General features: G+C 47.4%; 5 protein-coding genes and 1 pseudogene across 9 annotated transcripts in view; 4 read left to right on the top strand and 2 right to left on the bottom strand.

Moving 5' to 3' along the window:
- Positions 1 to 128,039: 128,039 nt before the first annotated feature.
- On the bottom strand, positions 128,040 to 563,329 carry LOC139281246 (uncharacterized protein C7orf50 homolog). Of its 2 annotated transcripts, none has more exons than XM_070901304.1 (5): positions 563,059 to 563,329; positions 150,808 to 151,013; positions 139,433 to 139,514; positions 134,787 to 134,901; positions 128,040 to 128,307 (listed from the first exon to the last, which is right to left on the bottom strand). In XM_070901304.1, exons 1-5 carry the CDS (start codon positions 563,173 to 563,175, stop codon positions 128,240 to 128,242), a joined length of 588 nt encoding a protein of 195 aa, XP_070757405.1. In that variant the 5' UTR covers positions 563,176 to 563,329; the 3' UTR covers positions 128,040 to 128,239. The 2 variants fall into 2 exon arrangements, with proteins under 2 accessions (XP_070757405.1, XP_070757406.1); XM_070901305.1 differs by lacking the exon at positions 563,059 to 563,329 and adding an exon at positions 151,975 to 152,093.
- On the top strand, positions 164,299 to 262,050 carry gpr146 (G protein-coupled receptor 146). 2 transcript variants are annotated; one of them, XM_070901302.1, is made up of 2 exons: positions 164,299 to 164,947; positions 259,460 to 262,050. In XM_070901302.1, exon 2 carries the CDS (start codon positions 259,501 to 259,503, stop codon positions 260,500 to 260,502), a length of 1,002 nt encoding a protein of 333 aa, XP_070757403.1. In that variant the 5' UTR covers positions 164,299 to 164,947; positions 259,460 to 259,500; the 3' UTR covers positions 260,503 to 262,050. The 2 variants fall into 2 exon arrangements, with proteins under 2 accessions (XP_070757403.1, XP_070757404.1); XM_070901303.1 differs by lacking the exon at positions 164,299 to 164,947 and adding an exon at positions 248,754 to 249,028.
- Positions 250,910 to 251,139, bottom strand: LOC139226078 (U2 spliceosomal RNA; annotated as a pseudogene).
- LOC139281244 (uncharacterized) lies at positions 369,599 to 396,328 on the top strand. Of its 2 annotated transcripts, none has more exons than XM_070901300.1 (2): positions 369,599 to 369,952; positions 392,844 to 396,328. In XM_070901300.1, exon 2 carries the CDS (start codon positions 392,975 to 392,977, stop codon positions 394,064 to 394,066), a length of 1,092 nt encoding a protein of 363 aa, XP_070757401.1. In that variant the 5' UTR covers positions 369,599 to 369,952; positions 392,844 to 392,974; the 3' UTR covers positions 394,067 to 396,328. The 2 variants fall into 2 exon arrangements, with proteins under 2 accessions (XP_070757401.1, XP_070757402.1); XM_070901301.1 differs by lacking the exon at positions 369,599 to 369,952 and adding an exon at positions 388,184 to 388,413.
- On the top strand, positions 444,496 to 490,530 carry gper1 (G protein-coupled estrogen receptor 1). Of its 2 annotated transcripts, none has more exons than XM_070900011.1 (2): positions 444,496 to 444,666; positions 488,456 to 490,530. In XM_070900011.1, the coding sequence occupies exon 2, from the start codon at positions 489,112 to 489,114 to the stop codon at positions 490,186 to 490,188; it is 1,077 nt and encodes a 358-aa protein (XP_070756112.1). In that variant the 5' UTR covers positions 444,496 to 444,666; positions 488,456 to 489,111; the 3' UTR covers positions 490,189 to 490,530. The 2 variants fall into 2 exon arrangements, with proteins under 2 accessions (XP_070756112.1, XP_070756113.1); XM_070900012.1 differs by lacking the exon at positions 444,496 to 444,666 and adding an exon at positions 464,556 to 464,602.
- Positions 563,330 to 567,549: 4,220 nt separating the features above from the next.
- Positions 567,550 to 576,716, top strand: part of smcr8a (Smith-Magenis syndrome chromosome region, candidate 8a) — a 13,976-nt gene continuing 4,809 nt past the window's right edge. Inside the window, exon 1 of the mRNA XM_070901299.1 lies at positions 567,550 to 570,000. Coding sequence (XP_070757400.1) covers positions 567,626 to 570,000 — 2,375 coding nt within the window. The 5' untranslated portion in view covers positions 567,550 to 567,625. The remainder of the gene's footprint in view (positions 570,001 to 576,716) is intronic.

Below are 576,716 nucleotides of genomic sequence, written 5' to 3'. Positions count from 1 at the left end.
AGTGTCAGCCTAGATTTGTTGTTATTATGAATGGAGGTGAAAATATACTACCAACAAACGGCAATGTGATAATGACCAGATAACCTGTTTTTTTGTTATGTTGATTGAGGGATAAATACTGGCCAGGACATCGGGGATAACTCCCGTAAAAGGTGCTATGTAAAGGCAAGTCTTTATCTTTTTCAATCCTTGCAACAACAAGAAAGGATTTGAAACATTTTTTTTCGTGCCCAGCTTTTTCAGGTGACTAACCAGAAATCATCGACTTTAATCAACTTCCCTAAGGTTTGGAATTGGGAGCAGAAATGACCTTGGAGGTCTCAGAGCACGCCCGGCCCTCACTCAGAGTGATAATACAGCCACAGGTACTCTCATCACGTCATGCAAGGCTAAGTGAATTAAAATACTTGAGTCACCAGCTTCTGTCATTATTAGTGCCACTCTGATTGGGAGCGCTGGTCTGTGGAGACGCAGCGAACCTTGATCTATTTACGGATTGAGGTCAGCAGGAAGATTAATTTGGCCGAATGCTGAGTGCGTCTGCACTCGCTGTATGTGGTGGGCCTGAATTAGCAGCAGGTCAGGCTGCTCATCTCGCTGAGAGATAACCATCACCCTGCAGGTCCCAACAAGCTCCAGCCGGGCTCCGTGTCAGCACGTTTTAGGCCTGGAGTTTCCTGAGCCAGGAGAGAGGTGCGTGTAACCTGGGCACAAATCACTTGCGTGGCTTAAAAGGTCGCAGAAGTTTGGGCGTAAGTCACCATAGGCAGTTCCTCGGGTGTTCGAGGATGACTTGCTTCCACACTAAAAATGAGTTCTCAGCTGACTGATGAGCTCATTTTAAATGGTGGAAGACGCCTGTGCGTGAATTCGTTTAACGTGGGGTGGCCATTGCACGCCAGCCACCACACGGGCTTGACGGAGCGAGGTCTTGGTCCAATGGCAAGGGGATCCAAGACGATTGGAGACCAGGCTCCGCTGTATGGGCCTAGTACATACACACACACACTCAAACATACCCCTTCTGTCCTCCTCCCTTCCTCCTTCCCACAGGACCTCAGTCAGAGGAGCAGTTCGGAGCGCGAGGCTGGCAACTGCACTCCGCCCAAGTCTCTCCGGCCTTTTAAGGCAGTCCATCAAACCTTCCCTCTGAACGTACCGCCTCCTGCAAAACTGGCCACGCCCCCAACTCTCAAACGCAAGAATCTCCAGTTGCACGTGTTCGGGGGTCTCGCAGCACGGCGACCAGATTTTCAGGCTCAGCCGGAAATACAATCAATCTTTAGGTCTTTCGATTGCAAGTGTTTTCAATGTTATTTTTTCCAATTTATCCTTACCGAGACCTGCCCTGCATTTTCTGTTTCTTTGAATGGCATTTTATCACATTAGCATAAATCACATTAAAAATTCAACAGCTTCCCCTTGTGCAGGTTCTTAAACACATTGTGTCTGATGTGCATGAATGATGGTTGAATGAGCTGAAACTTCAATTTTAAGACTCAATACTTCTTTATTAGCCGAGGCAGAGAATACAAGAGCAGGGAGGTTATGCTTGAACTGTATAAAACACTCATCATCATCATAGGCAGTCCCTCGTAGTCGAGGAAGACTTGCTTCCACTCTAAAAGTGAGTTCTCAGGTGACTGTACAGTCCAATGCGAGACTTACAGTCTCTGTCACAGGTGGGACAGACAGTGGTTGAAGGAAAGGGTGGGTGGGGAGTCTGGTTTGCCGCATGCTCCTTCCACTGCCTGCGCTTGGTTTCTGCATGCTCTCAGCGATGGGACTCGAGGTGCTCAGCGCCCTCCCGGATGCTCTTCTTCCACTTTAGGCGGTCGTGGGCCAGTGATTCCCAGGAGTTGGTAGGGCTGGTGCACTTTATCAAGGAGGCTTTGAGGGTGTCCTTGAAGCGTTTCCTCTGCCCACCTGGGACTCGCTTGCTGTGTCGGAGCTCTGCGTAGAGCCCCGCTGCTCCTTGACTCCGACACCGCTGCGCCTCGGCCCGGAACTCTCGCCTCTCCTGGGCCCCGAACTCTCGCTTCTCCTGGGTCCCGAACTCTCACCTCTCCTGGGTCCCGAACTCTCGCCTCTCCTGGGTCCCGTACTCTCACCTCTCCTGGGCCCCAAACTCTCGCCTCTCCTGGGCCCCGAACACTCGCCACTCCTGGGTCCCGAACACTCGCCTCTCCTGGGTCCCGAACACTCGCCTCTCCTGGGCCCCGAACACTCGCCACTCCTGGGTCCCGAACACTCGCCTCTCCTGGGTCCCGAACACTCGCCTCTCCTGGGTCCCGAACTCTCGCCTCTCCTGGGCCCCGAACTCTTGCCTCTCCTGGGCCCCGAACTCTCGCTAGCAGTGTCTAGCTCCTGCTTTTATCCCCGCCTGCCACCGATGGTGTTCTCTCGCAGGTCGGGTGGACCCAGAAGAAATATACAGGTGTGGGTTCAGCGTTCCCTTGTTTACACTGATTCAGGCCCATTTTAAGTTTGGGCGTATTCTAATGAGATTGGGAGGATACCTTTGCAAATCTTTGGAATTCTCTACTCCAGAGAGCTGTGGACGCTCAGTCGTTGACTATATTCAAGACTGAGATCGATAGAATCTTGAGCAGTAAGGGAATCAAGGGATATGGGGATCGGGCGGGAAAGTGGAGTTGAGGTCGAAGATCAGCCATGATCTTATTGAATGGCGGAGCAGGCTCGAGGGGCTGAATGGCCGACTCCTGCTCCTATTTCTTACGTTCTTATGTACCTGGGCATAACTTGACATTAGCAAAATGAGGCCAACATTGGGTCCAATTTCGAGTCTAATTGTGTATGGACTTCCTACCCTGCAGTTTCTTTTACTTATTCGAAACAGGTTACAAGAGAATTTCCCTTTCTGCTATCACACAAGTGGTGAGGCTAGTGTATTGTTACCACCTCTCCAGGAGCAACCAGGAGCCTCCAGAAATTAAAGAATAATCTTCCAGACGTTTTGCTGGGTGCAAAAACCCAGGAGAAAAAAGATCTCTGAGGCATTTAAAAAATTGTATGTGTTTTCTTTCTTCATTTTCCGTGAAGATTTTTGTGTATTAGTTCTAAAAATATTGGAGAGTGCGAGTGGGGGGGGGGGAAAAGGGGTGTTTGGCTGATAGTCAACCATCATCCAGGCAGATAATGAAGAGTTTGCTCGTTTACCAATTGGAGTGGGAGGGCGGGGCACCGAGAGGATTGACCTGTCAGGCGGCCAATGGCGGGAGCGTGGTTGCCGGGTGGCTGGAGGTGAGAGGTCGTGCGATGGGCCCTCCTGGAATACGTCCAATCAGAGTTGGCAACCCTAGTGAGCTAGTGAACAGTTTGCATGTAACGTTAGGCTCCCGATTCGAGGGAGCTCCGACCCTGTCACACTTCCCCACACGGTGACTGCCTCCTGCTGTCCCTCACGGCTGTTCCTCAAATCTCCCACTACCTATAAAACTAAGCAGCATTGTTTTGTGATTGCGGCGGGGGTGGGGGAGGAGCGGAGGGGCGATTTTCAGGGCAGCTATTATCTTGAAAGAGCCAACCCTTGGGTAAGTTTCAGCCACCTATGTCCAAATTGCGCTTGTCAGAATTTTCATTGTGCCTTTTCCCGGTCTTGATTCTCAATCAGATTTGAAAACTGGGACGATCCCAGTGATGCGATGTCACCAGTTTCGCGTCTGCCTGGCTCAGTTGACAGCGCTCTCGCCTCGGGGTCAGACAGTTGTGTGGTTCAAGCGCTGTGCAGGGCACGAACTGGGCTTGTAATCGCGAGCTCCCCCGAGTGGACGACTGCGGCACCGATGGACAACCGATGTAATGCAACTCCTCACGTACAGAATAAAAGCATCATGTGACAAGGTCACATGACAAGTTCCTGCAGAGCCACCCTGCCTGTGCGTGTTTGTGATGTCAACGTGGGGCAGGAACATCGGCAGGGCCCAGGTACAGAGGGGTGGGAAGGTCGGGGCGGATGAGCGGCGAGAGTTTGTGGCGGAGGTGCGGCGAATGAGGGTACGGGGCCCAGAAGAGGCGAGGGGCCCAGGGGCAGCACGGGCCCAGCCCACACTGTGCGATATCGGTGCGCATTCGGTCCGTGCAGCAGAGCAGGTCTCCAGTCGTCCTGGCTAACCCTTGCCACTGGACCAAGACCTCGCTCTGTCAAGCCCGTGTGGTGGCTGGTGTGCAACGGCCACCCCACGTTCAAAAAATCCACGCACAGGCATCTTCCACCCTTCAACTGGAGTTCAGGACTGGAACATCGGGCCCCTTCATCGAAACACCTGTGAACTCGTGGAAGCAAGTCATCCTCGTTCGATGGACCGCCTATGATGATGATGAAAGAATATATCACAAGGTTGACACTTCAGTGCAGTACTGCGAGCACAATGAATTGTCAGAGGTGCTGGAGTAGAATGAAGTGCGTGTAAATGTCTTTTTTTCTTGTGCCACTTCAAGCGGAAAGTGCTGCCAGTGTTGTACTTGCAACGCAATAGTTTCACCTTGACTTAGCACTGGTGTCCACCGCTGGCATTTGATGCCTGGGGGATCCCAGGGACTGAATGGACAATGGTCTTGTGGGAGGCATTTTACAGATCCCCTCTTCGTCAAGACGCTTCCACTTCAGCTCGACATTTGCTGACACTTTTTATTTGAACAGTCAGGTCTTTTTTTTTTCTCTCTGTGAGATTGGAAGAATTGGCCGAGAATTTCCTCAGAGCTGCCTCCGCTCTGGTGACATAACTTCACTGGAAGAATGCCGCAAGCCTTGTCACCATTCCCACCGTCAGGAAATCTATCCTTATATAAATTCAAGTAACTCTCCATGCTTCCCCCCCACCAATCACGTGACTACATACATCCCTGTTATAAAAAGTAACAAAGAAAGACTTGCATTTATATAGCGCCTTTCACAAACTCAGGACGAAAACCGCATTACGGCCAATGAAGTACTTTTTGGAGTGTAGTCGCTGCTGTAATGTGGGTAACGCGGCAGCTAATTGGTGCACAGCAAGCTCCCACAAACAGCAATGCGATCATGACCAGATAATCTGTTTTTTGTTTGAGGTTGATTGAGGGATAAATATTGGCCAGGACACCAGGGAAAAATCTAGGCTGACACTCCCAGTGCAGTGCTGAGGGAGTGCTGCACTGTCGGAGGTGCCGGTCTTTCGGATGAGACGTTAAACCAAGGCCCCGCCTGCTCTCTCAGGTGGCCGTAAAAGATCCCGTGGCGCTATTTTGAAGAAGAGCCAGGGGAGTTCTCCCCGGTGTCCTGGCCAATATTTATCCCTCAATCAGCATAACAAACCTGGGGCCGAAATTGCCCCTTTCCTTAAGGCCTGCTAGACACCGCAAATCGGCGGCCACACTGCGGGGTGGAGAGGCCGCCGGCTTTTGGTGGAATGGCCGCTGTTCGCCCAATTGCCCTCCCGAGCTTTCCCGGCGGTGCCCTGAGCACCCCCTTACCGCTCCGTCGCTGTCGATCCGCGGTAAGCGTGTCATCACCGTGCACACCGCTGATCTAACCCCACCCCCCCACCCCCAAACGGCGACATTCCCCTCCAGAAATCGTCGGCCCGCCCGGCAGTGCCAAAACAACCTTTTCCCCGGTGTTCCGGTGAGGCTGTGGCCTTCTGCAGCGGTGGTGTGGCTCCCCTTAAAGGAGAGGGCGCACTGCCGCAGCCCCCGTGTTTTTTTTTTTTAAATCGGGCGACTGCCGTGTCGGCCCGACAATTATTGCCCCTGGGTTTGGCCGGACCGCCAACAGGCAGCTCGGCACCCCCTCTCGGGTGCCAGGCTGGTGACCCGGGCCGAAACCTTCCCTGGTGGCCAAGCGGGCTAACGTTTCGAAATCGCGAAGGGGAGAGACGTGTGGAGACGCAGCGCCGTGATGATGTCATCGTGGCGGTGACTCCACACCACCCCCCCACCCCCCCCCCACCCCAACTTCCGCCCCTCAGTTTCTGTCACCGCCGCGTCTTTACCCCTCAGGTGTAGTCACCGCCCTCATTTACACCAACCTCCGGATCAAAACAAAAGAGTCGATCTGAACCGCAGCTGCGGTAACAATCATCGAAACGGGGCGGGAGAGGCCCATTTCGGGAGGGGGTGGGAGAGGCAATTTCTACCCCGGGGCTATCCGGTCATTACCACATCGCTGTTTGTGGGAGCTGGCTGTGCACATTTTGGCTGCCGTGTTTCCCACATTGCAACAGTGACTATACTCCAAAAAAGTACGTCATTGGCTAAAAAATTGGGACGTTCGGTAGTCGTGAAAGGCGCTATATAAATGCAAGTCTTTCTTTCTCTAAAAGGTTGAAAAATGGCCTGTAAATGCGAATAACAAATGCGAATAACAACCTCCGTGTGCCCAGCGACCACGGACCCTCCTTTTCAATGAATGAGAACTGAATGTCCGTGTGGGGTCTTGGGTACGACCTTAAAATGAAGTGGAAATGCCTAAAATGAGCCGGCTCCCAGCATGCCTGGCCCCTGCCCCATTTTCCGCCAATGCCCCGAAATCGGACACTTCGCCGATTTTACAATATGCCCCCGGGTTGCTGAACCAACCCACCCGATTATCTGGGCACTTCTTTTAGAGTGACGACTGGTGTTAAGGATGTACATTTACGAGGGTATCACAATTCCCAATTCAAACTTTATTCATAATCAAACCAATATTCTGATCCCCCACCTGCGTCACTGAGGCATCAAAGTGAGGTGCAGCTGGACGCGTGGAGCTGCTGGAAAGCTCTCCGCGCCCTGGGATCGGTGAGTCACCTGCTCTTTGCTGCACCTATGTAACTATAATGGAAAAGCCAAACACTGCGGATGCTGGAATCTGAAGAAAAAACAGAGAATGTCGGAAAACCCAGCGGCTCAGGCAGCCTCTGTGCAGAGAGACACAGAGTTACTGTTTCGGGTCTGACGAAGGGTCACCGACCTGAAGCGTTGACTCCGTTTCTCTCCGCAGATGCTGCCTGACCTGCTGAGATTTCCAGCATTTTTTCGTTTTTATTATGTGACCATAGTTTGACTTTTGCAAGACTTGTCCTGACACACTCTGCGCGCTCAGTTCCTGCTTCCACCAACTTCAACTTCAATCAGAATTCTTTCAAAGCTGTTGGCAAAGATTGGCATGAGAAGGCTTAATCCATTCACATGCAATCACTTTGCCATTGTAATGGGAGGTGATAATGTGTTCAAAGTCTCCTTCTTAGACAGTCCCCCGGAGTCGAGGATGACTTGCTTCCACACTAATAGGAGTTCTCAGGTGACTGATGAGTCCAGTGCGGGATCTACAGTCTGTCACAGGTGGGGCAGACGGTTGTTGGAGGGACGAGTGGGTGGGGGGGGTGCTGGGTTGCCGCGCACTCCTTCCTGTCGACGCTTGGCTTCCTCGTGCTTCCGTCGAAGAGACTCGAGGTGTTCGGTGCCTTCCCGGATGCTTCTCCTCCACTTTGAGCGGTCTTGGGCCAGGGATTCCCAGGTGTCGGTGGGGATGTTGCACTTTTTCAAGGAGGCTTTGAGCGGTGTCCTTGAAGCATTTCCTCTGCCCTCCTGGGACTCACTTGCCGTGTCGGAGCTCTGAGTAGAGCGCTTGTTTTGGGAGTCTAGTATCGGGCATGTGGACGATGTGGCCCGTCCATCGGAGCTGATCGAGTGTGGTCAATGCCTCGATGCTGGGGATGTTGGTCTGAGAGATAACGCTGATGATGGTGCGCCTATTCTGCCAATGGATTTGCAAGATCTTGTGGAGACAGAGTTTGTGGTACTTCTCCAGTGCTTTGAGGTGCCTACTGTACATTGTCCATGTCTCCGAAGCATGTAGGAGGGCGGGTATCACGACTGCTCCGGAGAACATGAGCTTGGTGCCGAGTTTGAGGTCCTGGTCTTCAAACACTCTCTTTCTCAGGCGACCGAAGGCTGCACTGGCACACTTAAGGTGGTGTTGGACCTCGTCATCGCCCTTATTGACAGTAGGCTCCCGAGGTATGGAAAGTGGGCCACGTTGTCCGAGGTCTCATCATGGATCTTGTTAATTGGGAGGCCGTACTGTGCGGTGCGGTGTCTTACGGATGTTTAATGTAAGGCCCATACCTTCGTATGCTTCGGGCCTTGACAATGGTTTGGAGTTCGACCTCCGAGTGTGCGCAAATGCAAGCGTTGCCTGCAGACTGTAATTCGATGACAGAGGATGGTACGACCTTGGAGCTTTAGAGCTGGACTTGAGGCGACGGAGGTTGAACAATTTCCCGTTTGTTCTGTAGATTAGCTCCACTCCAGCGGGGAGCTTATTCAAGGTGAGATGGAGCATTGCAGCAAGGACGATCGAGAAAAGCATTAATGCGATGATGCAGCCCTGCTTGACCTCAGTCCGCACATGTATTGAGTCTGTGGTGGATCCGTTGGTCCGGATCATGGCTTGCATGTCATTGTTAGGCAGGCAGAGGATGGTGACAAACTTTTGAGGGCAGCCAAATTTGAGAAGGACACTCCATAATCCCTCACAGTTGAAAGTGTCGAAGGCCTTTGTGAGGTCAAAGAAGGCCAAGTACAGAGGCTGATGCTGCTCCCTGCATTTTCTTGGATTTGACACGCGGTGAAGATCATGTCCATTGTGGCCCTTACTGGGCGGAACCTGTTGGCATTGTCGGTTTTGCTCTCACGCTTCTGAGTCAGAAGGTTGTTCATTCAAGCCTCGCACTCCAGGACAAAGGCTGTCACTTCAGAACAGCACTGAGGGTGCACTGCATTGTTGGCTAGTCCCTATCTCCTGGACAAAGCATTAAAGCGAGGCCCCGTCTACCTGTGCAGATGGATATAAAAGATACATTGTTGGAAAAAACATGGAGTTCCCCTCGACGCTCCCTATCTCTGTAATCTCCTCCAGCCCCACAATCCCCCCCGAGATATCTGCGTCCCTCTAATTCTGCCCTCTTGAGCATCCCTGATTATAATCGCTCAACCATTGGTGGCCATGCCTTCTGTTGCCTAGGCCCTAAACTCTGGAATTCCCTCCCTAAACCGCTCTGCCTCTCACTGCCTGAAAGCAGATTCAATGGTAATTTTCAAAAGTGAATTGGATAAATACTTGAAAATTTGCAGGGTTCTGGGGATAGAGTAAGGCAGTGGGACTAATTGGAGAGCTTTTTCAAAGAGCCGGCTGAGGCACGATGGTTTGAATGGCCTCCTTCTGTGCTCAATGAGTCTATGAAAAATGTACCCCCAAGTCTTTCTTTCCTCTCTCTTCATATGTCCAGTAGAATAGTGGACAAAGGAATTGCATACAAATAGCATACAAGTGCTCGTACAGTGAACTCAGCACAGAGTAATTTCAAGGCCAATATGTTGTATCCGCATTGGAATCAAACCCCTACAAACTGAAGCATTCGTTGGGTCTTGAAGGAGGAGTCAACACCTGAGGCCACACCTGGAGTACTGCGTGCAGTTTTGGTTTCCATATTTACGAAAGGATATACTTACTTTGGAGGCAGTTCAGAGAAAGTTCACTAGGTTGATTTCGGGGATTAGGGGGTTGACTTATGAGCAAAGGTTGAGTAGGTTGGGCCTCTACTCATTGGAGTTCAGAAGAATGAGAGGTGATCTTACGAAACATATAAGATTATGAGGGGGTTTGACAAGGTGGATGCAGAGAAGATGTTTCCATGGGGACGGGGGAGACTAGAACTAGAGGGCATGATCTTAGAATAAGGGGCCGCCCATTTAAAACAGAGATGAGGAGAAATTTCTTCTCCCAGAGGGTTGTAAATCTGTGGAATTCGCTGCCTCAGAGAGCTATGGAAGCTGGGACATTTTGGAGAGCAGGCAGGGAAGTGGAGCTGAGTCCATGATCAGATCAGCCACGATCTTATTGAATGGCAGAGCAGGCTCAAGGGGCCATATGGCCTACTCCTGTTCCTATTTCTTATGTTCTTATGTTCTTATTAACCTCTGTCAGGGAGATTGTGGCAGTATTTGGAAACAGCCCATCGAGAAAATGCTACATTATGCGTACTAAAAACACCGCTGGTGGAGACGGCCAAATGGTTTCCAATGAGAATGATGATCTTTCTTGGGCAGCGAAAAAATAATTGATGAGAATTAATGAACGGATTCTACTTTTCCAGCCGTGGCTCAGTGGGTAGCACACTCGCCTCTGAGTCAAAAGATCGTGGGTTCAAGTCCCACTCCAGAGACTTCAGCACATAATCAAGGCTGACACTCCAGTGCAGTGCTGAGGAGCTGCACTGTTGGAGGTGCCTTCTTTCGGATGAGACGTTAAACCGAGGCCCAATCTGCTCTCTCAGGTGGACGTAAAAGATCCCGTGGCACTATTTTAAAGAACATAACAATTAGGAGCAGGAGTAGGCCATTCGGCCCCTCGAGCCTGCTCTGCCATTCAATGAGATCATGGCTGATCTTCTATCTCAACTCCACTTTCCTGCACTATCCCCACATCCCTGGATTCGCTTAATATCCAAAATTCTATCGATCTGTGGCTTGAATATACTCAAAGACTGAGCCTCCACAGCCCAGAGATTCACCACCCTCTGAGTGAAGAAGTTTCTCCTCATCTCAGTCCTAAATGGCCGACCCCTTATTCTGAGACTGTGACCCCTGGTTCTAGACTCCTCAACCAGAAGAAACATCCTCCTTGCATCTACCCTGTCAAGCCCTGGAAGAATTTTGTATGTTTCAATGAGATCACCTCTCATTCTTCTAAATTCTAGAGAATATAGACCTAGTCTATTCAATCTCTCCTCATTGGACAATCCCCCATCCCAAGAATCAGTCTGGTGAACCTTCGTTGCACTCCCTCAATGGCAATTATATCCTTCCTTAGGTAAGGAGACTAAAACTGTATGGGAAGAGCAGGGGGTTTATCCCCGGTATCCTGGGGCCAATACTTATCCCTCAATCAACATCACTAAAACAGATTATCTGGTCATTGTCACATTGCTGTTTGCGGGAGCTTGCTGTGCGCAAATTGGCTGCCGCGACCCGAGAATACAACAGTGACTACACTTCAAAAGTGCTGCATGGGCTGTGAAGCACTCTGGGACGTCCTGGGGTCGTTAAAGGCACTATATAAATGCAAGTCTTTCTTTTTCTTTTTGACAGGCTAATGACTAGAAGGCTTGTAAAGTACGGTAAATTAGTCAATGGGTATCGCTCACACGACTGTTGTTCAGACAGCCAGAGATTAGTACCTATCCAGTGCTCAACTAAAGGACTAAAGATATTAATCCATGGTGTCACATTGGTGGAAATGAGTTCCACCTGTTGAATTATTTATTTATTCATTGGACGCGTTGGAATGATTGTTTTTTTGTGTGTGTATACTTCATCATGAACAAGTATTACATAAAAATCAAATCACTTTGTAGATAATCCTCTGAATGAATTGCTTTTTGTTTTTGCAGGTGACCTTGGGCGAGAGTCCGTGTGCGTCTCACATCATCTAGTGAGTTTGTCACGGGTTTTTGGCACAGATTGAATTACACCTCTGTCAGCGGAGGCCAACTGAGCCAGGAATCAAATGTCTTTCGTTCTTTTTGATGCTGCCCAGAATGCATATGCTAAAAGAAAGGCTTGCATTTATGCAGCTCCCTGCACGAGGTCCCAAAGCGGCCAATGATGTACTGACGCAGTGCAGTCGCTGGCGCAGTGCATGAAACGCGCCAGCTAATTTGCACACAGCAAGATCCCACAAAGCAGCAATTAAAGAAATGGTCAAACCATCTTGTTGGTTGAGGGATAAATGTTGGCCGGCACGTTGCCCCTGCTCTTCTACAAGTAGCACGGCGGGACCTTTTACATCCACCTGAGGGGACAGACGGGAAAAGGGCACCTCGGACGGAGGGAGAGCTGACTGAAGTGTCAGCCTGGATTAAACTCATTGGAGTTTAGAAGAATGAGAGGTGATCTTATTAGAATAGATAGAAAATAGGTGCAGGAGTAGGCCATTCGGCCCTTTGAGCCTGCACCGCCATTCAATGAGTTCATGGCTGAACATGCAACTTCAGGACCCTATTCCTGCTTTCTCGCCATACCCCTTGATCCCCCTAGTAGTAAGGACTCCATCTAACTCCTTTTTGAATATATTTAGTGAATTGGCCTCAACAACTTTCTGTGGTCGAGAATTCCACAGGTTCACCACTCTCTGGGTGAAGAAGTTTCTCCTCATCTCGGTCCTAAATGGCTTACCCCTTATCCTTAGACTGTGACCCCTGGTTCTGGACTTCCCCAACATTGGGAACATTCTTCCTGCATCTAACCTATCTAAACCCGTCAGAATTTTAAACGTTTCTATGAGATCCCCTCTCATTCTTCTGAACTCCAGTGAATACAAGCCCGGTTGATCCAGTCTTTCTTGATATGTCAGTCCCGCCATCCCGGGAATCAGTCTGGTGAACCTTCGCTGCACTCCCTCAATAGCAAGAATGTCCTTCCTCAAGTTAGGAGACCAAAACTGTACACAATACTCCAGGTGTGGCCTCACCAAGGCCCTGTACGTATATGAAACGTATAAGATTCTGAGGGGGCTTGACAGGGTAGTTGCAGAGAGGATGTTTCCCCTCGTGGGGCAATCTAGAACTAGGGGGCATATTTTCAGAATAAGGGGTCGCCCATTTAAAACGGAAATGAGGAGGAATTACTTCTCTCACAGGGTCGTGAATCTTTGGAATTCTCTACCCCAGAGAGCTGTGGAGGCTGCTGGGTCCTTGAATACATTCAAGGCGGAGATAGAAAGATTTTTGAATGATAAGGGAGCCAAAGATTATGGGGAGTGGGCGGGGAAGTGGAGTTGAGGCCAAGATCAGCCGTGATCTTATTGAATGGCGGAGCAGGGTCGAGGGGCCGTATTGCCTACTCCTGCTCCTATTTCTTATGTTCTTACGTAGATTATGTGCTTAAGTCTCTGGAGTGGGGATTGAACCTGTTATGTATTTAAGCTTGGGGTCACCAGACACCAGGGGGGCGCCACTGTCGGAGGTCAACGGGCTGTACATGCGCGTGCGCGGTCACTGGTATATAAGCGCGGGTATCATGTCACGCGGGTTACTTTGGGCGTGAATAAAGTTGGATCAGGTTTGCACCTGAGGCAGTTTACAGTAACAAGTCTTTGGAGCCAGAACTACACAACTTTTTGACTCAGAGGCGAGAGTGCTCCCCACTAAAGTCACATCTGACACCGTTCAGCAGCAGGTGCAGCGATGCTGATGATGGAGGAGCCTCTGTGGATTTCTCTATCACCTCAGACAGAGGAAGCAGACTAATAAATGAGGTGCAGCTCCTGTAAAGACATGGCAGGCCTCTCGTACAAACAGGGTATAGCTCCTGTATTATTAATGTGGGATACACGGACTGCTGTGAGATTGATGCAGTGCGGGAGATACAACGGATTGCTCTTGATACATTATTGGGACGGAAATATTCTCGACCAGAACATTTCCAGGAGATAAGGAAGGAAAGAAAGGGAGGAGGACGGTTTCTTAATTAAGGGCATAGAAAAGAAAGTTTTTGTTATTGATAACGCTTGGGCAGAGCTTGTCTGGTTGGAGTTCAGAAACAATCAGTTACCATTATTGAGAATACATTATAAGCCACTGAATGTAAGATTTGTAGGCAATGTTTCAGGAATTACAGAGCTGTAATAATACGTGAACTTGAGCTAGATTGAGATAAGACAAATCTAAATAAGACAGTGAGCACTGTGGGAATTCTACCCCAGAGAGTTGTGAATGCTCAACTATTGAGTATATTCAAAGAAAGAAAGACTTACATTTATATAGTGCCTTTCACTATAGTTTGGGAGTAAACTAGGAGACTAGAATTTCCTAAAGCACCGTAGAACATTTATATTATGTCTTCCTTTGTTAAAGGTTAGCAATTTAATTTGGGGTATTGCGATAATTCTTGGGAGCACTAGATAAATATAGATTGAGCTTTCCTGGGCTGTGCTGCGCCTTATGAAAATCTGAATAGCTTTCATTACAAATCCATTTTTCTTTATATAATGGGATAAGGGGTTATGGGGAGCGGGCAGGGAAGTGGACCTGAGTCCATGATCGGAGCAGCAATGATCTTATTGAATGGCGGAGCAGGCTCGAGGGGCCGTATGGCCGACTCCTATTTCTTATGTTCTTATGTTCACGACCACTGGACGTTCCAAAGCACTTTACAGCCAATGAAGTACTACATTACACTGCTGTAATGTCGGAACCGCAGCAGCCAATTTGCGCACAGCAAGTTCCCACAAACAGCAATGTGACAATGACCATATCATCTGTTTTTTTGTTTGGTTGATTGAAGGATAAATATTGGCCAGGCAACCGACGATAACTCCCCCTGCTCTTCTTCGAAATAGTGTCATGGGATCTTTTACGTCCACCTGAGAGGGCAGCTCGGTTTGACGTCTCATCCGAAAGACGGCACCTCCGACAGTGCAGCACTTCCTCAGTACTGCACTGAGATTGATTGATAGATTTTTGGATACTAATAGAATCAACGGATATGGGGATAGTGCAGGACAGTGGAGTCGAGACAGATGATCAGCCATGGTCTTATTGAGCAGACTCGAAAGGCCGTCTGGCCAGCTCCTATTTCTTCTATTCCTATGGAAGTTAATGGTTAAAATGGGGTAGTGTACTTCAAATGTATTCAGGACTGTTTGCTTAATCAGGACAAAGCTTGAGAAATGGAGAAAGATGCAGCACTGGGTCCCTAAGCAGTACTCGATTTGAAGGGAACATTTGGGAAATAGTGGTGGGAACCTCATTACAGTCACATTGAATAAAAATGAGTCCTACATAAAGAACAAAAGCAAAATACTGCGGAACCACCCCCTGCCGATCTTATTTTTTTCTCTCTCTCTGTTTCCCATGGCAGCTGGTAATTATTCCGCCAATCAGACCCTATCTAGACTCATCTTTTCTAACTTCTTCCATTACCATCTCAAGTCGGCCCAATATCCCTTTTGTCTCTAAAATCTCTCCTGTCTTCCACCCTATCACAGACCTCCCCTCTTATTCTTTTCTCCCCTCCCCCTTTCAGTGCTCCCTAAGAATCTGTTCCTTTCGAACTTTTTCCAGTTCTGTCAAAGGGTCATAGACCCGAAACGTTGACTCTGTTTCTCTCTCCCCAGATACTGCCTGACCCGCTGAGATATCCTACATGGGCTGAAATTCCAAAGGGAAGAAACGGAGATTTGAAATTAACACCGAAAGTCCAGGTGCTCTGTCCAGTGCTGAAAGGAGAGGACCAATTGGCAAAATCTACGTGCTCAGGAACAATGCAGTGTTCTCATTTGTTCGTTGTCATTAAGAAATAAAGACACCAAATAATTGCTCAAAGAACTAGGACGTGAAGGATTTGTTATTTCTTCTCAGTTTGACAAGCCAGAAACACTCAGACCACAGAGGGGACTGACGTTGCCAGGAAAGAACACTGGGAATAAGATGAAGTTTTATCGCCAGGTGAAAAAACAGGTGACGTCGAATCACTCTGCCCCCCATCTCGCACCAAACTCAGGAGAGGTCAACCGTGGCTCAGTTGACCGCACCCTCACCTTTTCACCTCTGAGTCAGGAGGTTGTGAGTTCAAGTCCCACTCGAAGAGGCTCGAGCAGAAAAATTGAGGCTGACACTGAGGGAGTGCAGCACTGTCGGAGGTGGCGTCTTTCAGATGAGATGTTAAACCGCGGCCCTGTCTGCCTTCTCAAGTGGATGTAAAAGATCCCTCGGCACTATTTCAAAGAGGAGCAGGGGAGTTCTTCCTGGTGTCCTGGTCAATATTTATCCTTCAATCAACATCACTAAAACAGATTGAGCTAAAATCCCGGCCTTGCCGAATACGTACAGACCCAGCGAGGCCCCAGAAAAGCCGGTTTTCAGCACGCATTGCACATGCACCGAAAACCGGCTTTTCCGATCAGTCAAGTTTTGGCTTGACAGATCCAACACATCCCCGCAGCCAGGACATTTGCGCGGGTGAGATTGGGCTATTTGCCCAACTTTTGCCCGGCGAATATCCTTAAAACTCTTGCGCCTGGTAAAAGCAGGCACATAGCTTACTTTTACCAGCGTAAGATTTTAAAACACATAAAAATTAAAATTAAAAACACACTTTTATGTTAAAAACCCTGTCCACTGAGGTAAGTTTATTTTAAACCCTACTAAAACACTTTAAACAAAATTCCCCAAATATTTTTTTTTCTAAAACTTATATTTCAATTAATTTTAATTATATGAGGTGTGTTTTTTATTTTTTATGTTGTGTTTGGGTTTTTCTTCTCATTAATAGCAATAAAAACTCGTAGATATGGAATCCCCATTGCTATTAATGAGAATACTGTACCTGATTGGTTGTGTGGTCATACATGACTGCAACTTCCAGTGCGAACCTGGAGGACGGGAGCACGCTCCTAAGCGTGGGAAGAGAAGGCCTCCCACCGCAATCAGAGTCGTCTCCGGGACCACCAGGTAAATTCGTAAAAAATTCTCCGGTGTTCGTCCGAAGGAAGCCTCCGGCCCGAATTTCAGGCCTATAATCTGGGTCGTTATCGCATTGCTGTTTGTGGGAGCTTGCTGTGCGCAAATTGGTTGCCTACATTACAACAGTGGCTACACTCCAAAAGTACTTCATTGGCTGTAAAGCGCTTTGGGACGTCCGGTGGTCGTGAAAGGCGCTATATAAATGCAAGTCTTTCTTTATGAGGGACAAAATGGGTTTCCGATTCGCTACAACCCGTTCTTTGCCCAGTGCTAAAAGCTGAAATGACCCTCGCCAAGGTTGCTAAAGAACATAGAGAAGGAGATGAAGGGGGGAAAATAATTAAAATCCTCCACCTACATGTGCCAGCGATAATATTGAAGAAATAATTAAAGTTTCAGAGATTGCTGGAATTCTGCATGAGAAAATTTGACATGCTGCATAATGAGAGATCTGTCAGCAATCAAATTGAAGGATTGAAGATTCAACATAAAGTCTTCTGAATCGCGCAGGTAATATTCTGCTGACCGCATATAGCCGATAAGGATTAGGGATGAGGAGAATTAAATTTGTGAACGGGAGTTTCTTTAATTTATCAGCAGCCATTGAAAAAGTATTAAAGGGATTGAATTCCTGTGTGCCAGCCTACCTACAGACACTGTCATCACCTAGACAGTCAGCAGTCAGATTATTTTCATATCCATCATTAAATCAGAATGCCAGAAATTGCTACATTGAGGTCTTACTATGGAGACGAAAGTCAAATGAAAGACAGAAAACATGTTCTCCCCTTTCCTTCAGCTGCATGTCAGCCATGGCACCATTGACAGTGTTCTCTCGCCTCTGAGTCAGAAGGTTGTGGGTTTAAGTCCCACTCCAGAGACTTGAACACAAAAAATCCAGGCTGACACTCCCACTGCAGTGCTGAGGGAGTGCTGCACTGTCAGAAGTGTCGTCGTTTGGATGAGGTGTTAAACCGAAGCCCTGTCTGCTCTCTCAGGTGGATGTGCTCGATCCCACGTCACTATTTCAATATACAGAGGACGGTGACAAACGCGCGGTGAAGATCATGTCCGTTGTACCCCTCGGTGGACGGTAACCACATTGCAACTCTGGGAGGAGCTCTTCAGCCACAGGGAGAAGACGATTGAGGAGGATTCTTGCGATGACTTTCCCGGTGGCTGACAGCAGGGAGATCCCTCTGAAGTTATCGCAGTCGGACTTGTCCCCTTTTTTGAAGATGATCAATTCCGTTGGGCGAGCCACATGGTCCACATGCCCGACACGGGACTCCCAAAGCAAGCGCTCTACGCGGAGCTTTAACATGGCAAGCGAGCCCCAGGTGGGCAGAGGAAACGCTTCAAGGACACTCTCAAAGCCTCCTTGTTAAAGTGCACCAGCCCTACCAACTCCTGGGAATCATTGGCCCACGACCGTCCAAAGTGAAGGAAGAGCAGCCGGGAGGGCGCTGAGCACCTCGAGTCCCATCGCCGAGAACATGCAGAAACCAAGTGCAGGCAGCGGAAGGAGCGTGCGTCAAACCAGACTCCCCACCCACCCTTTCCTTCAACCACTGTCTGTCCCACCTGTGACAGGGACTGTAGCTCCCGCAATGGACTGTACAGGCACCTGAGAACTCACTTTTAGAGTGGAAGCAAGTCTTCCTCAACTCCAAGGGACTTCCTATGATGACAATGATGATGATTTCAATAGCAGAGCAGGGAGTTATCCCCGGTGTCCTGGCAAATACTTAGCCCTCAATCATAAGAACATAAGAAATAGGAGCAGGAGTAGGCCATACGGCCCCTCGAGCCTGCTCTGCCATTTAATACGATCATGGCTGATCCGATCATGGACTCAGCTGCACTTCCCTGTCCGCTCCCCATAACCCCTTATTCCCTTATCGGTTAAGAAATTGTCTATCTCTGTCTTAAATTTATTCAATGACCCAGCTTCCACAGCTCTCTGAGGCAGCGAATTCCACAGATTTACAACCCTCTGAGAGAAAAAATCCCCCCTCATCTCAGTTTTAAATGGGCGGCCCCTTATTCTAAGATTATGCCCCCTAGTTCTAGTCTCCCCTATCAGTGGAAACATATCAAAAACAGATTATCTGGTCATCATTATATTTCTGTTTGTGGGAGCTTGCTGAGTGGAAATGCCTGTCGCGTTTCCCACATTACAACAGTGACTACACTTCAAAAGTACTTCATTGGCTGTAAAGCGCTTTGGGACATCCTGAGGTCATGAAAGATGCTATATAAATCCAAGTCTTTCTTTTTTTTCTCTCTTCATCGTCATAGGTACCTGCAGCTTTTCAATACCTATGCCAAATTCTTTCCCTCTTCGCCCGGACAGTGACTGTCATAAGGCTAGACGAACACAAAGGGCATCAAAGTCAAGTCCAATTCTGTCCAGACTCAAGTACATTCCAACAAGTGTTACTGGATATTGGGCACCCGTAATGTCAATTGTTAACTGATGTGTCTTGCCTGGAAGCTTTGGGGTCAGTAAGTTAGCATTCAGGCAGTTATGTCTTGGATAAAGAGTCAGACTAGATACTGCAAGCTCAAAGTAGGTGTGACCGTAGTCCTTTATTGCAGATCTTAGAGTGCCTCTCCAGCCTATGAGGCCTCCTTATATACAGGTGCTCCCAAGGGATTGTGGGATTCCTTGGGACTCCAGGGGATAAGCCCTATGGTGCTTAGACATGGTAATTACAGGTTTACATACATAACACAGGCCACGAATGCTAGGAGGCCCACACAAACTGGAGCAACTTCCCGACTATCGGAAAATCACCCGCACCTTCTTCGGCAGCACCTCCCAAACCCGCGACCTCCACCACCTGGAAGGACAAGGGCAGCGGGCGCATGGGAACACCACCACCTCCACGTTCCCCTCCAAGTTACACATCGTCCTGACTTGGAAATATAATCGGCCGTTCCTTTGTCGTCGCTGGATCAAAATCCTGGAACACCCTCCCTAACAGCACTGTGGGAGTACCTTCACCACACGGACTGCTGCGGTTCAAGAAGGCGGTTCATCACCACCTTCTGGAGGGCAATTAGGGATGGGCAATAAATGCCGGCCTTGCCAGGGACAACCACATCCCAGGAACGGATTTTTTTTACAGCCAGGAACCCTCACCCATTCACAACACATATTAGGAAATTATTTGCAGAGCTCCTTCCCCATCAGCTCAGGCAAGTTTCCTGGATTGAATGATGCACTGGCGTAGATTTACATCCAGAAATGTAGGCCTGATATCAGCGTAACTGAGATCGCTGGAGTCTTATAGTGATCACCGTGGCAATTTCCTACTGAGACGTGCACTGCATTCAACCAAAGTGCTATCGGTCTCAGGGGACCTGAAATTGTTCGGACCCCCAGCCCCTCAAAGGACGAAGCCGCTGGAATGGCTTTGCCAATGGCCATGCCCCTGTTCAGCACAATAACAGCAGAGGACAAGGAGCAGCAGAGGCAAGAGGCTGTGGGGGTGATTGGCCGTGACAGAGGACAGCAGACCGCTCGCTGCTACACCAATTGATGGTGCTGTATCTGTGCTCGTCTAATGCTGGTTTTTATGTTCTGGCCTAGACAAATGAGCTCTGCAGGAAATTTGGCCGAAAGTTACTCTCGGTTAGATCAACAACAACAACTTGTATTCATATAGTGCCTTTAACGTCCCAAGGCACCTCACAGGAGTATTATGAGATAACACAATTTGACACCGAGCCGCATAAGGAGAAATTAGCGCAGGTGACCAAAAGCTTGGTCAAAGAGGTAGGTTTTAAGGAGCGTCTTGAAGGAGGAAAGAGAAGCAGAGAGGTGGAGAGGTTTAGGCAGGGAGTTCCAGAGATCGGCCTAAATTTCAGCGTAAATGGGATTGAGGAAATTTTGGGCTTCAAAGGTGGAAGTGCAGGCAAAAGGGGCCACAAAAAGGAAGGTGGGTCTCAGCTGTGGCTCAGTGGGTAGCACTCTCGCCTCGGAGTCAGAAGGTTGTGGGTTCAAGTACCACTCCAGGGACTTGAGCACATAAATCTAGGCTGACACTCCAGTGCAGTGCTGAGAGAGTGCAGCACTGTCGGAGGTGCCATCTTTCGGATGAGATGTCAAACCGAGCTGCCCTCTCAGGTGGACGTAAAAGATCCCATGACACTATTTTGAAGAAGAGCAGGGGAGTTATCCCCAGTGTCCTGGCCAATATTTATCCCTCAGTCAACAAATCACAAAAAAACAGATTATCTGGTCATTATCACAGTGCTGATTATGGGAGCTTGTTGTGTGCAAATTGGCTGCTGCGTTTCCAACATTACAACAGTGACTACACTCCAAAAAAAAAAGTAATTGGCTATAAAGCACTTTGAGATGTCCGGTGGTCGTGAAAGGTGCTATATAAATGCAAGTCTTTCTTTTTTCTCTCTTTTATATATAGCAATAAAAATCATCATCTGATAGGCAGTCCCTCGTATTGAGGATGACTTGCCAGCACACCAAAAAAGGATGAGTTCACAGGTGTTTCAGTGTTCCAGATCCTGAACCACGTCCTGAAGGGTGGAAGATACCTGTGTGTGGATTTTTTTAACGTGTGGTGACCGTTGCACACCAGCCACCACACGGGCTTGACAGAGCTAGGTCTTGGTCCAGTGGCAAAGATTAAACAAGACGACTGGAGACCAGCTCTGCTGCACGGACCTAGTGCGCACACATATCTCTGGCCCGTGCTGCCCCTGGGTCCTCGCCTCTTCTGGGCCCCGAACTCACACCTCTCCTGGGCCCCGATCATGTCCCTCTACAATCTCTCGGCGCTCCTTCGCCCCAACCTCGCCGCTCCTGCTGTATCTGCCCACGCTCCAATCACCGACCTGGACCTTGCTGACGTCACTCTTCGCTGCCGCCACCCTCCTGCACCAGCTCGCGCTGTACCTTGACGTGGTACACTGCCACGTTTACTTACATTTCTATAACGCCTTTAACGTAGTGAAATGTCCCAAGGCACTTCAAAGGAGTATTATCAATCAAAACTTGGCACCGAGCCAAATAAAATTATGTAAGGCTGATATTAGGACAAGTGACTAAGTGACTAAAACCTTGGTCAAAGAGGTAGGTTTTAAGGAGCACCTTAAAGAAGGAGAGAGAGGCAGAAGGGTTTAATAATGGAATTCCAGAGCTTAGGGCCTAGGCAGCTGAAAGCATGGCTGCCAACGTTAGGGCAAAGGAAATCGGGGATGCACAAGAGGCCGGAATTGGAGGAGTGCAGTGATCTCGGAGGGTTGTAGGGATGCAGGAGGCTACAGTGCTAGGGAAGGACGAGGCCATGGAGGGATTTGAAAACAAGGCTGATGTAATGTATGCATCTGTGAGTATGCTCACAGGTTTGTAGAGCTGTTGCATTGTGAGTGGCTTACCCTGTTATGTATGAAGAAAGAGTCTGACTGGATACTGTGAGCTCAAAGTAAAGTGTGACCTTAGTCTTTATTTGCAGGTCTTCAGAGTGCCTCTCCAGCCTGTGAGACCTCTTTAAGGACCTGTGCTCCCAAGGGATTATGGGATCCCTTGGGACTCCAGGGGGTGAGCCCTCTGGTGGCTGTACAAGGTAAATACAAGTTTACATACATAACAACACTCGCCCACAAAGTCAACAGTGTAATTATTTACAAGGTGAGTCGATCTGGGGCTCTTCTTGCCCTGGTTGATCATCTCAGGGCAAATGCTGGTATTAGTGAGTCGCTGGGCTGTTGTGCAGCTGGCCTTGCTGGGCTGCCTGGTGTGGTGAGTCCTGCTGGGCTGCTGTGGATGATGGGTTCTGCTTCGTTGCCAACTGCGGTGTCGGTTGCCACTGGTGTGTATGTTGGGGGGGTCAAAGAAGGTAGGGTACAAAGTGGGTTGCTCTGGATAGTCCGTAAATCTGAGTTTGATTTGGTCCAAGTGTTTTCGGTGAAGGAGTCCATTTGAGAGTTTGACCCGAAACACCCTGCTCCCCTCTTTGGCCACAACAGTGCCGGGAAGCGACTTGGGACCTTGTCCATAATTCAATGCAAATACAGGATCTTTGATTTCAATCTCGGGTGACACATTTGCGCTATCATGGTATGCACTTTGTTGAAGCCGCCTGCTCTCTACCTGTTCATGTAGATCAGGGTGAACTAACGAGAGCCTTGTCTTAAGTGCTCGTTTCATGAGCAGTTCAGCAGGTGGGATCCCAGTGAGCGAGTGGGGTCTCGTGCGGCAGCTAAGCAGGACTCGGGATAGGCGAGTCTGCAATGAGCCTTCCGTTACCCTCTTCAAGCCTTGCTTGATGGTTTGCACTGCTCTCTCTGCCTGACCATCGGATGCTGGTTTAAACGGGGCAAATGTAACATTTTGGTCCCGTTGCAGGTCATGAATTCTTTGAACTCAGCACTGGTGAAAAATGGCCTGTTGTCACTCACAAGGACATCGGGAAGCCCATGCGTGGCAAACATGGCAGTGGCAGCGGACGTGCTTGCCAACATTATCTCACATTCAATCCATTTGGAGTACGCATCTACAACCATAGGAACATTTTACCCAAGAACGGGCCTGCATAGTCGACATGGACCCTAGACCACGGTTTGGAGGGCCAAGACCATAAACTTAGTGGTGCCTCTCTGGGTGCATTACTTAACTGCGAGCATGTGTCACATCTGTGCACAAAGGACTCGAAGTCCGCATCGATACCGGGCCATCACACTTAGGATCTGGCTATCGCTTTCATCATTACGATGCCTGGGTAGGTGCTGTGGAGGTCACTGATGAAGGTGTCTCTGCCGTTCTTGGGAACCACTACCCGATTTCCCCACAGAAGGCAGTCTGCCTGTATAGACATTTCATCTTTGCGCCGCTGGAACGGCTTTATCCCTTCCTGCATTTCCACTGGGACACTGGACCAGCTCCCGTGAAGCACACAATTTTTAAATAGGGACAGTAAGGGGTCCAGGTTCTAATCTGTCGGGCTTTGACGGGTGATTGCTCACTCTTGAATGCTTCTATAACCATGACTAAATCTGCAAGATGCACTTTTTCCATCCCCGTGGTGGGCAATGGCAGCCTACTGAGAGCATTGGCACAGTTTTCTATGCCTGGCCTGTGGCGGATGGCGTCGTTTTATGCGGACAACGTGAGCACCCATCTCTGGATGCGGGCCGATGCATAAGTATTTATCCCCTTACTCTCGGAAAACAGTTTTATCAGTGGCTTATAGTCAATTTCCAATTCAAACTTTAGCCCAAACAGATATTGATGCATTTTCTTTACCCCATAAACACATGCCAATGCTTCTTTTTCAATCATGCTGTAGGTTCTCTCAGCCTCAGACTGGATGCATAAGCAACCGGTTGCAATTTCCCAAAATCATTAGCTTGTTGCAATACACACCCGACGCCCATCACATGCTAGTACCAAGCGCTTACATGGATTTGTTTGAGCATAACAATTTTCTAGCTTTTACAATTTTCTTGGCTTTTGCAACATACCCATTCGTCTCCTTTACACAGTAAGGCGTGCAGCAGTTCTAACAGTGTGCTGAGACCCGGTAAGAAGTTACCAAAATAGTTCAGGAGTCCTAGAAACGACCGTAGCTCCGTCACGTTCTATGGCCTCGGTGCGTTCTCAATTGTCTCCGTCTTCGAATCGGTGGGCCGGATGCCGTCCGCCACGATTCTTCTCCTCAGAAACTCCATTTCAGGCGCCAGGAAAATGCACTTCGAGCATTTCAACCTGAGCCCCACGCGGTTGAGTCGACTAAGAACCTCCTCCAGGTTCTGCAGATGCTCGCTTGTGTCCCGACCTGTACCAAGATGTCATCCTGGAAGACCACCGTGTGCGGGACTGACTTCAGTAAGCTTTCCATGTTTATCTGGAATATCGCTGCCGCTGATCGAATTCCAAACGGGCATCTGTTATAAATGAAGACATTTTGTGCGTGTTGATGCAGGTGAGGGCCTTCGATGATTCCTCCAGCTCCTGCGTCATGTAGGCTGAGGTCAAGTCCAGCTTCGTGAACGTCTTTCCTCCCGCCAGCATGGCAAAAAGGTCGTCAGCCTTTGGTAGTGGGTATTGGCCCTGCCGGGAGAAATGATTGATAGTTACTTTATAATCACCACAGATTCTGACGGTGTTGTCTCCCTTGAGGACAGGTATGATCAGACTGGCCCACTCATTGAATTCAATCAGTGAAATGATGCCCTCTCTTTGCAGCTGGCCTAGCTCGATCTCTACTCTTTCTCTCATCATGTAAGGTACTGCTCTCGCCTTGTGATGAATGGGTCACGCCCCCGGAATTAGGTGGATCTGCACTTTTGCTCCTTGGAACTTCCCGATGCCTGGATCAAACAGTGAAGGGAACTTGTTTAAGACTTGGGCACATGAAGTGTTGTCAGCGGGTGAGAGCGCTCGGACGTCGTCCCAGTTCCAGCGTATCTTTCCCAGCCAGCTCTTGCCAAACAGCGTGGGACCATCACCCGGTACCACCCAGAGTGGTAGCTTGTGCACCGCTCCACCATAGGAGAATTTTACAGTAGCACTGCCGATTACGGAAGTAGTTCCTTTGTGTAAGTTCTCAGTTTTGTGTGAATTGGAATCAAGACTGGCCTTGAGGCCTTGCTGCATCACAATTTTTCGAAAGTCTTTTCGCTCATAATGGACTGGCTTGCGCCTGTGTCCAACTCCACTGACACTGGGAGTCCATTTATTTCAACCTTCAGCATTATCGGGGGACACTGAGTGGTAAATGTATACACCCCATATACCTCTGCCTCCTTGGTCTGAGGCTCTGGTTCATCGTGATCCGCCGTGGATCTGTCCACCTCTGCAACATGGTGGTTTGCAGGATTAACAGGATTAGCAGCTCGCCTGCACATACGTTGGAGGTGTCCCATTGTTCCACAGCCCTTGCAAACGTACCCTTTGAAGCGGCATGAATGGAAACGATGATCACCCCCGCAGCGCCAACTAGGTGTTAGTGGCCTTGCATTCATCATCCTTGATGGTGCACTCTAAGACATCTGCGGACATGCAGCTGCAGGCATGTGAGGCCTGTCCTGAAGGTTGCGATTTGAAAACAACATCACTTTGTTCACAGTACTTGTATCAGCACTCGTGTGCTGAGAGATTTGCTTATTATTGTCACTGGTGGCAATGAACGCCTGGGCTATCGCTATGGCTTTACTCAAGGTTTGGGTCTCTGCAGTCAAAAGTTTGCGAAGTATCATTTCATGGCCAATGCCAAGTATGAAAAAGTCTCTGAGCATGTTCTCCAAATGTTCTTCAAATTCGCAATGTCCTGCAAGGCGTCTTAGCTCGGCGACATAACTCGCCACTTCCTGGCCTTCAGACCTTTTGTAGGTGTAGAACCGGTACCTCACCATCAGAAAGCTTTCCTTCGGGTTCAGCTGCTCCCGGACCAGTGTGCACAAATCATCGTATGATCTCTCTGTGGGTTTTGCTGGAGCAAGCAGATTTTTCATGAGGCCATATGTTTATACCCCGCAGATGGTGAGGAGAATCGCCCTTGATTTGGCAGCATTCGCTTCTCCTTCCAGCTCATTGGCCACGAAGTATTGGACGAGTCACTCCACGAAGGTTTCCCAATCATCTCCCTCTGAAAATTTCTCCAGGATGCCCACTGTTCTCTGCATCGTTGGGTTTGTTATCTGTATCTCGTCGCCAGTTGTTATGTATGAAGAAAGAGTCTGACTGGATACTGTGAGCTCAAAGTAAAGTGTGACCTTAGTCTTTATTTGCAGGTCTCCAGAGTGCCTCTCCAGCCTGTGAGACCTCCTTAAGCACCTGTGCTCCCAAGGGATTATGGGATTATGGGATCCCTTGGGACTCCAGGGGATGAGCCCTCTGGTGGCTGTACAAGGTTACATATATAACATAGCCAGTCACGTGATGTTCACAAGACTCAATAAAACCCCAGACAGTTGGATTCGGGGGATCCACAATGGGGCAGGTGGTTGTGAGCCTGGTGGATGAACTGGTAATGTGTAGTGTGATTGTTAAACCTTTTGGGAGAGCATGCAGAAATCAAGCGCAGGCAGCGGAAAGAGCGTGCAGCAAATCTGTCCCACCCACCCTTTCCCTCAAAGGGACAGGGACTGTGGCTCTCATATTGGACTGTTCAGCCACTTAAGGACTCATTTTAAGAGTGGAAGCAAGTCGAGGGACTGCCTATGATGATGATGATGCTAATAAACCAACTAGTTCTTAATAGCAATGTGTTGCTATGAATTCTTAAGCAAAGAACCCATGAAGCAAATGCATTACAGCTGAGAATTTTAAAATCAAGGAGTTGCCGGACTGAGAGCCAATGAACACATAAGCGAAGCAAGATAAGAAATGATTGGTCATACATATGCATCCAATGAAAATGTCTCTGTTCTCTGTGCAAGTCGAGCACCACATGGCAGAACATATGGTGAGCTGGTCTCCTTAATATGTGCCACTCAGGAATGCATAGCCTCAACTAAAAGCAGCCAATTTCTGTTCCCTCACCACAGCACTTCATGGTAATAACTTTTAACAATGGAGCTAATGAGTGTATTTTATATTTCAACAAATCTGTACTGTTTTCCATTGAGCAGCAGATCAGTCCCAGCTTTGGTTATGACACCACAGAGTCCTTGTGCTGTGGGTAAGCTCTAGCCATCTGCATTGGTATATCTACCATCCCAGCCCCCATATTAATTCCATCCTCCACATGGGCTCTTGTGATTTGGAAACCCTCGTCTCGCTGACTTTTCCACAGGGTAGAATTTATTTTATGGAGACAAACATTCCATGATTTGAAATGACCAAACTCCACTGTGCGCTTCGAAGTCGGAGAAAGGGAGCAATTATTTTACCCTTTCGAGAAACATAGAAACATAGAAAATAGGTGCAGGAATAAGCCATTCGGCCCTTCGAGCCTGCATCACCATTCAATATGATCATGGCTGATGATGCAACTTCAGTACCCCATTCCTACTTTCTCTCCTTACCCCTTGATCCCTTTAGCTGTAAGGGCCACATCTAACTCTCTTTTGAATATATCTAATGAAATGGCCTCAACAACATTCTGTAGTAGAGAATTCCACAGGTTCACAATTCTCTGAGTGAAGAAGTTTCTCCTCATCTCGGTCCTAAAGGGCTTACCCCTTATCCTTAGACTGTGACCCCTGGTTCTGGACTTCCCCAACATCGGGAACATTCTTCCTGCATCTAACATGTCCAATCCCATCAGAATTTTATATGTTTCTATGAGATCCCCTCTTATTCTTCTAAATTCCAGTGAATATAAGCTTAGTCGATCCAGTCTTTCTTCATATGTCAGTCCTGCCATCCCGGGAATCAGTCTGGTGAACCTTCGCTGCACTCCCCCAATAGCAAGAATGTCCTTCCTCAGATTAGGAGTCCAAAACTGTACACAATATTCAAGGTGTGGCCTCACCAAGGCCCTGTACAACTGCAGTAAGACCTCCCTGCTCCTATACTCAAATCCCCTCGCTATGAAGGCCAACATGCCATTTGCCGCCTTCACCGCCTGCTGTACTTGCATGCCAACTTTCAATGACTGATGCATCATGACACCCAGGTCTCGTTGCACCTCCCCTTTTCCTTATCCGTCACAATTCAGATAATATTCTGCCTTCCTGTTTTTGCCACCAAAGTGGATAACCTCACATTTATCCACATTATACTGCATCTGCCATGCATTTGCCCACTCACCTAACCTGTCCAAGTCACCCTGCAGCCTCTTAGCATCCTCCTCACAGCTCACACTGCCACCCAGCTTAGTGTCATCTGCAAGAAGTAATCAGAGTGTCAGCCAGTGGCTCAGTGGTTAGCACTCTCTCGGTGGACCGAGGGGGGCGGGGGAGGGGGGCTGCGGAGGGGGCGAGGAGTGAGCAGAGAGCTGTGCGGTTTGTCGCAAATGTCCCACCAGTTTGGTTGCCAGAAGCGGTAGTGAGGGACATGGTTTGGGAAGAGGATCAGGAGGTAGAGGAAAAAGCAATTAAGATCATGTATGAGAAGATTGTGAGGGCAATGCCCCAGGATTGGATGGAAGAAATAAATACGCAGATCTCCAAAGGAGGTATAATGCACCCTGCCTTTCCAAGCTTTCTGCTGGAGAAAGGGGAGGAGTTGGTCCAATTTGACAACTGTAATACTCGAGATTTCTATGGGGTATTTGGAGAATGGAGATTTAAGAGACCTTGCTGGTCAGGATTTTAGGCAGAGTATATACCCACAGCTGGCCTAAATGTGAATCCAGACCCACAGCAATGTGGTTGACTCGTAACAGCCTTCTGAAATGGCCTAGCAAGACACTCAGTTGTACCAAACCACTACGACAAAGTCACTGTGGGAGCACCTTCACCACAAGGACTGCAGCGGTTCAAGAAGACGGCTCACCACCACCTTCTCAAGGGCAATTAGGGATGGGCAATAAATGCCGGCCTTGCCAGCAACGCCCACATCCCACGAATGAATTTTTTAAAAGCCAGGAAGTTATGGTAAACCTATATAAAACACTAGTTCAGCCCCCAGCTTGGAGTAATTCTGAACACCACACTTTAAGAAAGATGTGAAGGCTTTGGAGAGGGTGCAGAAGAGAGTTACGGGAATGGTTCCAGGGATGAGGTTATACAGTTAGACGGATTGACTGCTGAAGCTGGGGAGGTACTTCTTTGAGCAGAGAATACTAAGCGGAGATTTGAGCGAGGTGTTTAAAATCAGGAAGGGTTTAGATAGAGCAAATAAAGCAAAACTGTTTCCGATGGCTGAAGGGTCGATAACCAGAGGGCCCAGATTTAAGATCATTGGCAAAGGATCCAGAGGCGACATAAGAAAAAACTTTTTTTGTGCAACGAGTGGTTAGGATTTGGGTTAGGCCTGATAGGGCGGTGGATACAGATTCAAAGTAATCCTGAAAAAGGGAATTAGATAAATACTTGAAGGAAAAAAAATTGCAGGGATAGGGGGAAAGAGCGTGGGGAGTGGAACTGACTGGATTGCTCTTTGAAAGAGCCGGCGCAGACTCGATGAGCTAATGGCCTCCTTCTGTGCTACAACATTAAATATATTCAATGACCCAGCCTCCACAGCTCTCTGGGGAAGAGAACGCCACAGATTTACAACCCTCTGAGAGAAGAAATTTCTCCTCATCTCAGTTTTAAGTGGGCAGCCCTCGGTTTTAAATTACCACCGGTTTACACATTACTCACGTGGTGCAACAACGGGATCTACACCACCAGGGGTGGCAGGACGGCTGTGGGTGCCCACTAGTGCTGCGGCACCTTCTTCCAAATCAGTGAGCGGGTGCAGCTCAGCAGGGCCTCCTCCGGTGCGCCTCTGCTCCGCCCGATTCTTCGATATCTTCCTCTGTAAACGTGACAAGAGCATGGCATAAACTACTTGACTAATCCACAATTAGTCACTCCACATTCTATTCTTAACATTATATGCTAATACGGTTTGTATCCACAATGGATGCATGGTTATAACATCTGCGTTCAGAGAAAATATTTAATCAGATCGTGTTTAGGAACTAATGCTTGACACCAGACATCTCGCGTACAATCTCCAGGAAGGGTCCCATCCACGGGCCGTGCCATTCGGTGCCTGAGGGGAGGGAGGCAGATTATTTGAATCGATGGAGGTCCCCCCGGGGAGGGGTGGAATTAGGACCACTGGTGAGCTCGGCAATGACAGGACTTGTAATGGGAGGGGGCACCGTGTCCCTGGGCTGTGCTCAGAGACCTCCGTGTGGCCGGAGCTAATGTCCCAAAGTGGCCCAGGGCAGACAGTGAGCCAGGGCAGCTCTTCCCCCAGCCCAGGCTGGGTCACTGTGTGAGTGACAGCAGCCGGAGAGACTCACACAGTCTGGGTAAAGGTGACCAGACCCCTCAGCTTAATTACAATCCGGCAGATTTACATTCTAATTAATTCAGCAGATCATTAAAATTTAAAATGTAATAATTTTATACAGCAACCAGGCCGTTCCACTTCTTCCAGCACTGGTTTGCCTCACGCCCATCGTGGGACACTGAGGATACAGTCTCTGCGATATCGCCCCATATTTTCTGGTAGGTACAGGGGGGAGGTTTCCCACACCCACCCCAGGTTAACTGTCCCCATCAACTTTCGACCTCATTTATGAAGGCCTCATTAGCTTCGTCGGAAAATGCCTTAGCTCTCCTCCTCCCTGACAGCTCCTCCTCATGGACACTTGTATCGGACGACATAGCTCCACGATTTACTCACTCAAATTACAACTATCCAACAAAATACTCAAACCAACTCTGATCACTGCTCCTCCTTCTCTCTCCTTCTCTCCCTCCCTCTCTTTGACTGTTCTGAGGATGCGCAGATGACCCCTGAACTCCCGAATCGCGGGAAAACTTCTTTGCTAAAAAAAACGCGCATGCACAGAACGGCCGTTGCTATGGACACCACTGAATACATCGCTAAGGCCCATTTCACATCGCGAAGGCCATCGCCCAAAATAAAAAGCCGAAAGTAGCGGTATTTAAAATGGGTGATAGTCCAGCGATTCTGAAAAATAAAAAGAGCACAAAGGCCGTAAATATCGCCCATTTTTGGGCGATAGCAATCATAGTGGAACGTATAGTCCTTTGATTCTAAAGGAATTATACTGCTTGATTATGAGATAGCAATTTCCCACATATTAAACACTCTTTCAAATTACTGCTGTATAGGATTGGGCATTTTTTTTTTAATTCAGTTTTGAAACCCATACAAGATAAGCAGAAATATTCAATCTTCAGAAATAACTTCAAGAGAAAAATCGAACTTGAAAAACTGTGAGCTTCAGTAGCCGTGCCATTGGATTAAATTAGAGACTGTACAAGTAGTTCATATTGTTATGCTGGTGAGCAAAAAAACAGGGCGCTGCTAATGCACCTTCATTACTTTATAAGAGAAAAATATTTACCACAGTCAACTGTTCATCGTCCCGACCAAATCGTTTAATTGTTGGTCGCGTGAGCTTCCTCTCGGCTTTCTCGAAAAATGGCTTTCTCCCTCCTCGAACATCCCTCGCGCAAGGATTCAATAAGAAATGTGCTGTCACCTCAAGTGTGTCAGCTGTGGCTCAGTGGGCAGCGCACTGTCTCAGTGGGAGGAGCTAGGAGTGAGCAGGTACTGCTGATTACTGCAGGAGTTGGAGTGAGTGTGTGAAAAGTTGGTGGTAGATTTTGGGGGTGTTTTTTTTCCAAATTTTAGGGCCTCTTGGGCCCATATCAGCAGCCAGATGGCTGCTGAGGGACAATATTTTGAAGCAGGGCAGGGGAGTTAGTTATCCCCCTTGTCCTGGCCAATATTTATCCCTCAACCAACAGCACAAAAACAGGTCATCCTGGTCATTATCGCATTGTTGCTTGTGGGAGCTTGCTGTTTGTGGGAGCTTGCTGTGCGCAAATTGGCTGCCATGTTTCCCACATTACAACAGTGACTACACTCCAAAAGTTTCTCATTGGCTGTAAAGTGCTTTGAGACGTCCGGTGGTTGTGAAAGGCGCCATATAATTGCAAGTCTTTCTTTTTCTTTTTTAACCTCAAAAACCACTGAATGTAGCAGCGGAGCTAATGAGTGTTTTAACATTTCGACAAATCTCTGCTTTGTATCAGTTTTCCATTGAGTAGCAGATCAATCCCAGCTTTGGTTACGACACCACAGAGTCCTTGTGTTGTGGGTAGGCTCTAGCCATCTGCATTGGCATATCTACCATCCTAGCCACCATATTAATTCCACCCTCCACATGGCAGAATTTATTTTATGCAGACAAACCTTCCACGATTTTAAATGACCAAGCTCCACCATGCGCTTCTAAGTCGGAGAAAGGGAGCAATTATATTACTCTTTCGAGAAGAAATCAGCCTTACTGTTTCCTTCTTAACAGGGGATGACAGCTTGTAAAGTACTTTTGGAATTAACATATAACATTATACCATCAGGATTATTATTGCAGACAGAATTATCGAGGCATTCCACCTCATTAGAAGAAAGAAAACAATTAGATTTTTTTGTTAAATAGAAAATGTTACAGCAGGCTGAGAAGCAGAGTTAGATGCATTTGGGCTATAGGAATTTCTCTGCAGTACAGGCTGGGGATCTGGAAGATGCAAAACTGAGGTATTACAGTGCCACCACTGGCTGCAGGGTGCAATTGCAACGTGACACGTTTACATAGGCAGTATCCATTGTAAACATGGACACAGGAATTTATCATGGGAAATGGAGAGACAAAAATGTGACAACACTTTAACAACAGGAAGCAAGGTTTTGTAAACAGGAAATGCACACAGATGTAGGAAAACCCCAATAATGGGAGAGCAATGACATGCCTTTTTACTCTAACCCTTTAAACATTCTACATTTAAGGTTCCTGAAACAAGACATTTTACATCACAATAGTAAAGGAATTCTACTGCTTGATTCTGAGAGATGGCAATTTCCCCTTCCCCGTAGTTTCGATTCACATATTAAATGTTATTTCAAATCACTGCCGTATTAGTACTGGGCCAGTTTTTTTTTTAAATGCATTCATGAAAACTGTATAATATAAACATAAAGATCCCAACCTCAGCAACCACTTGAAGAGAAAGATTGAACTGCAAAAGCTGTGAGCTTTAGTAGCCTTTCCACAATTGGTTCAGGTTGTTATGCTGGTTGGCATTAAAAACAGGATGCTGCTAAAGCACCTTCATTACTTTGCAAGAGAGAAATATTGATCACAGTCAATTGTTCATTGCGCCGATCAAATCGTTTAATTGTTGGTCGCGTGAGCTTCCTCTCAGCTTCCTCGAAAGATGGCTATCTCCCTCCTCAAACATCCCTCGTGCAAGGATTCAATAGGAAATGCGCAGTCACCTCAAGTGTGTCAGCTGTGGCTCAGTGGGCAGCACACTCGCCTCTGAGTCAAAAGGATGTGGGTTGAAGTCCCACTCCAGGGGGCCTCTCAACCCCAAATACATCTGAATGGATCAATCAGCCGCTCCTTTACTGTGAATCATAGACTGATACAGCACAGAAGGAGGTCATTACATAAGAAATAGGAGCAGGAGTCGGCCATACAGCCCCTCGAGCCTGCTCCGCCATTCAATAAGATCATGGCTGATCTGATCATGGACTCAGGTCCACTTCCCTCCCCGCTCCCCATAACCCCTTATCCCCTTATCATTTAAGAAACTATCTATTACTGTCTTAAATGTATTCAACGTCCCAGCTTCCACAGCTCTCCGAGGCAGCGAATTCCACACATCTACAACCCTCTGATAGAAGAAATTTCTCCTCATCTCAGTTTTAAATGGGCGGCCCCTTATTCTATCATGCCGTCTAATTCTAGTCTCCCCCATCAGTGGAAACATCCTCTCTGCATCCACCTTGTCAAGCCCCCTCATAATCTTATATGCTTCGATAAGATCACCTCTCATTCTTCTGAATTCCAATGAGTACAGGCCCAACATACTCATCTGTCCATCGTGCCTGTGCTGGCTCTTTGGTATATCAAGCCAATTAGTCCCCCTCCCCTGCTCTTTCCCCATAGTCCTGTACATTCTGCCCTTTCAAGCATTCATCCAATTCTCTTTTAGAACATAAGAAATAGGAGCAGGAGTAGGCCATTCGGCCCCTCGAGCCTGCTCCACCATTCAATAAGATCATGGCTGATCAGATCTTGGCTTCAACTCCACTTTCCTGCCTGTTTCACATAACCATTGACCCCCATTTTTGAATGTTATTATTGAATCTGCTTCAACCACTCTTTGAGGCAGTGCATTCCAGATCGCAACAACTCGCAACAATGTCACATCTGGTTCTTTTGTCCAATCATCTTAAATCTGTGTCCTCTGGTTACCAACACATCTGCCACTGGAAACTCCTCATTTACTCTAACATAGAAACATAGAAAATAGGAGCAGTAGTAGGCCATTCGGCCCTTCGAGTCTGCACCGCCATTCAATATGATCATGGCTGATCCTCTATCTCAACACTATATTCCCGCTTTTTCCCCATACCCCTTGATGTCATTTGTTTCTAGAAATCTATCTATCTCCCTCTTAAATATATTCAGTGACTTGGCCTCCACAGCCTTCTGTGGTAGAGAATTCCACAGGTTCCCCACCCTCTGAGTGAAGAAATTTCTCCTCATCTCGGTCCTAAATTTCCTACCCCGTATCCTGAGACTGTGACCCCTTGTTCTAGACTTCCCAGCCAGGGGAAACATCCTCCCCGCATCCAGTCTATCCAACCCAGTCAGAATTTTATACGTTTCAATGAGATCCCCTCTCATTCTTCTAAACTCTAGTGAATACAGGCCTAGTCGACCCAATCACTCCTCAAAAGACAGTCTTGCCATCCCAGGAATCAGTCTGGTGAACCTTTCTTGATTTTGAACACTTCCGACTAATCTCCTCTTAACTTTCTCTCTACATAACTGAAGTCCCTCAACCCTGGTACCAGTCTAGTGAAGAACGACACTGTGGGGAGACTGAAGAAGACTATGAAGTATTAACTCTATACAACAATTTAAATACAGTCCCCGGTCCCCACCGCTTATAGCGGGCACGTTGGTGTTAACATGATCACTGGTCAGCAGTAAGGAGGGGGAACCCTGGCTAGATTTGTTTTGTCTTATAAACACACCTGTGAAGCGCATTGGGATGTTTTACTATATTAAAGGCGCTATATAAATACAAGTTGTTGTTGGTGTTTCCCTACTTGGGGGCGACTGAGTCCAATCGTCACAATCCTACCATTGCCCTGTTTGAGGATAGCCGGCCCGGTAACTGGACATAGGCACTTCCTGGTCCGTGCCACTCAGTATCACTCCAGTTCACTAAGGGAACACACAAAAAACTCACTTAGTACTGACTGGCTTCATCTATAACTGTGAGCATATTGAGGGGCATCGACCACAGTTGTGGAGAGGATATTGACCCCTGGCCTCAGGTGACTCGAGATCTAGCGGTGTGCGAGTATGATCCATACGGCCGATAATTCTCGGACCACACACCTTATATAAATAAGGACGCGCTTATTTGTACTGTGAAAATGGTCGCCATGCTCCACCCTTTGTCTATGATTGGTCCCCTTAGAGGATAAGTCACACCCTGAGGTTTCACAGGAATGTGTAACTGGAACCGCCCATCCCAGGGTCTCACTGACTTTGCAAATTGTAACTCGATCCACTTTGACTTCCTGAAGCGACAGAGGACAGAGCTCCCTAGAAGACAGCAAGGGCCAGACAAAGTGCCTTACCTCAGTCCGTGCATGCCTCCCCCAGCCGAAGTGCCTTAACCCAGTCCAAGTGCAATCGGGCCCACGCCGGTCACTCTCGGGGCCCAGGGTCGTCGCTATCGGCGAGGGAGCGAGTCGACGAGGGAGCGAGTCGGGGCCTGGTGAGTCCTCGGCGAGTCCTGGAGAGGGAAAGAGAGTCGACAGTGGAGAGTTGGAGCGAGTCGGGGCCGAGCGAGGGCGAGTCCTCGGAGAATCAGCGGCAGAAGAGAGTCGGGCCTCAGCAGAGTCTCGGGCCCCAGGTAATGGTAGTGTTGATGCCTAGCTCCCTGTCATCGTCAGGTCCAAGCGACTAGTGATGCTTTCTAGATCCAAGACATTAGCCCACGCACTGCACCTTTTGGAGCTTTGCTACTCCATTGGTGAGGGTTCCCTCACCAAAGCACTAATCTCTCCAACGTGCCCAAGGTTCCCCACAGCCCCAAGTTCTATCAATCGTTCCACTGCATTAACATTGGGAATGCAGGTCCACAGACCCCTGAAGGTAGCAGGCTAGGTAGATAAGGTGGTTAAGAAAGCATACAGAATACTTGCCTTTATTAGCCGAGGCTTGAACTGTATAAAACACTAGTTAGGCCACAGCTGGAGTACTGCATACAGTTCTGGTCACCACATTACAGAAAGGATGTGATTGCATTAGAGAGGCTACAGAGGAGATTTACGAGGCCGGGACGGAGAATTTTAGCTGTGAGGAAAGATTGGATAGACTGGGTTGTTTTCTTTGGAACAGAAGAGACTGAGGGGAGACCTTGTTGAGATGTATAAAATTCTGAGGGGCTTAGATAGAGTGAATAGGAAGGACCTATTTCCCTTAGCAGTGGGGTCAACAATTTAAAGTGGGCACAGATTTAAAGTAATTGGTAGGAGGTTTAGAGGGAATTTAAGGGGAAATCTTCTCACCCAGAGGGTTGTGAGGGTCTGGAACTCACGGCCTGAAAGGGTGGTGGAAGCAGAAACCCTCACAACTTTTAAAAAGTACTTGGATGTGCACTTGAAGTGCCGTGGCCGACAGGGCTACGGACCAAGAGCTGGACAGTGGGATTAGGCTGGATGGCTCTTTGTCGGCCGGCGCGGACACGATGGGCCGAAAAGGCCTCCTTCCGTGCTGTAAACTTCTATGCTTCTATAATTCTAACATCTCGCATGAAGTACGCCTCAGACAGAACTCTCGTCATGGCTGTAAGCTATCTTCCTTCCCCTCTTCCACAAACCAGCCACAAATAACTCCGTTTCGCCGACTGGTTTACTTCCAGCTCCAGCCCTCGGCACAGGGAAATGCCTGACCTCTGCACAACTGTTCAGCGAGCCCCAGCTTCGCTTCTCCTGCAGCTGGGTCGATGTTTACAGGATGTGCTGAAACGGGCATCCACTCTGATCATCTGCAGCGCAAGTGTGGGTCGGAGTTTTGTGAATGGAAGCCTTTTGTCAAAGAGCTGATGCAGTATTGAAGCTGATGTCTCACTGCTATTATCTCTCCTCTGTACACTCAATTTCAAAATTCTCATCCTTATTTTCAAATCCCTCCATGGCCTCGCCCCTCCCTATCTCTGTAATCTCCTCCAGCCCCACAACCCTCCAAGATGTCTGCGCTCCTCTAATTCTGCCCTCTTGAGCATCCCTGATTATAATCGCTCAACTATCGGTGTCCGTGCCTTCTGTTGCCCGGGCCCCAAGCTCTGGAACTCCCTCCCTAAACCTCTCCGTCTCTCTCCCTCTCTTTCTTCCTTTAAGACGTTCCTTAAAACATACCTCTTTCACCTCTGCTAATTTCTACTTATGCGGCCAAGTGTCATCATCTCATAACACTCCTGTGAAGCGCCTTGGGACGTTTCACTACGTTAAAGGCACTATATAAATACAAGTTGTTGTTGTGCACCAGGATTTCAATGCTGGAGCACGTCACACATGTTCTTCCATTAACAACAAATGGATCTCCTCGCACGTGTTTGCTTTGGAGAAGCTGGATGTTTAACGGCTCACCCTTTCTGTTCTCTGACCTTTCCTTCCTTGTTCCTTCCTAGCTCCAAATACTTGTTCGTTGCACTCTTTCATCTCCCCACATCAAGACTTCACCGGGGCAGTCCGCTACTCCTAACTTATCCTTTCCCGCGACTTCAATCCTGACTTTCCTCACAATCTTTCCCGCCCCCGACAATCTTCCGACCTTTAAAACTGAAACAGGGCTTCACCCTAATGCGACATCCCTGTCCTGTAGTGCCAGCCGTGGCTTAGTGGGCAGCACACTTGCCTTTGAGTCTGAAGGTTGTGGATTCAAATCCCACTCCAGGAACTTGAGCACCTAAATCTAGGCTGTCACTCCCAGTGCAGTGCCGAGGGAGTGCTGCATTGTCGGAGGTGCCGTCTTTTGGATGAGACGTTAAACCGAGGCCCCATCTGCCCTCTCAGGTGGATGTAAAAGATCCCATGGCACTATTTTGAAGAAGAGCAGGGGGAGTTATTCCCCAGTGTTCTGGCCAATATTTACCCCTCAATCAACATAACAAAAACAGGTTATCTGGTCATTATCACATTGCTGTTTGTGGGAGTTTGCTGTGCGCAAATTGGCTGCCGCGTTTCCCACATTTCAACAGTGGCTATGCTCCAAAAGTATTTCATTGGCTTTGAGACATCTAGTGGTCATGAAATGCGCTATATAAATGTAAATGTTTCTTATTTTGACTTCTCATTCCCTCCTTTCAACCTAGGGCATTGTCCTGTACCGTGGGCCTTACCGCTTCATCTTGGCTTCTCGCTATAATATAACATATAGAATCTGTCTTTGGCCCCCTCTTATTTCTCATCTATATGCTGCCCCTTGGCGATATCATCCGAAAACACGGAGTCAGTTTCCACATGTACGCTGATAACACCCAGCTCTACCTCACCACCACCTCTGTCAACTCCAGCTTGGTATCTAAATTGTCAGATTGCTTGTCCGACATCCAGTACTGGATGAGCAGAAATTTTCTCCAATTAAATATCGGGAAGACCGAAGCCATTATCTTTGGTCCCCACCACAAACAGCGTTCCCTAACCACTGACTCCATCCCTCTCCCTAGCATCAATCTGAGGGCGAACAAGACTGTTCGCAACCTAGGTGTCATATTTGACCTTGAAATGAGTTTCCAGCCGCATATCCACGGCATAACTAAAACCGCCTTTTACCACATCCATAACATTGCCCGCCTCCGCCCCTGCCTCAGCTCTTCTGCTGCTGAAACCCTCATCCATGCCTTTATTAGCTCTCAACTTGACTACTCCAACTCACTCCTGGCCAGCCTCCCACATTCTACGCTACGTAAACTTGAGGTCATCCAAAACTCAGCAGCCCGTGTCCTAACTCGCACCGAGTCACGATCACCCATCACCCCTGTGCTTTCTGTCCTGCATTGGCTTCTGGTTAAACAATGCCTGGATTTCAAAATTCTCATCCTTGTTTACAAATCACTCCCAGGCCTTGCGCCTCCCTATCTCTGTAATCTCTTTCAGACTCACAATCCCACTAGATGTCTGCGCTCCTCAAATTCTGGGCTCTTGAACATCCCTCATTATAACCGCTCAACCATCGGTGGCCGTGCCTTCAGCTGTTTGGGCCCTAAGCTCTGGAACTCCCTCCCTAAACCTCTCCGCCTCTCTACCTCTCCTTTCTCCTTTCTCTTTAAGACGCTCCTTAAAACCTACCTCCTTAAACAAGCTTTTGGTCATGTGCCTTAATTTCTTCTTTTGTGGATCTGTGTCAAATTTATCTGTTTTAAGAACGTAAGAACATAAGAAATAGGAGCAGGAGTAGGCCATTCGGCCCCTCGAGCCTGTTCCGCCATTTAATACGATCATGGCTGATCTGATCATTGACTCAGCTCCACTTCCCTGCCCGCTCCCCATAACCCTTTATTCCCTTATCGCTCAAAAATCTGTCTATCTCTGCCTTAAATATATTCAATGACCCAGCCTCCACAGCTCTCTGGGGCAGGGAATTCCAGAGATTTACAACCCTCTGCGAGAAGAAATTTCTCCTCATCTCAGTTTTAAATGAGCGGCCCCTTATTCTAAGACTATGTCCCCTAGTTTTAGTTTTCCCTATGAGTGGAAATATCCTCTCTGCATCCACCTTGTCGAGCCCCCTTCATTATCTTATATGTTTCGATAAGATCACCTCTCATTCTTCTGAATTCCAATGTGTATAGGCCCAACTTACTCAACCTATCCTAATAAGTCAACCCCCACATCTCCGGATTTTGTCTTGTAACACTGCTGTGAAGCGCCTTGGGACATTTTACTACGTTAAAGGCGCTATATAAATACAAGTTATTATTATTATTATTATAATGGCCTATAACTGCGGCCTTGTACTGCCTGTTTTTCGGGCATTAACTGGCCGCATGAGCATTTCCAACCCCCATATTGTGAAAGGAACAGAATGTGGTCGTGCAGGGCCCACGTCTGAAACAGGTGTTAGGCATTTTGCATGTGCAGATAAAGGGGCCGAATGCCAGTCTGAGACCCCCCACTGCACCGGCTGCACACAGTGAAACCATGCGTTGGAACCGCCTGTCGCCAACAATGTAAGTAAAAAAACAAAGAAAGACGTGCATTTATATAGCGCCTTCCACAACCACCGGACGTCTCAAAGCGCTTTACAGCCAATGAATTACTTTTGGAGTGTAGTCACTGTTGTAATGTGGGAAACGCGGCAGCCAATTTGCGCACAGCAAGCTCCCACAAACAGCAATGCGATGGTGACTGGATAATCTGTTTCAGTGATGTTGATTGAGGGATAAATATTGACCCAGGACACTGGGGATAACTCCCCTGCTCGTCTTCAAAATAGTGCCATGGGATCTTTTACATCCATCTGAGAGAGCAGACAGGCCCTCGTTTTAACGTCTCATCCCAAAGATCGGCACCTCCGACAGTGCAGTACTCCCTCAGCACTGCACTGGGAGTGTCAGCCTAGATTTCTGTTCTGAAGTCCCTGGAGTGGGACGTGAACCCCACAACCTTCTGACTCAGAGGCAAGTGTGCTGCCCACTGAGCCACGGCTGGCACAACTCACCTAACTATACCGCTTCTGCTCCTCCCAACCCCACATTTAAAGAACACAGGGTTCCACCTCCCCGACCGGCCTCCGATGTCACGTACCCGAGGGCCGCTGTGGTGCTTGGTTGACTATGGGTGTGGTAGAGGTTATGTAACCGCACTAGTAATCCAGGGGCCTAGACTAAGGATCCGTAGGACGTGAGTTTAAATCTTACCATGGCAGCCGGGGGAATTTAAATTTAGTTAATTAAATAAAGCTACTGTCAGTAATGGTGACTATCAAACTACCAGATTGTCTTAATAAACCCACCTGGTTCACTAATGTCCTTTAGGGAAGGAAACCTGCCGTCCTTACCCGGTCTGGCCTATAGGTGACTCCAGACCCACAGCAATGTGGTTGACTCTGAACTGCCCTCTGAAATGGCCTAGCGAGACACTCAGCCTTGAGGGCAATTAGCGAAGGGCAATAAATGCTGGCCTTGCCGGTGACGTCCATTTCCTGTGAATGAATAAAAAACTAATTGCCTGCTGCTTGTTGGAACAAGGCCCGGGGTCACATCATCGGGGGCACTTTGGGCCTCACTATTCAGGTGCGGGGATTGTACCCTGAGCCGCAGCACCCCCCCACCCCCCGTGCCCAATAATGGGCACGCCCGGATTTCTAACCCAGTATATATTACCCAATAAAATCTCCGAAATACACCACTGACTAAATAAAGCCATTAACTCCAAAAACTGACTCGCAGGTCACTTGTAGCAAAATGGAAATCATTGTAAAGGAATACATTGAGGTAATGTGAAGTATTCTCAAAGGCCGATAAGCTCCATCTGTGGATCATCGTGTGAAAGGACAGCTTTAGAATTGCCGATGCCTGAATAAGGCTGATGTGCACCACCCTGACACACAGAACTCTCAGAGACAGACACGCGTACGGTCAGGAAAGGACCTGGCTCAGCGGAGCAGGCTCGAGGGGCCGTGTGGTCTGCTCCTGCTCCTAGTTCTGATGTTCTTATGGCCCTCCAGCCTGCCCCACACAATTGCAACACCTTGTGTATCAACAGTATAAACACTCCCCACTGCCCCACCCGGGAACATTCGATCTTCTGGGAGAGGCAATCTCCCACGTAAAAACCCTGGCCAATTTGGGAAAACAAAGTCTGGGAAATTCTTCTCCGACCCACTTAGGCGATCAAAACTAGTCCAGGAGATCATTCCCCAGCATTTCTCTGTCTCTCTCTCTCTATTTCTTCTCTCTCTCTCTCAGTTCATCTGTTCCATTTCCCTTATCTCTTCGTCTATCTCCTCATCTTTCTCTGCCTCTCCAGTGATCTCGCTTACCTGTCTCTGTCTGTCTCACAGGCCCTGTTCTCTGCACCTCTATATTTGCCCTATCTCTTACCCAATTGTTCTATCTCATCATTTCATAGAATCATAGAAAATTACAACACAGAAAGAGGCCATTCGGCCCATCATATCTGTGTTGGTCGAAAAAGAGCTACCCAGCCTAATCCCACCTTCCAGCACTAGGTCCGTAGCCCTGTAAGTCACGGCTCTTTAAGTGCACATCCAAACACTTTTTAAATGTGGTGAGGGTTTCTGCCTCTACCACCCTTTCAGGCAGTGAGTTCCAGACCCTCACCGCCCTCTGGGTGAATTTTTTTTCCCTCATCTCCCCTTTAATCCTTCTACCAACTTCGATTTGAACTTCCACTCGCTGGTCTTATTGAAAAGCTGGATGCAAGTTTCCCCACTTCATACACACCTCTCGCTTTGCTTCAGCAAAGTCGCAAATGGCAGAAAGTATTCTCCTTTAATGTGTGGAGGAGCCATTTGTCTGTTTCACCGCATCGGTAATAGTCTTGAACACAGTATTAGAAAGCTGAGTAAGGAATGAGCCAGAAAGCTGATGCTGGGAGTAAATCTCCGTCCTGCTACACAAAATCGCCAGGAAACAGGTTTGATTTTCAGAAGTCGCCTTTTCGAGGGTTGGGTTGCCTGCAGAATGACATTTTCCATTAGTACAGTATGGCACTTTCCACCTTATCTAAACTATCCTCTGCAGCCCCAGGGGCCTAAGCTATCAACACTTTCATCCATTTGATGATCTAATCATTATTGTCTCTGGTCATTAGGTTTTTCCTTGTCCTTTATCACCATCAAGCAGAACATTATACTTGGAGACAAAGTGTGATTTTTGTTCACTCTATAAATCAAACGGTGAAAGTCAGTGCATGAGGAGAGTGATTGGAGCTCAGACCCTCTGCAGATTTATTCATGGGGCTGCCTCTACCTTGGCTAAAATAATCTGATAAAACAGGAACTTTAAATTAAAATGTCAGTTTTGGCTCAGTGGGTGGCTCCCTTGCCTCTGAGTCACACGGTTGTAGGTTCTGTCTCTCAAGGCCCATTCCAGAGACCCGAGCACAAAAACCTAGGCTGATGCTCCAGTGCAGTACTGAGGGATTGCCGCACTGTCGGAGGGGCAGTACTGAGGGAGTGCCGCACTGTCGGAGGGGCAGTACTGAGGGAGTGCCGCACTGTCGGAGGGGCAGTACTGAGGGAGTGCTGCATTTTCGGAGGGGCAGTACTGAGGGAGTGCCGCACTGTCGGAGGTGCAGCACTGAGGGAGTGCCGCACTGTCGGAGGGGCAGTACTGAGGGAGCGCTGCACTTTCGGAGGTGCAGTACTGAGGGAGCGCCGCACTGTTGGAGGGGCAGTACTGAGGGAGCGCCGCACTGTCGGAGGGGCAGCACTGAGGGAGTGCTGCACTGTCGGAGGGGCAGTACTGAGGGTGCGCCGCACTGTCGGAGGTGCAGTACTGAGGGAGCGCCGCACTGTTGGAGGGGCAGTACTGAGGGAGTGCCGCACTGTCGGAGGGGCAGTACTGAGGGAGTGCCGCACTGTCGGAGGGGCAGTACTGAGGGAGTGCTGCATTTTCGGAGGGGCAGTACTGAGGGAGTGCCGCACTGTCGGAGGTGCAGCACTGAGGGAGTGCCGCACTGTCGGAGGGGCAGTACTGAGGGAGCGCCGCACTTTCGGAGGTGCAGTACTGAGGGAGCGCCGCACTGTCGGAGGGGCAGCACTGAGGGAGTGCCGCACTGTCGGAGGGGCAGTACTGAGGGTGCGCCGCACTGTCGGAGGGGCAGCACTGAGGGAGTGCCGCACTGTCGGAGGGGCAGTACTGAGGGTGCGCCGCACTGTCGGAGGTGCAGTACTGAGGGAGCGCCGCACTGTTGAAGGGGCAGTACTGAGGGAGCGCCGCACTGTTGGAGGGGCAGTACTGAGGGAGTGCCGCACTGTCGGAGGGGCAGTACTGAGGGAGTGCCGCACTGTCGGAGGGGCAGTACTGAGGGAGCGCCGCACTGTCGGAGGGGCAGTACTGAGGAAGTGCCGCACTGTCGGAGGGACAGTAGTGAGGGAGTGCTGTACCGTCGGAGGTGCAGTACTGAGGGAGCGCCGCACAGTCGGAGGTACCGTCTTTTGGATGAGACATTATACTGAGGCCCCGTCTGCTCCTGGTGTCATGGCTGATATTTATCCCTCAACCAACATCACTGAAACAGATTATCTGGCCGTTATCACATTGCTGTTTGTGGGAGCTTGCTGTGCGCAAATTGGCTGCTGTGTTTCCCACATTACAACAGCGACTACACTTCAAAAAATTGTATTTCGTTGGCCGTAAAGCGCTTCGGGGCGCCCTGTGGTCGAGAAAGGCGCTATATAAATGTAAGTCTTTCTTTCCTTTATAAAACTGAAGGTGGTGGCGTGGACTGGTAGCGCTGAGCTGGGGGTGAGATAGGTCTTAGGCAACAGCGCGAGATGGGTGATCAGCGACTCGCTGGCCTCATGACGACAGCACCTTATTTTCCTTTCCATTGACATCCAAGGTCGGAGTGTCAGTGAGTGGCCAGACAGCATCTGTAACGGGCGATGGGCGAGCTCAGGTTTACAGGCCTGCGGGTGGAGGTGGAACGAGGGGCAATGGCAGGGGGCAGGAGACAATGAAGGACTTGGAAGAAACGGGGGTGCCACAGGCAGAAGTGAGCGTACAGAGCAGTTCGCAGCTGCACAGAAACCGAGGCGCTTTGATGGTTGGTGGGCCAGAGATTGAAGCTGAGAAATTCAGTACTTTACCCGCAGAGTGCTCACAGCCCACGCTCAAATGGAAGGCCCGAGGAGCCAGGATCTGTGGCACGGATCGCATTATGATGTTACTTTAATTCTCCGCTCCACTCCTACTCTGACCTCTCCGTCCTCGGCCCCTCACTGTTCCAGCGAAGCTCAACGCAAGCTCGAGGAACAGCACCTCATTTCGTTTAGGCACTTTACAGCCTTCTGGACTCGACTCAATTTCTGACCATAAACTCTGCCCATATTTTTGGGGGGGAGTTACTATTTGTACTGCGTTTTTTCTGCGCATGCGTCTGTCTAGCTCCGCCCCCGATGTTTCACGCCTGAACCAGAAGTGCAGACCCGCTCTCATTCCACGCGGCCGAGAGTGGCGGGGGGCCCAGAGGACGGGGGGGGGGGGGGTAGAAGAGAGAGAGAGAGGCTGGGGAAGGGAGAGGGAGAGAGACGTTGGGGGGAGAGGGAAAGACTGGGGGAGGGAGAGAGAGAAAGAAGCTGGGGGGAGAGAGAGACTGGGGGGGAGGGAGAGGGAGAGAGAGAGGGGGGGGGAGAGAGAGAGACTGGGGGAGGGAGAGGGAGAGAGAGACTGGGGGGAGGGAGCGAGACTGGGGGAAGAGGGAGAGAGAGGCTGGGGGAGGGAGAGGGAGAGAGAGGTTGGGGGGAAAGGGAAAGACTGGGGGAGGGAGAGAGAGAAAGAAGCTGGGGGGAGAGAGAGAGACTGGGGGAGGGAGAGGGAGAGAGAGACTGGGGGGAGGGAACGAGACGGGGGAAGAGGGAGAGAGAGGCTGGGGGGAGAGAGAGAGAGACTGGGGGGAGAGAGAGAGACTGGGGGAGAGGAAGAGAGAGACTGGGGGGAGAGAGAGAGACTGGGGGAGAGGGAGAGCGAGGCTGGGGAGAGAGTGAGAGACTGGGGGGGAGAGAGAGAGACTGGGGGAGGAAGAGGGAGAGAGAGACTGGAGGGAGAGAGAGAGACTGGGAGAGAGGTAGAAAGAGAGGCTCGGGGAGAGAGAGAGAGGCTGGGGGACAGAGAGAGAGTGACTAGGGGGAGAGAGATGGGGGGGAGAGACACGGGTGGGGGTGCGGGAATCGGAGGTGAGATGGAACTCGGGGAAGATGGATCACATTCTTCCAACCCCCTACAAGGGACATCATTGGAGTGGATGACATCCAGAAGTCTCGACACTGTCACTATTCACTTCATACCCAATAAACCTGTTAGCAATCTGTACACAGTGCCCCATCTATAGCGGGGGTGTGGGGAGGGGGGGTGGGGGAGCGGGATAAGGTCATGCACTTGGCTGGTGTAAGGAGGGACTTCGGCTGGGGGAGGGATGCACTGGGGTAAGGCACTTTGGCTGGCCCTTGGTGTCTTCTGGGGAGATCTGTCCTCTGTCGCTTCAGGAAGTCAAAGTGGATCGAGTTACAATTTGCAAAGTCAGTGAGATCTTGGGATGGGCGTTTCCAGTTACACATTCCAGATAAACTTCAGGGTGTGGCTTATCCTCCAAGGGACCAATCATAGACAAAGGGCAGACCAGGGCGGTCATTTTCACAGTACAAATAAGCGCGGCCATTGTTTTTCCCTTTCCTTCCTTTTTTTATTACAACTACCCCCTCCACCTCCCCTCCCCCGCTTTTTTTTCTCTTTCCCGTGGCAGCTGGTAATTATTCCGCCATTCACACCCTATCTAGATTCATCTTTTGTTTCCTAACTTCTGCCATTACCATCTCATTTTGCCCATCGTCCCTTTTTGTCTCTCTAATCTCTCCTGCCTTCCACCCTATCACCGACCTTCCCTTTTGTTCTTTCCTCCCCTCCCCCTTTCCCTGCCCTTTGCACTTCCTTAAGAATCTGTTACATCTCGAACTTTTACAGTTCTGACAAAAGGGTCGCAGACCTGAAACGTTAACTCTGTTCCACTCTCCACGGATGCTGCCTGACCCGCTGAGATTTCCAGCATTTCCTGTTGTTACCTCATTGTGATGTAGATGGGGCAGCGGGAGGAGCCCGCACAGGTCCGTGCGGCAATTTTCCAGGTTAGTGATTGGCCAAGATCGTGGGGGGCGGGGGGGGGGGGGTGTGGAGCAGGAATGGCTGAGACTCAGAGTCCGATCGGGTTAGAGGTCGGGGAAGAAGATCACGGCGGTTTGGAGTATTGTTGGGTGGTCGCGAGTGCTGTCGGGGGGATGGGGCAGTGATTACGAACAGTACCTTTTTTAAATTCCGCGCTGTTCAACGTTGGTTCTCCCAGAAGCAATCGGCACTGGTGCTAGCTGCCTCAGACGCAAATCAAAGTTGCAAGAGAGCGCAGAAACCGGCACTAGCATGTTAATGGCGTGGATTAAAGTCACCAAGAACCATCATCATTGGCAGTCCCTCGGAGTCGAGGAAGACTTGCTTCCTCTCTTAAAATGAGTCCTTAGATGACTGAACAGTCCAATACAAGAGCCACAGTCCCTGTCACAGGTGGGACACAGTGGTTGAAGGAAAGGGTGGATGGGGAGTCTGGTTTGCCGCACGCTCCTTCCGCTGCCTGCGCTTGATTTCTGCACGCTCTCGGCGATGAGACGCGAGGTGCTCAGCACCCTCCCGGATGCACTTCCTCCACTTAGGACGGTCTTTGGCCAGGGACTCCCAGGTGTCGGTGGGGATGTCGCACTTTATCAGGGAGGCTTTGAGGGTGTCCTTGCAACATTTCCTCTGCCCACCTGGGGCTCGCTTGCCGTGAAGGAGTTCCAAGTAGAGCGCTTGCTTTGGGAGTCTCGTGTCGGGCATGCGGACAATGTGGCCCGTCAAAATAAGGACATCCTCAGTGCAGAACCTCAAGGAGGAAAGTAGGGAGGACATCTCAGTCAGTGAAGCGATCCGTGTGGGACTTGTGCCCTACCTTGTATCATTGCGTGAATCCAGCCCATTGTATTGCGGACGCCATTAGGAATTTTTTTAAATGGAGAAGTCTCTTTCTTTTCTAGCGATCTGTTGCACACACATCTCAGGGCAAGTGTGGAATGCTGCGACTCTTAAGATCTTAACCAGGAGTGAGAGAAACAAGTGTTCACTCCAGGTTCACTCTCAGAGTGGTGAGAATGTGGCAGTCGCTACAACATGGAGTGTTTGCTGCGAATAACATAGACCCATTTAAGGAGAAGCTACAACAACTTGTATTTATATAGCGCCTTTAACGTAGTAAAACATCCCAAGGTGCTTCACAGGAGTGGGTTATGAGACAAAAAAATAAATTTGACACCAGATAAGAAGAAATTACAGTAGGTGACCAAAAGCTTGGTAAAAGAGGTAGGTTTTAAGGAGCGTCTTAAAGGAGGAAAGAGAGGTAGAGAGGTTTAGGGAGGGAGTTCCAGGGCTTGGGTCCCAGGCAGCTGAAGGTAGGGCCACCGATGGTTCAGCGATTATAATCAGGGATGCTCAAGAGGGCAGAATTTGAGTAATGCAGACATTTCGGGGCTGGGGTGGGGGGGGGGGGCGGAGGTTGTGAGGGAGGAAAGAGTAGAAGGATTTGCTGATGGGGTTAGCCGAAGTAAATCGGGTGGGAGGAGGCTCGTGGGGAGCATAAATACCGGCACAGAGCAGTTGAGCCAAAGGGCTGTAAGTTCTCTGTAATTGTATTCTGTACCTAGCTTTTCATAGCTTCCAACTCTAGTACCCAGGAGGCAGACACATTAATAAGCTGTGGCTGTCATCTGATCCTCTCTCACACACATACACACACGCACACACAGAGAAAAGCCTGTGGCAGATTCTGGAAAAGAAGATGTTTTGACCAAGTAAATGCCACTTGACTGCACAAACTTGCAAAGTTCCAGCTGTCAAACTTCTTTAGCCAGTGGGCACGGGGACTGCACTGAGCAAAAAGAAAAACAGAGTTGCGATCACAGATGCCGATAAGGTTTTCCCCTCTCCTCTGTGATTATTACTTTTTAATAAGCTGCCTCTTTCGGATATCTCACTGCGTTGACGCAGCTCTCAAATTTGAAATGATGAATTTTGATCTTTCAACGGGATGGGAAGCATCACTGCAGGGAGGAAGGAAACGAGGCCTGGGTACCAAGTGAAGCGGAGCCTGACTACAATGCAGAGTCGGCAGGGGAATGCCATGCTCTGAGACCATGAGGAGGTGATGGTACGTCTCCAAACCTCACACCTCTCCCCCAAGCCTGCCTCGGCCTCCTGCTCACACCTGCAGTCCGCCGCTGGAGATGTGCGGAGCATCTCGCAGTTTGCAGCACGCGAGGGTCGCCTGGGGGCTGGCCCCTTGCCAGGTGGAGCGGGCGCGAGGTTTTGCAAAGACTTCACACGTCCCCGCTGTGCATCACAGGCAGTCCCTCGAAATAGAGGAAGACTTGCTTCCACTCTAAAAGTGAGTTCTCAGGTGACTGAACAGTCCAATACGGGAATTACAGTCTCTGTCACAGGTGGGACAGACAGTGGTTGAAGGAAAGGGTGGGTGGGGATTCTGGTTTGCCGCACGCTCCTTCCGCTGCCTGCGCTTGTTTTCTGCATGCTCTCGGCGACGAGACTCGAGGTGCTCAGCGCCCTCCCGGATGCTCTTCCTCCACTTAGGGTGATCTTGCGGCAGGGACTCCCAGGCGCCTGTGGGGATGTCGCACTTTGTCAAGGAGGCTTTGAGGGTGTCCTTGAAACGTTTCCTCTGCCGACCTGGGGCTCGCTTGCCGTGTAGGAGTTCCGAGTAGAGCGCTTGCTTTGGGAGTCTCGTGTCTGGCATGCGGAGCTGATCAAAGCGTGTTCAGTGCTTCGATACTGGGGATGTTGGCCTGGTCGAGGGCGCTAATGTTGGTGCGTCTGTCCTCCCAGGATGTCTCCGCAAGATCGCCTTTGACGGCACACACGTCGCTGTGCCGACGCCCCATGCCAACTCTGCCACCTGCCTGATTCGAAAGTGGTTCCACTCCCTCAATGTGCAGCTGGTGTGTGACCACAGGCAGATTTCAGATGAGATAACGTCTTTCGGATGAGACGTTAAACCAAGGCCCCCGTCTGCCCTCTCAGGTGGACGTAAATGATCCCGGGGCACTATCTCGCAGACGAGCAGAGGAGTTATCTCCGGTGTCCTTGGCAAACGAGCCAAAGGTGGGCAGAGGAAGCGTTACAAGGACACCCTCAAAGCCTCCCTGATAAAGGGCGACATCCCCACCGACACCTGGGAGTCCCTGGCCAAAGACCGCCCTAAGTGGTGGAAGTCGCCGAGAGCATGCAGAAATTAAACGCAGGCAACGGAAAGAGTGTGCTGCAAACCTGGCTCCCTGCCCACCCTTTCCCTCAAACACTGTCTGTCCCACCTATGACAGAGACTGTGGTTCTCAAATTGGACCATACAGCCACCTAAGAACTCGTGCTAAGAGTGGAAGCAAGTCTTCCTCGATTCCGAAGGACTACCTATGATATGATGGTCAATATTTATCCCTCAAACCAACATTACTAAAGCCGATTATCTGGCCATTTATCGCATTGCTGTTTGTGGGAGCAGGCTGTGCGCAAATTGGCTGCTGTGTTTCCCACATTACAACAGTGATGGCACATCAAAAAGTACTGTACTTCATTGTCTGTAAAGCGCTTTGGGATGTCCGGTGGTCATGAAAGGCGCTATATGAATGCAAGCAATGTTGACTTTAAGCTGCAGGGCTGTGAAGCGCTCTGTGGAACCCACACAACCAGCAGTGTTTCGAATGGCCCACTGCAGCGGCAAGAAAAATTACAGGGAACATTGAATGCAGAGGTACGGTAGCATAGTGGTAATGTTACTACACTCCAGCGGCCTGGACTAATAATCCGGAGATGTGAGTTCAAATCCTACCACGGCACCGGGAGGGGGAATTTAAGTTCAGTTAATTCAATAAATCTGGAATTAAAAAGTTAGCACCAATAATGGTGTCCATGAAGCTACTGGATTGTTGGAAAAGCCCAACTAGTTCACTAATGTCCTGTAGGGAAGGAAATCTGCCGTCCTTACCCGGTCTGGCCAATATGTGACTCCAGACCCACAGCAATGTGGTTGACTCTTAACTGCCTTCAGTTATATTCAAACCGTTACAACAAAGTCAGCACTGCGGGAGCACCTTCACCACACGGACTGCAGCAGTTCAAGAAGGCGGCTCACCACCACCTTCTCAAGGGCAACTAGGGATGGGCAATAAATGCCGGCCTTGCCAGCGATGCCCACATCCCGTGACTGAATTTTAAAATTGGTCTATCTGCAGTGACATTAACTGAAAGGAAAGATGTTCTTAATTTAAAATCTGCATTCGGTCTGCAACATATAATTTTATAGTTCAGGAAAGGTGGGGACCATTTTCTGTCGAATAAACCACATATTGGAACCATTCCGATTGTGAGCAGTCCAGGTTCGCATTCGACATAATGTCACGTATGCTGAAGGTATTGGGAGCTGGTCCGTGTTTCCTGATGAGGAGCTGAGAATGAGTATTGACAGTGCTTTGAAGCAAACCTGCTGAAATAATCAGGCAGGAAAACGCAGAGATCAATCTTTGAGTGGGTGATGTATGAGTCAGGTTCCTGGGACGGCAATCTCCCAGGTGCATATAAAGTGGACTTAGTGCTCTATAAATAGAAGTGATCATCAGCTCAGACAGAGCAGAGGCCAAAGGCATAATTTTGCTGTCTCACGGCTCCCTTAACACTGTCATAATTCTACGTGTTGCTCATATCACAGACCATAATACTGGCTCCCCCTCGCACTGGTCCTTCTGTGGAGCGGGTACCATGGGAGGTAACCTCCATGTGATAGCTTTAACACGCCCCTAACAAGCACACATTACAAGATGGCTCCTCAGCAAGTACTATGTCACATGACCTTGCCACATGACCTTTTATTGTCATTACACCAGTAGCTGTTATTACATCAGTAGGCCACTAGACGGAGCTCTATTATACTCCATACACTTCCAAACGCATGGGCAAAGAAGGAATACTAAGAAAGTTAGAATAGCACAGCACAGAAGGAGGCCATTCGGCCCATCGAGTCGGCGCCAGCTCTTTTGGAGAGCAATCCTGTTAGTCCCACTCCCCCGCTCTTTCCCCATACCCCTTGCAAATTTTTCTCCCTCCAAGTATTAATCCAATTCCCTTTTGAAAGCTACTATTGAATCTGCCTCCATCACCCTATCAGGCAGTGCGCTCCGAATCCTAACCGCTCATTGTGTAAAAAAGTTTTTCCTCATGTCGCCTCTGGTTCCTTCACCAATCACCCGAAATTCGTGCCCTCTGGGTTATCAGCTTGTGGCAACAGTGATGCTTTGAGTGCAGTGTTTGTTTGTGAGGATGGAAGTATAGCTGTGGTCAGAAGTTTACAACACGGGTACGATGGGCTGAATGGCCTCCTTCTGTGCTGTAAAATTACATGGGGGCCGAAATTGCCTCTCCGGTGATAACGGAGTTAGCGCGTGGGCACGGCCGCCACATCGACCCGCGTGGAATTGCTGGCCGGGGCTCCGCGCGGCGAAAAGTGGTCTGTGCCGCGCCCCGCGACTAGCGCACCGGCGCGGCGCACGCACGGCGAAAGCATCATCGCCCCGCGCCGACCCCTTTGTGCTCCTCGTGGGGTGGTGCCACCGACAGCTTCTCCGTGGCGTTCCGGCCGCCCTTAAAGGGGAGGCGGTACCACGGCGGCTGCCATCTTTTTTTCCGTCGGCCAAGTTTTCAGCCGGCCCGACAATGGCGGCCGCTGGTGTGGCCGCGCCGCCAACATGCAGACCGCACCCCCCCCCACCTCCCCCACCCTGCGTGCCAGTCGACTGGCCCAGCCCACACCCTCCCTGATGGCCCAGTGGGTGCCGCTAAAGAGGCTGCAGAACTCGCAGCGGCCCTCCCCTTTAAAAGAAGGCAAGGGACGTTGCGAGTCATCAGCATGACGTGGCAAGTCCGCACCGCACTGACATCATCAACATCATCAACATGAGAGGTGATCTTATCGAAACGTATAAGATCATGAGGGGGCTTGACAAGGTGGATGCAGAGAGGATGTTTCCACTGATGGGGGAGACTAGAACTAGGGGGCATGATCTTAGAATAAGGGGCGGTCCATTTAAAACTGAGATGAGGAGAAATTTCTTCTCTCTGAGGGTTGTAAATCTGTGGAATTCGCTGCCTCAGAGAGCTGTGGAAGCTGGGACATTGAATAAATTTAAGACAGATTTAGACAGTTTCTTAACCGATAAGGGAATAAGGGGCTATGGGGAGCGGGCAGGGAAGTGGACCTGAGTCCATGATCGGATCAACCACGATCTTATTAAATGGCGGAGCAGGCTCGAGGGGCCGTATGGCCTACTCCTGCTCCTATTTCTTATGTTCTTATTTTTGCTCATCCAGAACGGGATGTCGGACAAGCAGTCTGACAATTTAGAGACCGTGGAGTCGAGAGAAGTGGTGGTGAGGTAGAGCTGGCTGTCATCAGCGTACATGTGGAAACTGACACTGTGTTTTCCGATGATGTCGCCAAGGGGTAACAAGTGGATGAGAAATAGGAGGGGGCCAAGGATAGATCCTTGGGGGACACCAGAGGTAACGATGCGGGAATGGGAAGAGAAGCCGTTGCAGGAGTTCAGAAGAATGAGAGGGGACCTCATAGAAACATATAAAATTCTGACGGGGTTAGACAGGTTAGATGCAGGAAGAATGTTCCCAATGTTGGGGAAGTCCAGAACCAGGGGTCACAGTCTAAGGATAAGGGGTAAGCCATTTAGGACCGAGATGCGGAGGAACTTCTTCACCCAGAGAGTGGTGAACCTGTGGAATTCTCTACCACAGAAAGTTGTTGAGGCCAATTCACTAAATATATTCAAAAAGGAGTTAGATGAGGTCCTTACTGCTAGGGGGATCAAGGGGTATGGCGAGAAAGCAGGAATGGGTTACTGAAGTTGAATGTTCAGCCATGAACTCATTGAATGGCGGTGCAGGCTAGAAGGGCCGAATGGCCTACTCCTGCACCTATTTTCTATGTTTCTATGTTTCTATGTTTCTAGGTGATTCACTGGGAAGATCGGCACATGAGTGAGCAAGTAACAGCAGGCTAAGTTGAAGTGAGATGAAGTAGGACAGGAGGAGGTCTGCATGGAGCATAAACACTGGCATAAACCAGGGGGCAAAATGGGTTATTCCTGTGCTGTAAATTCTACCTAAATCAATGTAAATTTTTAACCCCTTTCTTTGTATGGGCCAATTACTGCAAACTCCCCCAACAAATAAAAAAAAAATGCTGTGTTATCTTATAAAACAATGGCTGGATGTTGCTTGCTAAATGCAATGCTCTTCAATTCCAATTACAATTACATAGTCACAAATGTCAGTCAGCTTAGTTTCCAATTTGCCTGTGAACAACCTATGCCCCTCTACCCGAGCCAATTAAAGAGAAAATGTCAGTCAACTAACAGCAGAACAATAGTACCAGGGAAAACACACACAATAATTGAAATGAGTCATCGAAGAGCTTAAACCTCCGAAGCGCTCTCACATGACAAGGCGAGAAAGAGATGAGTAACTCTTTGATGTTATGTTACCACAGATTGGTGACCTTCCTCGTTCTGTACTGTAATAATCAGTCAAACCGAAATCAAGTCACAACTTCATCATCGGCGCTAACAGCGATGTTAAAAAAGAGGTCATCTTCAGCTGCAGGAAGTTACCTCATTACTCAAAGATTGAAGTTCTTTATTTAAACAGGAGCGGCGAAACCCAAGCACAAAAGGGTAATATCAACCACAGAGCTCTTCCTCATCGTTGGCATGACGCAGAGAGACCGCACGGTTCAGTCACGGTTCAGGCTCTCATTTATGGGCAGGATTTCTCAAAATGTCAGTCCCCTTCCAGTCCCATCGTCACAGAGCTTCTTCGTTTAGTGACAAGGGCCAGTGACTAAGGCTCCATTAAAACTGGCGCGTTTGTATCTGTGTAAAATGGTTTTCGACGCAAAAAATTGGGAAATACGCCACCGATTGCACTGAAGCCCTGATGCTATATTTTAACTTCTTGCATATCCCTGAGCGTTTCATAGACTCATAGACTCATAGAAAATAGGAGCAGGAGTAGGCCATTCAGCCCTTCGAGTCTGCATTGCCATTCAATATGATCATGGCTGATCTTCTATCTCAACGTTTCAGAGCATAACTGCTGCCAATCTTTGGCTTCCCCGCCCATCCCCCCACCCCCATCCCCCCTGCCCCCTGCCCCATCCCCCCTGCCCCCCCCCTGCCCCCACCCCCATGCCCCCTGCCCCCCACCCCCCTGCCCCCTGCCCCCCTGCCCCCTGCCCCCCATCCACCCACCCCCATCCCCCCACCCCCCTGCCCCCTGCCTCAGAGCCTGTTTCTTTCTTTATTTTTTCTCTTTGTCTCTGATGGCAGTTGGTCATTATCCCGCCATTCACACCCTATCTTGACTAATGTTTTTCTAACTCCTGGCATTACCATTTGAATTTGGGCCATCGTCCCTTTTGTCTCTCTAATCTCTCCTGTCTTCCACCCTATCACCGACCTTCCCTTTTGCTCTTTCTTCCCCTCCCCCTTTCAGTGCTTGTTAAGAATCTGTTCTTTCCGAACACTCTCCAGTTCTGACGAAGGGTCATCGACCCGAAACGTTAACTCTGCTTTCTCGCCACAGATGCTGCCTGACCTGCTGAGACTCCCAGCATTTTCTGTTTTTATTCCAGATTTTCATCGCCCCATTGTTGGTTGTCATGCCGTCAGCTGCCTAGAAAGAGAGACTTGCATTTATATAGTGCCTTTCACAACCACCGGAAGTCCCAAAGGGCTTTGCAGCCAATGAAGTACTATTTTTTGGAGTGTAGTCACTGTTGTAATGTGGGAAACACGGCAGCCAACCTGCGCACAGCAAGCTCCCACAAACAGCAATGTGATAGTGACCAGATAATCTGTTTCAGTGATGTTGATTGAGGGATAAATATTGGCCAGGACACCGGGGAGAACTCCCCTGCTCTCCTTCAAATAGTGCCGCGGGATCTTTTACTGAGAGAGTAGACGGGGCCTCGGTTTAACGTCTCATCCGAAGGACAGCACCTCCGACAGTGCAGCGCTCCCTCAGCACTGCACTGGGAGTGTCAGCCTAGCTTTTTGTGCTCAAGTCTCTGGAGTGGGACTTGATCGTAAAAGATCCCATGACATTGGCTGTAATGCGCTTTGGGACGTCTGGTGGCCTTGAAAGGTGCTATATAAATGTAATTCTTTCTTTTAAATCATAAGCCTTCATTATCTTGAAGACCTCGATCAGGTTTCCCTTTCTCAACTCCACCAAAAAAGACCAAACTTCTTGAACATGTCGTTAAGGCTCTAACCCTTCATCCCTGATAGCATTCCAGTGTGTCGACACTGCACCAGTTCCATTGCGTTTTCAACCTTGCTGTGATGGGCCGCAAACAACATTCCAACTGCAGCTTAACTAATTTCAACATCATCCTTTGTATTTTCAACTCTGAGTCAGAAGTTGTGGGTTCAAGTCTCACTCCAGAAACTTGAGCACAAAATCAGGCACGATAAATTGGAGGTGCCGTCTTCCGGATGAGACGTTAAACCGAGGTCCCGTCTGCCTTCTCAGGTGGACGTAAAAGGTCCCATGGCACTGTTTCGAAGAAGAGCAGGGGATTCATCCCTAGTGTCCTGGCCAATATTTATCCCTCAACCAACATCACTAAAACAAATACTCTGGTCATTATCTCATCGCTGTTTGTGGGAGCTTGCTGTGCGCAAATTGGCTGCCCCTTTCCCAAATTACAACAGTGACGATAGTTCAAAAAAGATTTAATTGGCTGTTAAACGCTTTGAGAGGTCCTGAGGCCGTGAAAGGCGCTATAGAAATGCAAGTCTTTCTTTTCTTTTGCAGGATATAATGCCAAGGATTCCACAAGCCTTTTTATTACCCGTAATAACTTGCTCATTTATTATTTATCAAACAACACAAATGTGTCTCAGTTAAACTAAATGGTGATTTCAACATTGACAACAAATTACACGTGTGTATAGCACTGACCCCAGGTGTTGCAGTTTAATATACTACACTAAATCACTCCGGATTCTTTCTCATGCCTGATACGGCTTTGGCCCAACTTTCAGTAACTTGCGCCTTTGTGGTAACTTTGTCAAGGTGCTTCGCGACGGTAAATTGGTCGACGGGCAAGTGTTGCAAGAGGAGTTCAGGGAGGTGGACTGTAGGCCCTGTCAGGTAGATAGGTTCTGTGGGGGCTTTTGAAGAGGAGGAGAGAGGTAATTTTTGAAGAGGAGGAGAGTGTAGAATGTTTCAGTATAAGAAGGTGTCACAGTTGTGTGGGGCGGATTGGTTGGGCTGGCTGCTCTTTGCCTTCCCGTCATTGCTCAGAGGTTTATATCTAACCTTTAGGGCTGCTGACCAAGGGCCGAGCGGCTCTTTCGGCCGGCGCGGACACGATCGGCCGAAATGGCCTCCTTCTGCTCTGTAAATTTCTATGTTTCGATGGACTAGAACCTCCACTTTTGAGCTGAGCGCCCAAAAATGGGCGTTATTTCCGGCGCGGGCGTTAAAAAAGGGTTTTCAGATCGCCGGCTTCTCGCCCATTCTCAAAACACCTAGTTTACATTTTTGAAAATGGGCGTTACCGCGAGCGATATCAAATGGGCGGTAGCGTTAAATTTTTCTGAACTTCTGATGTAAAGTGTGGCCATCCTTAGTTACGGCATGGCAACACTCCATTCCTGCGATTCTGGAGGTCATGGGTCACCATGACATGCACAGAAAAGGAGATAGAGAGAGAGGGAGCTCAGAGGGACCGAAGGCATGTGTGGGTGTGGTGTGAGCTTGTTTGGCTGTTGTGGGAGGAATGTAGATTCACCATTAGCAAAAAGCCCACTAAGCACCAAGTACATAGTTGGCACCAAGTTTTTGTTCAACAAATAACATATAAAATGGAAGGGATGGAGGAGGCCCTGGAGCTGGTAGCCAGGAACACTGGTGGCAGAGGGCTCCCCGTGGTCCCGGAGCACGGCACTGCACCCCAAGGAGATGCACCCCCATTGCCAACCACACATGAGAGCCAGCAGCTACATTTTGCTTATGGCTCGGAGCATGCTCCCACCTCGGGACCGTCCTCTCCCGTATCCATCCGAGCAGTGCTTCAGGCGTCAACCCCCCCACTCAATGAAGCAGCACCTGAGGTGCTCCTCGGCCAGGCGGCTTGGAGTCAGGAGGGTAAGGGTAAGGGTAGAGGTGGGGTGGAGAAGCGGGGGGGTGGGGGTGGAGGGGAAGGGTTGGTTTGTACAGAAATACTGATGATTTCAGACTAATGTTTGGTTTAAATGTTTTTTACTTAACAAAACCTTGCAGCACGTTGGCTCAGATAGCTGCACCATTACATTAAATGGTGATTCCTTAACATTAAAGGGTATAATCACACTTATTTTCAATCAACTTAAACTTTAACTGTCACCAAGGTGATGCCCACCATTGATGTGTGACCTGCACACCCAGCAGTGTGTCAGCCTTGTAAATAACACCAGCGTTCTTTCAGACAAAGTGATCATTGATGAGCTCCTGGCATAAGCTATCCTTGCAGCGATCATGCCACCATGGGCCCTTTCGTGCAGCCTACAGGGGAGCGGGGGCATGGCTTCAGCGTCAGCCTGATTGTCTGGCCTGATGTCAGCGTCCGCCTCCTCCTCGTCCTCCCCTTCCTCTCTCTGGTGAGGTGGACTGTCAGGCTGTCCCCTCCTGATAGCCAAGTTGTGTATCATGGAGCAGACCACCACGAATTGAGTTACCTGCTCAGGGTGGTATTGGGGCTCGCCTCCTGAGTGGTCCAGGCATCTAAAATGCTGCTTGTGCACTCCAATGGTTTTCTCCACGATATTGCGAGTTGCGCTGTGGCTCTCGTTGTATTGCCTCTCGGCCTCGGTGTGGGTGTCACGCAGGGGGGTCATCAGCCAGGTGGCGAGGCCATATCCTTTGTCCCCAAGCATCCAGCATTGACCTTGTGGCTCATTGTTAAACAAGTCAGATGCAGTGCTCTCACGCAGGATGTGCGCATCATGGATGCTGCCCGGAAATTGAGCATTCACAGCCAGTATAATTTGCTGATGGTCAACAACCAGTTGGACATTCAGGGAGTGGAATCCCTTGCAGTTCCTGAAAACCTCAGCATCCAGAAAAGGTGCCCGCATCGCAATGTGCATACAGTCTATTGCTCCCTGCACTTTGGGGAAGTTTGCAATTCTGGAGAAACCTAGAGCTCTCTCACTCTGTTCCTCCCTGGTCATAGGGAAGCTGATCAAGTCCCTCCTACATGCGTACAGGGCTTCAGTGACCTGTCTAATGCAGCGATGTGTGGCATGCTGAGAAAGTCCACAAATGTTGCCAGCTGTGGCCTGAAAAGAACCCGAGGCATAGAACGACAGTGCCGCGGTGACTTTGACCTCGACGGACAGTGCAGTACTGACGGTGCTGGCAGGCTGCAGATCTGCCCTTATCAGCTGGCATACCTCAGTGATAACCTCTTTGTGGAAGCGCAGTCTTCGAAGGCAGGTGGTGTCGGGCAAGTCGAGGTAAGAGTGCTTCTCTTTGTACTTGCGGGGTGTGTAATGTCTGGTCCTCCTCATCTGTTTGTCACTTCGTTCATTGGACACATAATGCAGTGCAGCGTTCCTTCAGCGATGTCGCGTCTGCTGCATGTATTTGGTCACCAAGAGGGGGTGAGAAAGGACAGGCCCCATTGCAGTAGCTGTCTGTTTGCCACCGATTGCACACAAACAAGGAATGTCCTGACGAACACAACTCTTCAATTCCAATTGGTCACAGTATGGTCAAGATGTTTTTAGAGATGTTCACATCAACTCCAACGACCTGCAGAGTACATCTGATCTCCGCCGAGGTTGAAGCACAGCAGCCTTTTAAAGGACGCGACATGTGATGTAGAACATAGCATCCATAACGCTGTGATTCGGCCCAGTTAGTTTTGTGGGCGTTTTTTTGAGCGAGCGATATTGTGGGCGAAATGTGTGCGAGGTGGCGAAATTGATGATGGGCAATCTCCATAGCGGCTAGTTTGGGTAGGTTATGTATTTAACCCCTTGTAACCTGCATCACACCTGTCCACCAGAGGGCCTATCTGTTGGAGTCCCAAAGGATCCTAGCATCCCATGGGAGCACAGTATATAAGCAGGCCACCCACGAGGTACCTGCACTCTGGAACCTTAATAAAGAAGCTAAGGTCATACTTGCTCATTATACACAGTACTCAGTCTGACCATTTATTATGAGTGTAATAATTGGCGACAAGGTAACGAACAACCGCGCGAAAATGCAAAGAACAGTCAGCATCCTGTAGAAGTTCTCAGAGGGGGATGATTGGGAGGCCTTTGTGGAGAGACTCAACCAATACTTCGTGGCCAATGAGCTGGAAGGGGACGAGAACGCGACCAAACGTAGGGCGATCCTCCTAACTGTCTGAAAGGCAACAACCTATGGTCTCATGAAGAATCTCCTGGCCCCGGCAAAACCAACAGAGAAATCCTACGAAGAACTGTGTACGCTGGTCCGGGAGCACCTAAATCCTAAGGAAAGCATTTTGATGGCGAGATATCGGTTCTACACGTGTCAACGATCGGAGGGCCAGGAAGTTGCGAGCTACGTCGCCGAATTAAGGCGCTTTGCAGGACGTTGTGAGTTTGAGGGATTCCTAGAACAAATGCTCAGAAACTTTTTTGTATTGGACATCGGGCATGAAACAATACTTCACAAACTGTTGACTGTAGAAACTCCGAATCTGAGTAAAGCCATAACGATAGCCCAGGCATTTATGTCCACCAGCGACAACACCAAGAAGAATTTGCAGAACAAAGAAGTTTCGGCCAGTACTGTGCATAAAGTAACGTCGGTTTTGAGCAGAAATGTACAGAGCAGAATGTACACGCCGGCTGCTGTGGCCCGACCTCAATTGACCCAGAGTCCACCATCATCTTTTAATGCGAGGCAGTTAACACCCTGTTGGCACTGCGGGAGTGATGTAAAGTCCTGACCCTGCGGTACAGACTTACACGAGGCACATCTTGAAGCCAAGGTCACTCAGGACCTGCACCTTTATTTCACAGCTCTGGTATGCCTCACTTGCCTGAGACCTGCCTTTATATACCTGTGTGGGACAGGTGTGCAGTGTCTCTTGCAAGTGCACCCGTGGTGGTAAGGTATGCTTGTGGTTACAGGTCATATCTAGTTACAGTCATGTATAGCATGGTAAGATAGTTATGTACAGTGATGTGAGATACATGAAATCACCCTCCCCCAAGGTCTTATTGTCTTTATAGGTTCAGTCTCTCAGGTGGTCTATGTTCTCACGTGGAGCGTCTTAGTTGTGGTTCAGTTGTTTGCCTTGGTGCCTGTTTTTCTTTCAGTGTGATTGCTGGTATCTCGCCTGGGCTGTCTGTTTCGTTCAGTATGATTGCTGGTATCTCGCCTGGACTGTCTGTTGAGACTACCTTTCCTCAGGTTGTTCCCTCTGTCTGTCCACCAGGTGTGGTGTGAGTTCCACATTGTAGTCTGCCTCTGGATCTGCAGTGTTGTTGGTGAATCTACTTTTTACTTGGTCGACATGCCTCCGGCAGGTTTGACCATTGTCCATTTGTACAACCAGTAGCCTGTTTCCTTCCCTTGCCTGTTACTGTCCCTGCAAGCCATTTGGGCCCCCTGCCATAGTTTAGCACAAACACTTTGTCCCCTATCTCATGCTCTGATTTGGCGAGCCTGTGGACTCAAAGGCATTGATTGCCATGACCATCTCACAGTCCTGTTCGTCAGACCCTTCCATGGTTGCCAGGGGTAGCCTGCTAAGCGCGTCGGCACAGTTGTCTGTGCCTGGTCTGTGCCTTATTGTGTAGTCGTAAGACGCCAGCATGAAGGCCCACCGTTGAATGCGCGCCGAGGCGTTGGCGTTTATTGCCTTGCTCTCGGATAGCAGGAACGTGAGGGGTTTGTGGTCAGTTTCTAACGCGAACTTGGCCCCGAAAAGGTATTGGTGCATCTTTTTAACACCGTACACGCACGCGAGCGCCTCCTTCTCCACCATACCGTACCCGCGCTCTGCCCGAAAGGAGGCATAAGCAATGGGTTGTAATTTACCCGCACCATTGACATGCTGTAAAATGCACCTGACCCCGTACGCTGATGCATCACATGTAAGAACTAGCTTTTTACCTGGGTCAAAAAAAGTCAAAACACTGTTGGAACATAGAAGGTTGCGTGCCTTATTGAAGGCGCGTTCTTGGGCGTCCCCCCAAAACCAATCACACCCCGTTCTGAGTAGCACATGGAGAGGCTCCAGCAGCATGCTCAGGTTCTGCATAAAGTTCTCAAAGTAATTGAGTAGTCCGAGAAAGGTGCGCAGTTCCGAGACATTCCGGGGCCTGGGTGCCAGACAAATTGCTTCGGTTTTGGATTCTGTTGGATGGATTCCATCAGCGGCAATCCTTCTGCCCAAAAATTCAACCTCGGGAGCGAGAAACAGACACATGGATTTCTTAACTCTTAGGCCTACCCGATCCAATCGCTTTAGTACTTCCTCCAAATTGCGGAGATGGGAGTCGGTGTCCCTGCCCGTGATGAGTATGTCGTCTTGAAACACAACCGTCCCCGGGATGGACTTGAGCAGACTCTCCATGTTGCGCTGGAATATAGCAGCTGACGACCTGATGCCGAATGGGCATCGATTGTACATAAAAAGGCATCGATGTGTGTTGATGGTGGTGAGTAGCTTTGACTCTTCAGTCAGTTCTTTCGTCATATACGCAGATGTGAGATCTAGTTTCGAGAAAAGTTTTCCTCCAGCCAATGTGGCAAATAGGTTCGTTCTGGGCAGCAGGTATTGGTCCTGTAGGGAGACTCTGTTTATGGTAGATTTGTAATCCCCACAGATTCGTACGGATCCATCAGGCTTCAGGACGGGGATGATGGGACTTGCCCAGTCGCTAAATTCCACGGGTGAGATAATGCCTTCCCGCAGAAGCCGGTCCAGTTCATGTTCAATCTTTTCCCTGATCACATAAGGCACAGCTCTAGCCTTGTGATGGACCGGTCTAGCATCCTGTGTGATATAGATTTTAACTTTAGCCCCTTTGAAGGTGCCCATACCTGGCTGAAAGAGATATTCAAATCGACTTAGAACTGTTGAGCAGGAGGTCCATTCCTCTGACGACATGGCGTGAACATCATCCCATTTCCAATTTAGTTTTGCCAGCCAGCTTCTCCCCAACAGTGCTGGGAGATCTCCGGGGACAATCTACAGGGGAAGTCGGTTCACCGTCCCTTTGTGTGTGACTGAGAGCATGGCGCTGCCAAGGACTGGGATGATTTCTTTGGTATAGGTCCTTAGTTTGGTGTCGACACTTGTGAGTTTTGTGAGGCCACAGCTGTTCAAATTGTTGGACGCTCATGAGCGATTGACTCGCTCCTGTGTCCAGTTCCATGTTGACGGGTATCCCGTTGAGTAGGACCCTCATCATTATTGGAGGCATCTTGTTGTAAGAACAGTGGACATTGATCGTGTTGACCCGCTATACCTCGGTGTCCAGGGCACTGTCCCCACCGACTTCTGGTCCGTTTTCCAACCCTTCCGATTCGTATATCAGCCGAGCTGCTGTTTTTCTGCACATGCGGGCCAAATGCCCTGTCTAGTTGCAGTTTCTGCAAACGGCATGCTGAAATCGACACCCCATTGATGAGTGCCTTCCCCACATCTCCAGCACAGACCGCTTCCATTGTTTCCGAAGGATGAGCTGCGTCTGGCTGATCTCTCTTGAGCTTCTCTCAGTTTGTAGTTGATTGTTCGCATTGTGGGTTGATGAACGGCCGTCCATGTGGCCCTTGATGGCTTCTGATTACACTGCCTGCTATTGAAGGCCTGCTCTCCTGCCTTTGTCTGTGTGTGGGGGTAGTGGCTTGTTGCACGCTGTGAACCCCTTGTTCCGATGTTTTGTTAGTTGTCGTACCCGCAGTATAGATCAACCTCGTTTCTTCTTCTCCTGCCAAAAATGTCTGTGCGACCAGTGCTGCTGCCTCTCGGGTCAAGTTCTTGGTCTCTATGAGCTTTCAAAATATGCCTGCGTGGCCTATTTCTTCAATAAAAAAGTCTCTCAGTACTTCTCTCCTTAGTTCATCAGAGAACTCACATAAGCTAGCCAGCCTCTGAAGTTCTGCCACGAAGTCAGGTATGCTCTGGCCCACACAATGTCTGTAGTTGTAGAACCTGTGTCTGGCCATGTGTAGGTGGTCTCTCACCAGTGTGCTCAACTCTTCAAACGACTTGCTTGCTGGTTTCTCGGGTGCCAGCAGGTCCTTCATTAAGGCGTATGTTTTCGAGCCACAGCTGGTCAACAGATGGCTCTTCTCTTGTCTGCCTTATCGTCGCCCAACCAGTGTTTGGTTACAAAGCTTTGCTGGAGCCTTTCTATAAAGTCCTCCCAATTATCTCCAGCATTGTATTTCTCACCTGAGCCGTTGATAGCCATTCTGTGGATTCTGTGATCCCGTAACTCGTCGCCACTGTAAAGTCCTGACCCTGCGGTACAGACTTACACGAGGCACATCTTGAAGTCAAGGTTACTCAGGACCTGCACCTTTATTTCACAGCTCTGGAATGCCTCACTTGCCTGAGACCTGCCTTTATAGACCTGTGTGGGACACGGGTGCAGTGTCTCCTGCAAGTGCACCCCTGGTGGTAAGGTGTGCTTGTGGTTACAGGTCATATCTAGTTACAGTCATGTATAGCATGGTAAGATACAGTTATACACAGTGGTGTGAGATACATGACAATCGGCCCCATCAATGCCGCTTTAAGCACTATGCGTGCAATGGCTGCAGAACAATGGAGCACCTCCAACGAATGTGCAGGCGAGCTGCAAACCCTGCAAACCACCACATTGCAGAGGAAGATCGATCCACAGTGGATCAGATGGAATTGGAAACTCGTACTGAGGAGGCCGAGGCGTCGGGGTGCACACATTCACGATGAAATGTCCACCAATAATGTTGAAAGTTGAACTGAACGGTATTCCAGTGTCTATGGAGCTGGACACGGGGGCAAGTCAGTCCATAATGGCCTTCGACAGGCTGTGGGAGAAGGCGACACACAGGCCCAAGCTCAGCCGCATTCACACCAAACTAAGGACTTACACCAAGGAACTAATCCTTGTAATTGGCAATGCTGGTCAAAGTCTCCTATGATGGAGCAGTACACGAATTCCCGCTGTGGATTGTGCCAGTGGATGGCCCCACGTTGTTTGGCAGAAGCTGGCAGGATTCGGTCGGCAACAGCAATCTTCCAGCGGAACATGGAGAGCCTGCTAAAGTCAGTTCCTTGCATGGTGGTCTTCCAGGATGACATATTGGTTACAGGTCAGGACACCTTGGAGCACTTGAAGAATCTGGAGGAGATTCTTAGTCGGTTGGATCGCGTGGGGCTCAGGTTGAAACGCTCAAAGTGTGTTTTCCTGGCACAGGACGTCGAATTCTTAGGAAGGAGTATCGCAGCAGACAGCATCAGACCCGCCGACGCCAAGATGGAGGCCATCAAGAACGTGCCGCAACCACAGAACGCGACGGAGCTCCGGTCGTTCCTGGGACTCCTGAACTACTTCGGTCATTTCCTACCCGGGTTAAGCACCCTGCTAGAACCCGTAGATGCGCTACTGCGCAAGAGAGACGACTGGGTATGGGGGAATTCACAAGAGGCTGCCTTTAAGAAAGCCAGAAATTTATTGTGTTCTAACAAACTGCTTGTCCTGTATAACCCATGTAAACGATTGGTGTTAGCTTGCGATGCGTCGTCATACGGGGTCGGGTGTGTGTTACAACAGGCTAATGAATCGGGAATTTTACAACTAGTTGCATATGCATCCAGGAGTTTGTCCAAGGCCGAAAGGGCCTGCAGCATGGTTGAAAAAGAGGCTCTGGCTTGTGTTTATGGGGTAAAAAAAATGCACCAGTACTTGTTTGGCCTCAAGTTTGAGCTTGAAACTGACCACAAGCCACTCATATCGCTATTCTCGGAGAGCAAAAGGATTAATACCAATACCTCTGCCCACATCCAAAGATGGGCGCTCACGCTGTCGGCATACAACTATGTAATCTGCCAGAGACCGAGCACAGAGAACTGCGCAGATGCTCTCAGTCCGCTACCATTGCCCACCACCGGGATGGAAATGGAACAGCCAGCGGACTTAGTCATGGTCATGGAGGCATTTGAGAACGAGAAATCGCCCGTTAAGGCCTGCCAGATCAGGACCTGGACCAGCCAGGATCCTTTACTGTCCTTGGTAAACAACAGTGTCCTCCATGGGAGCTGGTCCAGTGGAGATGCAGGAAGCGATTAAGCCGTTCCACAGACGCAAAGATGAGCTGTCCCTGCAGGCGGACTGTCTTTTGTGGGACAATCACGTAGTCTTGCCCAAGAAAGGCAGAGACACATTTATTTGCGAACTGCACAACACCCACCCAGGCATCATAATGATGAAAGCCACAGCCAGATCCCACGTGTGGTGGCCTGGCATCGGCTCAGATTTAGAGTCATGTGTGCGCCAGTGCAATACTTGCTCTCAGTTGAGCAATGCACCCAGAGAGACATCGCTAAGTTTGTGGTCATGGCCATCCATACCGTGGTCGAGGATCCATGTAGACTGCGTGGGCACATTCCTAGGCAAAATGTTTTGGTTGTCGTGGACGCTTACTCAAAATGGATTGAATGTGCAATAATGTCTGTAAGCACATCCACGGCCACCATTGAAAGCTTACGAGCCATGTTTGCCATGCACGGCTTGCATGATGTCCTAGTCAGTGACAATGGGCTGTGCTTCACCAGTGCTGAATTCAAGGAATTCATGACCCGCAACAGGATCAAACATGTCACATCTGCCCCGTTCAAGCCCGCATCCAACAGCCAGGCAGAACGGGCAGTTCAGACCATCAAGCAAAGCTTGAAACGTGTGTCGGAAGGCTCACCGCAGACCCGGTTGTCCCAAGTACTGCTCAGCTACCGCACCAGACCCCACTCACTCACCGGGATTCCCCCAGCTGAGCTGCTCATGAAAAGGGCGCTTAAAACAAGTCTCCCTCTTGTCCACCCTGATCCATATGATCACGTGGAGGGCAAACGGCATCAATAAAGTGTGTACCATGACCGTGCAAATTTGTCACATGATATTGAGATTAATGATCCTGTGTTTATGCTCAATTATGGACATGGTCCCAAATGGCTCGCTGGCACGGTCACAGCCAAAGAGGGGAGTAGGGTGTTTCAAGTCAAACTGACCAATGGACAAACGCACAGAATATATTTGGACCAAATCAAATTGCGGTTCACCAACAGCTACGAACAACCTGACAAGGACACCACTAACTTTGACCTTCCAACACACACACACAAGTGGCAACTGACATCACAGTTGACCACAAACCGAACTCATCAACCCCAGCAGCCCAGCAAGGCCGGCTGCCCAACAGCCCAGTGAAGAACTGACCAACCCAACCACATCAGCATTTGTACCGAGACGATTAACAAGGGAGCACAAAGCCCCAGATCGTCTCACCTTATAAATAAGTGTTCTGTGGACTTCACGGGGGAGTGATGTTATGTATTTAACCCCTTGTAACCTGCATCACACCTGTCCACCACAGGGCCTACCTGTTGGAGTCCCAAGGGATCCCAGCATCCCTTGAGAACACAGTATATAAGCAGGCCACCCACGCTTCCGGTGTCCCTGACGACTACGTGTGCGGGAAGTGCATCCACCTGCAGCTCCTAACGGACCACATTGCGGCACCGCAGCTGTGGGTGGATTCACTCTGGAGCATCCACGATGCTGAGAATGACGTGAATAGCACATTTAGTGAGTTGGTCTTACCGCAGGTAAGGGTACACAGCCAGATAGGGAATGGGTGACCAACAGGAAGAGCAGTGCAAGGAAGGTAGAACAGGGGTCGCCTGCGGTCATCTCCCTGCAAAACAGATAACCGCTTTGGGTACTGTTGGGGGGGGATGACTCATCAGGGGAGGGCAGCAGCAGCCAAGTTCATGGCACCATGGGTGGCTCTGCTGCACAGGAGGGTAGGAAAAAGAGTGATAGGTGATTCAATTGTAAGGGGAATGGATAGACGTTTCTGCGGCCGCAACCGAGACTCCAGGATGGTATGTTGCCTCCCTGGTGCAAGGGTCAAGGATGTCTCGGAGCGGGTGCAGGGCATTCTGAAAAGGGAGGGTGAACAGCCAGTTGTCATGGTGCATATAGGTACCAACGATATAGGAAAAAAACGGGATGAGGTCCTACAAGACGAATTTAGGGAGCCAGGAGTGCTGGGACCCCAGCTCTTTACAATATACATCAATGATTTGGATGAAGGAATTGAGTGTAATATCTCCAAGTTTGCAGATGACACTAAACTGGGTGGCGGTGTGAGCTGTGAGGGGGACGCTAAGAGACTGCAGAGTGACTTGTACAGGTTAGGTGAGTGGGCAAATGCATGGCAGATGCAGTATAATGTGGATAAATGTGAGGTTATCCACTTTGGGGGCAAAAACACGAAGACAGAATATTATCTGAATGGCGGCAGATTAGGAAAAGGGGAGGTGCAACGAGATCTGGGTATCATGGTTCATCAGTCATTGAAAGTTGGCATACAGGTACAGCAGGCAGTGAAGAAGGCAAATGGTATGTTGGCCTTCATAGCTAGGGGATTTGAGTATAGGAGCAGGGAGGTCTTACTGCAGTTGTACAACATAGAAACATAGAAACATAGAAAATAGGTGCAGGAGTAGGCCATTCGGCCCTTCTAGCCTGCACCGCCATTCAATGAGTTCATGGCTGAACATGCAACTTCAGTACCCCATTCCTGCTTTCTCACCATACCCCTTGATTCCCCTAGTAGTAAGGACTTCATCTAACTCCTTTTTGAATATATTTAATGAATTGGCCTCAACAACTTTCTGTGGTAGAGAATTCCACAGGTTCACCACTCTCTGGGTGAAGAAATTCCTCCTCATCTCGGTCCTAAATGGCTTCCCCCTTATCCTTAGACTGTGTCCCCTGGTTCTGGACTTCCCCAACATTGGGAACATTCTTCCTGCATCTAACCTGTCTAACCCCGTCAGAATTTTAAACGTTTCTATGAGGTCGCCTCTCATTCTTCTGAACTCCAGTGAATACAAGCCCAGTTGATCCAGTCTTTCTTGATAGGTCAGTCCCGCCATCCCGGGAATCAGTCTGGTGAACCTTCGCTGCACTCCCTCAATAGCAAGAATGTCCTTCCTCAGGTTAGGAGACCAAAACTGTACACAATACTCCAGGTGTGGCCTCACCAAGGCCCTGTACAATTGTAGCAACACCTCCCTGCCCTTGTACTCAAATCCCCTCGCTATGAAGGCCAACATGCCATTTGCTTTCTTAACCGCCTGCTGTACCTGCATGCCAACCTTCAATGACTGATGTACCATGACACCCAGGTCTCTTTGCACCTGCCCTTTTCCTAATCTGTCACCATTCAGATAATAGTCTGTCTCTCTGTTTTTACCACCAAAGTGGATAACCTCACATTTATCCACATTATACTTCATCTGCCATGCATTTGCCCACTCACCTAACCTATCCAAGTCGCTCTGCAGCCTCATAGAATCCTCCTTGCAGCTCACACTGCCACCCAACTTAGTGTCATCCGCAAATTTGGAGATACTACATTTAATCCCCTCGTCTAAATCATTAATGTACAGTGTAAACAGCTGGGGCCCCAGCACAGAACCCTGCGGCACCCCACTAGTCACTGCCCGCCATTCTGAAAAGTCCCCATTTACTCCTACTCTTTGCTTCCTGTCTGACAACCAGTTCTCAATCCATGTCAGCACACTACCCCCAATCCCATGTGCTTTAACTTTGCACATTAATCTCTTGTGTGGGACTTTGTCGAAAGCCTTCTGAAAGTCCAAATATACCACATCAACTGGTTCTCCCTTGTCCACTCTACTGGAAACATCCTCAAAAAATTCCAGAAGATTTGTCAAGCATGATTTCCCTTTCACAAATCCATGCTGACTTGGACCTATCATATTACCTCTTTCCAAATGCACTGCGATGACATCCTTAATAATTGATTCCATCATTTTACCCACTACCAATGTCAGGCTGACCGGTCTGTAATTCCCTGTTTTCTCTCTCCCTCCTTTTTTAAAAAGTGGGGTTACATTGGCTACCCTCCACTCCATAGGAACTGATCCAGAGTCAATGGAATGTTGGAAAATGACAGTCAATGCATCCACTATTTCCAAGGCCACCTCCTTAAGTACTCTGGGATGCAGTCCATCAGGCCCTGGGGATTTATCGGTCTTCAATCCCATCAATTTCCCCAACACAATTTCCCGACTAATAAGGATTTCCCTCAGTTCCTCCTCCTTACTAGACCCTCCTTGGTGAGGCCTCACGTGGAATTTTGTGTTCAGTTTTGGGCTCCTAATCTGAGGAAGGACGTTCTTGCTATTGAGGGAATGCAGCGAAGGTTCACCAGACTGATTCCCGGGATGGCTGGACTGACATATGAGGAGAGACTGGATCAATTGGGCCTTTATACATTGGAGTTTAGAAGGATGCGAGGGGATCTCATAGAAACATACAAGATTCTGACGGGACGAGATAGGTTAGATGCAGGTAGAATGTTCCCGATGATGGGGAAGTCCAGAACCAGGGGACACAGTCTTAGGATAAGGGGTAGGCCATTTAGGACTGAGATGAGGAGAAACTTCTTCACTCAGAGAGTTGTTAACCTGTGGAATTCCCTGCCGCAGAGAGTTGTTAATGCCAATTCATTGGATATATTCAAGAGGGAGTTAGATATGGCTGTTACATCTAAGGGCATCAAGGGGTATGGAGAGAAAGCAGGAAAGGGGTACTGAGGGAATGATCAGCCATGATCTTATTGAATGGTGGTGCAGGCTCGAAGGGCCGAATGGCCTACTCCTGCAATTATTTTCTATGATTCTATGTTTCTATATTACGAGGTACCTGCGCTCTGGAACCTTAATAAACGAGCTAAGGTCACACTTGCTCATTACATACAGTACTCAGTCTGACCATTTATTATGAGTGTAACAGGGTAAATATGCTCTTTACGACGAAAAACAGTCGCCTGGCGCTAACATAATTCCATGTGGAAAGTAACGCTGGCCGATGTTATGGGCATTGAAGTCGCCCATCCTGCTGATTCCGCCCAAAAAAGTGTGGGGGGGGGGAATATTTTTTCCTGGCGTTGAGCACATGGGGAAAGTAACGCTCACCGATAAGTGTCCGAAAAATGCCCGCCGGTTTCCATTTTGTGCCAAAATGGGCGATATATGGGCGTTATACGTCATTTCAGCGGTAAAATGGGCGTTAAGTGGGCGTTAAGCACGCAAAAAAAGTGGAGGTTCTAGCCCCATGTTTCTATGTTTCTATGTAACAAGATTGGCGGGGGTTGTGGGGGTCATGGTGGGGTGGAAGGGTGGGGGCTGGTGTAGTTCAGGAAGGCAGTTCCAGAATGCATCAATACAAGTTTATTTATGTAGAATGTGCAGCACAGAAGTGAGCCGACAGGTCCATGCCGGAGTTTATGCTCCACACAAGCCTCCCCCCCTACATTACAACAGTGTACAACAGTGACTACACTTCAAAAAGTAAAGCTCTTTGAGACGTCCGGTGGTTGTGAAAGGCATTATATAAATGCAAATCTTCTTCTTTTTCTTCGACTGCATCGATCCCTGTCTGCATATCCGTCTAATCCTTTCTCCCTCATGTGTTTATCTATCTTCTCCTTAAATGTATCTATACTATTTGCCTCAACGACTCCTTATGGTACCGAGTTCCACATTCTAACCCTGGCTTTCTGGTACTTTGAGACATAAGTCCAGAGTTGGGTCCTACATTCGTAAAGCATTGACTAGCACAAACAAGGAATTGGCTCTTCTTCATTTCTAATCACGTTATTTCCCAATGGTTCATTAAGATAGGAAGACAGTCAACTTTCATCTTGCCCAAGCAGAAAGACTGAAATTACTCCAATCCATCACTGCCAACCACCTTCGAAAGGATTGTCCTTTTTTGAAACACAATGCATTATATTGAAATGGAGAAGTAATATTCTCCATCACAGATATCTGCATTTATATTAGATTTTTTAAATGCCAGTGTGGGGGAGAAGTTATTATTCACAAAAACAAAAATGCATTTCTTGGAACAGAAATCTCAGATCTTACTCTCTTCACTAAACAGTCTGCAATGTATTTTCTTCACAGGTTCTTTGCTTAAGAATCCATAGCAACACATTGCTATTAAGAACTAGTTGATTTATTAGCAAAAGGTTTAACAATCACACTACACATTACCAGTTCATCCACCAGGCTCACAACCACCTGCCTCATCGTGGATCCCCCGAACCCAACTGGCTGGGGTTTTATTGAGTCTTGTGAACATCACGTGACTGGCTAAGCCACTCCCAACTCAACAGCTCTACAACTATTTTTGTAGAAAACAAATAATCAAGTGCCCCCTGATTAAAGGGGGGGCACACTCCAAAAACTTTCCAAGTGCCCCTTTTTTTTTGTTTTGTATTTTTTTTTGAGGGCACTAAAACATAAATTATACAAGTGCCCCCTGGCTAAAAGGGGGAGGGGAAGGGGGTACTAAAACCGACAACTTAAACAAATTAAACTTTAGACATTTCAAATCAAATTAAAATTTGGTTGCCGGGGGTGATGATGCACTCCAATCCCTCCGGCGCCCACCTCTTGCGGAAGGCTCAACTGCTCTACAAACCCGTGAGCATGCTCACAGGTGCATGCATTACACGGAATTCTGAAGTGCATTCCATTATAGGACAGCATTCCTCATTGCCATTGCATTCATGGAAAAACCGCACTCTTAAACCGGCGCACTGAGTCCAATCCACAAACCCTTTGATAAAGGGGGTTGTGATGAGGCACATGTTGAACACCTGCATTAACAGCACTTCTGAATGTCGCAGTTGTACTGTTAATGCCTGCACATTAGCTTGGTGTTTAGCTCCTCTAAAATCTCTAATAGCCCCTCACAGAGCTCAACAAAACAGTCATGGTGACAGGTGCCCTTCGACCTGCCTTTGAGATTTTAGGAATTCAAACTGTCTCCTTTGTAGCGTTTTAAATTTAGAAGTAAATTCTTCATCTAATTAAGGATGAACGGCGCAAAATTGAGGTCGGTAGCGTCCGTTGTTTGGGCGATACGGGGGGGCCGTTTGGGTTCCTAAATGGCGGCCGATGGGCGCACGCAAGTTTGTGAGGCGAATCGCGTCGGACGCCATATTGCTGAGGGCGTTAGCGCGCGCAGTGAACATCCATCGGAAGTATGCAGAGCGGGCAGGTCAGGAGGTCAATCAGCATGCAATGCTGATTTGACACCAGCGCTGCCATTTTGGAGCTCAACGCTCCAATCAATGCCCTTCTCTTAACCGCGTACAGCTGAACACGTGTTCAGCAGCTGGAGCGACCTCCCTCCCACCCCCCAGCGCTATTTAAAGAGATCACCAACTACTTGCAGGTTACTTGCTGGTCGATTCCTTCTGGCTGTTGGTACGACTCTGTAGTTGTTTCAAGTTGCAAGAGTCTACAGGGAGCGTTATGGCCGAAGGACATTTTGGTGACTTCAAGACTTCTGCACAAACCATTTACTGCCAGACATGGTGCAATAGTAGGCCTTTCCGTTGGAATGCAGCACGACTGGGAGAATGAACGGAGGCCATGCAGAGCAGGACAAGTTGTTGGAAGAGGGAGGAGGGCGAGAAAGGCTCTCAGCAGGAGATCATATCAGCCCAGGGTATACAGGGAGCAATTCTCTTACCTGAACCTCAGCGAGGAATGATGTGTGAGACGTCTGCGGTTCAGTAAGGACATCCTCGCTGATATCTGCCACCTGCAGCGGCCACAACTGCAACCCCAGAGCAGGGCAAGGACCACGCTGCCAGTGGCTGTGAAGGTGACCATAGCGATGAACTTTTATGCATCGCGCTCCTTCCAGGCTGGAGCTGGAGATATTTGCAACATCTCGCAGTCTGCTGCCCAGTGTAGCACAAGCGAGTGTACTGAGACTCTCTATTTAAAGAGAGCTGACTACATTCCATTCCCTCTTGCCAGGGACAAGCAGGCAGAACGAGCACAAGGGTTTTCTCAGATTGCAGGCTTCCCCAAGATGCTTCATAGGCAGTCCCTCGAGCGAGGATGACTTGCTTCCACATGAGTTCACAGATGTTTCAATGAAGGACCCGATGTTCCAGTCCTGAACACCAATTGAAGGGGGTGGAAGATGCCTGTGCGTGGATTTTTTTAACGTGTGCTGACCATTGCACACCAGCCACCACACGGGCTCGACAGAGCTGGGCCTTTATCCAGTGGTAAGGGTTAATCAAGACGACTGGAGACATGCTCTGCTGCACAGACCTAGCGTGCACACATATCACAGTGTGGACTGGCCCGTGCTGCCCCTGGGTCCTCGCCTCTTCTGGGCCCCGTACCCTCATTTGCCGCACCTCCGCCACGATCTCTCGCCGCTCCTTCGCCACAAACATTCGCCGCACCTCCGCCATGATCCTTCACTGCTCCTTCGCCACAAAAACACTCGGCGCACTTCCGCCGCAATTTCCCAGCGCACCTCCGCACCAAACATTCGCCGGACCTCCGCCACGATCACCCACCAAATCTCAGCCATGCTCCCTCATCGCTCCTCCGCCCCAATCACTCATCGCACGTCCGCCACGACCTTCCATGCTCCTCTGCGGTACCAGGGCCCCGTCGATGCTCCTGCCCACGCTCCAAACAGCGACCTGGGTCCTGATGACATCACCCAGTCGCCCGCCTACCGAAGCCATCGCACACTCGGAGCACCTCCGCATTTCGGGAAGTATAAGAGCTGGGCACTACAATTACAACTTCCCGTGGTGCAGGCGGCCATTGACTGCACGCACATCACTTTGCGGGTGCCGTCAGACAACTCTGCCCTATACCGGGAACTGAAAAGGATTCAACTCCCTCAACGTCCAGCTGGTGTGTGACCACAGGCAGCCAATCATGCAGGTCAATGCCCAGGTCAGAATCTCTTCAACCACGACTCCCGGCACCTGCTCCAGCCACCTGGCCCCTCGAGCCTGCTCCGCCATTCATGGCTGATCTGATCATGGACTCAGCTCCACTTCCCTGCCCGTTCCCCATAACCCTTTATTCCCTTGTCACTCAAAAATCTGTCCATCTCCGCCTTAAATATATTCAATGACCCAGCTTCCACAGCTCTCTGGGGCAGAGAATTCCACAGATTCACGACCCTCTGAGAGAAGAAATTCCTCCTCATTTCAGTCACAATGCACTGCCCCTTTAAGAGGTGCAGGATAGCTTTAAGTGGCGCTAACCACTCTTACTATTGGCCCCCTGCTGATGCGTCCAGCCAATGAACAGCGCGGTTAGCGCTGGCTGGGCGCAGAGATCATTTGACTGTGCAGGTAGCAGGAAGTTGGCATGCCGCCTGCATTGCAATTAACGGGCGTGACTTAATCGTACATTGCTATCCAATTTAGCCACTGAAGACTTTAAAAACACTCAATCATTATGGCTCTCGAGTTTGCTGTCTGATGCCCTTCCTTGTCAATGTTCTCTGTTGTCCTTTAAAGTAGGAAAGCATAGTTATGGAGTGCAGAATACAGAAGAGGTCCTGTACTGCCACCTTGCTGCAACACAAGTTGAAGTTACTTCCACGGTAAGGGACAAAGATTTTCATTCCATGCACAACAACAACAACTTGCATTTATTTATATAGCGCCTTTAGGATATTAAAAAGTCCCAAGGCGCTTCCCAGGAGCGTTGTCAAACAAAATTTGATACCGAGCCACAGAAGGAGACATTAGGACAGGACTTGGTCAAAGAGCTAGGTATTAAGGAGCGTCTTCAAGGAGGAGAGAGAGGCAGCGAGGCAGAGAGCTATAGCACAGGGGATTCCAGAACTGCAGGACTAACCAGCTGGGAGCGCAGCTGCCAACTGTGGAGCGCTGAAAATCGGGGGATGCGCGAGAGGCCGGAATCGCAGAGAACTCGGAGGGTTGTCGGACTGGAGGAGGTTACAGAGCTAGGGAGGGGGAGAGGCCGTGGAGGGATTTAAAAGCAAGGATGAGAAATTTCAAAACCGAGGGGTTGTTCAACCGGGGGCCAATGTGGGTCAGCGAGCACAGGGGCGAGATGGGATAACGGGTCTGGGTGCGAGTTAGAACACGGGCAGCGGAGTTTTGGGTGAGCTCAAGTTTACGGAGGGCGCAAGCTGGGAGACTAGGCCAGGAGAGCATCGGCATTTAAGGATTAAAGAGACTAGAACAAATCTCTTTACACAGAGGGTATTTAGAAAGCACAATTCTCCGCTCCAAACCGCAGCTGAAGCAGAGTCCAATAGCGGATTAGCGAGTTGCTTATAAAAGAGCAATATCAAAGAGTATAGGGAGCAGCCAGCAGTGAGACCAGATTAGATGGCTGATGTGATGAAATACGCTGGGGCGGACATGATGGGCTGAATGGCCCGTCTCTGTGCTGCGACGTTCAGTGATCCTATGCTATATTTAAGCATAAATACAAACAAAGTCCACGAAAATACAGCTGAAAAAGTTTTGAAGCTTACGGGACAAGGCAGAGTGAGCATTAAAAAAACATCAAGAGGTGAAAAAGTGTCTGTTTAATCGAAAAGTCGCAGCAGAACAAAGCATTGAACACTGCCTGACTGACAAGGAATTCTGAGTTAGCCTTGGGCATTTACAAACGGCAACTCTTGGGATAATGACGTCTCGTTGGACAGGCGGTTAACACAACTTTCAGTTATGATTCTTGCTGTTAAACCGTAATCAATAAAATCAGCCCAGCCGTGGCTCAGTGTGTAGCTCTCTCAGCTCTGAGTCAGAAGGTTGTGGGTTCAAGTCCCACTCTGGAGATTTCAGCACACAAATCTAGGCTGCCGCTCCAGAGGGAGCGCTGCACTGTCAGAGGTGCCGTCTTTCGTAGAAGGAAAAACCGAGGCCCCGTCTGCTCTCTCAAGTGGACGTAAAAGGTCCCATGGCCACTATTTTGACAAAGAGCAGAGGAGTTATCTCCAGTGTCCTGGCCAATATTTATCCCTCAACCAACCTCGCTAAAACAGATTATCTGCTTATTATCACGTTGCTGTTTGTGGGAGTTGCTGCGTGCTGCGTTTCCTATCAGTGACTACACTCCAAAAGTACTCATTGATTGTACAGCAAGTGGGGATATACTGAGGTGATGTAAAAAGGCAAGTTCTTTCTTACTAATTGGTCAGTATGGATCTCACCACTGCCTCATCTTTATTTAGTTTGATGTTTCACTGTCCTTTGAGGATCCTTTCAGAGATGAAGATTCAGATTGTATTGTGTGCTACATTATTAACCTAAACCCAAATCACCGTGAATGCATCTTGTTTTAACCCTTTCACAGCCAGGCTGATCTTTGTTACAACCATCCGCTCAAATTTCTGGGACAGGAACTTGCGTCACATCCATAGAATGACAAAGAGATTACAGCACAGAAACAGCCCATTCGGCCCCACATGAGCCTCCTCCCACCCCTCTTCATCTCACCCCATCAACATAGCCTTCGATATCCTTTCTCCCTCATGTGTTTATCCAGCTTCCCCTTAAATGTATCTATACTATTCACCTCAAATACTCCCTGTAGTAGCAGGTTCCACGTTCTCACCACTCTTGAGGTGAAGAGGTTTCTTATTGAACCTATTAGTGACTATCAAATATTTATGGGCCTCTAGTTTTGGATTCCACCACAATTGGAAATATCTTCTCTACATCTACCCTGTCAAACCCCTTCGTAATTTGAAAAAAAGAAAGACGGATTTATATAGCACGTTTTACGACCACCGGATGTTTCAAAGTACTTTACAGCCAATGAAACACGTTTGGAGTGTCGACACTGTTGTAATGTGGGAAACGCGGCAGCCTATTTGCGCACAGCAAGCTCCCACAAACAGCAATGTGATAATATAGAAACATAGAAAATAGGTGCAGGAGCAGGCCATTCGGACCTTCGAGCCTGCACCACCATTCAATACGATCATGGCTGATCATTCCTTCAGTGTCCTTACCTGCTTTTTCTCCATACCCCTTGATCCCTTTAGCCGTAAGGGCCATATCTAACTTCCTCTTGAATATATCCAATGAACTGGCATCCAACTCTCTGAGTGAAGAAGTTTCTCCTCATCTCAGTCCTAAATGGCCTACTCCTTATCCTAAGACTGTGTCCTCTGGTTCTGGACTTCCCCATCATAGAGAACATTCTTCCCGCATCTAACCTGTCCCGTCCTGTCAGAATCTTATATGTTTCTATGAGATCCCCTCTCATCCTTCTAAACTCCAATGTATAAAGGCCCAGTTGATCCAGTCTCGCCTCAAATGTCAGTCCCGCCATCCCGGGAATCAGTCTGGTGAACCTTCGCTGCACTCCCTCAATAGCAAGAATGTCCTTCCTCAGATTAGGAGACCAAAACCAAAACCAAAATGACCAGGTAAGCTGTTTTTTTGTTCTGTTGATTGAGGGATAAATATTGGCCCAGGACACTGGGGATAACCCCCCTGCTCTTCTTCGAAATCATGGCCACGGGATCTTTTACGTTCACCTGAGAGAGCAGACAGGGCCTCGGTTTAATGTCTCATCCAAAAGACAGCACACTCCCTCAGCACTGCACTGGGAGTGTCAGCCTAGAATGTTTTGTGTTCAAGTCCCTGGAGTGGGACCTGAACCCACAACCTTTTGACTCAGAAGCAAGAGTGCAACCCGGAGCCACATCTGACACAGCGAAAGATCTCTATCATGTCACCCCTCAGCCTTCTCTTTTCTAGCGAAAAGAGCCCCAGTCTGTTCAGTCATTCATGATAGTTATATCCTCTCTGTGGATCCCCTGGGAGGACAGACGCAGCAACGTTAGCGTCCTCGATCAGGCCAACATCCCCAGCATTGAAGCACTGACCACACTTGATCAGCTCTGCTGAGCAGGCCACATTGTTCGCATGCCAGACACGAGACTCCCAAAGCAAGCGCTCTACTCGGAACTCCTTCACGGCAAACGAGCCAAAGGTGGGCAGCGGAAACACTACAAGGACACCCTCAAACCCTCCCTGATAAAGTGCGACATCCCCACCGACACCTGGGAGTCCCTGGACAAAGACCGCCCTAAATGGAGGAAGTGCATCCGGGAGGGCGTTGAACACCTCGAGTCTCGTCGCCGAGAGCATGCAGGAATCAAGCGCAGGCAGCGGAAAGAGCGTGCGGCAAACCAGTCCCACCCACCCCTTCCCTCAACGACTATCTGTCCCACCTGTGATAGGGACAGTGATTCTCGTATTGGACTGTTGAGCCACCTAAGAACTCACTTCAGGAATGGAAGCAAGTCTTCCTCAATTCCGAGGGACTGCCTATGATTATGATTCTCCCAGTTCTGGTATCATCCTTGTAAATCGTGTTTGCACCTTCTCCAGTGCCTCGCTATCCTTTTTTAACCCCAGCTTCTGATCATCTCTCTTCCCTCTTCCCCTGGCACCATGGTTGGTTCACCCCTACAAGGGAATAACAGCAAGTTATGGTGCTGAGCTTCAGTGTGCGATATAATCCGTGGAGAGTCCATCAAGAGCAGGGGAAGGATGAACCATGGGATGAGAGGGTTGTCCTATGAGGAGAGATTGAGTAGATTGGGCCTATACTCTTTGGAGTTTAGAAGAATGAGAGGTGATCTCATTGAAACATACAAGATTCTGAGGGTGATTGACAGGGTAGATGTTGAGAGGTTGTTTCCCCCTGGCTGGAGAGTCTAGAACTAGGGGCACAGTCTCAGGATAAAGGGTCGGTCATTTAAGACTGAGACGAGGAGGAATTTCTTCACTCAGGGGGTTGTGAATCTTTGGAATTCTCTACACCAAAGGGTTGTGGATGCTGAGTCGTTGAGTATATTCAAGGCCGAGATTGATAGATTTTTGGACTCATGGGGCATCAAAGGAAATGGGGATCAGACGGGAAAGTTGAGATTAAAGATCAGCCAGGATCTTATTGAATGGCGGAGCAGGCTCAAGGAGCCATGTGGCCTACTCCTGCTCCTAATTATTATGTTCCTATATTCTTATGATAATGAAGTGGAAAGAAGATCATCGACAGGTTAGGGCATTCGAATCGCCTGCCCACACGGTCTAGATTTAAGCATGAAGAATGGGCACCTGGGTGAGATGCTGGTGGGCAACTCAGAACCCACTAGTTCCCACTGGGATGTCTCCGCAAGATCCTACAAGTCCCCTTGGAGGATAGACGCACCAACGTCAGTGTTCTCGATCAGGCCAACACCCCCAGCATCGAAGCACTGATCACACTTGACCAGCTCCGTTGGGCGGGCCACATTGTTCGCATGCCAGACACGAGACTCCCAAAGCGAGCGCTCTACTCAGAACTCCTTCACGGCAAGCGAGCCCCAGGTGGGCAGAAGAAACCTTTCAAGGATACTCTCAAAGCCTCCCTGATATAGTGCAACAACCCCACCGACACCTGGGAATCCCTGGTCCACGGCTGCCCAAAGTGGAGGAAGTGCATCCGGGAGGGCGCTGAGCACCTCGGGTCTTGTCGCCGAGAGCATGCAGAAATCAAGCGCAGGCAGCGGAAGGAGCGTGCAGCAAACCAGACTCCCCACCCATCCCTTCCTCCAACCACTGTCTGTCCCACCTGTGACAGAGACTGTAATTCCCGTATTGGACTGTTCAGTCACCTGAGAACTCACTTTTAGAGCGGAAGCAAATCTTCCCCGATTTCGAGGGATTGCCTATGATGATGATGGACTCATGACCATGGAGTCATGAACATGCATTAGTCACTATCCACAGGAGAGGAGAGAATATTTGCAAGCAAGTTTGCCGCAGCTGCCTAAGAATATTGTTCACATCCTTCACTGCTACAAATTTTTCTGACGTGATCGCACGTTAAGTAAATTCCGCACTAAATTCTGCTGTCCTTGATTGGCTCAGTAGTTGGAATCACTGCCAGGTCAGGCGTGGGCTCCGTGTCGCCCATTCACTGCTTTCACTTATTTTACAAGGATAAAAGCCAATGCACATGAAACACTGCAGTCTGTGGAAGCAAAAGAGGTCACAGTCTCAGAATAAGGGGTCGGCCATTTAGGACGGAGGTGAGGAGAAATTTCTTCACTCAGAGGGTGGTGAATCTTTGGAATTCTCTACCCCAGAGTGCTGTGGATGTTCAGTCGTTGAGTATATTCAAGACAGAAATCGATAGATTGTTGGATATTAAGGGAATCCAGGGATATGGGGATAGTGCGAGAGGGTGGAGTTGAGGTAGAAGATCAGCCATGATCTCATTGAATGGTGGAGCAGGCTCGAGGGGCTGAATGGTCTACTCCTGCTCCTTATTCTTATGTTCTTATCAGTCAGCGTACGCAATTTCTAAAAGCATAAAATAACTTCCATTTATATATTTCACTTAACATAACAAAACGGCCCAAGGAGCTTCACAGACAGGCCGATGGAGGACAGATCCCAAGCCAGGAAAGGAGAGACTTGGTGGGGTGGGGCAGGGGGTTGGGGGGTGGGGGGGGGAGGGTGACCGGGCACCTAGCCACCGAGTTGACTAAGGTCTCTGTGTTGGGAAAATAACATAGGAGGTTGCAGCAGCACGAAGTTGCTTGAGTTGTGTTTAATGCTCCGTACGACAGCAACTGGTGCGATGGGCTATCGGGAGCCCGCTGTCTCACACATTCCATTACTACTCACCGAACCCATGACTGAACAACACTGCTCAGACCAGCGGGCTGTCCCTGCTGTAATGTATCTACTCCATGGGTTCTTTGCTTAAGAATTCATAGCAACACATCGCTAGTAACAACTAGTTGGTTTTATTAACAAAGGTTTAACAATCACACTACACATTACCAGTTCATCCACTCGGCTCACAAACACCTGCCTCATCGTGGATGACCCGGAGTGGCTGGGGTTTTATTGAGTCTTGTGAAAATCATGTGACTGGCTAAGCCACTCACGATGCAACAGCTCTACAACTATTTTGTAGAAAACAAATAATCAAGTGCCCTCTGATTAAAGGTGGGGGGGCAGGGAACACACTCCAAAACCTTTTCAAGTGCCCCCCTTTTTTTTCTTTTTTTTTTTTGAGGGCACTAAAACACAAATTATACAAGTGCCCCCTGGCTAAAAGGGGGAGGGGCACTAAAACCGACAACTTAAACAAATTAAACTTTAGACATTTAAAATCAAATTAAAATTTGGTTGCCGGGGGTGATGATGCCCTCCAGTCCCTCGGGCGCCCACCTCTCGCGGAAGGCCGCGAGCGTACCGGTGGACACTGCGCGCTCCATCTCCAGGGACACCCTGGCCCGGATGTAACCGCGGAAAGGAGACAGGGCATCAGCTCTACAAACCTGGGAGCGTGCTCACAGGGGCATACGTTACACCTGTGTTAGACAATGCCCCCGTGCTCAAGGTGCCTTGCATTATTCAAGAAGCGCTCAGAGCCTTTAACTGCCCGTGTAAAACAGAACCCAGGAAGCATAGTGGTCATGCTGCTGGACGAATGGGGGGAGTTTTAACGTGGGTGAGCGGGTGTGAGTGGGCGCGGGTGGGTGGAGAGGGGGTGCTAAATGGACAGAACTCGGAGCCGTGTCTGCAAGCCAACCCGTGTCCAACCCACCGACTTCCAGCTCTTGCCCGAGGTGGGATCAGGGGTGGGCAGCCAATCCACTCCCAGGGGGCAGGTTGGCATTTTAAATATGTTCAGAGAAGGTTCACTGGGTTGATTCCAGGGATGAAGGGATTGATTTATGAGGATAGGTTGAATAGATTGGGCCTATACACATGCGAGGTGATCTTATTGAAAAATATAAGATAATGAGGGGGCTCAATGAGGTGGATGCAGAGAGGATGGTTCTACTCATAGGGGAAACTAAAACTAGGGGACATAGTCTCAGAATAAAACTGAGATGAGGAGAAATTTCTTCTCTCAGAGAGTTGTAAATCTGTGGAATTCTCTACCCCAGAGAGCTGTGGAAGCTGGGTCATTGAATATATTTAAGGTGGAGATAGACAGATTTTTGAGCGATAATGGAATAAAGGGTTATGGGGAGCGGGCAGGGAAGTGGAGCTGAGTCCATGGTCAGATCAGATTGAATGGCGGAGCAGACTCGAGGGGCCGAAAGACCTACTCCTGCTCCTATTTCTTATGTTCTTATGTTAATGAGGCTGGAAGTCTTGGATTTAACCTGCCGCGCAGGTTTTACTGTGGCCGACCGGGTTACCCAGGCCTCGGGAAACCCGGCAGCTGCAGCTGCAACCTTGGGGAGCAATCCCTGTGGGCCAGGAGCAGCAGGCATGCTTCCTCCTGATCCTCCCCCACACTCCCCCCAAGCTCCCCCACCATCAGACCCCGGGATCGGGGATCAGACCTTGCTGGTCCTGCTGCCTCCTGCGGAGTGCTCCCCTCCCGATTGGAAGTCAAGCCTCTCACTGACGAAAGACTCCCGCAGTTCACTCAGTGTGTCTGCCTGTTCAGCATCTGGTCATTCTATTCAGCTGCCTCTCGTGGCCAACAGTCCAGATTTTGTTGCGGAAACTTGGGTTGTATTCCCTTGCAGGGTGATCCGGTTGAGCTGTTTAAAATGATAAATGAATTTGATAGGGTAGATCGAAATAAACTATTTCCTTTGGAGGGGCAATCCAGAACAAGAGGGCATAACCTTGAAGTTAGAGCCAGGCCATTCAGGAGTGAATTCAGTCATTCCTCAATTCCTCACCCTCCCTCCTCAATTCCTCACCCTCCCTCCTCAATACCTCACCCTCTCTCCTCAGTACTTCACTTTCCCTCAATACCTCACCCTCCCTCCTCAATTCCTCATCTCCCTCAGTACCTCACCCTCCCTCAATTCCTCACCCTCCCTCATTACCTCACCCTCCCTTAGTACCTCATCCTCCCTCAATACCTCACCCTCCCTCAGTATCTCACCCTCCCTCCTCAGTAACTCACACTCCCTCCTCAATACCTCACCCCCTCAGTACCTCACCTCCCCTCAGTACCTCACCCCCTCAGTACCTCACCTCCCCTCAGTACCTCACCCTCCCTCCTCAGTACCTTACCCTCCCTCGGTGCCTCACCCTCCCTCAGTCCTCACACTCCCTTCTGAATACCTTACCCTCCTTCCTCAGTGCCTCACCCTCCCTCAATACCTCACCCTCCCTCCTTAGTACCTCACCATCCCTCAATACCTCACCCTGCTCAATACCTCGCCCTCCCTCAATTCCTCACCATCCCTCCTCAGTACCTCACCCTCCCTCAATACCTCACCCTCCCTCCTCAGTACCTCACCTCCCCTCAGTACCTCACCCTCCCTCCTCAGTACCTCACCCTCCCTCAGTACCTTACCTTCCCTCAATACCTCACCCTCCCTCAATTCCTCACCCTCCCTCCTCAGTGCCTCACCCTCCCCACTCAGATTGGAGACACCTCTCAGTACCTTTGACACAGTTGACCATCCATCCTTCTCCAACGCCTCTCCACCATCGTCCAGCTGGGTGGGACTGCACTCGCCTGGTTCCTTTATCTATCTAGTTGTAACCAGAAAATCTACTGCAATGGCTTCTCTTCCCACTCCTGCATTGTTACCTCTGGTGCCCCCCAAGGATCTATCCTTGGCCCCTCCTATTTCTCATCTACATGTTGCCCCTTGGCGACATCATCTGAAAACACGGCATCAGTTTCCACATGTACGCTGACGACACCCAGCTCTACCTCTCCACCACTTCTCTCAACCCCGCCACAGTCTCTAAACTGTCAGACTGCTTGCCCGATATCCAGTACTGGATGAGCAGAAATTTTCTCCAATTAAATATTGGGAAGACCGAAGCCATTATCTTTGGTCCCCGCCACAAACTCCATTCCCTAACCACTGACTCCATCCCTCTCCCCAGCATCAATCTGAGGGTGAACAAGACTGTTCACAACCTAGGGGTCATATTTGATCCTGAAATGAGTTTCCAGGCACATATCCGCAGCATAACTAAAACTGCCTTTTTCCACCTCCACAACATTGCCCGCCTCCGCCCCTGCCTCAGCTCTTCTGCTGCTGAAACCCTCATCCATGCATTTGTTACCTCTGGACTTGACGACTCCAACTCACTCCTGGCCGGCCTCCCACATTCTACACTAAGTAAACTTGTGGTCATCCAAAACTCCGCAGCCCGTGTCCTAACTCGCACCAAGTCCTGCTCACCCATCATCCCTGTACTTTCTGACCTGCATTGGCTCCTGGTTAAACAATGCCTTGATTTCAAAATTCTCATCCTGGTTTACAAATCACTCCATGGCGTTTCCTCTCCCTGTCTCTTTTTAAGCCCCACAATCCCACTAGATGTCTGCGCTCCTCAAATTCTGCCCTCTCTACATTCAGTGGCCGTGCATTCAGCTGTTTGGGACCTAAACTCTGGAACTCCCTCTCTACCTCTCTTTCCTCCTTTAAGACATTCCTTAAACCTATCTTTTTATCCAAGCTTTTGGTCATCTGCCTTAATTTCTTCTTATGTGGCTCGGTGTCAAATTTATCTGTTCTGTCTTATAACACTGTTGTGAAACGTCTTGGGATGTTTTTACTACATTAAAGGCGCTATATAAATAGAAGTTATTATTATCACCTCACCCTCCCTCAGTACCTCACCCTCCCTCAGTACCTCACCCTCCCTCAATACCTCAACATCCCTCAGTACCTCACCTTCCCTCAGTACCTCACCCTCCCTCAGTACCTCAACATCCCTCAATACCTCAACATCCCTCAGTACCTCACCTTCCCTCAGTACCTCACCCTCCCTCAGTACCTCAATGTCCCTCAGTATCTCACCTTCCCTCAGTACTTCACCCTCCCTCAGTACCTCACCCTCCCTCAGTACCTCAACATCCCTCGATACCTCAATGTCCCTCAGTACCTCACCCTCTCTCAGTACCTTAGCATCCCTCAATACCTCAACATCCCTCAGTACCTCACTCTCCCTCAGTACCTCAATGTCCCTCAATATCTCACCCTCCCTCAGTACTTCACCCTCCCTCAGTATCTCATGACCCTCAGTACCTCACCCTCCCTCAATACCTCACCCTCCCTCAGTACCTCAATGTCCCTCAGTACCTCACCCTCCCTCAGTACCTCAATGTCCCTCAGTGCTGTAACATTCTATGCATCACATTGGGTTTGAGACATCAGAAAGTCTGATCCTAACTTACTCATGGGCACCACCTTGTGGCGGGTGCAGCAACTGTCAGATTGAACCATTTTACCTACTTAATGAATTGTAGAAGATTTGTAAAGATGCAGAATAATTATATATGTATATATGTGTGTGTTAAAAGCCAAAGAAAAGTCAAGAAACCAAGTTAACGTTTATCTGTCCTGGTCTCCATATTATTAAAAAGATATAGAGGCACTCAGCAAGGTGTATAAGATTCACAACCATGAGACCAGAACGGAGAGGTTATAACTATCAGGAAAGGCTAAACAGGCTGGGTCTCGTTTCTCTAGAAAAGAGAAGGTCGCGGGGTGACCTGATAGAGGTCTCTAAGATAATGAAGGGGTTCGATAGGATACCAGTAAAGAAGATGTTTCCACTGTGGGAGACTAAAACTAGTGGGTCATAAATATAAGATAGTCACTAGTAAATCCAATCAGGAGAAACTTCTTCATCCAGAGAGCGGAGAGAATGTGGAACTCGCTACCACAAGACTTCCTTGCATTTATATAGTGTCTTTCACAACCACCGGGCGTCCCAAAATGCTTTACAGCCATTGAAGTACTTTTTGAAGTGTAATCGCTATTGTAATAGAAACATAAAAACATAGAAAACAAGAGTAGGTCATTCGGCCCTTCGAGCCTGCACCACCATTCAATATGATCACGGCTGATCATGCAACTTCAGTACCCCACTCCTGCTTTCTCTCCATACCCCTTGATCCCTTTAGCCGTAAGCGCCATATCTAACTCCCTTTTGAATATATCTAACGAATGTAGGAAATGCGGCAGCCAATTTGTGCACAGCAAGCTCCCACAAACAGCAATGCGATAATGACAAGATCATCAGGTTTTGTGATGTTGATTAAGGGATAAATCTTGGCCAGGACACCGGGGATAACTCCCCCTGCTCTTCTTCGAAATAGCGCCATGGGATCTTTTACGTCCACCTGAGAGAGCAGACGGGGCCTCGGTTTAACGTCTCATCTGAAAGACGGCACCTCCGACAGTGCAGCACTCCCTCAGCACTGCACTGAGAGTGTCAGCCTAGATCCTTTGTGCTCAAGCATAGTTGTGGTGAGTAGTATAGATGCATTTAAGGGGAAGCTAGATAAACAGCTGAGGTATGGAAGGAATAAAAACAGAAAATGCTGGAAATACTCAGCAGGTCACAGCTGCTGCCTGACTTTGTGAGTATTTCCTGCATTTTCTGTTTATATCAGATTTCTAGCATCCGCAGTATTTTGCTTTTGTATTTGGTATGGAAGGATATGCTGATGGGGTTAGATGAAGGAAGGTGGAAGAAGACTGGTGTGGAGCCGAAGACTAGTTGGGCCCAATGGCCAGTCCCTGTGCTGTTAACACTATGCCATTCTATGTAACACACTCCTTGTGTGCTCGTTAAACTCTGGAATGAGAAAGAGGGATGGAAAGGAATAATTGCTCTACACACTTACATAAGTCAACTCTGACTGAATAACTGATTCTAAATTTTCCTGCCACATTCTTTGACTAAAACCTGAATTTGAATAGTTGGGAAATAAAAGATTAATCACATGACGGCTCTAAAGCCATTAGAAATTTCTACGGGTTAGAATTTCCGGGGTGAGGGAGCTTCGAGTGTCCAGCCGTAACTTCGAGATCGACGGAAACCCTCGAGAAATGGCCTCAGCGGCTGGGGCCTCCGCGGAAATGACGGCAGACGTCGTCACAGGAGTCCCGGCTGTCCCGCACGTTGACATCAAATTGAAAGGGTAATTGTGGTTAAAATGTCCCACAGTGAATAATTAGCAAGCCGGGATGACAACTAATAAAATCATCATCATAGGCAGTCCCTCAAAGCGAGGATGACTTGTTTCCGCGTCAAAAAAGGATGAGTTCACAGGTGTTTCAATGAAGGACCCGAACTACATCCTCAAGGGTGGAAGATGCCTGTGCGTGGATTTTTTTTTAACGTGTGACCGTTGCACACCAGCCACCGCACGGGCTTGACAGAGCTTGGCCTTGGTTCAGTGGCAAGGATTACCCAAGATGATTGGAGACCAGTTCTGCTGCACGGACCTAGTGCGCCCACATATTGCAGTGTGGGCTGGCCCGGGCTGCCCCTGGGGCCCTAGGCCCTGAACTCACGCCTCCCCTGGGCCCCGATCACATCCCTCTACAGTCTCTCATCGCTCCTTCGCCCCGATCTCGCCGCTCCTGCTGTACCTGCCCACGCTCCAATCACCAACCTGGACCTTGGTGATGTCACTCATCGCTGCCGTCGCCCTCCTGCACCAGCTCGTGCTGCTCTCTGGAGTGGTATGCCTCCATGCTGCTCCCAGGCCGCCACTCACCGCTCCTTTTGTGACCTTTCAACTTTCTTTTAAAACTGATAAAAGCCATCCTAATCATTGCGGGATTCAGATTATCAAACGCCGCTGGGGACGCAAACTGTGATTGGGTGTATTCCTGGAGGTTCCATCACATGACCTGGCGCCTCCCACTGCCCCGCCCCACCATTGGTCGACCGACACGCCCCATCGTCATGGTGCCCCACCTTCCCACAGTCAAGTGGGAAGCGAGCAGACGCTTCATTACCCCATGGGATGATTCTCAACTTCATTCAGACGGCCCTTCTCCCCGTAATAAGCAAGAGCATTCAAAGAATCTTTTTCGAGAAGCACTATTTTTTTTTTAGTGCCCTGGTGATTTTTCTCCCTGGGTTTTTGCTCCCAGCGGTGTCCGGGAGATCCGTCCGGGAGATCAATTCCTGGAGACTCCAGGCCAAACCTGGAGGGTTGGCAACCCGAACCATTGCATTGCAAGTAGTTAGTGAGGGATGTCCAAATTATGGTCCGAGGACCAAAAATGGCTCCTCCTGAGCCCTGGCAATCTGCCCCTCAGAGCCCAGGCGACTCGGTCCGATTTGCGCTTATGTGTCTTATTTGCAGGCTTTGGGAAAGGCTGTCAAGACCTTTGCCCCGTTGATAGTTAAATCTAAATCGGAATCCCAAGGATCTGTTGGTATTAGCAACTTGAGATCTGTGCAAATTAACGGGAGCATAGATTTAAATCTGGGGCCATCCACAACAGGATATGTAACTGAGGCCCACGATAATAAGCCTGGACACCCTCCTGCCAGTCTGTGTAATGCTATGTCTGGCCACAGGGAGGCACCTGTGAGACATAAATTAACTTCATGCAACTTAAATTTGAGTTAGTCTGTGTCGGGGAACATTTTTACTGGGGCCAGTTTTAAGGATGGACTGATTTTCTGCTTAAAAATTGTGGAACAGCATTTTCTTAAGGCGAAAGTGTAAAATGCTGTAAATGGGGACATTTTCTGTGCTAAACTTTCTTAAAATATCATGAAATCTGTTGGACTGCAAACGATTTCGAGTTTCACAGTACGGGGTTGAAATTGCTCTGTTTAGCAATGCCCGTCAGCGCCTCCAGCGAGCGCTAAAGGGGCGCAAAACCAATTTTGCCGGGGGGAGGGGTGGGGGGAGGTGGCGGGGTGGGGGGCTGCTACCGGCTCCTGCGAAACTGTGCGAGAGTTACCGGAGGCACAGCCACGGTAATGCCCCAGACGGGGCGTTGAGCCGCATCAGTGCTACGCAGAGCATGTGCGTGGTGCTGCCGATCGCACCCCGCGTGATTGCGCTCCGCTCCCTCGGAGGGGCGGTAACCGCAAGTTCGCGGCCGGGGTCACAGGAAGTCCCTCCCCGGGTCGGTTACTGCCCCCTATCAGGGCGCTGGGGAACTTCTCCCCCTACGTCTCTCAACACTTTGAGTTCCCGACGCACCCCGTGGTTATTGTTTGTGCTGTTTACAGTGATGTTCTGTGCGGGCGGTGGGTGCCATTGTGAAGCCAAAGAAGGACCCTGTCTGCTTGGAGAAACTTTGTGTGGTCGCGGGGGGGAAAATGTTCCTTGTGTTCCACTTGCGATTAAACTCAGTGGCCCCGAATGTGCGTTGGGTCACGAGGGTGAACTGTCAGCGTTCGCTCTTATTACCCCTCTTATTTCCCACATGACAGCAGTGACTGTTTTGTATGCGTAAATAACTGACAAACTGAGCCAGGAGTAAAGTAACTTAACTTAACTGTGCTTTTATACAACCCAAACTGGAGTCTCCAACCAGCATGAACCAGAATGAGGACAGCAACTGTGAATAGCTCCTGCAGGGTCCTAATGCCCATCTGGTGAGCTGTAACAAATAAATAGAGTATGAACATGACATATTTCCCCCCCCCCCCCCCTTTTTAAAACCACAGTCTATGTGCAGACAAAATCCTTGAGATAGCCAGGTCATGTTCTGATACACTGAGACCGACCGGTGTGGAGCTTGTGGTGTTTGATCAAGGTTTCCGGTTGGGGAACAGAACACTGCCTCCGTTCCAGCCTGCTGGTCTGTTGGCCTGTGAGTTGGGATCAGTCTACGAGCGTTCCATCGAGTTCCATCAGCGAGCTCGTAGGTGTGAGGGCTGAACTTTCACCCGATCTGTTTTGGAGGCGAAAGTGAAGATGCGAGCTTGTGACTACGGTTTGGGCGCTTATCTCTGACCCAACCTCTGTTCTTCAGTTGGGGCTTTTGAGCACGTCGTTTTGTGTCACAACTTCGCTTTTCATTGCCGTTCCGAAATCTGGGATGCGAGTGTGGTTATCTTCACGCTAGGTTTGGCTGGGAGTTTGAAAATGTCCAGTAGCCAGCGAAGATTCTGCCCAACCATGAGCTCAGCGGGTGTCTTCCCCATTAGCGAGCGCTTTGTCAAACGGTATGTGCAGAGAATTGATTGAACCGCTAACGTCGAATGTTTTGCCTGCTGCGAGGTTGGCTTTCAAACCCTCTTTGATGACGCGGTTAAATCGCTCAACTCCTCCGTTGCTTTGAGGATTGTACCGAGCAGTAAGGCGATGCTCGATAGCATGACAAGTGAGGAAATCCGCGAACTGGTCGGACACAAACTCTGGTCCATTGTCAGTGATTATGACCTCTGGGAGGCCCCATTTCATGAACATACGCTGCAGATTAGTGACGATCATTGATGAGGTCACTGAACTTGTAGCGATTTCTGGCCATTTGGAGTGCAGGTCATGTACCTACAACAAGGAAACGCTGGTGCTGTGGAGCTGCTTCAACTGGACCGAAGATATCCGACTGAAGTTGTTGCCATGGTCTTTGTGGCCATGGAATGGGCTTCATTGGCGCTGGTCGTATGTTTGTGGCCTTTTCGCTCAGACTGCATGCTTCACAGTGTGAGACAAACTCTTCGATGCGAGTGTCAATCCCAGGCCATCATACTGAATCGCAACATCTCTGCTTCATGCGATCAATGCCAGGATGTCCATTGTGTGCCAACGAGAGAATGCACTGTTGAAGAGACTTGGGAATTACTACTCTATCACCACAAACTATGCAACCATCATTACAAACGGGAAAATTCATCGCGAAGTCTGTGGAATGTTTTCAGCTCTTCCGGAATTTGCTTAGGCCACTCAGTCTGGAGGAAGTGGCACACATGCTGGAGCGTAGCATCACTCTGTGATTCGGTTTTGAGTTCCTCGCAGGAGACCAGGTTTCTGATGGACTGAGTGCTGATCGACGTGACATGTGTCGTCATCTGTGCACAAGTCAGCACCAGAGACCGAAACAGGTGTCGAGCGGCTGAGCATGTCAGCTACGTGGTTTCGACTGCCAACGATGTACTGTACATCAAAGTTATACTGATGAATGCGATCTGACCATCGGCTGATTCGTAGTGGTCTGTGCCCAGATCCAATTGTAGCGAGTTAGCGTTTGGTGATCCGTACGGTGGATAAATTTCCTGCCATAGAGGTAGATGTGCCAGCTTTCACATGCGAAGATACAAGCAAGTGCTTCACGTTCCCCTGTAGAGTATTTATGTTCTGAAGATGAGAGCATGCGAGAGGCGAAAGCTACTGGGTGTTCCAGGCCGTCAATCCATTGCGAGAGTACAGCACCCATGGCGGTGCCCGATGCATCCGTGATGACGTACGTAGTGGCATTCGGATCAAAGTGCGCGAGGATAGGAGGGGATGTGATTTTCTCCTTATGAATGGTGAATGCCTGAGCCTGGGAATCTGTCCATTCCCAAGGGAAGTCCTTGTGCAGCAACTTGCGAAGTGGTTCGGCAATGTGTGTGTGGTGCGGGGCGAACTTCAGATAGAAGTTGCAAGTGCCGAAGAGGGATGAAAGTTCATTGACCTTGGTAACCTCCTGCATTCCTGGATCCCGTCAATGTTGTCAAGGGTCAGCTTGACATCTTGTGCTCTGACTCTGTAGCCCAGAAAGTTTATTTCTCGAGCAGCGAATGTACACTTATCGGCATTAAGTGTAATGTTATGTGTAGCAAGTGCGTGAAGTCGCTGGTCATGTTCTTCCATTGTCCATCCATGGACGACGATATCGTCAAGCAGATTGAGGGCTTCCTCGATGCCTGCTAGCATAGTAGTGACAATCTTCTGAAATGCAATTGGTGCAGAAGATAGTCTGTAGGGCATGCGTCGATACTGATACAGACCATCATCCGCGAGTGGTTTGCTGGTATTTGCAGGTAACTGCGGCGCATGTCGAGTTTCGTAAAGACTATTGAGCCGTGGAATTATGAAGACAGTTCGTCGATGGTAGGAAGAGGGTACTTGTCGTGGATGATGGCCTTGTTGACCTCTTTCAGGTCGATGCATAGGCAGATCTTCCCATTTTTACGCCAAGCAATGTCTAAGTTCGAGATCCAGGGTGAGGAGTCGATGCTCTCAATGATTCCCTGAGATTCGAGTCGCGTTAATTCTGTGGATACTTGGTCGCGAACCGCGAATGGGAGACGGTGAAGTCGCTGCGTAAACGGTTTGATGGAAGGGTCAATGTGGGGACGATGGCAGAATTTTGTGAAGATTGAGGGATACTGCTTGTCAAAGTCCACCGTGTACACAGGTGTGCCCGTTGGATTATAAACTTTGAAACCAAGCTTGGCAAAAAGGTTAACACCCATGAGGCTTCGTCTCTTTGCGACATGAAAGGAAAAGTTCTACAATGTTATGTCCTTGTAGTATATTAGGACAGATATGACCACAAGTACCTCAAATTTGGAGTCAGAGTACGCATGTAGAGTGGAAGTTGCGGGCTGCGGTTGACAATGAGTGAAGTGGGTTTTGGACACAGCTCGCTCAATATGGAGATTTTGGCTCCAAGGTCAATGAGGAAGCAGCAGGGCGTGCCGTCAATGTTTACGTCACAGTTCTTGAATTTGCCCGAACCGATGTGCAAAATGTCACTAACGGTGTAAACCAGACTGGGTTTATCACTATCGGGGTTGTCGAATAGAAAAATAGAAACATAGAAAATAGGTGCAGGAGTAGGCCATTTGGCCCTTCGAGCCTGCACCAGCATTCAATAAGATCATGGCTGATCATTCAGTTCAGTGCCCTTTTCCTGCTTTCTCTCCATACCCCTTGATCCCTTTAGCCGTAGGGGCCATATCTAACTCCCTCTTGAATATATCTAACGAACTGGCCTCAACAACGTTCTGCAGTAGAGAATCCCACAGGTTAACAACTCTCTGAGTGAAGAAGTTTCTCCTCAGGCTCGAAGGGCCGAATGGCCTACTCCTGCACCGATTTTCTATGTTTCTATGTTTCTATCTCAGTCCTAAATGGCTTACCCCTTATCCTAAGACTGTGACCGATGGTCCTGGACTTCCCCGGTATCGGGAACATTCTTCCTGCCTCTAACCTGTCCAATCCCGTCAGAATTTTATATGTTTCTATGAGATCCCCTCTCGTTCTTCCAAACTCCAGTGAGTACAGGCCCAGTCGATCCAGTCTCTCCTCATATGTCAGTCCTGCCATCCCGGGAATCAGTCTGGTGAACCTTCGCTGTACTCCCTCAATAGCAACAACGTCCTTCCTCAGATTAGGAGACCAAAATTGAACACAATATTCCAGGTGTGGCCTCACCAAGACCCTGTACAACTGCAGTAAGACCTCCCTGCTCCTATACTCAAATCCCCTCGCTATGAAGACCAACATGCCATTTGCCTTCTTCACCGCCTGCTGTACCTGCATGCCAACTTTCAATGAGTGATGTACCATGATACCCAGGCCTCGTTGCACCTCCCCTTTTTCTAATCTGTCGCCATTCAGATAATATCCTGCCTTCCTGTTTTTGCCACCAAAGTGGATAACTTCACATTTATCCACATTATACTGCATCTGCCATGCATTTGCCCACTAACCTAACCTGTCCAAGTCACCCTGCAGCCTCTTAGCATCCTCCTCATAGCTCACACCGCCACCCAGCTTAGTGTCATCTGCAAACTTGGAGATATTACACTCAATTCCTTCATCAAAATCATTGGTGTATATTGGAAATAGCTGGGGTCCCAGCACTGAACCCTGTGCCAGCCATTCTGAAAAGGACCCGTTTATCCCAACTCTCTGCTTCCTGTTTGACAACCAGTTCTCTATCCACATCAATACATTACCCCCAATACGATGTGTTTTAATTTTGCACACTAATCTCTTGAATGGGACCTTGTCAAAAGCCTTTTGAATGTCCAAATACACCACATCCACTAGTTCTCCCTTGTCCACTCTACTAGCTACATCCTCAAAAAATTCTAGAAGATTTGTCAAGCATGATTTCCCTTTCATAAATCCATGTTGACTTGGACCGATCCTGTCACTGCTTTCCAAATGCGCTGCTATTTCATCTTTAATAATTGATTGCAACATTTTCCCCACTACCAATGTCAGGCTAACCGGTCTATTATTCCCTGTTTTCTCTCTCCCTCCTTTTTTAAAAAGTGATGTTACATTAGCTACCCTCCAGTCCATAGGAACTGATCCAGAGTCGATAGACTGTTGGAAAATGATCACCAATGCATCCACTATTTCTAGGGCCACTTCCTTAAGTACTCTGGGATGCAGACTATCAGGCTCTGGGGATTTATCGGCCTTCAATCCCATCAATTTCCCTAACACAATTTCCTGACGAATAAGGATTTCCTTTAGTTCCTCCTTCTTGCTTGACCCTCGGTTCCCTAGTATTTCCGGAAGGTTATTTGTGTCTTCCTTCGTGAAGACAGAACCAAAGTATTTGTTCAATTGGTCTGCCATTTCTTTGTTCCCCATTATAAATTCACCTGATTCTGACTGCAACGGACTTACGTTTGTCTTCATTAATCATTTTCTTTTCACATATCTATAGAAGCTTTTGCAGTCAGTTTTTATGTTCCCAGCAAGCTTCCTCTCATACTCTATTTTTCCCCTCCTAATTAAAACCTTTGTCCTCCTCTGCTGAATTCTAAATTTCTCCCAGTCCTCAGGTTTGCTGCTTTTTCTGGCCAATTTGTATGCCTCTTCCTTGGATTTAACACTATCCCTAATTTCCCTTGTTAGCCACGGTTGAGCCACCTTCCCCATTTTATATTTACTCCAGACAGGATGTACAATTGTTGAAGTTCATCCAAGTGATCTTTAAATGTCTGCCATTGCGTATCCACCATCAAACCTTTAAGTATCATTTGCCAGTCTATTCCAGCCAATTCACGTCTTATACCATTGAAGTTACCATTCCTTAAGTTCAGGACCCTAGTCTCTGAATTAACTATGTCACTCTCCACCTTAATAAAGAATTCTACCATATTTTGGTCACTCTTCCCCAAGGGGCCTCGCACAACAAGATTGCTAATTAGTCCTTTCTCATTACACATCACCCAATCTAGGATGGCAGCCCTCTAGTTGGCTTTTCGACATATTGGTCTAGAAAACCATTGCTAATACACTCCAGGAAATCCTCCTCCACCGTATTGCTACCAGTTTGGTTATCCCAATCTATATGTAGATTAAAGTCGCCCATGATAACTGCTGTACCTTTATTGCACGCATCCCTAATTTTTTGTTTGATGCTGTCCCCAACCTCACTACTACTGTTTGGTGGTCTGTACACAGCTCCCACTAGCGTTTTCTGCCCTTTGTATTCCGCAGCTCTACCCATACAGATTCCACATCATCCAAGCTAATGTCCTTCCTTACTGTTGCATTAATTTCCTCTTTAACCAGCAACACTACCCCACCTCCTTTTCCTTCCTGTCTATCCTTCCTGAATGTTGAATACCCCTGGATGTTGAGTTCCCAGTCTTGGTCACCCAGGAGCCATGTCTCCATAATCCCAATTACATCTTGTCCATGAACAGCTAACTGCACAGATAATTCATCCACCTTATTACGAATACTCCTCGCATTGAGGCACAGAGCCTTCAGGCTTGTCTTTTTAACACACTTTGTCCCTTTAGAATTTTGCTGTAATGTGGCCCTTTTTGATTTTTGCCCTCCACTTTTACTTTTCTTCTTTCTATCTTTTGCTTCTGCTCCCGTTTTACTTCCCTCTGTCTCCCTGCATAGGTTCCCATCCCCCTGCCATATTAGTTTAACCCCTCCCCAACAGCATGAGCAAACACTCCCCCTCGGATATTGGTTCTGGTCCTGCCCAGGTGCAGACAGTCCGGTTTGTACTGGTCCCACCTCCCCCAGAACTGGTTCTAATGTCCCAGGAATTTGAATCCCTCCCTCCTGCACCAGTCCTCTAGCCACGTATTCATCTTAGCTATCCTGCTATTTCTACTCTGACTAGCACGTGGCACTGGTAGCAATCCTGAGATTACTACCTTTGAGGTCCTACTTTTTAATTTAACTCCTAGCTCCCTAAATTCAGCTTGTAGGACCTCATCCCATTTTTTACTTATATCGTGGGTACCTATATGCACCACGACAACTGGCTGTTCACCCTCCCCCTTCAGAATGCCCTGCAGCCACTCCGAGACATCCTTGACCCTTGCACCAGGGAGGCAACATACCATCCTGGAGTCTCGGTTGCAACTGCAGAAATGCCTATCTAGTCCCCTGACAATAGAATCCCCTATCACTATAGCTCTCCTATTCTTTTTCCTGCCCTCCTGTGCAGCAGAGCCACCCACAGTGTCATGAACTTGGCTGCTGCTGCCTTCCCCTGATGAGCCATCTGCCCCAACAATATCCAAAACGGTATATCTGTTTTGGAGGGAGATGACCGCAGGGGACCCCTGCACTGCCTTCCTATTCCTGTTCTGCTTGATGGTCACCCATTCCCTATCTGCATTTGTAACCTTTACCTGCGGTGCGACCAACTCACTAAACATGCTATTCACGACATCCTCAGCACCGCGGATGCTCCAGAGTGAATCCATGTGCAGCTCCAACGCCGTCGTGCGGTCTGACAGGAGCTGCAGCTGGATACACTTCCAGCATACATAGTCATCAGGGACACTGTCCCTGATTTCCCACATTGCACAGGAGGAGCATGACACGTGACTGGGCTCTCCTGCCATGACTTAACCCTTAAATTTATTTAATTTGGCAACTATGCCAAAGATTATTTATTGATAAGTAAAACAAAATGTTGCGACGAGCGACAGACACTAGCAAAATAGTTCATTTTACCACATGCAGAGCATTTCTTCCCACATAGAGGGCAGTTAGGACTCTTTGCTGAGTGTGATTTGTCCCCACAGTTAAAGCAATGGAAGTTAAGCCCGCGATCATTAGTGGATGGCTTATTACGAGCCCTGGGTCTCTGCTGTGATTTCTACTTTGGACGAACGCCTTGCACAGGGGCTATAGCTGCAGTCTGCTGCACAGGGGGAGCAGGGAATCTGATTGCTGAGTCGGAAAGCAGTGATTAAATTTGGATAGCCAAATTAGTTGCTTTGTCTAATGTCAATTTATCATCCTCCATTAGCAAGCATTCCCAAATGCAGGGTCTCGTTGTTTGCTCAATAATTTGATTCCTGATCATTTCCTCTGTTGTTGCTCCAAAGTTACATGTAGCGGCCAGTTCAGTTAATGAAATGATATACTGTTTAACTTGAGCACATAAATCTAAGCTGACAGTCCCAGTGCTTGCAGCTGACACATTAAACCGAGGCCCCGTCTGCTCTCTCAGACGGACGTAAAAGATCTCATGGCACTATTTCAAAGAAGAGCAGAGGGGTTATCCCCGGTGTCCTGGGGCCAATATTTATCCCTCAATCAACATCACTAAAATAGATTATCTGGTCATTATCACATTGCTGTTTGTGGGAGCTTGCTGTGCGCAAATTGGCTGCCATGATTCCTACATTACAACAACGACTACATTTCAAAAATACCTCATTGGCTGTAAAGCACTTTGAGACGTCCGGTGGTCGTGAAAGGTGCTATATAAATGCAACTCTTTCTTTCTTTAACAGCATATTGACTGCCGAACAAATGTTATGGCCCTAAAAATAATTTCTATATTTGTGGCGTGTGAAATTTCTCCATTATGATAAAAATTACAATATTTAATTTTTTTTTTTAAAGATTTCAGTGCCAAGAAATGCTGAAGCAAGTTGTGTTGTGGCAGAGATCCTATTCCTCACCTCGGGCCTCCAAGTTCAGCAGAAAATTCACCATTCGGATCACTGACCTGAGTGTCCTCACAACAGACCACAACAGCACTAACCTCCAAAGGCCGGCTCCATTTCTTCACATGTTACGTTACTCGCTTGGTTTCCTGTTGCTTAGACACAACTGAAATTTCGAGTTTGATGCAGCCCATACTTGGAGTTGTTTGTGGTCCATCTGGTCCTCGGAGGGGGTGGGTGGGGGGTCGGGGCGGGGGGGGGGGTGTGAAGTGTCAAGTTTGCAGCCCAAATAAAAGCTTCTAAATGCAACCATTCACTTAAAGCAAAGACACATCACATCTACTCCCTGTGTTATTGGTACATGGATGGGGAATCCTTGTTCCTGTTTAAAGACTACAGAACTGTGTTTAAAAAAAAATAGGGTTAGACCCAATGTGTCAGCTGTGGCTCAGTGGGTAGTACACTCGCCTCTGAGTCAGAAATGTTCTTGAGAATTCTTGAGAACCAGTTCAGATGGAAGGCCAACGACCTGAAACATTAACTCTGTTTCACTTTCCACAGATGACCTGCTGAGTATTTCCAGCATTTTCTGATTTAATTTCAGACTTTCAGCATCTGCAGTATTTTGCTTTTGTAACTAAATCAGTCAGTCATAGGCAGTCCCTCATGTTGAGGATGACTTGCTGCCTCGCCATAAAGGGATATGTTCACAGGTATTTCAATGAATAATATTCCAGGTCCCGAACTGCATATTGAAGGGTGGAAGATGCCTGTGCGTGGATTTTTTTAACGTGGTGTGGCCGTTGTACAACAGCCACCACACGGACTTGACAGAGCTAGGTCTTGGTCCAGTAGCAAGGATTATCCAACACGACTGGAGACTAGCTCTGCTGCACAGACCTAGTGCGCACACATATCGCAGTGTGGGCTGGCCCGTGCTGCCCCTGGGTCCTCAGGTCCCCAGGACTGGGTAGATCCACTGCTACCGATCTACGAATCCAAAGTTCAGTCCCTGGGAGTGTTAAATTAACTGAACTCATCCCGGGCACCAAGAAAAACGTTGCAATTGCCTTCAGCGCCTTTGGTCTAGAGGACATGGGGAACTCAGTCAGGGTTAACATAAGAACATAAGAACATAAGAATTAGGAACAGGAGTAGGCCATCTAGCCCCTCGAGCCTGCTCCGCCATTCAACAAGATCATGGCTGATCTGGCCGTGGACTCAGCTCCACTTACCCGCCCGCTCCCCATAACCCTTAATTCCCTTATTGATTAAAAATCTATCTATCTGTGACTTATCACAGGTTCCGGATCACCAGCCAATAAATCTAATACATTTATTAGCTGTAACTAAATAGCCAGCTTTTAGCCAAGTGGTTGTGAATGTTAGCCCACAGGGCCAATTACACAATGGCCGGGATTTTGCAGTCAGCGGCAAACGAATGGCACTGAGCGTTAATTACACTTGCATTTGCCCGCAGACTTTCTGTGGGCTTTTGCACTGGAACTTGCTGTGGTCAGAGAGCCAAAACAGTGTGGTGCCCTCTACAGGGGACCTGGGATCTGTGCGAATGGACAAGCTACTGCATATCTCCTTAACCAATGAGATTGAAGAATCCTTACTGAGATACGCTGATAGCCTCACCGTTATTTCTACCGCAAACTGCGACCCATTTTGTTGCAGTGTTTTAAGTGTGAATACATAGGTGTTGAAACAAATGCTTTGTCCATCTTCCTGTTACAGGTTGAACCTCCCTTATCCAGAACTCCCTTATCCGGAACCACCCCTCGTCCAGAACCATTCCCGGCCACCGGGTGGCACATGCGCAGAAGTCCGACATGAACAAATTGAAGTCCTTCCTCGCTGCCGACTCCCGCAATCGCTGGCCTGACCCCGCGATCCACCGCCCACCCCCCCCCATAATTTCCCTGCCACACTCCCAGCCCCAAGTCAGCCAGCCCCGATGTCCCCTTGCTCAGTACCTGTACCATCCAATTTAACATAACCACCCCTCATCCGGAAAAATCCCTTATCTGGCACAGGCCAGGTCCCGAGGGTTCCGGATAACGGAGGTTCAACCTGTACTTTCTTTTCTCTTGATTGAGCAGGTGTTTTTGTTAATTGGCCTTTTATTGCCAAATTTGATCAAATAGTCTCTTAAAATGTCTGTTTTTTAAGAAGGGAAACTTGTGTGAGGTGATGACTCTTGGATTTCATAATGTCACACATAGTCTCCAGTCTGGCAGAAAAAATAGAAAAGCAAATTATAATTTAAATGGAGAAAAATTGCAAAGTGCTGCAGTACAGAGGGACCTGGGGGTCTTTGTGCCTGAAACACAAAACGTTAGTATGCAGGTACAGCAAGTGATCAGGAAGGCAAATGGAATGTTGGCCTTTATTGCAAGGGGGTTGGAGTATAGAAGCAGAGAAGTCCTGCTACAACTGCACAGGGTATTGGTGAGGCCACACCTGGAGTACAGCATACAGTTTTGGTCTCCATATTTAAGGAAGGATATACTTGCATTGGAGGCTGTTCAGAGAAGGTTCATTAGGTTGATTCCGGAGATGAGGGGGTTGACTTATGAGGATAGGTTGAGTAAGTTGGGCCTATACTCATTGGAGTTCAGAAGATTGAGAGGTGATCTTATCGAAACATATAAGATAATGAGGGGGCTTGACAAGGTGGATGCAGAGAGGATGTTTCCACTCATAGGGAAAATTAAATCTAGGGGACATAGTCTCAGGATAAGGAGTCGGCTACTTAAGACTGAGATGAGAAGAACTTTCTTCACTCGGTGGGTTGTGAATCTTTGGAATTCTCTACCCAAAAGGGCTGTAGGTTCTGAGTCGTTGAGTACATTCAAGGCTGAGATCGATAGATTTTTGGACTCTCGGGAAATCACTAGGGGAATCAAGGGGTATGGTGAGAAAGCAGGAATGGGGTACTGAAGTTGCATGTTCAGCCATGAACTCATTGAATGGCGGTGCAGGCTAGAAGGGCCGAATGGCCTACTCCTGCACCTATTTTCTATGTTTCTATGTTTCAATCAAGGGATATGGGGATCGGGCGGGAAAGTGGAGTTGAGGTCGAAGATCAGCCATGATCTTATTGAATGGCGGAGCAGGCTTGAGGGGCTGTATGGCCCACTCCTGCTCCTAATTCTTATATTCTTATGATCATTGTGTCCTTGTGATAATATCTAAATCATATGTTTGCATCTGTGTTGCTTGTGTGACTGCTCCCAATGGAGGTGGTCAGTAACCAGGGACAGTAGTGAGTCTGTGCTGATATCAGCTACTTTCATCACTTGTTTTGGGCAAAGTACGTAATTGCCGGAAAAATGCTTTGGGATGCCCTGAAGTCTTGAAAGGCACTTCTTCTCTTTCCAAAATACAAATTGTTGTTTCTTGTGATTGAGTGTTGGCATTTTGGAGCAATTTGATATTTTGGGCCTCGAAATAAAGTGCTTTTCATATCACGTCATTTCACATGAGTTTCACAAAAAGACATGACTCCCTCCTGTCTCCCCGCCCAACAACCTCTTCTCTCCAGCCTGACTGCCTTCCTGACTACCTGGCTTGTCTCCCTCCTGAACACTATCTGTTTACCGGAAACATCCCCATACAAATAAGCAAAAGAAGCGATCCTTTATCCAGTGCATTAAACAAACACCAACCCATAGATGGAAGATTAAAGTATCCACAACATGCAAATGTGGAGCTCCTAATCAGGCCCTTGAGCACATCACTGAGCACTGCCCGCAGAGGAAATTTGCAGGCAACCGACAAGATATCCACGCTGTTACACCGGAAGCTTTGGCCTGGATATCTGACTTAGATATTGACATTTGATTTGCTGTGCTACTGCCAGATGATGGACGAAGGAGTCCGGGCAGCCCTGAGAAGCAGCAGGGAGCGCGGAGCAGGGGGAAGCCCACCGGGACACCGGGTCCTTCTGCTATTCGGCGAGGGACCAGCTGAGGCGTGAGAAATGCTGGTTGGGTGCAAGGCGAGAGATTCTCTGCCAATGATCCTGCCTGAAATTGGCCAGGATTGTAGGGGAGAATCATCCCCACCCCGCCCTTAGTCTTGACATGGTGGTCAACCCTACCAACATGATCATGGGCAGACGTGCTTGCAACAGGTAAGTTGGTGAGGAGGACAAGGCCACCTTGGTTGCTCCCTCGTGTTGGTCAACTCACGGCCAGATCAGGCCCATTCTGGTAGCTGTGTCCTTCAGGACATGGGCAGCTTGTCCAGTGGCGGTGCTACCGAGCCAGCTTTCATAAAGGCCGTCGAAATCCTCCCACCCAGAATTCTTGTTGTGGTCTTGTCTGCCTCAGTACTTCCCCCAAGTGATATCTAGCATGGAGGGAGTACTGGTTTCTCAGCTGAGGGGAGCAGTAGGTGGTAATCAGTGGGAGGTTTCCTTGGCTTTGGGACTTCATGGAGTCCAGAGTCAATGTTAAGGGTCTTTCAGGCCCTAGCCCACCCAGCTATAAATCACTGTTCCCTCACCGCTCATGCATCTATTCCTGCCAGTGGGACAAGGTGTACTGGGGACGATGATAGAGGAGTCTGGGATCGTGGCGGATAGATATCACTGAGAGTAGGACCATGTCAGACTATTGCTTGATGAGTCCATGAGGCACCTTTCCCAACTAGATTGAGTAGACTAGGCCGATATTCTCTAGAGTTTAGAAGAATGAGAGGTGATCTCATTGAAACATACAAAATTCTTACAGGGCTTGACAGGTTAGATGCCGGGAGGATGTTTCCCCTGGCTGAGGTGTCTAGATCCAGGGGTCACAGTCTCAGAATAAGGGATCGGCCATTTCGGACTGAGATGAGGAGAAACTTCTTCACTCAGAGGGTGGTGAATCTTTGGAATTCTCTACCCCAGAGGGCTGTGGAGGCTCAGTTTTTGAGTACTGAGATCGATAGATTTTTGGATACTAAGGGAATCAAGGGGTATGGGGATAGTGCAGGAAAGTGAAGTTGAGGTAGAAGATCAGTCATGATCTTATTGAATGGCGGAGCAGGCTCGAGGGGCCGAATGGCCTACTCCTGTTCCTAATTCTTATATTCTTATGTAACTTGGACATTGGTCTCCAGTAGGGTTACCAACTCTGGTTGGACATTTTCCTGGCTGTTTCATCACATGACCTCTTGCTTCCAACTGCCCCGCCCCCATGCTCTTGCCATTGGTCACCCTGTACATCCAGCCTCGCGGGGCCCCGCCTTCCCACGGCCAATCGGAAGGCGAAGATTGCGCCTTACCCGATTGGATGATTCTTGACTGTCAGTCGGACAGCCTCTTTTCCCCATCTCTGGTCTGTTCATAACTAATAAACAGAAGCGTTCAAAGAAAATGAAAAAAAAAGTTTTTTTTTAATGCCTGGTGTTTTTCTCCTGGGTTTTTGATGGCAGCAGTGACTTGCAGAGCACCCTCCAATTCCTGGAGACTCCAGGGTTGGCAACCCGTATTCTCCAGCTCTTTGCTGACTGGGCTGGCATTGCCTGAATCTTGTCCTGATCAAATGCTTCGATTAGTACAGTACAAATCTATCTGATCTTTCACTCACAATTTTGTTCTGCAGCAGTTGGTTGGTTTACAACTGAGTGGTTTTCAAGGTCACATCGGGCAATAGGAAACAGCCACATGTTGTGGGACTTGCCAACCAGAGTCTGTTGCTTTCCTTCTCTGAAAGCCGTCAGTAAACCAGTTGGGCTTTGACAACACTCCAACCGTTTTGTTGATAATCCTGCCTTGTGCTAGACCCTAAATTACCAGATTTATTGAATTCAACTTCACAGCTTGTCATGCTGGTACTTGAACTCACGACCTCTGAGACACTACCATTACCACTACACTAGCATTCCTGCAATTTAAAGTGTACCCTCACTAGGCTTAAGATGCCAATGATATCAAACAGGGCACATATGGCCTACTCCTGCTCCTATTTCTTATGTTCTTATGTAAGTGCCGTAACCTACAGGGCTACAGATCAAGAGCTGGAAAGTGGGATTAGGCTGGATAGCTTTTAAGAATATAAGGACATAAGAAATAGGAGCAGGAGTAGGCCATTTGGCCCCTCGAGCCTGCTCTGTCATTTAATAAGATCACGGCTGATCTGATCATGGACTCAGCTCCACTACCCTGCCCGCTCCCCATAACTCTTTATTCCTTTATCGCTCAAAAATCTGTTTATCTCTGCCTTAAATATATTTAATGACCCAGCCTCCACAGCTCTCCAGGGCACCGAATTTCATAGATTTACAACCCTCTGAGAGAAGAAATTTCTCCTCATCTCAGTTTTAAATGGACAGCACCTTATCCTGAGACTATGTCCCCTAGTTTTAGTTTAATCTGAGTGGAAATATCCTCTCTGCATCCACCTTGTCGAGCCCCCTCATTATCTTATATGTTTCGATAAGATCACCTCTCATTCTTCTGAATTCCAATGTGTTTAGGCCCAACCTACTCAACCTATCTTCATAAGTCAACCCCCTCATCTCTGGAATCAACCTAGTAAACCTTCTCTGAACAGCCTCCAAAGCAAGTATATCCTTCCTTAAATACTGAGACCAAAACTGTACGCAGTACTCCAGGTGTGGCCTCACCAATACCCTGTACAGTTGTAGCAGGACTTCTCTGTTTTTATATTCAATCCCCCTTTGTAATAAAGGCCAACATTCCATTTGCCTTCCTGATTACTTGCTGTACCTGCATACTAACTTTTTGTGTTTTATGCACAAGGACCCCCAGGTCCCTCTGTACTGCAGCACCTTGCAATTTTTCTCTATTTAAATTATAATTTGCTTTTCTATTTTTTCTGTCAAAGTGGATAACCTCACATTTTCCCACATTAGACTCTGTGTGCCAAATTTTTGCCCACTCACTTAGCCTGTCTATATCCCTTTTCAGATTTTTTGTATCCTCCTCACAATTTGCTTTCCCACCCATCTTTGTATCATCAGCAAACTTGGCTACATTACACTTGGTCCCTTCATCCAAGTCATGAATGTAGATTGGAAATAGTTGAGGCCCCAGCACCGATCCCTGCGGCACCCCACTAGTTACTGTTTGCCAACTGGAAAATGACCCATTTATCCCGACTCACTGTTGTCTGTTAATTAGCCAATCCTCTATCCATGCTAATATATTACCCCCAACCCCATGAACTTTTATCTTGTGCAGTAACCTTTTATATGGCACCTTATTGAATGCCTTCTGGAAATCCAAATACACCACATCCACTGGTTCCCCCTTATCCATCCTGCTCGTTACATCCTGAAAGAACTCCAGCAAATTTGTCAAACATGATTTCCCTTTCATAAAACTGGCACAGACACGAATGGCCGAATGGCCTCCTTCTGTATCATAAATGTAAGTTCTTGTATCCATCGGACATCCTCACTAGATGTGTTAACACTGCATTGGGAGCACGGTTCTTTCTCTGCTCTGTCAATATGCATACAGTGGAGAGGAGTGTGAAAGCCAGATATCTAATCACTCTGTCAATTAGTGACTCTCCACTATATGTAAACTCCTGATTTCACCTTGCTTCTGCTGGTCGCTCCCTTGGCTCTGGTTCCAATGGTTGCAGGTTCGATCCCCTCACCCGTGTTTGAATTGTAGATATGAATGTGAGCAGGATCATATCAGAGCCCTGGTGTCTACCTACCTTTATCCACCACACACCTGCACCACAGGAGCCTTCTCCTCTTTGGCAGATATTCCAAGCTTTGCACCCCCTCTGCTATTGCCATTTATACCTCCTCTGAACCCATCTATTGTTTCTTTACTTGTCCCATTACCATTCCCTTTGCACCATCATCCCTTTTTGTCATTTAATCACTCCTGCCTTCCGCCCCATCACAGACCTTCCTCTTTTTTTAATCACACATCCACCCCGCCCGCCTCCCCCACCACACACACACTTTCCCCAGCCCCATACTTGTTTAACAACTGTTCAATCTCCAACATCTTCTAGTTCTGACGAAGGGTCATCGACCTGAACCATTAACTCTGTTTCTCTCCCCACAGATGCTGCCTGGCCTGCTGAGCATTTCCAGCATTTTCTGCTTTTGTTTCAGATTTCCAGCATCCGCAGTGTTTTGCTTTGGAATTTGTGAATCTCGGCTGACGCCATGGAGCGGCGACGAGGGAATGCTGTGTTAGTGCAGGTGGCTTCTTTAGGATGCGAGGTTAACCTAAGCATCCAAACCACAGTTATACAGTAGAATTTATCAACTGATCATCCATCTCACTGCTGTTGGTGGAACATTTTAGCTGGTTGAGAATGGCTGCTGTATTTATCTATAAGAACAATGCTCACTGCACTTTCAAAAATAATGAATTGGAAGTGACTTTGAGACATTCTGATCTGGTAAAATGCCACATAAAATGTAAGTGTTATTATTTATGGTCATCCAAGCTCTCCTGAGATTTGGGCAGTGAAATCATAACTATTACTCAAGTCTGTTATGAATTTAAGCTCCCAGACAAAGAGGGAAAATGGGCCTCTCTTTACTTTCAATGTAAACTATAATTGGAGAAATAGCAAGCATGTTCCTTCAATCTGAATGACAATGTTATATATGCAGACTACGGATGTGCTCTCTGTGTAGTCACTGTGAAAGTTGCAGAAGGTGGAGACTTGTTTCCTTGATGTACTGTCAATAAGGTTTACACTGTGTATATACATGCTGGCACCACTAGAGGGTGCAACTGGTGGAGACCAGGGTTTCCTGCCCTGGTGGCAGGGGCTGTATAAAAGGGGAGCCAACATGCAGCTGCCTCACTCTGGAGTTACGAATAAAGGACCAAGGTCACTACAGTTTGAGTGCAACACATTGCCTCATTCATAAGTACATTACAGACATAACAACTGGCGACGAGAATACGGACTTTCACGCGATTATGGCTACCTTTGGCACACTAAAAGACTTCACAGAGGGTGATGATTGGGGTGCCTTCACGGAAAGGCTCGAGCAATATTCCGTGGCAAACGACCTGGTAGGGGAGACGGACGCATTGGCAGAGAAGCACAAGGCTATACTGCTGACCAGTTGTGGGCCCAAGGTCTACCGCCTTGTCAGGGACTTGCTGGCACCCACGAAGGCCAAGGATAAGACATACGATGAGCTGACTGAACTAATTCGCGACCAACTAAAACCAAAAGAGAGCATCCTCACGGCCAGGCACAGATTCTACACTCACCGTAGACCTGAGGGCCAGGAGATTGCAAAATATGCTGCCGACCTCAGAAGACTTGCGGCACCGTGTGATTTTGGCATGCACCTCAACAAAGCATTGCGAGACATCTTCATTATAGGAATTGGCCACGTGGGCGTCCTTCACAAGCTATTACCTGCCGATACCACAGTCAACCTGCAGAAGGCCATCAGCATCAGTCAGGCGTTCATAACCTCGACCTGCAGCACCAAGCAAATTATTCATCCTGTGGACTCAAACCCGGCAAGTATTGTACACAGAATGGTGCCTTTCACAGGTAAGACTGTAGAACGTGGCTCTGCCCAGGGCAGAGAGCACAGACCTCAGGGTTCCAGAACTCAGAGTCCGCGGAGGGATGCTAATTGAGTAGCACCATGCTGGAGGAAACCATAGGGCTCACCAGTGTCAGTTTGCTGAGTACGTATGCAAAGCCTGTAACATGAAGGGCCACCTCCAGCGTATGTGTAAAAGAAATACGACTCACCGTCTAGCAGAGGAGTCGGTAGATGACTTTGAATCCAACGGGGAGTGTTAGAGTAAATAGAGCTTGTTGAGAAATCAGACAAGTGGCAGCTTGGCAGCGGGGACGGGGGGTGGGGGGGGGGGGGGGGCGGAAATCCCCAGTTGCACAACTAGGGATGAGGTCACATTCTAGCATAAACCATTTAACCGTATAATCATATACAGACGTCATGTAAACAGATAAAGGCGGTGGCAGTTATATGACTCATGGGTCAGGCGATTTCTTATCAATAATGAGATTTTCTGTAAATAATGAGATTTTCTATACTTGTTTACTTCAATGTATAAATGATTGTGCTCTGCTCTGCTTAAACGAGAAGCCGGCTGCTGTGACTGCAGAGTCCACGGCGTCTCTCCCAGAGCGCTCTGTTTAATAAATGGTTTATGATTCGCAAAGCTCATTCCGTATTCCACGGAATAAGTTATTTCACTAACAGGGAGTATGATGATTTGACCAGCAAGGCAGCTCAGCCCCAAGAAGAAGTGCATGGAGTGTATATCTGTACCACCGATTGTCCTCCAGTGAAGATGGAAGTCGAGATAAACGGCGCTCCAGTCTTCATGGAAGTGGACACGAGAGCGAGCCAGTCAGCAATGAGCCAGGATGCCTTCAAGAGGTTATGGAACGAAAAATGACCCGAGCTGGTTCCAGTACAGGAAAAGTTGCGCACCTACACCAAGGAGCTGATCCCAGTCCTTGGTAGTGCGGATGTAAGTGTAATCTATAATGGCGTGGTGCACAAGTTACCTCTGTGGATTGTTGCAGGTGATGGTCCAATGCTACTCGGAAGAAGGTGGATGGGGAAGATCCAGTGGAAATGGGAAGACCTCTTCACTCCAGCAGTCGATGTCCCCCGTGCTCAGAGGCAGAGCAAAACCTCACCTTCGGTTAGGCCAGGCACCAGAGAACAGACCAACGCAGCACCTGAGGCACAGACGTCCATCATGATTGCGTGGCAATGATCCGACCGGAACGACCTAAAAATACCTTCCGGGCTCCAGTGGCAGGACTCCTGGAGAGGAAGATCGAATTCACAGGCACTCTTCCAGCTTTTGTGGCAGAATTGCGGGAGAGAAGGATCAAGGCAGTCGACCTCGAGGACAGAGGCAAGATGGCGTTCCTGCTGCAGTGAGATGCAGAGTGGCGTGGCAGGGTTCTCTTAAAGGAGACCTGCAGCCAACTGAACTTAGAGACATTGTATGCATGGCAATCAATGCAACAAATCGATTAAGAATGCAAAGAATGAAATGTTGCGAGATGTCGGGAATAGAGTGTCCCCAAAAGTAGCAAGTGAGTGAATTCAGGAGGGTAAAGATGCCCTGCCCCAGGTGTCCCCACAAGTTATAGGCCAGCGACCTCAGGAGGGTGAAGGCACAGATCCTGATACCCTGCCCCAGATCTATCCCACGCTGCAGGCACCCAATGGCACTATTCGCCATGGACCTGGAAACGAAAATGGCGCCAATACGCGCAGTCGGCCGCCATTGCTCACCACCGGGGTGGAGACGGTGCAGCCCCCAGACCCACTCGCTACCTCGGCCATGTCCGGGAGCGAAAGGTCAGAACCAACGAATTCCCCAAATGGGACCTGGAACAGCCAGGTTCCCAACAATGTTAGAGAGCAGGCGGAAGATTCTGCAGCCCTCAAAGGAGAACAGGGAGGCCACACATATCTGTGGCTCTACCCACCACTAGGCAACGACAAAGGCCCTGAGTCCTGGCAAAGTGAGCGAACCAAGCCCACCCCACTAGCAGGGGGCACAGTGCCGCCATCAGATGATTCGGACCCCGTCCGGTTGCTCTGGAACTTGCGTCCTCGCATACCTGTACTGCTACCTCAGTACTGACCATGACTGAACCATGAATGCAATCTACTCAATCCTGGCGCACGACGATAAACATAACAAATATAAGTCACTGAACCAAGGTGTCACGACACAAACTGTTTTTTTTCTTTCTTTGTACTTGCACTGTGTCTGATCCTGTAACAGACCAGTTGCATGATCTCGCTGTGTTGGGGGCGGGGGGGCGGGTGGGAGGGGAGGGATGGATGTAATGGATGTATGTAGTCATGGACACACACATGGATACACCCAGAACCCACTGGAACCGCCACTGCACCATCGAACCATCCAAACTGGTAACCAATGCCCAACGTTGTGGCAAAAGGACTTAGGGGAGAGAGCCAAGCCAAAGCACAGCCAAGGTGCAAGGGCTATTGGCACTTAAGTCTGGGGAGAGCTAAACCAGAACACATAGTGCAAAGGTAATTGGCACAAAAGACTTGGGGAGAGTGATGTTATATATGCAGACTATAGATATACTCTCTGTGTAGTCACTGTATAGTTGCATAAGATGGAGACTTGTTTACCTGATGTACTATCAATAAGGTTCACACTGTGTATATACATGCTGGCACCACTAGAGGGTGCAACTGGTGAAGACCAGGGTTTCCTGCCCTGGTGGCATGTGCTGTATAATAGGGGAGCCACCATGGAGTTAGGAATAAAGGTCACTACAGTTTGAGTACAACACATTGCCTTGTGGAGTCATTCATAAGTAAATTACAGACATAACAGACAACATGCCAGCCAAGGTAAAGACCTCATGATCATGCTGCATGCTCTGAGCTGATAGTAGGTGAATATTGAACTGGAGTATTGTGTCCAATTCTGGGCACCGCATTTTAGGAAGGATGTGAAGGCCTTAAAGAGGGTGCAGAAAAGATCTACGAGAATGGTTCCAGAGACGAGGGACTTCAGTTACATGGATAGACTGGAGAAGCTGGGGGCTGTTCTCCCTAGAGTAGAGAAGATTGATAGAGGTGTTCAAAATCATGAGTATTCTGGACAGAGTAGATAGAAACTGTTCCCATTGGCGGAAGGGTCGAGAACCAGAGGACGTTCTTGCTATTGAGGGAGTGCAGCGAAGGTTCACCAGACTGATTCCCGTGATGGCGGAACTGGTATATGAGGAGAGACTGGATCAACTGAGCCTTTATACACTGGTGTTTAGAAGGATAAGAGGGGATCGCATAGAAACATATAAGATTCTGACGGGACTGGACAGGTTAGATGCAGGAAGAATGTTCCCAATGTTGGGGAAGTCCAGAACCAGGGGACACAGTCTTAGGATAAGGGGTAGGCCATTTAGGACTGAGATGTGGAGAAACTTCTTCACTCAGGGAGTTGTTAACCTGTGGAATTCCCTGCCGCAGAGAGTTGTTGATGCCAGTTCATTGGATATATGCAAGAGGGAGTTAGATATGGCCCTTACGGCTAAAGGGATCAAGGGGTATGGAGAGAAAGCAGGAAAGGGGTACTGAGGGAATGATCAGCCATGGTCTTATTGAATGGTGGTGCAGGCTCGAAGGGCCGAATGGCCTACTCCTGCACCTATTTTTTATGTTTCTTTGACACAGATTTAAGGTGATTGGCAAAAGAACCAAAGGCGACATGAGGAAAAACTTTTTACGCAGCGAGTGGTTAGGATCTGGAATGCACGGCCTGAAAGGGTGGTGGAGGCAGACTCAATCGTGGCTTTCAAAAGGGAGTTGGATAAGTACCTGAAGGAAAAAAATTGCAGGGCTACGGGGAAAGGGCGGGGGAGTGGGACGAGCTGAAGTGCTCTTGCAGAGAGCCGGCATGGGCTCGATGGGCCGAATGGCCTCCGTCTGTGCTGTAAACATTCTATGATTCTATGAACTAAACCTACCAAGCACAACCAAGCTCACTTGTAACCGAAAAACTAAGAGACTTACTTCAGGCATTTCAACTTGGCAACAGCAATAATAAATTAACAGAAAGTGTCAGCCGTGGCTCAGTGGGGCAGCACACTCGCCTCTGAGTCAGGTGGTTATGGGTTCAAGTCCCACTCCAGGGACTTGAGCACATACATCTAGGCTGACACTCCCAGTGCAGTGCTGAGGGAGTGCTGCACTGTCGGAGGGACAGTACTGAGGGAGTACTGCACTGTCGGAGGTGCTGTCTTTCAGTTGAGACGTTAAACCGAGGCCCCGTCTGCCCTTTCAGGCGGACGTAAAAGATCCCATGGCGCTATTTTGAAGAAGAGCAGGGGAGTTATCCCCGGTGTCCTGGCCAATATTTATCCCTCAATCAACATAACAAAAAACAGGTTATCTGGCCGTTATCACATTGCTGTGTGTGGGAGCTTGCTATGCACAGATTGGCTGCTGCGTTTCCCACATTACAACAGTGACTACACTCCAAAAATACTTAATTGGCTGTAAAGCGCTTTGAGATGTCTGGTGGTTGTGAAAGGCGCTATATAAATGTAAGTCTTTCTTTTACTACCACAAATGCATAGATACACTAAAGGAGGATGTTTTCTCAGAAATTCTCCTGCAAAATATTCATTCAGATTGCCAACCCAACGTTAAGGAGTGAAAGATTGCTGGCGGTGTCAGAGTATCAACAGGCTGCAGGCCACTTTGCCGCACAGGCAGTTGGCTCTGATACGAAAAGCCTCTTGCTCAGGCCTCACCGCTGATTTGTGAGAGATGCAAGCAAGCAAGCATGATCTCCCTGAGCCGCTAACTGCCAGGGCTGCTCATTCATTCTTGAAAGCAGATGAAAAGGTTAGCCAACTAGCTGCAGACTTGCCAGAGTAAGACCTGCCAAGAACAGATCCTAAAAAAAACATTGCAGGCTCAAGTGAAGGCTATGCTTGCGCCAAGATCCAAAATCTAAAAACAAGAGAAACCTTGGCAAGGACAGTGTTGGCGCTATTGACGGGGTTGATGAAGCATCTGGCTTTCATTTTGTAATTGGCAATAAACAATGGCAAACAGGTGACAAATATTAGCCCAAAGAGCAGCTTAAAAATATACTCTTTCAAAATATTTATTTTATTCTTCAACAAAACAATCTAGAAGTAATTCTTGTCTTTCACAATTGAGAATTTATGCAATGGTTCTTTTCAAGCTGTAGCGGCTGACTCTTGCACAGTTCCCACTTGCAATGTTAAACGGCTGTGAGTTATTTACAGAGCAAATTGCAGCCAACATCAACTCAAAGACCTTTGATAAGGTACTGCATAGTAGGTCAGAGCATGTGGCAGCCAGAAGTGTCGAGTGGATGATCCATATCGGCCTCCTCCTGAGGCCCCCACCATCACAGATGCGAGTCTTCAGCCAATTCGATTCACTCCACGTGATATCAAGAAACGGTCGAGTGCACTGGATACAGCGAAGGCTATGGGCCCTGACAACATCCTGGCTGTCGTGCTGAAGACTTGTGCTCCAGAACTAGCCGTGCCTCTAGCCAAGCCGTACCAGTACAGCTACAACACTGGCATCTACCCGACGTTGTGGAAAACTGCACAGGTATGTCGTGTCCACAAAAAGCAGGACAAATCCAATCCGGCCAATTACCGCCCCATCAGTCTACTCTCAATCATCAACAAAGTGATGGAAGGTGTCATCGGCGGTGCTATCAAGCGGCACTTACTCACCAATAACCTGCTCACTGATGCCCGGTTTGGGTTCTGTCAGGACCACTCAGCTCCAGACCTTATTACAGTCTTGGTCCAAACATGGACAAAAGAGCTGAATTCCAGTGGTGAGGCGAGAGTGACATGCCCTTGACATAAAGGCAGCATTTGACCGAGTGTGGCATCAAGGAGTCCTAGTAAAACTGAAGACAATGGGAATCAGGGGGAAAACTCTCCACTGGCTGGAGTCATACCGAGCATAAAGGAAGATGGTTGTGGTCGTTGGAGGTCAGTCATCCCAGTCCCAGGGCATCGCTGCAGGAGTTCCTCAGGGCAGTGTCCTCGGCCCAACCATCTTCAGCTGCTTCATCAATGACCTTCCCTCCATCATAAGGTCAGAAGTGGGGATGTTCGCTGATGATTGCACAGTGTTCAGTTCCATTCGCAACTCCTTAGAAAATGAATCAGTCCATGCCCGCATGCAGCAGGACGTGGACAACATTCAGGCTTGGGCTGATGTGGCAAGTAACATTCGCGCCACACAAGTGCCAGGCAATGACTTTCTCCAATAAGAAAGGGTCTAACCACCTCCCCTTGACCTCCAACAGCATTCCCATCACCGAATCTCCCACCATCAACATCCTGGGAGTCTCCACTGACCAGACACTTAACTGGAACAGCCACATAAGTACTATGGCAGGGAGCAGCGCGAGCAGGTAAGAGAGGGCGACAAAGGAGAATAGGGCGACTACATTCGACGTCACGGGAAAGCAGGGAAGTGTTTGGTCGGTGAGATTTTCTCTCTTTACTTGCTTTAAATTAAGGGCCTTAGATTAGGTGCCAGGATTAATAACTAACAACTAAATCCACGTAATTAAATACATTAGAGATGGCAGGACAGGCGATGTGTTTCTGCTGTTGCATGTGGGAGCTGGATGACCCCATTGAGGTCCATTGCGATCACATCTGCAGCAAGTGTCTGCAGCTCGAGAAACTTCGGCTCCGCATTGATGAGCTGGAATCTGAGCTGCAGACACTACGACACATCAGGGAGGGGGAGAGTTACCTGGACGCCGCGATCCAGGAGCTAGTCACACCAATTGGAGTAATTAATTCAAATTCGATCTGTGGTCAGGGACAGGAAGGTGTTGTCATACCTTCACACAACCTGTAAGATGGCTGCAAGTTCCAGAATCACCTGACCTGCTGGTCAGGTGACCAGCTCTTTATAAAACAGCACTAGCTGCAGTAACACAGGCGTCCACAGTGTGGAGTTACAGACGTTAAACTTCTCCCTTCTTAATGAAGAAGTTATTATAACAAATAATCATCATACATAACTTGCATGGTTATACGTAACAAAGAATATGGACTTATTTTGCCATATTTACAAATCAAACTTAACCACTTGTTTTCTGTTTCGAAGAGGATACCTTCACTCTCGAACAGAACCTTCCAAACATGGTGTTGAATTTAAACTCATTCGAGGCTGTTCCTGAGGGAAGTTTTCCTCCAAGGGATGCCCTTGATTTCCATTTGAACTCTCTCTAACTTCAGACTGTTTGTTTTCCTGACTCGGACTCAGACTTAAATTCTGACTTTCTCTTGGATTTGTTTCCAGTACATTGGATGTAGGATATGTTACTGGCGTTTAAAAATTATCTGATGAGTCAGAAATAATTGAATCACTCCCACCTTCAACTACTTCCATATCTGTGGGTAAAATATGATCAATGTGAACAAACCTAATCTGTCCATTATCAAACATCTTGACCAAATATGTGCGAGGACCACATATCTTCACCACTCTTCCTGGTAACCATTTCACCCATTTATGGTGATGGTTCTTCACTCTCACCTCACTTCTCTCTCTCATTCTACCTCTATCATGATTCTCTTTCTGTCTTAATTGTGTCTCTTCTACGGACTTTGCCAAGTTTAGTTTTAACAACGAGAATCTGGTTCGTGACCTGCTCTTTATTAAACAGCATTAACTGCAGTAGCACAGGCGTCCACAATGTGGAGCTACAGACATTAAAGGTGTGACTACAAGCGAGGCAGGTATGGGGACTCAGGATGGAGTGATGGAGGAGCCTCAGCCCTTGCTCTTGTCCAACAGGTTCGAGGCTCTTACTTCCTGTGTGGACGAGATCAGGGACTGCAGGGAGGATGACCATCATCATCATCATCATAGGCAGTCCCTCGAAACGAGGATGACTTGCTTCCACGCCAAAAAAAAGGATGAGTTCACAGGTGTTTTGAAAAAAAGAACCTGAACTACATCCTCAAGGGTGGAAGATGCCTGTGCATGGATTTTTTTAACGTGTGGTGGCCGTCAGCACACTGACCACAGCACCGTGGTACAGGGAGCCATTCAAGTGGGGGGAGTAAAAAGAAACACAGTGGTAGGGGACAGTATCATTCGGGGGATAGATAAGGTTCCCTGCAGCCGAGAGCGTGAGTCCCGAAGGTTGTGTTGCCTGCCCGGAGCCAGGGTTAACGACATCTCCTTGGGGCTGGAGAGGAACTTGGAGTGGGAGGGGGAAGATCCAGTTGTCGTGGTCCATGTGGGTATCAACGACATAGATAGGACAAAGAAAGAGGTTCTGCTGCGGGATTATGAGCAGCTAGGGGCCAAATTAAAAAGCAGAACCACAAAGGTAATAATCTCTGGATTACTACCTGAGCCACGAGCAAATTTGCATAGGGTAAATAAGATCAGGGAGTTAAATACATGGCTCAAAGATTGATGTGAGAGAAATGGGTTTTGGTTCATGGGACACTGGCACCAGTACTGGGGTAAGTGGGAACTGTTCCCTTGGGATGGGCTCCACTTAGACTGTGCTAGGACGAGGATCCTAGCGAATCAAATAACTAGGGCTATAGAGAGGGCTTTAAACTAATTAGTGGGGGGGCGGAGGAGTCAGGTGAACAAAAATGTAAAAAGTCAAAGAATAAGGAGAAGGCAATAGAGCAGGGTAGCACTGGGGAAATGAAAACCAGGGCATGCCAGGAAGGGACAGAATGTATAAACATAAAGGTGAATCAGAAAGTGGGGTCAAAGCAGGAAAAAATGGTAAAAAAAAACACATTTCAAAGTTCTTTATCTGAATGCACGTAGCATTCGTAACAAAATAGATGAGTTGATGGCACAAATAGATACAAATGGGTATGATCTGATAGCCATTACAGAGACGTGGTTGCAAGGTGGCCAGGACTGGGAACTGAATATTCGGAAAGCCAGATAGAAAGGAAAAGAAGATGGGGTAGCACTGTTAATAAAGGATGTGATCAGTGCGTTAGTGAGAAACAATATTGGCTCAGAAGATCAAGATGTTGAATCAGTTTGGGTGGAGATCAGGAGTAGTAAGGGGGAAAAGTCACTGGTGGATGTAGTCTTTCGGCCCCCTTAACAGTAGCTACTCTGTTGGACAGAGTATAGATCAAGAAAAAATGGAGGATTCTAATAATCATGGGTGATTTTAACCTTCATATTGATTGGACAAAGCAAATTGGTCAGAGCAGCATTGAGCAGGAGTTCATAGAGTGTATCTGGACAGTACATTGCAGAACCAACCAGGGAGCAGGCTATCTCAGATCTGGCACTGTGTAATGAGACAGGATTAATAAATGATCTCGTAATAAAGGATCCTCTAGGAATGAGTGACCATAACATGATTGAATTTCAAATTCAGTTGGAGGTGAGAAAGTTGGTTCTCAAACCAATGTCCTAAGCTTAAATAAAGGAGACTACAAAGGTATGAGGGCAGAGTTGGCTAAAGTGGACTGGGATTATAGATTAAAATGTAGGACGGTTGGTGAGCAGTGGCAGACATTTAAGGAGATATTTCATAATTCGCAACAAAAATACAACCCAATGAGAAGGAAAGACTGTAAGAGAAGGGATAACCATCGGTGGCTAACTAAGGAAATAAGGGATGTTATTGAAAATTGAAAATAAGGGGCATACACTAGTGGGAGGCCAGTGGATTGGGAAACTTTTAAAAGCTAGCTAAGAACAACTAAAAAAATGATAAAGAGAGGGAAGATAGATTATGAAAGTAAACTAGCACGAAATACAAAAACAGATAGTAAGAGTTTCTACAGGTACGTAAAAAGGAAAAGAATGGCTAAAGTAAATGTTGGTCCACTAAAGGAAGAGACTGGAGAATTAATAATGGAGAATAGGGAAATATTTTGTATTTCACGGTGGGAGACACTAAAAACATCCCAATAGTGGATAATCAAGGGGCAATAGGTAGGGAGGAACTTAATCATCATAGGCAGTGGAGGAACTTAATACAATCACTATCACTAACGAAGTAGTACTTGGTAAAATAATGGGACTAAAGGCGGACAAGTCCCTTTGAACCTGATGGCTTATATCCCAGGGTCTTAAAAGAAGTGGCTGCAGAGATAGTGGATGCATTGTTTGTAATCTACCAAAATTCCCTGGATTTTTCTGCAGATTGGAAAACCGCTAATGTAACGCCCCTATTTAAAAAAGGAGGCAGACAAAAAGCAGGAAACTATAGACCATTTAGCCTAACATCTGTCTTTGGTAAAATGCTGGAGTCCATTATTAAGGAAGCAGTAGCGGGTCATTTGGAAAAGCATAATTCAATCAAGCAGAGTCAGCATGGTTTATGAAAGGGAAATCATGTTTGACAAATTTGCTGGAGTTCTTTGAGGATGTAAAGAGCAGGGTGGCTACGATGGAACCAGTGCGTGTGGTGTATTTGGATTTCCAGAAGGTGCCACATAAAAGGTTACTGCGCAAGATAAAAGTTCACGGGATTGGGGGTAATATATTAGCATGGATAGAGGATTGGCTAACTAACAGTAGACAGAAAGTCGGGATAAATGGGTCATTTTCCGGTTGGCAAACAGTGACTAGTGGGGTGCCGCAGGGATCGGTGCTGGGTCCTTAACTATTTACAATCTGTATTAATGACTTGGATGAAGAGACCGAGTGTAATGTAGCCAAGTTTGCTGATGATACAAAGATGGGTGGGAAAGCAAACTGTGAGGAGGACACAAAAAATCTGTAAAGGGACATAGACAGGCTAAGTGAGTGGGCAAAAATTTGGCAGATGGAATATAATGTGGGAAAATGTGAGGTTATCCACTTTGGCAGAAATAATAGAAAAGCAGATTAAATGGAGAAAAATTGCAAAGTGCTGCAGTACAGAGGGACCTGGGGGTCCTTGTGCATGAAACACAAAAATTTAGTATGCAGGTACAGCAAGTAATCAGGAAGGCAAATGGAATGTTGGCCTTTAGTGCAAAGAGGGATAGAGTATAAAAGCAGAGAAGTCCTGCTACAACTGTACAGGGTATTGGTGAGGCCACACCTAGAGTACTGCATACAGTTTTGGTCTCCGTATTTAAGGAAGGTTTATACTTTCATTGGAGGCTGTTCAGAGAAGGTTCATTAGATTGATTCCGGAGATGAGGGGGTTGACTTATGAAGATAGGTTGAGTAAGTTGGGCCTATAACACATTGGAGTTCAGAAGAATGAGGTGTGATCTTATCGAAATATATAAGATAATGAGGGGGCTCGACAAGGTGGATGTAGAGAGGATATTTCCACTCATAAGGGAATCTAAAACTAGGGGACATCGTTTCAGAATAATGGGCCGCCCATTTAAAGCTGAGATAAGGAGGAATTCCTTCTCTCAGAGGGTTGTAAATCTATTAAATTCTCTGCCCCAGAGAGCTGTGGAGGCGGGTCATTGAATATATTTAAGGCGGAAATAGACAGATTTTTGAGCGGTAAGGGAGCAAAGGCTTATGGGGAGCGGACAGGGAAGTGGAGCTGAGTCCATGATCAGATCAGCCATGATCTTATTAAATGGCGGAGCAGGCTCGAGGGGCCAGGTGGCTTACTCCTGCTCCTATTTCTTATGTTCTTATGTTGTTAAGAACAGATTAGAGGCTAGGTATACTGCAACGAGTGTCTCATCTTCTGACTCCCCAAAGCCTTTCCACAATCTACAAGGCACAAGTCAGGAGTGTGATGGAATACTCTGCGCTTGCCTGGATGAGTGCAGCTCCAACAACACTCAAGAAGCTCGACACCATCCAGGACAAAGCAGCCCGCTTGATTGGCACCTCATCCACCACCTTCAACATTCACTCCCTCCACCATCGGCGTACTGTGGCTAGTGTGTACCATCTACAAAATGCACTGCAGCAACTCACCATGGCTTCTTTGACAGCATCTCCCAAACCCACGACCTCTGCCACCTAGAAGGACAAGGACAGCAGGCGCATGGCAACATCATCATTTGCAAATTTCCCACCAAGTTATATTCCATCCTCATTTGGAAATATATCATCGTTCCTTCATCGTTGCTGGGTCAAAATCTTAGAACTCCCTCCCTAATGGCACTGTGGATCTTCACCACACGGACTGCAGCAGTTCAAGGCGGCGACTCACCATCACCTTCTCAAAGGCAATTAGGAATGGGCAATAAATGCTGGCCTTGCCAGCGATGCCCATATTCCAGGAAGGAATAAAAAAAAGTCAGAGGACAAGTAGAATGGTTAGGAAGCTGGCTACAAAACAGAAAGTCAGGGTTACAGGTAGCTATGCAGACTGGCAAAAGGTGGGAAGTGGTGTTCCATAGGGATCGGTGCTGCTCACAGTTTACAGAAACAATTTGGATTCGGGAATCGGAAGTACAATTCCAAAATTTGCAGACAACACCAAATTGAGGGGTACAGTTAATACTGAGGAAGAATGCGACAAAATATACAAAGACATTGGCCCTGAAATTCCGTTCGACCTTAAAAAAAAGCAAAAATACACTTACCTGCTGCTGCTGCAACAGTCAGAACTTGCGAGACTGAGGCCCAGAGGTGACTGCGCGCACAGCTCGTGCATGTGGGGACTTGCGCAGGCCGGGATCTAGTAAGAGCAGCCAATCAGGTACAGTATAGTTTCTCATTCATAGCAATAGGAGTTCCGTAAGGACCGAACTTCTAGTGCTATGAATGAGAACCCCCCCCCAAACACTTAAAAACCAATAAAAAACAGAAAATAAAGTACACAATTAACATGCATTTAAATTAAAGTTGTTATAAAAAAATGTTTTCCAACTTTAAAAAAAAAACATTTTATTAACACTTAAAATAAACTTACCGTAGTGGGGAGGTTTTTTAAACATAAAAAGTGCTTTTATAACTTTATTTTTTATTTGTATGTGTATTTTTAACCACTTGCGCTTGTAAAAGTAGACTATACGCCTGCTTTTTCAGGCGCTGGATTTTAAAGGACCACCTCACACTTATCTGTGTTGAAATTAATTTGCCAATTACACACTCATTCTGCATGTTTACTAATGGCCCTGAGGGCAAGATATTCATAAATATCAGAAAGCTTACCCTGCAAGTGTCCTCGCTCCCGAGATACGGCCATCTATCAAGTCCAAAAACTTGACAGATCACTAATGTCGGTTTCCAGCGCATGCGCATTGCAGAATGAGTGTGTAATTGGCAAATTAATTTCAATATAGGTAAGTGTGAGGTGGTGCATTTTGGTAAGGAGGCCACATATTGCTTGGATACTATGGGGTCAAGTTTCAGCCGGCCGCTAGAACTGCGCACATCGGAGAGGCCCGCCTAATTTATAGAACAAAAATTGCGCCGAATACTTACCTTGCGATTCTCCGATAGCTGTAGGCCCAATTCCACCTCGGCGCTGCGCAGCAGGAGCTGCTGGGGGCGGAGCTACAGCCCTGCGCCGAAAACAGTGCCGGCAGCTGTGTGCGTCCATGGCGACGACCCTATCCCATCATCGTGTGGCCTGCGCATCTTACCTCGGCGGTGGGGCCCGCCCGCCCGGCCTCTCGCTGCGGGCCCTGCCCGAAGAGTCGGCGCCCGGCATCATCATCTTCTCTCCACCTCCCCCCCCCCCCCCCAATCATCTTCTCTCCACACCCCCCAATCTTCTTCTCTCCCCCCTCCCCCCCATCTTCTTCTCTTCCCCTCTGCTCCCTGCTGCTGCAGGTGAGTAGAAATAATATTTTATTTATTGAGTGATTTTTAATTTTTTTAAACATTTTTTATTTTTTAATTTATTTGGATTGATTTATTGGTTTATTTATCATTTATTATTGATGATGGCTCTTTATTTGTAAAAGTGATGTGTTTAGTGTTTGTTAACCCCCCCCCCCGTTCCCTACGCCTGATTTGTAACTTAGGCCTGATTTTCTAAAGTGTAGGCAAGGTTTTTCTGAGCGTACAAAAATCTACACTTACTCCATTCTAAGTTAGTTTGGAGTAAGTTTTCACTGCCTAAACTTTCAAAACGGGCGTAAGTGGCCGGACACGCCCCCTTTTGAAGAAAAGAAATCTGTTCCAAACTGAAATTATTCTAACTGACTAGAACTGGAGCAAACTAAATGCTGAGAATTGCAATTTCTAAGATACTCCATTCTAAACTAGTTGCTCCAAAAAAAACAGGAGCAACTCAGGCCGAAACTTGACCCCTATGTGTCTAAATGGAGCAAAGGAAACCAGGGGTACAGATACACAAATCACTAAAAGTAGCAACACCCAACACAGGTTAATTAAGGCCATAAAAAAGCAAAACAAGCACTGGGGTTCATTTCTGGAGGAAAAGCTAAACTTGAATAGAACCTTGGTTAGACCACACACGGAGCGCTGTGCACAGTTGTGGTCTCCATTTTATAAAAGGAATGTAGAGGCATCAGAGAAGGCGCAAGAAAAGATTCACAAGGATGATACCAGATGTGAGAGGTTATACTTATCAGGAAAGACTGAACCGGCTGGGCCTCTTTTCTCTAGAAAAGTGAAGGCCGAGGGGGTGACCTGGTAGAGGTCTTTAAGATAATGAAAGGGTTTGATAGGGTAGAGGTGGAGAAAATGTTTCCACTTGTGAGGAATCCAAAACTATTGCTCATAAGATAGTCACTAATAAATCCAACAGGGAATTCAGGAAAAACTTTCAGATACAACTTACCCTGGACTCAGATATACGCGAGTCCTGTAGTATGGTGTCAGCCATGGCTCGCTCAGCTCTGAGTCAGAAGGTTGTGGGTTCAAGTCCCACTCCAGGGACTTGAGCACATAAATCTAGGCTGACACTCCAGTGCAGTGCTGAGGGAGTGCCGCACTGTCGGAGGTGTCGTCTTTCGGATGAAACGTTAAAACCGAGGCCCCGTCTGCTCTCTCAGGTGGACGTAAAAGATCCCATGGCACTGTTTTGAAGTAGAGCTGGGGAGATATCCACATTACTACAGTGACTACACTCCACAAGTACTTATTCATTGGCTGTAAAGACGTCTGGTGGTCGTGAAAGGCACTACATAAATGTAAGTCTTTCTTTTTATAAAACAGCCAGCCATTCCTCCCAACCATCCAGCATTGAACCAACACTTGCGTTATACAGCACCCTACCACACCAAAACATTTCAAACTGCTTCAGACAACGGATCACAGTCACTGTCAGTGTGTCGGCAAACGTAGCAGCAGGGCGATCAAGGGCACTTTTATCTGAGGTTGGTTGAGGGAGGGGTGTGGGCCAGGACATCAGGAGGACTCCGTGCACTTACTCAGATGGTGCCATAGAATCTTTCACCATCACCTGAATGGGGTATGGGGAAAAAAGCGGGAATATGATGTTGATATATAGGATCAGCCATGATCATATTGAATGGTGGTGCAGACAGGAAGGACCAAATGGCCTACTACTGCTCCTATTTTCTATGTTTCTATGAAACAACTGACGAGCCGTATTGGATTGCATTGGAGGCAGTTCAGAGAAGGTTCACGAGGTTGATTCCAGAGATGAAGAGGTTGTCTTATGAAGAAAGGTTGAGCAGGTTGGGCCTATACTCATTAGAGTTTAGAAGAATGAGAGGTGATCTTATTGAAACATATTAGATTCTGAGGGGGCTCGACAGGGTAGATGCAGAGAGGATGTTTCCCCTCGTGAGGGAATCTAGAACTAGGGGGCACAGTTTCAGAATAAGGGGCTGCTCATTTAAAACGGAGATGAGGAGGAATTTCTTCTCTCTGAGGGTTGTGAATCTGTGGAATTCTCTGCCCCAAAGAGCGGTGGAGACTGGGTCATTGAATATATTTGAGACGGAGATAGACAGATTTTTGAGCAATAAGGGAGTAAAGGGTTATGGGGAGAGGGCAGGGAAGTGGAGTTGAGGCCAAGATCAGATCAGCCATGATCTTATTGAATGGCGGAGCAGGCTCGAGGGGCCAAATGGCCTACTCCTGCTCCTATTTCTTATGTTCTTATTTGCTTGCTGTACACCCATGTGTTTGGTGGAGGCAGTGTGGATTGATAGGGAAATAGCACCAAACTAGGAAGCATGTCGGTGTCAGGAAGGCAAGAGACGCTCAGTCATAAACTAGGAAACACCATCGTTAGGTGTGGAGCTCGAGTACAAGTGAGACATTAACTTGAGAGGGCTGAAAGTGGAGCGAAGAGCAAGGATTTGTTCTCCTGTCCCCATTCATAGCTCTTCTACTATATAAATGATATATGCGTTGAATCTAAAATTAAGCCTTTCTAGTCTGCATCTGCAACAGCTTTGAGGACTACACATTAAGAAATATAATGTGTCGTGTGGCTGAACCATTTTAAAAATGCATGCTAATATTTATTCGATAGTAGATCCATTCTCGCGGTTTCTATTGTAATCCAAGATCCTGCAAATCCCCTGGGAGGACAGACGCACCAACGTCAGTGTTCTCGATCAGGCCAACATCCCCAGCGTCGAAGCACTGACCACACTCGACCAGCTCCGCTGGGCGGGCCACATCATCCGCATGCCCGACACGAGACTCCCAAAGCAAGCGCTCTACTCGGAACTCCTACACGGCAAGCGAGTCAAAGGTGGGCAGAAGAAACATTTCAAGGACACCCTCAAAGCCTCCTTGATAAAATGCAACATCCCCACCCACACCTGGAAGTCCCTGGCCAAAGACCGCCCTAAGTGGAGGAAGAGCATCTGGGAGGGCGCTGAGCACCTTGAGTCTCGTTGCCGAGAGCATGCAGAAAACAAGCGCAGGCAGCGGAAGGAGCGTGCAGCAAACCAGACTCCCCACCCACCCTTTCCTTCAACCACTTCTGTCCCACCTGTGACAGAGACTGTAATTCCCGTATTGGACTGTTCAGTCACCTGAGAACTCACTTCAGCAATGGAAGCAGGTCTTTCTTGATTTCGAGGGACTGTCTATGATGATATGTAATCCACTGTTATTTCACAGTGACTTTATCAACTTTAAGCACCAGAGTCTGTCCAAGGAGATAGGCTGGCCTGACATTTAGTAGCTCAATAACAGAACTGGTTTGATGGGACTGGGTGTGAACGAGAGCAACGTAATGCGCCTTTACATTAAGCAGCAGACTCTGTTCCTACATGGTTGATGTTTATATTAGCAGCACTGCTGTCAAGAACCGACTCAAAAGTCTTTAAACATTTTCTGAAGGTTTTCGTTCCAAGACTGAATACTGGAATATGCAGCAGGAGCATTTGTTGAGGTATCTGGAATCTGTATTCGTGACATTTAAAAGACTTGGATTTATATAGTGCCATTCACAACCATCAGACGTTTCAAAAGCGCTTTGCAGCCAATGAAGTACTTTTGGAGTGTAGTCACTGTTGTACTTTGGGAAACGCGGCAGCCAATTTGCAATCAGCAAGCTCCCACAAACAGCAATGTGATAATGACCAGATAATCTGTTTTTGTTTTGTTGATTGAGGAATAAATATTGGCCCAGGACACCGGGGATAACTCCCCTGCCCTTCTTCGAAATAGGGCCATGGTATCTTTTACGTCGACCTGAGAGAGCAGACGGGACCTCGATTTAACGTCTCATCTGAAAGACGGCACCTCTGACAGTGCGGCACTCCCTCAGCACTGCACAGGAGTGTCAGCCTACATTAATGTGCTCAAGTCCTTGGAGTGGGACTCGAACTCACAACCTCCTGAGCCAAGTCCAGTTTGAAGCAATGTTATGACATTCAATGTGTTGAGGCTGTATTTATTCCATCAATTTCGGTTTTCTGTATGAAAGTGGTGAAGAGCAAAAATAGCTGGCAAGTTTACAGAATTGCCCATTGGTGCTATACAGACCATGTGATTAACTTTGATGCCCAAACAGCAAATTCAAGCGTCCCGTCTCCCGGTCCTGCAACGCCTCGGTTTTAAAATTCTCAACTTGTTTTAAAATCCCTCAGGGCCTCGCCTCTCCCTATCTCTGTAAACTCCTCCAGCCCTACAAACCTCTGAGATCTCTGCGCATCTCCAAGTCTAGCCTCTTGCGCACCGCCGATTTTCATCGCTCCACCATTGTCGGCCGTGCCTTCACCTAAACTCTGGAATTCCCCCTCTAAACCTCTCTCGCCTCCTTTAAGACGCTCCTTAAAGCCCACCTCATTGACCAAACATTTGGTCACCTGTCCTTCTATTTCCTGATGTGGCTCGGTCTCAAACTTTGTCCGATTTACGCTTTCTGTGAAGCGCCTTGGGATGTTTTACGTTAGAGACGCTATATAAATGTAAGTTGTTGTTGCCTACCAGTTACAAATTTTTGGAACAGCTTAGCGGAACTCTGCCAGTATGCCACAGAACCACGGGCTACAACGCACTCACTTCCGTGCACTATGCACCTGCCCCAGTGGGTTGACAGCGGGTTTTGTCTGAGAATATAATCATGTTCAAAGTTGGGTTTGAAGCGTCCTGTTACAAAGGGAAATGGCTGGGACAAGAATGAACAGCTGACTGGGCCTGAGCAGGAGAGCTTGATGTTTTACCCGAACATCTCCCTACGGGACAGGAAGACGTGCTGCTTTCATCGGTTGTTTATTCAGATTTTAAGTGAGACCTTGAGCCTACACCAGCTGAAACCGAGGTCAAGAAGCAAATGATAGAACCTCCCCTGCAGCAAACTTAACTACAGCAAGATCGCAGGGTCCTAATACCTGGACATCTCCGCTATGTACCCAAAACACACTTGTTCCAAGTTTATTCCATTAAATTGTCAGACTAATCCAACTTTTTGCACTAAATAGATTTCCACACAGAGAAGTTACTGAGGCTAATGGTATGAGAGAACAGAACTAACGCATTCATATATACATACACACGCACACACACACATCCGCCACACACACACACACAGATATGCACACACCGAGCCACAGAAGGAGAAATTATGGCAGATCAAAGAGGTAGGTTTTAAGGAGTGTCTGAAAGGAGGAAAGAGAGGTGGAGAGATTTAGGGAGGGAATTCCAGAGCTTGGGGCCCAGGCAACAGAAGGCACGGCCACCGACAGTTGGACAATTATAATCAGGGGTGCTCAAGAGGGCAGAATTAGAGGGGCGCAGATATCTTGGAGGGTTGTAGAGCTGGAGCAGGTTAGAGGGATAGGGAGGGGTGGGGTCATGGAGGGATTTGAAAACAAGGATGAGAACTTTGAAATCGAGGCATATATATGTGTGTGTGTGGTGTGTGTGTGTGTGTGTGTGTGTGTGGTGTGTGTATATAATATGTACATATATATATATATATATACACACACACATATAATATGTACACACGTTAGTTATATATACTAGTGTGTGCGTGCATCACCCCATTCCCATTTCTCCCACCATCGCTAAGTTTTGCTGTTTTGGGTTTGCATCTTCCACTATTGCCACACTGGATTTTCCTTATTTGGACTTCATCGAATGTCAGCAAGATGGCTCTTTTTTATCATTGCAGGTATGTTGCCAAGGTGTCCACGATAAATAACTCGTGACAAGGACCCCTAATGTCTCACTGATTCAGTCAGTGCTCATTCACCAGGCGGATTAAATGCCCCTCGTGATTACAAGACATGTTGTGTGCTCATCATGCTCTGCTGCATCGAACAAATAAATACAAGGGAGACCTGCTTCTTTCACCACAGTTACACTGCCCTGTGTGACACGGCTCGCTTCCACCACCTTGCCACGGTCTGGTGTCCACCACTCCCGGTTTAATTTTCAGCACAGGCCATTCGGTATAAACTACAAACTTTATTGTAAGCACCGAGTTCAGGAATGGAATTTTACAAAAAAACAGCCATCAGCAGAGTTCACAAACCGAGATCGGAGGCAGAGGAAGGAGAATAAATGTGATTTGTGTATAGCACCTCTGTTGCTGGGAGTAGGGTAACTGCACTGTGAGCGGAAAGACAATTACATGGATCCGTTGAAAAGCTTCAGGACAAAAGCTGTAGAACTTGGCGCATTCGTTCAATCTTCGCAGTGCTGTCCTCAGTGGAATCATCTGTTCAAGTGAAAACATATGAGCAAATATTGTGTTTCTTTGCGCACGTTAATATCAAGAACTAATACCTAATGAGCTCCATAGGTAATTATTTAATTCCTTAACCCAGAGGATCGCTATCCCTCTCTTGCCCAAGCAGTTCTAAATCAACAGAGCACTGCATTGTATGCAGCTTGGAAACTAGCATAACTACAGGATGTGTGTTGGAAATGGAGAAAGAGAGAGAGAGAAAGAAAAGATAGAGCGATAAAGATAGAGAGAGAGAAAAAAAGAGAGAAAGAGAGAAAGGGAGAGAGGAGAGAGAGGAGAGAGAGAAAGAGAAAGGAGAGAAAGAAAAGGAGGGAAAGAGAGAGAGCGAGAGAGAGGATGAGAGAAAGAGAGAGAGAGGGAGAGAAAGAAAGAGAGTGAAATAAAGAAAAAAAGAGAAAAAAGAAGGAAAGACTTGCATTTATTTTACTCCTTTCACAATCTCGGGATGCCCCAAAGCATTTTACAGCCAATGAAGTACTTTTTGAAGTGTCAACACTGTTGTAATGTATGAAACACAGCAGCCAATCTGTGCACAGCAAGCTCCCACAAAAAGCAATGCGTTAATGGCCAGATATTCTGTTTAATAGTGGTTTGAAGTTACTGAAGTATTTTTTTTTAAAGTGTACTTACTGTTGTAATTGTATTGAAAATGTCTTCACTAACTAGAAGATGTTAAGGGCCTTTTTCATAAATTTGTAAGGTTGCTCATAGTTACAATCTTTGTGTCAGCAAAAGTATCCAACCATGCTCTTTACAAATGAAAGCCCTTGAACTTAATGCAGTCGTATTCCATGAGCCAGTGCACATTATTGTGGTCGAGTCATACTAGGCTTGCTGTCTATTAACTCCCCCGAGGTCTTTCTCTGTAAAGGGCCACTAGAAACTTCCCAACTGAGACGGAATTATGCTTTCTCATCCAAGTGACGAGCTACGCAAAGCCCTCAATGCAAACTCTGCAGGCACCATGGAATGTGCAATCTAGCATGCATTCCATCATGTACAATAACCCAAAATATGCCCATTTTTTTTTGTATAACTCAACAATAAAAACAATTTTGCTGCAATGCAGAAAAAGTAAATTCAAAATATATTTGACCTTTCCTCAGACTCAGTTACATCGAATCAGAGAATGGTCACAGCACGGAAGGAGGCCATTCGGCCCGTCGAGCCCGTGCCGGCTCTCTGCAAGAGCACCTCAGCTAGTCCCACTCCCCCGCCCTTTCCCCGTAGCCCTGCAAAATGTTTTCCTTCAGGTATTTATCCAATTGCCTTTTGAAAGCCACGACTGAGTCTGCCTCCACCATCCTTCCATTCCAGATCCTAATCACTGGCAGTGTAAAAAATATTTTCCTCGTGGCGCCTTTGGTTCTTCTGCCAACCACCTTAAATCTGGGTCCTCTGGTTCTCGAACTGTTTGCCAATGGGAACACTTTCTCACTATCTGCTCTGTCTAGGACCCCTCAGGATTTTGAACATCTCTATCAGATCTCCTCTCCACCTTCTCTGCTCGAAGGAGAACAGCTCCAATTACTGCTCCTTACAGTGCTGTGGAAATACCAGATTACCACTGTTATATATGTGGACTTGTAATTACTCTGTAGAGCCACCAGAGGGCTCGCTCCCTGGAGTCCCAAGGGATCCCATAATCCCTTGGGAGCACAGGTATTTAAGAAGCCTTCACAGGTTGGAGAGGCACTCTGGAGACCTGCAATAAAAGACTAAGGTCACACTTTACTTTGAGCTCACAGTGTTCAGTCTGACTCTTTCTCCATGCACAACAACTGGTGACGAGATACAGATAGCGAACCCAACGATGCAGAAAACAGTGGGCAGCCTGGAGAAATTTTTGGAGGGAGATGATTGGGAAACTTTTGTGGAGCAACTGGACCAATACTTCGTGGCCAACGAGCTAGGTGGGGAAGAGAGCGCTGCCAAACGTAGAGCGATCCTCCTCACTGTCTGTGGGGCACCAACGTATGGCCTCATGAAGAATCTGCTCACTCCAGCGAAACCCACGGAGAAATCATATGACGATTTGTGCACACTGGTCCGAGAGCATTTGAACCCGAAGGAAAGCGTCTGATGACGAGGTACCAGTTCTACACCTACTAAAGATCTGAAGGCCAGGAAGTGGCGATTTATGTCACCGAGCTAAGACGCCTTGCAGGACATTGCGAAGTTGAAGGCCATTTGGAGCACATGCTCAGAGACTTTTTCGTACTTGGCATTGGCCACGAAACCATACTTCGCAAACTTTTGACTGTAGAGACCCCAAACTTGAGTAAGGCCATAGCGATAGCCCAGTGACAATACTAAGCAAATCTCTCAGCACACAAGTGCTGCTACAAGTACTGTGAACAAAGTGATGATGTTTTCGAATCGTAACATACAGGGCAGGCCCCACATGCCTGCAGCTGTACGTCCGCAGATGTCTCACAGTCCACCATCAAGGGTGATGAATGCAAGGCCATTAACACCTTGTTGGTGCTGCGGGGGTGATCATCGTTTCCATTCATGCCGATTCAAAGGATATATTTGCAAGAGCTGTGAAACAATGGGATACCTCCAACGAGTGTGCAGGCGAGCTGCTAAGCCTGTTAAACCTGCAAACCACCATGCTGCAGAGAAGGACAGATCCACAGAGGATCACTACAAACCAGAGCCTCAGATAGAGGAAGCAGAGGTATATGGGGTGCACATATTCACCACGAATTGTCCCCCGATAATGCTCAATGTTGAACGAAATGGACTCCAGGTGTCAATGGAGCTGGACACGGGCACGAGCCAGTCCATCATGGGCAAAAAGACTTTCGAAAGGTTGTGGTGCAACAAGGCCTCAAGGCAAGTCTTAATTCGAGTTTGCACGAGTCTAAGAACTTACACTAAAGAACTGATTCCTGTAATCGGCAATGCTACTGTAAAGGTCTCCTACGATGGAGCGGTGTACAAGCTACCACTCTGGGTGGTACCGGGCGATGGTCCCACGCTGCTCGGCAGGAACTGGCTGGGAAAAATACGCTGGAATTGGGACGACGTCCGAGCGCTATCGCCCGCTGACGACACTTCGTGTGCCCAGGTCTTAAACAAATTTCCTTCGCTGTTCAAACCAGGCATCGGGGGAAATTCCAAGGAGCAAAAGTGCAGATCCACCTAATTCCAGGGGCGCGACCCATCCATCACAAGGCGAGAGCAGTACCGTACACGATGAGAGAAAGCATAGAGATCGAGCTAGACCGGCTGCAACGAGAGGGCATCATTTCACCGATCGAGTTCAGTGAGTGGGCCAGTCCTATTGTCTCAGTCCTCAAGGGAGACGACACCATCAGAATCTGTGGCGATTACAAAGTTACTATCAATCGTTTCTCCCTGCAGGACCAATACCCACTACCAAAAGCCGATGACCTCTTTGCAACACTGGCGGGAGGAAAGACGTTCACGAAGCTGGATCTGACTTCAGCCCACATGACGCAGGAACTGGAGGAATCATCAAAGGTCCTCACCTACATCAACACGCACAAAGGTCTTTTTGTTTATTACAGATGCCCTTTTGGAATCCGATCAGCGGTGGCGATATTCCAGAGAAACATGGAAAGTTTACTGAAGTCGGACCCGCACACCGTGGTCTTCCAGGACGACATCTTGGTCACAGGTCGGAACACACTCGAGACCTGCAGAATCTGGAGGAAGTTCTTCGTTGACTCAACAGCGTGGGGCTCAGGTTAAAACGCTCGAAGTGCGTTTTCCTGGCGTCTGAAGTGGAGTTCCTGAGAAGGAGGATTGCGGCGGACAGCATCAGGTCCACCAACGCGAAGATGGAGGCAATCGAGAACGCACCGAGGCCACAGAATGTGACGGAGCTGCAGTCGTTTCTGGGACTTTTGAACTATTTTGGTAACTTCTTACCAGGTCTCAGCACCCTGCTGAAACCACTACATGTCTTACTACGAAAAGGGGACGAATGGGTTTGGGGCAAAAGCCAAGAAAATGCCTTTGTAAAAACGAGAAAATTGTTATGCTCAAACAAATTGCTTGTGTTGTATGATCCATGTAAGCGTTTGGTATTAGCATGTACTGCATCGTCATACGGCGTCGGGTGTGTATTGCAACAAGCTAATGAATCTGGGAACTTGCAACCGGCTGCTTATGCATCCAGGAGTCTGTCTAAAGCCGAGAGAGCCTACAGCATGATTGAAAAAGAAGCGTTAGCGTGTGTCTATGGGGTAAAGAAAATGCATCAATACCTGTTTGGGCTAAAATTCGAATTGGAAACTGACCATAAGCCACTTATATTCCTGTTTTCCGAGAGTAAAGGGATAAATACCAATGCATCGGCCCGCATCCAGAGATGGGCGCTCACGTTGTCCGCATACAACTACGCCATCCGCCACAGGCCAGGCACAGAAAACTGCACCGATGCTCTCAGTAGGCTGCCATTGCCCACCACGGGGATGGAAATAGCGCAGCCCACAGATCTAGCCATGGTTATGGAAGCATTTCAGAGTGAGCAATCACCCGTCACTGCCCGGCAGATCAAAACCTGGACAAGCCAGGACCCCTTATTATCTCTAGTCAAAAGCTGTGTGCTTCACGGGAGCTGGTCCAGTGTCCCAGTGGAAATGCAGGAAGAGATAAAGCCGTTCCAGCGGCGCAAAGATGAAACGTCTATACAGGAAGACTGCCTTCTGTGGGGCAATCGAGTAGTGGTCCCCAAGAAGGGCAGAGACACCTTCATCAATGACCTCCACAGTACCCACCCAGGCATCGTAGTGATGAAAGCGATAGCCAGATCCCACGTGTGGTGGCCCGGTATCGATGCGGACTTAGAGTCCTGCATTCACAGATGTAATACATGCTTGCAGTTAAGCAATGTATCCAGGGAGGCGCCGCTAAGTTTATGGTCGTGGTCTAGGGCACACGTCGACTATGCAGGCCCGTTCTTGGGTAAAATGTTCCTTGTGGTTGTAGACACGTATTCCAAGTGGATTGAATGTGAGATAATGTCGGCTAGCACGTCTGCTGCTACCACTGAAAGCCTGCGGGCCATATTTGCCACACACGGCTTACCCGATGTCCTGGCGAGCGACAACGGGCCAGGGTCATAGTCTAAGGATAAGGGGTAAGCCATTTAGGTGAAACTTCTTCACCTAGAGAGTGGTGAACCTGTGGAATTCTCTACCACAGAAAGTTGTTGAGGCCAATTCACTAAGTATATTCAAAAAGGAGTTAGATATAGTCCTTACTACTAGGGGAATCAAGGGGTATGGCGAGAAAGCAGGAATGGGGTACTGAAGTTGCATGTTCAGCCATGAACTCATTGAATAGCGGTGCAGGCTCGAAGAGCCGAATGGCCTACTCCTGCACCTATTTTCTATGTTTCTATGTTTTACCAGTGCTGAATTCAAAGAATTCATGACCCGTAACGGGATCAAACATGTCACATCTGCCCCGTTTAAACCAGCGTCCAATGGTCAGGCAGAGAGAGCAGTGCAAACCATCAAGCAAGACTTGAAGAGGGTAACTGAAGGCTCACTGCAGACTCGCCTATCCCGAGTCCTGCTTAGCCACCGCACGAGACCACACTCACTCACTGGGATCCCACCTGCTGAACTGCTGATGAAAAGAGCACTTAAGACAAGGCTCTCGTTAGTTCACCCTGATCTACATGAACAGGTAGAGAGCAGGCAGCTTCAACAAAGTGCATACCATGATAGCGCAAATGTGTCACGCGAGATTGAAGTCAATGATCCTGTATTTGTATTAAATTATGGACAAGGTCCCAAGTGGCTTCCCGGCACTGTCATGGCCAAAGAGGGGAGCAGGGTGTTTCGGGTCAAACTTTCAAATGGACTCATTCACCGGAAACACTTGGACCAAATCAAACTCAGATTCACGGACTACCCTGAGCAACCCACCTTGGACCCTACGTTTTTGATCCCCCAACACACACACCAGTGGCAACCGACACCACGGTTGACTACGATGCAGAACCCATCATCCACAGCAGCCCTGCAGAGCCCAACATGCCAGACAGCCCAGCAAGACCAGCTGCACAGCAGCTCATCGAGGGCCCAACAAATGATTCAACAACACCACCTTTCACACTGAGACGATCAACCAGGGCAAGAAGGGCCCCAGATCGACTCACATTGTAAATAGTTACACTATTGACTTTGGGGGGGGGGGAACATTGTTATATATGTGGACTTATATTTACTCTGTACAGCCACCAGAGGGCTCATTCCCTGGAGTCCCAAGGGATCCCATAATCCCTTGGGAGCACAGGTATTTAAGAAGGCTTCACAGGTTGGAGAGGCACTCTGGAGACCTGCAATAAAAGACTAAGGTCACACTTTACTTTGAACTTACAGTGTTCAGTCTGACTCTTTCTCCATACATAACAACCACGATTCACATTGAATGCTTCAAAGTTGATCATATAAAGTACTCACCTGAAGCATCAGTTTCCTTAATCAGAGCCTCTGCTTTCTGAATAGTCAGCTCACGGGCATTCCCCTTCAGCCCATCCAGATACCCAAGCAGCTGAGTGAAGTGCTTGGCCGAGATCTACATTGCAACAACAATAAGTTGCATTTATACAGCGCCTTTAACATAGTAAAACATCCCGAGGCGCTTCACAGGCACATTATAAAACTAAATTTGACACCGAGCTACCAAAGGAGATATTTGGACAGGCTTGGTCAAAGAGGTAAGTTTTAAGAAGCGTCTTAAAGGAGGAGAGGTGGAAAGGCAGAGAAGTTTAGGGAGGGAATTATGGAGCTCAGGGCCTTGGCAGCTGAAGGCACGGCCGCCAATAGTGAAGCGATGGATATCGGGGATGCTCAAAAGGTCAGAATTACAGGGGCGCAGATATACTGCAACAGATGACAGTAAATAGCTCGGCATTGTCAAAGGAAATTCCCCCTGCAAATTTTCCCAAATCCAATACATGAGAGCATTGCAACAGAGCAACTCTTTAATAACACTGCACTCTCAGTTTATATTACCCTAAATATCAAGCAACAGTATTTGGTGGACCAGTAGATTGATATTCGTAGTTTTGAAGTACTACGATACAAAGAATAATGGCCCACTTCTAAAATCTCATGAGTCAGCAAGGATTATTGCTAGGCCACATATTAGGCTGTGGGAAATCCGTGATTTGTCTGTCAATTCCCTAACCCAATTTCTCCCAGTCTTTGTTTTCCCAGCAATCATCGAGGCCAAATTCAGGAGACCGCAGTCCTCGTTACAGTTATCTGCAGCAGTACCCTGTGGTCACGTTACTTATTAAAAGCAGGCACAAACTCAGGCACCACAGGGTACCAATGAACCAGTAGAAAGAAAGGTAGAAAGGTAGAAAGAAAGAGAAAGAGAGAGAGAGCAACAAAGAGAGAGGTAGATAGAGAGGTAGCGAATGAGAGAGGAAGAGAGAGAGAAAGCGAAAGGTAGAGAGAAAGAGAGAGAGAGAGTGAGAAAGAGAGAGAGAGAAAGAGTGAAATAGAGAGAGAGAGAGAAAGAGAGAGAGAAAGAGAGAAAGGAAGGTGCAATGCAGGTGCTTTGCTGATGCTCACCTGCATTTGGCAATGGGACACACAGTACAGAGGAACACAGGAACAGCAGGAGGCCATTTAGCCTCTCGAGTCCATTCAATGAGATCATGGCTAATTTGCGATCTAACTCCATATACCCACCTTTGGCCCATATCCCTTAATACCTTTGGTTAACAAAAATCTATCAATCTCAGATTTAAAATGAGCAATTGATCTTGTATCAATTGTCATTTGTGGAAGAGAGTTCCAAACTTCTACCACCCTTTGGGCTCAATTTTCCCCAGGGATTTGCACCGTTTTTTTTTAGCAGGCCGCTTCTTTTAGCCTAAGTTGATAAACCACAGTTTCCCCGATCAATTTGCACCAGCGTAACTCAGTTAGTTTCGATTTTTTTAGGTACTTATTTTTCAGCCAAAGGGGCGTAACCTGCCACCTGCGCCAAGTTTGGCCATTTAGGCAAGTTTGGCCATCTGAGAGTTACTCCAGTTCTTCTTAGGCCAACGTATGTGGCCTCTGCAGAAAAACCTTCTGGAGAGCTAAAGAAATGGCATAGGTAAGGAAATCGGTGCAGGTAAGTGCAGCAGACGCCCGGACAGCAGCAGCAGGAGAGGTAAGGGGGCGAGGGGGGGGGGGGGGGAAGCGGGGACCGGGAAGGAGGAAGGCATTCGGCCTGGGCTAGGGGCGGGGGAGCAGACCAGGAGGCCATTCGGCCTGGGATAGGGACAGAACTGACGGGGGTGTGGGGGGGGGTGGTGTGGGAACTGGAGCTGGAGTGGCACAGGCAAGGGGCTCGGTACAGGCTAAGGAAGCAGACCGGCAAGCCCTTCGACCAGGGCTAGGGGCGGGGAAGTGGGACCTGCACCGGCTAGGCACTGGGGGCTCGGGGGTGGGGGGGGGGGGGGAACTTTAATAATTGGAGGTAAGTTGCAGCAATATATTTTAATGTGTTGTGAGCTGGCTGTATGTTTGACTTTGCAGCCTCAGCTCAAATTGTATCCCTGGTTACCGTGGCAACCCGATCTTTTTGCCGCATATCAAGGCTCCAACCCCAAAACGAAAGCACAGGTTAGGCTGTGCCAAAATGAAGAAATCCAACAGGGAAACGTAGAACATTTTTTTTTGGCGTACTTGGGCCCAAAGAAAACGGGCGTCACTCTTCAAGTATGTCCCAAAAAAAAGCTTCGGGGAAAATTGAGTCCTTATGTGTGAAGAAGAGTTTCTTAATTTCACTCCTGAAAGTCTGGCTCTTAATTTTTAGCCTATGGCCATTAGTCCTAGAATCCCCAGCCAGCGGAAATAGTTTCTCTCTATCTATCCTATCTGTTCCCCTTAATGGCCCTGAAATTCTGTTTTGTCCTTCCTGCGGGCATTTTAGAGAAAAAATACGCTCCTAGCTTAGGCTGCTGCCCACGTTGGACCTTCCGATGCTGAGGCCTCCTTCGACTGAGATTCGCAGCACGTGCACGTCGACGCGTGCGCAGGCCTCGAGCTGGAGTCACATGGCTCTGGGCAGCCAATAAGGTAAGGTATCATAGTAATAGGAGTTCCGCAGGGTCCTAAACTCCTATTACTATGATTGTGATCGAGCCCGAAACACCCAAAACACAGCACCAAACACACAAAACACAGCACCAAACACACAAAACACAGCACCAAACACACAAAACACTCAAAAATAATTACACTACATTCATTTAAATTAAATTTTTTAATGTCTTTAAAAAATAATTTCCCGATTTTTTTTTTTAAGTTTTTTTTAAACTTACCGTTGTGGGGAGGGTTTTTAATGATAAAATATGTTTTAATAACTTTATTTTTGTATGTTTTTGTGTTTTTTTAAAACACTTGCACCTGTAAAAGTAGGCTATGCGCCTGCTTTTTCAGGCGCAAGATTTGTGAGGAGATTTGTAAGTGTAAATATTGGAAATTTCCACAAGCCAGAAACTTGACAGGTCGGAAATGCTGGTTTTCAGCGCATGCGTATTGCGCGCCGGAAACCGCCATTTCCGATGCCTTCCCGGGTCCGTAGGAACTCTGTACAGACCTGGGGAGGCCGGAATTTCAGGGCCAATATCTTGAAAACTTCGATCAGATCACCCCTAAAGTCCAGAGAATACAACCCGAGATGGTGTAACCTCTCCTTGTAATTTAACCCCTGGTGTCGGCTATCATTCTGGTAAACCTAGGCTGCACTCCCTCCAAGGCCAACATATCCTTCCTAAAGTGACCGGGACTAGCACCATCGCCACAGGCTGGAATCAGACCAGTAAAGCTCACTCACTGCTACAGTATAACGGGGCAGAAAAGGGTGGAGGGGTTTATAGGGATAAGGAGATGTGAGGCCGTGAAGGGATTTAAACACAAGGGTGAGTTTTTTTAATTTGAGCTGTTGGGCGAACTGTCTTGAACTCACAACCTGCCGACTCCGAAGCAAGGGTGCTACCCACTGCTGGCACTTGAAAGTTTTATTCTCTGCATGGGAGGTAACTGGGAGGTAACAAAGGTTGGTTCGAAAGCAGAAAGATTGGGGGGAAATTATCCTGGGAGGACTCTCTGCCCCACATGCTCCCAACAAACCGATCAAGCAAATGGCGTTGACGGCGTCCGTGAAGGTGCTTGGAGACGCCATCATCCCAGGTCTCCTGATCGAGAGAACTAGTTTGTGTACTTGGGGGAGAAATGGGCAAATGTAGATACACACACACAGGCACGCTCACACTCACACACATTGAGACACCTCATCATCATAGACGGTCCCTCGAACGAGGATGACTTGCTTCCACATGAGTTCACAGATGTTTCAATGAAAGACCCGATGTTCCAGTCCTGAACTCCAATTGAGTGGGTGGAAGATGCCTGTGCGTGGATTTTTTTAACGTGTGGTGACCGTTGCACATCAGCCACCACACAGGCGTGACAGAGTTAGGTCTTGGTCCAGTGGCAAGGGTTGAACCAGGACGACTGGAGACCTGCTCTGCTGCACGGACCTAGTGCGTGCACATATCGCAGTGTGGGCTGGGCTCGTGCTGCCCCTGGGCCCCTCACCTCTTCTGGGCCCCGTACCCTCATTCGCTGCACCTTTGCCCACGACCACACACAGACACACATGCATGCAGACACACACACGCACACACAGACACCCACCCCCCCCCCCATGCATGCACATACACACATAAATCCCATTTAATGGTACAGCTAGCTTTTGTTTGGTGACTTACGATGGTCTATCTTTTCTTTGTGTTTAGAGTTTTATTAAAGCTCAGAGTCTGTCAGCTACGGAGAACAGAAGAATCTCCTTTGCTAATAGCGTTCGTGTCCAAACAGAGAGAGATGACTCTTTTATGGATACTCGGAGTATAGCTGTCGTGAGAGACAGACAAATGAAGGATTTCTCTAAAATGCCCCTTTGGACTAAATCCAATTTAAGCAGGTAAGTGCGTTTTAACGTTCCATGATATCTGGTTTGTTTGCACAGTGCTGACTTTGGCGATTGGCACAGTTTAAAGAGGCACTTTATTTGCATTTTCTCAATATTGCTGCTTTACCTTATCACAGTCGTACATGTGCTGCAGGAGCCAGGTCTGCCTCGTCTTTTGAAATCTCCATTCCTTGCGCTTTTTGGACCAGCTGCAAACAATGGTTACATTCTTTAAAAGGTGAGCAAGATAAAAGGGAAAATACGGCCATATTTTCTTTGAAAAGAAACAACGGGAGACTTGCATTTATATAGCGCCTTTCACAACCTCAGGATCTTCCAAGGCGCTTTACAGCCAATGAAGTACTTTTTTTGAAGTGTAGTCACTGTTGCAATTCAGGAAATGCGACAGCCAATTTGCGCACAGCAAGCTCCAACAAACAGCAATGTGATAATGAGCAGATCATCTGCTTATTGGTGTTGGTCGAAAGGCCAAATGTTCATTGCACAGGAGTTTCGTTTGATTTTTTTCATATTCACAACGTAAATAAAATGTTATTTGAGGATTCAGTGAGATGTACAGGAATCTTCTGAGATCAAGCCTTAGTTTACAGGCAGACTCTGTATCTGTTGACAGAATCAATCCCATATGCCTTAGAGGGAGTGCAAGGAAGGTTCACCGCACTGATCCCTGGGATGGGGGGATTGTCCTATGAGGAGAGATTGAGCAGGCTAGGTCTATATTCCCTGCAGTTTAGAAGAATGAGGTGATCTCATTGAAACATGCAAAATTCTTACAGGGTAGATGCAGGGAGGATGTTTCCCCTGGCTGGGGAATCTAGAACCAGGGGTCACAGTCTCAGAATAAGGGGTCGGCCAATTAGGAGCTGGATGATGAGAAATATCTTCTTCACTCAGAGGGTTGTGAATCTTTGGCATTCTGTACCCCAGAGGGCTGTGGGTGTTCAGTCATTCAATTTTCAAGACGGAGATTGATAGATTTTTAGATATTAAGGAAATCAAGGGATATGGGGATAGTGCAGGAAGGTGGAGTTGAGGGAGAAGATCAGCCATGATCTCATTGAATGGTGGAGCAGGCTCGATGGGCCGAATGGCCTACTCCTGCTCCTAATTCTTATGTTTTTATGTTCTTATGTAAAGGAAAAGGTCTATTTTTAAAGGAAAACAAATCAATAATCAACACAGAGCATGGACTCGATGGGCCGAGTGGCCTCCTGCTATGCCGAAACGACTCTATGGTCTGGATTTGCCCCGGAGCGACAGCAATGGTGGCAGCGAGGGCTTCAGTGTGCAGCCGCGATCCTCCAGTCGGGTTTTGTGGCTGCGCTGAGCAGCACTGCCGGAAAGAGCTGTGCCCGTGTGCAATGCCCCTGGTTGTGACACCAGCGTGGGTTTGAGCTCCTGTTTGACCCGTCCGCCCCACAGCACATCCCACAATGACCGCCTGGGAAATCAGGGCAGTCCAACCATGCCGTCGGCGAAGAGATGAGTCATGAACTCCTAAGGTAAGTGTGATTGATTTTTCTTTTAATTTTTTTAGCGATTTATGTTGTGATGGCATGGGCAATGTTATGGGAATCTTTTTGTTATGTCTGTGATGTACTTATGAATGACTCCACGAGGCAATGTGTTGTACTCAAACTGTTGTGAGCTTGGTCCTTTATTCATAACTCCAGAGTGAGGCAGCCACATGGTGGCTCCCTCTTTTATACAGCCCCTGTCATCAGGGCAGGAAACCCCGGTCTCAACCAGTTGCACCCTCTAGTGGTGCCAGCATAGTATATACACAGTGTAAACCTTATTGATAGTACATCAGGAAAACAAGTCTCCATCTTATGCAGCTATACTGTGACTACACAGAGAGTATATCTATAGTCTGCATATTTAAGTTTTTGTGGGTTTTTTTAGGTCCCTCCCGCCCCCTCCACTCCCACCTCAGACATCTCTTGGCCCGACTCTTTAGCTCAGGAGATTCCCATAATAGCACCCAAGAGAGGTGAACAACTCCTCCCTTAGCGCTGCGCCCCCTGACTCAGGGCCCAGATTCCCAAACTTAGATACTAGAGCTAAACTATTCCGGGTAGCTAACTTTCCCGCCCTGCCCCTATTATCACCCCATAAACATCGTGGCCCCCCGACCTGTGAGAGAACAGCTCCACAGGTCAGGGCTACTGTTATGTATGTAACCATGTAATACTTGCCACCAGAGGGCGCGATTGTTGGAGTCCTAATGGTCAACTGCACACATGTGCAGGGCCAGTATAAAAGGTTGGCTCCCATGTTGTTTAGGCACTCTGGAGTTGTAATAAAGAAGCCTAAGGTCACGCTAAGTTTAGCTCACCGTACTCAGCCTCGTGGAGTTCTTCTATACATAACAGCTACAAAAGAGCTAGAGTGGCATACCACTGCAACTTCCAGTGCGAGCTGACACAAATGTGTGACTGCTTCGAGGTGGGCGAGTGGGTGATGTCATCAGGACCCAGGTCGCCGTGGGCAGGAACATCGGCGGGGCCCAGGTACAGCAGGGGAGCGGGAAGATCATGACGGATGTATGGCGAGTGATCGAGGCGGAGGTGCGATGAGGGATCGTGGCTGAGATTTGGTGGGTGATCATGGCGGAGGTGCGGCGAATATTTGTGGCGGAGGAGCGGCGAGAGATCGTGGCGGAGGTGTGACGAATGAGGGTACGGGGCCCAGAAGAGCCGAGGGCCCAGGGGCAGCACGGACCTGTCCACACTGCGATGTGTGCGCACTAGGTCCGTGCAGCAGAGCAGGTCCCCAGACATCCTGCTTCAACCCTTGCCACTGGATAAAGGCCCAGCTCTGTCGAGCCCGTGTGGCTGATGTGCAACAGTCACCACACGTTAAAAAAATCCACGCACAGCCATCTTCCACCCCTTCAGTTGGAGCTCAGGACTGGAACATTGGGTCCTTCAGTGAAACATCTGTGAACTCGTGGCAAGTCATCCTCGTTCAAGGGACCGCCTATGATGATGATGAACATCAAGGCCAAATATCCAGCCCATTGACTCTGCAGAGTACCTTGGGCTTTGCTTCCATTTGTTGCTCTTGTAAAGAAGCACCAACGCACAGCTTACCATTTGCTCTCCCTCCTTGTTCATCCTCTGCCACCTACAACAGAATCTTAGGATATGCTTTTTGCCAGCAGCATAGCCGTGTTTTGTTACCAAGGCGTTCTCGATGCTGACACAAGTCTGGAGGTTGTCCTTCACAGGCTGAGAGCAGCATGCACAGAGCTGCAGCGAGGGCGTGGGTCAAACTGTGAGCGTGAGCAGCAAACCCAACGAGCAACTAGAAAGAATCCTCCAATCATTCAACAAAAGACTTGTGGGTTAATTTTGGATTGCAACAGTTCAAATCTGACCAAATATCGAATTAACTGAAAATAATCAATTACAACAGGTACCTAATCTAACTCCCGAACCACACCAGAATTTGGGATTTCAAACGTTGGTCTTTACAGAGCTCATACTGAAGGTGCCATGCAAATGATATATATATATATATATATATATACACATACACACATCTTCTCTCCTTCGAGTCCTCTGCGTTCCTTCAACTCTGGCCTCTTGAGCATCCCCAATTTCCTTCGCTCCACCATTGGCGGTCGTGCCTTCAGCCAGCTAGGCACTGGAACTCCCTCCCTAAGCCTCTCCGCCTCTCTCTCCTCCTTTAAGACAATCCTTACAGCCTAACTCTTTGACCAACCTGTGCCAGTATCTAGGGTGTGAGCTCGGTGTCAAATTTTGCCCGATAACTCTCCTGCGAAGCGCTTTGGGACTTGTTTTTTTAAACCACCTCAATGGCGCCATATAAATTGCTGTACATGAACATTTTCGGGGGGGCCTGGGGTTTTTCCAACTTATCTCCAATCTCATCGAAAATCTATCAGTTTTTTCATCAAGTGTATGACATTCTAATTGGATACAACACAGAAAGTAATGTTTTAAGAGGCGGCATTACTCTTGGACTGGTCTGCACTTGCATGTTTAAATTGCTGTTTTATTCAGAGTTTACCATTTAGCCAGCTCATTGTTCTACGCTGCATCAATTATTCCCAAAAACACCCGGGGCCCATTTTTCGAATGTGATGCAGCAGTTGAATAATTAGTTAACTTCACGCAGAGTACATTAAGCCTATTTTGATAAACATGTAACGAAAGTGGGCAGAAGCATAAATCTTTCCACAATAAGCTAAATGGGCAGTTCAGACAGCCCTCACTATGATATCCCCCACCCTCCCCCTCGAGTCTCTCTTAAAGTGCGCACAGAATTCTTTGCCTAACATTATAAAGAAAAACAACCCACTCCAGAATGTGAATCACTTCACATCTTGAAAATCTCTCCAAATCATTCTGCAAAGCGAGATCTGCCAGCTGCCATAATTCACAGCTTTTTAAAAAGCCCTTTTTCAAAACCACATTCCCTCTTTTAGATCTCCCACAGCTCAGCAGGCGAAGGAAAGAACTGGCATTTATATAGCGCCTTTCACAACCTCAGGACGTCCCAACGCGCTTTACAGCCAATGAAATACTTTCTGAAGTGTGGTCCCTGTTGTAATGTAGGAAATGCGTAGGAAAGCCTGCGTGGGGTGTGCCGTGTACGACCTGGGATTGACCTTTCACCCATTTTGCCACAGATGGTAGTGCTCATGGTCAGTGCCCATCTCTCCTGTTCTCCGTACTGCGTGCAGCATTTGTGGCACGAATGTGGACTCATCATCATAGGCAGTCCCTCGGAATCGAGGAAGACTTGTTTCCACTCTAAAAATGAGTCCTTAGGTGACTGAACAGTCCAATACGAGAACCACAGTCCCCGTCACAGGTGGGACAGACAGTCGTTGAAGGAAGGGGTGGGTGGGGAGTCTGGTTTGCCGCCCGCTCCTTCCGCTGCCTGCGCTTGATTTCTGCACGCTCTCGGCGACGAGACTCGAGGTGCTCAGCGCCCTCCCGGATGCTCTTCTACCACTTGGGGCGGTCTTGGGCCAGGGACTCCCAGGTGTCAATGGGGATGTTGCACTTTATCAAGGAGGCTTTGAGGGTGTCCTTGGAACGTTTCCTCTGCCCACCTGGGGCTCGCTTGCCATGAAGAAGTTCCGAGTAGAGCGCTTGCTTTGGGAGCCTCGTGTCTGGCATGCGAACAATGTGGCCTGCCCAGCGGAGCTGATCAAGTGTGGTCAGTGCTTCAATGCTGGGGATGTTGGCCTGATCGAGGACGCTAACGTTGGTGCGTCTGTCCTCCCAGGGGATTTGTAGGATCTTGCGTAGACATCGTTGGTGGTATTTCTCCAGCAACTTGAGGTGTCTACTGTACATGTCTCTGAGCCATACAGGAGGGCGGGTATTACTACAGCCCTGTAGACCATGAGCTTGGTGGCAGATTTGAGGGCCCGATCTTCGAACACTCTTTTCCTCAGGCGGCCGAAGGCTGTGCTGGCGCACTGGAGGCGGTGTTGAATCTCGTCATCAATGTCTGTTCTTGTTGCTAAGAGGCTCCCGAGGTACGGGAACGTGGACTAAGTTGCTGGCAGAAGATTCTGGAACATTACGGATTCTGGAACTCTGGATTTTCGACACTGCACCTGTATAGGCTTTCAATGTCCATTGTAAACAATATCCCATTTGGGGGCACTGTCAGTGAATTAATTATTTCTGTGAGATTGACATCAGTAAACTGCCCAGAGATTTACCGTAGTTTCACATTTTTATTGTGTACTGTATTTGAACAGCAGATTTTTTTCCATTACCGTTTTCGTAAATTATATATGCAACCGAGTTGTGTAAATGTTGATGGAAAAATGTGCTCTCCAAAATCAACACACAATTTAAAAATAAACAGATGTGAAGTAAAGTAAATCTCATTGCGATTGACTGATGTCCGTTTCATATCTGGACACCATTTGAACAGTGTACAAGTTCCAGGATACCAAGGTCCAGGTCGCTGATTGGAGCGTGGGCAGGTACAGCAGGAGCGGCGCATGATGGTGGAGTAACGCGATCGGGGCCCAGAAGAGCCGAGGGCCCAGGGGCAGCACGGGCCCAGCCCACACTGCGATATGTGTGCACACTAGGCCCGCGCAGCAGAGCAGGTCTCCAGTCATCTTGAACCAAGACCTAGCTCTGTCAAGCCCATGTGGTGGCTGGTGTGCAACGGCCACCACACGTTAAAAAAAATCCACACACAGGATGTAGTTCGGGACCTGGAATATTAGGTCCTTCATTGAAACTGTTATGTATTGTCCAGGTACATTAAATGTTTAAGTACAATGGTGCGCCACAGAGGGCACTGTGGTGGGAGACCTGAAAGTACCTGCAAGACGGAGTATAAAAGGCTGCTCAACACACCTGGGAGGCTCTCTGGAGTTACACAATAAAGGACCAAGGTCACGGCAGTTACTACAACACCAGACCGTGTGGAGTCAGTGATTTGAGTGCTACATACATCACATTGGCGACAAAGACACGGACGAACTACACGCAACCATGGCTACTCTGGGCTCGTTAAAGGATTTTACGGTGGGCAATGATTGGGAGGCCTTTACGGAAAGGCTCGAGTACTACTTCACAGCAAACGATCTGACGGGGAACACGGACGCACTGAGAGAGAAGCGTAAGGCGATATTGCTTTCCAGTTGTGCCGATGAGGTTTACTGTCTCATCAGGGATTCGCTGGCAACCGCGAGCGCCAGGGACAAGTCATATTAGGAGCTGATCGCACTCATTCGTGACCAACTGAAACCGAAGGAAAGTATCCTCACGGCCCGGCACAAATTCTACCACCACTGCAGACCTGAGGGCCAGGATGTCACCAAATATGCTGCGGACCTCAGGAGACTCGTGGCGCCATGTGATTTTGGCACACACCTTGACGAGGCGTTGCGAGATGTTTTTGTTATGGGGACTGGCCAAGAGGGTCTCCTTCACAGGCTGCTACCCACTGAACCCACAGTCACCCTGAAGCAAGCCATCAACATCAGCCAGGCATTTGTGACCTCGACTTGCAGCACCAAGCAGATGATCCACATGGTCTCGAACCCGGCAGGCACTGTCCACAGGATAGCGGCCACCACGGACAAAACTGCAGAACGTGGCTCTGCCCGGGGCAGAGAGCACGGATCTCGGGGTCCTGGAACTCAGAGTCCGTTGAGGGGGGCCAATCAAGCAGCACCATGCTGGCGCTGCGGAGGAAGCCATGGGGCTCACCGGTGCAGGTTTGCGGAGTACACGTGCAATACCTGCCACATTAAAGGCCACCTTCAGCGTATGTGTAAGAGACACCTGACTCACCATGTGGCTGAGGAGATGGTAGAGGCTCCATTTTCCAGCAAGGAGCAGGCAGAAGAAGATGAGACGCTTGGACTGTACACGTGTACCGACGATTCGGCCCCAGTGATTATGGAAGTCAAGATTAACGGAGTCCCAGTGAGTATGGAAGTGGACACTGGATCGGGTCCGTCGTTGGTGAGTCAGAGAACTTTTGAGAAACTGTGGGGTAACCCGGCTGCACGACCCGAGCTGGTCCCGGTCACGGTGAAGCTGCGTACCTACACCAGGGAACTGATTCCTGTTCTTGGCAGAGCGGAGGTGCAGGTATCTCACGGGGGCGAGACGCACGGTTTATCTTTGTGGGTCATTGCAAGCGATGGGCCGACGCTTCTCGGCAGGAGGTGGATGGGAAAGGTCCGTGGGAGCTGGGAAGACTCAATTCCTCCACAGACTGCTGTTCCCTGGGTTCCCAAAGAGCAGCGCGACCGAGCTGGAGGAGGAAGAAGCCGTTCGTCGGCAGTCTAAATCCCCACGCAGACGACAGCAGCCCAGAACTCCTGACCTCAAGCAATCCTGCAGCCTCAGCCTCCGCAGACCAGCAGACCCTGGAAGAGCAGGCGTTGATCGTGAAATCTATTGACGGCCGACAAATCGGGGGGGGGGGGCCCACGCGGGGAGGAAGTCAGGCGGCGATCGCGGCTACGGTGGAGGCCGGGACAGCGGCGGTGGTGGTGGTGGTGGCCATGGCAACGGCAGGAGAGGAGGCTACAGCGGCAGCAGGTATGACCCGGGAGAATGCGATAAGTTTTATTTCTAAGATCTTTCCAGTGATGGGCTTCCTTCTCCACACGTATAATCACACAATCGATCCAGCCTCTCTTAAAGCTCCTGCTGCTTTGCTATGTGTTACTTCCCTTACATCTACATCATTTACCCGAAGGATGCAATCATTCACCCGCAGTCTTCCATCCTGTGCGGCTGCACCTCCTACAATGATTTTTGTAATGAATATGCTCGGATCATCACCAACGTGCGGATTATCTGTGCCACCTGCAATGCTGAAGCCAAGGCCAGAATTTCCCCCTCTTCAAGCCTGATTTTACACTTTCTTTCTTCTTTGTCAGCGAGCTCAAGATGGTGGCGAGCCTCGTGGCAGCAGAGCTCTGCAGACAAAGGCCAGCAGAGGAACTAAAATGGCGGCGCCCAGTGAAAGCCTCGTGGGAAACACAAGATGGTGTCTTAAAAGGGAAATGCACCCGGGATTCTTAAAAGGGCCTTACACCGTTGACCATCCCCACAAAGAGACTTTTGTAAGGCAAGAGCGAGTCTAAATGAGCAATGTGAATATAGGACGACGGACTTGTGATAAGAGTTAATATTTTAATGCTGAATGGTTACTGTGTTTAAAATATGGATATGAATTACGAAAAGAGTTAATACCACGAGGTACATGTAAAAGGGTAATGGACCCGTGACTAACATGACTAATGGACGAATGCGATTTTCGATTTATGTGATTCATGCAATGGTTCAGTGGCTGCGGATGAGCCGCCAAGGCGACTACTTTCTGAGAACAGAGGCAACGCACCAGTTGCGATACCTTGTCTCAGCGCAGCCCATTACCTCGGGCAAAAAGGGGCCGTATACTGCCACCGTACCACACCCAGAGGAGCTGGAATTAAATAACTGTTCAGTGTACCTGCAACTTTTAATATTACATCTGTACATATTACATGTACCATACTATGTACTGTCTATGTATACCTGCTTTCTGTTGGAGGTTATGCTCGTGTACTTCATCACCCATGTAAGGACTGCATGGTGCCGGGGGTGGGGGGGGGGGAAAGAGGGAAGTAGATGGTCATGGACTCACACTCACAAATCAATCAGGACGAACAGGGCAGAAGTTACCGGCAATGGCTTTTGGAACTGGGGGGGGAAGTGAGATGTTATGTATTGTCCAAGTACATTAAATGTATAAGTACAATGGGGCGCCACAGAGGGCGCTGTGGTGGGAGACCTGAAAGTACCTGCAAGACAGAGTATAAAAGGCTGCCCACTACACCTGAGAGGCACTCTGGAGTTACACAATAAAGGACCAAGGTCACGGCAGTTACTACAACACCAGACCGTGTGGAGTCAGTGATTTGAGTGCTACATACATCACAGAAACACCTGTGAACTCATCCCTTTTTGGCGTGGAAACGAGTCATCCTCGATACGAGGGACCGCCTATGATGAAGTTGTTGCTGGCAGTGTTAGGAAGAAAGAACTCGCGTTTGCATAGTGCCTCCTCACATCCTCGGGAATTCCCGGAGAACTCTACAGTCAAGGAGTTGCTTTCTGAAGTTTAGTCATTGCCGTCATGTGGACAATCGCAGCGGCCAACTTGCACGTGGCATGGTCCCTGGAACAGTAAATGGGCAAGTTACCCGTGTTTGGTGGTGTTGGTGGAGGGAAGAATGTACAAGGAAAGTGCAAGCCAATCCCGATACACCTCCTTTCTCTGCCATTCGAAATTCAAAGTGGAAGCAAACATTTATCTCCCAACAAGGTGGCTCTTTTACAACCAGCACGGACACGATGGGCCGAATGGCCTCTTTCTGTCTGGTCATTTTCTGTGGTTCTATGAAAAATGGCAACTGGGAGACGGTTAGTTCATTCCCCTCCCCTTCCCCCCGCCGCCCCCCCCCCCAAAAAAAAAGCAGTGAGGCCTAACAAGCTATGAGAAAGTGATGCCGTGACTTTGTGTTCACGTGACTTTGTGTTCACGTGACTTTGTGTTCACGAGGTTGATTCCTGAGATTTAGGGGTTGACTTATGAAGAAAGGTTGAGCAGGTTGGGCCTATAATTACTGGAGTTTAGAAGAATGAGATTGCGATCTTATTGAAACATGTAAGATTCTGAGGGGACTTGACAAGGTAGATGCAGAGAGGATGTTTCCCCCCGTGGGGGAATCTGGAACTAGGGAGCATCATTTCAGAATAAGGGGCCGCCCATTTAAAACGGATATGAGGAGGAATTTCTTCTCTCAGAGGGTTGTAAATCTGTGGAATTCTCTGCTTCAGAGAGCTGTGGAGGCTGGCTCATTGAATATATTTAAGGTGGAGATAAGACAGGTTTTTGAACAATAAGGATGTCAAGGATTATGGGGAGTGGGCGGGGAAGTGGAGTTGAGGCCAAGATCGGATCAGCCATGATCTCATTGAATGGTGGGGCAGGCTCGAGGGCCAGGTGGCCTACTCCTGCTCCTATTTCTTATGTTCTTACGTTCCCGCCCCTAGCCATTGACGGGCGCCAGGAAGCTAGATGCTGTTTGGCTGCTGCTTGAGGTTTGGAATGGAGTTGCGACAGCATCGCTGGGCCAGCATTGTGCAACAAACTGGTCACAAACCGCCCAGGCTTCTGTGCAGCAAAATGTAGTATTTCAAAAAGTAAAACCAAGCCCTTGGCGATTTATTTGCAGACAACAATAAATTTACTCCAGCAACGTGACTTAACCCCACCGCAGCTTTGTTTGTGTATCTGTAGCCTGGAAACCAGGTGAGTTTCTCAAAGTGCAACCTTTGTTTTCGTCTAAAGCGAATTGTCTCGCCCGTTTCGCTCCGAGGTTGGGTGCTTGGCTCAGCATTCTCTCCTCTAGTGGTGAGTATAGAAAGAAGGGGTTGCATTTTCGGCTTTGCTGATTTCGGGGGGCGGGGGGGGGGGGGGGGGGGGGCGGTAGGGGCAGTAGAGTTTGCGCCCGGGAACAGTTTGTGGCCCAGTCAGCAAAATTGGGCAGCGGGGCGGAGCGCTAAGGGAGGCGTTACACACCTCTCCTGAGCATTAGCGTGGGGAAACTCCCGAGCTAAAGAGTCGGGCCGGGAGTGTTCCGAGAAACGCCTGGGGGGGGGGCGGGGGGGGAACTGGAAAAAAAAACACAAAATATTCACAAAACACTCGTTCTAGATTCCTCAAGTGGAAACATCCTCTCTGCATCTACCCCGTCGAGCCGCATCAGTCTCCTATTCTTCTAAACTCCAATGAGTAGAGGCCCAACCTGCTCAACCCATCTTCATAAGTCAACCTCCTCATCCCAAGAATCAACCGAGTGAACCTTCTCTGAACAGGCTCCAAGGCAAGTATGTCTTTCCTCAAATACGGAGACCAAAGCTATCTGCAGTACTCCAGGTGTGGCCTGTACAGTGGTCTTACCCCGTCAGATATTCCAACGCGAGGTCGCATGCTGAAGACTGCGGTGGCTTCTCCTCTTCCAGCGACTCACCACCTTCCCTCTGCAGCTTCTTCGCTTCCTTTTTACGCTCCTTCTTCAGTTTCCTTTCAAGCTTTCGCTTTACTTCCGGCGCCAGCTCCTCCTCTTCGTGGCGCCCCTGCACCTCCGCCTTTTCCCCTTCAATATCCTGATAACCAGAAAAACAAATTGAGAGGCTGGCCAGCGTTTTCAAAAATCTAAATTATTCTACGAGCAGCGCGCAAGTATCAGGGTCCGGATTTGCGGTTGTCTAACGCCGCAGTTAGCGGCCAGAGGGGGCGTGAATGCGAGCGTTGGAGCTTAGCGGCCGGGCACTCAGCTATTAGCGCCCCGGCGGAAAGTTCACGAGGGGCTTACCGGGGGGCACAAACCGCGAGCGCCTGGCGAGCGCTCCGATCCCTGACGCATTCCCTGATGCAACACCCACTGAGCGCCCGCCAACGACAACGTCTGGGAAAACAGTGGGCCCAGGCTTGCGGAGTCGTTAACTGGCGGCTACTTAAAGCAACGAGGAAGCGCTTCCCTCGGCGGTCACAGTCAGTGCAACGTGTGCACACAGCGCGGTGCGTGAGCCTCCGAGTGTGCAGCGGCAGACAGACATAACAGTGCAGGCCGGAAACAAGTGATTTCGAAAACTTTAATGGGCGCATTACTATGCCACGCGTTTAAGACTCAGCTTTTCCCGAGATCTGATTCAAAGTTCCGCGCATGTGCAATGGGTCCACTAAACTTTAGTTATCGCCCCCCCCCCCCCCGAGCTCTGGTGTCAGCTCTTTGACCAATTCTGACGGATTTCTGGTCGGGAGGTGCAAACTTTTTCAAGGCGCTAAAAGTATCGCTCCGCCCGGATTAACACCGTAACAGAGACGCGACCGAATTTCTCCCCCCAGATTCTTACACAGCAAACACCTCCAACATGATACATATTATAAAAGCCAACTAAATTAAGCTGTTTATAACTCGCCAAGGTTTCTTCCACAGCACCTCCCAAACCCACAGCCTCCACCACCTAGAAGGTCAAGGGCAGCAGGCGCGTGGGAACACCACCACCTCCACGTTCCCCTCCAAGTCACACACCATCCTGACTTGGAAATAGATCGTCCGTTAACCTTCATCGTGACTGGGTCAAAATCCTGGAACTCCCTCCCGAAGAGCACTGTGGGAGCACCTTCACCACACGGACTGCAGCGGTTCAAGGCGGCGGCTCACCTTCTCGAGGGCAATTAGGGACGGGGCAATAAATGCTGGCCTTGCCAGCGACGCCCACATCCCGAGAAGGAACACAAGAGAAAAGGACTAGTAGCACGTCTGAATGATCTGCTTTGTTGTTTGCTGCTACTTTTGAGTACAATGAAATTGTGTAAGAGAACCTTGAATAATACAGATGAGAACTCTTTGGTAATCGAAAAAGGCAGCCTTTATTCGACAGAATCATGGTTGCCTTCATCCAAACCAGCCTGCGTTTCACATCCTAACTGGAGATTGCGGCCCAACAAAGCAAGCGGTGCGAAAAACCTGTATGAATGAAGTGCCCAGGAAAAGGTAAATAGTACTTTTCAACGGATCGCAAAGCAAATTAAGATGTAAAGCAAATGTTAAAAATGCAACTGCCCCTTTGTTTTGTGCGAGCCTATTTCACCAACTGCCGGTGAATGGGGAATAGCTCACAAATAACACTCTTTCTTGAACTTTCCTGAGAAATGTTCTCAGTCCATGTATTGCAAAAACACCAGCAAAGTTGGGCGCCTGGCTGACAGGTCACATGGGATTTAGCCACCACCTGTGCAAATCTACTCAGTATGGATTGCCCCATGATTTGAGTGCAAGTTAGAATAAATTGTTGGCTAATCCTTTGATGGTAGGATTGAGCATTCGGATTAATATGCACAGGATTTAGATGGGCTGCCGCTGAGGTCTGAACACTACAACAGACCGTGGTGCCTTTAAGCCTAGAGTGTAAACAGAAGTAGGGCAAACTCTCAAACAAAGCCGCTCAACTGAGATGTGTGTTCAATTCTGAATGTAGCATTAGATATAATTCCATTGAGCGGCACTTAAGTAAATCAAGGTGGTACATTACAGCATCTTGCAGGAAGGGGGGAAAAGGACAAAATCATTTTTGTAATAAATTTTACTGTTCTTCTGGGCATATCTGCACAATTCATTGGGAACGCTTCTGAGCTGTACACAGGAATTCTTTACAAGAGCAATGAGGAAAAGGAGGGGAAGGAGAAAGGGAGGGAATGAAGAGGAAATGGCAGGGAGCAGAAGTCAGGAGCTTTGGCAAGGAAGAAGGGAGAAAGAGACTATATCGAAGGTGGAGATAAAAACAGATTTTTGAACGATAAGGGAGTCAAGGGTTATGGGGAGCGGGCAGGGAAGTGGAGTTGAGGCCAGGATCGGATCAGCCATGATCTTATTGAATGACGGAGCAGGCTCGAGGGGCCAAGTGGCCGACTCCTGCTCCTATTTCTTATGTTCTTAGGTAAAATGGGAGTGACATTTTGGGGTGGTAGGTGACTGGTTGAGGAAAAAAAAAATCAATGAATTGTGAAGTATAAAAAGTGCATTAAAATCCCCAGAATGACCCATTTTTAATATAAAAATTCCACATGTTTGTGGGAGTGTGACTCTCCCTCCCCCTTTAGATATATGCAACCAATTGCATCAAGATTTGGATTTCCTCCCTTTCGCCTTATATGGGCGTATTAGCCCCTCGAACACCACTGAAGGAATGTCGGGTATAGCTGTAGCCTGAGTTACGAACCCCACGCAAGGACGTATCTTTGCACGTCACAGGCTTATAATCGAGATCATTCTGGAGTCGCCAGCAGTTTGGGGGCTAAGTCAGACACAGCCATTGCTGCTTTAACCAGTTGGCAGGGAAGGGTTAAACCTGTGCAAGGGAGCTCAGCTGGGCAGCAGGAGCCCAGGCTGCAGGGTTTAGGGCAAAGCCTCCCAGCAGTCTGCTCCCGATCGGCGTGCGGCAGCTGCCCGTGTGCTCAGTGCGAGACCGGGGGGGGGGGAACTGCGAAGCCCCCCGTGGTCGAATAGTCCCACTAACGCACTCCTACTCAAGGCTCACCTGTGAAAACCGCCCACATCGGGTGAGGTGCTGGAGGATAAGCCCTCCCCTAATCCAGTAATTAAGTCTTGGGGAAGGGGAAGGAGGGAGGAAGGGGAGATTCGATAGAGGTGTTCAACATCACAAGGGGTTTTGACAAGAGTAAATAAGGAGAAACTGTTTCCAGTGGCAGTAGGTCCGGTAACCAGAGGACACAGATCATTGGCAAAAGAAGCAGAGGCAAGATGAGGAGAATTTATTGTTTACGTAGTGAGTTATGATGATCTGGAACGCACTGCCTGAAAGGGCGGTGGAAGCAGATTCAACAGTAACTTTCGAAAGGGAATTGGATAAATACTTGAAGCGGAAAATGTGCAGGGAAAGAGTAGGTGAGTGGGACTAATTGGACAGCTCTTTCAAAGAGCCAGTACAGGCATGATGGGCCGAATGGTCCCCTTCTATGCTACCATTCTATGATAAGAAATGGTGCAGCCAAGTCAGTAAATCACATCTGCGCAATCCCAGATTGCCTGCAGAGTCCTAGTGTTTCCATGCATTCTCCACATACCGGTCTTTGCAGCCGAGAGTATTTCAGCAGCCTGGTTTTTTTCTGTCTTTTAAAACCGAAAAGGCCTGGCGAATGGACATCGGCGCACATACACGGACCCTCCAGCAGGGTGCGCTGAAGGGCAATCAGGAGCTGGCTGATTATTTTTAGGGACCACAAGCTGATTGCTCCTCCGGCCGAGGTCCACTCACCCGGCAGGGGTCAGGGGTCAGAGTTGGTGGCTGCGGCCTTGCGGCTCGGTGCGAACCATGCGTGGAATTTACCGACTGCACCGTCGCGGAGCTTTCTGCCTTGAGAGTGCCAGCTTGCCCAGAACCTGTCATCAGTCAGTACGCTTATGAATAACTACTGTTAGATTTAATCAGCGTCACTGTAATAACATCATTATAATCAGTTCACTTTTTTTTTTAAACCAGCGTCCAGTCACTAACTAACCAAAACAAAGCTTTTAAAAGGCAGGAACAACCGTCAGCTGGTCTGTCAAACGCATAACCTGCCATCTGAAATTATTCTGGACAAGAGGAAAAGCAGAACATGAACAATGATTAGCAGATGACCTGCAAGTCTCGCAGAAACTAACTTCAGGAAACCTTCGGATGCATTTTTACTGATTTCTGTCAGTACCAGTTCAAGCTTGTGTTTAGAAACATAGAAAATAGGAGCAGTAGTAGGCCATTCGGCCCTTCGAGTCTGCACCGCCATTCAATATGATCATGGCTGATCCTCTATCTCAGCACCATGTTTCTGTGAAGGAGGTCGGGCAGGCTCAAGCCAAGTGTGCCAGTGTGTGCGCGCCGGTGAAAACCAGTCCCCCCCACCCCACTCAACCCCCTCCCATCGTCCTCCCAATGGGTTCTGACCAGTTGAGATTTTATCCCTGCTTTCCTCTGTCCGCGGGGTGCTGCCAGACCTTGGCCAAAGTTTCCGACATTTCTCCGGTTTAAAAAAAATATTTCAGATTTTCCCCCGCCGACGCGGGGGGGGGTGTTTTTTTTTGGTCTGAAGTGGTTGGGATCATTCATGTACAGCAAGGGGTTGTCTGTCTGTCTGTCTGCGGCCTTGCGGGGGGGGGGGGGGGGCGGGGGGGGGGGTGAATGCATGTGGCTCTCAGCCCCTTGAACCCCAGCTAACTTCAGCCTACTTCAAGAGGAAGAACTCGGATCCAACGTTCCCGTTAAGCTGCGCGGCCGGGCACCGGTCTGGAGCTCCCGGGCAGCCGGCTCACCGGCTTTTAAATGGGAAAACTGCGCATGTACGGAAATTCAAATTAAAGGGGCCGCGCGCCCAAAAAAGAATTAGAGGGAACATTGCTCGTATCTATGTGAGACCCGTCATGGCATCTGGACTTTCAAAAGCGTTTTTATGGCCAATGAAGATGTTTTGAAGGTTGATCGCTGATGTAATGCAGATATGTGGCCCACAAAGATAAAAGCTTAACAACCCGAGATATTAGCACCAAGCAAAAGCAGCTGGCAATGAAAGAAAGGGCGTTGCCTGAAATCAGATTGGAGTTCTACCCGTTAAAGAGCACCATCGCCTCAAAAGACATCCACTTTAGCGGGCAGGTCACACAAGCTGGAACAGCACCCAAGAAGATAGGAAGGAATTAAAATGAGGACGAAATATACAAAGATTTCCTTCTCCATGCTTGGCTAATTTGTGCAGGGTTTAGGTCCCGCAAACATCAATGAGATAAAGGACCAAGTAATTGTGCTTGCATTTCTTATTTGGTGGCTTGACCTGATGAAATTTGTGGGCCTGAGGATGTAGAAGGGCTGTTCAATTGTGCGATTGGGTTGATTCAGTATTGGGAAACCGAGATCTGTTAGTATTGATGGTGTCAGCCGTGGCTCAGTGGGTAGCACTCTTGCTTCTGAGTCAGAAGGTTGTGGGTTCAAGTCCCACTCCAGGGACTTGAGCACCCAAGTCTAGGCTGACACTCCGTGCAGCACTGAGGGAGTGCTGCACTGTCCGAGGTGCCGTCTTTCAGATGAAACGCTAAACCGAGGCCACGTCTGCCCTCTCAGGTGGACATAAAAGATCCCTTGGCAGTATTTCGAAGAAGAACAAGGGAAGTTTATCCCTGGTGTCCTGGCCAATATTTATCCTTCACTCAACATCACAAAAACAGATTATCTGGTTATCACATTGCTGTTTGTGGGAGCTTGCTATGCGCAAGTTGGCTGCCGCTTTTCCCACATTACAACAGCGACTACACTCCAAAAGTACTCCATTGGCTGTAAAGCGCTTTGAGACGTCCGGTGGTCGTGAAAGACGCTATATAAATGCAAGTCTTTCTTTTTTTTATTGGTAATCCAAGATAATGGGAACAGGGACTTAAAAAAAAACTTTATTTATTGATGGTATGCAGATATGTGGCCCACAAAGATAAAAGCTTAAGACACTCGAGGTATTAGCACCAAACAAAACAGCTGCCAAAGAAAGGAAGGTCGTTGCCTGAGATCAGATTGGAGTTCTACCCGTTAAAGAGCACATCGCCACAAAAGACATCCACTTTAGCGGGCAGGTCACACAAGCTGGAACATCGCCCAAGAAGATAGGAAGGAATTAAAATGAGGATGAAATATACAAAGATTTCCTTCTCCATGCCGATGCCAAGTCCTTCCCCGATTTATAAGAGCAGCTCCACACAGACGAGGAGCTTTCATAGATTGTAACACATCTAGTCAGTCACCATGAAGAGTCCTGGCTACGGACATGTTTACCCTGGTGAAAATAAACACTTAAAAAAATGTTTTTATTCGTTCCTGGGATGTGGGCGTCACTGGTAAGGCCAGCATTTATTGCCCATCCCTAATAACAACATAAAAAATAGGAGCAGGAGTAGGCCACCTGGCCCCTCGAGCCTGCTCCGCCATTCAATAAGATCAAGGCTGATCTGATCATGGACTCAGCTCCACTTCCCCGCCCTCTCCCCTTAACCCTTTATTCCCTTATCGCTCAAAAATCTGTCTATCTCCACCTTAAATATATTCAATGACCCAGCCTCCACAGCTCTCTGGGGCAGAGAATTCCACAGATTTACAACAATCTGAAAGAAGAAATTCCTCCTCATCTCAGTTTTAAATGGGCGGCTCCTTATTCTGAGACTATGCCCCCTAGTTTTAGTTTCCCCTATGAGTGGAAATATCCTCTCTGCATCCACCTTGTCGAGCCCCCTCATTATCTTATATGTTTCAATAAGATCACCTCTCATTCTTCTGAACTCCAATGTGTATAGGCCCAATCTACTCAACCTATCCTCATAAATCAGCCGCCTCATCTCTGTAATCAATCTAGTGAACCTTCCCTGAACAGCCTCCAATGCAAGTATAACCTTCCTTAAATACGGAGACCAAAACTGTACGCAGTACTCCAGGTGTGGCCTCACCAATACCCTGTACAGTTGTAGCAGGACTTCTCTGCTTTTATACTCTATCCCCCTTTGCACTAAAGACCAACATTCCATTGGCCTTCCTGATTACTTGCTGTACCTGCATACTAACTTTTTGTGTTTCATGCACAAGGGCCCCCAGGTCCCTCTGTACTGCAGCACTTTGCAATTTTTCTCCATTTCTATTTTTTCTGCCAAAGTAGATAACCTCACATTTTCCCACATTAATTGCCCTCGAGGAGGTGGTGGTGAGCCGCCTTCTTGAATCGCAGAGGGCAGTTAAGAGTCAACCACATTGCTGCGGGTCTGGAGTCACATATAGGCCAAACCAGGTAAGGACGACAGATTTCCTTCCCTAAAGGACATTAGTCAACCAGATGGGTTTTTAACGACAATCCGGCAGTTCCGTGGTCACCATTACTGACACAAGCTTTTTTTAAATTCCAGATTTATTCAATTAACTGAATTTAAATTCCTCAGCTGCCGTGGTGGGATTTGAACTCACGTCTCCCGGACCATTAGTTCAGGCCTCTGGATTACTAGTCCAGTAACATAACCACTATTCTCCGAGGTGGGTTACTGGTACAGTCCAAGTAACCTTGCATATTATTAAAAGTCTTGTGTCTCTATGAACGTGTCCTTAGCGCTGGAGAATCGCTCCGAACACTCAGTCCGTAGAACCATTGGGCTCGATTTTCCGGTGCTGTTCGCCTCTGTTTTCACCCCAGAGGGGCGGCAATGGCGGCGGCCAGCTCCCAGCGCCCCACCGGGGTTTTCGGGGCCAGTTTCGGCGGGGCACGGAGCATTACTGCCGGGGAGAGGCGAACCGGTGTGCAATGCCCCTGGTTGTGACACCGGATCGATTTTTGGCTCCCACCCGATCCTACGCCCCGCAGCGCCCCCTGCTGGGACCGCTTGGGAAAGCGGGCGGTCCGTGTAGCTACTGCAGTGAGATAAGTAATGTCCAGCTCAGGTAAGTGTGATTGTTTCTTCTTTTTTTTTTGCGATTTATGTTCTGGTGGCATGGCCAATGTATTGGGAATGTTTTTGGTGGGTTAGTTTCTCCCAGAGCGCTCCCGGGCCGGCTGTTTAGCTCGGGATTTGTGGTCGCTCAGCCAGCCTAGCGCCCTGAGAGAGGTGTGGAACGCCTCCCTTAGCGCTCCGTCCCACACTCAGGGCCCAGCTGCCCAATTTAGCTGACTGAGGCGCAAACTTTACCGCCCCGCCACCATTACTGCCCCGAAATCGGCAAAGCCGAAAATCCAGTTCACTGTCTTTGGCCCCTGCTGCATACTCCGTTCCCTCGCCTTTGATTCCATCCCCTTCCCCAGCCCATCTCTCACCTCAACCAAACCTCAGAGCCTGCTCCAACCCGAGCTGAGCTTCAGATCCCATATCCTGCCCATCACAAAGAAAAACTACTTCCACATCGGTCCCGGACTCAGCCCTCTGCAGCTCAAACCTTTCCCTTACACATCGCCTCCCGACTTCACTGGTCCAACTCCCTGCTTGCTGGCCCTCCCAGTCTCCACCCGCCATAAACTTCAGCGTCCAAAAACCTACTGCACGTGCACTGACCCAAGCTGAGCCCCACTGGCCTGCTACCTTGGTCACCATCCTTGTCCTCGTTGTTAAATCCCTCCATGGCCTCATCCCATCCTACACCCATAATCTACTTCAGCCCTATTGCCCCCAAGCTCGTCACTCCTCTGGCATCTTGCCCCCTCCCATTGCCCCACCACTGCCAGCCAGCAGAGTTGTCTGGGTCCCACCCAGTGAAACCTCCCTCCCCCAGTTTCCTCTCAGTCGCTCTCCTTCCTTAGGAAGCTTTTCGTCACCCACTCGAATATTTTGAGTTTTCCATACTCTTGTGCAAAGTGCCTCGAGATGTTTTAATACATTATGCAAATGTCGTTGTGAGCTGCCAGGCACTGAACTGTGGTAATGTAAAAAACTAATATGATTAACTGTCATAGGCTGAGCTCATGCACACAAATAATATATTAAATTTAATAGTAAGTTGTCGAAAACTGAACTGCAGTATAATGAGCTGCTGTAAATGGAACTGTCATACTAAATATATTAAATGACTATATACTAAACTATTATATACTGAGTTGTAACACAAATATACAAACTGTAATACCGTGATAGTTGTATACTAAACAAATACACAGAAATGAAAAATGCTAAATTGTAATATACTGCAAACACTTTACCTATAGCTTAAAACAGAAAAGAAAGACTTGCATTTATATAGCACCTTTCACAACCTCAAGACATGGTAAGAAGGAGGAACTGAAGGATATCCTTATTAGGCGGGAAATTGTGTTAGGGAAATTGATGGGATTGAAGGCCAATAAATCCCGGGGCCTGACAGTCTGCATCCCGGAGTACTTAAGAAAGTGGTCCTAGAAATAGTGGATGCATTGGTGATCATTTTCCAACAATCTATCGACTCAGTTCCTATGGACTGGAGGGTAGCTAGTGTAACACCACTTTTTAAAAAGGGAGGGAGAGAGAAAGTGGGTAATTATAGACTGGTTAGCCTGACATCATTAGCGGGGAAAATGTTGGAATCAATTATTAAGGATGAAATAGCAGCGCATTTGGAAAGCAGTGACAGGATCAGTCCAAGTCAGCATGGATTTATGAAGGGGAAATCATGCTTGACAAATCTTCTGGAATTTTTTGAGGATGTAACTAGTAGAGTGGACAAGGGAGAACCAGTGGATGTGGTGTATTTGGACTTTCAAAAGGCTTTTGACAAGGTCCCACACAAGCGATTGGTGTGCAAAATCAAAGCACATGGTATTGGGGGTAATATACTGACGTGGATAGAGAACTGGTTTGCAGACAGGAAGCAGAGAGTCGGGATAAACGGATCCTTTTCACAATGGCAGGCAGTGACTAGTGGAGTGCCCCAGGGCTCAGTGCTGGGACGCCAGCTATTTACAATATACATCAATGATTTGGACGAAGGAATTGAGTGTAATATCTCCAAATTTGCGGATGACACTAAGTTGGGTGGCAGTGTGAGCTGCGAGGAGGATGCTGTGAGGCTGCAGAGCGACTTGGATAGGTTAGGTGAGTGGGCAAATGCATGGCAGATGAAGTATAATGTGGATAAATGTGAGGTTATCCACTTTGGTGGTAAAAACAGAGAGACAGACTATTATCTGAATGGTGACAGATTAGGAAAAGGGGAGGTGCAAAGAGACCTGGGTGTCATGGTACATCAGTCATTGAAGGTTGGCATGCAGGTGCAGCAGGCGGTTAAGAAAGCAAATGGCATGTTGGCCTTCATAGCAAGGGGATTTGAGTACAGGGGCAGGGAGGTGTTGCTACAGTTGTACAGGGCATTGGTGAGGCCACACCTGGAGTATTGTGTACAGTTTTGGTCTCCTAACCTGAGGAAGGACATTCTTGCTATTGAGGGAGTGTAGCGAAGGTTCACCAGACTGATTCCCGGGATGGCGGGACTGACCTATCAAGAAAGACTGGATCAACTGGGCTTGTATTCACTGGAGTTCAGAAGAATGAGAGGGGACCTCATAGAAACATTTAAAATTCTGACGGGGTTAGACAGGTTAGATGCAGGAAGAATGTTCCCAATGTTGGGGAAGTCCAGAACCAGAGGTCACAGTCTAAGGATGAGGGGTCAGACATTTAGGACCGAGATGCGGAGGAACTTCTTCACCCAGAGAGTGGTGAACCTGTGGAATTCTCTACCACAGAAAGTTGTTGAGGCCAATTCACTAAATATATTCAAAAAGGAGTTAGATGAGGTCCTTACTACTAGGGGGATCAAGGGGTATGGCGAGAAAGCAGGAATGGGGTACTGAAGTTGAATGTTCAGCCATGAACTCATTGAATGGCGGTGCAGGCTAGAAGGGCCGAATGGCCTACTCCTGCACCTATTTTCCATGTTTCTATGTCTTACTGCAGTTGTACAGGGCCTTGGTGAGGCCTCACCTGGAATATTATGTTCAGTTTTAGTCTCCTAATTTGAGGAAGGACATTCTTGCTATTGAGGGAGTGCAGCAAAGGTTCACCAGACTGATTCCCGGGATGGCAGGACTGACATATGAGGAGAGACTGGATCAACTGGGCCTTTATACATTGGAGTTTAGAAGGATGAGAGGGGATTCATAGAAACATATAAGATTCTGATGGGACGGGACAGGTTAGATGCGGGTAGAATGTTCCCGATGTTGGGGAAGTCCAGAACCAGGGTGCAGTCTTAGGATAAGGGGTAGGTCATTTAGGACTGAGATGAGGAGAAACTTCTTCACTCAGAGTTCTTAACCTGTGGAATTCCCTGCCACAGAGAGTTGTTGATGGCAGTTCATTGGATGTATTCAAGAGGGAGTTAGATATGGCCCTTACGGCTAAGGGGATCAAGGGGTTGGAGAGAAAGCAGGAAAGGGGTACTGAGGGAATGATCAGCCATGATCTTATTGAATGGTGGTGCAGGCTCGAAGGGCCGAATGGCCTACTCCTGCACCTATTTTCTATGTTTCTATGTCCCAAAGTGCTTTACAGCCAATGAAGTACTTTTGAAGTGTAGTCACTGTTGTAATGTGGGAAACGCGGCAACCAAGCTCCCACAAACAGCAATGTGATAATGACCAGATAATCTGTTTTTTCAGTGATGTTGATTGAGGAATAAATATTGGCCAGGACACCAGGGATAACTCCCCCTGCTCTTCTTTGAAATACTGCCGTGGGATCTGTTGCATCCACCTGAGAGAGCAGATGGGTACATAACACAGTTTGTGAAGTGTTGTAATGTATGAAATGCGGCAGCTAATTTGCGCACAGCAAGCTCCCACAACGCAATAATGGGCAGATAATCTTTCTTTACTGACACTGGCTGAGGTATAATTATTGGCCTGAACACCTGGGATAACTCCCCTGCTCTTTGAATGGGATCTTTTACATCCACCTGAGAGGGCAGACGAAAGATGGCACCTCCGACAGTGCAGCATTCCCTCAGTACTGCGCTGGAGCGTCAGCCTGGATTGCATGATCAAGTCTCTGGAGTGGGGACTTGAACCCACGACCCTGTGACTCGGAGGGAAGAGTGCTACCCACTGAGTCACGGCTGACACCTTACAAACCCCACGTAAGTACATACGTATTTTCACACGTACAATTGGGGCCATTCTGGACTCATCAGCTTCTAGGGGCTGCGTCAGCGCCATATACTCAAGTGTTAAAACAAATATACCACACCAAGCCATAATATTTCCCCCAGTATGATTCCGCACCTCACTGCCCACAGCCAGGAAACTGCTGGAGGCAGCAAATGATTGCAATCACTTATCAGTCCTATGCACATTGTGCAAATTCCTTGGCTGGAGTCCCAACAGTTGTGGAGCAAGTGTTAATTCAATCCGTGCAGTAAGACCCCCTTCCTCTTTCTCCAGCCTAAACCCCCCCTTCCTTCACCCCCAGCCCCGCCCCCATCTCAAAGATTTGAGAGCTATCTCCTGATCCTTCAGCTGTTGTTTTCTCAAAACAACTTGCTGCATCCTTTGCTAATGAGACCAGTCATAAAAATGCCAAGCACTTGACAAAGACCTCTTAATCGGTCCCGGCTCCGGCTCTGGCTCCGGCTCCCTCTCGGAGGTATTTCAGAAACAAAAAGCAGATTTTTTTATTTTGGGGGTGGGGGGGTTTACTGCGAGGAGTTCTGTCCAGAGTCACTATTTGGAAAGTGCCCCCCCCCCGACCCCCACTCTTCCCATTTCCTCTGCTGTTTCCTATTTTTTTTAAATAAAATGCTTAACAACCTTTTCCCTCTGCTAGCTGTCACAAGCACTATAGTTTTTGATAGAAAGAAAATGCCAGCAATGTTTCCTCCTAAACACCCCCACCCCCCCCAACACACACACACACACACACCACCACCACCGCCCTTGCCAAAAGATTTTTTTCAAACCAGTCTGGAAATAGTCTGAACTATCTTGCCCTCGTTGAGATTGAAGTGGTTTGTGGGGTTGGGAATGATACAGAGATGTAACTCGTTTCCATGCTGCATAAAAATAAAACCCTTTTATTTGGGGGGGGGGGGCGGAGAAGAATATAAAAGGCTCACGGTGCTGGGGAACACTAGGCTGAATTTTTTTTTAAGTGTGCTGAGGCAGAAGGATTTTCAAAAACAAGCTGGGTAGGAAACATGTCTTCTCCTCTCTCTGTCAGTGAGAAAGCCATTGTGTACAGACTGCACAAGGTGGGGATTGTGAGAGGACTCATTCTGAAGTTTACACGACAGAGGGAGAGGTGGACGGGGTTGCGGGGGTTAATAAAAACAGCCGAGATCTTAGGTGCCTCTTTGGAAATCGTGCCCATGGAATAGGCAACTTGCCAAGACAAGCCTTCTGTGGTGTGACCGCAATGCATTCAGGCTTTAATGAAAAGCAGGCAGTGCACATTACATGGTGTATCTGCTGAGACCCGGCCTCCCTTCAGTGATCACTAAAGAACACTAGACAGAGACATGGGGGGAAGAATAAAGAGAGAAGTGGTTCAGTTATTTCGTGCTTCATTATTTTCAGCAGATACAATCTAGGTCGTCCTGCTTCCTCTGAATACTTGGGACAGTTTATGAACTTTCTCTCTCTCTCTCTCTCTCCCACTCTTCCCTCCTCTCCCTTGCTGTTGACATCGCTCAGTGGCTAGAATGAAAATGAGCTGTTGCTCTGTGCTTGCTGCCGCTGCTGCTGGAGGCTGCTGCACAATCTTGTAGTCGAACTTGCGTTTCCCAGGAAAGGATGGACTTTTCCTTCCCCCTCTAGGAAAGGGGACTCCCACACACCCACCCCCCCCCCCCCCCCCCACACACACACACACACACACAGGCTGGCCAGGGTGCAAGGAACCATGGAATCGCCTCCGATCACTAACCCACAGGCAAGCTGAAGTCACCCACAGCTCTTGTACAAGTGCTTACTGTTAACCAACACGCAAGGACACAGAAAGCTTTTTGGGGAGACAGCGTTGAGAGCAACCTCCAATTTCTTCAGATCCAAGCGCAGGCTCAAAACTGGGGTAAGTGTTTCTTTTATGTTTCCCCCACCCCTTGCTAGACCCCGAAACTAGAAACCAACTGCAATTTTTGTTGTTGCTTGACTCGAGTGTTTCTATGGCAACCACTGGAGCAGAGCTCTTCAGTCACCTGCTTTAAAGCAAACTTTGAGAGTTTTTAAACGGCGCTTCAGCAATTGTCAGCCGCGCATGTTAATTAGGTCCAACCTGTTTTCCACTCACGGATTAAGTGCTCGGTGCACACACACACATTTCCGAAGCCCAGAGAGTACGCGGTGAGAGCTGAATGTGACACTCGCAGAGTGCAGTGCGGTAGTTTATAATTCGATTTCAGACTCAAATGAGATCCAGTAAATTATAGGTCGGGCACCCGGAATTTATCACCGACTGCCCCCAACGAAACAATAAAGTACAGGAGCCGACACCCGGCTACACAGCCATTAGTGAAATATAGACAACACAAAAGTGACAGCATCAGTTTTCCCTTCGCTGACTCACTTACTCAGAGGGGACTAAACATACCGTGGTCAGTCAAGAGTTCTGCTAACTAACAGGGTCTTCAAGACTAAGGGGGTGGGGGGAGAAAAGGAGGAGAATTTGGCAGCAGATTAGGTCTTAACTGCAGGACGGCTCCCAAAGTGAAAGATTACCAAGTTCGAATCGATGTTCTGAGTGGCACCTTTCACACTCGGAAGATTTACACCAGTCCAACAGAAGGCACAGAGGGAGAAATAGGTGCCTCTGCGGCTCCCGTTGGCGCTAGCGAGGCGCAAATGATTTTGCGATCGGGTGCGGCGCTAACATCGACTCCCGCCATATTGGCCGTGAGTTTAGCTGCGGCGCTACGCCCCGATCTCCTGCGCACGGGGACCATGGTGTCATCGCCATGCGTATCGCCCGGGACCCTAATATTGACTTCCACATCGGCAGCTGCAGAAGGCATGCGTCGGGCAGCCAGCTGTTACCGGGGGGGGGGGGGGGGGGTGTCATGATTGACGGCTTGGCAGGCCGGGACCAGGGGCTAAGGGGGGGCTTCCCTGGATGCGTTGCCCAGCTGAGCACACTTGTTGCACCTGCGAACACAAAGTTCCAGATCTGCATCTATCCCTGGCCACCAAACGTGTGACCTGGCAATTGCCTTCATCATGACAATGCCTGGGTGTTCATTGTGAAGTTCTCTAATAAACACCTCTCTGCCCTTCTGTGGCATGACTACTCGGTTTCCCCATAGTAGACAATCGGCCTGAATCAAAAGTTCATCCTTGCGCCTATGAAACGGTTTAAACTCCTCAGGGCATGCCCCTTACGTGGCTGCCCAGTCCCCATTCAGGACACATTTCTTAACTAAAGACAGTAGCGGGTCTTTATTTGTCCAGACTTTAATCTGACGGACTGTCACAAGTGAGCCTTCGCTTTTGAAAGCTTCAACAGCCATGACCATTTCAGTATCATGCTCAGTTTCCCCCTCAGTGATGGCTAGTGGGAGCCTGCTGAGTGCATTGGCACAGTTTTCAGTGCCTGGTCTGTGCCGAATTGTGTAGTCATAGGCGGCTAACGTAAGTGCCCACCTCTGTATGCGGGCTGATGCATTCGCATTTATGGCCTTGTTGTTGGCCAAAAGGGACGTTAGGGGTTTGTGATCTGTCTCCAGCTCAAATTTCCTGCCAAACAGGTACTGGTGCATTTTTTTTTACTGCATATACACATGCTAGCGCTTCCTTTTCTACCATCCCATAGCCCCTTTCTGCCTGGGACAGACATCTGGAGGCATAAGCTACCGGCTGTAACTGACCATTGGCATTCACATGCTGCAACACACACCCGACCCATAGGACAATGCATCACACGTTAAAACTAGTTTCTTACACGGGTCATATAACGTTAACAGTTTGTTGGAGCATAACAAATTGCGTGCTCTATCAAAAGCCCTTTCCTGGCTGTCCCCCCAGACCCAATCGCGACTTTTGCGTAGGAGCACGTGTAGTGGCTCTAACAGCGTGCTCAATTTGGGAAGAAAGTTGCCAAAATAGTTCAGGAGCCCCAGGAACGAATGCAGCTCCGTCGTGTTACGGGGTCTGGGTGCTCTCTGGATCGCTTCCGTTTTGGACGAGTAGGTCTGATCCCGTCTGCTGCTACCCTCCTTCCCAGGAATTCTACCTCCCAAGCTAAGAAGACGCACTTCGCCTTTTTCAGTCGCAGCCCTACCCGGTCCAGTCTGCATAGCACCTCCTCCAGGTTGTGGAGGTGTTCTTCAGTATTGCGACCCGTGATGAGGATGTCGTCTTGAAAAACCACCGTCCTTGGAATGAACTTGAGGAGGCTTTCCATATTTCGTTGGAAGATCGCGGTGGCCGAGCGAATCCCGAACGGACATGTGTTGTACTCAAACAACCCCTTGTGTGTCGTGATGGTGGTCAGCTTCTTCGACTCACTCACCAGCTCCTGGGTCATGTAAGCTGAGGTCAGGTCCAATTTTGAAAAGAGTTTGCCACCGACAGCGTTGCAAAGAGGTCCTCCGCTCTCGGTAGCGGGTACTGGTCTTGGAGTGACACCCGATTGATGGTGGCCTTGTAATCGCCACATATCCTGACCGACCCATCCGCCTTGAGCACCAGCATGATCAGGCTCGCCCAGTCACTGAATTCGACTGGTGAGATGATGCCTTCCCTCAGCAGGCGGTCCAATTCGCCTTCTATCTTTTCCTGCATCACGTATGGCACCGCTCTGGCCTTGTGGTGTACTGGCCTGACGTCCGGGTTTATGTGAATCACTACCTTGGCCCCCATGAAAGTGCCAATGCTGGGTTAAAATAATTAGTCAAATTTGTCCAGGACCTGTGAGCATGATACTCGCTCCACAGAAGAAATTGCATTGACATCGCCCCATTTCCAATTCATGACAGCAAGCCAACTCCTCCCCAGTAGTGCGGGACCGTCCCCCGGGACAATCCAGAGTGGCAACCTGTTCTCCGAATCTTTGTGGGTCACGACTACCGTGGCGCTGCCTAGCACCGGAATGATCTCTTTGTATATGTCCGTAGCAGTGCGTCAATCGGCAATAATTTTGGCCTCCTGGCCTTGGACACCCACAACTTTTCAAACTGTTTGGTACTCATCAGGAACTGGCTGGCCCCCGTGTCTAGCTCCATTAATACATTGAGGAGCACTTTCATCATTATCGGTGGCGTCCTGGTATATGAACTATCTATGTGCTTCACATGAACTCGCTGAACTTCAGCTTCCAGCGATTATCATTCATTTGGCCCAATATTCATTTGGCCTCGTAGGGCTTACATCGGGCCCGCCCTCCTTGCACATCAGCCTGGCTGCAGGCTTCCTGCACATACACACCAAGTGACCGCTGATGTTGCAGTTTCTGCGTATATTGCTCTGGCTGGGTGTTTGCCTCCACACCTCCAGCATGAGCTAGAGGCCCCATTGTTGGAAACAAAAGGTCCATTACCAGTCGATTGTCTCTGACTGTCTCTGTAACTGTCCTTAAGCGCACCATTGACAGGTGTTGATGGCCCCATTACTGGCCACATTGTCCATTGCGATGGCTTGAATTGCCGTTCAACTAGCCATTGTCTCTGTTGAATTCCCCCTTTGGGTTCGACTGCATGCTGGGGCATGTCCAATTGCCCTTGTCTGCCTAGAGAACTGTGTGTTGCGTTAACAATGTTGACTCCCTGGTCGTTTGCCGCATTTGAGCCAAGATTTTTGCCATAAATCATTCTGGTCTCTTCCTCCCCCGAGATAATTGTCTGGGCTATCAGCCGCCGCTTCCAAGGTCAAGTCTTTGGTCTCAATCAGTTTCCTGAAAACCCCAGCGTGCCCAATGCCCTCAATAAAAAAGTCTCGCAGCATCTCCGCTCTGCATGCATCTGGGAACTTACATAGGCTCGCCAGTCGCCGGAGATCTGCCACGAAGTCTGGAACGCTTTGCCCTTCTCGCCGTCGGTGCCTGTAAAACCGGTGTCTCGCCATGTGCGTGCTGCTTGCCAGTTTAAAGTTTTCCCCGATCAACTTACTGAGCTCTTCGAATGTCTTGTCCGCCGGCTTCTCTGGCGCTAGAAGGTCCTTCATCAGGGAGTACGTTCTGGATCCACAAACCGTCAGGAGATGAGCCCTGCGTTTGTCGGCCGAATCCTGTCCCAACCATTCCTTAGTGACAAAACTTTTCTGTAGTCTCTCAATAAAATTGTCCCAATCATCAACTACACAGTACCTCTCTTCTGTGCTGCTAGTGGCCATGCTCGCGTGGTTTAAATTCCAGTTTCTCGTCGCCAATGATATGTCCTTACTATACAGTATAAATGCACACGAGGTCCATACTTGAGAGAAGGTCACTCTGTGACCAGTTATCTTTATTACCAAGACCTCAAGAGAGCGAAGGTGGGTGCAGCTTCCCCTTTTATACCGGAAAGTCCAGGTTAGGAGTGTCTCCCACAAGTTCGCCCCCTGTGGTCAATGTTCTCAAGGTGTACAACTTCGGTCAGCTTATACATGGGTTACAATGACAGTTGAATACATGACACTTCCGCTCGAAGAATTTCTGCGCCACACATTGTTGCAAGTGCGAGCTGATAACAGGACAGCAAGGGCAACGGGGTGTCTGGGGACCCTGGAGAGTGACGGGACCAAGCGTCTATTTCCTTAACCCATGAGATTGAAGGATAGAGAAAGAAACAGAGGAATGGCGGAGAAGGAAATCGGGTGAATTGGAGTCAAATCAAGGACAGAAAGAGAGAGAGAGGAAAGAAAGATTGGATTATTGAGAGAGAGAGAGAGAGAGAGAGAGAGAGAGCGAGAGAGAGTAAAGAGATAGAAATAAAACAAAAATCTAAGGTTTTAAAAATCTCTAACGATGGTTAGTATCTCTAGGAATGTGACTACACAGCCTTAAATTGTTCCCTTTCTGATTGGGAGAGGTTCAGTGGCATTCTAGGAACATAAATCTCCTCATTAAAATGGTCCTTACGTTGCTAAATGCCAGCCCTAACTTTCCGTGCCGAGTTTAGTGGGTAATGCAGCAACTTCATGAAACTCAGCGCGGGGTTGAGGGCGAGCTGCCATTATCACCAGGCTAATCATCCAACGACTCGTGACAATTCACAATTCAAGGGGTATCTCTTCCTCTGGACGATTTACACGTTAATAACGACACGCACCATTAAACTCGCCCTGATTTCGGCAGCAAAATCTGGGCCAACATCCGAGAGGTGTATTTGTCTGCTCGTATGGCCACTATGGACGTAGACTCCAGCTTCCGTTGCGCTCTGTGCACTAGCAACCGTGAGCTTTCCGTTGGGGTCAGTCAGTGGGGCTCGGGCACCATTTCCACCTTCCCCCGCAAGTTAAAAAAAAATTCATCGGCCGTAAAACTTGAAGAACTGTTTGTCCCAATAAGACAGACTAGAAAGGATTCACGCTGTTCAGACTCAAAAGCCCAACAATAAAGCAGGAAAACATTGGTGCAGTACTGATGCTCTGCCACTAGATGCCACTAGCAGGGTTAACAAATCAACGTTACTCTTTTCAACCATCGGGTTTGGATTTTGCATGGAAAGTTGGATGGAATTGGGGAACAAGAGCTCTAAAAACACAGCTAAAAATCCCCTGAATTCCGTGTAATAAAATAAAGGGAATTGATTTATGCAGTGGCCCCCATTAAACAAACAAATATTTTAATCACCTCCCAAAATTTAAAAAAACTTGGAAGCCCATGTAGCAAAAAAATGAATATATTCGGTCACCATAAACCATCATGTCCCCCTCCCCCATTTGTTCTTGGGATACGAGGAGATGCCCAGCAAAGCCTCATTAATTGTCCATCCCTCGTTGGTCTGAGGTAATAACGGGCCTTCTTTAGGTATTGTTTTTAGACTATTGAGTGGATTAGAGGGCATTAAGAATTAACTCCCCAGCGATAGGGTTACCAACTCTGGTTGGGGTTATTCCTGGAGGTTTCATCACATGACCTCCCTCACCCAACTGTCTCACCTGGTCAAACAGCCCTTTTTCACCTTCAATCTCCAATAGTTTTAACTATGATCGGAAAGTGATCAACAAAATGGGGGGAAAAGATTTTTTTTAATGCCTCTATTATTTTTCTCCTGATTTGCTGGAAGCAGATTAATCTCTAATTCCTGGAGACTCCAAGACAATCAAGGCGGATTGGAGTCAGGGATAGGCCAGATTGGGTGGAGGTGCCCGTGAGCTACATGGCGATATTGTGCGATCATTTTTATTTTCTGCTGGCAGTGTGCAAGTTACCTTTGAAATCAGCCGTGGCTCAGTGGGTAGCACACTCATCTCTGAGTCAGAAGGTTGTGGGTTCAAATCCCACTCCAGGGATTTGAACACATAAATCCAGGCTGACACTCCCAGTGCAGTGCACTCCCAGGAGGTGCCGTCTTTCGGATAAGACGTTAAACCGAGGCCCCGGCTGCACTCTCAGGTGGATGTAAAAGATCCCATGGCACTATTTCAAATAAGAGCAGGGGGAGTTCTCCCCGGTGACCTGGCCAATATTTATCCCTCAACCAACATCATTAAAAACAGATTATCTGGCCATTATCACATTGCTGTTTGTGGGAGCTTGCTGTGCGCAAATTGGCTGCTGCGTTTCCTACATTACGACAGTGACTACACTTCATTGGCTGTAAAGCGCTTTGGGATGTCCTGAGATTGTGAAGGCGCTATATAAATGCAAGTCTTTTTTTCCAATCTTAAAATTTGTCATGGTGGTAATGAAATCACGGCCTCTGACTTGCTGGTCCTGTGACATAAAGCAGTGCGCTACTGCGCCCTTTCACGAAACGTGAAGAACATCTGGATGCCTATCTTTGCCACTCCCGACAACCTCAGCCACTCGACTGCTTCGTGAAATATCACATTCTCGGCTGGCGTACAGAAAGGACCGCTGGCTTCAGAGTCAGAAATACCAATCGCAACCACCAGAGTGGATGAATCTTGTCTGGTACAATTCATTTCAAAAGCCCTGTGAATTCCAACAACTTGCTCGCCGATAGAGACGCCTCACGCTTTAAGCTTGTGCACTGATGGCCCAAATTTAAAAAAACGATTTCGGTCTGTCTCGACTGGAAGTCAGAATATAACAGATGCTGTAACTGCTGCCCAGCACTGCTGCCTACAGGAAATGTTTTCATCACGCCCTCTGATCACTGCAATGATACTATTTACAATGCCAACATTTACAATGCATTTTTGCCTTCTAGCTGCTTGTCATTTCAGACTTGGCAATGACTTTGCAATTGTATAGAGGTTTAATTTGAAACAGCCAGATTAGGAAGACTTACATTTATATGGCGCCTTTCACAACCTCAGGACATCACAAAGCTCTTCATTGCCAATGATGTCATTTTGAAGAGTAGTGACTACTGTATTGCAGGGAAACGCGGCAGCCAATTTGCGCACAGCAAGATCCCACAGGCAGCAATGTGATAATGTCCAGATAATCTGTGATTAGCGATGTTAGTTGAGGGTTACATGTTGGCCAAGACTCTAGGGAGGATTTGCCTGCTAACAACAACAACAACAACTTGTATTTATATAGTGCCTTTACCGTAGCAAAACATCCCAACGCGCTTTACAGGAATGTTTTAAGACAAAACAAATAAATTTGGCACCGAGCCACAGAAGAAGAAATTACAGCAGGTGACCAAAAGCTTGGTCAAAGAGGTAGGTTTTAAGGAGCGTCTTAAAAGGAGGAAAGAGAGGTAGAGAGGTGGAGAGGTTTAAGGAGCTTAGGGCCCAGGCAACTGAAGGCACGGCCACCAATGCTGAGCGATTATAATCAGGGATTTTCAAGAGGTCAGAATTAGAGGAGCACAGATATCTCAGGTGGGTTTTGAAGTGTAGTCACTGTTGTAATGTGGGAAACGCGGCAGCCAAGTTGCACACTGCAAGCTCCCACAAACAGCAATGTGATAATGACCAGATAATCTGTTTTGTTACGTTGATTGAGAGATAAATATTGGCCTGGACATCGGGGAGAAGGCCGTGTCTTCTTCAAAATAATGCCATGGGATCTTTTATGTCCACTCTCGCCTCTGAGTCAGAAGGTTGTGCTTTCAAGTCCCACTGCAGGGACCTGAGGGGGCAGACGGGGCCTCGGTTTAACGTCTTATCCCAAAAGACGGCACATCCAACAGTGCAGCACTCCCTCAGCACTGCACTGGAGTGTTAGCCTAGATTTATGTGCTCAAGTCCCCTGAACCCACAAGCTTCTGAGTCAGGGGCGAGAGTGCTACCCACTGAGCCACAGCTGACATGATGTACCCGTCTGCTCTCTCAGATGGATGTAAAAGATCCCACGGCACCATTTCGAAGAACAGCAGGAGCTCGCCCAGGTTTCCTCAACCAACATCACTAAAAACAGATTATCTGGTCATTGCTGCTTGTGATAGATTGATGTGCGCAAATTGGCTGCCGCGTTTCCCACTCTGCAACAGTGATCATACTTTAGTGTCGGCTGTGGCTCAGTGGGCAGCACACTTGCCTCTGAGTCAGAAGGTTGTGGGTTCAAGTCCCACTCCAGGGACTTGAGCGCAAAAAAAAAATCTAGGCTGACACTCCCAGTGCAGTGCTGAGGGTGTGCTGCACTGTCGGAGGTGCCGTCTTTCGGATGAGACGTTAAACCGAGGCCCTGTCTACTCTCTCAGGTGGATGTAAAAGATTCCGTGGCACTATTTTCGAAGAAGAGCAGGAGGAGTTATCCCCAGTGTCCTGGCAAATATTTATCCCTCAATCAACATAACAAAAACAGATTATCTGGTCATTATCACATTGCTGTGTGTGGGAGCTTGCTGTGCGCAAATTGGCTGCCGCATTTCCCACATTACAACAGTGACTACACGCCAAAAGTACTTCATTGGCTGTAAAGCGCCTTGGTACGTCCGGTGGTCGTGAAAGGCGCTACAGAAATACAAATCTTTCTTTTAGTTGTACAGCTTAGACAGTGAGCATGTTGTCTGCAGAAAGGTGGGATGTGCACAAAACAGAATTCACAAAGCTGAGCCGCAGGAGAAGAATTCTGGTGGTTCTTTTCTTCTGGCTTGCCGTGAGGCTTTCCTTTAACGGCAGTGCTTTGTGACCTCTGATACTACATCTCTACAACTACAAATCTCTCTGCTGCCAGTAATCAACCAAGACTGTGGAAAACAAGAGAAGGGAGGCCCCTCTGCTACCATAAATGGGAATCTCATATCTGCTCCAAATATCTGGAGCTGCATTAAGCTCTGGGCACTTTTGTTCAGCAACCAACTTGGCTCGAACTATTAAAAGAGGAATGTTATACTCGCACTCTACTGATATGAATGTATGTCATGCACGACTCTCACACTCATTAGCAGAGAAACTGCATAAATCCCCTGGCTCTGAAATTTGTGGCCTTCGGAGGGGGTGGGGGCGGAGGGGCACAGAACTTCCATCTGCCCACTGACATTGACCCCCCTGACATGATCCGAGATCCTGGGGGGGGTCAAGGTTACTTAAATGTAAAGGGCGGGCGTAGGTTTGCAGGGTAGCGGGGACACCTGGCTGGGCATGGAGGAGAGGGGAGGGAGTCAGAGATGGGGACAGTAGACGGAGAGTTGGGATGGGGAGGGAACGAGGAGGGGGAGGGGAGGGGGGAGGAAGGGAGGGAAAGGGATGGAGGAGAGGGGAGAAAAGGGGAGTGGAGATTAGGGGGAGAGGTAGGGAGGGAAGAGGTGGAGAGGAGGATGGGACATTTTTCTGCGCCATCTTTCTCTGCATCGTTGGTGACCGATTGCATCGCAAAACTATCCTTTACGTTTTCTGTCCACCCCGCTGCCTTAGCAACGGTGGTTGCCAGGGGCCCAATGGTGTGACACTCCCCCCGCCACACCCCACCCCCAAAAACAATGTTGTGGGGTGAAGCATTTTGCTGGGGTATGTGGCATTTATTGCAGAGGCTATGCAGGGTTAAGTATTTTGCTTTTGAGACAATATTTGTCACAGTCAAATTCTGCTGGATAAACAAAACATTTTATCCAAAAAGAAATGGCAGCGCAGATGTGCAAGAGTGCCATGTTATTAAAGTCACTGAGTCAACAAAGGGCATATAAAGAGGTGTTTTTCTTCACAAAGCTGAATCAACAAGATTTCTTGTTCGCCCCATTTCAAACCTTACACATAATTAAGCTTGCGCACAAAGGTTGTAATCTGCAGAGAAAAATATTAATTCAAGCACTGAATCACGCTGCCTGAGCAACGCACCGTTCCCTGTCCAAGCAGAGATCTCGATAACCTGCTCCCCGGACTTCACTGCCTTATCTCCAACTCGAAGAGACGCAAAGTTATCGCTCCTGGCCTGTCACCTGTGGTTCAGTGGGTAGCACTCTCTCTCTCGCCTGTGTGTCAGAAGGTTAGGGGTTCAGTGTCCTACTCCAGAGACTTGAGCACATAATCTGTGCCGACACTCCCCAGTGCAGTGCTGAGGGAGCGCCTCACTGTCGGAGGTGCCGTCTTTCAGATGAGACGTTAAACCGAGGCCCCATCTGCTCTCTGAGGTGGATGTGAAACATCCCCTGGCACTATTCAAAGAGCAGGGAACTTATCCCCGGTATCTTGGCCAATATTTATCCCTTAGCCAATATCAGTAAAGAAAGATTATCTGCCCATTATTACATTGTGGGAGCTTGCTGTGTGCAAATTTGCTGCTGCATTTCATACATTAGAAAGAAAGACTTACATTAATATAGCACCTTTCACGACAACCAGACGTCGCAAAGCACTTTACAGCCAATGAAGTACTTTTGAAGTGTAGTCACTGTTGTAATGTGGGAAAAAGGCAGTCAATTTGCGCACAGCAAGCTCCCACAAACAGCAATGTGATAATGACCAGATAATCTGTTTCTGTTATGTTGATTAAGGGATAAATATTGGTCAGGACACCGGGGATAACTCCCCTGCTCTTCTTTAAATAGCGTTGGAGCGTCAGCCTAGAATTTTGTACTGAGGTCTCTGGAGTGGGACTTGAACCCACAACCTTCATTACTCAGAGGCGAGAGTGCTGCCCCCTGAGCCACAGCTGACACATTACAAAGAATGTTCCATTGGCTGTCATCACAGGCAGTCCCTCGGAATCGAGGAAGACTTGCTTCCACTCCCAAAGTGAGTTCTTTGGTGGCTGAACAGTCTGATACGAGAGCCACAGACCCTGTTACAGGTGGGACAGACATTCGTCGAGGGAAGGGGTGGGTGGGGCTGGTTTGCCGCGCGCTCCTTCCGCTGTCTGCGTTTGACCTCTTCTCGCTCTTTGCGTTGAGACTCGAAGAGCTCAACGCCCTCCCGGATGCACTTTCTCCACCTCGGGCGGTCTTCGGCCATCGGCTGTAAAGCGCTTTGGGATATCCTGAGGTTGTGAATTTAGAGAGGCAAGTCATTTTTTTTTTAAAATCCCATGGGGAAAGGTTTGCTTCTTTGTGAGTTGATGGGTGAACCGGGAAATTGGCGTGGTGCGGAGAATCACGGGCATTAGCGCGTGTTAGACACGGCACGGTGACTGGCTGTAGCACTGAGGGTTGCTGATCACTGCAGCGGCTCAGCGATCCCACCTCCGAGTCAGAACTTTCAAACCCCCACTCAACGAACCAGTTACCAGGGTAACCCGTCCTGTTTCGCTACCCCGGGAGCGGCAAGGACAACTCGGAGCAAGGTTATCGCCCTGTGGTTTCCGCCTCTGTGAGCGGGCACTGCCCATCGTGACGACCCTGAGGAGGGGTCGCTGGCTGGCAAGAAGCAATATTTGGTTCACTCTGGGTCACATGACTAAGGGTTATCCGAGACTTGTACTCAACACACTTTGACATCAGGTCTGTCAGAGCCAATGAATATTTAATAGAGCAGCTGCTGAACCAACAAGAGCTAAAAGCTTAAGTGCTACTGAGTGGATACTCTGGACTTTCGCTTTGTGACTGGATTCTTACTTCACACCATAACACTGTTCATTAAGATCAGGGTCTGTCATCCCCGCGGGGTTCAAAGGGTTAAATTATGAGGAAGAACAGATTGCATAGACTAGGCTTATATTTCCTCGAGAATAGCAGATTAAAGGGTGATCTAATTGAAGTGTTTAAAAATGATTGCATGATTTGATAGGGTTGATAGAACAACAACTTGCATTTATATAGCACCTTTAACAGAGTAAAATGCCCCAAGGTGTTTCACAGGAGTGTTACTGATACTGAGCCACATAAGGAGATGCCTGTATTAAGGTAGGTGACCAAAAGCTTGGTCAAAGAGGTAGGTTTTAAGGAGCGTCTTAGGAGAGAGAGCCGGAGAGGTTGAGGGGGGCAAATTCCAGAGCTTAGGGCCCAGGCAGCTGAAGGCACGGCCACCAATGGTGGAGCATTCTTCAAAATATTGCCATGGGATCTTTTACGTCCACTTGAGAGAGCATGCGAGGCCTCGGTTTAATGGGGATGTGCAAGAGGCCAGAATTGGAGGAGGGCAGATATCTCGGAGGGTTGTGGGGCTGGAGGAGGTGGGGAGGGGGTGAGGCCATGGAGAGATTTGAACCAGGAGGGGGGAAGAGGGGTGAGGACGAGAATTTTAATATCGCGGCGTTGCAGAGTACGGCACCTGCCAGGTGCAGAGCAGCGAGGGCTGTAGCTGTGGATTAATCCAGGCCCTGGGTGGTCAGGCCCAGCCGGCCTACGATGGGCGATTAGATGAGAACCGACTGTGACAAAACCTCCAATGATAATTTGTGGACTGTTTTGTTTTTTGCCGGTGCAGCTTTATGTAATGACAGCTGATAAAATGTCACCGAGGCAAATCTGTGAAAACAGCTCCACATGTAAGCTGTTCGAATCGCAGCGTATGGAATCTGTCTCCAAGGATAGGCTGGAATATTTTCTTTGGAAAAAGTCCACCAGCGATGTACTCTGGACTACAAAAATAAATCAGAGGAAAGAGTTATAGTGTGTAAAAACAACTGTTAATTGCACTGTGCCATAGAGTTCATGCAAACAGACACACTCTTGTGCAGAAAACAGTCTGCTCTGCTATACCATGCATCAACCAAGACTACTTCCTTCCTCTGACTGACTTTAGTATGACTTACCCTCTTGTCCTTGTGTAACTGCATATGGTAAGGTAAAGCAAAATAGCTTATTAAAATTCTATTTGAAACGACTATAGGATTTTCTGCAGTCAGGCATTCCAATTTCTCAAAGTCAAGTCACTCGGCGACTGAACAAGAATTAAATTAGTGCTGATATTCACAACATTTCTTGTGCTCTAAACGTAGAGAGGGTGGGGGGGGGCTCTTCTTCATTGGGCAGGGGACAGTGAGAAATGCTCCCGTATAAATGTATTGGCCGTGCGGCAATGGTTTACACCCCAGTTGGTCAGAGGGAAAGTGGGTAAGCTCAGCCCAATCGTTGGGGAAAGTGTCACCCCGAGGTCATTAAACTAGAAGGGATTCAATTCCCTCACCCCTCCTCATCCCTGCGCTGCCTCGTGGTCACATGCTAGTCAGAGTAGGAATCGCAGGATGGCTCAGATGAATACGTGGCTTGAGGAGTGGTGCAGAAGGGAGCGATTCAAATTCCTGGGGCGTTGGAACCGGTTCTGGGGGAGGTGGGACCAGTACAAACCGGACGGTCTGCACCTGGGCAGGACCGGAACCAATATCCGAGGGGGAGTGTTTGCTAGTGCTGTTGGGGAGGAGTTAAACTAATATGGCAGGGGGATGGGAACCTATGCAGGGAGACAGAGGGAAATAAAAAGGAGGCAGAAGCAAAATATAGAAAGGAGAATAGTAAAAGTGGAGGGCAGAGAAACCCAAGGCAAAAAACAAAAAGGGCCTCATTACAGCAAAATTCTAAAGGGGCAAAGTATGTTAAAAAAACAAGCCTGAGGCTCTGTGCCTCAATGCGAGGAGTATTCGGAATAAGGTGGATGAATTAACTGCTCAGTTAGGAAGGATAGACAGAAAGGAAAAGGAGGCGGGGTGGCGCTGCTCGTTAAAGATGAAATTAATGCAATTGTAAGGAAGGACATTAGTTTGGATGATGTGGAATCGGTATGGGTGGAGATGCGGAATACCAAAGGGCTGAAAACGCGAGTGGGTGTTGTGTATAGACCACCAAATAGTAGTAGTGAGGTTGGGGACAGCATCAAGCAAGAAATAAGGGAAGTGTGCAATGAAGGTACAGCAGTAATCATGGGCGACTTTAATCTACACATTGATTGGGCTAACCTAACTGGTAGCAATGCAGTGGAGGAGGATTTCCTGGAATGTATTAGGGATGGTTTTCTAGACCAATATGTCGAGGAACCAACCAGGGAGCTGGCCATCCTAGACTGGGTATTGTGTAATGAGAAGGGACTAATTAGCAATCTTGTGCGAGGCCCCTTGGGGAAAAGTGACCATAATATGGTAGAATTCCTTATTAAGATGGAGAGTGACAAAGTTAATTCGGAAACTAGGGTCCTGAGCTTAAGGAAAGGTAACTTCGATGGTATGAAGCATGAATTGGCTAGAATAAACTGGCAAATGATACTAAAAGGGTTGACGGTGGATAAGCAATGGCAAACATTTAAAGATCACATGGATGAACTTCAGCAAATGTACATCCCTGTCTGGAGTAAAAATAAAACTGGGAAGGTGGCTCAACCATGGCTAACAAAGGAAATTAAGGATAGTGTTAAAGCCAAGGAAGAGGCATATAAATTGGCTAGAAAAAACAACAAACCTGAGGACTGGGAGAAATTTAGAATTCAACAGAGGAGGACTAAGGGTTTAATTAAGAGGGGAAAAATAGAGTACAAGCGGAAGCTTGCAGGGTATATAAAAACTGACTGCAAAAGCTTCTATAAATATGTGAAGAGAAAAAGATTAGTAAAGACAAACGTAGGTCCCTTGCAGTCGGATTCAGGTGAAATTATAATGGGGAACAAAGAAATGGCAGACCAATTGAACTAATACTTAGGTTCTGTTTTCACGAAGGAAGATACAAATAACCTTCTGAAGGTACTAGGGGACAGTGGGTCTAGTGAGAAGGAGGAACTGAAGGATATCCTTATTAGGCGGGAAATTGTGTTTGGGAAATTGATGGGATTGAAGGCCGATAAATTCCCGGGGCCTGATAGTCTGCATTACAGAGTGCTCAAGGAGGTGGCCCTAGAAATAGTGGATGCATTGGTGATCATTTTTCAACAGTCTAGCGACTCTGGATCAGTTCCCATGGACTGGAGGATAGCTAATGTAACACCACTTTTTAAAAAAGGAGGGAGAGAGAAAACGGGTAATTATAGACTGGTTAGCCTGACATCGGTAGTTGGGAAAATGTTGGAATCGATCATGAAGGACAAAATAGCAGCGCATTTGGAAAGCGGTGACAGGATCCGATCAAGTCAGCATGGATTTATGAAAGGCAAATCATGCTTGACGACTCTTCTGGAATTTTTTGAGGATGTAACTAGTAGAGTGGATAAGGGAGAACCAGTGGATGTGGTGTATTTGGACTTTCAGAAGGCTTTTGACAAGGTTGCGCACAAGAGATTGTTGTGCAAAGTCGAAGCACATGGTATTGGGGGTAATATACTGACGTGGATAGGGAACTGGTTGGCAGACAGGAAGCAGAGAGTCGGGATAAACGGGTCCTTTTCAGAATGGCAGGCAGTGACTAGTGGAGTGCCGCAGGGCTCAGTGCCGGGACCCCAGCTCTTTACAATATACATTAACGATTTGGATGAAGGAATAGAGTGTAATACCTCCAAGTTTGCAGATGACACTAAACTGGGTGGCGGTGTGAGCTGTGAGAAGGATGCTAAGAGGCTGCAGGGTGATTTGGACAGGTTAGGTGAGTGGGCAAATGCATGGCAGATGCAGTATAATGTAGATAAATGTGAGGTCATCCATTTTGGGGTCAAAAACACAAAGGCAGATTATCTGAATGGCGGCAGATTAGGAAAAAGGGAGGTGCAACGAGACCTGGGTGTCATGGTTATCAGTCACTGAAAGTGGGCACGCAGGTACAGCAGGCGGTGAAGAAGGCAAATGGCATGTTGGCCTTCATAGCTAGGGGATTTGAATATAGAAGCAGGGAGGTCTTGCTGCAGTTGTACAGGGCCTTAGTGAGGCCTCACCCAGAATATTGTGTTCAGTTTTGGTCTCCTAGTCTGAGGAAGGACGTTCTTGCTATTGAGGGAGTGCAGCAAAGGTTCACTAGACTGGTTCCACGGATGGCTGGGCTTTCATATGAGGAGAAACTGGATCAACTGGGCCTTTATTCACTGGAGTTTAGAAGGATGAGAGGGGATCTCATAGAAACAGATAAGATTCTGACGAGACTGGACAGGTTAGATGCAGGAAGAATGTTCCCGAGGTTGGGGAAGTCCAGAACCAGGGGGCATAGTCTTAGGATAAGGGGTCGGCCATTTAGGACTGAGATGAGGAGAAACTTCTTCACTCAGAGAGTTGTTAACCTGTGGAATTTCCTGCCGCAGAGAGTTGTTGATGCCAGTTCACTGGATATATTCAAGAGCGAGTTAGATATGGCTCGTACGGCTAAGGGGATCAAGGGGTATGGAGAGAAAGCAGGAAAGGGGTACTGAAGGAATGATCAGCCATGATCTTATTGAATGGCGGTGCAGGCTCGAAGGGCCGAATGGCCTACTCCTGCACCTATTTTTCTATGTTTCTACATCAAGAGCAGCTGATGTCGAGGAAGCAATTTGCCTACACAATAACCGATTGGGTAGCCGACTGTAATGTATTTGCTTCACGGGTTCTTTGCTTAAGAATCCATAGCAACACATTGCTATTAAGAACGAGTTGGTTTATTAGCAAAAAGTTGAACAATCACACTACACATTACCAGTTCATCCACAGGGCTCACAACCACCTGCCTCATCGTGGATCCCCCGAACCCAACTGGCTGGGGTTTTATTGAGTCTTGTGTACATCACGTGACTGGCTAAGCCACTCCCAACTCAACAGCTCTACAAACCTGTGAATATACTCACCAGGGGCACACCAATCCTCCAGAATTGTCCTGGAGTCTCCCGGAATTAAAGATTAATCTCCTGGACATTTCTCACCTGGAGATTGTGTTTATTTGGCAATAAACGGCCAGGAGAAAAAGTTTAGGGGCAAAAAAAAAAAGTTTTTTTTTCAACAATTTTCTTTGAACATTGAAGCTGTGAAAGAAATTCTTTGACTGGGTGGGGCGGGTGGAGGTGAGAAGTCCTGTGATAGAACCTCCAGGAACACGTCCAACCGGAGTTTGCAACAGTTGTCACGGTATAATTGATTCCTCTTAATAATAAGTTGTTTAATTCAAGTTGCCCAATCAAATGATTGACATTTATAAATGGAATTATTCAAGCAATCAGGAGTAGACTGTACTTCAAAAATTGTGAAGTATTTTGAGATCCTTCAATGCGATGCATGCAAAATAATGCATGCCTATATTATCTTGGGTGGAACACACTGTGTGGTCTCAAGAGGGGATTAACTTTGTACTTAACTTAAAAACAGTAACTCGATATATGCCACATCTTGAACATTTTTCTTTTCTCAAAGATTTTTATGCTCATCAATGTGAGCTATGTTAGTGCTGGTGAATATACCATTATGCTCCCTCAGGACAAGTATACAACGACCGGATCCATATAGTGAAGCTCGTTATATTCTGCCCCAAAAATATGCCTCACCACCCCTGACATCACCAGTGTGACAGATTTCCATTTCCCACACTAGACATCCTTTGGCCTCTCTGGGTGAGAGTGCCAATTGGTGTTTGAGTAGGGTCAGTAGCTCCTCCCCTACAAGGTATTGGCTTGAGGCGGCCCAAACTCATTTTATATTGGACCCTTGCAGCCAGTAGATCGAGGAGACTTACATCCCATCATTCCATTCGGCATTTGAACCCAGGCCACTCAGCGAAAGGTCGAATGATTCAAGGGAGGAGGATCTAAGGTTTGAAGGGGGGGGTCCAAGGTTTGAAGGGGGGTCCAAGGATTGCGAGGGGGTCTAATACAGGGATATAATGATTGGGAGGGATCTAATGATTGAAGGCTGTCTGCGAACTAATGGGGGTCCAATGATCGATGGGGGGGGGGTCTAATGATTGACGGGTGGGGGGAGTCTAATGATTGACGGGGGGGGGGGGGAGTCTAATGATTGATGGGGGGAAGGGGGAGTCTAATGATTGATGGGGGGTGAAGTCTACTGATTGACATGGGGTGGAGTCTAATCATTGACGGAGGGTCTAATGATTGACGGGGGTGGAGTCTCATAATTGACAGGGGGTGGAGTCTAATGATTGATGGGGGGTCTAATGATTGACATGGGGTGGAGTTTAATGATTGACGGGAGGTGGAGTATAATGATTGACGGAGGGGTGGAGTCTAATGATTGTTAGGGGTTTTAATGATTGACGGGGGTGGAGTCAAATGATTGACAGGGGGTGGAGTCTAATGATTGACAGGGGTGGAGTCTAATGATTATTGGGGGTTCTAATGATTGATGGGGGTGGAGTCTAATGATTGACGGGGGCTGGAGTCTAATGATTGACGGGGGCTGGAGTCTAATGATTGACGGGGGCTGGAGTCTAATGATTGACGGGGGCTGGAGTCTAATGATTGACGGAGGGGTGGAGTCTAATGATTGACGGGGGTGGAGTCTAATGATTGACGGGGTGGAGTCTAATGATTGGGGGTGGAGTCTAATGATTGACGGGGATGGAGTCTAATGATTGAGGGGAGGGTCTAATGTTTGACAGGGTGCTTCAATGCTGCTTTGTCATTCACACCAGACTCAAAACGGTAACACGTCTCTCCATTGGCTCCGCTACAGCTTACAAATCCTCAATGGGATAAAGTAAATCCGAAACACGACTGCTTGAGATCTTCTGCGAGTGCTTAATTTCATAAACAAGAAATGTTAGTGTGCCTGCGTTGGCGGTATTTACCGAGCGCGATTACAGAAACGATTTGAACTTGCACAACCACACAGGACCTCCTGCTGCAGAGTGGTTGAGTGTTCCTCTACAAAAAACAAAACACGTGCCACAAGTTGTTTTACAGCCCACCAGGAATTGAATTTATTCCAACCATTTCTCACTTTGTGGCATTTCAGACGATTCCTTTCTTGACTCCAGAGAAATGGGCAGAGACTGAACCTCTCGGTTAATGAACATCAGAATCCAACTCTATATCGGTCTCGATTGGTACGTCTCTACTGAGCCAGATTTGGCAGCTCTCCCATGAACACCAGTCAGTTCTGCCGGAACAGAGCATCTGCTGGTTGAAAATAGGGTTGGACGTATTCTTGGAGGTTTCATCACATTACCTCCTCCCCCCCCCCCCCCGCCCCCAATTTCTGGTCAAACAGCCTTTTCTCCTATCTCCAATATCTTTATATCTAATAAATCAAAGTGGTCAAAGAAATTAGGAACAAAATACTAAATAGAAAGAAAGATTTGCATTTATATAGCACCTTTCACCACCACTGGACATCTCAAAGTGCTTTGCAGCCAATGAAGTACTTTTTGAAGTGTGGTCGTTGTTGTAATGAGGGAAATGCGGCAGCCAACTCGCGCACAGCAAGCTCCCACAAACAGCAATGTGATAATGACCAATTCGTCTGTTTTTGTTATGTTGATTGAGGGATAAATATTGGGGACACCGAGGATAATGCCCCTGCTCTTCTTCGAAACAGTGCCATTAATTTGTTTAAAGCCCCTATGGTTTTGCTCCTGGGTTTTGGCTGACAGCAGTGTGCAGGAGATGAATCTTCAGTCCCTGGAGCAATCCTGAAGAGTGAATACTGTACATTCCCATCGGACAGTTGGCACAAGACTCAGTCCAGGTGAATGGATCATAGAAAGCCGCTTTAAGGTACCACATTGCTGTTTGTGGGAGCTTGCTGTGCGCAAAATAAGCTGCCGTGTTTCCTCCATTACAACAGTGACCACACTTCAAAAGTACTGTGTGTATTGGATGGTACGGTCATTGATTTGACTCTAGGGAATTGTTTTTTTTTCAAATGCAGTCGTGTCATAAGTTATTCAGGGTTGTTTCAGCAGGAAGACAGTTTCATTTCAGTTTCTCGTACAGTTTTGACAAAATTCAAGAGGGAGCGGATTGCAAAATATTGTGTGTAATTATGTGACAAGTACCAACGTGATTGAGATGAAACACAGAGATTGATTGCATTGTCAGCAGGTATCACTTTATAAATGCAGACATCACCTCACTTATGTTCATGTAAATTACATAACTGCTATTCCCCTAACAGTTTTTGTGATTCATTTGTTATTCAAGGGTTGATCCATGTTGTAGCATGTTGTATGCATTTATGTCGTGCTTTTAATGTAGTATACCATTCCAAGGCGCTTTAGTGGAACATAATCAAACAGAAATTTGACACTAAGCCACGGAGGGAGATACTACGAGAGGCTTGCTTAAATAGGTGGGTCTTAAAGAGCATCTTAAAAGAGGAGAGGGAGGTACAGAAGGTGGGTGGGGGGGGAGGTTTAGGGAGGGAAATCCAGAGCTTGGGGCCCAGGCAGCTGAAGGAACGGCCACCAATGGTGGCGCGATGAAAGTCAGGGATGCACAAGAGGCCAGAATTAAAGGAGCGCCGAGATCAATACAAACATTGGTGGTCATTTTCCAACATTCTATCGACTCTGGATCAGTTCCTATGGACTGGAGGGTAGCTAATATAACACCACTTTTTAAAAAAAGGAGGGAGAGAGAAAACAGGGAATAATAGACCGGTTAGCCTGACATTGGTAGTGGGGAAAATGTTGGAATCAATTATTAAAGATGAAACAGCAGCACATTTGGAAAGCAGTGACAGGATCGGTCCAAGTCAGCATGGATTTATGAAAGGGAAATCATGCTTGGCAAATCTTCTAGAATTTTTTGAGGATGTAACTAGTAGAGTGGATAAGGGAGAACCAGTGGATGTGGCGTATTTGGACTTTCAAAAGGCTTTTGACAAAGTCCCACACAAGAGATCGGTGTGCAAAATTAAAGCACATGATATTAGGGGTAATGTACTGACGTGGATAGAGATCTGATTGGCAGGCAGGAAGCAAAGAGTAGGAATAAACGGGTCCTTTTCAGAATGGCAGGCAGTGACTAGTGGGGTACCGCAAGATTCGGTGCTGGGACCCCAGCTATTTACAATATACATTAATGATTTAGACGAAGGAATAGAATGTAATATCTCCAAGTTTGCAGATGACACTAAGCTGGGTTGCAGTGTGAGCTGTGAGGAGGATGCTAAGAGGCTGCAGGGTGACTTACAAAGGTTAGGTCAGTGGGCAAATGCATGGCAGATGCAGTATAATGTAGATAAATGTGAGGTTATCCACTTTGGTGGCAAAAATAGGAAGGCAGAATATTATCTGAATGGTGACAGATTAGGAAAAGAGGAGGTGCAACGAGATCTGGCGGTCATGGTACATCAGTCATTGAAAGTTGGCATGCAGGTACAGCAGGCGGTAAAGAAGGCAAATGGCATGTTGGCCTTCATAGTAAGAGGATGAGAGTATAGGAGCAGGGAGGTCTTACTGCAGTTGTACAGGGCCTTGGTGAGGCCACATCTTGAATATTGTGTAGTTTTGGCCTCCTAATCAGAGGAAGGACATTCTTGCTATTGAGGGAGTGCAGTGAAGGTTCACCAGACTGATTCCTGAAATGGCAGGACTGACATATGAAGAAAGACTGGATCGACTAGGCTTATATTCACTGGAATTTAGAAGAATGAGAGGGGATCTCATAGAAACATATAAAAGTCTGATGGGATTGGACAGATTAGATGCAGGAAGAATGTTCCCGATGTTAGGGAAGTCCAGAACCAGGGGTCACAGTCTAAGGATAAGGGGTAAGCCATTTAGTACCGAGATGCGGAGAAACTTCTTCACCCAGAGAATTGTGAGCCTGTGGAATTCTTTACCACAGAAAGTTGTTGAGGCCAGTTCGTTAGATATAATCAAAAGGGAGTTAGATGTGACCCTTATGGCTAAAGGGATCAAGGGGTATGGAGAGAAAGCAGGAATGGGGTACTGAAGTTGCATGATCAGCCATGATCTTATTGAATGGTGGTGCAGGCTCGAAGGGCCGAATGGCCTACTCCTGCACCTATTTTCTATGTTTCTAGTACTGTCAAATCCTGCGCAGCAGTCAGTGCAGATTTGTTGCTGCGTACAGGCTGCACGGGAACACTTTAATCTTGGCACGCTTAGCGCAAAATGTAACTGTGGGCAATAAACATGATGATTGAAATTGGTTTTCACATTACGATGATGTACTTGATAATGTGTATCTCCTGCACATACATTGCAGAATTGGACTCGTTACACCAGTAATCAGCATGGGATTCCAGCCAGCTTCACTCACCCACTTCAATACTAATTAAATCCCAAAGGTATTTGTTTGTAGCCCACAGGTGCAAGAATATTTGGCACTGGACACCTGGTGTAATGAACAGCAAGCCAATCAGTATGCAAAAGTGAAAGACAAGTTAGCCAGAGAGGACAAAAGCAAAATACTGCGGATGCTGGAATCTGAAACAGAAACAGAAAATGATCAAAATCTCAGCGGGTCAGGCAGCCTCTGTGGAGAGAAGCAGAGTTAATGTTTCAGGTCCATGAGATTTCCAGCATTTTCTGTTGTTATATTAAAAAGAGCTTGCCTTTGTATAGCGTCTTTCGCTACCTTAGGATGACACAAAGCGCTTTACAGCCAATCAAGCACTTTTGAAGTATAGGCAGCGCTGTAATGTAGGAAACGTGGCAGTCAGTTTTCACACAGCAATGTGATAATGACCAGATAATCTTTTTTAGTGATGTTGGTTGAGGGAATAATTCCGACCAGGACACCGGGGAGAACTCCTCTGATCTTCTTCGAAATAGGGCATGGAATCCTTTACTTCCACTTGAGAGGGCAGACCGAGCATCAGTTTAACGTCTCATTCAACAGCACCCCCGATAGTGCAGCGCTCCCTCAGTAATGCACTAGCCTAGATTTTGGGGCTCAAGTCTCTGGAGTGGGACTTGAACCCACGAGTTTCTTTCTCCGGAGCGAGAGTGCGACCCACTGAGCCACGGCTTGCGACGTTTAGGTTTCACTGGGCGGGAAAGTGGAGTTGATGTATAAGTTCAGCCATGATCTTACTGAATGGTGGACCAGGCTCAAGGGGCCGGATGGCCTACTCCTGGTCTTATTTCTTACCTTCTAATGAGCCTTTCTCTTTCGTGTGCTGTGTATTTCCAACAATTTCTGATTTTTATTCTGAAGTCCAACATGCATAATTATTCGATTTTTACCTCGAGTTAACTGCCGATGATTTTGCAGCCACCGTGGGGGAGATCCTGGTCTTGGAGCACAGCGCAGAACAGGCGGTATCGCACCCTCCACCAGTTATACACCCCGCCCGATAACTCAGTGCCTTTAACATAACAATTAGGAGCAGGAGTAGGCCATATGGCCCCTGGAGCCTGCTCCACCAATCAGAGATCATGGTTGAACTTCGACCTCAACTCCATCCCGCCCAATTCCCATATCCCTTGATTCAGTCCGAGTCCAGAAATCTATCGATCGCCGTCAAAGACTGAGCACTCACAGTTCTCTGGGGTAGAGAATCCCAAAGATTCACCACCCTCTGAGTGAAGAAATTCCTCCTCATCTCAGTCCTAAATGGCCAACCCCTTATTCCGAGACTGTGACCCCTGGTTCTTGATTTTCCAGCCAGTGGGATCATCCTGTCAGCATTTATCCTGTCGATCCCCCTTAGAATCTTGCATATTTCAATGAGCTCACACTCATTCTTTTAAACCCCAGAGAGTATTGGCTCATTCGGCTCAATCTCTGCTCCGAGAACAGCCCTCTCATCCCAGGGATCAGTCGAGCCACTGGACTGATCATTGAAGGGACTGGGCCTACAACGGGAAGCCGATGCAATAGCGGCTTGTTTGCGTTGCCACCCCAAGTCGATTTTCTGCCCCCGCGGCGCTCAAAGGTATAGATCCTTTCAGATATGTTGGTACAGATCTGTGTTCCGGCACTGCAGTGTCACGGGGGAGCAGAATGGGGGCGTTCTCAATCACGGGTGGCAAGTTCCTGGGTGTAATGTATTTGCTTCATGGGTTCTTTGCTGAAGAATTCATAGCAACACATTGCTATTAAGAACTAGTTGGTTTATTAGCAAAGGTTTAACAATCACACTACACATTACCAGTTCATCCACCAGGCTCACAACTGCATACCTCATCATGGATACCTACACAGCAGGCGATCCCCAGGTGGGCAAGGACACCCTCAAAGCCTCCCAGATAAAGTGCAACATCCCCATCGACACCTGGGAGTCCCTGGCCCAAGACTGCCCTAAGTGGAGGAAGAGCATCCGGGAGGGCGCAGAGCACCTCGAGTCTCATTGCCAAGAGCATGCAGAAAACAAGCGCAGGCAGCGGAAGGAGCGTGCAGCAAACCAGACTCCCCACCCACCCTTTCCCTCCAACCACTGTCTGTCCCGCCTGTGACAAAGACTGTAATGCCCGTATTGGACTGTTCAGTCACCTGAGAACTCACTTTTAGAGTGGAAGCAAGTCCCATCAATTTCGAAGGTCTGCCGATGATGATGCGACCCAACGGACTGGGGCTTTATTGAGTCTTGTGAACATCACGAGTGGCTAAGCCACTCACAATGCAACAGCTCTAAAACTACATTAATTAACAGATAAAGCTGAGTGCCCTCTTATTACAGTGACACTAGAACCCACAAATTACCAAATAAAACTTCAAAGGAACCTTATCCGATGAAATTAAAATTTGGTTGCCGGGGGGTGATGATGCACTCCAGTCCTTCCGGTGCCCACCTCTCGCAGAAGGCCGCGAGCGTACCGATGGACACAGCGTGCTCCAACTCCAGGGACACTCTGGCTCGGATGTAACCACGGAAGAGAGGCAGGCAGTCAGGCTGAACGACCCCCTTGACCGCCCGCTGCAACAGCTCTACAAACCTGTGAGCACACGCGCAGGTGCATACATTACACTGGTAAGGCCTGGAATGTCGGAGGGTGGGATCAGGGTAGAAAGAGAAAGCGGAAGAGAAAATGGGAAGGGGGAAAATGACTCCGGCCCTGCCTCGCGCCTCCTAACAAGGCAGTTACAGCACAACCACAGTCTTGATCGCTTCCCTTCTAGGAAATGGGGTTTGCACTGGAAGATCAAATCCAAATTGAGGGGGAAGAAGAAATAATTTGAGCGTGAGATCAGGACCCGAAATCCCTTCTCTAATGAGAAGCAACAGAAAGCCTCAGCTTCCTCTTAACTACTTAAAGAATGTATAGCGCACGGCTTTAAAGAAAGAATAAATGCAAGACTTGCATTTATATAGCGCATTTCACGACCACCGGATGTCTCAAAGCGCTTCAGAGCCAATGAAGTACTTTTGGAGTGTGGTCACTGTTGTAATGTGGGATATATGGCAGCCAATTTGTGCACAGCAAGCTCCCACACACAGCAATGTGATAATAACCAGATAATCTGTTTTTTTTGTGACGTTGATTGAGTGGTAAATATTGGCCCCAGGACACCGGGGACAACTCCTCCGCTCTTCTTTGAAATAGTAAAAACAAGGAATGTCTGAGCGCGACTTTGCTAGTGGATCAATTACCAAAAAAAGCATTCTCTCCCTTTTTTAAACTAAAAGAGGAACTTTAGCAGTGAGATAAATTTCTGCACATAGCACAGTCAGGAATACTATTGTGAAAGAAAGGAATACGGCCACAATGATACAACCTACCGACAACTGCCAAATGATCTCACCATTTCTCTGAATTATGATGTGCAATGCATGCAGTTTGTTTCCGACTGCCTTAAATCCAAACCTGCACCGCAGTTGCCAAATGTTTGACAACCTCGTCTGGCATCTCAACAAACTGAAAACACAACGGGAGCTGGGAGCTGCCCTTGGACAATGCTGGCTCAAGGACATGCCAGTGACTCCCAGGGACCGGGCCATCTCTGGCTCTGTCTGCCGCTTTCATGGGATCCTGCCAACAAAAGCCAAACCAGGAGTGCACACACACACACACACACACACACACACACACGAGGCAGAGATCGCCAGTGTACTTCAACAGTTTAAAACGGATTTCTACAAACCTACCCGGTATAATTGACAATGTGCCACCACTGCAGTGACACTCAAGAAATAATGAATCAAGAAATAAATTTATCCCCCAATCCTATTTTACAAATTGTGTCTCGTTTTGACACAGCCTTTGGCAGGGGTGGGGCGGAATTCCTAATTTTAAAATTTTGGTTTGATTTAGCAGATTTTGAATTCAAACCGGCTAGATATTTGGCTGTTTGGTCCGGTCTATTTGAATGGAAAACTTAAAGGGATGCCGTCACTCTTGGTAACAGGGGGAGTGGGAATAATTGGATTGCTGTTTCAAAGAACCAGTACACCACGCTGGGACGAATGGCCTCCTTCCGTGGTGTACGATTCTATGATCTGCAGAATCATTTCACTAACACTGAGGAGGACGGCAACAAATCACAGGACGGCACTAATGAACTGGCAGAATGGGCACATAATTGGCAAATGAAATTCAGCACAGATAGACGTGAGGTATTACAGTTTGGTAGGAGGAATAGGGAGGTCAGTTAAAGGAGGAAAGACGGGAGGAGGCTCGAGTGGAGCATAAACGCCGGCATGGACTGGTTGGGCCAAATGGCCTGTTTCTGTGCTGTATATCCGATGTAATCCTATGACCTGCAGTCAGAATACCAACGGAGGGTACACGATAACACCTGGTATCACTGCATCACCAAATGCCGTGTATAAGACACAGGAGGAAACAGCTCCCCAGGGTTTCAAACTGCGGCAAGCACAGCACCTGGTGCAGAGCGAGTGACCTTTCCTGGCAGCTGATACTTCAACCACCAAAGGCTTCTCAGAATGGGCCCAGCTTTACCCACTTACATCATCATCATCGGCAATCCCTCGAAATCGAGAAAGACTTGCTTCCAATTCTAAAAGTGAGTTCTCAGGTGACTGAACAGTTCAATACGGGAATTACAGTCTCTGTCACAGGTGGGATAGACAGTGGTTGAAGGAAAGGGTGGGTGGGGAGTCTGGTTTGTCGCACACTCCTTCCGCTGCCTGCGCTTGTTTTCTGCATACTCTTGGCGACGAGACTCGAGGTGCTCAGCGCCCTCCCAGATGCTCTTCCTCCACTTAGGACGGTCTTTGGCCAGAGACTCACAGGTGTTGGTGGGGATGTTGCATTTTATCATTTTGAGGGTGTCCTTGAAACGTTTCCCCTGCCCACCTGGGGCTCCCTTGCCGTGCAGGAGTTCCAAGTAGAGTGTCTGCTTTGGGAGTCTCGTGTCAGGCATGGAGACAATATGGCCCGCCCAACGGAGCTGGTCGAGTGTGGTCAGTGCTTTGATGCTGGGATATTGGCCTGGTCGAGGGCGCTAACGCTGGTCTGTACTCCCAGGGGATTTGCAGGATCTTGCGGAGAGATCATTAGTGGTATTTCTCCAGCGATTTGAGCTAGAAATTACACGACCCCCCCACCCACAAATAATCAGAGGTTCATGGGGGGGGCACCATTAAGGCACTTAACACTTTCCTCATCATGCCAGCGAAAGAAAGAACTTACATTTATATAGCACCTTTCATAACCTCAGGGCATGCTAAAGCGCTTTATAGGCAATCAAGGGCTTTTGACATGTAGTCACTTTTGTGATGTAGCAAACATGGCAGTCAATTTGTGCACAGCAAGCTCCCACAGGCAGCAGTGTGATGTTGATTGAGAGATAAATATTGGCCAGAACACCAGGGAGAACTCCCATGATATTTCTCAAAATAGAGCCATGGGATCTTTGACGGGAACTGTTTAATTCTACTAACATACAGCAAAAGGTGACGTACAAGAGTTACAGTCCAATTGAGGGATTTGAGCACTGCCATGTACTAAAACTTGGCGGTTTACACAAGCCTGCAGAATCCAAGGCTGAATTTACTGCCTTAAACTGACCATCAGTGCAATGAATTTGCTTCATGGGTTCTTTGCTTAAGAATCCGTAGCAACACATTGCTACTAAGAACCAGTTGGTTTATTAACAAAGGTTTAACAATCACACTACACATTACCAGTTCATCCACCAGGCTCACAACCACCTGCCTCATCGTGAATCCCCCGAACCCAACTGGCTGGGGTTTTATTGAGTCTTGTGAACATCACGTGACTGGCTAAGCTGCTCCCAACTCAACAGCTCTACAAACCTGTGAGCATACTCACAGGTACATATATTACAATCAGTACCTTATTATTGGAGATAAACAGTTATTACTGAAAGCAAAATTTGATTTCATTCACATTGCTGTCATTATACAGCAGACACAAGATTTAGGAACAGAAGTAGGCCATGCAGCCCCACAGTTAGGAGCAGGAGTTGGCCATGAGGCCCCAGACAGGCTGAGTGCAGGCGAAAGGGCCAGTAAGGTGCCCTAAGGAGTGGAATGCCATGAGCAGACCTACACTACAAGCAAATAAACTAAATTATATTTTAAATGCTCATACATTTTACATTATTTATGCCCCTTTTTAAAAATCATGTTTCCTTTCTCTTCAAGGTCTTTCCAGACATTTTCCCAGTCTGAGGGCCTGCTGACCTCTTGAACCAGCTGCTGAGAAAGGGCTGAGAGTCACCCAAATTCTTCCTCCATCGCTTAGTGGCAGTGACCCATTTGATGATGTGGCAGCTCATTCTGGTGTCAGCCGTGGCTCAGTGGGCAGCACACTCGCCTCTGAGTCAGAAGGTTGTGGGTTCAAGTCCCACTCCAGGAACTTGAGCACATAAATCTAGGCTGACGCTCCAGCGCAGTGTTGAGGGAGTGCTGCACTGTCGGAGGTGCCGTCTTTCGGGTGTGATGTTAAACCGAGGCCCCGTCTGGTCTCACAGGTGGACGTAAAAGATCCCACGGCACTATTTTCGAAGAAGAGCAGGGGAGTTATCCCCGGTGCCCTGGCCAATATTTATCCCTCAATCAACATGACAAAAAAAAACAGGGTATCTGGTCATTATCACATTGCTGTTTGTGGGAGCTTGCTGTGCACAAATTGGCTGCCGCGTTTCCTACATTACAACAGCGACTGCACTTCAAAAAGTACTTAATTGACTGTAAAGCACGTGGGGACATCCAGTGGCCATGAAAGGCGCTATATAAATGCAAGTCTTTCTTTTTATGGGAGTCAGTGCCAAGCCATCCTGTGGCCAAGCATTTTCGGGGCACCAACCTCCTTTGTTCTTCTTGGTGTGGGTCATGGTTAACGTCATGCTGCTGATTGGAGTTTGAATGAGTTCAAAGCCTCGCACCCCTGCCAATTCCCGGCTTCTCCTCACCGCTGATTTCTGTGCTTCCCCTGGCCTTCACAGTGTCGCCTGTTTTCACTGTAACCTTGAGCGAAAGATGTTTTTTTTCAGACACATAGTGGCAATTTGAAGAACTCAAGACTGGTTTCAATTATGGTACCCTCAACAACAGAGTCAGAAATTTTATTCCAGGACAAAACAAAGGAAGGATTCTATCCCATATATTGCAAATTACAAGCTGCGAGGATTCCAAGATGAACTTAATTACGAATGATGATGGAAAGGAATCTCTCTGGATTTGTGTAATAGCAGGGGTACAATTAATTTGTCACTCTAAAGGAGTGCAGATATTTCCCCCTCAGGGTTAACTACACGTGACTGCAATGGTAAATATCTATTCACATGTCTTTGAAAAATGAGTTAAAAAGAATCTTGGTTGGACACAGCAGTGGTGCAGCGGTTGGGAAGGCCGGTAAGCTGCTTTATAGAAAGGCATGAAGTCAAGTTTGAGTTTGTGATCTCAGTCCGGTGTAATGTATTTGCTTCAGGGGTTCTTTGCTTAAGAATTCATCGCAACACATTGCTATTAAGAACTAATTGATTTATTAACAAAGGTTTAACAATCACACTACACATTACCAGTTCATCCACCAGGCTCACAACCACCTGCCCCATCGTGGATCCCCCGAACCCCAACGGACTGGGGTTTTATTGAGTCTTGTGAACATCACGTGACTGGCTAAGCCACTCACAACTCAACAACTCCAGCAAACTCACAGGGGCAGACATTACACTCGTGAACTGACTTTTTGATCGGAGCCCAGGCACCTCCCCATAAGGAGAGAAGCAAAAAAAAAAACAAGACAGCTTACCTTTCGAGCTGCTCTTACCGAGCCTCTGGTAAGCTTGTTTCAGAGTAACATCAGTGGAGACCTGGGACCTGGTCATTGGCGTGAGGAACATGGGAACAGGAGCGAGCCATTCGGCCCCTCGAGCCTGTCCCACCATTCAATGAGATCGTGGCTGATCTGTGATCTAACTCCATATACCTGCCTTTGGCCCATATCCCTTAATACTTTTGGTTAACAAAAAGTTACCATTCTCAGATTTAAAATTAACAATTGATCCAGCATCAATGGCCGTTTGCGGAAGAGAGTTCCAAACCTCTACCACCCTTGTGTAGAAGTGTTTCCTAATTTCACTTCTGAAAGGTCTGGCTCTAATTTTCAGACTATGCCCCCTAATCCTAGAATCCACAACCAGTGGAAATAGTTTATATCTACCCTATCAGTTCCCCTTAATATCCTGAAAACTTCGATCAGATCAGCCCTTAACCTTCTAAATTCTAGGGAATGCAACCCTAATTTGTGTAATCTCTCCTCGTAACTTAACGCTTGAAGTGCGGGTATCATTCTGGTAAGCCTACACAGCGCTCCCTCCAAGGGCAATATATCCTTCCCAAGGTGTGATCACCAGAACTGCTCACAGTGCTCCAGGTGTGCTCTAAGGCAGAGCATCCAAAATGGAGAAAGGTAGACAGTTAAGCAAGCAAGGGAGGAAGCAAGCCTTATCCTCACCAAACACAAAGATGTAATGGGCAACACTTTAGCTTATTGCTCTTGTCTTGTGTTCAAACTCAAAAGTGCGTGAATGAAGTCAAAGGAACGGGCGCAGAGAGGAACCTGAGCCAGGCACTGTGAGCAAGCTGAACTAACACCACACATGTGTGCCCACACAGATGGCCAAATCTGTGAAACACTGGCTTTATCTACCGACATTGATTCAGCTCAGCAACGCTGAGCTCAGTTCTCACGGTGAAACGACCAGCACTCAACTTTTGAACAAAAATATTAACAGGGGGAGGGAGCACGTCGAACAGAAATCGACGGGAACAACACACCCGTTGGGAACACACGGGAGGAACACGCCCGATGGGAACAGATAGGCAAATATACATGACGATAAGACAGGAAAAAATACTTCATTCTAGCGACATACTTTTCTCCATTCAGTAATGGTACAGAAAACATTCAGTAAGAGAGTAATTTACCTCCGCCTGAAACGGGGGCGCACCTTCCGTGCTTTGTACTTTTTCTCCGCTGTGTGGGTTGTGGCGGAGGTGCCGTCCATTTTCAGCACTTGGGCGGTTTTTTTTTGCTCTGGCCGGATGTAGTCGCGGCTGAGGAGCAGAAGTGCCCTTGCAGTGGCTCGGCCGGCCCGATGATGTCCCCGTTGACATCAGCGCGTGCTGACGCGTCTCAACGTCTCTCCCCTTCAGTTAAAGGGGAGGGCCGCTGCGAGCTCTGCATATTTTTCACTTTGTTCCACTGGGCCACCAGGGAGGGGCCATGGGCCGGGCCAGCGGGGGGTGCCAGGCTACCCGTTGGCGGCCCGGCCGAACCCGGGGGGCATAATTGTCGGGCCGACAATAAAATATAAAATGGCGTCGCCGGCCGCGCCACCTCACCTTTAAGGGCCGCCGCACCGCCAACCAACGAGGAGCGCACTGTCGGGGGAACCGGCTGGCAGCGGTATCGCTCCCGCGGGGCAATTCCACAAAAGGGATATTTCCCGCGGGGCAATTTCGGGAAGGAGTCGGCGCCAGTCGGTAAGGGGTCGGCGCGTGGACACCGCGGTGGGTCCCCTAGACCGCTCCTCCCCTGATGTAAGGCAATTTGGAAAATGGCGGCCCCTCCGCGGAGAGTCGGCGGCCATTCCGCGTCGCCCTGTGGCCGCCATTTTCAGGATTATCGGGAGGGCCAATTTCGGCCCCTAAAGCTGTTGAAAGTTGGATAATCTCCGTATGAAACCATCAACAAATGCCATTTGTCGGTAAACCCCGCTTATCCTGTTTATCCTGCACTGAACGGAATACTAAGGGGAAGAGTTTAAAATGACTGAAAGCCCTTATTTTGTCCTTGATTTGTTTCCAGTGTTTCCCCCACTTCATACTCGGGCTGCGTTTGTTTTCAGTAACATTCGAGTGCAGAGGACAAACTACCTGGTAATGCTTTCATCTTAGAGAAGGTCCCAACAGCGAGTCCTTCACATTCTTTAATTGCTTCAATACCTTATTTCAATGTAGCCATGCTCACAACCTTCCAACGCAGAAAATCACGTTTATTGTCCCATCGGTGAGGCCGATGCAAAGGTACTTGCTCAGCATCTCCAACCTAATAAAGACTCGCGAAAGACTTGCATTTATATAGCTCCTTTCACCACCTCAGGATGGCCCCAATGCGCTTTACAGTCAATGAAGTACTTTTGAAGTGTTGTCACTGTTGGAGGTTTGGCTACTATTTCAGAATTAGCACTAGATCACACATGCTGCTCTCTTCTCTCTTAGACAGACCCCCAGAGTCGAGGATGACTTGCTTCCACACTAAAATGAGTTTGAAGGTGACGGATGAGACCAATGCGGGCCAGGTCCCGAACTTCATTGTGAATTTTTTTAACGTCGGGTGGCCGTTGCACATCACAGGGCTTGACAGAACTAGGTCTTGGTCCAATGGCAAGGGGATCCAAGATGATTGGAGACCAGGCACACACACACACATATTCCTACTGACTCCCTCCCTCCCTCCCTCAAGTCCCCTCTCCCTGATTTTCAGAGATCGCAGTGTAGGTGAGCGCATTGATCTTGGGACACATGCTGCACCCGTCAATCATCATCATCATTGGCAGTCCCTCGGAATCGAGGAAGACTTGCTTCCACTCTGAACAGTCCAACACGAGAGCCACAGTTCCTGTCACAGGTGGGACAGACAGTCGTTGAGGGAAGGGGTGGGGTGGGACTGGTTTGCTGCACGCTCCTTTCGCTGCCTGCGCTTGTTTTCTGCACGCTCTCGGCGACGAGACTCGAGGTGTTCAGCGCCCTCCCGGATGCTCTTCCTCCACTTAGGGCGGTCTTTGGCCAGGGACTCCCAGGTGTCGGTGGGGATGTTGCACTTTATCAGGGAGGCTTTGAGGGTGTCCTTGTAACGTTTCCTCTGCCCACCTGGGGCTCGCTTGCCGTGAAGGAGTTCCGAGTAGAGCGCTTGCTTTGGGAGCCTCGATACGGTTTACATGGGTCGACGAGAGAGTGCCACATGCGAGTGGTAGCTTCTCTCTCCTTTCCATTTAGTGACACGAGGAATTTCAATGTGTGTGAGTGGCCGTGGGGTCAGTATCTAAACACGGCTTCTGTATTCGACGCGTAATTACCCAGCCGGGAAGCGGTCGGATCATCTCCTTATGAAAGCAACAACAAATGCGGTTTGTCGGGAAGCCCGGCTTATCCTGTTTATCCTATAACTGAATGGCCTCAAAGGGCTGTACACATCCCTGTTCTTTCATGATGATAAACACCAGAAGCAAGAAAACCTATTAGACACAAGAGTCCGTTAGAAAAAGATACTGTATACTTGCTGCCAGCAACAGCATCGTGACATTCTATTCCAAGTGGGATTCTTGAGGCTTGAATCAGACATTCTAGACACACGGATTACAACCTAAATCCCATCCATATGGTAATGATTTCCCAAGGATCTAAAATCATTTTATGGATTAATGATCGAGTTCAGTTGGATAGAGAATTAAAGTTCCCCTTCCTGTAATCTTGAAGTATGGATATTTCTTGTGACACTCAGTCTCAAATGCTCACTTTTTTCACATATAAAGTTGCAGACACTTTTGTTATCTGTTAAACTTGTTTATTGTTCCATTTCAGGACATAAAATCCCCCCCCCTCCCCCACCAACCGACCCCCGCATCTCTTCTGTGCTCCCTGGGACAACGGGGCGGGTGAGCAGGGAAGCTCGAAGAATGATGATTGGGATCATGTTCTCTTGATTTCCTCTACGTAACCCATTTTCCTCCGGAAATTAAGGCATCTGACCTCCACTCTCCCCCCCCCACGGCCCCCCACCCACTCCCCCCACAGCAATGTGACCAAGATTGGGGACGGAGCAACGGGGGAGGGGGGGGGAGGGGGAAATAAACCACTGCCAAAGCATTACGAGTGTCAATATGCTCCGTCACACCGCGACCCCCGATGCTTCTTGAACTCGATTCCTTTTGCTTTCTCTCTTCCGTAGGTGTCAGTTGTGGCTCAGTGGGTAGTGCTCTTGCCTCGGAGTCAGGACGTTGTGGGTTCAAGTCCCACTCCAGGCACCTGAGCACAAAAATCCAGGTTGATGCTCCGGCGCAGTGCTGGGGGAGTGCTGTACTGTCGGTCGGATGAGACATTTGTGGACGTAAACATCGCATGACACCATTAGAAGAGGAGCAGGGGGAGTTCCCGCCCAGTGTCCTGGGGCCAATATTTATCCCCCAAACAACATCAGTAAGACAGATTATCTGGTCGTCACATTGTGTTTGTAGGGCAGTGCCGAGGAAAAACTAGATTGCACAAGTGACAGAATGGGCAATAGTATCTCCCAGGCCCACCCTGGAGCCGTGAGTGTGACCAACGGCACATAGCCTGCCATGTGTTGCCAGAGGCTTGTTTTGACATAACACAAGGCATTTTACTAAAGGAATTCTTCAGAAATGCTAGGAGTAGGTTTCTCAGTTAGCGATTTGCATTTGCAAGACATGTGTTTTTAGGGAGAGTTGCCCAGACGAAATGTCAGCACTGGTGTTGACTGGAACAGGAATTTGAAACAGCTAGGAGCTTCAGCCAGCTTACACCATCTGTGCATTACTCAGTTCAGGATTCCGATGTTTTATGCCTTCACTCAATCAGTCCCAGCTTTGGGCAACAGAACCTCGAGGTTAAATAGGGAAGGTGGTTCGGCTATTTCATTTGGTTACGTTACATTGCTGAACCTAGTATTAGTATTAGGCAGTCCCTGGGCCCTCGCCTCTCCTGGGCTCCGATCACGGCGCTCCAGGGCCCCGATCTCTCACTGCTCCTCCGCCCCGATCTCTCGCCGCTCCTCCGCCCCGATCAAAAATGGAGCAGTCAGTAACAGGACATTAATTAGTCTCCTCTTATCTTGGAGAGGTGAACATACCTTATCTTTGGCAGGTGCCTGATACATATGGAGGCTCCTATTCCCAAAGGAAGCTGGGACAACAGACCTGATGACACCACTGAGATATGTGAATGCCTAACTCAGAAGCACCCCAATCACAGACGGTCCTACTTTCAGTGGTGAATGAATGCACACCAGGGTGACTAACAGCCAGTATAGCCTGGATGACCACACATACATATTGCTGAACCAGTCCGTCAGTATCAGCCGTGGCTCAGTGGGCAGCACTCTCGCCCCTAAGTCAGAAGGTTGTGGGTTCAAGTCCCCACTTTAGAAACTGGGGCACTGATACTAGGCTGCCACTCCCAGTGGGGTGCTGCACTGTCGGAGGCGCCGTCTTTCAGATGAGGCCTTTAAACCGAAGCCCCGTTTATCCTTCTAGGGGGTCATAAAAGGTCCCATGCCACTATTTCGAAGAAAAGCAGAGTTCTGCCCAGTGTCCTAGTCAATATTAAACCCTCAACCAACATCACTAAAAGAGCTATGTGGGTCATTATCACATTTGTGTTTGTGGGAGCTTGCTGTGCGCAAATTGGCTGCCGCGCTGCCCACATTACAACAGTGACTACACTCCAAAAGTACTTCACTGGCTGCAAAGCGCCCTGGGAGGTCCCGAGGTGGTGAACGGCACGGCTGTAAGTCTTTCCTTTAACGCTCCTGGCAGCAGTTTCAAGCCAGAGGCTTTCTTTCCCTAACCTCGAGCTACTGAGGTCTCCGTACGTGCGAGAATCAGGCTGGGGTTGTGTGGGAAAGGCACCGGCTTTAACCAGTGACGTAGCCCTCGACACGGGCACACCAAAATATTGCAAGAAACCGACAGGGTGGGGAGCACAATCGGTTCATTCAGGGTACCAAAAAAATAGAAAATAAAACCAGGACACACTGGAAGCACTCAGCAAGTCAGGCAGCATCAGTGAAGAGAGAAACAGAGTTAACGTTTCAGGTCTGAGATCTTTCATTAGAACTGGAAGGGGTTAGAGATTTAACAGTTTGTAAGCAAGTACAGAGGCAGGGAATAGGGGGTTGGGAGGGGGAGAACAAAAGGGAAAGGTCTGTGTAATATATGCACCTGAGAGTATGCTCATAGGGCTGTTGAGCAGACCCTCTTCCAATATCTGAAGGGGCTGCTCCTCAAATTCTGGTTGCACTTCAGTCCCACGCTCCTGATCTTTGGGCACCCTGTGCGGAGGGGAGCGGGCAGGTCGGAAGGCCTCCTCGTAGGACTGCTCCTGGGCACGGCCAAGGGGGCCATCAGCCGGTCCAGGCAGCGGGCGGTCGAGGTCGTCGTTCAGCCCGACTGCCTGCCTCTCTTCCGCGGTTACATCCGAGCCAGGGTGTCCCTGGAGATTGAGCACGCGGTGTGCACCGGTACACTCACGGCCTTCCACGAGAGGTGGGCGCCAGTGGGACTGGAGTGCATCATCACCCCCGGGAATCAAATTTTAATTTGATTTGTTTTATGTCCAAAGTTTAATTTGTTTAATGTGTCGGTTTTAGTGCCCCTTTAATAAGGGGGCACTTAATTATTGTTTCAACTTTAAAATAGTTGTAGAGCTGTTGAGTTGGGAGTGGCTTAGCCAGTCATGTGATGTTCACAAGAATCTATAAAACCCCAGCCAGTTGGGTTCGGGGGATCCACGATGAGGCAGGTGGTTGGGAGCCTGGTGGATGAACTGGTAATGTGTAGTGTGATTGTTAAACCTTTGCTAATAAACCAACTAGTTCTTAATAGCAATGTGTTGCAATGAATTCTTAAGCAAAGAACCCATGAAGCAAATACATTACAGTCTGTGACGGGGTGGAGGACAGGAGTGATGAAAAGGGACGATGGTGCAAGGCAAAAAAGGGGGTTAGTAATGGGACAAGTGCAGAAACAAAAGATGGGTCTAGAGGAGGTGGAAATGGGTACAGCAGAATAGCAGAGAGGGCAGGGGAAACATGGAAAATCTGGCAAGGAGGAAGAGGATGCCATGGCCCGGGAATGTGGCGGAGAAAGGTGGGTAGACCCCAGGGGTCCAGATCACCCCACCATCCGTGTACCAACAGGGGCCCCCACCACCGCAAGCACCAACCCACTACCCCCTTGCTCCCATCTCTACCCACAGCGGCTCTGGTGCAGTTATCCTCCATTGCTGGCACATACCCAGTGTGAGAAAGTCTGGGGCGGTGGTTACGATACAGCGAACAGGCTGACTGAATTCAATTAGAAGGGAATGAGTGATGGATGCAGATGGACATCCTGGACTGAGTCAAAATAAAACATGTGCCAATGATGTTCTTTTCTCAATTCCAAAACAACATTTGGTGGTGGGAGGGGGGGGGGGGGGGAAGTTAGTCAATGCCAAGTTTGGTTTTTGGCTGCGTACATTTTTCAAAGCATTCTAATCTGAAACATCCTTCCGCAAAATTCAGCCCTGCTTGTTGATCCAAAACATGCTGCGCAGCCATGAAATTCTCTCCCACGCGATCCCTCCCTTTCGCGCTATTTCTGGAAATAGTTAGATTGAGACATGCACTTTTTTGTAAAATTAAACACAGTCAGCACGCGTTTGATGATTAAGAAACAAGGGGGCTGAAATTGCCCCATTTTATAAGGACAGAAAGGGGCAGCCACGGGTCGTCGTGATGGGGCCGCCATTTTGGATATTGGCCTCCTTCAGTTTTGAGTGGTGTAGGGGATCGCTCCGCCCGTTTTCCCGCCACGGCGTGTGCGCTCCGACTCAATTACCGGCCGGCGCCGTCCCCTCCCTGAAATTGCCCCTTTTGGAAGTTGCCCACCCTCCACCCACATGGGAGCGACACCGCCCTCGGTGCCCCCGACAGCTTTTTCTGTCGGTACCCTTTCTGCGGCCGCCCTTAAAGGAGAGGTGGCATTGCCAGCAACTCCATTTTATTTTTTATTGTCGGCCAACTGCCAGAATAGCAACAAAAAATAAAAGAGTAGAATTAGTCTTGTAGATTGTCTACTAAAGGAGACAGACCAAGGCCGGAAGGGAGGGAGAAACCCACCTGGGAAGAACACCACAGAATGGATAATAATTCAGTGTTAATTTACCCCCAGCAGTGTAGCTACTGCTCCCCCATCTGTTCTTAGTTTTCTGTGCTCTGGAAGAACACTGTATTCATTGCGGATTAATTGTCTCCCAAATACTAAAAGCCTGGTTATGAAACTCATTCCAACATTCAGTTTGCAATGCAGAGCTCGGTTAAGTCGGTTCACGGACTCCCAGGCCGCCTGTAATTTCTGCGGTCTGGAAGAGTCCGTGTTCCATGTGTACACTGAACGTGTCAGGTTGCAGCCCCATTCCAATATCTGAAGGAACTGCTCCTCAAATTCTGGTTGCACTTCAGTCCCACGCTCCTAATCTTTGGGCACCCTGTGCGGAGGGGAGCGGGCAGGTCGGAAGGCCTCCTCGTGGGACTGCTCCTAGGCATGGTCAAGGGGGCCATCAGCCGGTCCAGGCAGTGGGCGGTAGAGGGGGTCGTTCAACCCGACTGCCTGCCTCTCTTCCGCGGGTTACATCCGAGCCAGGGTGTCCCTGGAGATGGAGCACGTGATATCCACCGGTACGCTCGCGGCCTTCCGTGAGAGGTGGGCGCCGGAGGGACTGAAGTGTATCATTAAACTCTAATTTGATTACAGTTTTAAATTGTTAATTTGTGGGTTCTAGAGCCCTTGTCAAAAGGGGGCATTTGATTTAAGTACAATATCAACAAAATAGTTGTAGCAGACAGATTTAACATTAATACTGATTTGAGATTACTATCTGGAATGTCAATGACCAACTAGGGTTCGAAAATATAAGATGGCCACTAAACCAATCCCGTAGGGAATTCAGGAGAAACCGCTTTACCCAGAGAGTGGTGAGAATGTGGAACTCGCTACCACAGGGAGCAGTTGAAGTGAATGGCATCGATGCATTTAAGGGGAAGCTGGATAATTACATGAGGGAGAAAGGAATAAAAGGTTAGGGTGACAGAGTGAGATGAAGAGGGAGGGAGGAGGCACATGTGGAGCATAAACACTGGCATGGATCAGTTGGGTCGAATGGTCTGTTTCTGTGCTGTACATTGTATGTAATTGTCAAATATTCATTTTTCCTTAAATTTTCATTTAATTATTGGTGAAATATAATTGTAGATTTTGAATAAAAATGATGGTGCTCAATCATTCCCCCTCCCTGCTCCAAGTCACCCCCTCTCATCGGCTGCTGTTGCGGCAACTCAACTCAACATCTTGCATTTATATAGTGCCTTTAACGCAGCAAAACGACCCAAGGCGCTTCAGAGGAGCGATTATCAAACAAAATCTACACTAAGCCACATAAGGAGATATTACGACAGGTGACTAAATGCGTGTGCAAAGAGGTCCGTTTTAAGGAGGGTCAATGGAAGAGAGAGTGGTAGAGAGGCGCAGGGATTTAGGGAGGGAATTCCAGAGCTTGGGGTCCAGGCAGCTGAAGGCACGGCCGCCAACGGTGGAGCGATTAAAACCAGGGATGCTCAAGAGGTCAGAATTGGAGGAGCGCAGAGATCTGAGAAATGTGGGGCTGCAGGAGATCGCAGAGATAGGGAGGGGCGAGGCCATGGAGGGATTTGAAATTCAACTGCGTTGCGAGTACCTGAGCCAATCGGGCTCGTCCTTGCCTTGTGTCTCTCTCGCGCCTTGTGCGGGAAGCACCCAGCATCCGTTTAGCACCTTCCCGGCAGCATGGTGGAGGTTAGGAACCTGACTGTGGGAAGTTTCAAAGGCAGGTCTGTGCGACAATCCAGTTGCAGTACAGAGTGTTTGTTGGCCACTGTGTCAGCCAATGAGTTGGAGGCGGGACAGGAACTACAGCAAAAAGTATATTTACAGGGTCTAGTTAAAAAGAGTCTCGATGAACTGCAGCAAATGGAACTCATGACCGGAACTGCAGCAACTTCTCCTGATAATAGCAGGGAGATTTCTCCAGCAAAATAGTGAGTGGAGGATAGTTACACAATACAAATTATGCACGTCAAATCAATCCCAGCCACTGACAGGCGTGACTGATGGGGGAATTACTCAATCATTTCCATCATGGCTGGGAACAGTGGGGCCACTATAGGCAGTTGTTGCGGTGCAGGTACCACTATGCTTGGGAACGTCATTTTAAGATGTTTTAAGACAGTTTGAATTCATCAATCCACACGGATAGATTCGGAAATTATAGCTGCCTTTCAACTGACGAGGGTGACTATGCAGAGCACAGCCCTTACAACAGCTTGCCCTTGAAGAGTAGAAAAGGTTCAATAAAATGCTCAGCAGATGTCGATCAGTTCTGATTTATTGCACACTGAAGATTAATTCAGCGGCTTGGCTCGCTTGGTAGCACTCCCGGCTCCCCGTCAGGAGGTTGTGGGTTCAAGTCCCACTCCGGGACTTGAGCACATAGTGCGCTGGTCATCATCTCAGGGCAGTGATGTGTTTCAGATGAGACATCAAACCGAGGACACCTCCCCCGCCCCACCCCTCCCCCATCAGTTTATCGCGGTGGTTCGGGGAGGAATCACGCGGCATAATTGGCTCAGAACCGGTGTCTCAGCCACACTGCAGCATCGCCAAAAACAGATCGACTGGCCATTCATCTCCCTTTCTGTCTGTGGGACCTTGCTGTGCACAGATTGGCCTATAGGACACCACTGATTGCACTTCCAAAAAAACAGTAATTCAGTGGACGCGCTTTGGAATGCTCTGAAAGATATAAGGCAGCCTATAAATGTAGACTCGTTCTCAACTCCAATGTGTCGTGACAAAGTTGGAGTTTTGTGCACTGGATCTGCAACCAATAATTACAATATTCTAACAATGGAATAATGATTGTTTAAATTTATATTCATCGATTTACAATGTCTGACTTATAGTGAGTCATAATTGAGCACACAATAACCATCAACTGTCATAAAAGTGACTGTGATTTTTTTTTTAAACATTGACATTTGATGATAAAGTCTATTGATGGAGCTCTAAATAGCATTCCTCTTAGACTAATACGGCTTTGCAGAAAACAATTTCTGCTGGCACAACGTATAGCAGAGGCCATTAAAGGTGTTTCAGCCTTCATAATTACAACCAAACTGTTCTGACTTAGCGCAGTATACAATGCAAGAACTGCAGTGCGCCTTTCGATTATAGACTATGGAGCAAGCCTAAATACATTCGATTTTCAAAGGTTATGGAAGCAGTTTCTATCAATTTTCTGAGCAGTTCCCATCATACTTGGGTATAAGTGCACAGTATAAACAGTCATTTGAAAGGTGGGGTCTAAATCAAGTAGCAAATTGATGTATTTAAGGGGAAGCTACACAAACACGCAAGGGAGTAAGGAATAGAAGGGTCCTCTTTTGTTCTCGGTATAAACACTTGAAGCCGAGGAAAATGCAGAAAATGGGGCAGTGGAATTAGTTTTGGATCCCGCCAGACACGATGGGCCCAATGGCCTCCTCCTGCGCTGTCAACCCCTTACGGTTTCTGCTCGCAATCCCGGTCTGGGAAATCTAAGCTGGAAGCGCGCGTAAGTGGATGGTGGGCGAGGACCGGATCGGAATGGGCCGCGGTTTCTGCTGAACTAGTGACACGGCGAAGTCCGTATGTACATAAATTGACGGAATTATTCCGAGGCCACAAAAGATCTCTGTGTAGCATCACAGCTCCGCCCTGCGTTTGTTCCCGGAGGTTTCCTCACATGACCCTACATATAGCATATGTATAGAGTACAAGAGCGTGGATAATATGATGAACCTGTATAAAACACTGGTTCGGCCCCAATTGGAGTATTGTGTCAAATTCTGGGCACCGCACTTTAGGAAGGACGTGAAGGCCTTAGGGAGGGTGCAGAAAAGATTTACAAGAATGGTTCCAGGGATGAGGGACTTCAGTTATGTGGACAGACTGGAGAAGCTGGGGTTGTTCTCCTTTGAGCAGAGAAGTTTGAGAGGAGATTTGATAGAGGTGTTTACAATCATGCTGGGTCTAGACAGAGTAGATAGAGAGAAACTGTTCCCATTGGCGGAAGGGTCGAGAACCAGAGGACACAGATTTAAGGTGATTGGCAGAAGAACAAAGGCGACATGAGGAAAACGTTTTTACGCAGCGAGTGGTTAGGATCTGGAATGCACTGCCTGGTGGAGGCCAAATCAATCATGGCTTTCAAAAGGGAGTTGGATAAGTACCAAAAAGAACATTTTTTGCAGGGCTATGGGGAAATGGCCGGGGAGTGGGACTAGCTGAGGTGCTCTTGCAGAGAGCCGGCACGGCCTCCTTCTGTGCTGTAACCATTCTATGATTCATAGTTCACTAATGTCCTTTAGGGAAGGAAATCTGCCGTCCTTACCCAGTCTGGCCTCTACTTGACTCCAGACGACCCACAGCAATGAGGTTGACTCTTAACTGTCCTCTGAAATGGCCTGGCAAGCCACTCAGTTATACCAAAACCGCAACAAGGAAGTATCATGGACTGCAGCGGTTCAAGAAGGTACCTTCTGAAGGGCAATTAGGGATGGGCAATAAATGCTGGCCTTGCCAGCGAAGCCCACATCGCGTGTACAAATAAAGAACATGCTGCCTCCAACTGTCCCGCCCCCTGCCCTGCCCCCATTGGTCACCCAACACGTCCAATCACACGGTGCAATGCCTTCCTGCACTAATCAGAAAGCACATTACCCTTTCCTTTCTCAGCTCCAACATTTTTATAACTAATAAAAGTATTGAGAGAAAGTGATTTGTTTATTAATGCCCCGAGGATTTTTCTCCCGAGTTTTTGCTCCCAGCAGTGTCCTGCAGATCAATCTTCAATTCCTGGAGAAATCTCACGGCGAAATATGAAAGTCTTGTTGATGCTACATCGGCACAACTCTCCCAATGTAAGCTGTTACTGGACGAGTAATCCAGAGGCCTGGATTAATGATCCAGAAATCCACAGCGCAGAAGGAGGCCTCGTGTCCGCACCGGCCGACAAAGAGCCGCACGGCCCTCGGTCAGCAGCCCTGAAGGTTACATGTAAACCTATGAGCAATGAACAATGGCGGAAAGGTAAAGAGCACCCAACCCAACCAGTTCGCCCCACACAACTGCGATATCCCTTGCAGCGAAACATTCTACACTCCACCCCAGCCGGAGCCATGTGATCTCCTGGGAGAGGCAAAAACCAGATAAAAAACCCAGACCAATTGGGGGAAAAAACAAATCTGGGAAAATTCCTCTCCGACCCATCCAGGCGATCGAAACTAGTCCAGATCACCTCGGCCGTATTCGATTCCCTGCAGTACTTACCATCGTATCTGTGCCGGCCGACAAGAGGTCATCCAGACACTAATAAATCCAATAGAGAATTCAGGAGGAACTTCCTTACCCGAAGTGTGGTTAGAATGTGGAACTCGCTACTGCATGAGTAGTTGAGGCGACTTGTAAAAATGTTTTTTTAAGGGGAAGCTAGATAAACATATGAGGGAGAAGGGAATAGAAGGGTATGCTGATCGAGTTAGATGAATTAGGGTGGGAGGAGGCTTGTGCGGAGCATAAACACCAGCACGAGTTGGCCCGTTATGGTGATGTACTTTCTGCAGCAATACATTTATGTGAAGGTTAAGGTTGAACCTTTGTGACTGTGTTTGCGTTGACGTATGTGTGCCCTGACCAAATACAGCTTCAAGGGGTCACAGTCTAAGGATAAGAGGGGTCACAGCCTAAGGATAAGAGGGGTCACAGTCTAAGGATAAGGGGTAAGCCATTTAGGACCGAGATGAGGAGAAACTTCTTCACCCAGAGAGTGGTGAACCTGTGGAATTCTCTACCACAGAAAGTAGTTGAGGCCAATTCACTAAATATATTCAAAAGGGAGTTAGATGAAGTCCTTACTACTCGGGGGATCAAGGGGTATGGCGAGAAAGCAGGAAGGGGGTACTGAAGTTTCATGTTCAGCCATGAACTCGTTGAATGGCGGTGCAGGCTAGAAGGGCTGAATGGCCTGCTCCTGCACCTATTTTCTATGTTTCTATGTTGAAAAGCGCTCTCAGCTAATAAAATATCAAGTATTCAAATGCTCCCCCCGCAGGTGAAAAGTGAGTGGGAGGAAAGGAGTGACACCTGAGCCAAGGGACCCCAGAGTCACCTAAGTGACTCACTCTCAGGCTCCACTCTCCTGACATTAGCAGTGTAATAAATCTCACGGCAAAGTATGAAAGTCTTGTTGACGCTACACAGGCACAACACTGCCAACGTAAGCCGCTACAGATCTACGGAGCCACCTTGGAAATGCAGCTAAAACCTACTCTATGGACTCGGCTTGGAGACTCAGCCTGGTCACTTTTCCAAAACAGAAAATGAGGATTGGCAGTTAACAAAATAATCCCCTCCCGCTCCTTTGGAGTCTAAAAAGAAAAAGAGACAGACTTGCATTTATATAGCGCCTTTCACGACCACCGGACGTCCCAAAGAGCTTTACAGCCAATGAAGTACTTTTGAAGTGTGGTCACTGTTGTAATATAGGAAAGGCGCAGACAATTTGCGCACAGCAAGCTCCCACAAACAGCGATGTGATAATGGCCAGATAATGTTTTCTTAAAAAAATGATGTTGAGGGATAAATGTTGTCCAGGACACTGGGGAGAACTCCCCTGCTCTTCTTCGAAATAGTGCCACGGGATCTTTTACGTCCACCTGAGAGAACAGAAGGGGCCTTGTCTGAAAGACAGTGAGCGTGACAGTGACACCTGACATCTGACAGTAGAGTGTTGAGGGAGCGCCGCACTAGCTATATTTTCTACATGTATCCCCCCCAACAAAATCACCCTATCCAGTCCTCCACATCATTGTGTTAGTTTCAATGGGCTAGAATAGCCAGTGCTTCACCGTCCGGTTTCTCGGCAATATTGTTCGTTTTGGGCGAGAACCGGGTCGGCGAAAAGTTCCACCGCTGAGGCACGCCGGCGGTTTCGAAGTACCAGTGGGAAGCGGCCTGCCAGCGTGCACCGCCCATAGACCGCCATCGCCCGATTTTTGGCTCAGCGGTGACCCGCAGGCAAGTTGGAAAAAAAACACCCGCGATCACTCTGGATCAGTTCCTATGGAGTGGAGGGTAGCCAATGTAACCCCACTTTTTAAAAAAGGAGGGAGAGAGAAAACAGGGAATTATAGACCGGTCAGCCTGACCTCAGTAGTGGGTAAAATGATGGAATCAATTATTAAGGATGTCATAGCAGTGCATCTGGAAAATGGTGACATGATAGGTCCAAGTCAGCATGGATTTGTGAAAGGGAAATCATGCTTGACAAATCTTCTGGAATTTTTTGAGGATGTTTCCAGTCAAGTGGACAAAGGAGAACCAGTTGATGTGGTATATTTGGACTTTCAGAAGGCTTTCGACAAGGTCCCACACAAGAGATTAATGTGCAAAGTTAAAGCACATGGGATTGGGGGTAGTGTGCTGACGTGGATTGAGAACTGGTTGTCAGACAGGAAGCAAAGAGTAGGAGTAAACGGGTACTTTTCAGAATGGCAGGCAGTGACTAGTGGGGTGCCGCAAGGTTCTGTGCTGGGGCCCCAGCTGTTTACATTGTACATTAATGATTTAGACGAGGGGATTAAATGCAGTATCTCCAAATTTGCGGATGACACTAAGTTGGGTGGCAATGTGAGCTGCGAGGAGGATGCTATTAGGCTGCAGAGTGACTTGGATAGGTTAGGTGAGTGGGCAAATGCATGGCAGATGAAGTATAATGTGGATAAATGTGAGGTTATCCACTTTTGTGGTAAAAACAGAGAGACAGACTATTATCTGAATGGTGACAGATTAGGAAAAGGGAAGGTGCAACGAGACCTGGGTGTCATGGTACATCAGTCATTGAAGGTTAGCAAGCAGGTACAGCAGGCGGTTAAGAAAGCAAATGGCATGTTGGCCTTCATAGCGAGGGGATTTGAATACAGGGGCAGGGAGGTGTTGCTACAGTTGTACAGGGCCTTGGTGAGGCCACACCTGGAGTATTGTGTACAGTTTTGGTCTCCTAACTTGAGGAAGGACATTCTTGCTATTGAGGGAGTGCAGCGAAGATTCACCAGACTGATTCCCGGGATGGCGGGACTGACCTATCAAGAAAGACTGGATCAACTGGGCTTGTATTCACTGGAGTTCAGAAGAATGAGAGGGGACCTCATAGAAACGTTTAATATTCTGACGGGTTTAGACAGGTTAGATGCAGGAAGAATGTTCCCACTGTTGGGGAAGTCCAGAACCAGGGGTCACAGTCTGAGGATAAGGGGTAAGCCATTTAGGACCGAGATGAGAAGAAACTTCTTCACCCAGAGAGTGGTGAACCTGTGGAATTCTCTACCACAGAAAGTAGTTGAGGCCAATTCACTAAATATATTCAAAAGGGAGTTAGATGAAGTCCTTACTACTCAGGGGATCAAGGGTTATGGCGAGAAAGCAGGAAGGGGGTACTGAAGTTGCATGTTCAACCATGAACTCATTGAATGGCGGTGCAGGCTAGAAGGGCTGAATGGCCTGCTCCTGCACCTATTTTCTATGTTTCTATGTTTCTATGATAAGCAGCGGGAGTTGGGCAGGAAGTAAGTAGCCACTGCAAAAGAAAAGGTAAGTAAATGGGTTTTTAATAATTATTTTTAAATTCTCTTGCGGTGATTTATGTGAAAAGGGTCCCGAGAAGGTTTTTCTGATTTTTTTTAATTTTACATTTTTTGAAAAAAATTATTGTGTGTATTTTTCTCCTCCAAGGCCCAACCCGCAGCCTCGGTGTATATTTTAGTAACTATCGCCCATTTTGTTTTTTTAAGAACGGCCCAATCGGCCCAAGATTCCATTTTTTCGACGAGAATCGAGATGTCTGGTCGATTTATTTTTCGCTGGGGGAATTTTTCCCTTTTTTTTTTTAAATGGAATTTTTTGCCAGCAGTAATTTGGGAATCTTAGCGGTATTTTGGGTGGAAATCCGACGCTGGCGGATTGCTTGGAAATTCTAGCCCCAGGACTCTTTTCCTTAACCCCCAGCTGAGCATACTGCACACTGCCTTCCAACCAATTCTCTGTTTCCTCGAATTACAGATCCTGTTAAAAGAATGTGCAGAATAAAAACAAAGGAACAGCCAAGCTAGTCAATCAGGCTTTGCAATTTACTGACACAATCCTATTATGTTAAGTCGGTGCTGTCATTATTGCTGAAGCAAGCCTGGTCATTACCAACCCTCAAGATTTTAACAATCTATTTTGCTCAATTCACAAAGCAGTAACCACTCACGAATCACGATGCCCCAGTGCTTTTGCAATTCTTCCTACTGTGTTCAGAGTGTGGGGATGGTGGGAGAGCCGAGCGAGGAAGAAAAATCAAAGAATTTAAATGGCACAAAATAAATCCATGTTAAGCCCGCAAACTTGATAGATGTTTAATACAGCCCTCCAAGATGTCTGCGCTCTTCCAATTCTGGCCTCTTGTGTATACCCGATTATAATCGCTCCGCCATTGGCAGCCCTGCCTTCAGCTGCCTCTTCCCTAAGCTCTGAAATTTCCGCCCTCAACCTCTCTCTCCTCCTTTAAGACGCTCTTTAAAACCCACCTCTCTTACCAAGCTTTTGGTCACCTGTCCTAATATGTCCTGATGCGGAGATTCAGCATCGCCTCCAGTGCGCCAGCGCAGCCTTCGGCCGCCTGCGGAAAAGAATGTTTGAAGACCAGGCCCTCAAATCTACCACCAAGCTCATGGTCTACAGGGCTGTAGTAATTCCTGCCCTCCTGTATGGATCTGAGGCATGAACGATGTATAGAAGGCACCTCAAGTCGCTGGAGATATATCACCAACGATGTCTCTGTAAGATCCTGCAAATCCCCTGGGAGGACAGGCGCACCAACATCAGTGTCCTCGACCAGGCTAACATCCCCAGTATTGAATCATTGACCACACTCGATCAGCTTCGCTGGGCAGGCAACATAATACGCATGCCAGATACGAGACTCCCTAAGCAAATGCTTTATGCGGAGCTCCTTCATAGTAAACGAGCCAAAAGAGGACAGCGGAAACGTTATAAGGACACCCTCAAAGTCTCGCTGGTAAAGTGCAACATCACCACTGACACTTGGGAGACCCTGGCTGAAAACCGCCCGAGGTGGAGAAAGTCCATCCGGGAGGGCGTTGAGCTCTTCGAGTCTCAACGCAAAGAGCATGAAGAGGCCAAGCGCAGGCAGCGGAAGGAGCGCGCGGCAAACCAGCCCCACCCACCCCTTCCCTCGACGAATGTCTGTCCCCCCTGTAACAGGGTCTGTGGCTCTCGTATCGGACTGTTCAGCCATCAAAGAACTCACTTTGGGAGTGGAAGCAAGTCCTCCTCGATTCCGAGGGACTGCCGATGATGTGGGTAGATGTCAAATTTTGTTTGATAACGCTATGAAGCGCCATGGGACGTTTTACTACATTAAAAGGTGCTATATAAATACAAGTTGTTGTTGTAATGGCAAGTGTTGGTATTACTGAATATTACTCACTTTCCACAGCAAGTGACTACTCCTGCTTTGTACTGTGAGAGGCAGCTTCTAATGTCAAGGGCATTGAGTATTTAAGACAATAGGAAGCAATCACTCCAGATGGTAAGACTAAAGGATGGGTAAGTTAAAGAAAGCCCCATTTAGTGTTCAGTTTAAGATTTAACTAATCTTATCATCATCATAGACAGTCCCTCGAACAATGATGACTTACTTCCACATGAGTTCGTAGATGTTTCAATGAAGGACCCAATGTTCCGGTACTGAACACCAATTGAGGGGGTGGAAGATGCCTGTGCGTGGATTTTTTAAACGTGTGGTGACCGTTGCACACCAGCCACCACACGGGCTCGACAGAGTTAGATCTTTATCCAGTGGCAAGGGTTAACCAGGACGACTGGAGACCTGCTCTGCTGCATGGACCCAGTGTGCGCACATATCGCACAGTGTGGGCTGGCCCGTGCTGCCCCTGGGCCCTCGCCTCTTCTGGGCACCTCTGCCACAATCTCTCGCCGCTCCTCCCCACGATCTCTCACTGCTCCTCTGTCACGAATTCTCACCGCTCCTCTGTCACGAACTCTCGCCGCACCTCTGCCACAAAAACTCACCGCACCTCTGTCACGATCTCTCGTCGCTCCTCCACCACGATCTCTCGCTCCTCTGCTGTACCTCGGCCCCGCCAATGTTCTTGCCCACGCCCTACAGCGACCTGGGTTTTGGTAACGTCATCCACGTGCTCCTTCCGTTGCACACGGAGTGGCTCACGCTGGAAGTTGACAAAATAAAGCATGTTTAAGCTGTGTCTGTGTGTGTGTGTGTGTGTGTGTGTGTGTGTGTGTGTATGTATGTGTGATATATAAACACTGAAGGATTGATTCTCCCAACCTGAGCAACCTTATTTGGCAGCTCAAATTATTTTCTTTTTTTAAAAAGTAAAAAAAATTCTTCGAGTGAATCAATAAGCCTATTGAGGTGAGGTTTGTCAGTGTTGGAGAATGAAATATCTTCTCCAACTTCTATCAGCCAATGTTGTTGTCAAGCACTTCCAACTCAAGTATGGCAATGCCAGAGCTAGAGCTCAGCTCCCTTTACCCTGCCCCAACAGTAGTTCTTCAACCCAACCTCGCCACATCCTCTCGTGCACCACCGTGAGTTCTTCCATCACCGCCCACTATACTTCCTTGAGTCAGGTTGTCCATTAGGGCTAATGTTGACTGCCCAGTTTTGTTCCAAGCAATCCTTATAGCCAGGAGAGTCGAGAGGATTTGGGGGAGAAATTCATTATCGCCTCGTTTGGGGGAGGGGGTAGCTTTTAAAAGATGGGAAATTTAGCACCAGGCGCTAATGCTTCCCAGCTTTCAAGAAATTGGCGTTAGCGCTCCTTCTTGGAGCGCTAAAGGACGCAGGCACCACGGAGACCTCCGCAACACTGCACACTGGACTGTGTTTCGATGCAGGTTTAGCGTAACTCCCCTCATTTTCAATTCTATACCTCTAGAAATAAACCCTCGTGCTTGGTTTGCTTTGCTAACCTGTGGCTAGCTTTAGTCGAGGGTGTTCGTCATGTTAAGGGAAACGAGGGCGCTATCCGAGCAGCAGTCGTAGCATCGAGTTCACGTCTTCAACTGTTCAGCGGCGTGTTACAGCAGCGGGAAGGAACTCCATGGAGATAAAAATATCCACGGTACAGATTTTAAAGGCAGGTATAAGAACTTTTGAGAAAGGACTTAAAGAATTGAGAAACATTTGGTTCTCGGAGAAAACAATTTGAAAGTGCCAGGGTTAGTTAGGGATTGATTTATCTTGCTCCTGTATAAATTTACATCGTGCTGCGCCAACACTAGTAAATTTAGCCTGAAGCATATGGTCTGTCAGTATGGTGTTTCTCCGACTGTGAGAAAGGCGAGGAGCATATGTTGGGCATCCGGCACTATTTCTGATGTACAGCCCAACCCAGCAGCACAAGGACAGAGTGTTCACCTTGAGCCATGCGATGGCAACCACAAAGTTAGGGTTTGGTTTCATGGGCATGTGGCTGTGTGTGAAAGTTGCATTTTGTGGTAAGAGCCAATCAAGAGCGTTGGGAGCGGAGTCCGAATTGCAACAGGATGAACATGGGATACGGTAGCATAGTGGTTATGTTACTGGACTAGTAATCCAGAGGCCTGAACTAATGATCCGGAGGCGTGAGTTCAAATCCCACCATGACAGCTGGGGAATTTAAATTCAGTTAATTAAATAAATCTGGAATTAAAAAGCTAGTATCAGTAATGGTGACCATGAAACTACCGGATTGTTGTAAAAACCCATCTGGTTCATTAATGCCCTTTAGGGAAGGAAATCTGCCGTCCTTACCTGGTCCGGCCTACATGTGACTCCAGACCCACAGCAATGTGGTTGACTCTGAACTGCCCTCTGAAATGGCCTGGCGAGACACTCGGTTGTACCAAACCGCTACAACAAAGTCAGCACTGAGGCGAGGACCCAGGGGCAGCACGGGCCAGCCCACACTGCGATATGTGTGCGCACTAGGTCCGTGCAGCAGAGCTGGTCTCCAGTCGTCTTGGGTAACCCTTGCCACTGGAACAAGACCTAGCTCTGTCAAGCGTGTGTGGTGGCTGGTGTGCAACGGCCACCACACGTTAAAAAAATCCACGCACAGGTATCTTCCACCCTTCAACATGTAGTTCGGGATCTGGAATATTTGGTCCTTCATTGAAACACCTGTGAACTCATCCCTTTTTGGTGTGGAAGCAAGTCATCCTCGATACGAGGGACTGCCTAAGGAGAAGACTGTGGGCTGCAGCGGTTCAAGAAGGCAGCTCACCACCACCTTCTCGAGGGCAATTTGGGATGGGCAATAAATGCCGGCCATGCCAGCGACGTCCAAATCCCGTGAATGAATAAAAAAAAACAGCTTGCATGATGTTAGAAGATGTTGCTTCAAGTGTCGACCGCTCCCAGAACTTTGCTGCGATATCTGTAGTACCGTAACCCAAGGCACAAACCACGGCGAGAAAGTGCATGGACAACTGATATCCCAGGAAAAAGCAGGACATTCTGCAACCTTTCAGTGTCGGGAAAGTTGAAAGCAACGCAGACAAGATGTATATAGGAGACGCCAAGCTTTGCAGGGGAATGAGAACTAAGGGGAAGTCTCCCTGCCTCTATGAAAGGAAAGGACAGGCAAAGGCTCATTAGACGGTGGTGCCTGTACAAAGTGCAGTCGTGTTCTATCAACACTGACGAGATTATAATTGATCACAGCATACCTCCAGCATGCAGTCTCATCTTGAGCTCTCGGAATAGGGGTGTGTAGCGTGCACAAGAGTGATAATGCTTCGGGTAATTGAATACAATGGGTTCGCAAGTTCAAAGTATTGAGCGTAATCTGGTTTTAATCAGCAGCCATGCAGGCAGCTGGCACTTGGTCCTCCAGGAGAAAACAAAAAGACCCAAATCTAACCACAGCACTAAAAGTCCAGCAAACATTAAGTGAAATTCAGTGGCATGTGGAGCCCATCGACTATGCTCAGGCTACTGGTGGGCCAGATGCAGGCTTATCACAATTAAACTGTGCCCAAGGTTGGCAACTGATACAGGTACTGCCAGGCAGCACAGAGGAGCAGCCAATGAGAAAAGAAGTGTCTTTGCTTCTTTGACAACCTTTACCTGAAGGCACACCAACTCCAAGCTGAGGTCCAGTTCTGGAGGCGCTCTCTCTTATCTCTCATGCATAAGCCTCAAAAAAGTTAGTGTTATTTGCAGAGGGTATCATTATCAAGGCCAATCCTACTCTCACACCAATGAAGCTGGAGAGCGAGCGACTTTACTTTGCCTAATCTAGGGGCACTGAGGACAAATGTAGCATCCCCTTTGCCTGCCCTGCCCCAAATCAACTAATTCAGCAGGGGTTAAACCTGGAGCAGTCCCAGTTAAAACTTGTTCGGTCATCAGGGAAGCAGAATTAAATCTTCTTCCTGTGTAGAGAATGGGTCATAATTTGCCGCTAGTTTGCCTTGCACCCTGCACGCTCAGATTTCTAAATACTCTGCGTGGCACATTGGTGAAAGTCTGAGCTGATAATGTCGCAACGAGGGAAACCAGGCATCAAGGCTCTGAATGAGCAGGGCAACCAACTGTGTATCTCCTTAACCAAGCAGACTGAAGGATTGTGAAATAACCAGCGCAAGGACAGAGAAAGCAGTGTAAAGCAGAGTGGGTGAAGTCAGTGTCAAATCAGGTACAGAAAACATGAAGGAATGATACCCCATACTGGTAATGGTTAATTTCCAAAGCCAGAGAGGTTGACTGGCAGTAATTGGCATTTATAACATGGCGAAAAGGGTACTTAGACGGAAATGGACAAGGCTTAACTTTTTATGGCGAGTTTAGTTTGTCTCCGGCATGGACTGGTTGGGCCGAATGGCCTGTTTCTGTGCCGTTTATCCTATGTGTCTACAGCGCAAACACAGCAACTTCCCGCCCTTCAACGGTGAGGCAGACAGCGAGATGTCGTTTTCGCAAAGCTAATGGTGGAGCGGGGCAACTTCTGTAGCTGTGGCTCAATGGGTAGCAGAAGGTTGTAGTTCGACGACAGAGAAAGAGACAGTCTTGGATCTGGCCTGGAGGCGACGTCGGTTGAACAGATTCCCACTGGTTCTGTAGTTTAGTTCCACTTCAGCGGGGAGCTTGTTGAGTGTGAGGTGGAGCATTGCAGCGAGGAAGATCGAGTAGACTGTAATTCCCATATTGGACTGTTCAGTCACCTGAGAACTCGCTTTTGGAGTGGAAGCAATGCTTCCTCGATTTTGAAGGACTACCTACGATGATGGGCAGAAAGTTGTGGGTTCAAGTCCCACTCCAGGGACTTGAGCACATAAATCTAGACTGATACTCCCGGTGCAGTACTGAGGGAGCGCTGCACTGTCGGAGATGCCGTCTTTCGGATGAGACGTTAAACCGAGGCTCTGTCTGCTCTCTCAGACGGATGCAAAATGTCAGTTATCCCCGATGTCCTGGGGCCAATATTTATCCCTCAATCAACATAACAAAAAAACAGATTATCTGGTCATTATCACATTGCTGTTTGTGGCAGCTTGCTGTGCGCAAGTTGGCTGCCGTGTTTCCCACATTACAACAGTGAATACACTCCAAAAGTACTTCATTGGCTGTAAAGTACTTTGAGACGTCCGGTGGAGGTGAAGCTGCTGTACCATTTGTGCATCAATAACGGTGAGCACCATTTGCCTCACCGCTATTTTGCTGCAGTTTATGGCCGGGCCGGGATATAATGCACTTGCAACTTCAGCGCACGAGTTAAATGGTTGGATCATTTACCACAACACGCATTCCATAGCCACCCACCATTTCCTCTCCCGATCTAAAGGAACCAAGGTAAATAAAACTCAATCTGCTCAGCAAACTTCAGAGGAAAATCTTGCAATAATAATATTTTTATTTTACATGAAATGCGGAATCCGAACAGTTAGAAATGAAACTGGCAACTTATTCTTCAAGAAAAATCTATAATGGAGTGAAATGGAGTTTTTAAATCAGAGCTTTTTTTTTGAGAAGTAGGACAAGTAATTACAAAACACCCACCCTCTTCCCATATCTCCTTCAACCCCTTTTCCTTTATCCACCGACCCAATCTAATCTTGAATGTTGATATAATTTCAGCCTCAACCACTTACCTGGGAAGTGAATTCCACAGCCTCATAACTGTGTGTGTGAAGAGCAAATTTCTCCTGTTCTCTATCTCTTTCAGTTAGCCTTGCATCTGTGGCTTTTAGTTATTGTTCACTCAACTACTGGAAATAATCTGCCTCCAACTAACCTGCCCCACCTTTTCATAATTCTGAACACTTCCAAATATAACGGCCCATAATCTACGATGCTTTAACAAAAAATGACTTTCTATCAAAGCTCTTTATGATGGTCCATCAGTAGTGCAAGCCATTCCCACCACGAAAGATCTGAGAGAATCCTAACCCCATGAGATATTTGAGCCGAGCTTCCTCCGGAGGAGAGGATGATGGGCCTCAGCCATTAGAGCCTGAATATCATGTAGCCACATTGGAGCAGGAGTAGGCCATTCAGCCCTTTTAGCTTGTTCCGCTGTTCAATTAGACCATGGCTGATCTTTGACCTAAACTCCACTTTCCCGCCCGATCCCCATATCCCTTGATTTCTCTTGAGTCGAAAAATCTATCTCAGCCTTGAATATACTCAACGATTCAGCATCCATTGCCCTCTGCGGCAGAGAATTCCAAAGGTTCTCAACCCTCTGAGCGAATAAATTCCTCCTCATCCTCATTAAATGGCCTTCCCCTTATCCTGAGATTGTGCCCCCTCGTTCTAGACTCTCCAGCCAGGGGAAACAACCTCTCAACATCTGTCAATGCCCCTCAGAATCTTGTGTTTCAATGAGATCACCTCCCATTCTTCTAAAGTATAGGCCCAATCTACTCAATTTCTCCTCATTGGACAACCCTCACAGTATCAGGTGGACCTATCCTGTCTTGCAGTACAAATCCTCCACGATCCGATACAAATTGCTATTAGCACGGATGATAAGTCAATGGTACAGATTATCTAATCCCTCCTGGTTGATCAGAGGCAGTGATTGAGGGTAGAAGACAACATTAAAAAAAAGTGAAATGAATCATTCAGACCCAACTAATGAGTGAACTGGTCTCATTTTATACCCCAACTCAGATGTTGAATAATTGGTTTGTTTTAAACTTACCCCCACCCCCCTCACTGGGCTTTTTAAGATTTGAACACAAGCGAGACTGGAATTCTTTTTGTTCTGGCCAAAAACTGGAGGTTGAGGCCTTATAATAATTCAAACTGGGAGCTAAATCAGAGCCATGTTTAATGTGAAATATGATCCACGCGCAGTTTTGACAGCAGGCTTTATACAGTGCAGATGCTGTTCTTACAGAGATTCCCTTATTGTAGATGCCTTACGATCGCACAGCGTGCAGACTGTGCCTTTACAGCTGCAACAATCTGCGCTGTGCTATGAGTGGCATGCAGTGTGGGTGGAGAGCTATTACTCTGGTACCGGCAAGGTGCCCGCTTCCAGCACCGCGCGTCATAACTTTTCTCAAGCTAGAGTAACGCGCTTGAGGTTATGGTACACCACGTGTGGGATCCCTCTCACCCAGCCACCGCCATGGGTTACTGAGATGAGCACACTGTAATCGTTAGCTCCACTGGGGATGTCAACTGAGTCGCAGGAGCCTGTTAGAGCGGCTTGCTCGCTTAAATCCACTACCTTACCGTGGAGGTTAAAGTTAGTAAAGTAAAAAAAAAAAGAAGAAAGACTTTCATTTATATTCCTTCTAGAGGACCCCACAGTACAACCTGAAGGATCAAACCTTCCTCGCAAACGGTGGACAACCATCAACCGCCTCAGAACCGGTCATGGTAGATGCTGCCACCTTCTCCATAGATGGAAGATTTAGGAACATAAGAACATAAGAAATAGGAGCAGGATCAGGCCATTGGCCCCTCGACCCTAGTCCGCCATTCAATAAGATCATGGATGATCTGATCCCAGGCTCAACTTCACTTCCCTGCCTGTTCCCCATAACCTTTTATTCCCCTTTCATTCAAAAATCTGCCTATCGCCACCTTAAATATATTCACTGACCCAGCCTCCACAGCTCTCTGGGGCACAGAATTCCACGATTTATGACCCTCAGAGAAGAAATTCCTCCTCATCTCAGTTCCAAATGGGCGACCCCTTATTCCTAAACTATGCTCCCTAATTCTAGATTCCCCCACGAGGGGAAACATCCTCTCTGCATCTACCTTGTCAAGCCCCCTCAGTATCTTATACGTTTCAATAAGATCACCTCTCATTCTTCTAAACTCCAATGAGTATAGGCCCAACCTCCACAACCTGCGACTGTGGAGCTCCTAACCAGACCCTGGAGCACATCATTAAGCACTACCCTCAGCAGAAATTTGCAGGCAGCCTAGAAGATATCCACGCTGTTACACCAGCAGCTTTGGCCTGGATATCCAACTTAGATACTGACATTTGATTTGCTTTGCTGCTAACATACGAAAGAAGAAGATTTCTGTAGCACGTTTCATGACCTTAGGATGTCCCAAAGCGCTTTACAGCCAATGAAGTACTTTTGGAGTGTAGTCACCGTTGTAATGTGGGAAACGGGGCAGCCAATTTGCGCACAGCAAGCTCCCGCAAACAGCAATGTGACAATGACCAGATAATCTGTTTTTAGTGATGCTGATTGAGGGATAAATATTGGCCAGGACACCGGGGATAACTCCCCTGCTCTTCTTCAAAAATAGTGCCATGGGATCTTTTATGTCCATCTGTGAGGGCAGATGGGGCCTCAGGTTTAACGTCTCATCCGAATGACAGCAACTCCCACATTGCGGCACTCCCTCAGTACTGTGCTGGGAGCATCAGCCGAGTTTTTTGTGCTCAAGTCTCTGGAGCGGATGTTGAAACCACAATCTTCTGATTGAGAGGCGGGTGAGTGCTGCCCATTGAGCGAGCAACTTGTGCTGACCTCACTCAAACCTTCCTTTTCCAGTAAATCAAGCAGGCAATGCTAAAACTGTTGCGACAGATACCGAGAAAAACTTCGTCCCAGAAAGCGAAATTCCAGAACACGGGTGTAATCGTTTTTATTTAATAACTTGCCCTTTCAACGCGCCTGCTCGCACATAATTCATTCACAAACAAAGCAGGTTGGAGCCAGCAATCTAAAATCTCAGTGACACACATTTGCTACTGCAGCTGCACATGTTTATGTATTTTTTTTTAAAAGGGATCATAGAAACATCGAGCCTGCACCACCATTCAATATGATCATGGCTGATCATGCAACTTCAGTACCCCATTCCTGCTTTCTCTCCATACCCCTTGATCCCTTTAGCCGTAAGGGCCACATCTAACTCCCTTTTGAATATATCTAACGAATTGGCCTCAACAACTTATTCTTAAACAGCCTATGAGCAGTAGTCTCTGTTCATCTGCCTCTTTCGGATGATATGTTAAACCGAGGCCCCATCTGCCCTCTCAGGTGGACATAAAAGATCCCGTGACACTATTTCGAAGATGAGCAGGGGAGTTTTTCCCGGTGTCCTGGCCAATATTTATCCCTCAATCAACATAACAAAAAGACAGATTATCTGGTCATTATCACATTGCTGTTTGTGGGAGCTTGCTGTGCGCAAATTGGCTGCAGTGTTTCCCACATTACAACAGTGACTACACTCCAAAAGTACTTCATTGGCTGTAAAGCGCTTTAAAACGCCCGGTGGTCATGAAAGGCGCTATATAAATGCAAGTTTTTCTTTGTCTCTCTCGCTTTCTCTTTCTATCTTTCTTTCTCTCTCTCCAGTTCTGCTCTCTGGGTCTGAATCCAGCCCAGGTTCTCCGCTCATTGTAAGGGTCCGACAAAGGGCTTGCCAATCCGCCAGGGTTGTCCTGGAGTCTCCGGGAATTGAAGGTTAATCACCAGGATGCCGCTGGGAGCAACACCCGGGAGAAAAATCATTAGGGCGTTAGAAAAAAAAAAAAATTCTTTCCATTCTTTTGTTTATTAGTTATAAAAACATTGGCGAAGGAAAAGAAAAGGCTGTTTGGCCGACAGTCATGGAGCTCCCAAATGGGTAACGAAGAGTTTGTTTGCTTTCCGATTGGCCGTGGAAAGGTGGTGCACGGCGAGGATAGAGGTGTCGGGCGACCAATGGGGGGAGCGCAGGGGGTCACATGGTGAAACCTCCAGGAATATGACCAGCCAGAGGTAGCAACCCAAGTCCTACACAAAGCAGCTAAGGGATCATTTTAGTTTCATTCTTAGTGGTACAACACAAAGCAGCCCATAAATCCATACAAAAAGGCTCTCTCACCCGTCAGGGAGGCGATAAGGAGAGCGGTAACACTAGTCCCACTGCTGCAGAAGCTGCTCCTCCAAGGTTGCGATGGACACTTTCTTGTTGCGGTGTGGCGAGCTCTACTGGCAATCCCTCCCGTTGGACTCTACTCTGCAGAGCTCAACGCTGACAGCAAGTGCATTCGTTCCCCCCTGCACAGACATTAAGAACAACTACAACTTGCATTTATATAGCACCTCCAACGTAGTAAAACGGCCCAAGACACTTCGCAGGAGCGTCATCAAACAAACATTTGATACACCAAGCCATATAAGGAGATATTGGGTCAGGTGACCCAACACTTGGTCAAGTTGGCCAAAAGCAGCCCATAAAGTCACCACAGCTCTACGGAAGCCCAGGATGTAGCAATGTGCCTGGGAATGATCCGATTAAGCCAATTAGCATTTACTCGGGAGCACAAAAGCTCCATTTTGTGCCAGTGGCCCAGGGTTTTGAGGAGGCCACAGTGCCTTGTTATCCATTAACATGTGCTCGACCAGAGCTGAATTCTGCCCTGTGTGCAACACCAACTGAACTCTTAACTGCAAGCACTGCAGGAAACGCACACACACTGCCCACAGGAAAATACTTTGGGATCAGATAATAAATATGATTGGCACCAAAGTGGCTGACTAAGTTAATGCAGGAATCATAGCTCGCACTGTGCTGGTTTGGCTGTAGTCAGTGCTCTGCTTGCCGAATACAGTAGCTCGTTTGTGAGACGCAAACTGTACTTTCAAAGTCCTGCAATTGCTGTTAACTCTTGGTTGTTTGAAAAGCTTCCTCCGTAATCGGGATTGCAACAGAGGAAGCGGACAGGGATGGGGAGGGTATATCTTGGTGTAGGGTTGCCAATTTGGGCTGGGTGTATGCCTGGAGGTTTCATCACGTGACCTCCCCCACGCCCCCCACTCCCGCCGTTGGTCGTCCAACATGCGATTTCTCTCCCGGGTTGTCCACAGCAGTGCCGCGGACATTAATCTTGAATTCCTGGAGGCTCCAGGACAATCCCACAGGATTTAGAATCATAGAATAGTGCCGCACAGAAGGCGGCCATTCGGCCCATCAAGTCTGTGCCGGCTCTTTCGAAGAGCAACCCAGTTAGTCCCACTCCCCCCGCTCTTTCCCCATATCCCTGCAATTTTTTTTCCTTCAAGTATTTATCCAATTCCCTTTGAAGGCTACGATTGAATCCGTTTCCACCGCCCTATCAGGCTGTGCAATCCAAATCCTAGCCACTCATTGCGCAAAAAAGTTTTTCTCATCTGCCCTCTGATTCTTTTGAAAATTGCCTTAAATCTGTGTCCTCTGGTTACCGACCCTTCATCCATTGAAAACAGTTTCTCTTCAATGACTCAATCCCAACCCTAAGCGGGACAAAGCCCTGTACGACTGTCGTTATGTGTTCAGATTTGGTTCGTGGAGCATCAGCAAATTTACTGGTTGACAAGTCAGGTGGGTGTGGGAAATGTCATTAAACCGTCAATTTATTATCAAGAAGACGCCAGCGAATGCTTTTGCGAAAGGGTCATTTCTTGGCGCAGGACAGTAGAAACCCTTGACTTAACGGAATCACAGGCTTGGCACTGAGGCGTGAGGGCAATGGGAAAGGGCTGTGCAATTGCTAAACAATGCAGCGAGCTGAATGGCTTGGCTTCGTTCCTACTCTCGCTCGAATGCGATTATGTTCACTAATTAGAAGCAACATTTTGCGAGTGGATTATGAATCACAGGCCTGTTCTGTCCATGACCGGTTACTGATTATGTATGCAACAGGGGAAAAAAAAGTTGCTTTGTGTAACACTCAAAGGGGTTCCGAAAGCTCCATTAGTGGCACAATTAGATCCAAGGAACACCTACTTAGAGCTCCTAAATATCGGGCAGCAAAATTAATTCTGAAAGTATTGTGTGTTTGTCTCAGTGTATGGGGGGAGGGGGGTTCTAATTTATCGAGCAGGGTAAGGGACGGTACTGTTTGTGATCCATCCAAGGAATACCATCAACAACCAAGAGACCATCTATCTAAAGTTCTCACAGAACTGGCACACTGGGAATCCAAGCCTATGTTCAATCATTATTGCTGCTCCAATTATTGATGCACTATTTGTTGCCCATGAGCCTAATGCTCAGTAAATGGAACAGTTAAGGATGGTCTTTTCCTGCTTTCATATGGTAGTAGCAAAACAAATCAACTCAGATATCAATATCTAAGTTGGATATCCAGGCCAAAGCTTCCGGTGTAACAGCGTGGCTATCTTGTAGGCTGCTCCAAATTTCCTCTGAAGTGCTCAGTGATGTGGTCCAGGGTTTGACTCGGAGCTCCACAGTCGCATGATGGGGGCTGCTTTAGTCTTCCATTATGGAGAAGGTGGCAGCATCGACCATGACCGGTTCTGAGGCGGTTGATGGTTGTCCACTGTTTTGCGAGGAAGGTTTGATCCTTCAGGTTGTACTGTGGGGTCCTCTGTAAAGAAGCAGTTCTTCTGAGTATTTTGCCATCGGTCATCAAGGCTGAGGGGAGATCGCTGACGGTCCAAAATGGTCTTCTAGATTTGAGCCAGGTTGGTGGCAGGTTGTTCATGTCAGCCTGGATCGGCATGCCTCTCCCGGTCTAGCGGTTATATTCTCTGGAGACTGCATATCCGCAGCGTAGGTGTGGTGGTGCGATGTTTGCACGGGCAGCCAAGGTGTTGGGTGTAGCACCCTGAACCTCTGAAATGGAAGATTGTAGGTTCAAGTCCCACTCCAGGGACTTGAGCACAAAAATCTAGGCTGACACTTCAATGCGATGGCTGAGGGACGCTGCTCTGTCAGAGGCCCCGTTTGCTTTCTAAGGTGGACGTAAAAGATCCCACGGCACCATTTCGAAGAAGAGCAGGGGAGTTACGTACGGGACTGTTTCTTAGAACAGTATGTAACAGAGCCTACAAGGGAGCAAGCCATCTTGGATCTGGTCCTGTGTAATGAGACAGGAAAAATAAACGATCTCCTCATAAAAGATCCTCTCGGAATGAGTGATCACAATATGGTTGAATTTGTAATACAGATTGAGGATGAGGAAGTTGTATCAGAAACGAGGGTACTATGCTTAAACAAAGGGGACTACAGTGGGATGAGGGCAGAGTTGGCTAAAGTAGACTGGAAATAAAGACTAAACGGTGGCACAATTGAGGAACAGTGGAGGACTTTTAAGGAGCTCTTTCATAGTGCGCAAAAAAAATATATTCTAGTGAAAAAGAAGGGCGGCAAGAGAAGTGATAACCAGCCGTGGATAACCAAGGAAATAAAGGAGAGTATCAAATTAAAAACCAATGCGTATAAGGTGGCCAAGGTTAGTGGGAAACTAGAAGATTGGGAAAATTTTAAATGACAGCAAAGAATGACTAAGAAAGCAATAAAGAAAGGAAAGATAGATTACGAAAGTAAACTGGCGCAAAACATAAAAACAGATAGTAAAAGCTTTTACCGATATATAAAACGGAAGAGAGTGACTAAAGTAAATGTTGGTCCCTTAGAAGATGAGAAGGGAGATTTAATAATGGGAAATGTGGAAATGGCTGAGACCTTAAACAATTATTTTGCTTCCGTCTTCACAGTGGAAGACACAAAAACAATGCCAAAATTTGCAGGCCACAGGAATGTGGGAAGGGAGGACCTTGAGACAATCACTATCACTAGGGGAGTAGTGCTGGACAGGCTAATGGGACTGAAGGTAGACAAGTCCCCTGGTCCTGATGAAATGCATCCCAGGGTATTAAAAGAGATGGCTGAAGTTATAGCAGATGCATTCGTTATAATCTACCAATATTTATTCCTCAATTAACATAACAAAAACAGATTATCTGGTCATTATCACACTGCTGTTTGTGGGAGCTTGCTGTGTACTGCTGGGTTTCCTACATTACAACAGTGACTACACTTCAAAAGTATTTGATTGGCTGTAAAGCGCTTTGGGACATCTTACGGTTGTGAAAGGCGCTACATAAATGCAAGTCTTTCCTTTTTTCCCTTTTTTTTTACCAGCAGCAAGTGCTGTGAAATGACCAGAACCAGAATTTCCCTTCCCCTGCCCAGGCCCGTGAGGTTAGTTTAAATGTCCCTGCTGTCTCCTCTGCTGAGGCCAGATAACTCGGCAAGGACTAGTGGTCTAACAAAGCTGGATAGACCGGGAGGGATCCAAGTTCAATTGCTGAGCTACATTAGTTAACCTCAGCTAGGATAACAGCGTTGAGGAGGTTGGGATACTGCAATTGGCCTTCATGTTGCTAGGCTGCAGAGGGATGGAAAATATCAATACCAACCAGGGTTCCCACTTGTTAACCCACTGATCCATGTTGCAAGTGCACCTTTGTCAATGTTATGTGATCTGCCTTCTCTCGGAGGCCAAAATCTTGTATAGGCTCACACATAAGTGCCCACTTTTGATGGGATACTGGCAGGCGGCCACACCATTACTCGGACTTCCACCTGATCTCCCACAATTAAATAGTCTGTGCAGACACACAAGTGGAATGGCCACTCGCGGGGCCTCCAGTGCCCAGAAGTCACTGCCCGTGGGAGAAAAAAAAATATACAGGTTTTTCTTCATTCAACGTACTGTTACAAGCACAAAGAGCAGACTCTTAACAGTTCACCAACCTTCTAACCTTTGGCATTTTAAACACAGAAGTTGGATCGTCCCTACTTAGAAAAATATTTTATAGAAATAGGCTAGAATTCAACCCTCGCAAGAACATAGTTTTTCGGTGATCCACAAATCCAAGGGTTTCACAACTTCTTTAAACTTGTACAAAGCGACAAAGTATTCAGAGCGCAGAAACAGGCCGTGCAGCCCAATTGGTCCGTGCCGGTGTTTATGCTCCACACGAGCCTCCTCCCACTCTCTGCATCTAACCCCATCAACATAACTTCTATTCCTTTCTCCCTCGTGTGTTTATCTAACTTTTCTGTAAATGCATCGATACTATTTGCCTCAAGCACTCGCTGTGGTAGCAACTTCCACATTCTCACCACTCTCTGGGAGAAGAAGTTTCTCCTGAATTCACTCCTGGATTTATTAATGACGATCTTATAGTTATGGCCTCCTAGTTCTGGTCCCGCAAGTGGAAACATCTCGATGTTTTCATAACCTTGCAGGCCTCTATCAGCTCACAATGATGTACAGTACACAGGCCTTCACTGTCCCTGCAGTGCTTGCTGTTCATGTAAAGGAACAGCCAAAACAGATTAAAATTGAGCCTTCGTCTATAGTATCAAAAAAAATGTGATACATTGATTCTGTGCTTTATAAATAGAGGCGTAGGGTACAAAAGCCGTAGGTTATACTTAATCTATATAAAACACTAGTTTGGTTCCAGCTGGAGCATTGTGTCCAATTTTAGGCTCAACACTTTAGGAAGGACGTGAAGGCTTTGGAGAGGGTACAGAAGAGATTTACTAGAATCGTTCCAAGGAGGAGGGATTACAGTTATGTGGGTACAGGGTAGTGGATACGGATTTAGTAGTAACTGTAATGTATTTGCTTCATGGGTTCTTTGCTTAACAATTCATAGCAACACATTGTATTAAGAACTAGTTGGTTTATTAACAAAGGTTTAACAATCACATTACACGTTACCAGTTCATCCACTAGACTCACAACTGCATACCTCATCGTGGATGACCCAGACCCAATGGACTGGGGTTTTATTGAGTCTTGTGAACATCACATGACTGGCTAAGCCACTCACAGTGCAACAACTCTACAACTACTTTAATTTTAAACTTTAAATTAAGTGTCCCCTTTTGGCAAGGGCACTAGACCCACAAATTTCCAAATAAAACTTTAATGGAAACTTAAATCAAATTAAAATTTGGTTGCCGGGGGCAATGATGCACTCCAGTCCCTCCGGCGCTCACCTCTCGTGGAAGGCCGCGAGCGTACCGGTGGACACCCCGGCATGAACGTAGCAACAGCTCCAAAAACTGTGAGCATACACACAAGTGCATACATTACTGTAGCCTTCAAAAAGGAATTGGATAAATGCATGAAGGAGAAAAAATTGCAGGAGTATAAGGAAAGAGCAGGGGAGTGGGACTAACGGGATTGTTCTTCGAAAGAGCCGGCGCAGACTCGATGGGCCGAATGGCCTCCTTCTGTGCTGTACTAATCTATGATTCGAAAAGAATCTTTTCTTTTCTAGATAAAATGTTTATCTTTCTAACATTTGTGAACATATCTAAATGGCCCAATGGAAAAGCCACTTTGGCCGTCAACATGCACATCATGTATCCAAGAAGAATCAATGAGCTTTTCATTCCGTGTATTGTGTAGTTAACCATTTTACAGCCGCAGCACTACGATAACCACTGGGATATTCCTGGCAGGTTATATTTTTCCCCACGTCAACTCTTGAGATGATATGGTCAATGTGTCCAGAAGGTGTGTGTCCAAAGTAGTGTCCAGCTGCCACATATAGCACCCAGAAAGAAAGACTTGCATTTATATAGCGCCTTTCATGACCACCGGGCATCTCAAAGCGCTTTACAGCCAATGAAGTACTTTTGGAGTGTCGTCACTGTTGTAATGTGGCAAACGCGGCAGCCAATTTACGCCCAGCAAGCTCCCACAAGCAGCAATGTGATAATGACCAGATAATCTGCTTTTAGTGATGTGATTGAGGGATAAATATTGGCCTCAGGACATCGGGGATAACTTCCCTGCTCTTTTTCGAAATAGTGCCATGGGATCTTTTACGTCCACCTGACAGCAGACGGGGCCTCGGTTTAACGTCTCATCTGAAAGACGGCACCTCCGACAGTGCAGCACTCCCTCAGCATTGCACTGGAGTGTCAGCCTAGATTTATGTGCTTAAGCTCCTGGAGTGGGCCTTGAACTCACAACCTTCTGACTCAGAGGCGAGAGTGCTACCCACTGAGCCACAACTAAACACATTTAGCTCGCCCGCTGTGGGGGCGGCTCCTGCAAGCTCTACAACAACAACATGCATTTATATAGCGCCTTTAACGGAGTAAAGCTTCCCAAGGTCCTTCACAACAAAATCTGATTGCAAGCCATAGAAGGAGACATTAAATAAAAATAAAATTTGGATTTGTATAGCGCCTTTCACGGCCACCGGACGACTTAAAGCACTTTACAGTCGATGGAGTACTTTTCGAAGTGTAGTCACTGTTGGACTGTAGGGATAGTAAGAGGTCGGTTTTAAGGAGCATCTTACAGGAGGAAAGAGAGACGTAGAGAGTCAGAGAGGTTTAGGGAGAGAGTTCCAGAGCTCTATAATACAGCTACTCATGCAGTTTCTACAGCCCGACTGCTAGGGAAGTAGCAAAAATAGGCCACGTCAACTTTCCACTTCTCATGAATTACTTCCCTTCAGTTGATTTGCATATTGCACTGATCCACGCCATTTATCATATCTGCCCGTTTTATTTTAGCTGAGGCTATACACCTATAAATATAATTTATAACGTATCACGAGTTTGAGGGAAGCGGTCATACTGCTACAACAGGGAAAAGAACAAAAATGGTTTGCTCAGCTTGGTATGTAGCGTTCCCATGTTGCACACGTGTTTGAAATCCAACACCGCTGGATATTTTGTCGGATTGCTCAGCGTTTTCCATTCCCCGGTATTGGAAACAGTAAGACGCAGACTTTAGCTTTAATTATGCTGGTTTGCCGAGGTCACATCGATTCCAAATTGGTTTCATGGCAGTTTGAGCTCCAAATGGCACCGCCAGTGTAAACTGTAGGTGGTTCCCTCGCCAAATTAACCCTCAATTAGGTTGGAATGTAGTCACTGTTGTAATGTAGGGAACGCAACAGCCAATTGGCACACTGCAGGCTCCCTCAAACAGCAGTATGATAATGAAAGAAAGAAAGAAAGAAAGACTTACATTTATTTATTAATGACAAATGAATCTGTTTTTAGTGATGTTGGTTGAGGGATAAATATTGGCCCTGACACCGGGGATAACTCCCCTGCTCTTCTTCAAAATAGTGCCATGGGATCTTTTATGTCCAGCTGCGAGGGAAGACAGGACCCAAAGACAACAACTCTGACAGTGCAGCACTCCCTCAGCACTGCACAAGTCCATGTAGTGGCATTTGATTCCACAACCTTCTGACAGTGAGGTGGAGCATGGCAGTGAGGAAGATTGCGAAGAGGGTTGGAGCGATAACACAGCCCTGTTTGACCCCAGTCCGGACGTGGAATGGGTCTGTAATGGATCCGTTGGTAAGGATCACGGCCTGCATGTCCTCGTGGAGCAGGCGAAGGATGTTGACAAACTTTTGGGGGCACCCAAAACGGAGGAGGACGCTCCATAAGCCCTCACGGTCGACAGTGTCAAAGGCCTTTGTAAGACCGAAAAAGGCCATGTGTTAGGGCTGGCGCTGCTCCCTCCATTTTTCCTGCAGTTGTCGTGCTGCAAAGATCATGTCCGTTGCACCTTGTAGGGGACGAGATTCACACTGCGATTCCGGGAGGAGCTCCTTGGCCTCGGTGAATACATCGACTATATCCTGGAGTTCAGCCTCAGAATGTGCGCAGACGCAGGCGTCTTCCTCGATTCCGAGGGACTGCCGATGACAACCCTTTGACTCGGAGACAAGAGTGCTGCCCACTGAGCCACGTTTATGTAATGGCAGGACTTATAATTGTGGTTTCAGTCTAATCGGCACAATAGTCTGTCTAGGAGTTTTCTGACCAATTGACGAAATGTTTAGTTACAGGATGATTACATTTTTTTCTCCCCAAGTTCGACCCACGTTAGAAACACTCAACGCATCTCCTTTTCAGTTCCTTGTATGCCTTCAGCTGCCAAAGCCCTTAAGCTCTAGAATTCTCTCCCCAAACCTCTACACTTTTCTCCCTTCTTTGAGGCACTCCTTAAAACCTACTTTTTTTTTGTTATTCGTTCGTTCATGGGATGTAGACGTCGCTGGCAAGGCAACCATTTATTGCCCACCCCGAATCGCCCCCCGAGAAGATGGTGATGATCTGCCTTCTCGAACCGCTGCAGTCCTCGAGGTGAAGGTGCTCCCGCAGTGCTGTTAGGGAGACCTTTACTAAGCCGTGCCTTTAGCTGCCAAGCCTCAAGTTCTGTAAGTCCCTCCCTAAACCTCTCCGCCTCTCTACTCTCCTTCAAGACGCTCCTTAAAACCTACCTCTTTGACCAAGCTTTTGGTCACCTGTTACCTAATATCTCCTTATTCGGCTCGGTGTCAAATACTTGTCTGATTACACTCCTGTGAAGTGCCTTGGGATGTTTTACTTTGTTAAAGGCACTATATAAATGCAAGTTGTTGCTCCTGTTAATAGAGAGCGTGTGAACCACTGCAAAAATAAACCTTTGATTTTCTTCATGCTTCATAACAACAGCTTCACACCATTAGAGCAAATACTAGATTGTGGCATAGAGTCAGGTTACAGACCATCATCATCATAGGCAGTCCCTCAGAATCAAGGAAGACTTGCTTCCACTTTAAAAGTGAGTTCTCAGGTGACTGAACAATTCAATACAAGAATTACAGTCTCTGTCACAGGCGGGACAGACAGTGGTCGGAGGACTGGGTGGGTGGGACAGGTTTGACGCACGCTCCTTCTGCTGTCTGTGCTTGGTTTCTGCATGCTCTCGGCGATGAGACTCGAGCGCCCTCCCGGATGCTCTTCCTCCACTTTGGGCGGTCTTGGGCCAGGCACTCCCAGGTGTCGGTGGGGAACCGGCAGCTTCTCGGTCTTTAATGATAAATAACGCAGCAATTTGTGATTTTCTTTTCTTCCAGGAAGTAAAACTTCTCATCATTGTATCATTTACTCTGCCTGATGAACTCTTGTGTATATTCAGAACTGACCAAGAAATCGGCTTGTTTTTCGAAATTTTACAAATATGTCGGTTGGCAGTGAGTAATTTAGCTTTGAAATTCAAAGTGTCCAGCCACCTGGATTTTTTTGATTCTGCCGAGTTTGTTGGATATGTGTAGATCTAAGACCATGTTTCAACCAACAACCTGATGTAGTCAACAAAGAGCCATTGTAGGGAACAGTAACCTGGAGCGCGGTGAATATGGCTTCACATATGCTAGAGTTACAGCAGACCTAACACTTCTTGCTACTGCCGATTAATGTGCAGGGAAGGGGAAGAGGCCAATTGGCTGAGCCAAAAATCTTATTCAGTGTAGGATTACTGAACTCCAGGGTATGTGGCTGCAACTGAGAGTTTGTAGTACTATGTATAGAAGATGAGCAGGCGTCGTCACAGTGCAATGATGCACAATGTACTGAATGCAAGTGGGCTTGTGTCTACAACTGTCCGAGACAAGGTATTATAGTAATCATGGTCCTGGGCTAATAACCCACAGGTTGTGGGTCTCATGCATGCATGTGTGAGTAGAGCTGTTGAGTTGGGAGTGGCTGAGCCAGTCACGTGATGTTCACAATACTCAATAAAACCCCAGCCAGTTGAGTTCGAGGGATCCACGATGAGGCAGGTGGCTGTGAGCCTGGTGGATGAACTGGTAATGTCTCCCATTCAAGTACTAACGCTTAGCTTCCGAGATCAGGCGAGATCGGGCGTTTTCAGACTAGTGTGGTCGTAGGGCACTTGTATAATTTCTGTTTTTAGTGCCCGAAAACAAACAACCCCCCCCCAAAAAAAGGGGCACTGGAAAAAAATATATTTTGGAGTGTGACCCCCCCCCTTGCAGGAGGCATTTGTTTAAAGTGCACAACTAAAATAGTTGAACTGGTAATGTGTAGTGTGATTGTTAAACCTTTTGCTAATAAACCAACTAGTTCTTAATAGCAATGTGTTGCTATGAATTCTTAAGCATGAAGCAAATACATTGCAGTAAGTGCTGAAAAAGACCATGTCATAAAAACCCTACTCTTCAGGAAAGTGATCCTGCTCACAACCCCCACCGCCCCCCCCCCTACCCCCGGCCCGCACGTGACTCCAGTCCCACACTACACAAAGTTAACTCTTGATGCCCTCTTGGTTACAAAACACGGCTGCTGAAGAAAGCAGCCCGCCACCACCTTCTCAGGGCAACTTAGGAACGGGCAATAAATGCCATTTTGCCCGCATCCAGAGAACGAATATACATGCACACAAAACTGCCGAGCTATCCAAAGGCTAGGGGCCAAGGGGCATGGAAGGTCCTCCAGGGAAGGATGGGAAATTGTAGGATAGCGCAAGAGGGGCAAAGGTTTAGGGGCAGAATGGATGGCACGCTTTCGGTGTGAATATCAGAACCCAGGAACATTGGAACAGCCCACAAGTCATTGCAACCCAATTACTACTGGTGATGTACAACTTTTTGAAGTTAGGTGTTCTCGGATTTGGGAGCCAGCCTTTTGAAGATGGATGCAAACCGTAAGAAGTCAAGCTAATACAAATTTTTTTTAATGCCAGTCTTCAGTTGGGTCACATCACGAAGGGGGAAATTTAATTATTTCCTTGGAGTGAAAGAAAGGAAAGAATGGTATTGATATAGCGCCTTTCACAACCTTAGGACGTCCAATGGTGCGGCTTATGGGTTCAGTCACTGTTGTAATGTAGGAAAGGCAGCAGCCAAATTGCGCACAGCAAGCTCCCACAAACACCAATGTGATCGTGATAAGATGACCTGTTTTTAGGTGTTGTTCGAGGAATAAATATTGGCCAGGGAGAACTCCCCCTGCTCGTTTTAAAAGAAGTGCCGTGCGATCTCTCACGCCCAGCTGAGGGGCACGACACGCTCCCACAAACAGCAATGTGATGGATTATCATTCCAACAACATTAGAGGAAGTAAAACAAATTCCAGCTTATTTTTATTTTTCAAAGTCTCGGTTTAAAGTCTGACCTCAGAGGACCGCATTTTGTGCTGAAGTCTCCGGAGCGGGACGCAAACCCACATGCTGCAGATTCACAGGCCGGAGGAGTGCGGCCAACTGAGCCACACTCACTTATCACTCACTCGGTCACATGGCATGCTGCACTTTAAAATGGGCATGTTACATGATGCTTGGATAAACTTAAGATTGGAGTCCCAGTCAGAACCAGAGAGGCATTATTTTCAAATTTCCCCAAATTGATACAAAATGCGTTGCAATTGTGGCAAAGATGCTGGGGCAGGCACATTACACCAGACATTGTGTGCCGTGTCATACTTGGACTGCCGACATATGTACAGAACATAACAGAACTGTGAATGATTACAGAGCCCCCCCCCCCCCCCCCCAAAAACAGTTTTAACTTCGGAGGTTAGAGTTCTTTTAGCAATTCCTCAAATGACTGATAGGAAGTGAAGAGTCACGCAGTATGTAGTAATTGTTAGCTTGATTTGATTATCATTCACTCGGTCACATGGCATGCTGCACTTTAAAATAGGCATGTTATATGATGCTTGGGTAAACTTAAGATTGGAGCTGGATCCCTTTTTGGAGCCAACTTGGCTACAGCTTGAAGATTTCTGCAGCTAAGTAAGCTAAACTGGAACCGGTCATGGTAGTTACATCTGCATTCTATATCCTCAATCTATTTCATGGAATTGTGCGATTATAAATATCAGCCTTCCAGTCTCACTGGCTATAAACAGATCCCTGAAAATGACTGAGTTTTTGCAACTAATTAGCTCGCAATTTTAATTGTGCATTGCGAAGTCTACCTTTCTTAACTGGATTTACACTTTTAACTAGACTCGGGAGTTGGCTGCGATTCAGAATGTGTTAGTTCTACACGATAAACCCGCAGTGTGCACCTGGGTGAGGAAGGAGATTGAACGATTTCCAGTGAATCATGAAGGGATTTAATAGAGAAGAAATAAGGAGAAACCGTTTGCAGTAGTGGGAGAGTCAGTAACCAGAGGACACAGATTTAAGGTCATTGGCAAAAGAACGGGGTGGGGGGCGGGGGGGGGAGAAGAGATTAGGAGCAATATTTTTACGCAGAGAGTTGTTGTGATCTGGAATGCACTGCCTGAAAGGGAGTAGATTCAATAATAGCTTTTAAAAAGGGATTGGATAAATACTGCAAGGAGAACATTTTGCAGGACTATGGGGAAAGAGCAGGGGAGTGGGACAAATTGGACAGCTCTTTCAAAGAGCCGGCACAGGCACGATGGACCGAATGGCCTCCTTCTGCACTCCGTCATACTATGATTCTGCATACGTATGGTTAATGTAGGCACAGCAAAGTAACACTTTCTGTTTTCTGGTCATTTATTTCTTTAGAAAGATGTATGATGTTTAGTATTTTCACTGTACAGGTGCAACGTCCCAAATCCGGAATTCCGAAAACCGGAATTGTCCGAAAACCGGACATTTTGGTGAGCGGCAAGGATCGGTGGGCGGCGAAGTCCGAAATCCGGCAAAACCCCAAATCCGGCACGGATTCGGTCCCGAGGATTCCCGACTATTAATTTTCTTGTCTGAAATCCAGCGAAACCCAAAAACCGGCACGGACTCGGTCCAGAGGATTCCAGATTTCAGACGTTGTACCTGTACAGTTCTTACCGCGCAATTTTTTGCATTGGCGTTCGGTCAACATTGTGCAGGGCGAGTTGGGGCGCGAAGGTGTTGGGAGTTTGCTCCAGCTTATCCAACGACATTTAAATTCCTGGAACTTGGCAATTGGGAGTGTAAGCGAGCGAGAGCTGTGCTCAGTGACTGACGGTAACCGCAGACACTTGGCCGAGTGGAACTGTTGTCAAGGTCGGGGAGACAGATGCCGGGCAGCCTGTCGGGGAAGGTCACGGGTAACATGATAGTCTCGATTCCATCGGTCCCCTTGAAGAGTTAAAACTCTCCGAGGCAGCCACACGCCCTGCTCAAGCTCAGAGACAACAGCATTCCTTTCATTTCACTGCACCAGGCATAAAGTATGCAGAGGATAATACCTGGCACTGAGCTCAGAAGTAGAAACTCAACAAACGCTTCAGGGCGCTATACAAACCACAAGATGCCCGTTACTGTAATGAGGCAGTAGGTTTACTGCCGCTGTTCACAATCGCTGCAAAGTGGCTTCACGGTGGCGAGAGGTGACAGAATAACCCCAGTCATGTCCCAATCCGTTGCGGATCTCGTAATTATGAGAGGGGCAGTGATCTATTGCCTGTCTGTTTCTGCATAACTTCAAAGGAATTGAAGTTGTGTTTCTGCGGGACGCCTTGTTTCACCGGGAGAGTTAGCTGTGCAGTCAGCCACAGGACAGTTGTGTGCCCATCCACTGGGACTGCTCGGCTAGATTGAAGCCCTACCAAGTAATTTCTGTTAGAAGGGGCTAGATTTTACAGCTTTGACGTTTTTGGGGTGGTAATGGCGACAAAGTTTGCATGCGGGAACAGTTTGCGCCTCAGTAAGTAAGTAAGATTGGGCAGCTGGGCCCCGAGTCAGGGGACGCAGCGCTAAGGGAGGCGTTGTACACCTCTCCTAACGCGCTATTATGGGAAACTCCCGAGCTAAAGAGCCGGGCTGGGAGCGCTCCGAGAGACTGCTGAGGGCTGGGGGACTTTTAAAAAAAAATCCCACAAAAACATTCTCAATCCATAGCCCACGCCACCACATCAAAAATCGCAAAACAAATTAAACGGAATTGCTTTCCTCTCTGCTGTCAGTATCATTGGACTGCCTGATTTTCCAGACGTTCACTGCAGGGCAGCTTCAGGGCGGACGGGTCGGGCAAGAGTCAAAACTCGCGGGGCATTATTTCTAAGAGGAGCAGGGGAGTTAGCCCCGGTGCCCTGGGGCCAATATTTATCCCTCAACCAACATCATTAAAACAGATCACGCTGCTGTTTTTGGGAGCTTGCTGTGCACTAATCGGCTGCAACGCTTCTGACATTGCAACATCCAAAAGTGCTTCATTGGATGTAAAGCGATCCCGGACATCCTGTGGTTTTCAAAGGCGCTATATAGATGCAAGTATTTCTTTAAATAATAGCACAGTGGATGAAACATTGCTTTATTTTCAATTGAACAATTTCACAGTAATTTGAGCACACAGCGATGCTGGATATCAGAAATAGCAAACACATCTCAAAAATACCCAAGGATGACCAGCTGTGTGATCTCTGCGGCAGAGAGGAAGACAATGGGTGTCATTCATTCTGGTAATGTGGCTGGTATGTCACTGTTCCACCATAGTGCAACATAGCAATCAGAATCAGTTCTTTCCCAATTCCCGCCCCCAGGAATTCTTTGGCCACAGCACTGAAAGTTGGTTTGTGGTTAAGCAATCTGGTGACTTTTCGTTCTCAAAATAACTTTTTCACAACAGAGTACGAGTTCAATTATTTTATATATAAATATCCCCAAAAAACTATTCCAATTGATTCCAGAGTTAAGTACAGATCCTCTTAACACACTCTTTAAAACCTCCCTCCCTCAAACATTGTGGTCACCTGCCCCAATATCTCCTTATGTGGCTCAGTGTCAGCTTTTGTCTGATTATACTCCTGTGAAGTGCGTTGGGACATTTGTAACTATGTGCTACATACATGCAACATGTATTTGTGCCTCAATGCTGGGGATGTTGGCCTGGTCGAGGACGCTAACGTTGGTGCACCTGTCCTCCCAGGGGATTTGCAGGATCTTGCGGAGACATCGTTGGTGGTATTTCTCCAGTGACTTGAGGTGTCCCCTGTACATGGTCCATGTTTCTGAGCCATACAGGAGGGTGGGTATTACTACAGCCCTGTAGACCATGAGCTTGGTGGCAGTTTTGAGGGCCTGGTCTTCGAACACTCTTTTCCTCAGGCGGCCAAAGGCTGCACTGGCGCACTGGAGGCAGTGTTGAATCTCGTCATCAATGTCTGTTCTTGTTGATAAGAGGCTCCCGAGGTATGGGAAATTGACCACACTTGATCAGCTCCGCTGGACGGGCCACATTGTTCGCATGCCAGACACGAGACTCCCAAAGCAAGCGCTCTACTCGGAACTCCTTCACGGCAAACGAGCCAAAGGTGGGCAGAGGAAACGTTACACGGGCACCCTCAAAGCCTCCCTGATAAAGTGCAACATCCCCACCGACACCAGGGAGTCCCCGGCCAAAGACCGCCCTAAGTGGAGGAAGTGCATCCAGGAGGGCACTGAGCACCTCGAGTCTCATTGCCGAGAGCGAGCAGAAATCAAGCGCAGGCAGCGGAAAGAGCATGCGGCAAACCAGACTCCCCACCCACCCCTTCCCTCAACGACTGTCTGTCCCGCCTGTGACAGGGACTGTGGCTCTCATATTGGACTGTTCAGTCACCTAAGAACTCATTTTTAGAGTGGAAGCAAGTCTTCCTCGATTCCGAGGGACTGCCTGTGATGATGATGATGATGAGCGCGCACACACACACACACACACACACACATTGGGGCAGATTTTTGGAATACTGTAATTTAAAACAAATTCCTTCTTTAACAGCTTGTAATTTTTTTTTAATGAGAAAAGACAAAGTTTGTCTCAAACAAGTTATCAACTGCTCAGTGCAGTACATCCTGGTCACGGGATACATCTACTTTGCATATAGTTTAAAGGAAAGTATTTGAAAGCCGAATCAAATCACTTTCTTTCCCTTGACAATCCAGCGTGCTGATAGGATTATGTTAAACTTTCCCTAGCTGATTCACATTAACCTACTGCTGTAGGGTGTAATTACAACTGACATTAATCGTATCTTGAGATATCAACCTACAGCATTAATACAACACTGATCTCCACTCACTTCCCCCACCCCAATATCACACGCAAACACAGTATAAACCTATATATGAGTGGTCCAAGCCGATGTGAACACATAATCTAAGCCGACACTTCAGTGCAGTACTGAGTGACCTTACAGAAGTAGACCATTCAGCCCCTTGAGCTGGTCCGCCATCCAATGAGATCTGTATCTCAACACCATCCACGTGCCTTAGCTCCATATCCCTTAATACCCTTGGCTGGCAAGAAACTAAGGGGTGGAAATTCGGTCCCGCCGTTTTTGAGGGGGTGTCACCGCCCGAGTGCTGATTTTACCGCCAGGCGTTGGGTGCAGGCTCCAACTGCCAAATTCAATGTTTGCCATTGCCTATCCACCGTCAACCCTTTAAGTATCATTCGCCAGTCTATTCTAAACAATTCACATCTCATATCATCGAAGTTACCTTTCCTTAAGTTCAGGACCCTAGTCTCTGAATTAACTGTGTCACTCTCCATCTTAATAAAGAATTCTACCATATTATGGTCACTCTTCCCCAAGGGGTCTCGCACAACAAGATTGCTAATTAGTCCTTTCTCATTACACATCACCCAGTCTACAACTATGTTTAGTTGAAACGTAAATCAAGTGCCCTCTTAATAACGGGGGGCACTAAAACTGACAAATAAACAAATTAACTTTTTACCACAAACTTAAGCAACAGCTCGACAACTATTTTGTTGAAACCTGTGAGCATACTCACATGGGCATACATTATACCTTTCAAAATGCTAAAAACCTCAATAAAATCACCCCTTAACCTTCTATATTCCAGGAAATACCAGCCTAGTTTATGTAACCTTTCCTCATAATCAAACCAGGGAGGCCTCTCTTAAGGTGCTCCGAAGCCGACTCTTTAGCAAGGGATTTTCAGTTGCTCACCCGGTCTAGTGCCCTCAGAGACACCTCCCTTAGTGCTCCGCCACACTCTCGGGGCGCAGCAATGGAATTTTTTTGGCTGCCGTTGCAAACCATTTCCTGGCGCAAAACTTACTGACCTGCCGCTGTTAGCGGCCTAAGAAGCCTCCAACTGAATTTCCACCCCAGATGGTTGGTTTTATTCTCTACCCCCCAAATGATCTTCTCCACCTCCCCAGGTCTGGTCCAGACACCCCATGTTACCCCGAGGGCAAATGTAACCCATGGTTGGACCACACTTGGAGCACTGTACACAGTTCTGGCACCCATATTATAAAATGGATATAGAGGGATTGGAAAAGGTGCACAAAAGATTTACAAGGATGATACCAGAACTGAGAAGATATATTTATCAGAACAGGCTGAGGTTCTTTTCTCTAGAAAGGAGAAGGCTGAGGGCTGACCTGATATGTAGAGAAATGTAGAGAAAATGTTTTCACTTGTGCGGTAGCCCAAAACTAGGGTCTTGAATACAAGATAGTCACTGATAAATTCAAAGGGGAATTCAGGAGAAATGTCTTTAGTGGTCAGAATACGGAAGGCGCTACCACAAGGAGTAATTGAGGTAAAAAATACAGATGTATTTAAAGGGAAGCTAGATAAGTACATGAGGAATTGGGAGAAAGGAATAGAAGGTTAGATTGATAGGGTTAGATGAAGAGGGGTGGAAGGGGGCTCATGTGGAGCATAAATGGCAGACCAGATGGGCCAAATCTCCATGCTGTATATTCAATGTAATTCAACGTTCATGTTGATTTGTCGAGGCTAAGATTTAAAAGCAAGTTTCATCAGCAGCCAAATCAGGAAATATTGGTCTTTCTGTATACTGTGTTGTATAAGTATATACCACCAATATACCAACAATATACTGTGATATTGTGCGCACTAGGTCCGTGCAGCAGAGCTGGTCTCCTCCAATCGTCTCGGTTAACCCTTCCCACTGGACCAAGACCGAGCTCTACCAAGACCTAGCTCTGTCAAGCCCGTGAGGTGGCTGGTGTGCAACGGCCACCACATGTTAAAAAAAATCCACGCACAGGCATCTTCCACCCTTCAGGATGTAGTTCGGGACCTGGAATATTAGGTCCTTTATTGGCACACCTGTGAACTCATCCCTTTTTGGCGTGGAAGCAAGTCATCCTCGATACGAGGGACCACCTATGGTGATGACCAACAATATAAATAAAAACTGTGAATCTGGCGAATCCAAAGCAAGTAGAAAATTATATTAACCTTTAATGTGGGACCCTTCATTGCAACTGGGTGTTGTGGGCCCCACACTGAAGGGTAACCTATCTTTACCTTCCACACACCGACTGAGTTGCTGAACATTCCCAGAGGTCCCTCTTTGCATGCACCAACACTCTGATAAGAAGCGCAAAGAGTTGGAAAAAAACCACTACAGATGTGTAAACAAACCAAGGGTTTAATGAGTGCTGCCTTTGTGTTAGAATAGTATGGTAGTAGTATAGCATTAGGCAGCCCCTCCGGAGGTCGACCTGCTTCCACACCAAAAAAAAACTCTCAGGTGTTTCCATGAGGGACCTGGCGTTCCAGGTCCCGAACTTCATTTTGAAGAGTGGAAGATGCCTGTGCATGAATTCTTTTAACGCGGGGTGGCCGTTGCACACCAGCCACCACACGGGCTTGACAGAGCTAGGTCTTGGTCTAGTGGCAAGGAGATCCAAGACGACTGGAGACCAAGCTCTGCTGCATGGGCATAGTACATACATACCACTGCAGCATAAATTGCTTATTAGCAAATATAAGAATATGTCATTCTTATTTCTCCGTCTGCAAGGAAAGAACATCTCTTGAGTGATAGCGGATTTATCAATTGAAAAATTGGCATTAAACCAATTAGCTCCTGACCTGGGGGAAATTGCAAACCCCAGGAGCCATTCCAGTGTAGCTGAGAAATTTGTTTCAATGGCAGATATTGGGTTCTGGTTCCACTTAACTCTGAACTTAGTGCTGTAGTGTCAAAGCACTTTAATCATAAACATGAATCACAGCTTGATGTTTATCTAAACTTTTGTTTTTCTTTTTTTTTTTAAATACATAAAACTAGGATTGCCTTATGAGAGAGTGATCAGTTCCTGAGAACCAAATGCACTGATCTGCTCAAAGCCCTGATTACAAGACAGATATTTAGCTGCAGGTCTCAACCCAAGGAAGGCCAGGTCGCCAAACAGGAGATGTTTGACTCACACACATTCTCAGAAATGGAATGACCCAACTGACTGAATTCTGTCTCTTCCTTTCTCATCTCCCAAACGTATAAAAAGGATATAGAGACACCGGAGAGGGTGCAGAGAAGGTTTACAAGGATGATACCAGAAATGCGAGGGTATACATATCAGGAAAGGATGAACAGGCTGGGTCTCTTTTCTCTTGAAAAAAGACCAAGGGGTGACCTAATAGAGGCCTTTAAAATCATGAAAGAGTGGATAGAGAGAGAGTGTTTCCACTTGTGGGGAAGAGTATAACTAGAGGCCATCAATATAAGATAGCCACCAAGAAATCCAATAGGGAATTCAGAAGAAACTTCTTTACCCAGAGAGTGGTGAGAATGTGGAACTCGCTACCACAGGGAGTGGTTGAAGCAAATAGTATCGATGCATTTAAGGGGAGGCTGGATAAGCATATGAGGGAGAAGGGAATAGAGGGTTATGCTGATAGATTTAGATGAAGAAAGATGGGAGGAGGCTCGAGTGGAGCATTAATACTGGTATAGACTGGTTGGGCCGAATGGCCTGTTTCTGTGCCGTATATCCTGTGTAATCCTATGTAAACTTGTCAAGGTCACGACCTTGACATTCAATGAACTACACTCACTCACAGAAATAGAATGACGACACGACTGAATTCTTGACGGTTCCTTTCTCATCTCCCACACTTGTTAAGGTCACGACAATGGCAGCGATGAGGTTTTATCCAGGGGGGTGAGACGGGGGGGGGGGGGGGGGGGAGGGGGAATAAAGAAGACCAGTTGCAAACTGACTGAGATGAAGAGAGGTGCGTGGTGAGAGAAATTGCCAACCCAATGCACTGAATGGAGCAAAGTTCATGGTAGCAGGGAGCTGACTAGAAAAATCCATCGCGCAGCAAACGAGGTTGGCTCATTTGTGACAAGGGCAGCAGATTGCAAGCCCACTGAAATAAATCATCTGGTTTAATACAGTAGCAAATATAACATACTCTTATTACAAACTGGATCAGAAACAGGTTGACGGAACGCGGCAAGTCATTGTGCCACACAGCTGGTGGCATCCGGGGTCCTTGCCAACTAGTCAGCACAGGGCCATTCTGGGAAGTGTAGGTGGCTGGGAGACAGAAGGGTTGTGGCCCTCAGCCACGGTTGGTGCATGGTCGAGTGAGCCTCACACCAGACTAATTCTGATTAAAATGATGTTAAAAACATTTTTTTTTAAAAACAGAGATTAGGGGGAAAAAAATCAACTCAATCACTGGCAAAGTACACAGCAAGGGGACAATAATCTTTTCGATGAAATGTATACTCTGGGGGTTGAAATTGCCCTTCACCCCGTTTGGGGTGGATAATTGGAATTAGATAGATAGTTACCGCTGGGATCCGTGGGGCTTGGAATGGTGGGAAATTGCTCACTTTCCCCGGAAAAAGCCGTTGTGGTGGCGGTATTTAGGGTGGTAGAGGGGGGGGGTAGAAGTGAGTTGGGAGCGGGGCGGAAGGCGGGCGGTGTCATCAGCGCCGCACTGAGGGGCGTGGCGCGTCATGCTGAGGCGTAGCAACATCCGTCCCGACTGCAGAGACGGCCGACAATTAAAATAAAATGGCAGCCGCGGTGGCGCAGAGCCGGCGGTGGCACCGGCTGGCGGTGGCTGGGCTCCCACGGGGCAATTTCCCCCGCGGGTCGTCGTCAAGGGGTGAGGGGTCGGCCCGTGCCCGACAACGGGTCAGAGCGGCCGGGCCTGATAGAAACACGGAGCGCGGCGGAAACCCACTCCCCCCCCCACCGCCCGGGGGCAATTCCGCCTGCCCCCGGTCGGAAAGGCCTTACTGCCCCACGGTAAAGGGCTCTAAAGAAGGGGGATAAATACCCCCCCCCCCCCCCCCCCACCCACTACCCGCCGCCACTAGATCTGAGTTACTAAAGTGCAATGCTATGGATTCTATCCAGGGGGTCAACAAAATAAACTGAGGATCACATTGCAGAATATACAGAGATTTTTTTTTTTTTTAAAGTGTAAGGCTCCTGGTTCACCTCACAGTGGTCTCAATCTCAACGCCTCAAGCATTTCCTCTTCTTTCCTGTCCGTTTCCCATACAGATGTCTGCCCTGGCCCGGTGGTAGCCTCTGAGCCAGCAGCTTGTGGGATTCAGAGACGGAGCATATAATCCAGGCTGACACTCCAGTGCAGTGCTGAGGGAGCGCTGCACTGTCAGAGGTGCCATCGTTCAGATGAGACGTTAAACCGAGGCCCCGTCTGCCTCTCAGGTAGAAGATCCCATGGCACTATTTTGAATAAGAGCAGGGGGAGTTATCCTCGGTGTCCTGGCCAATATTTATCCCTCAACCAACATCACTAATTATCTGGTCATTATCACATTGCTGTGTGTGGAAGCTTGCTTTGTGCCAAATGGCTGCTGCATTTCCTACATTACAACAGTGACTACACTTCATTGGCTGCAAAATATGAATTATACTCTTGGAGCCCTTAGTAGTTCACCTGAACTAACGGAACTCAGGATTACATAAGAACATAAGAAATAGGAGCAGGAGTAGTCCATTTGGCCTCTTGAGCCTGCTCCGTCATTTAATAAGATCGTGGCTGATCTGATCTTGGCCTTAGCTCCACTTCCCTGCCCGCTCCCCATAACCCTCGACTCCCTTATCGTTCAAATATCTGTCTATCCCCATCTTAAATATATTCAATGACCCAGCCTCCGCAGCTCTCTGGGGCAGAGAATTCCACAGATTTACAACCCTCTGAGAGAAGAAATTCCTCCTCATTTCTGTTTTAAATGGGCAACCACTTATTCTGAAACTGTGCCCCCTGGTTCTAGATACCCCCACAAGAGGAAACATCCTCTCTGCATCCACCCTGTCAAGCCCCCTCAGAACCTTATACATTTCAATAAGATCACCTCTCATTCTTCTGAACTCCAATGGCGTACAGGCCCAACCTGTTCAACCTTTCTTCATAACACAATCCCTTCATCTCAGGAATCAATTTCATGAACCTTCTCTGAACTGCCTCCAGTGCAAGTATATCCTTCCTTAAATACGGAGACCAAAACTGCACACAGTACTCTCGGTGTGGCCTCACCAATACCCTGTACAGTTGTAGCAGGACTTCCTTACTTTTATACGCCATTAAAACTGGCATACTCTGTAATTGGGGTAAATGAATGGCTGGTGGTAGTTCTCTCAGCCACAGTAACCGCCAGCTGGTCATAGTAAAGACTGGACAATCAAACATACGGAGCACAAAGAAAACCAGCCTGAACATTGTGAGGAGTGCAAGTCCGTGCTGGCTGGTCGCATTGACCGTTTCAAACTTCCCAGTCACCAATTTGGACAATCAGAGTCAATCTGTGTTACGCATTAAATATATTGTATTTTTACAGTAGTGAATGGTTGTTTGCACCTTTGGGCTCTACTGGAGCAGAGGAATGTTGCGTGTGACGCTAAGGACGGCGGGCTACAAATCCTCACTCCCAGTTCCGGCCCAGGCGAAGACCAAAGTGGTGAAAGGACAGTAGAGAAGTGCAATTCAGCGGCTGTGACCTGGGCTAATGCTCTGAAAGCATTAGCTGAGGTGCGAAACCCACAAGGCGGCCTTTATGTCTAGGAATAATCTCGCTGATCCGATGACATGCATCGAATGATCAAAGGCGGCATCACAATACCCAGCTCAAGCACACTCGGTGAAACCATAGACCCCCTTCCCTTGTGTACTTTACATCAGTTGGTTGGATAGAATGTCATTGTCGGAAGCCTGGAATTAGGTCATCTGCCTCCCACGGCTCAACCAGAGATGGTGCATGGCACCATGTAAGCAGGAAGGAGAAAGACTTTGTGGTCGAATTTCGGTCCCACCGTTTTTTGAGGCGGTGTCACCACCTGAGTGCCTGATTTTACCGCTGAGCGTTGGGTACAGCCTCAAAGTCAGAAATTCAGTTTTTACGGCCAAAGGTGAGAGAGCGGCACTAAAAAGTGGCGGTGCACACTCACCCTCGGGCGGGAGCTCAGGAGGCCGACTGAATTTCCCCACGGGAGGCTGCCGCCACGCTAGAATAGAAACGGGAAGGAAAAAAAATCTAAAACTTCTCCGATCCACACATACACTTATCGAGCTCAAGCACACTCGGTGAAACCATAGACCCCTCCCGTGTGTACTTTCCATCAGTTGTACATCCCTGATTTTTATCGCTCCACCATGGACGGCCTTGCCTTCAGCTGCCTGGGCCCTGGAACTCTCCCTCTCTCTCTCTCTCTCTCCTCCTTTAAGACTCTCCTTAACCTCTTTGACCAAGCTTTTGGTCGCAGTTCTGTCCTAACGTCTCCTTATGTGGCCCGGTGCTAAAGTTTGTTTGATAACACTCCGCCGAAGCACGTTGGGACATTTTACTATGTTGGGACATTTTACTCATAAATGATTTAAGGAGAGTCCCAAAGGAGGAGAGTGAGTTAGCAGCGTGGAGAGGTTTAGGGAGGGAATTCGAAAGCTTAGAGCCCGGGCAGCTGAAGGTACAGCCGCCAATGGCGGAGCGATGGAAATTGGGGGATGCGCAAGAGGCCGGAATTGGAAAGGAATATAAAGGGAAGGGAGACTCCACTAACAGCTCTGGACAGAGTGTGGCCCCAGAGTGTTAGAATAGAACTTCACTCGTGCAGAGCACTGTCGATTTGCTTAATAAAAAAAACACGATGGCACATTAATATTTAAAAACTCTGCGCCTTCAAATTGGCTCGGTGGGTAAATGAGTCGTGTTGAGAGTCACTGAACCGGATATATTTGATGCCTGGTCTGTTCCACTAATCCCGGTCAGGGCAGCAATGAGGAGAAGAAAAAAAATGAGAAGAAAAAAAGGATAGAAAAGAAATGTGCCTCAAATTCTGCCTTGGAAAAACCTGCACTTGGAATTCACTTTTCAGAATGTGAGTCTAATTTTGTAGAACTCTGAGGCATTCAGCACCAAAAGGGTTAACGTCTCCTGTTGAAAAGTCAGCTGTAAAAAAAAAACCTTGATGAACCAATGGAGTCAAAGTACATTTCAATCCCGTAATCATTTCCTCCAACTGTTTTGTGCTCACTCGATATTGGCCGTACACAAAGTGGGAAGGGTTTGTGTGTGCTGTCTGCCAAACCAACCCTAAAACATTTATGACTCATTAACAGAGGGAAAAAACCCACACACACACACACACACACACACACACACACACAAAGTGCGTCGCATCGTACTGTGCCAGCTGATAGCAAGAGTGCAGAATGGGAGTGCAGCTCTGACAGGAAGGAGCCCTCAGCGCAGCTCGCTGTTCAGTGCCGGACTCTCCGCCGTCTATCTATCTTAATCGTCTGGAAGGAAAGGCTGCTGGCAATGCATTTAAGGTACGGCACCCTTGGCACAGGTAGACCTAGACTTGAAGGTGCTTGGTTTTTTTTTTGTCGAGGGATTAAAAATGATCAAACGGCATGCGCCTCGTGAACAGCTTCTGAGCAGCCGCCACAACTGGTTAACAGTTGATTGTAGCTTCGACCTGGAGTGGCAGCATTTGTTTGAGTTACAACTCACGGCGGGGGCTGGAAGGTTAGATAGCCCGCGGTCACTTCCGCTGCCCGATATAGGAGCAGCTTCAATTTATTAATGTGACTTTGATCCGTTATTACGAATTGTAATAACTGGAACCAGTGAAGTGAATTTCGGGCTTGCGAACCAGAGACAGGCTCAAACCGTTATAGCAATGTAACGGACGCACCAAAAAAAGTTACTGACTGAGAAATTAAATCCGAGTGAGAGCAGTCGGGAAATTGAAATGAAGTCTTTTGTTGCGTGCGATCGACATGGAACAATTGTGCACCTTCCTTGTTTCGCTTGCGATTAGAAATGTAGCAAACACAAAAGAAGCTATCTTGGCTTTGTTTAACATGTTATCAACTCATGCAAAAGGATGGGCCTCCTCCAGGCATTAAATAGTATTCTGCAGTTCTGTTAGTTCATGTGCAGAAGTAATCGTTCCTGTTCACCATCGCGATATTACTCTCACATCTTCCACAACCTCCTCGCTAACCCCCGCAGCTCAACCTAATTCTTTTTTAAAAAACCATTGGATTTATATTTTATGCCATTTTGTGACACTACCAGTGCAGTGCTGAGGGAGTGCTGCACTGTCGGAGGTGCCGTCTTTTGGATGAGACATTAAACCGAGGCCCCGTCTGCTCTCTCAGGTGGACATAAAAGATCCCATGGCACTATTTCGAAGAAGAGCAGGGGAGTTATCCCCGGTGTCCTGAGCAATATTTATCCCTCAATCTACATAACAGAAACAGATTATCTGCTCATTATCATATTGCTATTTGTGGGAGCTTGCTGTGCGCAAATTTGCTGCTGCATTTCCTACGTTACAACAGTGACTGCACTCCAAAAGCTTCATTTCCTAATATCTCTTGCTGTATCGCGGTGTCAAATTTTGCCCCATAATAAGAACACAAGAATTAGGAGCAGGAGTAGGCCATTCGGCCCCTTGAGCCTGCTCCGCCATTCAATAAGATCATGGCTGATCTTCTACCTCAACTCCACTTTCCTGCCCAATCCCCATATCCCTTGATTCCCTCAATATCCAAAAATTCTACTGATCTCTATCTTGAATATACTCAACGACTGAGCTTCCACAGCCCTCTGGGGTGGAGAATCCCAAAGAATCATCACCCTCTGAAGAAGTTTCTCCTCAGCTCAGTCCTAAATGGCCGACCCCTTATTCTGAGACTGTGACCCCCCGGTTCTCGACTCCTCAGCCCATCATCATCATCATAGGCAGTCCCTCGGAATCGAGGAAGACTTGCTTCCACCCTTAAAGTGAGTCCTTTGGTGGCTGAACAGTCTGATACGAGAGCCACAGACCCGGTCACAGGTGGGACAGATAGTCGTCGGGGGAAAGGGGGGGCGGGACTGGTTTGCCGCACGCTCCTTCCGCTGCCTGCGCCTGACGTCTTCACGCTAGGAAGACTCCTCAGCCAATGCACCTGTGAAGCGCCTTGGGACGTTTTACTGCATTAAGGGCATTAGGTAAATGTAAGTTGTTATTGTTGTTGTTGTTGATAACCTAGCATTTTTAAAGTCAATGAGACAGCTTTATAAAAAACAACAAATTTTTTTTTTTTTTTTAATTCGTAGCCAATCGTTCCAATTCTTTGTCAAATCACAAACGCCAGAGGTCACCTTGCACATGCCAAGGATCACTCTGCGCCAATGCTCTTAGCCAAAAGGCCTAGAGCCACTGCACCGTTCCTGGAAGTACTGCAATACCAGGTTCGTGCCATGGAGGTGGATGGGTCAGGTCCCCCACACACCTCCGTGGAGGTGGATGGGTCACCAATCCCACCCACCTCCTGTTTACAAAAATGTAAGCATATACCTTCCTGACCAGGGAGAAACCACCCGGACGTCATGGTGGCTGGTCAGGTTAGTTATGCAGATCTTAGCCAAAAGGCCGAGAAGCGCAAATACTTAAGCAGCAATCATCGTGATTGCTCCCACAAGACAGGAAGATGCATCAATCAAAGGTTTATTAAAGGTCCATCGGCATCCTGCCTATATGTAATGGCCGTGGGATACCACTGTATTCTATTTAGTGATTGAGGTTTACGTCAGTGGGGTCTGTGGTCTCAGGCTTGCGTAAATTAAAGTGGGCATTATTGCAAAGGCAGAAATGATTGCTACTTTAAGAATTTCACACAAAATTGTGAAAGTAGAAATGGCAACTTTTAACAGACTGAATATATTTTAATTTATCTTACCCAATAATTACCAATACTACAACCAAAAGCTCTTAGTTCAGCCTTTCATGCGACCGGAGTCCTTTAACAATTCATATAATGCTGGTTTTCGATCCCAAACAAACAACAGCCAGAAAAGTGTGTCCCCTGGCAAATGCTGCTTCAAAAATAAAACATTCAATAGGTAATTGAATGTTCCACGTCACCTCAAATGGAAAAAGAAAGTTGGTGACAGAACTATTCCTGCAAACTGCCTACTGTCAACCACAGTTTGATCACTGACTAAATATATTCACCAGCATTTTTAATGAAACATTTTTTTTTACACTGCAGTGTTATACTCCTCCAAACTACCGGTCTAAAACATTCTGCTCTGTGTGTCTTGCTTTACTCAATTCAATTAGATTTATTTTTAAACACAAAAACAACTTTTTTTTGTAATGCTGTCATAATCATCCAAAACGCTCTGGTTTTCATTTCCCCCAGTTTCAAGGTCTCTTTTGCCTCTTCCCCCTTTCTCCATTGGCTTTCCAATTTTCCTGAAGCAAGTAGAAAGCCTGGTCTTGGACCTCTTCCGTGCCGCTCTGAAACTGGAAGGGGATTAGCAACAACCCGGGGCAATCCCTCCTCCTCCCAGCTGGAGGCACTGGCTTTACTTAGCACCTCATTGCAGCTGGGTATCGCACGGTGTCGGAAACCGACAACGACAGCCTGTGCTCTACTACGCCAAGGCGCAACATCTTAGGGTTCGTTTTTATTCCTTCGCGGGATGTGGGTGTTGCTGGAAAGGCCAGCATTTCATTGCCCATCCCTAATTGCCCTTGCCTTTGTTGCCTCTAGACCTGACTATTCCAACGCACTACCCTACGTAAACTAGACGTGACCCAAAACTCAGCTGCCCCGTGTCCTAACCCGCGACAAGTCCCGCTCACCCATCACCCCTGTGCTCGCTGACCTACCTTGCCTTCAGGTTAAGCAACGTCTCGAGTTCAAAATTCACATCCTTATTTTCAAATCCATCCATGACCTCGCCTCTCCCTATCTCTGTAATCCCCTCCAGCCCCACAACCACCCCCCCCCCCCCCCGAGAAGTCTGCGTTCCTCTAATTCTGCCCCTCGTGAGCATCCCTGAAACACTGGTGGCCGTGCCTTCTGTTGCCTTGGTCCCAAGCTCTGGAATGCCCTCCATAAACCTCTCCACCTCTCTATCTCTCTCTCCTCCTTCAAGACGCTCCTTAAAACATATCTCTTCGACCAAGCTTTTGGTCACCTGCACCCATTTCTACTTGTGCGGCTCGGTGTCAAATTTTTATCGCATAATACTCCTGTGAAGCGCCTTGGGACGTTTCACTATGTTAAAGTCGCTATATAAATACAAGTTGTTGTTGTTGTTGAGAAGGTGGTGGTGGGCCACCTTCTTGGACCACTGCAGTCCATGTTTCTGCTGTGGACCTTTGAAATTATCATTAACCGCAAAATCACGGGGCTCCCCTTTCCAATACAACTTGTTGCAGCATGTCAACAAAGGACATTAGTGAATGAACCAGCTGCATTCTTATGACAATCCGGCAGCTTTCTTCTGGTGCTAGCCCACGATTTACTTAATTTCCTAACTTGTCATGGTGCGTTTTGAAGCTGCATAATCAGGTTTACCAGTCCAGGCCATAACCACTACGTTACCGGGCTCCCACATTCTCACGGTATGGTCATTGAGACGAATGGTTAGAATGGAATGGGCAACAGGCAGCCGGAGGCTAATCAATGTGCATTTACACAAGCCTTATCGCATCAAAATGTCTTGAAGCATTTCAACACAAAAATTTCTTCTAAAATGCAAGTATGACACCATTGTCTGCCAGCACAGCAATACGATAAATGCTTCTGGTGGTGTTAATTGTGAGAGCAATGGTGGCCAGGATGGCCAGAGAATTTCCTGGTCTGCTTCAAATCGGCCCCTCCCGATCTCTGTAATCTCCTCCAGCCCCACAAACCCCCCCACCCCCTGAGATGTCTACACTCTAATTCTGCCCTTTTGAGCATCCCTGATTATAATCTCTCAAGCATTGGTGGTCGTGCCTTCTGTTGCCTAGGCCCCAAGCTCTGCAGCTCCCTGCCTAAACATCTCTTTCCTCCTGCCCTAATTTCTTATATGATTCGGTATATTCAAATATTTTGTCTTATAATAATCCTGTGAAGCACCTTGGGACGTTTTACTACCTTAAAGGTGCTGTATAAATACAAGTTGTTGTTGCATGGGATTTTTAATGCCCACCAGAACCACTAGATCAGGCAGACAGTACCTCGGTTTATGCTATAACGATTTGGACCCTCTCCCAATTATTTTCTTTTGAACTCAGGCTCGGCATAAAAGGCTGTTTGCACAGGCAAGCCCTCGCGTTCTGTGAACTGAAACGTAACCTTATGCAAATAGTGTCTGGCAGCTAAGTGTGCCCAGGGTAAACACTAAATATTTTTACCATTTGTAATTAGACTGGAAATGGCATGTGCTGCCCATGTAACTGCTCGGCTTGCCAAAATTAACACACTGACAAATAGTACCAGACAAGACTAAAAGGCACTAATTAGTTTTTTATTGAGACATGGAAGCCAAGTGAATCAATCAGCAAGAATGAGTATCGTAACCGTTCTCTAACGATCACAGATCGTTTATTCCCGATGAAAAGCTTTGCGCCAGCGATGAACTCCAAGGAGTCACTTTTAGCCCCAAGCCCGTGAAGTGGTACAATGAGAAGGGAATTAAGGCGTACAGCTAGTTTATCAGTCTATCCTTCCCTTTTCAAAGTCAAACCAATACAAAAGGAAGATAGAATGTATCGTCATGATTAACAAAGCTTGCCTTTACCAAACAATTCACACACCTTCAGGACAAAACGCAATTGCCAAAGCCTTGATGGGAAAATTGAAAAGGCCATTAGATTGTAAATATAGGTGATCAATATTAGTTACTTCTATCTGGTTGGAGTTGGTATCTGCTAACCTTTGTTGGACAACATGACTAGTTCAGTCCTAAACAACATACATGCCTGTTCAAGCCATCAAACTACTTTTGTTTTGATGCTGGGCAATGGGGCCTAAAAGCAATTGTCAATGGGGATGAGTTAAGAACATAAGAAATAGGAACAGGAGTAGGTCATACGGCCCCTCGAGCCTGCTCCGCCATTCAATACGATCATGGTTGATCCGATCATGGACTCAGGTCCACTTCCCTTCCCGCTACCCATTACCGCTTAATCCCTTATCGGTTAAGAAACTGTATCTCGGTCTTAAATTTATTCAATGTCCCAGCTTCCACAGCTCTCTGAGGCAGCGAATTCCACAAATTTACAACCCTCAGAGAAGAAATTCCTCCTCATCTCAGTTTTAAATGGGCGGCCCCTTATTCTAAGATTATGTCCCCTAGTTCTCGTCTCCCCTATCAGTGGAAACATCCTCTCTGCATCCACCTTGTCAAGCCCCCTCAAAATCTTATACGTTTCGATAAGATCACCTCTCATTCTTCTGAATTCCAATGAGTAGAGGCCCAACCTACTCAACCTTTCCTCATAAGTCAACCCCCTCATCTCCAGAATCAACCTAGTGAACCTTCTCTGAACTGCCTCCAAAGCATTTCGTAAATATGGAAACCAAAACTACACGCAGTATTCCAGGTGTGGCCTCACCAATACCCTGTATAATTGTAGCAAGACTTGCCTGCTTTTATACTCCATCCCCTTTGCAATAAAGGCCAAGATTCCATTGGCCTTCCTGATCACTTGCTCCACCTGCATACTATCCTTTTGTGTTTCATGCACCAGGTCCCCCAGGTCCCGCTGTACTGCAGCACTTTGCAATCTTTCTCCATTTAAATTCCCCTTCCAGGATCGCTCCCAGGAATTCATTCCCAGCAGGCAGTCACCACAGCTCATTTAACATTGCTAGAAATTCCATCTCATTTGGGGATTATGAACCGAAACAGTGCAGGTTTCTGATCCATCACAGTCAAACCCAAACGATAGCATGGATGAAGAAATCCTTCCGTACTGCACAAAAATGTAGGCCACGCATACGCAACAGCAATACTGCTACCAATTGACCGAAACTGACATACAAAACCTCAAGAGCTAAATCAGTCAATGTGTAACAGTCAACCATATCCACAGATCATAGAATGATAAGAGCACAGGAGGTGGCTATTAGGCCCATCGTGCCTGTGCTGGCTCTTTGAAAGAGCGATCCAATTAGTCCCACTCCCCCGCTCTTTCCCCATAGCACTGCACATTTTCCTTTCCTAATATCTCATTATGTGGCTCGGTGTCAAATGTTGTTTGATAATGCTCCTGTGAAGCGCCTCGGGACGTTACACTATATTAAAGACGCTATATAAATGCAAGTTGTTGCTGTTCAAGGGTTAATTTTTTGCCCCTCTGCTACACCAGCGACTGAAGGGGTTGGCAAAGTCACATTGTTATTTAAGGACGTGTTTAAAGGACAAGTTTAAATTGTGAGTGCACGGCTCAGATGAAGTGTTCGAATTTCTGATTTAATTCCACTTAATAGAGGCACGTTCGGGTGGATTTGTGAATTGCAAGCGATTAATGTGCTGCAAACCGTTGATAGTGAAATCTGCTTGCCGGAGTGCCAGAAATGTCTTTGTAGCAGCGGAATTCACCTAAATTAAAAGCCGCAAGGTCCTCTTTTGAGCAACCAACTTGTACGTTTCTGGTCAGTTTCATCCACTGCAAAAAGTAATCAGATTGCTGACATGTGTTTTTAGGCTGAGTCTGTGGAGCTGGGATAAGAACCAGTGAAAGAAAGAAAGACTTGCATTTATATAGCGCCTTTCACGCCCACCGGACGTCTCAAAGCGCTTTACAGCCAATTAAGTATTTTTGGAGTGTAGTCACTGTTGTAATGTGGGAAACGTGGCAGCCAATTTGCGCAGAGCAAGGTCCCACAAACAGCAATGTGATAATGACCAGATAATCTGGGGTTTTTTGTTATGTTGATTGAGGAATAAATACTGGCCAGGACACCAGGGTTAACTCCCCTGCTCTTCTTCAAAATATTGCGTGAGATCTTTTACGTCCACCTGAGAGAGCAGACGGGGCCTCGGTTTAACGTCTTATCGAAAAACGGCACCTCCGACAGTGCAGCACTCCCTCAGCACTGCACTGGGAGTGTCAGCCTAGATTTATGTGCTCAAGTCCCTGGAGTGGGGCTTAAACCCACAACCTGCTGACTCAGAGGCGGGGGGCCTGGGCTAGAGGCAGTGGAGCGGACCGGAGGCCACTCGGGGCCAGGCCCCGGCAAGCCGTTCGGCCAGGGCTAGGGGGGGGGATCAGCTTCGGCATCGGAAGGGGGTGGGGGGATTTTAATAATTGGAGGTAAGTTGCTGCAATGTATTTTAATGTGATTTTAAGTTGATGCAATGTGTTGGGAGCTGGCTGTATGTTTCACTTTGCAGCCTCAGCCCGCGTTGTGTCCCTGGTTACTGTGGATCTTATTAGCGCAGATCAAGGCTCCACCCCCGAAACTAAAAGACAGGTTAGGCTGCGCCAAAATGAAGAAATCCAACGTGGGAACTTAGAACATTTTCTTTTGGCGTACTTGGGCCCCCCAAAAAACGGGCGTAACTCTTCAAGTACGCCCAAAAAAAAGCTTTGGGGAAAATTGAGCCCATTAAATTGAGGCCCCTCTATCTGCTCTTGCAGGTGGATGTAAAAGATCCTATGACACTATTTTGAAGAGTTCTCCCCAGTGTCCTGGCCAACATTCATCCCTCAATCAGCATCACTAAAAACAGATTATCTGGTCATTATCACATTGCTGTTTGTGGGAGCTTGCTGTGCGCAAATCGGCTGTATCGTTTCCTACATTACAACAGTGACTACACTCCAAAAGTACTTCATTGGCTGTAAAGCGCTTTGGGATATCCGGTGGTCGTGAAAGGCGCTCTATAAATGCAAGTTTTTCTTTTTTTTGATAGAGATTGATTCCTGTGATTAGTCAAGAACTCCATTATTGTTGTATCATCCAACCACTAGGATGGTAGAAGGCAAACTAGATGGACTTCGGTCTTTTTTTGCCTAGCAATGCCTGTGTGATAAATACAAACTTTATTCTTTGCGGTCAACACGCAAATTGTTTTTCTGTAATCGTGCTGATTCATATTATGCGGTCATATTAGTGATTTCATACACTAACTGATGTCTTTTTTATCGTCCAGCAATTGCTATGTTCTATTACTAGGGGGATCAAGGGGTATGGAGAGAAAGCAGGAATGGGGTACTGAAGTTGCATGTTCAGCCATGAACTCATTGAAGGGCGGTGCAGGCTCGAAGGGCCGAATGGCCTACTCCTGCACCTATTTTCTATGTTTCTATGTTTCTATGAAAGCAGTACAGTAGTAGGCAGTAATGGGTGTTCCACTGATCGTGTCGGACATGGCCACCGGTCCCATACTTCATGGGTCAACAATGTCTGTGCATTTCACTGCTGTAATATGGGAATTAGTCTACGACATCGTATGTGTGCGATATGTGCGCACACTAGGTCCATGCAGAGAAGCAGGTCTCCAGTCGTCCTGGTTCAACCCTTGCCACTGGATAAAGGCCTAGCTCTGTCGAGCCCGTGTGGTGGCTGGTGTGCAACGGTCACCACACGTTAAAAAAATCCACACACAGGCATCTTCCACCCTCTCAATTGGAGTTCAGGACCGGAACATCGGGTCCTTCATTGAAACATCTGTGAACTCTTGTGGAAGCAAGTCATCCTCGTTCGAGGGACCGTCTATGATGAGTCTACAACAGACCCAGGCATGAGGCAAGGAAACCCACAGTTGTGGAGGGCTTTGGGAACCATAGGCCCAAAGTCTCCTTTCTCCAGCAAGGGTAGGAAATGGTCGGGGGTGGAGGTGTGAGTATGGAAAGTCTATGCACACACTCAAATCAAGAATCGGGAAAAATCCTAGCTGTGAACATGCCGAGAAGAGATGATTATTTTCACCCCCTTCTGCTTGTTGTCAAGCAGTGGAGGCGGAATATGAACTGTTCATTTCTGAACTTTTGGAAAAAAAAGTTAAGAGTAAGCACATGTACAGTGGAACAGTCCAATCATTTCTATATTTTGTAATGTAAAGGGTCATTTCGTGTAAAATATCTCTGCACAAATCTAAATGATTGTAGGGCAGTGGAATAAGGATACATTCCTCATGATACACACTTCCATGTTAGGCAATTTTTAGTGATTCAGTGGGTTTTTGATATATTCCAGTATTCTTTGTGGCATACAACTAAAGCTACCAGATGCCCCTCTGTTGTACACTACTCCTCTGCCTAGTACCTGTTCACAGCCTCAGCGAGATCAGTAACTCACTGTGAGGGAAATCAACAACAGCAACAACGTGTATGTATATAGCGTCTTTAACGTAGTGAAACGGCCCGCGGTGCTTCACAGGAGTATTATGAGATAAAGAAATTTGACACCGAGCCGCATAAGTAGAAATTAGGGCAGGTGACCAAAAGCTTGGTCAAAGAGGGAGGTTTTAAGGAGCGTCTTGAAGCAGGAAAGAGAGGTAGAGAGGCGGAGAGGTTTAGGCAGGGCGTTCCAGAGCTTGGGGCCTTGGCAACAGAAGGTACGGCCACCGATGGTTGGGGGGGGTGAGGGGGGGGGGCTGGAGGACATTACACAGATAGGGAGGGGCAAGGCCGTGGAGGGATTTGAAAATGAGGAGAATTTTGAAATCGAGCTGTTGTTTAACCGGAAGCCGATGTAAGTCAGCGAGCACCGGGGTGATGGGTGAGTGGCGCTTGGTGCAAGCTAGATCACAGGCAGCCAAGTTTTGGAAATCGGAAGAACAAACGCGCATCTATATCTGTCCCGAGGTTCATACCATACCACCAATCCACCACCGTGTCTTTGCCCACTTTTGAATTGATGCATCTAGTTAAAACTTAGGAATCTTATTATTTTACAAAGCCCGCACCTCCCCCCGCCCAAAACAAAATCGGTTTAATTTCTAACTGCAATGTGTTTTTGTCTCCCCAGCCCTGCTAGCGGCCTGCTGGAACATTGCGAGTGAAGGCACTATGTGGAGTTGTGTGGGTTCCAATGGGACGGTGAGCGGTGCGGACCAGCAGTTCTGCCACCATCTGGAACTGGTCCTTTCCATCGTCTCCATCGTCTACCTCGTCATCTGCTTCCCGTTCAGCATTTGCTACAACTCCCTGCTGGTCCTCGTCAACCTCTACAACAAGCCCTCCATGACCATGCCCGACGTGTACTTTGTCAACATAGCCATGGCGGGCCTGATCCTCAGCCTCGTGGCGCTGGTCCAGCTGCTGGGTCCCGACAACCCGCAGTGGGCCCTGTGGAGCTTCAACCGGGAGGTCTACATCACCTTGCTCATACTGTTCAACATCTCGGCGTTGGTCACCATGTACTCCACCACGCTGCTCAGTCTGGACTTCTACATTGAGCAAGCATTGCCGAGGACTTACATGTCCAGTGTCTACAACACAAAGCACGTCTGTGGGTTCATCTGGGGTGGGGCGGTGCTCACCAGCTTTTCGTCTCTTCTACTGTACGTGTGCAGCCATGTGCCCAAGATAATCGAGTGCTCGAAAATACAGAACAAAGAGGTGGCGGATACCATCATGGTGTTTATCGGCTTCTTTGTGCCAGCTGTAGCTGTGCTCTATGCCTTAATACTGATTCTCCGAATCCGGAACCAGTCCACCCCTCTGGACCAAGATTCTGCGAGGCTGGATCCTTCCACACACAAACTTCTGGTGGCCACAGTCTGCACTCAGTTCGTGCTGTGGACCCCTTATTACATGACGCTGTTGGTGCACATCACCTTCAGCCCAAAAGGATCGGACTCGATAACGCGCTATCAAATTTACTATTTTGTGCAGGGCTTGTCAAAGCTGCTGGCTTACTCGTGCAGCTTTGTTATACCCCTGCTCTACACTTACATGCACAAGAACTTCACCAACAAGCTGAGGCAGCTGGTCAGAAACCTGGACTGTCGGACTGAAGGATGCTCACACCCGCACACTGAGGTGCAGCAACAAGTCTTTGTGAGCTAAGGTCCCCTCCAATGCACAGCTTCACGAATCAAGGCGGAACAAAATGAAACAAGCGGTGCTGATATATCGGTACCAAAAGGCAGAAGATCAGCCATGATCTCATTGAATGGTGGAGCAGGCTCGAGGGGCCGAATGGCCTACTCCTGCTCCTATTTCCTATGATCTAAGAGCATTAGCCCTGCAATACCTGCCAACATTAGCCTTTGCATAGGGTGTACGATTCCATTGTAATGGGAGTCCTGTAGGCTGGCGAGATCCAATACCATCCCACGGTAGAATATCACACTGGCCTTTATTAACCAATTGCCGAAGCTCACTACTCAGTCGAGCAATGGAATATATTTTTAGGAGACATTTCCTGGAATCCGAAGCAGTATCAACAGTAAATGGAGCGTACAAGCCAGCAGAAACAGGGAAACCAAAACCTTCAAAGGGTTTGTATGCATCAGACTCGACTAAAACTTTTTGCTCAGCTGAGTAACAAACAAAAAAGAATGACTGGGGGTCAGGACTTGGTTCTAGGTCGACTGTTCGCATGTCCCGAAGCTACAGCGACTGCCAATGATAGTCACAAGGGGCGTTCTCACAATTGAGAATGTTTCCACCTTGTGATATAAAGCTGTTCGGACAGGCTAACCCGTGAACTCTATCCATCGGCCTGAATGTCACCCAACTAAAACCGACCAACTGAATGATGATCGCTTTCCGTGTTTGGAAGGACACATTGCAGAAAGTCTCACACCACGGTGCAACGAAAAAAAACGAATCACCCAATGCAGGCTCCGCGAAGACTCGCTCACTCACTCGCAAGACCCGTGGATCAGTCTCGGTGAACTGTCGGGAAAGCTTCCACTGTTGTGACGTACGCAGGACCGGTCGTTAACTGGTAGCAAGGTGCCACGAATATCTCCACAGCCGAGCCTGTTCAGACACCTCGCGGCCGACAACGTCCCAGTGGGCCGCACGGTCAGCTTCACAAGCGGACAGAGCCGCTGTCAAATGTTAAATGTGCAGCGTCATTGTTAACTAATTGGTTGTCTCGTGACTTTGGTTCTGTCGATATAAAAAATATCCTCACATTTCCTGGATCCAACACAACATGTATAAAATAGTCCAATGCTATTTATTGTCATTGCTTTGTAAATAAACAAAGATATATCCCGAAGGTTTTGGTTTGAGAGCCTTGCTGTGTTAAGACGCAGGAAGATAGGAACATAAGAGGCCATTGAGCCTGTTCCCCATTCAATGGGATCATGGCTGATCTGTAGCCTAACTCCATATACCTGCCTTTGGCACACATCCCTTAATACCTTTGGTTAACAGAAATCTATCAATCTCCGACTGAAAATGAACAATTGATCCAGCGTCAATTGCCGTTTGCGGAAGAGAGTTCCAAACTTCTACCGCCCTTTGTGTGTAGAAATGTTTCCTGGTTTCACTCCTGAAAGGTCTGGCTGTAATTTTTGTATAGTTTACACTATTACAGACAGAGGTACTACAGCCACCCTACTTCTTTTTTTATATATTAAAAAACACAATTATAATTTACAGTACGCAATTATAATGTTTTAATTAAAAATGCAAGTGAGTGAGAGGTGCAGAGAGTTACAGCATTATCCTCTTCTCTCCAGCCCCGGGATTGAATCCAGCCGACAGAGACGGGATAAACGTGTAGCAAGGATCCAGAGTAAAATGAGCCTGAAACAGTCTTAAGCCAGTTCTCACTCACTATGAACAAAACGCTGTCCATTATTCACTCTCTAGCAGTCTCGCACACAAGGGTAGCGGGTAGGGGGGCTTAGAAATGTCACAAACTTAATGGGCCACCATGATGAGCCTACCCAGGCTACAGCTGCCCAGAGTGTTCTCGCCATTGGCGCTGGGGAAGTGAAATCGAAAATGTTCCATTCTGTAGCACAGACATCCTTTGCCCTCACGCCCACAAGAATTTCACCACTTTTATTAACATCCGTGTCCGATCCACGTTACACACGTACAAAAACAATGAAAATGTCGCTTCAGCAGTACACAGCTCACCCGCAAGAGCAAATGACAATGCTTTTGCAAGCGTCAGTTACTACTGAGCGATTGAGTAGGGTAAGCCGATATTCTCTAGCGTTTCAAAGAATGAGAGGTGATCACATTGAAACATACAAAATCCTTACAGGGCTTGACAGGGTAGATGCTGAGAGGATGTTTCCCCTGGCTTGGGGAGTCTAGAACCAGGGGTCACAGTCTCAGAATAAGAGGTCTGCCACTTTAATACTGAGATGAGGAGGATTTTCTTCACTCAAGAGGGTGGTGAATCTTTGGAATTCTCTACCCCAGAGGGTTGTGCATGCTTAATCGTTGAGTATATTTAAGATGGAAATCGACAGATTTTTGGGATATTAAGGGAATCAATTGATATGGGGATTGAGCAGGAAAGTGGAGTTGAGGTAGAAGATCAGCTATGATCTCAGTGAGGCCGAATGGCCTAATGCTGCTCCTATTTCTTACGTTCTGATGATCACTGCAATTGTAGTGTTGTCAGTACGTGTCTTAATATATTGGCACCAATACGCTATGGGGGGAACATTGTACAAAAGCCAGGATGGTTTAATAGTGTAGGATGTGCTCCTTGTCGGATATTCTTCAGTATCTCAAATTGCTCCCGACAACCGAGGCAGACACATAACCACCTGCACTTCATCCCCGTGCCAAACATCTCTGTCCAATACAAGGACACAGTCTGTATATTGTGGTGATAGCTTCGCTTCACTGTTCAAGTATGCACGGTATAAACATTTCATACTCGCTGTGACACAGCACCGAAATCTTAGAGCCAATGCGGTCAATCAGAATTAATAAATTAACAATCCTGACAATACATGAACGATTGACTAAATCTCAAACTCCGACAAGAGTACTCGGGGAAAAAAAAAGAAAGACTTGCATTTATATAGCGCCTTTCACGACCACCAGACGTCTCAAAGCACTTTACAGCAAATGAAGTACTTTTGAAGTGTAGTCACTGTTGGAATGTGGAAAATGCGGCAACCAATTTGTGCACAGCAAGCTCCCACAAACTGCAATGTGATAATGACCAGATTATCTGTTCTGTTGCTTAAGGGATAAATATTGGCCAGGAAACCAGGGATAACTCTGCTGCTCTTCTTTGAAATAGTGCCACGGGATCTTATATGTCCACCTGAGAGAGCAGACAGGGCCTCGGTTTAACACCTCATACGAAAGATGGCACCTCCGACAGTGCAGCACTCCCTCAGCTCTGCGCTGGAGTGTCAGCCTAGATTTTTGCGCACAAGTCCCTGGACTTCTGACTCCGAGACGCGAGTGCTCACCCCGAATAGAATATTACTCACAGCTCTTGATGAAGCCACACCTGGAGTACTGCATACAATTTTGGTCTCCTTATTTAAGGAGAGATAAACTTGCATTGGAGGCAGTTCATAGAAGGTTCACGAGGTTGATTCCGGAGATGAAGGGATTGACTTATGAAGAAAGGTTGAGCAGGTTGGGTCTATACTCTTTGGAGTTTAGAAGAATGAGAGGTGATGTTATTGAAATGTATAAGATTCTGAGGGTGTTTGACAGGGTAGATGCAAAGAGGATGTTTCCCCTTGTGGGGGAAACTAGAACTAGGGTGCATAGTTTCAGAATAAGGGATCGCCCATTTAAAACTGAGATGAGGAGGAATTTCTTGTCTCAGAGGGTCGTGAATCTGAGGGATTTTCTACCCCAGAGAGCTGTGGAGGCTGGGTCATTGAATATATTTAAGGTGGAGAAAGACAGATTTTTCAATGATAAGGAAGTCAAAGGTTATGGGGAGCGGGCAGGGAAGTGGAGTTGAGGCCAAGATCAGATCAGCCATGATCTTATTGAATGGCGGAGCTGGCTCGAGGGGCTTAATGACCTACTCCTGTTCCTATTTCTTATAGAAATATAGAAACATAGAAAATAGGTACAAGAGTAGGCCATTCGGCCCTTCGAGCCTGCACCGCCATTCAATATCATCATCGCTGATCATTCCCTCAGTACCCCTTTCCTGCTTTCTCTCCATACCCCTTGATCCCCTGAGCCATAAGGGCCATATCTAACTACCTCTTGAATATATCCAATGAACTGGCATCAACAACTCTCTGCGGCAGTGAATTCCATAGGTTAACAACTCTCTGAGTGAAGAAGTTTCTCTTCATCTCAGTCCTAAATGGTCTACCCCTTATCCTAAGACTATGTCCCCTCGTTCTGGACTTCCCCAACATCGGGAACATTCTTCCCGCATCTAACCTGCCCAGTCCCGTCAGAATCTTATATGTTTCTATGAGATCTCCTCTCATCCTTCTAAACTCCAGGGAATAAAGGCCCAGTTGATCCAGTCTCTCCTCATATGACAGTCCAGCCATCCCTGGAATCAGTCTGGTGAACCTTCTCTGCACTCCCTCAATAGCAAGAACGTCCTTCCTCAGATTAGGAGAACAAAACTGAACACAATATTCCAGGTGGGGCCTCACCAAGGCCCTGTACAACTGCAGTAAGATCTCCCTGCTCCTATACTCAAATCCCCGAGCTATGAAGGCCAACATACCATTTGCCTTCTTCACCGCCTGCTGTACCTGCATGCCCACTTTCAGTGACTGATGAACCATGACACCCAGATCTCATTGCACCTCCCCTTTTCCTAATCTGCCACCATTCAAATAATATTCTGCCTTCATGTTTTTGCCCCCAAAATGGATAACCTCACATTTATCCACATTATATTGCATCTGCCATGCATTTGCCCACTCACCGAACCTGTCCAAGTCACACTGCAGCCTCTTAGCGTCCTCCTCACAGCTCACACCGCCACAAAGTTTAGTGTCATCCGCAAACTTGGAGATATTACACTTAATTCCTTCATCTAAATCATTGATGTATATTGTAAAGAGCTGGGGTCCCAGCACTGAGCCCTGCAGCACCCCACTAGTCACTGCCTGCCATTCTGAAAAGGACCCATTTATCCCGACTCTCTGCTTCCTGTCTGCCAACTAGTTCTCTATCCACGTCAGTACATTATCCCCAGTACCATGCGCTTTGATTTTCACACCAATCTCTTGTGCGGGACCTTGTCAAATGCCTTTTGAAAGTCCAAATACACCACATCCACTGGTTCTCCCTTGTCCAATCTGCTAGTTACATCCTCAAAAAATTCCAGAAGATTCGTCAAGCATGATTTCCCTTTCATAAATCCATGCTGACTTGGACCGATCCTGTCACTGCTTTCCAAATGCACTGCTATTTCATCCTTAATGATTGATTCCAACATTTTCCCCACTACTGATGTCAGGCTAACTGGTCTATAATTACCCATTTTTTCTCTCTCCTTTTTTAAAAAGTGGTGTAACATTAGCTACCCTCCAGTCCATAGGAACTGATCCAGAGTCGATAGGCTGTTGGAAAATAATCACCAATGCATCAACTATTTCTAGGGCCACTTCCTTAAGTACTCTGGGATGCAGACTATCAGGCCCCGGGGATTTATCGGCCTTCAATCCCATCAATTTCCCTAACACAATTTCCCGTCTAATAAGGATATCCCTCAGTTCCTCCTTCTCACTAGACCCACTGTCCCCAGTACATTTGGAAGGTTATTTGTGTCTTTCCTCGTGAAGACTGAACCGAAGTATTTGTTCAATTGGTCTGCCATTTCTTTGTTCCCCATTATAAATTCACCTGAATCCGACTGCAAGGGACCTACGTTTGTCTTCACTAATCTTTTTCGCTTCACATATTTATAGAAGCTTTTGCAGTCAGTTTTTACGTTCCCTGCAAGCTTCCTCTCATACTCTATTTTCCCCCTCTTAATTAAACCCTTCGTCCTCCTCTGTTGAATTCTAAATTTCTCCCAGCCCTCAGGTTTGTTGCTTTTTCTAGCCAATTTATATGCCTCTTCCTTGGATTTAACACTATCCTTAATTTCCCTTGTTAGCCATGGTTGAGCCACCTTCCCAGTTTTATTTTTACTCCAGACAGGGATGTACAATTGCTGAAGTTCATCCATGTGATCTTTAAATGTTTGCCATTGCTTATCCACTGTCAACCCTTTAAGTATCCTTTGCCAGTCTATTCTAGCCAATTCACGCCTCATACCGATGAAGTTACCTTTCTTTAAGTTCAGGACCCTAGTTTCCAAATTAACTGTGTCACTCTCCATCTTAATAAGGAATTCTACCATAGTATGGTCACTCTTCTCCAAGGGGCCTCGCACAACAAGATTGCTAATTAGTCCCTTCTCATTACACATCACCCAGTCTAGGATGGCCAGCTCTCTAGTTGGTTCCTCGACATATTGGTCTGGAAAACCATTCCTAATACACTCCAGGAAATCCTCCTCCACCGCAATGCTACCAGTTTGGTTAGCCCAATCTATATGTAGATTAAGTTGCCCATGATAACTGCTGTACCTTTATTGCACACATCCCTTATTTCTTGTTTGATGCTGTCCCCAACCTCACTACTACTGTTTTGTGGTCTGTACACAACTCGCACTAACGTTTTCTGCCCTTTAGAATTCCACAGCTCCACCCATACCGATTCCACATCATCCAGGCTAATGTCCCTCCTTAGTATTGCATTAATTTCCTCTTTAACCAGCACGCCACCCCGCCCCCTTTTCCTCTCTGCCTATCGATACTAATGTTCTCTTGCGATCCTGTAGCCTTGGCCCATGGTATTTGAGGTAAATGCCATTCCCACACTATGAATTAGATCTTAGAGGGTCTCCACAAATGGGGAGTTGCTCTAAAAAAAATAGGTAAGAATCTGCACTGTGTTATAACCATTAATCAAAGATTTCTATCTTCATTCGCCAAATGGTGCTTATATGATTTTTTTTGGTCGATGAAGCATACAGTTATTTTAAAAGATACAGGCACTTGCTACTCTGAATCTGATAAGAGAATATCCTGCAAGTTTTGATCGCAGAGGGACCTCCCCAGAAAATTTGAAAGGAATTGAATTCACAGCGAGTGAGCCTATCTGCCCATGATGGGGCTTTGCAACAACATCGGGCTATGGGAGTGGACGCTGGAATTGCTAATTAACTGCATGTTGTTCCAGCTTTCGGGAAGTTGCCGGTCTGGGATCCATCGGAGTGTCTGAATAACAACCCATTGTTTAGGAGCAGATTTATCCCGCTCTTTATCTGTTCCAGGATCAGTTGGTAACAGCGGAAAGGTCATATCGCGGTCAATTAGTATAAGTGAGTTGTTTTTCCTGGTCATTTATGGCATGTGCTGTGGATGGGACGCCGCCATGCACAAATTAGCTGCCGTGTCTGCCGACATAAAGGCACTGACTGCTCTTCAAGAGGTAATTCATTGCTCACGAGGCACCTCAAGACGTCCGGAGATTGCGATAAAGCATGACGTAAATGCTCGTTCTTGCTTCTTCTCCTGGTAGACTCAACACAATTGCGACAGAACGGGCTGGAATTAATGGTCAGATGCCCAGAACACAGTGGATACAAAGTCATCTTGTTTTCTAGCAGCCAGACCACAGGCTTAATTTTCTCCCCATCTCTCGCAGGCCCGAGCTCGCACTACGCTACAGTTCCTCACCAAGTGGCCCACCTCACCCTGCAATGCAGCAAGTTAAGTTGACAAGACAGCCCAGGCGGATCGCACCCTCGCCTTGTGCCTCCGCGCTCCCTCAGCACTGCACTAGAGTGTCAGCCTAGATTTTTGTGCTCAAGTCAAGTGCAGCGCTGAGGGAGTGCTGCACTGTCAGAGGAGCCGTCTTTCGGACGTTAATCCGAGGCCCCAGTCTGCTCTCTCAGGTGGACGCAAAAAAACCCATGGCACTATTCTGAAGAAGAGCAGGGGAGTTATTCCGGTATCCTGGTCAATATTTATCCCTCAAACAACATAATCAAAAAACATTATCTGGCCATTACTCAGTATCACATTGCTGTTTGTGGGAGCTTGCTGTGCGCAAATTGGCTGCCACATTTCCCACATTATGACAGTGACTATACGTCAAAAAGTACTTCAGTGGCTGTAAAGCACTTTGGGACATCCGGTGATCGTGAAAGGCGCCATATAAATGCAAGTCTTTACACTTGATCGCAAACCTGCATCTCCTGCTGTCAGGAGTCCTAACTGATATATTTTTCTCTCTCCTTCCAGCTCAGGTGGGTTTATTATATTGCACCCCCACCCCACATAGGGCTGCACCAGCTAAGATCAACTAGTCCACCACAGACCAACGATCAAAACAGGTCTTCCTGGGCCATGGCACTCAGTTCCACACTGGACAGTCACTGGGATATTGGGGGAGGAGAAACCCTCATCACATGTTGCTTCTCAAGACACCTTCGTTCATTGTGAAAGTTCAGGGGTCATTGAAATTGGAGGTCCAGGGGCTATGGTGCCCAATGATAACTCCCACAAAAGAGTAATACATGTCACGGAGATACCAGGGTTCCCGAATCAAAGTGGGAACCAGTGCAAACAGTTTTGCCCCATGTTTGCACTCATCCACGAACCCTAAATCTAATATCCTTGCCGGTTCTTTGCCAATAATGGGATGAAATTGAAGGAAAAGGGCACAGAAATCCCGATACCCAAGGGCACAATTCCTCTCGGCAGCATCAATCTATGCCCTAAGGCACCGCGAGTTAAGAGGCACTTCCCCAAATTGTCCTGAAGTAATAAGTTGCCCGGCATTTTCCCCAAACATTTGCAGGTCAGTCAACACTTGGGAACAGAAATCAACATACAAACACAGTTGATGCATTCTGAAAGGTGCTATATAAATGAAAATCTTTTCTTCACCATACAATACAAAGGTGGGAAGAGAAGCAATGTGTGAGGAGGACACAAAAAATCTGCAAAAGGACATAGACAGGCTAAGTGAGTGGGCAAAAATTTGGCAGATGGAGTATAATGTTGGAAAGTGTGAGGTCATGCACTTTGGCAGAAAAAAAATCAAAGAGCAAGTTATAATTTAAATGGAGAAACATTGCAAAGTGCTGCAGTACAGCGGGACCTGGGGATACTTGTACATGAAACACAAAAGGATAGTATCCAGGTACAGCAAGTGATCAGGAAGGCCAATGGAATCTTGGCCTTTATTGCAAAGGGGATGGAGTATAAAAGCAGGGCAGTCTTGCTCTATTAAACAGTTATACAGGGTATTGGTGAGGTTATACCTGGAATACTATGTACAGTTTTGGTTTCCGTATTTAAGAAAGGATATACTTGCTTTGGAGGCAGTTCAGAGAAGGTTCACTAGGTTGATTCCGGTGGTCAGAGGGTTGACGTATGACGAAAGGTTGAGTAGGTTGGGCCTCTACTCATTGGAATTCAGAAGAATGAGAGGTGATCTTATCGAAACATATAAGATTATGAGGGGGCTTCACAAGATGGATGCGGGGAGGATGTTTCCACTGGTAGGGGAGACTAGAACAAGGGGGCATAGTCTTAGAATAAGGGGCCGCCCATTTAAAACTGAGATGAGGAGGAATTTCTTCTCTCAGAGGGTTGTAAATCTGTGGAATTCGCTGCTTCAGAGAGCTGTGGATGCTGGATCATTAAATGAATTTAAGGCCGAGATAGACAGTTCCTTAACTGATAAGGGGATAAGGGGTTGTGGGAAATGGGCAGGGAAGTGGACCTGAATCCATGATCGGATCTGCCATGATCGTATTAAGAACATAAGAACATAAGAAAGAGGAGCAGGAGTAGGCCATACGGCCCCTTGAGCCTGCTCCGCCATTTAATAAGATCATGGCTGATCTGATCATGGACTCAGCTCCACTTCCCTACCTGCTCCCAATAACCCCTTATCCCCTTATCATTTAAGAAACTGTCTAATTCTGTCTTAAATGTATTCAATGTCCCAGCTTCCACAGCTCTCTGAGGCAGCGAATTCCACAGATTTACAACCCCCTGAGAGAAGAAATTTCTCCACATCTCAGTTTTAAATGGGCGGCCCCTTATTCTAAGATTATGCCCTCTAGTTCTAGTCTCTCCCATCAGTGGAAACATCCTCTCTGTATCCACCTTGTCAAGCCTCCTCATAATCTTATACGTTTCGATAAGATCACCTCTCATTCTTCTGAATTCCAATGAGTAGAGGCCCAACCTACTCAACCTTTCCTCATAAGTCAACCCCCTCATCCCCAGAATCAACCTAGTGAACCTTCTCTGAACTGCCTCCAAAGCAAGTATATCCTTTCGTAAATATGGAAACCAAAACTGCACGCTGTATTCCAGTTGTGGCCTCATCAAAACTTTATTTAGCTGTAGCAAGGCTTCCCTGCTTTTATACTCCATCCCCTTGGCAATAAAGGCCAAGATACCATTGGTCTTCCTGATCACTTGCTGTACCTGCATACTATCCTTTTGTGCTTCATGCGCAAGTACCCCCAGGTCCCACTGTACTGAGGCACTTTGCAATCTTTCTCCATTTAAATAATAACTTGTTCTTCGATTTTTTCTGCCAAAGTTCATGACCTCACACTTTCCAACATTATACTCCATCTGCCAAATTTTTGCCCACTCACTTAGCCTGTCTATGTCCTTTTACAGATTTTTTGTGTCCTCTTCACACATTGCTGACGATACAAAGATGGGAAGAAAAGCAAACAGCTACGTTACACTCAGTCCCTTCTTCCAAGTCGTTTATATAGATTGTAAATAGTTGGGGTCCCAGCACTGATCCATGCGGCACCCCACCGGTTACTGGTTGCCAACCATGGTGGAGCAGCTTGCGGGGCCGTATGGCCTACTCCTGCTCCTATTTCTTATGTTCTTATAACTGCAATTTCCAAAGCTGCACGAAAGGACTTCACAACACAGCCAAAGCTGGCCCTGCCCTATTGATCAGACCAATCACCTTCAGTAAAGTTCTGCAGCACTGTTTTGGATATAAAGATTGTTCTTTCAATAACATGTTATGGCATCAATGGAATTCCGTTCCCAACACCAGAGTGTGTTCGTTTTTTATTCCGCACATTTGCTTTACAAGGTTATTCCTTCTGCTCACCAAGAGGCAGGTCAATAAAATGTTTACATTGGGGGTTTGGGGGGGGGGGGGGGGGGGAGGAGAGGCGGGGGGATCTGATAACACACCGGCCAGGAAGGAGGCTCTGGCTTCATGATCAGGCATCTTGCATTTCTATAGCGCCTATAATGTAAGAAAACATCCCAAGCGGCTTCGCAGGAACATAACCGGACAAAATCTGACAACTGTAATGTATTTGCTTCATGGGTTCTTTGCTTAAGAATTCATAGCAACACATTGCTATTAAGAGCTAGTTGGTTTATTAACAAAAGGTTTAACAATCACACTACACATTACCAGTTCATCCACCAGGCTCACAACTCCCTGAACCCAACTGGCTGGGGTTTTATTGAGTCTTGTGACTATCACGTGACTGGCTAAGCCACTCCCAACTCAGCAGCTCTACAACTATTTTGTTGTGAACAATTAAATCAAGTGTCCCCTGATTAAAGGGGGGGGAGGACACTCTAAACACTTTCAAACAAGTGCCCCTTGTTTTTTCTTTGAGGGTACCAACACACAAATTATACAAGTGCCCCCTGGCTAAAAGGGGGGGGGGCACTAAAAGTGGCACAATAAACAAATTAAACTTTAGACAAGAAACATCAAATTTAAATTTGGTTGCCGGGAGTGATGATGTACTCCAGTCCCACCTCTTGCGGAAGGCCGCGAGCGTACCGGTGGACACCGCGTGCTCCATCTCCAGGGACACCCTGGCTGAGATGTAACCACAGAAGAGAGGCAGGCAGTTGGGCTGAACGGCCCCCTCGAATGCCCGCTGCCTCAACAACTCTACAAACCTGTGAGCATACTCACAGCATACATTCGCTTTGGCAGAAAAAATAGAAAAGCAAATTATAATTTAAATGGAGAAAAAGATTGCAAAGTGCTGCGGTACAGAGGGACCTGGGGGTCCTTGTGCATGAAACACAAAAAGTGAGTATGCAGGTACAGCAAGTGATCAGGAAGGCAAATGGAATGTTGGCCTTTATTGCAAGGGGAATAGACTATAAAAGCAGAGAAGTCCTGCTACAACTATACTGGGTATTGATGAGGCCACACCTGGAGTACTGTGTACAGTTTTGGTCTCTGTATTTAAGGAAGGATATACTTGCATTGGAGGCTGTTCAGAGAAGGTTCACTAGTTTTATTCCGGAGATGAGGGGGTTGACTTATGAGGAAAGGTCGAGTAGGTTGGGCCTATACACATTGGAGTTCAGGAGAATGAGAGGTGATCTTATCGAAATATACAAGATAATGATGGGGCTTGACAAGGTGGATGCAGAGAGGATATTTCCACTCATAGGGGAAACTAAAAGTAGGGGACATAGTCTTAGAATAAGGGGCCGCCCATTTAAAACTGAGATGAGGAGGAATTTCTACTCTGAGGGTTGTAAATCTGTGGAATTCTCTGCCCCAGAGAGCTATGGAGGCTGGGTCATTGAATATATTTAAGACGGAGAGAGACCGATTTTTGAGCGATAAGGGAGTAAAGGGTTATGGGAAGCGGGCAGGGAAGTGGAGCTGCGCCCATGATCAGATCAGCCATGATCTTATTGAATGGCGGAGCAGGCGCGAGGGGCCAAATGGCCAACTCCTGCTCCTATTTCTAATGTTCTTATAACAATCCTGAGCCAAAGAAGGAGACATTAGAAGAGGTGACCAGAAGTATGGTCAATGAGGTAGGTTTTAAGGAGAGTCTTAAAAAGAGGGGAGGCGGAGAGGTTGAGGGAGGAATTGCAGATCTTGCAGCTGAGGCTGCTGAAGACATGACCACCGGGGATTTATTTATTTGTTCGTTCCTGGGACGTGGGCATCCAGCCCCTGGAACCGGCAAGGCCAGCATTTATTGCCCATCCCTAATTGCCCTGGAGAAGGAGGCAGTGTGCATTGGAGGCCAGATTTGGGGGGACGGGGAGATCTCGGAGGGTTGTCGGGCTGGAGGAGGTGACATCTCGAAATGCAACTTCCTGGCGACATTTCACATCAGGAAGCTCCTGGTTAGCTTAAAAGCCCGTTGTCCCTGCGCTAAATCCAGCAGGTTGGCCTCTCTGTAATTAGTCTGGAATTTCTTTTTAAATCTGTTATTCAAATAAATTAAGGAGTTGATCCCTTAATTCAGCTGGTGCCGGTTCCCCATTCATGGCCTCAGTTGTCTGACTGACGCAATACTGAGCCCCTGGAACAGTTGCCACGGAAACAATTGCACAGCAATCTGTTCACCAGCCTCAAATATAAAAGACAGGCTTGTCCACTGATAATATGACAGACCTTTACTTCGCAAGCTGTAAAATGTCAGTATTAATAATCTTTCCAATCACTAACACCATGGCTACTTTGCGTCCAAGTGGTCGTCATCATCTTCCAGGTGGCAGCGACACCCTGTACTGGCCAGTAACTGCGCAAAACATGCCCTTGCTGTTCGCGTTACGGAGCTTTGAGAGAGATTTGGGAGTCTGTTGCCAGTTCATAAGAACATAAGAAATAGGAGCAGGAGTTGGCCATTTGGCCCCTCAAGCCTGCTCCGCCATTCAATAAGATCATGGCTGATCTTCTACCTCAACTCCATTTGCCTGCTCTACTTGGAACTCCTTCATGGCAAACGAGCCAAAGGTGGGCAGAGGAAACGTTACAGGGACACCCTCAAAGCCTCCCTGATAAAGTGCAACATCCCCACTGACACCTGGGAGTCCCTGGCCAAAGACCGCCCTAAGTGGAGGAATTGCATCCGGGAGGGCGCTGAGCACCTCGAGTCTCATCGCCGAAAGCATGCAGAAACCAAGCGCAGGCAGCGGAAGGAGCGTGCGGCAAACCAGTCCCACCCACCCTTTCCCTCAACGACTATCTGTCCCACCTGTGACAGGGACTGTGGTTCTCGTATTGGACTGTTCAGCCACCAAAGGACTCATTTTAAGAGTGGAAGCAAGTCTTCCTCGATTCCGAGGGACTGCCTATGATGACGGTGATCCCCATATCCCTTAATTTCTTTAATATTCAAGATTCCCTTAATATCCAATCCAAGTTCATAACCATTTTCCTCCTCAGAGAAAAACAAATGGCAAAAACCATAACAAGAAGTTGAAAAAGTTACAGACGGTTGACATGAGTGCATGAGGGAGAAAGGAACTGAAGGTCATGGAGTAGGGTGGGAGGAGGCTCGTGTGGGGCATGGACCAGTTGGGCTGAATGGCCTGTTTGTGCAGTGAACCTTCTATGCAAGGCATGGGATGGATCCCCTACTGCATCGGTTCGAAGCTGTTGAATGCTGTTCCTAACATGCATATCTGAGAAAGACCACAGGAGCAATTTCCTTTTAATAAATCTGATTATGACTAGTCCTTCCTCCACGTATGCCAAATTAGCAAAAGCACGGGTTTATGAAAGGGAAATCGTGTTTGACAAATTTGCTGGAGCTCTTTGAGGATGTAAAGAGCAGGGTGGATAAGGTGGAACCAGTGGATGTGGTGTATTTGGATTTCCGGAAGGTATTCGATAAGGTGCCACATAAAAGGTTACTGCACAAGATAAAAGTTCACGGGGTTGGAGGTAATATATTATTAGCATGGATGTAGGATTGCCAACTAACAGAAACAACTAACAGAAAACAGAGAGTCGGGATAAATCGGTCATTTTCCGGTTGGCAAACATTAACTAATGGGGTGCCGCAGGGATCGGTGCTGGGGCCTCAACTATTTACAATCTATATTAATGACTTGGATGAAGGGACCGAGTGTAATGTAGCCAAGTTTGGGTGGGAAAGTAAATTGTGAGGAAGACACAAAAAATCTGCAAAGGGATATAGATAGGCTAAGTGAGTGGGCAAAAGTTTGGCAGATGGAGTACAATGTGGGAAAATGTGAGGTTATCCACTATGGCAGAAAAAATAGAAAAGCGAATTATAATTTAAATGGAGAACAATTGCAAAGTGCTGCAGTACAGAGGGACCTAGGGGTCCTTGTGCATGAAACACAAAAAGTTAGTATGCAGGTACAGCAAGTAATCAGGAAGGCAAATGGAATGCTGGCCTTTAATGCAAGGGGGATAGAGTATAAAAGCAGAGAAGTCCTGCTACAACTGTACAAGGTATTGGTGAGACCACACCTAGAGTACTGCATACAGTTTTGGGCTCCGTATTTAAGGAAGGATATAATTGCACTGGAGGCTGTTCAGAGAAGGTTCACTAGGTTGATTCCGGAGATGAAGCGGTTGACTTATGAAGATAGGTTGAGTAGGTTGGGCCTATACTCATTAGAGTTCAGAAGAATGAAAGGTGATCTTATCGAAACATACAAGATAATGAGGGAGCTCGACAAGGTGGATGCAGAGAGGATATTTCCACTCATAGGGATAACTAAAACTAGGGGGCATAGTCTCAGAATAAGGGGCTGCCCTTTTAAAACTGTGATGAGGAGGAATTTCTTCTCTCAGAGGGTTGTAAATCTGTGGAATTCTCTACCCCAGAGAGCTGTGGAGCCTGGGTCATTGAATATATTTAAGGCGGAGATAGACAGATTTTTGAGCGATAAGGGAGCAAAGGGTTATGGGGAGCGTGTAGGGAAGTGGAGCTGAGTCCATGATCAGATCAGCCATGATCTTATTAAATGGTGGAGCAGGATGGAGGGGCCAAATGGCCTACTCCTGCTCCTATTTCTTATGTTCTTATGTAATCTCGTTAGAAACTGTCTTACTCCTCCTTCCAGTAGAAAATATGCTGCGTTGAAGGAAAGGCACATTGCATTCCTCAACCCTGACGACATACACAAGGATTTAAAAAATAATTAGACTTTTCAAATCAGTTGTTGTGCAACATACAATGAGTGGATGGATCTCAAGGCTCTGAGAATCAGTGCCAGGCTTTATCAGCGGAGTCCTTGACGGCAGTCTAGTAACACATTCTGACAACAGTTACAGAGTTGGCACCATATCCCCATCTACCCAACCAATGAGCCAGCTAGGATCATCCTTCCGACAACCTTGTGATCAATGTAAAGCACAGTAATAACAGAGCTCAGCGAGTGTGCAAACCCACATGTACAGAGCTCAGTGAGTGTGTAAACCCACATGTACAGAGCTCGGCGAGTGTGTAAACCCACATATACAGAGCTCGGCGAGTGTGCAAACCCACATATACAGAGCTCGGCGAGTGTGCAAACCCACATGTACAGAGTTCAATGAGTGTGCAAAACCACATTTACAGAGCTCAGTGAGTGTGTAAACCCACATGTACAGAGCTCAGTGAGTGTGCAAACCCAAATGTACAGAGCTCAGTGAGTGTGCAAAACCACATGTACAGAGCTCGGCGAGTGTGCAAACCCACATATACAGAGCTCGGCGAGTGTGCAAACCCACATGTACAGAGCTCAGTGAGTGTGTAAACCCACATATACAGAGCTCGGCGAGTGTGCAAATCCACATGTACAGAGCTTGGCGAGTGTGCAAAACCACATTTACAGAGCTCAGTGAGTGTGTAAACCCACATGTACAGAGCTCGGCGAGTGTGCAAACCCACATGTACAGAGCTCAGTGAGTGTGTAAACCCACATGTACAGAACTCGTCGAGTGTGTAAACCCACATATACAGAGCTCGGCGAGTGTGCAAACCCACATGTACAGAGCTTGGCGAGTGTGCAAAACCACATTTACAGAGCTCAGTGAGTGTGTAAACCCACATGTACAGAGCTCAGTGAGTGTGCAAACCCACATTTACAGAGCTTGGCGAGCGTGTAAACCCACATGTACAGAGCTCAGCGAGTGTGTGAACCCACATGTACAGAGCTCAGCGAGTGTGTGAACCCACATGTACAGAGCTTGGCGAGCGTGTAAACCCACATGTACAGAGCTCAGCGAGTGTGTAAAACTGTACTCAGAGCTCGGCGAGTGTGTAAACAGACACACACGATGCCGAGATGCCAGGGTGATGCAGCACTGCCAGCTTTGCATTGCTCTGATCAGGTGACCCTGGCGAACTACCAGGACAGATTTCCAACACAGCGTTACAGAGCATCACTCCTTCTGGGTACCCTCTCACCATAAATAACATGGCGGGGGGGCACTGGAAACGTGGGGGAGTGAATATCAAGCTTCAATCAGAAAAACAACCCAGCACGGATCACGGAAACCTGCTTGGCTTGGTTACAAGATCACTGCCTGTACAGGTATTATTTCAGTAAACAGTGCAGTCGGTGGTTAATTGTCAGCTTTGAAGTCAGTGAGATAAGGCAGGCCGCACCGGCACACAGCATCCTTGACCGACCCCGCCTGCATTAAATCAGGCACTTCTCTTCCAAATAGAAGTTGTCTGCCTTGACCTTCTGCTAGTTTTATGCTTTATAAAGTAGATTGTAAAACTTGTTATCCCAGTCCACTGCTTCACAAACCGGGGGGGCGGGGGGTAGTGGCTGGGGAGAGGGGGGCACATATCGGCAACCCTGAAAATTCCTATCCGTTAACAGGAGCAGAGCGCAGGGTTGGTGGTAGGCCGGAGGCTCCTGGAAGCGAGGGGTCGTGGCAGTCTCGGGGAGTGGGTGTCTTGACCAGGGCCAGCGCAACCATTAGGCGAACTAGGCAGTCGCCTTGGGGGCCAACATTTGGGGGGGGGGGGCAGGGGGCAAAAAACTGAATTAAAACGAATCTCTTCAAGGGACGTGTTGGGAAATGGGTTTGAATCCAGCAGGAATTCTCCTAACTAGAGCCCTGAATAATGAACCTGCCTTGAGTATTTTGTAACTCGGGCGCAAACGGCGGTGCATTTAGTGTTAGCAGAGCAGGTCTCCAGTCGCCTTGGTTAACCCTTGCCACTGGACCAAGACCGAGCTCTGTCAAGCCCGTGTGGTGGCTGGTGTGCAGCGGCCACCCCACGTTACAAAAAGCCACGCGCAGGCATCTCCCACCCTTCAGGATGTAATTCGCGACCTAGAATGTCAAGTCCCTCATTAAAACACCTGTGAACTCATCCCTTTTTGGTGTGGAAGTGGGACATCCTTGATACGAGGGACTGCCTAATACTAATATTTAGTGTTATATAGAACACCGAGATCCCGCAGAACTAAAAGAGAGCAGGTTGGAGGGTGGGTAGGAAATAAAGGTACTCAAGTGATATCGCCCTCTTTCTTCTTGCCTCGTTGATCTGATGCTGCCCTGCGCTGTTCTTTCATTTAAACACCTCGACATGTTTGAAGATCAGGGCAAAGTGGGAAGATTTGGAACCGGAAAAAAGATGTAACCAGGCGCTGCTGGTTGCTGAGCAACGGGAGAGCATCAAAGTTAACAGCGGGTTCCCAGCTTTCCTTTTTTATTTGATTTTCATTTGATTTTCTTCGCTTGTGGAGAGTGGGTTTTTGTTTTAGTGAGCACACGACGCACCGTGCGATCCGCCGAACTGTCTGTTTGCACCGCCTCTCCCTCCCTCCCTGCTGTAGCCCAGCTGACCTCCCAGAGACCGGGGAGTGAAATGGTCACGGTGAAAGTGACAGCGGGAGGCGGCAGACACACTCCCGCCATCCCCTGCAGGTCAGATGAGTCAACCATCCGGCCCCAAGCATTAAAAGGACAAACACTGTATGAAGAGTGGGTGAAAACATCCTTTAAGTGGAGACAGCTCTGTCACACAGAGTTTGGCCACTGCTTCTGATTCATCCTTTTCGTCTTAGAAACATAGAAAATAGGTGCAGGAATAGGCCATTCGGCCCTTCGAGCCTGCACCTCCATTCAATAAGATCATGGCTGATCGTGCAACTTCAGTACCCCACTCCTGCTTTCTCTCCATACCCCTTGATCCCTTTAGCCGTAAGGGCTTCTGAATGATTCCCCATTGCAGATACTAATCTTGAAAATGTCCTACTCTCCCATCTTTATTACACTGCTCTTTCCCCAGTAAAGCATCAACTCTCGGGCAACTGTGGTGCTGTGTTTTTTTAGCGTCGCCTGCTCCAAAAAAATTAATGAAGTGACATTTTATATAATCTACTTTAAAATACAAGATTATTGTCCTCTGCAGAGTGAAACATATCTGGGTCATGATACATGGATGGTCACAGGATACTCGCCAATACAGATTTGTGTTGTATATACAGGTGTAGCGTATTACTGGTGTATGGTACTATAGGTGTGCAGTTAACATACACAGAGGTATACTTATAAAACTTATAATATACAAATGTATATTGTATGTGCACTGTAAGTATTATTGGACAACCTGATTGCGCAACAAGTTGAATATATTTGATCAGAATAGTGCCTATTTTGATTGCAGGATTTTACTGTGTTAGCAGCGATCAGCTATTGTCCTTTCCCCAGTGTTTGGAGTTTTCAAGGAATATTAATCAGCAGACTGTAAGTCGTATACTTACAATATATCCCAGCTTGCTGTGAGCACACGAAATAATCACTGCTTATTTCAATTTTCTCAACTTATGACCAAAGATTGTGCAGCAGGCTCGGGTGTTTCCTGTCTCACACAATCGTCGCCACGGCGAGGACTTACCAAGGAGCATATGGAAAAAATGAAATTCTTCTCCCAGTTTGTGGAACGTCTGCTGGACAGTGTTTGGTCATAAATTGGGAAAACTGACTATTATCATGAAAATTATCATTAATAACTTTACTTTGGATATGATAATAAACCAGTACATGCAAGACATCTTGCAATGTTATTTACCTTTATATTGGAATTGGTTGAGGTGAAGGGGATTGACGGGGCGCCAGGTGAACAGTTTGCCTCAGGCACCAATTACCCTTGCGCCCCCCGATCTTGACACTCTATGGCCTGTATAGTCAGTGAGTCTACTATCAGGACAGGGTCGCCTGTGGCCTGTACAGTGAGTCTAGTGTCAGGATAGTAGGAGTAAACGGGTACTTTTCAGAATGGCAGGCAGTGACTAGTGGAGTGCCGCAAGGTTCTGTGCTGGGGCCCCAGCTGTTTACATTGTACATTAATGATTTAGACGAGGGGATTAAATGCAGTATCTCCAAATTTGCGGATGATACTAAGTTGGGTGGCAGTGTGAGCTGCGAGGAGGATGCTATTAGGCTGCAGAGTGACTTGGATAGGTTAGGTGAGTGGGCAAATGCATGGCAGATGAAGTATAATGTGGATAAATGTGAGGTTATCCACTTTGGTGGTAAAAACAGAGAGACAGACTATTATCTGAATGGTGACAGATTAGGAAAAGGGAAGGTGCAACGAGACCTGGGTGTCATGGTACATCAGTCATTGAAGGTTGGCATGCAGGTACAGCAGGCGGTTAAGAAAGCAAATGGCATGTTGGCCTTCATAGCGAGGGGATTTGAATACAGGGGCAGGGAGGTGTTGCTACAGTTGTACAGGGCCTTGGTGAGGCCACACCTGGAGTATTGTGTACAGTTTTGGTCTCTTAACTTGAGGAAGGACATTCTTGCTATTGAGGGAGTGCAGCGAAGGTTCACCAGACTGATTCCCGGGATGGCGGGACTGACCTATCAAGAAAGATTGGATCAACTGGGCTTGTATTCACTGGAGTTCAGAAGAATGAGAGGGGACCTCATAGAAACGTTTAAAATTCTGATGGGTTTAGACAGGTTAGATGCAGAAAGAATGTTCCCAATGTTGGGGAAGTCCAGAACCAGGGGTCACAGTCTGAGGATAAGGGGTAAGCCATTTAGGACCGAGATGAGGAGAAACTTCTTCACCCAGAGAGTGGTGAACCTGTGGAATTCTCTACCACAGAAAGTAGTTGAGGCCAATTCACTAAATATATTCAAAAGGGAGTTAGATGAAGTCCTTACTACTCGGGGGATCAAGGGTTATGGCGAGAAAGCAGGAAGGGGGTACTGAAGTTTCATGTTCAGCCATGAACTCATTGAATGGCGGTGCAGGCTAGAAGGGCTGAATGGCCTGCTCCTGCACCTATTTTCTATGTTTTTATGTTTCTAGGACAGAGTCGCCTGTGGCCTGTATAATCAGTGAGTCTAGTGTCAGGACAGGGTCGCCTGTGGCTTGTACAATCAGTGAATCTAGTGTCAGGACAGGGTCGCCTGTGGCCTGTACAGTCAGTGAGTCTAGTGTCAGGACAGGGTCGCCTGTGGCCTGTACAGTCAGTGAGTCTAGTGTCAGGACAGGGTCGCCTGTGGCCTGTACAGTCAGTGAGTCGAGTGTCAGGACAGGGTCGCCTGTGGCCTGTACAGTCAGTGAGTCTAGTGTCAGGACAGGGTCGCCTGTGGCCTGGACCCTTTGTGGATTAATGATGCAGGGGGCGGGGACGGGAAGGGGGGAGTATTTCGAGGTATTGAGTTGTCCTCCAATGAACAACAACTTGTATTTATATTTGTCTTTAACATGGTAAGACATCCCAAGGCGCTTCACAGGAGTATTATAAGACAAATGTGACACCGAGCCACATAAGGAGAAATTAGGGCAGGTGCTTGGTCAAAGAGGTAGGTTTTAAGGAGCGTCATAAAGGAGGAAAGGGAGGTAGAGAGGCGGAGAGGTTTAGGGAGGGAGTTTCAGAGCTTGGGGCCCAGGCAACAGAAGGCACGGTCACCAATGGTTGAGCGATTATAATCAGGGATACTCAAGAGAGCAGAATTAGAGGAGCGCAGATATCTCGGGGGGTTGTGGGGCTGGAGGAGATTACAGAGATAGGGAGGGGGTGAGGCCATGGAGGGATTTGTAAACAAGGATGAGAATTTTGAAATCGAGGCGTTGTTTAACCGGAAGCCAATGTAGGTCGGCGAGCACAGGGGTGATGGGTGAGCGGGACTTGCTGCAAGTTAAGACACGGGCAGTCGAGTTTTGGATGACCTCAAGTTGACGTAGGGTAGAATGTGGGAGGCCAGCCAAGAGTGCGTTGGAATAGTCAAGTCTAGAGGTAACAAAGGCATGGATGAGGGTTACAGCAGCAGGTGAGCTGAGGCAGGGGCGGAGACGGGCGATGTTACGGAGGTGGAAATAGGTGGAAACAAGGTTAATTATAAAAAAAAGCAAAGCATTATGTCCTTATACAAGTACAAGACCTTGTTAGAATACTGTGTCCAGTTTTGGTTACCTCACATGATGGAGGATTGAGAGGCTCTGGGAAAGAGTGCAGCGAAGGGCCTAGTTTTAAAACACCTTAGTTGCCCAAATAGGCTCAAAGAGTGTGCCAAAGTCTATGGCCCCAAACTTGGCGGACTCACCGCCCGCTGCCGGCGAGTTTTCTGGGCAGTCTCCCCTCCGAGCGAGTTTGGTGGAGGCCTCCCGCCGGGGGAGGGAAGACCGCTGGGGACCGCCCGCTGACGTGCAACTCACGCAAGTCTCCTCCCGCCCGTCGAGCTGCCAGTTTAGTCCGGGCGAGAATCTGCCGCAGCAGGGGGAAGGACCGCCACGTGGAGGCAGGTCTAACCTCAACGGTAAGTAAAAAGACCTGCAAAAAAAAAAAGTTAGCAAACTTCTTTTATTTTTTTTTCCAGCGATTCAGGTGAATGGAGTCCCCTGAAAGTTTTCCAGTGTTTTTTTTTACTTTGGGGAAATGTTAAATTTTATCTGTCTCCCTGCCTCCACTGGGCCCGACTCAATCCTCGGTGTCACTTCGCCGAGGATCGCACTTGCCGCCGAGATTGGGAGCTCGTGCCCGCCCGCTGCTGCCCAGATTCAGGGCCTAAGTCGCTTTTTTTGGCCGCCGGCCGGTCTTTCCAAGACTTTTTCCAAGAGACTCCCGCCCAAAGCACCCTCAGGATCTCAGTGTTCCTTTGGGCGGCCCTCGGGCAGAACTTAGCTTCCACCAGGTTCGGGGCCACCGTACTTTAGAAAAGCACAGATCCGAGCCATTTGATTTGAGGTTTATAAAATAATGATAGGATTAGATTGCATGTATGTAAACAATGAATTCAACTGAATGGGTTAGGGAGCATGATGGGTCCTCGTCACAGGTTAAGTGGGGCCAGCTGTGACTCTGTGAGTAGCACTCTTGCCACTCAGTCCCACGCCAGAGACTTGAGCACAAAATCTAGGCTGACACTCCAGTGCAGTACTGAGGGAGTGCTGCACTGTTGGAGGTGCCGTCTTTCGGATGAGCCGTTAAACCCAGGCCCTGTCTGCCCTCTTGGGTGGAAGTAAAAGATCCCACGGCGCTATTTCGAAGAAGAGCAGAGGAGTTAATCCCGGTGTCCTGGCCAATATTTATCCCTCAACCAGTACCACTAAAACAGGTCATTATCTCATTGCTGTTTGTAGGCTGCCGCGGTTCCTGCATTACAACAGCAACCACACTTCATTGGCTGAAAAACGTTTTGGGACATCCTTACCCCTTCCGGATTCCTATTGCTAGATATGCTCATACCACACCTCACTGGTAAAGATGGCTACCAGCATGCAAGTCTCCACCAATAAGCTAACGAATGGAGGCCCACACAGGAGCACAACACAGACTATCCCTTCCTCGCTGGGAGAAGAGACCAAAGCTTGCTCAACAGAGATTGGGAACTGGTCTTGTGGTGCAATGTGGCTAAAATTTACATCCCAGGTTAGCCAGCCAGTAAAACAACGTCTCTGGGGGGAAAAAATTACAATCTTCAAAACTCCTTCTTTAGATGTTGTACTTTTAACATAAATTCATAGACTGAGAATGGAATGCAAATATCCACTTTAGCTCAAGTTTATTACAATCTTCTGCACAAACATAAAAACTGACTGCAAAAGCTTCGATAGATATGTGAAGAGAAAAAGATTAGTGAAAACAAACGTAGGTCCCTTGCAGTCAGATTCAGGTGAATTTATGATAGGGAACAAAGAAATGGCAGACCAATTGAACAAATACTTTGGTTCTGTCTTCTCGAAGGAAAACACAAATAACCTTCCAGATGTACTAGGCGACCGAGGATCCAGTGAGAAGGAGGAACTGAAGGATATCCTTATTAGGCAGGAAATTGTGTTAGGGAAAATTGATGGGATTGAAGGCCGATAAATCCCCGGGGCCTGATAGTCTACATCCCAGAGTACTTAAGGAAGTGGCCCTAGAAATAGTGGATACATTGGTGATCATTTTCCAACAGTCTATCAACTCTGGATCTGTTCCTATGGACTGGAGGATAGCTAATGTAACACCACTTTTTAAAAAGGGAGGGAGAGAGAAAGCGGGTAATTATAGACCAGTTAGCCTGACATCAGTGGTGGGGAAAATGTTGCAATCAATTATTAAGGATGAAATAGCAGCACATTTCAAAAGCACTGACAGGATCGGTCCAAGTCAGCATGGATTTATGAAGGGGAAATCATGCTTGATAAATCTTCTGGAATTTTTTGAGGATGTAACTAGTAGAGTGGACAAGGGAGAACCAGTGGATGTGGTATATTTGGATTTTCAAAAGGCTTTTGACAACGTCCCACACAAGAGATTGGTGTACAAAATCAAAGCACATGGTATTGGGGGTAATATATTGACGTGGATAGAGAACTGGTTGGCAGACAGGAAGCAGAGAGTCGGGATAAATGGGTCCTTTTCAGAATGGCAGGCAGTGACTAGTGGAGTGTCGCAGGGCTCAGTGCTGGGACCCCTTTACAATATACATCAATGATTTGGATGAAGGAATTGAGTGTAATATATCCAAGTTTGCAGATGACACTAAACTGGGGGGGCGGTGTGAGCTGTGATGGGGACGCTAAGAGGCTGCAGGGTGACTTGGACAGGTTAGGTGAGTGGGCAAATGCATGGCAGATGCAGTATAATGTGGATAAATGTGAGGTTATCCACTTTGGGGGCAAAAACGCGAAGACAGAATATTATCTGAATAGTGGCAGGTTAGGAAAAGGGGAGGTGCAACAAGACCTGGGTGTCATGGTTCATCAGTCATTGAAAGTTGGCATACAGGTGTAGCAGGCGGTAAAGGCGGCAAATGATATGTTGGCCTTCATAGCTAGGGGATTTGAGTATAGGAGCAGGGAGGTCTTACTGCAGTTGTACAGGGCCTTGGTGAGGCCTCACCTGGAATATTGTGTTCAATTTTGGTCTCCTAATCTGAGGAAGGACGTTCTTGCAATTGAGGGAGTGCAGCGAAGGTTCACCAGACTGATTCCCGGGCTGGCCGGACTGACATATGAGGAGAGACTGGATCGACTGGGCCTTTATACACTGGAGTTTAGAAGGATGAGAGGGGATCTCATAGAAACATACAAGATTCTGTCGGGACGGGACAGGTTAGATGTGGGTAGATTGTTCCCGATGTTGGGGAAGTCCAGAACCAGGGGACACAGTCTTAGGATAAGGGGTAGGCCATTTAGGACTGAGATGAGGCGAAACTTCTTCACTGAGAGAGTTGTTAACCTGTGGAATTCCCTGCCGCAGAGAGTTGTTGATGCCATTTCATTAGATATATTCAAGAGGGAGTTAGATATGGCCCTTACGGCTAAAGGGATGAAGGGGTATGGAGAGAAAGCGGGAAAGGGGTACTGAGGGAATGATCAGCCATGATCTTAGTGAATGGTGGTGCAGGCTCGAAGGGCCGAATAGCCTACTCCTGCACCTATTTTCTATGTTTCTAAGATGCAGGCAAAAGGAAGTAACCACTTCCTCCTGTGCATAATCGCCCTTTAATAGCACTTTATGCAAAATACAGAACTGATGTGGCCGTGTACAGGATGTGCAATATTTTAGCTAGCTCTCTCAGATCCCAGCTCCCTTGTTTAATCCACCAGGTTGTGTATTTAACGCTCGCAAGCAATCCACCGATTTTGCACTCCCTGAATGTTGACTGAAGAACTATGCAGATCTTCTGAACAACAATATCTGCCGATTAAAATCCCACACTGAGAGAGGTCGGTCGTGCCAATGGTCACTGACAGTACCGCACGTAAATCTAGACTGATGCTCCCAGTGCAGTGCTGAGGGAGTGCTGTACTGTCGGAGGTGCTGCCTTTGGATGAGGCGTTAAATCGAGGCCCCGTCTGCCTTTTCAGGTGCACGTAAAAGATCCCACGGCCACTATTCGAAGATAAGCAGGGGAGCTCTTCACGGTGCCCTGTACCTCTAAACCAGATTAACTCTTCACTGTCACATTGCTGTTTGTGGGAGCTTGCTGTGCACAAATTCGCTGCCGCATTTACAACAGTGACTGCACTTTAAAAGTACCTCATTGGCTGTAAAAGCGCTTTTGGACGTCCTGAGGTTGTGAAAGGCGCTATAGAAATGCCAGTTCTTTCCTTTTTTTTTGGCCAGGATGCGGAAACAGCGAGGATTTTAGGGCTTTTACTCCTCGTCTCTCTCATGCTCAGTGTCAAGCACCATGCCCATCATCACGCCCTCAATGCCTTTGAACCGAAGTGCAATCCCTCTGGTTAAACAGATAACCTGGCTGGTGCACTTTGCTCATTGAAATCTACAAAGACCCTCTTCGGTTCTCTGTCAGAGCTGGGGGAGAGCAGAAGAAAGATCCCGCTATCAGAACACAGAGCTTCGGCAGTGAACTCCCAATCAGATAAAAAGTTGGACAATGGCAAAATATCAAGAGAGCAGATTTCACTTGATTACAGAAAGTTTAGCTTACACCCACTCAAAAATAGAAAGAATAAAAGACTTTGATACTCAGCTAACTCTCTGAATACTGAACCTGGACCATTGCCCGTATCATAAACTAAACATGAATGGGGCGATTTTCGCCAGATACTTTAAAGGGCTGGATTTTTGGCTTTGATGATTTTAGGGCAGTAATGCCGGCGGGGCGGTAAAGTTAGCCCCCCCAGGAACAGTTTGTTTGTACACCCCCTCTCTTGGGCGCTAACGTGGGAAACTCCCGAACTAAAGAGCCGGGCTGGGAGCGTTCCAAGAGATGCCTGGGGGAGGGGGGGGGGCGAAACCCACAAAAACATTCCCAAAACATTGCCCACGCCATCACAAGACAGATCGCAAAAAAAATTGAGAAAACACAAAAAAAAAAAATCACACTTACCTTAGGAGACCATTAGCTACCTCTCCGTTGTCGGTATAGGTTGGACTGCCTGGTTTCCCAGGTGTTCACTGCGGGGCGCGCTGCGGGGCGGATGAAGTCAAAACTTGCTCCGGTGTCACAACCAGGGGCGTTGCACACCGGCGCAGCTCTTCCTGGCGGTGCTGCTCTGTGCCGTCACAAAACCCAATCCCGAGGATCCCCGCGGGGTGCTGGAGGCTGACCGCACGCCCAGAAGACCTCACCGCCGCCATTCCGTAGCGAAAAATGGAGCACAGAAGACACAAAATTCCACCCCTTTAGGCGCTAAACAGGTGGTAAGCTGGGGTCTTGAGTTCAGCTGCCTAGGCCCCAAGCTCTGGAAATCCCTGCTTAAACCTCTCTACCTCGCTTTCCTCCTTCAAGGTGCTCCTTTAAACTTACCTCTTTTGGTCACCTGCTATAATTTCTTCTTATGTGGCTCGGTGCCATATTTATTTATTTTCTCTTATAACACTCCTGTGAAGCACCTTGGGACGTTTTACTACGTTAAAGGTGCTATATAAATACAAGTTGTTGTTGTTTAGCCCACGTTTAGTGCAAGACGCCATCTTGGTAAAGGAGTTGAAGCCAGCTCTAGGAACGGCACTAAAAATGCCTGCGAGCGTTCATTAAAGAGACTGCCCGGCATTTTGTTGGTGAGCGCTTCAACTAACGCCCTCTCCTTACAGCGACCAGCTGTTTGGGAGTAAACATGGCGTTGATGTCAATTTCAAATGCTATTTAAAGGGATACTCACCATTTCATGGTCATTGTTGCCGGGGCTGTAAAGAGGACCTCTGAAACACATCGGGAGACTTTCTGGGACACTTTGCCAAGACTTCAACAACACTCAAGCAACATTTATTCCAGAAATTCTCTGAGGACTTCAAATTAAAAATGTAAGTGCTGTGTGCTACTCTGCCTTGCTGGACACCTTGTAGGGGTCACCAGGAGAAAGGGAGTGCTTGGCCATCGGCATGTTGCTGGAGTCTTCCTTGGTCTACAGGAGGATGGGAGGAGGACACGAGACCAGACAGAGCAACACCAGCTGCTGCAGGAGAGAGGGACAGGAGGCGAGGTGGAGTCCTTCCCCTCCACCCTACGGGTACAGGACATCCCTCCTCCTCTGGGCCTCCTCCCTCCACCTGGACCTCCTCCACCAGGACCTCCAGTGCACCCTCTCACTCGGTCCCTGAGCCATCTGAAACCTGCCGCTGTGCGTCAGCCAGAGCACTCCACACCTTCAACGGAAGAGGGTGCGTGGAACCCACATAGACAGCTCCACGAAAATTATGTTTAATCAGCGCTTGAGGGGGCCGGAATTGCCCCTTGCCTTAAGAGCTGTGACCCGCCCAGTGGGCGCCACTAAAGTGGCTACAGGGCTCGCAGCAGCCCTCACCTTTAACTGAACTGATGGCAGCTCCCGACGTCCGCTCCGCACCAACACCTCTCCCACCCCTCAAACGCCCAACTTCACTGGTGGTTGAATAAAAGGGCAAAACTGCGCGAAACATCAGGCCATGGATTGGGGCGGTCAATCAACTAAACAAACGGTGAGTGCGCCCCCTATCAGTTGGAGGGGTAATTTTGGCCCCGAGTGCTAAATCTGCAGGTGTCTTTTTTAGCACCTCCAGGCAAGCTCAAATTATGGCAATTGGCAATTAGGACCCAAATTGAGTGCTAAATCCAGTCTTAAATCGACACCTATTTAGCGCCTATTTTCACTCCGGCCAAAATAATCCCCGAGATTTTGTTTAAGTCTTTGATTGCTGGCTTTTACATGGACTGTGGTACACTTGGGTCTGCTTCCAACCCAGTGAACCCGTGTCTGCATTAAGCAAGTTAAAGTGATTATCGCTTAAGTATAAAAATCACAGTGCTTAATTAGTGTCATGATTCAGGCTGTTCTGACCATTGTACCACTGAAATGATTTGAAAATACGAGTTACATTTAATGTTTTTTTTAAACCGCATGTGCATTCTCGCCCTCCCAAAAAAGTCTCCCAAACAAAAGATGGTTAATCTGCTAATTACAAATTGTTTTGCCCAGAATCTGAACAATCCCCGCGGGGGCTGGGAGCAAGAAAGCGGACCAGTTGTTCTGTTTAAGTTAAGTTACAATGACTCACTTGATGTGGAGAAACGTAGCATGCTCATTATTTTATTACCTAAAGACAAGTTGCATTCATTTAAATAAATGAAACGGAGGATCGATATTTTGGCCTAGGAGCGGGTGCAGAGCAGATTCACCAGAATGATATTGGGGCAAAAAGGGTGAAATTATGAGAACAGGTTCCCTTGAGTAGGGAAGATTAAGGGGCAATCTAATTTAGACATTGATGATGATTAAAGGATTTGATAGGGTAGATAGGGAGAAACCGTTTCCTCTGGTGGACGGAATCCAGAGCAAGGGGGCATGACCTTAAAATTAGAGTTAGGCCATTCAGGGGTGATGTTAGGAAACACTTCTTCACACAAAGAGTGGTGGAATTCTGGAACTGCCCCAACCCCCCAAAAAAAGCTGTTGAGGCTGGAGGGGTCAACTGAAAATATCAAAACTGAGATTGAGATTGTAGGCAAGGGTGTTAAGGGATATGGAAGCAAGGTGGGTAAATGGAGCTGAGGTGCAGATCAGCCATGATCTAACGGAATAGCAGAGCAGGATTGAGCGGATGAATGGCCTCCTCGTGTTTCTCCGTTTCCTTTGTATGTTCAGCTGATGTGAAATGAGGCAGTTCAATGATTCTTACCGAGCCTCGTCTTACCAAGTCTTAACTCAGTCCGCCTTCCGACAGATTGAACAAAACACAAAGAGAGTTTGCATAGAATGTACAGCACAGAAACAGCCCATTCAGCCCAACTGGCCGATGCCAGTGTTTTAATGCTCCACACGTAATGACAGATGCGAAAGACAGGAATATCCGGTCCAGATCACAAAGGGATGCTTTTGCTATCCCCCCCCCCCCCACCCCGAGTTACTCTGTCACAGAAGTAGATATAGAGCACTGCGAGCCAACTCCCCTCAAAGTAAGACGCTGGGACCTCTTAACATAAAAACATAACATAAGAAATAGGAGTAGGCCATTTGGCTCTTCGAGCCTGCTCCGTCATTCTACAAGGTCATGGCTGATCTTCTACCTCAATTCTACCTTCCCGCCCAATTCCCATATCCCTTGATTCCTTTAAAACCCCAAAATCTATCGATCTCGGTCATAAATATACTCAAAGACTGAGCCTTCCACAGCTCTCTGGGTTAGAGAATTCCAAAGATTCATCACACTCTGAGTGAAGTAATTTATCCTCATCTCAGTCCGAATTGGCCGACCCCTTATTCTGATTCTAGATTCCCCAGCCAGAGGAAACATTTTCTCAGCATTAACCCTGTCAAGCCCCTTAAGAATGTTGTGTGTTTCAATTAGATCACCTCTCATTCTTCTAAACTTTAGGGAATATCGGCCTAGTCTACTCAATCTCTCCTCAAAGGGCAATCCCCTCATCCCAGGAATCAGTCTGGGGAACCTTCGTTGCTCTCCAGCTAAGGCAAGCATACCTTCCTTCGGGAAGGAGACCAGAACTATACACGGAAGCAACAGATGCCACTGACCCAGAGAAAGTATCTACAGCCGACCCCAACAGCCGATCATGACGGAGGTTCGGCGAATGTTTGGTGCGGAGGTGCGGCGGGAGATCGTGGCAGAGGTGCGGCGAGTGTTTTTGTGGCAGAGGAGCGGTGAGGGATTGCGGCGGAGGAGGGGTACGGGTCCCAGAAGAGCCGAGGGCCCAGGGGCAGCACGGGCCCAGCCCACACTGCGATATGTGTGTGCGCTCTAGGTCCGTGCAGCAGAGCAGGTCTCCAGTCGTCCTGGTTCAACCCTTGCCACTGGACCAAGGCCTAGCTCTGTCAAGCCCGTGTGGTGGCTGATGTGCAACGGTCAACCACACGTTAAAAAAAAATCCAGCCCCTCAATTGGAATTCAGGACTGGAACATCGGGTCCTTCATTGAAACATCTGTGAACTCTCGTGGAAGCAAGTCATCCTCGTTCGAGGGACCGCCCATGATGATGATGATGATTGGTAAAACACTTATCCGTTTTCACTTAAAGCAACATACCTCAATGCTGTGCAGTTTGCTTTGTGTGTGAGATAATCTCAAATCTACCTCCCACCAAATAGACCCACCACTATAGGTACCAGTGACATACCTGTAACCATTAGTGCTTCGTGTTTGTGCTGTTCAGCTCAACACCTTCTGTCCAGACACAACCCAAGCTTGGAAGAAGAAATATCTGCAGTTGCACTCCTGGGTGACGCTCGGCCTGCAGTAACGCTGTGAGAAAATTTCAAACACCCACCGCCACACTTTACAGAAATCTTTGAAACAACGGCGGGCGTGACCAAAACCTTGGAGCCCTTGCCTAAAATTACTGCCCCGAGTTGTCGCCGGTTTGTGACGCACACACACTTGTGATCATCGATGTGGCTCTGCTCCCAATTACTCTGTACGCGTCCTCAGAAGGTTTTTGCTTTCAAGGGCCAAGCAATTCAGAGGAAAAGTAGTCACACACAAAGAGGGCTATTGTAAAATCAACAAAACAGCACTTGAAATAATTCAGAGAAAACCATGATTCCGTGGTAAAATTGAACGCGAGTGTTTCGAAGTGGTTTCGTTAGTTGACGGCAAGGTTAAAAAAAGAACGCACAAGTTTGGGCGACTCGCACTCTATCCAATGGGAAACAGTCCCTCCCGTCAACAAATCAACATCTTTCGATTCTTCCTTGCCGTGCAATATGGTGCAAGCAGACTGCAACTTTGCTGTGACTCCCACCACTCTCTGAATGAATGAAAGACGTGCATTTGGGCCATCCCAAAGTGCTTTACAGCCAATGAAGTACTTTTGGAGTGTAGTCACTGTTGTAATGTAGGAAACGCGGCAGCCAATTTGTGCACAGCAAGCTCCCACAAACAGCAATGTGATAATGACCGGACAATCTGTTGTTGTTATGTTGATTGAGGGATAAATATTGGCTGGGACACCGGGAATAACTTGCCCGGCTCTTCTTCGAAATAGTGCCATGGGATCTTTTACGTCCACTTGAGAAGGCAGACGGGGCCTCGGTTTAACGTCTCATCTGACAGACGGCACCTCCGGCAGTGCAGCACTCCCTCAGCACTGCACTGGGAGTGTCAGCCTAGATTTATGAGCTCAAGTCTCTATAATGGGTTTCAACAGCTAGAGGCTGTAAATGAACTCAATTGGAGAGTCACATCAACATTGGGCGTGGGGGTGGGAAAAGCGAGCAAGATTGAGGCCCCATCAAACGAAACCGCCGCAACAGCGGCGTAATAAGCGTCTAATTTGTCCCCCAGCAGCAGCAGCAGGGATGATTTGAGAGCGTCCCTCGGCACTACATGCTGATTTTCACCTTAAAAGTAAGCTTCCCAAACCCTGCACGGATTGCCCTGGTCACTGCTGCGATCAACCCCGGAAAACAATGAGTCGTAGAGGCGTTAAAAGATTGTGTTTTGAGCACAAATTCTTTGAACACTTTTGTTTAGGGCCCGCGAGGATGGACATGTTGGCCAACCAATGGCGAGAGCCGGGGGGGGAGGGAGCAGGTTGGTCATGTGATGAAACCTCCAGGAATATGCCCGACCAGAGTTGGCAACCCATTAAAAAAGAACATGCGTCAGCCACAGCTGAGTTCAATTTCCTCGCCATAGGAGGTTCCCGGGTAAGCGCATGCCAAGTGCTCCTGTGAAGTGTGCTTTTATATATAAAAAGAAAACCATCAAATACCGTGACTTATTCAAATTTCTCCAGTTCTCGTTGCTGTGCATTAAAATGTTATTGCCACTTAGGCACGGACTACAGTTCAGATCAAAGATAACATCAATTATTCATGCAGAACAGGTCAAGGAAAGGGCCGAGGCCCTCAGAACACAAAACACAATGTAATTTGCTTCGATTTTTCCACATAAAAGTTTCATTAGTGTAACAGCAATAAACTTGGTAATCCAGCAGCATTTGTTTTTTAAACAAGTAATGTTTTTTTAAAAAACACTAATGACCGAGCCTGCAGGCCGATTCCAACGCACCCCTGGTCGGCCTCCCGCCGCTCACTCTCCGTAAACTTCAGTTCATCCAAATCGCTGCCGCCCGGACCTTAACCTGCACCGAGCCACCTTCACCCATCACCCCTGTGCTCTCCTCCAGTTTAAAATTCTCATCCTTGTTTACAAATCCCTCCATGGCCGCGCCTCTCCCTATCCCTGTAATCTCCTCCAGCCCCACAAACCCCCCCGAGATGTCTGCGCTCCTCTAATTCTGCCCTCCTGAGCATCCCTGATTATAATCGCTCAACCATTGCCGGCTGTGCCTTCTGTTGCCTGGGCCCCAAGCTCTGGAACTCCCTCCCTAAACCTCTCCGCCTCTCTTTCCTCCTTCCAGACGCTTCTCAAAACCTACCTCTTTGACCAAACTTTTGGTCACCTGCCCTAATTTCTCCTCATGCAGTTCGATGTCAAATATTTTGGTCTCATAATACTCCTGTGAGGCGCCTTGGGGCGTTACACTATGTTAAAGGCGCTATATAAATACAAGTTGGTGTTGTTGAAATGGAAGCCGTTTATACACAGCTGCATAAACTTTTGTTTAAATCGAGTGTAGCCCGACCCCTGAACCCTGCCAGCCCACATCGCCCACCAGACAGTGATTATAGGCCACGTCCCACTCCCAACATGATTAAAGTGCTGGCCTTCAGTGGAGCCATAGACAAAGCGAAATATTAATCAGCAACCTCCCCCATTAAACTGCACCGTGTTGATGTTGCCGTGGATACACCGGGCCTTTAGGCAGTGGGCAGGGCTGAGGTGATCAAGCGACAGGTCTACAACTCGACGACGGGCCTCGGATTGAAGGGTTATTGCATCCATCGAAACCACCGGTGGGGAAGATGAATCAGTGTTAGTGATCTCGCCGAGTGCTTTTGCACCTCGGGTTGTGGAGATTGCATGCTCCAACTCCACACAACATTGTACCTCTAATAAAGCCGAGGGTAAGTCATTTGACGGCACTGTCCTCTATACAGGATAATGGTGCATAAACAATTCAATTACCTCACGGAAAAATATCGCCAGTGGAAGAACTCAAAAAAATGCATCACTAAATTCTGCAGTAAATGGCTACACTCAAGTGTAAAATAAAAGCTTTAAATACAAAATTAGATTGCAATTCCCCTGGCTCCACAGTTAGGGTCATTGTCTTTTAGCTATTTCAAAACAGGACATGGGACAAGATATGGACAGGGTTGGTGGGGTGGGGGGAGAAATTGAGATAGGGCTGGGGGGTGGGGGAGGGGGAGATAGCGATAGGGCGGGGGGCGGGGATAGAGAGACAGGGTGGGGAGAGAGAGGGAGACAGAGCAGATGGGGGAATAGAGACAGGGCCGGGGGGGCGGGGGGGGGGGGAATACAGACAAGGCGGGGGGGGTGGGGAAGAGAGAGACAGGACGAGGAGAGAGATAGAGACATGACCCACTTAGCGCAATGCCACACAACACTCAATCAACAGTTTTCAAAAAAACGGCAAAGTTCACTTAATGAACTTGTTGTCTTGCACCAATTAGAAACCACAATCTAATCTCTTACTTGCAGGAAAGAACTGGCTGTGTTAATCAAACAACACTGCACCAATTTGCCTAAAGGCCTTCTCCTGGGGCATTCCATTCTAAAACTAAACTGGCCTGAAATGTTTACCTTGAGCTGTCAGCCGACCAGCGGAACTGTCTGTTCCACATTCAGGTTGAAGTCACCAAAGTCATAATATCGCAATGCCGAGCCCAAAGTACTTCCCCACATACCTCAGCCTGGCTTCAACAAAATCAACAGAGGATCTCAGTCAATAACGCACAAGACTGAAAGCGGTTTTACGCACTTACATTCAAACACTCGTTTTAGAGAATCAACAAAGAATTGAAACAAAGAATCTTAAAACATTTCTAAAGAGGTGGATTTTTATAGAATATATGATGAAGCCACGTTTTCTCCCAGCACTCGTGATAGTTACTAGACAAAGCAGTCACAGATCAAGGCCTAGCCTAATTAGCCCATCCAGAGGGACCTTAGACTTCCCCATTGTTTCTTCAACGATCCCAGTGATTTCCCTCCACTACTCCACCTGGAAGTCCATTCCAAGTCATAGAATCATAAAAATTTATGGCACAGAAGGAGGCCAATTGGCCCATCGTGTCTGTGCCAGTCGAAAACAAGCTATCCAGCTACATCCCACTTTCCAGCTCTTGGTACGTAGCCCTGTAGGTTGCAGCACTTCAAGTGCACATCCAAGTACTTTTTAAATGTGGTGAGGGTTTCTACCTCTTGCATCCTTTCAGGCAGTGAGTTCCAGACCCCCATCGTCCTCTGGGTGAAAACATTTCCCCTCAAATCCCCTCTAAACCTCCTACAAATTACTTTAAATCTCTGCCCCCTGATTATTGACCTCTCTGCTAATGGTAATAGGTGCTTCCTATCCATTCCATCTCGGCCCCATATAATTTTACACACCTCAATTAGGATTCCCCTCAGCTTCCTGTGTTCCAAAGAAAACAACCCCAGCCTATCCACTCTTTCCCCATTGCTAAAATTTTCCAGTCCTGGCAACATCCTCATAAATCTTCTGATCACCCTCACTAGTGTAGTCACATCCTTCCTATAATGTGGTGACCAGAACTGTTAATTATTCCTTCTGTGAAGAAATACATTCAGATATCAGTCTTATCATTTACTGCTTTGAACCTCTGTCTCTTTTGTCCTACTCTTGTAATTTAATTTAAAAGCAGTATTCCAGACTTTTCATTTCCATATGAAAAGAAAGTTAATGATATTTCCAAAGCATTAACTATCTTGTATACCTCAAAGATCACCGCAAAACCAGCTCAGGTCGGCTAGACCCCTGATTTAATCCTTCTCAATTTGGGGACAGACACTTCTATTAGTCAGGTCATCAGAAAAGATGTGGAAAGCAGTTACATTTAAGTGACGCGAACAGAGTAACTATTTGTACTAAGTCTCCCGACACATGCGCAGAAGCGAGAGTTCAGACAAATATCACCAACTCCGCCCAGCCCCCAACCCCAGCGCAATTCCTGCTAACTCTTTTCTGTGCATGCATCCAACACCATGTTGCCTTCACTGAGCAGCCGAACGCATCCGCTGAGACCCCCCCATATCGCCGCCCCCCATAGCACTGCCCCCCATACTGCCGACCCCCCCCCCATACCGCCGAGCCCCCCATAGCGCCAAGCCCCCCCCATAGCGCCGAGTGGGCCGTGCCCCGAGCCTCCCACAGCGCCGGGGAAAGCGAGAAGCAGAGAGCTTGGGGGGGGGGGGGTGGGGTGGCGAGAGAGAGAGAGCCTGCAAGTGGGGGGGGGGGTGGTGAGAGAGAGAGAGAGAGAGAGAGAGAGCCTGGGGGAAGAGAGAGAGAGCTGGGGGGGGGAAAAAGAGAGAGACACACAGGTCGGGGGGGGGGGGGGGGGAGGAGAAATCGGAGGGAACTCAGAGAAGACGGATCACGTTCTTCCAATCCCCTGGTGCGTGGAAGGTCAGTGCGTGTGTTATAAGGGGCAAAAGATGTCTGCATCCTCTAATTCTTGCCTCTTGAGCATCCCTGATTAGAATCGCTCAACCATCAGTGGCAGTGTCGCCTTTGCTCTGGAATTCCCTCTTGGGTGCCAGGCCGCTGGCCCGGCCGAAACCCTCCCTGGTGGCCCAGTGCACCTAACTGAAAAGCATGCAGAGCTCGCAGCGGCTCTCCCCTTTAACGTTGTGACGCGCCAGCGCGATGCGGCACGTCCGCCCCTCGGCCCCGAGCAACCCGTGCTGCGGAGAAAAACTACCAAAACCGGAAGGTGTGCCCCGTTTCGGGCGGAGGTAAATTTCTACCCCTCGGCATCCACAGCCCTCTGGGGCAGAGAATTGCAAAGATTCACAACCCTCTTGAGTAAAGAAATTCCTCCTCATCTCAGTCTTAAATAGCCGACCCTTATCCTGAGACTGTGCCCCCTAGTTCTAGACACTCGAGCCAGGGGAAACAACTTCCTTCTCAGCATCTACCCTGTCAATCACCCTCAGAATGTTGTATGAATGAGAATCGCCTCTCATTCTCCTGAACTCCAGAGAGCATAGGCCCATTCTACACAATCTCTCATCATAAGACAGCCCCCTCATCCCAGGAATCAATCCAGTGAACCTTCGTTGCAAGTTGTTTGAAGGGAAGTGAAGTAAGTTTTGATGGTGATGGTCACTCTGCACATTGTTCTGGTGTTCAGAAAATAACTCGACATAACGGCCCGCCCCAGTTAAAATGCTTTCAGTCCGCTGACTGAAAGATTGGAGGAGTGTGGCGGAGGGCTTGTGTGAAAGTGGCGATATCCAGCTCAGATCACAAGGTGGTACAGGTCCGACCTCCCAAATCCAGAAACCTCAGGACCGAGATTCCAGATTTCGGGTTTACCGGATTTCGGAACATATTTCCAATGTCCCAAATCCGGAAACGCCGGGGCCGAGATTCGGGTATTTCCGGATTTCGAAGAAGAAATCTATTTGGCTCAGTGGTGACCTGTAGCTAGTAAGAAAAAAAGCCCGAGAAAACCTGTGTTGCACCTCTTGGGACAGCGGTAGGTATGAAGACCTGCAAAAAAGCTACATTCAAGTTTTTATTTTTTAATTCTTTTGCAGCGATTTGATAGTTAAGTGTCTTGTGAATGTTTTGTGTATTGTTTTTGTTGGTTTTTTTGCGTGCGTGCGCGCGCGTGTGTGTGTGTCGGGGATTATTTGCTGTTGTGAAAAATATGTCCGGATTTCAGAACATTCCGGATTTTGGAACTCCGGATTTGAGAGGCCGCACCTGTACTGCGGTTATGCACCTGGCTTATGGTGTCTCATCATCAGATATCGGCTAGTACGAGCCTGCTCCTGAACATAAAGACACAAGTACCACTTACAGGGTGAACCAACACTGCTGAACCAAGGGGAATACCGAAGGCAGACCCGAAATGTGCAACAATGGGAGGGAAGTACAGCCATGAGCTTCATGTCTACCCCCACCTGCAGAAAGTTAGTGTTCCTACACAAATGTACGGTCAGATATAATTTCAGAGCTTGGAGTGGATGTGATGTGCAGATAGAACAAGCAGGCAACAACCTGTCTAACCCAGTGGTTTGAAAATGGATCACAAACTTAAGATAATTAATTTACAATTTCCAAAATAGGGCAAAAGAAAAAAGCAAGGAATCAGGGCAACCATGAACTCATTGAATGGCGGTGCAGGCTAGAAGGGCCGAATGGCCTACTCCTGCACCTATTTTCTATGTTAACCCAAATAATAGGGCAGGACAGGTGCGGTAGCATTGTGGTTATGTCACTGGACTAGTAATCCAGAGACGCGAGTTCAAATCCCACCACGGCAGCTGGGGAATTTAAATTCAGTTAATTGAATAAATCTGCAATTAAAAAGCTCGTGTCAGTAATGGTGACCATGAAACCACCGGATTGTCGGAAAAACCCACCTGGTTGACTAATGCCCTTTAGGGAAGGAAATCTGCCGTCCTTACCCGGTCTGGTCTATATGTGACTCCAGACCCACAGCAATGTGGTTGACTCTTAACTGCCCTCTGAAATGGCCCAGCGAGACACTCAGTTGTACCAAACCGCTACGACAAAGTCAGCGCTGTTGGGAGAACCTTCACCGCAAGGACTGCAGCGGTTCAAGGCGGCGGCTCACCACCACCTTCTCAATTAGGGCCGGTTGTCAGCCAAGCAGGAGTTGTTACCCTGCAAGAACGAGATCAATGAGGCTGAAGGGCCTTCCTCGTGAGAACCAAGCTCGTGAGTGCACAGAGGCCGGGTGAATTTCCTGAGCCTGCTTGGATAGAATTATACGCAACAAAGACAGGAAAGTAAATGCAGGAAGTTTCTACAACGAGGGCAGGCCAGGCCCACGTGAGACAGTTTGAAGACACTGCGGTAATTACTGGGCCAGCAACGCCATTAATCGTGGGTTTGTTTATTTCGGATCTTTGTTGGCACGGTTTAGCAAACAATCGTTTGTTAGTTTGTTTAAAATGAGGCCTTGTTGGCCACAATTAGGATGGGCACTCGTGTAAATCTGACAGCAGTACCGTCAAGTATTACTGGACTTAATTAATGGCACCGAGATGGTGATCGCGGGGAGGGAGCGGGGATCAAAGTAACCAAAATAGGTATAAATGGCAAAAATAATGAATGGAATAAACATTAAATATCATAATAAGCAGCAAGCAAGCCACTGTTAATGCCCATTCTCAACAGTGACTGATTATATGCAAGCCTTTTGAATATGGAAAGCAAGATTGTGTCAACTTCAGAAATCAGGTACAATTTAATACCTGTTCTTGAAATGTCAATGGGTTCCATCCAATCTCGGTGACCCCCCCCCCAGTGATCTGGGCGTGTTTTCCTGTGGTGAGGACTTGCTGAACCACATCTTGGCTGCCTCACGAATTTGTCTACCAGGGATATTCAAAATCAAAACCTGTCATATATGTAGACCATGTATACTAATTGTACAGTCACATAAGGTGTGCCACCAGAGGGCACTGCGGTGGGAGACCCGAGGGTCACCTGCATAGGTGTGCAGGGCCCGGTATAAAAGGCTGCCCACCATGCTTGTGTCTCACTCTAGAGTTACAATAAATGGGACTAAGGTCACAACAGCTCAACTACAATACTAGACCTCGTGGAGTCATTCATAAGACATAACAAAACCTTTAAGATAAAGGCCCCAAGTTTCGTGCCGCGGCGAAAACGGCGCACCTCCGAGCTGGGCGCCTGTTTCTCGCGCCGAAAACTGCGCCTAAAAAAAAGTCCGATATTCTCGAGCTCCTTGGAGCTCGATGTCTGCTTGGCGCGGCGCGCTCTTCGCAGCAGGGGGCGGAGCCTAACACTCGCGCCGATTTTCTAAGAAGCAGGGGGCGGGTACAATTTAAATTAGCCTTCGTGGTGCCGGCAGCCCTGCGCGTGCGCGTTGGAGCGTGCGCGCAGTCTCACACAAACATTGGCACTCGGCCATTTTTAAAAATACTGCAGAAAAAGTGAAGATTTGTTTCTTGGACCCCTGCAAAGGCTTGTAATTTAATTTTTTTTGATATTTCTGTGTGTGAGGGAGTGCTTTTAGCAGCACTGCTGAATAAATCACCTGCTGAATAAATCACCTGCTGAAATCAGTGAGTTCAGCTTTTCACTGCTAAACTTGCAGAACCGGTGCTGCATTGGTGCATGCAAATTAAGGACTGTGTGTTTGGAGAAATAAGAGTGCCAATTCAACTTTGCAATAATACGTGGTGTTGACAATACAGCACCCATTCTGCAAATTTAAATATAAAACTGTCGATGTGGCTGCCTCTCCCTGTCCAAATGGCCTCAGTCCCCCTCACAGCTCGAAGGCTGCTGCTGTATCTTCGGCTGCCATCGAGCCACTGACGCCGCCCCTAAAGCGTGGCCGAATGGCCTCAAGCACCATAAAGAGCTGCGTGTGTCAGGTGTTGATTCTTCGGCTGCCGGCCAGCCACTGACGTCGCTGATATCTCATGGCCGAATGGCCTCGGGTCTGTCCGGTGTTGCTTCTTTGTGGCCAGCCACGAAGAGAATGAAGGCCTGCCTCAAGCACTGCAGCTCAGCTCGAAGCTTGCTGCCGCTGCCGTCAAGACCCTGACGCCACACCGCTGCCTGTCTCCAACATGAAAGGCCTGCCTGAAGCACAGCAGCTCGAAGGCTGATGCTATTTCACACAGGTAGGAACATGGTTTATTTAATCTTTTCTTTGCTTATAAATTTTTATTCAGGTTGAATTTATTTGTATAATATTTGTGTAAGTATAACTAAGGATTGATTGTAGAATTTAATGACTTCCCTTCCCCCCCCCACCTCGTACCCTACACCTAATTTGTAATCTACGCCTGATTTTCTAAAGTGTAGACAAGGTTTTTTCGAGCGTACAAAAATCTTCACTTACTCCATTCTAAGTTAGTTTGGAGTAAGTTTTCACTCACGAAACTTTGAAATCAGGCGTAAGTGGCCGGACACGCTCTCTTTTGAAAAAAAAATTCTGTTCCAAAGTGAAACTGTTCTAACTGACTAGAACTGGAGCAAACTAAATGACGAGAATTCCGATTTCTAAGATACTCCGTTCTGCACCAGTTGCTCCTAAAAATCAGGAGCAAATCATGTGGAAACTTGGGGCCAAAGTATCTGGGACGAGAAGAAGTCTCTGTGAAGAGACACCTACTGGAGACATGACTGCTCCTTTGATCGCAAATGCAAATTCAGGATAGAGAGATGATTCTGAAAGAAATGATGGTTAGGTGTCAACCTGTTCTACACATTAAAAAATCAGGCGCAGGTTACAAATTAGGCGTAGGGAACGAGGGGGGGAAAGGAAGTCATTAAATTCTACAATAAATCCTTAGTTATACTTAGACAAATATTGTACAAATAAATCCAACCTGAATAAACATTTATAAGCAAAGAAAATATTAAATAAACCATGTTCCTACCTGTGTGAAAGTTCTTCAGGCAGGCCTTTAGGAAGCGGTTTGCCGTCGGGACCGAAGGCTGAACGGGCCGGGCCCGAGATTTCGGGCAGGGCCCGTCCCCAGCACCAGAGGTAGGTGGCGTTGGGTCGGGTCGGGTCGGGGAGAGAGGTTCGGTTCGGGTCGGCGGGGGAGGGAGGGAGAGAGGGGGAGGGAGAGAGGGAGGGGGAGGGAGGGAGAGAGGGAGGGAGGTCGGTCGGGGAGAGGGAGGTCAGGTCGGGGAGGGGGAGGTCAGGTCGGATCCAGTCCGGGGGTGAGAGTAGAGTCGAGTCGGGTGGGAGCGGGAGCGGGAGCGGGAGCGGGAGCGGGAGCAGCAGACGCAGACGGGTCGAGTCGGGTCGGGTCCGGTCGGGGGGGTGGGGGGGGGGGGGAAGCAGGAGCGGCAGCTCGTCTTCCCTGAGGAGCAGTTCCTTCAGCTGCTCAGGGTGGGGACGCACTGGAGGGTGGGCAGGGTGCTTGATCTCGGAGCTGGAGACGTAGAGGTTACTAAAACCATCAGCCCCCATTTTGACGAGGTCTATGTGACTGAAGTGTCTCCCACCATGAATTGGCAACTTAAAAAGAAACAGTACAGAGTTCTAGGTCGGGTCGGGTCCGGGGAGGGGGGGGGGGGGGGGGAAAGCAGGAGCGGGAGTCGGCAGGAAGCAGGAGCTGGCCGTGGGAGGAGCCTTATTCACGCAGCCCCAGTGAGGCCATTCGGCCAGGGCTAGGGGCTGCGTCCCACACAGTTTCGGGCGCCTGGAGCTACTGCACTTGCGTGCCCACTGTAGCGCGCATGTGCAGAGGCCCCGGCACTGTTTTTGGCGCAGGGTCCTAGCTCCGCCCCCTACAGCTCCTGCTGCGCTGCGCCGAGGGCCAGAGGACCTGCAGGGAGGTGGAGAATACGGAGGGTTTTTTTAGGCGCACTTTGTGCCGCGAAAAACGGGCGCCCGGCTTGGAGGGGCGCCCGTTTTTTATCGTGTGGAAACTTGGGCCCTGTATGTTGTAAGCTAAAACTGTTGTGACCTTGGTCTCTTTAATGTGACTCCAGAGTGAGGAAGCAGCATGGTAGACTGCCTTTTATATCTGCTTGCCCGGGGTGTGCAGGTGACCCTTGGGTCCCCCACAAGTGCGCTCCCTGGTGGCAAGTCTTACACATTGGTAATGTTTACATACATAACAGTTGTAGTAATGTTGGGTTATCGGTTGAGAAGCTGATCAGACATATTTAAACTGTGGCGTTGGGGCGGGAGCGGAGAGGGAAATATGAGAAATAACAGCTGCCGAGAATGGTAACTGTGACTGCATATTTCAAGAAAGAGCTAAGCTGCCAGGTAGTCGGGCAACAATGCCTGCAGTGGGGGAAATAGAGCCGATCGCAAGAGATGTAAAATGGTAGCTGTGTTAGCAAAGGCGGATTTTTTTTTCCTTAGAACTGCAGTGGATTTTTTGAATAGTTCATCGGTGATAAGAAAAATGCAACGGGTGCTGCATCAAAGGGCAACAACCCTTCATCAGTGACCTGTACAAAGGGTTATCGTCCACCGAGGCAGTAGAGATGAAGGCGCAAAATTGATAAGAGATTGGCTGCACAGCAGAACGCAGGAGGGAGGCCATCAGTGCACAGCTCCTGAAATGGGCAGCCGGGATGAGTTTGAGCTGCACAGTCACAACCCTCTCAAATACTTTCAGCAAATGTTGTTTTGTGTTGGTGGTCTGTGCTTACTCATCTCTTCCGTCTTAGTGCTGATAGCCCTAGCATTCACTGGTGCTGTCCAGGAATCACCATCATAGGCGGCCCCTCGAACGAGGATGACTTGCTTCCACACCGTGATATATTCACAGAGCACAGCACACACAGCTTCCTAACATGGCAGGCAGCTCTGTCGGAAGTCTCCAGAATTGCCTGGTTCTGTTTAATGATTAACCCTGCAATTGCAGTTCACGATATGTCCACATCCACAGTGTGGCGCTACAAACATTACAAGCTTCCAGACATTACGCCCACCAAAAGGGATCAGTTCACACAGATGTTTCAATGAAGGACCCGATATTCCAGTCCTGAACTCCAATTGAAGAGGTGGAAGATGGCTGTGCGTGGATTTTTTTTAACGTGTGGTGACTGTTGCACATCAGCCACCACACGGGCTTGACAGAGCTAGGCCTTTATCCAGTGGCAAGGGTTAACAGGACGACTGGAGACCTGCCACTTGTAACATAGCTGCACATTTGCAGCGATGTGTATTGCACAGTGCAACACTCCTGTCATTACAAAATGGCTTTTCCTCCAACTTACTGTGAGCAATTCCAAAGAGATTCACATGTCCGGCTGTCCAGGAATGATTGTCTTGTGCCAGCTGTGCCTCGCCTCCTAGTCAGAAGGTTGTGGGTTCAAGTCCCACTCCAGAGACTATAGCACAAATAAAATCTAGGCTGACACTCCCAGTGCAGTGCTGAGGGAGTGCTGCGCTGTCGGAGGTGCCGTCTTTCAGATGAAGCGTTAAACAGGCGGAAGGATGTGATTGCACAAGAGAGGGTACAGAGGAGATTTATGAGGATATTGACAGGACTGTAGAATTTTGGCTATGAGGAAAGATTGGATAGGCTCTGTTTGTTTTTTTTGGAACAGAGGAGGCTGAGGGGAGACTTAACTGTGGTGTATAAAATTATGAAGAGCCTAGATAGATTGGATAGGAAGGATCCATTTCCCTTAGCAGTGAGGTCAATAACCAGGGGGGGAAGAGATTTAAAGTAATTGGTCGGGGGAGTTGAGGAGAATTTTTTTTTCACCCGACGGGCGGTTGGGGGTCTGGAACTCACTGCCTGGAAAACCTCACCACATTTAACAAGTACTTGGATGTGCACTGAAAGTGCCGTAAACTGCAGGGCTACGGACCAAGAGCTGGAAAGTGGGATTAGGCTGGATAGCTCTTTTTCGAACGGCGCGGACACGATGGGCCGAATGGCCTCCTTCTGTGCTGTAAATTTCTATGATTCTATAAACCGAGGCCAACATTCCAAAAGTACTCCATTGGCTGTAATGCGCTTTGTGAGGTCCGGTGGTCGTGAAAGGCGCTATATAAATCCAAGTCTTTCTTTATGTATCTAGCAATTTATGCCTAGGTTGAATAATGCTGCATGTAAACATTAACTTATGTGATTTAATCCATGGATTTGGTTTGTATAATTTTGACACATTTGCAGGCCTGTATCATAGAATGCCAGGAGGAGGCCAGGCCACCCATCGAGTCCGTACCAGCTCTTTAAAAGAGCTATCCAATTAGTCCCATTCCCCTGCCCTATCCCAGCAAAATCTTCCTCTTCAGATATTCACCCAATTCCCTTCCAGGCAGTGCGTTCCAGATCATCATAACTCACTGCGTAAAAAAAACACATTCTCCTCATCTGGCCCTCTGGTCCTTTTGCCAATGACCTTAAATATGAATCTCTTTTTCTCTGAAATCTCCAATAATGAAAATTAATTCGCCGGGCAGAAAAATCAGAGTCACAGCACAAATGGCGAGCTTCAGTAATAGAAGATCAAGGGAGGCTTGAGTAATTTGTATAAAATAGGTACATTTGGGAATAAAAAAAAACAATTTCAGCCTGTTCAACTTTGAAGTCTGGGGACAGAATGAACCAGAATTTGTAACAGGAAGGAACTGAACCACCTTTGAAGAGTGGGAAGAGCTGAATTACCATTGAAGATTGTGGAACAGGCCAAGAATAAAAACATATCCTGCAAGATTGTCGGGAGCAAAATTAAGCTGGAAAACCAGACCTTAAAGATGATAAATCCGACAGAAGCTCTGATCAACCATCGCGTTAAAGATACGTGACAACAACACTGAGAAAATAGGTCGTGCTTGGTAAAGAACTGAGAGGTTACTGCAGATGTAAGCAAACGACACACAAATTGAGCAGGAAAATGCTGGCGCCAAACTCGTGTGATCTTTAGATAAGCCAGAAGCACAATTCCTGCCAGCCACATGCACAGTCTGAACACCCTTTACATTCTCTCTGCCTCACCTAGATCTAACTAGAACCATTGGAAATTGTGCAATGGTCTCCGATTCAACCACAACATTCAGTCGGTCTGACCAGTTTCCTTACAGCATCACAATGTACCTGTCTCTTGCTCAGGGTTGCCTCGGAGTCTCCGTTAATCTCCAAGGCATTGCTGGGAGCAACCCCAGGAGAAAAAAAAATAGATGGGCATTAAAAAATCATTTTTCTCTCAACAATTTTGTTTATTAGCTATGGAAATGTCGGAGTTGGAAAATAAAATGCTGTTTGACTGACAGTCAGCCCTCCAATGAAGAGACTGTTTGCTTTCCGGGAGGGGGAAGGTGGCGAGGATGGACATGTTGGGCTTCCAATGGGGGGAAAGAGTGGGGGCGGGGCCAGTTGGCGGGAGGAGGTCATGTGACGAAACCTCCAGGATTACTTCCAGCCAGAGTGGACCACCTTATTGTTGACTCCACAAAGATTATATAGGGGCTGAAATTGCCACCCATTTAAGGTCCATTACTGCCTCTACGGTAAGGCCTTTCCGACCAGGGGGGCAGGTGGACGGTCTGACGTGGGTTTCCGCCGCACCCCGTGTTCTGCGCCTACCCATTTCCTCCCCGCGAGGGAAATTGACCTGCGGGAGTGGAGCGGGCGCCCAGTGCCCCCGACAGTTTCTCCCGGCGGGGAGCTGCCTGCGGCTGGGCGGCCCGTCCGCCCTTAAAGGGGAGGGCGCTCCGCCGCGGCCGCCATTTTATTTTAATTGTCGGCCGACGCTGAAGTTAGCCCGACAATGGCGGTCACGAGTTCGGCCGGGCCGCCAACAGGCAGCCGGGCATGCCCCTCGAGTGCCGGGCCACTGGCTCGACCGAAGCCCTCCCTGGTGCCCCAGTGGGCACCACTAAAGTGGCTGCCGAACTCGCAGTGGCCCTCCCCTTTAAGCTTATGACACCGCCCGCCTTCCGTCCCACTCCTGCCCCAACCATTTTCCAAAGCTAAAGAGGCCAATTTCCCTCTATTCTCCACCCCATGAATTCGGGCGGAGAATATTCATTTAATTCAAATATTCCGCCCCAAACGGGGCGAAGGGCAGTTTTGGCCCTCACCAGTCTTGTCTTACGGCTTGAACCAACAGAAAATGACCACCTACCTCATTGCAATTCATAAATTTCTTGGCAAATGTCTGTGGTGGTGGAGGAGGGGGGGGGGAAGAAGAATGTGCCTAACCCGAGTGACCTTAAACCCAGGCCCAGTCTGTCCTCGGTACTCAAAGAGGAGCAGGGGAGGTCTCCCGTTGTCTTGGACAACATTCATCCCTCAACCGAAGACACTGATGATGTCGTCCTGTGTCTCATTGCTGTTTGTGGGAGCTTGAAGTGCACGAGTTGGCTGCCGCGTTTCCCCAGGTTACATCAGCGACTGCACCTCAAAAGTACTTCGGTGGCTGTAAAGCCTTTGGGGAAGTCCAGCAGTAGTGAAAGTCACTATACAAATGCAAGCAAGATTTATTCTACCCACCCCCCCCCCCACCCCCGCCGAAAACGCGGCGCAGCTGCCGTGTTTCGACTGTTTTTACCACAGCGGTAGATGCGGTGGCCCCTTGCGTGAAATTCCGCTCTTTGGCTTTTTTTTTCCCGAGCGGCCCGGAAGTCGGTCATAATGGGGACGGAAATTCGGCGGTGAGCGGAAGTTCGGTAGGTAGAGGGGCAGAGTTGGGAGGAGTGTCCGCCGCTGTCACTCATCAGCGTAGAGCTGATGACATCACCACGCGGCGCGTCACCACGTCTCTCCCCTTCACTTAAAGGGGAGGGCCGCTGCGAGCTCTACGATTCTTTAGGTTCGGTCCACTGGGCCGCCAGGGAGGGTTTCGGCCGGGCCAGCGGCTTGGCACCTAAGAGGGGGGTTTGTCAGGCTGCATGTTGGCGGCCCGGCCGAACCCGGGGGGCAATAATCGTCGGCCCGACTTGGCAGTCGACCGACAAAAAAAAAAATAAGATGGCGGACGCGTCAGTGCGCCCTCCCCTTTAACAGCAGCCGCACCGCCATTTTAAAAGCTGTCGGTGGCACCGAGTGGCGGGAGCAAGATTTTCAGCGCGGAATTTCGCCATCGGGGGTGGGGTGGTACTTTGTTAGGAGGGATCGGCAGCAGCGGGGCGATAGTGGTGGGGAGTAGGTCACCCGCGGGATACCGCAGGGGCGGAAATTTCAAAATGGCCATTCGGCGAAATATTCGGCGGCCATTCCATTCCGCTGTGGGCCGCTGATTTTTGGCGGTAACGGGCCTCAAGGGAAGGGGCAATTTTGGCCCCTAGGTTTGGTTGAACCTCCAACTCGCGGCGAAAAACCTATTTCATTTTATAATTCTATTTCTGCCAACCATCGCAAGACACCCCGTCGGGATAAACGTCATGCTGACTTGAGTTTGGAGCCTCAGAAAGTACGCAAACGAATACTGAGGACGTTGCCTTGCCCTTCAGTTTCTGCTGCTGCTCTGAGAGTTTATTTCATGTTTTAATTAATATAAGAACATAAGAAATAGGAGCAGGAGTAGACCATACAGCCCCTCGAGCCTGCTCCGCCATTCAATAAGATCATGGCTGATCTGATCATGGACTCAGGTCCACTTTCCCGCCCGCTCCCCATAACCCCTTATCCCCTTATCGTTTAAGAAACTGTCTATTTCTATCTTAAATTTATTCAATGTCCCAGTTTCCACAGCTCTCTGAGGCAGCGAGTTCCACAGATTTACAACCCTCAGAGAAGAAATTTCTCTTCATCTCAGTTTTAAGTGGGTGGCCCCTTATTCTAAGATTATGCCCTCTAGTTCTAGTCTCCCCCCATCAGGGGAAACATCCTCTCTGCATCCACCTTGTCAAGCCCCCTCATAATCTTATATGTTTCGATAAGATCACCTCTCATCCGTCTGAACTCCAATGAGTAGAGGTCCAACCTACTCAACCTTTCCTCATAAGTCAACCCCCTCATCCCCGGAATCAACCTTGTGAACCTTCTCTGAACTGCCTCCAAAGCAAGTATATCCTTTCGTAAATATGGAAACCAAAACTGCACGCAGTATTCCAGGTGTGGCCTCACCAAAACCTTGTGCAGTTGTAGCAAGACTTCCCTGCTTTTATACTCCATCCCCTTTGCAATAAAGGCCAAGATACCTTTGGCCTTCCCGATCACTTACTGTACCTGCATACTATCCTTTTCGTGCACAAGTACACCCAGGTCCCTCTGTACTGTGGCACTTTGTAATCTTTCTCCATTTAAATAATAACTTGCTCTTTGATTTTTTTTCTGCCAAAGTGCATGACCTCACACTTTCCAACATTATACTCCATCTGCCAAATTTTTGCCCACTCACTTAGCCTGTCTATGTCCTTTTGCAGATTTTTTGTGTCCTCCTCACACACTGCATTTCCTCCCATCTTTGTATTGTCAGCAAACTTGGCTATGTTACACTCAGTCCCTTCTTCCAAGTCTTTAATATAGATTGTAAATAGTTGGGGTCCCAGCACTGATCCCTGCGGCACCCCACTTATTTTCTCAGTGTTGTCAGGAGATCTCCTTCGAATCCATATTAATCGAGTGCAATGGAAAATATCAGGGTGCAACATTTATAGGTTACTGCAAAAAGAACATAACATGCAGGATCTGGCTGCAATGTGCACTTTTTGCTTTGAAACTTTCATACTTGAAACGCAATAGCTCATACCAGGAAGGAAATTAATTGGCTTTGAAGAGTGTGAAGAGCTGAATTAGCTTTCAAAGGTGTGAAATCCTGCAAGATTGCATGTCAGCCAGTCTAAAAAAAAGTTTTGGAAAAGTTTTAAAACTTTCTAAAAAGTTCTGAAAAGTTTTGAAAAATATCTAAAGTTTCAAAATAAGTTTCTGAACTGCTGTTTAAAATGTTTTAAATGTCAGTGGGTAGCACTCTCTTGACTCTGGGTCAGAAGGTTGTGGGTTCAAGTCCCACTCCAGCGACTTGAGCACAAAAGTCTAGGCTGACACTCCAGTGCAGTGCTGAGGGAGCGCTGCACTGTCGGAGGTGCCTTCTTTCAGGTGAGATGTTAAACCGAGGTGGACTATTTTGAAAAAGAACAGGTGAGCTATCCCCGGTGCCCTAGCCAATATAAATCCCTCAATCAACATAATAAAAGCAGGTTATCTGGTCATTATTTCTTCCTCGTACCACTAAGTAGTATCACTCAAAGCTGCTTTCGTCATTGACGTCCGCTACACGGGTCTTACACAGCCAGCAGCAATAACTTGCATTTATATAGCGCCTTTAATGTAGCAAAAGATCCCAAGGTGTTTCACAGGATTCGACACCGAGCTACGTAAAGAGATATTAGCGCTGGTGGGCAAAGAGGTAGGTTTTAAGGAGCATTTAAAGGAGGAAAGAGAGGTAGAGAGGCGGAGAGGTTTAGGCAGGGAGTTCCAGAGCTTGGGGCCTAGGCAAAAGAAGGCACGGCCACCAGTGGCGGGGCGATGGAAATCGGGGTGACTCAAGAGACCAGAATTGGAGGGGCGCAAATCTTGAAGGGTTGTAGGGCTGGAGGAGGTTTCAGAGATAGGGAGGGTGGGCCTCTTTTATAAAATAAACGCTGCTTCAATTTACCAATGATACTCTTGGGTTTATTACAACAAAAAAAGAATATTCAGACATCCCGCAGGATCTAGTTTCAGTAAACAATTTCTGCAGAGCAGTCTTATTCAACAGGTCCTGCATCTGAACCAAAGCCCTGCATTATATTATTTCAATACTCGAACAGACAGGTCAAAGCGCTCGGGGACAGACTATCGCAACTTCGTGTAATATCGAGCTCCATGTAGTGGACTACTGTGGCAATGCAACTGCTGCTGCTAATACAATAAAAGCATCAGGTAACAGGTCATCTGACAAGTTCCTGTGTTAAAAGCCATCTTGTAAGTGTGTGTCTGTGATGTTGTAGAGAATACACCACACTTACGATCGCATTTCAAAAGAAAAATAACTTCCATTCATAGAGTGCCTTTCACGCCCTTAAAACATTCCAATCACTTTATGGCCAATGCATTACTCTTGAAGTGTGGCCGCTACTGTTTTGTGGGCGAGTGTGGCAACCAATTTCCACACAGCGGTGTCCTACCAACAGCAGTGAGATGAATGACCAGTTAATCTGTTTTAGTGGTGTCGGTTGAGGAACAGCTATAGGCCAAGAAAAATAGTGCCATGGGATCTTTTACATCCACCCGAACAGGCATTTGGTTTGATGTCTCATCCGAAAGACGGCACCTCTGACAATGCAGTACTCCCTCTGTGTAATGTACTGGCCTAGATTATCAGCTCAACGTCTGGAGTGGGGGCTCGAATCCACAACCTTCTGACTCAGAGGCAACTGAGCCAAGCAGGCACTTGTGTTTATTTAGTGGAAAGACTTAAAATGAGGAGGAACTGCTCTAGATGAATAATCGTTATTGTTATGTCTTGAATAAAGAGTCAGACTAGATACTGCAAGCTCAAAGTAGGTGTGACTGCGGTCCTTTATTACAGATCTCAGAGTGCCTCTCCAGCCTGTGAGGCCTCCTTATATACAGGTGCTCCCAAGAGATTGTGGGATCCCTTGGGACTCCAGGTGATAAGCCCTCTGGTGGTTAGACTTGGTAATTACAGATTTACATACATAACAACACTCCCCCCGCCCCCCCCCCAAAGTCAATAGTGTAATTATTTACAATGTGAGTCGATCTGGGGCCTTCCTTTCCCTGGTTGATCGTCTTGGTGCAAATGTTGGTGAGTCGTTTGTTGGGCATTCGCTGGGCTACTGCGCAGCTGGCCTTGCTGGACTGCTGGGGGTGGTGAGCCTTGCTGGGCTGCTGCAGGTGATGGGTTCTGCTTCGTGGTCAACCGCTGGGTCGGTTGCCACTTGCGTGTGTGTTGGAGGGTCGAAAATGGTGGAGTCTATTGTGGGTTGTTCTGGATAGTCCGTAAATCTGAGTTTGGTTTGGTCCAAGTGTTTTCTGCAGGCGAGTCCATTTGCAAGTTTGACCACAAACACCCTACTCCCCTCTTTGGCCAAAACAGTGCCAGTAATCCACTTGGGACCTTGTCCATAGTTCAACACAAATACAGAATAATTTACTTCAATTTTGCATGACACATTTGCGCGATCATGATATGTATTCTGTTGAAGCCGCCTGCTCTCTACCTGTTCGTGTAGATCAGGTTGGACTAACGAGAGCCTTGGCTTAAGTGCCCTTTTCATGAGTTCAGCGGGAGGGACCCCGGTGAGCGAGTGGAGTCTTGTGCGGTAACTGAGCAGGACTCGGGATAAGCGAGTCTGCAGTGAGTCTTCAGTTACCCTTTTCAAGCTCTGCTCGATTGTTTGAACTGCTCGTTCTGCCTCACGTTTGGACACTGGCTTAAACGGGGCAGACGTGACATGTTTGATCCCATTGCGGGTCATGAATTCCTTGAATTCGGCATTGGTAAAGCACGGCCCATTGTCACTTACAAGGACATCAGGCAGGCCGTGCGTGGCAAACATGGCCCGTAGGCTTTCAATGGTGGCAGCGGACGTGCTTACCGACATTATCACACATTCAATCCATTTGGAGTACGCATCTACAACCACTAAAAACATTTTTCCGAAGAATGGTCCTGCATAGTCGACACGAACCCTAGACCACGATTTGGAGGGCCAAGACCATAAACTTAGTGGCACCTCCCTGGGTGCATTGCTTAACTGGGAACATGTATTACATTTGTGCACACAGGACTCTAAGTCTGTATCAATACCTGGCCACCACACGTGGGATCTGGCTATCGCTTTCATCATTACAATGCCTGGGTGGGTACTGTGGAGATAATTAATGAAAGTGTCCCTGCCCTTTCTTGGCACTACTACTGGATTACCCCACAGAAGGCAGTCTGCCTGTATAGACATTGCATCTTTGCGCCGCTGGTACGGCTTTATTTCTTCCTGCATCTCTAACAGGACACTAGACCAACTCCGTGGAGCACACAGTTTTTTACTAAGAACAGTAAGGGGTCCTGGCTCGTCCAGGTTCTAATCTGTCGGGCGGTAACAGGTGGTCGCTCACTCTCGAATGCTTCCATTACCGTAACTAAATCTGCGGGCTGTGCCATCTCCACCCTGGTGGTGGGCAATGGCAGCCTACTGAGAGCATCGGCACAGTTTTCTGTGCATGGCCTATGGCGGATGGCGTAGTTGTATGCGGACAACGTGAGCGGCCATCTCTGGATGCGGTCCGATGCATTCGTATTTATCCCCTTGCTTTCAGAAAAGTGGGATATAAGCGGCTTATGGTCGGTTTCCAATTCAAATGTGAGTCCGAACAGATATTGATGCATTTTCTTTACCCCGTAAACACATGCTAACGCTTCTTTTTCAATCATACTGTAGGCCCTCTTGGCCTAAGACAGACTTCTGGATGCATAAGCAATCGGTTGCAATTTCCCAAATTCATTAGCTTGTTGCAATACACACCCGACCCCGTATGACGACGCATCACATGCGAGTTTGAAACGTTTACATGGATCGTACAACACAAGCAATTTGTTTGAACATAACAGCTTCCTAGCTTTCTCAAAGGCATTTTCTTGGCTTTTACCCCATACCCATTCATCTCCCTTACATAGTAAAGAGTGCAGGGGTTCTAATAAATGTGCTAAGACCCAATGAGAAGTTGCCAAAATAGTTGAGGAGTCCTAGAAACGACCGCAGCTCCGTCACATTCCGTGGTCTGTGGTGCATTCTTGATTGCCTCCGTCTTCAAATCGGTGGGCCTGATGCCGTCCGCCGCGATTCTTCTCCCCAGGAGCTCCACTTCAGGCGCTAGGAAAACGCATTTCGAGCATTTTAGCCTGAGCCCCACACGATTAAACCGACTAAGAACCTCCTCCAGGTGCTTGATGGTATCCCGACCTGTAACCAAGATGTCGTCCTGGAAGACCACGGTGCGCGGGATCGACTTCAACAAGCTTTCCATGTTCCTCTGGAATATCGCTGCGGCTGAACGAATCCCAAACGGGCATCTGTTGTAAACGAAAAGACCTTTGTGCATATTGATGGAGATGAAGCCTTTCGAAGATTCCTCCAGCTCCTGCGTCATGTAGGCCAAGGTCAATGTCAAGTTCGGCTTCGTGAAAGTTTCCCCTCCCGCCAGCGTCGCAAATGGGTCGTCAGCCTTTGGTAGCGGGTATTGATCCTGTAGCGAAAAACGATTGATAGTTACTTTGTAATCACCACAGAGTCTGAGGGTGCCATCTCCCTTGAGGACTGGAATAATCGGACTGCCCACTCATTGAATTCAATCGGCGAAATGATGCCCTCTCATTGCAGCCTGTCCAGCTCGATCTCCACTCTCTCTCTCATCATGTAAGGTACTGCTCTCACCTTGTGATGGATGGGTTATGCCCCCGGAATCAAATGGAACTGCACTTTTGCTCCATGGAACTTCCCGATGCCTGGTTCGAACAGCAAGGGGAACTTGCTTAGGACCTGGGCACATGAGGTAAGCGCTCGGACACGGCCCAGTTCCAGCGTATCTTTCCCAGCCAGCTCCTGCCAAACAGCATGGAGCCATCACCCGGTACCACCCAGAGTGGTGAATCGTGCACTGCTCCATCGTAGGAGACCTTTACGGTAGCATTGCCAATTACGGGAATCAGTTCCTTTGTGTACATTCTAAGTTTGGTACGAATGGGAGTCAGGACTGGCCTTGAAGCCTTGCTGCACCACAACTTATCAAAAGTCTTTTTGCTCATTATGGACTGGCTTGCGCCTGTGTCCAGCTCCATGGACACCGGGAGTCCATTTAATTCAACCTTCAGCATTATCGGGGGACACTGTGGTAAATGTGTGCACCCCATATACCTCTGACTCCTCGGTCTGAGGCTCTGGTTCATCAAGATCCATCGTGGATCTGTCCTCCTCTGCAACATGGTAGTTTGTGGGATTAGCAGGATTTGCAGCTCGCCTGCACATACATTGGAGGTGTCCCATTGTTCCACAGCCCTTGCAAACATATCCTTTGATGCAGCATGAATGGAATTGATGATCACCCCTGCAGCACCAACAAGGTGTTAATTGCCTTGTATTCACGATCCTTGATGGCGGACTCTGAGTCATCTGCGGACGTGCAGCTACAGGCGTATTAGTCCTGCCATGTACATTTCGATTCGAAAACAACGTTACTTTGTTCACAGTACTTGCAGCAGCACTAGTGTGCTGGGAAATTTGTTTGGTATTGTCACTGTTGGAGATAAACGCCTGGGCTATCGCTATGGCTTTACTCAAGGTTGGGGTCTCTACAATCAAAAGTTTGCGAAGTATTACTTCATGGCCAATGCCAAGTACAAGGAAGTCCCTGAGCATGTGCTCCAAGTGTCCTTCAAATTCGCAATGTCCTGCAAGGCGCCTTAGCTCGGCGACATAACTCGCCACTTCCTGGCCTTCAGACCTCTAGTACGTGCAGAACCGATACCTCGCCATCAGAACGCTTTCCTTCGGGTTTAGACGCTCCCGACTTGGCTGTGGGTTTTGCTGGAGCGAGCAGGTTTTTCATGAGGCCATACGTTGATGTCCCGCAAACGGTGAGGAGGATCGCCCTTCGTTTGGCAGCGTTCGCTTCTCCTTCCAGCTCGTTGGCCACGAGGTATTGGTCAAGTCGCTCCACAAAGGTTTCCCAATCATCTCCCTCTGAAAATTTCTCCAAGATGCCCACAGTTCTCTGCATTGTTGCGTTGGGGTTTGTTATCTATATCTCGTCGCCAGTTATGTCTTGGATAAAAAGTCAGACTAGATACCGCAAGCTCAAAGTAAGTGTGACCGTAGTCCTTTATTGCAGATCTCACAGTGCCTCTCCAGCCTATGAGGCCTCCTTATATACAGGTGCTCCCAAGAGATTGTGGGATCCCTTGGAACTCCAGGGGATAAGCCCTCTGGTGGTTAGACATGGTAATTTCAGGTTTACATACATAACAATTATAATCAGGGATGCTCAGGAGGGCAGAATTAGAGGAGCGCATCCCAGGGGGGTTGTGAAGCTGGAGGAGGTTACAGAGATAGGGAGGGTTGTGGAGCTGGAGGAGGTTACAGAGATAGGGAGGGTTGTGGAGCTGGAGGAGGTTACAGAGATAGGGAGGGTTGTGGAGCTGGAGGAGTTTACAGAGATAGGGAGGGTTGTGGAGCTGGAGGAGTTTACAGAGATAGGGAGGGTTGTGGAGCTGGAGGAGTTTACAGAGATAGGGAGGGTTGTGGAGCTGGAGGAGTTTACAGAGATAGGGATACATACAGTAGAGTACCTAATTTTTTCAAAATGTTCACATAATAAATTCATACTAATGGGTATCCACTTTGTAACTTCAGAGAGCAAAGTATTGGCTGTTCCTCTTCCTGGGACCGAATGCCCTTCAGTATAATGTCAGTACACAAATGATATTAACATTTATTATGTGTAGCATCCAAGTTATCTAGGCTAGAATCTTCAGAAAATCATGTGCATTGGGCGTGTAAAAAACGTAAATGGATATTTTTAGCCGTACACTTATTATTGTATCATGCATACCACAAAATTTAAAATGAACACGAATTGTATGACTGCACCATTATATTAGATTTTACAGTCATATTTTCACTCAACTGAAAAGAACTTGTGCATTTTCCTTGCTTGCTCGTCTCAGAGAGACAGAAATAAAATTAGAGATAACAAGAGAGAAAATAATAGGAGGGTAAAGAGTGAAGGAAGAGAAAGTAACAGGAGGGGGGAGGGGAGCAGCGGAGGGGAGAGAGAAGGGAAGGGGGAGAGGGGGAGAGGGGAACGCCAGAGAGGGAGTGTCAGAGAGAGAGAGGGAGAGTGGCGGAGGGAGAGGGAGAGGGAGAGGGGGAGAGGGAGAGGGTGAGGGTGAGGGGGAGGGGGAGAGGGAGAGGGTGAGGGAGAGGGGGCGTGATGGAGGGGGAGAGAGGGAGAGGGAGAGAGGAGGTGGAGAGATGGAGTGGCGGAGGGGGAGAGGGGGAGCGATAGAGCAGCGGAGAAGGAGAGTGTGAGGGAGAGGGAGAGGGGAGCGCTGCTGATGTGAATAAAATGCTCAAGCTGCACATTCGATGACAAAGGATGCTCCTTTGAAGCACTGCTTTGCAAACTGCTGACGACAATCTCGTATCCTATCTGTGACTTTGTGGTGCAGCATAAACACAACAGGATTATTCTAATCTTTTCCGATCGGTCTTTGGCCATTGCACAGAAGAATCAGAAGTACTTAAGGAAGGATATACTTGCATTGGAGGCTGTTCAGAGAAGGTTCACTGGGTTGATTCCGGAGATGAGGGGGTTGACTTTTGAGGATAGGTTGAGTAGGTTGGGCCTATACACATTGGAGTTCAGAAGAATGAGAGGTGATCTTCTTGAAATTTATAAGTTAATGAGGGGGCTCGACAAGGTGGATGCAGAGAGGATATTTCCACTCATAGGGGAAACTAAAGCTAGGGGACATAGTCTCAGAATAAGGGGCCGCCCATTTAAAACTGAGATGAGGAGAAATTTCTTCTCTCAGAGGGTTGTAAATCTGTGGAATTGTCTGCTGCAGAGAGTTGTGGAGGCTGGGTCATTGAATATATTTAAGGAGATACAGATTTTTGAGTGATAAGGGAGTAAAGGGTTATGGGGAGCGGGCAAGGAAGGGAAGCTGTGTCCATGATCAGATCAGCCATGAGTGGTTCCATCTCCCAACTCCAAGCTGCTGGTTGCTGTATTATGATTAGAATCATGGAATCAAATAATTACAACTTGCATTCATGTAGCATGCATTTAACGTAGTAAAACGATTCAAGCGAGCGCTGTCAAAGAAAATTTGACACCGTGCCACAGAAGGAGATATTAGGACAGGTGACAAAGAGGTAGGTTTTAAGGAACATCGTAAAGGAGAAAAGAGAGGCGGAGGGCACAGACAGCGGCCATTTGGCCCATCGTATCTGTGCTGGCTCTTCGAAAGACCTGTTCAATTAATCCCACTCCCCTGCACTCTCCCTGGAGCCCTGCCAACCTTTCCCCTTCATGTACACATCCAATTCCCTTTTGAAAGTCACGATTGAGTCAGCCTCCACCACCCTTTCAGGCAGTGCGTTCCAGGTCCTAACAACTCGCTGCGTAAAGAAAATTCTCCTCATCTCCCCTTTAGTCTATTTGCCAACGTACCTGAAATCTGCGCCCTCTCGTCACCGACCCTCCTCCCAGTTGAAACAATTCCTCCCCATCTACTTGATCAATAACCCTCAGAATTTTGAACACCTCTATTAAATCTCCCCTCCTGGGATGGGGGGGGATTGTCCTATGAGGAGAGATTGAGTAGACTAGACCTAATATTCTCTAGAGTTTAGAAGAATGAGAGGTGATCTCATTGAAACATACAACAGTTTTTACAGGGCTTGACAGGGGGAGGATGCTTCCCCTGGCTGGGGTGTCTAGAACCAGGGGTCACAGTCTCAGAATAGGGGGTCGGCCATTTAGGACTGAGATGAGGAGAAACCTCTTCACTCAGAGGGTGTTGAATCTTTGGAATTCTCTACTCCAGAGGGCTGTAGAGGCTCAGTCATTGAATATATTCAATAGATTTGTGGATATTAAGGGAATCAAGGGATATGGGGACAGTGCAGGAAAGTGGAGTTGAGGGAGAAGATCAGCCATGATCTTACTGAATGGCAGAGCAGGCTTGAGGGGCCGAATGGCCTACTCCTGCTCCTATTTCTTATGTTCTTATCTGCTGCCTTATGGGTTAAATCCCTGCCAGTGGGCTGTAGGTAGGGTAGGAAGCACCCAAAAGGTGCAGAGGGGCAGATATGTGTCTCTTCAGTTCCGGGACAGGCCAGCTACAAAGGAAATCACGTTGGTTTTTTGTGGTAACTGTAAAAACATAGAAACATAGAAAATAGGTGCAGGAGTAGGCCATTCGGCCTTCGAGCCTGCACCACCATTCAATAGGATCATGGCTGATCATTCACCTCAGTGCCCCTTTCCTGCTTTCTCTCCATACTCCTTGATCCATTTAGCCGCAAGGGACATATCTAACTCCCTCTTGAATATATCCAACGAACTGGCATCAACAACTCTCTGCGGTTAATTCCACAGGTTAACAACTCTCTGAGTGAAGAAGTTTCTCCTCATCTCAGTCCTAAATGGCTTACCCCTTATCCTTCGACTGTGTCCCCTGGTTCTGGACTTCCCCAACATCAGGAACAGTCTTCCTGCATCTAACCTGTCCAGTCCCATCAGAATTTTATATGTTTCTATGAGATCCCCTCTCATCCTTCTACATTCCATTGAATACAGGCCCAGTCTCTCCTCCTATGTCAGTCCTGTCATCTCGGGAATCAGTCTGGTGAACCTTCGCTGCACTCCCTCAATAGCAAGAACGTCCTTCCTCAGATTAGGAGACCAAAACTGAACTCAATATTCCAGGTGAGGCCTCACCAAGGTCCTGTACAACTGCAGTAAGACCTCCCTGCTCCTATACTCAAATCCCCTAGCTATGAAGGCCAACATGCCATTTGCCTTCTTCACCGCCTGCTGTACCTGCATGCCAACTTTCAATGACTGATGTACCATGACACCCAGGTCTCGTTGCACCTCCCCTTTTCCTAATCTGTCACCATTCAGATAATATTCTGCCTTCCTGTTTTTGCCACCAAAGTGGATAACCTCACATTTATCCACATTATACTGCATCTGCCATGCGTTTGCCCACTCACCTAACCTGTCCAAGTCACCCTGCAGCCTCTTAGCGTCCCCCTCACAGCTCACACCGCCACCCAACTTAGTGTCATCTGCAAACTTGGAGATATTACACCATCATTTCACCGGCTAGCAGACCACACAGATGGAGGGAGCTGTATGAAATCATTCGGCGGCACCTCAGTGAAAGGGAGGAAATCGACAAGCCCAAAGATGAATGAAGACTTGTTGTCAGTCTCACCCTGGGATATAAAATTGACAAGGACAAGACATCACGTTCAGTTGCTGAGGTCGCTGCGCCCAATGGAACAGCAGACGGGTCTGTCAATGTTGGTGGTATCATTAATCTAGCACTCGTACACGCCGCTCCGCTGGAGAACAAGACTCTGCAAGTTTGAACCTTGTTAGGATTCCTCTCACCGCCACCCACAAGCCATTCCAGAATACAACAGACTCATCGGTCTGCATCTACATCTATGGACGCCTTGCAGGTGCTGTACACAGACTGTCCCACAGGCCGGCACAACATGGGAGGGAAAGAGAGAGAGGGAGAGAGAGAGAGAGGGAGAGAGTGAGAGGGAAGGGAGCAAAAGAGAAAGGAGAAAGTGATAGGTGAAGAAAGGAAATGAGAAACAGAATGAGAAAATTTGATTTGGAGAGAAATAGAGAAATAGGAATAGAGAAAGAGAAAAGGGGGGAACAAACTAGAGAGCGTGAAATAGGGATCCCGAGATTCACAGAGAGAAAACTTAAATCTCAATTCAGGGGCTCAGACTGGAAACGTCGCCCCAGCTCAGCTTTCCGAGCGGTAACAAACGGGAATCTGTTCCACCTCCGCTGCCTCCAGGCTAGATCCAAGGTCACCCCATCCTCTGGCATCGAACTACGGTACGCGGACGACGCTTGCGTCTGCGCACACTCGGAGGCCAAACTCCAAGCCATCGTCAATACCTCCACTGAGGCGTACGAAAACACAGGCCTTACACTAACATTCATAAGACAAAGGTCCTCCACCAACTTGACCCCGTCACAGAGCACTGCCCCCCCCCCCCACCTCCCGCCCCCCGTTATCAAAATCCAGGGTGAGGCCTTGGACTGCGTGGACCATTTTCCATACCTCAGGTGCCTACTGTCAGCAAGGGCACACATCGATGACCACGTATTCCTGGAGTGTATTCGGGATGGTTTTCTAGACCAATATGTCGAGGAACCAACTAGAGAGCTGGCCATCCTAGACTGGGGTGATGTGTAATGAGAAAGGACTAATTAGCAATCTTGTTGTGCGAGGCTCCTTAGGGAAGAGAGACCATAATATGGTAGAATTCTTTATTAAGATGGAGAGTGACACAGTTAATTCAGAGACTAGGGTCCTGAACTTAAGGAAAAGTAACTTTGATAGTATGAGACGTGAATTGGCTAGAATAAACTGGCGAGTGATACTTAAAGGGTTGACGGTAGATAGACAATGGCAAACATTTAAAGATCACATGGATGAACTTCAACAATTGTACATCCCTGTTTGGAGTAAAAATAAAACAGGGAAGGTGGCTCAACCGTAGCTAACAAGGGAAATTAAGGATAGTGTTAAATCCAAGGAAGAGGCATATAAATTGGCCAGAAAAAGCAGCAAACCCGAGAACTGGGAGAATTTTATAATTCAGCAGATGAGGACAAATGGTTTAATTAGGAGGTGGAAAATAGAGTATGAGTGGAAACTTGCTGGGAACATAAAAACTGACTGCAAAAGCTTCTATAGATATGTGAAGAGAAAAAGATTAGTGAAGACAAGCGTAGGTCCCTTGCAGTCAGATTCAGGTGAATTTATAATGGGGAACAAAGAAATGATGGACCATTAAACAAATACATTGGTTCTGTCTTCATGAAGGAAGACACAAATAACCTTCCAGAAATACTAGGGGACCGAGGGTCTAGTGAGAAGGAGGAACTGAAGGAAATCCTTATTCGGTGGGAAATTGTGTTCGGAAAATTGATGGGATTGATGGCCGATAAATCCCCGGGGCCTGATAGTCTGCATCCCAGAGTATTTAAGGAAGTAGCCCTAGAAATAGTGGATGCATTGGTGATCATTTTCCAACAGTCTATCAACTCTGGATCGGTTCCTATGGACTGGAGGGTAGCTAATGTAACACCACCTTTTAAGAAAGGAGGGGCAGAGAAAACGGGTAATTATAGACCAGTTAGCCTGACATTAGTAGTGGGGAAAATGTTGGAATCAATTATTAAAGATGAAATAGCAGCACACTTGGAAAGTAGTAATGGGATCGGCCCAAGTCAGCGTGGATTTATGAAAGGGAAATCATGCTTGACAAATCTTCTAGAATTTTTTGAGGATGTAACTGGTAGAGTAGACAAGGGAGAACCAGTGGATGTGGTGTATTTGGACTTTCAAAATGCTTTTGACAAGGTCCCACACAAGAGATCGGTGTGCAAAATTAAAGCACATGGTATTGGGGTTAATGTACTGACGTGGATAGAGAACTGGTTGGCAGACAGGAAGCAGAGAGTTGGGCTAAACGGGTCCTTTTCAGAATGGCAGGCAGTGACTAATGGGGTACCGCAGGGCTCAGTGTTGGGACCCCAGCTATTTATGATTTGGATGACGTAATTGAGTATAATATCTCCAAGTTTGCAGATGACACTAAGCTGGGTGGCAGTGTGAGATGTGAGGAGGATGCTAAAAGGCTGCCGGGTGACTTGGACAGGTTAGGTGAGTGGGCAAACGCATGGCAGATGCTGTATAATGTGGATAAATGTGAGGTTATCCACTTTGGTGGCAAAAGCACGAAGCTAGATTATTATCTGAATGGCGGCAGATTAGGAAAAAGGGAGGTGCAACAAGACCTGGGTGTCATGGTACATCAGTCATTGAAAGTTGGCATGCAGCTTCAGCAGGCAGTGAAGAAGGCAAATGGTATGTTGGCCTTCATAGCTACGGGATTTGAATATAGAAGCAGGGAGGTCTTATTGCAGTTGTACAGGGTCTTAGTGAGGCCTCACCTGGAATATTGTGTTCAGTTTTGGTCTCCTAATCTGAGGAAGGACATTCTTGCTATTGAGGGAGTGCAGCGAAGGTTCACCAGACTGATTCCCGGGATGGCAGGACTGACATATGAGGAGAAACTGGATCGACTGGGCCTGTATTCACTGGAATTTAGAAGGATGAGAGGGGATCTCATAGAAACATACAAAATTCTGACGGGACTGGACAGGTTAGATGCAGGAAGAATGTTCCCGATGTTGGGGAAGTTCAGAACCAGGGGACATAGTCGAAGGATAAGGGGTAAGCCATTTAAGACTGAGATGAGGAGAAACTTCTTCACTCAGAGAGTTGTTAACCTATGGAATTTCCTGCCGCAGAGAATTGTTGATGCCAGTTCATTGGATATATTCAAGGGGGAGTTAGATATGGTCCTTACGGCTAAAGGGATCAAGGGGTATGGAGAGAAAGCAGGAAAGGGGTACTGAGGTGAATGATCAGCCATGATCTTATTGAATGGTGGTGCAGACTTGAAGGGCCGAATGGCCTACTCCTGCACTTATTTTCTATGTTTCTATGTCCAACATCGCCTCCAGAGTGCCAGTGCAGCATTTGGTCGCCTGAGGAAGAGAGTGTTTGAAGACCAGGACCTCAAATCTGGCACCAAGCTTATGGTCTACAGGGCAGTAGTGATACCCCGTCCTCCTATATGGCTCAGAGACATGGACTATTTCCAGCAGATACCTCAAAGCACGGGAGAAGTACCACCAACGTTACCTCCGCAAGATCCTGCAAATCCATTGGGAGGACAGACGCACCAACATCAGTGTTCTTGCTCAGGCCAACATCGCCAGTATCGAAGTATTGACCACGCTCGATCAGCTTCACTGGGCGGGCCACATCGTCCGCATGCCTGACACGAGGCTCCAAAGCAAGCGCTGTACGTGGGCAGAGGAAACTCTTCAAGGACGTCCTCAAAGCCTCCTTGATAAAGTTCCCATCGGCACCTGGGAATTCCTGGCACAAGACTGCCTTCAGTGGAGGAAGAGCATCCGGGAGGGCGCTGAGCACCTCGAGTCTCGTCGCCGAGAGCATGCAGAAATCAAGCGCAGGCAGTGGAAGGAGCGTGCGGTAAACCAGACTCCCCCACCCACCCTTTCCTTCAACCACTGTCTGCCCCACCTGTGACAGAGAAGGCAGGTCCCGCATTGGACTGTTCCGTCACCTGAAAACTCACTTTTAGAGTGGAAGCAAGTCATCCTCGACTTCGAGGGACTGCCTATGATGGTCTTACACGTGCCTAACCTGTGACTTCACCTCAGTGTCTCTCCTGTGGCTGCATCATGGGTCTGGGAAGGCTGCTGTGTTCCCTGTGTGGAAGCTGCAGATGTCCTTCTAGCACGCCCTCGAGCAGCTTTGGGCCTGGACAGGCCGGCTGGAGACTGGTCAACACCCTCCTGGGCGGGTTCAGTCTGACTTGGCTCGAGCGAGGCCATGCGTGGAGTCACTGGCGAGCCGGAGGGAGCACATCACCCGTATCCTGGCCCGAGGAGCCTGAGTAACTCACCGGGGACGGCACAATACCACCACCACCAATCTGAGGGAGCTCAGGTCGGTGCTGTGGCACCACACTGGAAGGTCCCCCGTGGCCCGTGGTGGACCCGGCCACGAACGCAACACTCAGATCTCGGGGGAGCATCCAGCTGAGACTGCATGCGAGCCAGAGTCTGAAAGCCACCAGAGATGACAGCACTTAGACGCTGCATCGATCTCGCAGGGCCGCAGCCATCCTCACCAAAGCAGCACCGATCGGCTCGCTCCCTCGTACCTGTGCTGCAATGGCAGCTGGCACATCGCCCTAAGGGTGAATTTCCTGTGGGAATAACGCCCCAATTAAGACTGCAACTTCCAGGTTTGAAGGGCTAATAAGACTGGAACACTTTGTGGTCAAAAAGCTGAATGTGGATCCAATGGCCGGCGCAAACTTTGCGGCGCTAATCGGGGTAAAAAGGCCTCAACACCACCAGCTTTCCGGCGACACTGCACTTCAGCCCCTATGTCTGCTGATTTCTGTCTTTCAATTGAGTGTTGCTTAAAGCTTCTCTTCCCCAACCTGCTTTTCTTTTCAATTTTCTCTTCCTTCTCCCCCCCCCCCCCCCGCAAGCACCAATCATCATCTGGTACCTCGACCCCAAGTGACCTTCGATCATGTGATGCCTCAACAGTGAACATCAGCAGCTTATTAGCGCATGCGGGAGAGACAACTCGCCACCTCCCAAACCCGCGACCTCTCGAAGGACAAGGGCAGCAGGCGCGTGGGAACACCACTGCCTCCACGTTCCCCTCCAAGACACACACCGTCCCGTCCCCACCTGGACCTAATTTGCCCGTTCCTTCAGCGTCACTGGATCAAAATCCTGGGACCGCGCCCCCCCCCACTCCCACTCCCTCCCTGTGGGAGCACCTTCACCGCACAAGAGTACAGCGGCTCAAGGCAGCGAAAGCTGGACATCGTGCGGCTCACCACCGCCTTCTCAAGGGCAACTCGGGGTGGGCAATCAATGCCAGGTTTGCTAGCGACGCCCCCATCACAAAAAATATATATATTTTAATTCGTCACGGTTGACCCCGGCCTCACCCGACTGAGACCAGCTAATCAACACACAGAGATCAAACCCGTGACTTCCCCATCGGTCGTTGGCTCACTCACTAAAAAGGCTGAGCCCTTCGTAAACACATATCATAGTTATCGCATTGCACCAGTCAGTCCAGAGCCGCTCTGTACAAATGATATAGAAGCACCAGGCACTTTTCTGGGAGCAGGTACTACGGTGAGAGCAACACAGAAAGGGGCCTTAAGCAAAAAATGAGCTTCAAAGTAAAATGAAACAACATACAGGGTGATGTTGACATTCCAATCACGTCAATGCAGGAAGAGAGAAATGTTTGCTTAATGGTGGTCTCCCCAGATTAACCATAGTTGGGTAAAAGTTGGGGGGAAGCTGACTGCCTTCCAGTGTAAGAAAAAGAAAAACTTGGATTTATATAGCGCCTTTCACGACCAGCGGATTTCTCAAAGCACTTTACAGCCAATGAAGTACTTTTGAAGCGTAGTCACTTTTGTAATGTGGGAATCGCGGCAGCCAACTTGCGCACAGCAAGCTCCCACACACATCAATGTGATAATGACCAGATAATCTGTTTTTGTGATTTTGATTGAGGGATAAATATTGGCCAAAATATCAGAGATGACTCCCCTGCTCTTCTTCGAAATGGGATCTTTTACGTCCACCTGAGAGAGCAGACGGGGCCTCGGTTTAACATCTCATCCGAAAGACGGCACCTCCGGCAGTGCACACTGCACTGGAGTATCAGCCTAGATTTTTGTGCTCAAGTTCCTCACAACCTTCTGACTCAGAGGCGAGTGTGCTGTCCACTGAGCCACATGGCAGACACAGAGAATGAGTGGGAGATTGCAACAGAGTTGTATGTGGAAATCAGTATTATGCACAGAGGTGCTTTCAGGGTATTTCCAAGCTCGATTTGAAGCAGGACTGTGCCCAGAGATCAGCATTCTTTCATTCTGAAAAGCACTTGCTCAGAAACAATTGCATGAATCATTATTTTGAATATTTCTCAGGAATAGAAAGTGTCGACCCAGATCCGCATTTCCTAAAATTTATGAGGTATTGAGAGAATTGGTTAAGAACATAAGAAATAGGAGCAGGAGTAGGCCATTTGGCCCCTCGAGCCTGCTCCGCCATTCAATAAGATCACGGCTGATCATCGACCTCAACACATAAATAACAGCAAATGTGTGTGTTACAAATTAGGGCTATATTTATTAAGGGTATGCTTGTTTTGTTTCCCAAGAAATATTTAACTTTCACAAAGAGTCACTCCTTCAACACCTTCTCAGTCCAGAAGCCAAACCCTCTAGACATCTCTGATTCTGCTGCGAAAGTGTTGTGCAGTACAAATTACTGACTAGCCACAGGTGTGTCGACACAACACCATTTTAGCCACATACACTAATTTTAGCAGAAAACACCTTACATATGCTCACACAATCCAGGTAAATATATTTCACGTGTGTATTTACCGCCATTCAATAACCAAGGAAGTAAAGCACTCATCAAAAATTCTTGCACATTCTGCTTTTCATCCCATCATTTTACCAACAAACGCACAAAAAGGTTAAAGTACACAAGCATACACCATGCAAATAGTCTTGAGATCATATACTCATTTACTAATCAGAAATGCAATTATCCACATCTGGATTCCCATTAGCCACATGTGGCTAGTAATTAATGCATTGGAAACAGCGAAGGTGTATATATTTTCAAAAAGTGCTAAAAAAAGACAATAGTAGCAAACATATAGCAAAGTCTTTAAAATTAAACGATATAACTTATTAGAGTTTAAACATATTCTGGAATAGTATAAATATATAGAATTTTCAGTATAAAGTCCAAAACATCACAATATAATTCTTCTTTTTTTTAACCTCTAGATGATTATTCTACATGCATATCCTTGGACTCTATTAGAGATGATCCTATAATTTCCAACAGAATAGGAACTGAGGATGATATCATTGGTGAAGGAGACCTCACCAAAAGATATGAACTGAAAGAATTCAAAAAGTACCACCACACCATACGTTTGGAAGGAACCACCATATGCTTGACCCTGAATAGCAGGATAAAGGATGCAGAATCATCTGAAAAAGGCATAGCGACACATCAGCCACAATGGACAGATACTGGCTCAATATTTTCAATACCATGCACATGCAGGAAAAAAGCAGTGCCTCAAGACTTTATGGCACTCAAAGGCTTGGAGGCTATGCACTCTGGTTTCACACAGATGAAACACAGACGTGGCAATATTGCATTTTATTATACAACTTGGTTGGGTGCAAGTCGATTTTCTAGCTAAACTACTCATCGCACACATTAGAATCTTTTTGCAGTTCCAAAATGTTGCTGTTCAGACTTTCACGGAGTCTTCTGAAGGGCAGTAAATAAAGATCGTGAACACAGCATCCAACTCAAACTGTGGTTGATGTACCACTTCATCCAAGATATGATTCTGCAGAGGCCCTTCAATTGCAGAACCCTCTGTCAGCCCAGCAGAAATGTAGTCTGTAAGTTGCAAATATGTACATGTAAGACGCCCTATATATATATATATATATAGATTTATTTCCAATTATATTTGTAAATTATAGTTTTCAATACTTGCATTTTTTAGTGCCTTATGCTGAAACATCTTGAAGAGTACTACTTAATTATTTTTGAAGTGCAGTGACTTGTGTAGTTAAGTGCAGCAGTCATTTTTTGCCACCAAACTCCCGCAAGAACATAGGAAATAGGAGCTAGAGTATGCCATTCGGCCCCTCGAGTCTGCTCCGCCATTCAATAAGATCATGGCTGATCTTCTACCTCAACTCCACTTTCTTGCACTATCCCCATATCCCTTGATTCCCTTAATATCCAAAAATCTATCGATTTCTGTCTTGAATATACTCAACGACTGAGCATCCACAGTCCTCTGGGGTAGAGAATTCCAAAGATTCACCACCCTTTGAGTGAAGAAGTTTCTCCTCATCTCAGTCCTAAATGGCCGACCCTCTATTCTGAGACTGTGACCCCTGGTTCTAGACTCCTGAGCCAGAGGAAACATCCTCCCTGCATCTACCCTGTCAAGCCCTGTAAGGATTTTGTATGTTTCAATGAGATCACCTCTCATTCTTCTAAATCCTATAGTCCTAGTCTGCTCAATCTCTCCTCATAGGACAATCCCCCTATTCCAGGAACCAGTGCACAGGTGCTACCTGTATCCACATGTCTGTATATCACTGTAGTGAAGTGCGATACTTCAATGTGAACTGGTGCATCTCCTGTGCCCAAGGAAAGTCAGGACAAAACAAATTTCCCTCAGTGCTTTAGTGATGTTGTAGGTAAAGGGATCTATCATGTCAGCCTTGGCTCAATTGGTAGCACTCTCACCGGAGACAGAAGGTTGTGGGTTCAAGTCCCACTCCAGAAACATACAAGATTCTGAACTATATAAGATTCTGAGGGGAATTGACAGGATAGCAGTTGAGAAGTTGCTCCCACTGGCTGGAGAGTTAGACACCAGGGGACATAGTCTCGGTAAGAGTGAGATGTCGAGGAATTTATTCACTTTGATGGTTGCAAATCTCTGGAATTCTCTACCCCAGAGGGCTGTGGATGCTGGGTCGTTGAATATAGTCAAGGCTGAGATCGATGGATATTTGGAGTCGAGGGGAGTCAAGGGATATGGGGATCGGGCGGGAAAGCGGAGTTGAGGTCGAAGATCAGCCATGATCTTATTGCATGGCGGAGCAGGCGCGAGGGGCCATATGGCCTACGCCTGCTCCTATTTCTTATGTTCAGAGACTTGAGTGCCATGTTTAGGCTGACACTCCCAGTGCAGTGCTGAGGGAGCGCTGCACTGTCGGAGGTGCCGTCTTTCGGATGAGATGTAAAACCGAGGCCCCGTCTGCTGTCTTAGGTAAATGCAAAGGATAAAAGATCCCATGGTACTATTTCGAAGAAGAGCAGGGGAGTTCTCCCCGGTGTCCTGGGGCCAATATTTATCCCCACAACCATCACTAAAAACAGATTATCTGGTAATTATCACATTGCTGTTTGTGGGAGCTTGCTGTGCGGAACCCTGGCTGCCGCATTTCCGACATTACAACGGTGACTACACGTCTAATGTACTTCATTGGCTGCAAACACTTCGAGGCGTCCTGAGATTGTGAAAGGCACTATAAGAATGTAAGTCCTTCATTTTTTGTGCAGTGTTTCTGTGAGCCTGTCGGTGCAGGTCTGTGAAATCTGCAGAGCCCATGAAGCCCCATCTAGTGGTAGGTGTGTGAAGTTACAGGTTGATCACAGAATGTTGGTATCCAAATTCATCCATTCATAGGCAGTCGCTCAAATTGAGGATGACATGCTTACATGCCAAAAATGGATGAGTTCACAGGTGTTTCAATGAAGGACCCAATATTCCAGATCCCGAACTACATAGTGAAGGGTGGAAGATGCCTGTGCGTGGATTTTTTTTAACGTGTGGTGACCATTGCACATGAGCCACCACACGGGCTTGACAGAGCTAGGTCTTGGTCCAGTGGCAAGGGTTAACCAAGACGACTGGAGACCAAGCTCTGCTGTTGGGACTAGTGCGCACACATATCACAGTGTGGGCTGGCCCGTGCTGCCCCTGGGCCCACGCCTCTTCTGGGCCCCGAACTCACGCCTCTCCTGGGCCCCGATCACGTCCCTCTACAATCTCTCGCCGCTCCTTCGCCCCGACCTCGCCGCTCCTGCTGTACCTGCCCACGCTCCAATCACCGACCTAGACCTTGATGACGTTCCTCTTCGCTGCCGTCCAAATAAGGAGCGTGCAAAATGCATAGCAAATTGAATATATTATAGAAAACTGCTTATTTATTGCACAACCTCAGTTTCGGTTCGTTGGAAATAAATGTGTAAATCTTCGTTTAAAAAAAAGCTTTATTAATCTTGAATTCATTGAGAGACATTTTCGCTCATCTTGGAGCAGTGGATGATGGATGGGGAGACCAAGGATCGAACCCCCGTCTCACCAGACATGACTCACGACTCTTCCAGAGGGCACATTCCAACAAGTGCGCGTGGAGGGTGTCAAATGGGCAGGTCCATTCTGACTGTGGCTTAGTCCATCGATCAGTGCTGTTCTTTGGTGGAACCATCTTCAGAACAGCAGTAGGCCAGTCAGCCCCTTGAGCCTGTTCCGCCATTCAATTAGATCACGGCTGACCTGTAGCTTAACTTCATCTACCCCGCTTGGTTCCATAACCCTTAATACCTCACAAAAATCAATCAATCTCAGCTTTAACATTTTCCATTGGCCCCCCCCAGCCTCAAATAGCTTTTAAAGAAAGACTTGGATTTATATAGCGCCTTTCACGACCACCAGACGTCTCAAAGCACTTTCAAATGAAGTACTTTTGGAGTGTGGTCACTGTTGTAGGTGGGAAACGAGTTTAGGGGAGAGTGTTCCAGATTTCCACTACCCTTTGTGTGAAGAAGTGCTTCCTGACATCACACCTCAACGGTTAGGCCCCTTTATTCTGAACTCATCAGTGAAAATAGTTCCTTGCTAGCTACAAAATCAAATCCTTTAATCATCAAACACCTCCATTAAATCACCCTTTAATCTTCTTTACTCAAGGGAATAAAGCCGAGTCTGTACAACCTGTCACCATAATTTAACCCTTTTTGATCCAGAGAGAGGAGTAGGTTGCTCAGGAACAGAGTGGGGGAAATTTATTCTAAGGAAATAAAGTATTTTCTCTGCAGGCTCCAGTTGTTAATGAGTAAAAGTGCTACAAAAAATCAAATGGACACTTGCCTTTATAACGGAACTGAACCCAGCCTGGAGCAAAGATTATTGAAACACCCGGGGGCTGAAATTGCCCGCATCCTTAAACTCCATTACCTCCTCTAATTACCGTTTCCGCTCCCTGTGGGAAATTGCCCCGCGGGAGCTGTGTTGCCGCTGGTCGGTGCCATTGACAGCGTTCCCCTGTGGGAAGCCGTGTGTGGCTGGGCGGTGCGATCGCCCTTAAAGGGGAGGGCACGCTGCCGGTGCCTCAGTTTTATTTTAATTGTCGGGCTGACTCCGAGGTTGGCCCGACAGTGGTGGCCACGGGTTCGGCCGGGCCGCCAACAGGCAGCGCGGCACCCCCCTCTTGGGTACCAGGCCGCTGGCCCGGCCGAAACCCTCCCTGGTGACCCAGTGGGCCAAACTAAAACCCCATGCAGAGTTTGCAGCGGCCTTCCCCTTTAACTGAAGGGAAGGGACACTGTAACGCGCTACAAGGGCACTTCCGACCCTCCAATACTCCAAAATGCAGAACTAAGACCTGAATATCGGTGCAAGATCGGCCTCATGGATTGGGGCGGAGAAAAAACTTACAAGATCGGTAAGTGCGCTTACTTTTTGGTCGGGGGGATGGGGCGTGGGGTGGCGGGGGGGGGGGGGTCTATTTTGGACCCCCCCGCCAATCTTCACTCAGACTTGGAAGAAATACGGAGCAATTCAGAACTTTATTTTAGGCAAACACCCAAAGAGAAAGGGAGGGCAGGGGAGATTTCCTGTGGCGTCACGAACTGGCAACAAAATCCAAACACAAAGGGCTGGCTCGTGTCAGCGACCTGCAATGAGAGAATGTGACCGCTTTCAGGCTGACGCCTGTGAAACGTTGAAACTCCTGGCAACGTCCATTGCAGAGCTTTCATCCAAACCACAGGTATTGTCGGCAACTTTCTGTCCTCGAATACAGTTTATCTTTCATCAGATTTACCAACAGTTACACACTAGAGGCATTTGTGCCAGATTGCTGCTACCTTTGGGCTGTACAAACCAGGACTTGTTCGCAACACAGTACTTACAAAAGCTCGCGCCTGCCAAACCAATTTCCAGAACTTAAAGACTAATCCCACAGTAAGCCGACCACCTAAACCACGGAATAGCATTGACTCTGATCGGCATGGAGAAGCCGGCAGCTTCACACATGGCAGGGTCCTGCCTCCAGTTCCTGCCACTTCCCTCGCTGTTGACTCCTCGTAAGGGTACAAGCTCCACAGGCAAGGGTTGTCCCTCAGTGCTATATCCAAATGGCCATTATAGGGAGTCTCGACAGAGAGAGACTATCTGACTGTGGCTCACACCACAACCAAGTTTTATCCCGTCAGCATGGCCTTCCAGTTGGTGTCACCGTTTTGCGATATGGAGTGGAAACCCTGGTTGATTTTTATGCTCCCCGAGCCATGAACGCAGCAGCCAACTCAGTGCTCCTATCACTGCTCCAAGTGAAATCAGCTAATTGTGAATCAAACCTGGGATCTTATCTTCCTGGTCTGTCATCATCATAGGCGGTCCCTCAAAAGGGATGGGTTCACAGGTGTTTCAATGAAGGAGCTAATATTCCAGGTCCCGAGCTACATGTTGAAGGGTGGAAGATGCCTGTGCGTGGATTTTTTTAACATGTAGTGGCCGCTGCACACCAGCCACCACACGGGTTTGACAGAGCTAGGTCTTGGCCCAGTGGCAAGGGTTAACCAAGACGACTGGAGACCCAGCTCTGCTGCACGGACCCAGTGCGCACACATATCGCAGTGTGGGCTGGCCCCGTGCTGCCCCTGGGTCCTCGCCTCTTCTGGGCCCCAATCATGTCGCTCCATGATCTGTAGGTCACTGCTAATCACGGATTTAAGCCGCTGAGCCATTAGGGGAGCCAAGTCGACATCTTGGGCAACGTTCCACTGCAGTAAGAACTCGGATAGAAAGAGCTGAATTCTGATCCTGGTTCATGAAGTTGTGTCAGGAGGACTTCTGTGAATTTCTATGCCTCCCGAGCATGGAGCAGACCCTGATTACACCCGGGCATGGAGGAAAGCTTGGCGATATTGTCTGAAGACACGACAGCAGGTTCCACATGTACGCTGGCTAAAGCCAACTCCACCTCTCCACCATTACTCTCGGCCTCTCCTCTTCCTCTGTACTGTCACATTGCTTATCCGACGTCAATGCACGAGCAGAAATATCCCCCAGTTAAACACTGGGGGTGTGTGTTTATGAATGGCTCCAGCCTTTTCGGGTGCCATTTGTCTTCAGCCTCCACCACCCTTTCCAAGCACCCCCCCCCCCACCCCCATCCCCGCCCCTCCCCAGATACTGTCTCAGGTTCAGCCAGACTGTTCTCAGCCTCAGAGTCCTATTCGAGCCCAAGCTGAGCTACTGATTCCACATACTCATAAAGACTGCCTGCTCCACAACATTGCCGCTGAAACCCTCATCCATGCCTCCCGGCTCCGCTATTCCAATGTACTCTTGGACCGCCGACCATTTAAATTTCAGGTTAAAATTCTCACCCTAATGCTTAGATCCCTTCGTAGCCTCTCCTCTTCCTATCTCATCGCCTCCTCCAGCCCTACAAACAACTCTGTGTTCCCCCAACATCGGCCCTCTTGTGCATCCCCCCCCCCCCCCCCTGTAATGTATTTGTTTCATGAGTTCTTTGCTTGAGAATTCATAGCCACACATTGCTATTAAGAACTAGTTGGTTTATTAGCAAAGGTTTAACAATCACACTACACATTACCAGTTCATCCACCAGGCTCACAACCACCTGCCTCATCGTGAATCCCCCGAACCCAACTGGCTGGGGTTTTATTGAGTCTTGTGAACATCACGTGACTGGCTAAGCCACTCCCATTCAACAGCTCTACAACTATTTTAAAATAACTTTAAATCAAGTGCCCCCTTTTTGGTAAGGGCACTAGAACACTCAAATTTACTGAATTCCCCATTTCATTTCTTGATGACCATTGTATATTGATGGGTTAGCAAACACATTAAAATGGCAGACTGAAGAATTACCTATGAATTCCAGAGCAATTTCGCCCACTTCCAAGCCCTACACCCTAAAGCTAAAAGCTGGAGTAGACAGAGGACCATCGGGCAATACCCAATTCAGCCCTTGGTCGGTACTGGGTACTGAAGTTACATGTTCAGCCATGAACTCATTGAATGGCGGTGCAGGCTCGAAGGGCCGAATGGCCTACTCCTGCACCTATTTTCTATGTTTCTATGTTTCTATGTACGTGCAAGCACGAGAGTTTGGCAGCTACCTTCCAGGCATCGCGTGATTAATTATAGTTGGCAATGACCACATTTACACTCGCTTATTGATTCTCCATTGAGCAGCATAATAATTCCCAGAAGCTGCATCTCACAAGAAGTGCATGTGGCAACATTTGACTAACTCGTTACCAGATGCCAAGAAAAATAAAATATTCATCAAGATTCACAAACAATTTTCTTCAAAAATTTGATGTACCAGGAATAGGCAAGTTTTTACCTCACTGGTTGGAAAACTGATGGAAAAGGCACAGATCCCCTTTGTTTCAATAGTGTTAGTCAAGAAGCACTGGCCCGAAAATTGCAGTCTCTCCAGGTGCGTACGATGTGCGCACGCTCCCGAAGAGGCCTCGCAAATGCTGGTTCTCGGCGTGTGACGTACATGTGCCGAGAACCAGCTTTTGCGATCTGTCAAAATGTCTTCCGACAGATCGCACGCATCGTCGGGAGAAGGACAACAGAGGGCCTGCATTTATATAGCGCCTTTCACGACCTCAGGACATCCCAAATCGCTTTTCAGCCAATGAAGTAATTTTGGAGTGTAGTCGCTGTTGTAATGTGGAAAACGCGGTAGCCTATCTGCGCACAGCAAGCTCCCACAAACAGCACCGTGATAATGACCAGATGATATTTCTTTAGTGATATTGGTTGAGGGATAACTATTGTCCAGGACGCAGCGGAGAACTATCCAGCTCAAAGGAACAGTGCCATGGGATCTTTTTTTCACGTCTAATGTCTCTTCCGAAGGATGGCACCTCACTCAGCACTGCACTGGGAGCATCAACCTGGATCTTGTACTCAACTCTCTTGGAGCGGGGCTTGAACCCACAACCTTCTGACTCCAAGGCGAGAGTGCTACCCACTGAGACACGACTTGCACATCAACAACACACAATTCTGCAAGGCCCCGATGATTCTTCTCCCTGGTTGCTCGGAGATTAATCTTTAATTGCTGGAGACTCCAGGACAGCCCTGGAGGATTGGTAACCCTCTACCCCAGAAGCACTCCAGAGAATTTGGATTTTGACAGCCCGTGTTGGAGCCCCTTGCAACGCTGTCTTTCAAGCCAAGAGTAATTTCTTTTGGCAGGCCTACAAATATTTTTTTGAGTATGAACTTAAAAAGTAGTTGACGAAGTTTCTGTGCGAATTCACTGGCTCCGGTGCCTTTGACTGGGAAGCGAGTCCCAGATCCATCATCACGTGAGCCTGTGAACTAAAACCTCACAACAGGCACAATCAATAATCTTAACTGACAGCACTTTCGTTACTCACATGATGAAACTGGCTCACTAGCGCCCCACGCCCCAAGGCAGCCCAGAGGAAGGTTTGCCGTTACTTGGATCAAAGAAAGGTTTGCTGATTTAACTGTTACCAGATAATAATTTTGAAAAGCTCTTTTAATTTTTTTAAGTAGCTTCAGGATAATAAAGGGTGAGGCGATATCACACCCAAACGTGTCTTTTAGATGCTGATCAATCTCTGCGTTTCATGTGGTTTCTGTATTTTAATCACTAGGAATCACTGCTGACAAAAGTAGTGACAGACCCTGGCAGCACATAGTTAAGTAATTGGCCCCCATATTTTTAAATTGCTGCTATATTCATGTTCCAACTATTCGCTAATCCAACAAAGAAGGAACAAGCTTGCATTTATACCTTTACATATTGTCTTTCACAACCTTAGGATGTCCCAAAGCACATCACAGCCAATTAAGTATTTTTGAAGTGTAGTCACTGTTCTAATGTGGAGAAACACGGCAGCCAATTTTCACAAGTTGTATTTTATCCTCATTGAGTCCACCTTCCGCCGTGTACCATGTCCGAGCCGAGGTGGCGAGCAGGTGAGCTGTCCCTAGGTTTCTGCAATGCATGTGTCCAATTATAACCTGGTGAGCCTCTCCCTCCATCTGCCCCACCATGGGTTACACCCATTTAATCTTTTGCCTCAGGGTTCTGTAAAGTTTTCTCTTTGCTGTCTCCTGCAAGGTAAAGTAAGAAAACCCACCCGGAATACCTGCCCAGCTTGCATCCGCCATTGCTCACCCTTGACAGGGTGGCTGCTGAGAGGTTGTTTCCCTTGGCTGGAGTGTCTAGAACTCAGGATAAGGGGCAGGCCATTTAAGACAGAGATGAGGAGGAATTTCTTCACTGGAATCTTTGCCCCAGAGGGCTGTGGATGCTGAGTCTCTAAATATATTCACGGCTGTGAGATCGATAGATTTTTGGAGTCTAGGGGAATCAAGGGATATGGAGATCGGGCGGGAACATAAGAAATAGGAACAGGAGTCGGCCATCTGGCCTCTCGAGCCTGCTCCGTCATTCAGTAAGATCATGGCTGATCTGATCTTGGCCTCAACTCCACTTCCCCACCCGCTCCCCAGAACCCTTGACTCCCTTATCCTTCAAAAATCTGTCTATCTCCACCTTAAATATATTCAATGACCCAGACTTCACAACTCCCTGGGGCAGAGAATTCCAAAGATTCACGACCCTCAGAGAGAAGAAATTCCTCCTCATCTCCGTTTTAAATGGGCAACCCCTTATTCTGAGACTATGCCCCCGAGTTCTAGATTCCCCCACGAGGGGAAACATCCTCTCTGCATCCACCCTGTCAAGCCCCCTCAGAATCTTATACGTTTCAATAAGAGTAGAGAGGTAGAGAGGTGGAGGGGTTTAGAGAGGGAACTCCAGAGAATGGATATAAAAATACAGCGTGCACTGGTATAAAATTAGATGGTCGAGAGCTTGGGCTTAATTGTGATTTGGTGATGTTGAGGTTGTACGGAGTTTATTATCTGTCCTGGGAATCGGCACGTATTGGGGAAAAACCAACGGCCAGTGAAGTGTCAATGAAGAGGTTGCTTTGGTATAAACCCTCCCACTAACTGCAGGAATTTTTCAATATGGTTTCTTAGGTTCCCAGGATCTGCAGTGAGCTCAGCGAGGCCCACATCGCTGCCAACAACTTCACAAAAAAATCCCTTCGGGTTTCAAAATAATTTAGCAACTAGCCGTTAAAACGTATGGAAAGGAAAGCCGCAAGTTTAAGAAAATCCCATGCCGTTATTTTTTGAAGAAGGGCAGGGGGACTTTCTTCCCCGGGGTCCTGGCCAATATTTAACCTTCAACCAACGTTACTAAAACATTATCGGGACAATTATCAGATTGCTGATTGTGGGAGCTTGCTGTGCGTAAAAGGCTGCCGTGATTCCCTACATTACATTCAAAAAAAGTACTTAATTGGCCTGTAAAGCACTTTGGGGCATCCAGAGGTCATGAAAGGCATTGTATAACGGCACATTCTATCTTCATTGTGCAGCTGAAGTTCAATGGGCTTCAAACTGAAAGTAAAAATTCTGCATGAAAAATTACAACAGTGCAGTGACTCAGCATGTTGGCATTCTGGCATTTGGTGCTCCAGTATTACAGGAATTTGCTCCTGCTGTTCCATACATGGCAAATTCCTGATCACAATCATACCTTCAGGACAACTGCAAAGCAGAAGGTTTTTAAAAAAAAAAGCAATTTGACAGGAGATAAATATTCACCTTACTGATGCCAATTCAGAAGTATCCCTAACTCTAATCTCCTCCCCACAACACCGCCCCCCAAGATGTCTGCGCTCCTCTAATCCTGCCTGCTTGAGCATCCCTGATTATAATCGCTCAACCATTGGTGGCCGTGCCTTCTGTTGCCTAGGTCCCAAGCTCTGGAACTCCCTCCCTCAACCTCTCCGCCTCTCTACCTCTCTTTCCTCCTTCAAGACGCTCCTTAAAACCTACCTCTTGGACCAAGCTTTTGGTCATCTGCCCTAATTTCTACTTATGCGGCTCAGTGTCAAATTTTTATCTCATAATAATCCTGTGAGGTGCCTTGGGACATTTCACTACGTTAAAGGCGCTATATAAATACAAGTTGTTGTTGCTACGGTAACATAATGGTAATGTTACATCCAGAGGCCTGGACGAAGGATCCAGAGACCCAAGTTCAAATCTCACCACGGCAGCTGGGGAATTTAAATTCAATTAAATAAATCTGGGTAATTTTTGCTGATAATACAACAACTTGCATTTATGTAGTGCCTTTTTAATGCAGGAAAACATTCCAATTGCACTTGACAGAAGCAAAATTAGACAAAAATTGACACCGAGCCAAAGGAGGAAATGTTAGGACAGGTGGCAAAATGCTTGGTCGAAGAGCTGGGTTTTAAGGGGTCTCTTTAAGGAGAAGAGAAAGGTAGTGAGGCGGAGAGGTTTAGGGAAATTCGGCACCTCTGAGTGCAGCACTCCCCCAGCACTGCACTGGAGTGTCAGCCTAGATTTTTGTGCTCAAGTCCCTGGAGCAGGACTTGAACCCACAACCTTCTGACTCAGAGGCGAGAGTGCTACCCACTGAGCCACGGCTGACAATTCCAGAGCTTCAGACCAATCTGACTGAAGGTACGGCTGTCAATGGTGGGTAAATGGAGTGGGGGATGTATCGTGGGAGGTCAGAGTTGGAGATCTCGGAGGGTTGTTGGGCTGGAGGAGGTTACATGGATAGGGAGGGGCGAGGCCATGAAGGGATTTGAACAAGAGAATCAGAATTTTAAAATGGAGGCATTAATGGAGCGGGAACCAATGTAGGTCAACGAACACAGAGGTGACGGGCGAATGAGACTTGGTACAGCTTAGGCTATAGACAGTAGAGTTTTGGACAAGTCCAATTTTATGCAGTTGAAGGATGGGAGACCGGCCAGGAGAGCATTGGACTTGTGAAGTCTGGAGATGGCAAAGGCATGGATGAGGGTTTCAACAGTAGATAAGCTGAGGCGGGGCAGGGACATAAGAACATAAGAAATAAGAGCCTCGAGCCTGGCCCCTTGAGCCTGCTCCACCATTTAATAAGATCATGGTTCATCTGACCATGGACTCAGCTCCACTTCCCTGCCCACGCCCCATAACCCTTTATTCCCTTATCGCTCAAAAATCTGTCTATCTCCGCCTTAAATATATTCAATGACCCAGCCTCCACAGCTCTCTGGGGCAGAGAATTCCACAGATTCACGACCCTCTGAGAGAAGAAATTCCTCCTCATCTCAGTTTTAAATGGGTGGCCCCTTATTCTGAGACTATGTCCCCTACTTTTAGTTTCCCCTATGAGTGGAAATATCCTCTCTGCATCCACCTTGTTCAGCCCCCTCATTATCTTATATGTTTCGATAAGATCACCTCTCATTCTTCTGAACTCAAATGTGTATCATAGAAACATAGAAACATAGAAAATTGGTGCAGGAGCAGGCCATTCAGCCCTTCTAGCCTGCACCGCCATTCAATGAGTTCATGGCTGAACATGAAACTTCAGTACCCCCTTCCTGCTTTCTCGCCATAAACCTTGATCCCCCGAGTAGTAAGGACTTCATCTAACTCCCTTTTGAATATATTTAGTGAATTGGCCTCAACTACTTTCTGTGGTAGAGAATTCCACAGGTTCACCACTCTCTGGGTGAAGAAGTTTCTCCTCATCTCGGTCCTAAATGGCTTACCCCTTATCCTCAGACTGTGACCCCTGGTTCTGGACTTCCCCAACATTGGGAACATTCTTCCTGCATCTAACCTGTCTAAACCCGTCAGAATTTTAAACGTGTCTTTGAGGTCCCCTCTCATTCTTCTGAACTCCAGTGAATACAAGCCCAGTTGATCCAGTCTTTCTTGATAGGTCAGTCCCGCCATCCCGGGAATCAGTCTGGTGAATCTTCGCTGCACTCCCTCAATAGCAAGAATGTTCCTCCTCAAGTTAGGAGACCAAAACTGTACACAATACTCCAGGTGTGGCCTCACCAAGGCCCTGTACAACTGTAGCAACACCTCCCTGCCCCTGTATTCAAATCCCCTCGCTATGAAGGCCAACATGCCATTTGCTTTCTTAACCGCCTGCTGTACCTGCATGCTAACCTTCAATGACTGATGTACCATGACACCCCAGGTCTCGTTGCACCTTCCCTTTTCCTAATCTGTCACCATTCAGATAATAGTCTGTCTCTCTGTTTTTACCACCAAAGTGGATAACCTCACATTTATCCACATTATACTTCATCTGCCATGCATTTGCCCACTCACCTAACCTATCCAAGTCACTCTGCAGCCTAATAGCAGCCTCCTCGCAGCTCACACTGCCACCCAACTTAGTGTCATCCGCAAATTTGGAGATACTGCATTTAATCCCCTCGTCTAAATCATTAATGTACAATGTAAACAGCTGGGGCCCCAGCACAGAACCCTGCGGTACCCCACTAGTCACTGCCTGCCATTCTGAAAAGTACCCGTTTACTCCTACTCTTTGCTTCCTGTCTGACAACCAGTTCTCAATCCACGTCAGCACACTACCCCCAATCCCATGTGCTTTAACTTTGCACATTAATCTCTTGTGTGGGACCTTGTCGAAAGCCTTCTGAAAGTCCAAATATACCACATCAACTGGTTCTCCTTTGTCCACTTTACTGGAAACATCCTCAAAAAATTCCAGAAGATTTGTCAAGCATGATTTCCCTTTCACAAATCCATGCTGACTTGGACCTATCATGTCACCATTTTCCAGATGCACTGCTATGACATCCTTAATAATTGATTCCATCATTTTACCCACTACTGAGGTCAGGCTGACCGGTCTATAATTCCCTGTTTTCTCTCTCCCTCCTTTTTTAAAAAGTGGGGTTACATTGGCTACCCTCCACTCCATAGGAACTGATCCAGAGTCAATGGAATGTTGGAAAATGACTGTCAATGCATCCGCTATTTCCAAGGCCACCTCCTTAAGTACTCTAGGATGCAGTCCATCAGGCCCTGGGGATTTATCGGCCTTCAATCCCATCAATTTCCCCAACACAATTTCCCGACTAATAAAGATTTCCCTCAGTTCCCCCTCCTTACTCGACCCTCTGACCCCTTTTATATCCGGAAGGTTGTTTGTATCCTCCTTAGTGAATACCGAACCAAAGTACTTGTTCAATTGGTCTGCCATTTCTTTGTTCCCCGTTATGACTTCCCCTGATTCTGACTGCAGGCGACCTACGTTTGTCTTTACTAACCTTTTTCTCTTTACATACCTATAGAAACTTTTGCAATCCACCTTAATGTTCCCTGCAAGCTTCTTCTCGTACTCCATTTTCCCTGCCCTAATCAAACCCTTTGTCCTCCTCTGCTGAGTTCTAAATTTCTCCCAGTCCCCAGGTTCGCTGCTATTTCTGGCCAATTTGTATGCCACTTCCTTGGCTTTAATACTATCCCTGATTTCCCGAGATAGCCACGGTTGAGCCACCTTCCCTTTTTTATTTTTACGCCAGACAGGAATGTACAATTGTTGTAATTCATCCATGCGGTCTCTAAATGTCTGCCATTGCCTATCCACAGTCAACCCCCTAAGTATCATTCGCCAATCTATCCTAGCCAATTCACGCCTCATACCTTCAAAGTTACCCTTCTTTAAGTTCTGGACCATGGTCTCTGAATTTACTGTTTCATTCTCCATCCTAATGCAGAATTCCACCATATTATGGTCACTCTTCCCCAAGGGGCCTCGCACAATGAGATTGCTAATTAATCCTCTCTCATTACACAACACCCAGTCTAAGATGGCCTCCCCCCTAGTTGGTTCCTCAACATATTGGTCTAGAAAACCATCCCTTATGCACTCCAGGAAATCCTCCTCCACCGTATTGCTTCCAGTTTGGCTAGCCCAATCTATGTGCATATTAAAGTCAACCATTTTAACTGCTACACCTTTATTGCATGCACCCCTAATTTCCTGTTTGATGCCCTCCCCAACCTCCCTATTACTGTTTGGAGGTCTGTACACAACTCCTACTAACGTTTTTTGCCCTTTGGTGTTCTGCAGCTCTACCCATATAGATTCCACATCATCCAAGCTAATGTCTTTCCTAACTATTGTATTAATCTCCTCTTTAACCAGCAATGCTACCCCACCTCCTTTTCCTTTTATTCTATCCTTCCTGAATGTTGAATACCCCTGAATGTTGAGTTCCCAGCCCTGATCATCCTGGAGCCACGTCTCCGTAATCCCAATCACATCATATTTATTAACATCTATTTGCACAGTTAATTCATCCACCTTATTGCGGATACTCCTTGCATTAAGACACAAAGCCTTCAGGCTTGTTTTTTTAACACCCTTTGTCCTTTTAGAATTTTGCTGTACAGTGGCCCTTTTTGTTCTTTGCCTTGGGTTTCTCCGCCCTCCACTTTTCCTCATCTCCTTTCTGTCTTTTGCTTTTGCCTCCTTTTTGTTTCCCTCTGTCTCCCTGCATTGGTTCCCATCCCCCTGCCATATTAGTTTAAATCCTCCCCAACAGCACTAGCAAACACTCCCCCTAGGACATTGGTTCCGGTCCTGCCCAGGTGCAGACCGTCCGGTTTGTACTGGTCCCACCTCCCCCAGAACCGGTCCCAATGCCCCAGGAATTTGAATCCCTCCCTGCTGCACCACTGCTCAAGCCACGTATCGGCCCAACCTACTCAACCTATCTTCATAAGTCAACCTCCTCATCTCTGGAATCAACCCAGTGAACCTTCTCTGAACAGCTTCCAATGCAAGTATATCCTTCTTTAAATACGGAGACCAAAACTGGAAGCAGTATTCTAGGTGTGGCCTCACCAATACCTTGTACAGTTGTAGCAGGACTTCTCTGCTTTTATACTCTATCCCCCTTGCAATAAAGGCCAACATTCCATTTGTGTCATGTATGCAACCCTATGTAATCAGCATTCTATCGCCACCAGAGGGCCTATCTGTTGGCGTCCCAAGGGGTCCCAGCATCCCTTGGAAGCACTGTACATAAGCAGGCCTCCCATGCTGTATCAACACTCTGGAGTTAGAATAAAAAGACTAAGGTCACATTTACTCACGTCTACAGTACTCAATCACATTACTTTATTCTGGACGTAACAACTGGCGACGAGGATGGGATCTGGCTATAGCTTTCATCATTACTATGCCTGGGTGGGTTCTGTGTAGGTCGCGTATGACCGTTTCCCTGCCTTTCTTGGGCAAAACCACGCGATTACCTCACAAAAGACAGTCCGCCTGTATGGACATTTCGTCTACGCCACTGGAACGGCTTGATCTCTTCAAGCATCTCCGCTGGGACGCTGGACCAGCTCCCATGGAGGACACAGTTTTTTTTTTACAAGTGACAGTAAAGGATCCTGGCTGGTCCAGGTCCTGATCTAGCGGGCTGTAACGGGTGACTTTTCGTTTTCAAATGCATCCATCACCAAGAGCAAGTCCGCAGGCTGTGCCATTTCCACCCCGGTGGTGGGCAATGGTAGCCGACTGAGGGCATCAGCGCAGTTCTGTGTGCCTGACCTGTGGCGAACTACATAGTTATACGCAGACAGTGTGAGCACCCATCTTTGGATGCGAGTAGAAGCATTGGTATTGATACCTTTGCTCTCTGAGAATAGCGATATGAGCGGCTTATGGTCAGTTTCTAACTCAAACTAAAGCCCAAACAGATCCTGATGCATTTTTTTTACCCCGTAAACGCATGCCAGAGCTTCTTTTTCAATCATGCTGTAGTCCCTTTCAGCCTTGGACAAGCTCCTGAATGCATAAGCGACCAGTTGCAATGTTCCCGATTTGTTTGCTTGTTGTAACACACACCCGACCCCGTTCGAAGACGCATCGCAAGCTAGCACTAAATGTTTACAAGGATCATACAGGACAAGCAGTTTGTTGGAACATAACAGATTTCGGGCTCTCTCAAAAGCTGTCTCTTGTGATTTCCCCCATACCCAGTCATCTCCCTTGCGTAGCAACACATATAGAGGTTCTCGCAAGGTGCTTAACCCAGGTAGGAAATTACCAAAATAATTGAGGAGTCCCAGGAATGACCGCAGCTCCGTCACGTTCTGTGGTCTCGGCGCATCCTTGGTGGCCTCCGTCTTGGCGTCGGTGGGTCCGATGCGTCTGCCGCGATTCTTCTCCCGAAGAACTCAAACTCTGGCGCCAGGAAAACATACTTTGAGAGTTTCAACCTGAGTCCCACACCTGATCTAGCCGACTTAGAACCTCTTCCAGGTTCTGCAAGTGTTCGATGGTGTCCCGACCTGTGACCAGTATGTCGTCCTGGAAAACCACGGTGCACGGAACTGACTTTAGCAGACTCTCCATGTTCCTTTGAAAAATAGCCGCAGCCGATCGAATCCCAAACGGGCATCTATTGTAGACGAACAGACCTTTGTGCGTGTTGATGCAGGTGAGGCCTTTCGAAGATTCCGCCAGCTCCTGCATCATGCAGGCCGTGGTCAGGTCCAACTTGGCGAACGTCTTTCCTCCTGCCAGCGTCGCAAATCGGTCGTCTGCCTTGGGTAGCAGGTATTGGTTCTGCAACGAAAAACGGTTAATCGTTACTTTATAGTCCCCACAAATTCTGACCGTGCCATTGCCCTTGAGAACCGGAACAATCGGACTGGCCCACTCGTTGAATTCCACCAGCGCAATGATGCCCTCTCGTTGCAGCCTATCCAGCTCGATCTCCACTTTCTCTCGCATCATATATGGCACCGCCTGTGCCTTGTGGTGGATGGGTCGTGTACTGAAAATCAAGTGGATCTGCACCTTCGCCCCAAGAAACTTCCGATGCCTGGCTCAAACAACGACGGAAACTTGCTCAGAACCTGGGTACATGAGGTGTCGTCGACGGACGAGAGCGCTCGGATGTCGTCCCAGTTCCAGCGGATTTTTCCCAGCCAGCTTCTGCCGAACAGTGTGGGGCCATCTCCTGGTATTATCCATAGTGGTAGTTCATGCATCGCTCCATCATAGGAGACTTTTACTGCTGCGCTGCCAATTACAGGGATTAGCTCTTTATTGTAAGTTCTCAGCTTGGTGTGAATGGGGCTCAGCTTGGACCTGTGTGCCTTGTTGCACCACAGCCTGTCGAAGGCATTTTTGCTCATGATGGACTGACTCGCACCCATGTCCAATTCCATGGATACTGGAATTCCATTCAGTTCAACTTCTAACATGATCACTGGACATTTCGTGGTGAAGGTGTGTACCCCGTACAGTTCTGCCTCCTCGGTTCACACTTACTCACGTCTACAGTACTCAATCACATTACTTTATTCTGGACATAACAATTTGCCTTCCTGATTACTTGCTTAACCTACTTACTAACTTTTTGTGTTTCATGCACAAGGACCCCCAAGATCCCTCTGTACTGCAGCACTTTGCAATTTTTCTCCATTTAAATAATAATTTGCTTTTCTATTTTTCCTGTCAAAGTGGATAACCTCACATTTTCCCACATTATTCTCCATCTGCCAAATTTTTGCCCACTCACTTGGCCTGTCTATATCCCTTTGCAGATTTTTTGTGTCCTCACAATTTGCATTCCCACCCATCTTTGTATCATCAGCAAACTTGGCTACATTACACTCGGTCCCTTCATCCAACTCATTAGTATAGATTGTAAATAGTTGAGTACCCAGCACCAATCCCTGCGGCACCCCACTAGTCACTGTTTGCCAACCAGAAAATGACCCATTTATCATGACTCTCTGTTTTCTGTTAGTTAGCCAATCCTCTATCCATGTTAATATATTACCCCCAACCCCATGAACTTTTATCTTGTGCAGTAACCTTTTATGTGGCACCTTATCGAATGCCTTCTGGAAATCCAAATACATCACATCCACTGGTTCCCCCTTATCCACCCTGCTCGTTACATCCTCAAAGAACTCCAGCAAATTTGTCAAACATGATTTCCCTTTTAAAACCATGCTGATACTGCTTGATTGAATTTTGCTTTTCCCAATGTCCCGCTACTGCTTCTTTAATAATGAACTCCAGCATTTTCCCAATGACAGATGTTAGGCTAACTGGTCTATAATTTCCTGCTTTTTGTCTGCCTCCTTTTTTAAATAGGGACGTTACATTTGTGGTTTACCAATCCACTGGGACCGCCCTAGAATCCAGGGAATTTTGGTAGATTACAACCAATGCATCCACTATCTCTGCAGCCACTTCTTTTAGGATGTAGGGCATCAGGTTCAAGAGACTTATCCACTATTAGTCCCATTATTTTACCGAGTACTACTTTGTTAGTGATAGTGATTGTATTAAGTTCCTCCCTCCCTATAGCCCCTTGATTATCCACTATTGGGATGTTTTTAGTGTCTTCAACCGTGAAGACTGATACAAAATATTTGTTCAACATCTCTGCCATTTCCCTGTTCTCCATTATTAATTCCCCAGTATCATCCTCTAGGGAACCAACATTTACTTTAGCCACTCTTTTCCTTTTTATGTACCGGTAGAAACTCTTACTATGTGTTTTTATATTTCATGCTCATTTACTTTCATAATCTATCTTCCCTCTCTTTATCATTTTTTTAGTCGTTCTTTGCTGGCTTTTAGAAGTTTCCCAATCCTCTGGCCTCCCGCTAGTCTTGGCCACATTGTATGCCCTTGTTTTCAATTTGACACCATCCCTTATTTCCTTAGTTAGCTACGGAAGGTTAACCCTTCTCTTACGATGCTACGGCAGTGGAAGTAGGCGGTCTTTGTGACGGAGAGGATATGGGGTCAGATGTTCAGCTCGAGGTTAAATAGGACGCTGAGGTTATAAACAGTAGCCGGGGAGGGGGACAAAGACAATTGGGTCTTGCCAATGTTTAACTGATAATGCCCGATTCCCAATGTCTGGCAGTATTCTGTTCAATTCCCTAACTTTGACGTCCCCCTGATGAGCGCATTCATCGCCACGTTCCATCACAAATGTGCACACACATATATCTATAATAATAATAGCCAGTTTTTGTCTGTCCTGGGGTGGGGTGGGGCGGTGCCTGGGAACACATGGTCCGGACTGAGTGACTGTTGCACCGACCAATGGATGATCAGGACCAACCCGGCCTCGCAACCAATCAGGGCGGGGAACGATGGCGCGACGCTGGGTCTGCTCCAATGAGGAAGCGGGAGTGAATGCGGCGGGGCCAATGGGTGCGGTAGTACGGGGGGGGGGGGGCGGAGCCTCCCAGGGCATTACTGCGAAGCTGAGTGGAGCGGGTGGCAGGAGCGGCGGGGGGAAGAAAGAGAGGGGAGAGAGAGAGAGGAGAGAGGGAGGGAGGGGGGGAGAGAGGGAGAGGGGGAAGAGAGGGAGAGGGGGAGGGAGGGGGAGACGGAGGGGGAGAGAGGGGAGGGGGAGGTGGGAGGGGAGAGAGGGGAGGGGGAGAGAGGGACGGGGAGAGAGGGACGGGGAGAGAGGGACGGGGAGAGAGGGACGGGGAGAGAGGGACGGGGAGAGAGGGACGGGGAGAGAGGGACGGGGGGGAGAGGGACGGGGGGGAGAGGGAGGGAGGGAGGGAGTGGAGAGCTGGGGAGAGGAGAGCGGAGGGAGGGGAGAGAGGCAGAGGAGAGAGGGACGGGGAGAGAGGAAAGACATCAGGGTTGATTTTATAGACGATGATGATGATGATGATGATGATGATGATGATAACAGTCGAAACAAGTACGGTGCAATAAAGATACTAATTTGACCACAAATGGTTTGCGGGTCTCTGCGCGTATTTATACACACGCACACACACACACAGGTAAACCTGGTTTGCTGCTGTGGATTATCTTCAAAAGATTATTTTCGAACATCTGTCCTTTTTGAAACTGGGCTGTTGCTGTTCATCACATGGAGCAGATTAGGTTGAAATAAAATGAATGGTCAACAAATGCTGCTGCGCAGTGAGTGCAGCTTCCAGTATTTCACAGGTTCAGCTATTCTGAGCGATGAACAGGAAATTGTACACAGCATGCAGATGAGCAAGTGCAAACCAGGAACCCACCAAACCAAAAGCATATAATTAGTAATGATAAAATGTTCACCTACATGGCCCCCAAATTTAAACAAAGCACACATTCGTTCCCTGTGGCGTTTCATTCATGTTTCAGGCTCGGGCTCTGACCAACCTCTGCTGCTAATTGATGGAACTTAGCACCTCACCATTGGACATTCTTCAATGCGACAAGACTAAAGCACAACATCATACTGAACATGGAAACGTAGACACTTAATAATACAAACAAACAAATTGTCAAATTGGATTCCAAGTACTCTCATTCCAATTTTTTAAATATCTTGCACGACAACTTGAATTTTTCTAAGTCATAACACTTCATTTCAAAGACTTCCCACTGACTGTCAGCGTGAATCCTGGCCAACGTTTGGGCAAGAGTTTCAAATCCATGTCACTACAGTGTTTTTATGGCAACAGTTATATATTCACGTCAGTAGGAAAGGAAATGAGTGATCGGACAAAGCACACAATGAACTTGAATCACACAATAAACTTTAACCGCACGACACAGGCATACATCCGGCCTTCACAAGGGCTGCAGCACCAACCTCTAAAATTATACACCACCTTTGACATATTGCAGTTACAAGAATCTGGCAATCTTGTCCTTAAACAATAACTGATAATAATAGACAGCAACTCAAGGCTTCTTTGGCAACACCTCCTAACCCACGACCTCTACCACCTAGAAGGACAAGGGCAGCAGGCGTGTGGGAACACCATCACCTCCAAGTTCCTCTCCAAGTCACACACCGTCCTGACTTGGAAATATATCGCTGTTCCTTCATTGTTGCTGGGTCAAATTACTGGAACTCCCTCCCTAACAGCGCTATGGGAGCATCTTCACCTCACGGACTGTAGCGGTTCAAGGCGGCGGCTCACCTCCACCTTCTCGAGGGCAATTAGGGATTGGCAATAAATGTCGGCATTGCTGGCGATGCCCACATCCCAGAACAAATGATTAAAAAAAGTAACATCATGATGGAAAGAGATAATTGAACTGAACAAATCTGAGATCGCTAGGTTTTCATTCGGCAACGATATGCCTGCATATGTGACCAAGGCGGATGGGTGGAGTTAAGATAGCGATCAGCCATGATCTAACTGAATGGCAGAACAGACTCGAGGGGCTGAACAGCTTTATGTCCCTAAATTACCATGCCAGATATCACTGTAATCTGACGAATCACCCCAAGATTGTTTTAAATCTGCAAATGATGCACCCTGTTGTGCATGTATGGGCAGTTTTGTGCTATAATCATGTTTTTAAAAACACAAGTATATAAAATTCAATTTTGTTGCACAATGTCACTAACGTTATCCTCTTATCTGTTCTTGTAAGGGAAGGAAGAGGGTGAGGGGAGGAGCCAGAGTTTAATTAACTGTTCCCAGTAATCAAACCCAAATATCACACAGTAAGACAGAGACGCCACATAGTCAATATCCAAAATAGGTGTTGAAGAGGCAGGCTTACTGTAATGTATTTGCTTCATGAGTTCTTTGCTTAAGAATTCATAGCAACACATTGCTATTAAGTACGAGTTGGTTTATTAGCAAAAAGTTTAACAATCACACTACACATTACCAGTTCATCCACCAGGCTCACAACCACCTGCCTCATCGTGGACCCCCTGAACCCAACTGGCTGGGGTTTTATTGAGTCTTGTGAACATTACATGACTGTGGCTAAGCCACTCCCAACTCAACAGCTCTACAACTATTTTTTGTGTAAAACCATAAATCAAGTGCCCCCTTATTAATGGGGGTACTAAAACCGACAATTAAACCAATTAACTTTTAACCAAAACCATAAATCAAATTAAAATTTGGGCGCCGGGGGTGATGATGCACTCTAGTCCCTCCCGTGCCCACCTCTCGCGGAAGGCTGCGAGCGTACCGGTGGACACCACGTGCTCCTTCAGGGACACCCTGGCTGGGATGTAACCGCGGAAGAGAGGCAGGCAGTCGGGCTGAACGACCCCCTCGACCGCCCGCTGCCTTGACTGGTTAATGGCTGCCTTGGCCATACCCAGACGTCAACAGCTCTACAACTATTTTGAGCTGTATCAGTAATCAAGTGCCCCCTGATTAAAGGGGGAAACACACTCCAAGAAAACTTTTCAGGTGCCCCCTTGTTTTTTTTGATTTTTGGGGAGGTTTTTGAGGGCACCAAAACACAAATTATATGTGCCCTCTGGCTAAAAAGGGGGGGAGGGGGGGGAGGGCAATAAACCGGCAAATTAAAACAAATTAAACTTTAGACAAAAAACATCAAATTAAAATTTGGTTGCCGGGGGTGACGATGCACTCCAGTCCCTCCGGCGCCCACCTCTCGCAGAAGGCCGCGAGCGTACCGGTGGACACCGCGTGCTCCATCTCCAGGGACACCCTGGCTGGGATGTAACCACGGGAGAGAGACAGGCAGTCGGGCTGAACGACCCCCTCGCTACCTGGACCGGCTGATGGCCCCTTTGGCCAGGCCCAGGAGTCAACAGCTCTACAACTATAAACCTGTGAGGATACTCACAGGTGCATACATTACACCTATGGCACAGCAATTATTACTCAAACCGACAAGTTCTAAGTCTCACATATTAGAGAAGGTATTTTTTTACTGCCTTCGTATGGAAGGATTTTGCTGATCCTCTCGGGATAATGCACGACGGACATTCAACTCTCAGACCTGCACACAGAGGAACAAGTTCAACAAACCAAGCAAATATTAAAGAAGAAATTCCTCTACTCCTCCCAGCAGGCTAGCAGATGTGACCGTTAGCACCCCATCAAAATCATATTATTAGTTCACTTTAAGGAGCTGGAACACAGGAACAGGAGGAGGCCATTCAGCTCATCGAGCCTGTTTTTTAAAAAATGTATTGGTTCCTGGGATGTGGGCGTCACTGGCAAGACCAGCATTTATTGCCTATCTCTAATTGCCCTTGAGCCGCCTTCTTGAACCCTGCAGTCCGTGCGGTGAAGGTATTCCCACAGTGCTGTTAGGGAGTTCCAGGATTTTGACCCGGCAACGAAGAAGGAACGGCAATATGTTTCCAAATCAGGATGGTGTGTGACTTACAGGGGGAACTTGGAGGTGGTGGTGTTCCCATGCGCCTGCTGCCCTTGTCCTTCTAGGTGGTAGAAGTCACGGGTTTAGGAGATGCTGCCAAAGAAGTTTTGGTGAGTTGCTGCAGTGCGTCTTGTAGATGGTACACACTGCAGCCACAGTGCGCCGGTGGTGGAGGGAGTGAATGTTTAAGGTGGTGGATGGGGTGCCAATCAAACAGGCTGCTTTGTCCTGGATGGTGTCGAGCTTATTGAGTGTTGCTGGAGCTGCACTCATCCAGGCAAGTGGAGAGTATTCCATCACACTCCTGACTTGTGCCTTGTAGATGGCTTTGGGGAGTCAGGAGGTGAGACACTTGCCACAGAATACCCAGCCTCTAACCCGCTCTTATTGCCACAGTATTTATGTGGCTGGTCCAGTTAAGTTTCTGGTCAATGGTGACCCCCAGGATGTTGATGGTGGGGGGATTCGGCAATAGTAATGCCGTTGAACGTCAAGGGGAGATAGTTAGGCTCTCACTTGTTGGAGATGGTCATTGCCTGGCACTTGTGTGGTGCGAATGTTACTTGACACTTATCAGCCCAAGCCTGAATGTCGTCCAGGTCTTGCTGCATGCGGGCACGGACTGCTCCATTATCTGAGGAGTAGTGAATGGAACTGAACATTGCGCAATCATCAGCGAACATCCCCACTTCTGACCTTACGATGGAGGGAAGGTCATTGATGAAGCAGCTGAAGATGGTTGGGCCGAGGACACCCATCTTCAGCTACTTCATTAATAACCTTCCTTGCCTGTTCTGCCATTCAATTAGATCATGGCTGATCTGTGCTCCATATCTCTCAAGACTCTTACTGAAGAAAAGTCTATCCACTTCAAACTTTGCTGTAAGGATTGGTGCTTGGGCCCCAGCTAGTCACAATCTTTATATGAAGGGACCAAATGTAATATATCCAAATTTGCTGATGATACAAAGCTAGGCGGGAATGTAAATTGTGAGGAGGATGCAAAGAGGCTTCAAGGGCATATACGTGCTGTAAATTTCTATGATTCTATGAACAGAATGACGCAAGCATTACCGAGTGCCATGTGTATTACTCAGGGACACAATAGCGGGAGGAGGAACACTCAAACGCTGTATTAGTGTGGATGTAAAGAAAGATCCCACTCACTGGTAAATCGGCATGTTTTCCACTGCAGAACCTGAATTCATATTTTTGAATCAGGAAGACCAACTCTCGTCACACCCCAATGCAGAGACCTCCCAGTATAAACTCATAACCGCAATCCACAGCAGTCCCGCACTCCACGGCTGCACTAGACAAATACATTTGGCCGATTACCCATTAGACCTGGGCACATGCGGTATCTAACTTACGCAAGCGTACGGAAAAACTTCTGCTAATTTTTAATAAATTTCTAATCAAAAAGTTAGTTGAAACCCAACAGTTGGCGTTTGAAAATGCTGATCCCAGCGATGAAAACTGCTGCTGACATCACTCCTGCTTTTCATTAAAAATAAACGCGTTTTCGCCGCAGAGGGGTGGCACTGGCGGCGGTGAGCTCTTCCGGGCGGGCGGCCAGCTTCCTGCGCACCGCCGGTGCTGGTTTCGAGGGGGCGCAGAGCATTACCGCCCAGAAGAGGCGAGCCGGTATACAACGCGCCTGGTTGCCACACCGATTTTTGGCTCCCACCCGATCCGTAGCGCTCCATAGAGCGCCCCCTGGTGGGACCGCCTGTGAAAGCGGGCGGTCCGAGCTGTAGCGGCTACAGAGAGATAAAGTAATGTCGACCTCGGGCAAGTGATGATTGGGTTTTTTTTTTGCGATTTGCGTTGTGGTGGCGTGAGCTATTTATTGGGAATGTTTTTGGTGTTTTTTTATTTCAGGTTTTTTTTTCTCCCCAGGCGTCTCTTACAGCGCTCCTGGGCCGACTGTTTAGCTCGGGATTTTCGCTTGCTCAGCCGGCCGAGTGCCTCAAGAGAGGTGTGCAACGCCTCCCTTAGCGCTCCGCTCCACACTCTGGGCCCAGCTGGCCAATTTTGCTGATTGAGGCGCAAACTGTTCCCGGGCGCAAACTTTACCGCCCCGCCGCCATTCCCGCCCCCAAATCGGAAAGGCCGAAAATCCAGCCCGTGAGCTTTTTCCGAGGTGGTTGGGGAGCGCATAAATTTCTAGTGTGGATGAGGTTTTATGGTAGGTTATGTTTCCATTGAGCCACTGCAAGCAGTTCCCCTTTGACACAGTCGAGGCTACAGCAACTCCAGTTTCCTGCTGCCGACGTGCTGAGTTTATGTTCACACGTTTAACCTTTTGTTTGTAAAAAAAAAAAAAATGCTTTTGTCGCCACTTTGTGTTGTTTCTCTGGATGTCGCTAACGTGTTCAAACCGTGTCTTCTCACTGAATCCGCAAGGGCAAGTCTACCGAAAATAAACTGAAGTCAAAATTCATTGAAATCATTTTATTTTAAAGTTTTAAAGAGCGTATAAAAGCTGGATAGGCAAGAGGTGAGGGAGAGAGCTTTAGTTGCTTACAAGCCTTTCTTCAGAGACACACATTACAAACTGTGCACCCCCAGGATAGAAGCTTGCAACCCTTCCCCAGCCTACTCACATATATATATACATACACACACACACACACACACGAGAAATAGTCCCCAATTAATACCCAAAACCTGAATACAATTAACAGGAAGGACTTGCATTTACAATCTCAGGTCATCCCAATGCGCTTCACAGCCAATGAAGTTTTGTTAAAAGTGTTGTAATCGAAGAAACCCGACAGCCAATTTGCGCACAGTAAGCTCCCACAAATAACAATATGATAAATGACCAGATAATTTGTTTTAAGTGAAGCTAGTTGGGCGGTAAATATTGGCCAGGACACATGGAGAACGCCCCTGCTCTTCTTCCAATAGTGCCATGGTATCTTTTAAGTCCACCTCAGTTTAACGTCTCATCTGAAAGACTTCATCGCCCAACAGTAATGCACCAGAGTGTCAGCCTAGATTTTGTGCTCAAGTCTCTTGAGTGGGACTTGAACTCACAACCTTTCTGACTTGGAGGCGAGAGTGCTACCCACTGAGCCACGGCTGACAGTGGAAAGTAAACACAAGCCGTTCGAATGCCTTCGAGATAAGTGTCCAGCTCTGAGTTCTACAGAGCAAGGTCCCGAGGTTAGATGCTTAGCCTGTACTGACTCAAGGTAGTTGCAATGGCTGCAGTTCCCCTGGGTTAGAGAGAGAAACATTTAATTCATGCGGTGCTGCAGTCTTTGGCAAAAACAGAAAGATAGCTTGCCAGATAACTTCAGCAGAACAAAAGGGCTGTGTCCGTCCAAATGGGACATAGGGTGATGTGTTGAGATAACTTTCCAAATTGAACAGACATGCACAGCAATGCACCTATTGTGCGTGTGTGTTCCCGTTCTTGATCGCTGTACAGAAACTCCACTGGAAGCGGGCATGCATGAATGGTGGAATGAGGCGAGGATTGGGCTCGACTGTGATGTCTTCCACAGTTGGGCTGACTCCCAGCACTCTCGTCAGGGTCACACATGAATAATCGTCACAGGGGTGAGGTATTGGAAGGGATCCAGGGTCGATGGAACTTTAGCCCAGTGAGGAAGTTAACTCCTTCAGGAGAGCAGGGGAGGAAATGGGGGAGATAAAAAATATTAAAAGTTTAAAAAAATTCACTACCCATACTTGTACATATCGGACGCAATTTTTTTTTGAAGAACGAGTAATTAGGTTTTGACAACACTGAGTTTGTTAATAAGAATAAAGCATGCAGTCATCCTAATCAGAGAATTCCCGCACACACACAATAGGTCTGTTCGATTGCCTCATACACCACTATATGCCCCATTCGAGGGACACGATCTTTACTGAAGTGTCCCGCAGACTGTTTGCCAACGACTGCCGCATCATTTAGGTGGTAACGCACCACGAAAATCTAATCATGGTGTTCGATATTGCAATGAGAATGATACTTGGCCGTTCTCTCTCCCCTGTGATGAAGACAGTGCCTCTTCAATAGGTCTTAATGGTACCAATAGGACAGCAGGTACTTGAACAAACAGCACTGTCTATACATGCTGCAATATTTGCGATTGCAGCTGGTGTAAAAGATATCAGACACATGTGCTTTTCTCCAGGCAGGACCCATCAAAGCAGCGACCCTCTCTTCCAAGGGTGTCAGTGTGTGCAGATTTGCCGGGCCTCCTCCTGTTTGAGTTCTTTCCCTTTTGTTGTGTGCCACCTTCCTCTGCAAAGATGAAAAGATAACTTTTTAGAGAGGGTGTCTTTCTGCTGGGTGAGACATACAGATGGTCACATTTACAATTACAATTCCATTGAATAAATGAAAATATTACTTACACTAACTACTTGACCAAGGTCCTGCCATTTTGTGCACTGGCCTCCAGATCTCGGGGTGGTCACCATTGCACAGTAATCTTCTGCAAGTTGGTTCCAGCGTTTCTTCATTTTTTCTGGTGAAACTTTTGTGTGACCTCTGCTGGTGTCCAGCTCGTGCCATCTGACCTCAATCACAGTAACTAGTGCCTCCACTTCATCCTGTGAGAAATTCGTGGTCCTTGAGCCGCGTTGCATCTTGTATTGCAGCTCCGATTTTTCCACTGGGAATTAAAGTTCTCACACACAACTGGCTCTTTAAAAAAGGCCGAATGCGGACCGGGAACTGTAGTGGGCATGTGCGCCCATAGCAGTCACATCAAAATCGTCCTTTTTTTTTGCACATACGCAAAAGGGGCCGGGGGGGGGGGGGGGGGGGATGGGGGCATAGTTTTTTCGGTGCAGACATTAGGCTCCATCCCCTAAAGCTACAGGAGAGGCTGCGCGCCGCCAATTTCAAAAAATAGAACGGGGAAACTTGCTAGTTATTTAAAAAACATTTTTTTTTATAAAGAGTAGTCAGGGTCAGCGAAAACGTGCGTAACTCTTGCAGTACGCCAAAAAACAGCATTGGGGAAAATTGAGCCCTATATAAATGCAAGTCTTTCTTTCTTTAAACCTCCTATCAAGGAGCTCCCTCCTGCGCTCTGAGAGTTGACACGGTGCCTTGTGCCTTGAAGGCGGGCTCAGCAGAATAATCACAACGTTAAGTACCTCCAACCAACCTTGTAAACGTATAATGAGTGTTTCACCATATGTGCAGTGATGTTAATGGTTACTGATTTGTTGTCGCACTTTAGTTGAGTAGCACTTTCTCAGATGCCATCATATCAATTTCCACAACACATTGTAAAAAGAAAACCATTAAACACGTTGGGTGTCTGAATTTCAATGTCCATTAACTGAAGCAAGCCTGTTTGCAGTAAAGGGGAATTTTCAGGCTAGGTTTTCCACTATGATCGCTATCTACCAAAAATGAGCGATATTTCCGGCCTTAGTGATTTTTTTTATTTTTCAGGATGGCTGGAATATCGCCCATTTTAAAGACCGCTAGTTTCAGCTTTTTATTTTGGGCGCTAGCCTTAGTGATGTGAAATGGGCCTTAGCGATGTATTCAGTCGTGCAAGGCTGGCATCCAGAGCAACAGCCGTTCTGCGCATGCGCGGTTTTTTTTTTAGCAAAGAACTTTTCCTGCGATTCGGGAAGTCAGGGGCCATCTGTGCATGCTCAGTACAGTCAAAGAGAGGGGGAGAGAGAGAAGGAAGCTTTTGAACGAGGGTGAATTTTGAAGGAGTGCTGAACTTACAATGATGGAGATGTCCCAGTAGGATTCGGGAGAGAGTCTGCAGGAGGTTGCAGGGAGGAGGGCGAAAGCCTTCTCAGAAAAGGCTAATGAGGCCTTAGTGAACGAGGTCGAGATTCGGTGGAGCCAATTAACCCAGGGTGGATGTGGGAAACCTCCACCCTGGATTTATCAAAGAATATGGGGCAAGATCGCTGATATCGTTTCGTCAGTGTCCCATGATAGGCGTGAGTCAGACCAGTGCTGCATGAGTTGGAACAGCCTGGTTGCTTCAGCAAGAGTAGGTATTAAATTATGAGGTTTAAATTGTAATGATCCACTGAATTAATTAGAATGTAAATCTGCCGGATTGTAATGAAGCTGTGTAATCTTGCATAGCTTCCCTGCTGAGATTTGGACTGGGGTCAGAACCTGCGCCCTTTAAGTCTAATTTGGGCACCGTCTCCTTTTGGGTTACATTGGTGGGTGGAGCACGACTGAACATTGAGGGGTCTGGTCACCTTTACCCAGACTGTGTGAGTCTCTCCGGCTGCTGTCACTCACACAGTGACCCAGCCTGGGCTGGGGGAAGAGCTGCCCTGGCTCACTGTCTGCCCTGGGCCACTTTGGGACATTAGCTCCGGCCACACGGAGGTCTCTGAGCACAGCCCAGGGACACGGTGCCCCCTCCCATTACACCCCTGTCATTGCCGAGCTCACCAGCGGTCCTGATTCTCCCCACCTCCCCCCACCGCCCGAGGGACTTCCATCGAGTCAAATAAACTGCCTCCCTCCCCTCAGGTGCTGAATGGCACGGCCCGTGGATGGGGCCCTTCCTGGATGCGAGATGTTTGGTGTCAAGCATTAGTTCCTAAACACGATCTTGTTAAATATTTTCTCTGAACGTGGATGTTATAACCATGCATCCATTGTGGATACAAACCATATTAGCATATAACGTTAGACTCTGTTGTCTTTCCGTAATAGTACCTAGTCAAGTAGCATATGCCATGCTCTTGTCACATTTGCAGAGGAAGATATCGAAGAATTGGGCGGAGCAGAGGTGCACTGGAGGAGGCCCTGCTGAACTGCAGCCGTTCACTGACTTGGAACAACGTGCTGCAGCACTAGTGGGCCCCCACAGCCGTCCTGCCACCCGTGGTGGTGCAGATCCCGTTGTTGCGCCATGTGAGTAATGTGTAAACCGGTGGTAATTTAAAGTAATTTAACGGCATTTCATAATATATGAATGATGTCATGTTATGCATGCAGCTTCTGTACTACTCTCAGGTTAAGAAGATAAGAAATAGGAGCAGGACTAGGCCATTCGGCCCCTCGAGCCTGCTCCATCATTCAATAAGATCATGGCTGATCTGATCATGGACTCAGCTCCACTTCCCTGCCCGCTCCCCATAACCCTTTACTCCCCCTTATTGCTCAAAAATCTGTCTATCGCCGCCTTAAATATATTCAATGACCCAGCCTCCACAGCTCTCTGGGGCAGAGAATTCCACAGATATACAACCATATGATTTAATCATATGTAACGTCTCTCGTTCACATTTAGTGCAGTAATGTTGCTCCTCGTACATATGCCAACACAGAGCAAGCATTCTCATGTCTACCCTTCTCTTCAAATAACCTCAATTATGTTTTGCAGCTACCCAGACTCCCGAGATGCAAAGGGAGGCCTCTGCACCAACCCCTCTGCCGCAGCAGGTGGTCATCACCACGGGTACAGAAGACGAAACAACCGAGGAGGAGGAGGAGGAGGAAGATGAGCATCTGTCATCTGTGGTACCTGCGGCCATGTCTTCATCCACGGATGAAGTAGCGGGGCCAAGCGGCTTGCTGCAGGCCACTCCAAGTCGTCCAGTGCCCATGCCGACCCCGCGGAGGCTGAGTCGGTGAGGTCGGCGCGCGCGCTGCGACGGGCAGATCCAAACGAGGACATGGTCTCACTGTCGAGGGCGAGCATCGACACAGGCGCTGGGTGGGTTGACCGGAAACATTGCCACAATGTCCGCACAAATAAACGAGGGAGTGGATCGGACAGTTGTAGCAATGGAGCAAACCACCGACTCTGTCCGTGCCTTGCGGCTTGCGATAGTGTCGGGAGGCGGCACCGCACCCCAAGGTGCCGTCCCACCAAGCACCAGGACAGATGCGAGGCAGGAGGAAGAACTTCCTTCTGACTCGGAAGACGTTTAAATTCGGAAACATCTTCTCCTCCAGCCACTGAGGAGATTCTGCCGACGGTACCTGCCCTTGAGGTCTTCTGCTGCAAGAGGTCTTGGTCCCATTACTCGGGGATTTAAACGGGGGCTTACTATACAGCGGGGGTCAATATTCAGGAGGGAAGCGTTGCCGCAGGTAGGTGGGAGGGGGGGGGGGGGCTGCTGTATATAGTTCTTAGTTCTTGTTAAAAATACATTTTTGTTAAATGTTCACTGTTGGGGATGGTGGGATGGTGTTGTTATGTTATTGTTGTGTTAATAATGTTGTTGACTGTTTGGGGGTGGGGGGGGGGCGGGTGTTATATATGTTTGTTCTAAAAATTTTCAAATTTGTCTTTAATTATTAAACATTTTTATTTAAGTTTACAATTGTCGTGAAGTGTCTTCCAATAACGTAAGGTAAAACATTAATTCAGTGGTTGGAAACAATGGTCATGGCCAGGCCAGCCCAGGCAAGGATGAAACGTAACAGAACTGTAACTGTCACCAGTGTAACTTCACGTAAAGCGTTCATTTATGAGCTGCTGACGCAAGAGTTTTTCAGCTGCGTAGCTATCACGGGGCTTTTCCAGTGTTGTGGGGGGAGCGTGGGGGCATGGGTTCATCGCCAGGCTGATTGTCCTCCCCGAGGTCCTCGTTATCCTTCTCCTCATCCTCCTCCCCTCTCTCCTGAGGTGGACCAGCAGTCCCATCTGGCAATTGTGGTCCTCTCCCGATAGCTAGGTTGTGCAACATGCAGCACACCACAATGAACTCAGCGACCTGCTCAGGGTGGTATTGTAATTCGCCTCCTGAGTGGTTCAGACATCTGAATCGCTGCTTAAGCACTCCAAGTGTCTTTTCGACGATATTGCGTGCATATGGCTTCCATTGTAGCGCTTCTCGGCTTCTGTCTGGGGATTACGCAGGGAGGTAGTGAGACAGCTGGCAAGGCCATATCCTTTATCCCCCAGCAACCAACCGTGACCTTGTGACCGACTCCTAAACAGTTCAGAGACAGTGCTCTCCACAAGATGTGCGCATCATGGATGCTGCCTGGAAAATTTGCATTTACTGCCATGATTATTTGCTTGTGGTCGACAACGAGCTGCACATTCAGGGAGTGGAATCTCTTTTGGTTCCGAAACACCTCTGCATCCTGTACAGGTGCTCGCAGGGCGATGTGCGTACAGTCTATTGCTCCCTGCACCTTGGGGAAGTTTGCTATTTGCGAGAAACCCAAAGCCCTCTCAGTCTGTACCTCCCTGGTCAGAGGGGAGCTTATAAAGTCCATCCTGCTGCACAAAGGGCTTCAGTCACCTGTCGAATGCAGCAGTGTGTGGCGTGCTGAGAGATACCGCAAATGTCGCCTGCTGAGGCCTGAAAGGAGCCCAATGCGTAGAAGGAAAGTGTTGCAGTAACCTTAACCTCAACGGGCAGTGCGGTCCTGATGGTGTTGGTAGGCTGCAGATCTCCCTTAATGTGCTGGCATATCTCATTGATGATCTCCTTTCAGAAGCGCAGCCTCCTAACGCATGTGTTATCGGACAAGTTCAGGTATGATTGCTTATCCCTGTAAATGCGTTGGGTGTAAGGTCTCCTCCTCCTCAGCAGTCTGCCATCTCTTTGATTGGGCACATAATGCTCTTCAGTATACCTTCTCTCATCTCTATTCTGCAGCATGTGATTAGTGACCAATACTGGTTGAGAAATTACAGGCCCCATCACTATAAATCGCTATAAATGCCCTTAATTTGTCCTCAACAGATACAAATGGGATTAAATGATTGGCAAGAGTCAAAAAGGCCCTTACAATCACTCACAAATTGATTCTCCTCACAAGCACTTGATGCAGTCTTTCAGTACAGATTCCCCGAGTTACAAAATGCTGTCTGTCCTGCCGAGTTGTGTCGAGTTAAGGTCAGGTGAGTGCAGCTTTTTTTCAGCGACTTTTTCGGCCAGCGATCATTTCGGCGAATTGTGGGCGAAATGCCAAAAGTAGCGGTCAGCAATAATCTGGGCGCAAGTTTCCATTTCCAGCACTATTCTCGGCCTTGCATGCGGATGACATTATATTTTTTTTAAAAATCAGTACATTCATGTTTGCCGAAAGTTGGGCCAGCGATAAATGGGCTACAATCGGGTGCTAGTTTCCACTTTTCAGCAAATATGGGCGATAAGCCTGAATCTCAGCGCTTATATGGGCGCTAAATGGGTGATACATGGGCAATTATGTGCCGAAAGTCTAGCCCAAAGTCTTCATTTCAGCTGACTAATAGCTGACATTTGAGGCTGCATTCTTGGATTGGCACTGCTCGACTGATTCATTTGAAACATGAGGGGTTCTGACACAATACTCGATTCCTGCAAAAGTGAGACCACATCTCTGATTAACGGTATTCCCTCGAAGGCGAGTTAGCCAGCCTCAGTGGGGAGGTTGCCATGGGTGGTCTCCTCGTACACTATGTAAATTGCCACAGGAAAGTGAAATATTGACCGTGCCTCTAGAGAGATTTATGACTCGATAATCTCACATCAGACCAAGTAAGGAGGTGGATGTTTTGTGGGCGGTGGGGGGGGGTGGGTTGGAGAGGAAGGTACAAAGTCTTACTCCTGATACAGTAAGCTGTGCATTCCATTGTTATGTATTGTTGAACCTCTTTCCACAGTCTATTGGTATCAAGTGCTATATCCCCAATATCCCTGGCCTATTGTCTCTCTTGTTAACGTTTTAAGATTTTTTTTTTGCACTGTGTGCAGGTATGTAAGAGAGTCAAAAGCCTCTGTAATATGTTTACAGTACCACTAAAACAGCCAGCAATTTGAACTGCTGCACTACTATATCCTGTCAGGAAATTAGCCCCCCCGGGTCTGGCAGGAACAGAGTTGACAGCCGTGGCTCAGTGGGTAGCACTCTTGCCTCGGAAGGAGTCAGAAGGTTGCAGGTTCAAGTCCCACTTGAGAGACTTGAGCACAATAATCCAGGCTGACACTCCAGTGCAGTGCTGAGGGAGTGGTGCACTGTCGGAGGTGCCATCTTTCAGATGAGACGTTAAACCGAGGCTCCACGTCTGCCCTCTTAGATGGACGTAAAATATTCGAAAAAGAGCAGGGGAGTTATCCTCGGTATTCTGGCCAACATTTATCCCTCAAACCAACACCACGAAAAGCAGATGATTCGGTCATTATCACAATGCTGTTTGTGGGAGCTTGCTGTGCAGAAATTGGCTGCCGCGTTTCCTACATCACAACACTGACTGCACTCCAAAAGTACTGCACAGGCTGTGAAGCTCTGTGGGATGTCCTGAGGATGTGAAAGGTGCTATATAAATGCAAGTCTTTCTTTTTCTTTCGTTGACTCTTCAGGTGAGCAGAAACCTCCAGTGAAAACCCAACCTCCTTAAACTGGTGCTCGCTCAGCAACTCTATGAAGGGCAAGAGTCCATCTTTATGTCATTGCTAACATTGATTAAATAAATCTTTTTTTTTTAAAAAGGATGTCGGTGGAAGTGATGTTTTATAAAAACTACAAGAAAAAATCAGCAAGCTAATTGCAGTGAACGAGAGCAATCATGTTTTGCTAAAGAAAGTCAATCTCTTTCCTCACTGAGCTAAATCACGAGACAGCAACTGCTTCTATTCATATACAACAACAACTTGTATTTATATAGCGCCTTTAACCTAGTGAAACGTCCCAAGGCGCTTCACAGAAGTATTAAGAGATAAAAATTTGACCGAGCCATATAAGTCGAAATTAGCGCAGGTGACCAAAAGCTTGGTCAAAGAGGTAGGTTTTAAGGAGCGTCTTGAAGGAGGGAAGGGAGGTAGAGAGCTTTAGGGAGGGAGTTACAGAACTTGGGACCCAGACAACAGAAGGCACGGCCACCAATGGTTGAGCAATTATAATCAGGGATGCTCAAAATAGCACATTCGATGCTGAAGTCGGAAGGCAGATAAGATAGCAATCTCGTGAAGGAATGTTGGTATCTCTGCTAGTTGCAGAGTGCAGATTGCAATAATCAAGAGTAGCCCCATTAAAAAAAAGGGGGGGAATTGCACTGGGTTACTATCACTAGCCTAAAGTGACAATCAACGTCAACAACAACAACCACCATGTGCATTTATATAGCACCTTTAATGTAGTGAAAACTGACCCAAGGCGTTTCACAGAAGTAATATCAAACAAAATTTGACACCGAGCTACATAAGGAGAAATTAGGGCAGGTGAAAGAGGTAGGTTTTAAGCAGCGTCTTAAAGGAGGAAAGAGAGGTAGCAAGGTGGAGAAGTTTAGGGAGGGAGTTCCAGAGCTTGGGGCCTAGGTAGCTGAAGGCACAGCCACCGATGGTGGAGCGATTATAATCAGGGACGCTCAATAGGGCAGAATTAGAGGAGCGCAGATATCTCAAGAGAGTCGTGGGGCTGGAGGAGATTACAGAGAAAGGGAGGGGCGAGACCATGGAGGGATCTGAAAACAAGGATGGGAATTTTAAAAATCGAGGCGTTGCTTAACCGGGAGCCAATGTAGGTCAGCGAGCACAGGAGTGAAGGATGAGCGGGACTTGGTGCGAGTTAGGACACAGGCTGCCGAGTTTTGGATGACCTCAGGTTTATGGAGGGTAGGATGTGGGAGGCCAGCCAGGGGTGCAGGCGTTACATAATGCGTGCATATTGTGTGTCATAAGTATGTCACTGTTGGCTCGTGACATTTTGAAGGGCGAATGTTGGTGTTTGGACAAGACCCTGATTGTAAATGACACTTAAAACAGAAACTCAAGACCTCTGTACGCCTGCAAGACTCAGTTTGCGGAAGGTGTCCTTTTTCCGGTTGAATCTAGAGTTTCTATTCCAGAACTTTCCTGTGAAAACCCCCAGCCCTCCCACAAATGGACATATTCCACAAACCATTTGTAACCAGACAGCCACTTACAAACCACTTCAGATTGATCTTAAATTTGAAGGCAGAATTCTTTGCACTGTTTCCCCCGGTTCCCTGATTAATGCGGGTTGTCGAGGCGACAGAAATCAGGGAGGAGGAGCAACAACAAATAAAATGCTGGGACGTGTAATCCTCTAGATTTGGAGCAGCCGGTCTCAGTCAAGTGGTCTGGGCTGTATTGAATGATATGGGGGGGGGATGGAGTATAAAAGCAGGGAAGTCCTGCTACAACTGTACAGGGTATTGGTGTGGCCACACCTGGAGTATTGCATCCAGTTTTGGTCTCCGTATTTAAGGAGGAATATATTTGCATTGGAGGCTATTCAGAGAAGGTTCACTCAGTTGATTCCTGAGACGAGGGGGTTGACTTATGAGGATAGGTTGAGTAAGTTGGGCCTATACTCATTGGAGTTTAGCAGAATGAGAGGTGATCTTATTGAAACATATAAGATACTGAGGGGGCTCGATAAGGTAGATGCAGAGAGGATGTTTCCCCTCGTAGGGGAATCTAGAACTAGGGAGCATAGTTTCAGAATAAGGGGCCGCCCATTTAAAACTGAGATGAGGAGGAATTTCTTCTCTCAGAGGGTTGTAAATCTGTGGAATTCTCTGCCCCAGAGAGCTGTGGAGGCTGGGTCATTGAATATATTTAAGGTGGAGATGGACATATTTTTAAACGATAAGGGGGTGAAGGGTTATGGGGAGCAGGCGGGGAAGTGGAGCTCAGTCCATGATCAGATCAGCCATGATCTTATTGAATGGCGGAGCAGGCTCGAGGGGCCAAGTGGCCTACTCCTGCTCCTATTTCTTATGTTCTTATGTGCGTGTCTGCATATGAGTGCGTGAGAATTGAGAGCTCATCGTACTGAGGTTCATTAGTTTTGACGAATGTGGCATATTCGGGCACCTCGTGTTAGCGTGAAGCATTTGTCGGTCAGCTATACCTGCAATATCTGCAGATCCAAGGCTCCTTCTTACTCTGCGCCAACCTCAAAAATGCATCCCTTACCGTTGAGTAATCTGGATCAAGACTGTTTAAACTCAGGATCCTTAGAGCTATGAAGCATCATCTCATTAGTCTGAGCTACAATTGGTCCCAGGGTCAGAGGTCAAAAGCCAGCATCTAACCCACTGCATGATCTACAAGGTCAGGGCCTGGTGCAGAGATGAAGTCGAGGGTGAGTGGGGCCCATATTACATAAATACAAAAAAGAAGTTGAAATGAATCACAATTGTTTGCAATGAATTTATGGTTAGTACAATGATGTGTCCTGGTGCCAATATTTATCGCTCAATCAACATCACCACAACTGATTATCTGGTCATTTATCACACTGCTGTTTGTGGGAGCTTGCTGTGCGTAAATTGGCTGCTGCGTTTCCTACATTCCAACAGCCACTACACTTCAAAAAGTACTTAATTGGCTGTAAAGCGCTTAGGGACGTCCTAAGGTCGTGAAAGGTGCTTTTTAAATGCAATTGTTTTTCTTTTGTGACACACTTAATTTGGGTAATGCGGCAGCCAATTGCACACAGCAAGATCCCGCAAACAACAATGTGATAACAACAACAGCAACTTGTATTTATATAGCACCTTTAACATAGTAAAGTGTCCCAGAGCGCTTCACAGAAGCATTGTAAGACAAAAAAAAACTAGATAATCTGTTTTACTGCCGTTGATTGAGGAATAAAAATATTGGCCAGGACATTGGGGGTAACTCCCCAGCTCTTCTTTGAAATAGTGCCACGGGAGCTTCCACGTCGATCCGAGAGAGCAGACGGGGGCCTCGGTTGCAAGTCTCATCCCAAAGATGGCACCTCTAACAGTGCAGCGTTCCCTCAGCACTGCACTGGGAGTGTTAGCCTAAATTTTTGTGCTCAAGTCTCTGGAGTGGGACTTGAACCCACAACTTTCTGACTCAAGGGGGAAGAGTGCTAACCACTGAGCCATGCCTGACACTGTAATCTCCTCTCTCGGAGCTGCTCTTCCATTTGAACTCTCCCCTCTCTTCAAAGAAAGTTCTTGCGAACAACGCTTCCTCTTCCCAAAACCACCTGCCGAAGAGATTATTGGCATTCTCTTGAGGGTTGCCAACTCTGGTTGGACGTTTCCTGGAGGTTTCATCTCTGACCTATGGCCTCCAACTGTGTCGCTCAGTCAAACAGCATTTTCCCCTATTTCCAATACTCTTTTCACTAATAAATGAGTGAGTTCAAAGAAATTGGGAATCAATTTTGCTTAATGCCCCAATGACTTTTCTCCAGGGTTGCTTGCAGCTCTGATCGGGAGATCAATATTCTATTCTTGTAGACTGCAGGACAATCCTGGAGGGTTGGCAACTCTACTCCTCTTCGGGTAGTGGATTCGGTTCCGGGAACTAGTTTTGGGACAGTTTAGGAGCTGTATCCCTCGCAGCATGAGCAATCCCAATGCGAGATGGTCTCAACTCACATCCAAGTCTGTTTTACCACTGTGTTTCCAAATCATAAAAAAAGGGATTGGATTCTCCAGTTTGGCTTGAGGTCCCTTTCCCATCTCTTGGGGTTGGCTTCAACTAGTACGTTACTAAACATTTTAGTTGCTCCTCTGCGTTCAATTTGTACCATTCTGTGTATCCCTTCCTTTTTTCTTGGGCCTATTTTAGCTTGTGCCGTACTCAAACCTGTCTTGTCTGCTCTTCTTCTAACATCTTCTCAACTTTTGTTGGTCCCTACAGGTGGAAACCAGAGGCCAGTGTTAATGGGGTGTTCATTGCTGTCTTGCAGAACAGATAATGGGGTGTAAAACCTGTGCTTTACTGACATCCTAGTTCTTAAATTCATTAGCTTCCACGGTAATTTCTCATCTCATTTTCTCCTTGGTCCTAAGCACGACTTTCTCGGGGTGTCTTTAATTAGCCTGTTAATACGCTCTATGTTTCCTGAGCTTTCTGGATGCAGCAAGGGCTTAGGTCCCAGTGCTTCCCATGTTCCGATGATTATTTCTGAGATAAAGTGAGGTCCTCTGTTACTTTCAATCACTCTGGGAATAGCAAACTATTTTATCTTCTCTTTCTTTCTCGGAGGGCTACTGTTCTGGTGCCAAAACACCACGATGCCTTGGCCCTCACTATCCTCAGGCACATCCTGGTGCCAGTCGCTCTCAGAAGCCCTCTCAGTCCTCACAGGATGTGACTAAGATTGCTTGAATCCAACAACAACTTGCATTTATATAGCGCCTTTAACGTAGTAAACTGTTCCAAGGTGCTTCACAGGTCACAGAGATAGCGTTGATGACTTAGTTCAAGCTTCAATAAGCACTATATTAATACATGTTGTTGTTATTGCAGAGTTTCAAACTTCCCCTTGTAGGTTAAGTGCCAACTTCCTACCCAGGTCTTTAGACCGACGTGTTCAGAGAGATTCCTCATACAGGAAGCACAGAGAGTTAGCACGCAGGTACAGCAAGCAATTAGGAAGGCAAAAGGCATATTGGCCTTTATTGCAAAGGGGTTGGAGTACAAGAGTAAGGAAGTCTTGTTACAATTGTACAGGGCCTTGGTAAGACCACACCTGGAGTACTGTGCACAGTTTTGGTCTCCCTATCTAAGGAAGGATATACTTGCCTTAGTGGCAGTGCAACGAAGGTTCACTAGATTGATCCCTGGGATGAGAGGATTGTCCTATGAGGAGCAATTGAGTAGATTGGGTCTATACTCTGGCGTTTAGAAGAATGAGAGGTGTTCTCTTTGAAACATACAAGATTCTGAGGGGGATTGATAGGGTAAATGCTGAGAGATTGTTTCCCCGGCTGGAGAGTCTAGAACTAGGGGGCACAGTCTCAGGATAAGGGGTCATAAGAACATAAGAATTAGGAGCAGGAGTCGGCCATTCGGCCCCTCGAGCCTGCTCCGCCATTCAATAAGATCATGGCTGATCTTCTACCTCAACTCCACTTTCCTGCACTGTCCCCATATCCCTTGATATCCAAAAATCTATCGATCTCTGTCTTTTGTATATACTCAATGACTGAGCCACCACAGCCCTCTGGGATAGAGAATTCCAAAGAAGGGTCAGCCATAACTTTTATTTATATAGCGCCTTTAACGTAGTAAAATGTCCCAAAGCGCTTCACAGCAGTGTTACAGACAAACAGGTAAATTTGACACCGAGCCACAAGAAATTAAGGCAGATGATCAAAAGCTTGTTTAAAGAGGTAGGTTTTAACGAACGTCTAAATTTGAGGAGGAATTCCTTCACTCAGAGGGTTTGTGAATCTTTGCAAATTCTCCACCCCAAAGGCCTGTGGATGCTGAATCGTTGAGTATATTCAAGGCTGAGATCGAATTTTGGACTCTCGGGGAATCAAGGGATGTGGGGATCGGGCAGGATAGTGGAGTTGAGGTCGATGATCTGCCAGGATCTTATTGAATGGTGGAGCAGGCTCAAGGGGCCAAATGGCCTCCTCCTGCTCCTAATTCTTACATTCTCTCAGAATTTTTCTCTTTCCTGCACCAAAGCTGTAATCAGGATACAGATTGGGTCTTGGAATCAATCCTATTGAGGAAACTCCCTCTTCCTTTAACTCTTCAAGAACTGAAAGAATTATTGGAGACAAAATGCAGATGTTGTAATTAAGGAATTTCTGTGTTTTTAAAAAGAACAACTTTCAATATTGAGAACTAACATTGGCAGCGTTTTCGCGGGGTGCAATCAAAAGAAAATTGCAGTGTCGACCACATACTATTTTTGGATAAATTACAAACATCACTATAGGCCACCACAACAACCCACCCTTTCTCTGCTTTTTATTAAAAAAACATGTAATTAGGAATGCAAAAGCACAATTATGCACGGCTAGGTCAGATTTTTTTTTTTTTAAAGTGTACTTCTCACTCCATTAGAGCCTCCCTGATCACGCAGCATTTTTTGGGCTAAAGGAAGAAAAAGGCAAATGACACCCAATCCCGCCTGGCTGACCACGAAAGTGTCTGCAATGTCAGCTCAGAATAGGAAGCCCCAACCCCACGCTGATCTGTCCTCTGTTCCCTTTTGGACAGCAACCCCAGCATCACTTGGCATCTCCCTCGAATGGCAAAACTCGGCTCAGAAACGCGCTTGGCGTGAGGTAACTTCTGCACTTTTGTCAACTGGTCAGCAGATACGCAAAGCGCACTGCATCAACCAAGCGCTGCGGCTTTTTAATATTGGCAGAGGAAGTGGCTTGCCCGAAGTAAAAGGAAGCTCTGAGCTATCGAGAGCAAGAGGACTTTCAGAAGACGCACAAAAATCTCGCACCTCCGCCCCCCCCCTCCCCCCGCCGACAAAATGTAAAGCACACAGGCTGAAAAGTAAAAATCCGTGCGTGCGAGATTTCACTCTGAACACAACCTGTGCGTGCGCTGGCTGGACAGGGGGAGCGAGAAAACCGAGCCAGGCCACTGTGCTCTTAAGAAAAGGGACACAGTCGGGTTTATTCAAAAGCAGCGTGTGTTTTGAAAGCGAAACTGATCGAATTTATTTCAAATAAACAGACCTCCCTTTTATTGAAGTGGCTGAGAGAACAGTTAGCCTGGCTGTTCCACTGAGCAAGCAACGCCCTGAGAGAGGAAGTATCAGACACTTCCTCACTATGTTGGCAAGTAAGCCACCCAAAGTCGAACCGAGAGGTGAGTAAAAGCAAATCATTTAAATTCCATTAAATACTTTGTAAACTGTCTGTTGCCGTATTTTAATTTAGTAAACTGTGCAATCGTGCCTTCTACTTTAGTCTGCGCAATACTAAAAGTGCAGCCACTGAAAAGGACGTGGAATTGATGCTCTCACAAACCAGAATATGTCTGCTGAGTGCATTGCAGTACATTAGGCCCAGGATCTCGACAGGATGGCTGCAAATACTTATGCAAAAGCTGTGCTTTTCTGCAGGGAACTGAACCAATTTTTAAATCAAAAGCAAAATACTGCGGATGCTGGAATCTGCAATTAAAAAAAAACCCCAGAAAATGCTGGAAATACTCGGCGGGCCAGGCAACATCTGTGCAGCGAGAAACTGAGTCAAAGTTTCGGGTCGGTGACCCTTCGGCAGAACTGGAAAAGTTTTGAGATGTAACTGGTTTTTAAAGGAAGTGCGGGGGGGGGGGGGGGCAGGGAAAGAGGGAGAGGTGGAAAGAACTCAGTGATGATTGGAGAGAGGGGGGGGGGGTCGGGGGTGCTGAGATTGGAAGTGTTGTCAAGCTGAAAGTTAGGTTTGTAACCGGCGAGGTTCGGAAAGTGGAGGTCTGGTTGGCATATCGCACCCCGTCCTATTTACACAGCTGGGTGTGCACGGTACAACAGCAAAATACTGCGGATGCTGGAATCTGAAATAAAAACAAGAAAATGCTGGAAATCTCAGTGGGTCAGGCAGCATCTGTGGAGTGAGAGAAACAGAGCTAACGTTTCCGGTCGGGGACCCTTCGTCAGAACTGGAAAAGTTTGAGATGTAACAGATTCTTAAGGAAGTGCTGGGGGCAGGGAAAGGGGGAGGGGAGGAAAGACCAAAAAGGGAAGGTCTGTGATAGGGTGGAAGGCAGGAGAGATTAGAGAGACAAAAGGGATGGTGGGCACAAAACGAGATGGTAATGGCAGAAGTTAGGAAACAAAAGATGAGTCTAGATAGGGTGTGAATGGCGGAATCACCACCAGCTGCCACGGGAAAGTTTTAATTAATATGCTCTTTCCGAATACAGAAACAAGACACAACCAGTACTTCTTACTAAATTTTAGATTTACGCATATAGTCAGTCAGTCTTCCAGTTGTGCATCGATGGCATGAATAGCAACTGCCTTGTGTTTTGCACAAATGATTCCGAGATGGTATCCGTGCACCATTTGTTGTCCCAGAGGTGCCTTTGTTGATCTGACCGCAGCTCTTGGGGCAAAGTCACCTTATTGAAACATATAAGATACTGAGGGGGCCCGACAGGATAGATGCTGAGAGGATATTTCCACTCGTGGGGGAATCTCGAACTAGGGGGCATAGTTTCAGAACAAGGGGCTGCCCAATTAGAACTGAGATGAGGAGGAATTTCTTCTCTCAGAGAGTCATGAGTCTGTGCAATTCTCTGCCCCAGAGAGCTGTGAAGGCTGGGTCATTGAATAAATTTAAGGTTGAGATAGACAGATTTTTGAGCGACAAGGGAATAAAGGGTTATGGGGAGCGGGCAGGGAAGTGGAGCTGAGTCCATGATCAGATCAGCCATGATCTTATTGAATGGGGGAGCAGGTTCGAGGAGCCGTATGGCCTACTCCTGCTCCTATTTCTTATGTTCTTATGTTCGAGAGTTCTGCCGAAGTGCTTTGAGCATGTGCAGAGTTGCGCGCGCGCACACGTGCAGTTACAAACAATGTCCGTTCTCATTTTCTTTTTGGCCCCTATAACGGACTGCGGGCAGGCCGTTCAAAATTCCACGCACGCACATTTTTTTCAATTTCGAAGCCAGCTCGCTGCGCAGCAAAAGGGGAACATTGGTGACAAGTGGTCAATGAGGAACGACAGAAGTGGCAAGAAGAATATCGGGGGGTGGCGGGGGGGGGAACCGGGGGTAGTAGTGATTTAGAGCAACATTACCTGGAGTGATCCTTTATCTTCTGCCGTGCGTTGTAATTAATCGAGCACTTCTAAAACTAACATAGACAAATGATTCTTCCAAGCACTGGTCGCTCTATGTGCAAACATGATTCAAGAAAGAACTTTGTCATCTTTTTTCTGCAATGCTTTTTAAATCATTAGAGATGAGTGTTCAGGATATTGCTAGACACAGTAAAGTTTCATCTCTATTGATTTTTTTTCCAATTTAGATCTTCAGCGGTATAGGTATGTTGTGGGCAAAAGCCACGTCCAATCCGAGCTGACTTAAGGCTTCAAAATGACCAGTAGAACCACACAGCACAGAGGGAGGCCATTCGGCCCATCCTGCATGTGCCGGCTCTCTGAAAGAACGATCCAATTAGGCCCACTCTCCTGCTCTTTCCCCATCGCCCTGTAAACCTTTTCCTTTTTAAGCTTATATGCAATTCCCTTTTGAAAGTTACTTTTGAAACAGCTGCCACTGCCCTTTCAGCCAGCACATCCAGATAATAGCAACTCGCTGTGTAATAAATTCTCGCCTCATTTTCCCCCTAGTGTTTTTGCCAATTATCTTATATCTTAAATCGACCCTCCCACCAATGGAAACGTTTCTCCCTATCCACCCGATCAAAACCTCTCAGAATTTGGAGCACCTCTACTAAATCTCGCTTTAACCTTCTTTGCTCTAAGGAGAACAATCCCAGCTTCACTAGTCTCTCCATATAACTGAATTCCCTCATCCCTGGTACCATTCTGGTAAATCTCCTCTGAACCCTCTCCAAGGCCTCAATGTCCATTCTAAAGTGTGGTGCCCAGAACGGGACACAATACTCCAGCTGAGGTCGAACCAGTGATTTATAAAGGTTTAGCATAACTTCCTTACTATTGTACTCTAGGCCTCTATTTCCATTGTACCGATAGATTTGTACTATAAATTGAATTGTATTGGTTGCCTACTTGATTTATTGGGATCACTATAGCCTTGACGGTTAGGTTATGCAGTTACCAAGGATCCCACATGCTATTTTAACATAGAAGCAATCTCATTCCTATTTTAGGATCAATATTTTGTGCTCACTGGATTTTTGGCTTTGATGATTTCGGGCGGGCGGGGGGGGGCGGTAAAGTTTGCACTCTGGAACAGTTAGCGCCTCAGTCATCAAAATTGGGCAGCTGGGCCCTGAGTGTGGGGTACAGCGCGAAGGGAGGCGTTGTACACCTCTCTTAGGGCGTTAGAAAGGGAAACTCCCGAGCTAAAGAGCCCCCGTTGTGACACTGTGTTAATGGTCAATGGCCCCCGTTATGACACTGTGTTAATGGTCAAGGGCCCCCGTTGTGACACTGTGTTAATGGTCAAGGGCCCCCGTTGTGACACTGTGTTAATGGTCAAGGGCCCCCGTTGTGACACTGTGTTAATGGTCAAGGGCCCCCGTTGTGACACTGTGTTAATGGTCAATGTCCCCCGTTGTGACACTGTGTTAATGGTCAAGGGCCCCCGTTGTAACACTGTGTTAATGGTCAAGGGCCCCCGTTGTGACACTGTGTTAATGGTCAAGGGCCCCCGTTGTGACACTGTGTTAATGGTCAAGGGCCCCCGTTGTGACACTGTGTTAATGGTCAATGTCCCCCGTTGTGACACTGTGTTAATGGTCAATGTCCCCCGTTGTGACACAGTGTTAATGGTCAATGGCCTCCGTTGTGACACTGTGTTAATGGTCAAGGGCCCCCGTTGTGACACTGTGTTAATGGTCAAGGGCCCCCGTTGTGACACTGTGTTAATGGTCAATGTCCCCCGTTGTGACACTATGTTAATGGTCAATGGGCCCCGTTGTGACACTGTGTTAATGGTCAATGTCCCCCGTTGTGACACTGTGTTAATGGTCAAGGGCCCCCGTTGTAACACTGTGTTAATGGTCAAGGGCCCCCGTTGTGACACTGTGTTAATGGTCAAGGGCCCCCGTTGTGACACTGTGTTAATGGTCAATGTCCCCCGTTGTGACACTGTGTTAATGGTCAATGTCCCCCGTTGTGACACAGTGTTAATGGTCAATGGCCTCCGTTGTGACACTGTGTTAATGGTCAAGGGCCCCCGTTGTGACACTGTGTTAATGGTCAAGGGCCCCCGTTGTGACACTGTGTTAATGGTCAATGTCCCCCGTTGTGACACTATGTTAATGGTCAATGGGCCCCGTTGTGACACTGTGTTAATGGTCAAGGGCCCCCGTTGTGACACTGTGTTAATGGTCAAGGGCCCCCGTTGTGACACTGTGTTAATGGTCAAGGGCCCCCGTTGTGACACTATGTTAATGGTCAAGGGCCCCCGTTGTGACACTGTGTTAATGGTCAAGGGCCCCCGTTGTGACACTGTGTTAATGGTCAAGGGCCCCCGTTGTGACACTGTGTTAATGGTCAAGGGCCCCCGTTGTGACACTGTGTTAATGGTCAAGGGCCCCCGTTGTGACACTGTGTTAATGGTCAATGTCCCCCGTTGTGACACAGTGTTAATGGTCAATGGCCTCCGTTGTGACACTGTGTTAATGGTCAAGCGCCCCCGTTGTGACACTGTGTTAATGGTCAAGGGCCCCCGTTGTGACACTGTGTTAATGGTCAAGGGCCCCCGTTGTGACACTGTGTTAATGGTCAATGTCCCCCGTTGTGACACTGTGTTAATGGTCAAGGGCCCCCGTTGTGACACTGTGTTAATGGTCAAGGGCCCCCGTTGTGACACTGTGTTAATGGTCAATGTCCCCCGTTGTGACACTATGTTAATGGTCAATGTCCCCCGTTGTGACACTGTGTTAATGGTCAAGAGCCCCCGTTGTGACACTGTGTTAATGGTCAATGGCCCCCGTTGTGACACTATGTTAATGGTCAATGGCCCCCGTTCGAGTTTTTAGCTCCCGAAAATTGGTGTATCTGGCCGTACAACCAAACCGTTTTACTGCTCAGGGTTGGTTGGAGTGATCATCGGGAGTAGACCTTGCCTGCGGCACACTGCAGTGTGTTCTAGAAATGCAACACGGGCAAGCCTCACTCCACAATGTGGGCATGCAATCATAAAATTAGAGCTAGGCCGCTCGGAAGTGAATCAGGAAGCACATTGTTCACACAAAGGGGAGTGGCAGTGTGGAATTCTCTTCCCCAAAAGGCTGTCGATGTTTGGGGGGGGGGGGGGGGGGTGGGGGGGAAGGGTTGAATTGAAATTTTCAAGACTGAGATAGACAGATTTTGTATTAGCTACGATGTATCGAGCCCCCTAGCATTCCCTCCCTGCCAAAAGAACACAAAGCTAAAAGCCAGACACAAACGCTTGTTTGACCAATCCATACGTCAAGGCCAATGGGTCAACCTCAAGATCAAATTAAAATCCGTGAATATTATGAGATACGTAGACTACCATATTACATTCTGAAGGAATAAAGCCCTATTTTAGCTCAAAACATTTGGCACCAACATATTCAGGCTAAACTGGCACGAGAGAAATCAAACACTTTTGTTTCAGAAGTTCTGACGAGCAGTGATTCAGACACACTGTGCAATACTTACAGAGCCTTCTTCAGAGCATGCAAACACAAACGTCACCTGTACATACCTGTAACAAAACAGAGAATCAATCAGCTTAGTGTTACAATCACAACAACTGTATCTTTCCTTGTTCCCAAGACTTAGAAAGTTAATTGAAAAAACCCTCAACACTTCAGCGACGATAAATTCTGGGAAATGTTTTATTTTATCTTTTTACACATTTTTCATTTCCCCTTCATCCCTCCCTCTGGCACAGCTGATTCACAAGAGGGGACGCTATTTGGAGATATGAGCAGGGAGCAGGGCTTGTAGGAAGACTTTGAGAAACTGCAGACACTATTCAATTTCGGCTTTCAGATGAGACGTTAAACATTTGCTCTCTCAAGTGGATGTAAAAGGTCGCATGGCACTATTTCGAAGAAGAACAGGGGGAGTTATCGCCAGTGCCCTGGCCAATATTTATCCCTCATTCAACATAACAAAAAAAAGAGATTATCTGGTCATTATCACATTGCTGTTTGTGGGAGCTTGCTGTGCACAAATTGGCTGCCGCGTTTCCCACATTACAGCAGAGACTACACACCAAAAGTTCGAGGAAGGTGCTATATAAATCCAAGTCTGCCTCTCTGTCTTTCTTTCAACGCCAGCTCACATTCAGTTACTGACGACCGCATCATCAGCCAGAATCAATCCTTATTGCCCGTCATCTTTGATCCATTATCCCCTTCCCCACGGGTACCAAACACCATTATTAGCTGTGAGAACTGACATCAACCTGCCCTTGAACCCGCAAAGGCTACAAAGGAATGTATGACAGAGACCCACGTTGACTAAACTGCGTTTTCTTTCTCCTTATTCCCTCAGAGCAGCGACCTCTGTTCTACCCTACCTCATCACTGAAGGGGAGGGGAGAAGAGGGAGACAGGTCTGGGGTTGCCACCCATGTTCTACTATCCAATGTCATCAATCCCCGACACCAACAGGCCCAACGAAAAGAAGAAACAAACTCAATAGTTGTCACATCTAGTAATACAAACAATTTAGAATCGATAGGCAATGAATTAATTAGGCCTTTCATTGTTTATGGACTCCAAATCAACAACCTTCTTGCCGTGCCTCAGTGGGTAGCACGCTCGCCTCCGAGTCAGAACGTTGTGGGTTCGAGTCCCACTCCGAGGACTTGAGCTTGTAATCTAGGCTGACACTCCCAGTGCAGTGCTGCACTGTCGGAGGTGCCATCTTTCAGATGAGACTTTAAACCGAGGCCCCGTCTGCTCTCTCAGGTGGACGTGAATGATCCCAAGGCACTATTTTGAAGAAGAGCAGGGGAGTTCTCCCCAGTGTTGTGGCCAATATTTATTCCTCAATCAACATCGTTAAAACAGATTATTTAGTCATTATCTCATTGTGGTCTGTGCGTAAAATGGCTGCCGCGTTTCCGACATTGCAACAATGACTACAATTGGCTGTGAAGCGTTTTGGGACGTCCTGCAGTTGTGAAAGGCGCTGTCTTGCCTGGTGGATCTTGATTACTAATCTACCAGCTACATCAATCAGCTCAGCCTCTTGAAATAACAGGCATGTTGATCAACTTCAGACGCACTGTGACTAGTGCGGTTCATTTTTGACCACACTTGCCGCGCACAATTCTTCTGCTTCCTCCTTTTCTAACAGCACACGCGTTCATCCCGATCGCTCGCCTACAATCCAGGGGTTGCTAACCTCCAGGACTGCCCTGGAGTCTCTGGGAATCGAAGATTTGTCTCGTGGACACCGCTGAGAGCAACACCCAGGAGAAAAATCATTGGGATATTTAAAAAAACGTTCTCTTTTTTTTCCCCATTTTCTTTTTAACACGTTTTCTTTCTTAGTTATATAAAAAAATAATTGGAGATTGGGAAATAAAGGCTGTTTGACCAGGTGGGGTGATTGGAGGCTGGACGTCATGTGATGAAAGCTCCAGGAATACGTCCAACCTTATTGGCAACCTGACTGCAGTCTGACTAGCATCTTGTACATCCATTTTTTAAACCCCCCTGCCTTTCTATTTTTATCTCTTTCCCATTCCGCCATTCACACCCTATCTAAACTCGTCTTTTGTTTCCTAACTTGTGCCGTTCCCATTTCGTTTTTTGCCCATCGCCCCTTTTGTTCTCTCTAATCTCTCCTGCCTTCCACCCTATCAGAGACCTTCCCTTTTGTTCTTTCCTCCCCTCCCCCTTTCCCGGCCCCCACATTCGCTTAAAAACCCTGTTACATCTCGAACTTTTCCGGGTCGGACGAAGGGTCACCGACCCGAAACATTAACTCTGTTTCTCTCTTCACAGATGCTGCCTGACCCGCTGAGATTTCCAGCCTTTTCTGTTTTTATTTCAGATTCCAGCATCCGCGGTTGTACCGTGCTGTTGTACCGTGTACACCCACCTGTGTAAATAGGACGGGGTGCGATATGCCAACCAGACCTCCACTTTCCAAACCTCGCTGGTTACAAAACTAACTTTCAGCTTGACAACACTTCCAATCCCAGCCCCCACCCCCACGCCCCCCCCACCGACCCCCGCCCAGCCCCTCTCTCTAACACATTGCTGCACAGGCAGGCTAACCGTTACCGAGTTCCCAATGCTTGCCCCGTCTTAACTTGATTGCTCTTAAAATTAGAAGACCGCAAAGCACCATTCTTGCTGAAAAGGGCCTCAGCCCCACTCTCTTCATTCTCCACTTCATCCCTGACATCCCTCCACCCATTCTCATCGGCAAAGGGACAGAGTACACGGGTTGGCAGGTGGTGCAGAAGGAAGGGTTTCAGGTTTCTAGAGCAGGCAGACATGTTCTGGGGCAGGCAAAAGCTCTGAAGCACCTAAACTGGAATCAATGCCCTTGCTGAGAAAGAAAATAGTGAGGGATTTCCAGGGGTCACAGTCTCAGAATAGGGGGTCGGCCACTTAGGACGGAGATGAGGAGAAACCTCTTCACTCAGAGGGTGGTGCGTCTTTGGAATTCCTTACCCCAGAGAGCTGTGCAAACTCAGTCTTTGAATATATTCAAGACGATGATCGATAGCTTTTTGAATATTAAGAGAATCAAGGGATATGGGGACAGTGCAGGAAAGTGGAGTTGAGATAGATTAGCCATTATTGAACGGTGGAGCAGGCTCGAGGGGCCGAATGGCCTACTCCTGCTCCTAATTCTTAGTTACAAAAGCAAAACATTGCGGAAATCCGAAATAACAGCAGAAAATGCTGGAAACACTCAGCAGGTTCAGACAGCATCTGTGGAGAGAGAAACAATTAACGTTTTCAGGCCGGGGGACCTTCATGGACCCGAAACATTAACTCTGTTTCACTCGCCACAGATGCTGCCTGACCTGCTGAGCATATCCAGCATTTTTTGTTTTTATATTAGGGAAGGATTTAAACTGGACATGGGTGAGGCAAATCATATAGCATATGGGGGAGGGGGCAGGGAGAATAGTGAGGAGGCAAAGCAGCCAGAGTAAATTACAAGGGGTATTGAATATTTAACTTACGGCAGATAGGAGAGAGTGGAAAGTGTGTGGGGGGGGGGGGGGGAAGGATAATGAAGGAAGGAACAATAAAATAGAAGAGAAAGAGGTTCTGAGCAGCGCGTTTATGCACAATCCAGTTAATTTAAAAAAAATCTGGAATAAAAAGCTCCTATCGGTAATGGTGACCATGAAACTCCAGATTGTCGTAAATACCCATCTGGTTCACTAATGTTCTTTAGGGAAGGAAATCTGCCGTCCTTACCCGGTCTGGCCTATACGTGACTCCAGGCCCACAGCAATGTGGTTGACTCTTAACTGCCTTCTGAAATGGACTCACCACCTGTTATATATGCACAATATAGATATACTCTCTGTGTAGTCACTGTATAGTTGCATAAGATGGAGACTTGTTTACCGGAGTTACCATCAACAAGGTTCACACTTATACACTATGCTGGCACCACCAGAGGGCACAATTGGTGGAGGCCCAGGGGTCACCTGTACACCACAGGTACCCAGGTATAAAAGGGAGTCCATCATGTGGTATCCTCACTCTGGAGTTATATTAAACGGACTAAGGTCACTGCAGTTCAAGTGCAATACTGTGCCTCGTGGAGTCATTATCAGAGCATCTAAAGACATACCACCAGCTTCTCAAGGGGCAATAAATGCTGGTCTTGCCAGCGACGCCCACATCCCGTGAACAAATAAAACAAAACTGTGCAAAGCATTAGAAATAATGTTTGGAAACTAGAGGCTCTAATTAGAATGGAGAGACATATCATAGTCTGGAGGAACACTTGGTTTCAGCTAGGTTGACGCTGGAAATTAAATATTCCAGGCTTTAACATTTTCAGGAGAGATTGAGATGGATAAAGGAAGAAAGAATGAATTAAGAACCAGATTACAATCATTGAGGGGACAGATTTTTTAAATCTTGTTGGCAGTGTGTAGACAGAGTCTATTTGGTTTAAGTTAAGAAATAATAGGGATGCTTTATCATACTGAAGGCACATTACAAGATGCTGAATAGTGAGAAAGAGAGATTTGCAGTCGTAACAGAGTTCTGATAATGAGGGACTTTAATCAGTACGCTATAAGAAAATCAGCAAGATCCCAACCCGCCCATTTCGTAAATCAATATTTGCAGTGTGTGATGTGTCCCCCCGCCCCCCACCGTCTCCCCACATCCCGTCCCCTCCCCTCCCCATCACACTAGAAACAAGTGAATGGAATGTCATGATGATGATGATTTCAGGTTGCCCTGTACAGCTTTTATAATGCATGGGGAAAAATGAGGCGAGAATTTATTACACAAGTTTGTTATTATCTGGTTGTGCTGGTTGAAAGTGCGGTGGAAGCAGTTTCAAAAGTAACTTTCAAAAGGGAATTGCATACATGCTTAAAAAGGAAAAAGTTGAGGTCTGTGAACCCTATTTTAATTACAGTAGTTCTCTGAAAAACAACCGACTCCCACCATTGTTGGGACTTTGAGATGAGGCAACATATCCTGGAAACAGGCGGCTGATTATAAACATCAAGCTGAGGCAAGAATTCCATTTCCTTTTTAAGAGGAAATTCTCCAGAGCAGGATGACTCAGTTAAGAATCGGGTGCATCTGCATTGCGTTTTATAAAGTAATTGTAAAACATATAGTTTACATTAAACTGCAGTGCAGTAAAAAGTTCATTAACATCCTCTGACATAAACCATAAAGGCCGCTCTGACTAAAACCCAGGAGAAATAAAGGATTAAAAATAAAATTCCAGCTATGGGGCATGTACTCGCATAGTGCACCGCTGCAGAGAGAAATTAGGGGGAACAGATTAAAACTTATGCCTTCCAAATATTGGCTCTATCATTCTTCGCTTTCTGACCGTACCCTGGGACAGATGGTGCTCCCTATTTATTTTTAAATTTAGAAAATCTTGAATTAGAAGTTGGCTCTGGCAATGTTTGGTTATCTCCCAGAAACCTGATCACTTGTTTGGCTTTTTGTGATGTGTTTAGTTACTGGAGTTGGAGCGCAAAGAGGCAAAAATATTAGGCTGGGTTTTCAAGCCCAGATTTACAGGGAAGAGAAGCCAAGGATTGCACCAGCAAACCTTTCCCTCTCTCCCTTATACAGTGCCTTTCACAACCACATTTCAAAGCGCTTTACAGCCAATGAAATACTTCATTGTAGTCACTGTTGTAATGTGGGAAACGCGGCAGCAAATTTGAACACAGTAACTCCCACAAACAGCAATGTGATAATGACCAGATAATCTGTTTCTGTTATGTTGATTGAGGGATAAATATTGGCCAGGACACCAGGAAGGACTCCCCTGTTGTTCTTCGAAATAGTGTCATGGGATCTTTTACATCCACCTGAGGGAGCAGATGGGGCCTTGGTTTAACGTCTCATCCGAAAGGCGGTCCCTCCGACAGTGCAGCACTTCCTCAGCACTACACTGGAGTGTCAGCCTAGATTTATGTGCGCAAGTCCCTGGAGTGGGACTTGAACCCACAACCTTCTGACTCAGAGGCGAGGGTGCTACCCACTGAGCCACAGCTGGCACTGTCAATAATAAACACGCAAAAAGAAAGTTAGTCAAGCTCACCCCCAGTTTCCTTACCCCAGTAAAAGAGGGACCAATTTTCTCCAAATATTTCCCTTGTGAAAACATAAGGCGATAACAGAAAGATCGGTTTGTGAATTAGAATATTTGTTCCCATGCCCAGTTCTGACTGCCCTGACCAAGCGGTCAGACATAACAAGGAACGGTACGGAGAGTGAAACCACACAGCTGCCATGGGTTCCACGATGGTTTGCTGCCAATCAGAGCCTGCTTTATGCTTACTTGCGCTGGAACACGAGAACATAAGAAATAGGAGCAGGAGTAGGTCATTCAGCCCCTTGAGCCTGCTACCCCATTCCTTCATCATCATAGGCAGTCCCTGGAAACCGGGGAAGACTTGCCTCCACTCTAAAAGTGAGTTCTCAAGTGACTGAACAGTCCAATACAGGAATTAGAGTCTCTGTCACAGGTGGGACAGACAGTGGTTGGAGGAAAGGGTGGGTGGATTGAATTATGAGGAAAGGTTGAGGAGGTTGGGCCTCTACTCATTGGAATTCAGAAGAATGAGAGGTGATCTCATCGAAACGTATAAGATTATGAGGGGGCTTGACAAGGTGGATGCAGAGAGGATGTTTCCACTGGTGGCAGAGATTAGAACTAGAGGGCATGATCTTAGAATAAGGGGCCGCCCATTTAGAACTGAGATGAGGAGAAATTTCTTCTCTCAGAGGATTATAAATCTGTGGAATTCGCTGCCTGCGAGAGCAGTGGAAACCGGGATATTAAATACATTTAAGACAGAAATAGACAGTTTCTTAAACGATAAGGGGATATGGGATTATGGGGAGCGGGCGGAGAAGTGGAGCTGAGATCTTATTGAATGGCGGAGCAGGCTTGAGGGGCCTTATGGCCTACTACTGTTCCTATTTCTTATGTTCTTATGAAAGGGTGGGTGGGGAGTCTGGGTTTGCCGTACGCTCCTTCTGCTGCCTGCGCTTGGTTTCTGCATGCTCTCGGCGACGAGACTCGAGGTGCCATGGGATCCTTGCAAAAAGTTCACGGCTGATCATCTACCTCAACTTCAATTTCCTGCACTATCCCCACACCCCTTTGAGCCAAATTACCCCTGTAATGTCAGTTTGGCTCCGTTGGTACCACTCCCAGTTGGGTCGGAAGGTGTGGGCTCAAGCCTCACTCCAGAATCTGAGCATCTAATGTCGGCTGATGCTCTAGTGCAGGACTGAGGGCGGGGGGGGAAGGGTTGGGGGGGGGGAGGCTGTAGTATTAAAGGTATCATACTTTAAGAGATGTCAAACGAAGGGGCTACTTGTTGTGGTGATTCCTATGGATCCTAAGGCACTGATTGAAGAAACACGGGGAGTGTTCCAGTGTCCTGCTCTTCTCAACAAACGTTACCAAAAAACAGACCGACTGGCCAAACCATCTCATTGTCTTCCGCAAACCTCGCTGTGCTCAGAATGGCTGTCGCACTGCCCACATACAAAGCAGCCTCTGGGCCTCAAAGTAATTCACCAAATGTAAAGCACTCAGGCATTTCTGAGAGAGGCACGACGAACCCAAGTCGTCTTCTTCATTCTTATTTTATCCAAACACCATTTCAGACACACTGAAACGTTTCAGGACACCAGTGAGGAATTGGTGACAGACAAACAACAACAACTTACACCTTTAACATAGTAAAATGTCCCAAGTAGTGTCAGCTGTGGCTCAGTGGGCAACACTCTCGCCTCTGAGTCAGCAGGTTGTGGGTTCAAGTCCCACTCCCGAGACTTGAGCACAAAAATCTAGGCTGACACTCCCAGTGCAGTGCTGAGGGAGCGCTGCACTGCCGGAGGTGCCGTCATTCGGATGAGACGTTAAACAGAGGCCCCGTCTGCCCTCTCAAATGGACTTAAAAGATCCCATGGCACTACTTTGAAGAAGAGCAGGGGAGTTATCCCCGATGTCCTGGCCAACATTTATCCCTCAATCAACGTAACAAAAAAAAAGGCAGATTATCTGGTCATTATCACATTGCTGTTTGTGGAAGCTTGCTGTGCGCAAATTGGCTGCCGCGTTTCCCACATTACAACAGTGACCACACTCCAAAATTACTTCATTGGCTGTAACGCGCTTTGGAATGTCTGGTGCTCGTGAAAGGTGCTATATAAATCCAAGTCTTTCTTTCTTAACGTAGTAAAATGTCGCAAGGCGCTTCAGAAGAGGGTTAACGTACAGATTTTGACAAAGCCAGTGGTACTGCTCAGTTGAACAGGACACTCGCCTTCCTTTGATCAGTGTGGAATGATGGTTGGTCTCGCCACTTATCACATCAGTTGTCTTCTCTGAACAAACTAGAACTTCCTGGTATTTGACAAACATTCCAGATTACACCATTAGTCAGTGAGAGTCATGCTTACCCGCATGTATATGTGGGATCAGGGCTAACCGCCACTATCTGAACCACACAGTGCATTTCTATTTATCTTTGGTTGAAGGACATTAGCTCAATGTATTTAACATTCCAGGAAAAGAAAAATAAAGACGTGCATTTATATAGCACCTTTCACGACCACCGGATGTCCCAAAGCGCTTTACAGCGAATGAAGTACTTTTGGAGTGTAGTCACTGTTGTAATGTGGGAAACGCGGCAGCCAATTTGCGCACAGCAAGCTCCCACAAACAGCAATGTGATAATGACCAGATAATCTGTTTTTGTTATGTTGATTGAGGGGTAAATATTGGGGTTAGCTCCCCTGCTCTTCTTCGAAATAGTGCCATGTGGGGATGTACATGTGTGGGTGTGTGCGTGGTTGGGGGGGAGGGGTGTTTGGGGGGGGGGGTGTTTGGGGGGGTGTGTTTGGGGGGGGTGTGTTTGGGGGGGGTGTGTTTGGGGGGGGGGGGGGGGTGTTTGGGGGGGGGGGTGTTTGGGGGGGGGGGTGTTTGGGGGGGGGGGTGTTTGGGGGGGGGGTGTTTGGGGGGGGGGTGTTTGGGGGGGGGTGTTTGGGGGGGGGGTGTTTGGGGGGGGTGTGTTTGGGGGAGGTGTGTTTGGGGGTGTGTTTGGGGGGGGTGTGTTTGGGGGGGGGTGTTTGGGGGGGGTGTGTTTGGGGGGGGGTGTTTGGGGGGGGTGTGTTTGGGGGGGGTGTGTTTGGGGGGGGTGTGTTTGGGGGGGGTGTGTTTGGGGGGGTGTGTTTGGGGGGGGTGTGTTTGGGGGGGTGTGTTTGGGGGGGGTGTTTGGGGGGGGTGTTTGGGGGGGGGTGTTTGGGGGGGGTGTGTTTGGGGGGGGTGTGTTTGGGGGGGTGTGTTTGGGGGGGTGTGTTTGGGGGGGGTGTGTTTGGGGGGGGGGTGTTTGGGGGGGGGGTGTTTGGGGGGGGGGGTGTTTGGGGGGGGTGTTTGGGGGGGGGGTGTTTGGGGGGGGGGTGTTTGGGGGGGGGGTGTTTGGGGGGGGTGTTTGGGGGGGGGTGTTTGGGGGGGGTGTTTGGGGGGGGGGGTGTTTGGGGGGGGGGTGTTTGGGGGGGGGGTGTTTGGGGGGGGGGTGTTTGGGGGGGGGGTGTTTGGGGGGGGGGTGTTTGGGGGGGGTGTTTGGGGGGGGGTGTTTGGGGGGGGGTGTTTGGGGGGGGTGTTTGGGGGGGGGTGTTTGGGGGGGGGGTGTTTGGGGGGGGGTGTTTGGGGGGGGGTGTGTTTGGGGGGGGGTGTGTTTGGGGGGGGGTGTGTTTGGGGGGGGGTGTGTTTGGGGGGGGGGGTGTTTGGGGGGGGTGTGTTTGGGGGGGTGTGTTTGGGGGGGGTGTGTTTGGGGGGGTGTGTTTGGGGGGGGTGGATGTGTGGTGTGTGCGTGTGGTGTGTGCGGGATGGTGTGTGGGGGGGGTGTGGAGGGGGGTGTGTTTGGGGGGGGTGTGTTTGGGGGGGGGGTGTTTGGGGGGGCTGGATTTGTGGTGTGTGGGGGGGGGTGTGTGTTTGGGGGGGCAAATGTGGTGTGTGGTGTGGTGGGGATGTACATGTGTGGGTGTGTGCGTGGGGTGTGTGCAGGGTGGGGTTGTGTGTGTGGTGTGTGTGGGATGGTGTGTGGGGGGGGGTGTGCGTGTGGGGGGGGTGGTGTGTGCGTGTGGGGGGGTGGTGTGTGCGTGTGGGGGGGTGGTGTGTGCGTGGGGGGGGAGTGGGTGCGTGTGGGAGTGGGTGCGTGTGGGGGGGGGGTGCATGTGGGGGGGGGGTGCGTCTGGTGGGGGGGTGCGTGTGGTGGGGGGGTGTGCCTGCATTGGTCTCAATCAGTCACCTTCGAACTCATTTTAGTGTGGAAGCAAGTCATCCTCGACTCTGGGGGACTGCCTGAGAGAGAGAGAGAGAGAGAGAGAGAGAGAGAGAGAGATTTTTGTGCTCAAGTATCTGGCGTGGGTGTGGAACCCACGACCTTCTGAGTCTGAGCCGAGGAAATACTCCACCACTTAATTTACTTTAATGTGCTCAGAGGTGTTTCCTTACACTCTGCTCTACATCACTGTAGCTCCACACAGTCTCATTATAAGGTTAGATGAAGAGGTGTGGAAGAGGAGCCTGTTGAGCATAAACCCCAGCAGGGACCCACTGGGCCGAATGGCCTGTTTCTGCGCTGTACATTGTTTGTAATTCATTCTTATTAGCATTATAATTCAAGATTCTGTTAAAGGTATAGGCTTCACTGATGTTTTTATCTGACACATTCCTTCCACTAATGCAGCAAAATTTGTTATACTTCTTTCTTAAAATCTCTGATGTCTGCGCTCCTCTAATTCTGCCCACTTGTGCATCCCTGATTATAATCATTCAACCATCGGTGGCCGTGCCTTCTGTTGCCGAGGTGCCAAGCTCTGGAACTCCCTCCCTAAACATCTCCGCCTCTCTACCTCTCTTTCCTTCTTCAAGGTCAAACATACCTCTTTGACCAAGCTTTTGGTCACCGGTGTTAATTTCTACTTATGCGGCTTGGTGTAAAATTTTTTATCTCATAATACTCCTGTGAAGCGCCTTTGGATCTGTCACTACGTTACAGGTGCTATAGAAATACAAGTTGTTGTTGTTGTATATTTTTCAAATCAATTTAAACTCCCTCGGGTTTGAAAAAATATACTTTTGAGCCAGTGTGTGTTTTTACTTCACCAGATCTAATCCCATCCACCGCTGCAGGCCACCCCCACACTCAGTGGGTAGCTCACTCGCCTCTGAGTCAGAAGGTTGTGGGTTCAGTTCCTGCTCCAGAGACTTTGAGCATATAAATCCAGACTGACACTCCCAGTGCAGTGCTATGGGGGTGCTGCACTGTCGGAGGTGCCGTTAAACCGAGGCCCCGACTGCTCTCTCAGGTGGTCATAAAAGATCCCATGGCATTATTTCAAAGAAGAGCAGGGGAGTTATCCCCGGTGTCCTGGCCAAGATTTATCCCTCAGTCAATCCAACAAATCTGGTCGCTATCACATTGCTGTTTGTGGGAGCTAGCTGTGCGCAAATTGGCTGCCGCGTTTCCTATATTACAACAGCGACTACACTCCAAAAGTACTTCATTGGTTATAAAGCGCTTTAAGATTTCCGGTGGTCGTGAAAGGCACTATATAAATGCAAGTCTTTCGTTCTTAATCGGAAAAGCAGAGACACAATTCATAATTTGTTTTTATTTTAAATCTCACTAAAAGGAGTCCAGCCTTCCTACCTGGGCCATCTTCTGTATTTCCATGGCATTCTCTCACTTACCCTTGGCTCCCAGCATTCCCCTATCTCTGTAATCTCCTTCAGCCCCACAACCCCCGAGAGATCTGCACTTCACTAATTCTGCCCTCTTGAACATCCCTGATTATAATCGCTCAACTATCAGTGGCCGTGTCTTCAGCTGCTAAGGCCCCAAGCTCTGGAATTCCCGGCCTAAACCTCTCTTTCCCCCTTCCTGACGCTCCTTAAAACCTACCTCTTTGACCAAGCTTTCGGTTACCTGCTCTAATTCCTCCTTCTGTGGCTCCGTGTCAAATATTTGTCTTATAACGCTCCGCTGAAGCCCCTTGGGACGTTTTACTACGTTAGAGGCGCTGTATCAGCACAAGTTAGTGCTGTTGTTGCTGGGTATGAGGGTGACCGTGAGCCAAGGTTCGGCAAAGGAGCTTGATGTTTCCACATCCCAGCCTTTGAAATACTGGAACGACTGCCCTCCCTGATCAAGAGGTCAGTCACCTCATGGTGAGCTTAATTTCACTTCAAACTTTGTTTTGTAATTCGAGCTGTTTTCAGTTTTCACGCTGATCGTCCAATATTGCAACTTCTGCCAATGTACCATTGCATTCCAAAAATGTCCCTGTGTCAGTGTGCAAGCGTAAGAAACGTGATGTAGTTTGGCACATCTACTGAATACAGTGCTGCATTTTTCAGCTGAATACTCCAGGATGAAGCCTCCCCCCAGTGACTTTTGTGCGGTCTGAAGGATCCCTTGCAATGTCATTTGGCAGCAGGGAGGGCAATGTACAATTGGCGGAAATGACCATTTTTCTTAATTTAAATGTAAGCACGAGAGCAGTAACGAGACAGGGACAGTAGAAGCGTTGTCTTTACTGGTTAGACCTCAGCTGGGGTTGGGTGTGCAATCCTGGGCTCCGCACTTGGGAAGAATAGCAAAGCCTTGGCGAGGGCGCAGAGGAGATTTACTGGAATGGTATCCGGGGAGTGGGGGGGGGGGGGGGGAGGTGGAGACACTGCAGAAGTTGGGACTGTCCTGCTGTCTGTCTGCTCTCGCCTCGGATGGGCGGCGATGAGCTCTTCCGGGCAGGCGGCCAGCGCCCCACCGGGGGCTCTTGGGGCCGGTTTCGGCGGAGCGCGGAGCAACGCCCCTGGATGCGACATCGGCTCAATTTGTGACTCCCGCCCGACCCATAGCGCCGCGTGAAAGCGGGCGGACCGAGCGCTAGCGGCTGCAGTGAGGTAAGTAATGTCCACCTTCGGTGTGCGTCATTGTTTTTTTATGTTGTTCTATTTGCGATTTATGTTGTGGTGGCGTGGGCTATGTATTGGGCATGTTTTTGGTGGGGGTGGGAGTTTTTTTTCTCCCCAGGCCTCTCTCGGAGCGCTCCCAAGTCGACTCTTTTTAGCTCGGGATTTACACTTGCTCAGCCGGCCTAGCGCCCTAGTAGAGGTCTCCCTTAGCGCTCCGCCCCACACTCAGGGCCCACCTGCCCAATTTTGCTGAGACTCAGGCGCAAACGTTTACCAGGCGGTATCGGGACCACCCCACCGCCATTAACGCCCCGAAATCCTAAAAGCCGAAAATCCGGCCCCATGGTCTCTTTCAAATGACTCCAAGTTTCCAAAGAGGAGATTCTTTGTAATCTTCCTACATTACAACAGTGACAACAATTCAAAAGGTATTTTATTGGCTTTGGAACATCCTGAAGTCATGAAAGGACTCTGTGTAAATGCAAGTCTTGCTTTGCTTCACATTCATCACAGGCGGTCCCTTGAACGAGGATGACTTGCTTCAACATGAGTTCACAGATGTTTCAATGAAGGACCCGATATTCCAGTCCTGAACTCCAGTTGAGGGGGTGGAAGATGCCTGTGCGTGGATTTTATTTAACGTGTGGTGACCGTTGCACATCAGCCACCGCACGGGCTCGACAGAGTTAGGCCTTTATCCAGTGGCAAGGGTTAACCAGGACGACTGGAGACCTGCTCTGCTGCACGGACCTAGTGCGCACACATATCGCACAGTGTGGGCTGGTCCGTGCTGCCCTGAGGCCCTCGGCTCTTCTGGGCCCCGTACCCTCATTCTCCGCCACAATGTTCCAGGGTCCGGCGCTCCAGCTCTATTTATAGCCCCGACCTGCGGTGGTGGTCTCACACAGGTCAGGGCGGCCCACAATGTATTACCCCTTCATATTACCTCTCACTCAGAACACTAACAGCAAGTAATCGTGCTGAGTGATTAGCCAGGAAGGCAAATTGCTGGACGATTTACACATTAATAACGACGCGTGCCATTAAACTAACCGTTATTTTGGCAGCAAAATCTGAATCATTGTGTCTTAGCTTTACCTGTCCGAGCACCTGACTTTATTGCAATAGAGCTAGAAAAAAAAACACAATGCTGCCACCTTGTGGGTGAACCATTCATGTACATTCAGGGTTGCATGGCCATCCAGTCCATTCAACCAGCAGATCTTTCTCCCCACCATCGCATCCAGTTGCTTTTCCAGGAGGGACATGATGGCGGTGGTTTTGAAAGCGCGTCGGAGAGCACCCGAGGCGGACGAATTATTCATAATGTCAGCTAGCACTGGGAGCCAGGAAGGGAAGCTGAGTGATCAGCGGTTTCGTGAGAACGGAATCAATGGAACAGGAGTTGGGTCTCGTGGACAAGAGGAGCTCAGAGAAGGTGTGACGGGAGAGAAACCAGAGCGGGAATACGGGTTCAGGGCTAGGGTTTCAGAAAACGGTTGGGAGTGGAGAAAAGAGAGTTATCAGGATCCAAGAGTAATGGATAGTTTTGGCATAGAAGGATGGAGGGCCAATAGCACTTGGATGCTTTTTATATGGACTTTCAGAAAGCATTTGAAAGGCACAGTGTCAGCTGTGGCTCAGTGGGTAACACTCTTGCCTCTGAGTCAGCAGGTTGTGGGTTCAGGTCCCACTCCAGAGACTTGAGCACAAAAATCTAGGCTGACACTCCCAGTACAGTGCTGAGGGAGTGCTGCACTGTCGGAGGTGCCGTCTTTCGGATGAGACGTTAAACCGAGGCCCTGTCTGCTCTCTCAGCTGGACGTAAAAGATCCCGTGGCACTATTTCAAAGAACAGCAGGGGAGTTATCTCCGGTGTCCTGGTCAATATTTAGCCCTCAATCAACATAACAGAAAGATGATCTGGTCATTATCACATTGCTGTTTGTGGGAGCTTGCTGTGCGCATGTTGGCTGCCAAGTTTCCCACATTACAACAGTGACTACACTCCCACAGTACTTCATTGGCTGTAAAGCGCTTTGAGAAGTTCGGTGGTCGTGAAAGGCACTATATAAATCCAAGTCTTTCTTTTTTATTTTTATGCTGATGGCATAGAAAGTCACGTAACCAAATTTGCCGATGCCGCAAAGATAGGCGGCAGTTTAGGTGAAAGCATAAAATGACAAAGGGATAGCGACAGATTAAGTGAATGGGCAAAACTTTGGCAAATGGATTCCAATGTAGGGAACTGAGAGGTCATCCACTTTGGACCATAAAAGGATTGAACAGGGTACATAAGAACATAAGGGTACTTTCTAAATGGTGAAAAGTTAAAAACAGTGGCGGTCCAAAGGGACTTTGGGGGGGGGGGGGGGGGAGGGGTGGAGGGTGCAGGGGTGTCCAGGTACATATATCATTCAAATATCATGAACAGGTACAGAAAATAATCAAAAAGTCTAATGGGATGCTGACTTTATATCTAGAGGACTAGAATACAAGGGGGTAGAAGTTATGCTGCAGCTGTACAAAGCCCTGGTTAGACCACACCTGGAGGACAGTGAGCAGCTCTGGACACCACATCTTAGGAACGTTACATTGACCTTGGAGGGTGTTATGTTTAGAATAACTCCACAAGACTGTATACTGTAAGCTCAAACTGTTGTGACCTTGGTCTCTTTAATGTAACTCCAGAGTGAGGAAGCAGCATGGTAGACTGCCTTTTATATCTGCTTGCCCGGGATATGCAGGTGACCCTTGGGTCTCCCACAGGTGCGTCCCCTGGTGGCAAGTCTCACACATTAGTAAAGTTTACATACATAACAGAGGGAGTGCAGTGTAGGTTCACCAGACTGATTCCCGGGATGGCAGGACTGACATATGAGGAGAGACTGGATCGACTGGGCCTGTATTCACTGGAGTTTATAGGGATCTCATAGAAGCATCTAAAATTCTGATGGGACTGGACAGGTTAGATGCAGGAAGAATGTTCCCGATGTTGGGGAAGTCCAGAACCAGAGGACACGGTCTAAGGATAAGGGGTAAGCCATTTAGGACTGTGATGAGGAGAAACTTCTTCACTCAGAGAATTTTGAACCTGTGGAATTCCCTCCCGCAGAGAGTTGTTGATGCCAGCTCATTGGATATATTCAAGAGGGAGTTAGATATGGCCCCTATGGCTAAAGGGATCAAGGGGTATGGAGAGAAAGCGGGAAAGGGGTACTGAGGGAATGATCAGCCATGATCTTATTGAATGGTGGTGCAGGCTCAAAGGGCCGAATGGCCTACTCCTGCACCTATTTTCTATGTTTCTATGACTTCAATCATTGTGTTACGAGGAGAGATTACACAAATTAGGGTTGCAGTCTCTAGAATTTAGAAGGTTAAGGGGCGATCTGATTGAAGTTTTCAGGATATTAAGGGGAACAGAGAGGGTAGACAGAGAGTAACTATTCCCGCTGGTTGGGGAATGTACGACTTGGGGGGCTAAAGTCTCAAAATTAGAGCCAGACCTTTCAGGGGTGAAATTAGGAAACACTTCTACACACAATGGGTAGTAAATGTTTGGAATTCTTGACTGCAAACAGCAATTAATGCTAGAGTAATTGTTAATTTTAAATCGAAGATTGATAGCTTTCTGTTATCCAAAGGCGGGTTATATGGAGTTAGGTCGCAGATCAGCCATGATCTAATTGAATGGCGGAACAGGCTGGAGGGGCTGAATGGCCTCCTCCTGTTCCCATTTTCTCCAGCCAGATCTGGCGATGGATGGCTGAACCAGTTATGCAACAGACAGGCTTGAGGGAGCTAAAATGGCGGTCATACCAGGAGGGGGAAGAGTGGGAAGGAAACCAAAGTATAAAAGTGGAAAGTTTGTGACAAAAGAAAGAACTTGCATTTATATAACACTTTTTATGACCTCTGGATATCCTAGCCAATGACATCCAGAGGTCATAAAAAGCACTATGTAAATGTAGGGGATGTGATAGCCAGTTTGCACACAGAAAGCTCCCACAAACTACAGGAATAAATGAGCAAATAATGTGTTACTGATGCTGGTTGAGGGATAGATATTGGCCTGGACAGTGGAAGAACTCCCCTGCTCTTCTTCGAATAGTGCAGTGGGATAATTTACGTCCACCTGAGGCGGGCAGACGGGGCCTCGGTTTAACGTCTCATCCGAAAGACGGCACCTCCGACAGTGCAGTACTCCCTCAGCACTACACTGGGAGTGTCAGCTAGCCCTTGATCATGTGCTCGAGTCTTCAGAATGGGGACTGAACCCACGACCTTCTGACTCTGAGGCGAGAGTGCTGCCCACTGAACCGAGACAGACTCAATCTTTACCTCTGTTACAAGGCGACAAAATATTTTTTGGGGGTAGACAGAAATTAACTCGTCATCTTCTTTGTTCTTCACAGGTTGAAAACTGAACTGTTGGGCGATTTTCCTCAACTCATTTTGCTGAATCGAATGCCATAGATTAGAATTCAGGATACAAACTGGCCCCGCTGAGCAAGTCAATCTACCAGTGAAGAGTGGAGCTGCAACAATGGCTTCACAAGAAACTCCCCACAATGTGTCCCTTCTCTCCGATTACTTTAACTTCACTCACTCTCCCTCCGACAATAACAATTCAACACACACCCCTTCAGCTTCTGACAATTCGATATTCATTGAGACGATCAGAGCACAGCAGCTAATCTCAAGATGTGTTTACGGCTACAGCGTGTTTGGACTTGCTGGGCTCCTAACAGGCATCTACATCCTCGCCATTTATATCGGAAACTACAGGAGGAAAAGGAAATTCGAAACACTCGACGTCATTCTGTTCTCCCTGACGGTGGCAGATCTCACACTCGTCCTCTTCTCGCTCACTGACATCGTCAGACCAGAGGTCGTAGAGACCACCGCTCTCGGCTGCGCAGTCCTCTCATTTTTCTTCAACGTCCCCTACTTCTACACGGAATACATTCACGTGGCGATTTCCATCTCCTTGGCGTGCGACCACGTTGCGCTGGCGAGGAAAGCCCTGAGCCGGCCGCACGTTTCCATCGCAGCCGCGGCGGGACTGAGCGTCCTCTTCTCCATTGTGGTCGCGGCGCTGACTGGGGCCGGGCGGGACCCGGGCAAGGCGGTCGACTGCCACGTCGACCCGCTGGGGGCCCCGCGAGAGTACGGCGCCGTCAAGTTCACCTTGGGGTTCCTGATGCCCACGCTCCTCCTCCTGAGCTCCGTCCTGCTCTTCCTGGTCCGTTACACGTGCCGGTGCGACCTGCAGGGCTGCCGCGAGCGCGTGCACCCGCACCGGGCCTTCCTAGCGCTGGCGACGGTCACCTTCGCTTGCCGGCTCGTCTACAACGTCCTGCTGCTCCTTCGACCGCGAGCGGGGGAGGGGGACCACGGTGCCCACATCCGGCGCCAGACCATGGCGACCATCGGAGAGTTGGTCATGTTTGCCGGGAGCTGCCTGTGCCTGGTGTCCGTCGCCGTTTTTCACGAGATGAAGAGGGACGCGGCCATGGAAACCTTGAGGTGCATCACCGAGCCCTGCCGACTGCTCAGCACCAACAGAAACCACATCGCCATGAACCCCAACATTGAGATCAAGGAACAACCCGAGGAAAGGGCTTCTCTCGACTGAGGCAGAAGCCCATCTCTCCTCCCAGACAGCAGGACATTCTGTAACAGCCAACTCAACCAAACCGCTGATAAATTCTGCTGCCTCATTCTATCCTACTAAAAATATCTAAACTTTTGAGTGGACCAGGCCTATAATTGAGTAGACTAGGCCCATATTCCCAAGAGTTTAGAAGAATGAGAGCTGATCTCATTGAAACATATAAAATTCTTCCAGGGCTTGACGGGGTAGATGCAGGGAGGAAGTTTCCCCTGGCTGGGGACTCTGGAACCAGGCGTCACAGTCTCAGAATAAGGGGTCGGCCATTTAGGACAGATGAGGAGAAACTTCTTCACTCAGGGTGGCGAATCTCTGGAATTCTCTGCCCCAGAGGGCTGCGGAGGCTCAGTCTTTGAGTATATTCACGACGGAGATCGATAGATGTTTGAATATTAAGGGAATCAAGGCATATGGGGACAGTGCAGGAAAGCGGAGTTGAGGTAGAACATCAGCCATGATCTCATTGAATGGCAGAGCAGGCTCGAGGGGCCGAATGGCCTACTCCTGCTCCTAATTCTTGTGTAATTTTTTTTTTTGAAGGAGGGTTTCATCCGTTTCCACCTGCTTGGGTTGGGGTGGGGGTGGGGGAAGAACATCCCTGAATTCTTTTGGGGAACAGCATTGGGTGTCGTGCTCCCAGGTACCGAAATTCAGTAGTTTCTCTGCAGCAAAATTGGGGTTACCGCCCCCAAAAGGAAGTGGAGCGCAATGTCGCGTCCTCCATTTCCTCTCGGGGGGGGGCAGGCGGCCAGGGCGCTAAGCGCGCGGCAATTTTCCAACGCCAGGCGAAGCGCCGTGCAGCGCTGGCGGGAGCACGGGACCCCTCTCCCCTCCCGTTGAAGGAGATGAGAAACACTGCGAGCTCTGCACCCGGGGCAGCGGGGTGTGCCGCGGCTGCTGCTGCGGAGCGCCGGGCTGCAATATGGCGGCACGGACCGCGCGAAAGCCACAAGGCAATTGCCGCGACCGGTTAAATCAGCCACGGAAAAAAAAAAAAAATGCCACAACGCACCTCCCCTTTAATTTTCGAACCCCGCGAGTGGAGTGTGGCCGGGCACGGACTTCGCCCGCGGCGGCCTTGCAGGACCATACATTCAAAAAGGAGTTAGATATAGTCCTTACTACTAGGGGGATCAAGGGGTATGGCGAGAAAGCAGGAATGGGGTACTGAAGTTGCATTGAATGGCGGTGCAGGCTCGAAGGGCCGAATGGCCTACTCCTGCACCTATTTTCTATGTTTCTATGAACGCGGGATTTCATGGGAGGCACTAACAGTCCCGCGCGAGAAATCGTCTGCGCGCCCCCCCCCCCCCCACCCTCCTACGGGGGTCTCAATCCTCCTGCCAATGCCAGGCTGGAAGAGACTACAGTGAGGTACATGGCAGCTGCCTCAGACTGACTTTGTTTATCTCGATGGGAAGGGCTTCATCAGTAGAGAGACGGACAAACTTTTGAATGTGGTTCATCAGTAGAACAATACCAAGTCCTGAACACTGACTATTAATGATGGGGGTGGAGGAGGGGGGGGGGATTAGCCAGGAACAAGTGAGAGCGCGACATACAGTATTGATCGATCCTTAAAGTCACACGGCAATAGAAAGGATAATTCTTTTCTTTGGTTGAGCACCAAGAACGGTTTTATGTGCAGTTGCTGCAAGATGTCTAAACATCATGAATGAATCAGGCTGCAGAATGTAGGCTATAAGTGGCAAAGCTATAGGTTCTGCGGAGTAGCGACCGCGAAAACTGCGGGATTCGTTGCTTCTTTCTCACAGCCGATTGGCCAAGGAGGCCACAGGTTATACAACTTGCACAGCGCGGTAACTCCAAGGCGCATGGACCGGGAAGAGAAAAAAAACCCACATTCTATTCTAGCGGTCAATAAATCCACAGAGCGAGCCCTGCACCTACTGCCGGCAAGTCATTATGGGCCCAAGTTTCCACATGATTTGCGCCTGATTTTTAGGAGCAACTGGTGGAGAACGGACTATCTTAGAATTCGCAATTCTCCACATTTTTTTTTCTGCAGTTCTAGTCAGGTAGAACAGTTCTACTTTGGAACAGAATTTTTTCTTTAAAAAGGGGGCGTGTCCGGCCACTGACGCCTGATTTGAAAGTTTCCACAGTGAAAACGTACTCCAAACTAAAGTAGAATGGAGCAAGTGAAGATTTTTGTAGAACTGAAAAAACCTGTTCTACACATTAAAAAATCAGGCGCAGGTTACAAATTAGGCATCCAGAACGAGGTGGGGGGGGGAAGGGAACTCATTAAATTCTACAATAAATCCTTATTTATACTTCTACAAATATTATACAAATAAATCCAACCTGAATAAACATTTATAAGCAAAGAAAAGATTAAATAAACCATCTTCCTACCTGTGTGAAAGTGCTTCAGCCATCGTTTGTTGCCGCGGGGGGGGGGGGGGAGGGGGGAGGAGGGAGCCGACCGAACGCGGGGGGGGGGGGGGGGGGGGAGGGAGGGAGCCGACCGAACACGGGCCGGGGGGGGGGGGGGAGGGAGGGAGCCGACCGAGCGCCGGGGGGCGGGAAGGGAATGGAGCCGTTCCAGACGGCTGGCGGGAAAGAGGGAAGGCTGCAGGAAGCCTCAGAGATTGAGGAGCCATTTTCCGATGGTAAAAGGGGGAGGTCGTCGGGAAACGGCTGTCTCAACTTTCTGAGGCTTCCTGCAGCCTTCTCACTGCTACAAGAAGCCTCTGTGCTGATGGCAATGTACTTTTATTAAAAAAATTTTAAAAACTAAACAGCTACAAAGAACTACAAAAATGGCCGAGTGCCAATGTTTTTTTCACACTGAGCATGCGCGAACGCTCCAACGCGCACGCGCAGCGTTGCCGGCAGGAAAAAAACTAATTTAAATAGTACCCGCCCCCTCCCACTTACAAAATCGGCGCGAGTGTAGGCTCCGCCCCCCTGGGCGCCGCGCCAGGCAGACAAGGAACTGCAGAACGCTCCAGAATCGCGAGTTTTTTTTTTTTTAGGCGCCGTTTTAGGCGCGAAAAACGGGCGCCCAGCTCGGAGGGGCGCCCGTTTTTTTTCTTGTGGAAACTTGGGCCCCAAGAGCCCACATGAACGAGCTGTTAAACTGCACGTGCCGCACGCAGAAAGGGACGAGGGTTGCAGCGTTTATCTTTCCTTCCTCACTCGAGAAGTGGAGCGAATTGAGAGTGTGGGCTGGGACGAGAGATTTGACTTGAAGCCAGGTCAGCTCCTTGAGAAGAAGCGGTCGGCAGAGTTACGTGCCCGCAGTATCGCTCTTCCTTCAAGTCGAAAAATTGTAAAAAAATAAATAAATAAATCTCGGCACCGAAAAAAAAAATCTGCTTTTACATCGAGGAGCCCTGCTCAGCCTTCACGAACCACAGCCACCCAACGTGACCAACTGCGCCATTGTGGCCCATCGATCCACCGATTCCACTGCACTAGTACTGAATGGCGAGACGAACAGATGACACTTTGTTTAAGTTGTGAACACTCGGTGATACAGAGAGAGAGCACAAGACGTTATCCGAGATTGCCCTGCATTGAAGAGTGACAGTGTCGGCCAGGTTGTGAAGCGATTTCAAAGCCCATACAATTCCATGGGCGAATGCAACAGTGAACAGCAGCTCCTGCAAGATGGCTTGAACACACATCTACAAATGGCGTATGAAAACTAACATGCACTTTCGTAATTTATCACCCCTATGATAGGCAGTCCCTCGAAACGAGGATGACTTGCTTCCACACCAATAAAAACACTGAGACAAGCTCCCGCAGAAATGAGCTTCCTTCCCTAGAATACCTTGGTTCCGATCTTGAAAAGCTAAACGCTAAGGGTTCTTGGATTATAGATCTTATACAACTGCGTCCGTCTTCTGAAGGATACTAAACATAAAAAGTTCAGCACCATCTTATAGGGAAAACTGTGCAACTGTAGGTGAATGTATTTAACATATTAGCCACGCTTAAATCAACAAAGGAAATCATTTTTTTTCCGCTTGTGGCCCACATGAATTTTGGGGGAGCTGGCTTAAAATGTCACCAAGTCCGACGCAGACTGTTCACAAATCGGCGAAGGAGGCTGACTTATCGGAGGAATTGCTAGACGGAAAAAGAGCCAAGGTTCACCAACTTCGCCTTCTATCACCCTGGTAGTTATCAAGATCTGGGGAAGAAAGCTAACACGAGGACGGATGTAAGGGTTCCAAGGAAACTCCAGAGCACGCAGGAAGAGAGAGGTCAGGAATCCTGGGCTGCACGTCCTGGAAACAGAAATTCCCCAAGGAGGTCTCCGGAGTCAAATGAGAATATAAAAAATGGGCAGAGCCAGCTAACGGCAAAGAAATGGAGGTCGGAGCAGGAGGACCTTACAACAAGATACTCAGGCTCAGCAGTTGCATTTGTAAAATTGTAATCACGATAAGTAATCTTTTGAAATATTGCTTCCAGAAAAGGGGAAGCAGTGCAATGTATGCACCTGTGAGAATGCTCACGGGTTTGTAGAGCTGTTGCATTGCGAGTGGCTTAGCCAGTCACGTTGTAAGAATAAAAGTGTTTATTAATGATAACATTGATTCTGTATACAGGTTTGACCTCCAAAATCTGGAGTTCTGGAATCCAGAATGTTCCGTAATCTGGACACCGGGCCGATCCGTGGCGGGGTCGTCCGGAAACCGGAAAATGTTGCGAAATCCGGACTCCCCCCCGAGCCCGATTTCGCCCGCCCCGACCTTCCCTTTACCTCGGCTGCCCAACCCCACCTACCTCGGGCCAGACAAGGAACTCCTCCACGGCGGCAGGCCCCGCCCGATCAGGTCCTCTTTGGCGGGGCCCGCGCGAACAACTCCTCGGCAGCGAGGCCCCGCCCGAACACTCAAATAACTCATCGACGAGCACCCCACTCCCCCACCTCCCCCCCGCCCCCCGTGTCTGACGTTCCGAAATCCAGAAATACCCGAACCTGGGCTTGGGTGTTTCCAGATTCGTGACATAGAAACATAGAAAATAGGTGCAGGAGTAGGCCATTCGGCCCTTCTAGCCTGCACCGCCATTCAATGAGTTCATGGCTGAACATGCAACTTCAGTACCCCATTTCTGCTTTCTCGCCATACCCCTTGATCCCCCGAGTAGTAAGGACTTCATCTAACTCCCTCTTGAATATATTTAGTGAATTGGCCTCAACAACTTTCTGTGGTAGAGAATTCCACAGGTTCACCACTCTCTGGGTGAAGAAGTTTCTCCTCATCTCGGTCCTAAATGGCTTACCCCTTATCCTTAGACTGTGTCCCCTGGTTCTGGACTTCCCCAACATTGGGAACATTCTTCCTGCATCTAACCTGTCTAAACCCGTCAGAATTTTAAACGTTTCTATGAGGTCCCCTCTCATTCTTCTGAACTCCAGTGAATACAAGCCCAGTTGATCCAGTCTTTCTTGATAGGTCAGTCCCGCCATCCCGGGAATCCGTGACGTCAGAAAGACATTCCAAAATCCGGCAAAACACAAAATCCGGAATGGCCTCAGTCCCGAGGCTTCCAGATTCGGGCGCTGCACCTGTATATGTATATATATATATATATAATATATATAAACAAATGTTAAAAGTGTAGATTATACGAAAAGGCAAGTTTGAAGAGACAAAATGGATACCTTCCCCAAGTTCATGTCCTCTGGCTGGGCAGAGCTCAAGTTACAAAGGAAGCATGGCTTTGAAACTCACCAAACTTGAAAAGATGTTAATTGGAAAGCCATTAACCTAATCACAGAATGGCACCAGCCCTCCAGACAGACACATGTATGAGGAGAAGCCAATCAGGAACGGCCCTGGAACCAAGACCCAATCCTGAGGCTTTCTGAGAAACTATGGCCTTAAGAGATATGTCATTAAAGTGGAGTCCGTAGGATACTAATAGATGGCTGTTGTGTTCGATAGGCTATTTGCATGTGTGTGTGTTTAATAAAACTTATTCCAAATTGTTTTAAATGAATTGGTCTTGCTGGCAATTTAATGCCAGAGATTTAGAAATCTTACAATGTGATGTTCACAAGACTCAATAAAACCCCAGCCAGTTGGGTTTGGGGGATCCACGATGAGGCAGGTGGTTGTGAGCCTGGTGGATGAACTGGCAATGTGTCGTGTGATTGTCAAACCTTTTGCTAATAAACCAACTAGTTCTTAGTAGCAATGTGTTGCTATGAATTCTTAAGCAAAGAACCCATGAAGCAAATACAATACAGTCGTCACAGGATACGCTAAGAGCAACCAATCTACAACAGACCCAGACAAAGTCACCCGTTCCTCCCGAGCCAATCCATACTCACCACATGTCATGTCTCAAATTACTCAGATACTGCGTCCCAACGTGACACCACAATATTGTATAATTGGGATTGTTTGTTTGACATGTGGCCATGTGTTAAATCCGGGCAGGAAATGAAACAAGGGTATCTAACCAGAGCCTACGGGTCATAGGTGACAACCCAAGGCTTTGGCAAAGGAAGCCCATTTTATTGGCGTTCATTTGGCAATAGTTGTTACAGAATTCCTGCGTAAAGAATGTGCATGGTCGTGAGGCAGTTTTGATTTGTGTGCGTCACCGATTCCTGAAAATGCAAGTTTTAAAAGGTGACAGGGGCACATGCCTCCGGCTACCTGTCCCACTTTAGTTAAAAAGCAAATCGACCAAACAGCAAAGACCAGCAGTGTTTATTCCTCCAGATAAAGATTTTTAAATGTAGTTTCCCATTACCCACTGACTAACCAGCTGTCTATGCTAAACAACAACAACAACTTGTATTTTACATAGCTTCTTTAATCTAATGATACATCCCAATGCGCTTCTCTCAGAGAATTGTGAATCTGTGGAATTCTCGACCACAGAAAGTTGTTGGGGTCAGTTCGTTAGGTATATTCAAAAGGGGAGTTAGATGTGGCCCTTACGGCTAAAGGGATCAAAGGATATGGAGAGAAAGCAGGAACGGGGTACTGAGGTTGCATGATCAGCCATGGTCATATTGAATGGCGGTGCAGGCTCGAAGGGCCGAATGGCCTGCTCCTGCACCTATTTTCTATGTTTCTAGGTTATATTCTTTCCTCTTAAAAAAAATTAATTTAATCTGGATAAAACAAAAGCCATCAGTCGGCAGTATCCCTTTAGTTTACTGAATTAAGACGACCTTTTTCTTTTAGTGACAGCTATGGCTCAGTGGGTAGCACTCTCGCCTCTGAGTCAGCAGGACTCCAGGGACCTGAGCACATAAATCTAGGCTGACACTCCCAGTGCAGTGCTGAGGGAGTGCTGCACTGTCAGAGGTGCCGTCTTTTCGATGAGACGTTAAACCGAGGCCCCGTCTGCTCTCTCTCAGGTGGACTTAAAAGATCCCACAGTACTATCTCAAAGAAGAGCAGGAGAGTTATCCCCGGTGTCCTAGGCCAATATTTATCCCTCAATCAACATAACAAAAACAGATTATCTGGTCATTATCTCATTGCTGTTTGTGGGAGCTTGCTGTGCGCAAATTGGCTGCCGCGTTTCCCACATTACAACGGTGACTACACTCCAAAAATGACTTCATTGGCTGTAAAGTGCTTCGAGACGTTCGGTGGTCGTGAAAGGTGCTATATAAATGCAAGTCTTTCTTATTGTTCTTAAAATAAATATTTTCTCAGCATCACTACATTCTCAGCTGTAATGTAGTGATGGTGATGGGAGGAGGATTAGCATTAAATGCTTGTTACTGCTACATTATCTCTGGCTACACTAAATCTGGTAACAGGTCATCAACTGAACCAGAAGCTATTGATTTGGAGGCCTGTAAGTGGGTCTCAGGAGCAAGTTTATACTCACGTTACTGTCGGACTGATGGCTCAGCTGGTTATGAAGGCAGAAAGGTCACGGGTCCAATCTCATAAGGACATAGGAAATAGGAGCAGGAGTAGGCCATTCGGCCCCTCGAGCCTGCTCCGCCATTCAGTAAAATGATGGCTGATCTCCTACCTCAACTCCAGCTTCCTGCACTATCCCTTAGCGTATCGTGTCCCAAATTCTATCGATCTCTGTTTTGAACACACTCAACGAATCTCATGCTCAGTTCGCTGGGCAATTAGCCTCAGCACCTTGGAGTTTGTGAGAGGGGCGGGGGGGGTGGAGGGGCGTTGGAAGAAAGGGAAATGAGCTAGGATAACATTTCTATTGTTTCATGTCACTCGCGTGTCTACCAACAGCCTTCATCTCTTACTTCTACTAAGACTGTAGTCTTTCTTAACCCTCTTATCTCCTCTGACTTCACATGGAATTCCCACATCTTCTCCATTAGCAAAGTTGCCTCAAGAAGCTTAATATCTTTCACTGACCATTTCCTATGCCTGCTCCCCTCCCCTCCTCAACAGCTCTTAACTCTCAATGAAGCCCCAAGCCCATCCCAAACTGATACCTTGCCCCATGAGTTGCCAAGGCTCCTCCAGCAGTTCTCTCCTACATCTGCAATTATACAGGGCCCTGGTGAGACTGCACCTGGAGTATTGTGTACAGTTTTGGGTCTCCTTACCTAAGGAAGGATTTACTTGCTGGAGAGGGAATGCAACGGAGGGTCACCAGACTGATTCCTAGGGTGGGGGGATTTTCCTATGAGGAGAGATTGAGTAGACTAGGCCGACATTCTCTAGAGTTTAGAAGAATGAGAGATGATCTCATTGAATCGTACAAAATTCTTATAGGGCTCTACACAGGGTAGATGCAAGGAGGATGTTTCCCCTGGCTGAGGAGTCTAGAACCAGGGATCACAGTCTCAGAATAAGGGGTCAGCCATTTAGGACTGAGAGGGGTGGTGAATCTTTGGAATTCTCTACCCCAGAGAGCTGTGGAGGCTCAGTCTTTGAGTAGATTCAAGACTGTGGTCGATAGATTTTTGGATAATAAGGGAACCAAGGGATGTGGGGACAGTGCGGGAAAGTGGAGTTGAGGTAGAAGATCAGCCATGATCTCATTGAATGACAGAGCAGGCTCAAGGGGCCGATTGGCCTACTCCTGCTCCTAATTCTTACGTTCTTATGTTATGTTCTTATCTGGATAGGATCCAAGAAAATCAATCTGTTCAACAGCTGGTCTCTCGGTTCCAGCCAGCAACACCTCTCCGTCACAGGCTCGCTCACCTTGCTCTGGTTTATTGATGTTACTAGGTGCTGCGCTAACCAGCAAAGTTGAAGCCAATGGAATAAAAGGGACAGTGGCAGTACGGACACAAAATTGGCTAAGTAACAGGAAACGGGGAGTGGTGGTGAATGGTTGTTTTTCGGAGGAAGGTGTACAGTGGTGTTCCCCAGGGGTCGGTTCTGGGACCACTGCTTTTCTTGATGATATATTAATGACTTGGATGTGGGTGTACAGGGCACAATTTCAAAATTTGCAGATGACACAAAACTTGGAAGTATAGTGAACAGTGAGGAGAATAGTGATAGACTTCAAGAGGACATAGCCAGGCTGGTGGAATGGGCGGACACGTGGCAGATGAAATTTAATGCAGAAAAGTGCAAAGTAATGCATTTTGATAGAAAGAATGAGGAGAGGAAATATAAGCTAACGGTTACAATATCCCAAAGGTGGGTGAAGAACAGAGGGACCTAGGGGATATGTGTACACCAATCGTTGAAGGTGACAGGGTGGTTGGGAAAGCAGCTAGAAAATAGCGTACGGGACCCTGGGCTTCATAAATAGAGATCAAGGGCTAGAGTTTCCACCACATCGCCGCCCGGTTTCTCGACGGCATTGGTCATTTTGGGCGAGAACCGGGTCGGCGGAAAATTCCACAAAGAGTTCCGCGACGGTCTCAAAGCACCGCTGGGCAGCAGACCACCGCCATGCACCATCCATAGATCGCCATCACCCGATTTTTGGTTCCGCGGTGACCCGTAGGTTAAGTCGGAAAAAAAAAACCCACCCAAGGGAAGCAGTGGGAACCGGGTGGTGCTGGGCGCGAGGTAAGCAGCCCCGCAAAAAAAAGCTAAATAAATGGGGGTTTTTTTTTAAATTATTATTTTAAAATTTTCTTCGTGATTAAGGTGAAAAGGGTCAGAAGAACATAAGAAATAGGAGCAGGAATAGACCACTTGGCCCCTCGAGCCTGCTCCGCCATTCAATATCATGGCTGATCTGATCATGGACTCAGCTCCACTTCCCTGCCCGCTCCCCATAACCCTTTACTCCCTTATCGCTCAAAAATCTGTCTATCTCCACCTTAAATATATTCAATGACCCAGCCTCCACAGCTCTCTGGGGCAGAGAATTCCACAGATTTACAACCCTCTGAGAAGAAATTCCTCCTCATCTCAGTTTTAAATGGTCCTAAGAAATTTTTCTGATTTTTATTTTACGTTTTTTGAAAAGATATTTTGTGTGTTTTCCTCCTCCTAGGCCCAACCCACAGCCTCGGTGTAAATTTTAGTAATTATCGCCCATTTTGTTTAAGAACCGCCCAATTGGCCCAAGATTCCATTTTCCACCGAGAATCGGGATAGAAGGTCCATTTCTTTTCACCGGGCGGAATTTTTTCCTTTTTTTGTAAATGAAATTTTTCGCCATCAGTAGGTTGGGCCTGTACTCATTGGAATTCAGAAGAATGAGAGGTGATCTTATCGAAACGTATAGGATTATGAGGGGGCTTAACAAGGTGGATGCAGAGAGGATGTTTCCACTGATGGGGGAGACTAGAACTAGAGGGCATAATCTTAGAATAAGGGGCTGCCCATTTAAAACTGAGATGAGGAGAAATTTCTTCTCTCAGGGGGTTGTAAATCTGTGGAATTTGCTGCCTCAGAGAGCTGTGGAAGCTGGGACATTGAATAAATGTAAGACAGAAATAGACAGTTTCTTGACTGATAAGGGAATAAGGGGATATAGAGAGCAGGCGGGGAAGTGGAGCTCAGTCCATGATCGGATCAGCCATGATCTTATTGAATCGAGGGGTCGTATGGCCTACTCCTGCTCCTATTTCTTATGTTCTTATGATATGGGCCAATTTAATTTATCAATCTCTTTGAACTTGTCCTCAAGCACTTCATCTTGCTCAGCTTGGGTTTGATCATGGAGTTAGGTCGCAGATCAGCCATGATTTTAATCAAATGGCGGAACAGGCTCGAGGGGCTGAATGGCCTCCTCCTGTTCCGATTTCTCACTCTGCCCGTCTTTCTCGGTGCACTGTGGCACTTGGTCTTTCACCTTTGTTTCCCGGTGATTAAACAATACAATAATTGTCCTGGACTCAAACCACTTGCTGGCTCTGGGCAGCGGTGAACGGAAGTGGTGCACAGCACCATCTAGTGGGCCGAATCGGATACTACAATAAATATAACGGTGCAGCATGCAGGATGTCATTACATTGCCATCCAGTGGTCAGGATTGGGTACTGCAGCAACACAATATTCCACCGCATTCAACTTTGAAGCAGTTTTCTGCTAATGCACATCGAATAACTAGGTCTCAAACACATCTGCCTAGACTGGGAAATCTGGTCAAGCCTCCATATTATCAAGACTCATCATCAACATCATAGGCAGACCCTCGAAATCGAGGAAGACTTGCTTCCACTCCAAAAATGAGTTCTCAGGTGATCAGGCCACCATTCCCAGCATTGAAGCACTGACCATACTTGATCAGCTCCGCTGGGCGGGCCACATTGTCCGCATGCCAGACACGAGACTCCCAAAGCAAGCGCTCTACTCGGAACTCCTTCACAGCAAACGAGCCAAAGGTGGGAAGAGGAAAAGTTACTGGGACACCCTCAAAGCCTCCCTGATAAAGTACAACACCCCCACTGACACCTGGAAGTCCCTGGCCAAAGACCGCCCTAAGTGGAGGAAGTGTATCCGGGAGGCCACTGAGCACCTAGAGTCTCAACGCCGAGAGCATGCAGAAATCAAGCGCAGGCAGCGGAAAGAGCGTGCGACAAACCTGTCCCACCCACCCCTTCCCTCAACGACTGTCTGTCCCACCTGTGACAGGGTCGGTGGTTCTCGTATTGGACTGTTCAGCCACCTAAGGACTCATTTTAAGAGTGGAAGCAAGCCTTCCTCGACTCTGAGGGACTGCCGATGATGATGTACAGTCCAATACAGGAATTACAGTCTCTGTCACAGGTGGGACAGACAGTGGTTGAGGGAAAGGGTGGGTGGGAAGTCTGGTTTGCTGCACGCTCCTTCCGCTGCCTGCGCTTGTTTTCTGCATGCTCTCGGCGACGAGACTCGAGGTGCTCAGCGCCCTCCCGGATGCTCTTCCTCCACTTAGGGCGGTCTTTGGCCAGGGACTCCCAGGTGTCGGTGGGGATGTTGCACTTTATCAGGGAGGCTTTGAAACTACCCCCACCTTCACAACGTTTCCAATCTTCCCTCTGCTCTCATCTGTGCTTTCCTCATCTCCAGACTCGATTTCTCCAGGGATCCACCATACTTGGAAGTCCAAAACCCCCACCATACACTAAATCACACCGGTTCTCAACATCCATTGGCTACTCATTAACCAATGCAATGAATTCAAATTTCTTCTTTACAAATCTTTTTGCAGCATCACCAGACAATACGCCTGCAACTTCTCCCAGCCATAAATTCCAGGATGCGCCCTTTAGTCCTCCAACTTTGTTGTCCTGTCCATCTATCCCTCCCTCGTTCTGCAGATCAGCCGTACTGCCTGGAATACCTCCCTCGACCCTTGCTACTTCACTGCCCTCATTAAAAACCTCCTGAAAACTCTTCTCTTCTGCTGTTCAGTGCCTGTTTCTCCTCTGTGCGCGACGTGATGAGCGAGCAGGACCAGAGTGAGTCAGATTTGCGCCGGGAACCCTCTTGAAACGGCCGCCGTCTCCGGTGGAATCAAGCTGTCCGCAACCTATCTGAGCTCCGAGATGAGCTTCTGGGACCACATCTTCGCCATCACAAAATTTGCCAATTGCCATCTATGTATTACCGCCTGCCTCTGCCCCAGCCGAGACCATCTGCTGCTATTAATGTCACTCTTCTTCTTCGGTAGTGCCCCCAGAGTCGAGGATGACTTACTTCCACACTAATAGGAGTTGTCAGGTGACTGATAAGACCAATGCGGGACCTACAGTCTCTGTCACAGGTGGGGCAAATGGTGGTTGGAGGGGCGGGTGGGTGGGGGAGCTTGATTTGAAATACGCTCCTTGAAATCCGCTGTTTGTACTTGGCTTCCGCATGCTCCCGACGGAGAGACTCGAAGTGTTCGGTGCCTTCCCGGATGCTCCTCCTCCACTTGGAGCGGTGTTGGGCCAGGGATTCCCAGGTTGCAGCGGGGATGTGGCACTTTTCCCCCCCAAGGAGGATTTGAAGGCGTCCTTGAAGTGTTTTCTCCATCCTCCAGAGACTCGCTCGCCGTGTCGGAGCTCGGAGTAGAGCGCTTGTTTCGGGAGTCTAGTGTCGGGCATGCGGACAATGTGGCCCGTCCATCGGAGCTGATCGAGCGTGGTCAATGCCTCGTTGCCGGAGATGTTGGCCTGAGTGAGAACACTGACTGTACTCAAGATCCTTAAGGATATCGGCAAGTTTCGCCCGGAGAAGCTGTTTGCCATGGTCCCAAAAATGGCAACTTGTATTTATATAGCGCCTTTGCCATCGTAAAACGTGCTGAGGCACTTCACAGGAGCATTTACAAAATTTGACACCGAGCCACATACAGAGGTACCTTGGTCAAAAAGGTAGATTTTAAGGAGCGTCTTAAAAGGAGATGGAGGTAGAAAAGCAGAGGTTTAGGGTGGGAATTCCAGAGCTTAGGGCCTTGGCAGCTGAAGGCATGGCCACCAATGGTGGAAGGATTGAAATCGGGGATGCACAAGAGGCCAGAATTAGAGGAGCCCAGATATCGGAGGGTTGGACAAGTCCCTGAAAATGACTAGTGGGAATTAAATGGAGCTCAGAATGGGGAACGTGAATGAACAGATCTGATATAACTACTTCACACAGGTGAAGTGGGGGCGGGGGGGGGGGGTTGAATGATTGGCCTGTCCAGGAAGATGATCAACACTGATAACCTCAGTCATTTCAAGAGGAGGTTGGACAGGCAGCTGTTTGGAAAATCAATGGAAGGATACAGTTACTGAACTGTGTATTCTGTTTTTTCCAACTGGCCAGATGGATCGAAATAGCCTTTTCTGGTCGTGTACGTTCTTGTGTTCCTATGTAATTGCCCTGACTTTTGTGCAATGTACTTACAAAATGCAGGAGTTTGGTTCAGTTGGGAGCACTCTTGCCTCGCAGTCAGGAAGTCTAAGTGCAACTCCAGTCCCTGAATACATCGACGATCCTGACACTCCAGTCCGGTGCTGAGGGAGTGCTGCGTTATCAGAGGGTGTCATTCCGCAGACGTTGAGCCGAGGTCCTGTCCTCCCCATTCCTGTGGTTCAGGCGGACATTAAAGATCCGAGGAGGAGCAGGGAGTTCTCCTGGGCCACATTAATCCCTCAGCCAACATCAACCAACTGATGCTGGGGGCTGGTAAATCATCACGCTGCTGTTTGTGGGATCTTGCTATGCGTGAAACAGCTCCCACATTTGCCGACACAATAAGTCACTGCACGTCGAAGTAATTCAATGTGAAGCGCTTGGCGCTGTTTTTGAGAGATGTGTATCCAATTGTTTTGTCATTAAAATTAAATGTTTTGGCATTGTTGCAATCTTGCGACTTTGCACAGGATATTGTTAAGCAACGCCTCAATTTCAAAATTCTCATCCTTGTTTACAAATCCCTCCATGGCCTCGCCCCCCTCCCTATCTCTGTAATCTCTGTCGGCCTCACAACCCCACGAGATATCTGCGCTCCTCTAATTCTGCCCTCTTGAGCATCCCTCAGTATAACTGCTCAACCATCGGTGGCCGTGCCTTCTGCCATCTGGGCCCTAAGTTCTGGAACTCCCTCCCTAAACCTCTCCGCCTCTCTACCTCTCTTTCCTCCTTTAAGACGCTCCTTAAAACCTACCTCGCTTTTGGTCATCTGCCGTAATTTCTTCTTTGGTGGCTCGGTGTCATATTTATCTGTTTTGTCTGTAACACTGCTGTGAAGCGCCTAGGGGTGTTTTACTACGTTAAAGGCGCTATATAAATAAAAGTTATTATTGTAATAAAATATTGTACCATTTTGTGGCACGATCCAATTTTAGCAGAAGTGAGGCCACATCGGTGCTAGTAACTGAGGGGGGGAGGGGCGGAAACGACTACGAATCGCTTCTCCTGACTTGTGTAAAGAGACTGTGGTGTACGGCTCATTGCTCCTGTTTACCTTCAGCCTGAGCCGTGACTTGTGCGGCTGTGGGTCAGGATCAAAGCCAATCGGATGGGCACCACGCGGCTCTGATCGATCGATCACGACCATGATCGATCAGCAGCTCTGGAGGTTAAGAAAACAGAATGGATTTTATGCTGGTTAACTGAAAAGGACAGGAATCCCTGTGGACCCAACTGAGGGTCGATCTCATTCTTGGTGTTGGCAGAAAAGCAGTGAGGAGAGGCGGGTTGCCCCTCAGGGGAAATAAATCTACTTGTTGAAGCAGGAGGTCGTTTGGGGCTGGAAGTGAAGGGCTTCGCCCCTTCATTTATTCTCCCTTGTCTGAATGATAGAAGGGAAGGTGCAGTGCTGGCTTGCACGGGGAACTGAGGCTGGGTCGGTCCAGGGAAGGCCGATGGGGTGGCCTAATAGAGGTCTTTAAAATCATGAAAGGTTTCGATACAGTGGATGCACAGAGAATGTTTCCGCTTGTGGGTTAGAGCATAACTAGAGGCCATCAATATAAGGCGATCACCAAGACATCCAATAGGGAATTCAGAAGAAACTTCTTTACCCAGAGAGTGGTGAGGATGTGGAACTCGCTACCACAGGGAGGGGTTGAAGCGAATCGTATCGATGCATTTAAGGGGAGGCTGGACAATCATCTGAGGGAGAAGGGAGAAGGGGTGTCAAATATACGGCCCGCGGGCCGGACCCGGCCCCCCAGAACCCTTCCTCCGGCCCACCACGTGTTCTAGAGTCTAAAGCAAGGAACCAAATGCAATTGTAGGGAGAATTTTAAAGGGACTATTTATACTGCAATTTTTGTGACAGACAGGCGACAAGCCTCCCCCCGCCCCCCCCCCCCCCGTCCCGAATCATTCCACCCCGTGGTGCCCGAAGCAGCTCCAGCTCACTCTCCGCCACCCCCACCACCGCCCCAACCGGCCTGCGCCCAATGGCAGCGGGCTGCTGCTCCTCCGTGAGCCTGTTTCTCGGGCCGACCAGGCCCCAGGCCTCTCGCTGAACTGCGGACCCCGAGCTATGGTGGCGGCAGGGGGGGGGGAAGGAATGTGGAGAGAGAGAGGGAGGCTGGGTGGAGAGTGAGAGAGAGAGAGAGAGAGAGAGAGAGAGAGAGAGGGGCTGGGTGGAGAGAGAGAGAGAGAGAGAGAGAGAGAGAGAGAGGGGCTGGGTGGAGAGAGAGAGAGAGGGGGGCTGGGTGGAGAGAGAGAGAGAGAGAGGGGCTGGGTGGAGAGAGAGAGAGAGAGAGAGAGAGAGAGAGAGAGAGAGAGAGAGAGAGAGGGGCTGGGTGGAGTGAGAGAGAGAGAGAGAGAGAGAGAGAGGGGCTGGGTGGAGAGAGAGAGAGAGAGAGAGAGAGAGAGGGGCTGGGTGGAGGGAGAGAGAGAGAGAGAGAGAGAGAGGCTGGGTGGAGAGAGAGAGAGAGAGAGAGAGAGAGAGAGACTGGGTGGAGAGAGAGAGAGAGAGAGAGAGAGAGGCTGGGTGGAGAGAGAGAGAGAGAGAGAGAGAGAGAGAGGCTGGGTGGAGAGAGAGAGAGAGAGAGGCTGGGTAAAAGAGAGAGAGAGAGAGAGAGAGAGAGGCTGGGTAAAAGAGAGAGAGAGAGAGAGAGAGAGAGGCTGGGTAAGAGAGAGAGAGAGAGAGGCTGGGTGGAGAGAGAGAGAGAGAGAGAGAGAGAGGCTGGGTGGAGAGAGAGAGAGAGAGATAGGCTGGGTGGAGAGAGAGAGAGAGAGAGGCTGGGTGTGGAGAGAGAGAGAGAGAGAGAGAGGCTGGGTGGAGAGAGAGAGAGAGGCTGGGTGGAGAGAGAGAGAGAGAGGGGGGCTGGGTGGAGAGAGAGAGAGAGAGAGAGAGAGGCTGGGTGGAGAGAGAGAGAGAGAGAGAGAGAGAGAGGCTGGGTGGAGAGAGAGAGAGAGAGAGGCTGGGTGGAGAGAGAGAGAGAGAGAGAGAGAGAGGCTGGGTGGAGAGAGAGAGAGAGAGAGAGGCTGGGTAAAAGAGAGAGAGAGAGAGAGAGAGAGGCTGGGTAAGAGAGAGAGAGAGAGGCTGGGTAAGAGAGAGAGAGAGAGGCTGGGTGGAGAGAGAGAGAGAGAGAGAGATAGGCTGGGTGGAGAGAGAGAGAGAGAGAGAGAGAGGCTGGGTGGAGAGAGAGAGAGAGAGGCTGGGTGGAGAGAGAGAGGCTGGGTGGAAAGAGAGAGGCTGGGTGGAAAGAGAGAGAGAGAGAGAGAGAGAGAGAGAGGCTGGGTAAGAGAGAGAGAGAGGCTGGATAGAGAGAGAGAGAGGATGGGTAGAGAGAGAGGGAGAGGCTGGCTGGAGAGAGAGAGAGAGGCTGGATAGAGAGAGAGAGAGGATGGGTGGAGAGAGAGGGAGAGGCTGGCTGGAGAGAGAGAGAGAGAGAGAGAGAGAGAGGCTGGGTAAGAGAGAGAGAGAGAGAGAGAGAGAGGCTGGGTGGAAAGAGAGAGGCACTGGGTGGAGAGAGAGAGAGAGAGAGAGAGGCTGGCTGGAGAGAGAGAGAGAGAGAGAGAGGCTGAGTGGAGAGAGAGAGAGAGAGAGAGAGAGGCTGGGTGGAGAGAGAGAGAGAGAGAAAGAGGCTGGGTGGAGAGAGAGAGAGAGAGAGAGAGCGAGAGGCTGGGTGGAGATAGAGAGAGAGAGCGAGAGAGAATGGGTGGAGAGAGAGAGAGAGAGAGAGAGAGAGCGAGAGAGAATGGGTGGAGAGAGAGAGAGAGGCGGATGGAGAGAGAGAGAGAGAGAGGCAGGGGGAGAGTGAGAGAAGCTGGGGAGAGAGAGAGGCTGGGGAGTGGGGGGGGGGGGGGGGGAAAGAGAGTGAGAGGCTGGGTGACATTATTTGGGCAGTTGACGTGAATTTAGCTTTTATATAGTCGATGTTCGGTAAATTAACACCGTATTATAATGCTTTTCATTTTCATAGGCCCAACTCTGTGGCCCGCAGGAGGTGCATTTGAATCCAAATCGGCCCGCTATCAGATTGAGTTTGACACCCCTGGAATAGAGGGTTATACTGATAGAGCTGGATGAGGAAAGACGGGAGGAGGCTCGAGTGGAGGATAAACACCGGCATGGACTGGTTGGGCCGAATGGCCTGTTTCTGTGCCGTACACCCGATGAATTCCTCACGACACAAAAGCAGTGTCCAGCATTGCCATGCGTTCTTTGATAGTTTTGAAGGAGGAAAAAAGTTACTTGCCTCAACGGAAAGGATGAAGACAAAGGGCAGAACACAGCCAATGCCCCGGTGCACGGGAGATGCTTCCTGATGGCGAGGCATACATAGGACAGGAGGCAGGTTTGGCCAGCGAGGACCACAAGGATAGGTTGAGGCAAGCAGCGTAAATGCAGCTTAAGGGAAAGCTCGATAAACAGGAGGGTGAAAGGAATAGAAGGATATGGTGATGGGGTGAGATGGAGAGGGATGGGAGAAGGTTCGTGTGGAGCATAAATACTGGCACAGACCAGTTAGGCCGAATGGCCTGTTTTGTGCTGTACATTCTGTGTAATATGTAAGTTAGGAACATTATGAGTTAGAAACAGGATGGGGGAGGGGGTTAAGTGCAGAGAATGAAATAAAAACAAACCTATAAAACTCACCGACATCTCAAATTACTTAGAAATGTTGCTGAAAAATGAAGCCTGGAAAATTCAGTCAACTATGTAAGACAGAAACAAATGAGGAAGGTCATTCAGCCCGACTTGACTCATCCATCCAGAAAAACCTACAGTCCAGTCCCATCACTGCATTCAGCATTAGCCTCTTAAAATGATCCGAGGGTTTTAGGCTCCATCACCATACTGCAAGTTCATTACATCAGAACATAAGAATTCAGAGCAGGAGTAGTCCATTCGGCTCCTCGATGAGACCATGGCTGATCTTCTACCTCAACTCCACTTGCCTGCACTGTCCCCCATATCGCTTGATTCCCTTAATATCCAAAAATCTATCGGCCTCTGTCTTGAATATACTCAAAGACTGAGTCTCCAGAGCCCTCTGGGGTAGAGAATTCCAGAGATTCACCATCCTCTGGGTGAAGAAGTTTCTCCTCATCTCAGTCCTAAATGGCCGACCCATTATCCTGAGACTGTGACCCCTAGTTCTAGACTTCCCAGCCAGGAGGAAAACATTCTCCCTGCATCTACCCCGTCAGGCCCTGTAAGAATTTTTACAAATTTACAACATTACAAATATTACTCACTCTTCACACAAGAAAGATTTCCTGACATCAGTCCCTAATTTTGCCTTTCAGTTCCATTAATGGACCTCAACATGTGGCAGAGAGGTACAGAGAAAAAAAATATATGAAAGCGCATCAGCCCTGATCGATAAAAGTGTCAGAGAACTGCTATCATCTCTAATCTTCCATATCACACACCATCTGCTAACTCGCATCAATGGCTAAATTTTTTTTTTATACAACACAAGCTGTGTTTTTCTTTATTGCAACACTCCATTCACAACTGCTCAGATAATGAAGCAGTCCGTGCCCGCATGCTGCAAGATCTAGGCAACATCCAGACAGTGGCTGATAAGTGGCAAGTAACATTCGCACCACACAAGTGCCAGGAGGTGACTATCTCTAACAAGAGAGAGTTTAACCACCTCCCCATGACATTCAACAGCATTACCATCGTCGAATCCCCTGGGGGGTCACTACCGACCAGAAACTTAACTGGACCGGCCACATAAATACTGCGGCAGCGATTGACTCATCTCCAGACTCCCCAAAGCCTCTCCACCACCGACAAGGCACAAGTCAGGAGTGTGATGGAATACTCGCCACTTGCCTGGATGAGTGCAGCTCCAACAACACCATCCAGGGCAAAGAAGCCCGCTTGATTGGCACCCCCATCCACCCACCTTCCTTAAACATTCACTCCCTCCACCACCGGCGCACCGTGGCTGCAGTGTGCACCGTCGACAAGATGCCCTGCAGCAACTCGCCAAGGCTTCTTCGGCAGCATCTCCCAAACCCGTGACCTCCACCACCGAGAAGGACCAGGGCAGCAGATGCGTGGGAACACCACCACCACCTGCAAGTTCCCCTCCAAGTCACACACCATCCTGACTTGGAAATATATCGCCATTCCTTCATCGTCGCTGGGTCAAAATCCTGGAACCCCCTCTCCCTAACAGCACTGTGTGAGCACCTTCACCACACGGACTGCAGCGGTTCAAGATGGTGCAACACCATCTTCTCAATGGCAATTAGGGATGGGCAATAAATGCTGGCCTTGCCGGCGACGCCCACATCCCGTGCATGAATGAAAAAAAAAGCTGTTGGCTAGTTTGATCTTTCCTCCAAACCATCAATTCATGCTTGTGTTTAATAAGCGTATTTTGTATGTTTACATCTCAAAAAACCCATAAATTATAACCAGCCCAAATTTTATGAAGAAGTGTTTCGTACCTAAGAGAAGTAGTCAGCCATAGGTTTATAAAACAAAACTGGCCACCAAATCATAGGAACAGAGACTGGCCATTCAGCCCCTCGAGCCTATTCCGCCATTCAATGAGATCATGACTGACCTGCACCCCAACTCCACCTACCCGCCTCGGTTCTGTATCCCTTAATGCCCTCGCCTAACAAAAATCTATTAAACTCAGTATTAACATTTTCATTTGACAGCTTTTTGTGGGGAGAGTTTTCCACATTTCCACCACAAATGTGAATAAGTGCTTCCTGACATCACCCCCTGAATGGCCTGGCTCTAATTTTAAGGTTAAGCCCGCTTGTCCTGGACTTTCCCACCAGAGGAAATAGTTCCTCTCTAACTACTAAAAAAAACAAGTTAAAAAGAATATTGGGGGCCATTTGTTCGACAGGCCTGTGCTCCAAAATATGGTCTCAGCGATAATTTGAAGCCAGTTCTTTCACCAGATTGATCATTAGTACAATTAGACTAAGAAAGAGAAACTTAAATTTATACAGCCCCTCTCACGGCCTCAGGATGTCCCCAAAGCACTTTACAGCCAATGAAGTACTTTTGGAGTGTAGTCACTGTTGTAATGTGGGGAACGCAGCAGCCAATTTGGGCACAGCAAGCTCCCACACACAGCAATCTGATAATGACAGGATAAACTGTTTGTGAGGTTGATTGAGGGATAAGTATTGGCCAGGGCACCGGGGGTAACTCCCCTGCTCTTCTTCGAAATAGTGCCATGGGATCTTTTACATCCACCTGAGAGGGCAGACGGTGCCTCGGTTTAACGTCTCATCTGAAAGACGGCACCTCCGACAGTGCAGTGCTCCCCCAGCACTGCACTGTGAGTGTTGGCCTAGATTTTTGTGCTCAGGTCTCTGGGACTTGAACCCACAACCTTCTGACTCAGAGGCGAGAGTGCTAACTGAGCCACGGCTAACAATTTACTGGACTAGATGACCAGACACTGACTAGACTATTGGTTTTGGGGGGAGTTGGGAGGGAAATAAGAACAGATAACACTCTCCCAGTACCGCAGTAACAAGGTGGGTTGTGGCCCAGATTGTTCCTGATGGTTTGGGGGAGCAGAAAGGATATAATTAGGAGCAGAAAAAAACGGATACACAAATATATGAACGCAAGTGTGATTAAATAATTGCTGTCCAAATTTCTACGCTAAGGTTTGTGCTCGACCCAAGGCAGAGCAGATCTGAACAAACCGGCCCCATAGCTGCATGGTGACTACACATAGATTCACGTCACGTGAATTATATTGGCAAACAGATGGTTGTTGATTAAAACTCAGCAGTAACTCTGCTGGTGCAATGTGCATCTTGTTAAAACACGGGCACCAACGGTTCAAGTGCTGGTGGTCGACTTCCCTCTGCACTCGAGCACAAGTGGAACTTGCTGTTCAACTCAACAAAAGTGCCCTCACGACGGCCGTCTCATTGCTCAGTTTCAGCCCCTGGTTCTGTCAAGTTTTCCAGCCAGAGAGACAGGCTGGACTATTTATTGACTGACGTCAAAACTGGAAACCTGGACCATGTCTGTTATAATGGACCCAAATCAAACTGGATCAAAAAGCTGGCGAAATAGCCAGCAGCGCCTGCATATTATTATTATTAATAATTTTTTTAAAAGACCTTACTGTGCTTGGCCTGGTAGTTAAAAGCTCGGTGTGTTGGTGTATGGCGCTTTCGTGTGTGTGGGACAGTACTGGTTCTAAGTGCAAGGTCATCACCACCGAGTAGATATGCTCTCTGATTAACTACTGCCTCGAGCTGAGAGAGGGAGTGACCCAGAGGTGATATAGCCCCTTTTTATAGGGGGCTGTGACCGGCCAAGGGTCGGTAATGACTCTCCGCCTAGTCAGTGCAGAGTAAAGACCTTTTTTTGAAATTGCCCCGCCTGGGTTTTCCAGTGGCAGTCGCTACCGCGTCGCCTGTGCTCCCGCCCCGCGGACATGCGAAGGACCCCCCCCTCCCCACTGTCCGGCACCGACCCCTTTCCGCCCCACGCAGGAAATTGCTCCGCGGCCATTGCTCGGTGATATCGGGCGCCGGGTCCGCCCTCAAAGGGGAGGGCGCACTGCCGCAGACCCGCCCTTAAAAGGGGAGGGCGCACTGCCGCAGACCCGCCCTTAAAGGGGAGGGCGCACTGCTGCAGACCCGCCCTTAAAGGGGAGGGCGCACTGCGGCAGACGCCATGGTTTTGTATTTGTCGGCCGACGGACAGGTCGGGGTGACGATGAAGCCCCCCCCCGGATTGGGCCGGGCCGCCATCAGGCAGCTCAGCCCAGCCCCCGGGCACCACCCCACTTGGGTGCCTGGCCGCTGGCCCGGCCTAAACCCTCCCTGGTGACCCAGTGGGACCAGCATTAAAATATGCAGAGCTCACAGCGGCCCTCCCCTTTAACTGAACACTGATGACTGGGTGCAACGGCCGACCCGACCGAAGGGGAGTTCCGCCCAGCACCCGCCTGCCCGGAACACCACCCCGCTTGGGAAAAAATTTCCAAGTGCTGAATTTCAGCTGGGACTCTCCGCCCCACTGATTGGGACGGAGAAAAACTTCAACGGTCGGTAAGTGCGCCCTGTTGGGGCGGGGTTCAATTTCGAGCCCCCCCCCCCACCCCAGAGTCCAGGTACATCGGACAAATTGTCTCAGATCATGACATGCCCCTTGCCTCTTCCAAAAACCAGATAAGCAGAACAGCAATGATACAAAAGTCACCTTGTTAAATTCATCGAGTGGACATTCAAAAGAAGGGCAAGAGATCCAATATGGTCAGACACCGTGTACAGGCATAAAAAGCAAAATGGAAAGAAACACTTCCCCCGAACCCCTCAAAATAAACAAACCTACAAATAAACAACATTTTCTTTTTAAACAGGTCCAACTTTGATGGACCAATCACATCGGAGAGGGTGGATAATCCCCATAGGGCTGCCCTCATGCAACTTACACAGCCGGACAGCCAAGTGTGACGCGCCTTGCGATGTTTTACTACATCAATACGCTATAGAAATGCAAGTTGTTGTTGTATTGGCCTAGAAACTTGGGGCTGGATTTTCGGCCTTTAGGGCGTTAATGGCGGCCCCGATACAGCCTGGGAAAGGTTTGTGCCTCAGTCAGCAAAATTGGGCAGCTGGTCCCTGAGTGTGGGGCGGAGCGCGAAGGGAGGCATTGCACACCCCGTCTTAGGGCACTAGACCGGTTGAAAATCCTGAGCTAGAGTCGGCCCGGGAGCGCTCAGAGAGGCCTGGGGTGAAAAAAAAACTGAAAAAAAACCACCAAAAACATTCCCAATCCATAGCCCAGGCCACCACAACATAAATCTCAAAAATAAAAAACTTACCTGAGGTGGACATTACATACCTCACTGCAGCCGCTACAGGTCGGACTGCCCGCGTTCATACTCGGTCCCAGCAGGGGGCGCTATGGACCGGACGGGAGTCAAAAATCGAGCCGGTGTCACAACTAGGGGCGTTGCACACCGACTCGCCTCTTCCGGGCGGTAATGCTCCGCGTCCCTCCGAAACTGGCCCCGAAAACCCCTCGGGGCGCTGGGGGCTGGCCGCCCGCTCGGAAGAGCTCACCACCGTCGTTGCCACCCCTCCGAGGAGAAAACAGAGGTGGACAAGACCGAAAAATCCAGCCCTCGGTCCCTTTCCTCCACCCTACTCAGAGGAGGAAACTGTTCCACTGGGAAGCACTTACCGTCCTTTTCGATGTCCTCGGGAGGAGATGTACATCCTGCACCACACAGCCTTTAAATATGGCAGGATGGCGTCTGGAGTTGTGAACAACACATAAATATAGTCCACCGGAATCAAGGTTCTGCTCCTCGATAAAGGCAAATTGCGCAACATTGCATACAACTGCGGTCATAGGCCCAGAATTTGCTGGCTCGGTGCGTCTCGCGGCAAATGGCTGGCAGCGCGAGCCGATACCAGCGCGGCCAGGCTAACGGGGCACCCGGGTCCTTGCTGAACGATGGGGTCAACAGTCTATCTCCTTGATCTGTGAGATTTAAGGATAGAGAAAGAAACCAAGGAACAACGGGGAAGGAAATAGGGTGAATTAGAGTCAAGAAAGAGAAATAGAGAGGGAAAGAAAAGAGACAGGAAAAGTAGGGAAAACATTTTAAATATAAATATCACCATTATTTTGGCAGCAAAATCTGGGCCAATGTCTACGCGGAGCTCCTCACAATGTCTTGAATGCTACCATCAGACCACATACCAACAGAAGAAAAAACAGCAAACGCAAGTGTCACTTAAATAAACAGTTTCCTTTGGAACATTTTCATGAACACAGAGACTGTAAATTTGGCTGAATTCATGACTAGAACATTGGCACAGAGACCGTGAAAGATTATTACACATATCCATTTTGTATTCTTCCTTTTCAAAATCACTGGCGCCTGCTTTCTGAAGAAGCGCAAGGAAATTCTCCGCTGTCTCCACGCCCGACATTTTTTCCTCAACCAAACGTCATTTGTCCCATTGTCGTTTGTGGGGACTTGCTGTGGGCAAATTGGCTGTTGCGTTTGTCTGCAGAACAACCGTGGCTGCAGCTCAAACAGCAACTCATGTGATGCTTCTCAGAAACAGGAGTCGTCGTAATAAATAACTAGTCCTTATTCTTTTATATGATGTAATGGGTTCTGCTTCAAAGCAGTCCTTGTGGTAAAGCAGTCCTTGTTCTAATAACCAACTATGCAGGAAAATACAAATCGTAGAATCATTGAATGATATACAGTAGCAGAAGGCCATTCGTCCCATCGGCCTGTGACAGCTCCCTGAAAGAGCTATCCAATTATTCCCACTCCCCCCTGCTCGTTCCCCATAGCCCTGAAAATTTGCACCCTTCTAGTATTTATCCAATTACCTTTTCAAAGTTGCCATGGAATCTGCTGCCCCATCCTTCAGGCAGTGTGTTGTGCTGCCCCCTTGGTCTTCTCGTGTTAATCCCGAGTCTATTTGGAGTCTTATCTCCGCACAATCTTCCACTCTTGACCCTGCTCAAAACCTTCCATAAACCTTCCAAAACCTCCATCAGATGTTCCTTTATAACCTGCCTGGCCTGTGAGCACCATCGGAGCAGGCCGGCGAGCGGAAGGAGCAGTGTGGCGGCGTACCACTCCAGGGAGCAGCACGTGCTGGAGCAGGAGAGCAACGGCAGTGAAAAGGGACGTCATCAAGGTTGAGGTCGGTGATTGGAGCGTGGGCAGGTACATCAGGAGCGGCGAGGTCAGGGCGAAGGAGCGGCAAGGTCAGGGCAAAGGAGCGGTGAGAGATTATAGAGGGATGTGATCAGGGCCCAGGAGAGGCGTGAGTTCGGGGCCCAGAAGAGGTGAGGGCCCAGGGGCAGCTCGGGCCAGCCCCCACTGAGATATGTGTGCGCACTAGGTCCGTGCAGCAGAGCTGGTCTCCAGTCGTCTTGGTTAATCCTTGTTACTAGACCAAGACCTAGTTCTGTCAAGCCCGTGTGGTGGCTGGTGTGCAATGGCCACCACAAGTTAAAAAAATCCAAGCACAGGCATCTTCCACCCTTCAAGATTTAGTTCGGACCTGGAATTTTAGGTCCTTCATTGAAACACCTGTGAACTTTTTGACGTGGAAGCAAGTCATCCTCGATTCAAGGGCCTGTCTATGATGATGATAACCTTAATCACATCGTCATCATAGGCAGTCCCTCGAAATCGAGGAAAACTTGCTTCCACTCCCAAAGTAAGTTCTCAGATGACTGTACAGTCCGATGCGGGACCTATAGTCTCTGTCACAGGTGGGGCAGATGGTGGTTGGAGGAAAGGGGAGTCGGGGAGTCTGGGTTGATGCACACTCCTTCCGCTATCTATGCTTGGTTTCTGCATGCTCTCGGCGATGGAATTCAAGGTGCTCGGCATCCTCCCGGATGCTCTTCTTCCATCTTGGGCGGTCGTGGGCCAGGGATTCCCAGGTGTCGGTGGGGATGTTGCACTTAATCAAGGAGGCTTTGAGGGTGTCCTTGAAGCGTTTTCTCTGCCCACCTGGGGCTCGCTTGCCGTGTCGAAGCTCCAAGTAGAGCGCTTGCTTTGGGAGTCTCGTGTCGGGCATGCAAACGATTGTGGCCCGCCCAACGGAGCTGGTCGAGCGTGGTCAGTGCTTCGATGCTGGGGATGTTGGCCTGAATGAGAGCACTGACGTTGGTGCATCTATCCTCCCAGTGGATTTGCAGGATCTTGCAGAGGCAGCGCTGGTAGTACTCTCTCCACGGTTTTGAGGTGTCTGCTGTATATAGTCCATGTCTCTGAGCCATATAGGAGGGCGGGTATCACTACGGTCCTGTACACCATAAGCTTGGTGCCAGATTTGAGGTCCTGATCTTCAAACACTCTCTTCCTCAGGCGACTGAAGGCGGTGTTGGACCTCGCCGTCAATGTCTGCTCTTACTGACAGTAGGCTCCCGAGGTATGGAAAATGGTCCACGTTGTCCAAGGCCTCATTGTGGATTTTGATAATCAGGGAGCAGTGCTGTGTGGCGGGGTCAGGTTGGTAGAGGACCTCTGTGTTACGGATGTTTAGTGTAAGGCCCGTGCTTTCGTACGCCTCGGTGAAGGTGTTGACGATGGTTTGGAGTTTGGCCTCCGAGTGTGCGCAGACGCAAGCGTCGTCTGCTTCCTGTAGTTCAATGACAGAGGATGGGATGACCTTGGATCTAGCCCTAGAGACGGCAGAGGTTGAACAGATTCCCATTTGTTCTATAATTTAGCTCCACTCCAGTGGGGAGCTTGCTAAGGGTGAGATGAAGCATTGCAGCAAGGAAGATCGAAAAGAGCGTTGGTGCTCTCCTCCTTCCAGATAAGAGAAATGAAGTCATGTATTCGAGCCAATAGCGCTTCTCCGGCCATGCTTTAGTGCTTCTGTTCCGGTGAAAATAACCCCCGATTTGTCAAGCCTTCCTTCGTAACTACAATTTTTTAAAAAAGGAGTATTTAGAACTGAATAAGGTGGAAAAGCATAAATTTCAGTAAATTTATTCAGCAAAGTTTTTGAAACAAAATGAACCATCAACAGCAAAGCAGTTGAAGTGACTTATGAAGAGGGATCTGGGAAGGACTGTGGGAAATAATCGAAAGCCTTGACCAATGTCAAGCAAGTCAACACATTAAAATACACTTAGGAACACACAAGGCCAGTAACTCAGGGTCTCAAACCTTCTCACTCATTTTCTTTATTCTTCCTTTTATTTAAAAAAAAAACATAGTCAAGGGAAACGTTAATCTAAGAATGGCTTTCCAAAAATAAGACGCTGTCTTTCGGACTGAACAGGAGGTAAACAGCTGGTTATTTCCACCACTGTAAGCACATCTGCTCGGATACTGAAAACAATTTTTCTTTGGTCAGTAACCCTCAATTCCCCCAAGAACAGTGTGATTTATCAGTCAGAACTAGACACACACTATAATCCAATGGAGCCTCATTAAGTCTCCCCACGACCAGTAACTGAATACTTTATCATCATATCATAGGCAGTCCCTTGAAATCGAGGAAGACTTGCTTCCACTCTAAAAGTGAGTTCTTAGGTGACTGAACAGTCCAATGCAGGAATTACAGTCTCTGTCACAGGTGGGGCAGACAGTGGTTGACAGTCCTGGAGCGTGCGACAAACCAGACTCCCCACCCACCCTTTCCTTCAACGACTGTCTGCCTGCACTTGTTTTCTACATGCTCTCGGCGACGAGACTCGAGGTGCTCAGCGCCCTCCCGGATGCTCAGCCTCCACTTAGGGCGGTCTTTGGCCAGGGATTCCCAGGTGTTGGTGGGGATGTTGCACTTTATCAAGGAGGCTTTGAGGGTGCCCTTGAAACGTTTCCTCTGCCCACCTGGGGCTCGCCTGCCGTGTAGGAGTTCCGAGTAGAGCGCTTGCTTTGGGAGTCTCGTGTCGAGCATGCGGACAATATAGCCTGCCAACGGAGCTGGTCGAGTGTGGTCAGTGCTTTGATGCTGGGGATGTTGGCCTGCTTGAGAACACTGACGTTGGTGCGTCTATCCTCCCAGGGATTTGCAGAATTTTGCGGAGACATCGTTGGTGGTATTTCTCCAGCAATTTGAGGTGACTACTGTATATGGTCCACGTGTCTGAGTCATACAGGAAAGCGGGTATCACAGAATACTTCAAATGCCATTACAGTACATGGTTAGTGCGGACAGGATGCAGTTTGGGTCTGGGTCTGGTGTTGACTCCAGGGTGTTGCACTTTGAGTGCAGTTGCCCAAAGGCCACCTCCAGGAACCCCATGCACATCATTTGGCTTCAAACTCCACCCACCCCCCCCCACCCCCCGCAATACACCTGGTTCTTGCAAATGTTAATTTATTAATGTTAGCAGAGGGACTAACACTCCCGTGGGTTCTCTCCTCCCAAAACGCAAGGTCAACCAGCATTGGGGAAACTTGGGATGCTGCGCCAAACTTGGGGCGCAAGTTCTAAGGAAACCAGCAGTATAACTCCGATCCACCGAGCCCACGATTTGTGCACGGGGGCGATGGTGGGGAGGGGGGAGAAGAGAACCGGTCAAGATTAACACCTGACTGGAAGGCTTCGGGTTGATGAGCAGTCTTTGGTCACTCTTCCACCCCTCGGTCCAGTGAGCACGGACGATGCAAGGGAGTGCAGGGAGAAGTGGCTTCCGCTCTGTGCGCGTGGCGCTGGGTCCCAACGGGTGAGGTGGCAGCGACACCGGAGAGAAAGGGCGGGGTTGGCTCGGATCAGCGGCTCGCGCACAGTTGCCAGGCTGGGCGAGAGGAGATTCGGCAAGCTCCCTCTTGTGTTACTATGGGCCGGAGGGGGACCACCTGGGCCTCAGCTCGGGAGGCAGCTGCATGACACCAATAAAAACCCACTTTAGCATAAGCCCACTCTGCATTATAAACATGGATCAATCCAAACTGGGGAGCTGATGACGGATGCAATGCTCCCAGAAAAACAATCACACACACACACAAGATTTACTGGGGTGTAAATTCCAAATAGCCAAGGGGCTACACGAGCCGCCAAGGAAATAACAGATCTTTTTTTTAAAAATTCATTCTCGTGATGTGGGCGTCGCTGGCAAGGCCGGCATTTATTGCCAGTCCCTGGTTGTCCTTGAGAAGGTGGTGGTGAGCTGCCTTCTTCAACCGCTGCAGTCCGTGTGGTGAAAGTGCTCCCACAGTGCTGTCAGGCAGGGAGTTCCAGAATTGTGACCCTGCGACGTTGAAAGAACGGTGAAATATGTCCCAGTCCAAAAAGGGAATTGGATAAACACTTGAAGGGAAAAGTTTGCCTGCTTATGGCGAAGGAGCAGTGGGGAGCCTGGGGGGGGGGGGGGGGGGGGGGGGTGATGGGGAGGGGGGAGAAGCGGAACTAATGGCTAGCTCTCACAAAAAGTTGGCACAAGCACCATGGGCCGAATGGCCTCCTTCTGTGCTGTATCATTTCATGACTCCATGAAGTCGCGATGGTGTGTGACTTCGAGGGGAACTTGAAGGCGGTGGTGTTCCCACGCGCCTGCTGCCCTTGGCCTTCTCGGTGGCAGAGGCCACGGATTTAGGATGCGCTGCTAAAGAGGCCTTGCCGTGTTGGTGCCGAGAGTACACACTGCAGCAAAATTACCCTTCATTGAGCCTCAATCCACAACAGCAGTCCGGGCATCCAGACAGAGGATTCGAGAGTTTAGAATTATATAGCAAATGGTTATCATAGACAGTCCCTCGAAACGAGGATGACTTGCTTCCACACCAAAAAGGGATGAGTTCACAGGTGTTTCAATGATATTCCAGGTCCCGAACTACATATTGAAGGGTGGAAGATGCCTGTGTGTGGATTTTTTTAGGTGATAGGTGAGCGCTTTGGACAACTGCCGCACAATTACTTAACGGACATTGTGTGAGAGTAGTCAGTGTGGGCTGCCCACCACTTTATAATCCATGCAGCTCTCCATTAGAAACGAGTTAAATTCTTCCATTTCATCCAAAACTGCTCGTAATGGGATTTTCTCCACAGTTGCCAATAAAGCAGTCACTTCAAATATAGTCAGTCGCTGCATTAGGAGTTTGAGTCCTTTTAGTCGAATCGCTCTTGATAAGTTTGGTTTCTGTGTCTCAGATCATTCTTCTCGTTGAATCTTCACTCCCTGCACCCTCAGAGTGTTTACACATGCCCCAGTATCTCGGTAACCTTGCTACTGTATCCAGGGTAACAATCAGAAAACTCTTTAGATTGCTTTAGGTATTCGGCGCCTCACTTGGGTCCTCCTTATCTTTGAAGTGACACCACGGAGGCATTTATTTCAGGCTTTAACATCCCAAATTAATTTATTGAAAAGTAACTGAATAAACGTATAAATGGCAGAAATGTAATCTTTTTTTTAAAAAACAGTAATTAAACTTTTCTATTTCCGCATACGGCAGCAAATAATAAATTGTTTGCAAAACTGTTCTAAACTGATTAATTATCATCAATCTTCTGGCGTAGTACATCTTTTTCCATTTTCTGATTACCCATGGGAGTTGGCTATTTAACTGATACTCTTCAGAAGTCCCAGATAAATTGTGAAGGTTTTAGCTGCTGGTTCTATTCCATACCTTCACAGATTCTTCACTGATTTGAAAACTGTAAGCGAGTAAATACCGGCGTCCACCCTCCCTTCCCCCCCACCCCCCCCACCCCGGCCCCACTCACCCACCCCGCACAGATGTATTGCTAGAACCTTGTTCAATTGAAGTAACTCTCTTTTAAATACAACAGAAGTCGACAATAGGAGACATATCCAAACAAATCACATAAAATGTTTGTTTCAATAGTGTGGCTTGGCTTCACAAACTGCCCGGTGACAACAAAATAGTCATTAAACATTGCATCAAGTTAGGCTGGAACATTTATTCAATGAATGAAGTAGGTTTAACTCCTTATGTGAAGCGACTGAATTAAAGTAGTCAATCATATTTACCCACCCTCTTCCCATACCCCCTTGAATCCTTATTCCTTCATCCACCAAAACTCGGCTGCCTGTGTCCTAACTCGCACCAAGTCCCGTTCACCCATCACCCCTGTGCTCGCTGACCTTCATTGGCTCCTGGTTAAGCAATACCTCGCCCCTCCTTATCACTGTAATCTGCACACCCACCCCTCCCCCCCCCGCCACCGCCCTCCCCCCGCCCGTCACCGCCCTCCCCCCCCACCCCTCTAATTCTGCCCTCTGATTATAATCACTCAACCATTGGTGGCCGTGCCTTCTGTTGCCTGGGCCCTAAGCTCGAACTCCCTCCCTAAACCTCTCCGCCTCTCTATCTCTCTTTCCTCCTTCAAGACACTCCTTAAAACCTACCTCACTTTTGGTCATCTGCCGTAATTACTTCTTACTGAGCTCGGTGTCAAATTTATTTATTTGCCTTATAACTCCTGTGAAGCACCTTGGGACATTTTACTATGCTAAAGGCATTATATAAATACACGGTGTTGCTGTTGTTGAAGCAAGACCAACTTTTGCCCAAGGGAGGGGATTGGGAAGACGTTTAAATTATGGAATAAAAACAGAAAAACAAAAGGGAAGGTCTGTGACAGGGTGGAAGACAGGAGAGATTAGAGAGACAAAAGGAATGATGGCCCAAATTTAAATGGTAATGCCAGGAGTTAGAAAAACATTAGTTGAGATAGGGTGTGACTGGCGGGATAATGACCAGCTGCCATTAGAGACAAGGAGAGAAAAAAAGAAACCGGCTCTGGGGAGGGGGGGTGGGATGGGACGGAGCAAGGGAGCCAATAATTGACAGCGGTTACGTTCTGAAATTGTTGAACTCGATGTTGAGTCCAGAAGGCTGTAAAATGCCTAAACAAAAGATGAGGTGCTGTTCCTCGAGCTTGCGTTGAGCTTTGTTGCATTCCTGGCATTACCATTTGAATTCGGCCCATCATCCCTTTTGTCTCTCTAATCTCTCCTGTCTTCCAACCTATCACAGACCTTCCCTTTTGTTCTTTCTTCCCCTCCCCCTTTCAGTGCTCCTTAAGAATCCGTTCTTTCCGAACACTCTCCATCGACTCGAAACGTTAACTCTGCTTCCTCTCCATAGATGCTGCCTGACCTGCTGAGATTTCCAGCATTTTCTGTTTTTTTATTCCAGATTCGCAGTATTTTGCTTTTTTATTAGAGTTTAAATTATGGATTGAATTAGAAGGTTAATACAAATTCATTCCATTCATATTGCTACCACAGTGCAGACATTATCCAACTGCATCATCAAAAATGATGAGCAAGCAAATACAAAAGAGCTTGTTTGACCTACTCTGGTGGTTCACAACTTAAAACTGTATGAGTGAATATTAGTGAACACAGTGGGCGATATCTCCAAAGGTACTATTCTATTCTCTCTCATGATCAACAACAAAATAAACTGCTAGGCATGCACCGCGTCGGAAAATAAACCAAGACAAGATTAACGTTTTGGGTGTAAACCCTTTGCCCATTTTTCTGTCAGACTTCCAGCATCTGAAGCATTTTGTTCTTTTCTCTGAACATTGAAGTTTGTACGCAACAAGCGTTTTGAGTGGTAAGACGCAATTTTTAGCACCTCTGCCCAGCTTGATTGAAGAGAGGAGAGGGATTTTCCTTTCCTTCGTCTTATAAGAACATAAGAAATAGGAGCGGGAGTAGGCCATTAGGTCCCTCGCGCCTGCTCCGCCATTTAATAAGATCATGGCTGATCCGATCATGGACTCAGGTCCACTTCCCTGCCTGCTCCCCATAACCTCTTAATCCCTTATCGGTTAAGAAACTGTCTATCTTCGTCTTAAATTTATTCAATGTCCCGGCTTCCACAGCTCTCTGAGGCAGCAAATTCCACAGATTTACAACCCTCAGAAGAAATTCCTCCTCATCTCAGTTTTAAATGGGCGGCCCCTTATTCTAAGATTATGCCCCCGAGTTCTAGTCTCCCCCATCAGTGGAAATATCCTCTCTGCATCCACCTTGTCAAGCCCCCTCATAATCTTATATGTTTCAATAAGATCACCTCTCATTCTTCTGAATTACAATGAGTAGAGATCCAACCTCCTCTATCTTTCCTCATAAGTCAACCCCCTCATCTCTGGAATCAACCTAGTATTGTAGCTGATAAAAGTCTGCACAAACGTGTGTGCATCTATTCAGCCTTCTCAAACAGTTGCCATATCTAGTTTTGGACTAGGCAGAATGTGGCAGCCTTAATCCATCACCTTCAGGCTCTGGTTGGCATGCTATACACTCACCTGTTTTTATACCTACTTAGGGTACTGTGCGCATAGTTCTGGTCTCTGTATCATAGAAAGGATACAGAGGAACTGGTGATGGTCATAAAAAAAAAGATTCACAAGGATGATACCAGAACTGAGAAGCTAAACTGATCAGGAAAGGCTGAGCAAGCTGGGGCTTTTTTCTCTAGAAAAACAAAAGGCCGAGGGGTGACCTGATAGAGGTCTTTCAAATTATGAAGGGACTTGAATAGGTAGACATAGAGAGAATGTTTCCACTTGTGGGGGGAAGACCAAAACTAGGTTCCATAAATACAAAATAATCACCAATGTATCCAATAGGGAATTCAGGAGAAACTTCTTTACCCGGAGAGTGGTGAGACTGTGGCACTCACTACCACAGGGAGTGGTTCAAGCGATTAGCATAGATGCATTTAAGGGGAAGCTAGATAAAGACGAGGGAGAAAGGAATAGGTTATGCTGATAGGGTGAGATGAAGAGGGGTGGGAGGAGGCTGGTGTGGAGCATAAACACATGCACGGACCTGTTGGGCCGAATGACCTGTTTCAGTCGTGTACGTTCTATGTAATTCTCTACGTAATATAGTGTAAGAACATAAGAACATAAGAAATAGGAGAAGTATCACATTCGGCCCCTCGAGCCTGCTCCGCCATTCAATAAGATCATGGCTGATCTTCTGCCTCAACTCCACTTTCTTGCACTATGCCCATATCCCTCGATTCCCTTAATATCCAAAAATCTATCGATCTCTGTCTTGAATATACTCAAAGACTGAGCCTCCACAGCCCTCTGGGGCAGAAAATTCCAGAGATTCACCTCTGAGTGAAGGAGTTTCTCCTCATCTCAGTCCTCAATGGCTGACCCCTGATTCTGAGACTGACCCCTGGTTCTAGACCCCCCAGCCCAGGGAAACATCCTCCCTGCATCTACCCTGTCATGCCCTGTAAGAATTTTGTATGTTACAGTGAGATCACCTCTCATTCTTCTAAACTCTAGAGATTATAGGCCTCGTCTTCTCAATATCTCCTCATAGGACAATCTCAGGAATCAGTCTGGTGAACCTTCGTTGCACTCCCTCTCTGGCAAATATATTCTTTCTTAGGTAAGGAGACCAAAACTGTACACAATACTCCAGGTCTCGTCTCACCAGGGCCCTATATAATTGCAGTAAAACATATTTACTCCTATGTTCAAATCCTCTTCTAAGGCCAACATACTATTTGCTTTCCTAATTGCCTGCTGTACGTGATTCGTGTACAAGGACACCCAGGTCCCTTTGAACACCAACATTTCCCAATCTCTCACTGTTTCAAAAAATACTCTGCTTTTCTATTTTTCCTACCAAAGTGAATAACTTCACATTTTTCCATTTTCCCACTCAGCCTGTCTATATCCTCTTGAAGTCTCTTTGCATCCTTCTCACAACTTACATCCCCACCGAGCTTTTCATAGCTAGGGGATTTGAGTATAGGAGCAGGGAGGTCTTACTGCAAGTTGTACAGGGCCCATTAGTGAGGCCCCACCTGGAATATTGTGTTCAGTTTTGGTCTCCTAATCTGAGGAAGGACGTTCTTGCTATTGAGGGAGTGCAGCGAAGGTTCACCAGACTAATTCCCAGGATGGCAGGACTGACATATGAGGAGAGACTGGATCGACTGGGCCTGTATTCACTGGAGTTTAGAAGGATGAGAGGGAATCTCATAGAAACATATAAAATTCTGACGGGACTGGACAAATTAGATGCAGGAAGAATGTTCCCAATGTTGGGGAAGTCCAGAACCAGGGGACATAATCTAAGGATAAGGGGTAAGCTATTTAGGTTTGAGATGAGGAGAAACTTCTTCACTCAGAGAGTTGTTAACCTGTGGAATTCCCTACCACAGAGAGTTGTTGATGCCAGTTAATTGGATATATTCAAGAGGGAGTTACATATGGCCCTTACGGCTAAAGGTATCAAGGGGTATGGAGAGAAAGCGGGAAAAGGGTACTGAGGTGAATGATCAGCCATGATCTTATTGAATGGTGGTGCAGGCTCGAAGGGCCGAATGTCCTACTCCTGCACCTATTTTCTATGTTTCTATCAACAAACTTCGATATATCCTGTATTACATTTGGTCCCCTCATCCAAGTCATTGATATCGATTGTGAATAGCTGAGGCCCAAGCACTGATCCTTGTGGTACCCCACTAGTTACAGCCTGCCAACCCGAAAATGACCCGTTTATTCCTGCTCTCTGTCCATTAACCAATCCTCAATCCATGCTAGTATAGTACCCCAATCCCTTGAGCCCTAATTTTGTTTAATAACTGTTGTGTATCTGTAAAGCATGCACTCCCATGTTCCGCCACCAGGGAGCTCATCCCCTTAAGTCCCAAGAGATCCCAGCATCCCTTGGGAGCACTGTATATAAACCGGCCCCCAAGGCCTGTTCCTCACTCTGGAGTGTCTTATTAAAGACTGAGGTCACTGTTAGTTTAACCTCCCTGTGTGCAGCCTCATCTGTGTTAGGAACACAATAACTGGCGACGAGAATACGAATCCAACACAAGATGCAGCAAACTGTGGGCATCCTGGAGAAGTTCTCGGAGGGCGAGGACTGGGAAGCCTATGTCGAACGTACTTTGTAGCCAACGAGCTGGACGGAGAAGGAAGCGCTGCAAAAAGGAGAGCGGTCCTCCTCACGGTCTGCGGGGCACCGACCTACAGCCTCATGAAGAATCTTCTGGCTCCAGTGAAACTCACAGATAAGTCGTATGAGGAGCAGTGTACACTGGTTCGGGAGCATCTTAACCCGAGGGAGAGCGTGATGACGGTGAGGTATCGGTTTTACACGTGCCAGGCTAAGGCGACTTGCAGGACAATGTGAGTTTGATGGCTACCTGGAGCAAATGCTCAGAGTCTTTTTTTGCATTGGGCATTGGCCACGAGACCATCCTACAAAAACTTTTGACTGTAGAGACACCGACCCTCAGTAAGGCCATTGCGATAGCACAGGCGTTTATGCCCACCAGTGATAACACCAAACAAATCTCTCAGCACATAAGTGCTACCAATGTTCATAAATTAACTGGAACTGTGTTTGCGAGCAGAAATGTACAAGGCAGAACCCATGAGTCTGCAAATGCCAGCAGGCCTCAGGTGACCCAGATGACTCGGAGTCCCCAACAAAGGATGAATGCAAGGCAATTCACACCTTGTTGGTGTTGTGGAGGCTTCCATTCAGCCTATTCATGCCGCTTCAAAGTGTATGTTTGCAAGAGCTGTGGAACAATAGGGCACCTCCAACGAGCTTGTTGCAAGCTCTGCAAAACCTGCTCACCACCATGTGGCAGAGGAAGATCGGTCCATCGTGGATCAAAGCAATTTCGAGCCTCAGAGAGAGGAGGCAGATGCTGAAGTACACGGGGTGCACACATTTTCGACGAAATATCCACCTCTAATGCTAAACGTAAAATTGAATGGCTTACCCGTAGCCATGGAACTGGACACTGGCGCTAGCCAATCCATCATGAGTAAAAAGATGTTTGAGAGACTGTGGTGCAACAAGGCATTCAGACCAGCCCCGAGTCCCATCCACACGAAACTGAGAACGTATACCAAAGAGCTTATCACTGTCCTGGGCAGCGCCATGGTCAAGGTCACATACGAGGGCATGGTACATGAACTACCACTCTGGATTGTCCCAGGCGATGGCCCCACACTGCTTGGAAGGAGCTGGCTGGGCAAAATCTGCTGGAACTGGGATAACATCCGAGCGCTATCACATGTCAATGAGGCCTCATGTACCCAGGTTCTTAACAAATTTCCTTCCCTTTTTGAGCCAGGCATTGGAAACTTTTCAGGGGCGAAGGTGCGGATCCACTTGGTCCCAGAGGTACGACCCATCCACCACAAGGCGCGAGCGGTACCTCACATGATGAGGGAGAGAGTGGAAATCGAGCTGGACAGGCTGCAATGCAAGGGCATCATCTCCCCAGTGGAATTCAGCGAGTGAGCCAGCCCGATTATTCCAGTATTCAAAAGTGATGGCACGGTCAGGATTTGCGGTGATTATAAAGTAACTACTAATCGTTTCTTGCTACAGGACCAATACCCGCTACCTAAGACAGACGACCTATTTGCGACGCTGGCAGGAGGCAAGACATTCACCAAACTCGACCTGACTTTGGCCTACATGACGCAGGAGCTGGAGGAGTCTTCGAAGGGCCTCACTAGCATCAACACGCATCTACAACAGATGCCCATTTGGAATTCGGTCGGCTGAAACGATCTTCCAGAGAAACATGGAGAGCCTTCTCAAGTTGGTACCACACACTGTGGTCTTTCAGGACGACATATTGGTCACGGGTCGGGACACCGCCGAGCACCTACAAAGCCTGGAGGAGGTCCTCCAGCGACTGGATCGCATAGGGCTGAAGAGGTCGAAATGCGTCTTCATGGCAACAGAAGGGGAGTTTTTGGGGAGAAAGATCGCGGCGGACAGCATTCAGCCCACAGACGCCAAGACAGAGGCTATCAGGAACTCTCCCAGGCCACACAACGTCACGGAGCTGCGGTCGTTCCTGGGTCTCCTCAACTATTTTGGTAACTTCCTACCGGGGTTAAGCACCCTCTTAGAGAGCCCCTACATGTGTTATTGCGCAAAGGTGAGAACTGGGTATGGGGAAAAAAACAAGTAATTGCTTTTGAGAAAGCCAGAAATATTTTATGCTCCAACAAGCTGCTTGTATTGTATAACCCGTGTAAAAGACTTGTGCTAGCATGTGATGCGTCGTCGTACGGAGTCAGGTGTGTATTACAACAAGCTAACGTTGCAGGGAAGTTGCAACCTGTCGCCTATGCTTCCAGGAGCTTGTTTAAGGGCGAGAGGGCCTACAGCATGATTGAGAAAAAGGCATTAACGTGTGTGTTCGGGGTAAAGAAAATGCATCAGTACTTGTTTGGCCTCAAATTTCAGCTGGAAACCGATCACAAGCCCCTCACATCCCTGTTCGCTGAAAACAAGGGAATAAATACTAATGCCTCAGCCCGCATACTCGCGCTATCAGCGTATAACTATACCATCCGCCACAGGCCAGGCACCGAGAACTGTGCGGATGCTCTCAGTTGGCTACCATTGCCCACCACAGGGGTGGAAATGGCGCAGCCTTCAAACTTGTTGATGGTGGCGCAGCCTGCAGACTTGTTGATGGTCATGGGAGCGTTTGAAAATGATAAATCACCTGTCACGGCCTGCCAGATTAGGACTTGGACCAGCCAAGATCCTCTGCTGTCCCTTGTAAAAAAAACTGTGTACTGCATGGGAGCTGGGCCAGCATCCCCGTTGAAATGCAAGAGCCAATCAAGCCGTTCCAGCGGCGAAGGGGCGAGCTGTCCATTCAGGCAGACTGCCTGTTGTGGGGTAACCGCGTAGTGCTACCAAAAAAGGGCAAGGAGACGTTCATCTTGGATCTCCACAGCACACACCTGGGTATAGTAAACATAGACATAGAAACATTGAGAATAGGTGCAGGAGTAGGCCATTCGGCCCTTCGAGCCTGCACTGCCATTCAATGAGTTCATGGCTGTACATGCAACTTCAGTACCCCATTCCTGCTTTCTCGCCATACCCCTTGATCCCCCTAGTAGTAAGGACTACATCTAACTCCTTTTTGAATATATTTAGTGAATTGGCCTCAACAACTTTCTGTGGTGGAGAATTCCACAGGTTCACATTCTCTGGGTGAAGAAGTTTCTCCTCATCTCGGTCCTAAATGGCTTACCCCTTAATGATGAAAGCGATAGCCAGATCCCACATGTGGTGGCCCGGTATCAACTCTGACTTAGAGTCCTGTGTATGGTAATGTAGCGTGTATGCTCAGTTGAGCAACACGCCCAAAGAGGCACCACTAAGTTTGTGGTCCTGGCCCTCCAGACCATGGTCGAGGATCCGTGTCGATTATGCGGGCCCGTTTCTCGGTAAAATGTTCCTGGTGGTGGTGGATGCTTTCTCAAAATGGATTGAATATGAAATAATGTCGGGAAGCACCGCCACCATTGAAAACCTGAGGGTCATGTTTGCCACCCACGGCCTGCCTGACATATTGGTCAGTGCCAACAGGCCATGTTTCACCAGTGCCGAATTTAAAGAATTCATGACCCACAATGGGATCAAACATGTCACCTCGGCCCTGTTTTATCCAGCCTCCAATGGACAGACAGAGCAGGCAGTACAAACCATCAAACAGAGCCTTAAATGAGTCACAGAAGGCTCACTCCAAACCCGCCTGTCCCGAGTACTGCTCAGCTACCGCACGAGACCCCACTTGCTCACAGGGGTGCCCCCGGCTGAGCTACTCATGAAAAGGACAATTAAAACCAGACTCTCGCTGGTTCACCCCAATCTGCATGATCAGGTAGAGCAGGCGGCAGCAACAAAATGTAAACGATGGTCGCGCCACTGTGTCACGGGAAATTGATCTGAATGACCCTGTGTATGTGCTGAACTATGGACATGGTCCCAAGTATATCGCGGGCACGGTGATAGCTAAAGAAGGGAGTAGGATGTTTGTAGTCAAACTAGACAATGGACAAATTTGCAGAAAGCACCTGGACCAAACGAGGCTCCGGAACAACCCACAGCAGACACCACTTTTTACGAGCCCACAACACATACCCAAAGGATCAACAACACCACGCCAAACCAGGAAATCGAACCCATCACGCCCAACAGCTGTGGAAATGTATTTTTATCTAAGCTGATACCATACGGTATTTGTGTGCCCCTTGCAATATATATCAAAATGGAGTCCTGGTCTTTCCAGAACTTTCTGCTTTTTAGCAGTCAGCTTGCATAAACAGCTAAACCTGGTTTGAGATGGCTGATGGCCATCAGACAGCTAGGAGACAAGTCAAGATGAGACAAGTACCCCCCCATGGTGCTCTCCTATTGTCTACACGACACCAGTTCCATGTCACCCCACCTTTCCTATGTACTCCATTCCACCAGCCACTATCTCTTGTAGAGACCTCATCCTTTTGATGTAAACGATAAACTGACCAGGAAATTGAACAATCCTAACACAATACAAGACAGGTGATAGCCCATTACCTATGACTCATGGAGTAATGGCCGGCTGGCCAACTGATAACCCTGACAAAAGGAAATATCTGTAAACCATGTCAGGACCAGGATATAGTAATTAACTCTTTATCTGTATTCACTGACTGTGAGACAGAGCAATACACAGGGAGAGGCCATAACTTGGGTTTTACTGTATAAATATCTTGTGAAACTGAACCATTTCGGAGGTGTTCACTTAGCCCTTGACTGAGTGTAACCTGCCCCTTGCTAGCAAGCGAATTAAAGAAACTTCTGCCGGAGCTGTAAGTGTCGGAGTCATTCTTTTCGGAGGTCGAGATTTCGACACAGCCCAGCAAGGCCAATAACGCACCAGCCCAGCAAGGGCACAGCCAACACACCAGAACAGACATTTGTACCGAGGCGGTCCACGAGGGAAAGAAAGGCTCCCGACCGCCTCACCTTGTAAATAGTTTTCACTTTGACTTTGCGGGAGGAGTGATGTTGTGGATCTGTAAAGCATGCACTCTCATGTTCCATCACCAGAGAGCTCATCCCCTGAAGTCCCAAGGGATCCCAGCGTCCCTTGGGAGCAATGTATATAAGCCGGCCCTAAGGCCTGTTCCTCACTCTAGAGTGTCTTATTAAAGACTGAGGTCACTGTTACCTTAACCTCCCTGTGTGCAGCCTTATCTGTGTTAGGAACACAATAATAACCTCCTGTGGCAACTTATCAAATGCCTTCTGAAAATCCAAATACACCACATCCACTGGTTCCCTCTTATCTATTCTGCTAGTTACAACCTCAAAAAACGGTAACAGATTTGTCAAACATGATTTCCCTTTCATAAATCAGTGTTGAATTATTATTTTCCAAATGCCCTGAAACCACGTCCATAGTAATGGATTCTAGCATTTCCTTACGACTGATGTCAGACTAACTGGTCTGTAGTTACTCGATTTCACTCTCCCTCCTTTCTTAAATAGCAGGGTTAAATTTGCTACCTTTCAATCCATGGGAACCTTTCTAGAATCTATGGAATTTTGGAAGATGAGCACCAATTCATCCACTATCTCTATAGCCACCTCTTTCAAAACCCATCAATTGGCTTTCAGTCCCAGTAATTTCTCCAGTACAATTTGCTCATACTAATTTCTTTCAGTTCCTCATTCTCGCCAGACCCTTGGTTCCCCACTATTTCCAGGAGGTTTTTTGCGTCGTCTTCTGTGAAAACAGACACAAAATATTTGTTTAATTTTTCTGCCATTCCCCCATTATAATTTCTCCTGTCTCAGCCCGTAAGGGACCAACATTTACTTTCGCTAATCTTTTCCTTTTTACATAGCTATAGAAGCTTTAACAGTCTGTTCTTATGTCTCTCGCTAGTTTACTCTCATTCTATTTTCCCTTTCGTTATCAATTTCTTGGTCCTCCTTTGCTGAATTCTAAAATCCTCTCAATGCTCAGGCTTACGGCTCTTTTTGGCAACATTATAAGCCTCTTCTTTGATCTAATAATATCTTTAACTTCTCGTTAGCCACGGTTGGACCACTTTTCCTGTGGGGTTTTTGTGCCTTAAAGGAATGAATATTTGTTGTAAATTATGTATTAATTCTTTAAATGCTAGCCATTGCTTGTCGACTGTCATACCTTTTAATGTAGTTTCCCAATCTACCGCAGCCAACTCGCCCCTCATACCTACATAGTTTGCTTTGTTTAGATTCAAGACCCTAATTTTGGATTTAACCAAATCACTTTCAAACTCAATATAAAATTCTATCATATAATGGTCATTCTTCCCTAAGGGCCCCTTTATTATTTAACCCTTTCTAATTGCACAAGACTAGATCTAAAGTAGGCTCCCTAGTTGATTCCTCAACATACTGATCTTGAAATCAATCTTGTACACATTCCATGAATTTATCCTCCACATTATTACTGCAAGTTTGGTTTGTCCCGTTTATGTGTAGATAAGAACATAAGAACATAAGAATTAGGAACAGGAGTAGGCCATCTAGCCCCTCGAGCCTGCTCCGCCATTCAACAAGATCATGGCTGATCTGGCCGTGGACTCAGCTCCACTTACCCGCCCGCTCCCCATAACCCTTAATTCCCTTATTGGTTAAAACTCTATCTATCTGTGACTTGAATACATTCAATGAGCTAGCCTCAACTGCTTCCTTGGGCAGAGAATTCCACAGATTCACAACCCTCTGGGAGAAGAAATTCCTTCTCAACTCGGTTTTAAATTGGCTCCCCCGTATTTTGAGGCTGTGCCCCCTAGTTCTCGTCTCCCCGACCAATGGAAACAACCTCTCTGCCTCTATCTTGTTTATCCCTTTCATTATTTTAAATGTTTCTCTAAGATCACCCCTCATCCTTCTGAACTCCAACGTGTAAAGACCCAGTCTACTCAATCTATCATCATAAGGTAACCCCCTCATCTCCGGAATCAGCCTAGTGAATCGTCTCTGTACCCCCTCCAAAGCTAGTATATCCTTCCTCAAGTAAGGTGACCAAAACTGCACGCAGTACTCCAGGTGCAGCCTCACAATATCCTATAAAGTTGCAGCAGGACCTCCCTGCTTTTGTACTCCATCCCTCTCGTAATGAAGGCCAACATTCCATTCGCCTTCCTGATTACCTGCTGCACCTGCAAACTAACTTTTTGGGATTCATGCACAAGGACCCCCAGGTCCCTCTGCACCGCAGCATGTTATAATTTCTCCCCATTCAAATAATATTCCCTTTTACTGTTTTTTTTTCCACCAAGGTGGATGACCTCACACTTTCCGACATTGTATTCCATCTGCCAAACCTTAGCCCATTCGCTTAACCTATCTAAACCTCTTTGCAGCCTATCTGTGTCCTCTACACAACCCACTTTCCCACTAATCTTTGTGTCATCTGCAAATTTTGTAGCACTACACTCTGTCCCCTCTTCCAGGTCATCTATGTATATTGTAAACAGTTGTGGTCCCAGCACCGATCCCTGTGGCACACCACTAACCACCGATTTCCAACCTGAAAAGGACCCATTTATCTCGACTCTCTGCTTTCTGTTAGCCAGCCAATTCTCTATCCATGCTAATACATTTCCTCTGACTCCGCGTACCTTTATCTTCTGCAGTAACCTTTTGTGTGGCACCTTATCGAATGCCTTTTGGAAATCTAAATACACCACATCCATCGGTACACCTCTATCCACCATGCTCGTTATAGCCTCAAAGAATTCCAGTAAATTAGTTAAACATGATTTCCCCTTCATGAATCCATGCTGCGTCTGCTTGATTGCACTATTCCTATCTAGATGTCCCGCTATTTCTTCCTTAATGATAGCTTCAAGCATTTTCCCCACTACAGATGTTGAACTAACCGGCCTATAGTTACCTGCCTTTTGTCTGCCCCCTTTTTTTAAACAGAGGCGTTACATTAGCTGCTTTCCAATCCGATGGTACCTCCCCAGAGTCCAGAGAATTTTGGTAGATTATAACGAATGCATCTGCTATAACTTCCGCCATCTCTTTTAATACCCTGTGATGCATTTCATCAGGACCAGGGGACTTGTCTACCTCGAGTCCCATTAGCCTGTCCAGCACTACCCCCCTAGTGATAGTGATTGTCTCAAGGTCCTCCCTTTCCCACATTCCTGTGACCAGCAATTTTTGGCATGGTTTTTGTGTCTTCCACTGTGAAGACCGAAGCAAAATAATTATTTAAGGTCTCAGCCATTTCCACATTTCCCATTATTAAATCCCCCTTCTCATCTTCTAAGGGACCAACATTTACTTTAGTCAATCTTTTCCGTTTTATATATCTGTAAAAGCTTTTACTATCTGTTTTTATGTTTTGCGCAAGTTTACCTTCGTAATCTATCTTTCCTTTCTTTATTGCTTTCTTAGTCATTCTTTGCTGTTGTTTAAAATGTTCCCAATCTTCTAGTTTCCCACTAACCTTGGCCACCTTATACGCATTGGTTTTTAATTTGATACTCTCCTTTATTTCCTTGGTTATCCACGGCTGGTTATCCATGGCTGGTTATCCCTTCTCTTACCGCCCTTCTTTTTCACTGGAATATATTTTTGTTGAGCACTATGAAAGAGCTCTTTAAAAGTCCTCCACTGTTCCTCAATTGTGCCACTGTTTAGTCTGTGTTTCAAGTCTACTTTAGCCAACTCTGCCTTCATCCCACTGTAGTCCCCTTTGTTTAAGCATAGTACGCTCGTTTGAGACACTACTTCCTCACCCTCAATCTGTATTACAAATTCAACCATACTGTGATCACTCATTCCGAGAGGATCTTTTACTAGGAGATCGTTTATTATTCCTGTCTCACTACACAGGACCAGATCTAAGATAGCTTGCTCCCTTGTAGGTTCTGTAACATACTGTTCTAAGAAACAATCCCGTATGCCTTCTATGAATTCCTCCTCCAGGCTACCCCGTGCAATTTGATTTGACCAATCGATATGTAGGTTAAAATCCCCCATGATTACTGCCGTTCCTTTTTCACATGCCTCCATTATTCCCTTGATTATTGCCCGCCCCTCCCGTGAAGTTATTTTTTGGGGGCCTATAAACTACGCCCACCAGTGACTTTTTCCCCTTACTATCTCTAATCTCCACCCACAATGATTCAACATTTTGTTCATTAGAGCCAATATTGTCTCTCACAACTGCCCTCCATTAAAGACCCCCCATGATTATAGTATTACCCTTGTTACATGCGCCTCTAATTTCCTGATTTATACTCTGCCCTACATTACAACTCCTGTTTGGGGGCCTATTAACAACTCCTGCCAATGTTTTCTGCCCCTTGCTGTTTCTTAACTCCACCCAAACTTATTCTACTTCTTGATATTTGCAGCTAAGATCCTTTCTCTCTACTGTTTTTAGCCCATCCTTTATTATCAGGGTTACCCCTCCTCTTTTTTCAATTTGCCTATCTCTTCCAAAATTTAAGTATCCTGGAATATTTAGTTGGCAACTTTGGTCACTTTGCAATCACGTCTCTGTAACGGCAATTCGATCAAACCTATTCATTTCTATCTACGCTATTAATTCATCTATTTTGTTACGAATGCTTCAGCTATCGTGCCTTTAGCTTTGAGTTTTTTCTATTTTTCCTGGATGTCACCTTAATCACTGATGCCCTATTACCTTTGTTAATCTCTCTGTCCCTTCCTGATCCACTGTTTATTTTTACCCAAAACTCTGCTCTGCTCCAGAGCCTTGACATTTCTCTTGCTGCTTTTAAATTTACCCTTTCCTGAATCCTCCTATCCACCCCCCCAATCCTTCATTAGTTTAAAGCTCTGTCTACTGCCCTAGCTATTCGATTCGCCAGGGCACTGGTTCCAGTCCGGTTTAAGCAGTGCCTGTCCCAACGGAACAGCTCCCTCTTTTCCCAGTACCCCATGAACCAAAACTCCTACCTCCCACACCACTCTGAGCCACGCATTTAAGCTTCTAACCTGCTTATCTCTATGCCAATTGGTGCCTGGCTCAGGTAGCAGAGAGATTATTACCTTTTATATACTTGATATTGTACACACTGCCTTCTGAAAACTTGCCAAACACTAATTTAGTTTTTCATTTTCATCTCCAGTTTAGCAAAAGGAAATTGCCTTTGAGGCATTATGAATTAATAAATTTACTTGAGATTCTCAGAGATTTCAAACAAGACACACGATTCAATTAACATTTAAAGCAAATGCAAAAGGTTGTTTTTAATATACTCTATTAAAATCAATATATGGAAAGAAATCCCTCCAAGCTTAACGAAAGAAAGTCGCAACACACAATATGCTGTGCGGATTTCACCCAATGCAAGGCAAGGTTCGAAGAAAATTAGAGTGCAGATTGGGATTTTACAGCAGAATGAACGAAGACCCCATCTCCTCTGATGGTTCAGTGTGTAAACACAAACGAACGCCCAATTATATAACACCTTTCGCACTTTTGGATAGGAACAGGAGCAGGTCATTCAGCCCCTCGTGCCTGCTCCGCCATTCATTTTCAATCCTGGCTGATCTGTGTCCACGTTAATCGATTAAGCGAGTAGGCAAAACTGTGGATTGCAACACAGGTAAGTGTGAGGTCATCCATTTGGGGCCAAAAACACATAGATCGGAATATTATTTAAATAATGAAACGCTAGGAACAGTGGAGGTCCAAAGAGATTTAGGGGGTCCATGTACACAGGTCACTAAAATGTAGACCAACAGCTAAACACCTTTGCTCCGTATTGCTTGATACCCTGACCCAACAAAGTTTTTATCGGTCTGAGTCTTGAAACCACAGCCTTTTGGGGAGACAGTTCCAGATTTCTATTCCCCTGTGTGTAAAAAAACTGCTTTCTGCTTTCTCGCCTCAATATCTTGTGTCCCTTCATTCTCAATTTCTCCCATCAGAGGAAATAGTTTCTCTGTATCCACCTTGTCGAATCTTTTTTACTTTCCGTGATTGGACGCACCCCTCAATCTTCTATATTCAAAAGGGAATTACAAACCATGTTTATACAACCTGTCCTCGTAAGTTAACCCTCTCCGAAAGAAAAGGAAAGACTTGCATTAATATAGCGCCTTTCATGACCACCGGACATCACAAAGCGTTTTACAGCCAACTAAGTATTTTTGGAGTGTAGACACTGTTGTAATGTGGTAAATGGTATCAGCCCCGGTATCATTTTGGTGAATCTGCGCTACACCCATTCCAAGGCCAATGTGTCATTCCTGTGGGGCGATGCCTGGAACTGAACGCAGTTACTCCAGACCAAGGCTCTCCACAACTGGAGAATGACTTTGTTCTCTTTGCAATCCATGTGATAAAGAGCCAACATTCCATCCATTAGCCTTTTTGAACCCGTCTGCGAACATATATTCGGCCTTTCTCCTCAGCTGCACATACTAGTTTTTTGTTCTTTCAAATGACAAATGCAGCCATAACCTTCAATACAACTTGCTGAATTCAGGGCAGCAGGTGAAAGCTTGATTAATGGGGACATGGAGGTGTTTATAAGACCCGTATGGGTAATAAATGGGTGATGATTACAAGTGCATTGGCTGCCAGACTCTGTCCTTGGGAACACACCTACCAGGATGTGGGTTTACATATTTTCGCACTTGCATGTGAAAATCCTGGATCAGTTAACTGTTGCAGAAACTACCCCACAACTTCTGCTTCAAGCCTGCTCAGTAGTTGAAAGAGAGTTAAAATTAAATATATACAAGCACCGACCGAGGCGAATAGCAGAGATGCATTTAAGGGGAGAAAGGAATAGAAGGATATGCTGATGGGGTGAGATGAAGAGGGGTGGGAGGAGGCTCGTGTGGAGCATAAACACCGGCACGGCCTGTTTCTGTGCTGTAAATTCTATGTTAAAAAAACACATTTCACAAGGTCAATTTTCTCGATCAGCAATGTGCCTTAAATTCAACAGGCTTTTCGTGTGGCAGTTCTGGATAATGTTTGTCACAGTTAATTGATACACTGGCAGTTCACACAGTTTGAGTGTAACTGCATTGAATCGGTAAATGTCCCATCATTGTTTGCCAAAGTGCAGGTGATTACATTTTACTAAATCAGTTAAGAGCTAAAGTGTCTTAAAAGTGTAGGGGACCGAAATTTCTCGCCTCCTTAAGGTCCATTGTGGAGCGGTAAGGCCTTTCCGACCGGGGGCAGGGGGACGGGCCGACCCATTAGAAATTGCCTCCGGGCCAGGGGCAGCGGTAACGTGTTTCTGCCCCGCCCTGTGATCCCACCCCATTGGGCACGTGCCGGACCCCTTACCGCCCCGCGAGGAAAATTGCCCCGTGGGAGCCGCCGCCGCTCGGTGCCCCCGACAGCTTCTCCCGGCGGGAAGCTGCCAGTGGCTGGGCGGTTGCGTCCGCCCTTAAAGGGGAGGGCATCCGCCGCGGCCGCCATTTTATTTAAACTGTTGGTCGACTCTGAAGCTGGCCCGACAATGGCGACCACGGGTTTGGCCGGGCCGCCAACAGGCAGCATGGCAACCCCCCCCCCCCGCCTCATGGGTACCGGAACGCTGACCCGACCCGTAGCCAACCCTCCCTGGTGGCCCAGTGGGTGCCAATAAAGTGGCTGCAGAGCTCGCTGCGGCCCGCCCCTTTAACTGAAGGGGAGGGGACACGGACGTGCTCAGCGCGGCGCTGATGACACTGCCCGCCTTCCGCCCCGCTCCCAATCCACTTCTGCCCCGCAGCCTCCCGTAACAGCGCAGCAACAGATTGAGGAAGGAAAAAGATTCACCGCCCCAAGGATTCGGAGGGAGAATAGCCACTTCAGTGAAATGACACCATACGCACCCAGAGAGGCTGAAATTCACGGCCCACTGTTTCTTGTCCAAGCCATGTCCTTATTGCATCATTCTTGATTCTTTGCCACTTGGATACTCCCAGTATTCCTCTCAACCAACTGATCGCTGCGGTCGGTCATAGCTTTCAGGGGCGGGCCATGAAAGGGTGCAGAATTTCATGGGAACAGGAAGCAGCGGTAATACAGCGCTCTGGTACTATTCATGGGGAACATAGGAACAGAAGTAGGTCATTGGGCCCCTCGAGCCTGTTCCGCCATTCAATGAGATCATGGCGGATCCGTGACCTAACTCCACGGAGGGCACTTGGCAAATCCCCCCCCCAATTTCCCATACAGTCAGTCCACCCCCTGATTGTGAAGGAAAGGATTAATAGCTGGTGCTAATTTCACAGTGTAGTCACAAGGACTGTCTGTCCCGCCTGTGACAGAGACTGTGCTTCTCCTATTGGACTGTTCAGCCACCTAAGGGCTCATTTTTAGAGTGGAAGCAAGTCTTATTCGATTCCGAGGGACTGCCTATGAGGATGATGTCAAATTCTAGAGCTAAAAGGTTGATTTTTTTGGTCAGGAAAGCTCTTGAAAACAAAATCATTTGCTTGAGGAAATGTATTTATGGGTGGACTGCTTATAAGTTTTGCCACGACTGACATGCAACTGGATCCTATTTGGTCCTCAGGGCTGACCGTGTACACAAGGGACTTAATGTAGCCATTTATTCCGCAGGCTGTTTTAGTAACAAATTAGTCTCGGCCGCACAAACTGGGCAAACATTTGGATAAGACAAGACGACAAGCTGGAGTACTCTACTCAAAAGACACGTCTACTTTATTTTCCTCTCTCTCCCGCTTTCAGTTGCTAAGGGCTACAGCACACCAGGATAAACTCGCCCCTGCCGAGCAGGAGGATTGCTCAACTTAGCATAAGACTGGTTTGATTCGCTGGTCTCCCAAGCCACGGACCGCTCGCTGCATCTCATCTGTTGCTCAGCAGGTGGCGTCTAGTTTGGTCTCGGAACCTCCATCAGTTACGCCCGATTCTCTGTACAATTCTCAGGGGGGGATCTCAAGATTAATACAAACCGGCTGGCGCTTTCCAAAAAGGAGATAAGGGGGAAAACAGCTCCATCAGCTCCATCGCCGATCTTGCCTTGGGAGGGGAACTGCGTTCCAGGAGCTGAACTAAACAGGTACTATTCTAACAAAAAGCTAAGTGCGCTGGCTCTTCTTACCCCATTGCTGCTGTGATTTCACTCGCTGATGTTTGTGGAATGTCTGCAAAAGGTGCAAGAAGACAATGCTGTACCAGGAGTGTTTTGAAGTGTGTGCTTACAGGTCAGATTTCTAGCTCTGTACTTTGGGTCAATGTGCACCGGCTGATGCTAAATCAAGATCAACATGTCCATCGGGCTTTGTTAAGGAATTTGTACATCTTTCTCTTCACCCACCCCTTTGCGGTGTGGCAGATTTCTGTCGGTCACACTGAATGTCTGGGGCTCACGTTTTCTAATCCCTCCGCATCCTTGGTTCGATTGCATGTGGTCTGCATGGGCATTAAATCAGGGGGTGGCACAGACATGAAAGCAAACACCACCCCTACAGGTTCTTGTTCCTATTTATCAATAATGGGTGGGGGGTGGGGGGTGGTGGAGGGGAAGGTAGCATTACCGGGTACTTTGGTCATTACAAACCGAAGGTGAACCCAGAAAAAATTGAGAGCGCGTTTCCAAGCGCGTGGCATACCGGCCGAACCCCGCGCTCGACACTCAACGTCTGCAGGACGAGAGACTGTGTCTATTAATTATTCAAGGCTCGCATCGCAGCCAACAATAATCCCACCCCAGTGGGTAGCACCCTCGCCTCACGCGTCGCAAGGTTGTGGGTTCAAGTCCCACTCCAGAGACTTGTGCACAAAAATCTAGGCTGACACTCCCAGTGCAGTGTTGAGGGAGCGTTGCACTGTCAGAGGTGCCGTCTTTCGGATGAGACGTTAAACCGAGGTGCCGTCTGCTCTCTCAGGACGCAAGAGGCCCCATGGCACTATTTCGAAGAAGAGCGGGGGAGTTATCTCTGGTATCCTGGCCAATATTTTACCCTCAATCAACATCTCTATATAAAAAAGAACAGATTATCTGGTCATTATCGCATTGCTGTTTGTGGGAGCTTGCTGTGTTCAAGTTGGCTGCCGCGTTTCCTACATTGTAGCAGTGACTACACTTCAAAACGTACTTCATTGGCTGTAAAGCGCTTTGGAAGGTTAAGTGATCGTGAAAGGCGCTAAATAAATGCAAATCTTTATTTTGTAATTGTGGGGCCACTGGACTCGACAGGTTAATCTGGGACAGTAAACTATTGCTTTCATTTGGGCCGCATTAACTGTTGCGAGTGCTGAAGGGAATTTCAACAGCGAAATGGAAAGGTCACATAACATCGGCAGTACTATGGCACTCACACTGGTGCTCAGCGCCACGGAATCAGGCTCAAGTCCAACTCCATCCACTTCCTGATCTCACCCGCGTATTCTGGGCAGATGCCAAGTCAACACAGGGGCATTTCTGCACATTAGGGGCGGGGGGGGGTGCAAAAGAGGGGAATACAAAAGCGGGGGGGGGGGGGAAGACTTACATTTATATAGCACCTATTACGACCACTGGATGTTTCAAAGCGCTTTACAGCCAATGAAGTATTTTTGAAGTGTAGTCACGGTCGTAATGTGGGAAACGCCGCAGGCAATTTGCGCACAGCAAACTCCCACAATCAGCAACATGGTAACGACCCAGATGATCTGTATTTCTGTTATGGTGATTGAGAGATAAATATTGGCCAGGACACCAGGGATGACTACCCTGCTCTTCATCGAAGTAATGCCATGCGATCTTTTACGTCTACCCTAGAGGGCAGAAGGGGCTTCGGTTGAACATCTCATCTGTAAGACGGCACCTCCAACAGTGCACCACTCCCTCAGCACTGCATTGGAGTATCAGCCTAGATTTTTTGTGCTCAAGCCCCTGAAGTGGGACTTGAACCCACAACCTTCTGACTCAGAAGCAAGAGTGCTACCCACTGAGCCACTGGCTGGCACTGTCACTTTGAGTGCGAGAGCCACACTGGGTTGTCCCCGACGTCTCCCAGTGACCAGCTATAGGAAAAAGAAATAGAACTGGCGTTTAATATAGCACCTTTCCCGACCCAAAGCGCTTTGCAGCCAATGAAGTACTTTCGCAGTGTCATCACTGTAATGCAGGAAGCATTGGCAACGGCCCAGGAACAGATCACATACCCATCCTTGCAGATGAACAAGTGTCGACGCCATGGGGAACCGAGGGGACAAAATGACTCATTTGTCGGCATGTATTTGGGATACATCTGCGGACTTCCATATTACTGGATATACTGCCCCACTTGAGGGCTGCCAGCCCTCCTGGATTGTCCAAGAGCCGCCAGGAATCAAAGATGAATCTCCCGGACACTGCTTCAAATAATCTGGGAGAAAAATCATTAAAACAAAATTGTACTTTTTTCCCCATTTTCTTTGAACAATGTCGTTTATTAGTTATAAAAATATAGGAGATGGAGAAAAAAAAGTCTGTTTGCTTGCTAATTGGTGTGGAAAGGGGTTGCATCAGGAGGATGGGTGCATTGGGTGACCAGTGGCAGGAGCATGGGGCAGGACATTTGGAGGCGAGCTATGTGATCAAACCTCAGAGTACGTCCAAACCAGAGTTGGCAGCTTTACCCCACATAGAAACATAGAAAATAGGTGCAGGAGCAGGCCATTCAGCCCTTCTAGCCTGCACCGCCATTCAATGAGTTCATGGCTGAACATGAAACTTCAGTACCCCATTCCTGCTTTCTCGCCATACCTCTTGATCCCCCGAGTAGTAAGGACTTCATCTAACTCCCTTTTGAATATATTTAGTGAATTGGCCTCAACTACTTTCTGTGGTAGAGAATTCCACAGGTTCACCACTCTCTGGGTGAAGAAGTTTCTCCTCATCTCGGTCCTAAATGGCTTACCCCTTATCCTTAGACTGTGACCCCTGGTTCTGGACTTCCCCAACATTGGGAACATTCTTCCTGCATCTAACCTGTCTAAACCCGTTAGAATTTTAAACGTTTCTATGAGGTCCCCTCTCATTCTTCTGAACTCCAGTGAATACAAGCCCAGTTGATCCAGTCTTTCTTGATAGGTCAGTCCCACCATCCCGGGAATCAGTCTGGTGAATCTTTGCTGCACTCCCTCAATAGCAAGAATGTCCTTCCTCAAGTTAGGAGACCAAAACTGTACACAATACTCCAGGTGTGGCCTCACCAAGGCCCTGTACAACTGTAGCAACACCTCCCTGCCCCTGTATTCAAATCCCCTCGCTATGAAGGCCAACATGCCATTTGCTTTCTTAACCGCCTGCTGTACCTGCATGCCAACCTTCAATGACTGATGTACCATGACACCCAGGTCTCGTTGCACCTTCCCTTTTCCTAATCTGTCACCATTCAGATAATAGTCTGTCTCTCTGTTTTTACCACCAAAGTGGATAACCTCACATTTATCCACATTATACTTCATCTGCCATGCATTTGCCCACTCACCTAACCTATCCAAGTCACTCTGCAGCCTCATAGCATCCTCCTCGCAGCTCACACTTCCAGGTATGTGGTTTAAGCCTGAATGGAAGAGCTCAGAGGTAGCTACAGAAAATAACATGCACAACAGCATCTGAACTGAGCAGGAGATACAACCCAAGAGGCCAGTTAACTGTAGAATCATAGCATTCATTGCCTTTGTACATAGAAAGAAAAGAAAGACGTGCATTTATATAGCGCCTCTCGTGACCTCAGGACATCCCAAAGCACTTTACACCCAATTAAGTAGTTTTTGGAGTGCAGTCACTGTTGTAATGTAGGAAACGCGACAGCCAATTTGTGCACAGCAAGCTCCCACAAATAGCAATATGATAATGAGCAGATAATCTGTTTCTGTTATGTTGATTGAGGGATAAATATTGTCCAGGACACCGGGGATAACTCCCCTGCTCTTCTTCGAAATAGTGCCGAGGGATCTTTTATGTCCACCTCAGAGGGCAGACCCAGGGCAGAAAGGGAGTTAGACGTGATCCTTACGGCTAAAAGGATCAAGGTTTATGGAGAGAAAGCAGGAATGGGGTATTGAAGTTGCATGATCAGCCATGTTCATATTGAATGGTGGTGCAGGCTCGAAGAGTCGAATGGCCTACTCCTGCACCTATTTTCAATGTTTCTTAACATCTCATCCAAAAGACAGCACTTCCGACAGTGCAGCACTCTCTCAGCACTGCACTGCACTGGGTGGAGCTATGGAATACCAAAGGGCAGAAAACGCTAGTGGGAGTTGTGTACAGGCCACCAAATAGTAGCAGAGAGGTTGGGGACAGCATCAAACAAGAAATAATGGATGTGTGCAATAAAGGTACAGCAGTAATCATGGGTGACTTTAATCTACACATTGATTGGGCTAACCTAACTGGTAACAATGCGGTGGAGGAGGATTTCCTGGAGTGTATTAGGGATGGATTTCTAGACCAATATGTCGAGGAACCAACCAGAGAGCTGGCCATCCTAGACTGGGTGATGTGTAATGAGAAGGGACTAATTAGTAATCTTGTTGTGCGGGGCCCCTTGGAGAAGAGTGACCATAATATGGTAGAATTCTTTATTAAGATGGAATGTGACAAAGTTCATTCAGAAACTAGGGTCCTGAACTTAAGGAAAGGTAACTTTGATGGTATGAGGCGCGAATTGGCGAGATTAGACTGGCAAATGATACTTAAAGGGTTGATGGTGGATAAGCAATGGCAAACCTTTAAAGATCATATGGACAAACTTCAACAATTATACATCCCTGTCTGGAGTAAAAATAAAACGGGGAAGGTGGCTCAACCATGGCTAACAAGGGAAATTAAGGCTAGTGTTAAATCCAAGGAAGAGGCATACAAATTAGCCAGAAAAAATAGCAAGCCGGAGGACTGGGAAAAATTTAGATTACAGCAGAGGAGGACAAAGGGTTTAATTAAGAGGGGGAAAATAGAGTACGAGAGGAAGCTTGCCGGAAACATAAAAAATGACTGCAAAAGCTTCTATAAATATGTGAAGAGAAAAAGATTAGTGAAGACAAACGTCGGTCCCTTGCAGTCGGATTCGGGTGAATTTATAATGGGTAACAAAGAAATGGCAGACCAATTGAACAAGTACTTTGGTTCTGTCTTCACAAAGGAAGACACAAATAACCTTCCCGATGTACTAGGGGTCCAAAGGTCAAGTGAGAAGGAGGAACTGAAGACTATCCTTATTAGGCGGGAAATTGTGTTAGGGAAATTGACGGGATTGAAGGCCGATAAATCCCCAGGGCCTGATAATCTACATCCCAGAGTACTTAAGGAAGTGGCCCTAGAAATAGTGGATGCATTGGTGATAATTTTCTAACAGTCTATCGACTCTGGATCAGTTCCTATGGACTGGAGGGTTGCTAATGTAACACCACTTTTTAAAAAAGGAGGGAGAGAGAAAATGGGTAATTATAGACCGGTTAGCCTGACATCAGTAGTGGGGAAAATGTTGGAATCAATCGTTAAGGATGAAATAGCAGCACATTTGGAAAGCAGTGACAGAATTGGTCAAAGTCAGTATGGATTTATGAAAGGGAAATCATGCTTGACAAATCTTCTGGAATTCTTTTGAGGATGTAACCAGTAGAGTGGATAAGGGAGAACCAGTGGATGTGGTGTATTTGGACTTTCAAAGGTGTTTGACAAGGTCCCACACGAGAGATTGTTGTGCAAAATCAAAGTACATGGTATTGGGGGTAATGTACTGACGTGAATAGAGAACTGGTTGGCAGACAGGAAGCAGAGAGTCGGGATTAACGGGTCCTTTTCAGAATGGCAGGCAATGACTAGTGGAGTGCTGCAGGGCTCAGTGCTGGGACCCCAGCTCTTTACAATATATATTAATGATTTGGATGAAGGAATTGAGTGTAATATCTCCAAGTTTGCAGATGACACTAAACTGGATGGCGATGTGAGCTGTGAGGAGGACGCTAAGAGGCTGCAGGGTGATTTGGACAGGTTAGGTGAGTGGGCAAATACATGGCAGATGCAGTATAATGTGGATAAATGTGAGGTTATCCACTTTGGGGGCAAAAACACGAAGGCAGAATATTATCTGAATGGCGGCAGATTAGGAAAAGGGGAGGTGCAGCGAGACCTGGGTGTCATGATTCATCAGTCATTGAAGGTTGGCATGCAGCTACAGCAGGTGGTGAAGAAGGCAAATGGTATGCTGGCCTTCATAGCAAGGGGATTTGAGTATAGGAGCAGGGAAGTCTCACTGCAGTTGTACAGGGCCTTGGTGAGGCCCCATCTGGAATATTGTGTTCAGTTTTGGTCTCCTAATCTGAGGAAGGACGTTCTTGCTATTGAGGGAGTGCAGCGAAGGTTCACCAGACTGATTCCTGGGATGGCAGGACTGACATATGAGGAGAGACTGGATCGACTGGGCCTGTATTCACTGGAGTTTAGAAGGATGAGAGGGGATCTCATAGAAACATATAAAATTCTGACGGGACTGGACAAGTTAGATGCAGGAAGAATGTTCCCGATGTTGGGGAAGTCCAGAACCAGGGGATATAGTCTAAGGATAAGGGGTAAGCCATTTAGGACTGAGAGGAGGAGAAACTTCTTCACTCAGAGTTGTTAACCTGTGGAACTCCCTACCGCAGAGAGTTGTTGATGCCAGTTCATTGGATATATTCAAGAGGGAGTTAGATATGGCCCTTGAAGCTAAAGGGATCAAGGGGTATGGAGAGAAAGCAGGGACGAGGTACTGAAGGAATGATCAGCCATGATCTTATTGAATGGTGGATTGCTTACTCCTGCACCTATTTCCTATGTTTCTACGTTTCGATATTTGCCCAGCGAATGTCCCTCAAACTCTTGCACCTGGAAAAAGCAGGCGTAAGACCTGCTTTTACCAGCGTAAGAGTTTTAAAAGATAGAAAAATTAAATTTTATCGGTAATTTCTATATTAAAAACCCTGTGCATTAAGGTAAGTTTATCTTTAACCCTATTAAAACATTTTCCAAAAAAGAATTTTTTTCTTAAAACATTCAATTTCAATTAATTTTAATCTGAGAGATGTTTTTTTTTAATTTATTGTTTGTGTTTTTGGGGGGTATTTTCATTGATAGTAATGGGAGCTTGTACAGAGGCAACTCACCGATACTATCAATGAGAATACTCGGCGTTCATTGGTAGTCCAGACCCACGTGATCCCAGGATGCGCGTACGCTCGCGGAATACGTGGGCCCGCACACTGGGCCTCGGAGTGCGAGTGTCCGTTTCCCCCATCCGCCGGCGGGAAGCCTCCCGACCGCAATTGTTGGCCCATTATAAAAATACCTCCATTGTACCCGATCGCTTCCAATCTTCCTGTGTGCAGATCAGGATTAAAAGTCAGTGGGAGACAGGCGAAGATACCTCAAGGTAATGAGTCAAAATGTCCCAGGAGAATTTGCTCACGGCGATGAATTGTTTCACGAAAGCCGCAACCCGATTTACCCGGCGTGATCCCGCACGGGCCTTGACAACATCTTTCCTCACAAAACCAAAAACATGCAGGCACCGTATCATTTCCGATCAGGCTTTTTCCTGCTCCGAGGACGCGCCAAACTAAGAAAGCTTCACAGTTTAGCATTCAGTGTCAGAATTTAAATCGATTTTCGCAGACACTGCATTGCCCAAAACAAAACCACACACACACACACACACACGTGGGCATTGGTACATTGTCGGTTAAGTCCATTTAACCGACAAACTACATTCAAACGCTCAATAAATCGGAGGATTTATTAAATCGCAAAAGATAACAAGTCTTTCTACTTATGCACAAACAAATTGGCGGGGGCGGGGGACGAGACTGCATCACAGCAGGCAATTTACTTCAATTCAATCTAATTTGCTTCCAGATTTCTCGGGTAAAATTGTGATGAATCAGCGCGGAGGTTTAGCAAACAATGAACGGATCCCTGCTTGTGTGGCAGTGTTGAAAACAAAAAAGGTGTGAGGGGGGGGGCGGGGGAGTATTTTGATGACTTCACAAACGGAGAGATAAAAGCTGCAATGGTTCGGTTTCTACCTGAAGCCCCCTTGCCCCGGCAACGGGAGGGCCATTCACACCCCAAAAAACAAGAACACGAATACTCGGGGCGCCATCGAGTTCGCGGTTATTGAGAAATGTACGCTGCAGCCGATAGCCAGGAAATTCTAGAACAGTGAAACATACAAAATTGACCGGGCAGAAAAAGAGTAACTGCTCCATCAAGCCTGCCCCACACACCACGATAGATAGAAAGAAAGACTTGCATTTATATAGCGCCTTTCACAACCACCGGACATCTCATAAGCTGTACAGCCAATTAAGTACTTTTGGAATGCAGTCACTGTTGTAATGTGGGAAACGCGGCAGATAATTTGCGCGCAGCAAGCTCCCACAAACAGTAATGTGATAATGACCAGATAATCTGTTTTTGTTATGTTGATTGAGGGATAAATATTGGCCCAGGACATCGGGCATAACTCCCCCTGCTCTTCTTCAAAATAGTGCAACCTATGGGGGGGGGGGGCAGACATCTCATGCGAAAGACAGCACCTCCGACAGTGCAGCACTCCCTCAACACTGCACTGGAGTGTCAGCCTAGATTTATGTGCTCAAGTCCCTGGGAGTGGGACTTGAACCCACAACCTTCTGATTCAGAGGCGAGAGTGTTACCCACTGAGCCACGGTGGCCGGAACATCGTGACTGAACAGGTCTATGCTTCCCCCCATAAGCTGCTCTTCCTCCTGCGCGGCCCGCCTATCACACTGTGTGGACCGTTCGGGTCTCTGCGTATGCGCGGCATCTACACCGTAAAGGCCAGTGAACGGCCTGCTCGGGACCTTGCAGATGACTGCGCGGCTCCGCGGGAATGTTGCCCCACATCCGCGTTACCTTCTGGTACAGGCAACAAAAAGAGAAAAAACCCAGGGGCTAATAAGGGGAAAATTACTCTGGAAAATACCTCCCCGACCCCCTCAGGTGATCGAAACTAGTACAAGGAAATCACACGGACCAAACGTTATCTGTAAAAATAACCCAGCAACCTGAACAAAAGCGAAATAGCGCGGATGCTGGAAATCTGAAATAAAAGCAGAAAATGCTGGAGATTCTCAGCACCTCAGGCAGCATCTGTGGAGAGAGAAATAGAGTTAACGTTTCAGGTCGATGACCCTTCGTCTGAACTTCAAGGTCACCGACCTGAGACGTTAACTCTGTTTCTCTCTCCACAGATACCGCCTGACCTGCTGAGTAAATGGGAACCCGTTTGCCTGGTTTCTCTTTGTAAGGGTTTACCAATGACGCTGTATCTAGAATCGCTGTAATGCTCAGTAATAATCAGCTTCCGCTGCATCTTCAGTCATGCTCACGTACTTCTAAATTGTTGCTGAAGCATAGTCGGGGGGGGGGGGGGGGGGCAGGAGGAGGGGTGGTCTGATCAGTCAGCAACACCCAGCAGGTGGTACTTCTTTTGTATGGCAATAGCAAAAAGCAAATTTTGCTTGAGGTGTATAAAATGGTGAAGGGCCTAGAAAGAGTGGATAGGAAGGACTTATTTCAATAACCAGGGGGCATAGATTTAATGTAATTGGTAGGAGGTTTAGAGGGACTTAAGGCGAAATGTCTCCACCCAGAGAGCAGTGGGGGTCTGGAACTCACTGCCTGAAAGGGTGGTAGAGGCAGAAACCCTCATTACATTTAAAAAGTACTTGGATGTGCACATAAAGGGCCCCAAGTTTCCACACGCGCCTAGAACGGCGCAGTCCCGACCTGGACGCCCGTTTTTCGCGCCACAAAGTGCGCCTAAAAAAATCCTCTGTATTCTCCACCTACCTGCAGGTCCTCTGGCCCTCGGCGCGGCGCAGCACGAGCTGTGGGGGGGGTGGAGCCAGGTCCCTGCGCTGAAAACAGTGCCGGGACCTCTGCACATGCGCGCTACAGTGGGCACGCAAGTGCAGTAGCTCCAGGCGCCGAACTGTGTGGGAGGGGCCCGAAGCACGCAGCCCCTAGCCCTGGCTGAATGGCCTCACTGGGGCTGCGTGAATAAGGCTCCTCCCACGCCCAGCTCCTGCTTCCCCCCCCCCACCCCCTCCCTCCCTCTCCCCCCCTCCCCCACCCCTCCGACCCGACCCAACCCAAAGCCACCTAGCCTTCGGTCCCGAAAGGCCTGCCTGAAGCACTTTCACACAGGTAGGAACATGGTTTATTTAATCTTTTCTTTGCTTATAAATGTTTATTCAGGTTGGATTTATTTGTATAATATTTGTATAAGTATAAATAAGGATTTATTATCGAATTTAATGACTTCCCTTCCCCCACCTCGTTCTGGACGCCTAATTTGTAACCTGCGCCTGATTTTTTAATGTGTAGAACAGGTTTTTTCAGTTCTACAAAAATCTTCACTTGCTCCATTATACTTTAGTTTGGAGTACGTTTTCACTGTGGAAACTTTGAAATCAGGCGTCAGTGGCCGGACACGCCCCCTTTTGAAGAAAAAATTCTGTTCCAAAGTAAAACTGTTCTACCTGACTAGAACTGCAGAAAAAAAAATGTGGAGAATTGCGATTTCTAAGATAGTTCGTTCTCCACCAGTTGCTCCTAAAAATCAGGCGCAAATCATGTGGAAACTTGGGCCCAAAGTGCCGTAACCTTCAGGGCTACGGACCAAGAGCTGGAAAGTGGGATTAGGCTGGATAGCTCTTGGTCAGCCTGCACGGTCACGATGGGCCGAATGGCCTCCTTCTGTGCTGTAAATTTCTATGATTCTACAAAATCAAATATCAATATCCAAGTCAGATATCCAGGCCAAAGCTTTCAGTATCCAGTAACAGCGTGGCTATGTTATAAGCTGCCTGCAAATTTTCCCTGAGGACAAAGGTTGATGATGTGCTCCAGGGTCTGATTAGGAGCTCCGCAGTCGCATGATGATGATGCTTTATTCTTTCATCTATGGAGAAGGTGGCAGCACCAACCAGGACCGGTTCTGAGGGGGTATGATGGTGCTGACCCATATGAATGGGCATCACACCTCAGAATGGATGTTTTGACCTTGGATAAGACTGCAGTGCTGATTCACCAGAATGATACCAGGGTTATAAGAGTTAAACTATGAGGACAGATTGCATAGACTAGGCTTGTATTCTCTGGAATGGAAAAGATTAAGGGGCGATTTAATTGAGGTGTTTCAGAAGATTAAAGTTGATCGGGTAGATAGAGAGAAACTATTTCTGCCGGTAGGGGAGTCTAGAACAAACTGGAGCTCGGCTGCACAGGAGTGAAGTCAGGAAGCACTTCTTCACACAAAGGTGTCATGTATTTGCTTCATGGGTTCTTTGCTTAAGAATTCATAGCAACACATTGCTATTAAGAACTTGTTGGATTATTGGCAAAGGTTTAACAATCACACTACACACCACCAGTTCATCCACCAGGCTCACAACCACCTGCCTCATCGTGGATCCCCTGAACCAAACTGGCTGCGGTTTTATTGAGTCTTGTGAACATTACATTACTGGCTAAGCCACTCACAACTCAACAGCTCCACAACGCTTTTGGGGAAAACATAATAAATTAAATCAAGTGCCCCCACAACAGCTCCACAAACCTGTGAGCATGCTCACAGGTGCAAACATTACAAAAGCATAGTGGAAATTTGGAACTGTTGAGGCCGAGGAGGTCAATTGAAAATTTCAAAAAACTGAGATCGATAAGACTTTTGTTAGGCCAGGGTAATATAGAACCAAAGCGGGTAAATGGAGTAAAGCCTTGACCGATATTCCCATTTATCGGTGCGGCGTGCAACAATCTGCAGCTCCCGCGCAGGCCACTCACCAGCGTTCTAACGGCAGTAACCGCGCATGCGCAGTAACTTGAATGGGCAGCGCAGCCCGTTCAAAAAAAATTAGCAGGAATGTTGGCCATGACCTATTTGGAATGGCAGAACAGGCTCGAGAGGCTGAATGGCCTCCTGTTCCTATGTTCCAAGTAAGGTCCCCAGTGCAATTCCTGATAAATTATCTAATCTCGTCCTTGGTGGCAGGAGGGTGGGCACGATTCACTTCAGAACCCCTGGGCTATTGTGGGTGGTGGGCGCGGGGACTGGTGGAGCTCACGATTTAGGTTTACACTTTGAACAATGACCCACTTGGGTGGGGTCCCAGAGTTGGACGGGTTTCTGCACGACTGTTTCCCGGTACAATTTAGCAGCTCGAGAATACAGGAGGAGGAGAGAAAAAAGATAATCCTGCTAAGTATGAATGGAGGAATGAATTGATATGGCTCAGTTCCACACTGGGCGACACAGTTCCAGTTAAATGATCAGGAGATAACAACGACTTACATTTATTTATATAAGTGCCTTGAACGTAATAAGGCGTCCCAAGGAACGTTATCAAGCAAAATTTGACAGCAGAACACATAAGGAGATAGTAGGACAAGTGACCAAAAATTTGGTCAAAGAGGTCGGTTTTAAGCAGCGTCTTCAAGGAGAAGAGAGAGGTAGAGAGGCGGAGAGGTTTAGGGAGGGAATTCCCGAGCTTAGGGTCCAGGCAGCTGAAGGCACGGACGCCAATGTAAATTGGGGATGCGCAAGAGGCCATAATTGGAGGAGTGCAGAGATCTCGGAGGGTTGTAGGGCTGGAAGGAAGGGCGAGGGATTGGAAAGCAAGGGTGAGAATTTTTTTAAATCGAGGTGTTGCCGGACCGGGAGCCAATGTAGGTCCGTGAGCACAGGGGCGATGGGCGAGCAGGACTCGGTGCAGGTTAGGACACAGGCAGCTGAGGTTTGGAGACTCCTTGAGATTTAGCAAGAATGTAGAGAAAGGTGAGCGTGACTGAAGAGTTGCAGTAGAATCTGATTATTACCGAGCATGAGAGAGATGCTAGATATAGCATAATTGTTAAACCTGCACAAAGGGAAACCAGGCAAAGGATTCCCATTTACTGTTGCTCGGCAATATGTCCTAGCGATCAGTGCTGGTACACTTGTACTTTGTAATCGGTTTGGTCTACGTGAAAAATTGCAATAATCTGTTTAGGTGAGGCCAGCCAAATGACACTATGAGACTGGAATCTAACACATTTACAAAATTGGAATCCTTCATAAATGGTATAAACATCCATCTGCAACTCTGCGGGAACCTTGACATCATTAACAAGAAACCAGAACAAAATATTTTTATTTTAAATCCACCATTTAATCTTAGAATAAGGGGCCGCCCATTTAAAACTGAGATGAGGAGGAATTTCTTCTCCCAGAGGGTTGTAAATCTGTGGAATTCGCTGCCTCAGAGAGCTGTGGAAGCTGGGACATTGAATAAATTTAAGACAGAGATAGACAGTTTGTTAACCGATAAGGGATTAAGGGGTTATGGGGAGCGGGTAGGGAAGTGGAACTCAGTTCATGATCGGATCAGCCATGATCGTATTAAATGGCGGAGCAGGCTCGAGGGGCCGTATGGCCTACTCCTGCTCCTATTTCTCATGTTCTTACGTTCTTTTTTCACACAAACAGAATACAGCTTGTACTGTACATCTTCACGCTTTCTATTCCTGATTTTGTCTCGGCGCTTGGGCGCGTATTCAGCCAATGAGGTTCCTCGCCAAGTATCCGATTGGAAACAAACGCCCGTTGTTTTAAAATTCCTAAATGCTACATCGGTGGCGGCCATTCATTTCTTAAAGCGGTGCTGATCAAGGGGAGATATTCCTGCTGGTTTGCTGTCCTTGCAGATTTTTTAAAAATTATTCATTCATGGGATGTGTGCGTCGCTGGCAAGGCCGGCATTGATTGCCCATCCCTACTTGCCCTTGAGAAGGTGGTGGTGAGCCGCCTTCTTGAACCGTAAAGGGCAGTTAAGAGTCAACCACATTGCTGTGGGTCTGGAGTCACATATAGGCCAGACCGGGTAAGGACGGCAGATTTCCTTCCCTAAAGGGCAGCAGTGAGTCGGATGGGTTTTTACGACAATCCGGCAGTTTCATGGTCACCGTTATTGAGACTAGCTTTTTATTCGATTTATTTAATTACCTGAATTCAAATACCCCAGTTGCCGTGGTGGGATTTGAACTCACGTCTCAACATTTATCCGTATAGCGCTTTTAACAAAGTAAAACGACCCAAAGCGCTTCACAGGAGTGTTATCAAATAAAATTTGACACCGAGCCACACAAGGAGATATTAGGGCAGGTGACCAAAAGCTTGGTCAAAGAGGGACTTGGTACAAGTTCCATACTCCCTTCCGCAAACTGGACCTTGAGCTGTGTCCACGAACACCAACTATTTTTTTCTAGGCAAGATTTAATAAGTGTCTTGAAAGGAGGAGAGAGAGAGAGAAGTCGAGAGGATTAGGGAGGGAATGACAGAGTTTAGGGCCTTGGTGGCTGAAGGCACTGTCGCCATGGGGCGCTAAAAATCTGGGACACGCAGGAGGCCAGAATTGGAGGAGCACAGAGATTTCGGAGGGTTGCAAGGCAATGTGTCCCTCTAGCCACGCAGCCATGCATCACTCGGGCTGTCCACTGACCAGGTAGCTTAAAAGAAGTGGCTGCAGAGATAGTGGATGTATTGATTGTAATCTACCAAAATTCCTTGGATTCTGGGGCAGTCCCAGTGGATTGGAAAACCCCAAATGTAACGACCCTATTTAAAAAAGGAAGCAGACAAAAAGCAGGAAACTATAGACCAGTTAGCCTAACATCTGGCATTGGGAAAATGCTGGAGTCCATTATTAAGGAAGTAGTAGCGGGACATTTGGAAAAGCATAATTCAATCAAGCAGAGTCAGCATGGTTTTATGAAAGGGAAATCATGTTTGACAAATTTTCTGGAGTTCTTTGAGACGATGTAACGAACAGGGTGGATAAGGGGGAACCAGTAGATGTGTATTTGGATTTCCAGCAGGCATTCGATAAGATGCCACATAAAGATAAAAGTTCACGGGGCTGGGGGTAATATATTAGCATGGATGGAGGATTGGCGAACTAACAGAAAACAGAGAGTTGGGATAAATGGATTATTTTCCAGTTGGCAAACCGTAACTAGTATGGTGCCGCAGGGATCGGTGCTGGGTCCTCAACTATTTACAAACTGTATTAATGACTTAGATGAAGGGACCGAGTGTAATGTAGCCAAGTTCGCTGATGATACAAAGATGGGTGGGAAAGCAAATTGGGAGGACACAAAAAATCTGCAAAGGGACATAGACAGGCTAAGTAAGTGGGCAAAAATTTGGTAGATGGAGTATAATGTGGGAAAATGTGAGGTTATCCACTTTGGCAGAAAAAAATAGGAAAGCAAATTATAATTTAAATGGAGAAAAATTGCAAAGTGCTGCAGTACAGAGGAACCTGGGGGTCCTTGTGCATAAAACTCAAAAAGTGAGTATGCAGGTACAGCAAGTAATCAGGAAGGCAAATGGAATGTTGGCCTTTATTGCAAGGGGGATAGAGTATTAAATCAGCATTGGAGGCTGTTCAGAGAAGGTTCACTAAGTTGATTCCGCAGATGAGGGGATTGACTTATGAGGATAGATTGAATAGGTTGGGTCTATACTCATTGGAGTTCAGAAGAATGAGAGGTGATCTTATCGAAACATATAAGATAATGAAGGGGCTCGACAAGGTGGATGCAGAGAGGATATTTCCACTCATAGGGGAAACTAAAACTAGGGGGCATAGTCTCAGAATAAGAGGCCGCCCATTTAAAACTGAGATGAGGAGAAATTTCTTCTGAGGTTTGTACATCTGTGGAATTCTCTGCCCCAGAGAGCTGTGGAGGTTGGGTCGTTGAATATATTTAAGGCGGAGATAGACAGAATTTTGAGCGAGTAAGGGAATAAAGGGTTATGGGGAGCGGGCAGGGAAGTGGAGCTGAGTCCAAGATCAGATTAGCCATGATCTCATTGAATGGCGGAGCAGGCTCGAGGGGCCTGATGGCCTACTCCTGCTCCTATTTCTTATGTTCTTATAAAATACTTCATAATCTTAAAGATCTCTATTAGGTCATCCTTCAACTTTCTCTTTTCTAGAAAAAAAAATCCCAGTCTGTTTGTTCTTTCCTGATAGTTCTAACCTCTCAGTTCCGGTATCATCCTTGTAAATCTATTTGGCACCTTCACCAATCCTTTTTGCCATATGGAGACCAGAACTGTGCACACTACTCCAAGTGTGGTCTAACCAACTTTCGATAGAAAGAAAGGCAGACTTGCATTAATATAGCACCTTTCACGACCACCGGACGTCTCAAAGCGCTTCACAGCCAATGAAGTACTTTTGAAGTGTAGTCACTGTTGTAATGTGGCAAATGCGGCAGCCAATTTGGGCTCAGCAAGCTCCCACAAACAGCAATGTGATAATGACCAGGTAATCTGTTTTTGTTATGTTGATTGAGGGATAAATATTGGCCAGGACACTGGGGATAACTCCCCTGCTCTTCTTCGAAATAGTGCCATGGGATCTTTTACATCCACCTGGAAGAGCAGATGGGGCCTCGGTTTAACGTCCCATCCGAAAGACAGAACCTCCAACAGTGCAGCGCTCCCTCAGCACTGCACTGGGAGTGTCAAGCCTAGGTTTATGCACTCAAGTCCCTGGAGTGAGACTTGAACCCACAACCTTCTGACTCAGAGGCAAGAGAGCGAATCACTGAGCTACGGCTGACGACACAAGTTTAGCGTAACTTCTCTGCTTTTCAATTCTACTCCTCCAGAAATGAACCCGTGATTATGTGGCATTTTTAAAATAGATCCTGGGTTGCTACTTTTAATGATTTGTAAATGGGAACCCTGAAATATGAACACGTTTACTCTTGGGTGCAACATGTGCTTTGTGTGGCCAATATACTGGAACTTACAGCACTTTGATGCTCACTAATTGTGGAAATGTGCACGATGCACGTCATAGGATTTGAGTCAGCATCTGATGCTACCTGAACCATTTTGTCATTGGGATAAATCCAATAAACTGTTGAGATAACAAGATAATAAGCTGCCCTTTCAATGCCCACATCGCCCCACCATCTCTCAGCAGCTTTGTCAAAAAGCCTCCTGAAGGATTTACTGTTAACACTAATATTAGCACTACCCCAGGGCAGGGACATGTGGGATGGGAGGAGGTGCAGAATTGTCTTTTGGAGACTGGCTTGTTTCCCACTGAAGCAGACCATTTTCGTTAACACACACAATGAAGTAGAATGCATCAGGTCACACTCCGACAGAATGCATTTTTTTTTAAGTCCTGATTTATTTAAAGACTTGCATTTATATAGCGCCTTTCACGACCACCAGACGTCTCAAAGTGTTTTACAGTCATTGAAGTACTTTGGAGTGTAGTCATTGTTGTAATGTGGGAAACGCGGCAGCCAACTTGCGCACAGCAAGCTCCCACAAACAGCAACGTGATCATGACTGGATAATCTGTTTGAGTGACGTTGGTTGAACTCCCCTGCTCTTCATCGAAAGAGTGCCATCGGATCTTTCACCCGAGAGGATAGATGGGGTTTCACGTCTCATCCAAAAGACGGCACCTCCAACAGTGCAGCATTCCCTCAGTCCTGCTTGTGGGAGTGTCAGCCTAGAGTTTGTGTTCAAGTCTCTGGAGTGGGACTTGAACCTACGACCTTTCTGACTCAGTTACAAGAGTGCTGTCCACTGAGCCACAGATGAGCCCCTCCCTTAGACTAGTACTGCCAACAAAAACGTAGCCTCTCTCAAACTTTCGTTCGTCTTTAAACAGACACATTATTGGGTTCTGAAACGGGTAGATGACACGATGCATTGCTTAGGTACTCAGACATTAGTATTAGTGAACCCGTTAACAACGTATGTTGATATTGAAACATCTCAGGTACAATCTGCTGCTAATTTCCAAACTTAGATTCATTCTTTGGGAGCAGCTGAGCTGAGACCACTAGTGGTCACATTCACTCAGGAGAAAGAAAGAAATAATAAAAGAATGAACAAAGTTGTATTTTTAAAAGGCACCTTTCACAGCCAAATGAATTACTTTTGAGGCGCAGTCACTGTTGTTATGTAAATACAGCACCCACAAACCCTACAATTATTTCCGAGATTGGGAAGTATCCGTGCTAATTGCTAGAAAGATAAATAGCACGTGTCAGGGAAAAGGTTCCATTAAACGATTGTCCTAACGTATTTGCCGTTTGTGCCCTGCTGTGATAAACACCAATGCATAGAAGCACGCCTGCCTTTGCATTGGATTGGTGGATAGAGCGGGGGACAGGGGGGGGGGGGGGGGAGGGGGGGGCGGCAATCTGAAAGAATACAAAAACCTTTCAACCCCACCATTAATTCCAGTTTGCTGCTCAGGTGCACTTAACAAGATTAACAATTGTCTAGTCTTGCCAAATAAACAAGGTTTTTTCTTTTGTTAAATATTTACAATTTTAGAAAGACTTCCTCTATTACACAGCAATAGAAATTGGGAAAAAAACTATCGCACAGCGGACTATTTTACCTATTATCTTGAGTGAAATATGTTTCCATTCCAACTTCCAGCACTAAGTGTGAGTGTCCGTGCGAGTGCGCAAACATACAAGTGTGCGAGTGTACAAGTGCGAGTGTTCTTTAGGTGTTGAGTAGACAGGTGTGGCACCACTCTTGGTATGTGTTGCGACAGCAAATCTCAGCCAGAGTCAGAGTAGGGCTGCTTCAACTGGCTTCAGTGGCCCTGGGCTCTAGAGCAGATTGGGATGGGGTGTGTGGGGGGGGGTCAGCCAATGAGAGGCATAATTGTCCCCCGTTGAAATAAACAATGAGTCTGTGGTGTCCCTGCACCCTGCTACTTAATCACACGAGGCATGTACTGCAGACACGGTCACTGCGTGACCTTGCTTTATTTCCAGGACCAAGAAGTGGTGACCCTGCGTGGGACCTCCCTTTAACTATCTGAGTGCCCAGGTGAGGAGTGTCTCCCACAAGTTCACCCCCTGTGGTCAAGGTGTGCATTTCCAGGACATAAATACAATGTACAGTGTGGTTGCATGAAGGTTAGTTACATGGAGGTTACAGTTACATGGAGGTTGCAGCTGTATGAAGGTTGCATACATGACAGAGTCTCTTCCTGAAATTGCTGTCGCTTTGCAGAATCAGATTTGGGAAATGGATGGCACAAGAGAGTAAAGCACTGTCCTGTCCTTTCATCTCTCATGTCAATGTGGCTCGGCTCTGAGTCAGAAGGTTGTGGGTTCAAGTCTCACTCGAGAGCACAAAAATCTGCGTTGACATTCCAGTGCAGTGCTGAGGGAGTGCTGCACTGTCGGAGGTGCCATGTTTCGGATGGGACATTAAACCGAGACCCCGTCTGCCCTCTCAAGTGGACGTAAGAGATGTCCGCTATTTTGAAGAGGAGCAGGGGAGTTCTCAACAGCAACAACTTTTATTTATATAGCGCCTTTAACGTAGTAAAACGTCCCAAGGCGTTTCACAGGAGTGTCATAAGACCAAACAAATAAATATGACACCGAGCCACAGAAGAAGAAATTACAGCAGATGCTTGGTCAAAGAGGTAGGTTTTAAAGAACGTCTTAAAGGAGGAGAGAGGCAGAGCTTAGGGCCTAGTGTCCGGGCTGATATTTATCCCTCAATCAACATCACTAAAAACAGATTATCATGTCACTATCTCATTGCTTTTTTTGGAAGCTTGCCTGTGAAAATTGGCTGCCGTGTTTCCTAAATTACAACAGCGATGACACTTCAAAAAATGGCTGTAAAGTGCTTTGGGACATCTGGAGATCGTGAAAGACGCTGTATGAATGCAAATCATTCTTTCTTGTGGCCAAGGTTCAAATTGGACTTAAATTGACAGAATACACATGTCGCTCAGCTATTTCCCACGCAATGATGTGAGTTGAGGAATGGCTCAGACGCGGATGACTCAAACTAGTCTCTAGCGGACATGAGCCTGCGGTACAACAGTCCTTTGACAGCAAGTGGATGCTCTCAGACAGTTCGGCTGAGATACAAGTTTTGGTGCAGAATCAAGTAAGATTTATAATCATTTAATTAGATCTGGTCCTATGAGTACTCCATGCTGATTGGATACCCAAAGTGTAATCAAAAAAGTGTTTCAATTCTCTAGCTCTGACATGCCTGATACAGGTATAAGCATTATAATTCACCAGAGAATATAAATGTTTAAAAAAAAAATTATAATTTGTGTTGGATCTAGATTATAAACAGAAGAGAAAGGGAGCATAACAATATGTTAAAAATAGCAATTTGCTATTTTTCAGAGCAAGTACATATTGACTTGATGTACTGTACGACCGTTCACACAACAGTGAGCAATTTGATGGCAATCAGGTTTACACGGACCCGGATTAGCTTCCTGTCTGAGCTATGCACACTGGGAAGATTCCAGGTCTGATCCCTGATCCTGATCCCAGCCAGGACAGCGATGCTGCAATAGGTCAGAGTGCTCCAGAAAGAAAGACTTGGATTTATATAGCGACTTTCAGCACCTCAGGACATCCCAAAGCGATTCACGGCCAATGAAGTACTTCTGAAGTGTTGTAATGCAGGAATGGCGCCAGCCAACTTGTGCACAGCAAGCTCCCACAGACAGCGTGTTAATGACCAAATAATCTGTTTTTAGTGATGTTGATTGAGGGATAAATACTGGGATTGAGGGATGTGATCGGGGCCCAGGAGAGGCGAGAGTTTGGGGCCCATTTGAGCCGAGGGCCCAGGGGCAGCACGGGCCAGCCCACACTGCGATACGTGTGCGCACTCGGTCCATGCAGCAGAGCAAGTCTCTGGTCGTCTTGGGTAATCCTTGCCACTGGACCAAGACCTAGCTCTGTCAAGCCCGTGTGGTGGCAGGTGTTCAACGGCCACCACGTTAAAAAAATCCACGCACAGGCATCTTCCACCCTTCAATATGCAGTTCGGGACCTGGAATATTAGGTCCTTTATTGAAACACCTGTGAACTCATCCCTTTTCGGTGTGGAAGCAAGTCATCCTCACTTCGAGGGACCGCCGATGATGAAATATTGGCCAGGACACCGGGGATAACTCCCCTGCTCTTCTTCCAATAGTGCCATGGGATCTTTTACATCCTACTGAGAGAGCAGACGGGGCCTCGGTTTAACATCTCATCTGAAAAACGGCACCTCAGACAGTGCAATGCACCCTCAGCACTGCACTGGAGTGTCAGCAGCTTGACCACGACTTCAACCTGCAACCGGCAAGGGTGTTACCGACCGAGCCACGGCTGACACCTATGGTTGCGGGAAGGTGGGGGGGGGTGCAGGGGGAGAGGGGACTAGGAGGAAATGGCCACGGTTCCTGCTCCCGATTGAAAGCTGGGGGCTTACGTGTGGAGGCAGGGCGAGGATAGGCTGCAGCTAAGCTGCAATGTTCTGCGCAATTGCCCAGCTCGGTGACGATCACCGTCAATGCACACACGGGAATGATGGCTGTAATGTATGCGCCTGGGAGGATGCTCACAGGTTTGTAGAGCTCTGGTTGCACTTCAGTCCCACACTCCTGATCTTTGGGCAGCCTGTGCAGAGGGGAGCGGGCAGGTCCGAAGGCCTCCTCGTAGGACTGCTCCTGGGCACGGCCAAGGGTGCCATCAGCCGGCCCAGGCAGTCGAGGGGGTCTTTCAGCCTGACTGCCTGCCTCTCTTCCGTGCGTACATCCGAGCCAGGATGTCCTTAGAGATGGAGCACGCGGTGTCCACCGGTACGCTCGCGGCCTTCCGCGAGAGGTGGGCGCCGGAGGGACTGGAGTGCATCATCACCCCCGGCAATCAGATTTTATATGATTTAAAGTTTAATTTGTTTTTATTGCCGGGTTTTTAGTGTCCCCCTCCCCTTTTATAGGGGGCACTTGTAATAATGTATGCTTTTAAAGCCCAAAAAAAAACACAAAAAAAAATTTTTTTTATTTTTATTTTTTTTTAAAAAGGGCAGTTGAAAAGTGTCTGGCGTGTCCCCCAGACCGGGGGGCACTTGATTTAATGTTTATTTTTTCTCCAAAAGAGTTGTAGAGCTCTGGTTGCAAATTCTGGTTGCACTTCAGTCCCACACTCATGACCTTTGGGCACCCTGTGCGGAGGGCAGGTTGGAAGGACTCTTCGTAGGACTGCTCCTGGGCCTGGCCAAGGTGGCCATCAGCCGGTCCAGGCAGCGGGCGGTCGAGGGGGTCGTTCAGCCCAACACATTGCTATTAAGAACTAGTTGGTTTATTAACAAAAGATTTAACAATGACACTACACATTACCAGTTCATCCACTAGGCTCACAACTGCATACCTCATCGTGGTTGCCCTAGACCCAACTGGCCGGGGTTTTATTGAGTCTTGTGACTGGCTAAGCCACTCACAATTCAACAGCTCTACAACTATTTTAAAGTAACTTTCAATCAAGTGCCCCCTTTTTTTGGGGGGGACCAAAAACCACAAATTAACAAGTGAAAATTAAAGGGAACCTTTTACAAATCAAATCAAAATTCTGTTCCCTGTTGAAATGATGCACTCCAGTCCCACCGGCGCCCATCTCTCGCGGAAGGCCACGAGCGTACCAGTGGACACCGCGTGCTCCATCTCCAGGGACACCCTGGCTCGGATGTAACCGCGGAAGAGAGGCAGGCAGTCGGGTTGAACGACTCCCTCGACCGCCCGCTGCCTGGACCGGCTGATGGCCCCCTTGGCCAGGCCCAGCAGCAGTCCTACGAGGAAGCCTTCCGACCTGCCCTCCGCACAGGGTGCCCAAAGGTCAGGAGCGTGGGACTGAAGTGCAACCAGAATTTGCAACCAGAGCTCCACAACTCTTTTGAGAGAGAACAATAAATATTAAATCAAGTGCCCCCTTATTAAAGTGGGGGACACTCCAAACAGTTTACAAGTGCCCATTTTTTTTTGTGGGTTTTTTTTGTGTTTTTTTTTGGCACTAAAACCACAAATTATACAAGTGCTCCCTATAAAAGGGGAGGGGGACACTAAAACCCGACAATAAAAACAAATTAAACTTTAAAACAAATAAAATCAAATTAAAATTTGGTTGACGGGGGTGATGAAACACTCCAGTCCCTCCGGCGCCCATCTCTCGCGGAAGGCCGCGAGCGTACCGGTGGACACCGCGTGCTCCATCTCCAGGGACACCCTGGCTTGAATGTAACCGCGGAAGAGAGGCACTTATGAATTCTTAAGCAAAGAACCCGCGAAGCAAATACATTACAATGGCCAATTAGGAGGGACCCCGGCTGCCACGTGTGGAACTGTACCCCAATAAAAGGAGAGGAGTGGGGTGAGGATGGGATAAAAATAATTAAAAACACACAGAGCGAAGAGGTCCAATCCCAATGTAAACACGCAGGCAGATGGATAACCCCGAGCCAAATCATACAAAAACAAGTTACGCAACAATGACTTGCATTTATATAGTGCCTGTAATACAGTAAAACGGCCCAAGGCGCTTCACAAGACGTTATAAGTCAAGATTTGACCAGATAAGGAGCTATTCGGACATTTGATCAAAAGCTTGGTTAAAGAGGCAAGTTTTTAAAAATTCATTCATGGGATGTGGGTGTCGCTGGTAAGACCAGCGATTATTGCCCATCCCCAATTGTCCTTGAGAAGGTGGTGGTGAGCCGCTTTATACAACATTGTGACTTGTTTGACCTTTTCAGAGGGTTAAGAGTCAGCCACATTGCTGTGGGTCTGGAGTCACATATAGGCCCAGACCGGATAAGGACGGCAGATTCCCTTCCCTAAAGGACATTAGTGAACCAGATGGGTTTTTACAACAATCTGGTGGTTTCATGGTCACCATTACTGACACTAGCTTTTTATTCCAGATTTATTTAATTAACTGAATTTAAATACCCCCAGCTGCCGTGGTGGGATTTGAACTCACGTCACTGGATCATCAGGCCTCTGGATTACTAGTCCAGTGATATAACCGCTATGCTACCTTACCCCAAGGAGTGTCTTAAAAAGGAGGAAAAAGAGGAACAAAGGCAGAGAGGTTTAGGGAGGGAATTCCAGAAAGCACGGCCGGCAATGGGCGAGTCAAGAAAATCAGGGATGCACAAGGGGCCAGAATTGGAGCAGCCCAGGAACCTCGAAAGGTTGTAGGGCCTGGGGAGGTTACAGAGATAGGGAGGGGTGAGGCCATGAAGGGCCAACAAATAAATAACCTGCACAGTCGGACTGGAATTCGAGCCAGCACATGACATTTAAATGGAGTTCAATGTATTTACAAATATCATATTTCTCCACCAGTAGTTTTCATCCTCCAAGGCTCCACAGACTCTTAGCTGATCAGATAAACCTGCTTGAACTACGACCCCAATCCTCCACCATTTTTAAACCCACGGGGAACTTCAGAGTTGGCTAAATTCCATCCCCAAGCGAAATGCTCCAGCTACCAAGGTCCAGTCCCTCTTCTACATTGCGTAGCGACAAACTCCAGAAAAAGAACTAATGGAGATGAGTAACACCAACCAAGCTGCTATATCTTTCCACCAGGTTGCTGTATTTCATCATAATGTTTATAGCAGCGGAAGATATATGGGCCGTTGCTGTCCATCCCTGTTTAACGACTATATAATTGAGCACCGAGCCTGCACTGCAAACAGGATGCTTTATTGGTTCAAATCATGAAACTGCAGGCCACCTGTACAGAAAAGAAACAAACAGTCAACTAATATATGGACGTGGGCGCATCCAAAACTCTGCTACCCGTATCGCAACTCGCACCAAGTCCTGTTCATCCGTCACCCCAGTACATTGGCTCGCTGCCCGGCAACACTTTGATTTTAAAATTTGCATCTTTGTTTAAAAATGCCACCATTGCCTCGCACCCTTCCTATCTCTGGAACCTCCTACAACCCTCCGAGATCTCTGCGCTCCTCCAATTCTGGCCTCATGTGTATCCCCAATTTTCTGCCTGGGCCCTATGCTCGAGAATTCCATCCTAAACCTCTCCGCTCCTCTCCCCTCCTTTAAGATGCCCCTTAAAATCTACCTGTTTGACCAGGTTTTTGGTCCGAATATCTCCTTATGTGGCTCGGTGTCAAATTTTGTTTGATAACACTCCTATGAAGCACCGTGGGACATTTTACTACCGTAAGAGTGCTGTTTAAATGCAAATCATTGTTATTGTTATAGCTCATCCACATGGATTAAAAGCCATGCAACCAAGGTCTTTTGTGCATCTAAAGTGATTGGGATCTGCTAACCCAGTTTATCAAGTATATCAGACCAAAACATCAGCTAGAAATACATTTAACCCTACATATAAACTTACCATTTATTTTCTAATTATCAGAATATCCCAATGTAAATGTGCAAGCCAGAAAGAAGTTTGAAAACAGTGGATAGTGATACAATATTGTCTCCCCAGTCCTATTTTAAAAGCACCCCCATTGTCCTGGCCAATATCTATCTCTCAACCAACATCACAAAAACAAATTATCTGGTCATTACTGTCCATGGGACCTTGCTGGGCGCAAATTAGCTGCCGCATTTCCTACACTGCAACAGAGACTACATTTCAAAAGTGCTTAATTGACTGTAAAGTGCTTTGAAAGAAAGACTTGCTTTTATATAGCGCCTTTCACGTCCTCAGGACGTCCCAAAGCGCTTTACAGCCAATGAAGTACTTTTTGAACTGTAGTCACTGTTGTAATGTGGGAAACGGGGCAGCCAATTTGCATACAGCAAGCTCCCACAAACAGCACTGTGATAATGACCAGATAATCTGTTTTTGTTATGTTGATTGAGGGATAAATATTGGCCCAGGACACCGGGGGTAGCTCCTGTGTTGTGACGTATATTAGGGCAAGTCTTTGTGTATTTCACTTGAATTAAGTACAGCGAGGCAGCAGTCTTGCATAACAAAAGAGATTATTACAGCATGGATAAGCAGGCGAAAGAAACATTGCAATGCCAGCTTTAAACCCAACCACAAACGACAATAGTTATCATACTGCAGAACATGACATTTTCACACCAGGTAAATTTTTATTCGGTACGTTAAACTTCCGCCCCTATGCTGACCTCGTCGATCAGAACTTGGCCACTGCATCTGCCAGTGAAAATATAAACATTTATATATTAATATATAATAACATTCTAATCACTCTCTGGGTCAAGACGTTTCTCCTGAATTTGTTACTGGATTTATTTATTTATTTTTATTCGTTTATGGAATGCGAGTGTCGCTGGCAAGGCCGGCATTTATTGCCCATCTCTAATTGCCCTCAAAAAGGTGGTGGTCTTGAACCGCTGCAGACAGCGTGGTGAAGGTGTTCCCACAGTGCTGTTAGGGAATGAGCTCCAGGATTTTGACCCAACAACGATGAAGGATGGTGTGTGACTTGGAGAGGAACTTGGAGGTGGTGGTGTTCCCATGCACCTGCTGCCCTTGTCCTTCTAGGCGGTAGAGGTCACGGGTTTGGAAGGTGCTGTCAAAGAAGCCTTGGCGAGTTGCTGCAAGTGCATCTTGTAGATGGTACACACTGCAGCCACAGTGCACTGGTGATGAAGGGAGTGAATGTTTAAGGTGGAGGATGGGTCTGCCAATCCACTTATGTCATCCTTTATGAGGGCTTTGGTGACTACCTTATATTTAAGGCCCCTAGTTGTGGACTCCGCCACAAATGGAAACATTGTCCTGGCAAGGAAGTAGCAATTGCTTTCCCACACAGGCCTCAGGTTAAGATTACAGTCAGGCCCTGATTGACCCTTTAATCAAAATCTGCACACTGTCCTCCTGCCAATCACACACACAAACCAATTTGCATTCATTCACTAGTTTAAACATAGAAACATAGAAAATAGGTGGAGTAGGCCATTCGGCCCTTCGAGCCTGCACCACTATTTAAATATGATCATGCAACTTCAGTACCCCATTCTGCTTTCTCTCCATACCCCTTGATTCCTTTAGCCGTAAGGGCCACATCTAACTCCCTTTTGAATATATCTAACGAACTGGCCTCAACAACTTTCTGTGGTAGATAATTCCACAGGTTCGCAATTCTGAGTGAAGAAGAAGTTTCTCCTCATCTCGGTCCTAAATGGCTTACCCCTTATCCTTAGACTGTGTCCCCTGGTTCTGGACTTCCCCAACATCGGGAACATTCTTCCTGCATCTAACCTGTCCAGTCCCGTCAGAATTGTATATGTTTCTATGAGATCCCCTCATTCTTCTAAATTCCAGTGAATGTAAGCCTAGTCGATCCAGTCTTTCTTCATATGTCAGTCCTGCCATCCCGCGAATCTGTCTGGTGAACCTTTGCTGTACTAACTCAATAGCAAGAATGTCCTTCCTCAGATTAGGATCCCAAAACTGTACACAATATTCAAGGTGTGGCCTCACCAAGGTCCTGTATAACTGCAGCAAGACCTCCCTGCTCCTATACTAGTTGACAGTGAGCAAGTTGACAGGCGTTACATCGACTAAAAAAAAAATACCCAATAAGTAAGCTTTCATGCCAGCAAGCTCACCTCTGAGTCAGCGGATTGTGGGTTCAAGTCCCACTCCAGCAACTCGAGCACAAATTCTAGGCTGACACCTCAGTGCAGTACTGATGGAGTGCTACTCTGTCGGAGGTGCTGTCTTTCTGATGAGATGTTAAACTAAGGCTCTGTCTGCCCTCTCAGGTGGATGTAAAAGATCCCACAGCACTATTTCGAAGAAGAAAAGGGGAATACTCCACGGGTGTCCTAGTGCTTTGGGACATCCCGAGGTTGCAAAAGGCACCCTTTAAATGCAAGTTATTTCCTCTTTAGCAGCTGCTGGTCCCATCTATTTAATTTGAAATTAGAAACCTCTTGAAGCCAAGGTAAATTATGTTTATGACATGCAACAGGTTTAATTACAGCTACCAAGACAAGGCTCCACAGTCGCAGCAAAACAAATACACGAAGCCTCAAATTATGAATGATTCATTGCGCAAGCAATCTGCTTCTATTTGCAGGAGGGCGTTACACAATCCAGTTAACATTATACAACTACACACCATAATTTAGAAAGTCAAAATGGAGTCGAACGACAGTCAGAATGGAAAAGGAGCGGGTTGTAGCCCTGGTAATAAAGGATGACATAAAGACAGTAGTGAGAAAGGATCTTGGCTCAGAAGATCCAGAAGTAGAATCAGTATGGGTTGAGATAAGAAATAACAAGGGGTTAGGAAACACTGGTGGGAGTAGCTTCTAGGCCCCCCAAACAGTAGCTACACCGTTGGACAGAGTATTAATCAACAAATAATAGGAGCTTGTAACAAAGGTAATACAATAATCATGGGAGGGCTTTAACCTTCATATAGACTGGGCAACTCAAATTGGCGCAGGTAGTCTGGAGGACAAGTTCATGGAATGCATTCGAGACAGTTCCCTCGAACAATACATCATGAAACCAGCCGGGGAACAGGCTATTTTAGATCTTGTATTGTGTAATGAGACAGGGTTCATTAGTAATAGTAAAGGATCCTCTGGGGAAGAGTGATCATAATATGATAACATTTCACATTGAGTTTGAATGTAAAATACTTCAGTCAGAAATGAGAGTCTTTAACTTAGATAAAGTCAATTTTATCTTCGAATGAAGGAGATTGTTTCATGTTAGTTTCAGGTCTCGCTTGTATGGGTGTGGGGGAGGTGGGAGGAAGGTTATACAAGTTTTGTTTTATTCATTCACAGGATGTGGGCATCGCTGACAAGACCAGCATTTATTGCCCCATCCCTAATTGCCCTTGATGAGGTGGTGGTGAGCCACCTTCTTGAACCGATATGAGGGGCACATTAGCTACGGTAGATAAGCAGTGGCAAACATTTAAAGAAATATTCCTAAATTCTCAATGAAAATACATTCCATTGAGAAACAAAAACTCCACAGGAAAAGTGATTCATCCGTGGCGAACTAAAGAAGTTAAGGATAGTATTAGATTAAAAGAGGCTTATAACGTTGCGAAGAATAGTAGTAAGCCAGAGGATTGGGAGAGCTTCAGAAACCAGCAAAGGGTAACCAAAAAATTAGAATAGGAGAGTAAACTTGCAAGAAATATCAAAACAGATTGTAAGAGCTTCTACAAGTATTTAAAAAGTTAGAGAGTAGCAAAAGTAAGCATTGGTCCCATTGAGGCCGAGACAGATGAAATTATAATGATGAATAAGGAAATAGCAGAGACTTTAAACAAATATTTTGTATCTGTCTTCACAGCAGAAGACACAAAAGAACAAAAATAGTGGGGAACCAAGGGGCTATTAAGAGTGAGGAACTTAACATAATTAATATTAGTAGAGAAAAAGTACTTGAGAAACTAATGGGACTAAAAGTCGACAAATCCCCTGGACCTGACAGCCTACATCCTGGGGTTCTAAGAGGTTGCTGCAGAGATAATGGATGCATTGGTTATGATCTTCCAAAATTCCACAGATTCTAAAAGGGTGCCAGCAATTGCAAAGTAACAAATGTAACCCTGATATTCAAGAAAGGAGGGAGAGAGAAAACAGGGAACTACAGACCGGTTAGCCTGACATCAGTCGTTGGGAAAATGCTGGAATCCATTATTAAGCAAATGTTAACAGGGCACTTAGAAAATCAAAATATGATTAGGCAGAGTCAATATGCTTTTATGTAAGGGAAATCGTGTTTAACAAATTTATTCAAGTTTTTTGAGGATGTAAATAACAGGGTAGATAAAGGGGATCCAGTGGATGTAATATATTTGGATTTCCAAATGGCATTTGATAAGGTGCCACATAAAAGGTTGCTGTATAAGATAAGGGCTCATGGGGTTGGGGGTAACATATCAGCATGGGTAGAGGATTGGTTAATGGACAGAAAACAGAGAGTAAGAATAAGCAGGTCATTTTCTGGTTGGCAGGCTGTGACTAGTGGGGTGCTGCAAGGATCAGTGCTTGGCCTCAGCTATTTACAATTTATATAAATGACTTAGATGAAGGGACCGAGTGCAATTTATCCAAGTTTGCTGACGATACAAAGTTAGGTAGGAAAGTAAACCGTGAGGAGGACACAAAGAGCCTGCAAAGGGATATAGGAAGGATAGATAGAAAGGAAAAGGAGGTGCGGTGGCATTGCTGGTTAAGGAGGAAATTAATGCAGTAGTAAGGAAGGACATTAGCTTGGATGATGTGGAATCGGAGTAATGGAATATCAAAGTGCAGAAAACGCTCGTGGGAGTTGTGTACAGACCACCAAACAGTAGTAGTGAGGTTGGGGACAGCATCAAACAAGAAATTAGGGATGCGTGCAATAAAGGTATCATGGGTGACTTTAATCTACATATTGATTGGGCTAACCAAACTGGTAGCAATGCGGTGGAAGGGGATTTCCTGGAGTGTATTAGGGATGGTTTTCTAGACCAATATGTCGAGGAACCAACTCGAGAGCTGGCCATCCTAGACTGGGTGATGTGTAATGAGAAAGGACTAATTAGCAATCTTGTTTGCAAGGCCCCTTGGGATAGAGTGACCATAATATGGTAGAATTCTTTATTAAGATGGAGAGTGACACAGTTAATTCAGAGACTAGGGTCCTGAACTTAACGAAAGGTAACTTCGATGGTATGAGATGTGAATTGGCTAGAATAGACTGACAAATGATACTTAAAGGGTTGACAGTGGATAGTCAATGGCAAACATTTAAAGATCACATGGATGAACTTCAATAATTGCACATCTCTGTCTGGAATAAAAATAAAATGGGGAAGGTGGTTAACAAGGGAAATTAAGGATAGTGTTAAATCCAAGGAAGGGGCATATAATTTGGCCAGAAAAAGCAGCAAACCTGAGGACTGGGAGAATTTTATAATTCAGCAGAGGAGGACAAAGGGTTTAATTAGGAGGGGGAAAATAGAGTATGAGAGGAAGCTTGCTGGGAACATAAAAATTGACTGCAAAAGCTTCTATAGATATGTGAAGAGAAAAAGATTAGTGAAGACAAACATAGGTCCCTTGCTGTCAGATTCAGGTGAATTTTTAATGGGGAACAAAGAAATGGCGGACCAGTTGAACAAATACTTTGGTTCTGTCTTCACGAAGGAAGACACAAATAACCTTCCGGAAATACTAGGGGACCGAGGGTCCAGTGAGAAGGAGGAACTGAAGGAAATCCTTATTAGGCGGGAAATCGTGTTAGGGAAATTGATGGGATTGAAGGCCGATAAATCCCCGGGGCCGGATAGTCTGCATCCCAGAGTACTTAAGGAAGTGGCGCTAGAAATAGTGGATGCATTGGTTATCATTTTCCAACAGTCTATCGACTCTGGATCAATTCCTATGGGCTGGAGAGTAGCTAATGTAACACCACTTTTTAAAAAAGGAGGGAGAGAGAAAACGGGTAATTATAGACCGGTTGGCCTGACATCAGTAGTGGGGAAAATGTTGGAATCAATTATTAAAGATTAAATAGCAGTGCATTTGGAAAGCAGTGACAGGATCGGTCCAAGTCAGCATGGATTTATGAAAGGGAAATCATGCTTGACAAATCTTCTGGAATTTTTTGAGGATGTAACTAGTAGAGTGGACAAGGGAGAACCAGTGGATGTGGTGTATTTGGACTTTCAAAAGGCTTTTGACAAGGTCCCACACAAGAGATTGGTGTGCAAAATTAAGGCACATGGTAATTTTCAGAATGGCAGACAGTGACTAATGGGGTGCCGCAGGGCTCAGTGCTGGGACCCCAGCTATTTAGAATAAACATCAATGATTTGGATGAAGGAATTAAGTTTGCAGACGACACTAAGCTGGGTGGCGGTGTGAGCAGGAGGACGCTAAGAGGCTGCAGGGTGACTTGGACAGGTTAGGCGAGTGGGCAAACGCATGGCAGATGCAGTATCATGTGGATAAATGTGAGGTTATCCGCTTTGGTGGCAAAAACATGAAGGCAGAATATTATCTGAATGGTAGCAGATTAGGAAAAGGGGAGGTGCAACGAGACCTGGGTGTCATGGTACATCAGTCATTGAAAGTTGGCATGCAAGTACAACAGGCGGTGAAGGCGGCAAATGGTATGTTGCCCTTCATAGCTAGGGGATTTGAGTATAGGAGCAGGGAGGTCTTACTGCAGTTGTACAGTGCCTTGGTGAGGCCTCACCTGGAATATTGTGTTCCGTTTTAGTCTCCTAATCTGAGGAAGGACGTTCTTGCTATTGAGGGAGTGCAGCAAAGGTTCACCAGACTGATTCCCGGGATGGCAGGACTGATATATGAGGAGAGACTGGATTGAATGGGCCTGTATTCACTGGAGTTTAGAAGGATGAGAGGGGATCGCATAGAAACATATAAAATTCTGACAGGACTGGACAGGTTAGATGCAGGAATAATGTTCCCGATGTTGGGTAAGTCCAGAACCAGGGGACATAGTCTAAGAATAAGGGATAAGCCATTTAGGACTGAGATGAGGAGAAATGTCTTCACTCAGAGAGTTGTTAACCTGTGGAATTCTCTACCGCAGAGAGTTGATGATGCCAGTTTGTTGGATATATTCAAGAGGGAGTTTAGATATGGCCCTTATGGCTAAGGGGATCAAGGGGTATGGAGAGAAAGCAGGAAAGGGGTACTGAGGTGAATGATCAACCATGATCTTATTGAATGGTGGTGCAGGCTCGAAGGGCCAAATGGCCTACTCCTGCACCTATTTTCTATGTTTCTATAGACAGGTTAGGTGAGTGGGCAATTAGGTGGCAGATGGACTATAATGTGAGGTTATTCACTTTGGTAGGAAGAACAGTAAAACAGAATATTTTCTAAATGGTGAGAAACTAATAAATGTTGGTGTTCAGAGAGATTTGGGTGTCCTTATTCAGGAAACACGGAAAGCGAGCACGCAGATACGGAGGGCAAATGGAATGTTGGCTTTTATTGCAAGGGGGTTGGAGTATAAGAGTAAGGAAGTCTTGCTACAATTGTACAGGGCTTTGGTGAGACCACACCTGGAGTACTGTGCACAGTTTTGGTCTCCTTATCTGAGAAAGGAGATATATGCTTTAGAGGCAACAAAGGTTCACTAGATTGATCCCTGGGATGAGATTGTGTAGAATGGGCCTACATTCTCTGGAGTTTAGAAGAATGAAAGGTGATCTCATTGAAGAATACAAGATTCTGAGGGGGATCGACAGGGTAGATCCCTGGCTGAAGTGTCTAGAACTAGGGGGCATAGTCTCAAGATAAGGGTTCAGCCATTTAAGACTGAGCTGAGGAGGAATTTCTTCACTCCGACAGTTGTGAATCTTTGGAATTCTCTATCCGAAATGGCTGTGGATCCTGAATCGTTGAGTACATTCAAGGCTGAGATCGATAGATTTTTGGAGTCTAGGGGAATCAAGGGATATGGAGATGGGGCAGGAAAGTGGAGTTGTGGTTGATGATCAGCCATGATCTTACTGAATGGCGGAGCGGGCTCGAGGGGCCGTACGGCCTATTCCTGCTCCTATTTCTTATGCTATTATGTTATAACTCCATATTGTTTCAACTCATGAACTGTGCTGGGAGTATCAAGTTGCACAGGAAAAAAAGATAGTTTACATTGAAGTGTAAAATATGGGATCTGATTTCATCTTCGAGTTCAGGTCGTTTTTCTTATATATAAATATGTCTAATTTCATAAACTTTTTAGTAAAACATGACACACGTCTGTTTTGTGACAAAGAGATTTTCTTTTTTCCCCCCCCAGTGATTCCTTCTCCTTCAAACACACCCTGACCAAGGGCGGAGGGGAGACACAGGCCACCATCTCTTTAGTTAGGGGTACCTAGCCATGATTGCATGGCTGAACTGGGGAGCTCACCGTATCGATGATCACTAACACAATGGGAAGTATCTTCAGCACATGGACTGCAGCAGTTCAAGGCGCTGGCTCACCGCCACCATCTCAAGGGCAATTAGGGATGGGCAATAAAAGCCGGCCTTTCCAGCGACGCCTACATCCCAAGAAGGATTTTTTTTTCAAAAAAAGATACCAATCCAAACATCCTATTACAGATCCTGTGCATGTCACATTCAGCACCATTTTCCTTTTCTCATTGCCCAGAGAGCTGTGAATGCCCAGCCGTTGACTATATTGAAGGTTGAGATCGATAGATTTTTGGACTCTAAGGGAATCAAGGGATCGGACGGGAAAGTGGAGTTGAGGTCAAAGATCAGCCATGATCTCACTGAATGGTGGAGCAGGCCGGAGGGGCCGTATGGCCGATTCTTCTAGGTACGCGGAGTCAGAGGAAATGTATTAGCATGGATAGAGAATTGGCTGGCGAACAGAAAGCAGAGAGTCGGGATAAATGGGTCCTTTTCCGGTTGGAAATCAGTGGTTAGTGGTGTGCCACAGGGATCGGTGCTGGGACCACAACTGTTTACAATATGCATAGATGACCTAGAAGAGGGGACAGAGTGTAGTGCAACAAAATTTGCAGATGACACTAAGATTAGTGGGAAAGCGGGTTGTGTAGAGGACACAGCGAGGCTGCAAGGAGATTTGGATAGGTTAAGCGAATGGGCTAAGGTTTGGCAGATGGAATACAATGTCGGAAAGTGTGAGGTCATCCACCTTGGGGAAAAAAAAACAGTAAAAGGGAATATTATTTGAATGGGGAGAAATTACAACATGCTGTGGTGCAGAGGGACCTGGGGGTCCTTGTGCATGAATCCCAAAAGGTTAGTTTGCAGGTGCAGCAGGTAATCAGGAAGGCGAATGGAATATTGGCCTTCATTGCGAGAGGGATGGAGTACAAAAGCAGGGAGGTCCTGCTGCAACTGTATAAGGTATTGGTAAGGCCGCACCTGGAGTACTGCGTGCAGTTTTGGTCACCTTACTTAAGGAAGGATATACTAGCTTTGGAAGGGGTACAGAGACGATTCACTAGGCTGATTCCAGAAATGAGGGGGTTACCTTATGATGATAGATTGAGTAGACTGGGTCTTTACTCGTTGGAGTTCAGAAGGATGAGGGGTGATCTTATAGAAACATTTAAAATCATGAAAGGGATAGACAAGATAGAGGCAGAGAGGTTGTTTCCACTGGTAGGGGAGACTAGAACTAGGGGGCACAGCCTCAAAATACGGAGGAGCCAATTTAAAACCGAGTTGAGAAGGAATTTCTTCTCCCAGAGGGTTGTGAATCTGTGGAATTCTCTGCCCAAGGAAGCAGTTGAGGCTAGCTCATTGAATGTTTTCAAGTCAAAGATAGATAGATTTTTAACCAATAAGGGAATTAAGGGTTACGGGGAGCGGGTGGGTAAGTGGAGCTGAGTTCACGGCCAGATCAGCCATGATCTTATTGAATGGCGGAGCAGGCTCGAGGGGCTAGATGGCCTACTCCTATTCCTAATTCTTATGTTCTTATGTTCTATGTTCTTACGTACAATGTATTTGTCAAATTCAGCATAACATGCTTGGGGCAATATTACCAACATTTTGCTTTGCATTAATGGATTGAGTATTGACACCATTGTGCCGGCCAACAAACTGGAGGCAGGCCAGGAGTTGGTTCCTTTCTCCAGCAAAATGCAGTGAGTGGAGTACAGTAACAGAATACAAATTGTGTGCGTAAAATCACACCCCGTCACCTACAGTAGTGATTGACTGGGGCGGGGGCAGGGATTAACCAATCACCTCCATTCTGGCACAGAAGCAAAATACCGCAGATGCTGAAATCTGAAATAAAAACAGTAAATGCTGGAAATCTCAGCGGGTCAGGCAGCATCTGTGGAGAGAGAAACAGAGTTAACGTTTCGGGTCGACGACCCTTTGTCAGAACTGAAGAGCATTTGAAAAGAGCACATTCTTAAGAAGCACTGAAAGGGGGGGGGAGGGGAGGAAAGAACAAAAAGGGAAGGTCTGTGATTGGGTGGAAGGCCGGAGAGATGATCACTAGTACAGTGGGAAGTACCCACTCGATCTCTCCTGCCTTCCACCCAATCACAGACCTTCCCTTTTGTTCTTTCCTCCCCTCCCCCCCCCCCCCCCCCCCCTTTTCAGTGCTTCTTAAGAATGTGTTCTTTTCGAACACTCTCCAGTTCCGATGGAGGGTTGTCGACCCGAAACGTTAACTCGGTTTCTCTCTCCGCAGATGCTGCCTGACCCGCTGAGATTTCCAGCATTTTCTGTTTTTATTACCTCCATTCTGGGCAGGACTCACGCCGACATTATTCGTAGCCTTCAGTTAATTATACCAAGGAGTGGAAAGATCTGGGCCGAGCAGAGTCACTTTCTTCTTACTGAACTCAACAATGGTTTTTGTCGGTGAGGCAAACCACCATTTTCTCGCTGGCCTTCAGAAAGACCTTTGTTTTATTTCCGTCTTTCATTCTTGGTCATTTTTTCTTTCTTTCACCCCTGAAGGCATTAAACCCCCCCCGCCGCCCACCCACCCTGGCTAGGGTAGGTGCAACTGGTGTGAGCCACTGTCTGGTCCATTGCTATCCTCATTAGGGCCAAGAGGAGATCCGATGGTGGCCTTCAAACTTATCAGCAGCTTCAACTACATTTTTAATCAGTCATTGAGTAAACAACTGGAGGGCACCGAGTTAAGATGACCAAACAAAGCAAGAGATGAGAAGAAGTTTTTTTTATTCATGGGATTGAAACAAAAACAGTGGTGGTAGCAGAATCCTCATTAAATTTTAAAAAGAGGATAAATATTTTAATATGAAAAACTGCAGAGAGAAAACGAGCAACGGAATGAAGCCAAGTGAAAAGCACTTAAAATTTAGTAAAAAATATAAATTGAATATTAATATAATCTTGATCATAGAACCATACAGCACAGAATGAGGCCGTTTGGCCCACACACACAAACACACAACGATTGTCGTAGTTCTGGTTTTCTTCATCTGTTGGTTATACCACAGTGATTGCACATCAAAAAAATATTCCATTGGTTGGAAAGCACTTTGGGGTATTGAGGAAGTAGTAAGGCAAGTTCTTCTTAAATGTTTGGTAAATTTTTTAACCACCATAACATTCATTTCAGATCAGCAGGCTCGAGGGCCAAATGGCCTACTCCTGCTCCTGCTCCTATTTCATCCTGGTTAACCCTTGCCACTGGATAAAGGCCTAGCTCTGTCAAGCCCATGAGGTGGCTGATGTGCAACGGTCACCACACGTTAAAAAAATCCATGCACAGGTATCTTCCACCCTTTCAACTGGAGTTCAGGACTGGAATATCAGGTCCTTCATTGAAACATCTGTGAATTCATGTGGAATCAAGTCATCCTCGTTCGAGAGACCGCCTATGATGATGATGATGATTTCTCATGTTCTTATATAGTACCTTTAATGTAGTAAAACATCCCAAGGTGCTTCACAGGAACCTAATTAGTCAAAAATTGACACCAAAAGAAGAAAGACTTACATTTATATAGCGCCTTTCATGACCACCAGACGTCTCAAAGCGTTGAAGTACTTTTGGAGTGCAGTCACTATTGTAATGTGAGAAACGTGGCAGCCAATTTGCACACAGTAAGATCTCACAAACAGCAATGTGATAATGACCAGATAATCTGTTTTTGTTATGTTGATCAAGGGATAAATATTTGCCAGGACATCGGGGATAATTCCCCTGCCCCTGTTCAAAATAGTGCCATGGGATCTTTTACGTCACCCGAGGGGACAAACAGGGCCTCGGTTTAACGTCTCATCCGAAAGACGGCACCTCCGACAGTGCAGCACTCCCTCAGCACTGCACTGGGAGCTTCAGCCCAAATTGGTGTGCTCAAGTCCCTCGAGTGAGATGGGAGACATTAGGACAGGAGTGCTAGGTTTTAAGGTGTGTCTTAAAAGGAGCAAAGAGTGGTGGAGAGGTAGAGAGGTAGAGAGGGATTCCAGAGCTTGGGGCTTAGACTACTGAAAGCACGGCTGCCCACGGTGGAGCAAAGGAGGTCAGGGTGCACAAAAGGCCAGAATTGGAGAGGCGCAGAGTTCTCGAATGTTCCCCCGAAGGTGCACAACTGCGAATCGATCGCGGGGTCTCACGTAGTCTGCTTACCAGCTGCTGCCACTGAAAGAAATACTGCGCACAAAGAGAGAGAGAGAGAACATTGATTGTAGGGCTGGCGGGGGGGGTGGGGGGGGTTACAGAAATAGGGAGGGACGAGGCCATGGAACAGTTGAAAAACCGTGACTGCATTACTTTCGCAAAATGCAAGAGTGTTTCACACAATGGAATCGCATGTACAAGTCCCGACTCTTTGTAAAGCTGATAAATTAAAACTTCTGCAGCAAGAACAACGAAAGACTAAAAACGTGTGATAAAGCAATAATTTAGACAGGCAAGCCAAGTGACATGCCATTAATTGGTGGTCAGGAAAAAAAAAACATCTTGCGTTTGCCTGATGTAAGTTGAGCTCTTTGCTAATTTTAAACTCAAGGCTTTTACAAAATAATTTCTCACGGGGAACAATTTGGTATAATTTGCGGCTTTCAGTTAGAATGAGACAAAGGCGGCCAACCATTAAACAGGACTAAAAGTTCCTAAATAACCTGGGTGATGTTGATAGCAATCTTTCTCGTGTAATCCTGAGGAAATCCCCCCCGCTACCCTGGACCATACACAACGGTCTTAACTGCACAGGAAATCCTTGAACATCTCAGACTCACTTGTCAAATTCTCCAGTTGATACAGATCATATGAATTCCTGCAGTAAATCCTTCATAATCTTCTTGTATCCAGAATACATGCACACGGTCACAAGTGATACAATTACTGTGCGCTAGTGCAGCATTTCTTTTTTGGAATAAAAACAGGCAACTATATTCCACACTTTTATTTCCCATTTTCCCAACAGTGCCAGCTGTGGCTCAGTGGGCAGCACACTCGCCTCGGAGTCAGAAGGTTGTGGGTTCAAGTCCCTCTCCAGGGACTTGAGCACAAAAATCTAGGGTGACACTCCCAGTGTAGTGCTGAGGGAGTGCTGCACTGTTGGGAGGTGCTGTCTTTTGGATGAGACATTAAACCGAGGCCCCGCAAAAGATCCCATGGCACTATTTCGAAGAAAAGCAGCCCAGTTATCCCCAGTGTCCTGGACCAATATTTATCCCACAATCAACGTAACAAAAACTGATTACCTGGTCATTATCACATAGAAACATAGAAAACAGGTGCGGGAGTAGGCCATTCGGCCCTTCGAGCCTGCACCACCATTCAAGAAGATCATGGCTGATCATTCCCTCAGTACCCCTTTCCTGCTTTCTCTCCATACTCTTTGATCCCCTTAGCTGTAAGGGCCATATCTAACTCCCTCTTGAATATATCCAATGAACTGGCATCAACAACTCTCTGCGGCAGGGAATTCCACACGTTAACAACTCTCTGAGTGAAGAAGTTTCTCCTCATCTCGGTCCTAAATGGCTTGCCCCTTATCCTAAGACTGTGTCCCCTGGTTCTGGACTTCCCCAACATCGGGAACATTCTACCCGCATCTAATCTGTCCAGTCCCGTCAGAATCTTATACGTTTCTATGAGATCCCCTCTCATCTTATAAACTCCAGTGAATATAGGCCCAGTTGATCCAGTCTCTCCTCATATGACAGTCCAAACATCCCTAGAATTAATCTGGTGAACCTTCGCTGCAGTCCCTCAATAGCAAGAATGTCCTTCCTCAAATTAGGAGACCAAAACTGAACACAATATTCCAGGTGAGGCCTCACTAAGGCCCTGTACAACTGCAGTAAGATCTCCCTGCTCCTATACTCAAATCCCCTAGCTATGAAGGCCAACATACCATTTTCCTTCTTCACCACCTGTTGTACCTGCATGCCAACCTTCAATGACTGATGAACCAGGAAACCCAGGTCTCGTTGCACCTCCCCTTTTCCTAATCTGCCGCCATTCAGATAATATTCTGCCTTCCTGTTGATACCCTCACAATTATCCACATGATACTGCATCTGCCATGCATTTGCCCACTCACCTAACCTGTCCAAGTCACCCTGCAGCCTCTTAGCGTCCCCCTCACAGCTCACACCACCACCCAGTTTAGTGTTATCTGCAAAATTGGAGATATTACACTCAATTCCTTCATCCAAATCGTTAATGTATATTGTAAAAAGCTGGGGTCCCAGCACTGAGCCCTGTGGCACTCCACTAGTCACTGCCTGCCATTCTGAAAAGGACCCGTTTATCCGGACTCTCTGCTTCCTGTCTGCCAACCAGTTCTCTATCCACGTCAGTTTTTTTTTCAGGCTAGAAGGGCCGAATGGCCTACTCCTGCACCTATTTTCTGTCAGTACATTACCCCCAATACCATGCGCTTTGACTTTGCACACCAATCTCTTGTGTGGGACCTTGTCAAAAGCCTTTTGAAAGTCCAAATACACCACATCCACTGGTTCTCCCTTGTCCACTAGGCTAGTTACATTCTCAAAAAATTCTAGAAGATTCGTCAAGCATGATTTCCCTTTCATAAATCCATGCTGACTTGGACCGATCCTGTCACTGCTTTCCAAATGCACTGCTATTTCATCCTTAATGATTGATTCCAACATTTTCCCCACTACTGATGTCAGGCTAACCGGTCTATAATTACCCGTTTTCTCTCTCCCTCCTTTTTTAAAAAGTGGTGTTACATTAGCTAACCTCCAGTCCATAGGAACTGATCCAGAGTCGATGGAAAATGATCACCAATGGTGTTTGTGGGAGTTTGCGGTGCGCAAGTTGGCTGCCACATTTCCCACATTACCACTTCATTAGCTGCAAAGCGCTTTGAGACGTCCGGTGGTTGTGAAAAGCGCTATATAAATGCAAGTCTTTCTTTCTTTTATTTGCATTTGTTGTGTTAAACATTCCACTGTTTATGACAGGATGCTTAGACGTGTTTAAGATATATTAGTCAGTCTTTTTTAAGCTGTAAAGTGCTGTACATCATCAGTTGTGTTGTCATAACTTTGTGCTATATTGATAGCCCAGCATCAAAAATAAAATCCAATGCCAAGTCACAGTAGAAATTTACCGGAGATGGCGCTATTATGGAGAATGATGTCACCTCTATCTTGCAATGCCTGACAAGGAAAAAAAACTGCTCGTTGGTGTAGAACAGATGGGAAATCGAGGAAATAACTTTTCTCAATGTAAAGCACTGTATGAATAATGCAATGCAGCATTACACGGTGACAGAAGGCGAAAGACAATCTATCTCTCCACACTACTGGCACTTAGCACATGGAGCAGTACCGCAAGTGTATTCGTGGTACTAATTAGCTTCTTGAAATCGGGGGTTTCTACGGAACTAATTTTCAGCTCTGTATTGAAATTCTCCTTCAGTACCAAAAAGGGGTAATTAACACAAATGACAGATGCAAACATAATTGTGGTGCATTGACAGTTACCATCACAGCATTAGTGTTGAATTATTATGTACGCAAAGAGGCTATACCACAGCCTAAGTGCTAAACAGAAAATGATACCCTCCATCAAACTGACATTTATAGTAAACACTGATTAACTTTCTTTCATTACACACTGCTTCCTCACTATACCCATTTAATACGAATTATGTGGGTGCTTTCATTTCTTATACCTCCCAAACCCATGACCTCTACCACCTAGAAGGACAAGGGCAGCAGGCGCATGGGAATACCACCTGCAAGTTCCCCTCTAAGTCACACACCACCCTGACTTGGACATATATCGGCCGTTCCTTCATCGTCGCTGGGTCAAAGTCCTGGAACCCCCTCCCGATCAACACTGTGGGAGAATCTTCACCACACGGACTGCAGCGGTTCAAGGCGGCGGCTCACCACCACCTTCTCAAGGGCAATTAGGGATGGGCAATAAATGTTGGTCTTGCCAGCGATGCCCACATCCCAGAACAAATTTAAAACAAAAGGTTCAGATGCCGCTTGAGGTTCCTTTGTTATACACATCACGGCACCTGTTTTGTTTCACATGAAAGTACAGGACATTAAAAGTTAGATCATCATTCGTGCAGTTTGCTAAGACAATTGGACAGAATGTTTTTTTACCAAGTGTCTGGATGAATGCCCCATCTTCAATTTATTGGAAAAACATTTTCAACTGCAAATTGAAATATTTTCTTTAGATTCATTAATACAGATTGCAAATAGTTGAGCCCCAGCACCGATCCCTGCGGCACCCCACTAGTTACGGTTTGCCAACTGGAAAATTATCCATTTACTCCGACTCTCTGTACTCTGTTAGTTAGTCAATCCTCTATTCATGCTAATATATTACCCCCAACCCCTGTGAACTTTTATCTCATGCAGGAACCTTTTATGTGGATCTTATCGAATGCCTTCTGGAAAAACAAATACACCATATCCACTGGTTCCCCCTTATCCACCCTGCTCATTACATCTGCTCAAAGACCTCCAGCAAATTTGTCAAACATGATTTCCCCTTTAATAAAACCATGCTGACTGCTTGATTGAATTATGCTTTTCCAAATGTCCCACTACTGTTTCCTTAATAATGGACACCAGCATTTTCCCAAAGACAGATGTTAGGCTAACTGGTTTTCTGCTTTTTGTCTGCCTCCTTTTTTTAAATAGGGGCATTACATTTGCAGTTTTCCAATTCACTGGGACCACCCCAGAATCCAGGGAATTTTGGTAGATTACAACCAATGCATTCACTATCTCTGCAGTCACTTCTTTTAAGACCCTAGGATGTAAGCAATCAGGTCCCAGGGACTTGTCCACCATTAGTCCCATTATTTTACTGAGTACTACTTCTTTAGTGATAGTAAGAACATAAGAAATAGGAGCGGGAGTAGGCTATAAGGCTGATGGCTGATCTGATCTTGGCCTCAACTCCACTTTCCTGCCTGTTCCCCATAACCCTTGACTCCCTTATAGTTCAAGAATCTGTCTATCTCAGCCTTGAAAATATTCAATGACTCAGCTTCCATAGCTCTCTGGGGTAGAGAATTGCAAAGATTCACGACCCTCAGGGAAGAAATTCCTCCTCATCTCCGTCTTAAATGGATGACCCCTTATTCTGAAACTATGCCCCCTAGTTCTAGATTCCCCCACGAGGGGAAACATCCCCTCAGAATCTTATACGTTTCAATAAGATCACCTCTCATTCTTCTAAACTCCATTGTGTACAGGCCCAACCTGCTCAACCTTTCCTCATAAGACAACCACTTAATCCCAGGAATCAACCTCGTGAACCTTCTCTGAACTGCCTCCAATGTAAGTATATCCCTCCTTAAATAAGGATACCAAAACTGTACACAGTACTCTTGGTGTGGTCCAACCAAGGTTCTATACAAGTTTAACATAACTTCTCTGCTTTTAAATTCTATCTCTCTAGAATTAATCCCAGTGCTTTTTTTTTTAAGGCCTTATAAATAGAGGCTTTTGGTACAAAAGCAAGGAAGAGGTGGTAAACCTCAATAAATCACTGGTTAGACCTCAGTTAGAGAGTATTATGTCCAATTTGGGGCAGCACACTTTAGAAAGGATGTTGAGGCATTGGAGATAGTGCAGATTTACGAGCATTGTACCAGGAACGAGGGAATTCAGTTATGTGGAGAGACTAGAAAGGCTAGGATTGTTCTCCTTAGAGCAGAGAAAGTTATGGGGAGATTGGATAGAAGTGTTAAAAAATTTGGAGTGGTTTTGATAGAGTAGATAGGGAGAAACTGTTTCCACTGGCAGGACGGTCGATATCCAGAAGATATAGATTTAAGATAATTGGCAAAAAAGGCAATTGTATACTGATTATATTAAGTCCCTCCCTCCTTATAGCCCCTTGATTATCCACTATTGGGATGTTTTTAGTGTCTTCTACCGTGAAGACCTAAAAAAATATTTGTTCAACGTCTCTGCCATTTCGCTGTTGTCCATTATTAATTCCCCATATTTACTTTTCTCCACCCCCTCCCAACCCTTTCCACTAACTGCAGGATGCTCACTTGGACACTGCATCCCGATTGGATTTTATAGCCAGCTGACGACTCAGGGCCAATTCAACGCGAGAGGGAAACGGTTTCAGCTCCTTCCAGCAGCGGTTTCTTGGGGGAAATCGTCAGATAAGAGCGGGAACCAGTCACCAGGTGCGCATGCTTAACCAAAAACACTAATGCCTGCTCGATGGATCCAGGCACATGCAAGTATCTGAGCCGACCCGGCAGCCCAAGAGCTTGGCCTTGACGATCAAGAACTGTGAGTAGCGGCTGGAGGGCAGAAAGGCAACACAGCCAGACGAACCAGCGCACAGAGCTGCCCAGCGCAGAGACTCAATCTTTCACAACATGCCTCGACGCACCAGCAAACGCAGCTGAATGAAGGCCGGGGAGGAGATGCGGTTTGAATTGGAGATGAACCACACTACATTAGTTGACCAGAACCACAATGCAACTGCAGGGATCAAGCCTGCGTCCCGTCGGATTCTCCAAACATCAAATAAAGTGCGCTACTATAAAGAATGGCAGATTCATTTTTGATACACCGGGACGATTTACATCAACACAGACAAATGTAAATACTTGCAGCACCCGCTGACAGAACACTATTCGTCGACCATTCAATATAAAATCACGCTGTCCCATAACTGCCTTCGATGATGGAAGCTCGCCTGGCGTCCCGAATATTACTATTTGCCAATGACAGTGAACTGAATGAAACCAGCCTCTGCAATGAGACCTTGTACTGTGGCTATGTGACTGAAAGTCATGGGAATGGCCACTTTTATACTATCAGCCTCTTTCTGTCCTGCCTGTACACTGTGTTTCTATTCCCCATCGGCTTCATCGGGAACGGCCTGATCCTGGTGGTGAACTTGAACCATCACAACAAGATGACCATCCCCGACCTCTATTTTGTCAACCTGGCCGTGGCAGATCTGATCCTCGTGGCGGACTCCCTCATCGAGGTCTTCAACCTCAACGACAAGTACTACGACATCGCCATCCTGTGCACCTTCATGTCGCTCTTCCTGCAGATCAATATGTACAGCAGCATCTTCTTCCTCACCTGGATGAGCTTCGACCGGTACCTGGCCCTGGCCCAGTTCATGAAGGCCAACACGCTGCGCACCCTGCGGCACGCCAAGTGGAGCTGCGGCCTGATCTGGTTGACCTCCATCGTGGCGGCCCTCCTGCCCTTCGCCGTGGTCCAAGCCCACCACACGGGGGAGGTGCACTTCTGCTTTGCGGACGTCACCGAGATCCAGTGGCTGGAAGTCACCCTGGGCTTCGTCGTCCCCTTCTCCGTCATCGGCCTCTGCTACTCACTGATCGTGCGCATGCTCACCAAGGCGCAGAAGCACAACCGCCTTTGGCCCCGGCGTCAGAAGGCCCTGCGCATGATTGTGGTGGTGGTGCTGGTGTTCTTCATCTGCTGGCTGCCCGAGAATGTCTTCATCAGCTTCCAGCTCCTGCAAGGCACCGGGGGCTCGGCCGCCTCCCTCAAGGAGTCGCTGGGGCAATATTACCCGCTCACGCGTCACGTCGTCAACCTGGCTGCTTTTTCCAACAGTTGCCTGAATCCCATCATCTACAGCTTCCTGGGGGAGACCTTCAGAGACAAACTGCGCCTGTACATGAAGAGGAAAGCAAGCGTGTCCACGGTTTATCGGCTTTGCAACAACACTTTGAACTGGAACATTCCTGTAACCGCAGAGGAATCTTTTGCATAGCAGATGAAATCTCTGCAAGCACAGGCAAGCGAGAAGAGGCCCCCAAAATCGCATTGCTGACCTTCCTTGGTTACGTGTCGCAATTCGGTCAGTGGGTCGAAAGCAATGTTTCCAGGAGGGCCAACTTCAAAGGGAGTTGGCCTCGGCAGAATAATGGGAATCAGCTCCGGAATGACCAACTTCCCTCCTTTGGCAAGTTTGGGAAGTAGCTGACAGCAGCCTCTTGCTCTACCAGTCATGTTCACCGTGCTGTTTAATTATCTGGAAACTATCAACTCGCACTTGTTTATGTGACTGATTTGAGGCTTGTAGTCGAATGCATAATTATATTTAATAAAGATATTAAAGTCCGTAAAATAAATCCTTACCCAAATAGGAGGAAAAATGAAAAAAAGTTTTATTCAATTCTAAGTGTTTTGTAATATAATTCTACCCTAATTTAAAAGCATACATTTCAGTATCATTGCCAAAAAGGTTGGCCGTATGTGTTTTGCTTCCTGCAAGTTTCCAATGTGCTGACTGGACACCACAGCTTGGCACAGAAAATGCTGGAGGCAGTGAAAATGTCAGTGTGCGAGTGATAAATCAATTGCCCGATCAATTAGTCATGTAAGTGTGAGCAAGGTGAGGTGCTTCAGTTTGACAGCAGCCTGCAGTCATACAAATGGCAGCGTAATATCACTTCAAAATAAACCAAGAAAAGTAGACACAGAGTTCGTGGATGGAAATGACTGAAGATAAAATTGATATCAAATATCAGGGAGAACTAAATTACTCAGAGTATTCCATTTTGGAGTAGCCTCCCAGGCAGGGGAGAACCAAAGAAAATCGGGTCGCTCAAAATGTAGTTCGTTGCAGCAATTAGAGAACAATGAGGGCTAAAGAGAGTCAGACAGACAGAGAGAGAGAGATAGAGAGAGAGACAGAGAAACAGTGTTAAAGGGGGCGAAAGAGAAAGGGGGAGGAGAGAAAGAGAGAGACGGGGAGAGAAAGAGAGGGGGGGGTGGAGAAAGAGGGAGGGGGAAGAAAGAGAGAGGGGGGGAGAGAGAATAAGACAGAGAAAGGGGAGACAGAGAGAGAGCGAGCGAGAGGAGAGCGAGAGACAGAGAGGGGAGAGCGAGAGGAGAGCAGAGAGCGCGAGAGAGAGAGGAGAGAGCGCGCGCGACAGAGAGAGAGAGAGAGAGCGCGACAGAGAGAGAGAGAGCGAGCGCGAGAGAGAGAGAGAGCGCGACAGAGAGAGAGACATGGAGAGAGAGAGAGAGAGAGAGAGAGTGAGAGACACACACACAGACAGACATGAAGAAATAGAGCAACAGACAGGGAGAGAGAGCGAGTGACAGACAGAGAGCGACAGACAGAGGAGAGAAAGAAAGAGAGGCTTGTGTTTATAAAGCACCTTTCATGACCTCAGGAAGTCCAAAAATGCTTTACAGCTTTGCACACAGCAAGGTCCCACAAACAGCAATATGATAATGACCAGATAATCTGTTTTAGCAATATTGATGGAGGAATAAATATTGGCCAGGACACCGGAAATAACTCCCCTGCTCTTCTTCGAAAAGGTGCCATGGGATCTTTTACGTCCACCTGAAAGAGCAGATGGGGCCTCGGTTTAACGTCTCATTTGAAAGACAGCACCTCCGACAGTGCCGCACTCCCTCAGCACTGCACTGGATTCTCAGGTGAGAATAGTACCCAAGAACCACGGCTGACACTTGAGCACTAAGAAATGCTCTAGTAGGCAGTCTTCTTTAAAAGAAAGACATGCATTTATATAGCACCTTTCACCACCTCAAGACTTCCCAAAGCGCTTTACAGCCAATGAAGTACTTTTGGAGTGTAGTCACTGTTGTAATGTGGGAAACGCGGCAGTCAATTTGCGCACAACCCAATGACCAGTTAATGACCACATCATCTGTTTTAATGAAATAAACACAGAAAATTTAAGGTCATCGACCTGAAACGTTAACTCTGTTTCTCTCTCCACAGATGCTGCCTGACCCGCTGGGTGTTTCCAGTATTTTCTTTTTTTAAATTTCAGATTTCCATCATCTGCAGAATTTTGCATTTGTTTTAATGGGTTTTCGTGATGTTGGTTGAGGAATAAATATTGGACAGGACACCGAGGAGAACTCACCTGCTCTTCTTTGAAATAGTGCCAGGAGATCTTATATGTCCACCTGAGGGGGCAGACGGGACCTCGGTTTAAGGTCTCATCCAAAAGACGGCACCTCCGACAGTGCAGCACTCCCTCAGTGTCAGCTTGGATTGCTTGCTCAAGTCTCCTGGTGGGACTTGAACCCACCACCCTCTGACTCATGGGTCAGGGTGCTACCACAGAGCCATGCCGGACACCTTTAGAGCCTATGTGCACTTGCAATAACTGTGGGGGAGCTACAGCTTGAACAGGGAACAACAACAACTTGTATTTATATAGCGTCGTTCATAGCGGAACGTCCCAAGGCGCTTCACAGTATTAGGAGATAAAAAATTTGACACCGAGCCAGATAAGGAGAAATTAGGGCAGGGCTTGGTCAAAGAGGTAGGTTTTAAAGAGCGTCTTGAAGGAGGAAAGAGGTGGCGAGGTTTAGGCAGGGAATTCCAGAGTTTAGGCCTAGGCAACAGAAGGCCACCAATGGTTGAGCAATTATAAATCAGGGATGCTCAAGAGGGCAGAATTAGAAGAGCGCAGACATCCTGGGGAGTTGTGGGGCTGGAGGAGATTACAGAGATAGGGAGGGGCGAGGCCAAATAGGAATTTGAACACAAGGATGAGAATTTTGAAATCGAGGCGTTGCTTAACTGGGAGCCAATGTAGGTCAGCGAGCACAGGGGTGATGGGTGAGTGGGGCTTGGTGCGAGTTAGGACACGGGCAGTCGAGTTTTGGAACACCTCTAGTTAATGTAGGGTAGAATGTGGGAGGACAGCCAAGAGTGCACTGGAATAGTCAAGTCTAGAGGTAACCAAGGCAAGGATGAAGGCTTCAGCAGCGGATGAGCTGAGACAAGGGCAGACCACGGGCGATGGTATAGTGGTGGAAATAGGTGGTCTTAGTTATGCTGCGGATGTGTGGTCGAAAGCTAATTGCTGGGTCAAATATGACACCAAGGTTGCAAACAGTCTGGTTCAGCCTTAGACAGGAGTTGGGGAGCGGGATGGAGTCGGTGGCTAGGGAACGGAGTTTGTGGCGGGGACATCGACAATGGTCTTCCCAATATTCCACTGTCCAACGACCAGTTCTGGATGAGCAGAATTTTTATCCAAACAGTCTGACAAGAGACCGTGAAGGGGTTGAGAAAAGTGGTAGTGAAATAGAGTTGTGCCAAGATGGTGGCGGGTAGCATGCTGTGGGATGGAGTCAAGGACACGTCAAAGACAGAGTCTTGGTTAAGGAGATCTTCAAAGTGCTCCTTCCAGCGGGCACTGATTGCCTCTGGTCTTTGATGAGCACCTCTCCATTCTTAGCCCTCAGTGGGGTAGGACCTTGGGTCGCAGGTAGTCTCAACTGCGCTAAAAGATCCACGCACATCGTGGTTGTCGGCAAGTTGCTGGATCTCCTGTGCTTTTTCCACCCACCATCTGTTCTTTCGATTGCGAGTTTTATGCTGGATCTCGGCCTTCAGTTGCCTGTATATCTGCTTTCTTGCTCTCGAGTTGTGATGTTGTTTCCAATTCAAGAATGCCTTGCGTTTGCGGTTTATTAGCTCCTGGTCATTCTCATCGAACTAATCTTGATGTTTTCTGGTAGAGTGACCAAGAGTCTCTTCACAGGTGCTAATTATGGCGGACTTGAGGGCAGATATCTGCGACTCCGGTTCACTGGAAGTCCTGGTCAGGTTGGCTCTGAGGCGCTGACTGAATAGGGCTTTCTTAGCGGGATCTATGAGTGCTCCAGTGTTGATTTTCTTGAGACAGTGTTTCTGTTGCCGCTGCTGTTTTGGGGCTACATTGATGGAGATGACAGAGCGGATTAGGTGGTGGTCAGTCCAGCAGTCGTCAGCTCCCGTCATGGCACGGGTGATGCGGACGTCTTTGTGTTCCCTCGCTCAGACGACGACGTAGTCTGATAGATACCAGTGTCTGGAGCGAGGGTGTTGCCATGAGGCCTTGTACTTGTCTCTCTGACAGAACAAGTGTTGGTTATGACAAGACCATGTAACTAAGCATTTCGTCAGGAGGAGGTTACCGTTGGTGTTGGCTTTCCCTACCCCCTCTCTGCCGATCATACCTCCCCAGACGTCTGTGTCCTTTCCAACTCTTTCCAAAAAGAGCTGGGTGTCATCAGCGTTCATGCGGAAACTGGGGGCAGAATATTGAGAGTCGGGATTCATATAATGTTGAGCAAAATTAAAACGAGATGTCATGCAGTTTACATTGCAACACTGTTATTTTTGAAAAAAATAAAGTTTGTACCAATACCAAGATAGTAAAGAAACATGTCTTCTTAATTCCAGGATAGAATATCATCTGTACCTGTTCTTTATCCTTGTAATAAGTCTCAATTTTACCTTATGTTACAAATTACAGCAAGTTTATGTGCAGATAGAGTACATTTTGCGATGCTGCAAGGTGAAATGTCCGTCTACAGTTATGAGAGAAATAGAGTCAGTCACAATACACAGTAATAGCATCACTGTGACATAAGAAATAGGAGCAAGTGTCACCCATTCAGTCCCTTGAGCCCGCTCCGCCATTCAATAAGATCATGGCTGATTTTCTACCTCAACTCCACTTTCCCCGCACTATCTCCATATCCCTCGATTCCCATATCCAAAAATCTATCGATCTGTGTCAAGGACTGAGCATTCACAGCTCTCTGGGGTTGGAGAATTCCAAAGATTCACAACAAGAAAGGTGACATGGAATCATACAGCACAGGAGGAAGCCATTCAGCCGATCGTTGGCAAATTAGTCCTATTCCCTTGCTTTTGGCAAAGAGCCCCGTAAACTTCTCCATTTCAAGTTAAAAATTATGTTTTCCAGGGACAAAACAACTAAATCTTCCAAATTACAAGAATTTCAGCATTTGCAAATTATGCAATTTTGAAAGGAAAAATGCTGCACATGCCTGTGTCAGTTTGAAGAGATTTTGGCAGCAGTCTTAAAAAAAATAATGTTGCAAGTCCTAAGTGAGTTTATACAGTCAGTAACTGAGACCAGCAAAATGCCAAGTCTGATTTCCAGTCCATACGGAGTTAGCCGATCTCGGTCAGGCAATGGTAGCAGCCAGATATGTCTCCAAAAGATGGCACCTCAGACACTGCGGCACTCCCTCAGTACTGCACCAAGTGTCTCATCCTTGTTTACAAATCCCTCCATGGCCTCGCCCCGCCCTATCTCCAATCTCCTTCAGCTTCACAAGCCTCCCCAACCCCCCACCCCCGAGATGTCTGTGCTCCTCAAATTCTGCACTCGAGCATCCCTGATTATAATCGCTCAACCGTCGGTGGCCGTGCCTTCAGCTGCCTCGGCCCCAAGCTCTGGAACTCCCTCCCTAATCCTCTCTGCCTCTCTTTCCTCCATTAAGACGGTCCTTAAAACCTACCTCTTTGACCAAGCTTTTGGTCATCTGCCGTAATTTCTTCTTCTTTGGCTCGGAGTCAAATTTATTGTTTTGTCTTATAACACTCCTGTGAAGGGCCTTGGGGCATTTTACTATGTTAAAGGCGCCATATAAATACAAGTTGTTGTTCTTGCACTGGAGTGTCATAGGAACACAGGAGCAGACCATTCAGCCCCTCGAGCCCATGAGATCACGGCCAATCTGTGACCTAACTTCATATACCTGCCTTTGCCCCATATCCCTTTGCTAAAAAAAATCCAGCAATCTCCGATTTAAAATTAATTGATCTTGCATCAATTGCCATTTGCGGAAGAGCGTTCCAAACTTCTAAGTGTTTCCTAATTTCGCTCCTGAAAGGCCTGGCTCTAATTTTTAGATTGTGTCCCCTTGTCCGAGATTCCCTAACAAGCAGAAATAGTTTCTCCCTAGAGTTTGTGTGCAAGACCCTGGCGTGGGACTTGAACCCACAACCTTCTGAGTCCAAAGCGAGAGTGCTACCCTCTGAGCCACAGCTGCCAACATGGAAATTTAGTTTGGCAAGCAGAGGAGGAACGGAGCAAATTGGCACGGAAAAAAAATGTCTCAACAACAACAACTTGTCTTTATATAGCTCTTTTAACTTAGTGAAACGTCCCAAGGTGCTTCACAGGAGTAGTATGAAGCACTAACAGCAAGGTTGAAGCATGCTCAAACAGAGGTCAGGGAATAAAGTATGTCTAGAGGATCACAGTGACTTTGGTTAATCTCCCACTCTGCCAAGTTCTTAACTTGAGCTACATGCGGTGCAAGAATCTGGTTCCTCCTTCCCCTGTGCAGACAAAATATATACGCACACCGACATACATAGGTCATTAAGTGCGACATCATGGGTAGACAAGGCTATAAAAAGGCAAATGGAATCCTCGGTTCTGTACCTTGGGTCGTTTTACTACGTTAAAGGCGCTATATAAATGCAAGTTGTTGTTGTATCTAAAAAGGCACAGTTTAGAAAAGCAAGGAGGTAATGTTGAACCATAATTATGCCATAGTTGGTGTATTGTGTACACTTTTGGGTATCCCGATATCATCATCATCATAGGCGGTCCCTCGAAACGAGGATGACTTGCTTCCACGCCAAAAAAAAGGATAAGTTCACAGATGTTCCAATGAAGGACCTAAAATTCCAGGTCCTGAACTACATCCTGAAGGGTGGGAGATGCCTGTGCGTGGATTTTAAAAAAAAAAGTGTGGTGACCGTTGCACACCAGCCACCACACGGGCTTGACAGAGCTAGGTCTTGGTCCAGTGGCAAGGATTACCCAGGACGACTGGAGACCAGCTCTGCTGCACGGACCTAGTGCGCACACATATCGCAGTGTGGGCTGGTCCGTGCTGCCCCTGGACCCCGAACTCACACCTCTCCTGGGCCCCGATCACGTCCCCCCCCAGTCTCTCGTCGCTCCTGCTGTATCTGCCCACTCCCCAATAATACCCGAATAATCGTACCAATGTCCCATTTGCATGGACTTGCCCTTTTCGACAGACTGAAAACTCTGACCCGATCACCCTTCTAAAAGCACCGCTCTTTAGTACCAGAATGATAATGACATTCCATATAGGAAAGGAAGAAAGACTTGCATTTATATAGCGCCTTTCACGACCTCAGGACGTCCCAAAACGCTCTGCAGCCAATGAAATACTTCTTGAGTAGAGTCACTGTTGCAATGTAGGAAGGATATAAAAGGCAAGTGTGGACTCACGAAGATGTTACCAGGGATGACAGATTACAGTGTTGAAAAAAATAAAGGTTTCAGGCGTTAGAAAGAAAGACTTGGATTTATATAGCTCCTTTCACGACCACCGGACGTCTCAAAGCCAATTAAGTACTTTTTGGCGTGTAGTCACTGTCGTAATGTGGGAAACGCAGCAGCCAATTTGCGCACAGCAAGCTTCCACAAACAAATGTGATGATCACCAGAAAATCTGTTTTTGTTATGTTGATTGAGGGATAGATATTGGCCAGGAAACCAGGGATAACTCCCCTGCTCATCTTTGAAATAACGCCATGGGATCTTCCACCAGAAAGCAGATGGGGCCTCGGTTGAACATCTCACCCGAAAGACGGCACCTCCGACAGTGCAGCGCTCCCTCGGCACTGCACTGGGAATGTCAGCCAAGATTTATGTGCTCAAGTACCTGGAGTGAAACTTGAACCCACAACCCTCTGATACCAAAACACTGCAAAATGCTGAAACAAAAAAAAATACAGAAAAGGCTGGAAAAGCACTGAAGGTCAATCAGCAACTGTAAAGGGAACACAGACAAATGAAGGTTTCGTGAAGAAATACCTGGTGTCCAAAGGCCCGAGAAGGAGAGCAACCGGCCCACACCAGTGTTGCAGGCTCCTTCGGGCAGCCAGTGTGGTGATGAAGGAACAGCACCCGGTGTTACCAGCTTCTCCTGTTTCCATTTCAGATCCAATGACCTCCACTGCCTCAGCTGTTCTTTGTTTGTTATACTTCTTCCCATCGTGTACCGTATAGACCATCGCCACTGATACATCCTCTCTCGTGTGCGTGCGAGTGTGTGTTTCTACTCTGGTTCTGTTTAAATGCCCAAGGGCTGGATTTTCTGTCTTCCGCCGCCTCGGTTAGCGCCCCAGCGGGGGCGGCAGTAAGCACTTCCGGGCGTGCGGCCAGCTTCCAGCGCCACGCCGGGACTTTCGGGGCCGGTTTCGGCGGGACACGGAGCATTACCGCCCAGAAGGGGCGAGCCGGTGTGCAACGCCCCTGGTTGCGAAACTGGACCGATTTTTGGTTGCCGCCCAATCCATAACGCCCCGTAGAGCGCCTCCTGCTGGGACCATGTGTGAAAGCGGGCGGTCAGAGCTGTATTGGCCGCAGTGAGGGAAGTCATGTCGACTTCAGGTAAGTGTGATTGTTGTTTTTTTTGGCGATTTATGTTGTGGTGGCATGAGTTATTTATTGGTATTGTTTTTGGTGGGGTTTTTTTCTCTCTTGGGAGCGCTCCCAGATCGGCTGTTTAGCTCGGGATTTTCGCTTGCTCAGCCGGCCTGGCGCCCTAAGAGAGGTGTGGAACGCCTCCCTTAGTGCTCCGCCCCACATTCAGGGCCCAGCTAATTAATTTTGCTGACTGAGGCGTAAACTTTACTGGCCGGCCACCATTACCGCCCCAAAATCAGCAGGACCGAAAATCTAGCCCTTGTTCTTTTTATTTTTTCACTTCTGATGAAGGGTTGCACCTGCAGAGTTAACTCGCCTCTTCTTTCCACGGATGTCAATTTACCTACCGTGCTTCTCCAGCATTTTCTGTTTTTGTTTGAGGAGCGAGGGGCTTTCTTGGCTACAGCACAGAAGGGTTGGAGACGGCCTGGGAAGAGGTCAAGATTATGAACAACGACCGATAAAGTCAATAGTGACTAGATTGTTTCCACTGGTCGATGAGCCATTAAAGAGAGGGAAGAAATTTAAGAGCTTCATAAAAAGAATTAAGGGGAGAGGGGACACAAAAAGAGGTGTTTTAGATTGTGGAATTCTCTGACGCAAAAGGTCACATCCATAAGAATTTTTTTTCAAAAAAAGAGAATTAGATAGTTGGCTGGAAGAGAGAAATATTAGAGTATAGAATCATAGAATGATACGGTACAGAAGGAGGCCATTCGGCCCATCATGCCTGTGCTGGCTCTCTGAAAGAGCTGTCCAATTAATCGCCCCTCCCCCACTCTTTCCCCAGAGCCTGCAAATTTCCCTTCAAGTATTTATCTAATTCCATTCCGAAGGTTACTATTGAATCTGCTTCCGCCCTTTCAGACAGTACGTTCCAGAACGGCATAACTCGCTGCAGACTTTTTCCCCCACATCTTGCCCCTGGGTCTTTTGCCCATTACCTTAAATCTGTGCCCTCCGGTTACTGACCCTCCTGCTACTGGAACGCCTTCGCCTTCTTTACTCTATCAAAACCTTTCAGGGTTTATTCCGCTGTGTACTCGTTATATTTATGGGGAGCATGCATGCAGGAGAATGGGATTACATTTATAACTCTTGGGTTGAAAAATGCTGCTTGATGGGCCAAAAGATCTGTTTTCATTCTGCTCTGGTGAGCGATCATCTCAGCCGGACTGATAGGGGAGATGTCAACAACTTGCATTTATCCTTTAAAGGCAGTAAAACGCCCCAAGGCACTTTACAAGATCGTCATCAGATTAAATTTGACACCGAACCACATCATCATCATCAAAGAAACATAGAAACTAGATGCAGGAGTAGGCCAATCGGACCTTCGAGCCTGCACCACCATTCAATATGATCATGGCTGATCATGCAACTTCAGTACCCCACTCCTGCTTTCTCTTCATACTCCTTGATCCCTTTAGCCGTAAGGGCCACATCTAACTCCCTTTTGAATATATCAAACGAACTGGACTCAACAACCTTCTGCAGTAGAGAATTCCACAGGTTCACAATTCTCTGGGTGAAAAAGTTTCTCCTCATCTCGGTCCTAAATGGCTTACCCCTTATCCTTATACTGTGACCCCTGGTTCTGGACTTCCCCAATATCGGGAACATTCTTCCTGCATCTAACCTGTCCAATCCCGTCAGAATTTTATATGCTTCTATGAGATTCCCTCTTATTCTTCTAAATTCCAGTGAATATAAGTCTTTCTTCATATGTCAGTCCTGCCATCCCTCAATAGCAAGAATGTCCTTCCTCTGATTAGGAGACCAAAACTGCACCCAATACTCAAGGTGTGCTCTCACCAAGGCCCTGTACAACTTCAGCAAAACCTCCCTGCTCCTATACTCAAATCCTCTCGCTATGAAGGCCAACATGCCATTTGCTTTCTTAGCTGCCTGCTGTACCTGCATGCCAACTTTCAATGACTGATGTACCATGACACATAGGCAGTCCCTCGAAATCGGGGAAGTCTTGCTTCCACTCTAAAAATGAGTTCTTAGGTGACTGAACAGTCCAATATGGGAATTACAGTTTCTGTCACAGGTGGGACAGACAGTCGTTGTGAGAAAGGGTGGGTGGGGCTGGTTTGCCGCACGTTCCTTCCGCTGCCTGCGCTTGTTTTCTGCATGTTTTCGACGATGAGACTCGAGGTGCTCAGCGCCCTCCCGGATGCACTTCCTCCACTTAGGGTGGTCTTTGGCCAGGGATTCCCAGGTGTCGGTGGGGATGTTGCAGTTTATCATAAAGGCTTTGAAGGGTGTCCTTGAAACGTTTCTTCTGCCCACCTCGGGCTCATTTGCCATATGGGAGTTCAGAGTAGATCAGATTAAATTTGACACCGAGCTACATAAGCATCTATTAGAAGCAAGCGCTCTAATCGGAACTCTCACATGGCAAGCGAGCCCCAGGTGGGCAGAGGAAACGTTTCAAGGACACCCTCAAAGCCTCCTTGATAAAGTGCAACATCCCCACCGACACCTGGGAATCCCTGGCCCAAGACCGCCCTAAATGGAGGAAGAGCATCAGGGAGGGCGCTGAGCACCTCGAGTCTCGTCGCCGAGAGCATGCAGAAACCAAGCGCAGGCAGCGGAAGGAGCGTGCGTCAAACCAGACTCCCCGCCCGCCCTTTCTTTCAACTACTATCTGCCCCACCTGCGACAGGGACTGTAATTCCCACATTGGACTGTACAGTCCTCTGAGAACTCACTTTTGGAGTGGAAGCAAGTCTTCCTCGATTTTGAGGGACTGCCGATGATGATGATAGTAGGACAGGTGGACAGAAGCTTGGTCAAAGAGGTAGGTTTTAAGGAGCATCTTAAAGGAGGAAAGAGAGGGAGAGAGGCAGAGAGGTTTGAGAGAGGTGGGGGGATGGGGGGGGGAGTTCCAGAGCTTAGGTCCCAGGCAGCTGAAGGCACGGCCACCGATAGTTGAGCGATTATAATCAGTTATATCCTCAAAACCAAGTTTCTTTAACTATCTTTTTCAACTTGCACATATTCAAGCTTAGAGCCACGAGTAATCTACTGAGGCAGAGTCTCAAATAAACACATCCAGTTTTGTTTCCGCGTTTATATTTTAAACAGGAACGGCCGTACCCGGGAAGTGAAAAGAAAGATACGTGGGCCAGAACAAAATACTGTGGATGCCGGCAATCTGAAATAAAAACAGAGATACTCAATGGGTCAGGCAGCATCTGTGGAGAGGGAAACAGAGTTAATGTTTCAGGTCGATGACCTTTTGTCAGATATATGGGCCAAATGGAATGCAGGAGTGTATTTATTGGTATTGAATAGGTGTTGAATACAAAAGCAAGGAGGTGACAATGAATCTGTACCAGACATTGGTTACACCACAGATAGAGTACCATGTGCAATTATGTGGATCCAAATATACAAAATATAGCCGTGAAATATAGATTTACGAGAATGATACCAGAAATGCGAGGGTATACATATCAGGAAAGGATGAACAGGCTAGCTCTCTTTTCTCATGAAAAAAGACCGAGGGGTGACCTAATAGAGGTCTTTAAAATTATAAAAGGTTTTGATAGAGTGGATACAGAGAGAATGTTTCCACTTGTGGGGAACAGCAGAACTAGAGGCCATCGATATAAGATAGTCACCAAGAAATCCAATCAGGAATTCAGAAAAAACTTCTTCAGCCGAAGAGTGGCACTCGCTATCACAGGGAGTGGTTGAAGCGAATAGTATAGATCCATTTAAGGGGAGGCTAGACAAGCATATGAGAAACATAGAAAATAGGTGCAGGAGTAGGCCATTCGGTCCTTCGAGCCTGCACCACCATTCAATAAGATCATGGCTGATCAGGAAGAAGGGAATAGCGGGATATGCTGATAGAGTTAGATGAGGAAAGACGGGAGGCGGCTTGAGTGGCATGTAGATTTAAAGTAGCTGGTAGATGGACTAGAGGGGAGATGAGGAAACGTTTCTTCACCCAGAGGGTGGTGGGGGTCTGGAACTCACTGCCTGAAAGGGTGGTAGAGGCAGAAACCCTCATCACATTTAAAAAGTGCTTGTATGTGCACTTAGAGCCTACAGGGCTACGACCTACTGCTGGAAGGTGGGATTAGGCCGGGTAGCTCTTTTTCGATCGGCACAGACACGATGGGTGAATGGCCTCCTCCTGTGTCACAATCTTCTATGATTCTATGATAAACACCGGCATGGACTGGTTGGGCCGAATGGCCTGTTTCTGCGCAGTTTATCCCATGTAATGCTATGAAACATAGATTCTCTAATACAATACCAAAGACGAGGAGGTATACAGATGATAAGACTTGAAAAACTATAGCTATAGCAGAGACAGTTGGGGGAACAATTCTAATCGAAGTGTTCTAAAGGGTGCCAGATGGTGAACAGTTAAAAGATTATTGCCACTGGTCAGTAACAAGGAAGGTATATGTTTAAGCTTAGTACCTGTACTAGAAGCTTAAAAGGAAAATTTTTCACGCACGAGGTTAATAGAATAATGCAATGGCTTCCTACAAGTGACCACTGAAGGGATCATGACATTTAAAAGGCATTTAGTTAAATGCTTCAAGAAAAAGATCAAAGGGTATGAAGAAGGAGCAGAGATGTGGGATTAGAGTCGCTAGCTCTGATGTGGAGCGAGCACTGGCACGATGATCCAAATAGCCTCCTTCTGTGCTGAAACTTATATGCTTTTGAAAGGCTGTGAAGTTAAGAGGCCACTTGAGAGCTTTCAACTTGATCTTAGTACACCTGTCTCTGGCTTTTGGGAGAACCGGAGATTAGGAAAAAAAAGGGAACGTGCCATTTCTTCCAGAAAACTGGCAGTCCATCAAAGACGTGCAGATCTTGTTAATCAACAACAAGGGGCAGCTTTGCTGATCTCAGTGGCAGACAAGTCTAACCACAGCCAGGCCCCTCCACCGTGAGGAATTGAGGTCTTCCAGTCCCTCGGGCAGTAACCAGTGGCCTCACACTCTGACCAGGAAGTTCCACAAGAATTCTATCGCTTTGGGAAAAAGAAATGGACTAGGAGGCAGACATGCTGGGTTCATCTTGTTCCCCTCCAATATCCATTGAGAAGATTAACAACAACAACTTGTATTTATAAAGCGCCTTTAACATAGTGAAATGTCAAGAGTCCTGTTTTTTTCAGAACTGTGCAGACTACAGCTTCTGAAGTCCAGTATGAAAGACAACCGTTGATGTTCCAACAGACTAATGTTGATCTACGTTATAAATGTGTGCATGTAGATATATTTTTAAAATTGAAGATAAAATGACTGTTCCAAGTGTCATTTTCAACGTAACTGCTTTTGCAACCTTAAAAAAAAACCTAACCACACAGTTCACTGATACACTGAACTTGCATCTACATTATCAAATACGCTGAAGTAAATTACAATCTAGTCACAGCTTTGCATATGTAAAGTTTTTTTAAACTTCCAAAAACCACAAAACACACAGAGCCATTACTCAACGTGAGCCCACTGGAACAAAAGGCCACAGCTCAAACCTGGCGAAAGGAAAGTTTGGCACTGATGTTGGGAAGAACATTATTCTTATTTGTTTAATTTGAAAAAAAAACAAAATAATTTCCTGCTGTTCTAAAATAACTCGTGCAATAAATTTTGAATGGTTCATCTTGAAGATGGTGGGAAACTATTTTAGGTACAAACAGTACTTTTAACAAATTTATTTTATATGCTCACTGTTGTAACCATTGCTCCTTAAGTATTCGGTAACAAACAGAATAGGTCAATGTTTTATACTTAAAAAAAAGAATCAAGAGCTCCACAAGCTAGAACTGTGCTAAAGGTTTCTCAATAAAGAGTTATTGAGGGAGCTTCAAATGGCTTTATTCCTTTAAAGAAAAAAGATTATGTTTTAAGTTAAAACAAAAGTGTAGATGCTTTCTGTTGCGTGAAGCTTTTCGTTTCCAACTTCTCTCCTTTCTGTTTTCATCTAATTGGTAAATTGCTTGTGACATTGCCCACGGTTAGCTAATGGACATAAATGTATTTAGTTACAATACGACAAAGGAATTGGGAAAATGACTTCAGAAACTCATCCCACAGAGCCACCTGGTGGCCAGAACCTGCAACTGCATTGTGACAGTTGACATAGCAAAATTGAATGGGAAAGAGGGTGTAACATTTTCCAATGGTGAATGTTTACAGAAAGGTTTGACCAAAAATTATGACATGGAGTAAGGATTATAGTTATTTTGTTTTACAACAACAATGAGAAAAAAGTGACCACGGCACGTGGTACAGGAGACCATGCAAGTGTGAGGAGGTGAGGGAGGGGGTGAAGAGGGGAAGAGTGAAAAGGAATGTGGTAGTGATATGTGACAGGATAGTCAGGGAGCTAGATACTGTTCCCTGCAGCTGCGATGAGAATTCCGAAAGGCTGTGGTTGCCTGCCCAGCGCCATGGTTAAGGACATCTCCTTGCCGCTGAAGAACTTAGAGTAGGAGGATCCAGTTGTCGGGGTCCATGTAGGAACCAATGACATAGGTAGAAAGTAGAAATGAGGTTCTGCTGAGGAAGTGTGAGGAGCTAGGGTCGAAATTAAAATGCAGAAACTCACAGGTAATGAAAAAATATAAAAGGCTTCAGGGGTTAGGTACCAAAACACTGCAAAATGCTGAAACACAAAACATTATTGAATCTGCTTTCACCACCCTTTCAGGCAGCACATTCCAGATCACAACAACTCGCTGTGTAAAAACATTTTCCTCATGTTGCCTTTGGTTCTTTTGCCATGTACCTTAAAGATGTGGATCAGGTGAGATGAGGTAAGTTGAATGGAGGCTCGTGTGAACATAAGAACATATGAAATAGGAGCAGGAGTAGGCCACCTGGCCCCCTCGAGCCAGCTTGCCATTTAATATCATGGCTGATCTGATCATGGACTCAGCTTCACTTCCCTGCCCGCTCCCCATAACCCTTTATTCCCTTATCGCTCAAAAATCTGTCTATCTCCGCCTTAAATGTATTCAATGACCCAGCCTCCACAGCTCTCTGGGGCAGAGAATTCCACAGATTTACAACCCTCAGAGAAGAAATTTCTCCTCATCTCAGTTTTAAATGGGCGGCCCCTTATTCTGAGACTATCCCCCTAGTTTTAGTTTCCCCTATGAGTGGAAATATCCTCTCTGCATCCACCTTGTCAAGCCCCCTCATTATCTTACATGTTTCGATAAGATCATCTCTCATTCTTTCTGAACTCCAATGTGTATAGGCCCAACCTACTCAACCTATCTTCATCATCATCATCATAGGCAGTCCCTCGGAATCGAGGAGGACTTGCTTCCACTCCCAAAGTGAGTTCTTTGATGGCTGAACAGTCCGATATGAGAGCCACAGACCCTCTTACAGGCGGGACAGACATTCGTCGAGGGAAGGGGTGGGTGGGGGCTGGTTTGCCGCACGCTCTTTCCGCTGCCTGCGCTTGGTCTCTTCACGCTCTTTGCGATGAGACTCGAAGAGCTCAACGCCCTCCCGGATGGACTTTCGCCACCTCGGGCGGTCTGCGACCAGGGTCTCCCAGGTGTCAGTGGTGATGTCGCACTTTACCAGCGAGGTTTTGAGGGTGTCCTTCTAACGTTTCCGCTGTCCTCCTTTGGTTCGTTTACTTAATTGGCTGTAACATAATTGGCAAAAGAACTAGAGGAAAATTGAGAAATGTCTTCAAACAGAGGGTTAAGAAGATCTGGAATGGACTGCCTGAAAGTGTGGTGGAATGAGATACCATAGGCACTTTGAGGGCAACTGGACATGTACCTGAAGAGGACTAATTTGCAGGGTTAAGCTGGGGAGTGGAGCGAATTGGACAGCTCTTTCAAAGAGCCGGCACAGGTACGAAGGGCCAACTGGCTGTGATTCTATGATTTGACGGAGCGGTTCAGGCAAATAGCTTTGATGTGTTGAAGGGACATGAGGGAGAAAGGGATATGCTGATGGAACGAGATGTAGTAGGGGTGGGAAGAGGCTGGTGTGGAGCATAAAACACCGGCACGCGCCCTTTCTGTAGCTTGCAATGTAATTTTGATTTGGGTAGAAGGGTGACCTTTTTATGGTGATTGTTGTTATAAACTGAGCGCGACAAAGCTTGCTATCTTTTGTTTTGTCCAAAAAGTGATTTAAGCTCGGGCGTAGTGAAAGAGGCGAGGGCCCAGGGGCAGCACGGGCCCAGCCCACACTGCGATATGTGTGCACACTAGGTCCGTGCAGCAGAGCTGGTCTCCAGTCGCCTTGGGTAATCCTTGCCACTGGACCAAGACCAAGCTCTGTCAAGCCCGTGTGGTGGCTGCTGTGCAATGGCCACCACATGTTAAAAATTCCACGCACAGGTATCTTCCGCCCTTCAGGATGTAGTTCGGGACCTGGAATATTAGGTCCTTCATTGAAACACCTGTGAACTCGTCCCTTTTTGGCGTGGCAGCAAGTCATCCTTGTTTCTAGGGACCGCCTACGATAATACAGATTGTAAATAGTTGAGGCCCCAGCACCGATCCCTGCCACACCCCACCAGTCACTGTTTGCCAACCGGAAAATGGCCCATTTATTCCGACTCTCTGTTTTCTGTTAGTTAGCCAATCCTCTATCCATGCTAATATATTACCCCCAACCCCGTGAGCTTTTATCTTGTGCCGTAACCTTTTATGTGGCACCTTATCGAATGCTTTCTGGAAATCCAAATACACCACATCCACTGGTTCCCCCTTATTCACCCTGCTCGTTACATCAGCTCAAAGAACTCCAACGAATTTGTCCAAACATGATTTCCCTTCCATAAACCATGCGGACTCTGCTTGATTGAATTATGCTTTTCCAAATGTCCCACTACTGCTTCCTTAATAATGGACTCCAGCATTTTCCCACTGACAGATGTTAAGCTAACAGGTCTATAGTTTCCCACTTTTTGTCTGCCTCCATTTTTTTTTTTTTAAAATAGGGACGTTACATTTGTGGTTTTCCAATCCGCTGGGACCTCCCCAGAATCCAGGGAATTTTGGTAGATTACAACCAATGCATCCACTATCTCTGCAGCCACTTCTTTTAAGACCCTAGGATGTAAGATATCGGGTCCATGGGACTTGTCCGCCTTTAGTCCCATTATTTACCGAGTACTACTTCTTTAGTGATAGTGATTGTATTAAGTTCCTCCCTCCCTATAGCCCTTTGATTATCCACTATTGGGATGTTTTTAGTGTCTTCTACCATAAAGACAGATCCAAAATATTTGTTCAATGTCTCTACCATTTCCACGTTCCCATTATTAATTCCTCAGACTCATTCTCTGGGGGGACCAACATTTACTTTTGCTATTCTTTTCCTTTTTAGGTACCTGTAGAAACTCTTACTATCTGTTTTTATATTTTGTGCTAGTTTCCTTTCATAATCTATCTTCCCTCTCTATCATTTTTTTTTAAGTCGTTCTTTGCTGGCTTTTAAAAGTTTCCCAATCCTCTGGCCTCCCACTAGTCTTGGCCACATTGTATGCCCTTGTTTTCAATCTGATACCATCTCTTATTTCCTTAGTTCGCCACGGATGGTTATCCCTTCTCTTACAGTCTTTCCTTCTCATTGGGATATAATTTTGTTGAGAGTTATGAAATATCTCCTTAAATGTCTGCCACTGCTCATCAACCGTCCCACACTTTAATCTATTTTCCCAGTCCACTTTAGCCAACTCTGCCCTCATACCTTCGTAGCCTCCTTTATTTAAGCTTAGGACACTTGTTTGAGAACCAACTTTCTCACCCTCCAACTGAATTTGAAATGTTATGGTCGGTCACTCATTCCTCGAGGATCCTTTACTGCGAGATCATTTATTAATCCTGTCTCATTACACAGATATTAGCACCAGATCTAAATACGAAGCATAAACGCCCGCATAGACCAGTTGGGCGGCCTGTTGCTGTGCTGTGCATAAGGGTTGTCCTATGAGGAGAGATTGAGTAGATTGGGTCTATACTATCTGCAGTTTAGAAGAATGAGAGGTGATCTCAAAGAAACATAAAATAATCTGAGGGGGATTGACAGGGTGGATGCTGAGAGATTGTTTCCCCCTGGCTGGAAAGTCTAGAACTAGGGGGGCATAGTCTCAGGATAAAGGGTCGGCCATTTAAGACTGAGACGAGGAGGAATTTCTTCACTCAGGGGGTTGTGAATCTTTGCAATTCTCTACCCATATCCAAGGCTGAACGATTTTTGGACTCTAGGGAAATCAAAGGATATGGGAATCAGGCAGGAATGTGGAGTTGAGGTCGAAGATCAGCCATGATTTTACTGAATGGCAGAGCAGACTCGAGGGGCCGAATGGCCTACTCATGCTCCTAACTCTTAGGTTCTTAAAATATTGTACGGACTCAGAAGAGAGACTACAGGATTGGTGGAGTTTTAAAATGCTGGGTGATTCTTCCTCTATATTTTGCTCAAGGAGTGTTATGTGAGAACAGATATTTGCTGCAATGCAGCATATTATACGTTAGAAATCTGGCAAATAAACAGATCTCGGGGTCTCTCCCCTCTTACTTGCAACAAAGCACGTGAGGCAAGTCTGGAAGTGTACCAGTGAGGTCCAGTTATTAACATGTCGGACGTTCTGCCTGGCAACAGAGCTATCCAGTGCATTCCCTTTCATTCTGTTGCCGTCCTATCGGGACTTGGAAAGTCAGCACTCCCTGCGCATGAAAGATTTGTGAGTTGGAAAGCAAACAAGGGACGGAAACCCACAAGCTCGGCCTCTGCAGTGTCTACAAGCCAACCAATGACTCTGGCGCTGACTGAACGTGGGAGAGAATGAGTTATCAGCATCATTGTTCCAACAGGAGAAGTGTTTCGCCATCACTGACACATTTTTGTAAAAAGCAGCAAGGTAGAGTTGGCACAGCTAAAAGAAATGTGTCATGTTCATTAGAATTTAGTTCAATTGTGGGAGTACTTAATTACTCTCTGCGATATATATTCTAAACGGAGAATCTGCCAGATGGCAACCGGCGTTAATCAAAGTTTGAGTCAGCCAAAAAATGCATCTTTTTTTTTTCCCCCTTCTTCATGTTGACTTTCATTAAGCTAGCTTCAGGGGAGGGGAAAAAAAAGGATTTTTATGAAAGTACAACTCCGGTTAATCCTCAATCCAGCTTGGAGTGGATAAGAGGGACAGAGACGGAGTGTAAACAAGAGGGAGATAGAAACCGAGAAAAAAAAAAGAGAAACTTGTATTTATGTAGCAACTTCTCACATCCTCAGGGCCTCGCCAAGCGCTTCACTACTGCTCAAAGCTGTACAAAGACAAGTCACCGTTGTGTAGGCAAATGTGGGAGCTGATTGCACACAGCAAGATCTCACCAACAGCACACAAACAAACGACCAGGAATGGATATTTATGAAACTGTCGGCTATCATACCATTTTCATTTAATCTCTCCTGCCTTCCACCCAATCACAGACCTTCCCCTTTTGTTCTTTCATCCCTTCCCGCAGTCACCCCCACCCCCCCCCCCCCCCCCGCCCGCCTTTTCCTGTCTCCTTGCACTTCATTAAAATCTCTAACTTTTTCTGACAATTTTTCACCGACCTGAAACGTTAGCTTGGTTTCTCTCCCCACAGATGTCGCCTGGCCTGCTGAGTATTTACAGCATTGTCTGTTTATATTTCGAATGACCAGAAAGTCTGTTTTCCATGCTGCTGGTTGAGGGAACAGTTTTGGCCAGAACACCAGAATGGAAAAAAAAAAATCACCCTGCTCTTTTTTGCAATTTTGCCATGCAACCGTGAGCCAGTCTCATCAGAAAACTGGACAGCACAGAGCTGTCTGAAATCCATTAAATTGGAAAATCCTCTCATAATATCTATGAAAAATAGATGATCTGATATTTCCATTTACCAGCAGTGTGGTCAGGAAAATCCCATGGTGTAGGATAGTTTCTATTTTGTGGTTGTGAGGATTGGCATCAGCCTTGGTTTACTGGTAGCACACCCGTCTAGGAGTCAGAAGGCTATGGGCTCAAGTCTCACTCCAGAGATTTGAGCACAAAATCTGGGCTGACACTCCAGTGCTGAGGGAGTGCTGCACTGTCGGAGGTGCTGTCTTTCGGATGAGGCGTTAAACCGATCATATGCTCTCTCTCGTGGGCGTGAAAGATCCGTAGAAGAAGAGGGAAATTATCCCCGGTGTCCTGGCCAAAATTTATTCCTCAATCAGCATCACTAAAACAGAGAATTTGGTCATTATCTCCTTGCTGGTTGTGGGAGCTTGCTGTCGTGGCTGCCGTGTTTCCCTACATTACAACAACGACTACACTTCAAAAGTACTTAACTGACTATAAAGTGCTTTGGGACATTCTAAGGTCATGAAAGGTCCTGTATAAATACAAGTCTTCCGTTTTTCTTTTAGAATTTTATACAATATCTCCTGTATGCCATACTTGGTGCATTCTGGAACTCTGTGACTTGCAGTGCTGGCATATCCTCAACTCTCTCCATTTAGTTGCCTGTTCCTGTGCTTAGAATTTAACAGATAGCTTCTAACTGTAGGCCCTCGCTCAATGCCCTCAATGACTGAAAAATCTGTCCTCTGGGACAAAGCATTTTCAAGGCATAGAGTCGGGCAGGAATAGATAGCAACTCTGCACTTCACGCTAGATTCTTTGCATGTTTCACAAAAAAATGCTGCCTCTTTGCCCCTTGCTGTTCATCAATATACATCACAACCCAGTGTTCGATAAACCACGAATAATGATTCATTCAATCCGGAGTCCAGAAGGTAATTCAGACAATCATTTGCTTTTAATTAGATGTTCTTGCGGTAAATATGCAGGGTTCTGAATGCGGAAATGAATTATCATCTTGAATATAAATGGAGTACTCTATTTAAATACGCTGTGCTTATCTCATTATCTGCTCGAAAATGAAAGCGACTGCCAAGTCTGAGATCTAACTGGCTTGGACCAGCCTGGGAGGCTTTTAGAATCTTCTGTCAGTGTTAACAACAAAGTGAGAAAGACCAGCTCGATAAAGCTGGACGGGGTTAATCACATCACTGGGCCAGCAATTGCAATGAATTTCAAATGGGGGCTGAACACTTTTACCAGGATATCACACCACTGCATCGCTGGATCAGTACACTGAATCAAACCAAGTGAATATTAGTATAGTAGTATTGTCCTACTCCAACCTGCCCCAACCCCACCACACCATGTCGTGCAATGGGTTCTCCTCCTGCCCCTGCATGGTACCATCATGTGTGCTCAAAGCTCCACCCTTGTCCCCGCCTACTTTTCTCTGCCCACACACTGCCCATTTGAAGGAGACCCATCACACACTGGGGAGATCAGCTATCTCAGTAAGAAAGCACACGCGTGCTTGCCAAGGGAGAACGGGATGCCCACATGGTTGTTTTAAAAAAAAAAAAGAAAGCCTTCTGCCACTCAATGTCCAGGGCACACAGCCCTGAAGGATGTGTGCATGGGTTACGAACGCCAAGGGCCGCAGGTACAATGGAATGATCATCATCATAGGCAGTCTCTCGAAATCGAGGAAGACTTGCCTCCACTCTAAAAGTGAGTTCTCAGGTGACTGTACAGTCCAATATGGGAATGACAGTCTCTGTCGCAGGTGGGACAGACAGTGGTTGAAGGAAAGGGTGGGTGGGGAGTCTGGTTTGCCGCACACTCCTTCCGCTGCCTGCGCTTGCTTTCTGCATGCTCTCGACGACGAGGCTCGAGGTGCTCAGCGCCCTCCCGGATGTATCATTCCATTTGAGGATTTCAAGGACATCCTCAAATGGAATGATACATCAGTATGAGTCACTGTATACCAGGGTACAGTAGCATAGTGGTTAATGTTACTGGATTAATGATCCAGAGGCCTGAACTAATGATCTTGACTTGAGTTCAAATCCCACCACGGCAGCTGAGGAATTTAAATTCAGTTGATTAAATAAATCTGGAATAAAAAGCTAGTGTTGGTAATGGTGACCATGAAACTACCGGATTTTTGTAAAAACCCATCTGGTTCACTAATGTCCTTTAGGGAAGGAAATCTGCCGTCCTTACCCGGTCTGGCCTAAATGTGACGCCAGATTCACACAGCAATGTGATTGATTCTTAATTGCCCCTAACAAGCCACTCAGTGGTACCAAAAAAAATGCTACAAAGAAGTATCATGAATGGCAGCGGATCAATAAGGCAGCTCACCATCAACTTCTCAAGGACAATTAGGGATGGGCAATAAATTCTGGCCTTGTCACATCCCAGGAACAAATAATTAAAAATATACAGGAGACGAGGGCCAAAAAAAAACAATTCTATAAATTAAAAGCCAACGAATGAAGGGACAGGGAGCATAGTGGTTATGTTACTGGACTCGTAATCCGGAGGTTTGGACTAATGATCCAGAGACATGAGTTCAAATCCCACCACGGCAGCTGGGGAATTTAAATTCAATTAATTAAATAAATCTGGAATTTTTAAAAAGCTAGCATCAGTAATGGTGACCATGGGGCTATAATTTCCACATTTAAGATTAGCAGCGTTTTTTTTTTTTTTAAGCGTTATTTGCGAACAACGGCTGCTTTTTTATGCCGAAATAATGGCAAAAAAATAAGGCCTAAGTTTCGCCAAAAGTTTTTAAAATTTTGCCGTAGTGTTAAAATACCACCGTTTTTAAGGATGGAGATAAATTTTTTCACGTTAAAAATAATGCCCGTTCTGCACATGCGCAAAAAAAACCCCCACGTTTTTCATGTGATGGGTGTGCCCACACAGGCGCAGTACACACTTCCTGGTCTGGATCAGCCATTTTTATAGACCACTGTAAGTTTCAGAAGATTTGTGAGTATAGGTACAGCGTCAAAAATCCAGAGTTCCAGAATCCGTACTGTTCCGGAATCCGGACACCAGGATGATCCGTAGCGGGGTCATCCGGAATCCAGAAAATGTTCCGGAATCCGGACTAGCTACACCACCGCCCCCCCAACCCCGGCCCCCGCACACCACTGCCTCGGGCCACCGTCACCCACCAGACCCTCCACTCCTTACCTCGCCAGCCCACCCCACCTCTTTCCCCACCACCCCCCATACCGCCCCTTACCTCTGCCCAGGCATTTAAGGATCTGGGACGTCGGAAAGGCGTTCCGAAGTCCAGAAATACCCAGAAGCCGGAGCGACCTCGGTCCCGAGGCTTCCGGATTTGAGACACTGTACCTGTACTTCCACACAGGAGCTGCAAAATGAAAAATGCAGTGTGATTTGGAATGGAAATGGGCCATGAAGTTTAACCAAGATGCCAATGAGGCCCTGGTAGGCGCTGTGGAGAGAGGATGGTGCCAGATTGGCAAGAAGGGTCCAGCTGCAATAGCTCAAGCTTGGCAGTGCGTTGCAGAACAGGTTTCCTCAGTGGGGTCCATCAAGAGGACTGGCAGGAAGAAGTGGCAGGGCCTTTGCCAAGCAGTTAGAGTAAGTAGTATTTTTATTTATGCACGACAATTACTTGAATTGTAAACGTGACTATCTGTGTGTGCCACGACAGCAGAAGGCCATTCTCTTAAAAATTTCTATTGCCATCTTTGCAGGAGAAAGTGTCCGACAACAACTGACAGAGGTCCGCCAAGACTGGGCCCACTAACAGCCTTGGAAAGTAGAATCGCAGATATTGTCGGTGGTTTCCGAAGATCGACAACCCGTGCGGATGCTGGGCCCAGGTTGCAGAGAGAGGGTAAGTCCTACAAATCCAGTCGGGGTTGGCACAAGTGGGCTACGCTTCGGTTTATGCGATGTACTATCATTTGTCGTCGTCCTTCAAATGAGCCTGCGCTATGTGAGCCTACTCATGTCACCCTGTCCCCTCCCCAGCTGCTAACCATTTGTCTGTTCTGTTATATTTCGCACAGATGTTTCACAGACATCCAATAATGAGGGACAAGACCCCATCACCTTGCCACAAGCAGAAGTGGATGACCCCGACGACCTCTGTCATATTGAACAATTTCTACAGGGCAATCAGGAGGAGGACAAGGAGGAGAATGAGTAGGAGCAGGAGGCAAACATTGTTTTTCATTGGGGGGGGGGGGGTAGGGGGGAGGAGGGAGGAGGATGATCAAAAGTTTGTATTGCAATTGGAGGAGGTACAGGCCAGGGATGTACCAAGCGTTTTCAACAGCTCTACGAGCGAGGGGACATTTCTGGTTGTCCACTCACCAAGGCGATGGATCCCAATGGATTGCAGGAAAGCACACCCACGACGGCAGCAGCAGGCCCGTCTGTAGGAAGGAGGAGACGACCTGAACAGCGCTCTCCTGAAATGCAGGCTCCACAGGAGGTGGTAGAGCTCATGGCAATGAGTGGGGAGAGCGTTCAGCTTACAGAATCGCTCCTCGAGGCCATGGGTGGGATCAAGGGAGGAACAGCAGCACTGTCTGCAGGCATGTCGGAGGTAGTCGCTGCAACGCGGGAACACACCCAGGCTGTCATTGCCCAGCGGCAACTGACGGTATCAAGCGATGCCACTCCCACTCCAATCCCGCAGGTTGATCCACAGGCTGAAGCCAAGCCTTCCGGATTGCTGCCTCCTGGGTCTGTCCCCAACAAGCGGAGCGCCATACCCGAGACACTAACAAAAAACCTTGGGCTCACCAGGAAATGGCCCAAGGCTAAGGAAACGGCCCAGGCTGGTGGCAAGTCCAAGAAGGACAGGCGGCACGGCGTTCTTTAAATAAAGGGGGGGCGGGGGGGCGGAAAGAGATGGCTGCAGCTGAAGTTTGTTTGCTGCTGTTGTTGTTGTTGTTGTGCTGTTCTATTGTTAAGTGATGCCATTTAAAAGTTTAAAGTTCAATATAAATGTTATTAAAGATAAGTGCAAGTGTACAAATTAATAATAATAACCTGCAAATTATTTTTTCAATTAAACCAAACTTATGTAGTGTCTCATGATAATGCTGTCGAATAAGCTTTCTTCTATGGTAATCCAGGATAACATAAGCATTCACCACATATGGCAAAGATAGAATAGCCCCCATTCTTTAAATGACTTTAAATGTCCCTAAAAACACATTATAAACTCCCTCCAAAAAAGCTCCCTCTCCCAAGATGGCGCCGTTAATGCCAATTTCGATCTGACTCGACCTGGTAAGGCAAGCTTTAACAAATCAGTATTTATCACGGTCCTTAAAAATGTCTTTATTGGGGAAACTCTCAAAAACAGCATTATCGTTGGTTTTGACACCGAGTGATGTCACAAAGGCGGTTCCAAAAAAAAAAACGGCCCTTATTTTTTTTTTATAGACAGGGTTACATCACTGTCGAAACTAGCAAACTGGCCCTAAATTTATTTAGCACCAAAAAAAACTTTTTAAACGCCAAAAAAATGTAGCTAAAATCGATCGTTACGGTGGCGAAGTTGTCGCCCCATGTAACTACCGCATTGTTGTAAAAAAACCAAATGCTTTACTAATGTTTTTTAAGGAAGGAAATCTGCCGTCCTTACCTAGTCTGGCCTACATGTGACTCCAGACCCACAGCAATGAGATTGACTCTTAACAGCCCTCTGCAATGGCCCAGCGAGCCACTCAGTTGTATTCAAGAAGGCTGCTCACCACCACCTTCTCGTGGGGAGTGAGGGATGGGCAATAAACGCTGGCCTGGAATCCTGTGAATTAATTTTTTTTTAAAATACTACCATCGAAATTGACTGCAATTAATTATTTTTTGTAGTATTTCCAACTATTAAAATAATTTTTCACAGTCTATTCATCCATGCCACTAGTAAGAACATTCCATTCTGTTGTAATGGAACCCCTCATTACAGAATGGTCTAACACAGAACACTCAACGTCATATTCATAACAGTGAAAGTGCTGTGGTCATCAAAATATCTCGAAACTGTTATAAAGCTGAACGTATCAAAAACTGTGCTCTATGCTGGTCTTCTGCACATCCCCAATCTTCTTCGCTCCACCACTCACGGCCGTGCCTTCAGCAGCCTGAACCCCAAGCTCTGGAATTCCCTCCCTAAATCTCTCCGCCTTTCTCCTCCTACAAGACGCTCCTTAAAACCTCCCTCTTTGACCAAGCTTCTGGTCACCTGCCCTAAAATTTCAACAACATCAACTTGTATTTTTATAGCACCTTTAGCGTAGTAAAACGTCCCAAGGCGCTTCACAGGAGACAAAAAGTTGACACCGAGCCACATAAGAAGAAATTACGGTAGATGACCAAAAGCTTGGTCAAAGTGATTGGTTTCAAGGAGCGTCTTAAAAGGAGGAAAGAGAAGTAAAGAGGCGAATAGGTTTTAGGCAGAGTTCCAGAGCTTAGGGGATAGGCAACCGAAGGCACGGCCACCGATGGTTGAGCGATTATAATCAGGGATGCTCAAGAGGGCAAAATTTGAGGTGTGCAGATATCTCGGGAGGGGGGGGGGGGGAGGAGGGGGGGGTTGTGAGGCTGAAGGACATTACAGAGATAGGGAGGGGCAAGGCCATGGAGGGATTTGTAAATTTGTAAAGGATGAGAATTTTGAAATCGAGGCATTGCTTATCTGGTAGCCAATGTAAGTCAGCGAGCACAGAGGTAATGGGTAATGGGTAATGCGGAGATTCAACACCGCCTCCAGTGCAGCCTTCGGCCGCCTGAGGAAAAGTGTGTTCGAAGACCAGGCCCTCAAATCTACCACCAAGCTCATGGTCTATAGGGCTGTAGTAATACTCGCCCTCCTGTATGGATCAGAGGCATGGACGATGTACAGAAGACACCTCAAGTTGCTGGAGATGTACCACCAACGATGTCTCTGCAAGATCCTGCAAATCCTCTGGGAGGACAGGCGCACCAACATCAGTGTCCTCGTCCAGGCTAACATCCCCAGTATTGAAGCAGCGACCACACTCGATCAGCTCCGCTGGGCAGGCCACATAGTTCACTTGCCAGACACGAGACTCCGTAAGCAAATGCTTTATGCGGAGCTCCTTCACGGCAAACAAGCCAAGGGTGTGCAGTGGAAACGTTACAAGGACACCAGCAAAGCTTCTCTGGTAAAGTGCAACATCACCACTGACACCTGGGAGTGCTTGGCCAAAGACCGCCCTAGATGGAGAAACTGCATCCGGGAGGGCGTTGAGCTCTTCGAATCTCAACGCCAAGAGCGTGAAGAGGTCAAGCGCAGGCAGCGGAAGGAGCGTGCGGCAAACCAGCCCCACCCACCCCTTCCCTCGACGAATGTCTGTCCCACCTGCGACAGAGTCTGTGGCTCTCGTATTGGACTGTTCCGCCATCAAAGAACTCACTTCAGGAGTGGAAGCAAGTCTTCCTCGATTCCGAGGGACTGCCTATGACGATGATGATGATGAAGAATGGGTGATCTGGAGTTGGTGCGAGTTAGGACATGGGCTGCCGAGTTTTGGATGACCTCAAGTTTACGTAGGGTAGAATGGGGGAGGCCAGCCAGGAGTGCGTTGGAGTAGTCAAGCCTAGAGGTAACAGTATGAAGCACCTTGGGACTTGTGACTATGTTAAACACGCTATGTAAATGTAAGTTGTTATTGGGCAACTGTTGCAACATTAAAGTTGTTCTAATAAGGAAACACAAGGATGCGATTATCTAGCCAGCTGTTGCAGTGTGGATTCACACTCATACAGCTGTGGTAGGGGCAAAGCAGCTCTGAAGAAACAAAGTCCTTCGCTACAAGGAAGAGAGGAGAAAGAAAGCGGGGGCAGCGGGGTGGGGGGGCGGAAATTGCTTTAAAAAAAAAAACACCTTGGCTGCTCTTGGGCACAGCCTAGCAACTACTTCTAAAGATATACAGGCAAATTAATGTTATCATAATGTAATAAATTACTGAGATAGCAAAGCAAGCCTAGCGTGATGTTGAACAGTTAAATTAATTCCATATCAGTAATCTCCCGTTATTGATAACGCATGTGTTATTTACAGAAGATTTCCCAGAAAGTGCAGCAGTGCATTCACGATGATGTTTCTGAGGAACGTCCATTCATTAGCTCTATTTTGATGGATAAAAGCAACGTTCTGTAACTCAGCTGTCAAAGTCAGACTTGGAAACACACATATTGCAGTGTTACACTGTACACCCTTGCCTTTCTGGTACAGTACAATACTCGCATAAATGAAGGCTTGGGCCATTTTGATGTTGATCTCTTAGTATTTCAAAACAGTTGAGCAGCTAATTGCATCAGTTACAAGCTCCAGGCTAAACACAATTGCAACAATTTGCCTTTATGTTCCTCAGGTCTGTCATCGTCATCATTGGCAGTCCCTCGAAATCGAGGAAGACTTGCTTCCACTCTCGCTACTTCATGAAAAAACGGCTTGAAAGAGATCTGCAGACAGGGGGTCAGCGTTGACATGAAACTGATCTACTGGTCTGTCAAACGTCTACGGCATCTGTTTGATCAAAAGGTAGATGTTTTCCTTTTCATGGATCATATCTTCGACGTTGAAAGCCCAATTAACCCTCGGCCTACAAATCCAATAACATCTGCTGCATTCTGCCTAACAGCTCGGCACAGAGGGGGAGCAGAGAAACTGAAAATGGGTGAACAGGATGGAGAATAAGGATTATAGAAAGTGGAGTCTAGAGATGAGAGAATTTGTAGGTTTGGTTCCTGGGGAAATTGAGGGCAAGAGTGAAGAAGGGCTTTTAAAAAAAAACAATCATCGAATTAATTCCAGCTAAAAGAGAGACCTTGGAGTCTTTGTTAACTCAACGCTCAACATGTCTGACCAATGTCAAAGCAAGTAACAATGTTTATCTCCATCGCCAAAGCAGCATGGGCTTTGTGGAACCATATGTAAACGTGTTAGTGGGTTTTTCAGGCTATAGATTTTGGTAAGTCCAGGCAACAACAATTTTCATTTGTATTGCGCCTTTTTGTCCCAAGACGCTTCTCAGGAGCATTATCAGACAAAATCTGACACCAAGCCACATAAGGAGGTATTGGGACAGGTGCCCAAAAGCTTGGTCAAAGTTTTAAGGAGCGTCTTAAAGGAGGGGAGGTAGAGGTGGAGAGGTATAGGGAGGGAATTCCAGAGCACAGGCCCAGGCAGCTGAAGGCACGGCCATCAATGATGGGGCGATAAGCGCTTCCCACATTACAACAGTGACTACACTTCAAAAGTACTTCATTGGCTGTAAAACGCTTTGAGACATCCTGAGGTCGTGAAAGGCGCTGTATAAATGCAAATCTTTCATAAAAACATAAGAAATAGGAACAGGAGTAGGCCATTTGGCCCCTCGAGCCTGCTCCACCATTCAGTAAGATCATGGTTGACCTGATCATGGACTCAGCTCCACTTCCCCGCCCCGCTCCCCATAACCCCTTATTCTCTTATCGTTTAAGAAACTGTCTATCTCTGTCTTAAATGTATTCAATGCCCCAGCTTCCACAGCTCTCTGAGGCAGCAAATTCCACAGATTTGCAACCCTCAGAAGAAATTCCTTCACATCTCTGTTTTAAATGGACGGCCCCTTATTCTAAGATCATGTCCCCTAGTTCTAGTCTCCCCCATCAGTGGAAACATCCTCTCTGCATCCACCTTGTCAAGCCCCCTCATAATTTTTTACATTTCGATAAGATCACCTCTCATTCTTCTGAATTCCAATGAGTAGAGGCCCAACCTACTCAACCTTTCCTCATAAGTTAACCCCCTCATCCCCAGAATCAACCTAGTGAACCTTCTCTGAACTGCCTCCAAAGCAAGTATGTCCTCTCTTCGATATGGAAACCAAAACTGCACGCAGTATTCCAGGTGTGGCCTCACCATCTTTCTAATCCAGTCTTCACGTTATATTACCACACAATTTCACTAGTAATTCCAATATGAATTAAATTTTTTATTGCTATGCCACCCAATTAACCATTTTAGTTTGAGTCAGACCACACACACACACAGTTGCATTGTATAGTAACAAAATGCAAAATACTACGTAGGCAAGAAATGTGAAACAAAAACAGAAAATGCTGGAAGCACTCCGCTGGTCAGGCAGCTTCCGCAGAGAGGACAAGCTGTTTCAGGTATCTCAGGACCCTGTATGCGGTTTGAACTTGCTGCATACTGTAGGAGGGCAAGTCAACAGGGCTTTGGGGGCGGGGATGGATCGCCCAGGGATCGCCAGGACTGCTTTCATTGGCTACAAAAAGATCCGGCTTGAAGCTTGTCGCTCGCAAGCGTCACTGCCGTAACTGTTCCTTCCTTTCTAGAAATAGTACAACTGGCGCCAGGAAACATGTCCAGACGCTTGTTTTAATGTTTACGGGTAATGACCTCGTTGTGTCGCACTGTCCGCCTCAAGCTCCACCCACATCGATCACGTGCCAACATTCTACACGGGCGTCCCAGTGCAGTCAGTCGGGGGAGCCCCTCAAAACGGCTAGAGGTGGAGGTTCTGTTTATAGGCCGCATCCAGAACTCAGCATCATTATTTTGTTCAAAAGGAAAAAGAGTGCAGCTTATATGCACATCATTACAGTATGCACCCAACTGCGTGAGGTAGGAAGATTTCAGCCTGGGAAAAGAAGACCATGAAAGAATAAATGTTTTCCCAGCTGTAAAGCCTCACCCTGGGAAGTTTTTCGTCTTTATTACACAAATAATCCATTCCCAAAGAGTTGTCAATACACTCGAGTGTTATTAACTTTCCTCCTCAAAGCAAGTCAGTCTGCTGCCACTCTGCAGTAAACAAGGCTGGTTGCTAAACCAACAGGGTTATTAAAAGGTTTCTTTCAGAGTCCGTTAGACCATTCCACCTGCCACACAGAAAACCCAATTTCAAGTTAATACGTAAATCCTGTAAGGTAGCCTCAGAGGACAAGAATGGGCGGAGTTTGGAAGGGAACTTAGTTTCATACAGGGGTTAAATGCATTTCCCTGGCTAAAATCTCCTTGTGTGATGCTGTAACTTCAGTGAGGGGCTCATAGATTTAGGATTAGGATTGAAAATATTTGAGGGGCAAGAGACTAAAAATGTTTTCACCGGGTTATTAGAATGAATGTATTATGAGTGGCTGTTGAAGCAGAGTTAATCATAATATTTAAACGGGAATCAATTACACATTTGGAAAAGAAATGAAGGAAATGGAGATTAAGTCGCTCCAATGTGGAGCTAGCATTGGCACGATAGGCCAAACAGCCTCCTGTTACACCAAACTTTATAGAGCTGTATGAATTAAACATCTGTGAGATCTCGGATTTAAAGTTTCTATCAGCCCAGCACGTCAATGAACTCTTTCCGTTTAGAATAGGGGAGATGTCAGCGGTTTCACAGAAAGTCAGATGGTAAGAACTCACCAAAAATACATTAAATGTCTGTGAAAAGTGCTGATTTTAAACTTTGGGAGTTTATTTTCTCCTCTTGGCCTGGGAGTGAATTTTGCAGGGAACGTTAAGCTAGAGGCTGAGGAATGGAAGTTATTTGAATTTGGTGTTAGCATCAAGAGCCGCCAGGTGTAAAGTTGGGATTAGTTCAAGGCAAACCCGCTCAGACACTTCCACAGTAATGGGCCCTCACAGCAGCACTTCTATTCTCATCAGCATTTTCCTCTTCGGTTCTCAGCTTTCTGTCGTGAATTCATGTTCATTGGAAACAAGACTAAAAGCTGACCAAGATTCACAGATGGTTGGCCAGACCCACCCACTCCATTTTATTTTAAATATGCTAAAAAAGTGTTTTAAAAAAAAAAAAAATAACCATCCTAGCTTCAGGGAGCATACAGTTAACTAAAAGTCCTTGAATTTTAAACTTATCACACCCGGTGTGAAGGGGACACGTGCGGGTCGGATGTCCGATTCACACGCCATTCAATTTTACGCTCAATTGGAGGCGAAAATTGGTGGGGGATGGGGCGGAGCGGGGTGTAAATCGAGCCTCCGACCCGAACTTGCCCCACTCTCGCTGAATACGCCGGGTTAAAATCGGGGCTGAGGCCATCTCTCTTCTGCGCTAAGTTAACTAAGGAGGCAGTTCTTGAACTTGCTTTCCAACATTCCCACATCATCCCACGTGGGAATCCAATAAACAGTGGCTCCAAAAAGGACCCAATACATAGGTCTCTGTATTAAAAAAGTAAACATTTCAAAAAGCGAATAAAGAAAAACAAAGCTAAAAGGTTAAAATCACAGGTACTATTTTTTGACTTTTTCTTGGCTTTTTTTCCTTCACAATCACAGCCAACTTTGGAACAGGCACTTCGAACATCCTTAGCTGACATTTTCCAAAAAAATTGACCTTTAGCAAATTACACATTGCCGCAGGAGGAGAAACAGACTTGTGAACATGAAGTCTGCCAGCACAGTGCCAAACTTCGTGATTCAATCTAGATACTGCGTAAACGCTCCGAATATACACAGTAAAAAGAGAAAATAATTGCATTTATATAGCGCTTTTCACCACCTCATGAATCCCAAAGCGCTTCACAGCCAATTACATACTTTTGAAGTGTTGTAATGTAGGAAACGGAGCAGCTAAATTTGTGCACAGCAAGCTCCCACAAACAACAATTAGATAATGGCCAGAGAATCTGTTTTTAAGTGATGTTAATTGAGGGATAAATATCGGCCAGGTTGCCAGGGAGGATTCCCCTGCCTTCTTTGAAATAATGCCAAGGGATCTTTTACGTCCTCGATTTAACATCTCATCTGAAAAACGGCACCTCTGACAGTGCAGCACTCCCTCAGTACCGCACTGGAGTGTTAGCCGAGATCAGTTTCAAGATGTTCCTTAAAACCTACCTCTTTGACCAAGCTTTTGGTCACCTGCGCTAATTTCTACTTATGCGGCTCAGTGTCAAATTTTAATCTCCTAATACTCGTGTGAAGCGCCTTGGGACGTTTCACTATGTTAAAGGTGCTATATAAATACAAGTTGTTGTTGTTGCATTGACATTGGTCAGACATGTTGAGCGTTGAGTCAACTAAGACTCCAAGGTTTCTCTTTTAGCTGGAATTAATTCTGAAGAAGGTTTATTTATTTATTTATTTCTTCACGCTTACCCTCGATTTCCCCAGGAACCAAACCCACAAATTCTCTCATCTCTAGACTTCACTTTGATCCTTATTCTCCGTCCAGATCATCCCCCGATTCATCCCTTTTCAGTTTCCAGCCTCTTCTGCTCCACTGAGGTGTTGAATAAAATCCTTATAGAATGCAATGGATGTTACTGGATTTGGAGAGCGAGGGTTAATCGGGCTTTCAACAGTGAAGATTTGACTCGTGAAAAGGGAAACATCCATCTTTTGCTCAAACAGATGCTGCAGACCTTTTTTTTTAAACGGGAGTAACTATTTGTACTAAGTCTCCTGACGCATGCGCAGAAGCGAGAGTTAGGACAAATATCACTGACTCCGTCGCCGCTCACCCTACTTCCCCCCCCCCCCCCCGCCATCCAAGTGCATTTCCTACAAACCCTTTTCTGTGCATGCGTCGAACACCCCGATGTCTTCACTGAGCAGCCGAACGCATCCGCCAAGCCTCCCACAGCACCGAGCCCCAAGCGGGCCCTGAGCCTCCCACTGCCCCAAGGAGAGCAGGCAGCAGGTGGGGAGAGCAAGAAGCGGGGAGAGAGCGCATGGGGCGGGAGGGAGAGAAGAGTTTGGGGGGAGGGGGGGGGGAGCTTGGAGGGGAGGGAGGGGGCGAGCGCGCTTGGGGGGGGGGGGAGGGAAAGAGAGCTTGGGGGGGGGGGGAGGGGTGGGGGAAGAGAGGGAACTCAGAAGACAGATCACGTTCTTCCAACCCGCGGTGCATGCAAGCTTGGTGCTTATGTTACAAGGGACAGCGTTGGGGTGGATGAAATCCATGAGTCACGGCACTGTCACTACTCACTCCATATCCATTAAACCTGGTAACAATCCGCACACAATGCCCCATCTATGGGGGTAAGGTCTTGCACTTGGGTAAGGGTCTTCAGCTGGCAGAGGGATGCACTTGCGCTGGGGTAAGGGACTTTGACTGGAACTTGGTTGCTTTTGGGGAGATTTATCCTCTGTGGCTTCTGAAGTCAAAATGGATCGAATTACAAATTGGAAATTCACTCCGAACTTGGGATGGGCGGTTCCAGTTTATACATTCCAGAGGAACTTCAGGGTGTGGCTTATCTTCCAAGGAGACCAATCAGCAATAGGTCTGGAGAGCCAATCAGAGAAAGGGCTGCATTTCAGTTTGTACAAATAGACGCATCCTTATTTTTTTTTTTTAAATGTATTCGTTCCTGGGATGTGGGAGTCGCTGGCAAGGCCAGCATTTATTGCCCGTCCCTAATTGCCCTCGGGAAGGAATTGGTGAACCAACATTTCCAGGGCAATTAAGAGCCAACCACATTGCTGGCCAGATTGTAGGCCAGACCGGGTAAGGACGGTAGATTTCCTCCCCTAAAAGGACATTCGTGAACCAGATGGGTTTTTAACAATAATCCGATAGTTTCATGGGGTTGGAATTTCCAATGGCTTACCGCCCGGTTTCTGGGCAGTATTGGCCATTGCGGCCGATAATCAGGTGAACGGAAAATTCCCTGCCCGAGTTACGCCGGGGGTTTCGAGGTACCGCTGAGGAGCGGACTGCCATCGTGCACCGCCCTCAGATTGCCCTGGCGCGATATTTAGGTCAACGGTGGACCGCAGGCAAGTATGAAAAAAAAATGCCCACGAGGATCAGCGGAGCCGGGCGGTAGGTGAGTCGCTCTTCAAGAAAAAGGTTAGTAATTAGTTTTTTACTCATTATTTTAAAATTCTGTTATGGTGATTTAGTTGAAAAGGGTCTTGAGAAAGTTTTTTTGATTTTTTTTGTTATGTTTTCTGAAAAATTATTTTTAGTGTTTTTCTGCTGCTAGGCCACAGCCTCGGGGTAAATTTTTAGTTATTTTTTTAATTTAATCGCCCATTTTCTTTAGGAACCGCCCAATCGACCCTAAATTCCACTTTTTCGCCCAGATTGAGGGTGCAACGGCCATGCTTTTTGCTCGGCAGATTTTTTTTATTTTTTGGGGGGTAAGTTTTCGCCGGCGATAATCTTGGGAACCTTAGCGGTCTTTTGGGCAGCAATCAGGCGCTGGCGGGCTGCTAGAAAATTCTAGCCTATGGTCACCATTACTGATACCTGTAATAGCATTTTATTCCAGAGTTAATTAACTGAATTTAAATTCCCCAGCTGCCACTGGTGGGATTTGAACTCCGTCTCCGCATCAGTAGTCCTGTGACATAACCACTATGTTGCCGTACCCACTTTACAGGCCGTTAAGATCGGTTTCACGTCAACGCTAGTCCAGTCTGCAGATCTCTTTCAAGCCGTTTCTTCATCAAACACACAAAGTAGGGCAATTCAAGATGCTTTGTGTTGTCGTACCACACCACCGTGTGACACTGGCTGCTGCATTTGCTGTTGTACTGATAAGAAGCCCCGTGCTTAAAACCCCAGAGATTCGTTAATTCCTACTTGTCTAAACAGTCGCTGCTGGTTTGACCCCACTTCATGTTTAAAAAGTCAAACAGAGCGTAAATTGCAAATTCCACTAAAACCTGGGTGAACTTTGAAAAGTTCAGCTGCAGCTCAGTCACTTCATCTCAAAGAAAATATTAATCCTGCATGCCAAAATATGTGCAGTAGAGCTTACATTATCGTGCTTCTATACATGCCATTGTCTGAGGAGTTCTTTGAATATTCAGCAATCCTCACTCTGCTCAATATCCATTTGGCCTATTTGTTTTGCTTTTGCGGAGCGCTTTTTTGGACAAGACTTGGGGCAGTGATAGATCGTTTCCATTGATCTCGAGAAAAGACAACAATTCAAGACAACCGCAGAGAGGATGATGGCGAGAATTCCGCATTCTAACCGCCACAACACGCTGTTGGAAGCAGGGCCTGCAAGTTCTTTCCAAAGAGGATGAGGGAGCTGCTTGAAAAACAATGAGAGTACAGGGAGTGAGGAGAATGGAATTAGCTGAGGTGTCTCGTGGGGGAAAAGTATAGGCACAAACTTGATAGGCCAAACGGCCCATTTCTGCAATGAAAAGTTCAAGGATTCGATGAAATCTGCAGCAGTCCACGTAATCTTTCTCCTTCCTCATACTGCCCCGCCAGATCATCCTTTCGGTTTGGAGTAAATGTTTAAGGCAACTAGCAAAAGGACCAGAAGCAACATGAGGGAAAACTTTTTTTTTTTAAAAACGCAACGAGTGGTTAGGATTTGGAATGCGCTGCCTAATATTGCGGTGGATCCGGATTCAATAGTAGCCTTCAAAAGGGAATTGGATAAATACCTGAAGGAGAAAGAATTCCAGGGTTGAGGAACGAGCGGGGGAGTGGGACTATAGGCAGCTGGATTGCTCTTTGAAAGAGGCCGGCACAGTCACGATGGGCCGAATGGCCTCCTTCTGTGCTGTACTATTCTATGATTCTATGAAATGCACATGGTTTTTGGGCAGTATACATCTTCCACAAAATAGAGCAGACCATTACTGTGAGGTACACCGTCCAGCATCTAACCCTGGTAATGCTTCTGGCAATTTTCACAAATTGGTTCCACAATGAATTGAGTTAGCAGGAATGCAGCAACAGCCCCTCGAGCCTGTTCTGCGATCCAATTAGACCACGGCTGATCTGTATCTTAACTTCACCTGCCCGCTTTGGCTCTGTAACCCTTGTTGCCCTTGCTTAACAAAAATCTATCGAACTCAGTTTTGAAATTTTCCAATTGACCCACAGTCTCGACAGCTTTTTGTGGGAGAAAGTTCGAGATTTCCATTCCCCTCTGTGTGGAGAAATTCTTCCCGACTTCACCCCATGAACGGCCTAGCTCTAATTTTAAGCTAATGCCCGTGGGTTCTGGTCTCCCCCACAAGAGGAAATAGATTCTATCCACCCCATCAACTGCTTGAATCATCGCAAACACCTCAACACCACAAGAAAACGGAAAGCCCCAAGTCCAACAGTTGGTCAGTGCTGAACTAGCCAACCTTAGCCGGGGTAGCAACACGGGGATATTTGGCCTCAGCACCCGTGGACTAAGGAGGGAAAAAATCAGCCCCAATACCCACTTCCCAATTGCCATCCTGTCATCCTTGCTGTAAAGTGTTCACGTGTGGACACCAGAAGAGAAGAATGGGCTTGATCCCGCACAAACAACCCGTCTTGACTCGTACATGAACGACTCTTTGGGTAAAAGGAAAAAAAAAGACTTGCATTTCTATAGCGCCTTTAATGACCTCAGGATGTCACAAAGGGTTTTTACAGCCAATGAAGCGCTTTTGGAGTGTAGTTAGTGTTGTAATGTAGGAAACGCGGCAGACAATTTGCGCACAGCAAGCTCCCACAAATAGCAATGTGATAATGACCAGATAATCTGTTTTAGTGATGTTGATTGAGGGATAAATATTGGCCCAGAACACTGGGGAGAACTCTCCTGTTCTTCTTCGATATAGTGCCATGGGATCTTTTAGGTCCACCTGAGAGAGCAGACGGGACTTTGGTTTAACGGCTCACCCAAGAGACAGCACCTCCGACAGTGCAGTACTCCCTCAGTACTGCACTGAAGTATCAGCCTGGATTTGTGTGCTCAGATCTCTGAAGTGGGACTCGAACCCAGGACCTTCTGCTCAGAGACAAGAGCACTACCCACTGAGCCACGACTGACACAGAAAAGGGGTGATCTGTGGCCTCAACATGAGTTTGGTGTGCAAAATCAAAACACATGGTATTAGGGGTAATGTACTGACGTGGATAGAGAACTGGTTGGCAAACAGGAAGCAGAGAGTCGAGATAAACGGGTCCTTTTCAGAATGGCAGGCAGTGACTAGTGGGGTACCGCAAGGTGTGCTGGGACCCCAGCACTTTACAATATACATCAATGATTTGGATGAAGGAATTGAGTGTAATATCTCCAAGTTTGCAGATGACACTAAACTGGGTGGCAGTGTAAGCTGTGAGGAGGATGCTAAGAGGCTGCAGGGTGACTTAGACAGGTTAGGTGAGTGGGCAAATGCATGGCAGATGCAATATAATGTGGATAAATGTGAGGTTATCCACTTTGGGGGCAAAAACACGAAGGCAGAATATTATCTGAATGGCGGCAGATTAGGAAACGGGGAGGTGCAACGAGACCTGGGTGTCATGGTTCATTAGTCATTGAAAGTTGGCATGCAGGTACAGCAGGCGGTGAAGAAGACAAATGGTATGTTGGCCTTCATAGCTAGGGGATTTGAGTATAGGAGCAGGGAGGTCTTACTGCAGTTGTACAGGGCCTTGGTGAGGCCTCACCTGGAATATTGCGTTCAGTTTTGGTCTCCTAATCTGAGGAAGGACGTTCTTGCTATTGAGGGAGTGCAGCGAAGGTTCACCAGACTGATTCCCGTGATGGCGGGACTGACATATGAGGAGAGACTGGATCAACTGGGCCTTTATACACTGGAGTTTAGAAGGATGAGAGGGGATCGCATAGAAACATATAAGATTCTGACAGGACTGGGCAGGTTAGATGCGGGAAGAATGTTCCCGATGTTGGGGAAGTCCAGAGCCAGGGGACACAGTCTTAGGATAAGGGGTAAGCCATTTAGAACTGAGTTGAGGAGAAACTTCTTCACTCAGAGAGTTGTTAACCTGTGGAATTCCCTACCGCAGAGAGTTGTTGATGCCAGTTCATTGGATATATTCAAGAGGGAGTTAGATATGGCCCTTACGGCTGAAGGGATCAAGGGGTATGGAGAGAAAGCAGGAAAGGGGTACTGAGGGAATGATTAGCTATGATCTTATTGAAGGGCCGAATGGCCTACTCCTGCACCTATTTTCTATGAGTCACGAGGAGGTATAAAAGAAGGTTTCTGTTTGATGCTCAAAAACATGTTGGGGTGGACGTAAAAGATCTCATGGCACTACTTCGAAGAAGAGCAGGAGAGTTATCTCCAGTGTCCGGGCCAATATTTATCCCTCAATTAAAATCACTAAAAATCACATGATCTGGCTATTATCACACTGTGGTTTGTGGGAGCTTGCTGTGCACAAATTGGCTGCTGCCTTTCCTACATTACAACAGTTACTGCACTTCAAAAAGTACTTCATTGACTGTGAAAGAAAGACGTACATTTATATAGCGCCTTTGTCTCAAAGCGCTTTACAGCCAATAAAGTACTTTGGGACGTCCGGAGTTCGTGAGAGGCGCTAAAGAAATGCAAGTCTTTCTTTCTTTCCTGCTTTATGTTCTGAGCACCTTAGACTGCTACAATAATTCTCTCCAATCTCCAGTTGGCTGCTGCCCCCCCTCCCAACTTGGATAATTTATTTCCACCCTCTGGGAATAAACCGGGACCAAAGGAGAATAGGGACTCCGCCAGAAGCAGCAGGGTTTGTATCCCCAGGCAGGGCTGGATCAAGGGCCTGATGGGCCTGGGGCAAACTGATCCAAATGGGCCGATAGTTTGTTCATGTTCATTACATTACATATATGATTGAGTATGAAAACATAGGCCAGTATATTCAATAATGAAAGCATATATTTTCTGTATCAAAAAGGTATATATTCTGGTTCGGGTAACATTGCAGTATTAGAGTCCTATACACATGCAAATTTCTCTCAATAACATATTCAGCCTATTTGGGAGGCCTAATATATTTTTCCCTACATTTATTTGGTGGGCCTGGGGCTATAGCCCCATCCGCTCCGCGGTTAATCCACCCCTGTCCCCAGGGTGAGCCTCGGTACCATTCCATCACAATGACCTGTACAGGAGGGCGATGCGGTTTGTGAGCCCCTCGAGATATTTTTTATTGGAGCAGGACATCAGCTCCTCAGGACGAGCCTACTCTTCGTTGAATCGAAGCTCAACATAGTCTGGGCGTTCACATGCTCGTGGGCGAGCAATAAACCTGTACGCTGCTGATAAACCCATTGTAAATAGTACAAGACACCTTGTACTCTCTCCAAGGTGTGATGACCCTGCTGTGATGGATCAGAGGGCCGGCCCGACCTGTGTGAGAACACCACCGCAGGTCGGGGCTATAAATGGAGCTGGAGCGCCGGGCCCTGGAACACCGTGGGCAAAGGTGCGGCGAATGAGGGTACGGGGCCCAGAAGAGCCGGGGGCCCAGGGGCAGCACGGACCTGCCCACACTGCGATATGTGTGCACACTAGGTCCGTGCAGCAGAGCAGGTCTCCAGTCGTCCTGACAAACCCACGGCACAGGACACCGCAGAATGGATTTGTGCCACAATGCGCAGATTCCAAGTCATTTCTGTCTCGGTTATTGTAGCTGAACCTGGTCAAGGGTCAGTCAGTGGGTGTTAAATTCAATCGCTGCCAGGCAGCCAAACCAATACTGGGCCCGCTTTTAATTGCTTATTGTAAAACTTGTTTTACAGCACAACAACCTGTCTTTAAAACAGTTGCTTTTGTTTACTTTTCGCCATCTTCATTTTAAGGTGGCCGGCCACGTAACTGGTCAGATTTATTTAGAAATGGAATTCAATTATGCTTATCGCCGTCCACACACAACACCACAACACACCACCCATCAGCTCTAGCCTCGTGCTGCAGCCCCGCGCTCCAAACAGCTCCTGACTCAGGTCCTCTGGGAAGGAGGACAGTAGGAGTATGTTTGAATGTGCGTGTATGCATTGGCAAAAGCGACAGAGCCTCGTCTCCAGGTCAGCTTAGATCCCCTTGCCACTGAACCAAGACCTCGCTCCGTCAAGCCCGTGTGGTGGCTGGTGTGCAACGGCCACCCCACGTTAAAAGAATTCATGCACAGGCATCTGCCACCGTTTAAAATGAGTTCATCAGTCACCCGAGTACTCATTTTTAGTGTGGAAGCAAGTCATCCTCGACCCCGAGGGACTGCCTATGATGATGATGAATACATCAACTAATGGGAGCAAAGGCTTTGGTTGAGACCATACCTCTCTGACCAAGCTTTTGGTCACCTGCGCTAATTTCTACTTATGCGGCTCGGTGTCAAATCTTTTAATCGCATAATACACCTGTGAAGCGCCTTGGGATGTTTCACTACGTTAAAGGCGCTATATAAATACAAGTTGTTGTTGTTGTTGATAAAACAAGCACAAATGCACGTTGAGGGTGTTTTGGGGTGGGGTGAGGAAGGAGTACCACAGCAGGAAGTATCTATTGCCATTGTGGTCACAAGCACAAGCTGCCACACGCAGTGATCTGGCGAATTCATGTCATCCAAGTTAAACTGGTTGGAAGCCATCAGCAGGGTCCCAAATTAGATTTATTCAGAGGCAAACCACATTTCTTGGCCTGTATTTTCCCCAAGACTGCAGAGCCACTGAAAGATAGCATGTCACTCGATCAGCCAAAATAATACTGTGGACACACAAGATATCAGAATCCACCTCCTCGTCTCCCACCACCTTTCCATAACAAACTTTTAATAAAGTGCAACTTAGCTCAGTTAGCAGCACCTCATCATGTCCCACACCAAGGCTCGAACTCATTCTGTTCTGCCTGCAGGATAGCTGTACTAAATTCCCGCTTACCCCTCACCCTTGTGCTTGCCAGCCCTCTGTATCTCCCACTGCCTCAACTTTAAAAGCCTCGTCCTGGCCTGCAGATCCTTCCTGCAACTTCCTCCATCCAACGCCTCAGCTCACACCAACTGTTCTTACAGGTCTGTACTACTCCTCCAATTCTGGCCTCTTGCGCACTCCAGATTTCCTTTGCTCCACCATTGGTGGCCGTGCCTTCAGCTGCCGAGGAGCTAAGCTCCAGAATTCCCTCCCAAAACCTCTCTCTCCTCCTTCAAGACTGCTCCTTACAACCTACCTCTTTGACCAAGCTTTTGGTCATCTGTCCTAATATCTTATGTGCACATGATGTCAAATTTAATCTGATATCGTGCTTGTGAAATGCGATGGGATCCTTTACTACGTTAAAGGCGTTATATAAATATATGTTGTTGACGATGTCTTCTACACAGTGCCTAATGTCTCGACTTTTCTTCCCTCGGTATTACCTGCTGCTTCCCTGCTTCTTGTAGTGAAGTCCAGACCACTATTAACTCAACGCCAGCTCACGTTTAATTGCTGACGACCGCATCATCAGCCAGCATCAATCATAGAAACATAGAAATTTACAGCGCAGGAGGCCATTTCGGCCCATCGTGTCCGCACAGCCCTTGATCAGCAGCTCTAAAGGTTACACATAAACCTATGAACAATGACGGAAAGGCAAAGAGCACCCAGCCCAACCAGTCCGCCTCACATAACTGCAACACCCTTTATACTGAAAGCATCTACACTCCACCCCAACCGGAGCCATGTGATCTCCTGGGAGAGGCAAAAACCAGATATAAACCCAGGCCAATCCTTATTGCCCGTCATCTTTGATCCATTATCCCCTTCCCCACGGGTACCAAACACCATTATTAGCTGTGAGAACAGGCATCAACCTGCCCCTGAACCCTCACTGGCCACAAAGGGATATATGACAGACAACCACGTCGACTAAACTGCGTTTTCTCTCTTTCTCATTCCCGCAGAGCAGCGACCTCTGCTCTACATACCTCATCACTGAAAGGGGGTGGGGGCGGGGGAAGAGATATAAATGAAAGTTGTTGTTGTAGTACATCTCGTGTTACAATTCTGGTATTTTCCCCAGATACTTTTTCTTATATCCAGAGAGAAAATGCTATCCTGTACCCAAGCCCCCGCTTCTCTGCAAATAAGTTAATAATGTAGGGTGCCTAGGGTGAACAATAAACCTATTATGCTGCTGACAAGCTCATTGGAAACAGTACAAGATGCCCTGTCCTTTCCCACTGAAGACAAATAACGTTGACAGCCCATATATTGCAGGCTACAAACAGTCAAATGAAACAGAAGTGCAAACACATCAGATGTCGCTCGATAAAAGAACGCATGATTTTTCAACACTACTTCTAATTTCAAAATAATAAACCTCTTGAAACTTTAATGAGTCACGTAACTTGGGACCTGTGTCTGCGAGGAAAATCTCATACAGGTTGAATCTCCCTTATCCAGAACTCCCTTATCCGGAACCACCCCTTGTCCAGAACCATTCCAGGCCACTGGGTGGCGTATGCGCAGAACTCCGACATGAACAAATTGAAGTCATTCCTCGCTGTCGACTCCTGCAATCGCTGGCCTGACCCCACGATCCACCGCCGCCCCTTCCCCCCACCCCCCACCATGATCTCTCTGCCGTACTCCCAGCCCCAAGCCAGCTAGCCCCAATATTCCCTTGCTCAGTACCTGTTCCATCCAACGCGACCATCCCTCGTCCAGAAAAATCCCTTATCCAGAACAGGCCAGGTCCCGAGGGTTCCGGATAAGGGAAGTTCAACCTGTACAAGACTTTGGATAGTCTTTGCATACTTTCACTAGCCCCATCTGATTCAACTGTGTGAGGAACAGAGATACAGAGAAACCGCCTTCATTGTTTTCTTGTCGGATACCTAGAGGTGCTCGGAGGCTCAGAAACTGGCTTTCCTGATGAACAAATTTGGAATTTAAAAAAGGTACAATAGTGTGCAATGCTCATGTTACTGGGCTAGTAATCTAGAGGCCTGTACTAATAATCCTCAGAATGCGAGTTTGAGAATTTTAATTCAGTTTTTAATAAAAGTCCGGAATTTTAAAAAAAACTTCAATGTCAGTAAAAGTGACCACGCAGCTGTCAGATTATCGTAAAATTGATGTCCTGTAGGGAAGAATCAAAGGATGGTTAAAGCACAGAAGGAGGCCACTTGGCCCGTTGAGCCCGTGCCGGCTCTCTGCAAGAACACTTCGGCTAATCCCACTCCCCCCGCCCTTTCCCCATGGCCCTGCAATCGTTTTTTTCCCTTCGGGTACTTATCCAACTCCCTTTAGAGAAGGAGACCTGCCGTCCTTACCCGACCTGGCCGATTTGTGACCAATCAGTCCCACACCAATGCAGTTGGCTCTCAGCTGCTGCCTACCAAAGTGGCCGAGCGAGCCACCAAATTGTATCAATCGTCTCCCAGGCGATTCAAAGATGGTCCTCCACCACCACCGCCACCTTGGGGCAACTCGAGGATGGGCAACGCTGACCTCGCCTACATCAAGGGGATGACATTTTAATATAGCCACCTCCGACCCTCTCCCTCTCTCACATTAGTCAGTGGCAGTCAATTGTGCTACTTGTTAGCCCATCAGGGTACACCAGTGACGGAGCAGAGGGAGGCAATGCCGAGATCTATCTTGTTTTGCTTTTAACAGACCAGTTTCATAAAATAAGTGGGGAACCGTGGCTAGAGAAGACGACCATTAAAAATTAAAATCTCTTGAGGCAATCGACAATATCGTGAGGAAATACCTTAATCAAAAGAGACTTGCTGTAAAATCTAGTGCATCATTCACCCTCGTGTGTGCACACTGAACGATCCCCAATTATAAATTGACAGTGAATTTTAATAAAATGGTAACTGTACAATGTACTTCTGAGGTTGATTGTTCAATAAGAAAAATCCTCACCTTCCCATTTTTTTTGTTGCTATGATGCATGAATCATTGAGTGTCCTACTGAACAGGTCAGTAGTACTATGCCTCAAGGCAGGGGAGTACAATGCATGAGGCGTTCATGGTAATGTTATTACATTATCCCAACCTCCCACAGCTGTCTCCAAGGCACAGCCACCTCTGAACTGATTAGGCAAGATGTGAGATTCCCTCAACACGGACAGGCAGCTGAGAGAATTTTGCCAGGCATGCAATTACTGTGACTAGATTACACGGGTTACAATGCTGACGACTAAATGATCACATCAATAAATATTTAAGAGTGTTGTACGATTTAAACAGCAATAGAAATGTCACGTCCCCTCTACACTGCTTTATAAAAAATTTGTTCACCGGATGTCAGCGTCGCTGGCAAGGCTGGCATTTATTGCCCATCCCTAATTGCCCTCGAGAAGATGGTGGTGAGCCGCCTTCTTGAACTGCTGCAGTCCGTGTGATGAAGGTACTCCCACAGTGCTATTGGGGAGGGAGTTCCAGGATTTTGACCCAGCGACAATGAAGGAATGGCCAATATATTTCCAAGTCAGGATGGTGTGTGACTTGGAGGGGGAACGTGGAGGTGGTGGTGTTCCCATGTGCCTGCTGCCCTGGTCCTTCGAGGTGGTAGAGGATGTGGGTTTGGGAGGTGCTGCCGAAGAAGCCTTGGCGAGTTGCTGCAGTGCATCTTGTAGACGGTGCACACTGCAGCCACGGTGCGCACGGTGGTGGAGGGAGTGAATGTTTAAGGTGATGGATGGGGCGCTAATCTGCTATCAGCAGCAAAGCCGCGCTTTCTGGAACTTCCTGAACCCCATCTCTCTGTTTCATCCCTCGGCACCATTAAGGGGCTCCTTGAAACCTCCCTCTTCCAACATCGCCTTTGGTCAACTCAGTGACTCCTCTCCCTATCCCTGCTGGTTAGCCGAATTCTGCCCCACCACCCCCACCCTTGTGCGCTATCGTCATCATGTAGATGGGCTGTTAAACGGAGGCCCCGTCCACTTGCTTTAGTGGTTCAGGCGAGCTTACCAAGTTCCCACTCTACTGTTCAAAGAGCAGGGCATTCTAATTTTGTTGCGGTTTGTGGGACATCGCCGATTCAGCCTAGCTGTCACATCTGCACACACGACAAATCGCTGTGCTACAAAAGGTTGTGAAGCACTTATGATTCATCTTGACAAGATAAAGGCACTGTCTAGTATTATTCCTAATAATTTGGCTACTCTGTCCTGGATATCTGTTATGTAGCAAAAACATGCTCCCTCCATACTCTCGGTTCTATCAAGAGTATCCATTATAACTCTGTGGCTTCAGAAGAGGAAAGAAGGGGGCAAATATGTAAAGATCAGTTGGTGCATTGATGAACTTCGTACTTTTTTTCCTGACTTCCTCTCCTGAAAGCAACAGGTTTAACGGATACAATGCCACAGACTAGGTCAGTTCTCCAAATGCTTAGCCTAACTAGCCTAGAAAGTAAGTGTTGGCTGGTTATTCAGCTGCAGAGGCATCACAGCTGAGTTCAATCCTATCCTCACCTGGCACCCAAACGTCCCTACAGGGGTCAACAATGGGTCGTGATCTGGAGCCTCTCCTCAGGACACAGAGCGACTGTAGTGCTCATCTGGCTAATCTGACTGAGATCAACTAAGGCAGCACCGACCAGGGATCCAACCTAAGCTCTATAGCTTTGTGCATCACACATTTGCCTGACTGAGCCATTCGGAGAGGCCCTACTTTATATTTGCCTTTTTGGTTGCAGCATTTCTTTCTTTCTGGCTGCAGGATCAGGATTTAAATTGCTATTTTTACTTCAGGTTAGAAATACAACAAACAAAATACCTCCACAACTCGAATTTAACATAGTAAAACGATCCAAGGAACTTCACAGGATCGTTATCAGAGAAAGTTTGACATCGAGCCACATAGAAAGAAAGACTTGCATTTATATAGCGCCTTTCATGGCCACCGGCGTCTCAAAGCGCTTTACAGTTGTAATGTGGGAAACATGGCAGCCAACTTGTGCACAGCAAGCTCGCACAAAGAGCAATGTGATAATGACCAGATAATCTGTTTTTTTGTTATGTTGATTGAGGGATAAATATTAGCCACGACACCGGGGATAACTCCCCTGCTCGTGTTCAAGTAGTGCCATGGGATCTTTTACGTCCACCCGGGAGGGCAGATGGGGCCTTGGTTTAGCGCCTCATCTGAAAGACGGCACCTCCGACAGTGCAGCACTCCTTCAGCACTGCACTGGAGTGTCAGCCTAGATTTTTGTGCTCAGGTTCCTGGAGTGGGACTTGAACCCATAACCTTCTGACTCAGAGGCGAGGGTGCTACCCACTGAGCCACGGCTGAGATAAGGAGATATTAGGACAGGTGATCAAAAGCTTGGTCAAAGAGTTGGATTTTAAGGAGAGTCTTGAAGGAGGAAAGAGAGGCAGAGGCATTTATGGAGGGAGTTCCAGAGCTTGGGGCCTAGGCAACAGAAGGCACGGCCACCGATGGTTGAACGATTATAAACAGGGATGCTCAAGAGCCCAGAATCAATCTAAACTCTCTCACTTTAAAACTAATTCAATAGTCTGCATACTCACAACAGTTTCCAAATATCGAGAATTAATGTCATGTGTTAATAAGATAACTAAAATTGAAGCAATTTCAGCAATTAATTGTCACAGCAAGGGACTGTTGACTTCCCAGGCTTTATTTTTTGCTAACACATGTACATCACCATGAAAATACATTTTCTATTTCTATTTATTCTTGTGCTGAGTTCCATAAACATTTGCCAGTCAGAAGGTCAAAGCTGCCAGCTGTATCTTTCCAAACACCAAAGCAAAATGCCTTCTGCAGACCCATGGCCCCGCAGAGATTTACATTTTCTAATGGACCTCTGGTGCAACCTTTTTCCACTTACTTCCTTAAATCCAGTCATATTAGAGAATCATGACCGAACCCTGGAGGCATCCTGAGGGAGGTCGCGGCGATGTAATGACATTACCATGAATGCCACACGCATTCTAATCCCCTTTCCTTGAGAAACTGAAGAAGCGTTCTGCGGGAGTTGTAGAATAACTCAGCAGAAGCCAACAAAAATATAATGCATGGACGTTCCCTCCCGCGCCCCCCTCACCCCTTCCTCCCCACACCCCCCCCCCCCCCCCCCACTCCCTCCCACCCGGCTCTTTTTTTCAACTGGTGACCTCATCATCATCAGAGGCAGTCCCTCGGAATCGAGGAAGACTTGCTTCCACTCTACAAATAAGTCCTTAGGTGACTGAACAGTCCAATACGAGAACCATAGTCCCTGTCACAGGTGGGACAGATAGTCGTTGAGGGAAAGGGTGAGTGGGGCTGGTTTGCCGCACGCTCCTTCCGCTGCCTGCGCTTGATTTCTGCATGCTCTTGGCGATGAGGCTCGAGGTGCTCAGCGCCCTCCCGGATGCTCTTCCTCCACTTAGGGCGGTCTTTGGTCAGGGACTCCCAGGTGTCGGTGGGGATGTTGCATTTTATCAAGGAGGCTTTCAGGGTGTCCTTGTAACGTTTCCTCTGCCCACCTTTGGCTTGTTTGCCGTGAAGGAGTTCCGAATAGGGCGCTTGCTTTGGGAGTCTCGTGTCTGGCATGTGAACAATGTGGCCCGCCCAGCGGAGCTGATCAAGTGTGGTCAGTGCTTCAATGCTGGGGATGTTGGCCTGGTCTAGGACGCCAACGTTGGTGTGTCTGTCCTCCCAGGGGATTTGCAGGATCTTGCGGAGACATCGTTGGTGGTATTTCTCCAGTGATTTGAGGTGTCTACTGTATATGGTCCATGTCTCTGAGCCATACAGGAGGGCGGGTATCACAACAGCCCTGTAGACCATGAGCTTGGTGGCAGATAGGAGGGCCTGATCTTCGAACACTCTCTGGCCTGGAGACGACGAAGGTTGAACAGGTTCCCACTGGTTCTGTAGTTTAGCTCCATTCCAGCGGGGAGCTTGTTGAGTGTGAGGTGGAGCATGGCAGCGAGGAAGATTGAGAAGAGGGTTGGCGCGATGACGCGGCCCTGTTTGACCCCGGTCCGGACATGGATTGGGTCTGTGGTGGATCTGTTGGTAAGGATCACAGCCTGCATGTCGTCGTGGAGCAGACGGAGGATGGTGATGAACTTTTGGGGGCAGCCGAAACCGGAGGAGGACGCTCCATAGACCCTCGTGGTTGACAGTGTCAAAGAAGGCCATGTGTAAGGGTTGGTGTTGTTCCCTGCATTTTTCTTGCAGCTGTCACGCTGTAAAAATCATGTCCGTTATACTTTGCCAATTTACACCATGAGCACCGTGAACTCTTTGTGAATGAAATTTTCGAGCGTGTCTCGGGGAGACTTCCCGTCTGGCCCATTACAACAAGCCCTACCCTCAGCTCCCGGAGGTACAGCAATGAAACTCCCCTCGCGTTCCAGACTGGATCTCCGTGCCCTACTCTGGCGCGCCTTCTTCAATCTCTTCAAAGATAGACCAAGTTGACGCCAGGCGGGGCCAACGTTTGGGTTGATTCACAAACTGATTCATTCCACAGCAGGCAAGGACATACAGCGCAGTGAGAGACGGTGGGATCAATCGGTATAACTGTTGTTCACGAACCTGGCCATACAGGAGCGAAACCAGGAAGCACGTTTTCACACAAAGTGTAGTAGAAATTTGGTGCTCTCCTCACCCAAACTGCTGTGGCTGGTCGGATAATCAGAGCTTTGGAGAGATGGATTTTTTGTTAGGCAAGGGTATCAAGAGATATGGAGCAAAGGCGGGAATATCGGCTTGAGATGCAGATCGGCCATGGTCTGACTGAATGGCAGAACAGGCCTAAGGGCCTACTCCTCTTCGTATGTGCCATCACAAACATAACATACACACGTACACTAGCCCATTTTGGTGGATGCTTTAATTAATGTAAATGCGAAGACTCTCCCTGACCAGGGCAGAGCATCCCCCCACCCACCCACCCCAACTCACAGCCGGCTGAGATAACATGTCTGCGTCCTTTATTTTTTTTTTAAAGCCTTTTTTCAAAATCTAGTCGAGATCGAGAATGTCAGCGCCAAGGTGCTGGAAGTCTTTCTGAAAGGCCAGACACACTGCTGACAAATTGGCCATTAGTTGGGATCTGTGCAAAACAGCTGCCCTTGCCACATTCTCACCATCCTGTGCGCCTGACACTCAGACTTACACCCGTTAGGCAGCTTTTGCTCAGAATACATATTAAAGGCCACTTATGCTTAAGTCCTTTCTGTGAAAAAAATGGCCAAAATATCCCAAATCCTGTTGTTGTTGCGAGGTACCAGGCTAATCATGGAACAGATATTTCCACTGATGGGGGAGACTAGAACTAGGGGGCATAATCTTAGAATAAGGGGCCGCCCATTTAAAACTGAGATGAAGAGGAATTTCTTCTCTCAGAGGGTTGTAAATCTATGGAATTCGCTGCCTCAGAGAGCTGTGGAAGCTGGGACTGAATAAATTTAAGACAGAGATAGACAGTTTCTTAACCGAGAAGGGAATAAGGGGTTATGGGGAGCGGGCGGGGAAGTGGAGCTAAGTCCATGATCGGATCAGCCATGATCTTATTAAATGGCGGAGCAGGCTCGAGGGGCTGTATGGTCTACTCCTGCTCCTATTTCTTATGTTCTTATGAACAACTTTTACACAGAATGTATAGCACAGAAACAGACCATTTGGCCCAACAGGTCTATGCCGGTGTTTATGCTCCACACAAGCCTCCTCCCACCCCTTTTCATCTCACCTTGTAAACATATCCTTCAAATCCTTTCTCCCTCATGTGCTTATCTAGCTTCCCCTTAAATACATCTATACTATTCGCCTCAACTACCGCTTGTGACAGTGAGTTCCACATTCTCACCAGTCTCTGGGTAAAGAAGCTTTTGCTGCATTTATATAGCACCATTAACGGAGTTAAAAAGTCCCACGGCGATTTTTAAAATCACGCCATTGTCGGACAGGGAGCCAATGTCGGTCAGCGAGCACAGGGTGATGGATAAACGGGACGTGGCGCGAGTTAGGACACGGCAGCAGAGTTTTGGTTGAGCTGCATTTTATGGAGGGTGGAAGATGGGAGGCCGGCCAGGCGAGGATTGGAATAGTCAAGTCGCGAGGTAACAAAGGCCTGGATGGCGATTTCAGCAGCAGATGAGCTGATGCAGGGGCGGAGGCAGGCGACGTTAAGAGTTGAAAGTCCATCTCGGCAATGGAGCTTCTAACCCCATGGCAATGGCGTGGCCATGGGGGCCAGAAGCTCATCTCGGGGTCAAGTAGGACAGCAAGGTTGCGAACGGTCTGTTTCAGCCTCAGGCAGTGGCCAGCGAGAGGGATGGAGTCGGTGGCTAGCAAATGGAGTTTGTGGCGGGGAGCAAAGACAGCGGCTTCGGTCTTTCCAAAATTTAGCTGGAGGAAATTTCTGCTCATCCAGGACTGGATGTCGGACAAGCAGCGTGACACATCAGAGGCAGTGGAGGGGTTGAGCGAGGTGGTGGTGAGAGAGGGCTAGGTCTTCGCCGACTTTGCGCCACGATTTGACCCTCCGCGGCGAAAACCCGGTTGGCGGGATCATTGGGAACTTTTTGCGGCGGTGCTTCCGTGTAGGTCTTCAGATGGGTTTTTTTAAATTTATTTTTTTAATGCTTTTGCTTTTCAGCTCTTCGACACTCTGTGGGCCCGACTCCATCCTCAGTGGCACTTGGGCGGCAAGTGCCTTTGCTGCCGAGAATGAGACCTCCCGCCGGCTGCCGCCCAGATTGGCGGCATAAGTCGCCCATCTGCCACCCCGCCGACTTTCGGGGGACCTCTCCGATGAAAATCCCGCTGAAAGTACAGTCAGGTACCTCAGCGGCCATCGGCGGGACTTTGGCGGGTAGAGGCCTTCATCAATTTCAGGCCCTTTATTTTTTTTCAGCGATTTGGTAGGTAAGGATTTTGTGAATGTTTTTTGCTTTTTTTTGTTTTTCCACCCTCCCAAGGCCTCTCTCGCAGCGCTACCAGCCTCAGACTAAAGTTGCCGAAACTCGCGGGATGCGCCACGAATCCTCGCGCAATGCCGACTTTACCAATGATGTAAAGGCCGAAATTTAGGCCGAAAAACGGTAGTGCAGCAAAAACGGTAGTTTTGGCACAAAAGTAGCTTTTGCGCCAAAAACTGAAAATCTAGCCCTTGTGCCTTGTGTGTTACAATATATACACTCCTCGCCCCATCCAAGAAAGAGAAAGTTCAATGCACAATCCTTGCTATCTACCACCAACCAGCGATTTTAAAGCAAGAAACATGGCAGCAAGGACTGAGAAATGCATCGGTGAGTGTGAAGACATCTCCCCTTAACGTTTAGGACTGTGCAACATTTCCCTTTTTAAAAGGCATAGCATTCTTCAAACTTTTAAAAAGTCACGCATACCAAATCTTTCAGCAGGCCCGGGGTGAGGGTTTCCCACGCCCACCCCGGGTTAATTGAGCCCACCTCGAGTGCACCTCGCTGACCTGGGCCTCATTCGTCTCAATTTGAAAAGGGCTGAGCCCTTTTCCACCCCTCCTCCACATGAAGAAGATTTTCATCCAAGGATGACATTTTTTAATTACTGGATGACTCTAATCACAAATTGTTCTTCTCTACTACACAAGTCTGCACTCTCCTTCCTTCCTTCCTTCCTTCCTTCCTTCCTTCCTTCCTTTCTCTCTCCCCCTCCCTTTGCCTTCTGCGTATGTGTGAATGACCCCTGACCTCCTGAAACGCGGGAAAATCTGTTTACCGGAAAAAAAAAACACATGCGCAGAAGGCCGTTGCTAGAGAAGTTTTGCCTTCCACATCGCTGGGCTATCACTGGGCCGAAAGTGACGATCCCAAAAATGGGCGATGTTCCAGCGATCATGAAGGCTGACACATCGCCAAGGCTGGAACATTGCCCATTTTTTGGGCCCCAACAATCGGAGTGGAAAGTCTAGCCCCAGATATCTCAAAGATTGGCAAATCCAGGGAGAAGATAGAAACCCATTGCAATTTATTTTAATCTGATCACTGCAAGTGTTTAAAACAAACCCGAGAAAAAGTTATGGTATTACTGGATTTGAAACAAACACAGGTTTTTTTTCTTCCTCCTGACTTTGCTGTGCTGTTTGCCAGGATAATACGGCCACAACGAGAGAGGCGCCCAGTGATGGAGGAAATGGTGTTTGTTGTCAGCTCTCCCCCTTCCATCCTGTGCAAGACTCTTGCAGATCCTCACCCCTTCTAAACGCTGGGTTCATTATTTAAATCCTGCAACGTCGAATCTTCTCAAACTCTCGTTCCACACTACACTGAAAAAAATCCTGTTGGAAGTCAGCAAGATCAAAGGTTTAAAAAACAATCTATTCTGGCGAAGATGTGGAATGAATGCAAAACGGCTGATGGAAAATATTATCAAAACTATTGGCAATGCCAGTTTTTCAAGAATCAGATACGCCATTAAGATATTGATAAGAAAATTAGCGAAAGAACATAATACAAGAACAAAGTAAATTGCACCCAAGATAAAAATCAACAGTGGAGACAGAGAACGAGTAGAAAGGGGAACTTTTATAAATTGGGGTGGACAAAGAGAGTAATAATCATAACATAAGAATTAGGAACAGGAGTAGGACATATGGCCCCCCCGAGCCTGCTCCGCCATTCAATAAGATAATGGCTGATCTTCTACCTCAACTCCACTTTCCCGCCCGATCCCCATCTCCCTTGATTCCCCTAGAGTCCAAAAATCTATCGATCTCAGCCTTGAATATACTCAACGACTGAACATCCACAGCCCTCTGGGGCATTGAATTCCAAAGATTCACCACCCTCCAAGTGAAGAAATTCCACCTATTCTCAGACTTAAAAGGCCGACCCTTTATCAACCCCAACGCCATCAAGCTGTAGTGATCTTCAAGCTCAACTGTGCATCTCCATGACTGTAACAGATACAAGCAAACCAATGTCATCTTTAAAGACGTAGGAAAGCATTGATTGCTGGCTCCCCAATGGCTCAGTGAGTAGGGGAGCCAGAGACCAGAAATCTCCCACGCAGTCGAGGCTGAGTTAGCCAGGACAATGGCAAGGGCGCGGTGATAGGCCCCCATTGCCTCAGAGTTAAGGCCGGGGGAGGGGGGGGGTGAAACTAGCCTGAGTTGCTGTCCACTGCTCTCTGCCTGAAGTGCAAGTACGTGGACATCAGATGCCGACAGGATCGGCCTCAACTGATGCTCCTCGTGCCCTTACGGCCCGCTGGCGAGGCTCGCACATGAATAATGGGCAGCCTGTTGGACCATATGCCAGAAACAAGTCAAGATCTCAAAAGGGAAGAAGAAAGAGATTTGCATTTATAAAGCAACTTTCTCTGCCTCAGGATGTTCCAAAGCGCTTTTTGCTTACTTTTGGAGTGCAGTCACTGTTCCAATGTGGGAAACTCGGCAGCCAATTTACACACAGCAAGATCCCACAAACAACAAGCAATGAGATAATGACCAGTTAATCTGTGTTTAATGATGCTGGTTGAGGGATAAATATTGGCCAGGATACCGAGGATAACTCGCCTTGCTCTCCTTCAAATAGTGCCATGGGATCTTTTACGCCCACCCGAGAGGGCAGATGGACCTCGGTTTAATGTCTCATCTGAAAACATCGAAAATAGATGCAGGAGTGGGCTATTCGGCCCTTTGAGCCTGCACCACTAATTCAATATGATCATGGCTGATCATGCACTTCAGTACCCCATTCCTGCTTTCTCTCCATACCCCTTGATCCCTTTAGCAATAAGGGCCACATCTAACTCCCTTTTGAAAATATCTAACGAACTGGCCTCAACAACTTTCTGTGGTAGAGAATTCCACATGCTCACAACTCTCTGAGTGAAGAAGTTTCTCCTCATCTCGGTCCTAAATGGCTTACCCCTTATCCTTAGACTGTGACCCCTGGTTCTGGACTTCCCAAACATCGGGATCATTCTTCCTGCATCTAACCTATCCAATCCCGTCAGAATTTTATAGGTTTCTATGAGATCCCCTTTCATTCTTCTAAATTCCATTGAATATAAGCCTAGTCGATCCAGTCTTTCTTCGTATGTCAGTCCTGTCATCCCAGGAATCAGTCTGGTGAACCTTCGCTGCACTCCATCAATGTCCTTCCTCTGATTAGGAGACCAAAACGCTACACAATATTCAAGGTGTGGCCTCACCAAGGCCCTGTACAACTGCAGCAAGACCTCCCTGCTCCTATACTCAAATCCTCTCGCTATGAAGGCCAACATGCCATTTGCCTTCTTCACTGCATGCTGTACCTGTATGCCAACTTTCAATAACTGATGTACCATGACACCCAGGTCTCGTTGCACCTCCCCTTTTACTAATCTGTCACCATTCAGATAATAATCTGCCTTCCTGTTTTTACTACCAAAGTGGATAACCTCGCATTTATCTACATTATACCGCATCTGCCATGTATTTGCCCACTCACCTAATCTGTCCAAGTCACCCTGCAGCCTCTTAGCATCCTCCTCACAGCTCACACTGCCACCCAGCTTAGTTTCATCTGCAAACTTGGAGATAGTACATTCAATTCCATCGACAAAATCATTAATGTATATTGTAAATAGCTGGGGTCCCAGCACACCTTGCGGTACCCCACTAGTCACTGCCTGCCATTCTGAAAAGGACCCGTTTATTCCCACTCTCTGCTTCCTGTCTGTCAACCAATTCTTTATCCACATCAATACATTACCCCCAATACCATGTGCTTTAATTTTGCACACTAATCTTGTGTGGAACCTTGTCAAAAGCCTTTTGAAAGTCTAAATACACTACATGGTGAGTATTTAATATTTTTTTTCTTCTTTTTATTTCCTGACCAGTAGTAAACTTTGACATTGTTGCCAAATTAAGTTAATCTAAGGGTTAAGTCATGGCAGGAGAGCCCAGACTCATGTCATGCTCTTCCTGTGCTATGTGGGAAATCAGGGATGCTTCCAGTGTCCCTGACTACTATGTGTGCAGGAAGTGTGTCCAGCTGCAGCTCCTGACAGACCGCATTGCAGCACTGGAGCTGCGCATGGATTCACTCTGGAGCATCCGCAATGCTGAGGATGTCGTGAATAGCACGATTAGTGAGTTGGTCACACCGCAGGTAAAGGTTACTCAGGCAGATAGGGAATGGGTGACCATCAGGCAGAGCAGTGGAAGGAAGATAGTGCAGGGGCCCCCTGTGGTCATCCCCCTCCAAAACAGATACACCACCTTGGGTGTTGTTGGGGGGCGGATGACTCATCGGGGGAGGGCAGTAGTAGCCAAGTTCATGGCACCATGGGTGGCTCTGCTGCACAGGAGGGTAGGAAAAAGAGTGGGAGAGCTATAGTGGTAGGGGATTCTATTGTAAGGGGAATTGATAGGTGTTTCTGCAATCGAAACTCCAGGATGGTATGTTGCCTCCCTGGTGCAAGAGTCAAGAATGTCTCGGAGCGGCTACAGGACATTTTGGAGGGGGAGGGTGAACAACCAATTGTCGTGGTGCATATAGGTACCAACGATATAGGTAAAAAACGGGATGAGGTCCTACAAGCTGAATTTAGGGAGCTAGGAGTTAAATTAAAAAACAGGACCTCAAAAAGGTAGTAATCTCAGGATTGCTACTAGTGCCACGTGCGAGTCAGATTAGAAATAGCAGGAGAGGCAAGATGAATACGTGGCTTGAGGAGTGGTGCAGGAGGGAGGGATTCAAATTCCTGGGACATTGGAACCGGTTCTGGGGGAGGTGGGACTAGTACAACCTGGACAGTCTGCACATAGCCAGGACCGGAACCAATGTCCGAGGGGGAGTGTTTGCTAGTGTTGTTGGGGAGGGGTTAAACTAATATGGCAGAGGGATGGGAACCTATGCAGGGAGACAGAGGGAAGTAAAATGGGGGCAGCAGCAAAAGACAGAAAGAAGAAAAGTAAAAGTGGAGGGCAGAAAAACCCAAGGCAAAAATCAAAAAGGGCCACATTACAGCAAAATTCTAAAAGATCAAAGTGTGTTGAAAAGACAAGCCTGAAGGCTCTGTGCCTCAATACGAGGATTATTCGTAATAAGGTGGACAAATTAACTGCGCAGGCAGCTATTAACGAATATGATATAATTGTGATTACGGCGACGTGGCTCCAGGGTGACCAAGGCTGGGAACTCAACATCCAGGGGTATTCAACATTCAGGAAGGATAGACAGAAAGGAAAAGGAGGTGGGGTAGCTTTGCTGGTTAAAGAGGAAATTAACGCAATAGTAAGGAAGGACATAAGCTTGGATGATGTGGAATCTGTATGGGTAGAGCTGCGGAATACCAAAGGGCAGAAAACGCAAGTGGGAGTTGTGTACAGACCACCAAACAGTAGTAGTGAGGTTAGGGACAGCATCAAACAAGAAATTAGGGATGCATGCAATAAAGATACAGCAGTTATCATGGGCGACTTTAATCTATATATAGATTGGGCTAACCAAACTGGTAGCAATACGGTGGAGGAGGATTTCCTGGCGTGTGTTAGGGATGGTTTTCTCGACCAATATATCGAGAAACCAACTAGAGGGCTGGCCATCCTCGACTGGGTGATGTGTAATGAGAAAGGACTAATTAGCAATCTTGTTGTGCGAGGCCCCTTGGACAAGAGTGACCATAATATTGAGATGGAGAGTGAGAGTTAATTCAGAGACTAGGGTCCTGAACTTAAGGAAAGGTAACTTCGATGGTATGAGACATGAATTGGCTAGAATAGACTGGTGAATGATACTTAAAGGGTTGACGGTGGATAGGCAATGGCAGACATTTAAAGATCATATGGATAAACTTCAACAATTGTACATCCCTGTCTGGAGTAAAAATAAAACGGGGAAGGTGGCTCAACCGTGGCTAACAAGGGAAATTAGGGATAGTGTGAAATCCAGGGTAGAGGCATATAAATTGGCTAGAAAAAGCAGTAAACCTGAGGACTGGGAGAAATGTAGAATTCAGCAGAGGAGGACAAAGGGTTTAATTAGGAGGGGGAAAATAGATCATAGGAAGCTTGCTGGGAACATAAAAACTGACTGCAAAAGCGTCTATAGATATGTGAAGAGAAAAAGATTAGTTAAGACAAACGTAGGTCCCTTGCAATCAGAATCAGGTGAATTTATAACGGGGAACAAAGAAATGGCAGACCAATTGAACAAATACATTGGTTCTGTCTTCATGAAGGAAGACACAAATAATCTTCCAGAAATACTAGGGGATCGAGGGTCTAGCGAGAAGGAGGAACTGAAGGAAATCCTTATTAGTCAGGAAATTGTGTTATGGAAATTGATGGCCGATAAATCCCCAGGGCCTGATTGTCTGCATCCCAGAGTACTTAAGGAAGTGGCCCTAGAAATAGTGGATGCATTGGTGATCATTTTCCAACAGTCTATCAACTCTGGATCAGTTCCTATAGGCTGGAGGGTAGCTAATGTAACACCACTTTTTTAAAAAGGAAGGAGAGAAAACAGGGAATTATAGACCGGTTAGTCTGACATCGGTAGTGGGGAAAATGTTGGAATCAATTATTAAAGGTGAAATAGCAGCGCATTTGGAAAGTAGTGACAGGATCGGTCCAAGTCAGCATGAATTTATGAAAGGAAAATCATGCTTGACAAATCTTCTAGAATTTTTTGTGGATGTAACTAGTAGAGTGGACAAGGGAGAACCAGTGGATGTGATGTATTTTGGACTTTCAAAAGGCTTTTGACAAGGGCCCCCACAAGAGATTGGTGTGCAAAATTAAAGCACATGGTATTGTGTGTAATATATTGACGTGGATAGAGAACTGGTTGGCAGACAGGAAGCAGAGAGTTGGGATAAATGGGTCCTTTTCAGAATGGCAGGCAGTGACAAGTGGGGTGCCGCAGGGCTCAGTGCTAGGACCCCGGCTATTTACAATATACATCAATGATTCAGATGAAGGAATTGAGTGTAATATCTCCAAGTTTGCAGATGACACTAAACTGGATAGCGGTGAGAACTGTGAGGAGGATGCTAAGAGGCTGCAGGGTGACTTGGACAGGTTAGGTGACTGGGCAAATGCATGGCAGATGCAGTATAATGTGGATAAATGTGAGATTATCCACTTTGGTGGCAAAACGCAAAGGCAGAATATTATCTGAATGGCGACAGATTATGAAAAGGGGAAGTGCAATGAGACTGTATTCACTGGAGTTTAGAAAAATGAGAGGGATCTCATAGAAACATATAAAATTCTGATGGGACTGGACAGGTTAGATGCAGGACGAATGTTCCCGATGTTGGTGAAGTCCAGAACCAGGGGTCACAGTCCAAGGTTAAGGAGTAAGCCCTTTAGGACCGAGATGAGGAGAAACTTCTTCACTCAGAGAGTTGTTAACCTGTGGAATTCTCTACCGCAGAGAGTTGATGCCAGTTCGTTCAAGAGGAAGTTAGATATGGCCCTTATGGCTAAAGGGATCAAGGGGTATGGAGAGAAAGCGGGAAAGGGGTACTGAGGTGGATCTTATTGAATGGTGGTGCAGGCTCGAAGGGCCGAATAACCTACTCCTGCACCTATTTTCTATGTTTCTATCCACCGGCTCCCCCTTGTACACTCTACTAGTTACATTCTCAAAAAATTCTAGAAGATTTGTCAAGCATGATTTCCCTTTCATAAATCCATGCCAACTTGGACCGATCCTGTCACTGCTTTCCAAATGCGCTGCTATTTCATCTTTAATAATTGATTCCAACATTTTCCCTACCACCGATGTCAGGCTGACCAGTCTATAATTCCCTGTTTTCTCGCACCCTCCTTTTTTTAAAAGTGGGGTTACATTAGCTGCCCTCCAGTCTATAGGAACTGATCCAGAGTCGAGAGACTGTTGGAAAATGATCACCAATGCATCCACTATTTCTAGGGCCACTTCCTTAAGAACTCTGGGATGCAGACTATCGGCCTTCAATCCCATCAATTTTCCTAACACAATTTGCTGACTAATAAGGATTTCCCTCAGTTCCTCCTTCTCGCTAGACCCTCAGTCACCTAATATTTCCGGAAGGTTATTTGTGTCTTCCTTAGTGAAGACAGAACCAAAGTATTTGTTCAATTAGTCTGCCATTTCTTTGTTCCCTATTATAAATTCACCTGATTCTGACTGTAAGGGACCCACATTTGTCTTCACTAATCTTTTTCTCTTCACGTATCTGTCGAAGCTTTTGCAGTCAGTTTTTATGTTCCCTGCAAGCTTCCTCTCATACTCTATTTTCCCCCTCCTAATTAAACCCTTTGTCCTCCTCTGCTGAATTCTAAATTTCTCCCAGTCCTCAGGTTTGCTGCTTTTTTTGACCAATTTATATGCCTCTTCCTTGGATTTAATTTCCCTTGTAAGCCACGGTTGAGCCACCTTCCCAGTTTTACTTTTACGCCAGACAGGGATGTACAATTGTTGAAGTTCATCCATGTGATCTTTCAATGTCTGCCATTGCCTATCCACCGTCAACCCTTTAAGTATCATTCACCAGTCTATCCTAGCCAATTCACATCTCATACCGTCGAAGTTACCTTTCTTTAAGTTCAGGACTCTAGTCTCTGAATTAACTCTGTCACTCTCCATCTTAAAGAAGAATTCTACCATATTATGGTCACTCTTCCCCAAGGGGCCTCAGACAACAAGATTGCTAATTAATCCTCTCTCATTACACAAGACCCAGTCTAGGATGGCCAGCTCTCTAGTCGGTTCCTCGACATATTGGTCTTGAAAACCATCCCTTATACACTCCGACAGTGCAGCACTCCCTCAGCACCACAGCCTTGATTATGTGATCAAATTTTCTGGCGTGCGGCGCAAAGCCACTCAGAGGGAAGAGCGCTACCAATGAGCCAAGGCTGACACCTAACATCTTAGGAAGGAAGGAAGAGGAAAGAAAAAAAAGTGAGAAAGAAAATGTAGAATTCAAGGCCATTTCATCCATCAAGCTTATTCTTTTTGCATATTGATGATGATGGATGGCAGTGGTTTTGTCCATCATTGTCCGATGATGACAGCCTATGATTCATCTCCAATTAATACACGTTGTGGGTTAGAACATAATAGGAGCAAGAGTAGGCCATTTAGCCCCTCGAGCCTGCTCTGTCATTCAATGAGATCATGGCTGATCTTCTACCTCAACTCTTGCCTGCACTATCCCCATATCCCTGGATTCCCTTAATATTCAAAAATCTATCGATCTCTGTCTTGAATATACTCAATGACTGAGCCTCCACAGCCCTCTGGGGTAGAGAATTCCAGAGATTCATCACCTTCCGAGTGAAGAAATTTCTCCTCATCTCAGTCCTAAAATGGTGTCCCCTTATTCTGAGACTGTGACCCCTGGTCCTAGACTCCTCAGCCAGAGGAAATATCCTGCCTGCATCTACCCTGTCAAGCCTAGTAAGAATTCTCTCACATAACTGTAGAGTATGAATTCCATGTGGAATGTTTTCACATACATAGGACATCAGGTGTCAGATTAACTCAATGACTGATCTATCCTCGATTTATTTTGGCCTCTCTTTCCTTGTCTAGCTGGACACGACTTGCTTTATACTTGGTCGTGCCATCGTGAATCATCTTCTGCCCAGGCCAATTATGGATTCCAGCCAATTTATCTCAAAATAATCTCCAGCAACGTTTCTTCATGCCCCCTGAAAAAGGTAACTGTGCAAGACTCCAGAACCTATAAGCAGCCTTGCCACCTACATAATTAATCTTATTCTAGTGGTTTTCCATTGTTCCAGCAGGTTATCGATCATGTTCCACTGCATTTTTACTTTGATTAACCGCACGACACCAGGACATTTGCAGATTTCATCCTTTCAAATGTGGGTTGTGTCTGCAGAGTGTGCCTTGGGCTGTATAACAGAACGTGGAATAGTAGTGGCTGCAGGTCAGTCATTTGTGGTGGTGACAGCATTATTTATGGTGTGAACAATAGATTAATTAACAGCATCCGTACTGACTAAACCCAATGATAAAACTGCTCTAAACCTGGCCTCACCAGTGATTTATACGTTTATCCCGACATGTTTTCATTAAATGTCACGTGATCTTCAGAGTGTCCCAATACTTCATTAGTCTGCTTAATAGCAACTTTACGCTGACTGGATACTTTCAGTAAACGATCAATAGTCACACCAATTCCTCTGCCTGGCCCAAGAGACACTCATCTTGTATATATTTCATACTTCTCCATCGAATATATTTTACCTTACACTAAAATTCATCTGCCATTCCTTAGGACAGAAATGACGACATTGAGATGGGAAAATGAGGACTAGAATGTTTTTGTTGGCAGCAAATTGGGAGTAAAAGATAGAAGGCCGACCGTGGCTCACAGATCGGCAGATCGGCTGGATGGCTTACTGCTGCTCCTACGAACGCTCTCAGTCTCCATAATAGTCATCATCTGATTTTGGTGTTTTATACATACGTGCGTATACACACACACACACACATACAATAATATACACATTTATACATGCATTCATGGGACAGGCTCCTTCGACCAGATGGTCTTTACCTGTCTGTCATTGTTTGTGTGTCCTGGCCAATATTTATTTCTCAAATCAACATAACAAAAACAACTCACCTGGTCATTATCAGATTGCTGTTTGTGGGAGCTTGCTGTGCAAAAAATTGGCTGCTGCGTTTCCGACATCACAACAGTGACTAGACTCCAAAAGCCACTTCGTTGGCTGTAAAGCGCTTTGGGACGTTCGGTGGTCGTGAAAGGCGTCTGTCTTTCTTTTTCATGACGAGAGAGACAGCTGGAGACTCTGAACAGATCAGTTGTTTGTGATAAGGTGTGTTTTTCCACTCCTGCAACTTTATCTGATATTGCACAGCAAGTTGTTTCGTAAACAGCACTGGAAAATATTCAAATTGTGAACTGCCCGTTCCGGTTGATTGATGACATTTGCAAGTACTGTACATCTGTGTTTACTATTTTTAGCACGTCGTACAACTGCTTATAAAATAGAATGAATGTAGATATTTTCCAATAAATTTTTCAAACTGAATTCAGCATCCAATGATGAAACATTTGATTTTGCAGATTGAAGAGGCATCCAATACTGCACACAACCATTATTTTGCTCTCCTTCACGCTGGATCCGAGCAACATATAAAATACAATGTCGGGAGATAGCCAAGATAAACATTTTAAGGTACTCTGTCCAGAGTTCAGATAATAACTGGGATTTTGTATTTATTTTCCATTGTGGATAGGTTTGCCCAATTAATTATATTAAGATCATAGAGTGATAGAATCATAAAGCTCAGGAGGCAGCCATTCGGCCCATCGTGACTGTGCCAGCTCTTTGAATGAGCGATCCAATTAGTCCCACTCTTTCCCCAGAGCACTGCAAAATTTCCCCCTTCAAGTATTATCTAATTCTCTTTTGAAAGCTTGATTGACTCTGCCTCCACCAGCCTTTCAGGCAGTGCGTTACACATCGCAACAACTCGCTGCATACATTTTTTTTCCCCCTCATCTCCCCTCTGGTTCCTTTGCCAATTACCTTAAATCTGTGTCCTCTGGTTACTAACCCTTCTGCCACCGGAAACAGTTTCTCTATATTTACTCTATCAAAACTCATGATTTAATTCAAATAACTAATTTAGTTTAAAAACCTTGCAGGGCCAAAATTGCCCCTTTCTGCCAGGCCTGCGGGTCGACTGTGGACTGGCCATCGAGTCTCCGCGGAGGGGCCGCCATTTTAGGAATTGTACTTCTTCGGGGTTGGAGCGGTGTAGGGGACTGCTGCCTCCGTTTTCCCGTTACGCCCAACCCTTACCGACTGGCAGCAACCCCTTCCAGAAATTGCCCTGTGGCATATTGCCCCCTTTGAAAACTGCCCCGCAGCAGCGGTGCCGCCGCTGGCCGGTGCCGCCGACAGTTTTTCCTGTCGGTACGCTCTGTGGCTTGGCGGCATGGCCGCCCTTAAAGGGGAGGCAACGCTGCCGGCGACTCCATGTTTTTTTTTTTTGGCGGCCGACTGCCAGGTCGGGCCAACAATTATGACCGTGGGTTCAGCAGGTTTCGGCCGGGCCACCAACAGGCAGCCCGGCACCCCCCACTTGGGTGCCAGGCCACTGGCCCGGCCGAAACCCTCCCTTGGTGGCCCAGCGTTTGCCACTGAAGTGGCTGCAGAGTTTGCAGCGGCCCTCCCCTTTAGCTGAAGGGGAGGGTCGTTGTGACACGTCAGCACGATGCAGATGACCGGTCGGGGAGGCGGAGCCACTGCGAGGACACTTCCGCCCCGCAGCCGATCGGAACACCGCCCCGAGCCAAAAAACAATTCAAAGGTGTGAATCGCTCCCGTATCATCGCCTCATGGACTGGCCGCAGAAAAACTTTCAAAAAGGGTCGGTGCACCCCGCTGGCAGGGGGGCTCAATTTCGGCCCCTGCATGAATTGCACATTATGCACATTTTTTGTGACCTCATATTGCACCCATCCAAAGAGCAAAAAGGTTACCATTGTTTAAATGAATACTTATTTATCTGTCGTTGCTGGCCATCTGATGAATACAAAAGCGGCAACATTTACCATCATCATCATCACAGGCAGTTCCTTGAAATCGAGGAAGACTTGCTTCCACTCTAAAAGTGAGTTCTCAGGCGACTGAACAGTCCAATACGGGAATTACAGTCTCTGTCGCAGGTGGGACAGACAGTCGTTGTGGGAAAGGGTGGGTGGGGAGTCTTGTTTGCCGCACACACCTTCCGCTGCCTGCGCTTGTTTTCGGCATGCTCTCGGCGACGAGACTCGAGGTGCTCAGCGCCCCCCCCGGATGCATTTCCTCCACTTGGGGCGGTCTTTGGCCAGGGATTCCCAGGTGTCAGTGGGGATGTTGCACTTTGTCAAGGAGGCTTTGAGGGTGCCCTTGAAACGTTTCCTCTGCCCACCTGGGGCTCGCTTGCCGAACATTTACCAACGAGCATCAGCTAACCAGAGAAAACCGAGCAATCAAAATCATTGTGGATGAAACTGAGTTTCATCAGAGGGTGCACAGCCACACAATGAGAAAATTCTATTCCTGTCAATTATTGCTGGCCGTTTAGAGAGCAGTATTGACATGCGGGTCTAAAAGCACATCACCTGCCCGTCTGAAAGGACTGTATACAGTGGGAGAAAAAGAAAAAAAACATGTATGTTTCCTCCCCCTCAACCCCCCCAAAAAAAACCTGAAAACTTTATTACTAATCCACGTACTAACTTGCTAACAAAGTATATGTGTGCAAATAGTTCTGCACACTCATCTACATGAGCTCAACTGGTTTGCTGAATCAAAGCAAATCAACGTTACTGAAACTTGTTCTTTCGGCACCATCTACTGACAGCCTGAAGAATCGCAACAACAAATCTTACGGAACGGAATGAGGAAAGGACATTGAGCCAGCCCACCACGCCTTCTCCTTCCAACAGACCAGATACAACATGAACAGTTGCGCATTCTACCCAATTTAACCTCAAGGGAGACCAAGGACCAATACTTTTAAAACCCAGTACCATCATAGGAACATAGAAAATAGGTGCAGGAGTAGGCCATTCGGCCCTTCGAGCCTGCACCACCATTCAATATGATCATGGCTGGTCATGCAACTTCAGTACCCCATTCCTGCTTTCTCTCCATACCCCTTGATCCCTTTAGCTGTAAGGGCCACATCTAACTCCCTTTTGAATATATCTAACCAACTGGCCTCAACAACATTCTGTGGTAGAGAATTCCACAGATTCACAATTCTCTGAGTGAAGAAGTTTCACCTCATCACGGTCCTAAATGGCCTACCCCTTCTACTTAGAATGTGACCCCTGGTTCTGGACTTCCCCAACATCGGGGACATTCTTCCTGCATCTAACCTGTCCAATCCCGTCAGAATTTTGTATGTTTCTATGAGATCCCCTCTCATTCTTCCTTCTCGTCCTTTGCACACACTTTTACTACAACAGTTCAGCTTACGTACCCGAGTTTGTGTTCTGTGGACATTAATCGCAAACAATTAACTTGAAGCTGCGAAAATATCAAGTGTTTTATCTCACCACTGACCATTCAAAAATCTCACATCAAAAATCACCAGCAATGGGCACCAGAGATACACAGATATATATATTAAAAGTGATTTAACAACTCAAGTTCCAGTACAGCCAAAAGTGATCTCTAGGCTCTGCAGCAGCAGACAAATAATCTTAATGTAAAGGACTGGCGTTTTCAAATTCTAATGTGGCTCTCCAAGGGGAGTACACCAACTGTTTTAGAACACTAATTTAGCCAATCACAGTCCTGATTAGGGGCTCCCCCAAACAGGGCATGCTGTTCACGGTCTCCAATGTAAACATTTCACACCATTCAAAAATAAGGTGAAATAAGATAATGCACAATTCCATTGATAGTCTCCAGAGGACATTAATATTCAGAATTAATACAGTTGTGCACAAGTTACATGACGATATGTAAAGAAATACTTACATTTATATAGCATCTTTCACGACCACCGGACATCCCAAAGCACTTTACAGCCAATGAAGTACCTTTTGGAGTGTAGTCACTGTAGTAGTGAAGTAAACGTGGCAGCCAATTTGCGCACAGCAAGCTCCCACAAACAGCAATGTGATGATATCCAGATAATCTGTTTTTGTTATGTTGATTGCGGGCTAAATATTGGTCAAGTCCCCGGGGATAACTCCCCTGCTCTTGTCCCATATAGTGCCACGAGATCTTTTACGTCAACCCGACAGAGCAGACGGGGCCTCGGTTTAACGTCGCATTCGAAAGACGGCACCTCCGATAGTGCAGCTCTCCCTCAGCACTGCACTGGGAGTGTCAGGCTAGATTTGTGTACTCAAGTCTCTAGATAATTGGGAAGCACTGTGTGACTTGTCTTGTGATGTTTGATCGTGGAAGGGGGTTATTGAGCTGCCGCGCACTGAACAGATTTGTCTTTGTAGCTTGTTTTCAATATTTTGCTTCAAAATCCAGTTCATTTTTTTTAACTCCCCACTTGTGCGTAAGGATTTTTTATTCTATAAATCCTTACTTGAACCCGCAACCTTCTGACTCAGAGGCGAGAGTGCTATCCACCGAGCCACAGCTGACACAATAATAATTAGAAATCTCACAATACTTGAATTAGTATTCTATTTATCCAAGGGTGAATTTACTGCTGGCTGGTGTTCGAAATGCTTCAATATCTAAACGAACTGCTTCATTGCATTCACTAGGAAATTATATCAGAATTAAAGGGTGATACGAGAACGGAAACAGAGAAGGGGTAAAAATGAGGTTGTGAGAAAATCCTGTGTGTTGGATTCCCGGTAATAGTGAAGTACCACATTCAGAGGGAGCGCTATGAAAAGGGACGAGCTTATGTGCCTCCGATAGTGATTTTTCTCCAGAAGCAAAGTGTTGACATGACCGTGGTAAATGTGCAATTGGAGTTGCCTCTTTATTCACCCCAGCAGTCAACCCATACTGGTTACATGTGTTGCACTGTGTGAAGCTTCCCTTCCATCAGAAGCTGCAGAACAAATTGCAACATACTGTAAAGCAGGGTAATGAAATGTACCTTTCCAGCGAGAATCATAGAATGGTCACTGCACAGACGGAGGCCATTCGGCCCGTCGAGTCCGTGCCGACTCTCTACAAGAGCACTTCAGCTCGTCCCACTCCCCCACCCTCTCCCCGTAGCCCTGCATTTTTTTCCCTCCAGATCCTTATCCAATTCCCTTTTGAAAGCCGCGATTGAGTCTGCCTCCACCACCCTCTGGGGCAGCACATTCCAGATCCTTGCTGCGTAAAAAAGTTTTCCTCATGTCGCCTTTGGAGATCTGAGCGATGGTGCCTGTTGGTTAGTTTGAAACACACAAACATAGAAAATAGGTGCAGGAGCAGGCCATTCGGTCCTTCAAGCCTGCACCACCATTCAATATGATCATGGCTGATCATTTTTGCAACTTCAGTGCCCCATTCCTGCTTTCTCTCCATACCCTTTGATCCCTTTAGTCGTAGAGTGTGACAAGTGTTATAGATTGCACAAAAACATGGGCTATTGAGCACATCAAGGCTGACCTCGTGTTTTCCTCCACACAAGCCACCTGGTCTAATCTCAACCTCCTGCTTACTCCCCAAGCAATTTCTCCTCAAAAAACTCTCAGACTCTGCTCCAACACTGGTCATTGGTTGAGGCTCTGCACCCAACCACCTCCAGACAAAGATTATTTCCTCTGGGTGAAACATGTGTGGGCCATTTGAGCTTACCATGAGCAAAGGCATCGTTAATGAACTGCATTCACTATAGTTTCCTGAATCCAATACACTTGGACCAGATTATTGTGTAAAAGGTTATGGAATAGAGAGCCTTTCTTTTTTTCTTATTATTCGTGGGCGTCGCTGGCAAGGCCGCCTTCTTGAACCGTTGCAGTCCATGTGGTGAAGGCACTCCCAGCTGTTAGGGGCGGAATTCCAGGATTTTGACTCAGTAATGAAGAAGAAATGGCGATTTTTTGCAAGTCAGGATGGTGTGTGACTTGGAGGGAAACTTGGAGGTGGTGGTGTTCCCATGCGACTGCTGCCCTTGTCCTTTTAGGTGATAGAGGTGGCGGGTTTGGGAGGTGTTGCTGAAGAAGCCTTGGCGAATTGCTGTAGTGCATCTTGTAGGTGGTACACACTGCAGCCACAGTGTGCCGGTGGTGGAGAGAGTGAGTGTTTAAGGTGATGGATGGGGTGCCAATCAAGTGGGCTGCTTTGTCCTGGATGGTGTCAAGCTTCTTGAATGTTGTTGGAGCTTCACTTATCCAGGCAAGTGGAAAGTACTCCATCACACTCCTTAAATTGCAACAGAAATCTTCTCCTAACTGTGAAAACTTGGAAGGCCCCAAAGATTTTTGAACTATAGCTCATTAAATTATAGATCCTTTGAGGGCAATAGTTATGTTATTTCATAGGTTTCAGCTGGAAACTTCTGGCAAGAGAAATGTTATTATAAGAGAAAAGATAGTCAAAAGAACACTAAAATCAGGATGAGAAGTTATTGTTCTGCGACGTGAGCACACTGCTCAGTTAGTTTTGTCTGCATGACAGCCCGAGAGCTTTAAGATCACTTGGAAACCATGCTACTGCAGTGAAAGGGGACTCTATGGTACGTTTCATCTGAAATTAGGATTCAAGTAGCGATATGCTTATAAAGCAAGAAAGACTTGCATTTATATAGCGCCTTTCATGACCACCGGACGTCTCAAAGCGCTTTACAGCCAACGAAGTACTTTTGAACTGTCATCACTGTTGTAATGTGGGAAACGCGGCAGCCAATTTGCGCACAGCAAGCTCCCACAAACAGCAATGTGATAATGACCAGATAATCTGTTTGTGTTATGTTGATTGAGGGATAAATATTGGTCCAGGACACCGGGGATAATTCCCCTGCTCTTTTCCGAAATAGTGCCATGGGATCTTTCCCGTCCACCCGAGAGGGCAAGCGGGACCTCGGTTTAACATCTCATCTGAAAGACGGCACCTCCGACAGTGCAGCGCTCCCTCAGCACTGCACTGGAGTGTCAGCCTAGATTTGTGTACTCATGTCCCTGGAGTGGGACTTAAACCCACAACGTTCTGACTCAGAGGCAAGTGTGCGACCCACTGAACCACAGTTGGCACATATGTTGGTTCATAGGACACATGGGTTCCCCATGCAAGCTAGCTCTTTAAGCTTGAGTAACATGTTATTGAAGAGTCTGCAACTTTGGCGAAAATATTGTATCCATTATTTTAATTTGCTGGTTCAGCATGCTTCTGCGTATATTTCTCTCCCACGATAAAAATCGAATTGGGAGTTTTAGCCTGAGCTACACAATCTGTCAGTCTATCAGAGAGTTCTGCTGTACACGAGGACACATCCTGGCAGTATAATGGTAGATTGTTCACTCCGTGGCACACTATCCTATATTATTTTACACACAAGGTCAACCTTCCAATTCATGGGAAGCATAGGCTTATTATCGAAGTTGCCTTTGCACTGAGCACACATAAAGAGTATTGGGAAGTAGCGCGAATTGTAACACAGGACATTCAGTTTTTGCATCAACCAGGCAGTGTCTGACATGCATGGAAACCCAGCAACATGCTTAAGAATCTTGAGACTAGATAGACGTCCACGTAAATTGAGTTGCCATATGCCAGATATGAAGCACACACTTCCTCTCTATAGGGGGCTAGTCCACTTAAGCAAGCACAGAGAACTTGGGCACAAGTTGACAAAAGTCAAGGCTTGGGAGGTCCCTGTGTGTGCATAAGGATACTATTGAAATTTAACCCGTTATAAACAGGTTGAGCAGGTTGGGCCTATACTCATTGGAGTTTAGAAGATAAGCTGTCCTATGATGAGCGATTGTGTAGAATGGACCTAGACACTCTGGCGTTTAGAAGAATGAGAGGTGATCTTATTGTAGATGCAGAGAGGATGTTTCCCCTCATGGAGGAATCTTGAACTAGGGGGCATAGTTTCAGAATAAGGGGTCTCCAATTTAAAATGGAAGTGGGGAGGAATATCTTCTCTCAGGGGGTCATGAATCTTTTGAATTCTCTCCCCCAGAGAGCTGTGGAGGCTGGGTCACTGAATATATTTATGGTGGAGATAGACAGATTTTTGAACGACAAGGGAGTCAAATGTTATGGGGAGCAGGCAGAGAAGTGGAGTTGAGGCCAAGATCAGATATGATCTTATTGAATGGTGGAGCAGGCTGAAGGGGCCAAATGACCAAGTCGCCAAATGACCAAGTCCTGCTCCTATTTCTTATGTTCTTACATCTTTTACCAGATTAGAGTTCTGGTAAGCTAGAATCACCCCACCCATTAAATTGTTATTTGGAGCCAAGTGGGAAAAATCTCAGCCCGAGCGGAAGGGTACACCTCCCCAGATCTCAGCAATGACAGTCATTCACCGAACAATGCTCAGGAGTATGAGAGGTGATCTTAGTGTACATGCAGTAAGATCTACACACTTGCCTGGAACATGCATTGGATTACTGAAACGACTACAGAGAATTAAATAGATCCCAATACTCCATCACATCCCAGAGTCAGAATGGTGTGAATTCAAGCCTCCCTCGAAGACTGAAGCACATAATTTAGGCTGGTACTTCAGTAGTAAGGGAGTGTTGCACTGACAAAAATGCTGTCTTTCAGATGAGACGTTAAATCGATCTTTCCCAGTGGTGCAGCTGTGTGAAAGATCCATGGCACTGTCTGAAAATATTCCCCCCTCAACCAACCAACCCTCACCTGAGTGAACAGCAGTAACATGTGAGTGCGTTGCTACCATTCTTCAGACAACAAATACATGAACCATATCCCACAGATGCTGATATTGCACTTCAAGCTCTTTAATAACATTACTCAGGCTCATAGCACAAGTCAGTTTCCATGGGAAACCTCCGCTTCCCTATAAACCAAAACTCGACCTTACCCACAAAGTAACTGGGACAATGTGCAACCGGGTGAATGATGAATCCCTTTTCTGTTGAGAATTATATGCTCCTAATCTCTGAATTGGTGGAAAACACCATGCTGACAAACCAAACAGCGCAGGCTAAAAAGTACAAATCAGATTTATTAAAGTAGCAAGTTATTAAGAGTCTGCAGAAGTTGCGGCAAATCAGATTATAGTATATCACTTAATTTTATTCCATCTGTTCCAAAACAATAAACATCCAAAGTGTTATCAGTTTTCTTCAGTAACATTTGACAATGGATTAGTGAAGAAAAGCTTTATATACTGGATCAGATATCTCCTCCACGAGGAAAGAAATGGAATTTCACTGTAATCCAATATACATAAACAATGACAATGCTATAAATTTGACAGTGGTAGTTCATTTTGTGCAACAATATATTTACAGCATTATATTTAAAACAAGCCCATCATTTTATCACAAAAGCCGAACCAGAGAACACATTTGTGATCATGGTTGTTTTTTCAGAAAGTCAAACTCTGTAATTAAGACTGCATTTATACAACAACTTGCATTTAAATAACACCTATAACATAGTAAAATGTCTTAAAACACTTCTGTGAAGTGCTTTAAGACAAAAAAATAAATTTGAACCACATAAGAAGAAATTACAGCAGATGACCAAAAGCTTAGTCAAAGAGATATGTTTTAAAGAGCATCTTGAAGGAGGAAAGAGAGATAGAGAGGCGGAGAGGTTTAGGCAGGGAGTTCCAGAGTTTAGGGCTAGTCAGCTGAAGGCACGACCACCAATGATTTGAGTGATTATAATCAGGGCATGCTCAAGAGGAGAATTTGAGAAGTGCAGACATCTCGGGGGCGGGGGAGGTTGTGGGGCTGAGGGAAATTACAGAGATAGAGAGGGGCGAGGCCATGGAGGGATTTGTAAACAGGCATGAGAATTTTGAAATCGTGCCGTTGCTTAACCGAAAACCAATGTAGGTCAGCGAGCACAGGGGTGATGGGTGAGCGGGACTTGGTGCGAGTTCGGACTGTTTCGGTCATTTCTGTTATCGAATGGAAAGTAATTTCAGGTGAGCATGAACACAAAAAGTGTAAGTAGTGTAACAGAGGACTGGAGAACATGCAAAAGCCCTGTGATGTGTGATCCACCTTGAGGACATTTCACATCCATTTAAAGATTCCCCCCCCCCCGCAAAAAAAAAGTGCAGCATAAATCTTGCCTAACAGTTTTTAACATTGAGTGTCATTAAAAAAAAGGAAGCACATTTAATGTTAGGTGACTGGAGAGCCCCCACAAGTTTGCAGAGCAGTGGCTCTGGCTGGCCTCTACTTACCTGTGCTCTGCTCCCTTTCTTTCTCTTCGGCTCGGGGGCATCCGGCTTCCCAGCGGGTGTCTGCTGCTCGTTTGTGGAGACTTTCGTCTCAGGCCTACTTTTCTTCCCTTTAGCCATTGGAGGGGGTGGGCGGAATAAATATAGTGAAAGTGTAAACTGCTTAAAAAAACACAAAGTCAAAACTTGAGTTTTTGCTACAAGAGTAGCTGACAGCTCGGAATTGCTACTGTAGCACGCTCCCAACCCACGTGCGCTCCAACCCAGCGCTCGCCCCGTCTACTCTCCTGGCTCTGATTGGCCCGCTCGCCGCCTCTCGCGTTTCTATTGGACGGCGGTCCTGCCTGTCACACGCGGCGGCACCCACGTTGGGCCGGAGTGCGCGGCGCAGACCAAGTGCGCGTGCGCGTGCGCGGCCATCAACTCAAGGAGTTACATTAACACTGGTGCTCTCCAGGCACCCAAGCTCATGGTTTACAGGGCTGTCGTGATACCCGCCCTCCTGTATGGCTCAGAGACGTGGACCATGTACAGCAGACATCTCAAGTCGCTGGAGAAATGCCACCGACGACAGCTCCGCGAGATCCTGCAAATCCCCTGGGAGGACGGACGCACCAACGTCAGTGTTCTCGATCAGGCCAACATCCCCAGCATCGAAGCACTGACCACACTCGACCAGCTCCGCATGCCCGACACAAGACTCCCAAAGCAAGCGCTCTACTCGGAACTCCTACACGGCAACCGAGCCACAGGTGGGCAGAGGAAATGTTTCAAGGACACCCTCAAAGCCTCCCTGATAAAGTGCAACATCCCCACCGACACCTGTGAGTCCCTGGCCAAAGACCGCCCTAAATGGAGGAAGAGCATCCAGGAGGGTGCTGAGCACCTCGAGTCTAGTCGGCAACAGCATGCAGAATACAAGCGCAGGCAGCAGAAGGAGGTTGCGGCAAACCAGATTCCCCACCCACCCTTTCCTTCAACCACTGCCTGTCCCATCTGTGACAGAGACTGTAATTCCCGTATTGGACTGTACAGTCACCTGAGAACTCACTGAGTGGAAGCAAGTCTTCCTCAATTTCGAGGGACTGCCTATGATGATGATGGTGATCTCAATCCAACTGGTTCTTGTCTGTTTAGTAACTTAAGTTTAAATTTTTTTTGGAGTGGGGGGAGGGGGTGAGGATAGATCTTGCATATTGCAAGACAGGTGCTAAAACTATCCAGTTTGAACAAACATTTGTTTAACAAATGCTCAGCCTCCAAATCAAAGGAATCCCTGGGGCCATTTCCAGGTCTGGACAGCTAGCCCAGGCAATTCAGTTCTATTTCCACCTATAGGGGATATGGATCAAAGATGGGTGTGAAGTTGAGGTACAGATCAGCCATGATCTGACTGAATGGTGCAATAGGCTTGAGGGGCTGAATGGCCTTTTCCTGGCCCTATGTTTGTCTTGTTATTGTTACTGTACGTAAACTAGAGGTGATCCAAAACTCGGCTGCCCGTGTCCTAACTCGCACCAAGTCCTGCTCGCCCATCATCCCTGTGCTCACTGATCTTCAATGGCTTCCGATTAAGCAATGCCTCAATTTCAAAATTCTCATCCTTATTTTCAAATCCCTCCATGGTCTCGCCCCTCCCTATCTCTGTAATCTCCTCCAGCCCCACAACTCCCCACCTCTCCCCCGGAGATGTCTGCACTCCTCTAATTCTGCCCTCTTGCGCATGAGCATCCCTGATTATAATCACTCAACCATTGGTGGCCGTGCCTTCTGTTACCCAGGCCCCAAGCTCTGGAACTCCCTGCCGAAAACTCTCCGCCTCTCTACCTCCCTTTCCTCTTTCAAGGCGCTCCTGAAAACATACTTCTTTGACCAAGCTTTTGGTAACCTGCGCTAATTTCTACTTATGCGGCTCGGTGTCAAATTTTATCTCATAATACTCCTGTGAAGTGCCTTGGGACGTTTCACTATGTTAAAGGCGCTCTATAAATACAAGTTGTTGTTGTTGTTGTTTGAATTTTGTCAGCCTGGAGGCTTGGAAAGGATTGTTGCTGATTGCTGGATTGTTTTCAGCCTCCGCAACAAATTCCATACCCACGCTACCAATTCCATTCCCCCCTCCCTAACTACTGTCTCAGGTTGAATCAGACTGTATGCAACCTCGCCCACCTATTCGGCCCCATATATTCTCCCAATATAAAGACTACCTAGGGTCCGCCCATCTGCCACTGTGCTTTTGTCACTTCCATGCTCAACTATTTTAATGCCGTCCTGGTGAGCCTCCCATCCTCTATAAGCTTCAGCTCATCCACAACCGTTGCTTGTATCACATTCCGCATCTAGTCCCACTGACCTACATTGCCTCTCAATCCCCCAAAATCGCCAATTGAAAGTCCTCACCCGACTGTTTAAATCTCTTCATTGCCTCGTCCCTCCGTTTCTCTGTACCCTCCTCCAGCGTTACAATACCCCAGAACTCTCCTCTCCCCCGATTCTGTCCGCTTGTGCATCCATTGCCCCATCATTGGCAACAGTGTTTTCAGCTGTCTAGAGCCTAACTGTGGAATTTCCTCCCTAAACTTTTCTGCCATTCCACCTCCTTCAGCTCCTTATTTCGCTCCTTAAATTTGCTTTACAACCAATTAAGTACTTTTGAAGTGTAGTCACTGTTGTAATATAGGAAACGCTGCAGCCAATTTTGCGCACAGCCACAATCAGCAATGTGATAATGAGCAAATAATTTATTTTTATGATGTTCATTGAGGGAGAAATCCCCTGCTCTTCAAAAAATTGCCATTGGATCTTTTATGTTCACCTTAGAGCACAGACAGTGATTCGATTTAATGTCTCATCCAAAAGACGGCACCTCCGACAGTGCAGCACTCCCTCAGTACTGCACTAGAATTTCAGCCTAGATTTTGTGCTCATGTCTCTAGAATGAGACTTGAACCCACAACCTTCTGATTCACAGGTCAGATTTCTACCAACTGGGCCACGGCTGATACGGAACCATGGTTCTATCCCTGATACTATGCTGAATGTGTGGCTCTCAGCTGATGATCTTGGCTAAGCTAGAGAGCAAAGAAATCGTTCAGGGTTTACTTCAGTTGACCACTACCCAGCGGGCAAGCATGTGGATAACGAGCAAGGATTCCATTCACAAGAACAAATTATTTGGTCATTATCACATTGCTGTTTGTGGGAGCTTGCTGTGTGCAAATTGGCTGCTGTGTTTCCTACATTACACTTCAAAAAGTACTTCATTGGATGTAAAGCGCTTTGGGATGTTGGTGGTCGTGAAAGGCGCTATATAAATGCAAGTCTTTGTTCAACATACTTATTTAGCAGTGCAGCATTCTAGAGCAGATACCTCAAAGCACTGGAGAAGTACCACCAGCGCTGCCTCCGCAAGATCCTGCAAATCCACTGGGACGATAGACACACTAACGTCAGTGTTCTCGCTCAGGCCAACATCGAAGTACTGACCACAGCCGACCAGTTCCGTTGGGCGGGCCACGTGGTCCGCATGCCCGACACGAGACTCCCAAAATAAGCGCTCTACTCGGAACTCCTACACGGCAAGCAAGCTCCAGGTGGGCAGAGGAAACACTTCAAGGACACCTTCAAAGCCTCTTTGATAAAATGTAACATCCCCACCGATACCTGGGAATCCCTGGCCCAAGACCGCCCAAAGTGGTGAAAGAGCATCCGGGAGGGTGCTGAGCACCTCGAGTCTCGTCGCCGAGAGCATGCAGAAACCAAGCGCAGGCAGCGGAAGGAACGTGTGGCAAGCCAGGCTCCCCACCCACCATTTCCTTCAGCCACTGTCTGTCCCACCCGTAACAGAGACTGTAATTCCCGCATTGGACTGTTCAGTTACCTGAGAACTCACTTTTAGAGTGGAAGCAAGTCTTCCTCGATTTCGAGGGACTGCCTATGATGATGATGAAAAATGCAAGTCTTCCTTTCTTTGTTCAACATACTTATTTAGTAGTGCAGCATTCTAGGGCTGCATTTCATTTTGCAGGTTACTGCGTGAAAACTTTTGCATCCCAAATTGTATTGCATTTTTAAAAAAAACCTGATGCTGCATTCAGATCCTAGCAGCAGAGAAATCAGTGCAGTGAACAACCCTGACTGGAGAAACCCAGCACCGAGTAAGCATGCGCACATCTGTCAATGGGGGCGGGGAAAGTCCCAGTGACGCTGCGGCCCCGCCGGTGCGCTCTGGGAGCTGTAGTTCGCGCCGCCGTTGGCCCCCGGGCTAACGTGGGAGCGGGGAACTACAACTCCCAGAATGCCTCAGCCACCACAAACACACTTTAATCAAAATATTAAAACAATCGCAAAGGTTGATCCATCACCACCTTTTTTTTTTTAAATGAGTTAATTTGGGAGACGGAAAAAAATTTGCAGAGGAAAGTGTTTAGGAAAAAGAAAGGGCTATTTGGGGAAAGGTGACGCTTAGGTCAGCTGGAAACAAAATGGTAGTCGGTGAGGAGGCGCTGGCGTTGCTAAGGAGGCCGCTCTTTCTTTGTGCTTCACACATTGGGTCTGGGAAGGTGGCAATATGATCACTGCCCCCGATGTGGTGGCTCTGACCCGCGAGGATGACTACGGGGAGCCGTGCAGCGACGACCCGGCGCCCCTTTTCCAATTTCAGCCCGAGAATCCCTGGTCCAAGACGGCCACGGCCAAATTCCCGAAGGATTTCATTCTGATTTCCGAGTTTTCCGAGCAGGTAGGCCCTCAGCCCTTGTTAACCATCCCGGACACTGCCCGCGGTAACTTTGACCTCAACTATTTCTCTCTCAGGATCATGTCCGTCGACTACCAGGCCTCTTTCGTCGGGCACCCGCCCGGCACCAGCTACCCCAAGCTCAACTTCGTGGAGGATTCCAAGGTGGTGCTGGGGGACTCCAAGGAAGGGGCTTTCGCCTACGTCCACCACCTCACCCTCTACGACCTGGAGGCGAGGGGCTTCGTGCGGCCGTTCTGCGTGGCTTACATCTCGGCCGACGAGAGCAAGATCATGCAGCAGTTCCAGGAGCTTTCGGGCGACTTTTCCCGAGCCTCCGAGTGTCTGAAAACTGGAAACAGGAAAGCCTTTGCCAACGAGCTGGAAAAGAAACTCCAAGACCTGGAGTACACCCGCAACGTGTTGCACAATGAAACGGAAATCCAGAAAAGGTCCAACGACAAAGGGTACTACTCGTCGGTCGCGATAGAAAAAGCCAACGAGCTGGCTAATGTGGAAAAGTGCATCATTGAGCATCAGGATCTTTTGATGCAGATTAGAACTTACTCATACAAAAAAACGAAAGATTCGGACTATTTTTCTTACGAGCCAGATTATGACCTAGAACAATCCGACACCGGGTTGGAGCAGTTGTCAAATGCAGACGGATTGAATGAAAAAATTAGCTTTTCCGATCTAAGATCTTATACGCCCAAATTCACGAGGGCTAAGTCGGCAAAATGCTTTGAAAAAAAGCTGAAAACCTTGGAAGAACTTTGTGACAGTTACTATTTTAATCAAACTCTAGAGCAGCTTAGGCAAGTGGAGAAATTCTTCAGGGGTGATGTATGCTATCTGATCACCAGCCAACTTGAAAAAGAGCTTCTTCAACATCAGCAAATAACTTCCTTTCTATTTGAAGACCCCCTACTCTTCACTGATGAAGCACAAACTGAAAAGCAACAGCACTGTGACAAGCTGCTTCCAGGTTTTAATATTCTCAGACCTAAGGTTTTGGACCACCCCTGTTTATCAAATGAGGCCACCAGCTTTGAATCGTACAAGTCTTGTGTGGAGTCTGTGCCTATTAAACTGGATCAGCAAGTCAATGTGGAGAGTTACCATGGGACTGTGGCCGATTCTATCCCATGTAAAAATCCTCCAGGAGCTTCAGACTATCTTGAATTGGAAGGGAAAGAAAAGGGAAGTATCAGTAGCGGTGAAAGCATTGAAGTGCTGGGTACTGAAAAATCCTGCCCAGCCCCAATATTTTCCTCCAAGTCTGACAGCCAATCAAACTTGCAGTGCCAGCATCCAGAAATTGTAAGGAGGAAATTTGTGATCACCAAGCGGACAAACAGTGAGGACAGCATCGAAGTCCTCAGCGCCACCGAATCTCTGATACCCGAAGATCTTAAGGCCAGCTATCCAAGTGCAATACATGAAGAAGAACCAGCTTTGGACAATGAAGAAGAAAGACAGCTGAGCACAAGTCCTATGCAACCCAATGCGAATCTAAACCGAGGAACTGGATATAGCAATGCGGATTTTGAAAATAATACCATAACGTTGTCTGTTTTATCTGATCCTGTAGACGCCACTTGCTGTATTGGGAAGGAGAGCCCAAATTTTACTAGATCAGTACCTACATTTGTAACTGAAGAGTACAATGATAGAGTCATCAATGTTCCACCACAGCGCAGTAAAACCATAGACCAAATATTCCATGGTGATTTCCCACAGCAAGACGAGGGAGATGGATTACATGCTGATCAAGTATTGTCTACCTATGAAAAAGAGTACAGTGATCCACCCGGTAATGGAGAAACAGTTCAAATTGCGGTAGATGAGTATTTGGACAACATGAGTTACATTAGCGCATCTTTATGTTCTGATCGGACTCCATCTCCAGCCTTCCCAACCAATCCATCAAAGAGGCTCTCTGGAAAACGTAAGAAGCATTCTGGGAAGAACTCACTGTGGTTTATAAGGCAATATTCTTTTGCACAGCAGGCAATTTTTTCATTGCTGTCGGGGCGGACACTTGTAATAGTCGGTGAGCAAGAAGGAAAAGTCAAGAAGCTTGTCAATGCTTTGTCAATATTTGTCCCCAATTATGGCAGGGATGCAGACTCTGTAAAGCAATGGGTAACATTCCCTTTGCACGTCAACCATTTGCAGACCTGGAAACTCATTGGACTTCAGAGGTGCGTATTGAATATGGGTGCAATATAGCTATAGTTAAGGACCAGATTACTTTGTAACAATAGGCTTGGTACTGCCTAATACAAAATTCAGAGAAAGTTGTAGAATCTGTCTTTTAGGTATTTGTAGCTCCCTTTGTCAGTACTGTGGATCCCAGGGCTGGGAGAAAATCCTCAAAGCTTTTCCTGATAACCTCTCATTTTGATTTTGTTTCACCAGATGTTAAGCAAGCTTTATAAGTGACCTCCCTTTATCGGGTATTGGGTTGTTTTCACAAATGGGAGTATTTCGACTATTAATATCACTTGGATTTTTAATCAAATTTGTAGGGTGTTTCCTGCTCAAGCTGTAGGCTTATTTGAAAAAAACAACTTTTTAAATACATGTGCCTGTAAATATTCTGATAGTGAGCACCATCCTGTCACCTCAGTAATCTAAGAATATGCACTTGCTAAGATGCAGTCTCTCAAACTATTGGCCCCTTGTTTGATTGTAAATTGTATCCACATACATTTATTTCTCCACAAAGCCCGATTCGTGACATTAGTAAGACGGGATTCATTAAATTTACTGTACATTTTTTTAATAGAAGCCCAGTTAGAGCTTTTCATTTGTCTTGCAGGTCTTCTTCATGCAGGACAGTAAATACCCACCCAGAATGCACATGTAAAACTTGTGCATAAACACCAACAATCTTGGGAAAACTTTTTTTTTTAAAAGTTCGGCTTCATTTGTAATAACGCTTGATGTTTGTATCGTAAAATCTTTTAACTGCTTTTTGTGTCGCTCCAAAGTCTCATCTTTTGACATCTTTTACGTGAGACTTTGTGTAGCAGTTTGTCGCATTGTTTAATGACCAATACTAACTCTCAGCAAGAAGAGAGTCAGTGTTACATGAAATTAGACACTGGGGTGAATTTAACACCTTTCATTGTCAGATAGCAGCAAATATTTTGCAACCAGAATTGCATGATGTAATACAGGACCACATCCACGAGAAGCATGCAAATTGTTTCTGTGCACTTGCCAAACAAGCTGTGCAACTTTGCCACGTTGCTATTGAAACAAGGTCCGATGATGCGTTCAGATCTCTGTCTCATTTCCTTATTGGAACCGTTCAGATTACAGTCTGAAGCTATTTTTTCAGATCTGTAGGTTTTGCTCCCGAGTTACTTAAAGAAGCTAAGCTGATGGATTGCCGAGCACTCTTTATGCAAGTGTTATCACTTTGTACTTGTTACTGTACAAAGTGACCATTAATCACGGTTGGTGGGATTTACTGCCCTGGTGCTGTCATACCAGTGTTTCCCGTTGCATTTTGGAAGAGTCAACATAAGATCAATGATTTAATTTGGCAGCGTGCATGCAACCTCCGAGCATACAAAAGCCTAGAGGAGCAAAACCAACTACAGGAGGTACTCTTGCACTGCTTGGAGCTTTGCACTGGGTATGGTATCATACCAACCTGGTGTGAAAATGCCTTTTAATATTATGGGAGTCACTGCTCCCACCTGCTGTCACATCATGTTGGGTCGAAGCCATTCAGAGAGTGGTGCTCTGTAAATGCTCCTTTGTCACTGAGCTGAACTTGGGACGCAATGCATTCTCTATCCCAGAGAGCTGTGGATGCTCAGTCATTGAGTATATTCAAGGCAAAGGCCGATATATTTGTGGGAATTGAGGAATATGAGGATAGTGTGGGAAGGTGGTGTTGAGGTAGAAGATCAGCCGTGATCTTGTTGAATGGCGGAGCAGGCTCGAGGGCCGAATGGTCTACTCCAGCTCCTATTTCTTATATTCTTATGATAGAAACATAGAAAATAGGTGCAGGAGGAGGCCATTCGGCACTTTGAGCCTGGACCACCATTCAATAAGATCATGGCTGACCATCACCTCAGTACCCCTTTCCTGCTTTCTCTTCATATCCCTTGATCCTGTTAGCTGTAAGGGACATATCTAACTCCATCTTGAATATATCCAACGAACTGACATCACCAACTCTCTGCGGTAGAGAATTCCACAGGTTAACCACTCTGAGTGAAGAAGTTTCTCCTCATCTCAATCCTAAATGGCTTACCCCTTATCTTTAGACTGTGACCCCTGGATCTGGACTTCCCCAACATCGGGAACATTCTTCCTGCATCTAACCTGTCCAATCCCGTCAGTATTTTATATGTTTCTATGAGATCCCTTCTCATTCTACTAAACTCCAGTGAATACAGGCCCAGTCGATCCAGTCTCTCCTCATATGTCAGTCCTGCCATCCCGGGAATCAGTCTGGTGAACCTTTGCTGCACTCCCTCAATAGCAAGAACGTCCTTCCTCAGATTAGGTGACCAAAACTGAACACAATATTCCAGGTGAGGCCTCAAAAAGGCCCTGTACAACTGCAGTAAGACCTCCCTGCTCCTATACTCTGAAATGGGAGGGAGAACAGCCAGTTGTCGTGGTGCACATTGGTACCAACGACATAGGTAAAAAAAGGGATGAGGTCCTACGAAACGAATTTAAGGAGCTAGGAGCTAAATTTAAAAAGTAGGACCTCAAAAGTAGTAATCTCGGGATTGCTACCAGTGCCACGTGCTTGTCAGAGTAGGAATCGCAGGATAGCGCAGATGAATACGTGGCTTGAGCAGTGGTGCAGCAGGGAGGGATTCAAATTCCTGGGGCATTGGAACCGGTTCTGGGGGAGGTGGGACCAGTACAAACCGGACGGTCTGCACCTGGGCAGGACCGGAACCAATGTCCTAGGGGAAGTGTTTGCTAGTGCTGTTGGGGAGGAGTTAAACTAATATGGCAGAGGGATGGGAGACAAAAGGGAGGCAGAGGCAGGAGACGGAGGGGAACAGGAAGGGCCACTGTGCGGCAGAATTCTAAAAGGACAAAGGGTGTTAAAAAAGCAAGCCTGAAGGCTTTGTGTCTTAATGCAAGGAGTATCCGCAATAAGGTGGATGAATTAACTGTGCAAATAGATGTTAACAAATATGATGTGATTGGGATTACGGAGACGTGACTCCAGGATGATCAGGGCTGGGAACTCAACATCCAGGGGTATTCAACATTCAGGAAGGATAGAATAAAAGGAAAAGGAGGTGGGGTAGCATTGCTGGTTAAAGAGGAGATTAATGCAATAGTTAGGAAAGACATTAGCTTGGATGATGTGGAATCTATATGGGTAGAGCTGCAGAACACCAAAGGGCAAAAAACGTTAGTGGGAGTTGTGTACAGACCTCCAAACAGTAGTAGTGATGTTGGGGAGGGCATCAAACAGGAAATTAGGGGTGCATGCAATAAAGGTGCAGCAATTATAATGGGTGACTTTAATATGCACATAGATTGGGCTAGCCAAACTGGAAGCAATACGGTGGAGGAGGATTTCCTGGAGTGCATAAGGGATGGTTTTCTAGACCAATATGTCGAGGAACCAACTAGGGGGAGGCCATCTTAGACTGGGTGTTGTGTAATGAGAGAGGACTAATTAGCAATCTCATTGTGCGAGGCCCTTGGGGAAGAGTGACTATAATATGGTGGAATTCTGCATTAGGATGGAGAATGATACAGTTAATTCAGAAACCATGGTCCAGAACTTAAAGAAGGGTAACTTTGAAGGTATGAGGCGTGAATTGGCTAAGATAGATTGGCGAATGATACTTAAGGGGTTGACTGTGGATGGGCAATGGCAGACATTTAGAGACTGCATGGATGAATTACAACAATTGTACATTCCTGTCTGGCGTAAAAATAAAAAAGGGAAGGTGGCTCAACCGTGGCTATCTAGGGAAATCAGGGACAGTATTAAAGCCAAGGAAGTGGCATACAAATTGGCCAGAAATAGCAGCGAACCTGGGGACTGGGAGAAATTTAGAACTCAGCAGAGGAGGACAAAGGGTTTGATTAGGGCAGGGAAAATGGAGTACGAGAAGAAGCTTGCAGGGAACATTAAGGCGGATTGCAAAAGTTTCTATAGGTATGTAAAGAGGAAAAGATTAATAAAGACAAACGTAGGTCCCCTGCAGTCAGAATCAGGGGAAGTCATAACGGGGAACAAAGAAATGGCAGACCAATTGAACAAGTACTTTGGTTCAGTATTCACTAAGGAGGACACAAACAACCTTCCGGATATAAAAGGGGTCAGAGGGTCTAGTCGGGAGGAGGAACTGAGGGAAATCTTTATTAGTCGGGAAATTGTGTTGGGGAAATTGATGGGATTGAAGGCCGATAAATCCCCAGGGCCTGATGGACTGCATCCCAGAGTACTTAAGGAGGTGGCCTTGGAAATAGCAGATGCATTGACAGCCATTTTCCAACATTCCATTGACTCTGGATCAGTTCCTATGGAGTGGAGGGTAGCCAATGTAACCCCACTTTTTAAAAAAGGAGGGAGAGAGAAAACAGTGAATTATAGACTGGTCAGCCTGACCTCAGTAGTGGGTAAAATGATGGAATCAATTATTAAGGATGTCATAGCAGCGCATTTGGAAAATGGTGACATGATAGGTCCAAGTCAGCATGGATTTGTGAAGGGGAAATCATGTTTGACAAATCTTCTGGAATTTTTTGAGGATGTTTCCAGTAAAGTGGACAAAGGAGAACCAGTTGATGTGGTATATTTGGACTTTCAGAAGGCTTTCGACAAGGTCCCACACAAGAGATTAATGTGCAAAGTTAAAGCACATGGGATTGGGGGTAGTGTGCTGACATGGATTGAGAACTGGTTGTCAGACAGGAAGCAAAGAGTAGGAGTAAATGGGTACTTTTCAGAATGGCAGGCAGTGACTAGTGGGGTGCCGCAAGGTTCTGTGCTGGGGCCCCAGCTGTTTACATTGTACATTAATGATTTAGACGAGGGGATTAAATGTAGTATCTCCAAATTTGCGGATGACACTAAGTTGGGTGGCAGTGTGAGCTGCGAGGAGGCTGCTATGAGGCTGCAGAGTGACTTGGATAGGTTAGGTGAGTGGGCAAATGCATGGCAGATGAAGTATAATGTGGATAAATGTGAGGTTATCCACTTTGGTGGTAAAAACAGAGAGACAGACTATTATCTGAATGGTGACAGATTAGGAAAAGGGAAGGTGCAACGAGACCTGGGTGTCATGGTACATCAGTCATTGAAGGTTGGCATGCAGGTACAGCAGGCGGTTAAGAAAGCAAATGGCATGTTGGCCTTCATAGCGAGGGGATTTGAGTACAGGGGCAGGGAGGTGTTGCTACAGTTGTACAGGGCCTTGGTGAGGCCACACCTGGAGTATTGTGTACAATTTTGGTCTCCTAACTTGAGGAAGGACATTCTTGCTATTGAGGGAGTGCAGCAAAGATTCACCAGACTGATTCCCGGGATGGTGGGACTGACCTATCAAGAAATACTGGATCAACTGGGCTTGTATTCACTGGAGTTCAGAAGAATGAGAGGGGACCTCATAGAAACGTTTAAAATCCTGACGGGTTTAGACAGGTTAAATGCAGGAAGAATGTTCCCAATGTTGGGGAAGTCCAGAACCAGGGGTCACAGTCTAAGGATAAGGGGTAAGCCATTTAGGACCGAGATGAGGAGAAACTTCTTCACCTAGAGAGTGGTGAACCTGTGGAATTCTCTGCCACAGAAAGTGGTTGGGGCCAATTCACTAAATATATACAAAAGGGAGTTAGATGAAGTCATTACTACTCGGGGGAATCAAGGGGTATGGCGAGAAAGCAGGAATGGGGTACTGAAGTTTCATGTTCAGCCATGAACTCATTGAATGGCGGTGCAGGCTAGAAGGGCTGAATGGCCTGCTCCTGCACCTATTTTCTATGTTTCTATACTCAAATCCCCTCGCTATGAAGGCCAACATGTCATTTGCTGCCTTCACCGCCTGCTGTACCTGCATGCAATCTTTCAATGACTGATGAACCATGACACCCAGGTCTCGTTGCACCTCCCCTTTTCCTAATCTACTGCCATTCAGATAATCTGCTCTCATGTTTTTGCCCCCAAAGTGGATAACCTCACATTTATCCACATTATACTGCATCTGCCATGCATTTGCCTACTCACCTAACCTGTCCAAGTCACCCTGCAGCCTCTTGGCATCCTCCTCACAGCTCACACCGCCACCCAGTTTAGTGTCATCTGCAAACTTGGAGATATTACACTCAATTCCTTCATCTAAATCATTGATGTATATTGTAAATAGCTGGGGTCCCAGCACTGAGCCCTGCAGCACCCCACTAGTCACTGCCTGCCATTCTGAAAAGGACCCGTTTATCCCGACTCTGCTTCCTGTCTGCCAACCAGTTCTCTATCCACGTCAATACATTACTCCCAATACAATGTGCTTTAATTTTGCACACCAATCTCTTTTGTGGGACCTTGTCAAAAGCCTTTTGAAAGTCCAAATACACCACATCCACTGGTTCTCTCCTGTCCACTCTACTAGTTACATCCTCAAAAAATTCTAGAAGATTTGTCAAGCATAATTTCCCTTTCATAAATCCATGCTGACTTGGACCGATCCTGTCACTGCTTTCCAAATGCGCTGCTATTTCATCTTTAATAATTGATTCCAACATTTTCCCCACAACTGATGTCAGGCTAACCAGTCTATAATTCCCTGTTTTCTCTCTCCCTCCTTTCTTAAAAAGTGGTGTTACATTAGCTACCCTCCAGTCCATAGGAACTGATCCAGAGTCGATCGAATGCTGGAAAATGATCACCAATGAATCCACTATTTCTAGG

This window comes from Pristiophorus japonicus, chromosome 15 (assembly GCF_044704955.1).
Source record: "Pristiophorus japonicus isolate sPriJap1 chromosome 15, sPriJap1.hap1, whole genome shotgun sequence".
In the NCBI taxonomy this organism is placed as follows: domain Eukaryota; kingdom Metazoa; phylum Chordata; class Chondrichthyes; family Pristiophoridae; genus Pristiophorus; species Pristiophorus japonicus.
The sequence above is the reverse complement of the archived record's forward strand: the minus strand, read 5'-3'. Positions and strand labels throughout refer to the sequence as shown.

Coding starts and splice junctions, on each gene's coding strand:
- gpr146 (XM_070901302.1), top strand. CDS start 259,501: ATGTGGAGTTGTGTGGGTTCCAATGGGACGGTGAGCGGTGCGGACCAG.
- LOC139281244 (XM_070901300.1), top strand. CDS start 392,975: ATGGCTTCACAAGAAACTCCCCACAATGTGTCCCTTCTCTCCGATTAC.
- gper1 (XM_070900011.1), top strand. CDS start 489,112: ATGATGGAAGCTCGCCTGGCGTCCCGAATATTACTATTTGCCAATGAC.
- LOC139281246 (XM_070901304.1), bottom strand. CDS start 563,175: ATGGCTAAAGGGAAGAAAAGTAGGCCTGAGACGAAAGTCTCCACAAAC. Junction 151,014..563,058: donor AGAAAGGGAGCAGAGCACAG/GTAAGTAGAGGC, acceptor TCTGGTTATCAG/GATATTGAAGGGGAAAAGGC. Junction 139,515..150,807: donor GCGTTGGAATATCTGACGGG/GTAAGACCACTG, acceptor CATTGTTTGCAG/CTGGTCCAAAAAGCGCAAGG.